Source organism: Tachyglossus aculeatus, unplaced genomic scaffold, assembly GCF_015852505.1.
Source record: "Tachyglossus aculeatus isolate mTacAcu1 unplaced genomic scaffold, mTacAcu1.pri scaffold_1_arrow_ctg1, whole genome shotgun sequence".
Classification (NCBI taxonomy): Eukaryota; Metazoa; Chordata; class Mammalia; order Monotremata; family Tachyglossidae; genus Tachyglossus; species Tachyglossus aculeatus.
Window position 1 is genome coordinate 447,636 of NW_024044915.1, and position 548,534 is coordinate 996,169.

Consider the following 548,534-nt stretch of genomic DNA (forward strand, 5'->3'; position numbering starts at 1 on the left):
GCGCTTAGTCCAGTGCTCTGCACACAGGAAGCGCTCAATAAATACGATTGATTGATTGACCCTCCGTCAAGGGCCAGGCCCCAGTGGGCCCGTCCCCTTCATCTTCCTCCTCCTTGCCCCCCAACCCACCCCGGTGTCCCCCCAGGGCCCGGGCCTGGCAGGAGGAAGCCGGCCCAAGGGTTGGACGCGGACCGCACTGTCCACAAATAACGATCCCGTGGGTCGGGGGGCCGTCTCACTACCTTCTGGGTGAGGAGGGGCAGGCGGCGGACCCCTCCTCGCTTTCTCTCATTCATTCATTCATTTATTGAGCACTTACTGTGTGCAGAGCACTGTACTAAGCACCTGTAATGGCCTCCCTCTGCCCATCCGCCAAGCTAGCTCTCTTCCTCCCTTCAAGGCCCTACTGAGAGCTCACCTCCTCCAGGAGGCCTTCCCAGGCTGAGCCCATTCCTTCCTCTCCCCCTCGTCCCCTTCTCCATCCCCCCCCCCATCTTACCTCCTTCCCTTCCCCACAGCACCTGTATATATGTACATAGGTTTGTACATATTTATTACTCTATTTTACTTGTCCATATCTATTCTATTTATTTTATTTTGTTAGTATGTTTGGTTTTGTTCTCTGTCTCTCCCTTTTAGACTGTGAGCCCGCTGTTGGGTAGGGACTGTCTCTATATGTTGCCAATTTGTACTTCCCAAGTACAGTGCTCTGCACATAGTAAGCGCTCAATAAATACGATTGATGATGATGATGGGAAGTCCCAGTCGGCCACATATAGAGACGGTCCCTACCCAACAACGGGCTCACAGTCTGGTAACAACAACAACAACAAAAAAAAAAGAAATTGTCCGATATATAAAGTACCGAAGGTGGCTCTCCCTCCCGGGGACTCCGGGCTGGGCGACCGGGTGACCTTGGGTTTTGCCGTTTCTCCTTGGGGTGACCTCTGGCTCCATTTCTCTCCCTGTCCCGAGGATCCGGGCCCAGACGTGGAGGAAGAGGGGGAGGGTTGGGTCTGTTTACAGTGGGGATTGGGTGCGGACGGGGGTGAGTGTGTGACGGGGAGAGAGAGAGAGACACTTTGGAGAGGAAAAGTGGACGAGAAATCCCTGTGGAATGCCCATCGCCAAGGGGTGCGTCCCCTCCAGCCAGCTTTAGGCCTCTCGAGCGTCCCATACAGTGCTTCAGTGATAATAATAATAACTGTGGTGTATAACAATAATAATTGTGGTATTTGTTAAGCGCTTACTATGTGCTAAGCGCTGCCCCGAAACACCGGGGTGGATCCACTCTTTTAGACTGTGAGCCCACTGTTGGGTAGGGACTGTCTCTATATGTTGCCAATTTGTACTTCCCAAGCGCTTAGTACAGTGCTCTGCACATAGTAAGCGCCCAATAAATACGATTGATGATGATCCAAGCAAATCAGATTGGACACAGTCCCTTCCCGCCTTGGGGCACACAATCTTAATCCCCGTTTTCCGGATGAGGGAACTGAGGCCCGGTGAAGCGACAGGCCCCAGGTCACACAGCAGACAATGATAATAATGATGATGGTATTTGTTCATTCATTCATTCAATCGTATTGAGCACTTATTGTGTGCAGAGCACTGTACTAAGCGCTTGGGAAGTACAAGCTGGCAACATATAGAGACGGTCCCTACCCAACAACGGGGTAGCACAAGGTAATCAGGGTGTCCCACGTGGGGCTCACAGACTTTTTCCCCATTTTCCAGGTGAGGGGACTGAGGCCCAGAGAAGTGAAGCAACTTACCCAAAGTCACCCAGCTGACAAGCGGAGGAGTCGGGATTAGAACCCAGGACCTCTGACTCCCAAGCCCGGGATCTTTCCGCTGAGCCACGCTGCTTCTCTGGGTCAGTAAAGACTATCGATCGATGGTTGGATTGATGGGTAAGGAGGATGAAGGAGGGAAGGTGAAGGGGTGGATGGGGGGGGACAGGGGGGTGTTGGCCCCAGGGGTGATTTGGGGGGCGTAAAATGGGGGGGGGTCCCCCATGGTCTATCATTCATTCATTCAATCGTATTTATTGAGCGCTTACTGTATGCAGAGCTCTGTACTAAGTGCTTGTGAAGGACAAGTCGGCGACATATAGAGATGGTTCCTACCTAGGGAGCTATTAATAATAATAATAATAATAATGGCATTTATTAAGCGCTTACTATGTGCAAAGCACTGTTCTAAGCGCTGGGGAGGTTACAAAGTGATCTGGTTGTCCCACGGGGGGCTCACAGTCTTAATCCCCATTTTCCAGATGAGGGAACTGAGGCCCAGAGAAGTGACTTGCCCAAAATCACACAGCTGACAATTGGTGGAGCCGGGATTTGAACCCATGACCTCTGACTCCAAAGCCCGGGCTCTTTCCACACTGAGCCACACCGCTTCTCAGTAGATGGCTTCTATTGAGGCCATCTCTAACAGGCACATTAACAGAGATAATAATAATAATGATGACATTTATTAAGCGCTTACTATGTGCAAAGCACTGAGGGGGGTTTAAGGAAGGAGGGGAGCCTTGGGGAAACAGAGGGTGGAGCGTACCCACAAACTCACACATACACCCCCCCCAAACACACTATCGTCCCACCACCAAAACACTCTGCCAAGGCAGACCCATAGACGCAACCCACGCTGTAATGGTTATTCATTTATACATTCATTCAATCGTATTTATTGAGCGCTTACGGTGTGCAGAGCACTGTACTAAGCGCTTGGGAAGTCCAAGTTGGCAACATATAGAGACGGACCCAACAGCAGGCTCACAGTCTAGAAGGGGTTAGCACTTGGGACTTTGAATCCAGTGAACCGAGTTCAAATCTCTGTGGGACCTCTGGACTGTAAGGTCCTCCTCTAGACTGGCAGCTCATTGTGGTGATGATGATAATGATGGTATTTGTTAAGCGCTTACTAGGTGCCAAGCACTGTTCTAAGCACTGGGGGAGGATATGAGGGAATTCCTGCTTGTGTCTGTTGCATTGTTCGGTTGTCCTCTGCCAAATGCTTTGTTCAGTGCTCTGCACACAGTAAGCGCCCAATAAATATGACCGACTGACTGACCAAGGGGTATCTGACCCTACCTCACAATGCTTAGTACGAGGCTTGGCGCTGAGATAAATACAAGGTGATGAGGTGGTCCCCCGTGGGGCTCACAGTCTTCATCCCCATTTTACAGATGAGAGAACTGAGGCACAGAGCAGTTAATAAGAATAATAATGATGGTGTTTGTAAAGTGCTAACTATGTGCCCAGCACTGTTCTAAGTGCTGGGGCAATAATAATAATGGTATTAAGCACTATGTGCCAAGCACTGTTCTAAGCATTGGGGTAATAATAATAATAATAATGGTATTTGTTAAGCGCTTACTATGTAATAAGCACTGTTCTAAGGACTGGGGGAGATACAAGGCAATCAGGTTGTCCCCTGTGGGGCTTACAGTCTTTATCCCCATTTTATAGATGAGGGAACTGAGGCTCAGAGAAGTGAAGTGGGTTTGCCCAAAGTCTATGCTGTTTCTCTGATGATGATGATAATGATGGTATTTGTTAAGCGCTTACTACGTGCCCAGCACTGTTCTAAGACAGAGGTAGATAGATAGATAGATAGACAGATAGAGATAGATAGATATATAGATAGCATGACTCAGTGGAGTAACAGCGTGGCTCAGTGGAAATAGCCAGGGCTTGGGAGTCAGAGGTCATGGGTTCAAGTCCCAACTCCGCCACTTGTCAGCTGGGTGACTTTGGGCCAGTCCACTTCTCTGGGCCTCAGTGACCTCATCTAGAAAATGGGGGTGAAGACTGGGAGTGCCCCGTGGGACAACCTGATCACCTTGCAACCTCCCCAGCGCTTAGAACAGTGCTTTGCACGTAGTGAGGGCTTAATAAATGCCATAATTATTATGGTTATTCTTAGATAGAGATAGACAAGTAGATGGATGGATAGATGGATGGATGGATAGATGGATGGATGGATAGATGGATGGATAGATAGATGGATGGCTGGATAGATAGATAGATAGATAGACGGATGGATAGATGGATGGACAGATAGATGGACGGATGGATGGATAGATAGAAAGATGGATGGATAGATGGATGGACGGATAGATGGATGGATTTCTCTGGGCCTCAGTTACCTCCTCTGTAAAATGGGGATTAAGACTGTGAGCCCCACGTGGGACAACCTGATCACCTTGTAAATTCCCCAGCGCTTAGAACAGCGCTTTGCACATAGTAAGCGCTTAATAAATGCCATTATTATTATTATTATGGATGGATAGATGGATGGATGGATAGATGGATGGATAGATAGATGGATGGATGGATAGATAGATATATAGATAGATAGATAGACTGAGCCCCTTCCTTCCTCTCCTCCTCGTCCCCCTCTCCATCCCCCCATCTTACCTCCTTCCCTTCCCCACAGCACCTGTATATATGTATATATGTTTGTACATATTTTTCACTCTATTTATTTATTTATTTTACTTGTACCTATCTATTCTATTTATTTTATTTTGTTAGTACGTCTGGTTTTGTTGTCTGTCTCCCCCTTTTAGACTGTGAGCCCATTGTTGGGTAGGGCCTGTCTCTAGATGTTGCCAGCTTGTACTTCCCAAGCGCTTAGTACAGTGCTCTGCACATAGTAAGCGCTCCATAAATACGATTGATGATGATGGAAGGAAAGATAGATGGATGGATGACTTTAAAAAACGCTCAGTAAATGCTATTTCCTCTCCCCTGCCGGTGTCTCAGTGTTGTTTCTAGGAATGGCAGCGCCACCTCCTGGTGTGGTGGAGAATTGCAGGGGCGCTCCCCCCACTCCCCCGCCACCGCCCCCCTTCAAGGCCCTGCCACTTTCTTGGCCCCCTCCTTCCCGCATCATCATCAGGGCTATTTACTGAGCGCCTACTCTGGGCACAGCACCGGACTAAACGCTTGGAAGAGTCCACTACAACAGAGCTGGCAGACACTCCCCCCGGCCCCACGGAGCTGACCGCCTAGAGGAGGAGACGACCCATCCATCTGTCAATGGTATTTACTAATAATAATGATTTAATAATCATAATATTATCATAATAATTATTATTATTATTGTTACTGAGCGCTTACTGTGTTCAGAGCACTAGACTAAACGCCAGGGAGAGTTCAATACAACAGTCCACTGTCTAGAAGCCTCAATAAATCAATGATGTTTATTGATGATAAACAATGATGTTTAATCCCCATTTTACAGATGAGGGAACTGAGGCTCAGAGAAGTGAAGTGGGTTTGCCCAAAAGTCTATGCTGTGTCTCTAATGATGATGATGATAATGACGGTATTTGTTAAGCGCTTACTATGTGCCCAGCACTTACTATGTGCGGAGCACTATGTTTTCATTTCCATCTCCCCCTAATAATAATAATAATGCCATTTATTAAGCGCTTACTATGTGCAAAGCACTGTTCTAAGCACTGGGGAGGTTACAAGGTGATCAGGTTGTCCCACGGGGGGCTCACAGTCTTAATCCCCATTTTACAGATGAGGTAACTGAGGCACAGAAAAGTTGTGTGCTTTGCATATAGTAAGCGCTTAACAAATACCATTATTATTATTATTATTAAGTGACTTGCCCAAAGTCACACAGCTGACAAGTGGCAGAGCCGGGATTTGAACCCATGACCTCTGACTCCAAAGCCGGGGCTCTTTCCACTGAGCCACTCTGCTTCTTAGATTGTGAGCCCCTTGGGGGCTCTGCTGTATTCATTCATTCAATCGTATTTATTGAGCGCTTCCTGTGTGCACAGCACTGGACTAAGCGCTTGGGAAGTCCAAGTCGGCAACATCTAGGGACGGTCCCTACCCAACAGCGGGCTCACAGGCTAGAAGGGGGAAACAGACAACAAAACATATTAACAAAATAAAATAAATAGAATAAACATGTACAAATAAAATAGAGTAATAAATATCTATAAACATATATAAGCGACATAAGTGACTTGCCCGTGGCTCAGTGGATAGAGCCCGGGCTTTGGAGACGGAGGGCATGGGTTCAAATTCCGGCTCCTCCAATTGTCAGCTGTGTGACCTTGGGCAAGTCACTTCACTTCTCTGGGCCTGTAAAATGGGGATAAAGACTGGGAGCCCCCCGTGGGACAACCTGATCACCTTGTAACCTCCCCAGTGCTTAGAACAGTGCTTTGCACATAGTAAGCGCTTAATAAATGCCATCGTTATTATTATTATTATTATTATTGCCCAATGTCACACAGCAGGCATGTGGAGGAGCAGGATTCGAACCCATGACCTCTGACTCCAAAACCCATGCTCTTTCCACTGAGACACTCTGCTTCTCCTTTCCTTTTTCCTTTCCTTTCCTCCTTTCTTTCTCCCTTCCTTCCTTTCCTCCTTTCTCTTTTTCTGCTTCTCTCGCCCTCCCTCCTTCTTTCCTTCCTTCATTTTCCTTTTTCTTCCTTCCTTTTCTTTCCTCCTTTCCTCCTTTCTTTCTCCCTTCCTTCCTTTCCCCCTTTCTTTCTTTTTCTCTTTCTCTCTTCCTCCCTCCTTCTTTCTTTCCTTCCTTCCTTTCTCTATTTATCCTTTCTCTCTTTTTCTTCCTTCCTTCCTTCTTTCTTTCTGGACTGATGAGAAGAGCTTGGACCTGGGAATCAGAGGACCTGGATTTGAATCCCGGCTCCGCCACCTGCCTGAGATGTGACCTTCGGCAAGTCGCTTAACTTCCTGGTGCTTCGGTTTCCTCGACTGAAAAATGCGGTTTCACAAATCTTTTCTCCCTCCTACTTAGACTGTGAGCCCCTTGTGGGATAGGGGCTGGGTCCGACCTGATTAGCTTGTATCTACCCCAGCATTTAGTACAGCGCTTGCCACCCAGTAAGCACCTAACAAATAAGGTTTAAATTTTCAAAAGGGGCTGAAAATGACTCTGGAACCTCAAAGTAAATCCCCATCCTCTGCACCGGGACGAATAGAGAAATTAGCTAAGAACAGAGCTTGAGCTCAGGGGAGTAGCACATGATGAGCATTTATTTATTACTCTATTTATTTATTTTACTTGTACATATCTATTCTATTTATTTTATTTTGTTAGTATGTTTGTTTTGTTCTCTGTCTCCCCCTTTTAGACTGTGAGCCCACTGTTGGGTAGGGACTGTCTTTATGTTGCCAAGCGCTTAGTACAGTGCTCTGCACACAGTAAGTGCTCAATAAATACGATTGATGATGATGATGATGATGAGCAAGGAGCATGGCCTGGGAACCTGAGGACCTGGGTTCTAAACCTGACTCTGCCCCTCGTCCGCTCTGTGCCCTTCGGGCAGATCGCTTAACCTGTCCGTGCCTCCGTTTACCTCATCTATAAAATGGAGAGGCAGTCATCCTCATCATCAATCGTATTTATTGAGCGCTTCCTATGTGCAGAGCACTGTACTAAGCGCTTGGGAAGTACAAATTGGCAACATCTAGAGACAGTCCCTACCCAACAGTGGGCTCACAGTCTACAAGGGGAAGACAGAGAACAAAACCAAACATACTAACAAAATAAAATAAATAGAAGAGATACGTACAAGTAAAATAAATAAATAGAGTAATAAATATGTACAAACACATATACATATATACAGGTGCTGTGGGGACCTGTTGTGAGCCCTGTGACCAACCTGATTATTTTGAATCTACGCCAGTGCTTGGCACACAGTCAGCACTTAACAAAAACCACAACGATTACGATGGTGATTTAGGAAACTGGGCTGGGTCCCGGATAGAGTTGAGCCTAGGGTGGGGACTGTGGTATCACTAAACAAAACAACATTCACCACCGCCCTGAGGTTTTTTAAATATTTAAGAAAGAGAAACTCTGTCCACAGGCATTGAAGGGCCTGGCCCGAAGTGAGAGAGGATGGCTGGTTAGGGGGCACAGGGAAATAACGGAAGCCCCCCGGAAACTCCTCGGATAACGCAGTGCTTCGCTACCTCGGTTTCCTTCAGGGATCGCTTCCACGCTCCAGGTACGGATTGTTATACGGATACTGCTTTGGGCCCACAGGCTGGTAGCTCGGGTACTTTTCCCCGTCCCAGTAAATGAAGCCCATGAGGAAAATGAAGCCGTCCTCTCCCAAGCGTTCAGTCCAGTGTCCTGCATAGGCTCCCAATGCCGCCGATCGATCGTTTGATTTGTTTTTATTAATGATGTGTATATATAATAATAATGATGAGGGCATTTATTAAGCGCGTACTATGTGCAAAGTGCTGTTCTAAGCGCTGGGGAGCTTACAAGGTGATCAGGTTGTCCCACGGCGGGGCTCACAGTCTTCATCCCCGTTTTCGGCGTGGCTCAGTGGAAAGAGCCCGGGCTTTGGAGTCAGAGGTCGTGGCTTCAAATCCCGGCTCCGCCACTTGTCGTCATCATCATCAATCGTATTTATTGAGCGCTTACTATGTGCAGAGCACTGGACTAAGCGCTTGGGAAGTAAAAATTGGCAACCTATAGAGACAGTCCCTACCCAACAGTGGGCTCAAGCACTTGGGAAGTACAAATTGGCAACCTATAGAGACAGTCCCTACCCAACAGTGGGCTCACAGTCTAAAAGGGGGAGACAGAGAACAAAACCAAACATACTAACCAAATAAAATCAGCTGTGTGACTTTGGGCCAGTCACTTCACTTCTCGGGGCCTCAGTGACCTCATCTGGAAAATGGGGGTGAAGACTGTGAGCCCCCCATTGGACAACCCGATCACCTTGTTAACTTCCCCAGCGCTTAGAACAGTGCTTTGAACATAGTAAGCGCTTAATAAATGCCATCATTATTATTATTATTATTACAGATGAGGTCACTGAGGCCCAGAGAAGTGAAGTGACTGGCCCAAAGCCCCACAGCTGACAATTGGCGGAGCCGGGATTTGAACCCATGACCTCCAACTCCAAAGCCCCTGCTCTTTCCACTGAGCCACGCTGCTTCTCTATAATTCTATTTATTTATTACAATGCTACTGATGCCTGTTTACTTGGTTTGCTGTCTGTCTCCCCCCCCCTTCTAGACTGTGAGTTTGTTGTGGGCGGGGACTGCCTCCCTTTGTTGCTGAATTGCACTCTCCCAAGCGCTTAGCACAGTGCTCTGCACACGGTAAGCTCAGTGGAAAGAGCCTGGGCTTTGGAGTCAGAGGTCACGGGTTCAAACCCCGGCTCCGCCAATTAGCTGTGTGACTTTGGGCAAGTCACTTAACTTCTCTGTGCCTCAGTTCCCTTATCTGTAAAATGGGGATGAAGACCGTGAGCCCCCTGTGGGACAACCTGATCACCTTGTAACCTCCCCAGCGCTTAGAACAGTGCTTTGCACATAGTAAGCACTTAATAAATGCCATCAAAAAAAAAAAAAGAAATCCGATTGAATGAACGAATGGCGCCGAGCCTGGAGGGCGTCCTTCCCTCTTCCTGACAGCAGGCAAGGCCGCCCTTGTGAGCGCCTGGCCTCACAAAGGCTTTGGAGTCAGAGGTTATGGGTTCGAGTCTGGGAGGCCTTCCCAGACTGAGCCCCCTCCTTCCTCTCCCCCTCGTCCCCCTCTCCATCCCCCCAACCTTACCTCCTTCCCTTCCCCACAGCACCTGTATATATGTATATATGTTTGTACATATTTATTACTCTATTTATTTTACTTGTGCATATCTATTCTATTTATTTTATTCTGTTAGTATGTTTGGTTTTGTTCTCTGTCTCCCCCTTTTAGACTGTGAGCCCACTGTTGGGTAGGGACTGTCTCTAGATGTTGCCAACTTATACTTCCCAAGCGCTTAGTCCAGTGCTCTGCACACAGTAAGCGCTCAATAAATACGATTGATTGATTCCCCACAGCACCTGTATATATGTATATATGTTTGTACATATTACTCTATTTTACTTGTACATATCTATTCTATTAATTTTATTCTGTTAATGTTTGGTTTTGTTCTGTCTCCCCCTTCTAGACTGTGAGCCCACTGTTGGGTAGGGACTGTCTCTAGACGTTGCCAACTTGGACTTCCCAAGCGCTTAGTCCAGTGCTCTGCACACAGTAAGCACTCAATAGATACGATTGATTGATTGATTGAGCCCCAGCTCTGCCGCTTGTCAGCTGCGTGACTTTGGGCAAGTCACTTCATTTCTGGCTACCAGTCAACCTACGCATCATGCAAAAACTCCTCACCCTGGGCTTCCAGGCTGTCCATCCATCCCCTCGCCCCCTCCTTCCTCCCCTCCCTTCTGTCCTTCTCCGGCCCAGCCCGCACCCTCCGCTCCTCCGCCACCGCTCACCTCCTCACCGGGCCTCGTTCTCGCCATCGACCCCCGGCCCACGTCCTCCCCCTGGCCCAGAATGCCCCCAATCCCTCCGCACATCCGCCAATCTAGCTCTCTTCCTCCCTTCAAAGCCCTACTAAGAGATCACCTCCTCCGGGAGGCCTTCCCACACTCAGCCCCCTCCTTCCTCTCCCCCTCGCCTTACCTCCTTCCCCTCCCCACAGCACCTGTATAGATGTTTGTACAGATTTACCACTCTATTTATTTTACATGTACATATTTACTATTCTATTTATTTTATTAATGATGTGCATCTAGCTTTAATTGTATTTTTTCTGACGATTTTGACACCTATCTCCATGTTTTGTTTGGCTGCCCCTCTCCTTCTTCTAGACCGTGAGCCCGTCGTCGGGGAGGGACCGTCTCTAGATGCTGCCGACCTGGACTTCCCAACTGCTTAGTCCAGTGCTCTGCACACAGTAAGCGCTCAATAAATACGATTGAATGAATGAATATTGGAGAGAAAAAATGATCAGGTACAGGACATTAAACTGAACCGAAGCTTAAATATTTGCCGAATTTCTTTCAACTGATATTTCAGTCTCGTCTGAGGAGCCTGGCACATCTGAGGGAAGGATTAAAATGTCATTGAAACAAAAATTGTTGTGGCAGAATTCCCTGAATGTATTGCACGGGCATAGGAAAGAAATAATAACCACAGGAAAATGGCTTTAGCCCAAAGTACGAATGCGCGGTTCCTTGAATCAACGTGGAAATTCCTCTTTCACTAGACTATGCTTGCTCACCCGTTGTCCTAGCCAGTTATTCTAGTTATTTAACTCCCTCCTCAAACCTCCTATTCCCCTGCCTCCCCTATCCCTTGACCTTAATTATTATTATTATTATTTTGGTATTTGTTAAGCGCTTTCTGTGTGACAGGTGCTGTATTAAGTGCCGGGGTGGATCCAAGCAAATCAGGATGGACATAGTCCCTGTCCCATCTGGGGCTCCCAGTCTCCATCCCCATTTTACAGATGAGGTAACTGAGGCACAGAGAAATGGGACATTAAATGGGTTTCTAACATTTTTCTCCATTTCAAAAGTAAAAACGGGGTCATGTGAGGACAGAAATGGGGTCACGGAGAGGCCACGGGGTCATCTGGGGGCACGAGTGGGGTCACAGAGAGTTCACCGGGTCATTTGAGGTCAATGGGGCATTGAGCGGCTTTCTAAAAATGTTCCCGATTTCGTAAGTGAAAGTGGGGGTCATCCGAGGACACAAATGGGGTCACGGAGGGTTCGTGGGGTCATCTGAGGACACGAGTGGGGTCACGGAAAGTTCGTCGGGTCATTTGAGGTCAAATGGGACATTAAACGGGCTTCTAAAATTTTTCTCCATTTCAAAAGTAAAAATGGGGTCATCCGAGGACAGAAATGAGGTCACAGAGAGTTCATGGGGTCATCTGAGGACACGAGTGGGGTCACGGTGAGTTCATCGGGTCATTTGAGGTCAAGTGGGACATTGAATGGCTTTTTTTGAAAATTTTCCAAATTTAAGTGAAAGTGGGGTCATCTGAGGACACAAATGAGGTCACGGGGAGTTCATGGGGTCATCCGAGGACATGAGTGGGGTCACAGAGAGGTCATCGGGTCATTTGAGGTCAAATGAGACATTAGGTGGCTTTTTTGAAAATTTTCCAAATTTCTTAAGTGAAAGTGGGGTCATGTGAGGACAGAAATGAGGTCACGGAGAGTTCATGGGGTCATCTGAGGACACGAGTGGGGTCACGGAGAGGTCATCGGGTCATTTGAGGTCAAATGGGACATTCAGTGGCTTTTTTTGAAAATTTTCCAAATTTCTTAAGTGAAAGTGGGGTCATCCGAGGACACAAATGGGGTCACGGAGGGTTCATGGGGGTCATCTGAGGACACGGTGGGGTCACAGAAAGTTCATTGGGTCATTTGAGGTGAAATGAGACAAATTGCTTTTTGAAAATTTTCTCAATTATTTCAAAATTGAAAGTGGGGTGAATTCATGGGGTCATTACTCTATTTTACTTGTATATATTTATTTTGTTAATGATGTGCAACTAGCTTTATTTCTATTTATTCTGACAACTTGACACCCGTCCACGTTTTGTTTTGTCATCTGTCTCCCCCTTCTAGACTGTGAGCCCGTTGTCGGGTAGGGACCGTCTCTGTATGTTGCCGACTTGTACTTCCCAAGCGTTTAGTACAGTGCTCTGCACACAGTAAGCACTCAATACGATTAAATGAATGAATGTGCAGAGCACTGTTCTAAGCACTGGGGAGGTTACCAAGTGATCAGGTTGCCCCACGGGGGGCTCGCAGTCTTCATCCCCATTTTGCAGATGTGGGAACTGAGGCCCGGAGAAGTGACTGGCCCAAGGTCACACGGCAGACAAGTGGTGGAGGCGGGATTTGAACCTGTGACCGGGCTCTCTCCACCCCACCATGCTGCTTCCCCCAGAGCTTATTATGTGCCAAGCACTGTACTAAGCACTGGGGTGGATACAAGCAAACCGGTTTGGAGCAGTTATTCCAACCGGCTCCCCCGAGGGACAGCCTAACTCTGAGCCTCACAGCCCCTAATAATCAATCAATCAATTGTATTTATTGAACGCTTACTGTGTGCAGGGCACTGTACTAAGCGCTTGGGAGAGAGGAGCAGCGTGGCTCAGTGGAAAGAGCCCGGGCTTTGGAGTCAGAGGTCACGGGTTCAAATCCCAGATCCGCCACTTGTCAGCTGTGTGACTTTGGGCAAGTCACTTCACTTCTCTGTGCCTCAGTTACCTCCTCTGTAAAATGGGGATTAAGACTGTGAGCCCCCCGTGGGGCAACCTAATCACCTAGTAACCTCCCCAGCGCTCAGAACAGTGCTTTGCACATAGTAAGCGCTTAATAAATGCCATAAAAAAAAAATTAATGAACACCTTCCCTGCCCATAACGAGCTCATGTCCCCTACTCATTAACCAATGGTATTTATTGAGCGCTTACTACATACAGAGCACTTTACTAAGCGCTTGGTAGAGTCCAATACAAGAGTCGTATCAGAACCCACGACCTCCGACTCCCAAGCCCGGGCTCTTTCCGCCGAGCCCCGCTGCTTCCCAACCCCTCGTTGGCTTTCAGGGTCAGGGCCGTCTCCCGGGACACGCTGTTGGCCGCCCGCATCCGATCGAGCAGTCGGTGGGCCGATCAATCGTATTTATTGAGCTCTTAAAGCGTACTAAGTGCTTGAGCACCGTACTGAGCACTCCCCCCTCAGACCAGCGGGTCCCTGACGCTGCCCAGCCTTCCGCGAGGGATGTGCCCCCGCTGCCTACCGGCCGCCTTCTCCCACATCGGGGGGCCCGCCAACGCCCCGTCTCGACAGGATCTTGGGAAAGAGAGGGGGGGACCCAATAGCCACGGCACATCTCCAAACGCCCGGCCACCCGTCTGGCTCCTGAGCTCCGGAGTCCTGGCCTCAACTCTCCGGGACCTGCAGGGAGGGAGATGTTCCCGCCGGGGTCGGGGGGAGGGGGCCCCGGAATCCCAGCCGGAGGAGAGACAACGGGAAGCAGGACGGGACCGGACGGACGGACGTCCGGAACGAGCCGCGGCTGACGGACGGCCGGGGGGCCGGGAGAAGGGGTGGCCCGGGTCCCTTGGGGACCCCCCGGCTGGGGGAAGGCAGGAGGGGCTGGGCACCTCCGGGGACCCGTCTGGTGGCGGAGGGGCGGGGGAGAGGGGAGGGCATCCCCGGGTCGGCGGTGGGATCGGGAGAGGTGGGGAGGGGGGGTCCGGGAAACCACCACCACCACCCAATCCAGTCCGTCCTTTCGGGGCCCCGGCCGGGCACAATCCCCTCGCCCACCCCGCCCGGAGGAGAGGGAAGGGAGCCGACGTCTGATCCGTCGCTCCCGACCGGGCGGAGGACGTTGGCGGGGGGTGGCGGGGTGGGGAGGGGAGGGCGGGGAAGGGGCGCAGCCGGGCACTCCTGTCCCGGATGCCGCCGCCCTTAGGACTTTTTGGCGTCTTGTATACTCCTGCGCTTCAGGTCGCTCAGGTCGACGGGCTTGAAAGCTGGCGGGGGGCGGAGGGAGGAGGGGCTCGGTGGCCGGCAGGGGGGTGGGCAGGGCCGCCCCCCTCCCCGGGCCGCGGGGCTCTGGTCCGCCCCCTCCCCGCGGGGCCCAAGTAGCCGGGAGGGGCCGGAGGGGGGCCGCGGCCGGCGGGGGTGGCACTCACTCTTCAGGCCGGGGTTGGGCACCTTCTCGACGTACTCCTCCACCACGCCCCGCTCACTGCCGCCCGTCTGGTTCCGCAAATCTCGCTCCACGCACTGCCATGCTGCCGGGGGGAAAGGGCGGGGGTCGCACGGACCCCAAAACTGGGGGGGCCGGGGCGGGAGTTGGGGGAGGGGGGTGGGAGTGGGGAGGGACGGCGGGACGCCCACCTTCGTAGATGAAGCGTACATTCTCCTCGTGGGCCGGAGTGAAGATCTCGCTGCTGTTGGTTGGCGAGCGGGGGCTGCTGTTCCTCTTGCCGTTGTAGACGACTCTAGACACGGGGGAGCTGAGGGATGGCGAGGGGTCAGCCCCACGGCCCCCCGCCCGCGTCCCTCCGCCCCCGGGGCCCGCGGCTGCCTCTCACCTGGTCATCGCTGGGCTGTCCGGGCCGGCCTCCTCCGCTCGGGGCCTCGCCTGCTCTCGTCTGGTTGCTGCAAGACAGCGAGGTTGGGAGGGGGACGGAGACCACTGCTCCCCTTCGGGAGCGAGTCAACCCCCCGTTTCCCCGGATTTTGATGCCCAGGGGCCGCGGGGTTCGAAACTCGGGGGGCTGAGCTGGCGGACCCCAGCGCTGTGGCCTCACGCTGACACTCCGCCCGCTCCGCGGGCAGCTGGGCCCTTTGGGGCTCTCCCTAGGGCGGAGGGAGGTTCTGTTTCAATCCCAGATAATAATAATAATAATGATGGCATTTGTTAAGCGCTTCCTATGTGCAAAGCACTGTTCTAAGCACTGGGGAAGATACAAGGTGGTCAGGTTGCCCAACTGGGGCTCACAATCTTAATCCCCATTTTACAGATGAGGTAACTGAGGCCCAGAGAAGTGAAGTGACTTGCCCAAAGTCACACAGCTGACAACTGGTGGAGCCGGGATTGGAACCCATGACCTCCGACTCCAAAGCCCGGGCTCTTTCCATTGAGCCACACTGCTTCTTTCAGCTGAGTGCCCTGGCCGCCTCCTCCAGGAGGCCTTCCCCGATTAAGCCCGGGAGAGCTGGTGAGCTCCCGGGGGGCGGGGCCCCCCCGGTGCTGCCCGGGACCCCTCTTAGGAAACCGGAGTTGTGGCGGGCTCCACTGAAACCTAACAGGGAACACTGCTTTAGGGAGGTGTAGACGGCCAGGTGCCCGTCTCCCGGGGGGTATACGCCGCCTGGGGCGCGGGTTCGGAGGGTCTAGACTGTGAGCCCACTGTTGGGTAGGGACCGTCTCTATACGTTGCCAACTTGTACTTCCCAAGCGCTTAGTACAGCGCTCTGCACACAGTAAGCGCTCAATAAATACGATTGATTGACTGTAGACGGCCTGGGGCAGAGCCACGCCACGCCAAACTCGAGGTTTGCTTCTGAGTTGGCAGCACTGGCCAAGGCGGGAAGGACAGTTTGGAACCCTAATCCCGTCCCCACGGGCAGAGTGAGGAAGGGTCCTATCGGGAGCCGCGGCCTTGCAGGGGGTGGGCTCAGGGAAGAATCCCCAGGGGGGCGGAGGGACAGACCGGCCCGGTGACCGGACCCCCGTCCCCCGGCCAACTATTTCGAGGCGGGCTCCCGGGGCCGGGCATTTCCGCAGCCCCCTCTCCGCTCCGGCCGGGAGGGTCTCATTTTTAGCGGACCAAATGGCCAGACCCGCGGCCCGGCCGCCCATGGGGGTCCCCAGACTCAGGAAAGGGCACCCGGGGGGAAGAGGAAGGGGCCGACGGGGAGCCCCCCGCCCTCATCCATCCAGGAAGAGGGTGGCGATCAAGGCACCCCGCAAACAGCCTCCGCCTCCAGCGAGGGTCCGGCCCCAGAACCCGTCGCCTTCAGGGGTCCCCCGCATCCCCCCATCCTGGGGGCTTCCTCCTTCCCTCCCCCGAGATCTCGCTCTCCGGCCGGAGCCGGACGAGAACGCAAACCCCCGCTTACGGTCGCTGGACGGTCGGCTCCTTGAGGTGCAGGGGAATCGGGTCTGCTCCGCCGTACTCTCCCAAGTGCTTAGGACAGTGGTCCGCGCACAGCTGACTGCCAGCTCCTTGAGGGCAGGGGGGTCAGGGCTACGCCACCATACGCTCCCGAGCGCTCAGAGACCAGGGCTCTTTCCAGTCCTTTGGGCTCTGCTGTCTGGGAGGACTCTGGGAGGATGATAAGGAGCTGGAGGCGATCAATAAATTGGGGGGGGTCACGCTGAAAATTCCGGGATGGAGGGAAAAGGGACAACACCCAGAGCCCTCCCCTGAACTCCCCAACTCTCACCCTCCACCCCTTCCAGAATCCCCATGGGGGTCTTCGACTCTCTGGGCAAGTCACTTAACTTCTCTGGGCCTCAGTTCCCTCATCTGTAAAATGGGGATGAAGACTGGGAGCCCCCCGTGGGACATCCTGATCACCTTGTATCCCCCCTCCCAGCGCTCAGAACAGTGCTTCGCACATAGTAAGCGCTTAACAAACACCATTATTATTATTTATCTCTGCCCCTTTCACTCAACCGTATTTACTGAGAGCTTACTGTGGGCGGAGCGCTGTACTAAGCGCTCGGGAGGGTCCGGAACCCTAAAACGCCGGCCAGGTAGCGGACCGGAAAGACCCCGGGCTCATCGGTTAAGCCTGGATTCGGAGCAAGGCAACCCTCCGTGTCCTCGTCTGGAGGCAGGGGGATGGAGGGCGACAGCCGTTACCATGGCAACAGGAGGCTGCCCCATCCAGGTGGATGGCTTGCTTTTTTGGTCACGGTGACCTGGTCTGCCCTTTCCTGCCCTCATCTTAGAAGCAACTGAGCGCCCACCCTGCGCAGTTCTCCCCCTCCTCGCCACCCGCTCTCCGGGGTTGAGGGTCTCAGAGGCCTGAGTCCTGCCCGTCCCATTTCAGAGGGTCCCCGCTGCCCCCACAGGGTTGGGGCACCTGCCTTGGGGTTACCCAGCGAGGCCCGCGTTGGGATGGTAGCCGCCGCCTCCCCGGGGACAGCTGGGGCTGGGCAGGAGGGGTTCAGGGGGCTGGGTAGGGGACAGAGGGTGGGCAGGGGGGATGCAAGGAGGCGCTTAGGGGATGGGGAGGTCCAGGGGCCGGGCAGAGGGGCATTTAGGGGGGCTGGGGAGGGGGCAGGGAGGTCTTGAAGGGGGGCACTTGGGGGGCCGGGGGTGAGACAGGAAATTGCACAAGGGGGGCATTTAAGGGAGCGGGCAGAGGGGCATTCAGGGGGCATTTAGAGGTCTGGGTAGGGGGCATTTAGGGGAGCCGTGCGGGGGGCATTTAGGGGTCTGGGAAGGGGGTAGGGGGCATATAAGGGAGCCGTGCAGGGGAGCATTTAGGGGTCAAGGAAGGGGGCAGGGGGCATTTAGGGGGACCGCACAGGGGGGGGTACCTAGGGGTTTGGGTAGAGGGCATTTAGGGGAGCCATGCAGGGGGGCATTTAGGGGTCTGGGTAGGGGGCAGAGGGGTCTTGCAGGGGGGCATTTAGGAGGCCGGGGAGGGGACAGGAAATTGTGCAAAGGCGGCATTTAGGGGTCCGGGTAGGGGGCAGGGGAAATTTAGGGGGGCTGTGCGGGGGGGTATTTAGGGGTCTGGGTGGGGGCAGGGGGGTCTTGCAGGGGGGCATTTAGGGGCCTGGGGAGGGGACAGGAAATTGTGCAAGGGGGGCATTTAGGGGAGCGGGCAGGGGGGCATTTAGGGTCTGGGCAGGGGGCATTTAGGGGAGCCGTGCAGGAGGGCATTTAGGGGTCTGGGTAGGCGGCTGGGGGCATTTAGGGGGGCCGCGCAGGGGGGGTACTTAGGGGTTTGGGTAGAGAGCAGGGGGCATTTAGGGGGACCGTGCAGGGGGGCGTTTAGGAGTCTGGGTAGGGGGCAGAGGGGTCTTGCAGGGGGGCATTTAGGGGGCCGGGGAGGGGGCAGGAAATTGTGCAAAGGGGGCATTTAGGGGTCTGGGTAGGGGGCATTTGGGGGGGGCCGAACATTCATTCATTCAATCGTATTTATTGAGCGCTTCCTGTGTGCAGAGCACTGTGCTAAGCGCTTGGGAAGGACAAGTTGGCAACATAGAGAGACGGCCCCTACCCACCAGCGGGCTCACGGTCGTACGGGGGGGGGGGGCATTTGGGGGTGTGTGGGGAGGGGTCAGGGGTCATTTGGGGGGGTGATGGGGGGGTCCGCGGGGGGGGGGCCTGTTTCGCCGCCCCTCCCCCCTCCGCCGGTCCGGGCCGGTCGGGGCCCCTCCCCCTCCCCCTCCCAATCCCGACAGCCATCCCGGAGGCCCTCCCGGCGGCGGCGGCCCCCTCACCTCAGCCCCGCGTCGCGCGCGCCCGCCGGCCGCTGGCAGCTGGGGAGGCCCGGGCCGGAAGTGACGACACCGGGCGCCCGGCGCAGGCGCACGAGCGGCCGCCGCGACGAGCCCGGCCCCCCCCCCCCTTCCCCAGCCCCGCAAGTGCGCAGGCGCGGGGGCACGCGCGCGCCCCCGCCCGGGGGACGGGGGGGAAGGAGACGCGCGCGCCCCCGTCCGGGGGGAGGGGGAGTTGACGCGCGCGTCCCCGCCGCCTGTGGAGGCGGCGCCGGCGGACCGGAAGGCCTACGTTGGGGGGCGGCCAGACTTCGATTTGGGGGGGGGGTGTCCAAACTGGTAATAATAATAATAATAGTAATAATAATAATAATAACGGTATTTGTTAATAATAATAATAATAGCAATAATGATGGCATTTATTAAGCACTTACTATGTGCCAAGCACCATTGTAAGCACTGGACAATAGTAATAATAATAATGATAATAGCATTTTTTAAGCGCTTACTATGTGCCAAGCACCATTGTAAGCACTGGGCAATAATAATAATAATAACAATAATAATAATAGCATTTATTAAGCGCTTACTATGTGCCAAGCCCCATTCTAAGCACTGGGTAATAATAATAATAATAATAATAATAATAATAGCATTTATTAAGCGCTTACTATGTGCCAAGCACCATTCTAAGCACTGGGTAAAATAATAATAATAATAATAATAGCATTTATTAAGCGCTTACTATGTGCCAAGCACCATTCTAAGCGCTGGGTAATAATAATAATAATGGCATTTATTAAGTGCTTACTATGTGCAAAGCACTGTTCTAAGTGCTGGGGAGGATACAAGGTGATCAGGTTGTCCCACGTGGGGCTCACAATCTTAATCCCCATTTTCCAGATGAGGTAACTGAGGCCCAGAGAAGTTAAGTGACTTGCCCAAAGTCACACAGCTAAGTGGCGGAGTCGGGATTTGAACCTGTGACCTCTGACTCCAAAGCCCAGGCTCTTTCCACTGAGCCCTGCTGCTTCTCACCATCACGTTGTCCCAACAGCGGCCCAAGGCCGTCATCCCCATTTTCCAGAGGAGGGAACCGAGGCCCAGAGAAGCCAGAGCGGCGCTTAGAACAGTGCTCAGCGCTTAGAACGGTGCTTTGCACATAGTAAGCGCTTAACAAATGCCATCATCGAGCGCTTAGTACAGTGCTCTGCACACAGTAAGCGCCCAATAAATACGATTGAATTAATTGGCTGCCCCAAGGTCACACAGAGGACCCACGTCCTCTGACTCATAGGCCTGGGCTCTCGCTACTAGGGCCTGCAGCTTCTCTGAGATTTGGAGGGTCCAGATTAATAATAATAGTAATATTGATGGCATTTGTTAAGTGCTTACTATGTGCCAAGCACTGTTCTAAGCACTGGGGGAGATACAGGATCATCAGGCTGTCCCATGTGGGGCTCCCAGTCTTCATCCCCATTTTCCAGATGAGGTCACTGAGGCCCTGAGAAGTGGAGTGACTTGCCCGAAATCACACAGGTGACAAGATGGCATTTGTTAAGTGCTTACTATGTGCCAAGCACTGTTCTAAGCACTGGGGGAGATACAGGATCATTGGGCTGTCCCACGTGGGGCTCCCAGTCTTCATCCCCATTTTCCAGATGAGGTCACTGAGGCCCCGAGAAGTGGAGTGACTTGCCCGAAATCACACAGGTCACAAGATGGCATTTGTTAAGCGCTTACTATGTGCCAAGCACTGTTCTAAGCGCTGGGGGAGATACAAGATCATCAGGCTGTCCCACGTGGGGCCCCCAGTCTTCATCCCCATTTTCCAGATGAGGTCACTGAGGCCCAGAGAAGTGGAGTGACTTGCCCAAAATCACAGGTGACAAGATGGCATTTGTTAAGCGCTTACTATGTGCCAAGCACTGTTCTAAGCGCTGGGGGAGATACAAGATCATCAGCCTGTCCCATGTGGGGCTCCCAGTCTTCATCCCCATTTTCCAGATGAGGTCACTGAGGCCCCGAGAAGTGGAGTGACTTGCCCAAAATCACACAGGTGACAAGATGGCATTTGTTAAGTGCTTACTATATGCCAAGCACTGTTCTAAGCGCTGGGGGAGATACAAGATCATCAGGCTGTCCCACGTGGGGCCCCCAGTCTTCATCCCCATTTTCCAGATGAGGGAACTGAGGCCCCGAGAAGTGGAATGACTTGCCCGAAATCAGGTGACAAGCGGCGGGGGCGGGATTAGAACCCATGACCTCTGACTTTTTAGCCCGTGTTCTTGCCACTAAGCCAAGTCTAGGATTCGGAGGGTCCAGATTTAGATCTGGTGGGGCGGAGGGGTCCCGGCGACCACCCGCCTCAGCCCGGGGCCGGGCCGCGGCCCCCCCGCTGAGGTCCGAGGTGGAGAGACGAGGCGCCCAGGGTGGGAGTCACCACCTCGGTCTGTGAAAATCACGTTTATTGAAAAAGTAAAAAGTTTCACGATAAAAAACAAACATTAACGTCCGGTAGAAAAAGCCAAACCTGGGGGCGGCGGGGTTGGGGGGGGGGGTCCCGGAATAGGAGAGTAAGACTTGGAAAAAGGGGACCAGGCCCACAGGGATGGGACGCTTTTGGTCTCCGGGGGCAAAGGTCACGGTGTCGTCCGTCCTCTGGCCTCTCCCCACGCTGGGAGGGTCGCGGGGGGCCCCGCTGGGCGCCTCCGCCTCGGACCCCCCACTTCGTTGGGGTGGGAGGATGAAAGGGGGGGACGGGGAGAGGCCTGGGATGGGGCCACCCTTTTGGGACCACCCCATCCCCGTCCACGACACTCTTGTTTTTCCGGTCATCCCTCAGGCCTCTCCGGGGCCGCCACCGCGGCCGGCCGGAACCTCCCGCGGATCCACACGGATGCACACGCGTGTCCGGTCAGCGGTTAGTAGCCAGAGCGTCGAGGGGGGTTGCGGGGCGGGGAGTGCGACAACCACCTCAGCGGTCAAACAGCCTACGGTCTCTACACACGCACACGTTCCGGCCGCGCTCGTCCTCGCCTCCTCTCCCTCGGGCCCGGTCGGGGGGCCCGGGGTCGGGGGTCTTCTCAGACCACCGCGGCCCCCTTGAAGAGGTCCACCAGCTCCTGGTTCTCGGGGTCGACGAGGGCGGAGGGCGAGTCGCCGTCATCGTTGACGGCGTCCGTGTCGGCGCCCAGCGAGATGAGGTACCTGGAAGGGAGAGAGCGCGGGAGGACGGCCGTGGGGACCGGCCATGGGCGGGGTGGGGTGTTGTAGCTCAGTGGTAGTACAGTGCTAAGCGCTTAGTACAGTGCTCTGCACCCAGTAAGCGCTCAATAAATATGATTGATTGATTGGTAGAGCGCATGCTTCGCATGTATGAGGCCCTGCGTTCGATATCCGGCATCTCCAATTATTTCAAGCACTTAGTACAGTGCTCTGCACATAGTAAGTGCTCAGTAAATACGATTGATGATGATGATGAACTTTCCCTTCCCCACAGCACCTGTATATATGTTTGTACATATTTATTACTCTATTTAATGATGATGTATGAGGCCCCAGGTTCGATCCCCGGCATCTCCAATTATTTCAAGCACTTAGTACAGTGCTCTGCACATAGTAAGTGCTCAGTAAATACGATTGATGATGATGATGATCTTTCCCTTCCCCACAGCACCTGTATATATGTTTGTACATATTTATTACTCTATTTAATGATGATGTATGAGGCCCCAGGTTCGATCCCCGGCATCTCCAGTCATTTCAAGCGCTTAGTACAGTGCTCTGCACATAGTAAGCGCTCAATAAATACGATTGATGATGATGATGATGATGCATGAGGCCCCAGGTTCGATCCCCGGCATCTCCAGTTATTTCAAGCGCTTAGTACAGTGCTCTGCACATAGTAAGTGCTCAATAAATTACGATTGATGATGATGATGATCTTTCCCTTCCCCACAGCACCTGTATATATGTTTGTACATATTTATTACTCTATTTAATGATGATGTATGAGGCCCCAGGTTCGATCCCCGGCATCTCCAATTATTTCAAGCGCTTAGTACAGTGCTCTGCACATAGTAAGTGCTCAATAAATACGATTGATGATGATGATGATCTTTCCCTTCCCCACAGCACCTGTATATATGTTTGTACATATTTATTACTCTATTTAATGATGATGTATGAGGCCCCAGGTTCGATCCCCGGCATCTCCAGTTATTTCAAGCGCTTAGTACAGTGCTCTGCACATAGTAAGCGCTCAATAAATACGATTGATGATGATGATGATGATGATGCATGAGGCCCCAGGTTCGATCCCCGGCATCTCCAATTATTTCAAGCACTTAGTACAGTGCTCTGCATATAGTAAGTGCTCAATAAATACGATTGATGATGATCTTTCCCTTCCCCACAGCACCTGTATATATGTTTGTACATATTTATTACTCTATTTATTTATTTTGCTTGTACATATCTATTCTATTTATTTTATTTTGTTAGTCTGTTTGGTTTTGTTCTCTGTCTCCCCCTTCTAGACTGCGAGCCTGCTGTTGGTTAGAGACTGTCTCTACATGTTGCCAGCTTGTACTTCCCAAGCGCGTAGTCCAGTGCTCTGCACACGGCGAGCGCTCAATAAATACGATTGATGATGATGAGCCGGGGGGAGCCCCCTTACCTGGCGATGTCGGGGTAACCGTCGCTGCAGGCCATGTGGAGGGCCGTCCATCCCGTCTCGTCCCGCTGGTGGATGTCGGCCCCGTATTTGACGAGCAGTTTCACACACTCCAGGTTCCCCGACAGCACGGCTTCGTGCAGGGCGGCCAGACCTGGGGGGGACCCCGCCCGGGGGGGGGCGTTCAGAAAGGAGCCGGGGGGCGGGGGAGGCGTCGCCCCGGCTCCCTCTCGGTCTGGCTCCGCACCCCCAGCTAGGCCCGGCTGAGCCCGACCTCTGACCTCTGCCGGGCTTCGGGCCCGAAGGTTTGATCGTGACCCCTCGAGGGACGTGTGGGGGAAGCAGAGCTAACGGCCCGGAATTCATCCCTCCCACCGAGCCCCGGGCAGAGAGCTTAGTACAGTGCCCAGGAAGCGCTCAAAACCACCGCCCGGGCCCATTTCCGATGGCCACCCCGGCCGGCCGCCCGTCTCACCCGAGGGGTAGATGGTTTCCAGCGTGACCTTGCGGGCCCGGATGAAGCGGCCCACCTGCTCCAGGTCTCCCTGGCGGATGTGGTCCAGGAAGAGGACGGCGTTGGGGAAGTGGACGCTACGGCCGGCCCGCAGCGCCCGCCGCGGGTAGCGGCCCCGGGAGCCCGGGCGGCCGGAGACCGGATACCGCATCCCGGCCGGCCCCTCGGCGATCCTGGCGAAGCGCGGGGTCCCGGAGGAGGGGAGCGGGGCCGACGACGTCCCGGGGCGGGTGGATCCAAGCGACGGCAGGGGTCCCTTCCAGGCCCGAGTACATCCGCCTTATATAGGGCCCCGGTGGGCTATATAAAGCGCCCCGGTCATCCTGTTTGCCATGAGGGGCTGTAACCGAGACGCCCCCCTCCGCCTCCCCGTGCTCGGAATCATGCTCGGCGGCTCAGTTTTCAGCGCACCTGTCGCCTCTGGGCCGGTCACCTGCCCCCCGACCCCCCGCGCCCCCCGGCCCACAGCTGGACCGGGCCGCTCGGACGATCCCCGTGGCCTTAGCCGGGCCCGTCCGGCTAACTACCGGGCTGAGAGAGTCGAGATGATCGGGCGGGATGATAATAATAACAATAATATTGTTGGTATTTGTTAATCGCTTACTATGTGCAAAGCACTGTGCTAAGCGCTGGGGGAGATACAAGGTAATCAGGTTGTCCCCCGTGGGGCTCACAGTCCTCATCCCCATTTTCCAGATGAGGGAACTGAGGCCCGGAGAAGTGAAGTGACTTGCCCAAAGTCACACAGCCGGGATTTGAACCCACGACCTCGGACTCCAAAGCCCGGGCTCTTTTCCGCTGAGCCACGCTGCTTCTCTACTTTGCACACAGCAAGAGCTCAGTAAATACGATTGATTGATTGATTGATTGGTAGTAAGTGCTTAACAAATACCATTATTTATTATTATTCTCTCGGCCTCAGTTCCCTCATCTGGAAAATGGAATCTTGACTACCCCTTTTACTCTCCCAAGGGCTTAGTACAGGGCTGTGCACTCCCTAAGTGCTCAGGAACCCACTGTTGGGTAGGGACCGTCTCTGTTGCCAACTTGGACTTCCCAAGTGCTTAGTACAGTGCTCTGCACACAGTAAGCGCTCAATAAATACGATTGATTGATTGATTGATTGACGGCATTCGTTAAGCACTTACTATATGCAAAGCACCGTTCTAAGTGCTGGGGACGGCCCAAGGTGATCAGCTTGTCCCACGGGAGGCTCACAGTCTTCATCCCCCATTTTCCAGATGAGGGAACTGAGGCCCAGAGAAGTGAAGTGACTCGCCCAAAGCCCCACAGCTGACAAGTGGCGGAGCTGGGATTAGAACCCGTGACCTCTGAATCCCAAGCCCGGGCTCTTTTCATTCATTCAATCGTATTTATTGAGCGCTTAGTGTGTACTAAGCGCTTGGGAAGCACAAGTTGGCAACATATAGAGACGGCCCCTACCCAACAGTGGGCTCACACCGAGCCATGCTGCTTAATTGTGGTATTTGTTAGGCGCTTAATATGTTCCAGGCACTGTTCTAAGCGCTGGGGGAGATTCAAGTTAATCGGGTTGGACACGGTCCCTGCCCCACCCGGGACACTCAGTCTTCAGCCCCGTTTCAGAGATGAGGGAACGGAGGCCAGAGGATAATGAATAATAATAATTGTGGTATTTATAATAATAATAATGATGGCATTTGTTAAGCGCTTACTATGTGCCAAGCACTGTTCTAAGCGATGGGGAGGATACAAGGTGATCAAGTTGTCCCGCGGGGGGCTCACAGTCTTCATCCCCTATTTTCCAGATGAGGTAACTGAGGCACAGAGAAGTCAAGTGATTTGCCCAAGGTCACACAGCTGACAGTTGGCGGAGCCGGGATTTGAACCCACGACCTCTGACTCCAAAGCCTGGGCTCTTTCCACTGAGCCACGCTCCCTGGGCACAGGTTCTAAGCGCTGGCAAGCAAATCGGGTTGGACAGAGTCCCTGTCCCACATGGGGTGCATCCCCATTTTACAAATGAGGTCACTGAGGCCCAGAGAAGGGAAGTGACTTGTCCAAAGTCATACAGCAGAGCCGGGAACCTGGGTCCTTCTGATTCCCAGTCCCGGGCTCTACCCACTAGGCCTCGTTGCTTCTCTGGGTCTAAGAGACAGAGAGGACCGGGATCGAACCCCCATTTTTACGGATGAGGAAACCGAGGCACGGAGAAGTCACCCCCAGCCCGCGGAAAGCGGCGAAGCGGGACAGACCGGCCTCCCCTCGTCCCCTTTCGGGGCAGAGGGAGAGCCGGGACGCCGACGGAGAAACCAGATCCCAAAATAGCCACCAGGAAGTGACAAATCCCCTTAAAGCCCTGGTAATTCAGATCCCGTCTAATGGCCCGAGAAGCTCCGGTTCCCCTGAAAATCGCTGCGGCATTTGGGGAGTGCTTACCGCGTGCCAGGCACTGTACTAAGCGCCGGGGAAGATACGAGATCTGTCATACTGGACTCCTCCAAGAGCCTCGTCCGGTGCCCACTGTCGGGTAGGGACTGTCTCTACATGTTGCCAGCTTGTACTTCCCAAGCGCTTAGTACAGTGCTCTGCCCATAGTAAGCGCTCAATAAATACGATTGATTAATTTGATTGTTGGGTAGGGACTGTATATGTTGCCGTCTTGTACTTCCCAAGAGCTTAGTCCAGTGCTCTGCACACAGTAAGCGCTCAATGAATACGATTGATTGATTGATTGTTGGGTAGGGACTGTCTCTATATGTTGCCATCTTGTACTTCCCAAGAGCTTAGTACAGTGCTCTGCCCACAGTAAGCGCTCAATAAATACGATTGATTGTTGGGTAGGGACTGTCTCTATATGTTGCCATCTTGTACTTCCCAAGAGCTTAGTACAGTGCTCTGCCCACAGTAAGCGCTCAATAAATACGATTGATTGATTGTAAGCGCTTAATAAATGCCATCATCATTATTATTAAAATGCTCAAGGACAGGAACTAGACCTGTAGTAGATGCCTCCCCGTTCTTAGGCCCAGCTGGCACGGATGAGGCAAGGGAGCTGGATTTTTTTTTTTTAAGACAGGAGGAGCTCCACCCTGGGGTTTGGCTTCTTCTGACAAGGCGACTTTTGTTAAACTGGGTAGAGCGTAGCCAAAGCGGCAGGGAACGTGTCTTTTAGGCATCTCGCCATGTCCTCCCTCCTCAAATCCCACACACGAGGACTCTCCCCTCCCTTGGAAGCTTTATCGACGGCCCATCTCCTCCCAGAGGCCTTCCCTGACTGCCCCCTCTTCTCTCCCTCCCTTCCGCGTCGCCCCCGACTCGCTCCCTTTCTTCCCAGCCCCACACCTCTCATTTATTTATTTCTCTTCACGTCCACCCCCCTAGACGGTCAGCTCGTTGAGGGCAGGGAATGTGTCTGTTCTGTCCTCTCCTTAAGCACTCAGTACAGTGCTCTGCGCCCAGTAAGCACTCTATCTACTTTTTATTTTACTTGTACACATCTATTCTATTTATTTTATTTTGTTAGTATGTTTGGTTTTGTTCTCTGTCTCCCCCTTTTAGACTGTGAGCCCAATGTTGGGTAGGGACTGTCTCTATATGTTGCCAATTTGTACTTCCCAAGCGCTTAGTACAGTGCTCTGCACATAGTAAGCGCTCAATAAATATGATTGATTAATACGGTTTTGTCCTCTCCCGAGCACTTATGTTTGTACATATTTATTACTCTATTTATTTATTTTACTTGTACATAGCCATTCTATTTATTTTATTTTGTTAGTATGTTTGGTTTTGTTCTCTGTCTCCCCCTTTTAGACTGTGAGCCCACTGTTGGGTAGGGACTGTCTCTATATGTTGCCAATTTGGACTTCCCAAGCGCTTAGTCCAGGGCTCTGCACATAGTAAGCGCTCAATATGATTAATACAGTTTTGTCCTCTCCCGAGCACTTGTTTGTACATATTTATTACTCTATTTATTTATTTTACTTGTACATAGCTATTCTATTTATTTTATTTTGTCAGTATGTTTGGTTTTGTTCTCTGTCTCCCCCTTTTAGACTGTGAGCCCAATGTTGGGTAGGGACTGTCTCTATATGTTGCCAATTTGTACTTCCCAAGCGCTTAGTACAGTGCTCTGCACATAGTAAGCGCTCAATAAATATGATTGATTAATACGGTTTTGTCCTCTCCCGAGCACTTATATGTTTGTACATATTTATTACTCTATTTTACGTGTACATAGCTATTCTATTTATTTTATTTTGTTAGTATGTTTGGCTTTGTTCTTTGTCTCCACCTTTTAGACTGTGAACCCGCTGTTGGGTAGGGACTGTCTCTATATGTTGCCAATTTGTACTTCCCAAGCGCTTAGTACAGTGCTCTGCACATAGTAAGCGCTCAATAAATAGGATTGATGATGATGATAGTTCAGTGCTCGGCACCCAGTAAGCGCTCAATAAATATCGTGGATTGATTGATATAAACCAAAAGACACATCCCCTTACGGCCTAAGCTTACACTTGGCACTCGTTTTCTCCCACTCCCTTGCCATTTTTTTAATGGTATTTGTTCAGTGCTATGTGCGACCGTTCATTCAATCGTATTTGCCAACTTGTACTTCCCAGGCGCTTAGTACAGTGTTTTGCACACAGTAAGTGCTCAATAAATACAATTAATTGATTGATTGATTCCCTTACAGCCTAAGCTTAGACTTGGCACCCGTTTTCTCCCACTCCCTTGCCTTTTTTTTTAATGGTATTTGTTCAGCGCTATGTGCGACCATTCATTCAATCGTATTTACTGTATGCAGAGCACTGTAACTAAGCGCTTGAGAGCCCCCCTCGCCCACCGCCTTGGACGGTGACCCCGCTAGGAAGACGCCAAGAGGTAGTAAAATCTCATCTTTATTTGGCCAATGTGTTCCACGCCCCCGACGTGGCGTGGAAACGCTTCGAGAACTTGAAGAGTTTGATTCCTGCTCGGATATTCCCGGCCGCCCCCCCGCCTCTCCCGGACCCCCCGATAATCATTCGCATCCTGGTCTGCCGCCCCGGGCTCCGGGGCCCTGCCTCGTGAGGCGGAAGAACGCTTCGTGGGTCGGAGCGACGCACCAGAAAAAGCCAAAAAAGCCCAGAAAAACTGAAATGGCACCGTTTCGGAGCGGGGTGGGCGGCGACTGCCTTCCTCGTGGCTCTTACCCAAACAACGGCACATATCCAGGGTGCGGTGGGGATGGGGGTGAGGCGGGAGGGGGAGAAGACGACAGTGTCCTTGAAATCAAGAACCAAGGGGGACCCCATTTATCCCCATTAACACTGGTGAGGAGGGGAGAATCCCTGGTTTATCACGGCAGGGGGGGATTAGCGGGGGCTTCCGGGGAGGAGCGGATTAAGGTGGGCTGCCGACAACCCTACCGGGGAGGCTTTTCCCGAAAAAAAAGCATACGGACACACTGGCGACCAATGGCGACTCGCCCGGCTTAAGCAATGAGGACCCAAACCCGTGTACGAACGGAGAACAAAAGGTACATCACAGTAGAAAAAAAAAATAAAATAAAGACTCTCTCACCAGGGCGGGCCGGGCTACTAGTGGAGTCCAAATCCTTCCCCTTCCCCCCCGCCAAAAAGGAAAAAAAAAAGTTACAGCCAGAGACATTCAAATTTACAGATACGTGGGGATGAAGTATTACTTTAAAAAAAAAACCAAAAAATCCCTGGATTTCCACCAAAGCTCTCCTTCGGTTTTCGATTCTTACGCGTTTTGCAGGTGCGCTTTGCGGCTTTTGCGGGGGCCGGGGGGGGGGGGGGATACAGCTTTATGGTGTAGTGTCTTATTTGGGGGAGCAAAAAAAACCTCTCTCCGCTTACAGTTCGTCTCTCAAATTTTTCTGGTCGTCGTCCTCCTCTAGGTCCGGCTCTTCGGCTTCTTCGAGATCTTCTAGGTCCTGGAGGTTTAGATCGTGAGAAGAATGGTACTTGTTAAGCGCTTACCGTTTGCCAAGGCATTGTCCTGGGAGGCGGGGTGGATGCGAGCAAATCCACCCTGTCCCACGTGGGGCTCACCATTTCCATCCCCATTTTCCAGAAGGAATGGCAGCCCAAATTAATAATAATAATAATAATGATGGCATTTGTTAAGCACTTACTATGTGCAAAGTGCTGTTCTGAGAGCTCACCTCCTCCAGGAGGCCTTCCCAGACTGAGCCCCCTCCTTCCTCTCCCCATCCCTCCCGCCTGACCTCCTTCCCCTCCCCACAGCATCTGTATATATGTATATATGTTTGGACAGATTTATTACTCTATTTTACTTGTACATATTTACTATTCCATTTCTTTTATTTTGTTAATATGTTTTGTTTTCTGTCTCCCCCTTCTAGACTGTGAGCCCACAGCTGGGTAGGGACCGTCTCTATATGTTGCCAACTTGGACTTCCCAAGCGCTTAGTCCAGTGCTCTGCACACAGTAAGTGCTCAATAAATACGATTGATTGATTGATTGATTGAATGAATGAACGAACGACCATCTCTAGATTGTTGAGTAGGGATCGTCTCTATATGTTGCCAACTTGTACTTCCCAAGCGCTCAGTACGGTGCTCTGCACACAATAAGCGCTCAATAAATACGATTGAATGAATGAATGACCGTCTCTAGATGTTGCCAACTTGTACTTCCCAAGCGCTTAGTACAGTGCTCTGCACACAGTAAGCGCTCAATAAATACGACTGAATGAATGAATGTTCTAAGCGCTGGGTGATCAGGTTGTCCCATGTGGGGCTCAGTCTTCCTCCCCATTTTACAGATGAGGGAACTGAGGCCCAGAGAAGTGAAGTGACTCGCCCAAAGTCACCCAGCTGACAATAGGCGGAGCCGGGATTGGAACCCACGACCTCTGACTCTAAAAGCCCGGGCTCTTTCCACTGAGCCACGCTGCCTGTCAATGAAGCGACCTGACCAAGGTCACTTGGGGGTGGAGGCGGGATTAGAACCCATGACCTTCCGACTCGCGGGCCCGGGCTCTAACCGCTAACGCCATGCCGCTTCACGGGAAACACTGAAGTGGAGACCCCCGCCCCCAACCCTCGACCAGTAGGCCTGAGGCCTCCTGGAGTTCGGCCTGCACACCTGGCCTCAGCGCCGGCCAACGGACCGGTTATTCCTGTCACCCGACCTCCCTGACGTCACCGTGATCCGGGTACCGCGAGGCGGTTTTCCGTGTCTCTGAACGACTGGAATTTGGTGAGCCAACACCACCGGGCCCGCTCCGGAATCAGGTTCCCGAGAGGAGGCCCTGAACCCATCTTTTAGACTGTGAGCTCACTGCTGGGTAGGGACTGTCTCTATATGTTGCCAACTTGTACTTCCCAAGCGCTTAGTACAGTGCTCTGCACACAGTAAGCGCTCAATAAATACGACTGATGATGATGATGATCCCGGGGTGGGGCGGTGGGACTTGAATAATTATCACGGTACTTGCGAAGCGCTTACTACGGGCCAGGCACCGTACTGAGCGCTGGGATGGAGATGAGCCAATCGGGGCGGACACGGTCCCTGTCCCCATGTGGGGCTCACGGTCTCGCTCCCCGTTTTCCAGAGGAGGAAACCGAGGCCCAGAGAAGCGAAGAGATTCGCCCAAGGTCGCACAGCAGACGCGTGGCGGGGGTGGGATTAGAACCCATGACCTTTGGACTCCCGTGCTCGTTTTCCACGATGCCACACTACTTTGAGACAGGGTTAGCTGGGCGTCTTTGGCACCTGAGAAGGGGGTAGGGGGGACGGGGGATGTTGTCGGCCAGCTGACCACCGCATTGCCCATTGCTGGGTAGGGACCGTCTCTATCTGTTGCCAATTTGGACTTCCCAGGTGCTCAGTACAGTGCTTTTTTAGACTGTGAACCCACTGTTGGGTAGGGACTGTCTCTATATGTTGCCAACTTCTACTTCCCAAGCGCTTAGTACAGTGCTCTGCACACAGTAAGCGCTCAATAAATACGATTGATGATGATGATGATGCTCTGCACACAGTAAGCACTCAATAAATCCAACCCCCGACCTTACCTCCTTCCCCTCCCCACAGCACCTGTATATATGTATATAGGTTTGTACGTGTTTATTACTCTATTTTATTTGTACATATTTATTCTATTTATTTTATTTTCTTAATATGTTTTGTTCTGTTGTCTGTCTCCCCCTTCTATGCATTTCATTCATTCAATCGTATTTATTGAACACTTACTGTGTGCTTCTAGACTGTGAGCCCACTGGTGGGCAGGGACCGTCTCTATATGTTGCCAACTTGGACTTCCCAAGCGCTTAGTACAGTGCTCTGCACACAGTAAGTGCTCAATAAATACGATTGAATGGATGAATGAATGAACAAATGAATAATGGGGAAGGTCAGGTGAGCGGCCCAGAGTTGTCAAAAAGAGTCGTTCCAGCTGAACCAAAGGCCCATAATTTGAAGAGGGGGTCGGGGACGGTCTCGAGAGGGTTTGTGGGGGGCAGTTGTGTCTAAAAACCCCCCAGTTGTGAGCCTCTCTCCCCCCCGAGGAGCCCCAAGAGGGAGACGTCTCTCCCCCCGACCCCCAGCTCACGGAGGAGAGCGGGACGCTCCTCGCCGGCCCGCCCTGCCGCATCCAACACTCCCGGGCGCTCAGTACAGAAGTGCCGTGGCTATAGCCCGGGGAGTCCGAAGGACCCGGGTTCAAATCCCGCCTCCCGCCACACCTCTGCGGCGGGACCTTAGGCAGGTCCCGTCGCTTCTCTGGGCCTCATCTGGAAAACGGGGATCAAGAGCGTGAGCCCCACATGGGACGGGGCCCGCGTCTGACCTGATTAACTCACAACCGCCCCAGAGCTCGGTACAGTACTTGGCACATAGTAAGCGCCTAACGAGTACCTTTTTTAAGATATGCATTCTTTTCAATAAAGCCCACAGTAAGCGTTCGGTAGACATCTCCTAAGAGCCCCCAGAACGACCCCCTCGGCCCCCCGCGACGTCCCGTCCGTTTGTTTAGCGTCGCCATGGGAGCAGGGCCGGGCCCAGGTCCTATAAGTAGATCCGTGAGGCGGGGCGGTCCGGACGCCGGATTCCGCGCATTCCGCCCTGCCCGCAGCCCCCCGGTTCCCGCGGGGACCCCCCGCCCCGGGGGCCGGCCGGAGGGGCGAGGGGAGGTCGCTTACGTCGTCGTCGGCCGCCCCGTCCTGTCCGCCGCTCTCGAGGAACTTGGTGAATCCTTCTAACGTCCTCTCCCCGTTGTAGTCGATGACCTGTTTGGGGGAAGGGGACAATCAGTAATTCGTTCCTTCATTCTAGCCTATTTATTGGGCGCTGACTGGGTGCGGAGCTCCGGACTGAGCGCTTGGGAGAGGAAGATTAGGACGATAAACGGACGCGCTCCTTGCCCACGATGAGCTGAGTTGGCGAGGCCTGACATGGGTACGGTTTTGCCCCTCAGAGCAGGATCGCCCCCCCCCTTAAAACACACATAATAATAATAATAATAATAATAATGTTGGCATTTGTTAAGCGCTTACTATGTGCAAAGCACTGTTCTAAGCGCTGGGGGAGATACAAAGTGATCAGGTTGTCCCATGTGGGGTTCACAGTATTAATCCCCATTTTACAGATGAGGTAACTGAGGCTCAGAGAAGTTAAGTGACTTGCCCAAGGTCACACAGCATACATGTGGCAGAGCAGGATTCGAACCCACGACCTCTGACTCCAAAGCCCGGGCTCTTTCCACTGAGCCATGCTGCTTGCTTACATACACACCCCACCCCTTTTCTAAGCAGGATAATAATAATAATGATGGCATTTATTAAGCGCTTACTATGTGCAAAGCACCGTTCTAAGCGCTGGGGAGGTTACAAGGTGATCGGGTTGTCTCACGGGGGGGCTCACAGTCTTCATCCCCATTTTGCCGATGAGGGAACTGAGGCACGGCAAAGTGACTCGCCCCAAGTCACCCAGCTGACAATCGGCGGAGCCGGGATTTGAACCCGTGACCTCTGACTCCAAAGCCCGGGCTCTTTCCACTGAGGGAAGTGGTTCCCCACACCGGGGGCACTGATGCCCACGGCCCGAAGTTCCATTTGACAACTTATTCCTGGTGCTCTCCGTCTTCCCACTTTTTAGACTGTGAGCCCACTGTTGGGTAGGGACTGTCTCTATGTGATGCCAGTTTGTACTTCCCAAGCGCTTAGTACAGTGCTCTGCACATAGTAAGCGCTCAATAAATACGATTGATTGATTGATTGATTCCCCCCCAGGCTCGTTACGGGACGGGGAATGGCGGCTGCAAATTCTCTCGCGTCGAACTCTCCCAACCCCTTGGTTCGGTAAGTTCACACAGTAGGCGCTTACCAAATCCAACAGTTATTATTATTATTAGTCCAGCAGCCAGAGGGGCGGCGGGGAACCACCCTCTACCCAGTCCGCCGCCGCCCGGGGGGCTTCCTGACCGTTTTCTCGGCGCTGGCGGGGAAGAACTTGAGCGTGGGGAAGCTGTGCACTTTGACCGCCTCCACCTCGTTGGCCGTCGAGTCCATCTTGGCGATGACCACGTTCTCGTGGTCTTTGAAGGCCTCGCCCAGCTTGTCCCAGATGGGTGCCAACTGCTTGCAGTGCCCGCACCAGGGGGCATCTGGAAACAGGGGGGGAAAAACACGACGACGGGGAGACGTCAGGACGGGGGGATTCTCGCCACGAGCCGCCGCCGCCCCCTTCCCGACCCCAACGGCCCGCGGTTACTTACAGAACTCCACGAAGACGTTCTTCTTCTCGTCGAAGGCGACCTCTTCGAAGTTTTTGCCCACCAGGACTTTGACGGGCTGTTTATCCCAGTCGGCGGGAAGGTCCTGGCTCATGAGGTGGGGCTGGAAAGCGGGCAAGGACACGGGAGCCGTCAGTGGCCCAGGTAGTCCATCGGTCCCAAGGCACAAGTTTTTCTTTTGTGGTCTTGGTTAATAATAATAATAATAATAACAATAATAATAGACGGCATTTGTTAAGCGCTTACTATAAGCCAAGCACTGTTTTAAGCGCTGGCCTTCCCAGACTGAGCCCCCTCTTTCCTCTCCCCCTCCTCCCCAGCCCCCTGGCCTTACCTCCTTCCCACCCCACAGCACCTGTATATATGTTTGTACATATTTATTACTCTATTTTACTTGTACATATTTATTCTATTTTGTTCTAATTTTTATTCTATTTTATTCTATTTATTTATTCTATTTTCTTTTCTATTATTCTATTTTATTCTAATCAAATACGATTGATGATTTTGTTAATGTTTTATTTTGTTGTCCGTCTCCCCCTTCGAGACTGTGAGCCAGCGCTGTTGGATAGGGACTGTCTCTATATGTTGCCAACTTGGACTTCCCAAGCGCTTAGTACAGTGCTCTGCACACAGTAAGCGCTCAATAAATACCACTGAATGAATGAATGAGGTTGTCCCACGTGGGGCTCACGGTCTTCATCAGCGCTTAGAACAGTGCTTTGCACATAGTAAGCGCTTAAGTACCATCATTATTACTATCCCCATTTTTCAGACGAGGGGATCGAGGCCCAGAAAAGTGAAGTGACTCGCCCAGGGTCACAAAGCAGACGATTATAATAATAATAATAATGGCACTTGTTAAGCGCTTATTATGTTCTAAGCACTTGGGGGGTACAAGGTGATCAGGTTGTCCCACGTGGGGATCAGTCTTAATCCCCATTTTACAGATGAGGTAACTGAGGGCCAGAGAAGTGAAGTGACTCACCCAAGGTCACACAGCAGACAAGTGGCGGGGCTGGGATCAGAACCCACGTCCTCTGACTCCCAAGCCCGGGCTCTTTCCCCTGAGCCACGCTGCTTCTCTAAGAGCTTACTAGGTGCCAGGCGCTGTAGTAAGCGCTAGGGTAGAGATGAAGTAATCAGGTTGGACGCGGTCTCCTGTGGGGCTCACTGTCTTCACCCCCTTTTTCCAAAGGAGGGAACCGAGGCCCAGAGAAGCGACTTTCCTGGGGTTGCACAGCGCTTAGAACAGTGCTTGATAACGTTATTGCTATTATCGGCATTACCATCAGACAGAGGAGCGGCGTGGCTCAGGGGACAGAGAACCGGCCTGTGGGAGTCGGAAGGACCTGAGTTCTAATCCCAGCTCTGCCCCTTGTCTGCTGTGTGCGACCTTGGGGAAGTCACTTCTCTGGGCCTCAGTTCCCTCCTCTGGAAAATGGGGATGAAGACTGCGAGCCCCACGGAGGACAGGGACTGGGTCTGACGAGACGAATTAGGATCCACCCCCGCGCTCAGAACGGCTCGCTGTGGGCAGGCAATGTCTATTGTTGGACTGTCCTCTTCCAAGCGTTTAGCCCAGTGCTCTGCACACAGTAAGCGCTCAATAAATACAACCCAATGTACAGGGTAGGCACTTAAGTACCAGAATTATCATTGCTATTATGATAAAAGACACCTCGCTATAATTCTATTTATTGTGACGGTTGTGACACCAGTCTGCGTGTTTTGTTTTGTTGTCTGTCTCTCCCTTCCAGACCGTGAGCCTGCTGTTGGGTAGGGACCGTCTCTATATGTTGCCGACTTGGACTTCCCAAGCGCTCTGCACACAGTAAGCGCTCAATAAATACGACTGAAAGAATGAATGAATTGCCAGGCCCGCCCCTGTACCGGGACACCGGTCCGGGGCTCTGGCCTGCGACGGATTTAGGCGGGGGCTCTCACCTTGACCTTGCCCTCCAGGAAGCGGTCGCAGAACTCCTTGATCTTGTCCGCCGTCAGCTCGTCCGACTCGGGCTTGTACTTGGTCATCTCCTCCTCCAGGGTGATGAGGCGGACGGCCGGACACTCCTCCTTCTTCAGGCCGAAGAATTCCAGGATGCGCTGGTTGTCCGTGTGGTCGCTGTCGATGAAGATGAAGAGGATCTTGGGAGGGAGAGGCGAGCCGAGGCGTTAGCGGGGTGGGGGCCCTCCCGGGGATCCCCCAAACACACACGCCGGCAGAACGAGCCCCCCTTCGGACCCCGGGAGGGTCCCGCTGCGCTCGTGAATCCCGCCGCGTGACCTCGGGCGAGTCACTTCGCTTCTCCGGCCCTCATCTGGAAAATGGGGATTCTGTGAGGCGCAGATGGGACAGGGACTACGTCCCCACCGGCGCTTAGTACGGTGCCCGGCACACAGTGAGCGCTTCCCAAATACCACAGTCATTAGTAAGGGTCGAGTCTCTTCGGGGGCCGGCTTGTCCGTTTTGAAAACGGCGGGCGGGAGGACGGTTGGGAGCCCATCGGGGTCGCCGAGGCCTGCCGGCCTTCCGCTACCCGGGGCGGGGGGCGGTGGGCTGAAGTCGGGGTACCTTGCCCTTGAAGCTGCCGGCCGCCTTCTTGAAGTTGTCCAGCTTGCCGTCGTAGTCGGCCACGCTCTTGGGCAGGAAGAGCAGGATGTGCGTCTTGATCTCGCCCCCGAAAATCTTCGGGGCCGTCTGCGGATGGACACGTCACGACGGGGGTCAGTCATCCCTCAGACGCGCCCCTTCTCCCTCCCGCCCACTCCGGTGCCCCGAATCCCGGGGTTCAGAGGTCACGCTCCACCCGCCACCCCCAAATGGCGAGGGAGAGGCCAACAGAGCCGCTTCTCCCGGAAGCGTCGAGGGAGACGTCCGCCGCATCGTCCTCTCCCGAGCGCTTAGCCCAGGGCTCCGCACACGGGGGGCGGCTCAGTACGGACGACGGAACGAAAGAAGTCGGCCGCTGGGTCTTACCTGCTCCGTGAACTCGATGACCAAGGGCAGCTGGTTCTGCTTGATGAAGTTGGACAGGTTCTCCTTGGTGACCTCCCCGGCGAAGATGTTGCGGCCTTCGTCGAACTGGTGAGGCGGGAGGGCGGGCAGGGGAGAGCGGGGCAATCAGTTAAGTCCCACGGGGACATTTCCACAACCAACCTCCTCCCCTCCGAGCCGCGGGGATCTCTCGCCCGCCTGTGCCCTCCCTCTTCGCGTCCGCCAGTGCTCTGCACATAGTAAGCGCTCAATAAATACGACTGATGATGGCAGATGATCCCTCGTCCCCCCATCCCCGTTCCGAGCCTTACTGGAAATACACCTCCCTCCAAGAAGCCTTCCCTGACTTTGCCCTCATTTCCTTTTCTCCCACTCCCACCTGCATCACCCTTTCACTGGCTCCCTTTATTTCCACAGCATTTAGAATAAAAACAATAATAATATTGGTATTTGTTAAGCATTTACTATGTGCCAAGCCCTGTTCTAAGCACTGGGGTAGGTACAAGGTGATCAGGTTGTCCCACGCGGGGCTCACAGTCTTCAGCCCCATTTGACAGATGAGGGAACTGAGGCCCAGGGAATAATAATAATAATAATAATGATGATGGCATTTATTAAGCGATTACTATGTGCCAATCACTTTTCTAAGCGCTGGGGAGGTTACAAGGTTATCAGGTTGTCTCACGGGGGACTCACAGTCTTCATCTCCATTTGACAGATGAGGGAACTGAGGCCCAGGGAATAATAATAATAATAATAATGATGGCATTTGTTAAGCATTTACTATGTGCCAAGCCCTGTTCTAAGCACTGGGGTAGATACAAGGTGATCAGGTTGTCCCATGCGGGGCTCACAGTCTTCATCCCCATTTGACAGATGAGGGAACTGACGACCAGGGAATAATAATAATGATGGCATTTGTTAAGCGCTTACTATGTGCTGAGCACGGTTCTAAGCGCTGGGGGGGGATACAAGGTGATCACGCTGTCCCACGTGGGGCTCTCAGTCTTAATCCCCATTTTACAGATGAGGTCACTGAGGCTCAGAGAAGTGAAGTGACTTGCCCAAAGTCACCCAGCAGACAAGCGGCAGAGCCGGGATTAGAACTCACGACCTCCGACTCCCAAGCCCAGGCTCTCTCCACCGAGCCACACTGTTTCTCTACTCTTATTATTATTATTATTCTCTATTATTATTGCGCATGAATGGAGGTGCCTGACTCTATTTATTTGATTTGTACATATTTATTCTATTTATTTTATTTTGTTAATATGTTTTGTTGTGTTCTGTCTCCCCCTTCTAGACTGTGAGCCCGCTGTTGGGTAGGGACCGGCTCTAGATGTTGCCAACCTGGACTTCCCAAGCGCTTAGTACAAGTGCTCTGCACACAGTAAGCGCTCAATAAATACGACTGAATGAATGAATGAATGAGGGAAGGGGAGAGAGACACACGAATGAGGCCTCGGGCCCTTTTTCCCAACAGGGAAGCGCCCATTTCCACCCTGAGTTCTGGGAAGCCTCTCGATTCCCGCTGAGCCGATGGGGCTAGCGGGAAGTTGGCCCGGGGTCAGTTGCTGGTCCGGTTTCTAAAACACGGTCGGCGACTCCCCCTGCCTCGGTGAGTCACGGCGTTTCCCGGCTCGGGACGGGAGGAGCCAGAAAGCGACTGGGCCGGTAAGGTGAGGGAAAATCGGGTCGGACCTGCTCCCTGTCCCCTGTCCCAATCCCCATTTTCCAGGTGGGGGAAACTGAGGCTCGGAGAAGCGAAGCGACTTGCCCGGGGTCACCCAGAAGACAAGGGGTGACGCTTAAAGTATCGCAAAATTGTCTCTTGCCTTGTCCTAGCCCGAATGGTAGTAATAATAGCTGGAGTATCTGCCAAGCGCTTACTATGTGCCAGGCACTGTACTAAGCGCTGGGGTGGATGCAATAATAATAATAATGATGGCATTTATTAAGCGCTTACTATGTGCAAAGCACTGCTCTAAGCGCTGGGGAGGTTGCAAGGAGATCAGGTTGTCCCACGGGGGGCTCACAGTCTTCATCCCCATTTTCTGGATGAGGGAACTGAGGCCCAGAGAAGTGAAGTGACTTGCCCAAAGTCACCCGGCTGACAACTGGCGGAGCCGGGATTCAAACCCGTGACCCCTGACTCCAAAGCCCAGGCTCTTTCCCAGACTGAGCCCCTCCCTTCCTCTCCCCCTCGTCCCCCTCTCCATCCCCCCCATCTTACCCCCTTCCCTTCCCCACAGCACCTGTATAGATGTATATATGTTTGTACGTATTTATTACTCTATTTATTTATTGATTTATTTTACTTGTACATATCTATTCTATTTATTTTATTTTGTTAGTATGTTTGGTTTTGTTCTCTATCTCCCCCGTTTAGACTGTGAGCCCACTGTTGGGTAGGGACTGTCTCTAGATGTTGCCAACTTGGACTTCCCAAGCACTTAGTCCAGTGTTCTGCATACAGTAAGCGCTCAATAAATACGGTTGATTGATTGATTGATTTCCACTGAGCCACGCTGCTTCTCCCACGACCTTCTCGCCCCTTCACTGGAAACAGCGTCACGTACCACCCTGTCATCAGCCGCTTAACCGTGTGAGGGTTTTGGACCCCACCCATGCGGGTGGAACACTGAAAGGCTATTTATTATTATTAATTTTTTTAAATGGTATTTGTTAGGCGCCTGCTACGTGTCAAGTGGCAGGGCTGGGACAGGTTCATCTGGTCGGACGCGGCTCCCGTCTCTCGTGGGGCTCAGGCAGGGGGGAGAACGGGGACTGAACGCCCATTCTGCAGTTGAGGAAATGGAGGCACGGAGAAATGACCCGCCCAAAGTCACCCGGCGGAACCCGGATCTGAACTCGCGTCCTCCGCCTTCCAGAACGGGTTCTATCCACTAGACTTTTTAGACTGTGAGCCCCCTTTTAGACTGTGAGTCCACTGTTGGGTAGGGACTGTCTCTATGTGTTGCCAATTTGTACTTCCCAAGCGCTTAGTACAGTGCTCTGCACATAGTAAGCGCTCAATAAATACGATTGATTGATTGATTGATTGATAGACGCCCCGCCTGGAGGAGGCAGATTGGCCCCACTACCGGCCCCCCTCAATCCATCCTCTTTACGCTTTTCACTGAAGCAGTGTGGTGGCTCGGTGGAAATCAATCAATCAATCAATCAATCGTATTTATTGAGCGCTTACTGTGTGCAGAGCGCTGTACTAAGCGCTTGGGAAGTACAAGTTGGCAACACACAGAGACGGTCCCTACCCAACAGTGGGCTCACAGTCGAGAAGGAAAGAGCCCGGCCTCGGGAGTCGGAGGTCGTGGATTCTAATCCCGGCTCCGCTGCTTGTCTGCTGGGTGACTTTGGGCAAGCCACTTCACTTCTCTAGGCCTCAGTTCCCTCATCTCCAAAATGGGGATGAAGACTGTGAGCCCCCCGTGGGACAACCTGATCACCTCGTATCCCTCCCAGTGCTTAGAACAGTGCCTGGCGCATAGTAAGCTCTTAAATACCATAATTATTATTATTATTATTACGACTTCAGTGCTTAGTACAGTGCCTGGCAGGTAATAAACCCTTAAAATTCCACAATTATTATTATTATTACTACCCAGGTACTTAGTACAGTACCTGGCATGTAAGTGCTTAAATACCGGAATTATTATTATTATCTTCTGTTACCTCATCTGTAAAATAGGGACTAAGACTGTGAGCCCCACGTGGGACAACCCAAATGCCTTTTACCTACCCCAGCGCTTAGAACAGTGCTTCGCACATAGTAAGCGCTTAACAAATGCCAACATTATTACTATTATTAGAACAGTGCCTGGTACATAAGCACTTAAATACCACAATTATTATTATTACGATTCCCAGTGCTTAGTACAGTGCCTGGCAGGTAATAAGCCCTTAAAATTCCATAATCATTATTATTATTACTACCCAGGTACTTAGTACAGCGCCTGGCATACAAGTGCTTAAATACCAGAATTATTATCTTCTGCTACCTCATCTGTAAAATGGGGATTAAGACTGTGAGCCCCACGTGGGACAACCTAAATCAATCAATCAAATTTATTCATCAATCATCATCAATCGCATTTATTGAGCGCTTACTGTGTGCAGAGCACTGTACTAAGCGCGCTTGGGAAGGCCAAGTTGGGAACATATGGAGACAGTCCCTACCCAACAGTGGGCTCACAGTCTAGAAATGCCTTTTGCCTAAATGCCTTTTACCTCCCCCAGCGCTTAGAACAGAGCTTCGCACATAGTAAGCGCTTAACAAATGCCATTATTATTATTATTATTAGAACAGTGCCCGGTACATAAGCACTTAAATACCACAATTATTATTATTATTACGACCCCCATCATCATCATCAATCGTATTTATTGAGCGCTTACTGTGTGCAGAGCACTGTACTAAGCGCTTGGGAAGTACAAGTTGGCAACATCTAGAGACAGTCCCTACCCAACAGTGGGCTCACAGTCTAAAAGGGAGAGACAGAGAGCAAAACCAAATATACTAACAAAATAAAATAAATATTTTGTCGCCCGCCGTACAGTGCCTGGCACCTAATAAGCCCTTAAATGCCTCAATTATTACTATTACTACCCGGATGTATAGTACAGTGCCTGGCGTATAATAAGTGCTTAAATACCAGAATTATTTTTATTATTATTACTACTACCCCAGTGCTTAGTACAGTGCCTGGCACATAGTAAGCGCTCAACGAATGCCATTAAAAACCACCACATGGAGCACCGGTCTAGCTCGCTGTGGGCAGGAATGTGTCTGTTACACGGTCCTCTCCCAAGCGCTTAGTACAGTGCTTTGCACCCAGTAAGCGCTCAATAAATACGAGTGGATGAACGAATGAGGCGGCCTGCGGGTCACCTGTGGCTGATGAGGGCAGACTGGACCAGTTAGTACCTCAGGACCGGAGCCTTAATTTGGGGGAGCGTCCAGTACAACAGCAGTCCCTGCCCGCAGCGAGCTCACAGTCTAGAAAGAAACCAAACTGAACAGACCTAAATAAATTCTCATCATCATCATCAATCGTATTTATTGAGCACTTACTGTGTGCACAGCACTGTACTAAGCGCTTGGGAAGTACAAATCGGCAACATATAGAGACAGTTCCTACCCAACAGTGGGCTCGGTGGCTATGTACGCATGTCCTGTGGCTATCGAAAACTCAGCCCCTCTAGTCGGTCAGTTCGTTGTGGGCAGGGAACGTGTCTTCTAACTCCGCCTCTCTTGAGCGCTCAGCGCAGTGTTCGGCGCGCAGTGAGCGCTCGATAAATACGGACCGAATAAAGTAGATGCCCCCAACGTCGACTCTGCCCCCGTGGACCTCTCCACGTCAGCTCAACTGATTAAGAGGGCAGAGTCCTTCCGAGCCCCGCCGCTTCCCGGTGCCCTTCGCCCTCCCCGAATCCCGTCGGGAAGGGTGGCTCCAGGTGGGAGAGGGGATTGTGGCCAACCTGATTAGCTTGTAGCCGCCCCCCTGGCGCTTAGTACACGGCTTAAACACCGGCCGAAAGAATAAGGTGGGCATCGCAGAGAAGCGGCGTGGTTTAGTGGGAAGAGTCTGGGCTTGGGAGTCGGCGGTCGTGGGTTCTAATCCCAGCTCCGCCACTTAATAATAATAATAATAATGATGATGGTACCGTTTAAGCGGTTACTATGTGCCGAGCACTGTTCTAAGCGCTGGGGGAGATACGAGGTCATCAGGTTGTCCCCCCGTGGGGCTCACGGTCTTCATCGCCTTTTTCCAGATGAGGGAACTGACGCCCAGAGAGGCGAAGTGACTTGCCCAAGGCCACACAGCAGACGAGCGGCAGAGCCAGGATTCAAACCCATGACCTCTGACTCCCAACCCCGGGCTCTTTCCACTAAGCCACGCTGCTTCTCTACTTGCCAACTGTGCGACTTTGTGAGCCCGCTGTCGGGTAGGGACCGCCTCTATACGTTGCCGGCTTGGACTTCCCAAGCGCTTAGTCCAGTGCTCTGCACACAGTAAGCGCTCAATAAATATGACTGAATGAATGAATGAAAGTCACTTCACCGGGCCTCAGTTCCCTCACCTGTCAAATGGGGATTTAAAACCGTGAATCCCCCTGTGGGACAACCTGATCACCTTGTAACTATCCCAGCGCTTAGAACAGTGCTTGGCACATAGTAAGCGCTTAACAAATACCATTATTATTATTATTATTATTATTATTATGAGAATACAGTGGAGACTCGCTCTCCTCTTGGGAGTCGGGAAGCCCCGTTCTAGTCGCGGGCGTGCTGTGTGGCAGCACCGGGGAAGTCACACCCTCTCTGAGCCTCCGGATGAAAGTCCCCGTTCATCCTCTCAGGCCCAACCTTGGGGACGGGGGACCTTCCGACCTATCTCGTCTCCGCCTCTGCTCTGGGCGGCATTTGAACAGCTTAATGCCATAATTGCTATAATTATCAGGGATATTTAAGGCCCGGAACTGCTGACGTTCACAATCCTTTTTTTTATGGCCTTTCTTAAGCGCTTACTACACGCCAAGCACTGTCCTAAGCGCACATTCATCAGGTGGGACACACACCCAATCCCCCCTGGGGCTCACAATCTAAGGAGGAAGGAGGACCAGAGAAGGGAAGTGACTTGTCCAAGGTGGCACAACTCTTTCCACAACGCCACGCTGCTTCTCGTCAGGAAGAGAGCCAGAGGAATAATAATAATAATAATAATAATAATAATAATAATAATAATAATAATAATAATAATAATGGCATTTGTTAAGCGCTTACTATAATAATAATAATGATAGCATTTATTAAGCACTTACTATGTGCCAAGCAATGTTCTAAGCGCTGAGGGGGGGATTCAAGGTGATCAGGTTGTCCCACATGGGGCTCACTGTCTTAATCCCCATTTTACAGATGAGGGAACTGAGGCCCAGAGAAGTGAAGTGACTTGCCCAAAGTCACACAGCTGACAAGTGGCCGAGCCGGGATTAGAACCCGTGACCTCTGGCGCCCAAGCCCGCGCTCTTTCCACTGAGCCACGCTGCTTCTCCATGAACTTCGAGCTGGACCTTTTAAGCCCTTGATAGTAACGATAATTGGGATATTTGATAAGCGCTCCCTATGTGCCCGGCGCTGTATTAAGCGCTGGGGTGGACGCAAGCAAATCGCATTGGACACGGTCCCCATCCTGTACAGTCTCAAGCCCCATTTTACAGGAGGTAACTGAGGCCCGGAGTAGTGGGCGAATGAGGGCCAATTCATTCAGCCATATTTGTCGAGCGCTTACTGTGCGCAGAGCACTGGACTAAGCGCCTGGAAAGTACAATTCAGCAACCAATCACGCCTCCCCTCTGGGCCTCGGTTTCCTCATCTGTAAAATGGGGATCAAGACCGGGAGCCCCATGTAAGACAGAATCTGTACCTAAACTGATGACCCAGTGGAAATAGCCCGGGCTTTGGAGTCCGAGGTCATGGGTTCAAATCCTAGCTCCGCCAACTGTCAGTTGTGTGACTGTGGGCAAGTCACTTCACTTCTCTGGGCCTCAGTTACCTCATCTGTAAAATGGGGAAGACTGTGAGCCCCCCATGGGACAAGCTGATCACCTTGTAACCACCCCAGTGCTTAGAACGGTGCTTTGCACATAGTAAGTGCTTAATAAATGCCATCATCATGTATCTACCCCAGCGCTTACAACAGTGCTTGACACATAGCAAGCGCTTAAACACAGTCAATCAATCAATCGTTATTTATTGAGCGCTTACTGTGTGCAGAGCACTGTACTAAGCGCTTGGGAAGTACAAGTTGGCAACATATAGAGACAGTCCCTACCCAACAGTGGGCTCACAGTCTAAAAGGGGGAGACAGAGAACAGTCATCATCATCATCATTATTATCGTCTTCCGTGGATGAGGACAATGGACCCGTGCTGTGTCCAACCCGATTTTATCGTATCCATCCCAGCGCTTAGTACAGTGCCTGGAACATAGTAAGCAGCTCAGCGGAAAGAGCCCGGGCTAAGGAGTCAGAGGTCATGGGCTCTAATCCCGGCTCCGCCGCTTGGCAGCTGTGTGACTTTGGGCAAGTCACTTCACTTCTCTAGGCCTCAGTTCCCTCCTCTTCTAGACTGTGAGCCCACTGTTGGGTAGGGACCGTCTCTATATGTTGCCAACTTGTACTTCCCAAGCGCTTAGTACAGTGCTCTGCACACAGTAAGCGCTCAATCAATACGATTGAATGAATGAATGAAAATGGGGATGAAGACTGGGAGCCCCATGGGGGACAACCTGATCACCTTGTATCTCTCAAGTGCTTAGAACAGTGCTTGGCACATCAATCAATCAATCAATCGTATTTATTGAGCACTTACTGTGTGCAGAGCACTGTACTAAGCGCTTGGGAAGTACAAGTTGGCAACATATAGAGACAGTCCCTACCCAACAGTGGGCTCACAGTCTAGAAGACATAGTAAGCGCTTAACAAATGCCATTATTATTATTATTATTACCATCTCGCATCTCGTATCCCCCCCCCCAGGGCTTAGAACAGTGCTTGGCACATAGTAAGTGCTTAACAAATGCCATCATTATTATTATTACCATCTCGCATCTCGTATTCCCCCCCAGGGCTTAGAACAGTGTTTGGCACATAGTAAGTGCTTAACAAATGCCATCATTATTATTATTAAGTGCTTAATAGTATTATTATGATGATGATGATGATGATGATCTTACACACATGTGGACAACCTCCCGGGGCACTCAATCAGGCTGCCACGCTGGTACCCTCACGGGGCAGTGCCCACCCGCCCGCCCCTCACCTTCTTAAAGAGAACCACGCCATCCTTGTCCAGCTGGTACTTGGCGAAGACCTCGCCGCTGGACGAGATGCCGAAGGGAATGTCGTCGATCGACTCCGCCGCCGACAGGAATTGCTTGGCCGGCTCCGATTCCACATCCTGGAAGGCAATCAATCAATCAATCAATCGTATTTATTGAGCGCTTACTGTGTGCAGAGCACTGTACTAAGCGCTTGGGAAGTACAAGCTGGCAACATATAGAGACAGTCCCTACCCAACAGTGGGCTCACAGTCTAAAAGGGGGAGACAGAGAACAAAACCAAACATACCAACAAAATAAAATAAATAGGATAGAAATGTACAAGTAAAATAAATAAATATAAAGCGGGGGCACAGGGTGGGCAACCCGAAGGAAGAGCAGAAGACGACCCCCGGCCCCGCCACCCGTGACCTCGCATCTACCGCAGCGCTCAGAACAGCGCTGAGCACTTAGGGAAGCCGGGTGGTCACGGGTTCTAATCCTGCCTCCATCATTTCAGGGCTTCAGTTCCCTCCTCTGGAAAATGGGGGTGAAGACCGTGAGCCCCACGGGGGACAACCCGATCGGCCTGGGTCCACCCCAGCGCTTAGTACAGTGCCCGGCACAAAGTAAGCGCTTCGATACCATAATAAGAATTATTTCTTATCATTAACAACCCACCAGGCACTGGGTCTTTGTCCCATCTTCAATTCATTCATTCAATCGGCACAAAGTAAGCGCTTCAATACCATAATAATTATTATTTCTTACCATTAACAACCCACCACGCATTGGGTCTTCGTCCCATCTTCAACTCATTCATTCAATCGTATTTATTGAGCGCTTACTGCATGCACGGCACTGTACTAAGCGCTTGGGAAGTACAAGTCGGCAACATACAGAGACGGTCCCCACCCAACAACGGGCTCACAGTCTAGAAGGGGGAGACGGACGACAAAACATGTAGACTTGCCTCGTGGAGCCGGGATTGGAACCCAGGTCCCTGACTCATTCATTCACTCGTACCCCATGGCACTCACTACACTGTCAGTTTTTTTATTTCTATCAACACCCGTCCTCCCCGCTCTTATCAGCTCATCAGAGGCAGGGAACGTGACGCTTCCAAGCGCTTAGTACAGCGCTCCGGCCGTAGCCAGCCCATCCCGCCGATCACGCGTTCATCAAGTCGTATTTATCGAGCACTTACCCCGTGCAGAGCGCTGTACTAAGCACTTGGGAGAGGGCGATAGAACCAGACACGTTCCCCGCCCACAATGGGCGTCCAGTCTACAGTCTGGGGTTCCCCCCAAAGAGCGGAGCCCCCCGAGATCTCTACCTTGAAGAAGCCGATGACGGCCACGTCGCTGGACTCCACCAGGGCCTCGGCGGCCTCGACGTCCGTCAGGGTGGTGGCGGCCGGACCCGTCCGCTTCTTCAGCCAGTTCACGATGTCGTCCGCCTCCCTGCCGGCTGGACACAGGGCGGAGCCATTCGTTCGGTCATTCGATCCGACCTCCTGGGCGCTTACTACGTGCATGGCACTGTACTAAGCGCTTGGGAGAGGCCGCTGGAACAGGAAGCGGGCGCATTCCCTGCCCGCTACAAGCTAGCACCTCAGTTGTTCATTCAGTCGTTATTTATCGAGCACTTACTGTGTGCAGAGCACTGTACTAAGCGCTTGGAAAGTACAATTCGGCAGCAGAGACCCCTGCCCCCTACCTCCCAAGAGGCCACCTCCTCCGAGAGGCCTTCCCTGAATGCACCCTCATCGCCTCTTCAGCGTGGCTCAGTGGACAGAGCCCGGGCTTTGGAGTCAGAGGTCATGGGTTCAAATCCCAGCTCTGCCAACTGTCAGCTGGGTGACTTTGGGCCAGTCTCTTCACTTCTCTGCGCCTCAGTTCCCTCATCTGGAAAATGGGGATGAAGACTGTGAGCCCCCTTTGGGACAACCTGATCACCCTGTAACCTCCCCAGTGCTTAGAACAGTGCTTTGCACATAGTAAGCGCTTAATAAAGGGAGGAGGGGGAGGGGAAAGAGGGGGCTCAGTCTGGGAAGGCCTCCTGGAGGAGATCAGCTCTCAATATTTTATTTTGTTAATATGTTTTGTTTTGTTCTCTGTCTCCCCCTTTTAGGCTGTGAGCCCACTGTTGGGTAGGGACTGTTTCTATATGTTGCCAACGTGTACTACCCAAGCGTTTAGTACAGTGCTCTGCACACAGTAAGCGCTCAATAAATACGATTGAATGAATGAATGAATGAAAGTTTCTTCTTCTTCTTCTTCTCCCACTCCCTTCTGCCTCGCCCCGCAGCCCCACACCACTTATGCCCACCTCTCTCATTTATTTCCGTTAAAACCCGTCACCCCCTCTGCCCCGTCAGCTCGTCGCGGGCAGGAACGTGTCTGTTTATTGTTCTATTGTCCTCTCCCAAGCGCTTAGTACAGTGCTCTGCCCACAGTAAGCGCTTAGTAAATACCCCTTGGTTTGGATCCAGATGGGAGAGGGATGGGAGGCAACGTGGTCTAGGGAAGAGGGGCAGGAAAGTGGGCAGGGTGGTAGGACTTTGGGCAAGGCGCTGCACCCTTCTGGGCCTCGAGCTCATTCATTCGTTCATTCAATTGTATTTATTGAGCGCTTACTGTGTGCAGAGCACTGCACTAAGCGCTTGGGAAGTCCAAGTTGGCAACATCTAGAGACGGTTCCTACCCAACAGCGGGCTCACAGTCTAGATCTCCTCCTCTGGAAAATGGGGAGAAGACCAACTGAACGCCCCACGGGGTGTTGGCGGCTATGTCTGTGGCCGATCTGTACTTCCCAAGCGCTTAGTACAGTGCTCTGCACACGGTAAGCGCTCAATAAATACAATCGAATGAATGAATGAATGCTTTGGGCGCTATTTCAGCCATCATCCGCGAAGCAGACATGGGTGGGGGAAACCTCAGGGTTGTTTTAAGCGCTTTGCACCCAATCCTGGCCCATGCTCCTTTAAGAGATTTATTCTGAGCCAAGAGTAGCCTTCCTATTGATTACTATTATTAATAGTAATGTTAATAAGCAATACTAATAAAATTAATGTCAATAACACTTATTAAATAAAGTAAATAATAAATGAATAATGCTTGTTTAATTTATTCATTCAATTAAAATATAATGCAAGAAAAAATTATTAAATTGTAATAAATAATTACAGTTAATATAGTTTTATATGATGTGCAGATAATTAGAATATAAAAAAATTGATAATGGCCGATTCATTAAAATAAAATGATAGGGTTTATTAAAGTTGATGAAATATTGATAATAATTATTATTAATAGTAATAATTGTGGTATTTGTTAAGCATTTCCTGTGTGTGCCAGGCACTGTCCTAAGCACTGGGGTGGATATGAGCAAATTAGGTTGGACACATTCCCTGTCCCCCATGGGGCTCACAGTCTCAATCCCCATTTTACAGGTGAGGGAACTGAGGCAGAGAGAAGTGAAGTGACTTGCCCAGGGTCACACAGCTGCTTAAGTGGCGGAGCCGGGATTAGAACCCACAACCTTCCGACTCCCAGCCACTAAGTCAAGCCGCTTCTCAGGCCGCCAGGCGCTGAGGCCCGATTCCTCTGCCCTTTGGCCTCGGGCGAGTCCCGGCCCCTCGATGGATGCCTCAGTTTTCTCATCTGTAAAATAGGGCTACAGCCCGCCTCCATCCTCCCCTCCCCGGGCCACAATAAAGATGAAAGGGCTTGGGGAAGTACTTTGGGCTCCTAAAGCAAGGGGAGAAAGCGTCCAAGACCAGACATCCCGACTTTCTTTCGTGGCTGGCTTCAGGTTGAGAATGCTAATAATAATAATAATAACAGTAATTACAATGATATTTGTCATGTGCGTATTTACTGAGCGCTTACTATGCGCCAGGCACTGTACTAAGCACTGGGGTGGATTTTGACACCTGCCTACTTGTTTTAATAATTCATTCAGTCATTCAATCGTATTCATTGAGCGCTTACTCTGTGCAGAGCACTGTACAAGCGCTTGGGAAGTACAAGTTGGCAACATAATAGGATAATAGTAATATAATAATAGTAATAATAAAAGAGTAATAACAATGATATTTGTCGTGTGCATATTTATTGAGCGCTTACTATGCGCCAGGCACTGTACTAAGCACTGGGGTGGATTTTGACACCTGCCTACTTGTTTTAATAATTCATTCATTCATTCAATCGTATTTATTGAGCGCTTACTGTGTGCAAAGCACTGTACTAAGCGTTTGGGAAGTACAAGTTGGCAACATAATAGTATAATAGCAATATAATAATAGTAATAATAAAGCAGTAATAACAATGATATTTGTCGTGTGCATATTTATTGAGCGCTTACTATGCCCCAGGCACTGTACTAAGCACTGGGGTGGATTTTGACACCTGCCTACTTGTTTTAATCATTCATTCAGTCATTCAATCGTATTTATTGAGCGCTTACTGTGGGCAGAGTACTGTACTAAGCGCTTGGGAAGTACAAGTTGGCAACATAATAGTATAATACTAATATAATAATAGTAATAATAAAGCAGTAATAACAATGAAATTTGTCGTGTGCATATTTATTGAGCGCTTACTATGCGCCAGGCACTGTACTAAGCACTGGGGTGGATTTTGACACCTGCCTACTTGTTTTAATAATTCATTCATTCATTCAATCGTATTTATTGAGCGCTTACTGTGTGCAAAGCACTGTACTAAGCGTTTGGGAAGTACAAGTTGGCAACATAATAGTATAATAGCAATATAATAATAGTAATAATAAAGCAGTAATAACAATGATATTTGTCGTGTGCATATTTATTGAGCGCTTACTATGCCCCAGGCACTGTACTAAGCACTGGGGTGGATTTTGACACCTGCCTACTTGTTTTAATCATTCATTCAGTCATTCAATCGTATTTATTGAGCGCTTACTGTGGGCAGAGTACTGTACTAAGCGCTTGGGAAGTACAAGTTGGCAACATAATAGTATAATACTAATATAATAATAGTAATAATAAAGCAGTAATAACAATGAAATTTGTCGTGTGCATATTTATTGAGCGCTTACTATGCGCCAGGCACTGTACTAAGCACTGGGGTGGATTTTGACACCTGCCTACTTGTTTTAATAATTCATTCAGTCATTCAATCGTATTTATTGAGCGCTTACTGTGTGCAGAGCACTGTACTAAGCGCTTGGGAAGTACAAGTTGGCAACATAATAGTATAATAGGAATATAATAATAGTAATAATAAAGCAGTAATAACAATGAAATTTGTCGTGTGCATATTTATTGAGCGCTTACTATGTGCCAGGCACTGTACTAAGCACTGGGGTGGATTTTGACACCTGCCTACTTGTTTTAATAATTCATTCATTCATTCAATCGTATTTATTGAACGCTTACTGTGTGCAAAGCACTGTACTAAGCGTTTGGGAAGTACAAGTTGGCAACATAATAGTATAATAGTAATATAATAATAGTAATAATAAGCAGTAATAACAATGATATTTGTCGTGTGCATATTTATTGAGCGCTTACTATGCCCCAGGCACTGTACTAAGCACTGGGGTGGATTTTGACACCTGCCTACTTGTTTTAATAATTCATTCAGTCATTCAATCGTATTTACTGAGCGCTTACTGTGTGCAGAACACTGTACTGCGTGCTTGGGAAGTACAAGTTGGCAACATAATAGTATAATAGCAATATAATAATAGTAATAATAAAGCAGTAATAACAATGAAATTTGTCGTGTGCATATTTATTGAGCGCTTACTATGCGCCAGGCACTGTACTAAGCACTGGGGTGGATTTTGACACCTGCCTACTTGTTTTAATAATTCATTCATTCATTCAATCGTATTTATTGAGCGCTTACTGTGTGCAGAGCACTGTACTAAGCGCTTGGGAAGTACAAGTTGGCAACATAATAGTATAATAGCAATATAATAATAGTAATAATAAAGCAGTAATAACAATGATATTTGCCGTGTGCATATTAATTGAGCGCTTACTATGCCCCAGGCACTGTACTAAGCACTGGGGTGGGTGACACCTGTCTACTTGTTTTGTTCTGTTGCCTGTCTCCCCCTTCTAGACCGTGAGCCCGTCGTTGGGTAGGGATCGCCTCTATCTGCTGCCGATTTGTACTTCCCAAGCGCTTAGTACAGTGCCCTGCACACAGTCAGCGCTCAATAAGCACGACTGAATGAACCAGCGCTTGGCATCTGTACGTATTTATTACTCCATTTATCTATTTATTTTACTTGTACATATCTATTCTATTTATTCTATCTTGTTAATATGTTTTGTTTTGTTGTCTGTCTCCCCCTTCTAGACTGTGAGCCCACTGTTGGGTAGGGACTGTCTCTATACGTTGCCAACTTGGCCTTCCCAAGCGCTTAGTACAGTGCTCTGCACACAGTAAGCGCTCAATAAATACGATTGAATGAATGAATGAATCTAGCAAGTGCATTATCATCATAATGAGAGTGATTTTTGTCAAAACGGCATGTCCTAGTGGAAAGAGGCCGGGCCTGGGACCTGGGTTCTAATCCCGACTCCGCCACTTGTCTGCTGGGTGACCCTGGGCAAGTCACTTCCCTTCTCTGGGCCTCAGTTCCCTCACCTGGAAAATGGGGATTAAGAGCGTGAGCCCCACGGGGGACTGCGTCCAACCCTATTACCTTGTATCTACCACAGTGTTCGGCACATGGTAAGCGTTTAACAAGTACCATAATCGTTATCGTAAGTGCTTAACAAATACCACAGTTCCTTGTATCCTCCCCGGCGCTTAAAACAGTGCTTGGCACGTAGTAAGCGCTTAACAAATGCCATTATTATTAGCAGTAGTAGTAGTATTAGCATCATCATCTAAAATCCGAGCCTCAAGTCTCCGATTTCCTCTCCCGAGCCGGCCGGGAGACCCTCGGCCTGCCGACTCCGAGGTAAGTTTCCCCTCTCGATCGCTCAGTCCAGTGCTCTGCACCCAGTAAGCGCTCAATAAATACCACCGATCGGCAGAGGGATCGTTCTTTCGGATTCCCCCCGGCCGTCTGGGAGGGTGCCGGGGACCCCGGGGCTCTTGGAAAGAGCCCGGGCTTTGGAGTCGGAGGTCATGGGTTCAAATCCCGGCTCCGCCACTTGTCAGCTGTGGGACTTTCGGTGAGTCACTTCACTTCTCTGGGCCTCAGTTCCCTCAACTGTAAAATGGGGATGAAGACTGTGAGCCCTACATGGGACAACCTGATCACCCCAGCACTCAGAACAGTGCTTTGCACATAGTAAGCGCTTAATATATGCCATCATTATTATTATTATTAAGCAGCGTGGCTCAGTGGCCCGTGCTTGGGAGTCAGAGGTCATGGGTTCTAATCCCAGCTCCGCCCCACGTCTGCTGTGTGACCTTGGCCAAGTTATTTCACGTCTCTGAGCCTCAGTGACCTCATCTGGAAAATAGGGATGAAGACCGGGAGACCCCCGGGGGACAACCTGATGACCCTGTATCCCCCCCAGCGCTTGGCACATAGTAAGCGCTTAACAAATGCCATCATTATTATTAAGGCAACGAAGCAGCATGGCTCAGTGGAAAGAGCCCGGGCTTTGGAGTCAGAGGTCATGGGTTCGAATCCCGACTCCACCACATGTCTGCTGTGTGACCTTGGGCAACTCACTTAACTTCTCTGAGCCTGAGTTACCTCATCTGTAAAATGGGGATTAAGACTGTGAGCCTCACGTGGGACAACCTGATCCCCTTGTAACCTCCCCAGCGCTTAGACCAGTGCTTGGCACATAGTAAGCGCTTAATAAATGCCATCAAATCCCCTTTTAGACTGTGAGCCCACTGTTGGGTAGGGACTGTCTCTACATGTTGCCAATTTGTACTTCCCAAGTGCTTAGTACAGTGCTCTGCACATAGTAAGAGCTCAATAAATACGATTGATGATGATGATTAAAAAAAAAAACGAGTCCGGCTCAATCCAGCCCTCTTCCCACCCGCCGGGCCGGACTCCCGGTTAGCCGAACTCGCGGCTCCCGAGATCTCCGGGGATGGACGGAGGGACGGTACCTGTGTACTCCTTGGGGGAGGCCGTGTCCCCGTTTTTGAAGAATTTGATGGTGGGGTAGCCTCGGACGCCGTACTGCTGAGCCAAATCCGACTCCTCCGTGGCGTCCACCTTGGCCAGTCTGATCTCGGAGCCTTCGGCCTTCAGCTTGCCGGCGGCCTTGGCGTATTCGGGCGCCAGGGCTTTGCAGTGCCCGCACCAAGGGGCATCTAGCGGAGAGAAGCACGGCCGTTAGCCCGCGGGCACGCCATCGGATTCGTACTGAGCGCCCCACGGGACCCCCGGCGGACCCGTTCCCCGCCCGGGCGTCCCTCGTGCCCGTCGGGCAACGCCAGGCCCCGGCGGCGCGGCTCCCGGCGGGACTTTAAAACCTCCCCGAGATTACCGTCTCCTTATCTCGACCGCGGGTCGGACCGACGTCCAGCTCATAGGCGGAGTCGTTTCGGGGGGTCGAGGCCCTTGAATTCCCGAGGGACCCGCCTCCGCTCTCTGGGGGGGCGGGGAGGAGGGTTAAAGTTCGGACGGGGCGATTCTTCTTCCGCCCGCCTCGCTGAGCAAGACCGCTTCCATTTTAGGGCCTCGACTTCCATTCGTGGTACTTACTGAGCGCGCGCGCTCGGGAGGGCCCGCAGAGAGGCGGACTTGAATAAGGTAATTTCCAGACCGGTGAAGGTTGGCGTGAGGGGCAACCCCTTGGGACTGGCACCGCCTCGTGGGCAGGGAACGGGTCCGCCGCCGCCACCGGCTACGTCGTACCCGCCCCAAGCTCTAACCGCGGTGTTCTGCACGCGGTCAGCGTTCAGTAAATAGCACCGGTTCATCGGACTCTCCCCAGCCCCCGGTTCTGCGTCCCGCCGTGTGGCTCAGTGGGCTTGGGAGTCGGAGGTTGTGGGTTCTAATCCCGCCTCCGCCACTTGGCAGCTGGGGGACTTTGGGTAAGTCACTTCACTGGGCCTCAGTTCCTTCATCTGCAAAATGGGGGTGAAGACTGGGAGCCCCACGTGGGACAACCTGATCATCTTGTATCTCCGCCAGCGCTTAGAACAGTGCTGGGCACATAGTAAGTGCTTAAATACCAACATTATTGTTATTATTATTATTCTCTGGGCCTCAGTGACCTCATCTGTAAAATGGGGGTGAAGACTGGGAGCCCCACGTGGGACAACCTGATCATCTTGTATCTCCCCCAGCGCTTAGAACAGTGCTGGGCACATAGTAAGCGCTTAAATACCAACATTATTGTTATTATTATTATTCTCTGGGCCTCAGTGACCTCATCTGTAAAATGGGGGTGAAGACTGTGAGCCCCACGTGGGACAACCTGATCATCCTGTATCTCCCCCAGTGCTCAGAACAGTGCTGGGCACACAGTAAGCGCTTAAATACCAACATTATTATTATTATTCTCTGGGCCTCAGTGACCTCATCTGTAAAATGGGGGTGAAGACTGTGAGCCCCACATGGGACAACCTGATCATCTTGTATCTCCCCCAGCACTTAGAACAGTGCTGGGCACATAGAAAGCGCTTAAATACCAACATTATTATTATTATTATTCTCTGGGCCTCAGTGACCTCATCTGTATAATGGGGGTGAAGACTGTGGGCGCCACGTGGGACAACCAGATCATCTTGTATCTCCCCCAGCGCTTAGAACAGTGCTGGGCACATAGTAAGCGCTTAAATACCAACGTTATTACTATTATTCTCTGGGCCTCAGTTCCCTCATCTGTAAAACGGGGGGTGAAGACTGGGAGCCCCACGTGGGACAACCTGATCACCTTGTATCCCCCCCCCCCCCCCAGTGCTTAGAACAGTGCTTGGCACATAGTAAGCGCTTAACAAATACCATCATTATTATTGTTATTATTGTTGTTGTTATTATTATTATTATTATTAATAAGCGGCTGAGTGAAATAAGAGCTTCGGTCAGAGGGTTAAGGCTTTATTATTATTATTATTATTATTATTATTATTATTATTATTAATAAGCGGCTGAGTGAAATACGAGCTTCGGTCAGAGGGTTAAGGCTTTTTCCGAGGCTGACCCGGAGGAGTCTGGGCGCTGAAGGCCCCGAGGAGCCGACGTCCGTCTCCCCATTTCGACCGCGGCTCGGCTACTTCTGCTGTATTGGACTCCCCAAGAGTAAGCGCTCGATAAATACCAATCAATCAATCGTATTTATTGAGCGCTTACTGTGTGCAAAGCACTGTACTAAGCGCTTGGGAAGTACAGTTGGCAACATATAGAGACGGTCCCTACCCAACAGCGGGCACGGGACGGGTCTACCAACTGGGTTGGAGCGGACTGTCCCAAGCGCTTAGCACAGTGCTCTGCACACGGGAAGTGCTCAGTAAATACCCCGGTCAGCGGTGATTACTGAGTAAGCCGATTAGAGAAGCAGCATGGCTCAGTGGGAAGAGCCCGGGCTTTGGAGCCAGAGGTCATGGGTTCAAATCCCGGCTCCGCCACTTGTCAGCTGGGTGACTTGGGGCAAATCGCTTCACTTCTCCGGGCCTCAGTTCCCTCATCTGTAAAATGGGGATTAAGACTGTGAGCCCCCCGTGGGACAACCTGATCACCATGTAATCTCCCCAGCACTTAGAACAGTGCTTGGAACATATTAAGCGCTTAATAAATGCTATCATTATTATCATTATTATTATTATAAGCTCGCTGTGGGTTGGGAGTGTGAATGAACCCAGTCCTCTCCCCAGGGCTTCATTCATTCAATCGTATTTCTTGAGCGCTTCCTGTGTGCAGAGCACTGTACTGAGCGCTCGGGAAGTATAAGTCGGCAACAATACAGTCCTCTGCACGCAGTAAGCGCTCCATACACTGACGGAATAATAATAACGAGGGCATTTGTGAAGCGCTTACTATGTGCCGAGCACTGTTCTAAGCGCTGGGAGAGATACAAGGCGATCAGGTTGTCCCCCCGTGGAGCTCCCAGTCTTCACCCCCATTTTCCAGATGAGGTCACCGAGGCCCGGAGAAGTGACTTGCCCAAAGTCGCCCGGCGGGATCAGTGGCGGAGGCGGGATTAGAACCCACGACCTCGGACTCCCAAGGCCGGGCTCTCGCCCCCGGGCAGCGCCGCTTCTCTGATGATGGATGACGAGCTCTGCCTTGACAGGCGCCAGAGTCCCCTGACTCAGGGGGAGGGGAAACTGAGTCAGCAGCCCCGTACCACCCACGCCCTACGCGGGCACTTGGTCACGGAGGCCGGAGCCGCTCTCTCGCCCGGCTTTGAACCCCCTCGGGTCTGGACCGCGGCAGTGGGCGCAGGTGAGAATGGCGCCCGGGCGCTCAGAACAGTACTCGGAACGTAGTAAGCGCTTAGCAAATACCATTAGCACCATCTGAGAATACGGGCGAGCCCCAGGTTACTCAGCCCGACAGCGGGGAGTAGCGAGTGTCGGTCGATACTACTGACTGAGCATTCACCGTGTGCACGGCACTGTACTAAGCGCTTGGGAGAGTCCAATAATAATAATAATAATGATGGTATTTGCTAAGCGCCTACTATGTGCAAAGCACTGTTCTAAGCGCTGGGGGGGGATACAAGGTGATTAGGTTGTCCCACGTGGGGCTCACAGTCTTTCATCCCCATTTTCCAGATGAGGAAACCGCGGCACAGAGAAGGGAAGTGACTTGCCCAAAGTCACCCAGCAGAGAAGTGGGAGAGGCGGGATTTGAACCCAATACAACAGGGTTCATTCAGACACACCCCCCAACCTACAGGAGCTTACTCAATAACCACTACTGACTGGGCCCTACCTACAATCAATGGTATTTACTACCCCCTTCGGTGTGCAGGGCACTGTACTAAGCGCCTGGGAGAGTCCCCAGCCCCCATGAGTTACTCAATAACCGCCACTGACTGACTTCAATGTACAATCAATGGTACTTACTGAGCACTTACCGTGCGCAGAGCACTGTACTAAGCGCTTGGGACAGTCTCTCCACCATATCAACGGTACTTACTGAACACTTATGGGCAGCACACTGTGCTGAGCACTTGGGAGAGCCCCATTTTGCAAAGTTGGTGGGCACACTCCCCACCCGGCAACAAGCTCCCTCCCTCCCTCCCTCAATAACCACCACAGACTGACCCCCAACGTACAAAAAGTGCTATTTACAGAGCGCTCAGACCGGGCAGGGCAGTGTACTGAGCGCTCAGGGAGGGCAGGGCACTGTACTGAGCGCTTGGGAAAGTCCAATTTCGCCCCATCGGAAGAACCTCCCCACCCTTCAATGAACTCCCTCCCTCCATAACCACCACGGACTAACCCCAACGTACAAAAAGCGCTATTTACTGAGCGCTTAAGGCGGGCAGGGCACTGTACTGAGCGCTCAGGGCGGGCAGGGCACTGTACAGAGCGCTCAGGGCGGGCAGGGTACTGTACGGAGCGCCCGGGAGAGTCCAATTTAGCCCCGTCGGGAGACCCTCCCCACCTCTCAACGACCTGCCTCCCTCCACAACCACCACGGACTGACCCCAACGCACAAAAAGTGCTATTTACTGGGCGCTCGGGGTGGGCAGGGCACTTAGAGCGGGCAGGGCAGTGTACTGAGCGCTGGGGAGAGTTCAATTTAATCCCGTCGGGAGACCCTTTCCACCTCTCAACGGCCTCCCTCTCTCCACAACCACCACGGACCGATCCCCAACGTACAAAAAGTGCTATTTGCTGGACGCTCGGGGTGGGCAGGGCACCGCAAAGAGGGCTCAGGGCGGGCAGATCACTGTACTGAGCGCTCAGGGCGGGCAGGGCACTGTACTCAGAGCTCAGGGCAGGGAAGGCACTGTACTCAGCGCTCAGGGCAGGGAGGGCACTGTACTCAGCGCTCAGGGCGGACATGGCACTGTACTCAGCGCTCAGGGCAGGGAGGGCACTGTACTCAGCGCTCAGGGCGGACATGGCACTGTACTCAGCGCTCAGGGCACTGCACTGAGCGCTGGAAAGAGTTCAATTTAATCTCGTCGGTAGACCCTCCCCACCTCTCAACGGCCTCCCTCCCTCCCCAACCACCACGGACTGACCCCCAACGTACAAAAAGTGCTATTTACTGGGCGCTCAGGGCACTGCACTGGGCGCTTAGAGTGGGCAGGGCACTGTACTGAGCGCTGGGGAGAGTTCAATTTAATCCCGTCGGGAGACCCTCCCCACCTCTCAACGGCCTGAGCGCTCAGGGTGGGCAGGGCACCGTACTGAGCGCTCGGGAGAGTCCAATCCCTTGGAGCTGCCTGCCCAGGCCGGGCTGGGGGGGCGTCCAGGGAAGGGATTTGAAGCGGCGTGGCTCAGTGGAAAGAGCCCGGGCTTTGGAGTCGGAGGTCGTGGGTTCGAATCCCAGCTAGGCCACTTGTCAGCTGGGTGACTTTGGGCGAGTCACTTCACTTCTCCGGGCCTCAGTGATCTCATCTGGAAAATGGGGATGAAGACTGGGAGCCCCCCGTGGGCCCACCTGATCACCTTGGAACCTCCCCACCGCTTAGAACAGTGCTTGGCACATAGTGAGCGCTTAATAAACGCCATCATTATTATTATTATTATTATTCTCTGGGCCTCAGTTCCCTCATCTGGAAAATGGGGATGAAGACTGGGAGCCCCCCGTGGGCCCACCTGATCACCTTGGAACCTCCTCAGCGCTTAGAACAGTGCTTGGCACAGAGGAAGCGCTTAATAAATGTCATCATTATTATGGGGGGGGGTCAGAGGTCACTCACAGAACTCTGGAAAATGGGGCTGAGGACTGGAAGCCCCCCGTGGGGCAACCTGATCACCTTGGAACCTCCCCAGCGCTTAGAACAGTGCTTGGCACAGAGTCAGCACTTAATAAATCAACCAATCGTATTTATTGAGCGCTTACTGTGTGCAGAACACTGTACTAAGCGCTTGGGAAGTACAAGCCGGCAACACACAGAGTCGGCCCCTACCCAACAGTGGGCTTAGTACAGTGCTCTGCACAAAGTAAGCGCTCAATAAATACGATTAAGACTGTGAACCCCAGGTGGGACAACCTGATCACCTTGTAACCTCCCCAGTGCTTAGTACAGTGCTTTACACATAGTAAGCGCTTAATAAATGCCATCATTATTATTATTATTATTATTATTGGGCTCACAGTCTACAAGGAATCCACCTTCTAGACTGTGAGCCCACTGCTGGGTAGGGACCATCTCTATATGTTGCCAACTTGTACTTCCCAAGCGCTTAGTACAGTGCTCTGCACACAGTAAGCGCTCAATAAATACGACTGACTGATTGATTGATTGATTGATTGTAAGTGAGAAGCAGCGTGGCTCAGTGGAAAGAGCCCGGGCTTTGGAGTCAGAGGTCACGGGTTCAAATCCCGGCTCCACCAATTGTCAGCTGGGTGACTTGGGGCAAAGTCACTTCACTTCTCTGGGCCTCAGTTCCCTCCTCTGGAAAATGGGGATGAAGACTGTGAGCCCCCCGTGGGACAACCTGATCTCCATGTAACCTCCCCCAGCGCTTAGAACAGTGCTTTGCACATAGTAAGCGCTTAAATGTGAGCCCCCCATAGGACAACCTGATCACCCTGTAACCTCCCCCAGCGCTTAGAACAGTGCTTTGCACATAGTAAGCGCTTAAAGAGAAGCAGCGTGGCTCAGTGGAAAGAGCACGGGCTTGGGAGTCAGAGGTCCTGGGTTCGAATCCCGACTCTGCCACATGTCTGCTGTGTGACCTTGGGCAAGTCACTTAACTTCTCGGAGCCTCAGTTGCCTCATCTGTAAAACGGGGATGATGACCGTGAGCCCCCCGTGGGACAACTTGATCACCTTGGAACCTCCCCAGCGCTTAGAACAGGGCTTTGCACATAGTGAGCGCTTAATAAATGCCATCATTATTATTATTAAATGTGAGCCCCCCCATGGGACAACCTGATCACCTTGTAACCTCCCCAGCGCTTAGAACAGTGCTTTGCACAGAGTAAGCGCTTAATAAATGCCATCATTATTATTATTATTATTATTAAATGGGAGCACCCCCATGGGCCAACTTGATCACCTTGTAACCTCCCCAGCGCTTAGAACAGGGCTTTGCACATAGTGAGCGCTTAATAAATGCCATCATTATTATTATTATTATTAAATGTGAGCCCCCCATGGGCCAACCTGATCACCTTGTAACCTCCCCGGCGCTTAGAACAGTGCTTTGCACAGAGTAAGCGCTTAATAAATGCCATCATTATTATTAAATGTGAGCCCCCCATGGGACAACGTGATCACCTTGTAACCTCCCCGGCGCTTAGAACAGTGCTTTGCACAGAGTAAGCGCTTAATAAATGCCATTATTATTATCATTAAATGTGAGCCCCCCATGGGACAACGTGATCACCTTGTAACCTCCCCGGCGCTTAGAACAGTGCTTTGCACATAGTAAGCGCTTAATAAATGTCGTCATTATTGTTATTATTATTATTATTAAATGGCATCATTATTATTGGGGGGGGTCAGAGGTCACTCACAGAACTCCACCAGGAGGAACTTGTGGGCCCCCAGGGCCTCCTCGAAGTTGCTCTTCTTGAGGACCAGGACGTGGTCCTCCTCCTCCGCCACCTCCTCGTCCGCGGCCGTCAGGGCCAGGGCGGTCAGGGCCAGCCACAGCAGGCCGCGACACAGCATGTCGGCGACAGGCGCGGGACAAGGAGGAGGAAGGACGACGCCAAATGACCGTCCTACCCTGTGCGCCGCCGGGCACCACTGAGGCGCGCGCCCCGGCCGGCCCTCCCTTTTATAGGCGCCGCCCCGCCCCGCCCCGCGCCCCCGCCTCCCATTGGCCCAGACGCCCCGCGACCGCGCCTCCCATTGGCCGCTCCCCTCGGGGGGCCGCCCGCCCCCCGCCGCCCATTGGCCCGGGCCGCCCCGCCGCCCGATTGGCCGACGGGCTCGCGCTCCCGGCCGCCCCCGGCCCCCCCGATTGGCCGCGCCCGGCCCCGCCCCCGTCTCGCGCTCCGGGGGCGGGGCCCCGGCGCCCCCGGCGCTGATTGGCTGGGAGGCGCGCGCGCGCCCTCCGCGGCGTCCCCTCGGCGAACGTGGCAGTGGGGCGGGAGCCCCAGCGCGGGGGCGGGGACGCGCGTGCGCCGAGGAAACCCCTCGTGGTGGATTCCCATTGGGCCGCGTCTCGCCCCCGGTCTCCGCCCCCTCCGGTGACGTCAGGCGCCGGAAGGGGAAGGGAGGCCGCTTCCGGCGGCCGTGCGGGCTGTGGGCTGCCCTCAAGACCAGAGGTGGGGGTGGGGCGCCCCCCCCGCTGGGCCTGCGACAGCGCCTGGGCTATTTATTGAGCGCTTTCTGTGGGGAAATCCCTATGCCAACCGCCTAATACACTGCTCTCCCCTCAAGAAACCCTATCCTAAGCGCTTAATACACTGCTCTCCCCACAGAAAGCCCTACCTAAGCGCCTAATACACTGCCCTCCCCACAGAAAACCCTATGCCAACCGCCTAATACACTGATCTCCCCTCAAGAAACCGTATTCTAAGCGCTTAATACACTGCTCTCCCCACAGAAAGCCCTACCTAAGCGCCTAATACACTGCTCTCCCCACAGAAAACCCTATGCTAAGCGCCTAATACACTGCTCTCCCCTCAAGAAGCCCTATCCTAAGCGCTTAATAAACTGCTCTCCCCACAGAAAGCCCTACCTAAGCACCTAATACACTGCCCTCCCCACAGAAAACCCTATTCTAAGTGCCTAATACACTGCTCTCCCCTCAGGAAGCCCTATCCTAAGCGCTTAATACACTGCCCTCCCCACAGAAAGCCCTATCCTAAGCGCCTAATACACTGCCCTCCCCACAGGAAAGCCCGATGCTAAGCGCCTAATACACTGCCCTCCCCACAGAAAGCCTTATTCTAAGTGCCTAATACACTGCTCTCCCTACACGAAGCCCTATCCTAAGCGCCTAATACACTGCTCTCCCCACAGGAAGCCCTATCCTAAGCGCTTAATACACTGCTCTCCCCGCATAAAGCCCTATGCTAAGTGCCCAATACACTGCCCTCCCCACAGGAAGCCCTATGCTTAGCACCTAATACCCTGCCCTCCCCACAGAAAGCCCTATGCTAAGCGCTTAATACACTGCCCTCCCCACAGGAAGCCTTATCCTAAGCGCCTAATACACTGCCCTCCCCACAGAAAGCCCAATGCTAAGCACCTAATACACTGCCCTCCCCACAGGAAGCCTTATTCTAAGTGCTTAATACACTGCTCTCCCCACAGAAAGCCCTATGCGAAGCACTCAATACACTGCTCTCCCCACAGAAAGCCCTATGCTAAGTGCTCAATACTCTGCCCTCCCCACAGAAAGCCCTACCCTAAGCGCCTAATACACTGCTCTCCCCTCAGAAAGCCCTATCCTAAATGCCTAATACACTGCCCTCCCCACAGAAAGCCCTATGCTAGGTGCCTAATACACTGCCCTCCTCACAGAAAGCCCTACCCTAAGCGCCTAATACACTGCCCTCCCGACAGAAAGCCCTATCCAAAGCGCCTAATACACTGCCCTCCCCACAGAAAGCCCTATCCTCAGCACCTAGTACACTGCCCTCCCCACAGAAAGCCCTATCCTAAGCACCTAATACACTGCTCTCCCCAGAGAAAGCCCTATCATAAGCGCTTAATACACTGCTCTCCCCCACAGGAAGTCCTATCCTAAGTGCTTAACACACTGCTCTCCCCACAGAAAGTCCTAAGCTAAGCGCCTAATACACTGCTCTCCCGACAGAAAGCCCTATGCTAAGCACTTAATACACTGCTTTCCCCACAGAGCACTCGAATGCAATTGAACAATAATTATGGTACTCGTTTAGCGCTTCCTATAATAATATCATCAAATAATGGTGGTACTTGTTAAGCGCTTACTACATGCCAAGCACTGTTCTAAGCACTGGGGGAGATACAAGGTGATCAGGTTGTCCCCCGTGGGGCTCACAGGCTCCATCCCCATTTGACAGAGGAGGGAACTGAGGCCCAGAGAAGTGAAGTGACTTGCCCAAAGTCACACAGCTAACCAGAATTTGAACCCACGACCTCTGACTCCCAAGCCCGGGCTCTTGCCACTGAGCTACGCTGCTTCTCTGCAATGTGCCATGCACTGTTCTAAGCGCTGGGGTGAGGTGGGGGGGATACAAGGTAATCCGGTTGTCCCCCCGTGGGGCTCACAGTCTTCATCCCCATTTTCCAGATGAGGCAACTGAGGCCCAGAGAAGGGAAGTGACTTGCCCAAGGTCACCCAGCAGACAAGCGGCGGAGCCGGGATTAGAACCCACGACCTTCGGCCTCCCGGGCCCGGGTTCGAGTCACTCTGCACACAGTAAGTGCTCCACAAATTTGATTGACGAGTGAATGCGCTCGCCCAAGGCTCTGCGAACCAGCTCCTGCCGGCTCCCAGGACGCTGTGGGGCAGGTGCCCGTCCAGACCACCGGTTGCAAGTCAAGGAGAGTCGGTGGTATTTATTGAGCGCTTCCTGTGTGCAGAGCACTGGACTAAGCGCTTAGGAGAGGACAGAAGAGCGGACAGGCACAATCCTGACTCACGACGAACCTACAATAATAATAATGATGTTGGTATTTGTTAAGCGCTTACTATGTTCCAAGCACTGTTCTAAGCGCTGGAGGGGATACAAGGTCATCAGCTTGTCCCAGGTGGGGCTCACAGTCTTTATATGGTGCCAACTTGTACTTCCCAAGCGCCTAGTACAGTGCCGTGCACACAGTAAGCGCTCAAGAAATACGATTGAATGAATGAATGAATCCCCAGTTTACAGATGAGGGAACGGAGGCACAGAGAAGTGAAGTGACTCGCCCAAAGCGGTGGAGGTGGGATTAGAACCCACAACCTCTGACTCCGAAGCCCGGGCTCTTGCCACTGAGGCACGCTGCTTCACCTCTGTTATCTCTGGAGGTCAGGGCTGTTGCCCCTGAGTGGTTCAGTCATTCAGTCGTATTTATGGAGCGCTTACTGTGTGCAGAGCACTGTACTAAGCGCTTGGGAGAGCACCATGTACCAATAACCAGGACCATTCCCTGCCCACAACGAGCTGACAGTCTAGAGGGGGAGAAAGGCGTTAATGTGAATAAATATTATTATTATTATTATCTGCTCTCTTCCTCCCTTCAAGGCCCTGCTGAGAGCTCACCTCCTCCAGGAGGCCTTCCCAGACTGAGCCCCTTCCTTCCTCTCCCCCTCGTCCCCCTCTCCATCCCCCCATCTTACCTCCTTCCCTTTCCCACAGCACCTGTATATATGTATATATGTTTGTACATATTTATTACTCTATTTATTTATTTATTTTACTTGTACCTATCTATCCTATTTATTTTATTTTGTTAGTATGTTTGGTTTTGTTCTCTGTCTCCCCCTTTTAGACTGTGAGCCCACTGTTGGGTAGGGACTGTCTCTATATGTTGCCAATTTGTACTTCCCAAGCGCTTAGTACAGTGCTCTGCACATAGTAAGCGCTCAATAAATACGATTGATGATGATGGTGATTATTATCTGGAAAATGGGGATGAAGACTGTGAGCCCCCCAGGGGACAACCTGATCACCTTGCAACCTCCCCAGCGCTTAGAATAGTAAGCGCTTAACAAATACCATCATTATTATTATTATTTGCACATAGTAAGCGCTTAATAAATGCCATCATTATTACTATTTTGATTATTATTGAAGGCCCATCTCCTCCAAGAGGCCTTCCCTGACTGCGCCCTCCTCTCCTCTTCTCCCTTTCCCATCTGCGTCGCCCCGACTCGCTCCCTTTATTCCTCCCCGCTCCCAGTCCCATCCCGCTTACATCCATATCCGTCGTTTATTTCTTTCTATTCATGTGTCTCAATCAATCGATCATATTTATTGAGCGCTTACTGTGTGCAGAGCACTGTACTAAGCGCTTGGGAAGTACAAGTTGGCAACGTATAGAGACGATCCCTACCCAACAGTGGGCTCACAGTCTTCCCCTCTAGACCGTCAGCTCGTTGTGGGCAGGGAATATGTCTGTTCTATTGTTCTATTATCCTCTCCCAAGCGCTCAGTACAGTGCTCTGCACACACCAATCGCTCGAGACGATCGAATGAATGAACCCAGAGCTTAGTACAGTGCGTGGCACCATAGTAAGCGCTTCACAAATACCAGCATGGCGGAGGGGATAGAGCAGGAGCCTGGGAGTCAGAAGGGTCAGAGAAGCAGCGTGGCTCCATGGAAAGAGCCCGGGCTTTGGAGTCGGGGGTCGTGGGTTCAAATCCCGGCTCCACCAACTGTCAGCTGCGTGACTTGGGGCAAGTCACTTCACTTCTCTGGGCCTCAGTTCCCTCATCTGGAAAATGGGGATGAAGACTGGGAGCCCAGTGTGGGACAACCTGATTACCTTGTATCTACCCCAATGCTTAGAACGGTGCTTGGCATATAGTAAGCGCTTAACAAATACCAACATTATTATTATTATTATTCAAATCCCGGCTCTGCCAATTGTCAGCTGCGTGACTAGGGGCAAGTCACTACACATATTTATTACTCTATTTATTTATTTATTTATTTTACTTGTACATATCTATCCTATTTATTTTATTTTGTTGGTATGTTTGGTTTTGTTCTCTGTCTCCCCCTTTTAGACCGTGAGCCCACTGTTGGGTAGGGACTGTCTCTATATGTTGCCAATTTGTACTTCCCAAGCGCTTAGTACAGTGCTCTGCACATAGTAAGCGCTCAATAAATACAATTGATTGATTGATTGATTGATTGATTCTCTGGGCCTCAGCTCCCTCATCTGGAAAATGGGGATGAAGACTGGGAGCCCCGAGTGGGACAACCCGATCACCTTGTAACCTCCCCAGCGCTTAGAACGGTGCTTTGTACATAGTAAGTGCTTAATAAATACCCAAATTATTATTATTATTATAAGGGTTCTGTAAGCTGCATGACCTTGGGCTAGTCACTTCTCTTCTGTGGGCCTCAGTGACCTCCTCTGGAAAATGGGGATGGAGACTGTGAGCCCCACATGGGACAGGGACCGCGGCCAACCCGATTTGCTTGGATCCACCCCAGCGCTTAGTACGGTGCCTGGCACCTCGTAAGCGCGGAACAAATACCATCATTATTATTATTAAATTCTATTAAAAAAATTGAAAATCACAGGACATGGCTCAACTAGGGTCCCCACCTTTCCGGTTGGCCTCAGTTTCCACAATATTCTAAACGTTGTCGCTTCCTCAGGGAAGGGGGCTGGTCCCCGTTTTGGGGGTCACTGGCCTCCTCTTCCTCCACAAACCCCACAGCCCCGGTATGGGGGACCCCCGGACGACGCCATGCTTAAAGTAGTGCCTTTTCCCATCCGCGGTCCTTTTTTAAAGAAAAGGCATCTGTTGAGGGCTTACTAGGTGCCAGGCACTGTACTAAGCGCTGGGGTAGATACAAGATAATCGGGTGGGACGCTGTCCCCATCTTCCAGGTCCCATTTTCCAGATGAGGGAACCGAGGCACAGAGAGATCGGGTGACTGGCCCAAGGTCACTCAGCAGGCAGCAGCCAGACAGCAGTCCCGAGTGCGACAGTGACTTTGCGGTTGCACAGAGGGTTAGTCGAGCATCTGGCCGTGATGTAAAACAGCAGCCCTGCTTCTTTTTTTATTTAGAGTATTTATTAAGCATCTACGGTGCGCTGTACTAAGCGCTGGGAGACTCTAGCCCGTAAGCTCGCTGTGGGCTGAGAAGCAGCATGGCTCGGTGGAAAGAGCCCGGGCTTTGGGGTCAGAGGTCATGGGTTCGAATCCCCGCTCTGCCAATTGTCAGCTGTGTGACTTTGGGCAGGTCACTTCACTTCTCTGGGCCTCAGTTCCCTCATCTGGAAAATGGGATTAAGACTGTGAGCCCCCCGTGGGACAACCTCATCACCTTGTAACCTCCCCAGCGCTTAGAACACTGCTTTGCACATAGGAAGCACTTAATAAATGCCATCATTATTATTATTAATGAGCCTGTATATTGTTGTAGCGGACCCTCCCAAGGGCTTAGCGCAGCGCTCTGCACACGGTATAAGCACCCAATAAAGCCCGGGCTCTTTCCGCTGAGCCATGATAATAATCCCCGCGAGGATCGTCAAGTGCTTACCGTGTGCCAAAACCTGTACTTGGCACTGCGATATCATTTGGAGAAACCGGATTTGATAGATATCATCACTGATGGAACCGTCTCTTTGCGTTATCAACTTGTACTTCCCAAGCGCTTAGTACAGTGCGCTGCACACAGTAAGAGCTCAATAAATATGATTGAGTGAATGAATGAATGATGGTATGAGCCCCCCCCACTTCCTGACTGTGAGCCCGTTGTTGGGCAGGGACCGTCTCTATATGTTGCCAACTTGGACTTCCCAAGCGTTTAGTCCAGTGCTCTGCACACAGTAAGCGCTCAATAAATACGATTGAATGAAACTTCAATTCCATCATATTGATTGAGTGCCTCCTGGGTGCAGAACATTTATTCCCGGCTCCCCCAATTGTCAGCTGTGTGACTTTGGGCAAGTCGCTTAACTTCTCTGGGCCTCAGTTCCCTCATTTGTAAAATGGGGATGAAGACTGGGAGCCCCCCGTGGGACAACCCGATCACCTGGTAACCTCCCCAGCGCTTAGAACAGTGCTTTGCACATAGTAAGCGCTTCATAAATGCCATCATTATTATTATTCATTCAATCTATTTATTAATAATAATAACGATGATGATATTCGTGAAGTGCTTACTATGTGCCGAGCACTACTCTAAGAGCTGGGGTAAATACAAGGTCATCATCATCATCATCATCATCAATCGTATTTATTGAGCGCTTACTGTGTGCAGAGCACTGTACTAAGCGCTTGGGAAGGACAAGTTGGCAACATATAGAGACAGTCCCTACCCAACAGTGGGCTCACAGTCTAGAAGGGGGAGACAGAGAACAAAACCAAACATATTAACAAAATAAAATAAATAGAATAGATATGTACAGGTAAGATAAATAAATAAATAAATAGAGTAATAAATCTGTACAAACATATATCCATATATACAGGTGCTATGGAGAAGGGAAGGAGGTAAGATGGGGGCATGGAGGGGGAAGGAGGGGGAGAGGAAGGAGGGGGCTCAGTCAGATTGTCCCCTGGGGGGGGCCTCACAATTTTAATCCCCATTTTCCGGATGAGGTCACTGAGGCCCAGAGAACCGAAGCGACTCGCCCAAAAAGTCCCACAGCCGATAAGTGGCGGAGGCGGAATTAGAACCCACAACCTCTGACTCCCAAGCCCGGCCCCTTTCCACTGAGTCGTGCTGCTTCTTTATTGAGCGCTTATTGTGTGCAAGGCACTGTACTAAGCGCTCGGAAAGTACAATTGGGCAACGGATGGAGACAATCCCTACCCAACAACGGGCTCGCGGTCTAGACGGGGGGAACTGTACCGTCTACTTGTTTGGTTTTGTTGTCCGTCCCCCCCCGTCTAGACCGCGAGCCCGTTGTTGGGTAGGGACCCTCTCTATATTTACCGATTTGGACTTCCCAAGCGCTTAGTCCAGCGCTCTACACACAGTAAGCGCTCAATAAATACGACTGAATGAATGAATACTGTGCTAAGCGCTTGGGGGGTGGACAGTAAAACAAAAACCAGACATGCTCCCCGCCCACAACGAACTGACGGTCTAGAGGGGGAAGTAGATATTAATAGGAAGAAATAAATCCCAGGTGAGGACGTACCTCAGATCGCAAACGGGTTTGGGGGGCCGGGGGTGGGTGGGTCAGAGGTCAGGTGGCGGAAACGAGGGGGAGCGAATGGGAATTCCCAGCCCCGCTGTTGCGTCGGAAAATCCCAACTTTAAGTCCCTTTAAAGTTTTCCGAGTCGAAACAATCTCGATTTTAGAGAGCGCTTTCATAATAATCATAATAATAATAATGATGGCGTTTGTTAAGCGCCGACGATGTGCCAAGCACTCATCCCCAGAGCATCTTGGCATTACTTACAGAGAAGCAGCGTGGCTCAATGGAAAGAGCACGGGCTTGGGAATCAGAGGTCATGGGTTCAAATCCCGGCTCCGCCAATTGTCAACTGTGTGACCTTGGGCAAGTAATAATAATAATAATAATAATGATGGAATTTATTAAGCGCTTACCATGTGCAAAGCACTGTTCTAAGCGCTGGGGAGGTTACAAGGTGATCAGGCTGTCCCACGGGGGGCTCACAGTCTTAACCCCCATTTTACAGATGAGGTAAGAGGCCCAGAGAAGTAAAGTGACTTGCCCAGAGTCACACAGCTGACAATCGGCAGAGCTGGGATTTGAACCCGTGACCTCTGACTCCAAAGCCCGGGCTCTTTCCACTGAGCCATGCTGCTTCTCGCGTTGAGAAGTCACTTAACTTCTCAGCGACCTCATCTGTAAAATGGGGATGAAGACTGTGAGCCCCCCGTGGGACAACCTGATCACCTTGTATCCTCCTCAGCGCTTAGAACAGTGTTTTGCACATAGTAAGTGCTTAATAATTGCCATTATTATTATTAATTCAATTTATTAATAATAATAATGATGATGGTATTCGTGAAGCATTTGCTATGTGCCAAATGCCATCATTATTATTATTACTACTTGCCCTCACTGGCCCCGAAAGCCGTCTGAGGTTGGTGTCGTTGTCCCCGTTTTGCAGATGAGAAAACCGAGCCAGACAGGTTAAGAAGGTGGCTCGTTCATTCATTCATTCATCCAATCGTATTTATTGGGCGCTTACTATGTGCAGAGCACTGGACTAAGCGCTTGGGAAGTACAAATCGGCAACATAGAGAGACGGTCCCTCCCCAACAACGGGCTCACGGTCTAGAAAGGGGAGACAGACAACAAAACCAAACAAGTAGACAGGCGTCAATACCATCAGAATAAATAGAATTATAGCTACATACACATCATCATGGTTCACACGGCAGGCAGTGATAATGATAATAATATAATAATAATAATGATGGCATTTGTTAAGCACTTACTATGTGCAAAGCACTGTACTAAGCACTGGGGAGGATATAAGGTGATCAGGTTGTTCCCCTGTGGGGGGGCTCACGGTCTTCATCCGTATTTCACAGATGAGGTCACTGAGGCCCAGAGAAGTTAAGGGACTTGCCCAAAGTCCCACAGCTGACAGTTGGCGGAGCTGGAATTTGAACCCGTGACCTCTGACTCCTAAGCCCGGGCTCTTTCCATTGAGCCATGCTGCTTCTCTAATATAAGTGCTTACTGCGTGCCAAGCACTGTTCTAAACGCTGAGGGAGATACAAGTTAAGCAGGTTGTACACAGCCCCTGTCCGACAAGGGGCTCACACTCTTAATCCCCATTTTACAGATGAGGGAACTGAGGCTCAGAGAATTCATTCACTCATTCGACCGTATTTATTGAGCGCTTACTGTGTGCAGGGCACTGGATTGAGCCCTTAGGAATTTATCACTCTATTTTACTTGTACATATTTACTATTCTATTTATTTTTGTTAAGGATGTGCATTTAGCTTTAATTCTATTTGTTCTGACGACTCTGACACCCGTCTACATGTTTGGTTTTGTTGTCCGTCTCCCGCTTCTAGACTGTGAGCCCGCTGTTGGGTAGGGGCCGTCTCTATATGTTGCCGACTTGTACTTCCCAAGCGCTTAGTACAGTGCTCTGCACCCCGTAAGCGCTCAATAAATACGACTGAATGAATGAATGACACTATAACAATAAATAGATTAATTCCCTGCAGGCAAAGAGCTTAAAGCCTAGACGGGGGGAGATAGACATGAATAGAAATATATAAATTAAGGGATACGGACTTCAGACTGTGAGCCCGTTGTTGGGTAGGGGCCGTTTCTATATGTTGCCGACTTGTACTTCCCAAGCGCTTAGTACAGTGCTCTGCACACCGTAAGCACCCAATAAATACGACTGAATGAATGAATGACACTATAACAATAAATAGATTAATTCCCTGCCCACAAAGAGCTTAAAGCCTAGAGGAGGGGAGATAGACATGAATAGAAATATATAAATTAAGGGATACGGACTTCTAGACTGTGAGCCCATTGTTGGGTAGGGGCCGTCTCTATATGTTGCCAACTTGGACTTCCCAAGCACTTAGTACAGTGCTCTGCACACCGTAAGCGCTCAATAAATACGACTGAATGAATGAATGACACTATAACAACAAATAGATAAACTCCCTGCCCACAAAGAGCTTAAAGCCTAGAGGGGGGAGATAGACATGAATAGAAATATATAAATTAAGGAATATGGACTTTTAGACTGTGAGCCCGTTGTTGGGTAGGGACCGTCTCTGTTGCCAACTTGGACTTCCCAAGCGCTTAGTACAGTGCTCTGCACACCGTAAGCGCTCAATAAATATGACTGAATGAATGACACTATAACAGTAAATAGATAAATTCCCTGCCCGCAAAGAATTTAAAGCCTAGAGGAGGGGAGATAGACATGAATAGAAATATATAAATTAAGGGATACGGACTTCTAGACTGTGAGCCCATTGTTGGGTAGGGGCCGTCTCTATATGTTGCCAACTTGGACTTCCCAAGCGCTTAGTACAGTGCTCTGCACACCGTAAGCGCTCAATAAATATGACTGAATGAAGGAATGAGGGGTGTGGGGCTGGGGGAATGGGGATGAAGAAAGGGAGCGAGTCGGGGCGACGCAGAAGGGAGCGGGAGAAGAGGAAAGGGGGGTGCAGTCAGGGAAGGCCTCTGGGAGGAGACGGGCCTTCAGGAAGGGCGAGACGTCTAAAACTCAAAGCCCCGGGTCGCGGGGACAGGGATAGCATCTCTGTCCCAGCACTTAGTGTAGGGGTCAGCACCGAATCGAGCGCTCAACAAGTACCCTGAGTAGGTGGAATAATAATAATAATAATAATAATAATAATAATAATAATAATAATAATGGCATTTGTTAAGCGCTTACTAGGGTCGTGCGGACAGCTGCGGGGCTGGGAGGAGGGAGAAGGCGTGACTCAGTGGAAAGAACCCGGGCTGTGGAGTCAGAGGTCATGGGTTCAAATCCTGGTTCCGCCAACTGTCAGCTGTGTGACTTTGGGCAAGTCACTTCACTTCTCTGGGCCTCAGTTCCCTCACCTGGAAAATGGGGCTGAAGACTGTGAGCCCCACGGGGGACAACCCCATCACCTTGTAACCTCCCCAGCGCTTAGAACGGCGCTTGGCACATAGTAAGCGCTGAACAAATGCCATCATTATTACTATTATTATTCTCTGGGCCTCAGTTCCCTCATCTGTAAAATGGAGATGAAGACTGGGAGCCCCCCCCGGGACAACCTTGTAACCTCCCCAGCGCTTAGAACAGCGCTGGGCACATAGTAAGCGCTGAACAAATACCGTCATTATTATTATTATTATTTGGGCCCTGGGAATTTGGGCCTGGAGCGAAACCAGGAGGATCAGGTTAGACTTGGGACTGGTAAGACACGTCACACATGCACCAAAAAAAAAATGTACTAAGTGCCACCTCACGCTAACCTGCTCCAGGGGAGGGGCCCGGGCAAAGTCCAACCCAAATGGGGGTGGCAGGACAGGTTGGCACCTCGAGAAGGGCGGGGAGAGGACGGGCCCGTCCTGGAACCGACGGCGAAGACCGCCCGGGCCTGTTGGAAAAAGGAAGCACCACGCGTCAGCTGGGTGACCTTGGACGAGTCATTTCTCTGCGCCTCGGTTCATTCGTTCATTCATCCAGTCGTATTTATTGAGCGCCTACTGGGTGCAGACCGCTGTGCTAAGCGCTTGGGAAGGAGAAGTCGGCAACAGATAGAGACAGTCCCTACCCGACGATGGGCTCACGGTCTAGAAGGTTCCCTCGTCTGTAAAATGGGGATGAAGACGGTGAGCCCCATGGACGAGTCACTTCTCTGCGCCCCGGTTCATTCGTTCATTCATCCAGTCGTATTTATTGAGTGCCTACTGGGTGCAGAGCGCTGTGCTAAGCACTTGGGAAGGGCAAGTCGGCAACAGATAGAGACGGTCCCTACCCGACGACGGGCTCATGGTCTAGAAGGTTCCCTCGTCTGTAAAATTCATTCATTCATTCATTCATTCAATCGCATTTATTTAGCGCTTACTGTGTGCAGAGCACTGTACTAAGCGCTTGGGAAGTACAAGTCGGTTACATATAGAGACGGTCCCTACCCAACAACGGGCTCACAGTCTGGAAAGTGGGGATTAAAACTGTGAGCCTTCGTGGGACAACCTGATCACCTTGTACCCTCCCCAGCGCTTAGAACAGTGCTTTGCACATAGTAAGCGCTTAACAAATGCCAGCATTAATTAGAAGGGGGAGACGGACAACAAAACCAAACATAGAGACAGGCATCAAAATCATCAGAACAACTCGGTCCTGACAGTCAGAGGACCTGGGTTCTAATCCTGACTCTGCCCTTAGGCAAGTCATTTAATGTCACCGTTCATTGTTGTATCGTACTTTCCCAAGCACGTGGCTCAGCGGAAAGAGCCCGGGCTGTGGGTTCTAATCCCGGCTCTGCCACTTGTCAGCTGGGTGACCTTGGGCGAGTCCCTTCACTTCTCTGGGCCTCAGTTCCCTCATCTGGAAAATGGGGACTAAGACTGGGAGCCCCATGTGGGATGAGCCCACTATTGGGTAGGGACTGTCTCTATATGTTGCCAACTTGTACTTCCCAAGCGCTTAGTACAGTGCTCTGCACACAGTAAGCACTCAATAAATACAATTGATGATAATCTGATTACTTTGTATCTACCCCAGCACTTAGAACAGTGCTTGGCACAGAGTAAGCGCTTAATAAAGACCAACATTATTATCAGTACACACAGTCAGCGCTCAATAAATACAACCAAATTTGTTTTGTTGTGTCTCCCCCTTCTAGACTGTGAGCCCGTTGTTGGGTAGGGGCCGTCTCTATATATTGCCGACGTGTACTTTCCAAGCGTTTAGTACGGTGCCCTGCACACGGTAAGCGCTCAATAAATACGACTGAATGAATGATCGAATAAATAAATGAGTTTAACTGCCTCTGGGCCTCGGTCCCCTTCTCTGCAAAAAGGAGGATCCGACACCCGTTCTCCCTCCCGCTTTAATCGGTCAAATCGGTGGTATCCAGTGCATCCATGTGCAGAGCATCATCATCAATCGTATTTATTGAGCACTTACTATGTGCAGAGCACTGTACTAAGCGCTTGGGAAGTACAAATTGGCAACATATAGAAACAGTCCCTACCCAACAGTGGGCTCACAGTCTAAAAGGGCTCACAGTCCTAAACGCTGGCGAGAGAACGATAAAATGGAGTCAGGGGACCGTTCCCTGCCTAGGCCTGTCTGACCTGTTTAACTCGTATCTGCCCCACGGTTTAGCCCGGCGTTTAGCACGTAGTAAGCGTTGAACAAATAGCATGGCTGTTATCCCAAATTCCATCCTCGAGGCAGGGATAGTCCCAACCACCTCCAGGGCGAGAAAACCTAGACTATTTCTAGAAAACTTCTAGACTGTGAGCCCACTGTTGGGTAGGGACCGTCTCTACATGTTGCCAACTTGTACTTCCCAGGCGCTTAGTACAGTGCTCTGCACACGTAAGCGCTCAATAAATACGATTGAATGAATGAATGAGTGAAGAATGAAAGCCCACCCCCACGGAAGACTCCAGGAGAAAGACACCCTAAGCAGAGGACAAAATCAACCGATTGATGCTATGTATTATGTATACATAATACCTGTATATATGTATATATGTTTGTACATATTTTTTACTCTATTTATTTATTTATTTTATTTGTACATATCTATTCTATTTATTTTATTTTGTTAGTATGTTTGGTTTTGTTCTCTGTCTCCCCCTTTTAGACTGTGAGCCCACTGTTGGGTAGGGACTGTCTCTATATGTTGCCAATTTGTACTTCCCAAGCGCTTAGTACAGTGCTCTGCACATAGTAAGCGCTCAATAAATACGATTGATGATGATGATGATGATGTATTGCACGCTTACTACGTGCAGAACACTGGACTAAGCGCTCGAAAGTCCCAGGAAGTCACAGAAGCAGTGTGGCCTGGTGGAAAGAGCCCGGGCCTGGGAATCAGGGATTCTCATCCCAGCTCTCCCGATCGCTTGCTGTGGGACCTTGGGTGAGTCACTTGACTTTTTAGACTGTGAGTTGGGAAGGGACTGTCTCTATATGGCGCCAACTTGTACTTCCCAAGCGCTTAGTACAGTGCTCTGCACACGGTAAGCGCTCAATAAATACGACTGATTGACTGATTCTCCGCGCCTCGGCCTCCTCCCCCGTAAAACAGGGATTCTTCCCTCCGACTCGGGCCGGGGCCGCGTGCGGCCTAACTGACTCGCCTCATCCCCGGCGCTTAGAGCAGCGTGGGACGCGTAGTGAGCGCTGAACGGATATCTTAAGAGACGCCCCCCCGAGAAAGCAACAAAAGAAAATGCTTCGGCCGCGGGTCTCCGGTGGGAAAGCGGGAAGGACTCTAGGGGCTGGGGATAAAGTGACCTCTGGTCTTTCAGGACACGCGAACCCCCAAGTCATCCGGCGAATCCCGGCTACCCTTATCCCTTTCCCTTTCCGAGCTGGGATCCAAAGAGCAGGAGAGAGCAGATAAAGACGCGGGCTTATCTGGGACCAAAGAGCATCACCCCCTTGGCCCTCCCAGAAGCCTTTGTTCTGGGCAACTGGACTCGCATTAGGGGCAACCTCTCTGATCCCTCCCCTCCCTAAAAACCACCTGCCCCAAGCAAATTGGATCTCATCATCCACCCCCCCATGAGAGGGTGACCTGCTCACCGGTTGCCAAACTGGGTGAGCGACAGGATAATCACACCCCTGTCACACCTGCGAGAGGAAGGGGGATTGAATCCGGGTTTTTACAGATGAGGAAGCTGAAGTGAAGTGACTCACCCAAGGTCACGCGGCAGAGAAGCGGGCCCGGGAGTCGGAGGACGTGGGTTCTGCCCCCTTTCTGCGGGGTGATCCGGGGCAGGTCGCTCCGCTTCGTTGGGCCTCGGTTCCCTCGCCTGTAAAATGGGGATGAAGACTGGCAGCCCCGTGGGGGACAGGGACCGTGGCCAACCTGATGGACTCGTATCGACCCCAGCGCTTAAAACAGTACCTGGCACATAGTAAGCGCTTAACAAATGCCATCATTATTAAATACCATTTTTTTGAACAAGTGGTGGAATGGAGCTCATGAGTCACAGCCCTGTGCTCTTTCTATTGGGCAACTCTGCCTTTGGACCCTGGCTGACTGCCTCCTTCCTTCCTTTCTTTCTCTTTTCTTTCCTTTTCATTTCTTTCTTCTTTCCTTCTTTCTTTCTTTCCTTTCCTTCTCTTTCTCTTTTCCTTCTTTCTCTCTTTCCTTTCCCTCTCTTTTCTTTCCTTCTCTTTTTACTCCCTTTCTCTTTCATCTTTTCTTTCTTTCTTTTCCTTCTCATTTCTTTCTTTTTCTTCCTCTTTCTCTTTTCCTTCTTTCTCTCTTTCCTTTCCCTCTTTTCTTTCCTTCTCTTTTTACTCCCTTTCTCTTTCATCTTTTCTTTCTTTCTTTTCCTTCTCAATTCTTTCTTTTTCTTCCTCTTTTCCTTCTCTTTTCTTTCCTTTCTTTCCTTCTTTTTTTTCTTCCTCTTTTCTGTCTCTTTTCCTTCTCTTTCCTTTCCTTTCTTTTCCTTCTCTTTCCTTTCCTTTCTTTCCTTTCTTTCCATCTCTTTTCTTTCCTCTGTTTCCTTCTCTTTTCTTTCCTTTCTTTCATCCTCTTTTCTTTCCCTCTTTTCCTTCTCTTTTCTTTCCTTCTCTCTTTTCCTTCTCTTCTTTCCTTACTTTCCTTCTCTTTTCTTTCCTTCTCTTTTTTCTTTCTCTCTTTCTTTCTTTTCCTTCTCTTCTTTCCTTACTTTCCGTCTTTTTTCTCTTTCTTCCTCTTTTCTCTCTTTCTTTTCCTTCTCTTTTCTTCTCTTTTCTTTCCTTCTCTTTTTTCTTTCTTTCTTCCTCTTTTCTTTCCCTCTCTTTTCCTTCTCTTCTTTCTTTCTCTTTTTTTCTTTCTTTTCCTTCTCTTTTCTTTCCTTTCTTTCTTCTTTCCTTCCTTCCTTCTTTCCTTTTTCTCTCTCTCTTTCTCTGTGTCTCTCCCTCTCCCCCTCCCTCACCCCTTCCCTGGCCCTCTCTCTTTGGAAGCCGGTTTACAAAAACAGGTGGAACTAAACTCCCTCGGGGCATCAACACCTGTTCGCCACCTCTCCCCTTCTCTCTCCCCTCCCCCTTCCCTCCCTCTCCTCCTAATAGTAATTGTCATAACTGTGGTATTTGTCAAGTGCTTAACTATGTGCCAGGCACTGTACCAAGCGCTGGGGGTGGAGAAGCAGCGTGGTTCAGTGGAAAGAGCCCGGGTTTTGGAGTCAGAGATCATGGGTTCAAATCCCGGCTCTGCCAACTGTCAGCTGTGTGATTTTGGGCAAGGCACTTCACTTCTCTGGGCCTCAGTTCCCTCGTCTGTAAAATGGGGATTAAAACGGTGAGCCCCCCGTGGGACAACCTGATCACCTTGTAACCTCCCCAGCGCTTAGAACGGTGCTTTGCACATAGTAAGCGCTTAACAAATACCATCATTGTTATTATTATTATTATTAATACAAGCAAATCGGGTTGGACACAATCCCTGTCCCCCATGGGGCTCCCAGTCTCTTAATCCCCATTTTCCAGATGAGGTCACTGAGGCACAGAAATGTGAAGTGACTTGCCCAAGGTCACACAGCGGACAAGCGGCGGAGCCGGGATTAGAACCCTCTCTCTCCCCTTCTACCCCTCCCCTGCCAACCCAAAGAAAGACATGCGGCCTAGTGGAAAGAGCCCGGGCTTGGGAGTCAGAGGACCTGGGTTCTAATTCCGGCTCTGCCACTCATCCCCCGGGTGACCTCGGGCAAGTCGCTTCCCTTCTCTGTGCCTCAGTTCCCTCATCTGTAAAATGGGGATGAAGATGTGAGCCCCACATGGGACAACCTGATCACCTTGTATCTACCCCAGCGCTTGGAACAGTGCTTGGCACAGAGTAAGCGCTTAACAAGTACCATCACCATTATAATTATTATTCTCTGGGCCTCAGCCCCTTTGACTATCAAATAATAATAATAATAATGACATTTGTTACGTGCTTACTATGTGCAAAGCACTGTTCTAGGTACCATCACCATTATTTTTATTATTCTCTGGGCCTCAGCCCCTTTGACTATCTAATAATAATAATAATAATGATGGCATTTGTTCAGCGCTTACTATGTGTAAAGCACTGTTCTAAGCGCTGGGGTGGATAGCAGGTAATCAGATTGTCCCACGGGGGGCTCACAGTCTTCATCCCCATTTTACAGATGAGGGAACTGAGGCTCAGAGAAGTGAAGTGACTTGCCCAAGGTCACACAGCAGACATGTGGCAGAGCTGGGATTTGAACCCATGACCTCTGACTCCAAAGCCCGAGCTCTTTCCACTGAGCCATGCTGCGTGGGGATGAAGCTTGGGAATGAAGACCCAATGGGGATGAAGACTGTGAGCCCCATGCGGGACAGGGACTGTGTCAAACCTGAGTAGCGTAGATCTACCCCAGCGCTTAGTACAGTGCCTGGCACATAGTAAGCGCTTAACAAATACCTTAAAAGAAAAAATAATAATAATAATAGCATTTGTTAAGCACTTACTATGTCAAAGCACCGTTCTAAGCGCTGCTCTGCACACAGTAAGCACTCAATAAATATGATTGAATGAATAAATGGGGGGGATACAAGGTGATCAGGTGGTCCCACATGGGGCTCACAGTCCTAATCCCCCTTTTACAGATGAGGTCACTGAGGCTCAGAGAAGTTAAGTGACTTGCCCAAGGTCCCGCAAGACCTCCACACAGCCGAATCGGTTAGCCCTCTAATAGCAGTGGGGTCTTGAGAGGGGAGAGAGGGAGGCCCGTGGAGATTCGGTCATGCATGTATTTATTGAGCGCTTACTGCGTGCAGAGCACTGGACTAAGCGCTTGGGAAGGACAAGTGGGCAACATCTAGAGACGGTCCCTACCCAACAAGGGGCCCACAGGCTAGAAGATCTTTTGGCCGTTGGCTTCGGGCTTCAGTAATTTCCCCATCCGGATGTCACCCCTGCTGAATAAGCGCAATTTGCAACCACTTCACCCAACCGCCCATGAAGAGGGCAGCGGGGCGGGCACAAACTGTGCCATCCAGGTCCCATTCATGCATTCATTCATTCAGTCGTATTTATTGAGCGCTTACTGGGTGCAGAGCACTGGACTAAGCGCTTGGGAAGTCCAAGTTGGCAACATCTAGAGACGGTCCCCAACCAACAGTGGCCTCACAGTCTAGAAGGGGGAGACGGAGAACAAAACCGAACATAGGAACAAAATAATATAAATAGAATATGTACAAGTAAAATAAACAGAGTAATAAATATGTAAAAACGTATATAGATATATACAGGTAATACATATATACAGGTCCCACGTCTAAAGGAGGGGCACCCTAGTTTGGTGAGGGCGAAATGGGAACAAAACAGAACATAGTAACAAAAGAAAATAAATAGAATATGTACAAGTAGAATAGAGTAATAAATACGTAAAAACATATATAGATATATACAGGTAATACATATATACAGGTCCCACGTCTAAAGGAGGGGCACCCTAGTTTGGTGAGGGCGAAATAGGAACAAAATAAAATAAATAGAATATGTACAAGTAAAATAAATAGAGTAATAAACACGTAAAAACATATATAGATATATACAGGCAATACATATATACAGGTCCCACATCTAAAGGAGGGGCACCCTAGTTTGGTGAGGGCGAAATGGGAACAAAACAGAACACAGTAACAAAATAAAATAAATTAGATATGTACAAGTAAAATAAATAGAGTAATAAATACGTAAAAACATATATAGATATATACAGGTAATACATATATACAGGTCCCACATCTAAAGGAGGGGCACCCTAGTTTGGTGAGGGCGAAATGGGAACAAAACCGAACATAGTAACAAAATAAAATAAATAGAATATGTACCAGTAAAATAAATAGAGTAATAAATATGTAAAAACATATATAGATATATACAGGTAATACATATATAGAGGTCCCACATCTAAAGGAGGGGCACCCTAGTTTGGTGAGGGCGAAATGGGAACAAAACAGAACATAGTAACAAAATAAAAATAAATAGAATATGTACAAGTAAAATAGAGTAATAAATACATAAAAACATATATAGATATATACAGGTAACACATATATGCAGGTCCCACATCTAAAGGAGGGGCACCCTAGTTTAGTGAGGGCAAAATGGGAACAAACCAGAACATAGTAACAAAATAAAATAAATAGAATATGTACAAGTAAAATAAATAGACTAATAAATACGTAAAAACATATATAGATATATACAGGTAATACATATATACAGGTCCCACATCTAAAGGAGGGGCACCCTAGTTTGGTGAGGGCGAAATGGGAACAAAACAGAACATAGTAACAAAATAAAATAAATAGAATATATACAAGTAAAATAAATAGAGTAATAAATACGTAAAAACATATATAGATATATACAGGTAATACATATATACAGGTCCCACGTCTAAAGGAGGGGCACCCTAGTTTGGTGAGGGCGAAATGGGAACAAAACAGAACATAGTAACAACATAAAATAAATAGAATATGTACAAGTAAAATAAATAGAGTAATAAATACGTAAAAACATATATAGATATATACAGGTAATACATATATACAGGTCCCACGTCTAAAGGAGGGGCACCCTAGTTTGGTGAGGGCGAAATGGGAACAAAACCGAACATAGTAACAAAAGAAAATAAATAGAATATGTACAAGTAAAATAGAGTAATAAATACGTAAAAACATATATAGATATATACAGGTAATACACATATACAGGTCCCACATCTAAAGGAGGGGCACCCTAGTTTGGTGAGGGTGAAATGGGGACAGAGCAGAACATAGTAACAAAATAAAATAAATAGAATATGTACAAGTAAAATAGAGTAATAAATATGTAAAAACATATATAGATATATCCACGTCTAAAGGAGGGGCACCCTAGTTTGGTGAGGGCGAAATGGGAACAAAAAAGAACATAGTAACAAAATAAAATAAATAGAATATGTACAAGTAAAATAGAGTAATAAACACATAAAAACATATATAGTTATATACAGGTAATACATATATACAGGTCCCACGTCTAAAGGAGGGGCACCCTAGTTTGGTGAGGGCGAAATGGGAACAAAAAAGAACATAGTAACAAAATAAAATAAATAGAATATGTACAAGTAAAATAGAGTAATAAATACATAAAAACATATATAGATATATACAGGTAACACATATATACAGGTCCCACATCTAAAGGAGGGGCACCCTAGTTTGGTGAGGGCGAAATGGCCTGAGAGCGTGGCCTGAGACTCAGTGGAAAGAGCCTGGGCTTTGAAGTCGGAGGTCGTGGGTTCAAATCCTGCCTCTGCCACTTGTCAGCTGGGTGACTTTGGGCAAGTCACTTCACTTCTCTGGGCCTCAGTTCCCTCATCTGGAAAATGGGGATTAAGACTGTGAGCCCCCCGTGGGACAACCTTGTCACCTGTTTATATGTTTGTACATATTTATTACTCTATTTTACTTGTACATATCTATTCTATTTATTTTATTTTGTTAGTATGTTTGGTTTTGTTCTCTGTCTCCCCCTTTTAGACTGTGAGCCCACTGTTGGGCAGGGACTGTCTCTAGATGTTGCCAACTTGTACTTCCCAAGCGCTTAGTACAGTGCTCTGCACACAGTAAGCGCTCAATAAATACGATTGATTGATTGATTGTAACCTCCCCAGCGCTTAGAACAGTGTTTTGCACATAGTAAGTGCTTAATAAATGCTATTATTATTATTATTGGCACCTGTCTACGTGTTTTGTTTTGTTGTCTGTCTCCCCCTTCTAGACTGTGAGCCCGTTGTTGGGTAGGGACTGTCTTTATATGTTGCCGACTTGTACTTCCCACGCGCTTAGTACAGTGCTCTGCACACAGTAAGCGCTCAATAAATACGATTGAATGAATGAAAGTCACTTCCCTTCTCTGGGCCTCAGTTCCCTCATCTGGAAAATGGGGATGAAGACTGTGAGCCCCCCCGTGGGGCAACCTGATCACCTTGTAATGTCCCCAGCGCTTAGAACAGTGCTTGGCACATAGAAAGCGCTTAATAAGTGCCATCATTATTATTAATTACAATTAAATTGTTGCCAATTTGTACTTCCCAAGCGCTTAGTACAGTGCTCTGCACATAGTAAGCGCTCAATAAATACGATTGATGATGATGATGATTAAGGTCGTGGGTTCCAATCCCGCCTCCGCCACCCGCCTGCTGTGCGGCCTTGGGAAAGTCGATTCACTTCTCCGGGCCTCAGTCCCCTCATCTGGAAAATGGGGGTTAAGATGGGGAGCCCCACGGGGGACGGGGACTGAGTCCATCGCGATTTGCTTCGATCCACCCCAGTGCTTAGTACACTGCCGGGAGCATAGTCAGCGCTTAACAAACACCATGGTTATTATTATTTCTTTGGTTGCCTCTCCCCACTGAGTAAAAATTGTGGAATTTTGTTATGATGATAGCAATAATCCGTTGTGGGCAGGGATTGTCTCTCTTTACTGCGGCATTAAACTTTCCAAGCGCTTAGTCCAGTGCTCTGCACACAGTAAGTGCTCAATAAGCAGTGCTTATTGAGAAGCAGCTTATTATTATTAATAATAATAATAATAATGGCATTTATTAAGCACTTATTATGTGCAAAGCACTATTCTAAGCGCTTATTGAGAAGAAGCATTGTGGCTCAGTGGAAAAAGCCCGGGCTTTGGAGTCAGAGGTCGTGGGTTCAAATCCCGGCTCTGCTAACTGCCAGCTGGGTGACTCTGGGCTAGTGGCTTCACTTCTCCGGGCCTCAGTTCCCTCATCTGTAAAATGGGGATGAAGACTGTGAGCCCCCCGTGGGACAACCTGATCACCTTGTAACCTCCCCAGCGCTTAGAACAGTGCTTTGCACATAGTAAGCGCTTAATAAATGCCATCATTATTATTATAATTAATAAATACGGTTGAATGAATAATGTTTGTTTTGTTTGCTTTTTGGGGTTTCTTTTTAATGGTATTTATTAAACCCCCTCTCAGGATGGCACCTGGTGAGTTTCCAGTCCTCTACATTCAGTCAGTCGTATTTATTGAGCACTTACTGTTTGCAGAGCACTGTACTAAGCGCTTGGGAAGTACAGAGAAGCAGTGGAAAGAGAACTGTGGAATTTTTTTATGATGATAGCAATAATCCGTTGTGGGCAGGGATTGTCTCTCTTTACTTCGGCATTGAACTTTCCAAGCGCTTAGTCCAGTGCTCTGCACACAGTAAGCGCTCAATAAATACGATTGAATGAATAATGGTTTTTTGTTTGCTTTTGGGGTTTTTTTTTTTAATGGTACTTATTAAGCCCCCTCTCAGGATGGCACCTGGAGAGTTTCCAGTCCTCTACATTCATTCAGACGTATTTATTGAGCGTTTACTGTTTGCAGAGCACTGTACTAAGCGCTTGGGAAGCACAGAGAAGCAGCGTGGCTCAGTGGAAAGAGCCCGGGCTTGGGAGTCAGAGGTCGTGGGTTCTAATCTCGGCTCCGACGCTTGTCGGCTGGGTGACTTTGAGCAAGTCACTTCACGTCTCCGTGCCTCAGTTCCCTCATCTGTAAAATGGGGATTAAGACTGTGAGCCCCACGGGGGGACAACCTGATGACCTTATATCTCCCCCAGCGCTTAGAACAGTGCTTGGCACAAAGTAAGCACTTAACAAATGCCATCATCATTAATAATAATAATAATAATGTTGGTATGGCTCAGTGAAAAGAGCGTGGGCTTTGGAGTCAGAGGTCATGGGTTCAAATCCCAGCTCCGCCAGTTGTCAGCTGTGTGACTTTGGGCAAGTCACTTAACTTCTCTGTGCCTCAGTTCCCTCACCTGTAAAATGGGGATGAAGACTGTGAGCCCCCCGTGGGACAACCTGATCACCTTGTATCCCCCCCAGCGCTTAGAACAGTGCTTGGCACATAGTAAGCGCTTAACAAATGCCATCGTTATTATTATTAATATTCATTCATTCAATCGTATATATTCATTCAATAAATATCGTATTCATTCAATAAATGAATGACGTACCAAGCGCTTGGGAAGTCCAAGTTGGCAACATCTAGAGACAGTCCCTACCCAACAGTGGGCTCACAGTCTAGAAGGGGGGGACAATTGAATAAATACTACAGTACTCCGCACACAGTTAGAGCTCAATCAATCGTATTTATTGAGCGCTTACTGTGTGCAGAGCGCTGTGCTAAGCGCTAAATCGACTGACTGTCTGCTAGCGCAGCTGAAGATGGGTCCCGTCGGCGGGAGGGGAGATGGGGGTTGGGGGGGGGGTGAGCAGGAGGGTGTCAGAAAGTTCCCACCCGCAGATGGGACCTGTTTAGGCCCCTAGAGGCCAAAGGTCACGACCCGACCCGTCTTGGGGCATCTCCTTTTGGCTCAGATTTGTTCTGTTCCGGCCCCCCGGGGGTCCCCGGAGACCCCCGCCCGCCCACAGACGGGGTGCTCATTTCTGCTTTTCCCACGATAGATGCTCGGGGGACGCGGGGGAAACCGATCGGACCACCGACCCCACTCCCCCCACGGGGCCCAGGCCGCAGCGGTGCGGTCTGGTGGTTAGCACCCCGGGGGCCAGAGGACGTGGGTTCTAATACGTGTCCCAGCGCTCAGTACAGTGCCCGCCACATAATAAGCACTTAAAAGTACCGTTATTATTATTATGATGATGATTTTTTACGAGCTTCCGCCTGGGTTGGCATCCCGTCTCACCCGGAGCAGAATTGCGTTTCCTGGCCCTTCCCAGTCACCACCCTATGTTCAGCTCCGGCTCCTGGCCTGGTGTGGATTTTCCCGCCGGCTCTTCCGGATTTGGGATCGTTTCCCAGGTCCCGGGAGGCTGGCCTCGGGTTCTTCCCGGTATTAAAATCCTTAACGCTTAACCGCTTCTAGACTGTGAGCCCGCTGTTGGGTAGGGGCTGTCTCTATGTGTTGCCGACTTGTACTTCCCAAGCGCTTAGTACAGTGCTCTGCACACAGTAAGGACTCAATAAATACAATTGATTGATTGATTGATTGATTCTAATCCCAGCTCCACCACTTGTCAAGCTGTGTGACTTTGGGCAAGTCACTTGGGTAGGGACTGTCTCTCTATGTTGCCGACTTGTACTTCCCAAGCGCTTAGTACAGTGCTCTGCACACAGTAAGCGCTCAATAAATACGATTGATTGATTGATTCTAATCCCGGCTCCGCCACTTGTCAAGCTGTGTGACTTTGGGCAAGTCACTTGGGTAGGGACTGTCTCTCTATGTTGCCCACTTGTACTTCCCAAGCGCTTAGTACAGTGCTCTGCACACAGTAAGCGCTCAGTAAATATGACTGATGATTGGCCTCAGTCAACTCATCTGTAAAAGGGGGATGAAGACCGTGAGCCCCCCGTGGGACAACCCGATCACCTTGTAACCTCCCCGGCGCTTAATAAATGCCATCATCATCATCATCATCATCTTTCAATACTCTCCCAGGTGCTTGAAGCAGCGTGGCTCACTGGAAAGAGCCCGGGCTTGGGAGTCGGAGGTCATGGGTTCGAATCCCTGCTCCGCCGCTTGTCAGCTGGGTGACCTTGGGCAAGTCACTTCACTCCTCTGAGAGAGAGAGAAGCAGCGTGGCTCAGTGGAAAGAGCCCGGGCTTTGGAGTCAGAGGTCATGGGTTCAAATTCCGGCTCCGCCACTTGTCGGCTGTGTGACTGTGGGCAAGTCACTCCACTTCTCTGAGCCTCAGTTACCTCATCTGGAAAATGGGGATGAAGACTGTGAGCCCCCCGTGGGACAACCTGATCATCCACAGCGCTTAGAACAGTGCTTTGCACATAGTAAGCGCTTAACAAATGCCATCATTATTATTATTCTGTGCCTCAGTCAGCTCATCCGTCAAATGGGGATGAAGACTGTGAGCCCCCCATGGGACAACCCGATCACCTTGTAACCTCCCCAGCGCTTAGCACATAGTAAGCGCCTAACAAATGCCATCATCCTCATCATCTTTCAATACTCTCCAAGGTGCTTGAAGCGGCGTGGCTCAGTGGGAAAAGCACGGGCTTGGGAGTCAGAGGTCATGGGTTCGAATCCCTGCTCCGCCACTTGTCAGCTGTGTGACCTTGGGCAAGTCACTTCACTTCTCTGTGCCTCAGTCAGCTCATCTGTCAAATGGGGATGAAGACTGTGAGCCCCCCGTGGGACAACCCGATCACCTTGTAACCTCCCCAGCGCTTAGCACATAGTAAGCGCCTAATAAATGCCATCATCCTCATCATCTTTCAATACTCTCCAAGGTGCTTGAAGCAGCGTGGCTCAGTGGGAAAAGCACGGGCTTGGGAGTCAGAGGTCATGGGTTCGAATCTGTGCTCCGCCACTTGTCAGCTGTGTGACTTTGGGCAAGTCACGTCACTTCTCTGTGCCTCAGTTCCCTCCTCTGTAAAATGGGGATGATGACTGTGAGCCCCCCTGTGGGACAACCTGATCACCTTGTAACCTCCCCAGTGCTTAGAACAGTGCTTTGCACATAGTAAGCGCTTACTAAATGGCATTACTGTGCCCCGCCTCTCCCTCCGGGCTGTAAGATCATGGCGGGCCTGCTTTTTCTGCGGTGTCACGTCCTCCCGAGCGCTCAGTACAGTGCCCTGCACGCGGTACACGCGCCACAAATACCACTGACGGACTGATTGATAGCTGGGGGAAACCGGACCGTTCCCCTCCTCCTTCGGCGGGCAACGGGGGACGACCCCCCGCCCCGGCCCCCCGAAAAACCCTCCCCGGGCACGCACACGGGCCCGCCAATCCACGCCAGCCGCGGACAGAGACGCAGCTCTATTTGTGTTTATTTCCAGGTCGGAAAAGGAGAAGCAGGACATTTGGCCAGTTCTGATCCCTCGCCGGCGGAGCCGGGAGCGGCTCCGGCCCGGAGGGAAAGTGGCACCGAACGGGGGGCCCGGGCGAGGGGGGCGACCCGGGCCGATTTGGTCCCACGTCCGTCCCGGCCGGGATAAATCCCCACGGGCCGGGACCACGGAGGCTGAACCGTTGAATGGGAGCGGGAGGGGCGGAGCGGGGACCCCCGCCCCGGCCCCCCAAAGGGGTGCAAGCCAGGCCACCGGGACTTCGGTCCTCGTCGGCCAGGAGGGCTTCTGGGAGGCGAGCGGGAGGGTGGGAGAGGGAAAACCAAACCCCAAAAATACCCCAAAAACCACGTATGCTCATGCGGAGACACAGAGGCGCCGACGGGTGGGAGCGGGGGGCGGGGGGGGGGTCTTCACGCGTGTACACGCATGTGTTCCACACGTTAAGGCATCAGGGCTCCACGGTTACGGATGGCAACGAATGGGCCGAGGCCCGGGATTCAAATGATCGCCTCCCCCTCCCCACTTCCGGCCCGGGGTGGGGGGCTTGAGGGGAGGTGGAACCACCCCGGCCCCCCATGGCAGTGAGGCGGGGGGCTTGTTTAGACCCCCCCCCGGCCCCCAAGCAGCGACCGGAAACTGACGTGACCTGGAAGAGCTGAGGTGTCCTGCTGAGGGGGGGAAGGGGCGAGGGCGGGGTGGGGGCGCACGGGGGAGAATGGGGACCCCCCCCGCCACCCACCGAGATGCACGGGGGGGATTTTGGGGACGGGGGAGGAGGGAACGGGGACGGGGCGGCCCTGTCGGCACTTTGGTTCGGGAATTGGGGGGTGGAGACGGGGGGCGCGGGTGGGTGGGACTCTCCTACGACCACAGGCGGGGGTTGGCGCGGCCCCCCTCCCGCCCCGGGGTCGGGGTCGGCCGGGGGACCCCCCTCCCCGGCTCTCAGTCCTTCCACTCCTTCCGGATGGTGAGGTTCCACTCCCAGGACAGGTGGTCCGTCTTGTCGTCGTCTGTGAAGCGCGATTTGATGTTGTAGCTGCCGCGGGCCAGCATGCCCTTGGGCGCCTCCTCCACGGGCGTCAGGAACTCGTACTCCTCCGCCCGCGGCCCGTAGCTGCCCACCATGTAGTCGGTCTTGTCGACTGTCGGGGGGCGGAGGGGGGCCGGCTCAATATCGGGGGGCTCCCCTCCCGCCCCCCGCCCCCCCACGCCGCCGTCTCCCCCGCCTCCCCCCCTCACTCACTCTTCACTCCTTTCCTGTAGGTGTACTGGATGTACTTCATGCCCGACACGATCTCCTTGTTCACCTGGGTGGGGGGCGAGGGCGAGCCGTCGGCCCAGGGCTGAAGCTTCCCCCCTCGGGGGGACCCCCCCCACCCCAACATCCACACCCCGGCCGCCTTACCCGGAAGGAAATCTTTATCCGATACTCCACGCCTTCCTTCAGCACAAATGACTGCTTCTTGTAGCTCTCCAGGTCTCCTGGGGGTGGGTGGGGGGGGAGACCGGATTGGGGAGGGGAGAGAGGGGGAGATGGGCAGAGAGACGGGGAGAGAGAGATGAAGAAGGGGGAGAGAGATGGGGAGGGGGGAGAGAGACGAGGAGATGAAGAAAGGGGGAGAGAGATAAGGAGGGGGAGAGAGACAGGGAGAGAGACAAAGGGGGGGAGAGAGACAGGGAGAGGGGAGAGAGATAAGGAGGGGGAGAGAGACAGGGAGAGAGACAAAGAGGGGGAGAGAGACAGGGAGAGGGGAGAGAGATAAGGAGGGGGAGAGAGATGAGGAGAGGGGAGAGAGACAAGGAGAGGGGAGAGACGGAGGGGGAGAGAGAAGGAGAGGGGAGAGATAGGGAGAGGGGAGAGAGATGGAGAGGGGAGAGAGACAAGGAGTGAGGGGAGAGATGAGGGGGGAGAGATGATGAGTGGGGAAAGAGGGAGAGGGGAGAGAGATGATGGGAGAGGGGGGGAGAGATGAGGAGTGCAGAGAGAGACAGGGAGGGGGAGAGAGATGGGGAGAGGGGGAGAGAGACAGAGAGGGGGGAGAGAGACGAGGAGGGGGAGAGAGACAAGGAGTGGGGGGAGAGATGAGTGGGGGAGAGATGAGGAGTGGGGAGAGAGACGAGGAGGGCGGGGGGAGAGAGAGGAGAGGGGGAGAGAAACGAGGAGTGGGGGGAGAGATGAGGAGTGCGGAGAGAGACGGAGAGGGGAGAGAGACAGGGAGAGGGGGAGAGAGATGAGGGGGAGAGAGATGAGGAGGGGGAGAGAGACAGGGAGGGGGAGAGAGACAAGGAGTGGGGGGAGAGATGAGGAGTGGGGAGAGAGACAGGGAGAGGGGAAGAGACGATGAGGGCAGAGGGGGAGAGATAGGGGAGGGGGAGAGAAATGAGGAGTGGGGGGAGAGATGAGGAGAGCGGAGAGAGACAGGGAGGGGGAGAGAGATGGGGAGGGGGAGAGAGACAGGGAGAGGGGGAGGAAGATGGGGAGAGAGACAAGGAGAGGGCAAGATGGGGAAAGGAGGAGAGAGATGAGGAGGGGGGAGAGTCGGGGAGAGAGATGGGGAGAGAGGAGGGAGACGGGGTGAGAGGGAGAGAGATGGGATACAAGGGAGGAGAGGAAGAGAGTTAACTCATCCGTCAAATGGGGATTGAGAGTGTGAGCCCCATGTAGGACGTAGACTGAATTTGTTGCCGAACTGGCCTTCCCAAGCGCTTCGTCCAGTGCTCTGCTCACAGTAAGTGCTCAATAAATACCACCGAATGAATGAGTCAACCCAACCTTATTATCTTGTATTCATTCAATCGTATTTCATTCAGTTGTATCTACCACAGCGCCTGGCACGTGGTAAGCGCTTAATACAATAATAATAACAATAATACTACTAATAATACTAATACTAAAAAGAGGGTTGGGGGAGATCGGGTGGAGCCGCAGCGCCCCCTGGGGGCCAAACGGGCACCTGCTGCCTGGGGTGACGGCCGCCCGCCACCAGGGGGCAGCGATGCTCCAGGCCTATTTATTGAGCGCTTACTGTGTGAGGGACAATCAGTCAATTAATCAATCAATCGTATTTATTGAGCGCTTACCGTGTGCAGAGCACTGTACTAAGCGCTTGGGAAGTACAAGTTGGCAACATATAGAGACAATCCCTACCCAACAGTGGGGTGGACTAAGCGCTCCAGAGAGGCCAATCCAACACTAAGCATTCATTCAATCGTATTTACTGAGCGCTTACTGTGTGCAGAGCACTGTACTAAGCGACAAGGTCCCTGCCCACAAGGGGCTGTCGGTCCAGAGGGGGAGGCAGACATCCATCCATCCATTCATTCATTCAATCGTATTTGTTGAGCGCTTGCTGTGTGCAGAGCACTGGACTAAGCGCTTGAATATTCATTCATTCGATCGTATTTATTGAGCGCTTACTGTGTGCAGAGCACTGTACTAAGCGCTCATAAATAGACATGAATAGACGTTATGTGGTGCAGGGCTGGGCACGGGGAGGATGAATAAAGGGAGCAAGTCAAGGCGGCGCTGAAGGGAGTGGGGGAAAAAAAGGCAAAGAGGGCTTGGTGGTAATAATAATATTTATGGTATTTGTTAAGCGCTTACTATGTGCCAAGCACTATTCATTCATTCACTCAATCGTATTTATTGAGCACTTACTGTGTGCAGAGCATTGTACTAAGCGTTTGTTAATAATGATGATGGTCATAATGATGGCATTTGTTAAGCGCTTACTTACTATGTGCCAAGCACTGTTCATTCATTCATTCAATCGTATTTACTGAGCGCTTACTGTGTGCAGAGCATTGTACTAGGCGTTTGTTAATAATGATGATGGTCATAATGATGGCACTTGTTAAGCGCTTACTATGTGCCAAGCACTGTTCATTCATTCATTCATTCAATCGTCTTTATTGAGCGCTTACTGTGTGCAGAGCATTGTACTAGGCGTTTGTTAATAATGATGATGGTCATAATGATGGCATTTGTTAAGCGCTTACTATGTGCCAAGCTCTGTTCATTCATTCATTCAATCGTATTTATTGAGCGCTTACTGTGTGCAGAGCATTGTACTAGGCGTTTGTTAATAATGATGATGGTCGTAATGATGGCACTTGTTAAGCGCTTACTATGTGCCAAGCACTGTTCATTCATTCATTCAATCGTCTTTATTGAGCGCTTACTGTGTGCAGAGCATTGTACTAGGCGTTTGTTAATAATGATGATGGTCATAATGATGGCATTTGTTAAGCGCTTACTATGTGCCAAGCTCTGTTCATTCATTCATTCAATCGTATTTATTGAGCGCTTACTGTGTGCAGAGCATTGTACTAGGCGTTTGTTAATAATGATGATGGTCATAACGATGGCACTTGTTAAGCGCTTACTATGTGCCAAGCACTGTTCATTCATTCGTTCAATCATATTTATTGAGCGCTTACTGTGTGCAGAGCACTGGACTAAGCGCTTGGGAAGTCCAAGTCGGCAGCATATAGGGCCGGTCCCTACCCGACAACGGGCTCACAGTCTAGAAGGGGGGGGACGGACGACAAATCAAAACACGTGGATGGGTGTCAAGTCGACGGAACAAATGGACTTGTACTTCCCAAGCGCTTAGTCCAGTGCTCTGCATACAGTAAGCGCTCACTAAATACGGTTGAACGAATGAATGAACAGTGCTTGGCACATAGTAAATACTATAGTAAATACTCACTAAAAAACTCTCCCCCTCGTCCCCCTCTCCATCTCCCCCATCTCACCTCCTTCCCTTCCCCACAGCACCTGTATATATGTTTGTCCATATTTTTTACTCATCATCACCATCAATCGTATTTATCGAGCACTTACTGCGTGCAGAGCACAGTACTAAGCGCTTGGGAAGTACAAGTTGGCAACATATAGAGACAGTCCCCACCCAACAGTGGGCTCACAGTCTACTCTATTTATTTTACTTGTACATATCTATTCTATTTATTTTATTTTGTTAATATGTTTTGTTCTCTGTTTCCCCCTTCTAGACTGCGAGCCCGCTGTTGGGTGGGGACTGTCTCTATATGTTGCCAACTTGGACTTCTCTCCATCCCCCCATCTTACCTCCTTCCCTTCCCCACAGCACCTGTATATATGTATATATGGTTGTACATATTTATTACTCTATTTATTTACTTATTTTACTTGCACATATCTATCCTATTTATTTTATTTTGTTGGTACGTTTGGTTTTGTTCTCCGTCTCCCCCTTTTAGACCGTGAGCCCGCTGTTGGGTAGGGACTGTCTCTATGTGTCGCCAATTTGTACTTCCCAAGCGCTCAGTCCAGTGCTCTGCACACAGTAAGCGCTCAATAAACACGATTGATGATGACGACTGTCTCTATATGTCGCCAACTTGGACTTCCCAAGTGCTTAGTCCAGTGCTCCGCACACAGCAAGCGCTCGATAAATACGATTGATTGATTGAATGAATGAATGACTAGAATCCCCTTACCGGTCAGGTCAAGCTCGAGGGGTCCGGGAGCGGTGCCGCACACCAGAGTCAGGCGGGTCACGATGACGTTCGGCGCGTCGGGATCTGCGGGGGAGGACGGAAGGGGGGTCAGGGGGGGTCAGGGGGTCCCCCGTCCCGCCCGGGCGGGGGTCCCCGCTTACCGGCGGCGGCGGCAGCAGTGGCGGCCCCGGCCCCGAGCAGGGCCTCCTTGTACTTGCGGAGACTCTCGTCGTCCTTGTCCAGCTCCTGGATCTCCTGGATGCTCTTCTGGGCGGGCGGCTTGTAGTTGAGCGAGTGCTCGTCCTCCTCGTTCTCGGCCGCGATCTGGGCCAGCTGCTCCGCCGTGGGCTCCTGCTCCGCCATGCTCGCTCCCTCGCTGGCCGGCCGCACCTGCGTGCCCGGAGGAGCCAGCCGGCCTCAGGCCCCCGCACCTCCCCCTGCCTCGCCTCCTTCCCCTCATCATCATCATCAGTCGTATTTATTGAGCGCTTACCATGTGCAGAGCACTGGACTAAGCGCTTGGGAAGTCCAAGGTGGCAACCTATAGAGACAGTCCCTACCCAACAGTGGGCTCCCAGTCTAAAAGGGGGAGACAGAGAACAACACCAAACATACTAACAAAATAAAATAAATAGAATAGATATGCACAAATAAAATAATCACTGTACTAAGCGCTTGGGAAGTACAAATTGGCAACAGACAGAGACAGTCCCTACCCAACAGTGGGCTCCCAGTCTAAAAGGGGGAGACAGAGAACAACACCAAACATACTAGCAAAATAAAATAAATAGAATAGATATGCACAAATAAAATAAATAAATCACTGTACTAAGCACTTGGGAAGTCCAAATTGGCAACATCTAGAGACAGTCCCTACCCAACAGTGGGCTCCCAGTCTAAAAGGGGGAGACAGAGAACAACACCAAACATACTAGCAAAATAAAATAAATAGAATAGATATGCACAAATAAAATAAATAAATCACTGTACTAAGCGCTTGGGAAGTCCAAATTGGCAACATCTAGAGACAGTCCCTACCCAACAGTGGGCTCCCAGTCTAAAAGGGGGAGACAGAGAACAACACCAAACATACTAACAAAATAAAATAAATAGAATAGATATGCACAAATAAAATAGAGTAATAAATATGTCCAAACATATATACATCTATACAGGTGCTGTGGGGAAGGGAAGGAGGTAAGGTGGGGGGGATGGAGAGGGGGACGAGGGGGAGAGGAAGGAAGGGGCTCAGTCTGGGAAGGCCTTCCCCTCCCCACAGCACCTGGGTATGACGACGGTGATGGCGTTTATTAAGCGCTTCCTACGTGCCAAGCACTGTTCTAAGCGCTGGGGAGGTTCCAAGGTGATCAGGTTGGCCCACGGGGGGCTCACGGTCTTCAGCCCCATTTTCCAGAGGAGGGAACTGAGGCCCAGAGAAGTGACGTCTTCACAGCCCCCCTTTTAGACTGTGAGCCCACTGTTGGGTAGGGACTGTCTCTGTATGTTGCCAACTTGTACTTCCCCAGCGCTTAGTACAGTGCTCTGCACACAGTAAGCGCACAATAAATACAATTGATTGATTGATTGACTGTGAGCCCACTGTTGGGTAGGGACTGTCTCTATATGTTGCCAACTTGTACTTCCCAAGCGCTTAGTACAGTGCTCTGCACACAGTAAGCGCTCAATAAATATGATTGATTGATTGTGAACCCACTGTTGGGTAGGGACTGTCTCTATATGTTGCCAACTTGTACTTCCCCAGTGCTTAGTACAGTGCTCTGCACACAGTAAGCGCTCAATAAATACGATTGATTGATTGATTGACTGTGAGCCCACTGTTGGGTAGGGACCGTCTCTATATGTTGCCAACCTGTACTTCCCAAGCGCTTAGTACAGTGCTCTGCACACAGTAAGCACTCAATAAATACGATTGATTGATTGAAGTGACTTGCCCAAGGTAACACAGCTGACAAGTGGCGGAGTCCGGATTTGAACCCATGACCTCTGACTCCAAAGCCCATGCTCTTTCCACTGAGCCACGCAGCTTCCCTGTATATATGTATGTACGTATTTACTACTCTATTTTACTTGTACATATTTATTCTATTTATTTTATTTTGTTAATATGTTTTGTCATCTGTCTCCCCCTTCTAGTCTGTGAGCCCACTGTTGGGTGGGGACCGTCTCTATATGTTGTCAACTTGGACTTCCCAAGCGCTTAGTACAGTGCTCTGCACACAGTAAGCGCTCAATAAATACGACTGAATGAATGAATAAATGAGCCTGCTGTTGGGTAGGGACCGTCTCTATATGTTGCCAACTTGTACTTCCCAAGCGCTTAGTACAGTGCTCTCTGCACGCAGTAAGCGCTCAATAAATACAAGTGAATGAATGAATGAATGAGGCCTGCCCGGATTTGCCCTTCGCCCCCCGTCTCCTTGGCTCTTGGAATAATAATTAGTAACAATGGTCTTTGCTAAGCGCTTACTAGGTGCCAAGCACTGTTCTAAGCGCTGGGGAGGTTACAAGGTGATCGGGTTGTCCCACTGCGGGGGGACTCACAGTCTTCATCCCCATTTGACAGAGGAGGGAACTGAGGCCCAGAGAAGTGAAGTGACTTGCCCAAAGTCACCCGGCTGATAAGTGGCGGAGCCGGAATTCGAACCCACGACCTCTGACTCCCAAGCCCGGGCTCTTTCCACTGAGCCAGGGAGGAGGAAAGAGGAGGAAGAGGGTGGAGGAGGGGGCGGATAGGGAGGAGGAAAAAGGACAATTTCCACATTTCCAGAAGCCTCCAGGGCAGCGTCCCTCAGCGCCTGCAGCCCCACGGGGGCCCTGAAGGGAACTGTGCTCTCCAGAGCGCTCAGTACAGTGCCCCGCCCATAGTAAGCGCTCAATAAATACTTCTGATCGATTTCGGGCAAGTCACTTCCCCGGACCTCGGCTTCCTCATTCCTCTACTTGGGACTTAATATCCGATCTCCCTCCCGGCTTAGACCGCGAGCCCGACAAGGGACAGGGGCTGGGGACAATTATCTTGCCTCAACCCCGGCACTTAATAATAATAATAATAATTTCGGTATTTGTTAAGCGCTTACTATGTGCAAAGCACTGTTCTAAGCGCTGGGGAGGATACAAGGTGATCAGGTTGTCCCATGTGGGGCTCACAGTCTTCATCCCCATTTTCCAGATGAGGGAACTGAGGCCCAGAGAAGTTCAGTGTATATGTGTATATACATATATGTATATATGTTTGTACGTATTTATTACTCTTTGTATTACTTGCACCTATCTATTCTATTTATTTTGTTAATCTGTTTTGTTTTGTTGTCTGTCTCCCCCTTCTAATAATAATAATCATGGCATTTATTAAGCGCTTACTATGTGCAAAGCACTGTTCTAAGCGCTGGGGAGGTTACAAGACTGTGAGCCCTCTGTTGGGTAGGGACCGTCTCTATATGTTGCCAACTTGTACTTCCCAAGCGTTTAGTACAGTGCTCTGCACACAGTAAGCGCTCAATAAATACGATTGATGATGATGTGAGCCCTCTGTTGGGTAGGGACCATCTCTATATGTTGCCAACTTGTACTTCCCAAGCGCTTAGTACAGTGCTCTGCACACAGTAAGCGCTCAATATGATTGATTGATTGATTGATTGAGTGACTTGCCCAAAGTCACACAACTGACAATTGGTGGAGCCGGGGTTTGAACCCATGACCTCTGACTTGACATCCCCGGGCCTCAGCCCCCTGCAAAATGGGGGTTCGGTCTCTGGCGTCCCTCCCTCTCGGGGGGCGCAGACTGTGTCCGACCTGATTCCCTGCCGTCTAGAACAGTGCCTGACGTCTAGTAAGTGCCAAACAGATACCGTGGCAATAGTCACTGTCAGCGGGGAACAGCGTGGCCTTGGCGGAAAGAGCCCGGGCCTGGGACCGGGGCCGGGGATAATAAGCGCTCCGCACTCGGCAAGCGCTCGATAAATACGACTGAATGAATAATTACTCTGTGCCAAGCACTGTGCTAAGGTCATGGGTTCAAACCCTGGCTCCGCCGCTTAGCTGTGTGACTTTGGGCAAGTCACTGCACTTCTCGGGGCCTCAGTTCCCTCACCTGGAAAATGGGGATGAAGGCTGTTCAAACCCTGGCTCCGCCGCTTAGCTGCGTGACTTTGGGCAAGTCACTGCACTTCTCGGGGCCTCAGTTCCCTCACCTGGAAAATGGGGATTAAGGCTGTTCAAACCCTGGCTCCGCCGCTTAGCTGTGTGACTTTGGGCAAGTCACTGCACTTCTCGGGGCCTCAGTTCCCTCACCTGGAAAATGGGGATGAAGGCTGTTCAAACCCCGGCTCCGCCGCTTAGCTGTGTGACTTTGGGCAAGTCACTGCACTTCTCGGGGCCTCAGTTCCCTCACCTGGAAAATGGGGATTAAGGCTGTTCAAACCCTGGCTCCGCCGCTTAGCTGTGTGACTTTGGGCAAGTCACTGCACTTCTCTGGGCCTCAGTTCCCTCATCTGGAAAATGGGGATGAAGGCTGTGAGCCCCACACGGGACAACCTGATCACCTTGGATCCTCCCCAGCGCTTAGAACAGTGCATTGCACATAGTGAGCGCTTAATAAATGCCATTATTATTATTATTAGGGGACTCGTCCAAGGTCACACGGCAGACAAGCGTCAGAGCCAGGGGGAGAACGGGCCCCCGGCCGCGGGCTCAAGTGTCCGGTGAGCCCAGACCGTCCGGGGGAGTCTCCCCCAGCCCCCCAAGAACCTGGGCGGCGAGAGGCTCTGCGGCTTCTACCCAGAGGCCTTCGGGGTGGGTACCGGGAGTGACGGCAACCGGACACGCGGAGGAGGAGGAGGAAGATCGGCAAGCAGCGGCTGGTATTCCCGCCCGATCGAGAAGCGGTGTGGCCCAGCGGCTAGAGCCCGAGGTCCTGGGTTCTAATCCCGCTCCGCCGCGTGACCTCGGGCGCGTCGCTCCCCCGAGCCTCAATCCCCTCCCCTGCCGGGCCTCCGACTTCAACCGGAAGCCCCGTGTGGGACGGGGGACCGTGTCCGACCCGACGATCTTCTACCCACCCCAGCGCTTCGAACAGTGCTTGGCACAGAGTAAGCGCCCAGCAGATACCGATTAAAAAAAAGAAAAATCCCACAAGGGCCAGGCCGCGGCGTCCCCCCACCATTCCCTCCCTCTGCCCCCGAACCCCCTAGTACAGCGCTACGCGCTTAGTACAGCGTGGCTCAGTGGAAAGAGCCCGGGCTTTGGAGTCAGAGGTCGTGGGTTCGAATCCCGGCTTCCGCCGCTTGTCTGCTGGGCGACTTTGGGCAAGTCACTTCACTTCTCCATCCCCAGTTGGCAGACGAGGGAACTGAGGCCCGGAGAATGATGATGATGATGATGGCATCTGTTAAGCGCTTACTAGGTGCCAAGCACTGTTCTAAGCGCTGGGGGGGGGGGGGGAATACAGGGTCATCAGGTTGTCCCTGACTGGTTAATCATATTTATTGAGCGCTTACTGTGTGCAGAGCACTGGGACCGTCTCTATATGTTGCCAACTTGTACTTCCCAAGCGCTTAGTACAGTGCTCTGCACACAGTAAGCGCTCAATAAATATGATTGAATGAATGAATGAATAGTACTAAGCGCTTGGGAGAGGACACTAGAACACCAGACACATTCCCCGCCTTTAAACGTTGTACTATGTTCCGGGCACTGTACTAAGCGCCGGGGTGGAGGCAAGAGAATCAGGTTGGACCCAGTCCTCGTCCCACGTGGGGCTCCCAGAGAGAGGGGGAGAGAGGACAGGGATGGACGCCCCATTTACAGATGAGGAAACTGAGGCCCGGAGAAGTCAAGTGACTCGTCCAAGGTCTCAAAGTCGGCAACAGAAGCTGGATGGAAGGTGGGGACACTCCTCATTCATTCATTCACTCGATCGTATTTATTGAGCGCTTACTGTGTGCAGAGCACTGGACTAAGCGCTTGGGAAGTACAAGTAGCGCTTCCTCGCCCACCTCTGTGCCACCCTCCCCGGCTGGACTCCCTTTCCCGGCCTCGCCTGTTCCAATCCCGGGAGAGTCTCGGTATTCAGTTCCCTCATCTGTAAAATGGGGATGAAGACTGTGAGCCCCCTGTGGGACAACCTGATCACCCTGTAACCTCCCCGGCGCTTAGAACAGTGCTTTGCACGTAGTAAGCGCTTAATAAATGCCATCATTATTATTATTATTTCCCCAAAGAGGCGGAATCCAAGCCAAAAATCCATCTCCACCGGAATTCCGGCTCCCGCCTCTTGCCCGCCGTGTGAACCTGGGCATGTCGCTTCACTTCCCTGGGCCTCAGTTTCCTCATCAGTAAAATGGGGATGAAACCCCCCCGTCCTTAGACTGGAAGCCCCGCGTCGGGCTGTGTCCGACCCGTCTGGATTTCTCCCAAAACGTCAGCAGCTGCCGGAGAAGCGGCATGGCCCAATGGTTAGAGCCCAGGCCTGGGAGCAGAAGGACCTGGGTTCTAATCCTGGCTCCATCACCTGTCTGCCGGGTGACCTTGGGCGAGTCACTTTACTCCTCTGGGCCTCAGTTCCCTCATCTGGAAAATAGGGGATGAAGACCGTGAACCCCACGGGGGACAACCCGATGACCTTGTAACTCCCGCAGCGCTTAATGCTTGGCACATATTATTAACACTATAATTATTATAATTAATTAATATAATAATATATAATATATTATAGTTTATAAATTATACATTGTAATACATAATAATCAATGTAATTATTATAATTAATAATTATAGCATTATTATTCTCCCATTATTAGAGAAGCAGCGTGGCTCAGTGGAAAGAGCCCGGGCTTGGGAGTCAGAGGTAGTGAGTTCTAATCCCGGCTCTGCCACTTATCGGCTGTGTGACCTTGGGCAAGTCACTTCTCTTCTCTGAGCCTCAGTTCCCTCATCTGGAAAATGGGGATTCAAACTGCCAGCCCCACAGGGGACAACCTGATTACCCTGTATCTACCCCAGTGCTTAGAATAGTGCTTGGCACATAGTAAGCGCTTAATAAATACCACCATTATTATTATTATCGTGAAGAATATCAGCCCCGTGTGGGACAGGGATTGCGTCCGAGCTGATGACCTTGGATCTACCCCGGCGCTTAGTACAGTGCCCGGCACATCGTAAGTGCTTTAAATGCCATAAGAAAAAAAAAAGCCCACCACAATTTTGGTTATTTTGGGCAGCCAGGAAAGAAGACATCCCAAGAAATCCAGTGGCAGGTTAATCAATTGATCAATCGTATTTATTGAGCGCTTACTGTGTGCTGAGCACTGCACTAAGCGCTTGGGAAGTACAAGTCGGCAACACATAGAGACAGTCCCTACCCAACAGCGGGCTAACGGTCTAGAAGCGGTTAAGCGTTAAGGACTTTAATACCGGGAAGAACCTGAGGCCAGCCTCCTGGGAGCTGGGAAACAATCCCAAATCCGGAAGAGCCGGCGGGAAAAGCCACACCAGGCCAGGAGCCGGAGCTGAACATAGGGTGGTGACTGGGAAGGGCCAGGTAACGCAATTCTGCTCCGGGTGAGGCAGGATGCCAACCCAGGCAGAAGCTCGTAAAAATCATCATAATAATAATAACGGTACTTTTAAGTGCTTATTATGTGGCAGGCACTGTACTAAGAGCTGGGACACAGTCCCTGTCCCACGTGGGGCTCACGTTCTTAATAACCCCCATTTTCCAGACGAGGGAACTGAGGCCCAGAGAAGTGAAGTGACTTACCCAGGGTCACCCAGCGGACAAGCGGCGGAGCCTCCAGGCCTTTGCGGGCGGGGAACCGTTTCTACCAACTCTGTTGTAACGATCATAATTGATCACGGTATCCGTTAAGCGCTTACTATGGGGCGGGCACTGTACTAAGCACTGGGGTGGATACGAGCTGTACCTTCTTAAGCGCTTAGTAGGGTGCTCTGCACTTAGAAGCAGCGCGGTTTAGCCGCTACAGCTCGGGTCTGGGAATCTGAAGGACCTGGGTTCTAATCCTGCCTCCGCCACTTGTCTGCCCGGTGACCTGGGGCCGGTCACTTCGCTGGGCCTCAGTTTCCTCATCTGGCAAATGGGGCTTAAAAGCGTGAACCCTACGGGAGACAGGGACTGTGTCCGACCCGATCTGCTTGTTTCTACCCCAGCGCTTAATACAGCGCTCGGCACGTGGCAAGTGCCTCTCCAGTACCCTATTATTAATAAGCTTTCAATAAGTACGACTGATCGATTCTTTCTGCCGCTTGGCCTCTTCTGGAAACCTCCCTCTTTGGAAGTTCCTCGCGGGCCGAGAACGTGTCATCTCCGCACACTACTGTATTGGACGCTATATCCCTCCCCTCCCCACAGCACCTGTATATATGTTCGTACAAATTTATTACTCTATTTTATTCGTACATACGCGTCATCTCCAAACACTACCGTATTGGACGCTGTATCCCTCCCCTCCCCACAGCACCTGTATATATGTTCGTACAAATTTATTACTCTATTTATTTTACCCGTATATACGCGTCGTCTCCAAACACTACTGTATTGGACGCTGTATCCCTCCCCTCCCCACAGCACCTGTATATATGTTCGTACAAATTTATTACTCTATTTTATTCGTACATACGCGTCGTCTCCAAACACTACTGTATTGGACGCTGTATCCCTCCCCTCCTCACAGCACCTGTATATATGTTTATACAAATTTATTACTCTATTTATTTTACTCGTATATACGCATCGTCTCCGAACACTACTGTATTAGACGCTGTATCCTCCCCTCCCCACAGCACCTGTATATATGTTCGTACAAATTTATTACTCTATTTTATTCGTATATACGCATCGTCTCCGAACACTACTGTATTGGACGCTGTATCCCTCCCCTCCCCACAGCACCTGTATATATGTTTGTACAAATTTATTATTCTATTTTACTCGTACATATGCGTCGTCTCCGAACACTACTGTATTGGACGCTGTATCCCTCCCCTCCCCACAGCACCTGTATATATGTTTGTACAAATTTATTATTCTATTTTACTCGTACATATGCGTCGTCTCCGAACACTACTGTATTGGACGCTGTATCCCTCCCCTCCCCACAGCACCTGTATATATGTTTGTACAAATTTATTACTCTATTTTACCCGTATATACGCGTCGTCTCCAAACACTACTGTATTGGACGCTGTATCCTCCCCTCCCCACAGCACCTGTATATATGTTTGTACAAATTTATTACCCTATTTATTTTACTCGTACATACGCGTCGTCTCCGAACACTACTGTATTAGACGCTGTATCCCTCCTCTCCTCACAGCACCTGTATATATGTTTGTACAAATTTATTACTGTATTCACAGCACCTGTATATATGTTCGTACGAATTTATTACTCTTTTATTCGTACATATTTACTATTCTATTTATTTTGTTAATGATGTGCCTATAGCTTTAATTCTATTTGTTCTGACGATTTTGATACCTGTCCACGTGTTTTGTTTCATTGTCTGTCTCCCCTTCTAATAATAATAATAACAATATATATTAAGCGCTATGTGCAAAGCACTCCGCTGGGGAGGTTACAAGGTGACCCGGTTGTCCCAAGGGGGTCTCCCACTCTTCATCCCCATTTTGCAGATGAGGTCACTGAGGCCCAGAGAAGTGAAGTGACTTGCCCAAAGCAGACAAGCGGCGGAGCCGGGATTTGAACCCAGGACCTCTGACAACAAAGCCCGGGCTCTTTCCACTGAGCCACGCTGCTTCTCTGGACTGTGAGCCCGCTGTCGGGTGGGGACCGTCTCTAGATGTCGCCGACTTGTACTTCCCGAGCGCTTAGTACAGTGCTCAGCACACCGTAAGCGCTCAATAAATGCGATTGATGATGCTCTGCACGTAGTAAGCGCTCCGTAAATACGATTGAATGAATGCATGAGTGAACTGGACGCTCCCAAGCGCTCAGTCCAGCGCTCTGCCTGCGGAAAGCGCTCAATAAATACCGCCGAATGAGAAACTGAAAGAAAAGCGTCTACCCCACCCGCCTCCTCCGCAGCCATGTCTCACCTCCCTCCGGCCCACTTCCTCTTCAGTTTCCTGACTACGGGTCCCTCCCGTCCTGTGTCGGGGCCGGGCCCCGTCGCCTAGTACACTGCCCGGCACGTAGCGCGCGCGCCTAACGACCACCGTTATTCATTGGATCGTGTTTACGGGGCGCTTACCGTGAGCAGAGCACTGTACTGAGCGCTTTGGGAGGTACCAATCGGCATTCTCATCCCCTCGAAAACCACTCTAAGCGCTGGGGTGGATATGAGCTGTACCTTCTTAAGCGCTTAGTAGAGTGCTCCGCACTTAGAAGCAGCGCGGTTTAGCCGCTACAGCCCGGGTCTGGGACTCTGAAGGACCTGGGTTCTAATTCTGGCTCCGCCACTCGTCTGCCCGGTGACCTGGGGCCGGTCACTTCGCTGGGCCTCAGTTTCCTCATCTGGCCCAGGAGTCGGCCACCATCTTGGGGTGGCGGGGCGGGGGATCCCCAGTTGCGACAGTGGTACTTGCTGAGCGCTGGCTGGGTGCGGAGCGCTGTACTAGGCGCTGGGAGAGATTACCTTGTAAATTCCCCAGCGCTTAGAACAGTGCTCTGCACATAGTAAGCGCTTAATAAATGCACTTATTATTATTATTATTATTATTACGCAGGGACCGGGGGCCATCGGCCAAGCTACAGAGGTGCTCGCCCAGTGGACGCCATGAGGGGGTTGGGCTCCTCAATCTGGGCTCCTCCGGTGAGCCCGGTGTTGGGGAGGGATCATCTCTATCTGGTCCTGAATTGGACTTTCCAAGCGCTTAGTCCAGTGCTCTGCGCACAGGAAGCGCTCAATAAATATGACTGAATGAATGAATGAATGGAGGAAGCGCTTAGTCCAGTGCTCTGCGCACAGGAAGTGCTCAATAAATACGACTGAATGAATGAATGAATGGAGGAGGAAGAAGGGCAACCGGGTGGCGTCTCCCCCATCCCTGCTGCCCCACTTTCCCAATGGCTACAGCCCAGGGCTGGGCGTCAGAAGGACCTGACTCCGCCACCAGTCTGCTGGGTGACCTTGGGCCAGTCACTTCCCTTCCTCTGGGCCTCAGTTCTCTCTTCTGTAAAATGGAGATGGAGACTGGGAACCCCCCGGGCTGGGTGTCAGAAGGCCCTGGGTTCTAATCCTGACTCCATCACCTGCCCACTGGGAGACCTTGGGCCAGTCACTTCCCTTCTCTGGGCCCCTGAAGGTCCTGGGCTCTAATCCTGCTCCACCACACGTCTGCTGGGAGGCCTTGGGCCAGGCACTTCCCTTCTCTGGGCCTCAGTTTCCTCATCTGCAAAATGGGGGTGGAGACTGGGAGCCCCCCTGAGCTAGGTGCCAGAAGGTTCTGGGTTCCAATCCTGACTGCACCGCCTGTCTGCTGGGAGACCTTGGGCCAGCCACTTCCCTTCTCTAGGCCTCAGTTTCCTCCTCTGCAAAATGGGGGCTGGAGGCTGGGCGTACTGCGCTTAGTCCAGTGTTCTACACACAGTTAGTGCTCAATAAATATGACTGAATGAATGGGCGCCAGAAGGTCCTGGGTTCTAATCCTGACTCCACCACCTGCCTGTTGGGAGACCTTGGGCCAGTCACTTCCCTCCTTTGGGCCTCAGCTTCCTCCTCTGCAAAATGAGGGCAGGAGGCTGGGCACCAGAAGGTCCTGGGTTCTAATCATGACTCCACCACCTGCCTGCTGGAAGACTTTGGCCCAGTCTCTTCCCTTCCTCTGGGCCTCAGTTTCCTCGTCTGCAAAATGGGGGCTGGAGACTGGGAGCCTCCCGAGCTGGGCGCCAGAGGGTCCTGGGTTCTAATCCTGACTCCGCCACCTAGCTGCTGGGAGACCTTGGGCCAGTCACTTCCCTCCTCCGGGCCTCAGTTCCCTCCTCTGCAAAATGGGGGATTGAGACTGGGCGCCAGAGGGTCCTGGGTTCTAATCCTGACCCCACCACACGTCTGCTGGGAGACCTTGGCCCAGTCACTTCCCTCCTCTGGGCCTCAGTTCCCTCCTTTGCAAAATGGGAGATGGAGACTGGGAGTCCCCCGGGCTGGGTGCCAGAAGGCCCTGGGTTCTAATCCTGACTCCACCACACGTCTGCTGGAAGACCTCGGCCCAATCACTTCCCTCCTCTGGGCCTCAGTTCGCTCTCTTCTGTAAACCGAGGGCTGGAGACTGGGAGCCCCCCGAGCTGGGTGCCAGAGGGTCCTGGGTTCTAATCCTGCCTCCGCCACACGTCTGCTGGGAGACCTTGGCCTAGTCACTTCCCTTCCTCTGGGCCTCAGCTCCCTCTTCTGTAAAATGGGGACTGGAGACTGGGAGCCCCCGGGGCTGGGCACCAGAGGGTCCTGGGTTCTAATCCCGACAACTCCGCCACCTCTGCTGGGAGACCCTGGGCCAGTTACTTCCCTCCTCTGCAAAATGGGGGCTGGAGGCTGGGCGCCAGAAGGTCCTGGGTTCTAATCCTGCTCCACCACACGTCTGCTGGGAGACCTCGGCCCAGTCACTTCCCTCCCTCTGGGCCTCAGTTCCCTCCTCTGCAAAATGGGGCTGGAGGCTGGGCGCCAGAAGGTCCTGGGTTCTAATCATGACTCCCCCACCTGCCTGCTGGAAGATTTTGTCCCAGTCGCTTCCCTCCTCCGGGCCTCACTTCCCTCCTCTGCCAAATGGGGGATGGAGACTGGGCGCCAGAGGGTCCTGGGTTCTAATCCTGACCCCACCACACGTCTGCTGGGAGACCTCGGCCCAGTCACTTCCCTCCCTCTGGGCCTCAGCTCCCTCCTCTGCAAAATGGGGGCTGGAGGCTGGGCGCCAGAAGGTCCTGGGTTCTAATCCTGACCCCACCACACGTCTGCTGGGCGACCTTGGCCCAGTCACTTCCCTCCTCTGCAAAATGGGGGCTGGAGGCTGGGCGCCAAAAGGTCCTGGGTTCTAATCCTGACCCCACCACACGTCTGCTGGGCGACCTCGACCCAGTCACTTCCCTCCTCTGCAAAATGGGGCCTGGGCGCCAGAGGGTCCTGGGTTCTAATCCTGACCCCACCACACGTCTCCTGGGCGACCTCGACCCAGTCACTTCCCTCCTCTGCAAAATGGGTCCTGGGCGCCAGAGGGTCCTGGGTTCTAATCCTGACCCTACCACACGTCTGCTGGGCGACCTTGGCCCAGTCACTTCCCTCCTCTGCAAAATGGGGGCTAGGGGCTGGGCGCCAGAAGGTCCTGGGTTCTAATCCTGACCCCACTACACGTCTGCTGGGAGACTTCGGCCCAGTCACTTCCCTCCTCTGCAAAATGGGGCCTGGGCGCCAGAGGGTCCTGGGTTCTAATCCTGACCCCACCACACGTCTGCTAGGCGACCTTGGCCCAGCCACTTCCCTCTTGTGCAAAATGGGGGCCGGGCGCCAGAAGGTCCTGGGTTCTAATCCTGACCCCACCCCCCGCCTGCTGGGAGACCTCGGCCCAGTCCCTTCCCTCCCTCTGGGCCTCAGCTCCCTCCTCTGCAAAATGGGGGCTGGGAGCCCCACGTGGGGCAGGGGCAGGGCCCATCCCCATTGGCTGGCCCCCGCCCCGGCGCTCAGTACGCCGCCTGGCACGTAGTAAGCGCCTCAGCCCCCCCTCCCCCCCCCAGCGCGTCGTGCTCCCCTCAGGGCGGGGGGAGGGGAAGCTGAGCGCCTCGCGCAGTGCCAGCGCGCGCGCGCCCCCTCCCGGCGCATGCGCGCTGCTCCCCCTCCCCCTCCCACCAGGGGCGGCGGGAACAAAGGGGTGGGTGGGAGAGGGGTGGCGCCCCCCGGCGGAGGGGGCCCGCAGGGGGCTCCGGCGCAGGCGCACGAGGGGTGCGTGTGTGGGGGGGCGGCCTGGGGGTGGGTGGGGGGGTAGGGGCACGCGCGTGCGCGCGCTCACCACTCGCTTCGGCTCCGTCCGCCTCGGGCGCGCCCTCCCGCACTAATGACGATGGCCCCCGCCGCCGCCTGCCTGCTCGCCTGCCCTCCCGCGCGCGCGCGCCCCCTCCCCACACACCCACCCCCTCCCTCCTCCTGCTGTCACTTCCGGGGTCACGCGACTTCCGCCCGGCCCCGCGCGGGGAGGGGCGCGACGAGCTGCGCAGGCGCGGCGTCGGGGCGCGACGAACTGCGCAGGCGCGGCGGCGCGCCCGCCTTTTCATTCACTCACTCATTCATTCAATCAATCGTATTTATTGAGCGCTTCCTGTGTGCAGAGCACTGGACTAAGCGCTTGGGAAGCCCAAGTTGGCAACCTCTAGAAACGGTCCCTACCCAACAGCGGGCTCACGGTCTAGAAGGGGAAGACGGATGACAAAACATGTTAACAAAATAAAATAAATAGAATAATTATTCATTCAGTCAGTCAGTCGTATTTATTGAGCGCTGACTGTGTGCAGAGCACTGGGCTAAGCGCTTGGGAAATACAAGTTAGCATCATCATCATCATCAATCGTATTTATTGAGCGCCTTACTGTGTGCAGAGCACTGGACTAAGTGCTTGGGAAGTACAAGTTGGCAACATATAGAGACAGTCCCTACCCAATAGCGGGCTCACAGTCTAGAAGGGGGAGACAGACGACAAAACAAAACATGTTAACAAAATAAAATAAATAGAATAAATACGTACAAATAAAATAGAGTAATAAATCTGTACAAACATATATACAGGCGCTGTGGGGAGGGGAAGGAGGGGGCTCGGTGTGGGAAGGCCTCCTGGAGGAGGTGAGCTCTCAGCAGGGCTTTGAATCAATCAATCGTATTTATTGAACGCTTACTGTGTGCAGAGCACTGTACTAAGCGCTTGTGAAGTCCAAGCTGGCAACATATAGAGACGGTCCCTACCCAACAGTGGGCTCACAGTCTAAAAGGGGGAGACAGAGAACAAAACAAAACATATTAACAAAATAAAATAAATAGAACAGATATGTACAAGTAGAATAAAGAAATAGAGTAATAAATTAATTCATTCATTCAGTCGTATTTATTGAGCGCTTACTGTGTGCAGAGCACTGTACTAAGCGCTTGGGAAGTACAATTTGGCAACATCTAGAGACGGTCCCTACCCAACAGTGGGCTCACAGTCTAAAAGGGGGAGACAGAGAACAAAACAAAACATATTAACAAAATAAAATAAATAGAATAGATATGCACAAGTAGAATAAAGAAATAGAGTAATAAATTAATTAATTCATTCATTCAATCGTATTTATTGAGCGCTTACTGTGTGCAGAGCACTGGACTAAGCGCTTGGGAAGTACAATTTGGCAACATCTAGAGACGGTCCCTACCCAACAGTGGGCTCACAGTCTAAAAAGTCTTTGAAGAAAACTTGTCATCATCATCATCAATCGTATTTATTGAGCACTTACTATGAGCAGAGCACTGTACTAAGCGCCTGAGAAGTACAAATTGGCAACACATAGAGACAGTCCCTACCCAACAGTGGGCTCACAGTCTATATGTTACCAACTTGTCCTTCCCAAGCGCTTAGTCCAGTGCTCTGGACGCAGTAAGCGCTCAATAAATACGACTGAATGAATGAATAGCGCGTCCCTCCTTGCCTGGGGCCCCGCGGTAGGGAGGGCGGGGCAGAGAGAAGCGAGCCCGGCCGGGGGCGCTAGAGCGGCGGTCCGCGGACCACAGAGAGCGGCCCCGCGGGCTAGAGGGGAGCCGGGGTGGAGGGGAATGGAGGGAGGCCCCCGAGGGCGGCCATCTTGCGGTGGGGCCGAGGAGGGCCTCGCGCCGACCGGAAGTTCGGTGACCCGGGCGGGCCCTGAGGCCCCCATTTATTCATTCATTCCTTCAATCGTATTTATTGAGCGCTTACTGTGTGCAGAGCACTGTACTAAGCGCCTGGGAAGACCAAGTTGGTAACATCTAGAGACGGTCCCTACCCAACAGCGGGCTCAGACGAGGCCCGAGGCCGGGCCTTTTCCCGTCACCATGGAAACCAGCAGCCCCCCCCCCCCATTCATTCCATCGAATTTATTGAGCGCTTACTGTGTGCAGAGCACTGGACTAAGCGCTTGGGAAGTACAAGTTGGCAACAACAGCGTGGCTCATTGGAAAGAGCCCGGGCTTTGGAGTCAGAGGTCATGGGTTCAAATCCCGGCTCCGCCAATTGTCAGCTGGGTGACTTTGGGCAAGTCACTTCACTTCTCTGGGCCTCAGTTCCCTCATCTGGAAAATGGGGATGAAGACTGTGAGCCCCCCGTGGGACAATCTGATCACCTTGTAACCTCCCCAGCGCTTAGAACAGTGCTTTGCACATAGTAAGCACTTAATAAATGCCATTATTATTATTAACAGGAGGCCTTCCCAGACTGAGGCCCCTCCTCCCTCTCCCCCGCCTTACCTCCTTCCCCTCCCCACAGCACCTGTATATATGTTTGTACATATTTCTCTATTTATAATAATAATAATAATAATGGCATTTATTAAGCACTTACTACGTGCAAAGCACTGTTCTAAGTGCTGGGGAGGTTACAAGGTGATCAGGTTATCTCTCATGGGGCTCACAGTCAATCCCCATTTTACAGATGAGGGAACTGAGGCACAGAGAAGTGAAGTGATTTGCTCAGTCACACAGCTGAAAATTGGCAGACCGGGATTTGAACCCATGACCTCTGACTCCAAAGCCCGTGCTCTTTCCTACTGAGCCACCCTGCTTCTCATTAGGATAATGCTCTTATTTTATTTGTACATACTTATTCCATTTATTTTAGTTTGTTAATATGTTTTGTCTTGTTGTCTGTCTCCCCCGTCTAGACTGTGAGCCCGCTGTTGGGTAGGGACCGTCTCTATATGTTGCCAACTTGGACTTCCCAAGCGCTTAGTACAGTGCTCTGCACACAGTAAGCGCTCAATAAATACGATTGAATGAATGAGTGAATGAATTGAATGAATGAAAATATGCGCAGAGCACTGTACTAAGCGCTTGGGAGAGGGCAGTACAACAGCACTAGCAGCCACGTGCCCGTGACCCAATTTGCTCGTAATAATAATAATGATGGCATTTGTTAAACGTTTACTATGTGAAAAGCATTGTTCTAAGCACTGGGGGGGATGCAAGGTGATCAAGTTGTCCCACGTGACCCAATTTCCTCATAATAATAATAATGATGGCATTTGTTAAACATTTACTATGTGCAAAGCACTGTTCTAAGCACTGGGGGGGATACAAGTTGATCAAGTTGTCCCCCGTGGGGCTCAGTCTTAATCCCCATTTTACAGATCATCATCATCAATCGTATTTATTGAGCGCTTACTATGTGCAGAGCACTGTACTAAGCGCTTGGGAAGTACAAATTGGCAACATATAGAAACAGTCCCTACCCAACAGTGGGCTCACAGTCTAAAAGGGGGAGACAGAGAACAAAACCAAACATAGTAACAAAATAAAATAAATAGAATAGATATGTACAAATAAAAAAAATAAATAGAGTAAAAAATATGTACAAACATATATACAGGTACAGATGAGGTAACAGGCTCAGAGAAGTTAAGCGACTTGCCCAAAGTCACACAGCAGACATGTGGAGGAGCCCGGATTTGAGCCCATGACTTCTGACTCCAAAGCCTGTGCTCTTTCCACTGAGCCACGCTGTCGTAGCCATCCATCCATCCGTATTTATTAATGATGGCATTTATTAAGCACTTACTACGTGCAAAGCACTGTTCTAAGCACTGGATTTATTTATTGGATTTATTGAGCGCTTCCTGTGGGCAGAGCACTGGACTAAGCGCTCAGAAAGTCCAATTCGGCAATAAAGACAATCCCTACCCACAAATTACTCTATTTTACTTGTACATATTGACTATTCTATTTATTTTGTTAGTATGTTTTGTTGTCTGTCTCCCCCTCTAGACTGTGAGCCCGCAATTGGGTAGGGACCATCTCTAAATGTTGCCAACTTGGACTTCCCAAGCGCTTAGTACAGTGCTCTGCACACAGGAAGCGCTCAATAAATACGATTGAAGGAATGAATGAACAAGCTTACAGTCTAAAAGGGGGGAGACAGACATCAAAACCTATCTGTTGCCTGTTTGTACTTCCCAAGCGCTTAGTCCAGTGCTCTGCACACAGTAAGCGCTCAATAAATACGACTGAATGAATGAAAACAAGCAAGCATCCACCCCAGCTCTTCGCCCAATGCCTTGGCACAGAGTAAGCGTTTAAGTACCACCGTTATTATTATAGCACATGGTAAGCACCTAGCAATCAATCAATCGTATTTATTGAGCGCTTACTGTGTGCAGAGCACTGTACTAAGCGCTTGGGAAGTACAAGTTGGCAACATATACGATGGTAGCAAATACCATCATTATTATTATAGCACATAGTAAGCACTAAGCAAATACCACACTGATTATTATTCTTATTATTATTATAACAAGCTTATAGTGGAGAGGGGAGATCTGTCAGGTGAACGATAACCAACCCATCAGTGGTATTGCTTGGGAGTCAGAGGACGTGGGTTCTAATCCCGGCTGCTCCACTTATCAGCCGGGTGACTTTGGGCAAGTCACTTTGCCTCTCTGGGCCTCAGTTCCCTCATCTGGAAAATGGGGATGAAGCCCGTGAGACAACCTGCTGACCTTGTATCTACCCCAGCGCTTAGAACAGTGCTCGGCACATAGTAAGCACTTCACAAATACCATCATCATTATTATTACGAGGCCCTGGAGCACACAGCATCACAATCGGATGCCTCAGCGGGTCAGTTGGTTGTACTTATTGAGCGCTTGCCGTGCTGCTTCTATAATGGTGTGGGGCAGGAAGAAAGGGAGTGAGTCGGGGTGACGCAGAAGGGAAAAGGAGAAGAGGAAAGTGGGGGGGGGGGGGGCGCAGTCAGGGAAGGCCTCTGGGAGGAGACGGGCCTTCAATAAGGCTTGGAAGACGGGGAGTCGTTGTCTTTAATTGTAATTGTGTCCTGGAAGGAGTCCCGACCCAAACAAGAAGGCGAGGGAAGCAGTGCGGCCTAGCGCGAAGAGCCCCAGTCCCGGAAGGACTGTACATATTTGTACATATTTGTTACTCTATTTATTTATTTATTTTACCTATACATATCTATTCTATTGATTTTATTTTGTTAGTATGTTTGGTTTTGTTCTCTGTCTCCCCCTTTTAGACTGTGAGCCCACTGTTGGGTAGGGACTGTCTCTAGATGTTGCCAACTTGGACTTCCCAAGCACTTAGTTCAGTGCTCTGCACACAGTAAGCGCTCAGTAAATACGATTGATGATGATGATGATGAGGTGAACAATGAGGGGAAGAAAGAGCCTCAGACGCAGGATCGTTATCAAATCGATAAGCAATTCCACCATCCCGAGCGAAGCAGTCAAATTGCCTCCTGGAGAAAAGGAGCCCGGCTGGTATATTAAACACAAATCTGAAAAGATTATTCATTTGCCGGGAGGCTCTCTGGGGGCTGTTCATGTTGATTTTGCTGTGGTGGCCTTGATTTGAACACCTCCCTTCAAAGCCCTACTGAGAGCTCACCTCCTCCAGGAGGCCTTCCCAGACTGAGCCTCCTTCCTCTCCCGCTCCCCCCCCACCTTACCTCCTTCCCCTCCCCACAGCACCTGTATATATGTTTGTACATATTTATTACTCTATTTTACTTGTACATATTTACTATTCTATTTATTTTATTTTGTTAATGTTTTGTTTTGTTGCCCGTCACCCACCTTCTAGACTGTGAGCCTGCTGTTGGGTAGGGACCGTCTCTATATGTGGCCAATTTGTACTTCCCAAGCGCTTAGTACAGTGCTCTGCACACAGTAAGCGCTCAATAAATATGATTGAATGAATGAATGAATGAAAAGGACTGGATTCTAATCCCAGCTCGGCCACAGGCCTGCTAGGAGACCTTGGACCAGTCACTTTACTTCTGTGCTTCAGCTCTGTCACTGGCAAGCCGGAAATCGGAGGCGGTGAGCTGCATGCTGGCCAGGGGCGGATCTGGGATTAGAACCCAGGTCTCCAGGCTTGGACTCTTTCCTCTAGGCCCCGCTGCTTCGGATTATATTGCGTTTGCAGCTCAGCGCTCGGCACAGAGTAAGCGCAGGACAGATAGCCCAAACTCCCGCCTACAACCGTGCTCTACTTTCTCTCCACCCGCTTATCGTTTGATGGGGCATTGCAGGTGATCAATGTGGTGTCTAGAGGCCCTCCCTGAGGCGGTGTGGCCCAGTGGAAAGAGCCCGGGGCCTGGGTTCTAATCCTGCCTCTGCCACGTCTCCACTGGGTCACCTTGGCCCAATCACTTTCCTCCTGTGTAAAATGGGGATTTGATAGCTGTTCTCCCTCCTAGACTGTAAGCCCCACATGGGACAGGGACGGTGCCCAACTTATCTTGAATCTACCCCAGTGCTTCATACAGTGCCCGGCACATGGTAAGCACTTAAATACCTTGCTTATTATCTTGTGGCTGCCATCCAGCCCGAGCGGCACCCCCCACCCCCATCTGCCCACCGGCCGCCTTCAGCTCCCCGACAACTGGGCCAGGAATCGGGGCCGGGAAGTAGGCCACCGGGGTCCCTCCTGCCGCGAGCCCCCCCAGGCCACAGGAAACCAGGTCGGACTCCGGGAGTCCGCTGATGATTCCCGGAGCGACCCGCGTCGGGAACGAGGGCTCCGATTCGGCCGATCCAGGCCGGGAAGGGGGGCCGCGTCCCGGATCCCATCCGCCCCGGCGCTCAGCGCGTAGTAAGCGCTTCCCCCACGCCTCCGCGTCTCCACGTCCCACGCTTCGAGGCAGTTGGAGGGAGGGAGAGATGCTAGGCTTTGCCTTTCAGGTGGCTCCTCTGTGGAGGGCACGTTCCTTATTCGACGCGTGCCCAGTGGGCAGCGCCCAGGCCAGGCGCGGGTGCACGGAAGGCTCCCTTCTACCATCCTGGCAGAAGCCCGTTATGAAACAGACTGGTGGCCCCCACCCCCAGTCTGGTAGCCAGCGTAGGCTGGGTCGATAGGAGGTAGGGCAAAGGCCGGCTCCCGCTCTGGCAACTGGCCTGCGCTAAGCAGCGTGGCGGAGCCCGGGATGTGGGTTCTAATCCCGGCTCCTCCAAGCGTCTGCTGGGCGACTTTGGGCGTGTCACTCATAATAATGATAGCATTTATTAAGCGCTTACTATGTGCAAAGCACCGTTCTAAGCGCTGAGGAGGTTACAAGGCGATCAGGTGGTCCCATGGGGGCTCCCAGTCAATCCCCATTTTCCAGACGAGGTCACTGAGGCCCAGAGAAGTGAAGTGACTTGCCCAAAGTCACACAGCTAACAATAATAATAATGCTGGCATTTATTAAGCGCTTACTATGTGCAAAGCACCGTTCTAAGCGCTGAGGCGGTTACAAGGTGATCAGGTGGTCCCATGGGGGCTCCCAGTCAATCCCCATTTTCCAGACGAGGTCACTGAGGCCCAGTGAAGTGACTTGCCCAAAGTCACACAGCTAACAATAATAATAATGCTGGCATTTATTAAGCGCTTACTATGTGCAAAGCACCGTTCTAAGCGCTGAGGAGGTTACAAGGTGATCAGGTGGTCCCATGGGGGCTCCCAGTCAATCCCCATTGTCCAGGCGAGGTCACTGAGGCCCAGAGAAGTGACTTGCCCAAAGTCACACAGCTAACAAGCGGCGGAGCGGGGATTTGAACCCCGTGACCACCGACTCCAAAGCCCGGGCTCTTTCCACTGAACCACGCTGCTTTTCTACTTCAGCGGGCCTCAGTTCCCTCATCAGTAAAAGGGAGATCGAGACCCCCCGCACCCCGTACCTCTGATTTGCCCGTATCCACCCCGGTGCCCGGCCCGTAGGAAGCGCTTCGCAAATACGGCAACTGTTATGGCAACCGGTGCGGCGGGAGGAGATGGAGGCAAGGACTCCCCACCTGGTTTCGAGGCCAGGAATCGGCCTCCCGAACCCCGGACGTCATCTTGGCCGCCCCCCAACCTTTCAAGTGGCGCCCGGCTCCCACCCCCTGCGGGGACATCCACGCCGCCGCCGGTCTCCCAGCGAGCGTCCGGGGGGGAACGCCGATCCCCCGGCCGTGTCCGGCGAGAGAAGAGGGGCGGGGGGCCCGGGACGGAGAAGCCCCCCGCCCCAGCGCGACGCAACGCCCGCTGAAGATCCTACACACGTTTCTATTTTATTATGGCAAAGGTGAAAACGCCACCTTCTCCACAACGGTAACGGGTAAAATTTATCCCAAAAATAACTCGGTACAAAACAGGTCTGTTTCGGAATTAAAAATTAAAAAAAAAAAAGATAAAAAAAAGAGAACCAAACGAGGAGAAAAACCAAAACAAAAACCAAGAAACAAAAGGGGGAAAAAAACCAAAACCAAACGAAACCTTTACATGAGTTTTAAAACCTATCTCAAAACGTAAAAGGAACCAAATCCCCCCCCCCCCCTCGGACGAGTCCCCCCGTCCCTCCCGCCTGGGAGCGTGGAATGAGGCGTCTGGAGTCGGATCCGCGCGGGCGGGGCGGGGCGGGACGGCTTAACTGGTGTCCATCTGGGAAGGAAGAGAGACGCGGCCGGCCGTCAGGAAGGGGTGTCCCGGCCGCCCCCCGGCCCCCCGCCCCTCCCGTGTCCGCGCGCTCACCCTGGCATTGTAAGCATCCAACTGTGCGTCTAGTTCTTCTGCCGAGAGCTGCTGTTTGGACGTCCGGCCGGCCCCCCGGCCCCGGCCCCGGGCCCCGCCGCGGCTGCCTCTCCGGGCGCCCCCTCCGCCGCCGAAGGCTCCGGCCCCGCCGCGGTTTCGGATCATGCCGCCCCTGGTGACGCTGGAGACAGACCCGTGGGGTTCGCCGGGCGCCGGGTACGGGCCCCCGCCCCCTCCGCCCCCCGGACGGGGAAACCGAGGCCCAGGGAAGCCGAGCGCCGCGCCGCCCCCCGCTCACCTCTGCACGGGTCTCCGCTGCGTGTCGATCTGGGACGTGACCAGCTGGATGTTCATGGGGCGACCTGCGGGACCGGCGGGAGGGAGAGGGCGACCGGTCGGCTGGCGTCCGCGGGCGCGGGCCGCTCCGGACCGGGCGTCGGGAAAGGGAGGGGGGAAGCCCCTCAGGGGAGACCAAGATGCACAAAACCGAAGTAACAAAAAGGAAAGGAGGGAGGGGGGGGGGGAGAGAAACCAAAAGGAAAAAAAAAAGCTCGCCGGCTAACGTAGACATCCCCCTTATGGGTGGGCTTTGTTTTCTGGGGGGTGGGGGGGGTGGGGAGGAAGAAGGGCCGGGGGGGAGTGGGGGGCGCACCCTGGGCTGGGCCTGGCGGGAGGAGGACGCGGTACCTTTTTCGTTACCATTAAAGCCCAGCTCTTTGAGGTGCAATTATGGAGGCTCTGGGGAGGCTTCGCGGGAGGGAATCTTCAGGAAGGAGCTGAAGGAGGGGAGGAGGGACGGAGCTGGGCGGACGGGGCTCTCACCAGAGCCTGTTCCCGGCCGGAAGAGGGGGCGAACGGGAAAAGAGAGACAGAGGAGGGGCGAGTGGGGGGGCGGGCCCGGCCAGGGCGGGGGAGCGGCGTCCTGCCGGGTGGGGGGGCGGGGGGGCGGGCGGCGGGGGGAGGGGGGACGGCGCGCCCACACGCCCCCCCGCCCGGGCCCCGACCCGACCCCCGCCGCCGGGGCCCGGTCGGCGCCCCCCGCACCCCCCCCGGCCCCCCGGGGCCCGGCTTACCGTCCAGGGGCACCCCGTTGTACTGCTTCATGGCCTTCAGGGCGTCCGCCTTCCGCTCGAAGTGCACGTCCGCCGTGCCCAGGCTGCGGCCGGACCGGTCGTAGTGGACCGCCGCCTTCTTCAGCGTGCCGAACTCGGCGAACAGCTCCTGGGGAGGGGGCAAGGAAGAGTGGGGGCGGGGGGTCCCCGTCAGTCCCGGAAGCGGGGGGGCGGAGGGGGACGACGCCTCCCGGACCCCGGACCCTACGGGGACGGGACGCTTTGAAAGCCAGCCTCCTCCTCGAGAAGCCCCACTCGCCGAAGGCGCTCACGCTAAGGGAGGCCGACCCCCTACCCGCGCCCCCCAACAGGCCGCTAAATGGAGAGGGGACCCCCTCCCGGGCCGCGGGCGCCCGGTGGGCAGAGGAGTCCGCCGGGAGCGGTTTCCGGGGCGGCGTCTGAAAGCCCGGGGGGCCGTTGAGTGCCCGCCTCCGGACCCTCGCTGCGGACACTTTTATTGGGAGACGGGCCAAGGCTGGGAATAGGGGGGAATTCCGTGCTCCGGTCAGGCTCGGGAGAGAGACAGAGAGCGAGGGGAAGCAACGTGGCCTAGCGGCTGGAGATCAGGAGGTCCTGGGTTCTAATCCCGGCTCCACCTCTTGTCTGCTGTGTGACTTTGGGCAAGTCCCTTTACTTCTCTGGGCCTCAGTTCCCTCCTTCGTTAAGAGGGGATGAAGACAGCAGGACGGGAACCGTGCCCACCGGATCACCTCGTATCCCCCCCAGCACTCAGTACAGTGCCCAGTTCACGACGAGTGCTTAGCAACCACCACAATTATTAGATGCTCGGGAGTGAGGAACGGGGGGGAGGCAGAGTCGCCTAGCGGCTAGAGCCCGGGCCTGGGCGTCAGAAGGACCTGGGTTCTAATCCCGGCTCTGTCCCTCGTCTGCTGAGTGACCTCGGGCAAGTCACTTCACTTCTCTGGGCCTCAGTTCCCTCATCTGGAAAACGGGGAGGAAGCCCTTTAGCCCCATGTAGGGCGGGCACTGTGCCCAGCCTGACGAACTTGTACCCAGCCCGGCGCTTAGTACAGCGCCGGCACGGGGCAGGCGCTCCCCCGCGATCATGAACCGGGAGAGGAATTGGGGGGACGGGCCCCCCACCAGGGCCCTCTGTGCTGGCTCCATCTCCCACCCCAAGATTGAAGACTCGCCAGGGGTCCCGCTTCTTGCCCCGGCCTCACCCCAGCGCTTAGCCCAGTGCTCTGCACGCGGGAAGCGTTCACCAAATGGGACCGGACGTGCGACCCCGTGGAAGCCGACCAGAAATAAGGAAGGAAAGACAGGGGTCGGGAGAGCGTGTGTGTGCTAGAGAAGCAGAGTGGCTCAGTGGCCAGAGCCCGGGCTTAGGAGTCAGAGGTCGTGGGTTCTAATCCCGCCTCCACCACTCGGTGACTTTAGGCAAGCCGCTTCACCTGGCCTCAGTGACCTCATCTGGAAAATGGGGATGGAGGCCGTCAGCCCCATGTCGGACGGCCTGCCGACTCTGCATCTACCCCAGCGCCTAGAACGGCGCTTGGCATATAGTAAGCGCTTCACAAACGGCACGATGTCGACGGCGGTTACCTGGATGTCAGCGTCGGACACCCCGAAGTCGAGGTTGGAGACGAGGAGCTTCCCGCCGGTCTCCACGCCGCCTCCGCCGCCCGCTCCGAACCCGCTGTCGAACAGATCGTGCTGCCATTTGTCCGGGAGCTGCTTGGGCTGAGGCCGGGAACGCCGACGGGAACATCACCGGGAACGGGGAGGAAGGGGACGAGGAGAGGCTCAACGCCAGCTCAGCCCACCCTCCCACCGTCCCCCGCGGGAACAAAGAAGGGACAACCTGATCACCTTGTATCCCCCCGGCGCTTAGAACAGTGCTCGGCACATAGTAAGCGCCTAACAAATACCATCATTATTATTATCGTCCGCCGGGTGACCGTGGGCGAGTCACTTCACTGGGCCTCATCTGGAAAATGGGGATGAAGCCTGTGAGCCCCATGTGGGACAACCTTATATCACCCCAGTGCTTAGAACAGTGCTTGGCACATGGCGCTTAACAAGTACCATCATTACTACTATTGTCTGCTGGGTGACCGTGGGCAAGTCACTTCTCTGGGGCCTCATCAGTAAAATGAGGACACATAGGACAACCTGATCACCTTGTATCCCCCCACCCCCAGCGCTTAGAACAGTGCTCGGCACATAGTAAGCGCTTAACAAATACCATCGTTATTATTCTCAGGGTCTACGTTCCCTCATCTGGAAAATGGGGATGAAGCCTGTGAGCCCCCCGTGGGACAACCTAGTCACCTTGTATCCTCCCCGGCGCTTAGAACAGTGCTTGGCACATAGTAAGCGCTTAACAAATACCATCGTTATTATTCTCAGGGTCTAAGTTCCCTCATCTGGAAAATGGGGATGAAGCCTGTGAGCCCCCCGTGGGACAACCTAGTCACCTTGTATCCTCCCCGGCGCTTAGAACAGTGCTTGGCACATAGTAAGCGCTTAACAAATACCATTACTATTATTATTGCCTGCAGGGTGACTGTGGGCAAGTCACTTCTCTGGGCCTCGTCTATAAAATGCAGATGTGAGCCCCACATGGGACAACCCGATCACCTTGCGTCCCTCAGCGCTTAGAACAGTGCTCGCCACATAGTCATTGTGATGCCAATTTGTACTTCCCAAGCGCTTAGTACAGTGCTCTGCACATAGTAAGCGCTCAATAAATACGATTGATTGATTGATTGATTGATTAACTAACAAATACCACCATCATTACTCTCTGGGCCTCAGTTCCCTCATCGGTAAAATGGGGATGAATCCTATGCGCCCCACGGGGGGGAACCTGATGACCCTGTATCTCCCCCGGAGCTTAGAACAGTGCTCTGCACACAGTCAGCGCTTACCAAAGACAATCACTACTATTCTCCAGGCCTCAGTTCCCTCGTCTGTAAAATGGGGATGAAGCCTTTGAGCCCCACGTGGGCCAACCCGATCCCCTTGTATCCTCCCCAGCGCTTAGAACAGTTCTCTGCACATAGTAAGCGCTTAACAAAGTCCACCAGTATTATTCTCCAGGCCTCAGTTCCCTCCTCTGGAAAATGGGGATGAAACTTGGGAGCCCCACGTGGGACAACCTCATCACCTCGTACCCCCCCAGCGCTTAGAACAGTGCTTGGCACATAGTAAGCGCTTAATAAAGCCCACCATCATCATCATTATTATTTTCTGGGCCTCAGTTCCCTCATCTGTAAAATGGGGAGGAGGCCTGTGAGCCCCACGTGGGACAACCTGATCACCTTGTATCCCCTCCCGGCGCTTAGAACGGTGCTTCACACATAGTAAGCGCTTCACAAATACCATTATTATTGTTATGATGATGAAGAAGGGGCCCTACTATTACTACTACTCCCCTCGGCGGGCCCGCTTGTGTCGCGTCGGGCAGTGTTGTTTGGGTTCCCTTCTATTCACTTATTCGCATTTACTGAGCGCCCTTCTATTCATTCATCCACCCAACCGTATTTATTGAGCGCTTACTGTGTGCAGAGCACTGTACTAAGCGCCGGGGAAGTACAAATGGGCAACAGATAGACAACAACGGACTCGCGGTCTAGAAGGGGGAGACAGACAACAAAACAAGTCGACAGGCGTCCCTACCGTCAAAATAAATAGAAATATGGATATAGTCATTCATTCAGCCGTATTTATTGAGCGCCTACGGGCCCGTTGTTGGGTAGGGCTTATCTCTATCGCCGAATTGGAAATTGTTTTGCACACAGTAAGCAGGGAAGCAGCGTGGCTCCGTGGAAAGAGCCCGGGCTTTGGAGTCAGAGGTCACGGGTTCCAATCCCGGCTCTGCCAATTGTCAGCTGGGTGACTTTGGGCAAGTCACTTTGCTTCTCTGGGCCTCGGTTATCTCATCTGTAAAATGGGGATGAAGGCTGGGATCCCCCCCCGTGGGACAACCTGATCGCCTTGTAACTTCCACGGCGCTTGGAACGGTGCTTTGCACATGGTAAGCGCTTAATAAATGCCATCATTATTATTAGTAGTAGTAGTAGTAGTAATAATCATCTAGACTGTGAGCCCGCTGTTGGGTAGGGACCGTCTCTGTATGTTGCCAACTTGGACTTCCCAAGCGCTTAGTCCAGTGCTCTGCACACAGTAAGCGCCGCGTGGCTCAGTGGCTTTGGAGTCAGAGGTCATGGGTTCGAATCCCGGTCCCGCCACATGTCTGCTGTGTGACCTTGGGCAAGTCGCTTCACTTCTCTGAACCTCGGTTCCCTCATCTGGAAAATGGGGGTGAAGACTGTGAGCCGCCCATGGGACAACCTGATAATAATGATAATAATAATGCCGGCGTTTGTTAAGCGCTTACTACGTGCAGAGCACAGTTCTAAGCGCCGGGAGGGATACAAAGTGATCAGGTGGTCCCACGTGGGGCTCACAGTCTTCATCCCCATTTTCCAGATGAGGCCACTGAGGCCCAGAGAAGTGAAGTGACTTGCCCAAGGTCACACAGCAGCCATGCGGTGGGGTCGGGCCTCGAACCCACGACCTCTGACTCCAAAGCCCGGGCTCCCTCCACTGAGCCACGCTTCTCATCACCTTGCAACCTCCCCGGCGCTTAGAACGGTGCTTTGCACCTAGTAAGCGCTTAACAAACACCACCACCATTATTATTCTCTGAGCGTCAGTTCCCTCATCTGTAAAATGGGGATGAAGAGTGGGAGCCCCCCGGAGGCCCACCTGATCACCCTGTAACCTCCCCGGCGCTTAGAACGGTGCTTTGCACATAGTACGCGCTTAATCAATCAGTCAATCAATCGTATTGATTGAGCGCTTACTGGGTGCAGAGCCCTGTACTAAGCGCTTAAGAAGTACAAGACAAATACCGTTATTATTATTATTATTATTATGACCGAATAGTGGTAAGCGCTCAGTAAATACGAGTGGATGGATTTGGGGGTCCGGAGTGGGGGGGGGGGGGAATCAATCGTATTTATTGAGCGCTTACTGTGGGCAGAGCACTGTACTAAGCGCTTGGGAAGTACAAGACAAACACCACCATTATTATTATTATTATGACCGAACAGTGGTAAGCGCTCAGTAAATAGGAGTGGATGGATTTGGGGGTGCGGGGGGGGGGGGGTTCAATCGTATTTGTTGAGCGCTTACTGTGAGTACAGCACTGTACTAAGCGCTTGGGAAGTACAAGACAAATACCATCATTATTATTCTTATTATGACTTAATAGTGGTAAGCTCTCAGTAAACAGGAGTGGATGGATTTGGGGGTGCGGAGTGGGGGGGGGGTTCAATCGTATTTGTTGAGCGCTTACTGTGGGCAGAGCACTGTACTAAGCGCTTGGGAAGTACAAAACAAATACCATCATTATTATTCTTATTATGACTTAATAGTGGTAAGCTCTCAGTAAACAGGAGTGGATGGATTTGGGGGTCCGGAGGGGGGAGGGGGGGGATCAATCGTATTTGTTGAGCGCTTACTGGGGGCAGAGCACTGTACTAAGCGCTTGGGAAGTACAAGACAAACACCATTATTATTATTATGACCGAATAGTGGTAGGCGCTCAGTAAATAGGAGTGGATGGATTTGGGGGTCCCGAGTGGGGGCGGGGAAATCAATCGTATTTGTTGAGCGCTTACTGGGTGCGGAGCACTGTACTAAACGCTTGGGAAGTACAAGACAAACACCATCATTATTATTACTACTATGACTAAATAGTGGTAGGCGCTCAGTAAATAGGAGTGGATGGATTTGGGGGTGCGGAGTGGGGGGGGGATCAATCGTATTTGCTGAGGGCTTACTGTGGGCAGAGCACTGTACTAGGCGCTTAGGAAGTACAAGACAAACACCATCATTATTATTACTATTATTATGACTAAATAGTGGTAGGCGCTCAGTAAATAGGAGTGGATGGATTTGGGGGTGCGGAGGGGGGGTGGGTGGGTCGGGGGTCTGTCTCTCACCCGGCTGTAGGGCGCGGGCCGGTTTCTCCCTGCGGGTCCGGTCCCCCCGCGGGCCATGGCGGCCCTGTTCCGGATGGGGCCCGCCGCCGCCGCTCCTCCGCCTCCTCCTCCTCCTCCGCGGCCCGTCCGGCCGCCCGCCGCCGCCGCCTGCGCCCCTCGGGCCCCGGCCCGGCCCCGGCCCCGGCCGCCCCCTCCTCCGCCTCCTCCTCCGCCGCCGCCGCGGCCCCGCTGGCTCCGGTTCAGCTTGATGATGTCGTCCAGGGACATGTCCATCTTGTCCGCCATGGCGGGAGGGAGGGCGGCACGGAGGGAGAACGGGAGGGAGGGAGGGAGGACCGCACGCACACGCGCGCGCGCGCGGGCTCTCCGGGCCTCCGCGCGCGGGCGCGTCACTTCCGCCTCGCCCGCTTCCGGGAGGGAGGGCGGGAGGCCCCGCCCACCCGCCGCCGGAGCGGGCGCCCATTGGCCGGCGGGCCCGCCGGAGCGGGCGCCCATTGGCCGGGGCGCCGGGAGGGGGCGCGCGCCCATTGGCCGGCCGGGAGGCGTTGGGGGGGGGGCCCCTTCGGCCCGCGCGGGGGGCCGGGGGTGGGGACCGTCGGCGCGGGGCCTGTGCGGGCCGCTGCGGTGAGCTGAGGCGAGCTGAGGCGGGGGGCGCGGGGCGGGGCGCGAGGAGCGGGAGGGAGGGAGGGAAGGGGGGGAGCAGCTTTCCCGCCGCCAGGGGGCGCCATCCCGCACCCCCCCGTCACTAGAGGGAGCCATCCCACCCCCCGCCGCCAGAGGGAGCCATCCCCTACTCCCCCGTCACCAGAGGGAGCCATCCCGCGCCGCCAGGGGGCGCCATCCCTCACCCCCCCCGCCCCCGTCCCCAGAGGGAGCCAGCCCACCCCCCGCCGCCAGGGAGAGCCCCGCGCCACCAGAGGGCGCCATCCCACCCACCCCCGCCGCCAGGGAGAGCCATCCCGCCCCGCGCCACCAGGGGGCGCCATCCCGCCCCCCCGCCGCTAGAGGGAGCCATCCCGCCCCGTGCCACCAATCAATCAATCAATCAATCAATCAATCGCATTTATTGAGCGCTTACTGTGTGCAGAGCACTGGACTAATTGCTTGAGAAGTACAAGTTGGCAACATATACAGTCCCTAACCAACAGGGGGAGCCATCGCGCCCCCCCCGCCGCCAGAGGGAGCCATCCCGCCCCCCACACACACACCGCCAGAGGGAGCCATCCGGCTCCCCACCGCCAGGGGAAGCCATCCGGCCCCCCCCCGCCGCCACCAATCAATCAATCAATCAATCAATCAATCGTATTTATTGAGCGCTTACTGTGTGCAGAGCACTGTACTAAGCGCTTGGGAAGTACAAGTTGTTGGCAACATATAGAGACGGTCCCTATCCAACAGAGCCCACAGTCTAGAGCCCACTAGAGGGAGCCACACCAGAGGGAGCCATCCCGCTCCCCCCTCCCCGCCGCCAGGGGAAGCCATCCCGCCCCCCGCCGCCAGAGAGAGCAGTTAGAGACAGTCCCTACCCAACAGAGGGAGCCATCCCGCCCCGCGCCACCAGGGGGCGCCATCCCGGGCCCCCCCCCCGCCGCCAGAGGGAGCCATCCCGCCCCCCGCCACCAATCAATCAATAAATCAATCGTATTTATTGAGCGCTTACTGTGTGCAGAGCACTGTACTAAGCGCTTGGGAAGTACAAGTTGGCAACATATAAAGACGGTCCCTACCCAACAGCGGGCTCACAGTCTAGAAAGGGGGCTCACAGTCTAGAGCCCACTAGAGGGAGCCACACCAGAGGGAGCCATCCCGCCCCCCCCCCGCCGCCAGAGGGAGCCATCCCACTCCCACTGCCGCCAGGGGAAGCCATCCCGCCCCCTGCCGCCAGAGGGAGCCATTCCGCTCCCCCCCGCCCCCCCCCCACCGCCAGGGGAAGCCATCCCGCCCCCCGCCGCCAGAGGGAGCCATCCCGCTCCCCCCCCCCCACCGCCAGAGGGAGCTATCCCGCTCCCACTGCCGCCAGGGGAAGCCATCCCGCCCCCTGCCGCCAGAGGGCGCCATTCCACTCCCCCGCCCTCCCGCCGCCAGAGGGAGCCATCCTGCTCCCCCCCACACCGCCAGAGGGAGCTATTCCGCTCCCACTGCCGCCAGTGGAAGCCATCCCGCCCCCTGCCGCCAGAGGGAGCCATTCCGCTCCCCCCCGCCCCCCCCCACCGCCAGGGGAAGCCATCCCGCCCCCCGCCGCCAGAGGGAGCCATCCCGCTCCCCCCCCCCCCACCGCCAGAGGGAGCCATCCCGCTCCCACCAACGCCAGGGGAAGCCATCCCGCCCCCTGCCGCCAGAGGGAGCCATTCCGCTCCCCCCGCCCCCCTGCCACCAGAGGGAGCCATTCCGCTCCCCCCCTGCCCCCCCCCCGCCGCCAGGGGAAGCCATCCCGCCCCCCGCCTCCAGAGGGAGCCATCCCGCTCCCCCCCACCGCCAGAGGGAGCCATCCCGCTCCCACCGCCGCCAGGGGAAGCCATCCCGCCCCCTGCCGCCAGAGGGAGCCATCCCGCTCCCACCGCCGCCAGGGGAAGCCATCCCGCCCCCTGCCGCCAGAGGGAGCCATCTCGCTCCCCCCCCCCACGGCCAGAGGGAGCCATCCCGCTCCCACCGCCGCCAGGGGAAGCCATCCCGCCCCCTGCCGCCAGAGGGAGCCATTCCGCTCCCCCCGCCCCCCCCGCCGCCAGGGGAAGCCATCCCGCCCCCCGCCTCCAGAGGGAGCCATCCCGCTCCCACCGCCGCCAGAGGGAGCCATTCCGCTCCCCCCTCCCGCCGCCAGGGAGCGCCATCCCGCCCCCCCACCTCCAGAGGGCGCCATCCCACCCCTCCCGCCTCCAGAGGGAGCCATCCCTCCCCCCCGCCGCCAGAGGGAGCCATCCCGCTCCCCCGCCCGCCCCCAGGGGGCGCCATTCCGCCCCGCGCCACCAGGGGGCGCCACCCCGCGCCTCAAGCCGCCCCACCATTCACTCATTCGTTCGTTCAGTCCTTCATTCATTCCTTCAATCGCACTTATTGAGCGCCTCCTGGATGCCGAGCACTGGACTAAGCGCTTGGGAAGGACAAATGGGCACCAGGCAGAGACGGCCCCGATCCACCGACTCCCGGGCTAGAACAGCGCTTAGTTGGCTTGGGAGTCATAAGATCAATCAATCAATCGCATTTATTGAGCACTTACTGTGTGCAGAGCACTGTACTAAGCACTTGGGAAGTACAATTTGGCAACTTCTAGAGACAGTCCCTACCCAACAGTGGGCTCACACTCTAAAAGACTGTGGGTCGTGGGTTCTAATCCCACCCCCGCCCGCTATGTGACCCTGGGCAAGTTGCTTCACTTCCCTGGGCCTCACTTCCCTCCTCTGGAAAATGGGGATCACTAATAATAATGATGATGGTATTTATTAAGCGCTTACTGTGTGCATGCGCTTAGTCCAGTGCTCTGCACACAGTAAGCGCTCAATAAATACGATTGAATGAATGGATGTGCCAAGCACTGTTCTAAGCGCTGGGGAGGTTACAAGGTGATGAGGTTGTCCCCCCCCAGTCTTCATCCCCATTTTCCAGATGAGGGAACTGAAGCCCAGAGAAGTGAAGTGACTGGCCCAAAGTCACACAGCCGATAAGTGGCGGAGTTGGGATTTGAACCCGCAACCTCTGACTCCAAAGCCCGGGCTCTTTCCACTGAGGCACGCCGTTTCTCTTGTGAGCGTTATTGTGAGGCCCGAGAGGGGCAGGGACTGCGTCCCACCTGATGGCCTTGTATCTCCCCCAGCGCTTAGGACAGTGCTTGCCACAGCGTAAGCGCTTAACAAATACCATAATTATTATTAATCATTTACTTTGCCAGCCAGGCCTGCTCTCTGGACCTGCCGGAGGAGTCCCGTGTGGGACAGTCCCGCCTATGTTGCCAACTTGTACTTCCCCAGCGCTTAGTACAGTGCTCTGCACACAGTAAGCGCTCAGTAAATACGATTGAATGAATCTCTATATGTTGCAAACTTCCCCTCCCCACAGCACCTGTATATATATTTGTACATATTTATTACTCTATTTATTTATTTATTTTACTTGTACATATTCTGTTTATTTTATTCTGTGAAATATGTTTTGTTTTGTCGTCTGTCTCCCCCTTCTAGACTGTGAGCCCGCTGTTGGGTAGGCACCGTCTCTAGATGTTGCCAACTTCCTTCCCCTCCCCACAGCACCTGTATATATGTATATCATCATCAATCGTATTTATTGAGCGCTTACTATGTGCAGAGCACTGTACTAAGCGCTTGGGAAGTACCAGTTGGCAACATAGAGAGACAGTCCCTACCCAACAGTGGGCTCACAGTCTAAAAGGGGGAGACAGAGAACAAAACCAAACATACTAACAAAATAAAATAAATAGAATAGACATGTACAAGTAAAATAAATAAATAGAGTAATAAATATGTACAACCATATATACATATATCCAGGTGCTGTGGGGAAGGGAAGGAGGTAAGACGGGGGGGATGGAGAGGGGGACGAGGGGGGAGGGGAAGGAAGGGGCTCAGTCTGGGAAGGCTGTATATATTGTTTGTACATATTTATTACTCTATTTTACTTGTACGTATTTATTCAATTTATTTTATGTGGTTTATATGTTTTGTTTTGTTGTCTGTCTCCCCCTTCTAGACTGTGAGCCCGCCCCCTCGTCCCCCTCTCCATCCCCCCCATCTTACCTCCTTCCCTTCCCCACAGCACCTGCATATATGGATATATGTTTGTACATATTTATTACTCTATTTATTCTACTTGTACATATCTAATCTATTTATTTTATTTTGTTAGTATGTTTGGTTTTGTTCTCTGTTTCCCCCTTTAAGACTGTGAGCCCACTGTTGGGTAGGGACTGTCTCTATATGTTGCCAATTTGTACTTCCCAAGCGCTTAGTCAGTGCTCTGCACATTGTAAGCACTCAATAAATACGATTGATGATGTTTGGGTAGGGACCGTCTCTATATGTTGCCAACTTGTACTTCCCAAGCGCTTAGTACAGTGCTCTGCACACAGTAAGCGCTCAATAAATACGATTGAATGAATGAGTTAATTAATTAATGTTTGCCCGGGGGTTTAGCACAATGTTTTGGCACCTTGTAAGCGTTTAACAAGCACCACTAATTAATCAGTAGCAGCGAACGGGCCTGTTAACACCTTCCTCGTCCCGTAAGTAAGTTTTGGGCCCAGTGGGTGGAAAAAGCAAGCGCTTAGTACAGTGCTCTGCACGCAGTAAGCGCTCCAGAAATACGATTGAATGAATGAATGAATGAATGAATGAAAAGCAGCAGGCCCGATCCCCTGGGTTTTCCCAGAGGAATCCAAACAGCTGGGAGTTGGTTTCCCATCCTTGGCTTCCTCTCTTTGTTTCTGACCTCGCCCGGTGAATTTCAGGAAGAAATTGCTTGGCTTTCATCATCATCGATCGTATTTATTGAGCGCTTACTGTGTGCAGAGCACTGTACTAAGCGCTTGGGAAGTCCAAATTGGCAACATCTAGAGACAGTCCCTACCCAACAGTGGGCTCACAGTCTAAAAGTCTGTTCCCTCGGATCCACTCAGAAATAGCCGCCTGATTTGGTGCAAATAATAGGGGTGGTTAAGCGGTTGACAGGGTGCCAAGCGCTGTGATGAACGCTGTGGGTAGGCGATTTCCCCCGGGCCCCCACGGTATAAAGGGAGGGAGAAGAGGGATGGCGGCCCCATTTTACAGAGCGCGGTGGCTTTCCTAAATCGTCCAGAAGGTAAGTGATGTTATTACGGCATCAGCAGCCCGGGCTTTGGAGTCAGAGGTCGTGGGTTCAAATCCCGGCTCCGCCACTTGTCAGCTGGGTGACTTTGGGCAAGTCACTTCCCTTCTCTGGGCTTCAGTTCCCTCATCTGTAAAATCATCATCAATCGTATTTATTGAGCGCTTACTATGTGCAGAGCACTGTACTAAGCGCTTAAAATGGGGATGAAGACTGTGAGCCCCACGTGGGACAACCTCATCACCTTGTATCCCCCCCAGAGCTTAGAACGGTGCTTTGCACATAGTAAGCGCTTAATAAAATGCCATCATTGTTATTATTAATCAATCAATCAATCGTATTTATTGAGCGCTTACTGTGTGCAGAGCACTGTACTAAGCGCTTGGGAAGTACAAGTCGGCAACATATAGAGACAGTCCCTACCCAGCAGTGGGCTCACAGTCTAAAAGGGGGAGACAGAGAACAAAACCAAACATACTAACAAAATGAAATAAATAGAATAGATATGTACAAATAAAATAAAAAAAAATAGAGTAATAAATATGTACAAACATACATACATATATACAGGTGCTGTGGGGAAGGGAAGGAGGTAAGGCAGGGGGGATGGAGAGGGGCAGGAGGGGAAGAGGAAGGAGGGGGCTCAGTCTGGGAAGGCCTCCTGGAGGAGGTGAAAGTGCTTACTATTATTAAGCGCTTACTATGTGCAAAGCACCGTTCTAAGCTCGCGGGGCGGTGGGGGGAATACAAGGTGGTCAAATTGTCCCACGTGGGGCTCACGCTCTTAATCCCCATTTTACAGATGAGGGAACTGAGGCGCAGAGAAGTCAAGTAAATGCCATCATCATTCAACCGTGTATTTGTCGAGCGCTTACCGTGTGCAGAGTAAGGCCCTACTTGCCCTACAGGCACAAGGCCCTACTGAGAGCTCACCTCCTCCCGGAGGCCTTCCCAGACTGAGCCCCTTCCTTCCTCTCCCCCTGGTCCTCCTCTCCATCCCCCCATCTTACCTCCTTCCCTTCCCCACACCACCTGTATGTCAATCAATCAGTCAATCGTATTTATTGAGCGCTTACTATGTGCAGAGCACTGTACTAAGCGCTTGGGAAGTACAAATTGGCGACATATAGAGACAGTCCCTACCCAACAGTGAGCTCACGGTCTAAAAGGGGGAGACAGAGAATAAAACCAAACATACTAACAAAATAAAATAAATCGGATAGATATGTACAAGTAAAATAAATAGAGTAATAAATATGTACAAGCATATATCCATATATACAGGTGCTGTGGGGAAGGGAAGGAGGTAAGATGGGGGGGATGGAGAAGTTTGTACGTATTTGTTACTCGATTGATTTTACTTGTACATATCTATTCTATTTATTTTATTTTGTTAGTATGTTTGGTTTTGTTCTCCGTCTCCCCCTTTTAGACCGTGAGCCCGCTGTTGGGTAGGGACCGTCTCTATAGGTTGCCAACTTGGACTTCCCAAGCGCTCGGTCCAGTGCTCCGCACACAGTAAGCGCTCAGTCAATCCGATTGACGATGATGATGATGGATGCAGAGCTCCGCAGTGCTCCGCACACCGTGAGCGCTCAGTCAATCCGATTGACGATGATGATGATGGATGCAGAGCACCGCACGAAGCGGTTGAGTGGAATTGACTGAACGCACGGGAGACCGTAACCCGGCGCTCTCTCCACTGCCCAGGGGCCGCCATGAGGGTGAAGATCAAGTGCTGGAACGGAGTGGCCTCCTGGCTGTGGGTGGCCAACGACGAAAACTGCGGCATCTGCAGGATGGCGTTCAACGGCTGCTGTCCCGACTGTAAGCCCACCCCCTTCCCCTGCCCAGGCCTCCCCGGGGGGCTTGGGCGAGCCCCAAGTTGGAGGGGGAACCCCTCCGTCCGCGGCATCTCTCCTGAGCGCTTACCGTGGACACAGCGCTCTGGGGGAGTCCAGTACAGCAGGCCCGTCCTCCGGCCCTCGAGGCGTTTAAAACCAGAAGAGATCCCCCCCCACAAAGTCCCTTAGATCGTGGGGAGACGGGGACGAAGCGCTTGAGAAGCGGCCTGGCTCAGTGGAAAGAGCCCGGGCTTGGGAGTCAGAGGTTGTGGGTTCTAATCCCGCCACCCCCACATGTCTGCGGTGTGACCTTGGGCAAGTCACTTCACTTCATCATCAATCGTATTTATTGAGCGCTTACTATGTGCAGAGCACTTCTCTGTGATCCCTCATCTGTAAAATGGGGATGAAGACTGTGAGCCCCACGTGGGACCACCGCATCTCCTTGCGTTCCTCCCAGCGCTTAGAACAGTGCTTTGAAGCGCTTAACAAATACCAACATTATTATTATTAATCCCGGCTCCGCCGCTTTGCAGCTGGGTGGCTTTGGGGAAGTCGTTTTAACTTCTCTGGGCCTCAGTGACCTCGCCTGTAAAATGGCTCCGTGGAAAGAGCCCGGGTTTTGGAGTCAGAAGTCATGGGGTCGAATCCCAGCTCTGGCAATGGTCAGCTGGGTGACTTTGGGCAAGTCACTTCACTTCTCTGGGCCTCGGTTCCCTCATCTGTAAAATGGGGATCAATCAATCAATCAATCGTATTGAGCATTTACTGTGTGCAGAGCACTGTACTAAGCGCTTGGGAAGTACAAGTTGGCAACATATAGAGACAGTCCCTACCCGACAGCGGGCTCACAGTCTAGAAGTATCTCCCCCTGATCACCTTGTATACGATGGCATTTATTAAGCACTTACTATGTGCAAAGCACTGTACTAAGCGCTGGGGTGGTTACAAGGTGATCAGGTTGTCCCATGGTGGGGGGGCTCACAGTCTTAATCCCCATTTTACAGATGCGGTAACTGAGGCCCAGGGAAGTGAAGTGATCTCCCCCCAGCGCTTAGAACAGTGCTTGGAACATAGTAAGCACTTCACAAAGACCATCATCATCATTATTATTATCATCATTGAGCCCCTGTTAAGCGCTTGGTAGCTACAAGCTCATCAGATTGCGCTCTGCACAGGGTAAGCGCTCAGTAAATACGACTGAGTGAACAAATGAAAGGTTGGACGCGGTCCCCGTCCCCCGTGGGGCTCACAGTCTTCACCCCCATTTTCCGGATGAGGGAACTGAGGCCCAGAGAAGTGAAGCGACTCGCCCGAGGTCACACAGCCGTCAGGCGGGAGAGCCGGGATTCGATCGAATCCCCCTCGTGCAGATGAGGGATCGGCGGCCCGGAGAGGCGACGGGACTCGCCCAAGGTCTCACACGGCAGTCGAGTGGCTGGGATTCGAACCCAGGTCCCGTGACCATCGGGGTCCAGATTAGAGCCGGTCCCAGCCCTTCCTGGGGCTCACAGCCTGAAAGGGGAAGGGAGAGTTCTCCGGAGCCGGGCTGGGCCGGCTTTTTTTGGTCTTTTTTGGGAAGCAGAAGGAGGAACCGGGGAGGAGAATCAATAGATGGGCCTGAAATGACTGAAAACAGGGATTTGAATTCGCCATTTTACTCTCCCAAGTGTTTAGTCCAGTGCTCCGCACACAGGTCGTAAACTCCTCAAGAGCAGGGATCGGGTCCTCTAATTCTCTTGTAGCTCTCTGGAGCGTTTAGTACAGTGCTCTTCCCACAGGAGATCGTAAACTCCTCAAGAGCAGGGATCAGGTCGGCCGACTCTCCCGAGCGCTCAGTACAGTGCTATTAGATCGAAAACTCCTCCAGATCCGGAAACAGGATGGGATCGGAGTCCACTCCCGCCTCCTCTCCAGGGACCGACGACTTTTGGCCTGGACGCGGCCTGGAGCTGGGAATCGGGAGTCCCGGGTTCTAGTCCCAGCTCCTCCCCTCGCCACCTGCGTGACCTTGGGCGAGTCACTCCGCTTCTCTGAGCTCCGGCGTCCTCCTCTGTTGACTGGGGATTCGATACCTGGTCTCCTTCCCCCTTTAATAATAATAATAATAATAATAGTAATGATGATGATGGCATTTATTAAGCGCTTACTACCTGCAAAGCACTGTTCTAAGCGCTGGGGAGGTTACAAGGTGATCAGGCTGTCCCACGGAGGGCTCACAGTCTTAATCCCCATTTTACAGATGAGAGAACTGAGGCCCAGAGAAGTGAAGTGACTTGCCCAAAGTCACCCTTTGACCGTGGGGCCTGGATTGCGTTCGACCTGTTGGCTCGGAACAATAACGATAATGTGGTTTTTGTTCCGTGCTTACTACGTGCCCAGCACTGTAGTAAGCACCAAGGTAGAGGCACGATCATCAGGTCCCCCGTGAGGCTCTATAATAATAATAATAATAATGATAATAATAATAATAATAATAATAATGGCGTTTATTAACCGCTTAGTATATGCAAAGCACTATTCTAAGCACTGGGGAGGTTACAAGGTGATCAGGTTGGCCCACGTGGGGCTCCCAGTCTTAATCCCCATTTTACAGATGAGGGAACTCTTTCCACTGAGCCACGCTGCTTCCCTGTGTGACCTTGGGCAAGTCACGCTTCAATCAATCGTATTTATTGAGCGCTTACTGTGTGCAAAGCACAGTACTAAGCGCCTGGGATGTCCAAGTTGGCAACATATAGAGACAGTCCCTACCCAACAGTGGGCTCACGGTCTAGAGGGCCTCACCTCTCTGGCCCTCAATTTCCTCCTCTGTAAAATGGGGATTGAGACCGTGAGCCCCACGTGGGACAAGGGACTGTGTCCAATCTAACTTATTATAATAATAGTGATGGTATTTGCTAAGCACTTACTAGGGTCCGAGTACCCTTCTAAGCATCGGGGTAGATACAAGGTGATGGGGTTGTCCCCCCGTGGGGCTCACAATCTTCATCCCCATTTTACAGAGGAGAAAACTGAGGCCCAGAGAAGCCAAATGACTTGCCCAGGGTCACGCAGCAGACAAGTGGCTGAGTCGGGATTAGAACCCACATCCTCTGACTCCCAAGCCCGGGCTCTACGTGTCTCCCTCTTCTATAATTATAACAATAATGGCATTTATTAAGCGCTTACTATGTGCAAAGCACGTTCTAAGCGCTGGGGAGGTTACAAGGTGATCAGGTTGTCCCACGGGGGGCTCACAGTCTTAATCCCCATACTCTGCCAAACGCTTAGTACAGTGCCTGTCACCCAGTAGACTGTTAGCTTTTTGGGGGGTGGGATTGGCCCTCCCTTCTCTACTCTCCCTAGCGCTTAGTAATAATAATAATGGCATTTACTAAGCGCTTACTATGTACAAAGCACTGTTCTAACCGCTGGGGAGGTTACAAGGTGATCAGGTTGTCCCACGGGGGGCTCACAGTTTTAATCCCCATTTTCCAGATGAGGTAACTGAGGCCCAGAGAAGTGACTTGCCCAAAGTCACCCAGCTGACAGTGGGCGGAGTCGGGATTTGAACCCATGACCTCTGACTCCAGAGCCCGGGCTCTTTCCACTGAGCCACAGCGCGTAAACTCCTTTAAGCGAGGGATCGTGTTTCCCTGCTCTTCTTGCCCAAGCGCTCAGGACAGTGGTCGGCCCATAGTAAGCGCTCAACAAGTACCATAATTTCGATGCTTATTTTCGTTAAGGTGCCAGGAAGTTGAGGGGTGCCCCCCGGGCGGGGTGGTAGAGGAGGCGGTGTGTGGTCGTCGCTCCCCGACGGGGCCCGGGGCGAATCCCGGCTTCCCACCTGCGCCTGGACACCAGGCCACAGCCCGCGGGGCTCGGGGCGGACGGACGGCCCTGACCGGTGGTGTTCCTCGTGCCAGGCAAGGTGCCCGGGGACGACTGCCCGCTGGTCTGGGGCCAGTGCTCCCACTGCTTCCACATGCACTGCATCCTCAAGTGGCTCAACTCCCAGCAGATCCAGCAGCACTGCCCCATGTGCCGCCAGGAGTGGAAGTTCAAGGAGTGAGGGCCCGGCTTTTTCCCACTGGAAACGTTGCCGCTTTTTTGTGGAAAACTTAGAATTCTTCATTAAAAAGGGGGGCGCGTGGTCCGCCTCGCCCTCACCCGGCTCCGTGTGTGTGGGTGTGAGGCGACTCTCCCGGGCGCCGCCTGCCCGCCCGGATAATCGGGAGAGGGAACCAGCAGGGCCCGACGCCGGATCCGCCCCCTGGGAGCTCTCGGACTTGTTGGATAATAATAATATTAATAATGATGGTGGTATTTGTTAAGCACTTACTATGTGCAAAGCACTGTTCTAAGCGCTGGGGAGGCTACAATTTGATCACGTTGGCCCACGGGGGGCTTCACAGTTGTAATCCCCATTTTCCAGAGGAGGGTACCGAGGCCCAGAGAAGTGACTTGCCCAAAGTCACACAGCTGACAGTTGGCGGAGCCGGGATTTGAACCCGTGACCTCGGACTCCAAAGCCCGGGCTCTTTCCACTGGGCCATGCTGCCCGCCTGCAGGGAGTCCACACACCCCTGTGGCCCCCATCAAACTCCGCGCCGGGCCGCTTCGAGGGCAGGGGTTGGACCTCCCTCCTCTGCTCTCCCAAGCGCTCAGTACAGTGCCCGGCCCATGGATGGGAAGCTCCTCGGAGGCAGGCATCACGTCTCCCTCCTCTGCTCTCCCAAGCACTCAGTACAGTGCCCGGCCCGCAGATCGTAAGCTCCTTGAAGGCCGGGATCGTCCCTCCCTCCTCTGCTCTTCCCAACCGCTCAGTAAGTCGCCCGGCACACAGTACACGGTAAGAGCCCAGGCCTGGGAGTTGCGAGGTCATGGGTTCTAATCCCGGTTTGGGATTGAGACCTCGGACCGGTCTCAGTTCCCTCCTCTGGAAAACGGGGATGGAGACCGTGAGCCCCACGGGGGATGGGGACCGGGTCCAACCCGATTAGCTCGGATCCACAGCGCTCAGCGCAGAGTCTGGCACGTAGTGAGCGGCCGCCGGATCCCAAAAGAATAAAGGGGGCGGCGGGGGGGGAGCGAGGGGACGCGGGACCAGGAAGAGGCGGCTACTGCCGTTGGACGGTCCTCTCCCGGGCGCTCGGTCCGTACCGTCCATCGATCGCCGGAGGGGCCGGAGGCGGTGGCTTCTTCGTGGCGGTTTATTCAATCCCGCAGCCGGAGAAACGTACAGCGGCCCGAGCTCGATACAAAACCGGAATAGAAAGCCTGTACAGGGATGGGGGCGTGGGGCCGCCGAGTTTGGGAAGCTTGGGTGGGCTCGGGTGCCCGGGCCGGACCTCAGGGGGTGCAGGGCGACACCTCGCCCCTCCACGCGGTCCCCGGGCCTTCGCCCCGCGGGTGCCGTCTGGCCGGTTTTCCTCCACGCGTTAAAATCGGTGTCCAAGAGGCGGGCGGGGGTCGCTCCTTCCGCATAAATAGGGGGAGACACACAAATAGCATCAGTTTTGGGCTCCGAGAGTTGACCGGGCCGGGCCGGGGGGCCGGATCTCCCCTCCCGTCCAGCCCGCACAGGGTGACCGCCGTTATGGGGGTGACGGACCCCCACGGACTCTCGGATCTGGACGTGGGGACGGGGCGCCTCGGAGTCGTCTAAAAAGCCGGGCGGCGGGACGGGTCGAGGGGGCGACGGCCCGCCCACGGAGTCTAAAATCTGGGCAGTGGGGGCGACGGCCCAGGCTGGGTGTAAAATCCAGGGGTGGGAGCGGGGGGCTGGGGAGGGGCCGGGGGGCTCCCCGGGTTTCTCCGTCATGTGCGGCAAGAGGGGCGGAGGGGGCGGCTAGTCCCGCGAGCTCAGCTCCTCCCGTTTCCTCATGGCCTCCAGCACGGCCAGCTCCTTGGCTTCCTTCTTCTGGTTCCTCGCCTCGAACTCCAGCCTGCAATCGGGCGGGCTGAGCCGGGGGGGGCCTCCCGCGGCCCCCACCCCCCCGGCCCCGGGCCTCGGTCTCCCCCCCCGGCCGCCAGGCTCACCGGTTCTTTATGATCCTCTGCACGATGAGGTCGGTGGTGAGGTCGTTGCCGCTGCTGATCTGCCGGAAGATGCCCCGGTTCTTCGGCTCCTGCGGCCAGTAATAATAATAATAATAATGATGATGGCATTTATGAAGCGCTTACTATGTGCAAAGCATCATCATCATCATCATCAATCGTATTTATTGAGCGCTTACTATGTGCAGAGCGCTTGGGAAGTACAGATTGGCAACATCTAGAGACAGTCCCTACCCAACAGTGGGCTCACAGTCTAAAAGGGGGAGACAGAGAACAAAACCAAACATACTAACAAAATAAAATAAATAGAATAGATATGTACAAGTAAAATAGAGTAATAAATATGTACAGATATATATCCAGGTGCTGTGGGGAAGGGAAGGAGGTAAGATGGGGGGGATGGAGAGGGGGACGAGGGGGAGAGGAAGGAAAAGCACCGTTCTAAGCGCTGGGGAGGTTACAAGGTGATCAGGTTGTCCCTCGGGGGCTCGCAGTCTTAATCCCCGTTTTACAGGTGAGGTCACTGAGGCCCAGTGAAGTGACTTGCCCAAAGTCACCCAGCTGACAGTTGGCGGAGTCGGCATTTGAACCCATGACCTCGGACTCCAAAGCGCGGGCTCTTTCCACTGAGCCACGCTGGCCAGCGAGGCCCCGGCTCCCAGAGCGCTCGGGGGGCGCGAGGGGCACGCGCGGGCGTACACGCGGGCGTGCTCACCTGGTAAGGGTCCGAGCCGTCCCGATCTGGGGCCACTTCCGTCTCGCCGTGACACACCAGGTCCACCTGAGGAGGCGGACGGAGGGGCCGGGCACTGCCGTGGATGCCCCTCCAGAGATGCCCCTCCTCGTCCCCCTTCCCCCGGCCCCCTTTCCTCCGGCCCGGCCCCGGCTCACCTTGAAATGATCCAAGAGGTCGGCCGTGACGGCGTAGGGGGCTCCGATCACCACCTCCGACACGTACTGGGCGGGGAGAAGAGCAGGACCCTCACCAACCGTCCGCCACCCCTCCCGGATAATTACAGTAATAATAATAATAATAACGGCATTCGTTTCTTTGGACGAGGCAGGCACTCTTCTGAGCGCCGGGGTGGATACAGGCAAATCAGGTTGGACCCCATCCCACGTGGGGCTCGCCGTCTCCATCCTTTCATCCATCCATGTTTATTGTCAGAGCTGGAATTTGAACCCATGACTTCTGACTCCAAAGCTCATATTTAGTGAGCGCTTACTGGGTGCAGAGCACTGGACTAAGTGCTTGGGAAGCTGGCAAACATATAGAGATGGTCCCTACCCAACAACGGGCTCCTCATTTTAATAATAATAAATGATAATAATAATGATGATGATGATGGCATTTGTTAAGCGCTTACTATGCGCCAAGCACCGTTCTAAGTGCCGGGGTGGATACAGGCAAATCAGGTTGGACCCGATCCCACGTGGGGCTCGCCGTCTCCATCCTTTCATTCATCCATTCCATCGTGTTTATTGTCAGAGCTGGAAATCGAACCCGTGACTTCTGACTCCAAAGCCCGTATTTATTGAGCGCTTACTGGGTGCAGAGCACTGGACTAAGCGCTTGGGAAGTTGGCAAACATAGAGAGATGGTCCCTACCCAACAAGGGGCTCCTCATTTTAATAATAATAATAATGATGATGGCTTTTGTTAAGTGCTTACTATGCGCCAAGCACCATTCTGAGCGTCGGGGTAGACGCAAGGACTGTCTCTATGTGTTGCCAACTTGTACTTCCCAAGCGCTTAGTCCAGTGCTCTGCGCACAGTAAGCGCTCAATAAATACGATTGATGATGACGATGATCAGGTTGTCCCCCCGTGGGGCTCACGGTCTTCCTCCCCATTTTACGGGCGAGTCCTTTTAGACTGCGAGCCCACTGTTGGGTAGGGACTGTCTCTATATGTTGCCAATTTGCACTTCCCAAGCGCTCAATAAATACGATTGATGATGATGATGATCAGGTTGTCCCCCCGTGGGGCTCACGGTCTTCCTCCCCATTTTACGGGCGAGGCCGCTGGGGCCCAGGGAAGTGAAATGACCCGCCTAAGGTCACCCGGCCTACGAGGGGCGGAGGTGATTCCCGGGCCCGGGCTGTAGCCGCTAGGCCGTGTCGCTTCCGGGACGCTCTGTCCATAAGCTCCAGGACGGGGGGATGCTATTTACTACGTAGCAGTCTCCCGAGCGCTCGGTCCGGTGCTCCGCACACGGTGTGGCCCGTCACCTCCCCGTGGGGGTCCCGGGGGTCCCCGCCTCACCCTGCAGGCCAGCACGCTCAGCGTTCTCTCGTGCACGTTCATGATGGGGTAATTCTTGCCCTTGTAGTGGTTCACCTCCTAGGGACAGAGGCGCGGGCGGCCCGTCACGGGGGGGTGGGAGGGTCCCCCACCCCACCCCACTGCCCCCCGATCCCTCGGGGCCGGGGGGCCCGGCCGGACCTGGTCGAAGTGGAGGCCGGCGATGACGTAGGGCCGCTCGGCCAGCCCGTACACCTTCTCCAGGAAGTCCACGTGGCCGATGTCTGCGTGCGCCGGCTAAGGGGGCCCGGGACTCCACGTGGGATTCGGGAGGGTGGGAGGGGGCTCCCCCACAGCCCCTCACCCCCCGCCACGGCCAGCGAGGGGCCCCGCGCCGGCGCCCGGGACGCCCCGGGATGGCGGCCGGAAGGATACGGAACAGGTCGAAGGCTCCGGCCACGTAGATGATGGTGTCCCCCGACTTGGGCTCCTTCCCCGAGGCGAACTGGATGATCTTCTGGGACGTCTGCAGGAACTGGGACACGCCCGTCCAGGGGCTGCGGCCCCCCGGGCACTGCCCGGCCGGCCCACCGTCAGAGGGGGCCCGCCTGGACGCCTCCAGCCCCCCTCCCCGCGGGCTACCCAGAGAAGGGAAGGGCCCGGGCCTGGGTTCTAATAATAATAAATCATAACGATGGCATTTATTAAGCGCTTACTATGTGCAAAGCACTGTCCTAAGCGCTGGGGGGGGATCCAAGGTGATCAGGTTGTCCCACGCGGGGCTCACAGTCTTCATCCCCATTTTACAAATGAGGGAACTGAGGCTCAGAGAAGTGAAGGGACTTGCCCAAAGTCACCCAGCTGATAATTGGCGGAGCGGGGATTTGAATCCATGACCTCTGACTCCAAAGCCCGGGGCTCGCGGTCTTCATCCCCATTTTACGAGGGAACTGAGGCTCAGAGAAGTGAAGGGACTTGCCCAAAGTCACCCAGCTGACAATTGGCGGAGCGGGGATTTGAATCCATGACCTCTGACTCCAAAGCCCGGGGCTCGCGGTCTTCATCCCCATTTTACGAGGGAACTGAGGCTCAGAGAAGTGAAGGGACTTGCCCAAAGTCACCCAGCTGACAATTGGCGGAGCGGGGACTTGAATCCATGACCTCTGACTCCAAAGCCCGGGGCTCGCGGTCTTCATCCCCATTTTACAAGTGGGGGAACTGAGGCTCAGAGAAGTGAAGGGACTTGCCCAAAGTCACCCAGCTGACAATTGGCAGAGCCGGGATTTGAATCCATGACCTCTGACTCCAAAGCCCGGGGCTCACGGTCTTCATCCCCATTTTACAGATGAGGGAACTGAGGCTCAGAGAAGTGAAGGGACTTGCCCAAAGTCACCCAGCTGACAAGTGGCGGAGCCGGAATTTGAATCCATGACCTCTGACTCCAAACCCCGGGCTCTTTTCCATTGAGCCACGCTGCTTCCCACCTCCACCACTGGTCTGCCGGGTGACCCTGGGCCAGTCACTTCCCATCTCTGGGCCTCAAGTTTTTTTTTTTTTTATGGCATTTATTAAGCACTTACTATGTGCAAAGCGCTGTTCTAAGCGCTGGGGAGGTTACAAGGCGATCAGCTTGTCCCATGTGGGGCTCACAGTCTTAATCCCCATTTTCCAGATGAGGCAACTGAGGCCCAGAGAATCAATCAATCGTATTTATTGAGCGCTTACCGTGTGCAGAGCACTGTACTAAGCGCTTGGGAAGTACAAGTTGGCAACATATAGGGGTGGTCCTTACCCAACAGTGGGCTCACAGTCTAGAAGTGAAGTGACTTGCCCAAAGTCACACAGCTGAAAATTGGCAGAGCCGGGATTCGAACCCATGACCTCTGACTCCAAAGTCCGTGCTTTTCCCACTGAGCCACGCTGCTTCTCTACGTTCCCTCGCATGGAGCCCGAGACCGCGAGCCCCACGTGGGACGGGGATCGCATCCGGCCCCCTTTGCGCCTCTCCACCCTGGCGCTCAGTACGGGGCCCGTCCTATAATAATAATAATAATAATGATGATGGCATTTATTAAGCGCTTACTATGTGCAGAGCACTGTTCTAAGCGCTGGGGGGGATACAAGGTGATCAAGTTGTCCCACGTGGGGCTCCCAGTCTTCATCCCCATTTTACAGATGAGGGAACTTCCCAAGTGCTTAGTACAGTGCTCTGCACACAGTAAGCGCTCAATAAATACGACTGAATGAATGAATGAATGAACTGAGGCTCAGAGAAGTGAAGTGACTTGCCCAAGGTCACACAGCGGACATGGGGCGGAGTCGGGATTCGAACCCGTGACCTCTGACTCCAACGCCCGGGCTCTTTCCACTGAGCCGCGCTGCTTCTCTATAGTGAGCGCGTCACAGATACCGAGATAAGGGAGTTTACAATCTAGTCGGGGAGGCGGGCGGTGAAATCCATCAGAGTAAGGATCGGGACACAAGTGCCGGGCGGGGCAGGGGTGGGTGGGGAAGAAAATTAAATCAGGGAAGGCTTCCTGGAGGAAGTCACACCCTGGCAGGTCGTAGGAGTCGACCCCCAAGGGAGAGAGGAACCGGAGCCTGGGACTCGGAGGACCCGGCTTCTAATCTATCTATTCTAATCTATATGTTGCCCACTTGGACTTCCCAAGCGCTTAGTACAGTGCTCTGCACACAGTAAGCGCTCAATTCATTCATTCATATTTATTGAGCGCTTACTGTGTGCCGAGCACTGGACTAAGCGCTTGGGAAGTCCAAGTTGGCAACATCTAGAGACGGTCCCTGCCCGACAGCGGGCTCACAGTCTAGAAGGGGGAGACGGAGAACAAAACCAAGCGTATTAACTAAATAAAATACATAGAATAAATATGTACAAACAAAATAGAGTAATAAATACATATAAACATATATACAGGTGCTGTGGGGAGGGGAAGGAGGTAAGGTGGGGGGGTGGAGAGGGGGTGGGGGGAGAGGAAGGAGGGGGCGCTTAGTACAGTGCTCTGCACATTGTAAGCGCTCAATAAATACGATTGATTGATTGATTGGGAAGGCCTCCTGGAGGAGGTGAGCTCTCAGTAGGGCCTTGAAGGGAGGAAGAGAGCGAGCTTGGCGGATGTGCGGAGGGAAGAAGAAAGTTCTTCCTCCCTGTCTGACTCAGATCCCTCCTGCTGCTCTGGTGGGGAACAGCTACTTCTCACCTTAGCTGGGGCTGGTGGCAAGGGGTTTGCAGGGGATAAATACGATTGATTGATTAATCCTAGAACAGTGCTTTGCACATAGTAAGCGCTTAATAAATGCCATCATCGTTATTATTATTATTATTATTATTAATCCTGCCGCCCGCCTGCTGTGTGACCGTGGGCAGGTCAGCCCCCAGGGCCTCGGTTTCCTCCTCCGTAACCCGGGGGTTCTCCTGCCCCTTAGACCCACGGAGGGACGGGGGACAACGTCCGGCCCGATGGGGTTGGCACGAACCGTAGCGCTTAGCACAGCGCCTGGCCCGTAAGGAGGGTAAGGCGGGACGAGGCTCGGAGCCCCCGGGGCTGGGAATGGGGGGCCCGCCCAGGGTCAGGGTGGGCACCGCCAACCCCCAGGCGAGCGCTCGGGGCCCGCAAGTCACCTTGCCGAAGTTGTCCGTGTACTCCTGGTATTCCGACTGGACCTCCTGTGTGCACACGACGGCGGGGTTCGGGGGGCCGGGGAGGGCAAGACCCACCCCCGGCCCCCCGGGATCCCTCCCCCGGACCCCCGGACCCCCGCAGGCGGCCGGCCGGCTCGCCCACCCTTCTCTCACCAGGTTGCTGTGATGAGCCTTGGTCATCAAAAGCATCCGGCCCACCAGGTCGGTGGTGGACACGCCCTGGGTGCGTTTGCATTCCCTGCGGGACGGGCACACAGATGGACACGCGTGTGCGTCTGCACACGCGCCCCCCCCCCCCCCCCCAAATAATAAACGTGGTACTCTCCCCCTTTTAGACTGTGAGCCCACTGTTGGGTAGGGACTATATATGTTGCCAACTTGGACTTCCCAAGCTCTTAGTACAGTGCTCTGCACACAGTAAGCGCTCAATAAATACGATTGATTGATTGTTAAGCGCTTACTAGGTGCCAGGTGTTATGTGCTTAGTATGTGCCAGGCCAGTATGTGTCCAACCTGCTTACCTTGTATCCACACCCCAGTGCTTAGTACAGTACGTGGCACATACTAAGCGCACAACAAATACCATGATGATGATGATGATGAACAATAATAAAGACATGTCCAACCGAATTTGCTTCTATCCACCCCAGCGCTTAGTACAGTATGTGGCTGGCATATACTAAGCGCATAACGGATACCATGATGATGATTAACAATAATAAAGACGTGTCCCACCGAATTTGCTTCTATCCACCCCAGCGCTTAGTACAGTGCCTGGCACATACTAAGCGCATAACAGATACCATGATGATGATGATGATTAACAATAATAAAGACATATCCCACCGCATTTGCTTCTATCCACCCCAGCGCTTAGTACAGTGCCTGGCACAAACTAGGCGGATAACAGATACCGTGATGATGATGATTAACAATAATAAAGACATGTCCCACCAAATTTGTTTCTATCCACCCCAGCGCTTAGTACAGTGCCTAGCACAAACTAAGCGCATAACAGATACCGTGATGATGATTAACAATAATAAAGACATGTCCCACCGATTTGTTTCTATCCATCCCAGCACTAAGTACAGTGTCTGGCACAAACTAAGCGCATAGCAGATACCGTGATGATGATGATTAAAAATAATAAAGACATGTCCCACTGAATTTGCTTCTATCCACCCCAGCGCTTAGTACAGTGCCTGGCACAAACTAAGCGCATAACAGATACCATGATGATGATGATTAAAAATAATAAAGACATGTCCCACCAAATTTGCTTCTATCCACCCCAGCGCTTAGTACAGTATGTGGCTGGCACATACTAAGTGCATAACAGATACCATGATGATGATGACGATTAACAGTAATAAAGACGTGTCCCACCGAATTTGCTTCTATCCACCCCAGCACTTGGTACAGTGCCTGGCACATACTAAGCGCATAACAGATACCATGATGATGATGATGATTAACAATAATAAGGACATGTCCAACCGAATTTGCTTCTATCCACCCCAGCGCTTAGTACAGTATGTGGCTGGCACATACTAAGCGCATAACAGATACCATGATGATGATGAAGATTAACAATAATAAAGACGTGTCCCACCGAATTTGCTTCTATCCACCCCAGCGCTTAGTACAGTGCCTAACACAAACTAAGCGCATAACAGATACCGTGATGATGATGATTAACAATAATAAAGACATGTCCCACCAAATTTGTTTCTATCCACCCCAGCGCTTAGTACAGTGCCTAGCACAAACTAAGCACAAAACAGATACCGTGATGATGATGATTAACAATAATAAAGACATGTCCCACCGATTTGTTTCTAATCACCCCAGCGCTTAGTACAGTGCCTGGCACATACTAAGCGCATAACAGATGCCATGATGATGATGATAATGATTAGTAATAATAAAGACGTGTCCCACCGAATTTGTGTCCACCCCAGCGCTTAGTACAGTGCCTGGCACATAGTAGGCGCTTAACAAATAACCATAATCATTAGTGGCCGCGCGCCCGCACGCTTTGCTCCGGCATTCCGGGATAAAGGGCCTTTTTCCCGGAGGCTGGTGGGAAGAGCTGTGCTTCAGCCCGGACCCCCGGAAGTTTTCTGGACCCTTCTGGGGAAACTGAGGGGATGGGGAGGACCCACCTACCTGTATCTCCTGGCCTGCTTCACTTCCTCATAAGTGTCCCGCCCGTCCACGGTCAGGGTGATGTCGTCTGGGGAGCGGCAGATCACCCGATCAATCGGTCAGCCCCCGGGATTTATTGAGCACTTACGGTGGGCAGACCACTGGACTGGGCGCTTAGTCCGGGGCTCTGCACCCGGTGAGCGCTCAATAAATACGACTCAACGAACCAAGCGCTCGGCAGCATCGGCGACGATGGGCGGGGAAGGCGCGATGCCCTACCCACAGTGGGGGAAGCGGGGTGGCCTGGTGGAAAGGGCCCGGCGTCTCTACCCCAGGGCTTCGTACTGTGCGGGGCACCTACTAAGCGCTTCCCAAATAGCACGATCGTTATTAGCGTTACTTGGGAGAGTGCGATAGAACGGGTTTGGCAGCCACGTTCTTTGCCCAGGAGAAGCTTACGGTCTTAGGGGGACTAGCCCAGGTCTCCCATTGATAATAATAATAACGATGGCATTTATTAAGCGCTTACTACGTGCAAAGCACTGTTCTAAGCGCTGGGGGGGGGGATACAAGGTGATCAGGTTGTCCCACGTGGGGCTCCCAGTCTTCATCCCCATTTTCCAGATGAGAGAACTGAGGCCCAGAGAAGTGACTTGCCCGAAGTCACCCAGCTGACAAGTGGCGGAGCCGGGATTTGAACCCACGACCTCTGACGCCAAAGCCCGGGCTCTTTCCACCGAGCCGCGCTGCTTCAAAAGCGACAGTCATTGACGGCGCACCTACTGTGGGCGGGGCGCTGTACTAAACTAGACTTCTAGACTGTGAGCCTGCTGTTGGGGAGGGACCGTCTCCATATGTTGCCAACTTGGACTTCCCAAGCGCTTAGTCCAGTGCTCTGCACCCAGTAAGCGCTCAATAAATACGATTGAATGAATGAATGAATGAATGAATGAACACAAAACACACACTTAGGACCACACTGAGCCCCCTCCTTCCTCTCCCTGCCTTACCTCCTTCCCCTCCCTACAGCACCTGTATATATGTCTATATCTTTGTACAGATTTATTACTCTATTTATTTATTTATTTTATTTGTACAGATTTATTTTATTTTGTTAATATGTTTTGTTTTGTTCTCTGTCTCCCCCTCCTAGACTGTGAGCCCACCATCGGGTAGGGACCGTCTCTATATGTTGCCAACTTGAACTTCCCAAGAGCTTAGTCCAGTGCTCTGTACACAGTAAGCGCTCAATAAATACGACTGAATGAATGAATTACTCTATTTATTTATTTTATTTGTACATATTTATTCTATTTATTTTATTTTGTTAATCTGGTTTTTTTTGTTGGCTGTCTCCCCCTTCTAGACTGTGAGCCCACTGTTGGGTAGGGACTGTCTCTAGATGTTGCCAACTTGGACTTCCCAAGCGCTTAGTCCAGTGCGCTGCACACAGTAAGCGCTCAATAAATACGACTGAACGAATGAATGAAAAGGAGGCCTTCCCACACTGAGCCCCCTCCTTCCTCTGCCCCTCATCCCCCCCGCCTTACCTCCTTGCCCTCCCCACAGCATCTGTATAGATGTTTGTACAGATTTATTACTCTATTCATTTTACTTGTACATATTTATTCTATTTATTTTATTTTGTTAACATGTTTGGTTTTGTTCTCTGTCTCCCCCTTTTAGACTGCGAGCCCACTGTTGGGTAGGGACCGTCTCTCTATGTTGCCAACTTGGACTTCCCAAGCGCTTAGTCCGGTGCTCTGCACACAGTAAGCGCTCAATAAACCCGACTGAATGAATGAACGGTGCTCGGCACATAGTGAGCGCTTCACAAATACCATCGTTATTATTGAGCTTGGCTCAGTGGAAAGATCACAGGCTTTGGAGGCAGAGGTCATGGGTTCTAATCCCGGCTCCGCCAACTGTCAGCTGTGTGACTTTGGGCAAGTCACTTCACTTAATCCGGGCCTCAGTTCCCTCATCTGTAAAATGGGGATGAAGACTGTGAGCCCCCCGTGGGACAACCTGATCACCTTGCAACCTCCCCAGCGTTTAGAACATTCATTCAATCATTCAATTGTATTTATTGAGCGCTTACTGTGTGCAGAGCACTGTACTAAGCACTTGGGAAGTCCAAGTTGGCAACATCTAGAGACAGTCCCTACCCAACAGTGGGCTCACAGTCTGGAAGGGGGAGACAGAGAACAAACAAAACATATTAACAAAATAAAATAAATAGAATATGTACAAATAAAATAGAGTAATAAATACGTACATTCATTCATTCATTCAATCGTATTTATTGAGCGCTTACTGCGTGCAGAGCACTGGACTAAGTGCTTGGGAAGTCCAAGGTGGCAACATCTAGAGATGGTCCCTACCCAACAGTGGGCTCACAGTCTAGAAGGGGGAGACAGACAACAAACAAAACATATTAACAAAATAAAATAAATAGAATATGTACAAATAAAATAGAGTAATAAATACGTACATTCATTCATTCATTCAATCGTATTTATTGAGCGCTTACTGCGTGCAGAGCACTGGACTAAGCGCTTGGGAAGTCCAAGTTGGCAACATCTGGAGACGGTCCCTACCCAACAGTGGGCTCACAGTCTAGAAGGGGGAGACAGAGAACACACAAAACATTAACAAATAAAATAGAGTAATAAATACGTACATTCATTCATTCATATTTATTGAGCGCTTACTGCGTGCAGAGCACTGGACTAAGCGATTGGGAAGTCCAAGTCGGCAACACATAGGGACGGTCCCTACCCAGCAGTGGGCTCAGCTTAGAACGGTGCTTTGCACATAGTAAGCGCTTAATAAACGCCATCATTATTATTATTATTATTATTATTATTCACAACCCCCCTCGCCATCCGTCCCCCCGGGGCCCGCCGCGCTCACCTCCGTGGACGCAGAAGTCGCAGTCGTACTTGTCCAGGGTGTCCAGGGTGGTGACGTAGGGGGCCCCGGCCACAATCTCGTCCACCCACTTGATGGCCCGGACCATCTTGTAGCGCTCCTCCTGGGTGAAGACCGGCGGGCCCTTGTGCTTGGAGATCTCCTCTGGAGCAACGGCAGAAGGAGGGGAGGGGCAGAGGGCCGAGGGAGAGGCCCCCGGCGCTCAGGAGGCGGTGGGTTCTAATCCCGCCTCCTCCACCCGTCTGCCGGGTGACCTGGGGCCCCTCGCTTCGCGTCTCGGGGCCTCAGTGACCTCATCTGGAAAATGGGGATCATCATCATCGATCGTATTTATTGAGCGCCTACTGTGTGCAGAGCACTGGACTAAGCGCTTGGGAAGTCCAAGTTGGCAACATCTAGAGACGGTCCCTACCCAACAGTGGGCTCACAGTCTAGAAGGGGGAGACAGTGATGGGAGACGGTGAGCCCCACGGGGAGGCAGGGATTGGCTCCAACTCCGTTTGCCTGCATCCCCCCCATTTTACCTCCTTCCCTTCCCCACAGCACCTGTATAGATGTATATATGTTTGTACATATTTATTACTCTATTTATTTATTTTACTTGTACATATCTATTCTATTGATTTTATTTTGTTAGTATGTTTGGTTTTGTTCTCTGTCTCCCCCTTTTAGACTGTGAGCCCACTGTTGGGTAGGGACTGTCTCTAGATGTTGCCAATTTGGACTTCCCAAGCGCTTAGTACAGTGCTCTGCACATACTAAGCGCTCAATAAATACGATTGATGATGATGATCCCCCCCATCTTACCTCCTTCCCTTCCCCACAGCACCCGTATATATGTTTGTACATATTTATTACTCTATTTATTTATTTTACTTGTACATATCTATTCTATTTATTTTATTTTGTTAGTATGTTTGGTTTTGTTCTCTGCCTCCCCCTTTTAGACTGTGAGCCCACTGTTGGGTATGGACTGTCTCTAGATGTTGCCAATTTGTACTTCCCAAGCGCTTAGTACAGTGCTCTGCACATAGTAAGTGCTCAATAAATACAATTGATGATGATGATGATGATCCCCCCCATCTTACCTCCTTCCCTTCCCCACAGCACCTGTATAGATGTATATGTGTTTGTACATATTTATTACTCTATTTATTTATTTTTTATTTTACCTGTACATATCTATTCTATTTATTTTATTTTGTTAGTATGTTTGGTCTTGTTCTCTGTCTCCCCCATGTCTCCCTCTGTCTTCGAACCCATGATCTCTGACTTCAAAGCCCGTTCCCTTTCCGCTGAGCCACGCTGCTTCTCTTTATTGAGCGCTTACTGTGTGCAGAGCACCGTACTAAGCGCTTGGGAGATGACAATATGACAACAAACAGACACATCCCCCGCCCACAGCGTGCTTCCAGTATAGAGGCGTGTGACGGTAGGTGGTGGGTCTCAGGGTGGCTCCCCACCTTTTAAGGGGGGGGGACTGGAGGCTGGGAACCGCGGGGGGACCGGGGACGCTGTGCTGGCCGCTCACCATCCGTGTGGACGCCGACGATGAGGTAGTCGCCCATGGCCCGCGCCTGGCGCAGCTGGTTGGAGTGCCCGTAGTGGACCATGTCGTAGCTGGGGAGACAGAGGCCGCACGGTCAGGCCCGAGGACGGCGGGGGGCACACCGGGGGGCACACCGGGGGGCACGGGACGGCCGGGCGCCCCGCATGGTAAACACCGTTCCGTCCATTGATCCGGGCTGGCACCCCCCGGCCCGCCGCAGGTCGCACATCTGAGCAGCGTGGCTCAGTGGAAAGAGCCCAGGCTTTGGAGTCGGAGGTCACGGGTTCAAATCCCGGCTCCGCCACTTGTCAGCTGGGTGACTTTGGGCAAGACGCTTAACTCCTCTGTGCCTCAGTGACCTCATCTGGAAAATGGGGATTAAGACTGTGAGCCCCCCGTGGGCCAACCTGATCACCTTGTAACCCCCCTAGCGCTTAGAACAGTGCTTTGCACATACTAAGCGCTTAATAAATGTCATTATTATTAGTAGTAGTAATTGGCGGAGCCAGGATTTGAACCCGTGACCTCTGACTCCTAAGCCCGGGCTCTTTCCACTGAGCCACGCTGCTTCTCAGAAGCAGCAGTAGGAGAACCCAAGTAGGTCAAAGGGCAGAGGCGTGGGCGCCGAAAGCTGACAAACAAACACTGGTGGCATCGAGGTGGCAGCGGGGGGTGCGGGGCTGGGGTCTCCAAACTCTGTTGGACCATCCGCCAATCAATCCAACTTATTGAGCGCTTACTGCGTGCGGGGGACTGGACTGAGCACTTGGGAGAGGACGACAGCACGAAATAATCCCTGCCCGCAATGAGCTTCTTCATTCATTCATCCATTTGATCGTATTCATTCAGTCAGTCGTATTTATTGAGCGCTCCCAGTGTGTAGAGCACTGGACTAAGCGCTTGAGAGGAAGCCAGGCTCCAGAGGGGAGCCCCAAAGCACTTACGCCCATATTAGCCACGAGAAGCAGCGGGGCTCAGTGGAAAGAGCCCGGGCTTTGGAGTCAGAGGTCATGGGTTCAAACCCCGGCTCCGCCAATTGCCAGCTGTGTGACTTTGGGAGAGTCACTTCACTTCTCTGGGCCTCAGTTCCCTCATCTGTCAAATGGGGATGAAGACTGTGAGCCCCCCAGGGGCAACCTGATCACCTTGTGTCTTCCCCAGCGCTTAGAACAGTGCTTTGCACATAGTAAGCCCTTAACAAATACCAACATTATTATGATTATTATTAGAAGGGGGAGACAGACAAAACATATTAACAAAATAAAATAAGTAGAATAAATGTGTACAAATAAAATAGAGTAAGTGGCTCTGTGGAAAGAGCCCGGGTTTTGGAGTCAGAGGTCATGGGTTCAAACCCCGGCTCCGCCAATTGTCAGCTGTGTGACTTTGGGCGAGTCACTTCACTTCTCTGTGCCTCAGTTCCCTCATCTGGAAAATGGGGATGAAGACTGGGAGCCCCATGTGGGACAACCCGATCACCTTGTAACCTCCCCAGCGCTTAGAACAGTGCTTTGCACATAGTAAGCGCTTTAACAAATACCAACATTATTATTATTAGAAGGGGGAGACAGACAACAAGACAAAACATATTAACAAAATAAAATAAGTAGAATAAACGTGTACAAATAAAATAGAGTAAGTGGCTCAGTGGAAAGAGCCCGGGCTTTGGAGTCGGAGGTCATGGGTTCAAACCCTGGCTCCGCCAATTGTCAGCTGGGTGACTTTGGGCGAGTCACTTCACTTCTCTGGGCCTCAGTTCCCTCATCTGGAAAATGGGGATGAAGACTGTGAGCCCCCCGAGGGACAACCTCATCACCTTGTGTCCTCCCCAGCGTTTAGAACGGTGCTTTGCACATAGTAAGCGCTTAACAAATACCAACATTATTACTATTATTATTAGAAGGGGAAGACAGACAACAAGACAAAACATATTAACAAAATAAAATAAGTAGAATAAATGTGTACAAATAAAATAGAGTAAGTGGCTCAGTGGAAAGAGCCCGGGCTTTGGAGTCAGAGGTCATGGGTTCAAACCCCGGCTCCGCCAACTGTCAGCTGTGTGACTTTGAGCAAGTCACTTCACTGGGCCTCAGTGACCTCATCTGGAAAATGGGGATGAAGACTGTGAGCCCCCCCGAGGGACAACCTGATCACCTTGTAACCTCCCCAGCGCTTAGAACGGTGCTTTGCACATAGTAAGCGCTTAATAAATGCCATCATTATTATTATTATTATTACAAACACCTATACATATATTAGTGGTGTTATCAGTGATAAGGGGGGGGGTTCGGTGAGCGCGTCAGGGAGGAGGAGGAGGAGGAGGAGGAGGAGGAGGGTTGGGGGGATCCGTTAGAGGGGGTCAGAGGTCAGGGGTCGGGGGTCAGACGCACCATCCGTCGCACCAGACCCGCACAGGGCGCTGGCGGCCCGTTGTCCCGGCAACGCCGCCTCCGTTCCGGATCATGGTCCCCGGACAGCCGAACCGAGCCGAACCGAGCCGAACGGACCCGAACGGAGCCGAACGAAGGGCGCGCGGGCCCCGCCCCCGGCCCGCAGGCCCCGCCCCCGCCGAGCCCGCGCACGCGCACTAGCCGGCCACCGCCGCGCGGCGCCTCTCCCCAGCCAATCATCAGCGCCCTCCGCGGGGTGGGGCGGCTGAGGGGGCGTGGCCTCGCCCCCTGATTATGTCACCGTCGCGCGGCGCGCCCCCAACCAATCCGTGGGTAGGGGCGGGGCCTCTCGCGCGCGGCCCCGCCTCCCAGCCAATCGGCTGCACCCTCCGCGGAGGGGGCGCGGCCTCGGCCCCCTGATGACGTCACCGTCGCGCGGCCTCTGTGGGAAGGGTTGATGGAGGGGGCGGGGCCTCCCCCAGCCAACCGGCTGTGCCCTCCGCGGAGGGGGCATGTCCTCGCCGCCCTGCCCCGCCCCCTGATTGCGTCACCGTCGCGCGGCGCTCACCCCTCCACCCCCGGCCAATCAGCTGCGGCCTCCTCCCCGGGGGGGCGTGGCCCCTCCCCTTTTGCGCACGGCCGCGCCTCCTTTGCACTCGGCTCCACCCCCTTTGCACTCGGCCCAGCGGGGACTAGGCCTCCGCTCTCCCTTCAGGCGCTCAGTATGTAGCAATACTAATAATGCGGGTATTTGTTAAGCGCTTACTATGTATAAAGCACTGTTAGCGAATCAGCGTGGCTCGGTGGAAAGAGCCCGGGCTTTGGAGTCAAAGGTCATGGGTTCAAATCCCGACCCCGCCCCTTGTCAGCTGTGTGACTTTAGCCGAGTCACTTCTCCCGGCCTCAGTTCCCTCATCTGGAAAATGGGGATAAAGACCGGGAGCCCCACTTGGGGAGAACCTGATCACGTTGTGGCCTCCCCAGCGCTTAGAACAGTGCTTTGCACATAGCGCTTAACAAATGCCATCATTATTATTGAAATGGCCTCTCCCAAGCACTTAATACAGTGCTTGGCACATAGTAAGTGCTTAACAAATGCCATCATCATTATTATTACTAAGCACTAGGACCCCTGTAAGTGGGGTGCCCCCACTTCATTCAATCGTATTTATTGAGCGCTTACTGTGTGCAGAGCACTGTACTAAGCGCTTGGGAAGTCCAAGTTGGCAACACATAGAGACGGTCCCTACCCAACAGTGGGCTCACAGTCTAGAAACCACTTCAAAACCTCCCTGAAGGCCCATCTCCTCCAAGAGGCCCTCCCTGACTGCGCCCGCCTTTCCTCTTCTCCCGCTTCCTTCTGCGTCGCCCTGACTCGCTCCCTTTCTTATCTCCTCTCCCAGCCCCACACCCCTTAGGTCCGTATCCGTCTGTCTATTAATGTCCGTCTCCTCGCGGGCAGGAAACGCGCGTTTTTATGAATGGTCCTCTCCCAAGCGCTCAGCACACAGTAAGCGCTCGATAAATACGACTAAATGAACGAACCAACTCTGGCCTTGATGTAGAACCGGCTGCCCATGAGCTTCCGCTCGTACCTGGGACGACTGAGGGAATCCCAAGGAGGCCAGGGGAAGGGTCCCGCGCCGGAGATTACGGCGCACTTTCCGTCCCGGACCCCCGAGACGGGCCGAGGTCCGGGGAAGGCGAGGGGACGATGGGGACCGGGTGCGGGACCCCTCCTCGGACGCCCCTGGCTCCTCCGGACGACTTTTTAAATCCGAGTCACCGAAGGGTTTGATCAGAGCTTTAACAGGGTTCCAAAACCGAAGCCCCCCCGAGCCGCCCGCCCCGTCCCCGATACAGAAAAAGGCCATCTAGAAAGGTAGCGACGTTCTCCGTCCGTCGTATCGGGCGGTAGAAACGCCAACAGCTGCAGTCCGGACCCGCCCGGAGCAATCCGATGATTCCGGGAGGGGACGGGCACCCGCGTCCCCGCCGGGCAGGCGGGGCGGGGTCCGGACCCCGAGATCCCCGGAGTCGTGGAAAAGGGCCCGGATCAGCCGGTGAAAAACGTCCGCCCGAAAAACTCCTCCCGCCGCCGCCGCCGCCGCCCTCGTTCCCTGATGCCGCGGGAGGTTTCCTGAAGTGGTTTCCCCAAGTGCCCGCCGTCCGTCCGCCCCTCCCCGCCCCCCGAAACTGGGGCTAAGAGGGCTTTTTCCTCTTGACGCAGCCTCGGCCGAACCAGCCCCCCAAGATGGGGGCCGGGCGCTCTTGCGGCGGCTCTCCGGACTCGGCCTCCTCTTCCTCCTCCTCCTCCTCGCCGTGCGGGGCCACCAGGGCTTTGCGGCTGTGAGTCCCCTCTTCGCCGGCCCGCAGCGGGGTGGCCAGGGAGAAGATGGGGTCCTGCCACCTGCCAGAAGGACGACACGACGGTGGTACCGGCGGGCACGGGAATTTAATAACGAGGTTAGCCACAATCGTGATAACCACTGTGGAATTTGTTAAGCGCCTAATGTGCTAAGCGCCGGGGAGATGCAAGCTGACCGGGTTGGGCACGGCGCCTGTACCACGCGGCGGTGACGGTCTTCATCCCCGTTTTACAGACCGGGGAACGCAGCGACGTGCCCAGGGTCCCGCGGCGGGCCCCGGATTAGAACCCAGATCCTTCTGATTTCCAGGCCCGGGCTCTACCCACCAGCCCACGCTGCTTCTCCGCAAAATGGGGAATTCTCCCTCCTATTTAGACCAGAAGCTCGCTGCGGGCAGGGGACGTGTCTGTTACGCTGTTCTGCTGTCCTCCCCCAAGTGCTTCGTACAGTGCTCGGCACACGGCAAACGCTCGGTCAATACGGCCGACGGCCTGATCATCATCGTCAGTCGTATTTACTGAGCGCTTACTGTGTGCAGAGCACTGTACTAAGCGCTTGGGAAGTCCAAGTTGGCAACGTATAGAGACGGTCCCTACCCAACAGTGGGCTCACAGTCTAAAATGATGATCCCGCGCCCACCCCGGCGTTCAGTACGGTGCCCGCCCTCACCTGCTGTAGTGGGGGATGTCCAGGCCCAGGTCGCCCATCAGTAGCCTCATGACGTCGTCGCATTTCCCGTGAACCTTGAGGGCGGCCAGGTCGTCCTTCGGAGTCCACTGAGGGCAGGGCACGACGGGATGTGAGGGCCGACGACGGCCCCGACCCTGCCCACCCCCCGAACCCCGCAGGGGCGTCCCGGCCTAACCACCCGGCGAGGAGGCCGACTGGACCGTGGGACTTGCTACGCGCTTACTCTGTGCCAAGCGCTGAGATGGGGGATGGGGGGGGGGACGCTCTGCCCCGTGACCTCGGACAAGTCACTTCACTTCTCCCTGCCTCGGTTCCCTCGTCTGGAAAACGGGGATGAAAAGGGACCGTCTCTATGTTTCCAACTTGTACTTCCCAAGCGCTTAGTACAGTGCCCTGCACACAGTAAGCGCTCAATAAATACGACAATGTAAGACTCCCCGCAGCACATATGTATCTATCTGTATATATCTGTAATTTATTGTTTTATCTATTTGTATTAATGTCTGTCTCCCGCTCTAGACCGTGAGCTCGTTGTTGGGTAGGGACCGTCTCCTATGCTTCCAACTTGTACTTCCCAAGCGCTTAGTACAGTGCCCTGCACACAGTAAGCGCTCAATAAATACGATTGAATGTAAGACTCCCCACAGCACCCATGTATCTATGTGTAATTTATTGTTTTATCTATTTGTATTAATGTCGGTCTCCCCCTCTAGACCGTGAGCTCATTGTTGGGTAGGGACCGCCTCTATATGCTTCCAACTTGTACTTCCCAAGCGCTTAGTACAGTGCCCTGCACACAGTAAGCGCTCAATAAATACGATTGAATGAATGACTCCCCACAGCACCTATGTATCTATCTGTAATTTATTGTTTTATCTATTTGTGTTAATGTCTGTCTCCCCCCTAGACCGTGAGCTCGTTGTTGGGTAGGGACCGTCTCTCTATGCTTCCAACTTGTACTTCCCAAGCGCTTAGTACAGTGCTCTGCACACAGTAAGCGCTCAATAAATATGATTGATTGATTGATTGTACTTCCCAAGCGCTTAGTACAGCGTCCTGCACACAGTAAGCGCTCAATAAATACGATTGAATGAATGAATACAAGGTCATCGGGCCCCGCGTGGGCCTCACGGGCTACGCGAGGAGGGACGGCGGGGACTGAAGCCCCATTTGGCAGATGAGGAAACCGAGGCCCGGAGGAGCCCAGTGACTTGTCACCTAGCAGGTAAGGGGCAGGGCCGGGATGAGAAGCCGGGTCCTCTGACTCCCATCCCTGGGCTCTACCCGTTAGGCCGTGCTGCCTCCCGTGGGTTCAAATCCCGTCTATGCCACTTGTCAGCTGGGTGACTTTGGGCAAGTCGCTTCACTTCTCTGGGCCTCAGTTCCCCCATCTGGAAAATGGGGATGAAGACGGTGAGCCCCACGGGACACAGCTTGATGGCCTTGTATCTCCCCTGGCGCTTAGAACAGTGCTTGGTAATAATAATAATAGTGGCATTTATTAAGCGCTTACAACGTGCAAAGCACCGTTCTAAGCGCTGGGGAGGTTACATGGTGATCAGGATGTCCCACAGGGGGCTCACAGTCTTAATCCCCATTTTACAGATGAAGTAACTGAGGCCCAGAGAAGTTAAGTGACTTGCCCACAGTCACACAGCCGGCAGTCGGTGGAGCCGGGATCTCATCTGTAAAATGGGGATTTAGACTGGGAGCCCCATGTGGGACAGGGACTGCCTGATGACCTTGTATCTACCCCGGAATTTAGTGCAGTGCCTGGCACATAATAATAATAATAATAATAATAATGATGGCATTTGTTAAGCGCTTACTATATGCAAAGCACCGTTCTAAGCGCTGGGGAGGTTACAAGGTGATCAGGTTGTCCCACGTGGGGCTCCCAGTCTTAATCCCCATTTTACAGATGAGGGAACTGAGGCTCAGAGAAGTTAAGTGACTTGCCCAAGGTCACACTGCAGCCATGTGGTGGAGCCGGGATTCGAACCCATGACCTCTGGCTCCAAAGCCCGGGCTCTTTCCACTGAGCCACGCTGCACACATAGTAAGCGCTTAATAATAATAATAACGATGGCATTTATTAAGCGCTTACTATGTGCAAAGCACCGTTCTAAGCACTGGGGAGGTTCCAAGGTGATCAGATTGTCCCTCGGGGGGCTCCCAGTCTTCACCCCCATTTTCCGGATGAGGTCACTGAGGCCCAGAGAAGTGAAGCGACTCGCCCAAAGTCACCCGGCTGACAAGCGGCGGAGCCGGGGTTTGAACCGACGACCTCTGACCTCAAAGCCACTGAGCCACGCCGCTTCCCCAGCGCTTGGAACAGTGCTCTGCACACAGTAGGCGCTCAATAAATACGACTGATGATGATGATGATGCTGGGCACATAGTAAGCGCTTAACAAGCACCAACATTATTATTATTATTATTCCCTGCGTGTCTTGAAGTGGGGTGGGGGGACACTCAGCACCCCGGATCCCACCCTGCCCCTCCAATTTTGGGTCCCGGGCGGCCAGGAGAGGCCGGGGAGGGTGGGGGGGACCCCGTTTCGGGTGGGTACCTGTAAGTTGACGATGTAGAGCTTGGGTCGCCGGCTGGGGGGCTTCGCCATGCACCAGAGCCGGGGATATTTCTTCAGGACCTGGCGGGCGGGCGGGCAGACGGACGCGCCCGGGGGTCAGCGCTGCGGCGTTCGCCCCCCGCCCTCCTCCCCCGGGGAGCCCGCCGCCCGGGAGCATCACCTTGAGGCTGGAGCCCAGGCAGAGGATGGCGTCGGCGCGGGCGGCGGCCTCGGTGGCGGCCTCCCAGTTGAGGGGCGGGCCGGGGGCCCCGCGCTCGCCGAAGTGGACGATGCTGTCCCGCAGCGGGCCGCCGCACTTGTGGCAGGCCCGGCCCGTGTGGTGCCGGTGCAGGGCCGTGCGCTCCGTCACGTCGAACACCCGGACGTAGTCCCGCGGCGGCGAGCACGCCCCGCACACCTGCGCGGGGCCGGGGCGGGATCAGGGCCGGCCGTCTCCACGGACGAGGGGGCGGCGCCGGGATTAGAACCCGTGACCTTCCGACGGTCCGGCCCGGCCTCCAGCACCGTGAGGAGAAACGGGACCGTACGGAACAGAAGCCGCGCGGCCCAGCGGGTAGAGACCGGGCCCGGGGGGCGGAAAGGCCTGGGTCCTCATCCCGGCTCCGCCACGCGCCTGCTGGGAGACCTTGAGCCAGTCACTTCACCAGCAGCGTGGCTCAGTGGGAAGAGCCCGGGCTTGGGAGTCAGAGGTCGTGGGTTCAAATCCCGGCTCGGCCAACTGTCACCTGTGTGACTTTCGTTCATTCGTTCATTCAACTGTATTGATTGAGCGGCGAGGTTGTGGGTTCAAACCCCGGCTCCGCCACTTGGGCGGAGTCGCTTCACTTCTCTGGGCCTCGGGGACCTCATCTGGAAAATGGGGATGAAGACTGGGAGCCCCACGTGGGACAACCTGATTGCCTTGTATCTCCCCCAGCGCTTAGAACAGTGCTTGGCACATAGTAAGCGCTTAACAATGCTTAATATGCCATCATTATTATTATTATTACTAAGCGCTTGGGAAGTCCAAGTTGGCAACATAGAGAGACGGTCCCTACCCAACAGTGGGCACACACTCCCTGCCCACAGTGGGCTTCCGGTCTAGAGGAGGACTGTGAGCCCATTGTTGGGTAGGGACCGTCTCTCTATGTTGCCGACTTGGACTTCCCAAGCGCTTAGTCCAGTGCTCTGCACACAGCAAGCGCTCAGTAAATACGATTGAATGAATGAATGAATGAGGAAACTGAGGCCCAGAGGCGTGAGGTGACATGCCCCTCGGCGATCGGAAGCCAGGTGGTCCGGGCGCGGGCCCTACCCACTGGGCGGCACCACCCCCGGCGGCTCACCTCGATGTACATGTTCCCATGGAGCTCCGAGAGGGCCGTGCGGGGCAGGCCGCTTCGCAGGTGGAGTCCATCACAGTTCTGAGACACCACGTGCTGCACCTTCGAAGGGGGAGGGTCGGGGGCGTGAGGCGGCCACTAGGCCTGCGGGGAAGGGCCCACCCTCCCCGCCCCGGGCCCGGCGACGGCTGCCAAAGTGGAGGCCAAGAAATGCTCGTCCGCCCGGCCAGCCGGCCGGAGGGGGAGGATGATTTAGCAAGCGCCCCGGGGTCGCTCTTTATTTCGATTCATTCGTTCGCCCGATCGTATTTATTGAGCGCTTACCGTGAGCAGAGCTTGGAAAGCCCGTTTACTGGTTTTGCTTCGCTGTCTGTCTCCCCTTTCTAGACCGCGAGCCCGTTGTCTCTTAACTGTTGCCGAACCGTACCTTCCAAGCACTTAGTACGACACTCCGCACAGAGTAAGCGCTCAATAAATACCACTGATTGAGTAGATTCATTCATTCAATCGTATTTATTGAGTGCTTACTGTGTGCAGAGCACTGGACTAAGCGCTTGGGAAGTATAATTTGGCAACATATAGAGACGGTCCCAACAACAGGCTCACAATCTAGAAGGGGGAGACGGACAACAAAAGACCATTTGGGGGCTTATATAGACGTCCTATCACTCGTGGCCCGGGCCCCGGTCAGGCGTTGGCAGTTAGAAGGCGTGATCCTTTCACTCGGGGGGCGGCTATTGGTCTGTCCGGGGTGGCGGAGGGGGAGTCACCCAAGTAGCACGGGGAGGGCTGAGGGGATCCGAGTGTCCAGGTGGGGTGGGAGTGTCATGGGGGTGGTCGGAGGGAGGGGATGTCGAGGATCAGAAGGCCGTAGCCGGGCCCGTCTCCCCACCCGCCGCCAAGGTAGCGGAATCTGCCCTCTGGGGCCCGCCCGGCCTCGCGGTTCTCGGCTCTCACCAGTTTCCGCTCGTGCAGGCGGGCGATGCACATGTGGGTGAGGGTCGGCTCCGCCTCGCTCAGATCCGCCGCCCTGCCCGACGCAAGCGGGGACGTGGGGTCAGGCGGCGGGGTCCCGGTTCCCGCCCCGGGGCTCGCGGTCTGAGGCGGGAGGGCGGCAGCCCCATTTTGCGGGTCACGAAACGGGCCCAGGGAGGGTCGGTGACCGGCCCGGGGTCACCTGGCGCGGGCGATGACTATATATATATATATATGAAATGGCACTTGTTAAGCACTTGATATGCGCAAGGCACTGTTCTAAGCGCTGGGGAGGTTACAAGATGATCAGGTTGCCCCACATGGGGCTCACAGTCTTCATCCCCGTTTTCCAGATGAGCTCACTGAGGCCCAGAGACGTTGACTTGCCCAAAGTCACCCAGCTGGCAATTGGCAGAGCCGGGATTTGAACCCACGGCCTCTGACTCCCAAGCCCGGGCTCTTTCCATCGAGCCACGCTGCTTCTCTAAATGAATCAATCAATCAATCGTATTTATTGAGCGCTTACTGTGTGCAGAGCACTGGACTAATTGCTTGGGAAGTCCAAGTTGGCAACATATGGAGACGGTCCCTACCCAACAGTGGGCTCACAGGCTAGAAGGGGGAGACAGAGAACAAAACCAAACATATTAACAAAATAAAATAAATAGAATAGATATGTCCTCCTACCTCCTCCAGGAGGCCTTCCCAGACTGAGCCCCTTCTTTCCTCTCCCCCTCGTCCCCCTCTCCATCCCCCCGTCTTACCTCCTTCCCTTCCCCACAGCACCTGTATATATGTATATATGGTTGTACATATTTATTACTCTATTTATTTATTTATTTATTTATTTTACTTGTACATTTCTATCCTACTTATTTTATTTTGTTGGTATGTTTGGTTCTGTTCTCTGTCTCCCCCTTTTAGACTGTGAGCCCACTGTTGGGTAGGGACTGTCTCTATGTGATGCCAATTTGTACTTCCCAAGCGCTTAGTACAGTGCTCTGCACATAGTAAGCGCTCAATAAATACGATTGATTGATTGATTGATTGATGTACAAGTAAAATAAATAAATAGAAACAAACAAATAATACATATATACAGGTGGTGTGGGGAGGGGAAGGAGGTAAGGCGGGGGGGATGGGGAGGGATTAGTGCTTAGAACAGTGCTTTGCACATAGTAAGCGCTTCATAAATGCCATCATTATGATTATTATTAGAACCCACGACCTCTGACTCCCAAGCGCGGGCAAATGAAGTCTCAAGATCATCGTAGGCCCTGGTGAGATTCGAACTCACGACCCCTGGCTTACAAGACCAGTGCTCTGACCCCCGAACTAACAGAGCCTCACCCGCAGCCCGGGTCTCCCGCCTTCCCGCCGCCGCGCTTCCCTCCCCGCCGAGGCGGCCCGATCCCGGAAGGCGGGAGTCGGGAGCGGGGGCCGCCTACCTGATGTTCCTCCCCTTCTGAAGCAGCGTCCACACGCCATTAGGGCCCCGGTAGTCTGGAATGGAGGCCGCCTGCGGCGCCGAGAGACACGGGGTCAACCCGCGGGGCCCGCCGCAGTCCAGGCCAACCGAGTCAGCCGCCCCCCCCACCCCCGGGGCCCACCCGCCGGGAGCTCCGGGGCTAGACGGGAAGAGACGTTACAGAGAGGAGGAAACGGGAAAGCAACACGGCCTAGTGGCTACAGGTCACGGGTTCTAATCCAGGTTCCGCCGCTAGTCTGCCGAGTGGCCTTGGGCCTGTCACTTCACTTCTCCGGGCCTCAGTTCCCTCATCTGGGAGCTGGCTCTCTTCCTCCCGTCAAAGCCCTACTGAGAGCTCACCTCCTCCAAGAGGCCTTCCCAGACTGAGCCCCCTTTTCCCTCTCCTCCTCCCCATCCCGGCCGCCCAACCTCCTTCCCCTCCCCACAGCACCTATATATATGTTTGGACAGATTTATTACTCTATATATTTTACCTGGACATATTTACTATTCTATTTTGTTAATGATGTGCACTTAGCTTTAATTTTATTTGTTCTGACGACATGACACCCGTCCACATTTTTTCTTTTGTTCGTCTCCCCCTTCTAGACTGTGAGCCCACTGTTGGGTAGGGACCGTCTCTATACGTTGCCAACTTGGACTTCCCAAGCGCTTAGTACAGTGCTCTGCACACAGTAAGCGCTCAATAAATCCGATTGAATGAATGAATGAATGAATGAACAGTCTGCCGAGTGGTCTTGGGCCAGTCACTTCGCTTCTCCTGGCCTCAGTTCCCTCAACTGGAAAATGGGGTTGGGGGCTGTGAGCCCCACTTGGGGCGGGGGACTGGGTCCAACCTGATTGGCTTGTAGCCACCCCAGCGCTTAATACAGTGCCTGGCACATAATAATAATCATAATAACGTTGGTATTTGTTAAGCACTTACTATGTACAAAGCATTCATTCATTCATTCAATCATATTTACTGAGCGCTTACTGTGTGCAGAACACAGTACTAAGCACTTGGGAAGTACAAGTTGGCAACATATAGAGATGGTCTCTACCCAACAACGGGCTCTAAGTGCTGGGGAGGTTACAAGGTGATCAGATTGTCCCACGGGGGGCTCACAAATTTAATCCCCATTTTACAGATGAGGTCACTGAGGCCCAGAGAAGTGAAGTGACTTGCCTAAAGTCACACAGCTGACAGTTGGTGGAGGCAGGATTTGAACCCATGACCTCTGATTCCATAGCCCGGGCTCTTTCCACTGAGCCACGCTGCTTCTAAACGTAATAAGCGTTTGACCAATACTACAATTATTATTATTATTATTGTTAGTAGCAGTATTAAACGGCAGAGGACGAGGTGATGGACATTTTATTCAAGTCTCTGTCCCCCTCTGGACTACAAGCTCATCGTGGGGAGGGAACGTGCCTGTTTACTGACATATCAGACTCCCCGGCGCTCAGTCCGCTGCTCCACACACAGCCGGCGTTCGATAGATCCGAATAATAATAATAATGATGGCATTTATTAAGCGCTTACTATGTGCAAAGCACTGTTCTAAGCGCTGGGGAGGACACAAGGTCATCAGGCGGTCCCACATGGGGCTCACAGTCTCAATCCCTATTTTCCAGACGAGGTCACTGAGGCCCAGAGAAGTGAAGTGACTCGCCTGAAGTCACCCAGCTGGCAAGTGGCGGAGCCGGGATTTGAACCCATGACCTCTGACTCCAAAGCCCGGGCTCTTTCCACTGAGCCATGCTGCTTCTAAACGTAATAAGCGTTTGACCAATACTACTATTATTATTATTATTATTGTTTGTAGCACTATTAAACGGCAGAGGACGAGGTGATGGACATTTTATTCACATCTCTGTCCCCCTCTGGACTACAAGCTCATTGCGGGCAAGGAACGTGTCTGTTTACTGATTTATCGGACTCTCCGGCGCTCAGTCCATTGCTCCGCACACAGCCGGCGTTTGATAGATACGAATAATAATAATAATGATGGCATTTATTAAGCGCTTACTATGTGCAAAGCACTGTTCTAAGTGCTGGGGAGGACACAAGGTGATCAGGTTGTCCCACGGGGGGCTCCCAGTCTTCATCCCCATTTTACCGATGAGGGAACTGAGGCCCAGAGAAGTGAAGCGACTCGCCCGAAGTCACCCAGCTGGCAAGTGGCGGAGCCGGGATTAGAACCCATGACCTCTGACTCCAAAGCCCGGGCTCTTTCCACTGAGCCCCGCTGCTTCCCCGAATGAAGTGACTCGAGGAGGGGGACGAAAAGCAGGAAGTCCCGTGCCCCGCCGTACCGTGCTAATCCCGGCGCCCGTGTAGACGATGAGATGCTTGGCGCTCCGCACGGCCTCGGCCAGCTCCCCGACCTTCCTCCTCAGCTCCTCGGGGTCGTCGCACACCTGAAGTGCGGGAGGGAAGAAGGCGGTCACCCCATCCCGCCCTCCCGGGGTCCCCCCGCGGCCGGAAACGGGCCGGAGCCGCGGAGGAGACCCAGCCGGCGGGACCCTTCCCGTGGGGCCTGGATGTGGCGGAGGTGGAAGCGGTGCGGTGGAGTGGACGATATCTGTGCCGGCCAGTCGGAAGGCCCACCCTGGCCCTGCCACTTAATAATAATAATAATAATGATGGGATTTATTAAGCGCTTACTATGTGCAAAGCACTGTTCTATGTACTGGGGAGGTTACAAGGTGATCAGGCCGTCCCACATGGGGCTCACAGTCTTAATCATTTTCCAGAGGGGGTAACTGAGACCCAGAGAAGTGAAGTGACTCGCCCAAAGTCACCCAGCTGACAATTGGCGGAGCCGGGATTTGAACCCATGACCTCTGACTCCGGCTCTTTCCATTAGAGCCATGCTGCCGGGTGACCCTGGGCAGGTGGATTCCCTTCTCTGGGATTCAGTTCCCTCCTCTGGAAAATGGGGATGAAGAGTGGGAGCACCCCTGGGGGATGACCTGACGACTTTTCAGCGTGGCTTGGTGGAAAAGAGCCCGGGCTTTGGAGCCGGAGGTCATGGGTTCAAATCCCAGCTCCAGCAATTGTCAGCTGTGTGGCTTTGGGCGAGTCACTTCATTCATTCATTCATATTTATTGAGCACTTACTGTGTGCAGAGCACTGTACTAAGCGCTTGGGAAGTACAAGTTGGCAACATATAGAGATGATCCCTACCCAACAATGGGCTCACAGTCTAGAAGGGGGAGATGGACAACAAAACATGTAGACAGTTAGCTGATCTGTAAAATGGGGATGAAGACTGTGAGCCCCCTGTGGGACAAGCTGATCACCTGGTAACCTCCCCGGTGCTTAGAGCAGTGCTTGGCACACAGTAAGCGCTTAAGGGTCATGGGTTCAAATCCCGGCTCTGCCAATTGTCAGCTGGGTGACTTTGGGCAAGTCACTTCACTTCTCCGGGCCTCAGTTCCCTCATCTGTCAAACGGGGATGAAGACTGTGAGCCCCCCGTGGGGCAACCTGATCACCTTGTACCCCCCCAGGGCTTAGAACAGGGCTTGGCACGTGGTAAGAGCTTAATAAGTGCCATGATTACTATTATGGTTATCAATAAATCCGACTGAGTGACGGACGGACCGAACCCAGGACTTCGGGGCTCTTTGTGGGGGGGGGTCCCGTGGGGGGGGGGGGTCCCGTGGGGGGGTCTCGTGTCCCGGCCTCCTGCTGCCTCCTCTTGAGGCCCTCCCGGCGGCGGCGGCGGCCCTGCAGCTCCTTCACCAGCGGGTCGCAGTCGGCCAGCAGGCGGCGCTCCTCCGCGCTCCGCTCCGACGCCGCCTTCTTCAGGATGCGCGACACCTGCCGGCCGGAAAGGCGGGCTGACGGCTCGCCCCCGCGCAGGCGCCCCCCCCCCCCCGCCCGCGCATGCGCGCCCCGCGGGGCCCGGCCCGGCGGCCCTCCCGCCCGCGCATGCGCGCCGCCCCCCGGCCCCGGGGGCGCCCCGTGATGCCGCCGCCGTTGCCGCCGTTTCCGCGGGTTCCCATGACGACGATGCCGATGCCGCCGATGCCGCCGGTGTGCGGGGTGCCCGCGCCCGTGCCCGTGCCCGCGCCCGCCCCCGCGCCCGCCCACCTGTCGGAGTCGCTCCCGCCGCTGCTCCTCCCTGAGGATCTTGTCCCTCTCGGCCGCCTTCCGCTCCGAGCGGCTCAGGCCCCCGGCCGCCATCGCCGGACGCAGCCCGACAACCTTCCGCTTCCGCACGAAGGCCGCGCCCCCACGCCCCTCCTCCTCCTCCTCCTTCTCTCCCTCCTCCCCTCCCTCCTCTCCTTTTCTTCCTCCTCCCTCTCCTCCCCCTCTCCCCCTCCTTCTCCCCCCTCTTCCTCCTCCTTCTCCCCCTCTTCCTCCTCCTTCTCCCCCTCTTCCTCTCCTCCTCCTCTTCTCCTCCTCCCCTCTTCCTCTCCTCCTCCTCCTCCCCCTCTTCCTCTCCTCCTCCCCCTCTTCCTCTCCTCCTCCCCCTCTTCCTCTCCTCCTCCCCCTCTTCCTCTCCTCCTCCCCCTCTTCCTCTCCTCCTCCCCCTCTTCCTCTCCTCCTCCCCCCTCTTCCTCTCCTCCTCCCCCTCTTCCTCTCCTCCTCCCCCTCTTCCTCTCCTCCTCCCCCTCTTCCTCTCCTCCTCCCCCTCTTCCTCTCCTCCTCCTTCTCCCCCTTCTCCCCCACTTCCTCTCCTCCTCCTTCTCCCCCTTCCTCCTCTCCTCCTCCTTCTCCCCCTCTTCCTCCTCTCCTCCTCCTTCTCCCCCTCTTCCTCCTCTCCTCCTCCTTCTCCCCCCTTCCTCCTCTCCTTCTTCCTCCTCCTCTTCCCCCCATCCCCCCCCCCACCCAAAAAGTCAGGGCAGCCCCGGCCTCTCTTTAAAAGGTGTTTATTGGTCATATACAAAATAAAGAAAACCTCATATATCACAAACATACAGTATGTACAGCAATAAATACCCCCGGTGGGGGGGGGGGGGGGGACAGGACGGGAGGTGGGGGGATGGGACGGGGATGGGGGAGGCCGCGCAGAGCCCCCCCGTTCCCGGACAATAATTTAGCAATAAATAGTGCGCGGGCCTCGGCCTAGCCCAGGCCTCCTCCTCCTCCTCCTCCGGGGTGGGCGAGGGTCTCCCCCAAATCCACCCCCCGACTCTGGGTTTTCTCCTGTTCCATTCCAAAAACCCAAAGCCAATCCCAACGGGGGGGAACAGATGGACAGAGGGGTCCGGCCCCAGCCCCGGCGGAGGGGCGGTCACCCCAGAGCGGGCCGACCCTGGGGCCTAAGTGCTGGGGAGACCTCGGCTTCTCCTCTCCCGCTCCCTTTGGGGTCAAGGCAGTGGGAGGGGGAGGGGGAGGGGGCGGGGGGCCGCTGGGGAGGGGGAGTTGGGGAGACGCCCCCAACCTTCGGGGGGCCGAAGCCACCGGGGGGAGGCTCATTTTACCGGCAACACACCCACACGCGCGCGCGGACAGGCCAGGGGCCAACTGGACGGATGGTCCCCCATCGGGGCTGCTGACCTCCCCCATCCTCTCCTCCTCTAGACTGGACGCTCCTTGGCGGCAGGGACCGGGCCGGTTCTACGATCCTCTCCCAAGCGCTCAGCACAGTGCCCTGCGCGCGGTAAGCGCTCCATCAGCCCAACTGACGCCTCGCCTTCTAGACGGTAAGCTCACTGTGGACAGGGAACGCGTCTGTTCTATTGTCCCGCTGGGGTTTTCCAAGCGCTTAGCCCAGTGCTCCGCACGCGTTACACGCTCGGGGAATACAACCGGTGACTCCCCCTCTAGACGGTGAGCTCGCCGCGGACAGGGAACGCGTCTGTTCTGTTGTCCCTTTCCCAAGCACACAGTAAGCACTCAAATCCGATCGACTGATGCTTCGCCCGCTAGACTGCGAGCTCGCTGCGGGCAGGAGGTGGGCCAATTTTGTTCGATCGTCCTCTCCCAGGCGCTCAGTCCAGTGCTCTGCACACGGGAAGCGCTCACTAAATACGACTGAACGAATGCACGCGGTCGGCGCTCGATAAATAAAAATGATCGATGCCTCCCCCTCTGGACCGTAAGCTGGCTGTGGGCAGGGAATGAGTCCGTCGATTCTTGCGTCGTCCCCTCCCCCAAGTGCTTAGTACGGTGCTCCGCACGCAGTAAGCGATCGATAAATACGATCGACTGGGGCCTCCGCCGCCTCCCTCCCTGTTGGCTAAACCTCGGCCTCCCCTCCCGCCTGCTTCGCGGTCCTTGGAAATGGACGGGGAGGGAGGGCGGGCAAAAAACAAACCAAAAGACTAGGCAGGAGCCGTTCTTCGCCGGCTTCTGGAAAGAAAAATCGTTGGGTGGCTTCCTTTCGCCAAACCGCAGCCCGCACCAAAATAAGGTCTCGGAGGTCTCCGACAGGAAACGGGGCCCGCGAGCCCCGAGGCTCCCGCTTCCCGGCTTGCGGGCGGGGAGGCCTCCACCCCGCCGCCCCCCGAGAGCCGGCGGATCTGGGTTCCGATCCCGCCTCCGCCGGCGGGGCCGCTTCGCCCCTCTGGGCCTCGGCCTCCTCACCTCTAGGTTGGAGCGGGATCCCCCTCCCCAGTCCGGATTCGGGGGCCGGTTCTCTTCCCCGCCGACCCCGCGCTTAGCACGACGATAGCGGCGGAGGGAGAACGGGGGACAGTCTTTTAGACTGTGAGCCCACTGTTGGGTAGGGACTGTCTCTCTATGTTGCCATCTTGTACCTCCCAAGCGCTTAGTACAGTGCTCTGCACACAGTAGGCGCTCAATAAATACGATTGATTGATTGATTGAGACAGGAACCGATGGCCCCTTCCGCTGACCCTTTCCGGCCGGCTGACTCTGCAGGGCTGGAAGTTTTCCGGGTGGGGGGAATGACAGATCGGGACTCCCACTCGACGGACGCCCGGGAGATCGGAAGGAGCCGGGAGAGCTCCTTTTAGACTCTCCCTTTTAGACTGTGACCCCACTGTTGGGTAGGGACTGTCTCTCTGTGTTGCCAATTTGTACTTCCCAAGCGCTTAGTACAGTGCTCTGCACATAGTAAGCGCTCAATAAATACGATTGATGATGATGATGAGAGCGAGAGGGTCTCGGAGGAAAAATGAAGGGCACGGCCCCCGACCCTCACCCTGGAGCCCGCTGCTACTTCCCTTCGGATGACCAAAGAGCATCGCTTAGTACGCCGTGAGCGCTCAATAAATACGATCGAATGAACGAACCTTCCAGTGCCCCAAAAGGGCCGCTCTGCCCCCCACCAGGGACACACGGGAGGGGGAAGATCACCGTCCCGCCGGGCGGGCGACACCAGGCCCCGGGCGGAGCCCGCCCCCGCCGCCGGAGAGACACGCACGGGGAGAGATCGGGAGACGGGGACACACGGAGGGGAGCGGGACGGGGGAGACGACACCCACGCCGCGGGGGGAGACCGAAGCAATGAGGTGGGGAAAACACCGGCCGCGGGCCGACACGACGCCTCACCGTGAGGAAGCTGAAGCGGGGGGCGAGGCGGGGAGGTCCGCCCCCCGCTCTGAAGAAACAACGGCCCCGGATACGACAGGAAGCACAAACCACATCGTTAGCCGCGGCGGGGACGCCGGGGTCCGGGCCCCAAATCCGACCTCTCCCCCTCCCTTCCCGCCCACGATCCCCCACGGGCCGGGGACGGCGTGAGGCTTCGGGCCGCCTCGACGCCCCCCGGCCCCGGCTCGGCCCGCCTCGAGCATCCCGTTTTAGGCCCAAAAAGCCGCTGCGGGGGCCCCGGTCGGAGGGAGGGGAAACCGAACCGAGCCGTGACGGGGGGCGAGTTCGATTCGCTTCCCCGGGATCTTGTTCCTCTCGGGGGAGAGGAGGCCCGAGTTCCGGCGGAGGAGGAGGGAGAGGCCGTTTCCATTCGGCGTCGAATCCCAGCCCTTCCCAAGCCCGTCGCGGGCAGGCAACGCGTCCGTTTACCGTTCAACTGTCCTCTCCCCGGCGCCTAGCGCAGTGCTCTGCACGCGATAAGCGCTCGATGAACACGACAATGAAGGAACGAACCGGTCACCGTCCCGGGGGCCCTGCCTCCCATAACGCTCTGCGGGGCCAGGCCGCCGCTTTTCGTCTTCCCTCAGTCGCCGGTATTTATGGAGCGTTTACTGGGTGCAGAGCACCGTACTGGGCGCCCAGGAGAGCACGACGACCACCCCTCACCCATCTAGGGGGCTTCTGAAACGACCCCGTCCCCAGCAGCCCTCCCTTCCGCGGCGCTGAGGCCGGAGGGGAGGCGCCCCGACCCGACGACGGGTCTCTGGAGAAGCCGTCGGGCTCATCCCCGGAAGACGCAAAGACCGAGGAGACGGGAGCGGGAAGCGGCCGGGGCCTTCCCGGGAAGAGGGCGAGCCGGAACGTCGTCCGGCCGGGCCGCGGCCCCGAAGGGAGGGGCGACGGGATGGCCCCCGAGATCGGCAGCGGGAGGTCGGTGGACGGGACGGGGGTGCTCCGGCGCTCCCCCCACCCACCCCCGTGCCCAAAGCCCTCGAGCGGCTCCGGCGGGAAACCGCGGGCGGCGTGGATCGGACTCGGGGACCCCTTCCCCAAGGAAGGCCCTGTTTTTAACGCAATCCCTGAAAAGTTAAACGAGAAAAAACCATTTCTCCTCAGGCCCCCCTGCCCGATCCAGGCCCGCGGGTCGTCCGCTCCGACCCCGGCTCGGATGAGCCCCGGGGCTCCGGCCTGGGAGACGGGGAGGAAGACAGCCGGGAAGGTCTGCGGCCCCGCGGAGACGTCCGAGGGCCCCCCCAGATCCGGGCCCCCGGAGGATCCGGCCTTCCCCGCGGGAGGGTCGTCGGAGAGGACTGGAGTCGCGAGCGCCGAGGACCGGGGCGACGGATTCTGGGACCCGGGAGTCGCGGGGGACGGGGACGCCCTCACCCGGGGCGGGAAAGGGGGGGGGGGGGGGAAATCCCGGATTCCCGACGGGATGGGTGAAGCCAGACCGCCGGAAGGGAAAGAGCCCAACGTACGGAAAACGGATACGAGGAGTCACACCGATACGTCCACGGGAGACCAGGAGCACCAGCAAGCCACCTTCAAACGAGACCTCACCAAGCACGGACATCACGGTCACCGGCAAAGACGGAAAGCGGAAAAGGGCAAAAAGAGTAAGTCACTTTCGGTACAACTGCAAAAGAGCTATCAAAGGGAACGTCAGGGTCGGCCTGGGGGTCGCTCCGCGGTCTGACTTGATTTTTTTTTTTTTTTGTCTTTTTTTTTTTTTCCCCAACTCGGTTTTATAAATAACGTCCGGTAACTCTGTGTTTATAAAAACTAAACTCCGACAGCCACAAAGAGTCGCTCGTAGGTTTTTGAGAAAGGGGTCTGTTTGGGTTTGTCTTTTTTTTGTCGGTTTTTTTTTTTTGTTTGTTCATCTAGCAAAGTCTCGATCCTTTTTTCTCCTTTTCCGGGCGAAGGGTCGAATCGTCTTCCTGCTCTTTCACGTATTTTAAAAAAAAAGACAATTTTATAAATACTCTGTGGCTCTTTCTTCTTTAGCTTTTAAACTTATATAATTTAATAACCTCTTAAAAGGAACTCTCTCTCTCTCTCTCGCTCTCTCTCTCTCTCTCGCTCTCTCTTAAATAAAGGGCTATTATTTAACCACACAAAGAGGTCGTGTAAACAGTGACACAAGGACCCATCGCTAAGACACACTGTACAGCCTTCAAATACGTTCACGACTAGTGATTTTGGTCTCGTTCAGTGCAAAGCGTTAGGCGCGAGGGCCGCCGCCCGCGCCCCTCCGGGGCGGGGGGGGGGTCCCCCCCCCGGGGCCCGCCTCCTCCGGGCCCGGCCGGGGCGCGGGGGCGGCCGCCGTAGCACCGCGGCCGAGGCCGGCCGCCCCGGCCGCCCCGACCGACCCCGACGCACGAGACACGCGACGACCACACGGACGGGACCCTGGAGACGGGAGGACCGGGGCGGGGGGCCGGGGGAGGGACCGCCGGGGGGACGGGGTTGTGCTTCGCGGGGAGGACGGGCGGGGCGGGCGGCGAGGGAGGACCCGTCTCGCGCCCGGGGGCCGGACGGACGGGGCGGGCCGGGCGCCCCACTAGGAGCGGGCGTCCGTTTTCGACTTGACTATCGTGATGACGCTGGTGGCGGCCACCTTCCCGGGGACCAGGGGCCCGCCGCCGCCGCCGCCGCCGCCGCCGCCGCCGGGCGGGCCGCCTCCGCCGCCGCCCAGGGGCCCGCGGGCCGGGGCCACGGGGCTGCGGGCCACCGTCCGGGCGAAGTTCTGCAGGGCCTCGTACTTGGAGCGCAGGGCGTCCAGCTCCAGTTTCATGCTGGCGTTCTCGGAGGCCAGCTTCTCCACCTCCTGCTGCAGCTCCGCCTTCTGCTTCTCCAGCTCCTCCTTCTGCGTGACCCGCTTGACCCGGCAGCTGGCCGCGTAGCCGCGGTTCTTCAGCGTGCGGCGCCGCTGCTTCAGCTGGATGATGTCCTCCTTGGACAGGCCGCGCAGGTGCTGGTTCAGCTCCCGCACCGACATGGTCACCAGCTCCTCGTCCGTCAGGCTGGTGCCATTCTCCCCCGGCTCCCGCTTCACCTGGCCGGAGGGAGGGCCGTCAGCCTCGGCCCCGAGGGGGGACCCCCCGTTCCCCGCCGCCGCCCCCCGACTCGCCCCACCGAGCTCACCTTCAAGGCCTTGTTTCCTTTGCCGGGGGTCGTCATAACCCGGGAGCCGAGGCGGGAGCGCTCTGCGGGGGAGAGAGGCGTCGGGGGGTCGGCCTCGACGGCGCCCGACGGGCCGGCCGGGCCGGGCCCACCCCGGCGACCGGCACCCGAGCCGTCCGGGGGGCGGCCGATCCGCTCCGTCCGTCTGGGAGACGGGGGGCCGGCGGACGGGGGAGCCCAGAGGGACGGGAGAGATTAGGAGGGAAAGGCTCGGGGAGGAGCCGGCGGAGGGAGAAGGAAGCCACCGGCTTTAAAAATAACTCGGCACACCAGAGAGCGCGGCTGTTCCTTGCAAGTCATGCTGACTCAGCACAGCCCTGGCACGCGCTCCCCTCCCTTCCCTCCCTCCCTCCCGCCAGGCCGGACCCCGGGACCCCCGGGACCCCCGGGACCCCCGGACCGGGCCGGCCTCTCCCCGCGGCCCTCCGCGAGGGACCGGGGACGTCGAGGCGGCCGGGGCTCCGCCGGCGCGGCCGTCGTCGACCGGGATGGCGGCCGGCGGGAGACGGAGGGTGCGGGGCCGGGGGCCGGCGATGGGGTAACCGTCCCCGCCGGACGGCCTCCGGTTGCGGAACCCGGACCCCCCTGGACCGCGGCGACGGGGGCATTTCGCAAGCCCGGCCCGGCCGGAACCGACCGTTGGGGACGCCGCTTTCCGCCAGTGGACCGCCTGGAGAAGCGGCGTGGCTCAGTGGAAAGAGCTCGGGCTCTGGAGTCGGGGGGCGTGGGTTCGAATCCCGGCTGTGGGACCTTGGGCAAGTCTCAGTTCCCTCATCTGTCAAATGGGGATGAAGACTGTGAGCCCCGCGTGGGACAACCTGATCATCTTGTATCCCCCCCAGCGCTTAGAACAGTGCTTGGCACATAGTGAGCGCTTAACAAATGCCATCATTATTATTATATCGCCGGCACGGCTGCCCCGCCGGTGACCCGGGGAAGGGGAGGCAGCCGGGCCTAGTGGGCAGAGCCCGGGCCCGGAAGGTCGCGGGTTCTAATCGCGGCTCCCCCGCCTCTCTGCCGGGTGGCCTCGGGCGGGTCACTTCTCTGGGCCTCAGTCCCCCCGTCTGGAAGATGGGGATGAAGACCGCGAGCCCCGCGCGGGATGAGGACTGGGTCCAACCCGATTTGCTCGCACCCGCCCCAGCGCTTAGTACGGTGCCTGCCACATAGTAAGCGCTTAACAAATATATAATAATAATAATTGTGCTATTGGCTAAGCAAAGCGCTGCGCTAACCATCAGGTCTCCCCCCCACTGGACAGTAAGCTTATTCTGAGCAGGGAACACGGTCTAAGAACCCTGCTCTACTTGCCCAAACTTTCAGTCCAATGCTCTGCACACAGTGGGAGCTCAATAAATACTATTAAAGCAGGGTGGCCTAATGGTTAGAGCACGGACCCGGGCGTCCGAAGGACCTGGGTTCCAATCCCGGTTCTGCCACCTGTCCACTGTGCCACTTTGGGCATCTCACTTCACTTCTCCGGGCCTCAGTTTCCTCAGCTGTAAAATGGGGGTGGAGACCGGGAGCCCCACGGGGGACAGGGGCTGTGTCCGCCCCGAGCAGCGCGGCTCGGTGGAAAGAGCCCGGGCTTTGGAGTCAGAGGTCCTGGGTTCCAATCCCGGCTCCGCCGCTTGTCAGCTGGGTGACTCTGGGCGAGTCACTTTACTTCTCCGGGCCTCAGTTCCCTCATCTGGAAAATGGGGATGAAGACCGATAGCCCCCAGTGGGACAACCTGATCACCTTGTAACCTCCCCGGCGCTTAGAACAGTGCTCTGCACATAGTAAGCGCTTAATAAATGCCATCATCACCATTATTATTATTATTCTTCACCCCAGTGCTTAGTACAGGGTCTGGCACATACAAAGTGCTTAACAGATACCACAATTATAATAACAATGATGGCATTAATCAAGCGCTTACTATGCGCCAAGCCCTGTTCTAAGCCCTGGGGTCGATCCACGATCATCAGGTTGTCCCCCGTGGGGCTCACGGTCTTCGTCCCCATTTTCCAGATGAGGTCACTGAGGCCTAGAGAGGCGAAGCGACTCACCCAAGGTCGCGCGGCGGAGCCGGGATTAGAACCCGCGTCCTCTGACTCCCAAGCCCGGGCTCTGGCTGCTAGGCCACGCTGCTGATTGTTATCACCGTCCATTCAATCGTATTTATTGATTCGATCCTATTTATTGCGCGCTTACTGTGTGCAGGGCACTCTGCTAAGCCCTTGGGAGAGGACGATACAAGAATAAGCAGACACATTCCCTGCCCACGACGAGCTTATAGTCTAGATTCAATCCGATCAACGGTATTTATCGAGCGCTGTTATCATCATCATCATCATCAACCGTATTTATTGAGCGCTTACTATGTGCAGAGCACTGTACTAAGCGCTTGGGAAGTACAAATTGGCAACATATAGAGACAGTCCCTACCCAACAGTGGTCTCACAGTCTAAAAGGGGGAGACGGAGAACAAAACCAAACATACTAACAAAATAAAATAAATAGAATAGATATGTTCAAACAAAATAAATAAATAGAGTAAAAAATATGTACAAACATATATACATATATACAGGTTATATGTTATGTTATATGTTATGTGCCGAACACTGTACTAAGCGCTTGGGAGAGGACGATACAAGAATAAGCAGACACATTCCCTGCCCACGACGAGCTTATAGTCTAGATTCAATCTGATCAATGGTATTTATAGAGCGCTGTTATGTGCCGAACACTGTACTAAGCGCTTGGGAGAGGACGCCAGGCTTAGCAGATGCGCTCCCTGCCCATAAGCAGGGAAGCAGCATGGCGTAGTGGCTATTACTTTATTTATTTTACTTGTACATATTCTATTTATTTTATTTTGTTAATATGTTTTGTTTTGTTCTCCCCCTTCTAGACTGTGAGCCCACTGTTGGGTAGGGACCGTCTCTATATGTTGCCAACTTGGACTTCCCAAGTGCTTAGTACAGTGCTCTGCACACAATAAGCGCTCAATAAATACGACAATGAATGAATGACTAGAGCCTGGGACTCAGAAGGTCATGGGTTCTAATCCCGGCTCTGCCAACTGTCAGCTGTGTGATTTTGGGCAAGTCACTTCACTTCTCTGTGCCTCAGTTACCTCATCTGTAAAATGGGGATGAAGACCGTGAGCCCCCCCGGGGCAACCTGATCACCTTGTAACCTCCCCAGCGCTCAGAACAGTGCTTTGCACATAGTAAGCGCTTAATAAATTGCCTTTAAAAAAATATTCACTTCTCTGGGCCTCAATTCCCTCATCTGTAAAATGGGGAGGAAGACCGTGAGCCCCACGGGAGACAACCTGACCACCTTGCATCTCCCCCAGCGCTTAGAACAGGGCCCGGCACACTGTAAGCGCTTAACAAATACCATAATAAAAATAATAAGGAGCAGTCAGACGAGACCCAGTCCCCTGTGGGACAGATGAGGAGAGGGGACAGAGAAGCAGCATGGCTCAGTAGGGAACAGCCCGGGCTTTGGAGTCAGAGGTCATGGGTTCAAATCCCGGCTCCTCCAATTGTCAGCTGGGTGACTTTGGGCAAGTCACTTCACTTCTCTGGGCCTCAGTGACCTCATCTGGAAAATGGGGATTGAGACTGTGAGCCCCATGAGGGACAACCTGATAATCTTGTAGCCTCCCCGGCGCTTAGAACGGTGCTTTGCACATAGTAAGCGCTTAATAAATGCCATTTTTATTGTTATGAGGGAACTGAGGCCCAGAGAAGTCAAATCGCCATTTTCCGGATGAGGCAATTGAGACCTGGACGAGTCCAGCTCGGTGGCTTGCCCAGGAGGTAAGCTGCAGAGGCGGGATTGGAACCCAGATCCCCCGGCTCCCTGCCCCGCGCTCGTCCCCCTAGGCCGTGCTGTCTGTCTCTCCCGCCCCTCCAACTGGAACCCGGAAATCGACGCGGACCCCGGAAGGATGGCGTAAGCTCCCGGAGAGGGGGGCCGGCGGCTCGGGGGGCGACGGGTACATTTTACTTGTACCTATCTATTCTATTTATTTTATTTTGTTAGTATGTTTGGTTTTGTTCTCCGTCTCCCCCTTTTAGACTGTGAGCCCACTGTTGGGTAGGGACCGTCTCTACATGTTGCCAATTTGTACTTCCCAAGCGCTTAGTACAGTGCTCTGCACATAGTAAGCGCTCAATAAATACGATTGATGATGGGGAGGAGCCCCCCGGCCCCCCAGCTTCATGCTGCTCGCCCCACGCCCTCCTCCCAGGATGTGCCGTGGCGACCGTCACCTCCTCTACCCCGTCACTCGTTGCAAGCGGGGAACGTGCCTATTTACCGTCCTCTCCCAAAGCGCTCAGTACAGTCCTCTGCAACTCTGCTGTGCCTCGCTGCCCTTGTCGGTCAACTGCGGACTGAGACCGTGAGGGACGGGGGACGGGCCCAACCCCGATTTGCTCGGATCCACCCCGGTGCCTGACACATAGTAGGTGCTTAACGGGTAACCCCGGTAGGCGCTCAATAAATACGACTGTCTCTGCCCCCCAGAGAGGGGTGACGGGCTGAGAGGCCGTCGGCCGGGTCGAGCAGGAGGAGAGGGGGCTGGCGGAGGGAACCCCCCAGTTTCACGCCGCTCGCCCCGGACCCTCCCCGGAGGATGCCTCGGTCGCCCAAGTCTTTCAGGGTCTCTGTGAATTTGTTGGCGCTAAGCCAGTCAGTCGATCAATCTGTCATATTTATCGAGTGCTTACTGGATGCAGAACACTGTACTAAGCGCTTGGGAGAGTACAATAGTTTAATATAGCACAGTTGGTAGGCTCCGCTGCCGCGGGACGGGACGATACCGGCAGGCCCGGCCGCCCGGCCTGGGGGTCCCTGCCTTCCCCGGCCCGGCCGCCCGCTCGGCAGTGACTTTCTCAAGGAAGGAAGATCGACCGGAAAAATGCCGAGTGTGGGATGCCCGGGAGCTGAAAACTGCCTCCTCGACACATTTTCTTCAATGAACGAACCAACAGCAGGCGGGCGGGCGGGCAGAAGGCCTGAACTCAGCACAAGTGTGGCCAATTTGCCTCCTCATCCATCAGGGGAGGGGGCTCGGAGCCCCCCGCCACCTCCGCTTGCCCGGCCCGGCCTGGGGGACCGGCCCTGATGTCACCCCGGACCCCCTCCGGGACCCTACCCTCCTCCCGAGGTATGGGGGGACACCGGGGCTCTGGGCTGGACACTCGTTGTGGGCAGGGAACGGGGTGCCCTCCTGAGCGCTTAGCGCAACGCTACTCACACAGAAAGCGTTCTGTAAATACCACTGACCGACCCACTAGCCCCTTTCTCCCAAACGCGGAGACCCCGGGGGATCAAGCGGGGCCTTCCATGAGGCAGGAGCTGCTCCCACCACTAATAATAATAATAAAAAAATAATAATAATAACGGTGCGGTCCAGCGCTCACACCCCTGTCTCCTCTTCGATGATGGGGAGGATGGTAGGGTTTGAATACCCGCCTCCTCTCACCGGGCAACGGCAGGTCTCCGGACGCGATCCATCAGTGGGAGGGAGCGCTTAGCGTGCGCGGTGCGCTGCGCGAAGCGCTGGGCAAAGGACGCCACGACAGAGGCGATCCCTGCCCTCGAGGAGTGGACGGGGGAGCGGACGAGGGGATGCCAGGCTTCAGGGCCTTGGCACCGTTTGAGACCCACAGGGACCCTGAAGCCCAAGCGGAGAGTGGCTCGGGCGATCGTATTTATTGAGCGCTTTCCGTGTGCGGAGCCCCGTGCTAAACGCCGGGGAGAGGACGATATAACAGACATAGTCCTCGCCCACGACGACCGTCCGGCCTCGAGGAGCGGCGGGGGTCTGTCATTTTGTTCTGTTGAACTCTCCCAAGCGTTCAGTTCAGTGCTCTGCGCATGAGAAGCGCTCAATAAATACGATCACCCGGCTTGTTAATCGGGGAGCCCACAGACGCTCCCCCGGAAGCATCTCCGGGCCACGGCCGAGAGGCGGGTCGCCCGGATCGATCAAGTCCATCGGGGCTATTTACTGAGCGCTTGGGAGACTCCAAACCAGCAGGATAGGCAGACACGTTCCCAGCCTGCTGGGACCTCACTCGGTAATTATCGTCGACCGACTGATTAGGGTTGGCGCAACGTAACGGACCCATCAGTCGATGGCATTTATTGGGCGCTTGCAGTGTGCGGAGCACTGGGCTAAGCGCTCGGGAGAGTCCGGCCCAGCGGAGTCGGGAGATACGGTCCCTGCCCGCAGCGAGCTGACAGCCTAGAAGGGGACCACTCCAGAGGATACTCATTCCACCGTATTTATTGAGCGCTTACTATATGCAGAGCACTGGACTAAGCGCTTGGATAGTACAACTCGGCAACCGAGAGAGACGATCCCTGCCCCACAACGGGCTCACAGTCTAGAAGGTAACAGCTGTGGCATTTGTTAAGCGCTTACTACGTGCCAAGCACTGTACTGAGCGCTGGGGTGGACGGAAGCAAATCGGGTTGGACAGAGTCCCTGTCCCCCGGGGGGCTCACAGTCTCCATCCCCATCTTACAGCCGAGGGAAACTGAGGCACAGGGAAGTGACTTGCCCAAGGCCACACGACGGACAAGTGGCGGGAGCCGGGATTAGAACCCACGGCCTTCTGACTCTCTGGCCCGGTCTCTAGCCACCACGTCACGCTACTCCCCTTATTAATAAACATAATAATAATAATGGTATTTATTACGCACTTACTGTGTGCGGAGCACCATTCTAAGAACTGAGGTGGATGCCAGGTAATCAGGTTGTCCCCCCGTGGGGCTCCCAGTCTCCATCCCCATTTTGCAGATGAGGTCACTGAGGCCCAGAAAAGTGAAGGGACAGGCCCAAGGTCACACAGCGGACAGGTGGCGGAGCTGGGATTAGAACCCATGACCTTCTGACTCCCGGGCCTGGGTTCTAGCCCCTAGACCACTCTGCTCCCCTTGACAATAATAATAATAATAATGGTGTTTATTAAGCGCTTACTATGTGCCAGGCACTGTTGTAAGCGCCGGGGGAGATGCAAGTTCATCAGGATAGACATGGTTCCTGTCCCACATGAGGTTCACACTCCATAGGGACCGAAGCGGTGTGGGGCTGCGGGGACGGGGATGAAGAAAGGGAACGTAAGCGGTGTGGGGATGAAGAAAGGGAGCGAGTCGGGGCGACGCAGAAGGGAGCGGGAGAAGGGAAAAGGAGGGTGAAGTCAGGGAAGCCTTCTTGGAGGAGGCGGGCCTTCGATAAGGGGATCTAATAATAATAATAATGGCATTTATTAAGCGCTTACTATGTGCAAAGCACTGTTCTAAGCTCTGGGGAGGTTACAAGGTGATCAGGTTGGCCCACAGGGGGCTCACAGTCAACCCCCATTTTACAGATGAGGCAACTGAGGACCAGAGAATCAATCAATCAATCGTATTTATTGAGCGCTTACTGTGTGCAGAGCACTGTACTAAGTGCTTGGGAAGTCCAAGTTGGCAACATATAGAGACAGTCCCTACCCAACAGTGGGCTCACAGTTTAGAAGGGGGAGACAGAGAACAAAACCAAACATACTAACAAAATAAAATAAATAGAATAGACATGTACAAGTAAAATAAATAAAAAGAGTAATAAATATGTACAAACCTATATACATATATACGGGTGGTGTGGGGAAGGGAAGGAGGTAAGACTGTGAGCCCACTGTTGGGTAGGGACTGTCTCTAGATGTTGCCAACTTGGACTTCCCAAGCGCTTAGTCCAGTGCTCTGCACACAGTAAGCGCTCAATAAATACGATTGATGATGATGATGGGGGGGATGGAGAGGGGGACGAGGGGGAGAGGAAGGAAGGGGCTCAGTGTGGGAAGGCCTCCTGGAGGAGGTGAGCTCTCAGGAGGGCCTTGAAGGGAGGAAGAGAGCTAGCTTGGCAGGTGGGCAGAGGGAGGAGGGCATTCCGGGCCCGGGGGTCGATGGCGGGAGAAGTGAAGTGACTTGCCCAAAGTCACCCAGCTGACAATTGGCAGAGCCGGGATTTGAACCCACGACCTCTGACTCCAAAGCCCGGGCTCTTTCCACTGAGCCACGCTGATCTGAATCGATCCCTGCCCATCCCGCGGGCAGCTCCTTCCTCCTTCCCTTCCAGGTTTCCCTTCCCTCTCCCGGCTCATTCCTCGTCTGTCCATCCTCGCTTTGATGGCTTCAGGGGGGCAGAGATGGGGCCTCTCCCGCTGCCCCCCGAACTTCGGCCGCGAGCGTTTAACACGTGGCCTCATCCCTCTGTGGGTTCGTGCTCTGCAGCCTCGGGAGACGCAGGGGCTGGGGAAGGGGCTCCCCTTCCAAACTCCACCCTCTCGGGGCTGTACTGAACGCCCACAGTCTCTGGGTTCAGCAGAGCAAGGATAAGGCTGGGGGGCGAGGGGATGTTTGTGTGGTGGTTGGGGAGGGAATAGGGGGACGGCGCAGCTCTCCACCACGAGAGGACCCCCCCACCCAAAAATAAAATTTACTCAATCGTATTTATAATAATAATAATAATAATAATGCTTACTAAGCGCTTATTAAGCGCTTACTATGTGCAAAGCACTGTTCTAAGCACTGGGGAGGACACAAGGTGATCAGGTTGTCCCACATGGGGCTCACAGTCTTCATCCCCATTTTACCGATGAGGTCACTGAGGCCCAGAGAAGTGACTTGCCCAAAGTCACCCAGCTGACAAGTGGCGGAGCCGGGATTTGAACCCTTGACCTCTGACTCCAAAGCCCGGGCCCTTTCCACCGAGCCACGCTGCTTCTCTACTGATTGATTTGTTGAGCGCTTACTCTGTGCAGAGCACTGGACTAAGCGCTTGGGAGAGGACGATACAGCAATAGAGGGACACATTCCCTGCTCACAACGAGCTGACGGTCTAGAGGGGGACACGGACATGAAGAGAAATCAATAAATGAGGGATATAATAATAATAATGGCATTTATTAAGCGCTTACTATGTGCAAAGCACTGTTCTAAGCGCTGGGGAGGTTACAAGGTGATCAGGTTGTCCCACGGGGCGCTCGTGTCCACCCTGGCGCTTAGTACAGTGCTCATTTCCACTCTGGCACTTAGGACGGCGCTTGTGTCCACTGTGGCGCTTAGAACAGCGCTTGTATCCACCCTGGCACTTAGGACAGCGCTTGTGTCCACCCTGGCACTTAGGACAGCGCTTGTGTCCACCCTGGCGCTTAGGATGGCGCTCGTGTCCACCCTGGCGCTTAGTACAGTGCTCGTTTCCACCCTGGCGCTTAGGACGGCGCTCGCATCCACTCTGGAGTTTAGGACGGCGCTTGGATTCATTCATTCAATCGTATTTATTGAGCGCTTACTGTGGGCAGAGCACTGTACTAAGCGCTTGGGAAGTCCAAGTCGGCAACGTATAGAGACGGTCCCTACCCAACAACAGGCTCCTAGGCTAGAGGGGGGAGACAGACGACAAAACAAAACATGGACACAGGTGTCAAAATCGTCAGAACAAATAGAATGTATCCACCCTGGCGCTTAGTACAGTGCTCGTCTGTAAAACGGGGATTGAGACTGTGAGCCCCACATGGGACAGGGACTGCGTCCAACCCGATTTGCTTGTATCAACCCCAGCACTTAGTACAGTGCCTGGCACATAGTTAAGCGCTTAACAAATATCACCTTTATTATTATTATTTCCAGCCTGGCGCTTAGTACGGTGCTCGTTTCCACCCTGGCACTTAGGATGGCACTTGTATCCACCCTGGCGCTTAGTACAGTGCTCATTTTCACCCTGGCGCTTAGGATGGCGCTTATATCCACCCTGGTGCTTAGTACGGTGCTCATTTCCAGCCTGGTGCTTAGGATGGCACTTATGTCCACCCTGGCGCTTAGTACTGTGCTCGTTTCCACCCTGGCACTTAGGATGGCACTTGTATCCACCCTGGCGCTTAGTACAATGCTCATTTTCACCCTGGCGCTTAGGATGGGACTTATATCCACCCTGGTGCTTAGTACGGTGCTCACTTCCAGCCTGGCACTTAGGATGGCACTTATGTCCACCCTGGCGCTTAGTACTGTGCTCGTTTCCACCCTGGCGCTTAGGACGGCCCTTGTGTCCACCCTGGTGCTTAGGGCGGCCCTTGTATCCACCCTGGCGCTTAGTACAGTGCTCATTTCCACCCTGGCGCTTAGGACGGTGCTTATGTCCACCCTGGCACTTAGTAGAGTGCTTATTTCCACCCTGGCACTTAGAACGGCACTTGCATCCACCCTGGCGCTTAGTACGGTGCGCATTCCCACCCTGGTGCTTAGTTGGGTGCTCGATTCCAGCCTGGCACTTAGGATGGCACTTATGTCCACCCTGGCGCTTAGTACTGTGCTCGTTTCCACCCTGGCGCTTAGTACAGTGCTCATTTCCACCCTGGCTCTTAGGACGGTGCTTATGTCCACCCTGGCACTTAGGATGGCACTTACATCCACCCTGGCACTTAGGACGGTGCTGATGTCCACCCTGGCGCTTAGTACTGTGCTCGTTTCCACCCTGGCGCTTAGTACAGTGCTCATTTCCACCCTGGCTCTTAGGACGGTGCTTATGTCCACCCTGGCACTTAGTGGAGTGCTTATTTCCACCCTGGCACTTAGGATGGCACTTACATCCACCCTGGCGCTTAGGACGGTGCTGATGTCCACCCTGGTGCTTAGTTCGGTGCTCGTTTCCAGCCTGGCACTTAGGATGGCACTTATGTCCACCCTGGTGCTTAGTACAGTGCTCATTTCCACCCCGGCGCTTAGGACGGCGCTTATGTCCACCCTGGCGTTTAGCAGAGTGCTCATTTCCACCCTGGCACTTAGGACGGCGCTTGCATCCACCCTGGCGCTTAGTACAGTGCTCATTTCCACCCTGGCGCTTAGGCCGGCGCTCGCGTCCGCCCTGACGCTTAGGACAGTGCTTAGCACACAGTGAGCGCTTAGCGGCTATCATCACTATTATGACGAGGATGAGGAGGACCGTAGAGGCCGACTGGGGAGGCGGTGGGCGGCCTGACCCCAGATGCCCCAAGTCTGGGCAGCCCCCCGACCCCTGACCTTTGACCCCTCCCCCCGGTGACCTCATGCTGATGAGTCAGCAAAGCTCCGGCCCGCGCGGGCCCCTCCCCCGGGGCAGGGGGGTCCCCCCCCTTCCAGACCAACTTGGGGGAGGAGGAGGAGGCTACACTGGACACCTGATGCTGCAGTCACAACAACCGCCCCTCCCCCTGCTCCCCTTGGGTGGGGGGGAAACTGAGGCAGGGCCAGGCGAGGGGCGGGGCCGCAAACCAGCCGCCGGGGAGGGGAGGGGAGGGGGAAGGAGGGGAGGGGGCTTCCTTGGCCTGCTCGGGGACCCCCCAGGGCCCACCCCAAAACACACACACACACACACACACACACACACACACACACACACCCGGGGGAGGGGGGGACGGGGGGGCTCCATCTTCTCCCCCTCCCCCCCCCCGCCCCGGCCGCTTTACTCACCACACCGCGGGCTGGGGGTCGGGGGTCAAGGGTCAAGGGTCGAGGCTCCGGTCCCGAGGCGGCTGGTCCTGGGGGGGGGCGCCCTCCTCCTCCTCCTCCTCCTCGCGGTCCTCCTCGCGGTCCGCCGCCGCCGCTGCCGCCGCCGCCGCTCAGACGTCACGTGCTGTTTGGTCACGTGGGCTCCATTCATGAAGCGGCGGCCCCGCGCCCGGCCCCGGCCTTAAAGGGGCGGGCGCGCGCGCTCGCGTCGGAGGGCCGAAAAAGGCCCGCGGGGACCGCGCCTGCGCCGCCCCGTCGCCCCTGGCAACCCCTCCGTCCCCTCGGCCTCCTCAGCCTCCTCAGTTTCCTCAGTCTCCTTGTTCTCCTCGGCTCCCTCAGACTTCTTGGTCTCCTCGGTTTTCTTGGCCTCAATCTCCTCGTTCTCCTCGGCCTCCTCTGCCCCCTCAGACCCCTCAGCCTCCTCGGCCTCCCCAACCCCTCAGCTTCCTCGGCCCCTCAGCCTCTTCAGCCTCAATCTCCTCGTTCTCCTCGGCCTCCTCGGCCTCCTCAATGTCCTCAGCCTCCTCAACTCCTCAGCCTCCATGTCCTCGTTCTCCTCAGCCTCCTTATTCTCCTCAGCCTCTTCAGTCTCTCCAGCCTCCTTGGCCTCCTCAGCCTTCTTGGCCCCAATCTCCTCGTTCTCCTTGGCCTCCTCGGCCCCCTCAGCCTCCTCTGCCTCAGTCTCCTCAGCCTCCTCAGCCCAATCGGCCTCCTTGGCCCCCTCAGCCTCCTTGGCCTCAATCTCCTTGTTCTCCTCAGCTTCCTCGACCCCCTCAGCCTCCTCAACCCCTCAGCCTCCTCAGCCTCCTCAACCCCTTAGCCTCCTCAGCCCCTTCAGTCTCCTCAGCCCACTCGGCCTCTTCAACCCCCTCGGCCTCCTCGGCCCCCTCAGCCTCCTTGGCCTCAATCTCCTCGTTCTCCTCAGCCTCCTCGGCCTCAATCTCCTCATTCACCTCAGCTTCCTCAGCCTCAATCTCCTCATTTTCCTCAGCCTCAATCTCCTCGTTCACCTCAGCCTCCTCAGCTTCCTCGGCCCCCTCAGCCTCCTCAGCCTCCTCAACCCCTCAGCCTCCTCAGTCCCTTCAGTCTCCACAGCCTCCTGGGCCTCAATCTCCTCAGCCTCCTTGGCCTCAGTCTCCTCATTCTCCTCAGCCTCCTCAGCTTCCTCGGCCCCCCAGCCTCCTCAGTTTCCTCAGCCTCCTCCACCCCTCAGCCTCCTCCACCCCTCAGCCTCCTCAGCTTCAATCTCCTCATTCTTCTCAGCCTCCTGAGCCTCAATCTCCTCAGTCTCCTCAGCCTCCTCAGCTTCGTCAGCCCCCTCAGTCTCCTCAGCCTCCTCAGTCTCCTCAGCCCCTCAGTCCCCTCAGCCTCCTCAGTCTCCTCGGCCTCCTCAACCCCTCAGTCCCTTCAGTCTCCTCAGCCTCCTCGGCCTCAATCTCCTCAGCCTTCTCAGCTTCCTCGGCCTCAATCTCCTCGTTCTCCTCAGCCTCCTTGGCCTCAGTCTCCTCGTTCTCCTCAGCCTCCTCAGCTTCCTCAGCCGCCTCAGCCTCCTCAGCCTCCTCGGCCCCCTCAGCCTCCTCAGCTTCCTCGGCCTCAATCTCCTCATTCTCCTCAGCCTCCTCAGCTTCCTCAGCCTCAATCTCCTCGTTCTCCTCAGCTTCCTTGGCCCCCTTAGTCTCCTCAGCATCCTCAGTTTCCTCGGCCTCCTCAACCCCTCAGCCTCTTCAACCTCTCAGCCTCCTCAGTCCCTTCAGTCTCCACAGCCTCCTGGGCCTCAATCTCCTCAGCCTCCTCAGCTTCCTCGGCCCCCTCAGCCTCCTCAGTTTCCTCGGCCTCCTCAACCCCTCAGCCTCCTCCACCCCTCAGCCTCCTCAGCTTACTCGGCCTCAATCTCCTCATTCTTCTCAGCCTCCTCAGCCTCAATCTCCTCATTCTCCTCAGCTTTGTCGGCCCCCTCAGCCTCCTCAGTCTCCTCAGCCCCCTCAGCCTCCTCAGTCTCCTCAGTCCCTTCAGTCTCCTCGGCCTCAATCTCCTCAGCCTCCTCAGCTTCCTCGGCCTCAATCTCCTCGTTCTCCTCAGCCTCCTTGGCCTCAGTCTCCTCATTCTCCTCAGCCTCCTTAGCCCCCTCAGCCTCCTCAGTTTCCTCGGCCTCCTCAGTCCCTTCAGCCTCCTCAGCTTCCTCGGCCTCAATCTCCTTGTTCTCCTCAACCTCCTCAGCCTCAATCTCCTTGTTCTTCTCAGCTTCCTCGGCCTCCTCAGCCCCCTCAGCCTCCTCAGTCTCCTAGGCCTCCTCAACCCCTCAGCCTCCTCAACCCTTCAGCCTCCTCAGTCTCCTCAGCCTCCTCAGCCTCGCCTCAGATCGGACTGCCCCCTCGTACCTCGTACAGTCAGTAACAATAATAATCATAATAATTATGATGATGATGGTATTTGTTAAGCGCTTACTAGGGGCCAGGCACTGGTGGTAGTAATAATAATAATAATAATAATAATAATAATAATAATAATAATAATAATGGTATTGGTTAAGCACTTACTATGTGCCAAGCACTGTTCTAAGCGCTAGGGCAGATACAAGTTCATCAGGTTGGACACAGTCCCCTGTCCCCCGTGGGGCTCACCGTCTTCATCCCCATTCTACAGACGAGGTCACTGAGGCCCAGAGAAGTGAAGCCACTCACCCAAGGTCACACAGCAGACAGGCGGCGGAGCCGGGATTAGAACCCACCACCACTTTCTCCCAAGCCCGTAGTCTTACCACTAGGCCATGCCGCTCTCCGTGTGCCAAGCACTGTTCTAAGCCCTGGGGGAGATACAAGGTCATCAGGTGTAACACTGGCACTGGTGAGCTCGCTGTGGGCAGGAAATGTGTCTGATTCATTCATTCTTTGCATTTATTGAGCGCTTACTGTGTGCAGAGCACTGGACTAAGCACTTGGGAAAGTTCAATGCAACAATAAAGAGCGACGATCCCCGCCCATAATGGGCTCACCCTCTCCCAAGCGCTCAGTCCAGTGCTTTGCACACAGTAAGCGCTCAATAGATACAATTGAATGAATTAATGCGCTCATTGCAGGCAGGGAATGTGACTGTTTATTGTTGGGTCGTCCTCTCCCAAGCGCTTAGTAATAATAATGATAGCATTTATTAAGCCTTTACTATGTGTAAAGCACTATTCTAAGCTCTGGGGAGGTTACAAAGTGATCAGGTTGTCCCACGGGGGGGGGGGGGGGGGGGGGGCGGGGGCTCACAGTTTTCGTCCCCATTTTACAGGTGAGGTAACTGAGGCCCAGAGAAGTTAAGTGACTTGCCCCAAGTCACACAGCTGACAAGTGGCGGAGCCGGGATTTGAACCCATCATCTGACTCCAAAGCCCGTGTTTTTTTCCCCTGAGCCACGCTGCTCCTCGCACTGCTTAGTACGGTGCTCTGCCCACAGTAAGCGCTCAATACGTACGATTGAATGACTAAATAGAATCCTATGAGATTATCATCATCATCATCAATCGTATTTATTGAGCGCTTACTATGTGCAGAGCACTGTACTAAGCGCTTGGGAAGTACAAATTGGCAACATATAGAGACAGTCCCTACCCAACAGTGGGCTCACAGTCTAAAAGGTGGGCTCACGAGATTATGAACTGCTTGACGGCAGGGACCGTGTTGACTAACCCTATCGTCCTCTCCCAAGCGCTTAGTACAGTGCTCTGCACCCGTAACCACTCAGGAGGTTCCATTGACCGACTGATACTGACCCTGTCGTCCTCTCTCGAGCGCTTAGTACGGTGCTCGGCACAGAGTAAGGGCTCAACTACCAGGCCGGTGGATCGATGCCAACTCTAGCGTCCTCTCCCAAGCGCTTAATACAGTCCTCCGCACGCCGTAAGCGCTCAGCAGCTTCCACGGACTGGCTGGTACCTCTCACCTTTCTCTCAAGAGCCTCCGTTTCCTGCCCGTCGTCGGTGCCATATTTTGTCCCTTTCCAAACTCCAAAGCCTCCGAGGCAAGGAGCTTGTCTATTTCGGTCCAGCCGGTAGTCAAGAGGGCGTCTTGCCAGAGCCCGAGTTAGAGACTACAAGAAAAAAAAAAATACTCCACCGCCTCCGCCGCCTTCTTGAGATTTTATTTGATTTTATTTTTTTTTATCCTGCTGAGGCCTGGGAAGCAGTGAAATCGGGCCAGGAAGCGGGGGCTGAGGGAGTTGGGTCCCTGGGGTCAGCTGGGAGTGGAAAAGTCTGGGTCGTTGTATATATATATATATATTTTTTTTTTTCCTATGGAACCTCTTACTATACATTCTTCATCTGCCTCGGTTGGGATTTTCATTCAGCTGAGCAGGATGTGTGACAGACTGATGCTTCGTAGTCCTTTTTGGAAGAGCCGCATAAAGGCTTAGCTGACACTCATCCCATAATACCTCATCGTCCCACTTGTGTGTGGAGAGATGACTAAGAATTGAGGATGATTCATAAATCTCTTCTATCACCTTTTTTTCCCCCCTCTAACACGCTCCTAACTCTACCCGTAGCGGCCAAATATAAAGATTGGTTTATTTGTGGGTTGCAGAATTCCATACATTTGTTCCCTTTCGGTTCTTTCCTTCGCCCACCGTAAAAGTCACGCTGAAGATAATATTATTATTATTATTATTCTGGTGCTTTTCAAGTGCTTACTACGTGTCAGGTCCTGTTCTAAGTGCGGGGGAAGATATACGCGATGGAGTCGGGCACGGTTCTGGTCCCTGCTAGAGCTCACAGTCTGTGGGGGAGGGAGGACAGGCATTGAAACCCCATTTTATAGTTAAGAAAACTGAGGCACGGAGAGTAGTAATAATAATAATTACTGTGGTATTTGTTAAAACGCTTACTGTTTGCCGGGTGCTGCACTCAAGGTGATCGGGTTGGACGCCGTCCCTGTCCCACAGAAGGCTCACAATCTTAATCCCCCAAATCAATCAATCAATCGTATTTATTGAGCGCTTACTGTGTGCAGAGCACTGTACTAAGCGCTTGGAAAGTCCAAGTTGGCAACATATAGAGACAGTCCCTACCCAACAGCGGGCTCACAGTCTAAAAGGGGGAGACAGAGAACAAAACCAAACATACTAACAAAATAAAATAAATAGAATAGATATGTACAAGTAAAATAAATAGAGTAATAAATATTTACAAACATATATCCATATATACGGGTGCCGTGGGGAAGGGAAGGAGGTAAGATGAGGGGGATGGAGAGGGGGAGAGGGAGGAAGGGACTCAGTCTGGGAAGGCCTCCTGGAGGAGGTGAGCTCTCAGTAGGGCCTTGAAATTGATTGATTTTGCAGATGAGGAAACCGAGGCCCAGAGAAGCGAAGCGACTTGCCCCAGGTCACCCAGCAGAGAAGCGGCCGAGCCGGGACGTGAACCCACGACCTTCCGGCGGCCCGGGCCCCGGGCTCTGCCCACCAGGCCCACGGCCCGCAACGGGCGGAGCCGGGCTGAGAAGCCGGGTCCTCCGTCTCCCAGGCCCGGGCTCTCGCCGCTTGGACGTGCTGCTTCATTGGACGCCCACGGGACACTTCAGGACGTGAAAGAACTGATGGCGGTTTAAGAAGACAAAGAGGTAGTCCGTCAACTTTAAATATGTGTCTGGATTTAATGATTATAGAAGCGAGTTGGAAGACCTCCTCCTTGCCAAGCTCTACTCCATCCTAAGCTTCCTCGACCTCTCTGCCGCCTCTGACACCGTCATCATCATCATCAATCGTATTTATTGAGCACTTACTGTGTGCAGAGCACTGTACTAAGCACTTGGGAAGTACAAATTGGCAACATATGGAGACAGTCCCTACCCAACAGTGGGCTCACAGTCTAAAAGGGGGAGACAAAACCAAACATACTAACAAAATAAAATAAATAGAATAGAATAGATATGTACAATAGACACCGTCCTCTTCCGGAAACGCTATCCAACCTCGGCTTCACCGAAACCGTCCTCTCCTGGTTCTCCTCCTATCTCTCCGGCCTCTCTGTCTCCTTCGCGGGCTCCTCCTCTGCCCCCCACCCCCCTAACTTCGGGGGTCCCCCGAGGTTCAGTTCTGCGGCCCCGTCTAGTCTCCATCTCCCCCCACGCCCTTGGAGAACTCAATCGCTTCCGCAGCTTCGACGACAACTTCGACATGGGTGACTCCCAAATCAACGTAATAATCATAATTATAATGATGATGGCATTTGTTAAGTGTTTACTACGTGCCAAGCACTGTTCTAAGCACCGGGGTACATACAATCAATCGTATTTATTGAGCGCTTACTGTGTGCAGAGCAATGTACTAAGCGCTTGGGAAGTACAAGTTGGCAACATATAGAGACGGTCCCTACCCAGCAGTGGGCTCACAGTCTAGAAGGGGGAGACAGAGAACAAAACCAAACATATTAACAAAATAAAATAAATAGATATGTACAAGTAAAATAAATAAATAAATAGAGTAATAACTATGTACAAACGTATATACAGGATATGTCAGTAATGGACTGGAAATTTAAATCTGCAGTAAACTGAATCATAGGGATTGCCTTGGAAGAGAGGCTTCAATCAATCGATCAATCAATCGTACTTATTGAGTGCTTACTCTGTGCAGGGCACTGTACTAAGTGCTTGGGGAAGTACAACACAACAACAGGTGCCTCAGGTTGTCCCTCGTGGGGCTCACAGTCTTCCTCCCCATTTTACAGATGAGGGAACTGACTCCCGGATCAACATGATAATAATAATAATGATGATGGTATTTGTTAAGCGCTTACTATGTGCCGAGCACTGTTCTAAACGCCGGGGTAGATACAAGGTCATCAGGCTGACCCACGTGGGGCTCACAGTCTCCATCCCCATTTTACAGATGAGGGAACTGACTCCCAGATCCACATGATAGTAATAATAATGGTATTCGTTAAGCGCTTACTATGTGCCGAGCACTGTTCTAAGCATCGGGATAGATATAAGGTCATCGGGTTGTCCCACGTTGGCTCAGAGTCTCCATCCCCATTTTACAGATGAGGGAACTGACTCCCAGCTCCACATAATAATAATAATGACAATGGTATTTGTTAAGCGCTTACTATGTTCCGAGCACCATTCTACGTGTTGGGGTAATACGGGATAATCAGGTTGGGCAGTAATAATAATTGTGGTATTTGTTAAGCACTTACTATGCGCCAGACACTGTTCCAAGCACTGGGGTAGATACAAGATAATCGGGATGGACACGGTCCTGGTCTCACATGGGGCTCCCGGCCTGATCCCCATTTTCCAGATGAGGTTAACTGAGGCAGAGAGAAGTGAAGCGGCCCGCCCAAATTCCCACAGCCGACAGGCGGCGGAGCCGGGATACTTCTAGGCCTGGGGTCCACCCGCTAGGCCGCCCCGCTTCTCTGCTCCACTCATTCGTTCGTTCAGTCGTATTTATTGAGCGCTTACTGCGTGCAGAGCGCTGAACTAAGCGCTCGGGAAGGCCAAGTCGGCAACACTCGGCGAACGGAAAAGCCAAGGAAAGCCAAGCGGGAGACGTCGCCGACCCACGTTGCGAGAGCGAGAGCTAGGCTGGTCGCCCCCAGCGCTCAGCCCAGCGCCCATCACGGAGTCAACGCTTAACAAGTCCCAAGGCTGTTGGCGTTGTGGTCCCTGCCGGGCCTGTTTCCCCTTTAAGGGAGGGTGGCAGCGGGAGGACTGAGTTTCCTGCCTGAGGAGGGCCACCAGCCCAACTGAGGCAGTAGCCCACGAGGGGACGAATGCCCGGGGGTCTCCCGGGGGGGCGGCAGCCCTGTCTCTCAAGATGGCCTCTTCTCCTCGGCCCGTGGCCGCCTTCCTGCACACGGGACCCGGGCTCCGACAAGGTCCAGAGGCGAGACGTGGCTCGGAGTCGCTCTCTTTCTCTCCTGCCACCCCCCCCGTACCCTCACCGGGAGTAAGGTGTTTCCTGCCGGGCACTTAAGTGCCCCCTAAATTTTCCCAACTGGCCTCACCCAGGCTTCTCTCCAGGGGTGGGTTGGCACGGGGCCTGGAGGTGGAGAAGCGGGTTTTGTTCAGCCCGCCTCAAGTTCCCTCCCTGGCGGAGGCCCGCTCCTTCTTTATTTTTTTTATTCATTCATTCATTCAATCGTATTTATTGAGCGCTTACTGTGTGCACTGTACTAAGCGCTTGGAAAGTGCAAATCGGCAACTTATACAGTCCTTAGCCAACAACGGGCTCACAGTCTAGAAGGGGGAGACGGACAGCAAAACGAAACAAGTAGACAGGTGTTTTTAAATGGTATCTGTCAAGCGCTTACTATAGGCCAGGCACTGTTCTAAGCGCTGAGGTCGATCCGAGCTGATCAGGTTGGACACAGTCCCTGCCCGCCACGGGGCTCACAGTCTTCATCCCCGTTTTCCAGATGAAGTCCCCGAGGCACAGAGAAGTGGTGGCCCGCCCAAGGTCATTCATTGATTCAATCGTATTTATTGAGTGCTTACTGTGTACAGGGCACCGTACTAAGCGCTTGGGAAGTACAAGTTGGCAACCTAGAGAGACGGTCCCTACCCCACAACGGGCTCACAGTCTAGAAGGACACACAGTAGACACGTGAAGGAGCCGGGATTAGAATCCAGGTCCTTTTCACTCCCAGGCCTGGGCTCTACCCACTGGACTACACTGTTTCCTTTTGCCCTACTCAGGGAGCAGAGCTTCAGATGGGCCTGGGCACTGCCACCCTGCCTGGGTAGGGGCCCAGGGCGGGCAAGGGAAAGGGAAGGGGCTCCTACTTTGTGCCCAGCAGCAGGGCAGATACACTCAGAGCAGACACCCAGGGCTCACACTCTAAGCAGGAGGGAGAACAGCTAGTTCATTCCCACTTTACAGATGAGGAAACTGAGGCGCAGACAAGCCTAGCGTCTTGCCCAGGGTCACGCAGCGGGCAAGTGTAGATCTCTAGACTGCCAGCTCGTTGGGAGCACAGGGAACGTGTCTACCGACTTTGCTGTATTGTTCCATTGCCCCTTCCCGAGCGCTTAGTACAGTGTTCTGCACCCCGTAAACGCTCAATAAAGACGACTGATTGAAGTGGTGGACGTTAGGATGAGAACCCAGGACTCCTGACTCCCAAGGCCTACGTAGCCTTTCCTCTGCTCGCCCAAGGGAAGGAGGCGATGACTGGAACGAGACGACAGGCTGACGAGCAAAAAGTTTATTGTTTGGGTGGGGGAGGAATCCCGGGGTGTCTCGGTGTCCCCGGACTTCAGATGGGGAAACTGAGGCACAGAGAGGCAGAGCGTCTTGCCCAGGGACACAGAGATAGGGCTGGGTCTTCCCACTGGAGGCAATAAATTACGCTAGGTTTTTCCGGGATGGGGCCGTGATGCTTTTTTGGGGGGCCGGGGGTTGGGTGACCTTCCCCAGAGTTGATGGCGGGTGGGGGGGGTCCTTAGGATAATCCAAATGATGACGATGCTGAGGGTAGTAAGTGCTTACTACGCGCCAAGCACTGCACTAAGCGGTGGCGGAGATTCAAGTCAATCAGGTTGGACTCAACCCCTGCCCCGCCCAGGGTTCGCAACCCGAGCGGGAGGGAGACTGGGCACCGGCTCGCCGTGTGACAGACGAGGAAGCCAAGCGACCGGCCCGAGGTCACCCGGAAGAGCCGGGATTAGAACCCAGGTCCTGGGGGTGACCTTGAAGAGGTCAGCCTGACTGCTTGGAGAGGGAGAGAAGCCCCCCGCTGACCCGAACTGATGTGCGGGGGAGTGGGGGTTGGTCCCGGCGGGATGCCCGTGGCGGGGGACTCGCTTACGGGGGGGGGGGGACAGAAACCCGGGCTCCTTCTCCCCGCCCGACCGTACGCTCCTTGAGGGCAGGAATCGTACCGAGCCGGCGCTCAATAAGTACCATTACTGGATTAACCGACCCCCGGCTCTGCCCCGTCAGCGCCGCGGACAGTCGAGGGAATCCTACCGATCTGGGAAGACCTCTCCTCTTCGGGAAGGGGAAGGGGGGGGGATGGAGAACGGGGAGGGGTCGACGAGGGGAGAGCGAGGGAGCTTAATGGCCCCCTCCACCCACCGCCCCTCAATCCTTTTTGCCCCCGGATCCCTGGCTGCGGTTAAAAAACTTGACCCGGTTGGAGGGGGACTCCAGCTTCACCTTGTCCAGAAGCGTCTTCTTGATGGCGGCGGGGGAGATCTTCTCTTGATCCGCCATGGACTGCAGCTCCCTGGGGGAAGGAAGGAGAATTTTCCTTCATTCCTCCGTCCGTCCGGCGTATTGACTGAGCGCTTACGGTGTGCGGAGCGCTGTTCTAAACGCTTGGCGTGTCCAACGCGACAATGAACAGTCACCAGCCCTGCCCGCGACGAGCTCGCGGTCGAGAGGAACCTGGGGAGATTAGGGGCGGGGGCACGGCGGGGTGGGAGGCCTGGGAGGCCGAAGGTCCTGGGTTCCGATCCCGCCGCCGCCGCCGCGTGTCCGCTGGGTGACCGTGGGCGAGTCACTTCGCTTCTCTGGGCCTCGGTTCCCTCACCTGTAAAGTGGGGATGGAGACCGGGAGCCCCGCGGGGGACAAGGGACCGTGTCCGACCCGATCAGCTTGCATCCACCCCAGCGCTTAGTACAGTGCCTGGCACATAGTAAGCGCTTAACCCGCACCACAATTCTACTACTTCTTTCTTCTTTTCTTAACGGTATTCACTCAATCATTCGATCCATCCGGCCGTATTTATCGCGCGCTTACTTTGCGCCGAGCACTACACCAAGCGCTGGGCACTGTACTTAAGAGAAGCAGCGTGGCTCAGTGGAAGAAAGAATGGGCTTTGGAGTCAGAGGTCATGGGTTCAAATCCCAGATCTGCTGACTGTCTGCTGTGTGACTTTGGGCAAGTCACTTGACTTCTCTGGGCCTCAGTTCCCTCATCTGGAAAATGGGGATGAAGACTGTGAGCCCCCCGTGGGGCAACCTGATCACCTTGTAACCTCCCCGGCGCTTAGAACAGTGCTTTGCACATAGTAAGCGCTTAATAAATGCCATCATTATTATTATTACTAGACGCTGGCTGCTCTGCACCCGCTGAGGGCGGCCGACCGATCGACCGGATGGAAGTAAATCGCGAACGGTCCCGATCCCGCCTGGGGCCCGCCCTTGTCCCCAATTTCCGGACGAGGAAACCGAGGCCCGGCGAAGTGCCGCACGGCGGAGAAGGGGAGGAGCCGGGATGAGGACCCGGGGGCCGCGCTGCTCCTCGGCTCCGGGGGTGGGTGGGGGGTCTGGGTTCGGGGGGGACGACGACGGGGGATGACTGACCGCGTGCGGATGCAGGAGGCCTCGACGGCGTTGATGAGCAGCGAACGGAAGCCGCCACTCTCCAGGAAGTGCAGGGCGTGGATGGTGGCCCCTCCGGGCGAGCAGACGTTGTCCTTCAGCTGCCCGGGATGTTGTTCCGAATCCAGGAGCATCTTGGCCGCTCCCTGGGGCCGGCGCGGGGCGGGGGGGGCCACGTCAGCCGAGCCGCGGGGCCTCCCACCCGCCCACCGGGACTCCCGGCCTCCGCCTCTCCCGCCACCGCCGTCCTCATAATAACGGTATTTAATAATACTAAGACGGCATTTGTTAAGCGCTGGGGGGATACAAGGTCATCGGGTTGTCCCACGTGTCACCGTCTTCATCCCCATTTTACAGATAACTGAGGCCCAGAGAAGTGAAGTGACTTGCCCCAAGTCCCCCAGCTGACAAGCGGCGGAGCCGGGATTAGAACCCACGGCCTCGGATTCCCAAGCCCGGGCTCTTCCCAGTGAGCCGCGCTGCTTCTCTGTTTCTTATCTAAGCGCTTACCGTGTGCCCAGCACTGTACTAAGCGCTGGAGGGAAGTAAAGCATGAATAATAATAATAATGGTGGTATTTGTTAAGCGCTTACTATGTGCAAAGCATTGGGATAATAATAATAATGATGGCATTTATTAAGCGCTTACTATGTGCAAAGCACTGTTTTAAGCGCTGGGATAATAATAATAATAATGACGGCATTTATTAAGTGCTTACTACTTGCAAAGTTACTGTTCTAAGCGCTGGGGAGGTTCCAAGGTGATCAGGTTGTCCCACTGGGGGCTCACAGTCCTAATCCCCATTTGACAGATGGGGGAACTGAGGCCCAGAGAAGTGAAGGGACTTGGCCAAAGTCACACAGCTGACACGTGGTGGAGTCAGAATTCGAACCCATGACTGGTACCCATGACCCATGACCATGAATGGTATTTACTGAGCGCTAACTGGGTGCAGAGCACGGGATTAAGTGCTGGAGGGAAGTGAGTCGTGAATGGTATTTACCGAACGCTGAGTGTGCACAGAGCACTGTACTGAGCGCTGGGCACTGTACTAAGCGCTGGGTGGAAATAAATCATGAATGGTGTTTACTGGGCGCTGAATATCTGCAGAGCACTGTACTCAGCGCTGGATGGAACGAAATTGTGAATGGCATTTACTGAGCGCTGAGTGTCTGCAGAGCACTGTATTAAGCACTGGATGGAAGGAAATTGTATTTACCGAGCGCTGAGTGTGTGCAAAGCACTGAACTAAGCGCTGGGCACTGTACTAAGCACTGCGTGGACGTAAATCATGGATGGTATTTACTGAGCACTGAATGTCTGCAGAGCACTGTACACTAAGCGCTGGATGGAAGGAAATCGTGAATGGTATTTACCGAGCGCTGAGTGTCTGCAGAGCACTGTATTCAGCGCTGGATGGAAGGAAATTGTATTTACCGAGCGCTGAGTGGGTGCAAAGCACTGAACTAAGCACTGGGCACTGTACTGAGCGCTGGGCACTGCACTAAGCACTGCGTGGACATAAATCATGGATGGTATTTACTGAGCACTGAATGTCTGCAGAGCACTGTACTAAGCGCTGGATGGAAGGAAATCGTGAATGGCATTTACGGAGCGCTGAGTGTCTGCAGAGCACTGTACTAAGCACTGGATGGAAGGGAATTGTATTTACCAAGCGCTGACTGTGTGCAAAGCACTGGGCATTGTACTGAGTGCTGGGCACTGTACTAAGCACTGCGTGGACGCAAATCATGGATGGTGTTTACTGAGCACTGAATGTCTGCAGAGCACTGTACACAGTGCTGGATGGAAGGAAATTGTGAATGGCATTTACTGAACGCTGAGTGTCTGCAGAGCACTGTATTAAGCGCTGGATGGAAGGAAATTGTATTTACCGAGCGCTGAGTGGGTGCAAAGCACTGAACTAAGCACTGCGTGGATGCAAATCATGGATGGTATTTACTGAGCGCTGAATGTCTGCAGAGCACTGTACTAAGCGCTGGATGGAAGGAAATCGTGAATAGTATTTACTGAGTGCTGAATGTCTGTAGACCACTGTACTAAGCGCTGGATGGAAGGAAATCGTGAATGGAATTTCCCGAGCGCTGAGTGTGTGCGGAGCACTGGGCTAAGTGCTTGGGAGAGCGCCTCTCCATCCCCTGGCCCCCTCCTCCCTCCCCTCCCTTCTCTCCTTCTCCAGCCCAGCCCGCACTCTCCGCTCCTCTGCCGCTAATCTCCTCACCATTAGGCCTCGTTCTCGCCTGTCCCGCCATCGACCCCCGGCCCACGTCCTCCCCCTGGCCCGGAATGCCCCCAATCCCTCTGCCCATCCACCACGCTAGCTCTCTTCCTCCCTTCAAGGCCCTGCTGAGAGCTCACCTCCTCCAGGAAGCCTTCCCAGACTGAGCCCCTTCCTTCCTCTCCCCCTCGTCCCCCTCTCCATCCCCCCATCTTACCTCCTTCCCTTCCCCACAGCACCTGTATATATGGTTGTACATATTTATTACTCTATTTATTTTACTTGTACCTATCTATTCTATTTCTTTTATTTTGTTAGTATGTTTGGTTTTGTTCTCTGTCTCCCCCTTTTAGACTGTGAGCCCACTGGTGGGGAGGGACTGTCTCTAGATGTTGCCGACTTGGACTTCCCAAGCGCTCAGTACAGTGTTCTGCACACAGTAAGCGCTCAATAAATATGATTGATTGATTGGGAGAGGACAGTAGAGCAGAGACGGTGGCCCCGTTTCCCGCCCCGCTCCCCGCCCCGGGGCGGGGGCTACTGACCAGCAGAGCTTGGGCCCCGAGTCGGACGGCCAGTCTCCGGGGGAGCCCCATCTTCACCCCGCCGTCGGCCAGGGCATCCAGGGCGGTGAAGGCCTGTCGGGGAGACGGACGCGCCCGCTGAGCCCCTGGGAACCACGCCACCCCCCCGGCTTCTCGTCTCCCGCCCTCCCTGCCCCGCCTCTGCCCTCAACTGGGGCCAAGGGGGTGCCCCCCTAATGCCAACCTGCTCACTGTGCCTCCGTCTCGCCCACCTCGGGCCCGGAACGCCCTCCCTCCTCTAATAATAATAATAATAGCATTTGTTAAGCGCTTACTATGTGCAAAGCACTGTTCTAAACGCTGGGGGGGATACAAGGTGATCAGGTTGTCCCACATGGGGCTCACGGTCTTCATCCCCATGAGGTCACTGAGGCTCAGAGAAGTGAAGTGACTTGCCCAATGTCACACAGCAGACGTGGCGGAGCCGGGATTTGAACCCATGACCTCTGACTCCCAAGCCCGGGCTCTTTCCACTGAGCCACGCTGCTTCTCTGATCCCACAGACGATTACTCTCCCCCTAGAGAAGCAGCGTGGCTCAGTGGAAAGAGCCCGGGCTTGGGAGTCAGAGGTCATGGGTTCAAATCCCGGCTCCGCCACTTGTCAGCTGTGTGACTTTGGGCAAGTCACTTCACTTCTCCGTGCCTCAGTTCCCTCATCTGTCAAATGGGGATGAAGACTGTGAGCCCCCCGTGGGACAACCTGATCACTTTGTAACCTCCCCAGCGCTTAGAACAGTGCTTTGCACATAGTAAGCACTTAATAAATGCCATTATTATTATTATCATTATTATTATTATTACTCTCCCCCAAGAGAAGCAGTCAGCTGTGTGACTTTGGGCAAGTCAATTCACTTCTCCGGGCCTCAGTTCCCTCATCTGGAAAATGGGGATTAGGACTGTGAGCACCCCCCGAGGGACAACCTGATCACCTTGTAACCTCCCCAGCGCTTAGAACGGTGCTTTGCACATAGTAAGCGCTTAATAAATGCCATTATTATTATTCAAAGCCGTATCGAAGGAGACAGCCTCAGTTCCCTCATCTGTCAAATGTGGATTAGGACTGTGAGCCCCCAGTGGGACAACCTGATCACCTTGTAACCTCCCCAGTGCTTAGAACAGTGCTTTGCACATGGTAAATGCTTAATAAATCCTGGAGGCCTGTCTTATGCCCAGATTTGTCATTTATTTATCTGTATTGATGTCTGTCTCCCCCCCCTTCTAAACTGTATGCTTGTTGTGGGCAGGAAATGTGACTGTTTATTGTTGTACCGTACTTTATAATAATTGCGGTATTTGTTCAGCGCTTACTACGTGCCAGGCACTGTACTAGGCGCTGTGGTGGATACAAGCTAATCAGGTTGTCCCACATGGGGCTCCCGGTCTTCATCCCCATTTTACAGATGAGGTCACTGATGCGCCGAGAAGTCAAGTGACCTAATAATAATAATGACGGTATTTGTTAGGCGCTTCCTATGTGCCAAGCACTGGGGTAGATACAAGGTCATCGGGTTGCCCCACGTGGGGCTCCCGGTCTTCATCCCCATTTTCCAGGTGAGGTAACCGAGGCCCGGAGAAGTGAAGCGACTCCCCTGAGGTCACCCAGCAGGCGACCGGCGGAGCCGGGATTAGAACCCAGGTCCTTCCGACTTCCCAGGCCCGCGCTCTCTCCGCTGAGCCCTGCTGCCTCTCCCAAGCGCTTAGCGCAGCGCTCTGCCCACCGCTCAGCCAACACGACTGACTGAACGAATGATCATCCTACCGAGGGATGTGTTACTGTTAGACTGTGAGCCCACTGTCTCTATATGTTGCCAACTTGGACTCCCCAAGCGCTTAGTACGGTGCTCTGCACACAGTAAGCGCTCAATAAATACGATTGATTGATTGATTACTATTCGATCATACTTACTAAGCGCTCGGGGGAGGACGACACGACAATAAAGGGGCGCATCCCCTCCCCAAAAGGAGCCCGGGGGGGTCCCGCCTCCCCCCCGCCAAGGCCCGAGGGGGGACGCACGTAAGCCGGGCCGCTGCCGCTCAGCCCGGTGACGGCGTCGATGAGGTCCTCCTCCACCTCCGTGCAGAAGCCCACGCTGCCCATCAGCTGCTCCAGGAGTTTCCCATCCTCCACCTGGGCGTGGGTACCCGTGGCGTAGACCGTGGCCCCCTCCCTCACCACCACGGGGGTGTTCGTCATGCAGCGGATCACCTTGGGCGCCGCCTGGAAGGCCGTCAGCTTCTGCGGGGCACAAACAGTAATCATCGGGAACCGTCAGGCGCTCACTCTGCGCCGAGCGCTGCGGCGGAGCGTCCCGCCCCGTCCCGCGTGGGGCTCACGCTCTTCCTCCCCGTTTTACAGCTGAGGGAACGGAGGCCCGGGGAATAATAATAATAATTTTGGTATTAAGCGCTCACTGTGGGCCAGGCACTGCTCTAAGCGCTGGGGAGGATACATGTGGGGCTCACAGTCTTCATCCCCATTTTCCAGATGGGGTAACTGAGGCCCAGAGAAGTGAAGTGTGAACCCGTTTCTAGACTGTGAACCTGTTGTTGGGTAGGGACCATCTCTATCTGCTGCCGACTTGTACACAGTAGGCGCTCAGTAAATACGACTGAATGAATGAAGACTTGCCCAGAGACGACAAGTGGCGGAGCCTGGATTTGAACCCACGACCTCTGACTCCCAAGCCTGGGCTCTTTCCACTGAGCCGCGCTGGAAGCGAAGCCACTCGCCTCAGGTCATCCAAGCGGAGGAAGCGGGATTAGAAGCGGCGTGGCTCAATAGAAAGGGCCCGGGCTTGGGAGTCAGAGGTCGTGGGTTCAAATCCCGACTCCGGCAATTGTCAGCTGTGGGACTTTGGGCAAGTCACTTCACTTCTCTGGGCCTCAGTTACCTCTTCTGTAAAATAGGGATGAGGACTGTGAGCCCCCCGGGGGACAACCTGATCACCTTGCAATAATAATAAGAATAATGATGGTATTTGTTAAGCGCTTACTGTGTGCAAAGCACTGTTCTAAGCGCTGGGGAGGTTACAAGGTGATCAGGTTGTCCCACGGGGGGCTTACAGTTTTAATCCCCATTTTACAGATGAGGGAACTGAGGCCCAGAGAAGTGAAGTGATTTGCCCAAAGTCACATAGCTGACAGTTGGCAGAGCTGGGATTTGAACCCATGACCTCTGACTCCAAATAATAATAATAATAATAATGGCATTTATAATAATAATAATGGCATTTATTAAGTGCTTACTATGTGCAAAGCACTGTTCTAAGCGCTGGGGAGGTTACGAGGTGATCAGGTGGTCCCATGGGGGGCTCCCAGTCTTCATCCCCATTTTGCAGATGAGGTAATTGAGGCCCAGAGAAGTGAAGCGACTTGCCCAAAGTCACCCAGCTGACAGTTGGCAGAGCCGGGAATTGAACCCATGACCTCTGACTCCAAATAATAATAATAATAATAATGATGGCATTTATTAAGCGCTTACTATGTGCAAAGCACTGTTCTAAGCGCTGGGGAGGTTACGAGGTGATCAGGTGGTCCCACGGGGGGCTCACAGTCTTCACCCCCATTTTGCAGATGAGGGAACTGAGGCCCAGAGAAGTGAAGCGACTTGCCCAAAGTCACCCAGCTGACAGTTGGCAGAGCCGGGAATCGAACCCATGACCTCTGACTCCAAAGCCCGGGCTCTTCCCACTGAGCCACGCTGCTTCTCCTGCTTAACCTTCTAGACTGCGAGCCCACTGATGGGTAGGGACCGTCTCTATATGTTGCCAGCTTGTACTTCCCAAGCGCTTAGTGCAGTGCTCTGCACACAGTAAGCGCTCAATAAATACGACTGATTGATTGATTGACCTCCCCAGCGCTTAGAACAGTGCTCGGCACCCAGTAAGTGCTTAATCAATGCCAGCATTATTATTATTATTATTATTAGAACCCACCACCCGGTACTCCCCGTGCCGGGCTCCTGCCCCGCACCCGGCACTGAGCGCCGACGGGACGTCCCGATCCGCATCTTACCTTCTCGATGGAGCTGATGGTGACGCCGGCGGCGCAGGACACCACGATGTGCCGGTCCTCGATGTCCCCGCCGATCTCGTCCAGGATGAAAGGGATGATATGGGGCTTCACGGCCAGGAAGAGCACATCGCTGTGCTGCACCGTCTCCTTGTTATTCGGGGTCAGGTTCACCCCCATTTTCTGCCGGGAAGAGCCCGCCCGGAGAACTCAGAAACCTCCCCCTGCTTCCCCCACCTCCGCTCATTCGCTCTTTCATTCAGTCGTCTTTACTGAGCGCTTACTGTGTGCAGAGCACTGGACTAAGCACCTGGGAAGTATGAGTCGGCAACGTATTTTTTTTTTATTTTTTTTTGATGGCATTTATTAAGCGCTTACTATGTGCAAAGCACTGTTCTAAGCGCTGGGAAGGTTACAGTGTGATCAGGTTGTCCCACATGGGGCTCACAGTCTTAATCCCCATTTTACAGATGAGGTAACTGAGGCCCAGAGAAGTGAAGTGACTTGCCCAAAGTCGCACAGCTGACAAGTGGCGGAGCCGGGATTTGAACCCATGACCTCTGACTCCAAAGCCCGGGTTCTTTCCACTGAGCCACGCTGCTTCTACTATATTATATTCATTCATTCAGTCGTATTTATTGAGCGCTTACTATGTGCAGAGCACTGGACTGAGCACTTGGGAAGTACGAGTCGGCAACATATTCATTCATTCAGTCGTATTGAGTGCTTACTGTGTGCAAAGCACTGGACTGAGCACTTGGGAAGTACACATTGGCAACATATTCATTCATTCAGTCGTATTGAGCGCTTACTGTGTGCAAAGCACTGGACTGAGCGCTTGGGAAGTACAAGTCGGCAACATATTCATTCATTCAGTCGTATTGAGCGCTTACTGTGTGCAAAGCACTGGACTGAGCACTTGGGAAGTACAGGTCGGCAACATATTCATTCATTCAGTCGTATTTATTGAGCGCTTACTGTGCGCAGAGCACTGGACTAAGCGCTTGGGAAATACAAGTCGGCAACATATTCATTCATTCAGTCGTATGGAGCGCTTACTGTGTGCAAAGCACTGGACTGAGCACTTGGGAAGTACAGGTTGGCAACATATTCATTCATTCAGTCGTATTTATTGAGCACTTACTGTGCGCAGAGCACTGGACTAAGCGCTTGGGAAGTACAAGTCGGCAACATATTCATTCATTCAGTCATATTTATTGAGCACTTACTGTGTGCAGAGCACTGGACTGAGCACTTGGGAAGTACAGGTCGGCAACATATTCATTCATTCAGTCGTATTTATTGAGCGCTTACTGTGTGCAAAGCACTGGACTGAGCACTTGGGAAATACAGGTCGGCAACATATTCATTCATTCAGTCGTATTTATTGAGCGCTTACTGTGTGCAGAGCACGGACTGAGCGCTTGGGAAGTACAGGCCGGCAACATATTCATTCATTCAGTCATATTTATTGAGTGCTTACTGTGTGCAGAGCACTGGACTGAGCGCTTGGGAAATGCAAGTTGGCAACATATTCATTCATTCAGTCGTATTGAGCGCTTACTGTGCACAGAGCACTGGACTGAGCGCTTGGGAAGTACGAGTTGGCAACATATTCATTCATTCCATCGTATTTATTGAGCGCTTACTGCGTCGTATTTATTGAATGCTTACTGTGTGCAGAGCACTGAACTAAGCGCTTGGGAAGTACAAGTCGGCAACATATTCATTCATTCGATTGTATTTATTGAGCGCTTACTGTGTGCAGAGCACTGGACTAAGCGCTTGGGAAGGACAAGTTGGCAACATAGAGAGACGGTTCCTACTGCTCCGACAGTTGATCATTCATTCAATCGTATTTATTGATCGTAGCTACTAAGCACTTACTACTAACAATGAAGGCACCTGTTAAGCGCTTACTACGTACCGAGCACTGTTCTAAGCGCTGGGGGAGATACAAGGTCATCAGCTTGCCCCCCGTGGGGCTCCCAGTCTTCATCCCCATTTTCCAGATGAGGTCACTGAGGCCCAGAGAGGCCAAGTGACTCGCCCGAAGCGACACAGCTGATCAGTGGCGGAGGCGGGATTAGAACCCATGACCTCTGACTCCCAAGGCCGGGATCTTACCACTTTGACAGGCTGCTGCTTCTTACTGCGTGCAGAGCACTGGACTAAGTGCTCGGGAGGCGGGGGGAGGGCGGTACAACAATATTCCGACGCGTTCCCGGCCCAAGACACGCTTCCAAGGCAGTGGGGTATGCTCCTCCTAAGTATTCGGGACACTTTTATACACTTTTGAGAAGCAGCGTGACCTAGTAGAACAAGAACTGCTTCTCAGTTCATTCGTCCAGTTGTATTTACTGAGCGCTTACTGTGTGCAGAGCACTGTACTAAGCGCCTGAACTCCACTCTGAAGACCCACCATTACCCTAGAAGGGACCGTTCCTAAAAAATCGTCATCATCAGCGAAGCAGCGGGGCTCAGTGGAAAGAGCCCGGGCTTTGGAATCAGAGGTCATGGGTTCGAATCCCAGCTCTGCCAATCGTCAGCTGGGTGACCTCGGGCAAGTCACTTCACTTCTCCGGGCCTCAGTTCCCTCATCTGTAAAATGGGGTTGAAGACTGTGAGCCCCCCGTGGGACCACCTGATCACCTCGTAACCTCCCCAGTGCTTAGAACGGTGCTTTGCCCATAGTAAGCGCTTAATAAATAAATAAATAGTACAGTGCTCTGCACATAGTAAGCGCTCAATAAATACGACTGATGATAAATGCCATTCCTATTATTATTATTATCACAATGATGGCATTTGTTAAGCGCTTACTATGTGCCAAGCATTCTTCTAAGCGCTGGGGGAGATACAAGTTAATTAGGTCAGACACAATCTCTGCCAGTCAATCGTAGTTATTGAGCGCTTACTGTGTGCGGGGCACTGTACTAAGCGCTCAGGAGAGGACCATGTAACGATAACCGGACCCATTCCCTGCCCACAACGAGCTGACAGTCCAGAGCGGGAGACGGCCGTCAACAGAAGCAGTGTGGCTCAGTGGGAAGAGCAACGGGCTTTGGAGTCAGAGGTCATGGGTTCAAATCCCGGCTCCACCACTTGTCCGCTGTGTGACTTTGGGCAAGTCACTTAACTTCTCTGGGCCTCAGTTACCTCATCTGTAAAATGGGGATTAAGACTGTGAGCCCCCTGTGGGACAACCTGATCACCTTGTAACCTCCCCTAGTGCTTAGAACAGTGCTTTGCACATAGTAAGCGCTTAATAAATGCCATCATTATTATTAACAGAAAATCAATCAATCGATCAATTAATGAATCCATCACCTACCCGGAGAGCAGAAACCGTGGGCAGTTCCATGTCGGGAGAGCTTGCTGTGATCTTGTGGGAGGCCAAGACGCCTAAAAGAATAATAATTGGGGTATTTGTTAAGCGCTTACGATGTGCCAGGCACTGTACTAAGCGCCGGGGTGGATGCAAGCAAATCAGGTTGGACACCATTCATTCATTCAATCGTATTTATTGAAGCAGCGTGGCTCAGTGGAAAGAGCCCGGGCTTTGGAGTCAGAGGTCATGGGTTCAAATCCCGGCTCCGCCAATTGTCAGCTGGGTGACTTTGGGCAAGTCACTTCTCTTCTCTGTGCCTCAGTTCCCTCATCTGTAAAATGGAGACTGTAAGCCCCCTGGGGGACAACCTGATCACCTTGTATCCTCCCCAGCGCTTAGAACAGTGCTTTGCACATTGTAAGCACTTAATAAATGGCATTATTATTATTATTATTGAGCACTTACTGTGTGCACTGTACTAAGCGCCGGGGTGGATGCAAGCAAATCAGGTTGGACACCGTTCATTCATTCAATCGTATTTATTGAAGCAGCGTGGCTCAATGGAAAGAGCCCGGGCTTTGGAGTCAGAGGTCAGGGGTTCAAATCCCGGCTCCGCCAATTGTCAGCTGGGTGACTTTGGGCAAGTCACTTCTCTTCTCTGTGCCTCAGTTCCCTCATCTGTAAAATGGAGACTGTAGGCCCCCTGGGGGACAACCTGATCACCTTGTATCCTCCCCAGCGCTTAGAACAGTGCTTTGCACATTGTAAGCACTTAATAAATGTCATTATTACTATTATTATTGAGCACTTACTGTGTGCACTGTACTAAGTGCCGGGGTGGATACAAGCAAATCAGGTTGGACACCGTTCATTCATTCAATCGTATTTATTGAAGCAGCGTGGCTCGGTGGAAAGAGCCCGGGCTTTGGAGTCAGAGGTCAGGGGTTCAAATCCCGGCTCCGCCAATTGTCAGCCGGGTGACTTTGGGCAAGTCACTTCTCTTCTCTGTGCCTCAGTTCCCTCATCTGTAACCTCATCTGTAAAATGGGGATTAAGACTGTAAGCCCCCTGGGGGACAACCTGATCACCTTGTATCCTCCCCAACGCTTAGAACAGTGCTTTGCACATAGTAAGCACTTAATAAATGCCATTATTATTATTAGAGAAGCAGTGTGGCTCAGTGGATAGAGCCCGGGCTTTGGAATCAGAGGTCATGGGTTCAAATCCCTGCTCCGCCAATTGTCAGCTGTGTGACTTTGGGCAAGTCACTTCACTTCTCTGGGCCTCAGTTACCTCATCTGGAAAATGGGGATGAAGACTGTGAGCCCCCCGTGGGACAACCTGATCACCTTGTATCCTCCCCAGCGCTTAGAACAGTGCTTTGCACATAGTAAGCACTTAATAAATGCCATTATTATTATTATTGAGCACTTACTGTGCGCACTGTACTAAGCGCTTGGGAAGTACAATTCGGCAACAGGGCGGACCCTCTTTTCCTCACCCCATTGGGGTCATCACCGCCCCCCACTCAGGTAACCCCCCCAACCCCACGACCCCTTCTAGACCATGGGCCCGTTGTTGGGTAGGGATTGTCTTTGTTGCCGATTTGTACTTTCCAAGCGCTTAGTACAGTGCTCTGCACACAGTGAGCGCTCAATAAATACAATGGAATGAACTGAATGAATGAATGAAAGTAACTGCAACCCGATTCTTCCCAGTTCCCATCAGGGATGTCTGATTCACTTTCCCAAGTCAGCGGATCGATCGACGGTATTTATTGAGCGTTTACTGTGTGCAGGGCACTGTACTAAGCGCCTGAACTCCACTGTGAAGACCCACCACCATCCTAATGATAATAACAATAATAATAATAGACTGTGAGCCCACTGTTGGGTAGGGACTGCCTCTATATGTTGCCAACTTGTACTTCCCAAGCGCTTAGTCCAGTGCTCTGCACACAGTAAGCGCTCAATAAATACGATTGATGATGATGAATAATGATGATGGTATTTGTTCAACGCTTACTATGTAGTGATAATGATGGTATTTGTTAAGCGCTTATTACGTGCGAAGCACCGTTCTAAGCGCTGGGGTAGATACAGGGTAATCAGGTTGCCCATGTGGGGCTCACACTTTCAATCCCCATTTTCCAGAGGAGGTAACTGATGCCCAGAGAAGTGAAGTAATTTGCCTCAGGTCACACAGCAGACAAGTGGCAGAGGCGGAATTAGAACCCAGGTCCTGTGACTCCCAAGCCCGGGCTCTTGCCACTGAGCCACGCTGCTTCACTATCCGCCAGGCACCGTTCTAAGCGCTTGGGGAAGATACAACGCCATCAGGTTGTCCCACGTGGGGCTCACAGTCTTCATCCCCATTTTACAGAGGAGAAAACTGAGGCCCGGAGAAGTGAAGTGACTTGCTCAAGGTCACAAGCAGACACGTGACCGAGCCGGGATGAGAAGCCGGTCCCCTTAGCCAGGCTGCGCCTCTGGTTTAATAACGATGGTATTTGTGAAGCGCTTACTATGTGCCAAGCACTGTTCTAAGCGCTGGGGGAGACACAAGGTGATCAGGTTGTCCCCCGTGGGGCTCCCAGTCTCCATCCCCATTTTACAGATGAGAGAACTGAGCCCCAGAGAAGTGAAATAGTAATAATAATAATAATAATGATGGTATTTGTTAAGCGCTTACCATGTGCTCAGTCTCCATCCCCATTTTACAGATGAAGTAACTGAGGCCCAGAGAAGTGAAATAATAATAACAATAATACTGATGGTAGTTGTTAAGCGCTAACCGTGTGCGGAGCGCTGTTCTAAGCGCTGGGGGGATACAAGGTCAACAGGTTGTCCCCCGTGGGGCTCCCAGTCTCCATCCCCATTTTACAGATGAGAGAACTGAGCCCCAGAGAAGTGAAATAATAATAATAATAATGATGGTATTTGTTAAGCGCTTACCATGTGCCCAGTCTCCATCCCCATTTTACAGGTGAGAGAACTGAGCCTCAGAGAAGTGAAATAATAATAACAGTACTACTGATGGTATTTGTTAAGCGCTTACCATTCATTCATTCATTCAGTCAATCGCATTTATTGTTGCCAACTTGTACTTCCCAAGCGCTCAGTACAGTGCTCTGCACACAGTAAGCGCTCAATAAATACGATTGAATGAATGAATGAATTTATTGAGCGCTTACTATGTGCAGAGCACTGGACTAAGCGCTTGGGAGGTCCAAGTTGGCAACATCTAGAGACGGTCCCTACCCAACAGCGGGCTCACAGGCTAGAAGGGGGAGACAGACGACAAAACAAAACATATTCACAAAATAAAATGAATAGAATAAATATGTACAAATAAATAGAGTAATAAATACGTACATACATATATATACAGGGAAGCAGCTTGGCTCAGTGGAAAGAGCATGGGCTTTGGAGTCGGAGGTCACGGGTTCAAATCCTGGCTCCGCCACTTGTCAGCTGGGTGACCTTGGGCAAATCACTTCAATCAATCGTATTTATTGAGCACTTACTTATTTTGTTAGTATGTTTGGTTTTGTTCTCTGTCTCCCCCTTTTAACTGTGAACCCGCTGTTGGGTAGGGACTGTCTCTATATGTTGCCAACTTGTACTTCCCGAGCGCCTAGTACAGTGCTCTGCACACAGTAAGCGCTCAATACATACGATTGATTGATTGATTGCAGAGCACTGTACTAACACATATACATATATACCATGTGCGGAGCGCTGTTCTAAGCGCTGGGGGGGGATACAAGGTCAACAGGTTGTCCCACTTGGGGCTCCCAGTCTCCATCCCCGTTTTACAGATGAGGCCACCGAGGCCCGGTGAAGTGACTGCTGAGTGGCAGAGGCGGAATTAGAACCCACGCCCTCCGCCCTCCAAGCCGGGGCTGTTTCCACTGAGCCCCGCCGTCCCTCCCGGGGGTGTCGCCCCCCCCCCCGCCCCGCGTGCCCCCCAAGGCCTACCTGCTGCCGTGAAGCCCCGGGCCAGGGCAAAGGCCAGTTGGCCGGCCCCGATGAAGCCGACGCTCATGGTGCCCGCCGCTCTGCCCACGCCACAGCTCGATGGGGCCTGGTAGGGGTGGCCGCCTCCGCTCGCTGTCCTCCTCTGGCCTCAGTTACCTGCTTGGGAAAATGGGGGGGAAGACCCTGAGCCCCCAGGGGGCCGGGGGCTCGGACAGCGCCATTAATTAATTAATTAATTAATAATGGCACGTATTAAGCGCTTACTATGTGCAAAGCACTGTTCTAAGCGCTGGGGAGGTTACAAGGTGATCAGGTTGTCCCATGGGGGGCTCACAGTCTTAATCCCCATTTTACAGATGAGGGAACTGAGGCCCAGGGAAGTGAAGTGACTTGCCCAAAGGTTGTCCCACGGGGGGGCTCGCAGTCTTAATCCCCATTTTACAGATGAGGGAACTGAGGCCCAGGGAAGTGAAGTGACTTGCCCAAAGGTTGTCCCACGGGGGGCTCGCGGTCTTAATCCCCATTTTACAGATGAGGGAATTGAGGCCCAGAGAAGTGAAGTGACTCGCCCAAAGTCACCCAGCTGACAATTGGCAGAGCCGGGATTTGAACCCATGGACTCTGACTCCAAAGCCCGGGCTCTTTCCAGTGAGCCACGCTGCTTCTCCATTAGCTCAGATAATAATAATAATAATAATAATAATGGCATTTATTAAGCGCTTACTATGTACAAAGCACTGTTCTACGTGCTGAAGTAGATATAAGGTGATCCGGTTTTTTGTTTTTTTTAATGGCATTTGTTAAGCGCTTACTATGTGCCAAGCACTGTTCTAAGAGCTGGGGAGTTTACAAGGTGATCAGGTTGTCCCATGGGGGGCTCACAGTCTTAATCCCCATTTTACAGATGAGGGAACTGAGGCCCAGAGAAGTGAAGTGACTTGCCCAAAGTCACACAGCTGACAATTGGCGGAGCCTGGATTTGAACCCATGATCTCTGACTCCAAAGCCCGGGCTCCTTCCACTGAGCCATGCTGCTTCTCCATTAGCTCAGATAATAATAATAATAATAATGATGGCATTTATTAAGCGCTTACTATGTACAAAGCACTGTTCTAAATGCTGAAGTAGATATAAGGTAATCCGGGTTGTTTTTTTGATGGCATTTGTTAAGCGCTTACTATGTGCCAAGCACTGTTCTAAGCGCTGGGGGGATAAAATGGGATCAAGTTGGGGGGCTCACAGTCTTAATCCCCATTTTACAGATGAGGGAACTGAGGCCCAGAGAAGTGAAGTGACTCGCCCAAGGTCACCCGGCTGACAATTGGTGGAGCTGGGATTTGAACCCATGAGCTCTGACTCCAAAGCCCGGGCTCTTTCCAGTAAGCCACGCTGCTTCTCCATTAGCTCAGATAATAATAATAATAATAATAATAATAATGATGATGGCATTTATTAAGCGCTTACTATGTACAAAGCACTGTTCTACGTGCTGAAGTAGATATAAGGTAATCCGGTTTTTTGGTTTTTTTAATGGCATTTGTTAAGCGCTTACTATGTGCCAAGCACTGTTCTAAGCGCTGGGGGGGATACAATGGGATCAAGTTGTCCCACATGGGGCTCACAGTCTTAATCCTCATTATACAGATGAGGGAACTGAGGCTCAGAGAAGTTAAGTGACTTGCCCAAGGTCACCCAGCAGCCATGTGGCAGAGCCGGAATTCGAACCCAGGACCTCAGACTCCAAAGCCCGGGCTCTTTCCACTGAGCCAGGGCTCCCAATCTTCATCCCCATTTTACAGATGAGGGAACTGAGGCCCAGAGAAGTGACTAGCTGACACAGCTGACAATTGGCAGAAGCGGGATTTGAACCCGTGACCTCTGATTCCAAAGCCCAGGCTCTTGCCACTGAGCCACACAGCTTACAGTGCCCTACTCACAGTAAATGCTCAACCCAGCGCTCAGCACAGTGCTTGGCACATTGTCAGCGCTTAACAAATCCCATGAAAAGAAAGGGACTGTGTCCAACCGGATTAGCTTGGCTCTCCCCCAGCGCTCAGCACAGTGCTTGGCACATTGTAAGCGCCTAACAAATCCCATGAAAAGAAAGGGACTGTGTCCAACTGGATTAGCTTGGCTCTCCCCTAGCGCTCAGTACAGTGCTTGGCACATTATAAGCGCTTAAAAAATCCCATGAAAAGAAAGGGACTGTGTCCAACCGGACTGGCTTGGCTCTCCCCCAGCGCTCAGCACAGTGCCTTGGCACATTGTAAGCGCCTAACAAATTCCATGAAAAGGGACTGTGTCCAACCGGATTAGCTTGGCTCTCCCCCGGCGTTCAGTACAGTGCCTTGGCACATTGTAAGCGCCTAACAAATCCCATGAAAAGAAAGGGACTGTGTCCAACTGGATTAGCTTGGCTCTCCCCTAGCGCTCAGTACAGTGCTTGGCACATTATAAGCGCTTAAAAAATCCCATGAAAAGAAAGGGACTGTGTCCAACCGGACTGGCTTGGCTCTCCCCCAGCGCTCAGCACAGTGCCTTGGCACATTGTAAGCGCCTAACAAATTCCATGAAAAGGGACTGTGTCCAACCGGATTAGCTTGGCTCTCCCCCGGCGTTCAGTACAGTGCCTTGGCACATTGTAAGCGCCTAACAAATCCCATGAAAAGAAAGGGACTGTGTCCAACCGCATTATCTTGGCTCTTCCCCGGCGCTCAGTACAGTGCCTTGGCACATTGTAAACGCTTAAAAAAAATCCCATTTAAAGAACGGGACTGTGTCCAAGTGGATTAGCTGGGATCTACCCCGGCGCTTAGTACAGTGCTTGGCACATTGTAAGCGCTTAAAAAAATCCCATTTAAAGAACGGGACTGTGTCCAAGTGGATTAGCTTGGCTCTCCGCCGGCGCTTAGTACAGTGCTTGGCACATTGTAAGCGCTTAAAAAAAATCCCATTTAAAGAACGGGACTGTGTCCAAGTGGGTTAGCTTGGATCTCCCCCGGCGTTTAGTACAGTGCTTGGCACATTGTAAGCGCTTAGGAGATAGCCTAGAAAATGGGGGGATGCCGCCCCCCCCCCCCCAGTGTCGCCCCCCTGTAGTTACCGGGGCGGGACGTCGGGGGGCGCCGCGGCGCGGGCGGTCTGTCTGTCTGTCTCCGTCCGTCCGTGTCTCCCCGCCGGACCCCCGCACGCGGCTCCTCGGGCCGGACAGGCCCCGCCCCCCGACGCCCCCGCAGCCAATCGGAGGCCGCGCCGCCGCCGCCCAGCCAATCAGAGGGCGGGACCCGCACCGCCTTGAGGGCTCTTGCATCATCCGCGCCACGGCGGCCACGCGCGCGGCCGGAGGGGGGCGGGGGGCGGGCCCCCACAGACAAACAGCCAATCAGAACGCCGGACAGGCGGACGGACAGCCAATCAGAACGCCGGCCGCCCGTCCGGACAGCCAGTCACGTCGTCGGATTTACTGAGCGCGTATTCATTCATTCATTCACCCACTCGTGTTTACTGAGCGCTCATTCGTTCATTCATCCACTCGTAGTTACTGAGCGCTTATTCATTTATTCATGTGCCACTTTGGGCAAGTCACTTCACCTCTCTGGGCCTCAGTTCCCTCATCTGGAAAGTGGGGGTGAAGGCTGCGAGTCCCACGGTGGGACAACCTCATCACCTTGGAACCTCCCCCAGCGCTTAGAACAGTGCTTCGCACATAGTAAGTGCATAATCAATCAATCAATCAATCAATCGTATTTATTGAGCGCTTACTATGTGCAGAGCACTGTACTAAGCGCTTGGGAAGTACAAATTGGCATCACATAGAGACAGTCCCTACCCAACAGTGGGCTCACAGTCTAAAAGGGGGAGACAGAGAACAGAACCAAACATACCAACAAAATAAAATAAGTAGGATAGAAATGTACAAGTAAAATAAATAAATAAATAAATAAATAGAGTAATAAATATGTACAACCATATATACATATATACAGGTGCTGTGGGGAAGGGAAGGAGGTAAGACGGGGGGATGGAGAGGGGGACGAGGGGAGAGGAAAGAAGGGGCTCAGTCTGGGAAGGCCTCCTGGAGGAGGTGAGCTCTCAGCAGGGCCTTGAAGGGAGGAAGAGAGCTAGCTTGGCGGATGGGCAGAGGGAGGGCATTCCAGGCCCGGGGGATGACGTGGGCTGGGGGTCGATGGCGGGACAGGCGAGAGCGAGGTACAGTGAGGAGATTAGTGGTGGAGGAGCGGAGGGTGCGGGCTGGGCAGTAGAAGGAGAGAAGGGAGGTGAGGTAGGAGGGGGCGAGGTGATGGAGAGCCTTGAAGCCCAGGGTGAGGAGTTTCTGCTTGATGCGCAGATTGATCGGTAGCCATTGGAGGTTTTTGAGGAGGGGAGTAATATGTCCATAGCGTTTCTGGACAAAGATAATCCGGGCAGCAGCATGAAGTATGGATTGAAGTGGAGAGAGACACGAGGATGGGAGATCAGAGAGAAGGCTAGTGCAGTAGTCCAGACGGGATAGGATGAGAGCTTGAATGAGCAGGGTAGCAGTTTGGATGGAGAGGAAAGGGCGGATCTTGGCAATGTTGCGGAGCTGAGACCGGCAGGTTTTGGTGACGGCTTGGATGTGAGGGGTGAATGAGAGAGCGGAGTCGAGGATGACACCAAGGTTGCGGGCTTGTGAGACGGGAAGGATGGTAGTGCCGTCAACAGAGATGGGAAAGTTAGGGAGAGGACAAGGTTTGGGAGGGAAGACAAGGAGCTCAGTCTTCGACATGTTGAGCTTTAGGTGGCGGGCGGACATCCAGATGGAGATGTCCTGAAGGCAGGAGGAGATGCGAGCCTGGAGGGAGGGGGGAGAGAGCAGGGGCAGAGATGTAGATCTGGGTGTCATCAGCGTAGAGATGATAGTTGAAGCCGTGGGAGCGAATGAGGTCACCAAGGGAGTGAGTGTAGATTGAGAACAGAAGGGGACCAAGCACTGAACCTTGGGGAACCCCCATAGTAAGAGGATGGGAGGGGGAGGAGGAGCCTGCAAAAGAGACTGAGAAAGAACGACCGGAGAGATAAGAGGAGAACCAGGAGAGGACGGAGTCTGTGAAGCCAAGGTCAGATAACGTGTTGAGGAGAAGGGGGTGGTCCACAGTGTCAAAGGCAGCTGAGAGGTCGAGGAGGATTAGGACAGAGTATGAGCCGTTGGATTTGGCAAGCAGGAGGTCATTGGTGACCTTTGAGAGCGCAGTTTCCGTGGAATGAAGGGGACGGAAGCCAGACTGGAGGGGGTCGAGGAGAGAGTTGTTGTTGAGGAATTCTAGGCAGCGCGTGTAGACAACTCGTTCAAGGAGTTTGGAAAGGAATGGTAGGAGGGATATGGGACGATAACTAGAAGGTGAGGTGGGGTCAAGAGAGGGTTTTTTTAGGATGGGAGAGACATGGGCATGTTTGAAGGCAGAGGGGAAGGAACCAGTGGAGAGTGAGCGGTTGAAGATGGAAGTTAAGGAGGGGAGAAGGGATGGAGCGAGAGATTTCATAAGATGAGAGGGAATGGGGTCAGAAGCACAGGTGGCCGGAGTAGCACTTGAGAGGAGGGAGGAGAGTTCCTCTGAGGATACTGCTGGGAAGGATGGGAGAGTAGCAGAGAGTGTTGAGAGCCGGGGGGTTGGAGAAAGGGGGGAAGAGACTTTGGGGAGGTCGGACCTGATGGATTTAATTTTGTTAATGAAGTAGGAGGCCAGATCGTTGGGGGTGAGGGAAGGAGGAGGGGGAGGAACCGGGGGCCTGAGAAGGGAGTTGAATGTACGGAAGAGCTGGCGGGGGTGATGGGCATGGGTGTCAATAAGGGAGGAGAAATAGTTTTGTCTGGCATAATAAATGCCCTCATTATTATTTTTATTATGTACTCGTATTTATTGAGCGCTTATTCATTTATTCATTCACTTGTAGTTATTGAGCGCTTATTCATCCATTCACTCGCATTTATTGAGCTTATTCATTCATTCATTTGTATTTATTGAGCACTTATTCATGTATTCGTATTTATTGTGCACTTATTCATTCATTCACCTGTATTGAGCACTTAGTCATAAATTCATCTACTCACATTTACTGATCATTTACTCATTCATTCATCCACACACATTTATTGAGCACTTATGCATTCATTCATTCACCTGTATTATTGAGCACTTAGTCATAAATTCATCTACTCGCATTTACTGATCGTTTACTCATTCATTCATTCACACACATTTATTGAGCACTTATGCATTCATTCATTCACTCGCATTTATTGAGCACTTATTCATTCATTCACTTGTATTTGTTGAGCGCTTCTTCATTCATTCATTCATGGACTTGCATTTATTGAGCGCTTATTCATTCACTTGTATTTATTGAGTGCTTATTCATTCACTCATGTACTCATATTTATTGAGCTTATTCATTCATTCATGTACTCACATTTATTGCGTGCTCATTCATTCATGTACTCATATTTATTGAGCTTATTCATTTATGTACTCGCATTTATTGCACACTTATTCATTCATTCACTTGTATTTGTTGAGCGCTTATTCACTCATTCATCATTGACTCATTTGCATTTTTTGAGTGCATAGCTCTACCCCAGCACTTAGTACAGTGCTCGGCACATTGTAAGCCCTTAACAAACACCATAAAAAAGGTGGGCTGTGTTCTTCATTCATTCATTCACTCACTTGTATTTATTGAGCGCTCATTCAGGCCCTCATTCATTCACTCGTGTTTATCGAGCATTCATTCCATCGTATTGATTGAGCGCTTACCGTGTGTAGAGCACTGGACTAAGCGCGTGGAAAGTACAATTCGGCAACAGATACAGCCCGTACCCAATAACGGGGTCCTCTCCCCAGCGCTTAGTACAGTGCTCTGCACACAGAAAGGGCTCAATCAATACGATTGAATGAATTGAATTGAGAGAACGAAGGAACTCAAGTGCTCCGACTCCCAGGCCGGGGCTCTTTTCACTAGGCCGTGCTGTTTCTCTCCTTAAATTCACTTTCCCAGCTTCCATTTTCTCCTCCCCGGAATGTACTGTACTGATCGCCTCTCCTCCGGGGCAAGGATCCTATCTACTAGCTCGACTGTCCTCTCCCAACCACTAATCCCGTGCTCTGCACACAGTTAGCGCTTAATAAATGCCACGATTGCTTTCCCCTCCCTCATGCTAAGACCTCCCTCCCTCCAGAAGTCACCCCCCCCAGATTAATGATAATTAATTACGGTATTTGTTAAGCGCTTACCGTGAGCCAAGCACTGTTCTAAGCGCTGGGGTAGATACAGGGTAATCAGGTTGTCCCATGTGGGGCTCACGGTCTTCACCCCCATTTTACAGAGGAGGGAACTGAGGCCCAGAGAAGCCTCTTTATTGCGGTACTGTACTTTCCAAGCGCTTAGTACGGTCCTCTGCCCACAGTAATAATAATAATAATAATAATGGGTGGTATTTATTAAGCGCTTACTATGTGCCTAGCAGCGTTCTAAGCACTGGGGGAGATACAAGTTAATCAGGTTGTCCCACGGGGGGCTCACAGTCTTCATCCCCATTTGACAGATGAGGTCACTGAGGCCCAGAGAAGTGAAGTGACTTGCCCAAGGTCACCCAGCTGACAAGTGGCGGGGCCGGGATTAGAACCCACGATCTCCGACTCCCAAGCCTGGGCTCTTTCCACTGAGCCACGCTGCTTCTCAATAAACACGATTGAATGAATGAATGATAGTGACCTGTCCAAGGTCACATGGCATACGAGTGGCAGAGCCGGGATGATGGCACATAGTAAGCGCTTAACAAATGCCGTTAATAATTTCACGATTATAATTTTAATTGTCATTTTAATTTAATTGCAATTACAATTTAGTGGTAATTTTGCGATTGTAATGGTAAAATAATAATATTATAATTAATTAATAATCGTTTTTGTTAAACAGCATGGCTCAGTGGAAAGAGCTCAGGCTTTGGAGTCAGAGGTCATGGGTTCAAATCCCGGCTCCACCAATTGTCAGCTGTGTGACTTTGGGGAAGTCACTTCACTTCTCTGGGCCTCAGTTCCCTCATCTGTAAAATGGGGATGAAGACTGTGAGCCCCCCGTGGGACAACCTGATCACCTTGTAACCTCCCCGGCGCTTAGAACAGTGCGTTGCACATAGTAAGCACTTAATAAATGCCATTATAATTATTATTATTATTATTATTAAGTGCTATGTGCCAGGCACTGCACTAAGTTCCGGGGTAGATTAGCAGCGTGGCTCAGTGGTAAGAGCAGGGGCTTTGAAGTCAGAGGTCATGGGTTCAAATCCCATCATTACCAATTGTCAGCAGTGTGACTTTGGGTAAGTCATTTATTCCCCCTTCTAGACTGTGAGCCCGCTGTTGGGTAGGGACTGTCTCTATGTGTTGCCGACTTGTACTTCCCAAGCGCTTAGTACAGTGCTCTGCACACAGTAAGCGCTCAATAAATACGATTGATTGAGGTCATCAATCAATCATCAGTCATCAGGCAGTCCCCGTCCCACGTGGGGCTCCCAGTCTAAATCCCCATTTTACAGATGAGATCCCGGCTCCATCAGTTGCCCTCTGTGTGACTGTGGGCAAGTCACTTAACTTCTCTGTGCCTCAGTTACTTCATCTGTAAAACGGGGATTAAGACTGTGAGCCCCCTGCGGGACATCCTGATCACCGTGTAACCTCCCCAGCGCTTAGAACAGTGCTTTGCACATAGTAAGCGCTTAATAAATGCTATCATCATCATCATCATCATGCTATAACTGAGGCACAAAGGAGTGAAGTGATTCACCCGAGGTCACACAGCAGAGCTGTGGAGGAGGCAGAATTAGAACCCAGGACCTGACTCCCAGCCCTGTGGTCTTGCCACTAGGTGGTGCTGTTTCACTTTCACGTCATTCACTTCCTCAACTCTCATCTTTTCATTCATTCATTCATTCATTCAATCATTCAATCGTATTTATTGAGCGCTTACTGTGCGCAGAGCACTGTACTAAGCGCTTGGGAAGTCCAAGTCGGCAACAGATAGAGACGGTCCCTACCCAACAACGGGCTCACAGTCTAGAAGGGGAGGGGGGGACAGACAACAAAAGAAAACATGGAGACGGGTGTCAAAACCGTCAGAATAGATGATAGAATTATAGCTAGATGCACATCAGCTCCTTCCTGGAATTTACTGTACTGGCCGCCTCTCCCGATGGGATAATAATGATGATGGTGTTTGTTAAGCGCTTACTATGTGCCAAGCACTGTTCTATGGGGATAATAAGCTTTTCCAGGACAAGGATCCTATCTGCTGACTCGGACTCTCCCGGTAGACTTCAAACTCTTTGAGGGCAGGGATCCTGTCTACTCACTACATTGTTCTCTCCTGACGGGATAATAATAATGATGGTATTTGCTAAGCGCTTACTATGTGCCAAGCACTGTTCTAAGGGATGATAAGCTCTTCCAGGACAAGGATCTTATCTGCTGACTCAGTTGGACTCTCCCTGTAGACTTCAAACTCTTTGAGGGCAGGGATCCTGTCTACTCACTAAATTGTCCTCTCCCGACGGGATAATAATAATGATGGTAATTGTTAAGCGCTTACTATGTGCCAAGCACTGTTCTGAGGGATAATAAGCTCTTCCAGGACAAGGATCCTATCTGCTGACTCAGTTGGACTCTCCCAGTAGACTTCAAACTCTTTGAGGGCAGGGATCCTGTCTACTCACTAAATTGTTCCCTCCCGACGGGATAATAGTAATGATGGTATTTGTTAAGCGCTTACTATGTGCCAAGCACTGTTCTGAGGGATAATAAGCTCTTCCAGGACAAGGATCCTATCTGCTGACTCAGTTGGACTCTCCCAGTAGACTTCAGACTCCTTGAGGGCAGGGATCCTGTCTACCCACTAAATTGTTCTCTACCAAGCGCTGAGTACAGCGCTCTGCTCACAATTAGCGCTAATAAATACCATCCTTGGAGCGATTGCTTTCTTCCACCTCAGGCTAAGACCTCCCTCCCTCTTGAGGCGCTCCCCCTGCCCCTTTTTATCCCATGGTACTTTTTTAAATGTATTTTACTTGTACATATCTATTCTATTTATTTTATTTTGTTAGTATGTTTGGTTTTGTTCTCTGTCTCCCCCTTTTAGACTGTGAGCCCACTGCTGGGTAGGGACTGTCTCTATATGCTGCCAACTTGGACTTCCCAAGCGCTTAGTACAGTGCTCTGCACACAGTAAGCGCTCAATAAATACGATTGATTGATTGATTGATGGTATTTGTTAAGCTCTCTGTGCCAGGCACTGTACTAAGAGCTGGGGGTGGATCCGAGCTAATCAGATTGGACACAGTCCGTGTCCCACACGAGGTTCAGGGTCTTTGTCCCCATTTTACAGATGAAGGAAGCGAGGCCCAGAGAAGTGAAGCAGCGTGGCTGAGTGTACTCAGTGTACTCGCTAAGTATAGTGCTCTGCACACAGTAAGCGCTCAATAAATACGATTGATTGATTGAGTGGAAAGAGCACAGGCTTTGGAGTCAGAGGTCATGGGTTCAAAACCTGGCTCCGCCACTTGTCAGCTGGGTGACTTTGGGCAAGTCACCTCACTTCTCCGGGCCTCAGTTACCTCACCTGTAAAATGGGGCTGAAGACTGTGAGCCCCCCGTGGGACAGCCTCGTATCCTCCCCAGCGCTTAGAAATAATAATAATAATAATGATGACATTTATTAAGCGCTTACTATGTGCAAAGCACTGTTCTAAGCGCTGGGGGGATACAGGGTCATGAGGTTGTGCCACGTGGGGCTCACAGTCTTGTGCCTTGCACATAGTAAGCACTTAATAAATCATCATCATCCTCATCAATCGTATTTATTGAGCGCTTACTATGTGCAGAGCACTGTACTAAGCGCTTGGGAAGTACAAATTGGCAACATAAATACCATCCTTATTATTATTAAGTGATTTATTAAGCGCTTATTACTCCCAAGGCCCCGGGCTCTTGCCACTAGGCCGTTCTGCCCCCGCTGATCTCCCGGGACCACGGGAGCCCGGATTTCGGGGCCCCCCTTGGCAAAGGCAGGAATTCGGGGGCCGAGGCGACTTCAGCGCTTAGAACAGTGCTTTGCGCATAGTAAGCGCTTAACAAATACCATCATTATTATTCTGGGAGAGGGAAGACAGAGCCGGGTGGTGCGGGGAGAGGCCGAGAGACGGGATAAAACAAACACTTCCGCAGGGTGAGGTTCGTTGGTTTGGTTTTTTTTTTTTCATTATTTAAAAAAAATAGGTTACAAAACAATATCATTCCTCTTATATTTCTTGCTTATCTTCCTTTTTTAAAAAAAAATTAATTAAAAAAGTCACTTTATAAAATAATAATACAAAAGGAAAGTCTCGGGGGGGGGGGGGTGGCGATGTGGGGGGGCGGGGAGGGAAGGCCGGAGGAAGGGGCTTCTGGTGGGATTAAGGGAATCCAGTGCTTTAAGCTCCCCCTGAGAGCGGGAGGCTCTAGACTGCTCCCAAGCGCTCAGTACAGTGCTCGGCACACACAGGAGGCGCTCAATAAATACGGCTGAGTGAACGCGCGAAGGATCGTCAGCTCGTTGCGGGCCGGGAACGTGTCTGCTTATCGTCCTCCCGTCTTCTCCCAAGCGCTCAGTACAGTGCTCCGCACACGGGAAGCGCTCAATAAATAGGACCGGGCGAACGGACGAACGGGGAGGCGGCCCGGGCGGGGACGGTGGGGGGGGCCGTCTCCGAGGCTCAGCTCCCGCTGCTGAGCATCCCCAGCAGCTTGGCGGGCTCCAGGCCTTGCTGCTGTGCCATCTTCTGCACGTCGAAGCCCATGTGCAGCAGGAACTGGATCACGTTCATCTCCTGGCCCGTGAACTGGTCTCGCAGGGTGGGGCACGAGGGGTTGCAGTGGGGCCAGGGGCAGCTGTCGATCAGGTGGATGGGGCAGCCCTTCACCGGGCCCTTGCCGGTCTTCTGGCCCTCGTGGAGGCTGCGGTCCCAGCAGTGCAGGGCGCGGGGCAGCGAGGTGCCCTTCACCTGGATGTCCGTCCAGTGGCTGGCGGTGGCGGGAAAGGCCGCCGAGTTAGCGGAACGGGGGGGGGGCGGGGAGGGGGGGCTGGAGCCGTGCCGCTGGACGGGGCGGGGGACCGAAGCTATTGGAGAGCAAATTGTTGCCGATTTGTACTTCCCAAGCGCTTAGTACAGCGCTCTGCACATAGCAAGCGCTCAATAAATACGATTGATGATGAAGCTCGCTCTCTTCCTCCCTTCAAGGCCCTGCTGAGAGCTCACCTCCTCCAGGAGGCCTTCCCAGACTGAGCCCCTTCCTTCCTCTCCCCCTCGTCCCCCTCTCCATCCCCTCCCATCTTACCTCCTTCCCTTCCCCACAGCACCTGTATAGATGTATATATGTTTGTACATATTTATTACTCTATTTATTTTACTTGTACATATCTATTCTATTTTATTTTGTTAGTATGTTTGGTTTTGTTCTCTGTCTCCCCCTTTTAGACTGTGAGCCCGCTGTTGGGTAGGGACTGTCTCTATATGTTGCCAATTTGTACTTCCCAAGCGCTCAGTACAGTGCTCTGCACATAGTAAGCGCTCAATAAATACGATTGATGATGAAGCTCACTCTCTTCCTCCCTTCAAGGCCCTGCTGAGAGCTCACCTCCTCCAGGAGGCCTTCCCAGACTGAGCCCCTTCCTTCCTCTCCCCATCGTCCCCCTCTCCATCCCCCCCATCTTACCTCCTTCCCTTCCCCACAGCACCTGTATAGATGTATATATGTTTGTACATATTTATTACTCTATTTATTTTACTTGTACATATCTATTCTATTTTATTTTGTTAGTATGTTTGGTTTTGTTCTCTGTCTCCCCTTTTAGACTGTGAGCCCGCTGTTGGGGAGGGACTGTCTCTATATGTTGCCAATTTGTACTTCCCAAGCTCTTAGTACAGTGCTCTGCACATAGTAAGCGCTCAATAAATACGATTGATGATGATGATGATGATGATGATGATGAGAGCAACCGGCGGGATTGGTTGGGCATCCCCCGTTGGCACAACCCTGCTGCGTCCCTATCACGGCCCGCTGGCGGGATTAGTTGAGTGCCCGCCGCGGGCAGAACCGAGGGCCGGCAATGGGGGGGTGAGCTGCTTGACTGCCTCAAAGCCGATGGTTGGAATAATAATAATAATAATCTCCCCCTTTTAGACTGTGAGCCCACTGTTGGGTAGGGACTGTCTCTATATGTTGCCAACTTGGACTTCCCAAGCGCTTAGTACAGTGCTCTGCACACTGTAAGCACTCAATAAATACAGTTGACGATGATGGTATTTGTTAGGTGCTTGCTATAATAATAATAATAATGATGATGATGGCATTTGTGAAGCGCTTACTATGTGCAGAGCACTGTTCTAAGCGCTGGGGGGGATACAGGTGATCAGGTTGTTTTTTTGGTTTTTTAAATGGCATTTATTAAGCGCTTACTATGTGCAAAGCACAGTTCTAAGCGCTGGGGAGCTTACAGGGTGATCAGGTTGTCCCACAGGGGGCTCACCATCTTCATCCCCATTTTACAGATGAGGTAACTGAGGCCTAGAGAAGTGAAGTGACTTGCCCCAAGTCACACAGCTGACAATTGGTGGAGCTGGGATTTGAACCCATGAACTCCGACTCCAAAGCCCGTGCACTTTCCACTGAGCCACACTGCTTCTCATGTTGTCCCGCGTGGGGCTCACAGTCATCATCCCCATTTTACAGATGAGGGAACTGAGACTCCGAGAAGTTAAGTGACTTGCCCAGGGTCACCCAGCAGACTTGGGGCGGAGCCGGGATTCGAACCCACGACCTCTGACTCCAAAGCCCGGGCTCTGTCCACTGAGCCACGCTGCTTCTCTATGTGCTCTTACTATGTGCCAAGCACTGTTCTAAGCGCTGGCGGGGATACAGGGTGATCAGGTTATCCCCCGTGGGGCTCACGGTCTTCACCCCCATTTTCCAGATGAGGGAACTGAGGCCCAGAGAAGTGAAGTGGCTTGCCCAAAGTCACCCAGCTGACAGGTGGCAGAGCCGGGATTAGAACCCATGACCTCTGACTCCCAAGCCCGGGCTCTTCCCGCTGAGCCAAACGGCTCTCAGCCTGGTGCGTGGGGGCGGGCGTCGATGGAGAGAGACCCCCTTCGGGTGGGGGTCCCACACCCATAAGGGAGCGCGTGGCTCAACGGAAGGAGCCCGGGCTCGGGAGTCAGAGGTCATGGGTTCAAATCCCGGCTCCGCCAATCGTCAGCTGTGTTACTTTGGGCCAGCCACTTCACTTCTCTGGGCCTCAGTTCCTTCATCTGTCCAACGGGGACGAAGCCTGAGCGCCCCACGGGGGACAACCCGATCGCCTTGTATCCTCCCCAGCGCTCAGAACAGTGCTTGGCACATAGTAAGCGCCTAACAAATGCCATCATTATCATATCCGTGCCGCCCCCGCCAACGGTTGTTTGGGTCCCAGCTCGGCTAGGCCCAAACGCTTCTACGTCCCCAAGCGTGGCCGAAAAGCCCCCCGAGACCTGCCCCTTTTCACCCCCAATCCCGCTCATCCCCCCGACCCGATTCCCGAGCCTCACCCCCTTCCCGGCCGCCCCTCGCTGGGACACATCGGGCGGCCGGAGAAGGGAAGAGACGACAGAGGCCTGATCCGGGAAGGATTCGTGGGGAGTGTTTATATTTATTACTCTATTTATTTATTTATTTATTTTACTTGTACATTTCTATCCTATTTATTTTATTTTGTTGGTATGTTTGGTTCTGTTCTCTGTCTCCCCCTTTTAGACTGTGAGCCCACTGTTGGGTAGGGACTGTCTCTATGTGTTGCCAATTTGTACTTCCCAGTGCTCTGCACATAGTAAGCGATCAATAAATACGATTGATTGATTGATTGATTGATTGAGTGGGCAGCGGTCAGCCTGCGTGAGGCCGAGAGGCTCAGGGGGATCCGGGGCGTGAGAGCCGCATTCCGGGATTGAACTTTCCCCAGGATCCTGTGGACTTTTTAGACTGTGAGCCCGCTATGGGGTAGGGACTGTCTCCATATGTTGCCAACTTGGACTTCCCAAGCGCTTAGGACAGTGCTGTGCACACAGTAAGCGCTCAATAAATATGATTGATGATGATGATGATTCCCGGGAGCGAGTCACTTACTTGTGGATGATGATCTCGTGGGAGAGGCAGGCTGGGGCGAAGCTGGCCCTGGTTGGGGGGGACGGGACGGGACGGGACGGTCAGCGGGCCCCCCGGGTCGGCGTGGCCGGCCGGCCCGGGCCCCCCGGAGCCCCCCACCCCCGTCCCGGGCTGGGGGGGGGGGACACTCACGCCACGTCCTTGAGCGTGTGCTGCAATTCCCGGCCCAGGTTCTGGATGTAATGCCACTGGCCCTCCAGCACCGGCTGGCCCGTCAGGTGGACGTTGTCCACCGTCAGCTGGGCCTCGTCGAACAGCCACTGGACCACGAATACCGGGCCTGCCGAGGACCGTGATAAAAAATACTGCTACTACTACTAATACGCGGAAGCGGCGGGGCTCAGTGGAAAGAGCCCGGGCTTTGGAGTCAGAGGTCGTGGGTTCGAATCCCAGCTCTGCCAACTGTCGGCTGGGTGACTTTGGGCAAGTCACTTCGCTTCTCTGGGCCTCAGTGACCTCATCTGGAAAATGGGGACGAAGGCTGTGAGCCCCCCGCCGTGGGACAACCTGATCACCTTGGAACCTCCCCGGCGCTTAGAACAGTGCTGTGCACATAGTAAGCGCTTAATAAATGCCATCGTTACTATTATTATTATTACTAATAATAATAATGATGGCGTTTGGCCCACGTCATCCCCCGGGCCTGGAATGCCCCCAATCCCTCTGCCCATCCGCCAAGCTCACTCTCTTCCTCCCTTCAAGGCCCTACTGAGAGCTCACCTCCTCCAGGAGGCCTTCCCGGACTGAGCCCCTTCCTTCCTCTCCCCGTCATCCCCATCTCCATCCCCCCATCTTACCTCCTTCCCTTCCCCACAGCACCTGTATACATGTATATATGTTTGTACATATTTATTACTCTATTTATTTATTTTACTTGTACATATCTATTCTATTTATTTTATTTTGTTAGTATGTTTGGTTTTGTTCTCTATCTCCCCCTTTTAGACTGTGAGCCCACTGTTGGGTAGGGACTGTCTCTGTATGTTGCCAACTTGTTCTGCCCAAGTGCTTAGTACAGTGCTCTGCATACAGTAAACGCTCAATAAATACAATTGATTGATGGATTAATAATAATCATAATAACAATAACGGCATTTGTTAAGCGCTTACTATATGCAAGGCACTGTTCTAAGCGCTGGGGAGGATACAAGGTGATCAGGTTGGCCCACGTGGGGCTCACAGTCCTCATCCCCATTTTCCAGATGAGGTCACTGAGGCCCAGAGAAGTGAAGTGCCTCGCCCCAAGTCACACAGCTGACAAGTGGTGGAGCCGGGATCAGAACCCATGACCTCTGACTCCTAATCAATCTGGAAAATGGGGATGAAGACCGTGAGCCCCCCTTGGGACAACCTGATCACCTTGTAACCTCCCCAGCGCTTAGAACAGTGCTTTGCACATAGTAAGCGCTTAATAAATGCCATCATTATTATTATTATTTATTGAGCGCTTACTGTGTGCAGAGCACTGTACTAAGCGCATGGGAAGTTGGCAACAAGCCCGGGCTCTTTCCACTGAGCCACTCTGCTTCCCGTCTAGAGGGGGAGGCGGACGGTAGTATAAATAACCTGCAATGTTTAATCCCCATTTGACAGAGGAGGCAACCGAGGCGGAGGGACGTGACCTGCCCAAGGTCACCCAGCAGACGAGTGGCAGAGCGGAGATTAGAACCCAGGTCCTCCTGACTCTCAGGCCGCACCGTTCCTCCCCCCCGGGGGTTTCCCCCACCCGCCCCGCCGGGTCCGGCCGCGGTCTCCAACTCACAGCGCAGGGTCGGGTAGATTTTGTATCCGAAGAAGCAGTTCCACTCTTCGCCCTCCTTGAAGCGCAGACGGCAGCGCTCGGGGACGATTCCGCTCCAGTACCTGGGAGGGCGGGGGCGGCGGGGCCGGATCGGGGTCTCAGCGCCCACCCTCCGCCCCGCCCGAGGCCCCCGAGGGGTGAACAAGCGGACCGCCGTCCGCCCGTGCCCACCGGATGCCCGCCGGGGCGGAGAGGAGGGTCCGGTGTGCCCCCGTAAGCTCCCACGTCCGGCCCCGGCAGGACGTTGGGACCGGTTTTCCTGGGATGGATCCGGGAGGGTGCGAGGGGGATGCCAGGAGGCGGCTACCTGATGCCGCGGCGGATGGCCTCGGTGGGGGCGCAGGTGATGGTGTCCACGCAGTCGGTGCGGCGGTACTGCTTGTTGTCCAGGAACCAGCCCGAGTCGGCCAGGCCTCGCACCTGGATCCCCGCGTAGCCCAGCCCCTCCAGCTGGTCGGCCACCTGGTCCACGTTGAGGAGGACGCCCGTGCCGCCGGCGCTGCGGAGGGGCGACGGGGCCGCGGGGACCGGGCCGGCGGCGGTCAGCCGGCCCGGCGGGCCTTCCTCCCCGCCGCCTCTGGGTTCCGGCCCTCCGTTTTCCCAAACCCTCCTTCTGCACCCCTCTCCCCACTCCTCCCAAACCTTCTCCGGCTTCCCGTCGGTCTCCGCGTCAAGCGGAGACTCCGAATCGGCGACTTGAAGGGACCCCGTCGGCTCTCTCCCTCCTATCGACCCGCTCTCCTCTCCCGCCGCGCCCCAGCTCGCGCTCTCGGGTCCACTCAAACCGCCTGGGCCGCGGGCTCGCCTCTTTCTCGCCGAGGCCCTTCCTCATCCCCATTTCACAGACGAGGTAACCGAGGCCCAGAGGCGTGGAGTCGCTCACCCGGGCTCACCCAGATGACAAGCGGCACAGCGTGGCTCGGTGGAGAGAGCCCAGGCTTTGGAGTCAGAGGTCACGGGTTCAAATCCCGGCTCCGCCACTTGTCAGCTGGGTGACTTTGGGCAACTCACTTCACTTCTCTGGGCCTCAGTTCCCTCATCTGTCAAATGGGGATGAAGACTGTGAGCCCCCCGTGGGAAAACCTGATCACCTTGTAACCTCCCCAGCGTTTAGAACAGTGCTTTGCCATTTAAAAAAAAAAAAGTGGTGGAGTCGGGATTAGAACTCCGGGTCCGACGACTTCCAGGCCCGGGCTCTATCCGCCAGGCCACGCGGGGCTCCGCGTCCAGTGAGAGCTCCATAATTTCGATCGACTATTTCGATCACTGCTTCCCCGTGCCCGCGCCTCACCTGCTCCCGGCCAATAGCAGCACCTTGGCACTGCCGAGCCCTTTGCCGAGCAGTTCCTGCACCACCTCCCGGATGATCAGGGCGCCCATGAAGGCGTACTCGTCTGGAAGGTAGACAAGAGCCGGCTGAGCATGTTCCGCTACACTGGCAGCGCCTCCAGGGAACGCGTCTACCGACTAACGTGCCGTTATCTCCCAAGCGCTTAGCGTGGCGCTCCGCATGCGGACTCTGAGCTTCATGAGGGCATGGATCGGGTCTTCCGACTCTACTGTATTGGACTCGCCCCAGCGCTTCGTCCAGTGCTCTGCACACGTGGACTGTAAGCTCCCTAGGGCAGGGACTGTGTTATACCTCCCGAGCGCTTAGTTCAGTGCTCTGCACACAGTGGATGGTAAGGATCTTTCAACTCGACTAAATTGGGATTCACCCAATGCTCTTCACTCGGTAGGCTGTAAGCTCCCTGAAGGTAGGGGCTGCTTTTACCAACTCTTCTAAGCACTTAGCAAGGCGTAAGGGAAACTGTAAGCTCCTTGAGGGCAGGGAATCACATCTCCAACTCTATTGTAATGTCTTCTCTGAAGTGCTTAGTGAGGCGTTCTGCCCATGGTAAGTGCTCAGTAAATAGGACGTTGAGTTGAGACCTGCGGTTAGGACAGAGGGGGAAACAGGATGGACAGAGGCCAGGGATTCTGGGCCGAAGGGAAGGATGGACTTTCTGAGCTCTCTCCCCCGACCCCCTGCTTCTCCTGAACCTATTTAACCCCCTTCTTGAGAGTCAGAGTCTCAGGTGTAGGAGGGTCCGGGGCCTGGAGGAGGGAGGACGGGATGGAAGGAGGGAAAGAAAGGAGTCGGGAAGGGAAGGGGAAGGAAAGGAGTGGGGAGGGAAGGGGAGAGGAGGAACAGGGAGGGAAAAGCGGAGAGGAAAGGGAAGGAAAGGAGTCGGGAGGGGAAGGGTAAAGGGAAAGAAAGGAGTGGGGAGGGAAGGGGAAGGAAAGGAGTGGGGGGGAGGGAAGGGGAGAAGAAAGGAAAGGAAAGGAGTCAGGAGGGGAACGGGAGAGGGAAAGAAAGGTGGGGGGGGGAGGAAAGAAGTTGGGGGAGGGAAGGGGAGAAGAAAGGAAAGGAAAGAAGTGGGGAGGGAAAGGAAAGGAGTGGAGAGGGAAGGGGAAAGGGAAGAAAAGAAGTGGGGAGGGAAGGGGAGAGGAGGAAAGGGAGGGAAGGGGAGGGGAAAGGAAAGAAAGGAGCACGGGAGGAAGGGGAAAGAAGGGAAGGAATGGACATGAAAGGGGAAAGGAGAGAAGGGGAGGGAAAAGGAAAGAAAAGAAAGGAGTGGGGAGGGAAAGGGGGAGGAAAGGGAAGGAAAGAAGTGGGGAGGGGAAAGGGAAGGTAAGGAGTGGGGAGCTAAGAGGAGAGGAAAGGGAAGGAAAGAATTGGGGCCAGGAAGGGGAAGGGAAGGAGTGGGAAGGGGAAGGAAAGGAGTGGGGAGAGAAGGGGAGAGGAAAGGGAAGGAAAGAAGTGGGGAGGGGAAGGAGAAGGAAAGGAGTGGGGAGGGAAGGAGGGAGGAAAGAAGGGGAGGGGAAAAGAAAGGGGAAAGGGGAGGGGGGAAGGGGAAAGGAAAGAAAGGAGTAGGGAGGGAAGAGGAGGGAAAAGGAAAGAAAGGAGGGGGAGGGAAGGGGAGGAGAAGCGGTAGTGAGACAGAGGAGCCAACTCACTGGTCTCTGACTTGGAGGAGGTGCCGCTCCAGACGTCGCTGGAACAGTACGGGATGAAGCTGCAACCGACAAGAGCCAGGGGGTGAGCTCGGCCCGGCCCGGCCCGGCCCGGCCCGGGGAGTTGGGTCAACGCCGCCTAGGTGCCAAGCACTGCGCTAAGCGCTGGGGTGACCCCACTGCCATCAGCTCCCACAGTCTGCCCCACACGGGGCCTGGGGTCTGAAGGGGAGGGAAGACGGGCGTGGAATCCCCATTTTACGGAGGAAGGGACGGAGGCTCGGAGAAGTCAAGTGACTTGTCCAAGGTCGCCCAACGGACAAGTGGCGGGGCTGGGATCAGAACCCGGGACCTCTGATCCGCCCTGTGCGACTGATGGCTTCCTGTGGGCAGGGATCCCGTCTATCGCCTACGTTATATTAGAGGGAAGTGGGGTGGCTGAGTGGAAAGGGCCCGGGGCCTGGGAGTTGGAGGATCTGGGTTCTATTTCCGGGGCCGCCGTGTGACCTCGGGCAAGTCACTTCACTGCGCCTCGGTCGGCTCAACGCTAAAATAGGGATTCAAGAGGGAACTCCCTCTGTGAGCCCCTTACTCAGCGCTTCGGCTACTCCTTGACAAAGACCATTACTTTATCGATCAATCAATCGTACTTATTGAGCGCTTACTGTGTGCAGAGCACTGTACTAAGCGCTTGGGAAGTACAAGCTGGCAACATATAGAGACGGCCCCTACCCAACAGTGGCTCACAGTCCGCTGTGAAAATAATATGATTATTTTCCAAAGCACTTAGTATTTTGCACACAGTAAGTGCTCTATATATACCACTGATTGATTGACAGAGCCCCCCGCCCTTCAGTTACATCCTCCATCCCCAGTTTGTTTGTAATGGCATTTATTAAGTGCTTACTATGTACCAGGAACTGTACTAAGCACTGGGGTAATAATAATAATGAAGGTATTAAGCGCTTACTATGTGCAAAGCACTGTTCTAAGCACTGGTGGGGGGGAAACAAGGTGATCAATCAATCAATTGTATTTATTGAGCGCTTACTGTGTGCAGAGCACTGTACTAAGCGCTTGGGAAGTACAAGTTGGCAACATACAGAGACGGCCCCTACCCAACAGTGGGCTCACAGTCTTAATCCCCATTTTCCAGAGGAGGTCACTGAGGCGCCGAGAAGTGAAGCGACTTGCCCAAAGTCACCCAGCGGGCGAGTGGCGGAGCCGGATTAGAACCCACGGCCTTGGACTCCCAAGCTGGGGCTCTTGCTGCTGAGCCACGCCGGGGTAGATAGAGACGGTAATCAGGTTGGACACGGTCCCTATCCCCATTTTACAGATGAGGGGACCGAGGCCCACAGCGGGGAACTGAGTCGCCCAGGGTCGCCCAGCAGATAAGCGGCAGAGCCGGGATTAGAACCCGAGACCCGTGCTGCTCCTGCCCCGTCCCCACCCCCACGGCGGCCCCTCTCCTTTACACCATGTTGGCGTTCCACCAGTGGGGATTCTCTTCCGGTTGCGACGACAGGATCCCGGTCCCTGGAGAGGAAGAAGAGGGACAGACAGTGGTTATCATCATCATTATTATTATTATTATTATTATGGCATTTGGTAAGCGCTTACTATGTGCCAAGCGCTGTTCTAAATGCTGGGGGGACACCCAAGGTAATCAGGTGTCCCCTGTGGGGCTCACAGTCTTCATCCCCATTTTCCAGACGAGGGAACTGAGGCCCAGATAATACGTTTTGTTTTGTTGTCCGTCTCATTCATTCATTCATTCGTATTTATTGAGCGCTTACTGTGTGCAGAGCACTGGACTAAGCGCTTGGGAAGTACAATTTGGCAACATCTAGAGACGTCTCCCCCTTCTAGACTGTAAGCCCGTCGCTGGGTAGGGACTGTATATGTTGCCAACTTGTACTTCCCAAGCGCTTAGTACAGTGCTCTGCACACAGTAAGCGCTCAGTAAATACGATCGAATGAATGAATAGTAATCATAATAATGATGGCATTTATTAAGCGCTTACTATGTGCGAAGCACCGTTCTAAGCGCCGGGGAGGTTACAAGGCGATCAGGTTGTCCCACGGGGGGCTCACAGTCTTCATCCCCATTTTCCAGATGAGGGAACTGAGGCCCGGAGAAGTGAAGTGACTTGCCCAAAGTCACCCAGCTGACAAGTGGCGGAGCCGGGATTCGAACCCATGACCTCGGACTCCAAAGCCCGGGCTCTTTCTACTGAGCCCCGCTGCTTCTCTGGTTGTCGGGAAGAAGGGGGAGAGGAAGAGGAAGGAGGGCATTCTTCTAGACTGTGAGCCCGCTGTTGGGTAGGGACTGTCTCTATGTGTTGCCGACTTGGACTTCCCAAGCGCTTAGCACAGTGCTCTGCACACAGTAAGCGCTCAATAAATACGATTGATTGATTGATTCACTGAGGGCCACATTCCACATTTACTTCCCACCTGGACCTCCTCTCCCAGCGCTTAGTTCGGTGTGCCGTCCGGGACCGGCGCTCAATAAATACCTTTCGATCGATCGTCTTTAACGAGCGCTTTAGTGTGCGCGGAGCACTTGGGAGAGGACGCTATAACCGTGTAACAGACGCATTCCCTGCCCACGGTGAGCTTATGGTCTAGAGAGGGAGACCGACGTTAATATAAATGAATAGAAAACGGACGTGAGCCGGAGAAGCAGTGCGGCTCAGTAATAATAATAATAATATTAATAATAATAATGATGGCATTTGTTAAGCGCTTACTATGTGCGACGCACTGTTCTAAGTGCTGGGGGGAATACAAGAGGATGAGGTTGTCCCACGGGGGGCTCACAGCCCTCATCCCCATTTTACAGATGAGGAAACGGAGGCTCAGAGAATACTAATGATGGCATTTGTTAAGCGCTTACTATGTGCAAAGCACCGTTCTAAGCGCCGGGGAGGTTACAAGGTGATCAGGTCGGCCCACGGGGGGCTCACGGTCTTCGTCCCCATTTTACAGATGAAGGAACTGAGGCCCAGAGAAGTCAAGTGACTTGCCTAAAATCACACGGCTGATAATCGGCAGAGCCAGGATTTGAACCCATGGCCTCTGACTCCAAAGCCCGGGCTCCTTTCCACCGAGCCACGCTGCTTCTATTAATGACCGTCTCTCCCACTGTAGCCTGTAAGTTCATTGTGGGCAGGGAACGGGTCTATTTATGGTTGTATCGGCCTCTCCCAAGCGGTTAAGCGGCTGGAGAAGCAGCGTGGCTCGGTGGAAAGAGCCCGGGCTTGGGAGTCAGAGGTCATGGGTTCTAATCTCGCTGCTGTGTGACCCTGGGCAAGTCACTTAACTTCTCTGAGCCTCACCTACCTCATCTGTAAAATAGGGATTAAGACTGTGTGCCCCGCGTGGGACAACCCGATCACCTTGTATCCCCCCCAGCGCTTAGAATAGTGCTTTGCACATAGTAAGTGCTTAACAAATGTCATTATTATTATTATTATTCTCTGGGCCTCAGTTCCCTCATCTGTAAAATGGGGATGAAGACTGTGAGCCCCACATGGGACAACCTGATCACCTTGTAACCTCCCCAGCACTTAGAACGGTGCTTTGCACATAGTAAGCGCTTAATAAATGCCATTATTATTATTATTATCATCATTATTCTCTGGGCCTCAGTTCCCTCATCTGTAAAATGGGGATGAAGACTGTGAGCCCCACGTGGGACAACCTGATGACCTTGTATCCCCCCCAGCGCTTGACACATAGGAAGCGCATAACGAATACCATCGTTATTATTATTATTAGCCCAGTGCTCTGCATGCGGTAAGTGCGCAATAAATAAGATCGTGAGCTCGCTGTGGGCAGAGAAAGGGTCCGTCGACTCTGTTGTCGTGGACTCTCCCAAGCGCTTCGTACAATGCTCTGCGCACGGTCAGCGCTCCATGAATAGCATGCCGATGGATCGACCGGGGGGGTCTGGGGAGCGTCCCGGCTTTGGACGGAGCAGGAGTGGGGGGCAGAGAGAGCGAGAGGGTGATGGCAGGAGGAGGGGGCTCACCCGTGCGGGAGCGGGGCCAGTCCTTGGAGCTCATGAGGTGTCGCATGGTTTCGTAGCGGGAATCGCAGTTTTCCCGGTTGAAACAGTACCAGCCTCCTGCAGCGGGTCGGTGGAGTCACCTCGGGGCAGGATAGGCCCGGCCCCCCGGCCCCCCCCGGCGCCCGTCTTCTGGACCGTGAGCCCGCTGTCGGGTAGGCACCGTCTCTGTCTGTTGCCGGCTTGTCCTTCCCAAGCGCTTAGTCCAGTGCTCTGCACACGGTGAGCGCTCAATAAATACGGTGGAATGAATGAACGAATACTCACCTTCCAAGAAGAGGAGCCAGCGTCGGCTGCCCTTGGACTCCTTGAGGTAGTAGCTGCGGGCGGGGAGGGGGACACGGACGGACAGAACCGGCCGGTCAGCGCCATCAATAAATACGAATGAAGGGAGGGAGGGAGGGAGGGATGGATGGATGGATGAACAAATACGATTGATGATGATGATGATGAACGAAGGCCCTGGGCACTCAAGGGTTAGTCCACCTGTTGCCACGGCAGGGCCAGGAGGCGCCACCAGGGGGCGCCACAGCCCGGCTTCCTTGCCCCTTCCCCACCGGGCCCGAAGGGGAGGAGGGGAGCGGGAGCAGGAGGAGGAGGAGGGAGGAGGAGGAGGAATAAGGGGAAGAGCGAGGGGAGAGGGAAGGAGAGGAGGAATAAGGGGAAGAGTGAGGCGAGAAGGAAGGAGAGGAGGAATAAGGGGAAGAGTGAGGGGAGAAGGAAGGAGAGGAGGAGGAGGAACAAGGAAAGAATAAGGGGAAAAGGAAGGAGAGGAGGAATAAGGGGAAGAGTAAGGGAAGAGGGAAGGAGAGGAGGAGGAATAAGCGGAGAAGGAAGGAGAGGAGGGATAAGGGGAAGAGTAAGGGGAGAGGGAGAGGAGGAAGAATAAGGGGAAGAGTAAGGGGAGAGGGAAGGAGAGGAGGAGGAATAAGCAGAGAAGGAAGGAGAGGAGGGATAAGGGGAAGAGTAAGGGGAGAGGGAGAGGAGGAAGAATAAGGGGAAGAGTAAGGGGAGAGGGAAGGAGAGGAGGAGGAATAAGCGGAGAAGGAAGGAGAGGAGGGATAAGGGGAAGAGTAAGGGGAGAGGGAGAGGAGGAAGAATAAGGGGAAGAGTAAGGGGAGAGGGAAGGAGAGGAGGAGGAATAAGCGGAGAAGGAAGGAGAGGAGGGATAAGGGGAAGAGTAAGGGGAGAGGGAGAGGAGGAAGAATAAGGGGAAGAGTAAGGGGAGAGGGAAGGAGAGGAGGAGGAATTAGCGGAGAAGGAAGGAGAGGAGGGATAAGGGGAAGAGTAAGGGGAGAGGGAGAGGAGGAAGAATAAGGGGAAGAGTAAGGGGAGAGGGAAGGAGAGGAGGAGGAATTAGCGGAGAAGGAAGGAGAGGAGGGATAAGGGGAAGAGTAAGGGGAGAGGGAGAGGAGGAGGAATATGGGGAAGAATAAGGGGAGAGGGAAGGAGAGGAGGAGGAATTAAGGGGAGAGGGAAGGAGAGGAGGAATAAGGGGAAGAGTAAGGGGATAAGGAACGAGAGGAGGAATAAGGGGAGAAGGAATAAGGGGAAGAGTGAGGGGAGAAGGAAGGAGAGGAGGAGGACTAGGGAAGAGTAAGGGGAGAGGGAAGGAGAGGAGGAAGAATAAGGGGAGGAGGAGGACTAAGGGGAAGAGTAAGGGGAGAGGGAAGGAGAGGACGAGGAATAAGGGGAAGAGTAAGAGGAGAGGGAAGGAGAGGAGGAGGATTAAGGGGAAGAGTAAGGGGAGAGGGAAGGAGAGGAGGAGGATTAAGGGGAAGAGTAAGGGGAGAAGGAAGGAGAGGAGAAAGAGGAGGGAAGGAAGGGGGAAGGAGAGATGGAAACGGAGGAGAACCGAGCCCGGGTCCTGGGAGTCAGAAGGTCCCGGGTTCTAATCCACTTGTCTGCTGGGTGACCTCGGGCAAGTCGCTTCACTTTTCCGGGCCTCATCTGGGAAACGGGGATGAAGACTGGGAGCCCCCCGCGGGACAGCGACTGTCCAACCCCATTTGCTCGGATCCACCCCGGCGCTTAGTACAGTGTGCGGCACATAGTGAGCGCCCAACAAGCACCACAATTATTATTATTAAGGAAGGGGAGAAGGAAGGAGGGGGGGAGGAGGAGGAGGAGGATGGGGGGAGGGAGAGAAGGAAGAATGGGAGGAGGGCGAAGGAAAACGGAGAGGACGAGGAGGAGGAAGGAGAGGTCGGGAGGCGGAGAAGGGAAGGAACAGAAGGTGGAAGAAGAAGAGGAGGGAAAGGAGGGGGAAGAGGAGAAGTGGGTGGAAGAGAAGTTGGGATGACGGACGGCGGGGAAGGAAGCGAAGTTACGGTGATGGAAGGTGGCGAGGAAGAGGAGCTGGGGTGACGGAGGGCGGGGAGGAAGAGCAGTTGGGGTGACGGAAGGCATGGATGGACGGTAGGGGTTTCTTCAAAACACGGCTTCTTCAAGAGGCCTACACCAGCGAAGCCCTCCTCTCCTCGTCTCCCACGCCCGTCCGTATCACCCTCGCACTTGAATCTGCTCCCTTTATTCACCCTTCCCTCCGCCCCACGGCACTCTGGGCACCACACCGAAATCCATTTCTCTAGATTAACGACCGTCTCTCGCTCTAGACCGTCAGCTCGTTGTGGGCAGGGGACGCGAGTTGGGGTGATGGAGCGTGGGGGAAGAGGAAGAAGAGTTGGGGTGATGGGGAACGGGGGAGGAAGAGGAGTCGGGGTGACGGTGGGCGGGGGAGAGAGGAGTCGGGGTGATGGAGGGTGGGGAGGAAGAGGAGTCGGGGTGATGGAGGGTGGGGGGAAAAGGAGTCGGGGTGATGGAGGGTGGGGAGGAAGAGGAGTCGGGGTGATGGAGGGTGGGGAGGAAGAGGAGTCGGGGTGATGGAGGGTGGGGAGGAAGAGGAGTCGGGGTGATGGAGGGTGGGGAGGAAGAGGAGTCGGGGTGATGGAGGGGGGGGGGGGAAAAGGAGTCGGGGTGATGGAGGGTGGGGGAGAAAGGAGTCGGGGTGATGGAGGGTGGGGAGGAAGAGGAGTCGGGGTGATGGAGGGTGGGGAGGAAGAGGAGTCGGGGTGTTGGAGGGCAGGGGAGAAAGAAGAGTTGGGGTGTTGGAGGGCAGGGGAGAAAGAGAAGGTGGGGTGATGGAGAGCAGGGGAGAAAGAAGAGTTGGGGCTGATGGAGGACGGGGGGGGTAAGAACTGGGGTGATGGAGAGCAGGGAGAAAAGAGTTGAGGTGATGGAGGGCAGGGGGGGGAAAGAGTTGGGGTGATGGAGAGCAGGGGAGAAAGGGGAGTCGGGGGGACTGATGGAGAGCGGGGGAAGAAGGGGAGTCGGGGGGATGGAGAGCAGGGAAAGAAAGAGTTGGGATGATGGAGAGCGGGGGAGGAAGGGGAGTCGGGGGGATGGACGGAGAGCGGGGGAGGAAGGGGAGTCGGGGGGATGGACGGAGAGCGGGGGAGGAAGGGGGGTCGGGGGGATGGACGGAGAGCGGGGGAGGAAGGGGGGTCGGGGCGTGCAGGGAGCGCGCAGCTGGTCCCCGGGGGGCCGGGGGAGAGGGGGTGGGGGGGGGCCTGTCCGGGGGCGCTGACCCGGCGGGGCTGCCGTCGTTGCAGGTGACGGAGGCGTTGAGCAGAAGATGGAGGGTGAGGTCGGCGTCCAGCCGGTGGGCGGAGCAGGGGTACAGGGAGCGGGCCAGGCTCTTGATCTGCGCCATGAAGCTGTCCATGTTGCCCTCCACCGCCGTGAAGTCCAGCGGGAAGCTCTCCAGCGGCCGGGCCGGCGGCCGCTCCGGGGGCCGCTCCGGGGGCCGCTCCGGGCCGGGGGGCTCCGGGGGCCGGGCCGGGCCGAGGGGCTCCGGGCCGGGGGGCTCCGGCGGGGTCGGGGTCGCGGGGCCCCGGCGTCGCCAGCTCTTCCTGCCCTCGGCGTTGGGGCGGGCGGGCAGCAGCAGCAGCAGCAGCACCAGCAGAAGCGGCAGAAACAGCGGCAGCGGCGGGGCCCGGACCGGCGCCCGACCCGGACCCATCCCCGCGCCCCGGGGCGGGCGGGCGGACGGGCGAGAGGACGGGCGGGCTCCCCTTCCCCCTCCTCCTCCTCCTCCTCCCCTGCCCGGTGCCCGGTGGTCCGGTGCCGGGTGGCCGATGCCCGGTGTCCCGGTGCCCGACGTCCCGTGTCCGGCTTGCGGAGCGGAGAGCGGGGTGGCGGGAGGGGGGTGTGTGCGCGCGCAGAGCGTGCGCGCAGGGTCAGGGTGGGCCCCGCCCGCGGGGGGCGGGAGGGGGCGGGGCCTCGGCAGGGGGCGGGGCCTCGCGCGCGCAGGGGCACGGTGGGGGGGCGGGGGCTCGGGCCGGGGCGGGGCCTCGCGCGCGCCGGGCCAGCGTGGGCACCGCCCGCGAGGGGGCGGGGCCTCACCTGTGGGAGGGGCCGGGGGCGGGAGATGTGGGCGGGGCCTCGGGCCGGGGCGGGGCTGGAAAGCGGGCGGGGCCCGAACCCTGAGTGGGGGCCGGGGCTGTGGGCGGGGCCTCGTGAGGGGGCGGGGCCGCGCGCGTGCTGGGTCCGGGCCGGCGCCGTCCGCAAGGGGGCGGGGCCTGAGGAGCCGGGGGGCGGGGCCTGTGGGCGGGGCCTCGTGCCGGGGGGCGGGGACTGGGGAATGTGGGAGGGGCTGGGGCGGGATATGTGGGCGGGGTCGCGGGGCGGGGCTGGAAAGTGGGCGGGGCCCGAACTCTGAGTGGGGGCCGGGGGCTGTGGGCGGGGCCTGGAGTAATGGGCGGGGCCTCGTGAGGGGGAGGGACCGTGCGCGCTGGGTCCGGGCGGGGCCTGAGGAGTGTGGGCGGGGTCTCAGGCCGGGGGCGGGGCTGAGACCTCGTGCCAGAGGCGGTGGGCGGGGCCTGAACCCTGAGCGGGAGGGGGCCTCGGGCCGAGGGAGGGGCCTCGTGTCGGGGCTCGGAGTGGGCGGGGCCTCGGGACGGGGGCGGGGCATCGTGTCGCTGTGGGCGGGGCTGGATATAGGGGCGGGGCCCGAACCCTGAGCGGGGGGGGGGGCCTCGGGCCGAGGGAGGGGCCTGAATGAATGAAAAAGTCGGGGCTGTGGGCGGGACCCGACGGAGGGGGCGGGGCCTCGTGAGGGGGGCGGGGGCCTCGGGCCGGAGGCTGTGGGCGGGGCCCGAACCATGTGGGGGGCGGCTCGGGGCCGAGGGAGAGGCCTCGTGTAGTGGCTGTGGGTGGGGCCGAGGGCTGTTGGGAGGGGGGGCTTCAATAATAATAATGATAATGATGGCATTTATTAAGCGCTTACTATGTGCAAAGCACCGTTTTAAGCGCTGGGGAGGTAACAAGGTGATCAGGTTGTCCCATGGCTTTACAGATGAGGTAACTGAGGTACAGGGAAGTTAAGGGACTTACCCAAGGTCACACAGCTGACAATTGGCGGAGCTGGGATTTGAACCCATGACCCCTGACTCCAAAGCTCAGGCTTTTCCCACTGAGCTAATCGAGGCTGTCCCACGGGGGGCTTCACAGCCTTCACCCCCATTTTATAGATGAGGAAACGGAGGCCCAGAGAAGTGAAGTGACTGGCCTGAAGTCAGCCAGCTGACAAGCGGCGGAGGCGGAATTAGAACCCAGGACCTCTGACTCCGAAGCCCGGGCTCCTTCCACTGAGCCACGCTACCTGTAGGCGTGGCCTCGTTCCTCTGGGTGGGGTCTCGTGCTTGGGCGCGGGGCCTGAATTGCGAGGAGACAGAGAACAAAACCAAACATACTAACAAAATGAAATAAATAGAATATGTACAAGTAAAATAAATACATAAATAGAGTAATAAATACGTCCAAACATATATATACATATATACAGGTGCTGTGGGGAAGGGAAGGAGGTAAGGCGGAGGGGGAGGAGGGGGAGAGGAAGGAGGGGGCTCAGTGTGGGAAGGCCTCCTGGAGGAGGTGAGCTCTCAGTAGGGCCTTGAAGGGAGGAAGAGAGCTAGCTTGGCGGGTGGGCAGAGGGATTGGGGGCATTCCGGGCCCGGGGGATGACGTGGGCCGGGGGTCGACGGCGGGACAGGCGAGAACGAGGTACGGGGAGGAGGTGAGCGGCGGCAGAGGAGCGGAGGGTGCGGGCTGGGCTGGAGAAGGACAGAAGGGAGGGGAGGTAGGAGGGGGCCAGGGGATGGATGGACAGCCTTGAAGCCCAGGGTGAGGATGAGGGTGAACAGAGGGGGAGGGTTGTCTCACAGGAGGCTCACAGCCTTCATCCCCATTTTCCAGATGAGGGAACTGAGGCCCAGAGAAGTGAAGTGACGTGCCCAAAGTCACACAGCTAACAAGCAGAGGAGCAGGGATTTGAACCCGTTACCTCTGACTCCCAAGCCCGGGCTCTTGCCACTGAGCCACGCTGCTTGTCAGGCCACGCTCCGTATGAGGCCCCGCCCCCGGTAAGAGGCCCCGCCCCCAAGCACGAGATCACGCCCGCAGGCTCGAGGCCCGGCCCCAGACACGTGACCCCGCAAGCACGTGACCCCGTCCCCAAGCACGAGACCACGCCTGCAGGCACGAGGCCCCGCCCCAGACACGTGACCCCGCCCCAGACACGTGACCCCGCCCCAAGCACGAGGCCACGCCTCCAGGCACGAGGCCCCGCCCCAGGCACGTGAACCGCCCAATACAGTGATCCCACAAGCACGTGAACCCGCCCCCAAGCACGAGGCCCCGCCCCAGGCACGTGAACCGCCCAATACAGTGACCCCACAAGCACGTGAACCCGCCCCCAAGCACGAGGCCCCGCCCTACACACGTGACCCCACCCCAAGCACGAGGTCACGCCTCCAGGCACGAGGCCCCACCCCATACACGTGACCCCGCCCACAGGCACGAGGCCCCGCCCCAGGCACGTGAACCGCCCAATACACGTGACCCCACAAGCACGTGAACCCGCCCCCAAGCACGAGGCCCCGCCCCATACACGTCACCCCGCCCCATACACGCGACCCCACAAGCACGTGACCCCGCCCCATACACGCGACCCCACAAGCACGCGACCCCGCCCCCAAGCACGAGGCCCCGCCTCCAGACACGAGGCCCCGCCTCCAGACACGAGGCCCCGCCCCATACACGTGACCCAGCCCACACGCACGAGGCCCCGCCCCAGACACGTGACCCGCCCAATACACGTGACCCCACGAGCACGTGAATCCGCCCCCAAGCAAGAGGTCCCGCCCCAGACACGTGACCCCATCCCCAAGCACGAGGCCCCCGCACGAGGCCCCTCCCCATTCACGTGACCCCGCCCCATACACGTGACCCCATAAGCACGTGACCCCGCCCCATACATGTGACCCATAAGCACGTGACCCCGCCCACAAGCACGAGGCCCCGCCCCCCACATACGCGGCCACGCCCACAAGCACGTGGTCCCGTCCCATTCACGTGACCCCGCCCACAAGCACATGGCCCCGCCCCATGCACGTGATCCCACAAGCACGTGACCCCGCGCCAAGCACGAGGCCCCGTCCCAGACACGTGACCCCATCCCCAAGCACTAGACCACGCCTCCAGACACGAGGCCGCCGCATGAGGCCCCGCCCCATTCACGTGATCCCGCCCCATAGACGTGACCCCGCCCACAAGCACGAGGCCTCGCCCCCATGCACGTGACCGCACAAGCACGTGGCCCCACAAGCACGTGACCCCGAGCCAAGCACGAGGCCACGCCTCCAGGCACGTGTCCCCGCCCCATACATGTGACCACGCCCACAAGCACGAGGCCCCACCCCTTACACGTGACCCCACAAGCACGTGACCCCACCCCAAGCACGAGGCCCCGCCCCCGTATACGTGACCACGCCCTCAGACCTTAGCCACACCCCCGGTACCATTCATTCATTCATTCATTCATTCATTCAATCGTATTTCTTGAGCGCTCACTGTGTGCTTCCTAAGCGCTTGGGAAGTCCAAGTCGGCAACCTACAGAGACGGTCCCCACCCACCAACGGGCTCACAGTCTAGAAGGGGGAGACGGACAACAAAACAAAACATGTGGACGGGTATTAAGTCACCAGAACAAAGAATGAAAACTAAATAATAACTAAATAATAATAATTTGAACCCATGACCTCTGACTCCAAAGCCCGGGCTCTTTCCACTGAGCCACGCTGCTTCTAAATGCACATCATGAACAAAATAAATAGAATAGTAAATATGTACAAGTGAACTAGAGTAACAAATTTGTACAAACATATATACTGGTGATGTGGGGAGGGGAAGGAGTGCTTTGTGCATAATAATAATAATGATGGCATTTATTAAGCACTTACTATGTGCAAAGCACTGTTCTAAGCACTGGAGAGGTTACACGGTGATCAGGTCGTCCCACGGGGAGCTCACAGTCTTCAACCCCATTTTCCAGATGAGGTCACTGAGGCGCAGAGAAGTGAAGTGACTTGCCCAAAGTCACACGGCTGACAGTTGGTGGAGCTGGGATTTGAACCCATGACCTCTGACTCCAAAGCCCAGGCTCTTTCCACTGAGCCATGCTGCTTCTAAATGCACATAATTAACAAAATAAATAGAATAGTAAGTATGTACAAGTAAAATAGAGTAATAAATCATCATCAATCGTATTTATTGAGCGCTTACTATGTGCAGAGCACTGTACTAAGCGCTTGGGAAGTCCAAATTGGCACCATATAGAGACAGTCCCTACCCAACAGTGGGCTCACAGTCTGAAAGGGGAAGACAGAGAACAAAACCAAACATACTAACAAAATAAAATAAATAGAATAGATATGTATAAGTAAAATAAATAAATAGAGTAATAAATAGAAGAGGGCTTTGCACATAGTAAGTGCTTAACAAATACCGTCATTAATTAATTAATTAATTAATGGGCTGGGGTTCGGCCACATGACCTCTGACCTTCTCCCCTCCACACCTTGAGCCACACTGGGGGCAGAGGAAGGAGGGTCTCTGGAAAGCGAGGCCCTGCCAGCCGTCAGATCCGGCTTCTGGGAATTGCTCCGTTCCATTTTTACTTCAAAGGGGGCAGCTGGGCCGGGGCTGGGGGATCCTCCTAAAGGGCCGTGCCACTTTCAAAGGCAAAAAGCCATCATTGGAAACATCTGGGCCACCACCGCCCTCGGAGGACCCGGTTGGGGGCTGGGAAAGAAGAACCGTGGTGTTGGCTAAGCGCTTAGTATGTTCCAGGCACCTTACTGAGCGCTGGATGCGCCGATGCCAGCCAATCGGGTTGGACCCATTCCCTAAGAATCATAATGACGGCGCAGAGAAGTGAAGTGACTTGCCCAAAGTCACCCGGCTGACAGTTGGCGGAGCCGGGATTTGAACCCATGACCACGGACTCCAAAGCCCGGGCTCTTTCCACTGAGCCACACTGCTTCTAAATCATAATCATCATCATCATCAATCGTATTTATTGAGCGCTTACTGTGTGCAGAGCACTGTACTAAGCGCTTGGGAAGTACAAAGTGGCAACACATAGAGACAGTCCCTGCCCAACAGTGGGCTCACAGTCTAAAGGGGGAGACGGAGAACAAAACCAAACATACTAACAAAATAAAATAGAATAGATATGTACAAGTAAAATAGAGTAATAAATATGTACAAACATATATACAGGTGATATACATATATACAGGTCCTGTCCCGCATGGGGCGCCCAGTCTTCGGCCCCATTTTACAGGTGAGGTAACCGAGGCCCAGGGAAGTAGTGAAGTGGCCACACAAAAGACAAGTGATGGTCAGGATCAGAACCCATGACCTTCTGACTCGCAAATCCATGCCGCCCTGCTGCTCCTCCTTTAACCAGCTCCAGGCTGATGACTCCAGCTGGAATAGTTTCAGGTCATCCGAGCCTCCACCGTCACCTAGCTGCAGTCCACCGGCGTGTTTGTTTAGCCTGTACTTACACAAGTGCAGTAAGCAACTGTACAATTGTTCCTCATCATAATCATCATCAATCATATTTATGGAGCGCTTACGGTGTGCAGAGCACTGGACTAAGCGCTTGGGAAGTCCAAGTTGGCAACATAGAGAGACAGTCATCATCATCATCATCATCAATCGTATTTATTGAGCGCTTACTGTGTGCCGAGCACTGTACTAAGCGCTTGGGAAGTACAAATTGGCAACATGTAGAGACAGTCCCTACCCAACAGTGGGCTCACAGTCTAAAAGGGGGAGACAGAGAACAAAACCAAACATACTAACAGAATAAAATAAATGGAATAGATATATACAAGTAAAATAAATGGAGTAACAAATATGTACAAACATGGCTTAATAAATGCCATTATTATTATTATTATTAATAATAATAAATACGATTGAATGAATTGGTCTAAGCCGGGAGTGGGCGGGGCCGTGATTGGTCGTGGGCGGGGCCGGGAGTGGGCGGGGCCGAGATTGGTCGTGGGCGGTAGTGGGCGTGGCCGGCATTGGTCGAGGCCGGGAGTGGGCGTGGCCGGGAGTGAACGAGGCCGGGATTGGTCGAGCCCGGGAGTGGGCGGGACCCAGGAGGGGCGCTGTCGCTGTCCGTCCCGGAGTTGCCAATAAAGTTTTCTGGGGCGGGGGGGGGGTCACGTGGGCGGAAAATGGCGGGCCGGGGCGGGAGCGGGGGCCCTGCTGTGTCAGTCCTGGCCCCGAACGGGAGGCGCCACACGGTGAAGGTGACGCCGGGGACGGTGTTACTGCAGGTGCGGCCGCCGGGGAGCGGGGGGGGGACGGGGGGACCCGGGGGGGCCCGGGGGGGCCCGCGAGGGACGGGGAAGGAGGGAGGCAGGCCCAGGCCTGAGGGGAACCTCCATGGTGGGCGGGCCTTCTGTTAGAGTCGGGGCCTAGAGGTGGTGGGCGGGGCCTAGAAGAGGTGGGCGGGGCTTTCCAAAAATGGACATGGCCTTGAGGCGGTGGGCGGGGCTTTCCATAAATGGGCATGGCCTCGAGGCGGGGGCTTCCATGATGGGCGGGGCCTGGGGGAGGTGGGCGTGGCTTTCCAAAAATGGGCAAGCCTTGAGGCGATGGGCGGGGCTTTCCATAAATGGACATGGCCTTGAGGCGATGATAATAATAATGGTATTTATTAAGCGCTTACTATGTGCAAAGTACTGTTCTAAGCGCTGCGGAGGTTACAAGGTGATCAGGTTGTCTCACGGGGGGGGCTCACAGTCTTCATCCCCATTTTGCAGATAATAACAATGATAATAATAATGATGGTATTTGTTAAGCGCTTACTATGTGCAAAGCACCGTTCTAAGCGCTGGGGAGGTTACAGGGTGATCAGGTTGCCCCACGGGGGGGCTCACAGTCTTCATCCCCATTTGACAGATGAGGGAACTGAGGCCCAGAGAAGTTAAGTGACTTGCCCAAAGTCACACAGCTGACACTCGGTGGAGCTGAAATTTGAACCCATGACCACGATGGGCGTGGCTTTCCATAAATGGGCATGGCCTTGAGGTGGGGGCTTCCAGGATGGGCGGGGCCTAGAGGTGGGCGGGACTTTCCATAAATGGTCATGGCCTTGAGGTGGGGGCTTCCATGATGGGTGGGGCCTAGAGGTGGTGGGCGTGGCTTTCTGTAAATAGACGGGGCCTAGAGGAGGTGGGCGGGGCTTCCATAAAGGGAGGGGCCATAATAACAATGGCATTTATTAAGCGCTTACTATGTGCAGAGCACTGTGCTAAGCGCTTGGGAAGTACAATTTGGCAACATATGGAAATGGTCCCCACCCAACAGCGGGCTCACAGTCTAGAAGGGGGAGACAGACAACAAAACAAAACAGATTAACAGAATAAAATTAATAGAATAAATATGTACAAGTAAAATAAATAAATGAATAGAGTAATAAACGCATACAAACATATATACAGGTGCTGTGGGGAAGGGAAGGAGGTGGGGCGGGGGATGGAGAGAGGGAGGAGGCTTTCCATAAATGGGCATGCTCTCGATGTGGTGGGCGGGGCTTCCATGATGGGCGGGGCCTAGATGATGTGGCGTGGCATTCCATGAATGGGCATGGCTTTGAGGCAATGGGCGGGGCCTAGAGGAGTCGGGCGTGGCTTTCTGTAAACGGACATGCCCTTGAGGTGGTGGGCGGGGCCTAGAGGAGGTGGGCGTGGCTTTCCATAAATGGGCATGGCCTTGAGGCAGTGGGTGTGGCTTTCCATAAATGGGCATGCCATTGAGGTGGTGGGCGGGGCTTCCATGATGGGCGGTGCCTAGAGGAGGTGGGCGGGTCTTTCCATAAATGGGCATGCCCTTGAGGCAATGGGCAGGGCCTAGTAGCAGTGGGCGGGGTTTCCATAAAGGGAGGGGCCGTAATAATAATCATGGCATTTATTAAGCGCTTACTAAGTGCAAAGCACTGTTCTAAGCGCTGGCGAGGTTGCAAGGTGGGTCAGGTTGTCCCTCGGGGGGCTCCCAGTCTTCATCCCCATTTTCCAGATGAGGGAACTGAGGCCCAGAGCAGTGAAGTGACTTGCCCAAAGTCACACAGGTGACAATTGGCAGAGGCTGGATTTGAACCCATGACCTCTGACTCCAAAGCCCGGGCCACACAGCAGACAAGTGGCAGCGCCTGGATTAGAACCCAGGTCCTTCTGACGCCCAGGCCCGTATTCATTCATTCATTCAGAAGCAGCGTGGCTCAGTGGAAAAGAACACGGGCTTTGTAGTCAGAGGTCAAGGGTTCAAATCCCGGCTCGGCCAGTTGCCAGCTGTGTGACTTTGGGCAAGTTGCTTAACTTCTCTGGGCCTCAGTTACCTCATCTGTAAAATGGGGATTAAGGCTGTGAGCCCCCCGTGGGACAACCTGATCACCTTGTAACCTTCCCAGCGCTTAGAACAGTGCTTTGCACATAGTAAGCGCTTAATAAATGCCATTATTATTATTATTATTATTCATTCAGTTGTATTTATTGAGCGCTTACTGTGTGCATATCCACTAAGCCGCGCCGCTTCTGTGGGTCTTGGAGGGGTTTTGGGGTTGTCTGTTCACATCGTGCCTCCTTCAAACTCCTACTGGAGGCAATGCCTTCAAATAATAATAATAATTGTGGCATTTATTAAGCGCTTACTCTGTGCCAAGCACTGAACAAAGCGCTGGGGTAGATAGAAGATCATCAGAACCCACCCGGGTCTCCCGGTCTAAGTAGGAGGGAGAACAGGTTTTGAACCCCCATTTTGCAGATGAGTGGACTGAGGCCCAGAGAAGCTCAGTGACTCGCCCCAGGTCACGTGGCTGCTCCCAGGGAAGCAGCGTGGCTCAGTGGAAAGAGCCCGGACTTTAGAGTCAGAGGTCATGGGTTCCAGTTCCGGCTCTGCCAATTGTCAGCTGTGTGACTTTGGGCAAGTCACTTCACTTCTCTGGGCCTCAGTTCCCTCATCTGGAAAATGGGGATGAAAACTGTGAGCCCCCCCGTGGGACAACTTGATCACCTTGTAACCTTCCCAGCGCTTAGAGCAGTGCTTTGCACATAGTAAGCGCGTAATAAATGCTATTATTATTATTATTATTATTATTATTATTATTAAGTGGCGGAGGCAGGATGGGAGCCCAGGCCCGGGCTCTACCCACTAGGCCACGCTGCACCCCACGTGGGACAACTTGATTAACCCAGCGCTTAGAACAGTGCTTGGAACTTATTTATTTTGCTTGTACATATCTATTCTATTGATTTTATTTTGTTAGTATCTTTGGTTTTGTCTCCCCCTTTTAGACTGTGAGCCCGCTGTTGGGTAGGGACTGTCTCTAGATGTTGCCAATTTGTACTTCCCAAGCGCTTAGTACAGTGCTGTGCACACAGTAAGCGCTCAATAAATACGACTGATGATGATGATGATGATGGAACAGAGTAAACACTGAATAAATGCCATAATTATTATTATTCATTCATTCAGTCGTATTTATTGAGCACTTGCTCTGTGCAGAGCACTGTACTGAGCGTTGGGGAGGTACAAGTTGGCAACATATAGAGACGGTCCCTACCCAACAATGGGCTCATAGTCACCCTCTCTCTCCAGGTTCTCGAAGACGCGTGTCAGCAACAGGACTTCGATCCCGCCGAGTTCGGCCTGAAGTGAGTGAAGTGAGAAGCAGCGTGGCTCAGCGGAAAGAGCCCGAGTTCTGGAGTCAGAGGCCATGGGTTCGAATCCCGGCTCCGCCACATGTAGGACTATAGAGTCTTACATTTCCATCTTTCGTATCAAATACGTAAAATGTTCTCACTGCTTTCTAAATATACAGTGTTTCTTGTAGAGGTGGTGGGGACAGAGTCCGATTGTTGCCAGCTTGTACTTCCCAAGCGCTTAGTACAGTGCTCTGCACACAGTAAGCGCTCAGTAAATACGACTGAATGATTGAATGTCTGCTGTGTGACCTTGGGCAAGTCACGTAACTTCTCTGAGCCTCAGTTGCCTCATTTGGAAAATGGGGATGAAGACTGTGAGCCCCACGTGGGACAACCTGATCACCTTGTATCCCCCCCAGCGCTTAGAACAGTGCTTGGCACATAGTAAGCGCTTAACAAATGCCATCATTATTATTATTCTAATTAAGTGAGTCCGGCTGGGGGCCCGGGTGTGGATGGCTCCTTCTCTTCTCTCCCTCTACAGCGGCTGCCCTCTCCTCCAATTAACCCGTAATTTTTATTGAGTCCTTTCTCTGGGCAGAGTATTCATTCAGTCGTATTTATTGAGCGCTTACTGTGTGCAGAGCACTGTATTAAGCGCTTGGAAAGTACAGTTCGGCAACAGATAGAGACGGGCCCTACCCAACAACGGGTTCACGGTCTAGAAGGGGGAGACGGACAACAAAACTCAAAGCCCCTCTCCTGCGGGAAGCCTTCCCTGATTGACCTCCCTTTCTTCGTCTCCCTTCTGTGAAGCAGCGTGGCTCAGTGGAAAGAGCCCGGGCTTGGGAGTCCGAGGTCGTGGGTTCAAATCCCAGTTCTGCCACATAATAATAATAATAATGGTGGTATTTGTTAAGCGCTTACTACGTGCAAAGTGCTTCCCTATGTCTGCCGTGTGACCTTGGGCAAATCACTTCACTTCTCTGAGCCTCAGTTCCCTCATCTGGAAAATGGGGATGAAGACTGCGAGCCCCACGTGGGACCTGATCACCTCGTATCCCCCCAGCGCTTAGAACAGTGCTTTGCACGTAGTAAGCGCTTAACAAATGCCATCATCATCATTATTATTATTATTATTAAACCGGTAGGCAGGCGTCAATAGCATCAAACTAGATAAATAGAATTATAGATATCTACACATCATTAAGACTTGTCCAAGATTAGAATCCAGATCTTTTGAGTCCCAGGCCCCGGGCTCTTTGCGTTAGATCCCGCCCTTCTGAACGTTTTTGTGTGACTTGGTAAAGCGCCCCGGATTCACGAAGCAGCGGGGCCTGGGCGTCGGAGGGACCTGGGTTCTAATCCCGGTTTGGCTGCTGTGTGACCTTGGCTAAGCCCCTTCGCTTCTCTCTGCCTCAGTTCCCCCGCCTGGAAAACGGGGATGAAGACTGCGAGCCCCAGGTGGGACAGGGACTGCGTCCAACCCGATTAGCTTGGATCTCCCCCAGCGCTTAGTACGGTGCCTGGCACGTACTAAGCGCTTAACAGATGCCGTTTAAAAATCAAAAACCATCAGCCGACTTCAGTAGGTTCTTGGCAGGACCGTTGCCTGAGTGAACCAGTTGGTCACTTCAAGCACATTTCCTTTCCTGCCCTTTAATTTCTCTTGTTTCACACTACCCTAGTCTTTAATTTCTCTAATTTTCATGATTTCTTTTTTTCTTTTCCCACCTCAAGCGTCTCTGGTTGTAAGAGACCCCTTCCAATTCGGGCTAAGTGTCTGACAGTTGAGAAGCCCAATTCATGGGTTTTTTCGTGGTGATTCAAGCCTCTAATAATGGGCTTAAGTAATGCTTTTTTTTTTACTGTATCAGGTTTAATGCATTCCGCCCCAGTACCTGAATTCCCAAATTTCAGGGAAATTCCCTCAATGTCACCCACCGCGTCCTCACGCAAAATTATTTCTATTGTCCGTCTCTCCCTCTAGATTGTGAGCTCCTTGCGAACAGGAAAGGTGTCTACCAACTCTATATCTTAAAAGGACCCATAAAATGATGGTATTTGTTAAGCGCTTACTATATGCCAAGCGCTGGGGGAGATACAAGGTATTCAGGTTGTCCCACTTGGGGTTCACAGTCTTAACCCCCCCCAGTTTACAGATGAGGTCACTGAGGCCCAGAGAATAATAACGATGGTATTTGTTAAGCGCTTACTAGGTGCCAAGCCCTGTTCTAAGCGCTGGGGGAGATACACAGTCATCAGGTTGTCCCACGTGGGGCTCACAGTCTCCATCCCCATTTTCCAGATGAGGTCACGGAGATGCAGAGGTATTTGTTAAGCGCTTACTAGGTGCTAAGCCCTGTTCTAAGCCCTGGGGGAGATACAAGGTGATCAGGTTGTCCCACGTGGGGCTCACGGTCTCAATCCTCATTTTTCCAGATGTTGTCATGGAGGCACAGAGAATAATAATAATAATAATGATGGTATTTGTTAAGCGCTTACTAAGTGCTAAGCACCGTTCTAAGCCCTGGGGGAGATACGAGGTGATCAGGTTGTCCCACGTGGGGCTCACAGTCTCCATCCCCATTTTCCAGATGAGGTCACGGAGGCTCAGAGAATAGTAATAATGACGATGATGGTATTTGTTAAGCGCTTACTAGGTGCTAAGCACCATTCTAAGCCGTGGAGGAGATACAAGGTGATCAGGTTGTCCCACGTGGGGCTCACGGTCTCAATCCTCATTTTCCAGATGTCATGGAGGCACAGAGAATAATAATAATAATAATAATAATAATGGTGGTATTTGTTAAGCGCTTACTAAGTGCTAAGCACCGTTCTAAGCCCTGGGGGAGATACAAGGTGATCAGGTTGTCCCACGTGGGGCTCACGGTCTCAATCCTCATTTTCCAGATGTTGTCATGGAGGCACAGAGAATAATAATAATAATGATGGTATTTGTTAAGCGCTTACTAAGTGCTAAGCACCGTTCTAAGCCCTGGGGAAGATACAAGGTGATCAGGTTGTCCCACGTGGGGCTCACGGTCTCAATCCTCATTTTCCAGCTGTCATGGAGGCACAAAGAATAATAATAATAATAATGATGGTATTTGTTAAGCGCTTACTAAGTGCTAAGCACCGTTCTAAGCCCTGGGGGAGATACAAGGTGATCAGGTTGTCCCACGTGGGGCTCACAGTCTCCATCCCCATTTTCCAGATGAGGTCACGGAGGCACAGAGAATAATAATAATAATAATGATGGTATTTGTTGAGCGCTTACTAAGTGCTAAGCACCATTCTAAGCCCTGGGGGAGATACAAGGTGATCAGGTTGTCTCACGTGGGGCTAACGGTCCCAATCCCCAATTTCCAGATGAGGCCCGGAAAAGCGAGGCGACTTGCCCAAAGTCACACAGCTAAGCGGCGGAGGCGGGATTAGAACCCACGACCTCTGACTCCCTCTGGCCCGGGCTCTTTCCGCCGGGCCACGCCGCTTCTCTAAGCGCTTAACAAGTACGAGCGAAAACCGCAGAAGGGGGACAGAGGCCCGGGACGGAGCGGGCTGGGGCAAGCGGCCGGCCTCGGTCTCCCTCCTAGGTTTCAGAGGAGCGTGCTCGACCTCTCGCTGCAGTGGAGATTTGCCAACCTCCCCAACAATGCCAAGCTGGAGATGGTGCCGATCCCCGGGAGTCGGGAAGGACCGGAAAACCCGGTACGTATGCTTCCGTGGGGGGTCCGGGCAGACACAGGACGCGCAGAACGGGAGAAGAGGGCTCAATAATAATAACAATAATAATAATAACAATAATAATGCGGGTATTTGTTAAGCGCTTACTATGTGCCAAGCACAGTTCTAAGCACTGGGGTAGATACAAGGCAATTAGGTTGCCCCTCATGGGGCTCACAGTCTTAATCCCCATTTTACAGATGAGGTGACTGAGGCCCAGAGAAGTTAAGTGACTTGCCCAGAATCACACAGCTGACAAGGGGTTTAGCCGGGATTTGAACCCACGACCTCTGACTCCAAAGCCCGGGCTCTTTCCACTAAGCCACGCTGCTTCTATAATAAATACGACTCAATATATACGGCTCAATAAATATGACAATGACTGAATGAACAGTGCTGGGCATTTACTAGGTGCAGAACACCATACTAAGTGCTTGGGAGAGTACAGTTCAACAGGATTAGCAGACATGTCCCCTCCCCATAATGAATTTACAGTCTAGAGGGGGAGAGGGTAGGAAACATTAATATGAATAAAAAGGTAATTTATGCTGTATAATTTAAAGTCAGTCCCATTTATTGAGCACTTACTGTGTGCAGATCATTGTTCTAAGCTCTTAGGAGAGTATAATACCCCCCCATCTTACCTCCTTCCCTTCCCCACAGCACCTGTATATATGTATATATGTTTGTACATATTTGTTACTCTATTTATTTATTTATTTTGTACATGTCTATTCTATTTATTTTATTTTGTTAGTACGTTTGGTTTTGTTCTCTGTCTCCCCCTTTTAGACTGTGAGCCCACTGTTGGGTAGGGACTGTCTCTATATGTTGCCAACTTGGACTTCCCAAGCGCTTAGTACAGTGCTCTGCACACAGTAAGCGCTCAATAAATACGATTGATGATGATGATGATGAAGAGGGAAGGTCGGTTTAGTCGGGGAAGGCCTCCTGGAGGAGGCGGCCCATCAAAATAAGGCTTTGACGGAGGGGAGAGTCATTGTCCGGGGAGGCGTCCGATCCCCATTTGTCAGATGAGGAAACTGAGGAAGAACTCTCCATCCCCCCCGCCTTACCTCCTTCCCTTCCACACCTGTATATATGTTTGTACGTATTTATTACTCTATTTCTTTTACTTGTACATATTTATTCTACTTGTTTTATTTTGTGAATATGTTTTGTTCTCCGTCTCCCCCTTCTAGACTGTGAGCCCACTGTTGGGTAGCGGCCGTCTCTATATGTTGCCAACTTGGGCTTCCCGAGCGCTTAGTACAGTGCTCTGCACATAGTAAGCGCTCAATAAATACGACTGAATGAATGAATGAATGAGGCCCAGAGAGGCGACTTGCCCGAGGCCCCGCAGCAGAAGGAGCCCGGGCCTGGGCGTCCGAAGACTTGGGTTCTCAGCCACTTGTTTGCTTGGGCGAATCATTTTTTATTTTATTTTATTTTATTTTAAGCGCTTACTATGTGCAAAGCACTGTTCTAAGCGCTGGGGGTGATACAAGGTGATCAGGTTGTCCCACGGGGGGCTCACAGTCTTCATCCCCATTTTACAGATGAGGGAACTGAGGCCCAGTGAATAATAATAATAGTGATGGCCTTTATTAGGTGCTTACTATGTGCAAAGCACTGTTCTAAGCGCTGGGGAGGTTACAGGGTGATGAGGTTGTCCCACGAGGGGCTCACAGTCTTCATCCCCATTTTACAGATGAGGGAACTGAGGCCCAGTGAACAATAATAATAGTGATGGCCTTTATTAGGCACTTACTATGTGCAAAGCACTGTTCTAGGCGCTGGGGAGGTTACAGGGTGATCAAGTTGTCCCACAGGGGGCTCACAGTCTTCATCCCCATTTTACAGATGAGGGAACTGAGGCCCAGTGAACAATAATAATAGTGATGGCCTTTATTAGGCACTTACTATGTGCAAAGCACTGTTCTAAGCGCTGGGGAGGTTACAGGGTGATGAGGTTGTCCCATGAGGGGCTCACAGTCTTCATCCCCATTTTACAGATGAGGGAACTGAGGCCCAGTGAATAATAATAATAGTGATGGCCTTTATTAAGCGCTTACTATGTGCAAAGCACTGTTCTAAGCGCTGAGGAGGTTGCGAGGTGATGAGGTTGTCCCACGAGGGGCTCACAGTCTTCATCCCCATTTTACAGGTGAGGGAACTGAGGCCCAGAGAAGTGAAGTGACTCGCCCAAAGTCACACGGAGCCAGGATTTGAACCCACGACCTCTGACTTCGAAGCCCGGGCTCTTTCCACTGAGCCACGCTGCTTCCCCTTTCTTTAGGGGGGAGAAAGAGTTGGGTGACCATGTCGTCCCCCAACCCTTTGGCCCAGGGGAAGATGGCGGGCGGGCGGGTGGCCACCTTCTCGACCGTGAGCCCGTCGTTGGGTCGGGTCCGTCTCTATAGGTTGCCGATTTGTCCTTCCCAAGCGCTTAGTCCAGTGCTCTGCACACGGTAAGCGCTCAATAAATACGATCGAATGAATGAACTTCTCCGGGCCTCAGTTCCCTCTTCTGTAAAATGGGCATGGAGACCGTGAGCCCCATGTGGGACAGGGACTGCATCCACAGCTTGTATCTTCCTCGACGCTTAGTACAGTGCCTGGCACATGGGAAGTGCCTAACTGATTCCATGGAAAAAAGGCAGGAAGGAGCCAGCGTGAGAACCCAGTGGTCTTGATTTTCAGTCCCAGTCCCTTTGCGTAATTATTATCGCTAATAATAATAATGGTAATAATGGTAATGGTAATAATTAGTACAGTGCTCTGCACACAGTAAGCGCTCAATAAATATGATTGATTGATTAATAATCGTTAAGCGCTTACTATGTGCCCGGCACTATGTGCCGGGGTGGATAGCAGTTAATCAGGTAGGGCCCAGTCCCTGTCATTCATTTGATCGTATTTATTGAGCGCTTACTGTGTGCAGAGCACTGTACTAAGCGCTTGGGAAGTACAAGTCGGTAACATCTAGAGACGGTCCCTACCCAACCCCCATGGGGCTCACGGCCTTCACCCCCATTTTACAGATGAGGAAACCGAGGCCCAGAGGAGTGAAGTGACTCGCCCAAGGCCCCACGCCAGACAAGCGGGGGAGCCGGGATGAGAACCCAGGTCTTCCCGACTCCTGGGCCTGGGCTCGTTCCACTATTCATTTCATTCCCTCCGTCAGTCGTATTTACTGAGCGCTTACTGTGTGCGGAGCGCTGTACTAAGCGCTCCGCAACAAGTAGAGACGGTCCCTGCCCCCGACGGGCTCACGGTCTGGAAGGGGGGGATAGGAAAAGAGAGGGTGTGGGGGAGAGGTGGATGGACAGATAAGTGAGCGCGAGGTCCAAGCGCTTAGCACAGTGCCGGACACACTAGGCCACATTGCTTTTCACAGGGTGCGCGCAGGTTGTGGCTGCTAGCCCCGGGGCCCTGTTCCTTGAGGCTGGGGCCCCGGGGGAGAGGGACCCGGGGACCCCTCGGGTCGCTCCGCGGTGGGGTCTCTCCGTCTCTCTGTCTCTGGGCCCGCCGTCGGTGACCGCCCGCCCGCCCGCCCGCTGTCCCGGCGTGTGGCCGCAGGTGCGGATCGCCCTGCAGCTGGACGACGGCACCAGGCTGCAAGACGCTTTCCCTTCCGGCCGGACCCTGTGGGAGCTTCTCCGACATTTTGCACCAACCAGGTAATTGCCTCCGGCGCGCCTTCACTCAGGTGCTCGGCCCTTCCCTCCTTCCCTCTTTCCCTCCCTCTCCCTCCCTCTCTCCCTCTTCTCTCCTTCCCTCCCTCCCTCCTTCCCTCTTTCTCTCCTCCCCTCCTCCCCTCCCTCCCTCCTCCCCTCTTTCCCTCCTTCCCTCTTTCCCTCCTTCCCTCCCTCCCTCTTTTCCGCCTTCCCTCTTTCCCTCCCTCCCTCTCTCTTTACCTCTTTCCCTCCCTCTCCCTCCCTCCTTCTCTCCCTCCTTCCCCCTTTCCCTCCCTCCCTCTCTACCTCCCTCTCCCTCTCTCCCTCTCTCCTTCTCTCCCTCCCTCCCTCTCTCTTTACCTCTTTCCCTCCCTCTCCCTCCCTCCTTCTCTCCCTCCTTCCCTCTTTCCCTCCCTCCCTCTCTCTTTACCTCTTTCCCTCCCTCTCCCTCCTTCCCTCTTTCCCTCCCTCCCTCTCTCTTTACCTCCCTCTCCCTCCCTCCCTCTCTCTTTACCTCTTTCCCTCCCTCCCCTCCCTCCTTCTCTCCCTCCTTCCCTCTCTCCCTCCCTCCCTCCTTCCCTCCTTCTCTCCCTCCCTCCACTCTTTCTTCCATCCCTTCCTCGCACAGTATCAGTCCTCTACCACAACCTCCTCCTCCCCTCCTCTCCCTCCCTCCATATGGGCTGTGTCTTCTCCTTCTCCCTCCTTCTATTCTCCCCTCACCTCTCTGCTCCTCATCCTCTTCATTCTCCTCCTCCCGGGCCTTCTTCACACCTCGCCGGCCCCTCGGTTTGGGTTTGCCGTGTGGAGCGGGGAGGGATTCTGGGCTTGGGTTTGTCGGGCCCCGAGCGCCGAAGGAGAGAAAATGGCCGGCGGGGGCAGATGGCTGAATGTGGGGCTTGAGGGGCCTGCCGGGCGAGAACTCCTTGGGCGGAGAACACCCCCGGAACCCCCCAAGCCGACCACAGATGGCCCCCGTTTATTATTTTTTTTTAATAGTACTTGTTAAACATCTACTATGCGTCTAGAAATGTTCTGAACACTTAGAGTTTAAGCTGGCCGGGCACAGTCTCCGTCTCTCACATGGCTCACCGTCCCAAGTTGGGGGGAAGAGGATTTAATCCTCATTTTACCACCGAGGGAACTCAGACACAGAGAACGGAAGGGACTTGCCCACGGTCGCCCAGCGGACAGGCGGTGGGGCCCGGATTAGAACCCAGGTCCTCTGACTCCCAGGGATCTCGGACAGTTCACCTGGCATCCAGACATTTTTTTGTCTTAATGGTGTTTGCCAGGCGTGTGAAGCACCGTACTAAGCGCTGGGGAAGGCGCAAGAAAATAACCAACAATCTCTGCTCGTTGGCCAGAGTCTTTGGGTCTTAAATGTGAGTTTCTCTCCGTGCGCCATCTCTCAGATCCTCCGTTTCCAGCCTACACATACGGTTCCGCCTCCGCAGTCGAATCAGTGGTATTTATTGAGCGCTTACTAGGGGCCGAGCACTGAACTCAGCACCTTGGACGGTATCAATCAGTGGAATTTCCTGCGCAGAGCGCTATGCGAAGCATTGAGGACGGTATCAATCAATTAAAGGCCTCCCGACTCAGCGGGGAGATGGGCGAGGGTCCATCACGGGGGTAGATGGCCGCCGTCCGGCGGGGAGGGCAGAGGGCTCCTGTTCCTCCGTCTCGTCTATCTCGCCTCTGGCCCGGAAAGCCCTCGCATCCAGCGGACCCTCACTCCCCGCCATTTCGAAGTTATCGGAGGCCCGTCTCCTCCCAGAGGCCTTCCCAGCCTCAGCCCCCCTTTCCTCTTTTTTTTTTGCATTTGTTAAGCGCTTACTATGTGCAAAGCACTGTTCAAAGCGCTGGGGAGGATACAGGGTGATCAGGTTGTCCCACGTGGGGCTCACAGTCTTAATCCCCATTTTACAGATGAGGTAACTGAAGCCCAGAGAAGCTAAGCGACTTGCCCAAGATCACACGGCAGACAAGTGGTGGAGTCGGGATTCGAACCCATGACCTCTGACTCCAAAGCCCGGGCTCTTCCCACCGAGCCATCCCTCTCCCTTCTGCGTTGCCCTGACTCTCTCCCTTTCTTCATAGAGAAGCAGCGTGGCTCAGTGGAAAGAGCCCCGACTTTGGAGTCAGAGGTCGTGGGTTCAAATCCCGGGTCTGCCCATTGTCAGCTGTGTGACTTTGGGCAAGTCATTTCACTTCTCTGTGCCTCAGTTACCTAAGCTGTGAAATGGGGATTAATACTGTGAGCCCCCTGCGGGACAACCTGATCACCTCGTAACCTCCCCAGCGCTTAGAACGGTGCTTTGCACATAGTAAGCGCTTAATAAATGCCATTATTATTATTATTATTATTATCATCCCCCCTCCTGGCCCCACAGCATTCGCGTCCATCTCTGTTATTTATTTAGATTAATGTCTCTCTCCCTCTCTAGACTGGAAGCTCGTTGCGGGCAAGGGAAGGCGTCCGTTACAATCTATCGCCTTCTCCCAAGTGCTCAGTCCGGCACCCTGCGCCCAGCGAGTGCTCAATAAATAGCCCGGGCCGCCAGCCCGACTCCCTCCGAAGCGTGTAAGGGGGAATCCCCTTTTAGACTGTGAGCCCACTGTTGGGTAGGGACTGTCTCTATATGTTGCCAATTTGTACTTCCCAAGCGCTTAGTACAGTGCTCTGCACATAGTAAGCGCTCAATAAATACGATTGATGATGATGATGATGATGAATCTTCTAAATTCCAGCGGTCTTCGGCCCCGGCTCACAGTTCCCTGAAGGGAGACGCCTGGGAGGGTGCAACTGAGTCAACAGCCTCCTCCTTCTAGACTGTGAGCCTGTTGGTGGGTGGGGATTATCTCTATCTGTTGCCCAATTGTAATAATAATGATGGTTTTTAAGCACTTACTGTGTGCTGAGCACTGTGATGAATATGAGGTGATACGTTTGTCCCCAGTGGGGCTCACAGTCGTCATCCCCATTCTACAGATGAGGGAACTGAGGCCCAGAGAATAATAATAATAATAATGTTGGTATTTGTTAAGTGCTTACGGGATGCCAATCACTGTTCATCGTCATCATCAGTCGGATTTATTGAGCGCTTACTGTGTGCAGAGCACTGTACTAAGCGCTTGGGAAGTCCAAGTTGGCAACATATAGAGACGGTCCCTACCCAACAGTGGGCTCACAGTCTAAAAGGGGGAGGAGCACTGTTCTGAGTGCTGGGAGAGATGCAAGGTGATCAGGTGGTCATTCATTCATTCAGTCGTATTTATTGAGCGCTTACTGAGCGCTTGGGGAGACCAAGTTGGCAACATATAGAGACGGTCTCTACCCAACAGCGGGCTCAAAGTCTAGAAGCGGGAGACAACAAAACAATACATATTAACAAAATAGAATAGTAAATGTGTACAAGTAAAGTAGAGTAATAAATCTGTACAGACATCTATACAGGTGCTGTGGGGGGGGGGAAGGAGGTAAGGCGAGGGGGAGAGGAAGGAGGGGGCTCAGTCTGGGAAGGCCTCCTGGAGGAGGTGAGCTCTCAGTAGGGCTTTGAAGGGAGGAAGAGAGCCAGCTTGGCGGGTGGGCAGAGGGATTGGGGGCATTCCAGGCCCGGGGGATGACGCGGGCCAGGGGTCGATGGCGGGACGGGCGAGAACGAGGTACGGGGAGGAGATCAGCGGTGGAGGAGCGGAGGGTGCGGGCTGGGCTGGAGAAGGACAGAAGGGAGGGGAGGAAGGAGCGGGCGAGGGGATGGATGGACAGCCTTGAAGCCCAGGGTGAGGAGTTTTTGCCTGATGTGAAGGTTGATTGGTAGCCACTGGGGATTTTTGAGGAGGGGAGTAACAGGCCCAGAGCGTTTCTGGACAAAGACAATCCGGGCAGCAGCATGAAGTATGGATTGAAGTGGGGAGAGACATGAGGATGGGAGATCAGAGAGGAGGCCGATGCAGTAGTCCGGTTGGGATAGGATGAGAGCTTGAACGAGCAGGGTAGCGGTATGGATGGAGAGGACAGGGCGGATCTTGGCCATGTAGCGGAGGGGAGAGCGGCAGGTTTTGGTGACGGATCGGATGCGAGGGGTGAACGGGAGAGCGGAGTCGAGGATGACACCACGGTTGCGGGCTTGTGAGACGGGAAGGATGGTAGTGCCGTCAACAGTGATGGGAAAGTCACTTGGGGCTCACAGTCTTAATCCTCGTTTTACAGATGAGGGAACTGAAGCCCAGAGAGTAATAATAATAACGTTGGTATTTGTTAAGCGCTTACTCGGTGCCGAGCGCTGTTCTGAGCCCTGGGATAGATACAGGGTGATCAGGTGGTCCCACGGGGGGCGGCCCCATTTGACAGATGAGGGAACTGAGGCCCAGAGAAGTGAAACGACTTGCCCCAAATCACAGAGCAGACAAGGGGCCGAGCCGGGATCAGAACCCACGACCACGGGTTGTCCTTTCCAAGCGCTTAGTCCAGTGCCCTGCACACGGTAAGCGCTCGCTAAAGGCGATCGGCCGAACGAACGGCGGGGAGCTGCGCTCGCCGGAAGGTCTGGAAGCAATCGTCGGCCGCCTCGGTCTCCCGGCGGGCCGTCGCCCCCGCCTCGCCCCCCGACAAGATGTTTCCAGACCCCATCCCGTCCCCCTGCGTGCCCCCAGAGAGGCGGCACATCAAAGCCCGAGGCGGCCCGTTTGATGTGTCCGGGGCACGTGATGAATTATCACGGAGGAGAACAAGGCCGCGGTCCTCCCTCCCTCCCTCCCTCCCGCGCTCTTTTTCTCTTCTCCCTTTTGTTTTTTGGTTTCTCCTCCCCTCCCGCTCCATGCCAGCGGCCCGGACCGCCGCCGCGGCCGCGGAAAAGGATGGATCGATAACAACAACGGCGACGGCGCCTATTGGAGAAGCGGCGTGGCTCGGTGGAAAGAGCCCGGGCTTTGGAGTCAGGGGTCATGGGTTTGAATCCCGGCTCCGCCACGTGTCTGCTGTGTGACCTTGGGCAAGTCACTTCGCTTCTCTGTGCCTCAGTTCCCTCATCTGTAAAATGGGGATGAAGACTGTGAGCCCCATGTGGGACAACCTCATCACCTTGTATCCCCCCAGCGCTTAGAACAGTGCTTTGCACATAGTAAGCGCTTAACAGATGCCATCATTATTATTATTATTATTATTATTCTCTGAGCCTCAGTTACCGCGGCGGTAAAATGGGGATTGACTGTGAGCCCCACGTGGGACAACCTGATCACGTTATCATCATCATCATCCATCGTATTTATTGAGCGCTTACTGTGTGCAGAGCACTGTACTAAGCGCTTGGGAAGTACAGGTCGGCAACATCGAAAGACAGTCCCTACCCAATAGCGGGCTCACAGTCTAAAAGGCGGAGACAGAGAGCAAAACCAAACATACCAAGAAAATAAAATAAATAGAATAGATATGTACATCATCATCATCATCAATCGTATTTATTGAGCGCTTACTATGTGCAGAGCACTGTACTAAGCGCTTGGGAAGTACAAATTGGCAACATATAGAGACAGTCCCTACCCAACATTGGGCTCACAGTCTAAAATATGTGCTGTAATATGTACAGTAAAGTAAATAAATAAATAGAGAATAGAGAATTATATCCCCCCAGCGCTTAGAACAGTGCTTTGCACATAGTAAGCGCTTAACAAATGCCATCATTATTATTACTACTACGTGCCAAGCACTGTTCTAAGCGCTGGAAAGGTTACGAGGCGATCAGGTTGTCCCCCGCGGGGCTCACGTTCTTCATCCCCATTTTACAGTTGAGGTAACTGAGGCCCAGAGAAGTGACTTTTGGCCCCAAGTCCCCCAGCTGACAGTTGGCGGAGCCGGGATTTGAACCCGTGACCTCCGACTCCTAAACCCGGGCTCTTTCCACTGAGCCACGCTGCTTCTCTAACGGATCGGCCCGTCATCCGGTCGTATCCGACGAGCGCTCACCGTGTGTAGAGCGCTGGACCGTTCGCTCGGGAGAGGGCGGTTGGACAGAGTTGGGAGACACGTTCCCTGCTCCCGAGGCGCTTACTACAGCCTAGAAGGGGAGGCAGGCTTGGATGGAAAGAGAAGCAGCGCGGCTCAGTGGAAAGAGCCCGGGCTTGGGAGTCAGGGGTCGTGGGTTCTAATCCCGGCCCCTCCACGTGTCCGCTGTGTGACCTTGGACGAGTCACTTCACTTAGAGAAGCAGCGTGGCTCAGTGGAAAGAGCCCGGGCTTTGGAGTCAGAAGCCGTGGGTTCAAATCCTGACTCCGCCAGTTGTCAGCTGTGTGACTGTGGGCAAGTCACTTCTCTGTGCCTCAGTTCCCTCGTCTGTAAAATGGGGATTAAGACTGTGAGCCCCCCGAGGGACAACCTGATCACCTTGTAACCTCCCCAGTGCTTAGAACAGTGCTTTGCACAGAGTAAGCGCTTAATAAATGCCATCATTCTTATTATTATTCCCTGGGCCTCAGTGACCTCATCTGGAAAATGGGGATTAAGAGCGTGAGCCCCACGTGGGACAACGTGATTACTCTGTATCTTCCCCAAGCGCTTAGAACAGTGCGTGGCACATAGTAAGCGCTTAACAAATACCATTATTATTATTATTATTATTATTATTATTATTATGTAAATATGGATGTGATGGAGCTGGAAATAAGTGCTGTGGGGGCTGAGGGAGGGGTGAAGAGAAGAAGCAGGGAAGCAGCATGGCTCAGTGGAAAGAGCCCGGGTTTGGGAGTCTGAGGACGTGGGTTCTAATCCCGGCTCCGCCGCTTGTCGGCTGTGTGAACTTGGGCGAGTCACGGCACTTCTCTGGGCCTCAGTCCCCTCAGCTGGAAAATGGGGACGGAGACAGGGAGCCCCACTTGGGACAGGGACCGGGGCCGTCCCGATTTGCTCGTATCCACCCCTGCGCGTAGTACAGTGCCTGGCACCTAGTAAGCGATTAACCAATACCAGAATCATTATCCCCATTTTACAGCTGAGGCCCAGAGAAGTGAAGTATATATGTATATGTATATATATATGTTTGTACATATTTATTACTCTATTTTACTTGTACATATCTATTCTATTTATTTTATTTTGTTAGTATGTTTGGTTTTGTTCTCTGTCTCCCCCCTTTTAGACTGTGAGCCCACTGTTGGGTAGGGACTGTCTCTATATGTTGCCAATTTGTACTTCCCAAGCGCTTAGTCCAGTGCTCTGCACATAGTAAGTGCTCAATAAATGCGATTGATGACGATGATGATGAAGTGACTTCTCTGTGCCTCAGTTCCCTCATCTTTACTTGTACATATCTATTCTATTTTATTTTGTTAGTGTGTTTGGTTTTGTTCTCTGTCTCCCCCCTTTTAGACTGTGAGCCCACTGTTGGGTAGGGACTGTCTCTAGATGTTGCCAATTTGTACTTCCCAAGGGCTTCGTCCAGTGCTCTGCACACAGTAAGCGCTCAATAAATACGATTGATGATGATGATGATGATGAAGTGACTTCTCTGTGCCTCAGTTCCCTCATCTGTAAAACGGGGATTGAGATGGTGAGCCCCCCGTGGGACAACCTGATCATCTTGTATCGCCCCAGCGCTTGCACATAGTAAGCGCTTAACAAATACCGTCATTACTATTATTTTATCCAACTCCTCGCGTAGCGTCTTGGAGAAAGTCTTGGCGGGTTGCAAGCGCTGACCGAAAGCGGGGTCGGGGAAATGTCCGAGCCACCCTCCGCTCGTCTGACGCTCAGGCGATTTTGGGGGAGGCCCGTCTTCGTCGCCCTCCGTGACACCGGGTTGACGGCTTCCCCTTCTCCTCCCCCTGGAAGACTGTGAGCCCACTGTTGGGTAGGGACTGTCTCTACATGTACTTCCCAAGCGCTTAGTACAGTGCTCTGCACACAGTAAGCGCTCGATAAATATGGTTGATTGATTGATTGATTGAAAACCCGGGGCATCGGGAGGCCTTCTCACCCCAGAACCTTCTGCACCGAGGAAGGGCGATGGGCCCGTGGGTGTCGGGGAGCAGGGGAAGCCTCTCTTCCCGGCTGGAAGCCCACCCGCCCCCCATCCCGGACGGGCTTCCGAGAGGCCGAACCGTGATGATGTTTTGTTTTGTGTTTTGTTTTTCCTTCCAGAGAGTGTGTGGAGCAGCTGGGTGAATCCACTCCTGTCTGTGTTTACATGAGGACCGAGGTAGGTCAGGAAGAACCCGGCCCCTCTCCTCCACTCCCCGCCTTTTCCCTCCCCCAGTGTCCCTCTTCTTTTTCCCTTCCCCTCCCGAGGCACACGGATAAAAACCCAACGCCATTTTCCGCCCTGGAAAATTCACTCTCCCCTCCGCCCGATCCTCAAAGGGGGGAACTCGGGTCTCTTCAAAGCGCAGGCTGTTCGGTGGGGAGGGGGCCGGGGGAGACCCACCCCCCTACACCCACCCAACCCCGCCAGGGTTGGAAGGGCCCCGAGAAGAGCCCGGCCAGCGGCTCCCCGTGAACGCCGCTCAGTGCCCTGCCCTGCCCTGCCCGGCCCGGCCCGGCCCTGTTTGTTTGTTCAACTTCTCTCCGAGCCCAACAGTCACAGAAGTGGTTGCGTTTTTAGTAAATATTTGCCTTGCCCTCTGTTTTGATCTCTTTCAAAACCTTTTGCAGCGGAGAGGGTTTGTGGGTAACATTCTGTCCTGGCATTTGAAGGCACCTTATCCGCTCTCCCGCTCTCCCTCCCCTTCCCTCTCCTTCCCTTTCCCTCTCCCTTTTCCCTCCTTTCCCCCCTCCCTTTCACCTCCCTTTTTCTCCCTCTCCCTCCCTCCCTCTCCGTCTTCCTCCCTCTTCCATCCCTCTTCTTCCCCACTCCCCCTTTCTTCCCTTTCCCTCCCCCCCCTTTCCCCCTCCCTTCCCCCTCCCTTTCACCTCCCTTCCTCTCCCTCCCTCTCCATCTTCCTCCCTCTTCTCCCTCTTCCTTCCCTCTTCTTCCCCCTTCCTTCCCTTTCCTTCTTCCTCCCTTTCCCTCTCCCGTGCCTTCCTTTTCCCCATCCCTTTCACCTCCCTTTCCCTCCTCCTTTCCCTCCCCCTTTCCCTCCCCCTCTCTTTCTCTCTCCCTCCCCCCTGCCTTTCACCTCCCTTCCTCTCCCTCTCCCTCCCTCCCTCTTCATCTTCCTCCCTCTTCTCCCTCTTCCTTCCCTTTTCTTCCCTCTTCTTTCCCCCTTCTTTCCCCCTTCCCTCCCTTTCCTTCTTCCTCCCTTTCCCTCTCCCTTTCCCTCCTTTTCCCCCCCTCCCTTTCACCTCCCTTCCTCTCCCTCTCCCTCCCTCCCTCTCTCTCCATCTTCCTCCCTCTTTCTCCCTCTCCTTTCCCTCTCCCCCTTCCTTCCGTTCCCTTCTTCCTCCCTCTTTCTCCCTCTACCTCCCTTCCCCTCCCTCTCCCTTCCCTCTCCCCCTTCCTTCCCTTTCCTTCTTCCTCCCTCTCCATCTTCCTCCTTCTCCCTCCCTCTCCCTTCCTTCTCCCTCCCCCTTCCCTCTCCCCCTCCAAAGTATTTTTGGGGGTTCCTCCTCACACCCCAGTCCTTCCCAGCTTGCTGCTTCTTGCTCCAACCCCTCCCCCTCACCATACTGCAGCAATCTCAACGATTTTCCCGAATCAACCCCTAGAACGGAGAGCGGCATGGTTTTCCTCCTGTGTGCGGAGCACTGCGCTGATCGCCTAGGAGACTCCAGTATGACAGAGTTGATAGACACGTTTCCTGCCCGCAAGGAGCTGACAGTCCATTGGGGGAGACAGACATTAATTGTTTGAGCAATCCATCAATGAAAACAGTGATTTATTGAGCCCTTACTATGCCCAGAGCACTGGACTCAATCCCTGGAGAGAGTCCAGTACGGCAGAGGTGGTGGATACATTCCCGGCCCTCAGTGAGCTTCCATTCTTGAGCGGGAGGCTAGCCCGGGGACTTGAAGTTCGTCAGGGGCAGGGATTGAGTCCGCTTATTGTCTTAGTGAACTCTCCCAAGCGTTTAGTACAGCGCTCTGCACACAGGGCTCAATAAATATAGTTGAATGAAGGAAGGAATGAATGAGCTTCCATTCTCAAGCGGGAGACTAGCCCGGGGACTGGAAGTTCGTCGGGGGCAGGGAATGTGTCCGCTTATTAGCGAGCTCTTCCAAGTGTTTAGTACAGCGCTCTGCACACAGCGCTCAGTAAATATAGTTGAAGGAAGGAAGGAATGAACGACTTGGGGGCCGTTAAGTCCGGACTTCTCTGTTCCCCTCCAGATGTCGGGAACGGCAGCCTTGCAGAAGACGACGCTGAAATCCCTGGGTTTGACCGCAGGCAACGCGATCATCAGGTGGGAAGCAGAAAGCCGACCTTTTCCGCCTTTTCTTTCCCTCCAGTGCTTTGCCCCCCTTCTCTCTTCTGCCGCCGCTTTATTTTTTTTTTTGGACTTTGTAGACTCCAGCGGTCAATTTGTTTTGTTTCACCCTCCGGAAAAATGCGTCTCCAAAACGGGGAGGGGAAGAAAGTTCAAAGGCACAGAAACATTGCGTCCTGCGCAGCAGTGATTGCATCTGCCTGTTTATCTGAAACTGGTACCCAGATGTATTTCCCACGGAGGCAGATGTTCGGGCCGGGCTCCCCGACTTGGCCAGCCGCCCCCGGGGGCAGGCGTATCGGTCGGCCGGAAGAACAGCGCACTCCGGGGAGAATCCTCAGCGCTCCCGTGAATTCGCTTTTTCCAAAAAAAGTGCTCCGCTTCTAGGTCTTCCCGCTCCCGTGTCCAACCCGGCCTGCTTGCGCCCATCCCGGCGCTTAGCGCGGTGCTTGGCACAAAGGAAGCGCTTAACGAATGCCGTAATCAGTCATTCGTTCAATCGTATTTGTTGAACGAATACTAAGCGCTTGGGAAGTACAAATCGGTAACATACAGAGACAGTCCCTACCCAACAGGCTCACAGTCTAGAAGGAATTATTATTATTATTAATAATAGTGGCATTTATTAAGCGCTTACTATGTGCAAAGCACTGTCCTAAGCGCTGGGGAGGACACAAGGTGATCAGGTTGTCCCACGGGGGGGCTCACAGTCTTAATCCCCGTTTTCCAGATGAGGTCACTGAGGCCCAGAGAAGTGAAGTGACTTGTCCAAAGTCACAGAGCTGATAGTTGGCGGAGCCGGGATTTGAACCCATGACCTCTGACCCCAAAGCCCGGGCTCTTTCCACTGAGCCACGCTGCTGCTTCTTCCTTCCTCTCCCCCTTGTCCCCCTCTCCATCCCCTGCATCTTACCTCCTTCCCTTCCCCACAGCACCTGTATATATGTATATATGTTTGTACATATTTATTGCTCTATTTATTTATTTTACTTGTACCTATCTATTCTATTTATTTTATTTTGTTAGTATGTTTGGTTTCGTTCTCTGTCTCCCCCTTCTAGACTGTGAGCCCACTGTTGGGTAGGGACTGTCTCTAGATGTTGCCAGCTTGTACTTCCCAAGCGCTTAGTCCAGTGCTCTGCACACAGTAAGCGCTCAATAAATACAATTGATTGATTGATTGATTGATTAGGGCTTCCTGCTCCTGGAAGTCCAGGAGCCGCCCTCTTCTTCGACAGTTCTCACGATGGTGCCTCCCGCCGCCATCTTTTTTAAAATTTATTTATGGTTTTTGTTAAGCGCTATGTGCCAGGCACTGTACTAAGCGCCGGGCTCCGTCGGTCCAGATTTGAGCTCTGTTGGGATCCTCTTTTAGACCGGTCGTCGGGTCCCAGGGCCCGGAGGGGGACACGAGGGGCAGGTGGGAGGCGGGTTCGGGATGGCCTTCGCTCGACTCGTAGGGGGAGACTGGGGGGGAAGCCTGGCCCTCAGTTTCTCTACATCCGTAGAAGGGGAGGGTAACGTGGGAAGGGGCTCCGTGGGAGAGCGGCGCGGGACGGAGAGGCCGCCGTGTCATCAGGGTCACTGACGCGGTCCCGCTCTCTCCCCCGAAAGGTTTACGCTGAAGAAAGGGGAGTCGCCGGAGGCGAGGGAACCCGTGGCTCCCGGGACGGAGGCCCCGGGCCCGAGCGGGCCCGACCCCCGGGCAGCCGACGGCGCCGCGCCTTCCCAGAGCTCAGCGGGGCCGGACCGCCAGCCGGACGGACGGGCATCGGACGGCGAGCCCGCGCCCACCCCCTCCAGCCCTTTCGGCGGCCGGGGTTGGCGCCTCGGAGGCCCGCCCGGTGCCGCGGACCCGCTGGAGGCCTCCGCGGCCAAGCAGCCTCCAAACCGATCCAGCCCCGGAGGCCCCTCCAAGCCCAAGAAGTCCAGGCCCGGGCAAGAAGAGCCACCCGAGGCGGCACAGGTGAGGGGCGGCCGGCGGGCCGGGCGGGCACCGGGGCCGGCGAGGCGCTCGGGGAAGCCCCGCTTCCGGGTTCTAGGCTTCCCGGCTCCCGGAGGAGGCTACGAGAGGGTCGGAAGCGCAGCTCGGCCTTGCCGAGGGAGGCAGGAATAATAATAATAATAATAAGGGCATTTATTAAGCGCTTACTATGTGCCAAGCACCGTTCTAAGCGCTGGGAGGGGTACAAGGTAATCAGGTTGTCCCACCTGGGGCTCCCAGTCTTAATCCCCATTCATTCAGTCGTATTTATTGAGCGCTTACTGTGTGCAGAGCACTGTCCTAAGCACTTAACAGATGGGGTAGCTTAGGCCCAGAGAAGTGAAGTGACTTGCCCAAAGGCACCCAGCTGACATTTGGCGGAGTCGGGATTGGAACCCACGACCTCCGACTCCAGAGCCCGGGCGCTTTCCACTGAGCCACGCTGCGACGTGGGCGGGAAGCTGCCGGGTTTAGCCGGGCAGTGGGAAACCTTAGGGAGCTATGGGTTCTGTCGGGGGGTTCCTTCGGCGTAGTAACAACTGTGGCGATGGTTCGGGGCTCAATCTGTGCCAAGCGCTGGGGTGGAGATTAGTTTGTTTTTTTTTGTTTTTTGATATTTGTGAAGCGCTTACTGTGAGCTAGGCACCGTACTGAGTGCTGGGTAGATAATAATAATAATAATGATAGTATCTGTTAAGCGTTTATTATGTGCCAAGCACTGTTCTAAGCGCTGGGGGAGTTACAAGGTCATCAGGTTGTCCCGCGTGGGGCTCGCAGTCTTAAACCCCATTTTACAGCTGAGGGAACTGAGGCCCAGAGAAGTGAAGTGGCTTGCCCAAAGTCACACAGCAGACAAGTGGCGGAGCAGGGATTAGAACCCCGTCGTCTGGCTCCCAAGCCCGGGCTCTTTCCACTGAGCCACGCTCATTCATTCATTCATTCATTCATTCATTCATTCATTCAATCGTATTTATTGAGCGCTTACTGTGTGCAGGGCACTGGACTAAGCGCTTGGGAAGTACAAGTTGGCATCAGGTTCGTTCGTTCATTCATTCAGTCGTATTTATTGAGCACTTACTGTGTGCAGAGCACCGTACTAAGCGCTTGGGAAGTGCAATCTGGGCAAGTCACTTCTCTGAGAAGCAGCGTGGCTCTGTGGAAAGAGCCCAGGCTTTGGAGTCAGAGGTCTTGGGTTCGAATCCCGGCTCCGCCACTTGTCAGCTGGATGACTTTGGGCAAGTCACTTCACTTCTCTGTGCCTCAGTTCCCTCATCTGGAAAATGGGGATGAAGACTGCGAGCCCCCCGTGGGACAACCTTTACCTTGTATCCCCCGCAGCGCTTAGAAGAGTGCGTTGGGTAGGGACCGTCTCTATATGTTGCCAACTTGTACTTCCCAAGCGCTTAGTCCAGTGCTCTGCACACAGTAAGCGCTCAATAAATACGATTGATTGATAGTAAGCACTTAGCAAATACTAACATTATTATTATTCCCTGGGCCTCAGTGGCCTCGATGAAGACCGTGAGCCCCACGCGGGACAACCTGATGACCTGGTATCTCACCCAGCGCTTAGAACAGTGCTCGGCACGTAGTAAGCGCTTAACAAATACCATCATCGTTATTCCAATTCAGGAACTAAGAGGGACAATCCCTGTCCTCAACGGGCTCACAGTTTAGGGGGGAGCCGGGCGTTAATAGAGATAAGTTTATAAGATAAAACTTATCTTATAAACTTATCTTATCTTATAAACTTATAAGTTTATAAGATACAGATTTACGGATACGGACGTGAGCGACGCGGGGCTGGATTCGCATCCGGGGGTGTAGAGACGGAAGGGAGGGGAGGTCGAGGAAAAGAGGGCTTGGTCGGGGGAGACGCCGAGGAGGAGACGCGCGCTTAATAAGGCTTTGAAGGTGGAGAAAGCGGGGCGTAAATGGAGGGGAGAGCACGGCGCTCAGCACACAGTAAGCGCTCAGTAAATACAGTTGAATGAGCGAACGAACGGTCCAAACTACGACCGTCGTGTCTCGTTGCCCGCATCCCGACCGTGGGCCTGTCAGAATCCCTTTTGGAATAATGCTACTAATAATTGTAATACTAATCAATTTATTGAGCGCTTTCTGTGTGCAGAGCACTGTACTAAGCGCTTGGGAAGTCCAAGTTGGCGACATAGAGAGACGGTCCCTACCCAACAGCGGGCTCACAGTCTGGAAGACTGCTAATAATTGTGGAATTTGCGGCCACAGCGGTGGCTTGGAGGGGGGCCAGTCAAGGTCAATCAATCAATCAATCAATCGTATTTATTGAGCGCTTACTGTGTGCAGAGCACTGTACTAAGCGCTTGGAAAGTCCAAATTGGCAAGATATAGAGACGGTCCCTACCCAACAGTGGGCTCACAGTCTGGGAGACTGCTAATAATTGTGGAATTTGTGGCCACAGCGGTGGCTTGGAGGGGGCCAGTCAAGGTCAATCAATCAATCAATCAATCAATTGTATTTATTGAGCGCTTACTGTGTGCAGAGCACTGTACTAAGCGCTTGGGAAGTCCAAATTGACAACATATAGAGACGGTCCCTACCCAACAGCGGGCTCACAGTCTGGAAGACTGCTAATAATTGTGGAATTTGTGGCCACAGCGGTGGCTTGGAGGGGGGCCAGTCAAGGTCAATCAATCAATCAATCAATCAATTGTATTTATTGAGCGCTTACTGTGTGCAGAGCACTGTACTAAGCGCTTGGGAAGTCCAAATTGACAACATATAGAGACGGTCCCTACCCAACAGCGGGCTCACAGTCTGGAAGACTGCTAATAATTGTGGAATTTGTGGCCACAGCGGTGGCTTGGAGGGGGGCCAGTCAAGGTCAATCAATCAATCAATCAATCAATTGTATTTATTGAGCGCTTACTGTGTGCAGAGCACTGTACTAAGCGCTTGGGAAGTCCAAATTGACAACATATAGAGACGGTCCCTACCCAACAGCGGGCTCACAGTCTGGAAGACTGCTAATAATTGTGGAATTTGTGGCCACAGCGGTGGCTTGGAGGGGGGCAAGTCAGGGTCAATCAATCAATTGTATTTATTGAGCGCTTACTGTGTGCAGAGCACTGGACTAAGCGCTTGGGAAGTCCAAGTTGGCAACATCTAGAGACGGTCCCTACCCAACAGTGGGCTCACAGTCTAATAATTGTGGAATTTGCAGCCACAGCGGTGGCTTGGAGGGGGGCAAGTCCAGGTCAGAGCGGCCAGAGAAGCAGCGCGGCTCAGGGGAAAGAGCCCGGGCTTTGGAGCCAGGGGTCACGGGTTCGAATCCAGACTCCGCCAGTTGTCCGCTGGGTGACTTTGGGCAAGTTACTTACCTTCTCTGTGCCTCAGTTACCTCATCTGTAAAATGGGGATTAAGACTGTGAGCCCCACTGTGGGACAATCTGATCTGCTTGTAACCTCCTCAGCGTTTAGAGCAGTGCTCTGCACATAGTAAGCGCTTCATAAATTCCATTATTATTATTATTTCTAGACTGTGAGCCCGCTGTTGGGTAGGGACCGTCTCTATGTGTTGCCGACTTGTACTTCCCAAGCGCTTAGTACAGTGCTCTGCACATAGTAAGCGCTCAATAAATACGATTGATTGAGAGTGATTGTTTTCACACCGGTTGTGACTTAATAATAATTGTGATTTATGCGGTTTGTTAAGCGCTTCCTACGTGCCTTGCCCCGTACCGAGCGCTCAGGCTGGTTTCCCGTTGCCCACATCCAGGCCGTGGGACCGGGAGAATCCCTTCGGTGGGAATCCCAATAATAATCGTGGAATCTGTGGGGAGAGTGGCGGCCTTTGTGGGGGAAAATCGAAGCAGGAGGCTGGGGCTCCCGAGGACCTGAGTTCTAATTCCGCCTCTTGGGCAAGTCATTTCACTTCTCCGGGCCTCAGTTACCTCAGCTGTAAAATGGGGATTGAGACCGCAAGCCCCCCGTGGGGCAGCACCCGTGGCCAGCCTGATTTTCTGGTCTCCACCCCAGCGCTTAGTACAGTGCCTGGCACACAGTAAGCGCTTAACAGGTACGACAGTTTTTAGTGTTGTTCGCCGGGCCTCAGTTCCCTCATGTGGAAAATGGGGATGTAGACTGTGGGCCCCGCGTGGGACGGGGACTGCGTCCGACCTGATGAGTTTGGATCTACCCCAGCGCCTAGTTCAGTGCCTGGCACGTAGTAAGCGCTTATTTTTTTAAAAAAAAAGGATCTCCGGGGTGTTTGAAGCGGGGGGAGCGCCTGGAGCATAGTAAGCGCTTAACAAATAGGCAACTATTATTATCACTAAGCAGGGCTATCTTATAAGCAGAGGAACGTGCCCTCTCCCTGGGATCCGGTTGAAACCAGGAGAAGTGACTTCCTGTGGGGATAAAGGATAATAATAATTATGGTATTCGTTAAGCGCTTACTATGTGACATTCATTCGTTCATTCAGTCGTATTTATTGAGCGCTTACTGTGTGCAGAGCACTGTACTAAGCGCTTGGGAAGTACAGCGTGGCAACGTATCGAGACGGTCCCTACCCAGCGGCGGGCTCACAGTCTAGAAGATGCCGTACTAAGCGCCCGGGGGGGGGGGATAAGAGGAAATCAGGTTGGACCCAGCCCCATGTGGGGCTCCCAGTCTCCATCCCCATTTTACAGATTAATCAATCAATCAGTCGTATTTATTGAGCGCTTACTGTGTGCAGAGCACTGTACTAAGCGCTTGGGAAGTACAGTGTGGCAGCATATCGAGACGGTCCCTACCCAACGGCGGGCTCACAGTCTAGAAGACGCTGTACTAAGCGCCCGGGGGGTGGGGGGATAAGAGGAAATCAGGTTGGACCCAGCCCCACGTGGGGCTCCCAGTCTCCATCCCCATTTTACAGATTAACCAATCAATCAGTCATATTTATTGAGTGCTTACTGTGTGCAGAGAGCACTGTACTAAGCGCTTGGGAAGTCCAAGTTGGCAGTATATAGAGACAGTCCCTACCCAACGGTGGGCTCACAGTCTCAACGGGGGAGACAGAGAACAAAACCAAACATACTAACAAAATAAAGTAAATAGAATAGAAATGTACAAGTAAAATAAATAAATCAATAAATAGAATAATAAATATGTACAAATATATATATACAGGTGCTGTGGGGAAGGGAAGGAGGTAAGACAGTCCCTACCCAACAGTGGGCTCACAATCTAAAAGGGGGAGACAGAGAACAAAACCAAACATACTAACAAAATAAATAGAATAGAAATGTACAAGTAAAATAAATAAATAAATAGAATAATAAATATGTACAAACATATATACAGGTGCTGTGGGGAAGGGAAGGAGGTAAGACAGTCCCTACCCAACAGTGGGCTCACAGTCTAAAAGGGGGAGACAGAGAACAAAAGCAAACATACTAACAAAATAAAATAAATAGAATAGATATGTACAAGTAAAATAGAGTAATAAATCTGTACAAACATATATGCATATATGCGGGTGCTGTGGGGAAGGGAAGGAGGTAAGATGGGGGGATGGAGAGGGGGAACCGAGGCAGGGAGAAGTAAAGTGACTTGCCCAAGGTCACCCAGCGGGCAAGATCCGGGGCCCGGGTGCAGATTCTGCCAAGGAGGGTGGGGAGGGCGAGGGACGGGGGTCCGCCCTGATGTTAAACAGCGGATCACAGAGGCTGCAGCTTGAGGTAGGAGGCTTTGATCCGAGGAGCGTGCCCTTGATGAATTATCAAGACTTTCCCTCCCCCGGCAAAAAGTCTTCATCCCCATTTTCCAGATGAGGGAACTGAGGCCCAGAGAAGTGAAGTGACTTGCCCAAAGTCCCACAGACGACAGAACGTCGTCTCTCCCGTCGTCAGCGGAGAACCCCACGGGACGGGCTCTTCTGGCCACGCCGCTCATCTAGTTTGTGTCAGTCAATCAATCAATCAGTCGTATTTATTGAGTGCTTACTGTGTTCAGAGCACTGTACTAAGCGCTTGGGAAGTACAAGCTGGCAACATAAGTACCAGTACAAGTGTCCCTTTCTCCGTCCCGCGGGGGATGGGAAGGAGGAACAAAACAGTGGTTTTTATCTTTCCCTTTTGGAAACATCAAAGGGTACACTCTGGTAATCAAAAAAAAAAAAAGAAAAAAGAAGTTTCCAAGCTTCCCCATGAATGTTTTGCCTGTGTGTGGTTTTTGGATCGAAATGAAGAGACGGGATCAAATAGGGGCAGGTCCGCGGGGCGGGGCGGGGGGATCCAGGAGGCTCCGCGGGCCCCGGGGGGCTTTGATGTCGAGGCGGTAATTATTTGAAGGTCGTCTTTTTCACGGGGGAGCCCGAACTTTGCGGTTGGGGGGTCCGGGGGGAGGCGTGCGTTCGTTCGCCGGGGCCACCCCAGCCCCGGGCTTTGAAGTTGAAGAAGATGAGTCTGGAAAGGCCCGTCCCTCCCTCCCGGGGTCCCCCCGTCCCCCGCTGCCCCCAGTTCAGCGACCCTAATTGCGTCCTCACCCCGTCTGTGATCAAAGGGGCAGGGGTGGGATGGTGGGGGGTCTCTCAGCCCCTGGTCGAGACGCCCCGGATCCCGCGGGACCGACGCTCTTCACCGCCCTGGGCCTCAGTTCCCTCATCTTGGAAAACGGGACCCACGTGGGACGGGGACTGCGTCCGACCCCGTATTCTCCCTCCTGAATAATCATAATAATGACATTTACTAAGCGCTTACTATGTGCAAAGCACCGTTCTAAGCGCTGGGGAAGTTACAAGGTGATCAGGTCGTCCCACGGGGGGCTCACAGTCTTCATCCCCATTTTCCAGATGAGGTAACTGAAGCCCAGAGAAGTCAAGTGACTTGCCCAAAGTCCCACAGCTGGCAATTGGCAGAGCCGGGATTTGAACCCACGACCTCTGACTCCCAAGCCCGGGCTCTTTCCACTGAGCCACGCTGCTTCTCTTGCTTCTCCTGAAGCGCTCAGCACAGTGCCTGGCACGTAAAAATAATAATAATAATAATAAAAATGATAGCATTTATTAAGCGCTTACGATGTGCAAAGCACTGTTCTAAGCGCTGGGGAAGTTACAAGGTGATCAGGTCATCCCACGGGGGGCTCACAGTCTTCATCCCCATTTTCCAGATGAGGGAACTGAAGCCCAGAGAAGTGAAGTGACTTGCCCAAAGTCCCCCAGCTGACAATTGGCAGAGCTGGGATTTGAACCCGTGACCTCTGACTCCCAAGCCCAGGCTCTTTCCACTGAGCCACGCTGCTTCTCTTGCCTCTCCTGAAGCGCTCAGCACAGTGCCTGGCACGTAATAATAATAATGATAGCATTTATTAAGCGCTTACTATGTGCTAAGCACCGTTCTAAGCGCTGGGGAGGTTACAAGGTGATCAGGTTGTCCCACGGGGGGCTCACAGTCTTCATCCCCATTTTCCAGATGAGGGAACTGAAGCCCAGAGAAGTGAAGTGACTTGCCCAAAGTCCCCCAGCTGACAATTGGCAGAGCTGGGATTTGAACCCGTGACCTCTGACTCCCAAGCCCAGGCTCTTTCCACTGAGCCACGCTGCTTCTCTTGCCTCTCCTGAAGCGCTCAGCACAGTGCCTGGCACGTAATAATAATAATGATAGCATTTATTAAGCGCTTACTATGTGCCAAGCACTGTTCTAAGCGCTGGGGAGGTTACACGGTGATCAGGTCGTCCCACAGGGGGCTCACAGTCTTCATCCCCATTTTCCAGATGAGGGAACTGAGGCCCAGAGAAGTGAAGTGACTTGCCCACAGTCACCCAGCTGACAACGGGCAGAGCCAGGATTTGAACCCATGACCTCTGACTTCAAAGCCCGGGCTCTTTCCTCTGAGCCCCGCTGCTTCTCTAATGGAGTACCGCAGTGATTATCAGGGCAGGAATCGGTCTTCCTCTGGCTTCCGCCTCGTGTTCCCCACCGCCTTTTTGTTTTCTGTCTATTTCCCCCTATTTCATCATCATCAATCGTATTTATTGAGCGCTTACTGTGTGCAGAGCACTGTACTAAGCGCTTGGGAAGTCCAAGTTGGCAACATCGAGAGACAGTCCCTACCCAACAGCGGGCTCACAGTCTAAAAGGGGGAGACGGAGAACAAAACCAAACATACTAACAAAATAAAATAAATAGAATAGATAAGTACAAGTAAAATAAATAGAGTGCTGGGGGGATACAAGGTGATCAGGTTGTCCCGCGTGGGGCTCACAGTCGTCATCCCCATTTTACAGATGAGGGAGCTGAGGCTCCGAGAAGTTAAGTGACTTGCCCAAGGTCACACAGCAGACACGTTGGCGGAGCCGGGATTCGAACCCGTGACCTCTGACTCCAAAGCCCGGGCTCTTTCCACTGAGCCATGCTGGTGAGCTCTCAATAAATACGATTGAATGAATGAATGCTCTGCACACCATAAGTGCTCAAGAAATGGAGAAGCAGCGTGGCTCAGTGGAAAGAGCCCGGGCTCCGGAGTCAGAGGTCGTGGGTTCAAATCCCGGCTCCGCCAGTTGTCAGCTGTGTGACTCTGGGCAAGTCACTTCACTTCTCTGGGCCTCAGTGACCTCATCTGGAAAATGGGGATGAAGACTGGGAGCCCCCCGTGGGACAACCTGATCGCCTTGTAACCTCCCCAGCTCTTAGAACAGTGCTCTGCACATAGTAAGCGCTTAATAAATGCCGTCATTATTATTATTATGGGTTCTAATCCCCGCTCCGCCGCTTGTCAGCTGTGTGACTTGGGGCGAGTCACTTCACTCCTCTGGGCCTCAGTTCCCTCCTCTGGAGAATGGGGATAATAATAATAATAATTTTGGTATTTGTTAAGCGCTTACTATGTGCCAAGCACTGTTCTAAGCGCTTAGTACAGTGCTCTGCACACAGGAAGCGCTCAATAAACACGATTGAATGAATGCTGTGCACACAGTAAGCGCTGAATAAATACGACTGAATGAATGGGGGAGATATAAGGTGATGAGGTTGTCCCACGTGGGGCTCCCAGTCTTCACCCCCATTTTCCAGATGAGGGAACCGAGGCCCAGAGAAGTCAAGTGACTTGCCCAAGGTCACCCAGCTGACAGGTGGCAGAGCCGGGATTAGAACCCACGACCTCTGATTCCCAATCCCGCGCTCTTGCTGCCGAGCCACGCCGCTTCTCTGGGGATGAAGACCGTGAGCCCCACGGGGGATCAATCTGATCACCTGGTGCTCCCCCCCGGCGCTTAGAACAGTGCTTCGCACATAGTAAGCGCTTAACAAATACCGTCACTATTATTATTCTTATTATTATTAAATACGGCTGAATGAACGAAGAGGCGATGACGGGTTGTCGGGGAAACTTCTGGGAGGAGCCGCGCCTCCAGTAAGGCTGTGGAGGTGGGGAGAGCGCTTCCAAACCCATCGCGTCCATCTGTCCCGATCTCAGTCGTCGTCGTTGGCTTTTTCCAGACGGGAGGACGTCCGTGGGAACGTCGGGAATTGTTGGGATTCTGTGGTTTCCAAGGGATTTGGCCAGTGGCTGCCCGAGAGAAAGGAGCGGCCGGCTCCTCCTTCCCGCTCGCTCGGCTGAGGCGGACCGCTGACCGCAACGGAGAGAATCGCGGGGCCGAGGACGGGGGCAGGCAGTGGCGGGGAAGCAGCGGGAGCGTTCAGTGTGTAGTCAGTGGTGTTTATTGAGCGCTTGAGAGGTATAGACTCCGCCCATCAGGAGCGCCCTGTCTAACGGCGCAATTAATAATAGTAGTGGGGGGTTTTTAAGTGCTTACTGTGTGCGGAACACTGTTCTATGTGCATGGGGGGATACATAATAATAATAACGATGGCATTTATTAAGCACTTCCTATGTGCAAAGCGCTGTTCATTCATTCATTCAGTCGCATTTATTGAGCGCTTACTGTGTGCAGAGCACTGTACTAAGCGCTTGGGAAGTTCTCTCCTTCTCCTCCACCCCTCTGCCGCTCATCTCCTCCCCGTGTCTCGTTCTCGCCCGTCGACCCCCGGCCCACGTCCTCCCCCTGGCCCGGAATGCCCTCCCTCCGCACATCATCATCAATCATCAATCGTATTTATTGAGCGCTGACTGTGTGCAGAGCACTGGACTAAGCGCTTGGGAAGTCCAAGTTGGCAACATAGAGAGACGGTCCCTACCCAACAGTGGGCTCACAGTCTAAAAGGGGGAGACAGAGAACAAAACCAAACATACTAACAACATCAAATAAATAGAATAGATAGGTGCAAGTAAAATAAATGGAGTAATAAATATGTACAAACTTATATAAGCGCTTACTATGTGCAAAGCACTGTTCTAAGCGCCGGAGTAGATACAAGGTAATCAGGTTGTCCCATGTGGGGCTCCCAGTCTTCACCCCATTTTCCAGATGAGGGAACCGAGGCCCGGAGAAGTGAAGTGACCGGCCCAAAGCCACACAGCCGACGAGTGGCGGAGTCGGAATTGGAACTCACAACCTCTGACTCCAGAGCCCGGGCTCTTTCCACCGAGCCACGCTGCTTCCCCTAGGTCTGGGTTCTAATGCCGCCTCACCTCTGCCCCGTGACCTTGGACGATTCGCTTCACTTCTCCGGGCCTCAGTTCCCTCATCTGCAAAAGGGGAGTAGAGACGGCGAGCCCCACGGGGCAGGGGACGGGGACTGTGACCACCTGCTGAACTTGGATCTGCCCCAGCGCTTCGGACGGCGTTTAGTACATAGTAAGCACTTAACAAGTACCGTTATTATTAAGCTGGGCCCGCTGATTCTCAGGCCTGGGCTGCTTCCCTCCCTCCCTCCTTCCTTCCCGCCCTCCCTGCCTCCCTTCCCGTCTGTTTGTTGGCAGAGGGAGGACAGTGGGGGAGACGCCACTGCCTCTGATCCGACCTCCCCGCCCGGGTCGTCGCATCCAAAGTCACAACGCAAACATTTACCTTGAGCCGAGTTCGAGCCCGGCCACAGAGTCAATCAATCAATCAATCAGTCGTACTTATTGAGTGCTTACTGTGTGCAGAGCACTGTACTAAGCGCTTGGGAAGTCCAAGTTGGCAACATATAGAGACAGTCCCTACCCAACAGTGGGCTCACAGTCGTCGGCTCACTCTTCCACCCGGTCGTATTTACGGAGCGCGGAGCGGGTGCGGAGCCCTGGGCTAAGCGCTTGGGAAAGAGCGGTGACCATTCATCCATTCGTTCATCATTCAGTCGTATTTATTGAGCGCTTACTGTGTGCGGAGCCCTGGGCTAAGCGCTTGGGAAAGGACGGTGACCATTCATCCATTAGTTCATCATTCAGTTGTATTTATTGAGCGCTTACTGTGTGGGCTAAGCGCTTGAGAAAGAACGGTGACCATTCATCCATTCGTTCATCATTCAGTTGCATTTATTGAGCGCTTACTGTGTGCGGAGCCCTGGGCTAAGTGCTTGGGAAAGGACAGTGACCATTCATCCATTCGTTCATCATTCAGTCGTATTTATTGAGTGCTTACTGTGTGCGGAGCCCTGGGCTAAGCGCTTGGGAACGAACGGTGACCATTCATCCATTCGTTCATCATTCAGTCGTATTTATTGAGCGCTTACTGTGTGCGGAGCCCTGGGCTAAGCGCTTGGGAAAGGACGGTGACCATTCATTCATTCGTTCATCATTCAGTCGTATTTATTGAGCGCTTACTGTGTGCGGAGCCCTGGGCTAAGCGCTTGGGAAAGAGCGGTGACCATTCATCCATTCGTTCATCATTCAGTCGTATTTATTGAGCGCTTCCTGTGTGCGGAGCCCTGGGCTAAGCGCTTGGGAAAGAGCGGTGACCATTCATCCATTCGTTCATCATTCAGTCGTATTTATTGAGCGCTTACTGTGTGGGCTAAGCGCTTGAGAAAGAACGGTGACCATTCATCCATTCGTTCGTCATTCAGTCGTATTTATTGAGCGCTTACTGTGTGCGGAGCCCTGGGCTAAGCGCTTGGGAAAGAGCGGTGACCATTCATCCATTCGTTCATCATTCAGTCGTATTTATTGAGCGCTTACTGTGTGGGCTCAGCGCTTGAGAAAGAACGGTGACCATTCATCCATTCGTTCATCATTCAGTCGTATTTATTGAGCGCTTACTGTGTGCGGAGCCCTGGGCTAAGCGCTTGGGAAAGGACGGTGACCATTCATTCATTCGTTCATCATTCAGTCGTATTTATTGAGCGCTTACTGTGTGCGGAGCCCTGGGCTAAGCGCTTGGGAAAGAGCGGTGACCATTCATCCATTCGTTCATCATTCAGTCGTATTTATTGAGCGCTTACTGTGTGCGGAGCCCTGGGCTAAGCGCTTGGGAAAGAGCGGTGACCATTCATCCATTCGTTCATCATTCAGTCGTATTTATTGAGCGCTTACTGTGTGGGCTCAGCGCTTGAGAAAGAACGGTGACCATTCATCCATTCGTTCATCATTCAGTCGTATTTATTGAGCGCTTACTGTGTGCGGAGCCCTGGGCTAAGCGCTTGAGAAAGGACGGTGACCATTCATCCATTCGTTCATCATTCAGTCGTATTTATTGAGCGCTTACTGTGTGCGGAGCCCTGGGCTAAGCGCTTGGGAAAGAGCGGTGACCATTCATCCATTCGTTCATCATTCACTCGTATTTATTGAGCGCTTACTGTGTGGGCTAAGCGCTTGAGAAAGAACGGTGACCATTCATCCATTCGTTCGTCATTCAGTCGTATTTATTGAGCGCTTACTGTGTGCGGAGCCCTGGGCTAAGCGCTTGGGAAAGAGCGGTGACCATTCATCCATTCGTTCATCATTCAGTCGTATTTATTGAGCGCTTACTGTGTGGGCTAAGCGCTTGAGAAAGAACGGTGCCCATTCATCCATTCGTTCATCATTCAGTCGTATTTATTGAGCGCTTACTGTGTGCGGAGCCCTGGGCTAAGCGCTTGGGAAAGAGCGGTGACCATTCATCCATTCGTTCATCATTCACTCGTATTTATTGAGCGCTTACTGTGTGGGCTAAGCGCTTGAGAAAGAACGGTGACCATTCATCCATTCGTTCGTCATTCAGTCGTATTTATTGAGCGCTTATTGTGTGCAGAGCCCTGGGCTAAGCGCGTGGGAACGAACGGTGACCATTCATCCATTCGTTCATCATTCAGTCGTATTTATTGAGCGCTTACTGTGTGGGCTAAGCGCTTGAGAAAGAACGGTGCCCATTCATCCATTCGTTCGTCATTCAGTTGTATTTATTGAGCGCTTCCTGTGTGCAGAGCACTGGACTGAGCGCTTGGGAAGTCCAATTTGGCGACATCTTGAGACGGTCATCATCAATCATCTTTATTGAGCGCTTACTGTGTGCAGAGCACTGTACTAAGCGCTTGGGAAGTCCAAGTTGGCAACATACAGAGACGGTCCCTGCCCAACAGTGGGCTCACGGGGAACAGCTCGCGGGAGACAGGCGTCGATGTAAAGAAATAAAATGAGGGATGCGGACATAAGCGGCGGGGGGCCGGGATGGGGGGGATGAAGGAAGGGAGCGAGCCGGGGCGACGCGGAAGGGAGCGGGAGAAACGGGGCTTAGTCCGGGAAGGCCCCCCTGGGAAGAGACGGGCCTCCGTGAGAGCTCACCTCCTCCAGGAGGCCTTCCCAGACTGAGCCCCTTCCTTCCTCTCCCCCTCGTCCCCCTCTCCGTCCCCCCATCTTACCTCCTTCCCTTCCCCACAGCACCTGTATATATGGATATATGTTTGTACATATTTATTACTCTATTTATTTTACTTGTACCTATCTATTCTATTTATTTTATTTTGTTAGTATGTTTGGTTTTGTTCTCAGTCTCCCCCTTTTAGACTGTGAGCCCACTCTTGGGTAGGGACTGTCTCTATATGTTGCCAATTTGTACTTCCCAAGCGCTTAGTACAGTGCTCTGCACACAGTAAGCTCTCAATAAATACGATTGATGATGATGATGACTGTCCCTATATGTTGCCAAATTGTACTTCCCAAGCGCTTAGTACAGTGCTCTGCACACAGTAAGCACTCAATAAATACGATTAATGATGATGATGATGATTAGGGCTTTGAAGCCGGGGAGAGCGGTCGTCTGTGGGGTTTCATTCACTCATTCATATTTATTGAGCGCTTACTCTAAAGCACACCTTTTAGACTGTGAGCCCACCGTTGGGTAGGGACCGTCTCTAGATATTGCCAACTTGGACTTCCCAAGCGCTTAGTCCAGTGCTCTGCACACAGTAAGCGCTCAATAAATACGATTGATGATGATGATGATTAGGGCTTTGAAGCCGAGGAGAGCGGTCGTCTGTGGGGTTTCATTCACTCATTCATATTTATTGAGTGCTTACTGTAAAGCACACCTTTTAGACTGTGAGCCCACCGTTGGGTAGGGACCGTCTCTAGATGTTGCCAGCTTGGACTTCCCAAGCGCTTAGTCCAGTGCTCTGCACACAGTAAGCGCTCAATAAATACGATCGATGGATGATGCGGTACTGAGCGCTTGGGAAGTCCAAGTTGGCAACGTAGAGGGCCCCTACCCAACAGCGGGCTCACCGTCTAGAAGGGGGGGGACAGACAACGACCAAATTAAATAGGATAAACATGTACAAGTAAAAGAAATAGAGTAATAAATAAGGAGGAGGGGGCTGACGCGCCATGAACGCTTCTGTAGGACGGCGATCGGGGCAGCGGCGTGAAGGATGGGCTCCGCGGGACGGCTTTTCCCCCGCCGCCGCGATGAGCTCATGCGACGCCTTTGCTATGTTGCCAATTTGTCCTTCCCAAGCGCTTAGTCCAGTGCTCTGCACATAGTAAGCGCTCAATAAATATGATTGCTGCTGATGATGATCCCCACGTGCCCCCTTTCCCCCTCCAGGCTCCCTGTCTCCCCTCCCTCTCTGCGGGCCCCGCGTGCCAGCCTGCCGGGGAGCGGCCCCCCCAAATGCCACCCGGCCCCGCGGCCCCGGGTGAGTAAGGCAGGGCGGCCTTGGCCCCGTGTCACGGCAGGGATGGAGACAAAAGCGCCCGCCCCGCGGGCCCGGACGGGCGGGGGCGGCGGGACAGCACGGGACGCGTTTGATTCCCTCTTCCTAAAAACAACTTTCAAAGCCCGGCCTAGGTAAACACACACGCACACCACATGCACACACACAAACACACACACACACACACACACACACACACACACACACACACACACACACACACACACACAAGGGAGAAAACACTGGCGGTTCTCCAGTTGAGGTTGCCCCCGGATAATCTGAGGGAATTTTTGGGGCCGTGCGTCATCCCGGCCTGGAAAATAACTCTTCAGAAAATGAAACCCCAACGGGGCCAGTAAAAGCCACTTCCGACATAAGCGCGAGTCCGTCCGTAGCCACGTGTGTTTTCTGAGGCGTTTCCTCCCTTCCACGCGCGGCTCCCGTCTGGGGATCCCGGAGCCCTTCCCTCCCTCCCTCCCTCCCTCCTTCCTCACCTTCCTTCCTCCTTCCCACCCTCACACCCTCCCTCCCTCCTTTCTTCCATCCCCCCCTTCCATCTTCCTTTCCTGCCCTCATACCTCTCTCCTTCCCTTCATCTTTACTCTCCTCCTTCCTCTCCTTCCTCCTTCCCATCCTCACACTCACTCTTCCTCCCTCCTTACCGTCCTCTTTCCTTCTTCTTCCTTCCCTCCTTCCTTCCCTCCCTATCTTTTCTTCCTCCCTCCTTTTTTCCACCCTAACTTTTCTTCCTCCCTCCTTTCTTTCCTTCTTCCTTTCTTTCCTCCCTATCTTTCCTTCCTCCCTCCTTCCTTTCTTTCCTTCCTCCTTCCTTTCTTTCCTCCCTCCCTTTCTTTCCTCTTTCCTTACCACCCTCTTTCCTACTTCTTCCTTCCTTCCGTCCCTATCTTTTCTTCCTCCCGCCTTTCTTTCCTCCCTGTCTTTTCTTCCTCCCTCCCTTTCTTTCCTCTCTCCTTACTACCCTCTTTCCTACTTCTTCCTTCCTTCCCTCCTTCCCTCCATCCCTGTCTTTTCTTCCTCCCTCCTTTCTTTCCTCCCTATCTTTCCTTCCTCCCTCCTTTCTTTCCTCCTTCCTTTCTTTCCTTCCTCCTTCCTTTCTTTCCTCCCTCCCTTTCTTTCCTCTCTCCTTACCACCCTCTTTCCTACTTCTTCACTCCCTCCCTATGCTTTCTTCCTCCCTCCTTTCTTTCCTCCCTATCTTTCCTTCCTCCCTCCTTTCTTTCCTTCCTCCTTCCTTTCTTTCCTCCCTCCCTTCCTTTCCTCTCTCCTTACCACCCTCTTTCCTACTTCTTCCTTCCTTCCCTCCTTCCTTCCTTCTCTCCCTCCCTCCTTTCTTTCCTTCCCTCCTATCTTTCCTTCCTCCTTCCTTTCTTTCCTTCCTTCTTCCATTCTTTCCTCCCTCCCTTACTTTCCTCCCTCTTTCCTTTCTTTCCTCCCTTTCTCCTTTAATGGCTCTTCCTCTACCCCCCTACTTAGTTACAGCGCTTGGCACGGCGCGCTAAACAAACACCACGGGTATTATCACCGTTGTTATTATTATGGTTCAAATGTGTCTAACGGTAGGGCAGATGGATTTTACAGCTAACCTCAGCGTGTCCATCGCCGTACCCTGCGGTGGTAGGATTCCGTCCGTCTCGAATCACCGGGCCAGTGGAATGGAGAAGCAGCGTGGCTCAGTGGAAAGAGCCCGGGCTTGGGAGTCGGAGGTCACGGGTTCGAATCCTGGCTCCGCCAATCGTCAGCTGGGTGACTTTGGGCAAGTCACTTCTCTGGGCCTCAGTGACCTCAGCTGTAAAATGAGGATTAAGACTGTGGGACAACCTGATCACCTTGTATCCCCCCCCCAGCGCTTAGAACAGTGCTTTCCACATAGTAAGCGCTTAACAAATTCCATAATTATTATTATTATTATGGAGCTGTGGTGTGTGTGATCCCAAGCAACTAGAAATAATAAGAATAATGATGATGATAGGATTCGTTAAGCGCTTACGATGTGCCAAGCACCATTCTAAGCGCCGGGTGGGGATACAAGCGAATCAGGGCGGACACAGTCCTTGTCCCCCGTGGGGCTCCCAGTCTTCATCCCCGTTTTCCAGATCATCATCATCATCATCATCATCAGTCGTATTTATTGAGCGCTTACTGTGTGCAGAGCACTGTACTGAGTACTTGGGAAGTACAAATTGGCAACATATAGAGACAGTCCCTGCCCAACAGTGGGCTCACAGTCTAAAAGGGGGAGACAGAGAACAAAACCAAACATACTAACAAAATAAATAGAATAGATATGTACAAGTAAAATAAATAAATAAATAGAGTAATAAATATGTACAACCATATATACATATATACAGGTGCTGTGGGGAAGGGAAGGAGGTAAGGCGGGGGAGGTGGAGAGGGAGAGGAAGGAGGGGGCTCAGTCTGGGAAGGCCTCCTGGAGGAGGTGAGCTCTCAGTAGGGCCTTGAAGGGAGGAAGAGAGCTAGCTTGGCGGATGGGCAGAGGGATTGGGGGCATTCCGGGTCCGGGGGATGACGTGGGCCGGGGGTCGACGGCGGGACAGGTGAGAGCGAGGTACGGGGAGGAGATTAGTGGCGGAGGAGCGGAGGACGCGGGCTGGGCTGGAGAAGGACAGAAGGGAGAGGAGGTAGGAGGGGGCCAGGGGATGGATGGACAGCCTGGAAGCCCAGGGTGAGGAGTTTCTTCCTGATGCTCAGATTGATTGGTAGCCACTGGGGATTTTTGAGGAGGGGAGTGATATGCCCAGAGCGTTTCTGCACAAAGATAATCCGGGCAGCAACATGAAGTATGGATTGAAGTGGGATGAGATAACTGAGGCCCAGAGAAGTGAAGTGACCTGCCCGAGGCCCCCCAGCAGCTGAGTGGCAGAGGCGGGACGCCTCTGACTCCCAGGCGTCCCCAAAGCACCCGCCGTAAACACCCCCCACCCTCCCGCCGGCCCGGCCGGGACGGGCGGCGAGCGAAGGAACGGCAAATGAGAACCAGATTATCCTCCCGAGTAAACAAGGCCAGCGCCCGGCTCCTGGAGCCCGTCCAGCCCGGGCACCGCCCTAGCCGCCCTCCTCGGCCGTCGCCGCGGTCGGACCGGACCGGGGAAGCCTCCCCCCCGTTTGGCGTCTCGGGGTCCAACCCCCTCCCCCGGCTCCGGCTCCGGCTCCGGGGTGACTGCGGGCAAAGCCACGCGCTCCGGCCTGAACGATAATCAGAACCGCCGCATTTGTTAAGCGCTTGCTATGCGCCAGGCACTGTACTAAGCGCCGGGGGGGGGGATCCAAGCAGATGGGGTTGTCCCCCTGGGGGCTCACAGGCCCCATCCCCATTTTGCAGGCGAGGCGACTGAGGCCCAGAGAAGCAAAGTGACCCGCCGGACGTCCCGCGGCAATCAGGCGGCAGGGCCGGGACGCCACGCGTCCGCTACGGTTGAGTGAATTGGACGAAGCGACGGAGCCGGGATTTTTTTTTCATTATTATTATTGCATTTATTAAGCGCTTACTATGTGCAAAGCACTGTTCTAAACGCAGGGGAGGTTCCAAGGGGATCAGGTTGTCCCACGGGGGGCTCCCAGTCTGCATCCCCATTTTCCAGATGAGGGAACTGAGGCCCAGAGACTTGCCCAAAGTCACACAGCTGACAGATGGCGGAGCCGGGATTAGAACCCAGGTCCTTCTGACCCCCGGGCCCAGGCTCTAACCACTAGACATCTTCTAGACTGTGAGCCCGCTGTTGGGTAGGGACCGTCTCTATGTGTTGCCAACTTGGACTTCCCAAGCGCTTAGTACAGTGCTCTGCACCCAGTAAGCGCTCAATAACTATGATTGATTGATTGATCAGACGTGGTTGTGGGTTCTAATCCCGGCTCCTCCGCTTGTCCGCTGTGTGCCCCTGGAGAAGTCACTTCACCTCTCCGGGCCTCAGTTTCCTCATCTGTCAAATGGGGATGGAGACTGGGAGCCCCACGTGGGACAGGGACTGCATCCCAACCCGATTTTCCTGTATCCAGTCCAGCGCTTAGTACAGCGCCTGGCACGTAGCGCGTAACCAGTACCATCATCATTACAGCACCCCGCTCCTCCCTCTCTCTCCCCCCGTATGCCCGGGGATGGCGGGCAGGGGCGGCCCGCCCCCTCTCCCGCCGGAGAGGGCCCGGGATTCAGAAGGACCTGGGTTCGAATCCCGGCCCCGCCACCTGTCTGCTGGGTGACCTTGGACAACAGCAATAATAATGATAATGGCATTTATTAACCGCTTACTACGTGCCAAGCACCGTTCTAATCAATCAGTCAGTCATATTTATTGAGCGCTTACTATGTGAAGAGCACTGTACTAAGCGCTTGGGAAGTACAAATTGGTTCTAAGCACTGTTCCAAGGCGATCAGGTTGGCCCACGTGGGGCTCCCAGGCTTCATCCCCATTTTCCAGATGAGGTCACTGAGGCCCAGAGAATAATAATAATAATAATAATAATGATGGCATTTATTAAGCACTTACTACGTGCAAAGCACTGTTCTAAGCACTGAGGGGGGGAAACAAGGTGATCAGATTGTCCCACGTGGGGCTCACAGTCTTAATCCCCATTTTCCAGATGAGGTCACTGAGGCCCAGAGAAGTGAAGTGACTTGCCCAAAGTCACCCAGCTGACCCGTGGCGGGGCCGGGATTTGAACCCACGACCTCTGACTCCGAAGCCCGGGCTCTCTCCACTGAGCCGCGCTGCTTCTCCGAGTCACCTCACTTCTCCGGGCCTCCGTTTCCTCGTCTGGAAAATGGGGATGAGGGCGCGAGCCCCACGTGGGGCAGGGACTGGGTCCAACCCGACTAGCCTGTCTCCACCGCAGCGCTTAGTACAGTGCGCGGAGCCCCGGGGGAGGCGGAGGGAGCCGGGATCCCCGGGCCGAAACGAAGAGGGATCGGGGGGAGACCTCCCTCGGGCTTTCCGGGGCGCTTAGTTCAGAGCCCTGCACCCGGTGGACCGTCACCTCCACGAGGGCTGGGATCGTGTCTACCGATCCTGTTGTCGTCATCAATCGTATTTATTGAGCGCTTACTATGTGCAGAGCACTGTACTAAGCGCTTGTCCCCTCCCAAGCGTTCAGCCCAGTGGCCCGCACGCAGTTGGCACCCAATACATCACCGGGAGTGATTGACAAGAAGGAACCCAAGCAGTAGAGAAGCAGCGTGGCTCAGTGGAAAGAGCCCGGGCTCGGGAGTCAGAGGTCATGGGTTCAAATCCCGGCCCCGCCACTTGTCAGCTGGGTGACTTGGGGCAAGTCGCTTCACTTCTCTGGGCCTCGGTTCCCTCATCTGGAAAATGGGGATGAAGACTGTGAGCCCCACAGGGGACAACCCGATCACCTTGTATCCTCCCCAGCGCTTAGAACAGTGCTTTGCACATTGTAAGTGCTTAAGAAATGTCATCATTATTATTACTGTTATTAGTATTGGGAGTCAGAGGTTGTGGGTTCAAATCCCGGCTCCGCCAATTGTCAGCTGGGTGACTTGGGGCAAGTCGCTTTACTTCTCTGGGCCTCAGATACCTCATCTGTAAAATGGGGATGAAGACTGTGAGCCCCCCGTGGGACGACGTGATCACCTTGTATCCTCCCCAATGCTTAGAACAGTGTTTCACACATTGTAAGTGCTTAAGAAATGTCATCATCATTATTACTGGGAGTCAGAGGTTGTGGGTTCAAATCCTTGGCTCCACCAGTTGTCAGCTGGGTGACTTGGGGCAAGTCGCTTTACTTCTCCGGGCCTCAGGTTCCTCATCTGGAAAATGGGGATGAAGACTGTGAGCCCCCCGTGGGACAACCCGATCACCTTGTATCCTCCCCAGCGCTTAGAACAGGGCTTGGCACATAGTAAGCGCTTACGAACGCCATCATTATTATTACTTCCAGACCCCTTCCGGCCCCCTCTCCCCTCCCAGGGGCTTGGCGGTCTTGAGCTCTCTCTAGACCGTGAGCGCGCTGTGGGCAGGGCACGCGGCCCTTCTGTTGGCATGCTGGGGAAGCAGCGTGGTTCAGTGGAAGGAGCCCGGGCTTTGGAGTCAGAGGTCGTGGGTTCAAATCCCGGCTCCACCACTTGTCGGCTGGGTGACCTTGGGCAAGTCACTTTACTTCTCTGGGCCTCAGTTCCCTCATCTGGAAAATGGGGATGAAGACTGTGAGTGAGCCCCACGTGGGACAACCTGATTACCTTGTATCCCCCCCAGCGCTTAGAACAGCGCTTGGCACATAAACGAATACCAACGTTATTATTATTATTATGCTCTCCCAAATGCTTAGTACAGCGCCCCGCACGCGCTAGGTGCTCAGTCATCATCATCATCATCAATCGTATTTATTGAGCGCTTACTATGTGCAGAGCACTGTACTAAGCGCTTGGGAAGGACCAATTGGCTGGCTGGCTGGCCGGTGGTGGTCCCTGAGCGGGATCCGGCTTGTGTCCCTCTTTCCCGCGGCCCGCCGCAGGCTGTGGAGCGGGAGGCGGTCGTGTGCCACCCGGATCGGGAGCGGCTGCCGCGGGCCCGCCCAGCCGAGCTGCCCGACCAGTTCTTCGAGGTCACCGTGGATGACGTCAGGAAGCGCCTGGCTCAGCTGAAGAGCGAGAGGTCGGTGGCTTCCCCTCCCCGGGTCTGCCTTTATTATTATTATTAATAATAATAATAATAATGATGGCATTTATTAAGCGCTTACTATGTGCAAAGCACTGCTCTAAGCGCTGGGGAGGTTGCAAGATGATCGGGTTGTCCCACGGGGGGCTCCCAGTCTCATCCCCATTTTCCAGATTTAATAATAATAATAATAAGCGCTTACTATGTGCAAAGCACTGGTCTAAGCGCTGGGGAGGTTACAAGGTGATCGGGTTGTCCCACGGGGGGCTCCCAGTCTCATCCCCATTTTCCAGATTTAATAATAATAATAATAAGCGCTTACTATGTGCAAAGCACTGCTCTAAGCGCTGGGGAGCTTACAAGATGATCGGTTGTCCCACGGGGGGCTCCCAGTCTCATCCCCATTTTCCAGATTTAATAATAATAATAATAATGGCATTTATTAAGCACTTACTATGTGCCAAGCACTGTTCTAAGCGCTGGGGAGGTTGCAAGATGATTGGGTTGTCCCACGGGGGGCTCCCAGTCTCATCCCCATTTTCCAGGTTTAATAATCATAATAATAATGATGGCATTTATTAAGCGCTTACTATGTGCAAAGCACTGGTCTAAGCGCTGGGGAGGTTGCAAGATGATCGGGCTGTCCCACGGGGGGCTCCCAGTCTTCATCCCCATTTTCCAGATGAGGGAACTGAGGCCCAGAGAATCAATCAATCAGTCAGTCGTATTTATTGAGCACTTACTGTGTGCAAGAGCACTGGACTGAGCGCTTGGGAAGTACAAGTTGGCAACATCTAGAGACGATCCCTACCCAACAGTGGGCTCACAGTCTAGAAGGGGGAGACCTCCATCCCCATTTTCCAGATGAGGGAACTGAGGCCCAGAGAATCAATCAATCAATTGTATTTATTGAGCACTTACGGTGTGCAGAGCACTGGACTGAGCACTTGGGAAGTATAAGCTGGCAACATCTAGAGACGGTCCCTACCCAACGACGGGCTCACAGTCTAGAAGGGGGAGACAGAGAACAAAACCGAACATACTAACAAAATAAAATAAATAGAATAGATAGGTACAAGAGAATAATAATGATGGCATTTATTAAGCGCTTACTATGTGCCAAGCACTGTTCTAAGCGCTGGGGAGTTTACAAGGTGATCAGGTTGTCCCACGTGGGGCTCACAGGCTTAATCCCCGTTTGACAGATGAGGGAACTGAGGCCCAGAAAAGTGAAGTGACTTGCCCAAAGTTGCACAGCTGACAAGCGGCAGAGCCGGGATTTGAACCCACGACTTCTGACTCCAAAGCCCGGGCTCTTGCCACTGAGCCATGCTGCCTTTGCCCTCCTCCAGACTTCCCAGACGGCTCTGGGCCACTGAGGCCCTGCTGAAGAAGTGGGGAGCGAGGAGTTTGTGGGGCGGGGAGGGCTTGATAATCATAATAATAATAACAATTACGGTATTTATTAAGTGCTTACCATGTGCCACGCACTGTACTAAGCGCTGGGGTGGATACAGGCTAGTCGGGTTGGGCCCAGTCCCTGCCCCACGTGGGGCTCACACCCTCATCCTCATTTTCCAGACGAGGAAATGGAGGCCCGGAGAAGTGAGGTGACTCGGAGAAGCGGCGTGGCTCAGTGGAGCGAGCCCGGGCTTTGGAGTCAGAGGTCGTGGGTTCAAATCCCGGCCCCGCCTCGAGTCAGCTGGGTGACTTTGGGCAAGTCACTTCACTTCTCTGGGCCTCCGTGACCTCATCTGGAAAATGGGGATCATCAGTTGTATTTATTGAGTGCTTACTGTGTGCAGAGCACTGTACTAAGCGCTTGGGAAGTCCAAGTTGGCAACATCTAGAGACATTCCCTACCCAGCAGTGGGCTCACAGTCTAAAAGGGGGAGACAGAGAACGAAACAAAACATACTAACAAAATAAATAGAATAGATATGTACAAGTAAAATAAATAAATAAATAAATAGAGTAATAAATATGTACAAACATATATCCAAAATAAAATAATTAGAATAAATATGTACAAATAAAATAAATAAATAAATAGAGTAATAGATCAATAAATCATTCAATCGTATTTATTGAGTGCTTACTGTGTGCAGAGCACTGTACTAAGCGCTTGGGAAGTCCAAGTTGGCAACATCTAGAGACGGTCCCCGCCCAACAGCGGGCTCACAGGCTAGAAGGGGGAGACAGAGAACAAAACCAAACGTACTAACAAAATAAAATAAATAGAATAGATAGGTACAAGTAAAATAAATAAATAAATAAATAGAGTAATAAATCTGTACAAACATATATCCAAAATAAAATAATTAGAATAAATATGTACAAATAAAATAAATAAATAAATAGAGTAATAGATCAATAAATCATTCAATCGTATTTATTGAGCGCTTACTGTGTGCAGAGCACTGTACTAAGCGCTTGGGAAGTACAAGTTGGCAACATCTAGGGACGGTCCCCGCCCAACAGCGGGCTCACAGACTAGAAGGGGAAGACAGAGAACAAAACCAAACGTACTAACAAAATAAAATAAATAGAATAGATATGTACAAGTAAAATAAATAAATTAATAGAGTAATAAATATGTACAAACATATATCCATCTATACAGGTGCTGTGGGGAAGGGAAGGAGGTAAGATGTGGGGGATGGAGAGGGGGACGAGGGGGAGAGGAAGTCTGGGAGCCCCACATGGGACAACCTGATCACCTTGGAACCTCCACAATGCTTAGAACAGTGCTTTGCACATAGTAAGCGCGTAATAAATGCCATTATCATTATTATTGTTGTTGTCCAAGGTCACCCAGCAGACAGGTGGCGGAGCCGGGATTCGAACCCAGGTCCTTCCGACTCTCCGCCCGGCCCCACTGCCCTCCCTGTCCTCCCTGCCACTGAGGCCGCCGGCCCCCACCTGGGACGGGGACGGTGGGTGTCCCAGCTGATGGCGTTGTAACTCGCCCAGCGCTCTTTTATCATCATCATCAATCGTATTTATTGAGCGCTTACTATGTGCAGAGCACTGTACTAAGCGCTTGGGAAGTACAAATTGGCAACATCTAGAGACAGTCCCTACCCAACAGTGGGCTCACAGTCTAAAAGGGGGAGACAGAGAACAAAACCAAACATACTAACAAAATAAAATAAATAGAATAGATATGTACAAATAAAATAAATAAATAAATAGAGTAATAAATATGTACAAACATATATACATCTATACAGGTGCTGTGGGGAAGGGAAGGAGGTAAGATTGGGGGGTGGAGAGGGGGACGACGGGGAGAGGAAGGAAGGGGCTCAGTGTGGGAAGGCCTCCTGGAGGAGGTGAGCTCTCAGCAGGGCCTTGAAGGGAGGAAGAGAGTCTTTTAGACTGTGAGCCCGCCGTTGGGTAGGGACCGTCTCTAGATGTTGCCAACTTGGACTTCCCAAGCGCTTAGTACAGTGCCCTGCACACAGGCAGCGCTCAATAAATACGATTGATTGATTGATTTGCACAGTGCTCAGCACCCAGGAAGGGCTTAGCGCACGCTGCCGTGATTCTTACCCCCCTCCCCGCCCCCAGCTCGACTACAACGAGCGAGCCGGAGTTTTCCACGGAGGGTGGGGAGAGTTGGCGGCGGGAGAGCCGGGGGCTTGGGACCGTCCCCCCGACCCGACATCTGGTCCCTGCAGGAAGCGCCTGGAGGAAGCCCCCTTGGTGACCAAGTCTTTCCGAGAAGCCCAGGAGAAGAAGAAGCTGGAACGCTACCCCAAGGTTAGCGCGTGGCCCCAGGGACCCATCCCGGGGAATCCCCTCGCCCGCCGGGATGAGGCTGACCGTTTCCGGAGAACGCCGGCCTCCGACCGGCTCCTTAGGGTAAAACTCGGGAATCGGGGCGCCCCGGAGGACCCCAAGGGACCGGGAGGGACCGTCCCTCCCCTGACTGGAATCGGGGGCCCCCGAGGTGACCGGAGCCGTCGGCCGGGGTGTCCATCTCTCCGTCCGTCTCCGGCCTAGGTGGTGCTGAGAGTCCAGTTTCCCGACCGCTACGTCCTGCAGGGCTTCTTCCGCCCAAACGAAACGGGTAAGGCCGGGACCGATAACGGCGGCGGGGGGTTTCCGGAGGGTCCGGCCGAGGCGGGGGTTGCCGGGCGCCAACGGCTGCGGGGCCGTCCCCCCGAGGAAGGGTGGTCCCCTCGGCCGTGGGCTCCCCTCCGCGGTGGCGGCGAAGGGCTGGGCGGTTCCTGGCTTCCCCGGCCTCCGCGCCGGCACTCTGCCCCGGTTCGGAAGCCACATGCCCTCAATCAATCAGTCAATCGTATTTATTGAGCGCTTACTGTGTGCAGAGCACTGTACAAAGCGCTTGGGAAGTACAAGTTGGACGCCCTGGGCAGCTCGGCTAAGTTGGCACGAGGCTCGGGCCATCCCAGCTGAGGCCCGACGGCGTCCTGACCCCGGAGGCGGCAGCCAAGGGAGCTATAAATACCCACGTCGGATTAAATCCCAGGGCCCGGCGGGCAGGAGGTGGATGCCGAATAACTGGGGGCCGTTTTGGTCGGGTGACCCCAAGGAAAGCAGGGGAAGGAGAAGGGGGAGGAAGGGAGTCACCTCAGGAAGGATTGGCTTCTAAGACATGAGCTGGATCTGAACCCCCCCCCCCACGGAGAGGCTAGCGAGCTCGATGTAGGCAAGGAATGTCCCTTTGTCGTCCTTTCCCAAGCGCTTAGTACAGTGCTTTGCACACAATTAGCGCCCAATTAATGCGATTGAGTTGAATTGCCCCACCCTGGGATTCCGGGGTTGGCCACAAATTGCCCCCGCCGGGCAACTCGCCCCGGCAGGGAGAACCACGGCCCAATCCAGGGGCCCAGAATTGATTTATATTAACGCCCGTCTCCTCCTCGAGATTGGAAGCTCCGTGTGGGCAGGGAACGCGTCAACCAACTCTCCTCCGCAACCAGCCAGCGCTCAATAAATCCTCCATTGGTCGATGGGGGGGTTGGTGGGAGAGGGAGGTGTGCCAGGACAATAGGGGCAAGGTGGGCATTGTTTCCGGCCCCCGGGGTCGAGCCCACGTGGCTGGCACCTGGTCTGAGGTGGCGGGCCCGTCCGGCGCACCAGAGGGGGATCAAGTGTCCTTGGCCGGCGGCCAACTTGTACTTCCCAAGCGCTTAGTACAGTGCTCTGCACACAGTAAGCGCTCAGTAAATACGATTGATGATGATGATGATGATGATGATGAAATTCCCGGCCGCCGGGAAGCATGGGATATGGAGAGGAAGCGTCGGTACCCAGAGCCGCTCTGTCCGTGTAACCCCATCTCTCCCTCCCCGTTTTGCAGTGGGAGACCTGCGGGACTTTGTGAAGCAGCACCTGGGTAACCCGGACCTGCCTTTCTACCTATGTGAGTCCCCCCTCGCCGCCGACCCCCAGCTGGGAATGCCCCCTCGAGATCCGCCGGCATCGTTGTGGGGCGCGGGGTCTGGGAAGCTGGGACCTGAGTCCCATCCTGTCCGGGAACGCCGGGCGAGGAGAGCGTCGCCTCCCTCGCTGTCGACCCCTTCCCCCGGGCCCCTCCGGGCAGCCCGGGATCCCGCCGTGTTGCCCGACGCCCGCCCCCGGGCGCCGTCGCTGACCGCCCGTTTCTCCCCGCAGTCGTCGCCCCTCCGAAGACCGTCCTGAACGACGATGCCGAGACCCTCTTCCAGGTACGGTGCCGCCCGCCCGCCCCAAGGGGATCTCGGGCCGAGGTGGGGGTCTCCGAGGGCACATCCCTCATGCCCTGAGTTAGGGAGAGGGCCGAGGGAGTTGCGTCCCGCCAGTCGCGTGGCCCGGGGGCTCCTTGGCATCGGGGAGAGCGGGCAGTGGTGGTCTTGGGAGGATGGCGGAGGCCTCCTCCTGCTCCTATCTGATAACCGCCCGCGGAAAGCAGGGCTGGGCAGGGCGGGGTTCCCCCCGCCGGGCACGGAGGTTGGCGTGAGCCGAGGCAAAAGGGCATCCGACGTCGAATGAAGCCTCCGAGAGGCAGGTTGGATGGAAGAAGGGATTAGGGCCGCCCCGAAGTTGTTTTTTGAACTCTCCAAAACCTCGGACTCGCCGGCCGGGCAGGGACTGGGCCCCGCTCCGGGGGGCGGCCGATGCCCATCGGGGCAGATTGGCGTCGACGGGGCCGGCGTGGCGTTCTGTCGTGCTCTCCCGAGCGCTTAGTACAGTGCGCCGCACACGAGACACAGTAAGCACTCGGTAACGGTAAATACGTTTGACCGACCGACCGGCCGGTGTGGGCCCGGGGCAAACCAGACTCCATTTGGGGCCGAGGACCACCCGGGCTGCTTGGACGCCATCCCCCTGCCCCCTGCTCCGGGGTGAGCAGGTGGTCAGTCAGTCGTATTTGTTGAACGCTTACTGTGTGCGGAGCACTGTACTGAGCACTTATTAGTCTGTCTTGACGGTCTGTCCCTGCCCGCAGGAGCCCATGGGGGCCAACTGGGCACTTGCTGAACACCCTTAGCCGGTGAGGGGACAGCGGACCCTCCCACCCCCCCACCCCCTGTCCCTCCAAAGCAGGGCTAGAGCAGCCGGCTTAATGGCTTCCTCTTCAAAGCCACTTCAGATATTTTAATTAATAGCAGATGCGGGGAGGGAGGGCGCCCTTTAAAGTGACAGGCCAAGCCTCTGCCCGCAGGCCTTTGAACATGAAAACCCCCAAAGCCTGGGCAGGGGCGGCGGTTGGGGGGGTCGGAGAGGGCGGGTAGGAGAGCCGGAGAGCCCCCTCAGCAGTCGGAGGAGGGTGGGATCCGTGGAAATAACCACCTTCGAGCGGGGTCATTCATTCATTCATTCAACCGTATTTATTGAGCGCTTACTGTGTGCAGAGCACTGGACTAAGCGCTTGGGAAGTCCAAGTTGGCAACGTCGAGAGACGGTCCCTACCCAACAGCGGGCTCGCAGTCTAGAAGGGGGAGACAGAGAACAAAACCAAACGTATTAACAGAATAAAATAGGTCGAATAGATATGTACAAGTAAAATAAATAAGTAAATAGAGTAATAAATTCATTCATTCAGTCAGTCGTATTTATTGAGCGCTTACTGTATGCAGAGCACTGGACTAAGTGCTTGGGAAGTACAATTTGGCAACATATAGAGATGGTCCCTACCCAACAGTGGGCTCACAGTCTAGAAGGGAGAGACAGAGAACAAAACCTAATGTATTAACAGAATAAAATAGGTCGAATAGATACGAACAAGTAAAATAAACAAGTAAATAGAGTAATAAATTCATTTATTCATTCAGTCGTATTTATTGAGCGCTTACTGTGTGCAGAGCACTGGACTAAGTGCTTGGGAAGTCCAAGTTGGCAACGTCGAGAGACGGTCCCTACCCAACAGCGGGCTCACAGTCTAGAAGGGAGAGACAGAGAACAAAACAAAACGTATTAACAGAATAAAATAGATCAAATAGATATGTACAAGTACAATAAATAAGTAAATAGAGTAATAAATTCATTCATTCAATCGTATTTATTGAGCGTTTACTGTGTGCAGAGCACTGGACTAAGCGCTTGGGAAGTCCAAGTTGGCAACATCTAGAGACGGTCCCTATCCAACAGCAGGCTCACAGTCTAGAAGGGGGAGACAGAGAACAAAACCAAACATACTAACAAAATGAAATAAATAGAATAGATAGGTACAAGTAAAATAAATAGAGTAATAAATTTGTACAAACATATATACATCTATACAGGTGCGGTGGGGAAGGGAAGGAGGTAAGATGAGGGGGATGGAGAGGGGGACGAGGGGGAGAGGAAGGAAGGGGCTCAGTCTGGGAAGGCCTCCTGGTACTTCATCATCAATCGTATTTATTGAGCGCTTACTATGTGCAGAGCACTGTACTAAGCGCTTGGGAAGTCCAAATTGGCAACACATAGAGACAGTCCCTACCCAACAGTGGGCTCACAGTCTAAAAGTAGTTAACAAGGTACTTGTTAACAAGGTACTTGTTAAGCGCTTACTGCGTCAGACACTGTTCTAAGCACTGCAGTAATAATAATAATGATGATGGCATTTGTTAAGCGCCTACTATGGGCAAAGCAGTGTTCTAGGCACGGGGCCCCCTCCGGGCCTTGGCCGCCCCCCCTCCTCCCGCCAGTTGGCCCGTTGATCTATTTGAAAGGCGCACCAAATCCGAGCTCAGAGCGGAGCCCCCCGCCCGGGCCCGGCTGACTGCGGGTGACACGCGGCCCTGGCTACCGGCGGGCCGGCTCCTCTCATCCGGCGGGAGGGTGGGCGCGGGGGCTTTCGGGTTGCCCTGTCCCCTCCTGCCCCTGACCCGCGGCAGGAGGAGGAGGCGGGGGGCTCCGTGGAGATTAGAGGGGGTCCCCCGCTCACCTGGCTCCGACCTCTCTGGCTCATCGGCGAGGATCCGGGAAGGCCCGCCACCCTCTCCCCGCTGCCCACCCCAGGAAGAGCCCCCGGGGGCTTCCCTTTTCTCCCTCTCGGCCTCAGAGACCCCGGATCCTCCCTCCCTCCCTCCATCCTCCATTAGAGAAGCAGCGTGGCTCAATGGAAAGAGCCTGGGCTTTGGAGTCAGAGGTCATGGGTTCGAATTCTGGCTCCACCACGTCAGCTGTGTGACCTTGGGCAAGTCACTTCACTTCTCTGAGCCCTGATCTGTAAAATGGGGATTAAGACTGGGAGCCCCACATGGGACAACCTGATCACCTTGTATCCCCCCCCCAGCGCTTAGAGCAGTGCTTTGCACATAGTAAGTGCTTGATAAATGCCATCATCATCATCATCATCATCAATCGTATTTATTGAGTGCTTACTATGTGCAGAGCACTGTACTAAGCGCTTGGGAAGTCCAAGTTGGCAACATCTAGAGACAGTCCCTACGCAACAGTGGGCTCACAGTCTAAAAGGGGGAGACAGAGAACAAAACCAAACATACTAACAAAATAAAATAAATAGAATAGATATGCACAAGCAAAACAAATAAATAAATAAATAAATAAATAAATATATTTATTTATATATATATAAATATATATAAATAAATCATTATTATTATTATCCCCCATCCTCACCCTCCTCTCATCCCTTGACCCAGGTCTCCTTTTCTTTTTTTTAATGGCATCTATTAAGCGCTTACTATGTGCAAAGCACCGTTGTAAGCGCTGGGGAGGTTACAAGGTGATGAGGTTGTCCCACGGGGGGGCTCACAGTCTTCATCCCCATTTTCCAGATGAGGGAACTGAGGCCCAGAGAAGCCAAGCGACTTCTCGGACGCCCGGCCTCCTGGTTCGCCGGGGGCCCCCAGACCGGTCACGCTTAGGCCACGTGAAGAAACCGCGGCTCAGTGGCAAGAGCACGGACTCAGGAATCTGAGGACGTGGGTTCTCATCCCGGCTCCGCCGCTTTTCCGCTGCCGGACCTTGGGCGAGCCACTTCTCCGGGCCTCAGTTCCCTCATCTGGAAAACGGGGATGAAGACCCACGTGGGACAACCTGATGGCCCTGTATCTATCCCGGCGCTTAGTGCTTGGAACATAGTAAGCGCTCAACGAACGCCGTCGTGATTATTATCATAGTTATTCCTGTGGCGAGGTGGAGGCGGGCATCCAGGCGTCCCGCAGGCTGGGAACCTGAGTGAAGAGGGAATGGGTTTACCTTGCAGCAAGAGGGATTTAGGTTAGACAGCGGGAAGGGCGATGGCGAGCGTGAGGGCCCCCTCGTTGGAGCCTTGTGTGGAGGCAGGGGAATGGACGAAGTGACCTTAACGGGGTCATTCCAGGCTAAGGGACCGGGCCTTTGGAAGCCCTTTTTCCAAAAGCGTCCGAGCTCTCGCCACCCGCACTGCTGCTTCGGGCAACTCGGACTCTCCGTCCTCTCGCGAGAGGAGGACGGAGGCGAATTCCTCTCACCTTCATTCAATCGGGCGTATTCACTGAGCGCTTACTGTGTGCGCAGCACTGTACTAAGCGGTCGGGAGAATTCGCCGTGTAACAGCAAACAGACGCATTTCCTGCCCAGGCCAGGACGGAGCCCGGGGGAGACCCCGCGTGTGAGCCCATTGTTGGGTAGGGGCCGTCTCTATATGTACTTCCCAAGCGCTTAGTACAGTGCCCTGCACACGGTGAGCGCTCAGTAAATACGACTGAGCGAACAAACCTGATCCCGGCCTGGATCCCGCCGCTCCGGGTGGGCGCCCCTTTGGCCCCTTCTCCTAGTTTTCCCCCTCCCCACCTTCCGCCCGACGTCAGGTGGAATTCCCAAGGAACCTGGGAGCTTTGAAGTTGGAGATGACGCTAATAACACTCCCTCCGGGCCAGGGAAGGGAAGCCTTTCATCGGAATGTCGACGACCGACGTTCCCAACCCCGATTGCCTGGCTGTTGCCCTGCATCCTGTTTTGAGAGAGAGAGAAAGAAAGAGGGAGAGAAGGAAAAGGAAAATAATAATAATAATAATAATGGCATTTATTAAGCGTTTACTATGTGCAAAGCACTGTTCTAAGCGCTGGGGAGGTTACAAAGTGATCAGGTTGTCCCACGGGGGGCTCACAGTCTTAATCCCCATTTTACAGATGAGGTAACTGAGGCCCAGAGAAGTTGTGACTTGCCCAAAGTCACACAGCTGACAAGTGGCGGAGCGGGGATTTGAACCCATGACCTCTGACTCCAAAGCCCAGGCTCTGTTCCAGTGAGGCACACTGCTTCTCAAAGCACTGTGCTAAGCGCTGAGGTAGATACAAGGTAATCAGGTTGTCCCGCGTGGGGCTCACAGTCTTCATCCCCATTTTCCAGATGAGGGAACTGAGGCCCAGAGAAGTGAAGTGACTCGCCCAAAGTCACCCAGCTGACAGGTGGCGGAGCTGGGATTTGAACCCACGACCTCTTGACTCCAAAGCCCGGGCTCTTTCCACTGAGCCACGCTGCTTCTCTAAATGTGCGTCTCTGTGTGTGTTTCTAGGTTTCCTTCCTCTCTCCCTCCCACACCATTTAATAATAATAATAATAATAATGGCATTTATTAAGCGCTTACTATGTGCCAAGCACTGTTCTAAGTGCTGGGGAGGTACGAGGTGATCAGGTTGTCCCACGCGGGGCTCACAGTCTCAATCCCCATTTGACAGATGAGGGAACTGAGGCACAGAGCAGTGAAGTGAAGTGCAGTGAAGGGAAGCAGCGTGGCTCAGTGGAAAGAGCCCGGGCTTTGGAGTCAGAGGTCATGGGTTCAAATCCTGGCTCCGCCACTTGTCAGCTGTGTGACTTTGGGCAGGTCACTTCACTTCTCTGGGCCTCAGTTACCTCATCTGTAAAATGGGGATTAACACTGTGAGCCCCACGGGGGACAACCTGATCACCTTGTAAATTCCCCAGTGCTTAGAACAGTGCTCTGCACATAGTAAGCGCTTAATAAATGCCGTTATTATTATTATTATTATTATTATAAGTGACTTGCCCAAAGTCACCCAGCTGACAATTGGTGGAGCCGGGATTTGAACCCACGACCTCTGACTCCAAAGCCCGGGCTCTTTCCACTGCTTCTTAGTACAGTGCCTGGCACGTGGGAAGCGCTTAACAAATCCCAGAAGTATTAATTAATTTAGGGGAGCCCGGGAGGCCCCTCCGGCAGGCCTCGGTCCTGAAGCCTTCGGCCAGGAGAGTCTCCCTCCCGCTCGCCTCCCGGCTCCCTCATTCATTCAGTCGTACTTATTGAGCGCTTCCTGTGTGCAGAGCACTGTACTAAGCGCGTGGGAAGTCCAAGTCGGCCACATCTAGAGACGGTCCCTACCCGACAGCGAGCTCACGGTCTAGAAGGGGGAGACGGGCAAGAAAACAAAACATGTGGCGTTTTCTCCGCTCAGAGAGTTTAAAGCGAGGTGGGGGCAGGATTAGCACCCGGGACGCTCGGGGGACGGGGGACCGGGCCGGCCCGAGCCTCGCCGGACCTCATTTCCGAAGCGGGAGTCCCCCGGGATCGCGCCGCCCGTCGCTCTGAGCCTCAGCATTTCCTCGCCGTGCCTTCAATCAATCAATCAATCGTATTTATTGAGCGCTTACTGTGTGCAGAGCACTGTACTAAGCGCTTGGGAAGTCCAAGTCGGCAACATACAGAGACGGTCCCTACCCGACAACGGGCTCACGGTCTAGAAGGGGGAGACGGGCAACAAAACATAATGTGGCGTTTTCTCCTCTTAGAGAGTTTAAAGCCACCCCGCGAGACGGGGGCAGGATTAGCACCCGGGACGCTCGAGGTCCCGGGGACGGGGGACCGGGCCGGCCCGAGCCTCGCCGGACCTCAATTCCGAAGCGGGAGTCCCCCGGGATCGCGCCGCCCGTCGCTCTGAGCATCAGCATTTCCTCGCCGTGCCTTCAATCAATCAGTCAATCGAATTTATTGAGCGCTTACTGTGTGCAGAGCACTGTACTAAGCGCTTGGGAAGTCCAAGTCGGCAACACATAGAGGCGGTCCCTGCCCGACAGCGGGCTCACAGTCTGGAAGAGACTCTTTGCTCGGCCCTTCCCTGGCCACTCCGAGCCCACTCGAGGGCCCCGGGCCTACAGGGAGGCCAAAAAAGTCGTCTGTCGGGCGGCCTTCAAGCCGGACGTCGCTGGTCCCGTCTTTTTTCTTTGGTTTATGGTATTCCTTAAGCGCTTACTATGTTCCAAGCACTGTTCTGGCCGCTGGGATAGACACCAGGTAATCCGGTTGAGCTCAATCCCTGTCCCACCCGGGGCTCCCGGTCTTTAATCCCCATTTTAGAGGAAACGGGCGCACAGAGATGCCGAGTGTATCTATGTATATATATGTTTGTACATTCATTCATTCATTCAATCGTATTTATTGAGCGCTTACTGTGTGCAGAGCACTGTACTAAGCGCTTGGGAAGTACAAGTTGACCACATATAGAGACGGTCCCTACCCAACAACGGGCTCACGGTCTACAAGGGGGAGACGTATTTATTACTCTATTTATTTTACTTGTACATATCTATTCTATTTATTTTGCTTTGTTAGTATGTTTGGTTTTGTTCTCCGTCTCCCCCTTTTAGACTGCGTCGGGTAGGGACCGTCTCTACACGTTGCCAATTGGGACTTCCCAAGCGCTTAGTCCAGTGCTCCGCACACAGTAAGCGCCCAATAAATACGATCGATGACGATCGATGATGAGTGACCGGCCCGGGGTCCCACAGCAGACGAGCGGAGGAGCCGGGATCGGGACGCGAGTCCTTCCGAGGCCCAGGCCTTCTCCCCGGCGAGGCCGGGATCGGCGGCCGGGCCCGATCCGGGGAATCCCCCCGTTCCGCCCGCCCCGCGGCCATTTCTTTCCCGGCCGCGGTGCCATTTTGGGCGACGGGGCTCCTGGCGGGGCCCGGGGGGTGACGAGAACCAGATTGGGCGGCCGTTCCCGGGGACGGGAATCCCGCCGGTCGCTCGGAAGGCGACTCGGGAGGAGGAACAGCCCGGGGAATTTGAAGAGGGAGGCCGAGGGGCCCCTCGCCTTCCCTCCTGGTGCTCTCCCTCCCGCGCGGCTTGGGCCCAGACGGGCCCCGGCCGCCCCCCTCCCGGGCCCGCGCTGGCATTCCCCCGGCTTTTGATCCGCTGGCTCGGCCGTGGCACTTTCAAAGCGAGCGGCGGCGGCCTTGTTTGTGCAAGAGCCGGGTGGAGGGGGCCGGGAGCCGGGATTTCGGCCTTGAGGCGCCCGGGCCTTTGAAGCCCGGGTTTTCTTAGTCCGCTTTGAACCTTCCCTCCATCCGTTCGCCCGCCGCCGTCCGTCCGTCCGTCGTCGCGCCCCTCAGACCCGTGGCGCTGGGAGACGCCTCAGATGGAAAGAATGTCGCCCGGCCCCACCCGGCCCGGACGGCTGAGGAAAACGCCTCTCCTCATTCATCTCCTCAGAGCCGCCGCCGCCGTCGGCCCCGTCCCCACCGGCCCGACACCCCGGACCCCCGCCTCCCCCCGACCGCGGAGCGCGCGGACCGGGTCCGGCTCCGGCGTCCATCACAGAGGGAGAGGGACGGGCCCGGGCGGGCTTCAACACCGTCAATCCCCGCGGGCATCTCGGGCACCCGCCACGGGCGAGGGCCGGTCCGAACTCGGAGGGCAAGCCTCTTCGCCCGCGCTCGAGGCGGGGTGACCGGAAGCTCGCCGTGGGCAGGGCATGTGTCTATTTATTTTTTAGACCGCGAGCCCACTGTTGGGTAGGGACCGTCTCTATGTGTTGCCAATTTGTACTTCCCAAGCGCTTAGTACAGTGCTCTGCACATAGTAAGCGCTCAATAAATACGATTGATTTATTGACTTATTTGACTTGTACATATCTATCCTATTTTATTTTGTTAGTATAGTTCTGTTCTCTGTCTCCCCCTTTTAGACTGTGAGCCCGCTGTTGGGTAGGGACCGTCTCTCTGTGTTGCCAACTTGGACTTCCCAAGCGCCTAGTACAGTGCTCTGCACACAGTAAGCGCTCAATAAATACGCCTGAATGAATGAATGAACGCCGGGGTGGCTCCCAAGGAGATCGGGTTGGACGCAGGCCTTGTCCCGCAGCGGGCTCTTGCCATGTGTATTACTCATCATCAATCGTCATCAATCGTATTTATCGAGCGCTTACTATGTGCAGAGCACTGTACTAAGCGCTTGGGAAGTACAAATTGGCAACATATAGAGACAGTCCCTACCCAACAGTGGGCTCACAGTCTAATAGTCTACTCTATTTATTTATTTATCTTATATTACTCTTTATTTACTTATTTTATTTGTACATGTTTATTCTATTTATTTTATTTGGTTAATATGTTTTGTTTTGTTGTCTGTCTCCCCCTTCTAGACTGTGAACCCACTGTTGGGTAGGGACCGTCTCTAGATGTTGCGGATTTGGGCTTCCCAAGCGCTTAGTACAGTGCTCTACACACAGTAAGCGCTCAGTAAATACGAATGAGTGAATGAATGAATGTCCGTTGTTACCTGGGACTCTCCAAGCGCTTAGTCCAGTGCTCTGCACACAGTAAGCGCTCAATAAATACGATTGATAATGATTGATGATGACTCTCCCAAGTGCTCAGCACACAGTAAGCACAGAGAAGCAGCGTGGCTCAGTGGAAAAGAGCCCGGGCTTTGGAGTCAGCAGAGGTCATGGGTTCAAATCCCGGCTCCGCCGCTTGGCTGTGTGACTTCGGGCAAGTCACTTCCCGGTGCCTCAGTTCCCTCATCTGTAAAATGGGGACGAATATGTTGCGACGAATACAAAGTATGTTGCCAACTTGTACTTCCCAAGCGCTTAGTACAGTGCTCTGCACACAGTAAGCGCTCAATAAATATGATTGATTGATTGATTGACGAAGACCGTGAGCCCCCCGTGGGACAACCCGATCACCTTGGAACCTCCCCAGCGCTTAGAACAGTGCTTTGCACGTAGTAAGCGCTTAATAAATGCCGCCATTATTATCGAGAAGCAGCGTGGCTCAGTGGAAAGAGCTCGGGCTTTGGAGTCAGTGGTCGTGGGTTCGAATGCCGGCTCCGCCAATTGTCAAGCTGTGTGACACTTAACTTCTCTGCGCCTCAGTTACCTCATCTGTAAAATGGGGATTGACTGTGAGCCCCCTGTGGGACAACCCGATCACCTTGTAACCTCCCCGGCGCTTAGAACGGTGCTTTGCACATAGTAAGCGCTAAATAAATGCCATTTAAAAAAAAAAGCAGTGCTTTGCACATAGTAAGCGCTTAGTAAATGTCATTATTATTATTATTATTAACAAATACCATCGTTACCATCCAAGCTAATCGGGTCGGATGGATTACTCTTTCAAGCTAATCCCTGTCCCACGCAGGGCTCCGGGTGGAAGTGGAAGGGAGAAGAGGGACGGAATCATCCAGAAGAGGCGGGGACTTGTACTTCCCAAGCGCTTAGTACAGTGCTCTGCACATAGTAAGCGCTCAGTAAATACGATTGATGATGAGCGAACCAGAGCTGTTAATAATAATAATGATGGTGATGATGGTATTTGTTAAGCGCCTACTATGTGCCAGGGACTGTTCTAAGCGCTGGGGTGTTTGCAAGCCCATCAGTTTGGACGCAGTCTCCGTCCCACGCGGGGCTCACAGCCCCATTTTCCAGATGAGGTGACCGGGGCCCAGAGTGGGGAATGATAATGATAATAATAGTGATGATGATGGCATTTGTTAAGCGCTTACTATGTGCAAAGCACTGTTCTAAGCGCTGGGGTGTTAGCAATCCCATCAGTTTGGACGCAGTCCCCGTCCCACGTGGGGCTCACAGGCTCCAGCCCCATTTTCCAGATGAGGTGACCGGGGCCCAGAGAAGGGAATGATAATAATAATAATAATGATGATGATGGCATTTGTTAAGCGCTTACTATGTACAAAGCACTGTTCTAAGCGCTGGGGTGTTTGCAAGCCCATCAGTTTGGACGCAGTCCCCGTCCCACGCGGGGCTCACAGTCTCCAGCCCCATTTTCCAGGTGAGGTGACCGGGGCCCAGAGAGGGAATAATAATAATAATGATGATGATGGCATTTGTTAAGCGCTTACTATGTGCAAAGCACTGTTCTAAGCGCTGGGGAGGTGATCAGGTGGTCCCACAGGGGGCTCACAGCCTTAATTCCCATTTTACAGATGAGGTAACTGAGGCACAGAGAATCAATCAATCGTATGTATTGAGCGCTTACTGTGTGCAGAGCACTGTACTAAGCGCTATGTTGCCAACTTGTACTTCCCAAGCGCTTAGTCCAGTGCTCTGCACACAGCAGGCGCTCAATAAATACGACTGATTGATTGATTGGGAAGTCCAAGTTGGCGACATATAGCGACGGTCCCTACCCAACAGCGGGCTCACAGTCTAGGGAAGCGAAGCGACTTGCCCAAAGTCACCCAGCCGGCAATGGGCGGAGGCGGGGATTCGAACCCACGACCTCCGACTCCAAAGCCCGGGCTCTTCCCACTGGGCCCCGCCGCTCCTCGTGGGAAGGGAAGCAGACGAGGCCGAGCGGCGGAGCCGAGGTCAGGACCGACGCCGCTCGGGCCCGGTTGAGGGAGCGGTGCGTGCCGAGTCCTTCTGGGAACCGGGAGCCAGGCCGGCCTCCCTCCCGCTTCCCACCCGTGACTCCCGGTCTCTCCCCATCTGTGTGCGGCGTCCCCCCCCCCCGCTCCCCCCCGGGAATTTTGGGTGACCCCTCGGGGGGGCCGCCGCCGCAGAACGGCTTTGATGTGCCTGCCCAGAGCGTGATGGACGGGCGAGTTTTAGTGGCGGCAACGGGAATGTTTTAGTGGCGGCAAACGGGAAATGAAGAGCAAAGGGCCCGGCTTTGAACTACGGGGCTTTGAGGCCGGGAGATGCTGTGCCGAGTTATCTCCCCCCAGAACGTTAATTATTCACCGAGGTAATTGGGCGGGCCGGAGAGGCGGTTATTAAAAAATTCCAACACTCACACGCTCTCCGAGACCGTCCTCCTCCCGGGGAGGAGGCGGAGGCTGGGGGGGACTGTCCGGCCGGGCCCGGGTTCACCTCGGGGGCATCATCATCATCATCAAACAGTGCTCTGCAATCAATCAATCAATCAATCGTATTTATTGAGCGCTTACTATGTGCAGAGCACTGTACTAAGCGCTTGGGAAGTACAAATTGGCAACACATAGAGACAGTCCCTACCCAACAATGGGCTCACGGTCTAAAAGGGGGAGACGGAGAACAAAACCAAACGTACTATGTGCAGAGAACTTACTGCACATAGTAAGCGCTCAATAAATACGATTGATGATGATGATGATGATCAATCGTATTTATGGAGCGCTTACTGTGTGCAGAGCACTGGACTAAGCGCTTGGGAAGTTGGCAACGTATAGAGACGGTCCATACCCAACAGTGGGCTCACGGTCTAAAAGGGGGAGACAGAGAACAAAACCAAACGTACGAACAAAATAAAATAAATAGAATAGATAGGTACAAGTAAAATAGAGTAATAAATCTGTACATACATATGTACATCATCATCATCATCAATCGCATTTATTGAGCGCTTACTATGTGCAGAGCACTGGACTAAGCGCTTGGGAAGTACAAATTGGCAACATCTAGAGACAGTCCCTACCCAACAGTGGGCTCACAGTCTAAAAGGGGGGAGACAGAGAACAGAACCAAACATACTAACAAAATAAAATAAATAGAATAGATATGTACAAGTAAAATAAATAAATCATCATCATCATCATCAATCGTATTTATTGAGCGCTTACTATGTGCAGAGCACTGGACTAAGCACTTGGGAAGTACAAATTGGCAACATCTAGAGACAGTCCTTACCCAACAGTGGGCTCACAGTCTAAAAGGGGGGAGACAGAGAACAGAACCAAACATACTAACAAAATAAAATAAATAGAATAGATATGTACAAGTAAAATAAATAAATCATCATCATCATCAATCGTATTTATTGAGCGCTTACTATGTGCAGAGCACTGGACTAAGCGCTTGGGAAGTACAAATTGGCAACATCTAGAGACAGTCCCTACCCAACAGTGGGCTCACAGTCTAAAAGGGGGAGACAGAGAAGAAAACCAAACATACTAACAAAATAAAATAAATAGAATAGATAGGTACAAGTAAAATAAATCAATAGAGTAATAAATCTGTACAAACATATATATGTATATACAGATGCTGTGGGGAAGGGAAGGAGGTAAGATGGGGGGATGGAGAGGGGGACGAGGGGGAGAGGAAGGAAGGGGCTCAGGCTGGGAAGGCCTCCTGGAGGAGGTGAGCTCTCAGCAGGGCCTTGAAGGGGGCCTCGGTCCATCAGGCCGTCGACGGCTCGGGGGTGGAACGCTATCGACCTATTTATTGAGCGCTTCCTGGGTGCAGGAAGGTCCCCCCTTTTGTGGGGGGGACACGATCCCTGCCCTCCGGGAGCCGACAATGTAGCGGTGGCCCCCCGGGCACCGCCCCTCCCAGCGTGGCTTAGTGGCCAGAGCGCGGGGCTTCGAGTCAAAAGTCCCGGGTTCTAATCCGGGCTCCGCCGCCTGTCCGCTGTGTGACCTCGGGCGAGCCACGTCACTTCTCCGGGCCGTGGTTCCCTCATCTGTCCAATTGAGATCCTGAGTCCTCCGTGGGACGGGGACTGTGTCCAACGCGATTCGATCAGATAATAATAATAGTAATAGTGATGGCATTTGTACAAGCGCTTAGTACAGTGCTCTGCACACAGTAAGCGTGCAATAAATACGATTGATGATGATTTGTTAAGCGCTTACTATGTGCAAAGCACTCGTCTAAGCGCTGGGGGGGGGATGCAAGGTGATCAGGTTGTCCCACATGGGGCTTACAGTCTTAATCCCCATTTTACAGATGAGGGAACTGAGGCGCAGAGAAGTGAAGTGGCTTGCCCAAGATCACACAGCAGACGTGGAGGAGCTGGGATTCGAACCCACGACCCCTGACTCCAAAGCCCGGGCTCTTTTCACTGAGCCACGCTGCTTCTCTGATCCACCCCAATGCTGAGCACAGAGCGAGCGCTTAACAAATACCTGACAGCTGTGTGACTTTGGGCAAGTCACTTCACTTCTCTGTGCCTCAGTTCCCTCATCTGTAAAAATGGGGATAAAGACTGTGAGCCCCCCGTGGGACAACCTGGTCACCTTGTAACCTCCCCAGTGCTTAGAACGGTGCTTTGCACATAGTAAGCGCTTAATAAATGCTATTAAAAATACCACAATTATTATTATTATTATTCATCCCCCACAGGCCAAGCTTTTCCCTGCTGCCCTTGTACATTTTGGGACCCAACAGCCAACAGGTGAGTGGCGGCCCCGGGCCGGCTTGAGTTCAAGACCCCTGACCCCCTCGTGGGAATCAGCCCAAGCCAATCCGAGCGCTCAGTACAGTGCTTTGCGCCCAGTCGGCACTCAATAAATAAGGCTGAATGAATGAAAAACCCCCAGGAAGGGAGAGATTTCCAGCCGGAAGGAGGGAGGGAAGTAGCGTGGCCGAGTGGAAAGATCCCGAAACTGTGAGGCGGAGGACTTGGGTCCTAATCCCAGCTCTGTCAGTTACAGGCCGTGGGAACCTTGTGCAGGTCATTTCCCTTTTGTGGGCCTCAGTTTCCCCATCTGTAAAATAATAATAATAACGGTGGTGTTTGTTAAGCGCTTACTCCCCCTTTTAGACTCCCCCTTTTAGACTGTGAGCCCACTGTTGGGTAGGGACTGTCTCTATATGTTGCCAACTTGTACTTCCCAAGCGCTTAGTACAGTGCTCTGCACACAGTAAGCGCTCAATAAATACGATTGATTGATTGATTGATTGATTACTGTGGCGCTGGGATGGATACAAGCAAATCAGGTTGGATAGAGTCCCCGTCCCACTTGGGGCCCGCCGTCTTAATCCCCATTTTCCAGACGAGGTCACCGAGGCCCGGAGAAGCGAGGCGACTTGCCCGAGGTCAAGTGGCGGGGCCGGGATTAGAACCCGGGACCTTCCGACCCCCAGGCCCGGGCTGTAGGCATTAGGCCAAGCTGCTTCTGGGGATTCAACATCCGTACTCCCTCCTGGTTCAGACCGTGAGCTCCTTGTGGGACAGGGACCGTGTCCGACCTGATCATCTGGTATCTACACCAGCGCTTAGTACAGTGCTCGGCACCTAGCAAGCGCGGAACGGGCACCACCGTGAATTGTTGCTGCCGTTTTTGTTCTTGCGTTGGCTCGCGTCCGGCGTCCAGACCCCGCTCGCCCTTAGAGGCCTGTATCGAGAAGCAGCGTGGCTCAGTGGGAAGAGCCCGGGCTTTGGAGTCAGAGGTCATGGGTTCGAATCCCGGCTCCACCACAAGTCTGCTGTGTGACCTTGGGCAAGTCACTTCTCAGAGCCCCAATTACCTCATCCCTAAAAATGGGGATTAAGACTGTGAGCCCCACGTGGGACAACTTGATCACATTGTATCCCCTCCAGCGCTTAGAGCAGTGCTTTGCACGTAGTAAGCGCTTAACAAATGCCATAATTATTATTGTTATTGGGCCCGGGGGTCCGCTCACCTTCCGGGGACGGGCCGGCCGCGGGCGGGGAGGGGACCCCAGGGTCCCGCTCACCCGGCCGAGGCCCGGCTTCCTCGTCCTCCCAGATTTCTACCTGGAGGCCCAGCTGCTGGAGGCGACGGTGGCCCCGTCGGCCGCGGACCTGTTGGCAGCGAGGTGAGTCGCCCGAGCCGAGGGGGCCGGCGGGAGGCCGCGGGCCGGGGGCCGGTTGGCCGGTCACACCCGTCCCCCTCCCCTCCCGGCAGGTCTACGTCCCGGGCCCCGACCCCGTCCGAGCCCGAGGAGGTCCCGGCCGAGCCCGAGGAGGCGGGCGAGGAGGCGTCCGGGGGGCCGCCCGAACCCCCCGAGCCGGCCCCGGAGGCCGCCCGGCCCTTGAGGAGGAGCCCGGGCAAAGTGCCCAAGTGGCTGAAGCTGCCGGCAGGTACCCGCGGCGGGGGGCGAGGGGACGCGCGGGCACGTGGGAGAGCCACCGACGGCCACCCGCCTCGACGCCTAACTCCGGCTCCGTCTGTTTGGCTTCCAGCCGGGAAGAGGTGAGAGCCGGGAGGGAGAGGGATCGCCCACTCCCGCCACCGGGCCCGGAGCTGGGAATCAAGACTCGGCGTGCTCTCCCCGACCGGCCACCCTCGACCACTTCGAGTCTCTCTCTACCGTTCACGCCCCGCGGCCCCCCTCGGGTAGGCGGAGCACAAGGTGGGACCCCCCACGTCCCCCTGACCCCATACTCCGGGGTCCCGGGAGGGTCTTGCCCCTCACCGCCACCAGTCCGTTGGCTTAAGAAGAGCGCGGGGATCTTTCTTTCCATTACCGTTAATTAGCTTCGTTCATTATCCCTCCCCTAATGAGAACAAAACTCCAAAGAAAACAGCTTTTCTTGTGATCTTCTGGGCGCTTCCTTGGGCCTCAGCCGGGCCGGGGGGCAGAGAGGGGGTGGCTCCCCCGAACCTCCCTTCCCTTGCCCTCGGATTCCTGCCTGTCCCGTTCCTAAGGCCAGTGGTGTTGGGGGGCATCTCCGCGGCCGAGATCCGGGGTCCGGGGGGCATCTCCGTGCCCAAGACCGGAGGTCCAGGGGGCATCTCCGTGCCCAAGGCCGGGGGTGCCGGGGGCATCTCTGCGCCCAAGACTGGGGATCCAGGGGGCATCTCCGTGCCCAAGGCTGGGAGCGCCGGGGGCAGCTCCGCGATCCGGGGGGCATCTCCACACCTGAGATCCAGGGTCGGGGGGCATCTCCATGCCCAAGGCCAGGGGTGCCGCGGGCATCTCCCTGCCCAAGGCCAGGGGTGCCGGGGGCATCTCTGCACCTAAGGCTGGGGATCCAGGGGGTATCTCCGTGCCCAAGGCCGGGAGTGCTGGGGGCATCTCTGCGCCTGAGATCTGGGGTCCGGGGGGCATCTCCACGCCTGAGATCCAGGGTCGGGGGGCATCTCCCTGCCCAAGACCAGGAGTGCTGGGGCATCTCCATGCCCAAGGCCGGGAGTGCCAGGGGCATCTCCGTGCCCAACACCAGGGATCCAGGGGGCATCTCTGTGCCCAAGACTGGGGGTCCAGGGGGCATCTCCGTGCCCAAGACCAGGGGTCCAGGGGGCATCTCCGTGCCCAAGACCGGGGGTCCAGGGGGCATCTCCGTGCCCAAGACCGGGGGTCCAGTGGGCATCTTCGTGCCCAAGACCGGGGCTCCAGGGGGCATCTCCGTGCCCAATGCCGGAGTGCCGGGGGCCAAGACCGGGGATCCAGGGGGCATCTCCGTGCCCAAGACAGGGGGTCCGGGGGGCATCTTCGTGCCCAATGCCGGGAGTGCCGGGGACCAAGACCGGGGATCCAGGGGGCATCTCCGTGCCCAAGACCGGGGGTCCAGGGGGCATCTCCGTGCCCAATGCCGGGAGTGCCGGGGGCCAAGACGGGGGGTCCAGGGGGCATCTCCGCGCCCAAGACCAGGGGTCCGGGGGCACATCTGTAAAAGCTGGGGGGGTGCCCCCACTCACCTATAGATAGCGGTCCCCACGGGGTGCCCGGAGCCGCCCTCCCCCCCCCAATCCCCTCGCTGGCGGCTGACTGACAGCGGTGTGGGACCCCCCGCCCCCCCTGCCAGAAACAAAAGCCGAGCGGAGATTTGTACCATCTGAATGAACTTCAAAGTGGCAGGGTTCCTGGCACTTGTCATTGTCTCCCAACAGCAGCTAGAATTTCCCTTCGGGTCTAATTACTTCCAAACGCTCCACCATAGTGCTTTGAAGCCCGGAAAATTAAAGAAAAACCCAAACAAAACAAAAACCCCCCAGCCAGGGTGAGCGGGAGGGAGGAGGGGACGATGGAAGCAGGGAAGACAAGGGGGGGAAAGGTAGCGGGGAGGAGAGGGAAAGTGAAAGAGAAGAGCGGGCGGCGTCAGAGATTTTCTGTTATTTTTTTAATGACGGCCAAACGCCCGCGTAAATAGCAATTATCTTCATAAAGCGTCCTCCTCATCCGTCTCCCCTCACCCCCCAACGAATCCCCAGGCCCCACACGAGGAGAAACCTTGGGAGATTGAACGGAAGCCAAAGAGAAGCAGACCCCCCGCGGCAGGCTGACAAAACTCGTGTCAGAGGTTTGTTATAATAGTAATAATGATGATGGCGTTCGTTAAGCGCTTAATAAATGCCGTTAATAATAATAGCGCTATTATTATTAACGGCATTTATTAAACGCTTACCATGCGCAAAGCACCGTTCTAAGCGCTGGGGAGGTTACAGAGTGATCAGGTTGTCCCACGTGGGGCTCACAGTCTTATTCCCCATTTTCCAGACGAGGTCACTGAGGCCCAGAGAGGTGAAGTGACTTGCCCAAAGTCACCCAGCTGACAATTGGTGGAGGCGGGATTTGAACCCATGACCGTTGACGCCAAAGCCTGGGCTCTTTCCACTGGGCCACGCTGCTTTTTTAGTGCTTGCTATGTGCGAAGCACTGTTCTACGTGGAGTTCGTAGCTGTTCGAATTGGCGAGAGGGGCCCGAGCGGGGAGACCGAGTCTGGTCTGGTCTCAGTTTCCCCCTCCCCACCCCACCGGCTGTTCCGGAGGAATCCCGGAGGAAGAAGGAAGCCCCCACTCCTGTGGGGTGAGACCCCACCTTGGGACCGTGGCGTCCGGAGCCGAGGAGTTGCTTGGGAATGGTTCCTCTCCCCTTCCCATCTCTGCCTTTCAGTCAATCTGGGTTTTTTAATTCATTTATTCATTCGATAGTATTTACCGAGCGCTTCCTGTGTGCAGAGCACTGTACTAAGCGCTTGGGAAGGACAAGTCGGCAACCTATAGAGACGGGCCCTACCCAAAAACAGGCTCACAGTTTAGAAGCGCTTAGTACAGTGCTCTGCACATAGTAAGTGCTCAATAAATACGATTGATGATTGATGAAGGGGGAGACAGACAACGAAACAAAACAAGTAGGTGGATCTACTCCCGTGCTTAATACAGTGCTCTGCAATCGATCAATTGTATTTATTGAGCGTTTGCTTACTGTGTGCAGAGCACTGTACTAAGCGCTTGGGAAGTCCAAGTTGGCAACATATAGAGACAGTCCCTACCCAACAGTGGGCTCACAGTCTAAAAGAGCACCCAGTAGGCGCTCAATAAATAATCCACGGGCGGAAATGCAGCAGAGGTGGGAGTGGCGATCTCCTGACCCTCAGCTTCCATCCTCTTCTCCCCAGCCCCCGCCCCTGGCGTGGGGCTACCAGGGCCACTTTGTGCCAACACGACGGCGTTCCACCGTCGGAAATCTTTCCAGGCGCTTAGTACAGCGCTCTGCCACAGTAAGCGCTCATTAAATACGGCAGAACGAATAACGTTTTCCAGTAGGGCGGGCACCCACGTGGGGCAGGTTTTCCTCTTTCATGGACCCTGAAGAACTTGGCTTTAACGACTAGAGGCCGGGCCCTAGGAGTCAGAAGGTCCCGGGTTCTAATTCCGCCCCGCCGGGTGGCCTTGGACAAGTCGTTTCACTTCCGTCGTCCCCAGTTCCTTCATCTGGAAAACGGGGATTGAGAGTGTGAACGCCATGTGGGACGGGGATTGTGTCCAACCTGGCTACTGTGTATCTACCGCGGTGGTTAGAACAGTGCTTGGCACATAGTAAGCGCTTAACGAACGCCATCGTTATTATTATTATTATTTGGATTTATTGCGAGAAGAGATTTCTAACTCCGGTTGAAGGCCTCGGGCTCTCCGGGGGTGCGGGACCTCTCTCCGCTCGCTCCGGCCTTTCCCGACTCGCCCGTTCCCGGCGGCGGGACGGCGGTTCCCGCCGACCCTCGTCCCGGAGCGGGGGCGAGGCAGGGGTTCGGGGGCCGGCGTCGTGTCCCGTTTCCGGTCGGAAGCGCGGAAGGCCGAGGGGCGGGGGCCGCCCGGTTTGTCCCGCGATGGCCGGGCCCCTCTAGAAGTCGAGGAGCTGCGAGGGGGAAGAGGGGGAAGGGGCGTTATTCGCACTCAGCCCCGCCGCGCGGACCGGGGGGAAGGGAGGGTCTCCCCGGGGGGGCCGCGGGCACACGTACCAACTGGGGCAGCACTTTCTCCACGTGCTCGACGTCCACGTCGCTCACGTCCTCGGCCTGCGCCTGCCTCACGCCCCGGGCGGCCGCCTCTGCTTGTCGTCGCCCGTCGGACCCCCAACCGTGGGGGGGACGGAGGAGAGACGTCAGGGGGTCCGCCGGGGAGTAGCGTGGACGCCACGGTGCGGGAAGACCCGGGGTGGGGGGCTTCTGGACTGCGAGCCCGCCGTTGGGTAGGGACCGCCTCAATATGTTGCCAACTTGGACTTCCCAAGCGCTTAGTACAGTGCTCTGCACACAGTAAGCGCTCAATAACTACGACTGAATGAGTGAATGAATGAATGGACGAGGAGTCTCGGGGCGGGCGGGGGGGGGCGGCTACCACACTGACCTCGCACGAAGATCTTGAGGAACTCCGCCATGAGCAGCAGAGGGTCTCCGCTCACTGGGAAGAGACACAGAGACAGTCGGAGAGACGCAGAGACAGGTGGGTGCGACTCGGGCTACCCCCCCGTAGCATTTATTAAGCACTTACTATGTGCCAAGCCCTGTTCTAAGCGCTGAGGAGGGTCCAGGGTGATCAGGTGGGCCCACGGGGGGGCTCACGGTCAATCCCCATTTTCCAGATGAGGGAACTGTCTTCCATCTACTCATTCATTCATTCAATCGTATTTATGGAGCGCTTACTGTGTGCAGAGCACTGTACTAAGCGCTTGGGAAGTCCAAGTTGGCAACATATAGAGACAGTCCACACCCAACCAATTAAGTGCTTTAGCATTTAATCCCGTTACGGTACTTTCCAAGCGCTTAGTCCAGTGCTCCGCAGCCAGTAGGCGCTCAATAAATCCGCCTGAATGAATGAGCAACCATTACAAACGCCAAATGTCATCGTCTTCCGGACCGCCCCCCTTTTAGGGCCGTCGTCCCATCCGCTTGCCTTGCGCCAACCGCAGCGCTTAGCACAGTGCTCGGCCCCCCTCCGCCGCCCTCCCCGGGGGGGGACGAGGAGGGAGGGAGTCACCTTTCGTCTTGTCCTCTTTAAAATGGAGATGCAACAGCTGGCTCACCAGCTCCTGCGGGAAGAAAAGACGGAGAGACGGGTTCGACGTTCAACCCGTGAATGTACTGAGCGCTCCCTGGGTGCGGAGCATTCATTCATTCAATCGTATTTATTGAGCGCTTACCGTGTGCGGAGCACTGAGCTAAGCGCTGGGGAGAGGACAGTAGAACAAGAAAGAGATATTCCCTGCCTGTGGCGAGTTCTCGAGCTCGGTCGAGGCGTCCAAGACACTTGTATAGACGCCACATCCACATCCGGCCCCCAAGCCCCTCTAGACTGTAAGCTTCTTGTGGGCAGGGGATGCGTCTGTTTCTTGCTATACTGTCCTCTCCCAAGTGCTTAGTGATAATAATAATGATGATGGTGATGGTATTTATTAAGCGCTTACTATGGGCAAAGCACTGTTCTAAGCGCTGGGAGGGTTACGAGGTAATCAGGTTGTCCCTTTGGTACTAATAATGATGATGATGATGATGGTATTTATTAAGCGCTTACTATGGGCAAAGCACTGTTCTAAGCGCTGGGAGGGTTACGAGGTAATCAGGTTGTCCCTTTAGTAATGATAATGATGATGATGATGATGATGATGATGATGGTATTTATTAAGCGTTTACTATGGGCAAAGCACTGTTCTAAGCGCTGGGAGAGGTACAAGGTAATCAGGTTGTCCCTTTAGTAATAATAATAATAATAATGATGATGATGACGGTATTTATTAAGCGCTTATTATGGGCAAAGCACTGTTCTAAGTGCTGGGAGGGTTACGAGGTAATCAGGTTGTCCCTTTAGTAATAATAATAATAATGATGATGATGATGGTATTTATTAAGCGCTTACTATGGGCAATCCCTTTAGTAATGATAATGATGATGATGATGGTATTTATTAAGCGCTTACTATGGGCAAAGCACTGTTCTAAGCGCTGGGAGGGTTACGAGGTAATCAGGTTGTCCCTTTAGTAATAATAATAATGATGATGATGATGGTATTTATTAAGCGCTTACTATGGGCAAAGCACTGTTCTAAGCGCTGGGAGGGTTATGAGGTAATCAGGTTGTCCCTTTAGTAATAATAATAATGATGATGATGATGGTATTTATTAAGCGCTTACTATGGGCAAAGCACTGTTCTAAGCGCTGGGAGGGTTACGAAGTAATCAGGTTGCCCCTTTAGTAATAATAATAATAATGATGATGATGATGGTATTTATTAAGCGCTTACTATGGGCAAAGCACTGTTCTAAGTGCTGGGAGGGTTACGAGGTAATCAGGTTGTCCCTTTAGTAATAATAATAATGATGGATGATGATGATGGTGGTATTTATTAAGCGCTTACTATGGGCAAAGCACTGTTCTAAGCGCTGGGAGGGTTACAAGGTAATCAGGTTGTCCCTTTAGTAATGATAATAATAATGATGATGATGGTATTTATTAAGCGCTTACTATGGGCAAAGCACTGTTCTAAGTGCTGGGAGGGTTACGAGGTAATCAGGTTGTCCCTTTAGTAATAATAATAATGATGGATGATGATGATGGTGGTATTTATTAAGCGCTTACTATGGGCAAAGCACTGTTCTAAGCGCTGGGAGGGTTACAAGGTAATCAGGTTGTCCCTTTAGTAATGATAATAATAATGATGATGATGGTATTTATTAAGCGCTTACTATGGGCAAAGCACTGTTCTAAGCGCTGGGAGGGTTACGAGGTAATCAGGTTGTCCCTTTAGTAATAATAATAATGATGATGATGACGGTATTTATTAAGCGCTTATTATGGGCAAAGCACTGTTCTAAGTGCTGGGAGGGTTACGAGGTAATCAGGTTGTCCCTTTAGTAATAATAATGATGATGATGATGGTATTTATTAAGCGCTTACTATGGGCAATCCCTTTAGTAATAATAATAATGATGATGATGATGGTATTTATTAAGCGCTTACTATGGGCAAAGCACTGTTCTAAGCGCTGGGAGGGTTACGAGGTAATCAGGTTGTCCCTTTAGTAATAATAGTAATGATGATGATGATGGTATTTATTAAGCGCTTACTATGGGCAAAGCACTGTTCTAAGCGCTGGGAGGGTTACGAGGTAATCAGGTTGTCCCTTTAGTAATAATAATAATGATGATGATGATGGTATTTATTAAGCGCTTACTATGGGCAAAGCACTGTTCTAAGTGCTGGGAGGGTTACAAGGTAATCGGGTTGTCCCATGGGGGACTCACAGTCTTCATCCCCATTTTACAGATGAGGTAACTGAGGCACAGAGAAGTGAAGTGATTTGCCCAGTCACACAGCTGACAATTGGCGGAGCTGGGATTCGAACCCATGACCTCTGACTCCAAAGCCCATGCTGTTTCCACTGAGCCACACTGCTTCTCTAATGCTGGCATTTACTAAGGGCTTACTATGTGCAAAGCACTGTTCTAAGTGCTGGGGAGGTTCCAAGGTGATCAGGTTGTCCCACGTCGGGCTCCCGGTCTTCATCCCCATTTGACAGAGGAGGTCACTGAGGCCCAGAGAAGTGAAGCGACTTGCCCAAAGTCACCCAGCTGACAAGTGGCGGCGCAGGGATTTGAACCCATGACCTCTGACTCCAAAACCCGAGCTCTTTCCACTGAGCCACGATGGTAAGGATCTGGTCTATCAGCCCGGACTTGCCCAAAGGCCTAGCACAGCGCTCTGCACCGGGGAGGTGCTCAATAAATCCGGGGTGAGGGAGTAGTTTGGACGGCAGGCCCAGAGGACTGTGAGCCCGCTGTTAGGTAGGGACCGTCTCGATATGTTGCCAACTTGGACTTCCCAAGCGCTTAGTACAGTGCTCTGCACGCAGTAAGCGCTCAATAAATACGATTGAATGAATGAATATGTTTTTACAGATTTATTACTCTGTTTTACTTGTACATATTTACTGTTCTATTGATTTTATTTTGTTAATATGTTTTGTTTTGTTGTCCGTCTCCCCCTTCTAGACTGTGAGCCCGCTGTTGGGTAGGGACCGTCTCTAGATGTTGCCAACTTGGACTTCCCAAGCGCTTAGTACAGTGCTCTGCACGCAGTAAGCGCTCAATAAATACGATTGAATGAATGAATATGTTTGTACAGATTTATTACTCTGTTTGACTTGAACGTATTTACTATTCTATTGATTTTATTTTGTTAATATGTTTGGTTTTGTTCTCTGTCTCCCCTTTCTAGACTGTGAGCCCGCTGTTGGGTTGGGACCGTCTCTATATGTTGCCAACTTGGACTTCCCCAAGCGCTTAATACAGTGTTCTGCACACAGTAAGCGCTCAATAAATACGATTGAATGAATGAATATGTTTTTACAGATTTATTACTCTGTTTTACTTGTACATATTTACTGTTCTATTGATTTTATTTTGTTAATATGTTTTGTTTTGTTGTCTGTCTCCCCCTTCTAGACTGTGAGCCCGCTGTTGGGTAGGGACCGTCTCTAGATGTTGCCAACTTGGACTTCCCAAGCGCTTAGTACAGTGCTCTGCACATAGTAAGCGCTCAATAAATACGATTGAATGAATAAATACGACTGAATGAAGTGTAGTCTCCAGATGCCACCTGCTGGCAGTTAGTAATAATTACAGTCCTTGTTGTGCGCTTACTCTGTGCCAAGCGCTGTTCGTTCATTCAATCATTCATTCATTCATTCATTCAATCATATTTATTGAGCGCTTACTGTGCGCAGAGCACTGGACTAAGCGCTTGGGAAGTACAATGGGGAAGCAGCGTGACTCAGTGGAAAGAGCCCGGGCTTTGGAGTCAGAGGTCATGGGTTCCAATCCCGGCTCCGCCAACTGTCAGCTGGGTGACTTTGGGCAAGTCACTTCTCTGGGCCTCAGTGACCTCATCTGGAAAATGGGGCTTAAATCTGTGAGCGCCCTGTGGGACAACCTGATCACCTTGTAACTGTTAAGCGCTTACTATGCTCTCCAGCGCTTAGAACAGTGCTTTGCACATAGGAAGCGCTTAACAAATACCATTATTATTATTATTATTACTATTATTACAAGTTGGCAACATATTTCCCAACAGCGGGAAGCAGCGTGGCTCAGTGGCAAGAGCCCGGGCTTTGGAGTCAGAGGTGGTGGGTTCTAATCCCAGCTCCGCCACTTGTCCGCGGTGTGACTTGGGGCAAGCCACTTCACTTCTCTGGGCCTCAGTGACTTCATCTGGAAAATGGGGATGAAGACTGGGAGCCCCACGTGGGACCACCTGATCACCTTGTAACCTCCCCAGCGCTTAGAACAGTGCTTCGCACATAGTAAGCGCTTAACAAAGCCCATCACTATTATTCTAAGCACTGGGGTAGATACAGTGTCCTGCACACAGTAAGCGCTCAATAAATATGATTGAAGGAAATATCCGACAGTCCATCACTCTTCCCACTTTGAAAGTGACCTCATATGTAAAATGGGGATTAATAATAATAATAATGGTATTTGCTAAGCGCTGGGGGAGATACAGGGTGATCAAGTTCCATCCCCCCCATCTTACCTCCTTCCCTTCCCCACAGCACCTGTATATATGTATATATGTTTGTACATATTTATTACTTTATTTATTTTACTTGTACATATCTATTCTATATTTTATTTTGTTAGTATGTTTGGTTTTGTTCTGTCTCCCCCTTTTAGACTGTGAGCCCACTGTTGGGTAGGGACTGTCTCTAGATGTTGCCAAGTTATACTTCCCAAGCGCTTAGTACAGTGCTCTGCATACAGTAAGCGCTCAATCAATCGTATTTATTGACATTCAATATTATTCATTATTATTTATTTTAGACTGTGAGCTCAATAAATACGATTGATTGATTGATTGATCAAGCTGTCCCATGTGGGGCTCACAGTCTTAATCCCCATTTTACAGATGAGGGAACCGAGGCTCAGGGAAATTAAGTGACTTGCCCAAGGTCACACAGCGGACGTGTGGTGGAGTTGGGATTCGAACCCGTGACCGCTGACTCCAAAGCCCGGGCTCTTTCCACTGAGCCACGCTGCTTCTCTAAGACTGTGAGCCCCCCCGGGGGACAACCTGATCACCTTGTAACCTCCCCAGTGCTTAGAACAGTGCTTTGCACATCAACCAATCAATCAATCGTATTTATTGAGCGCTTACTGTGTGCAGAGCACTGTACTAAGCGCTTGGGAAGTCCAAGTTGGCAACATCTAGAGACGGTCCCTACCCAACAGTGGGCTCACGGTCTAGAAGGGGGAGATAGAGAACAAAACCAAACATACTAACAAAATAAAATAAATAGAATAGATAGGTACAAGTAAAATAAATAAATAAATAAATAAATAGAGTAATAAATATGTACAAACATATCAGCATCTAGACACGGTCCCTACCTACTGGGAAGCAGCTTCTAGAGTGTGAGCCCACTGTTGGGTAGGGATTGATCGATTGGAAAGAGCCCGGGCTTTGGAGTCAGAGGTCATGGGTTCAAATCCCGGCTCCGCCACTTGTCAGCTGTGTGGCTTTGGGCAAGTCACTGGGCCTCAGTTCCCTCATCTGGAAAATGGGGATGAAGACTGGGAGCCCCTCGTGGGACAACCTGATGACCTTGTATCTCCCCCAGCGCTTAGAACAGTGCTTTGCACATAGTAAGCGCTTAACAAATACCAACATTATTATTGTTATTATTAGCCAACGGCGGGCACACAGTTCGGAGGGGTCCTGGCGCCTCCTCTTTCGTTCCCTCGTTAGACTGTGAGCCCACTGTTGGGTAGGGACCGTCTCTATATGTTGCCAACTTGGACTTCCCAAGCGCTTAGTCCAGTGCTCTGCACACAGTAAGCGCTCAATCAATACGATTGATTGATTGTCTCTATATGTTGCCAGCTTGGACTTCCCAAGCGCTTAGTACAGTGCTCTGCACACAGTAAGCGCTCAATAAATACGATTGATTGATTGACTGTCTCTATATGTTGCCGACTTGGACTTCCCAAGCGCTTAGTCCAGTGCTCTGCACACAGTAAGCGCTCAATAAATACGATTGATTGATTGTCTCTATATGTTGCCAACTTGGACTTCCCAAGCGCTTAGTACAGTGCTCTGCACACAGTAAGCGCTCAATAAATACGATTGATTGATTGACTGTCTCTCTATGTTGCCAACTTGGACTTCCCAAGCGCTTAGTACAGTGCTCTGCACACAGTAAGCGCTCAATAAATACGATTGATTGATTGACTGTCTATGTTGCCAACCTGTACTTCCCAAGCGCTTAGTACAGTGCTCTGCACACAGTAAGCGCTCAATAAATACGATTGATTGATTGATTGATTGATTACCTTCTTGAAGGCCGCGCCTCCCTCGTCCATGGCCGCCTCGGCGCTTGGCCTGCCTGGCGCTCAGCCAATCAGGAGGCGGGGAGGGGGAGCGGCCGCGCTGCCTTCTGGGACTTGTAGTCCCCCCCGCGCTCGCCCCGGGAAGATGGCGGGGTGGGTGCGCGCGCACACGCGCGCGTGTCTAAACTGCCTGCTGGGATGCGCGATGTCCCCCCCCCCCCCCCCTCCGTCTGCACTGCCTTCTGGGGCGTGTAGTCTCGCGCCTGCGCGTGCCCGCACTGCCTTCTGGGATGTGTAGTCCCGCGCGCCCGCGCGTTGGCGAAGGCGCCGACTTTCGGTCATTCACTCAATCGCATTTATTGAGCGCTTACCGTGTGCAGGGCACTGGACTAAGCGCTTAGAAAGTACAATTCAGCAATATTCATACATTCATTTGATCGTATCTATTGAGCGCTTACTGTGTGCAGAGCACTGGACTAAGCGCTTGGGAAGACTGTGAGCCCACTGTTGGGTAGGGACCGTCTATATATGTTGCCAGATTGGACTTCCCAAGCGCCTAGTACAGTGCCCTGCGCACATTAAGCGCTCAATAAATACGAGTGAATGAATGAAATACGATTGAATGAATGAATGACTTTAGGCAAGTCACTTCACTTTTCTGGGCCTCAGTTCCCTCATCTGTAAAATGGGGATGAGGGCTGTGAGCCCCACGGGGAACAACCTGATCACCTTGTATCTACCCCAGCGCTTAGATCAATCAATCAATCGTATTTATTGAGCGCTTACTGTGTGTAGAGCACTGTACTAAGCGCTTGGGAAGTCCAAGTTGGCAACATATAGAGACAGTCCCTACCCAACAGTGGGCTCACAGTCTAAAAGGGGGAGACAGAGAACAAAACCAAACATACTAACAAAATAAAATAAATACAATAGGTCTGTACAAGTTAAATAAATAAATAAATCGAGTAATAAATATGTACAAGCATATATATATATACAGGTGCTGTGAGGAAGGAAAGGAGGTAAGATGAGGGGATGGAGAGGGGGGCGAGGGGGAGAGGAAGGAAGGGGCTCAGTCTGGGAAGGCCTCCTGGAGGAGGTGAGCTCTCAGTAGGGCCTTGATCAGCTCTTGGCACGTAGTAAGCGCTTAACAAATGCCATCATCATTATTAATTATTATTTGTAGCCGCGCGCCCGCACTGCCTACTGGGATATGTAGTTTCGCGCGCCCGGGAAGACGGCTGGGTGGGTGGGCCCGCACTGCTTTCTGGGATGTGTAGTCCCGCGTGCCTGGGAGGGCAGCAGGTGCGCATGCGTCCCCGCACTGTCTTCTGGGATGTGTAGTCCCGCGTGCCCGGGAGGGCGGCGGGTGCGCATGCGTCCTCGCACTGTCTTCTGCTATGTGTAGTCCCGCGTGCCTGGAAGGGAGGCGGGTGCGCATGCGTTCCCGCACTGTCTTCTGGGAAGTGTAGTTCAGTGCGCCTGGGAAGTTTGCTCGGGCCTCTTCCTGGTTACGGCGGCGGAGGTTTCTGAGGCGGCTTCCCACATTCACCCGCCGGGAATGGGAATCTCCAATCCTGCTCTTGGTGAGGCGATTACTACGTGCCAGGCACTGTACTAAGCGCTGGGGTTAAGATACAGGGTCATCAGGTCCCACATGGGGCTCTAAGTCCATGAAGGAGGGAGAAACAGGGCTCTCATCCCCATTTTCCAGATGAGGGAACTGAGGCACCGAGAATAACAATAATTGTGGTATTTATTAAGCGCTTACTACGTGCCAGGCACTGTACTAAGCGCTGGGGTTAAGATACAGGGTCATCAGGTCCCACATGGGGAGCTCAGTCCATGAAGGAGGGAGAAACAAAGCTCCCATCCCCATTTTCCAGATGAGGGAACTGAGGCACCTAGAGTAATAATAATTGTGGTATTTATTAAGCGCTTATTACGTGCCAGACACTGTACTAAGCGCTGGGGTTAAGGTACAGGTTCATCAGGTCCCACATGAGGCTCTCAGTCCATGAAGGAGGGAGAAACAGGGCTCCCATCCCCATTTTCCAGATGAGGGAACTGAGGCACCCAGAATAATAATAATTGTGGTGTTTATTAAGCGCTTACTACGTGCCAGGCACTGTACTAAGCGCTGGGGTTAAGGTACAGGGTCATCAGGTCCCACATGGGGCGCTCAGTCCGTGAAGGAGGGAGAAACAGGGCTCCCATCCCCATTTTCCAGATGAGGGAACTGAGGCACCGAGAGTAATGATAATTGTGGTATTTATTAAGCGCTTATTACGTGCCAGGCACTGTACTAAGCGCTGGGGTTAAGATACAGGTTCATCGGGTCCCAGATGGGGCTCTCAGTCCATGAAGGAGGGAGAAACAGGGCTCCCATCCCCATTTTCCAGATGAGGGAGCTGAGGCACCGAGAATAATAATAATTGTGGTATTTATTAAGCGCTTACTACGTACCTGGTCCTGGCTCTGCCACTTGTCAGCCGTGTGACTTTGGGCAAGTCACTTCACTTCTCTAGGTCTCAGTTCTCTCATTTGTAAAATGGGGATCATCCTCATCAATCGTATTTATTGAGCGCTTACTATGTGCAGAGCACTGTACTAAGCGCTTGGGAAGTACAAATTGGCAACATAGAGAGACAGTCCCTACCCAACAGTGGGCTCACAGTCTAAAAGGGGGAGACAGAGAACAAAACCAAACATACTAACCAAATAAAATAAATAGAATAGATAGGTACAAGTAAGATAAATAAATAGAGTAATCATCATCAATTGTATTTATTGAGCGCTTACTATGTGCAGAGCACTGGACTAAGCGCTTGGGAAGTACAAATTGGCAACATCTAGAGATGGTCCCTACCCAACAGTGGGCTCACAGTCTAGAAGGGGGAGACAGAGAACAAAACCAAGCATATTAACAAAATAAAATAAATAGAATAGATATGTACAAGTAAAATAAATAAATACATAGAGTGATTATCATCAATCATATTTATTGAGCGCTTACTATGTGCAGAGCACTGTACTAAGCGCTTGGGAAGTACAAATTGGCAACATCTAGAGACAGTCCCTACCCAACAGTGGGCTCACAGTCTAGAAGGGGGAGACAGAGAACAAAACCAAACATACTAACAAAATAAAATAAATAGAATAGATATGTACAAGTAAAATAAATAAATATGTGCAAACATGCATACATATATACAGGTGCTGTGGGGAAGGGAAGCAGCGTGGCTCAGTGGAAAGGGTAACGGGCTTTGGAGCCGGAGGTCATGGGTTCAAATTTCGGCTCCGCCAACTGTCAGCTGCGTAACTTTGGGCAAGTCACTTAACTTTTCCCTCATCCGTAAAATGGGGATGAAGACTGTGAGCCCCCCGTGGGACAACCTGATCACCCTTGTAACCTCCCCAGCGCTTAGGACAGTGCTTCGCACGTAGTAAGCGCTTAATAAATGCCATTAAAAAAAAAAAAAGGAAGGAGGGAAGATGGGGGGATGGAGCCCGCAGTTATGACTGTTATCATTACTAATGAATTTGATCGTTTGATTGATTGACAGGCCGCTGAGGGCTGGAAGTTCGGGAGCGCCCCGTGATCCCAGAGAGCCGGGCCCGGCCGGACGTTTGGCGTGTCCCCGTCCTCTCCGGGGCGGCGGGTCTCCGAACCCCCGGGGCTCCGTCCCCTGGCGCCGAGGACCGCGGGGGAGACGATGGAGGAGCTGCGGCGCTCGTACGCGCGGCTCTGTGAGGAGAGCGGGGCCGAGCCCCAGGAGGCCGTCCTCGACCGGCTGGACCATCGGCGCGGCCGGCTCAACCTGGCCGCCCAGAGCCTGTCCGCGGCCACCTGCGAGGCCCTGGGGACGCTCCTGCGGCACGAGGTCCGGATTGCCGAGATCTCGCTGAGCGACTGCATGCTGAGCGAAGAGGGTGGGTGCCTCCTCCCTGCGTGGAAGCGCCGCTCCCAGGCTCCCTTTTTCTAAATAATAACGGCATCCCCCGGGGTTGGAATGCCCCCAGTCCCTCTGCCCATCCGCCAAGCTAGCTCTCTTCCTCCCTTCAAGGCCCTGCTGAGAGCTCACCTCCTCCAGGAGGCCTTCCCACACTGAGCCCCTTCCTTCCTCTCCCCCTTGTCCCCCTCTCCATCCCCCCCATCTTACCTCCTTCCCTTCTCCACAGCACCTGTATATATGTGTATGTGTTTGTACATATTTATTACTCTATTTATTTTACTTGTACATATCTATTCTATTTATTTTATTTTGTTAGTATGTTTGGTTTTGTTCTCTGTCTCCCCCTTTTAGACTATGAGCCCACTGGTGGGTAGGGACTGTCTCTATATGTTGCCAACTTGGACTTCCCAAGCGCTTAGTCCAGTGCTCTGCACACAGTAAGTGCTCAATAAATACGATTGATGATGATGATGATGATGATTTATTAAGCGCTTACTATGTGCCAGCTTGGCCCAGTGCTCTGCATACAGTCAGCGCTCAATAAATACGATTGAAGCCCTGGGGAGACTCCTGCAGCACGAAGTCCGGATTGCCAAGATCTCGCTGAGCGACTAGTGCTCTGCACACAGTAAGCGCTCAATAAATACGATTGATTGATTGATCCCCCTCATCTTACCTCCTTCCCTTCCCCACAGCACCTGTATATGTGTTTGTACATATTTATTACTCTATTTATTTGTTTTGCTTGTACATATCTAATCTATTTATTTTATTTTGTTAGTATCTTTGGTTTTGTCATCTGTCTCCCCCTTCTAGACTGTGAGCCCACTGTTGGGTAGGGACCGTCTCTAGATGTTGCCAGCTTGTACTTCCCAAGTGCTTAGTCCAGTGCTCTGCACACAGTAAGCGCTCAATAAATACGATTGATTGATTGATTGTACTTCCCAAGCGCTTAGTCCAGTGCTCTGCACACAGTAAGCGCTTAATAAATACGATTGATTGATTGCACTTCCCAAGCGCTTAGTCCAGTGCTCTGCACACAGTAAGCGCTCAATAAATACGATTGATTGATTGATTGACCGCATGCTGAGCGAAGAGGGTGGGTGCCCTGAGGGGGGACTCCCTGCATGGGGGTACCGCTCCCAGAATCCCTTTTTCTAAATAATAACAATAATAATGGCATTTATTAGGCGCTTACTATGGTCCAGTGCTCTGCACACAGTCAGCGCTCAGTCATCATCATCATCAATCGTATTTATTGAGCGCTTACTGTGTGCAGAGCACTGTACTAAGCGCTTGGGAAGTACAATTTGGCAACATATAGAGACAGTCCCTACCCAATAGTGGGCTCACAGTCTAAAAGGGGGAGACAGCTCAATAAATACGATTGAATGAATGAATAAATGAATGAATATGTGTATATATGTTTGTACATATTTATTACTCTATTTTGCTTGTAGATATTTATTCTGTTTCTTTTATTTTGTTAGTATGTTTGCTTTTGTTCTCTGTCTCCCCCTTTTAGACTGTGAGCCCGCTGTTGGGTAGGGACTGTCTCTCTATGTTGCCAACTTGGACTTCCCAAGTGCTTAGTCCAGTGCTCTGCACGCAGGAAGCGCTCAATAAATACGATTGAATGAATGAATGAGTGTTTTAAGCGCTGGGGAGGTTACAAGGTGATCAGGTCATCAATCAGTCAATCAATCGTATTTATTGAGCACTTACTGTGTGCAGAGCAATCGATCAATCATTTGTATTTATTGAGCGCTTACTGTGTGCAGAGCACTGTACTAAGCGCTTGGGAAGTACAAATTGACAACATATGGAGACAGTCCCTACCCAACAGTGGGCTCACAGTCTAAAAGAGCACTGTACTAAGCGCTCGGGAAGTCCAAGTTGGCAACATATAGAGACGGTCCCTACCCAACAGTGGGCTCACAGGCTAGAAGCGACCCACGACCCTGAGATTAAGCCACTAAGCCATGCTGCTATGGACCAAAGTGGTGGGGGGCGGGAGTCCCACGTGGGGCTCACAGTCTTCATCCCCATTTGACAGATGAGGGAACTGAGGCACAGAGAATAATAATAATAATGATGGCATTCATTAAGCGCTTGCTATGTGCAAAGCACTGTTTTAAGCGCTGGGGAAGTTACAAGGTGATCAGGTTGTTCCCAGGGGGGCTCACAGTCTTAATCCCCATTTGACAGATGAGGTAACTGAGGCATAGAGAAGTGAAGGGACTTGCCCAAAGTAATAATAATAATAATAATGATGGCATTTGTTAAGCGCTTACTATGTCACACTGCTGACAAGTGACGAAGCCGGGATCTGAACGCATGGAGACCGGAAGCTGGTCGTGGGCAGGGAATGTGTCTGTTTAGTGTTAGATCGGACTCTCCCAAGCCCTTAGTACAGTGCTCTGTACACAGTAAGCGCCCAATAAGTACCTTCGAGTGAATGGACGAAGAACCCAGAGGTCCTTGGGGCCAGGGACAGAGAGAACCGAGACCACCGCTGAGAAGCAGAGAGGCCTAGTTGCCATTCATTCGATCGTCGTTATTGAGCGCTTTGTGTGTGCAGAGCACTGTACTAAGCGCTTGGACAGTACAGTTTGGCAACAAAGAGAGACAGTCCCTGCCCACAACGGGCTCACAGTCTAGAAGCGGCGTGGCTCAGTGGCAAGAGCCCGGGCTTTGGAGTCAGAGGCCATGGGTTCAAATCCCGGCTCCGCCACATCAGCTGTGTGACTTTGGGCAAGCCACTTCTCTGCGCCTCAGTGACCTCGTCTGTAAAATGGGGATTAAGACTGTGAGCCCCCAACCGTGGGACCACCCGATCACCTTGTAAGCTCCCCAGCGCTTAGAACAGTGCTTGCCACATAGTAAGTGCTTAATAAATGCTATCATTATTATTGTTAGAAGGTGGGGGGATTAGAACCCGGTTCCTTCGGACTCCCGGGTCCGGGCTGTGTCTACTAGTCTGCGCCGCTTCCTGGACCCAGGGCCGAGGGGACCGACGAAGGGGCGACCTCTTGGGGGGCCGAGACTCCGGTGGGTCCCCTCCCCACGTTCCCCGGGAAACCCCCGGCCCTCATTTCTTGCAGGGGCGAAGCTGCTACTCCACGGACTTTGCTCCAACACGGCGGTCCGGTCTCTGGATTTGAAGGTGAGCCGGGCCCAGAGAGGTAGAGCGACTGGCCCAGGGCCACACAGCAGAGCCGGGGCGAGAACCCAGGTCCTCCTGAGTCCCGGGCCTCGACGCTTCCCACCCCGCTCCCCCATCTGGGAGGGTCTATCGGAGCTATGGATTGAGCGCCCGGAGGGTGGGGAGCACTGAATACGCACCCGGGGGAGTCCGGTGGGTCTCATCCCTGCCTGCGAGGGGATTCCGGTCTCCCGGGGGGGAGGGAGGAATCCCGATGGGTTCTCATCCCTGCCCGCGAGGCGATTCCGGTCTCCCGGAGGGGAGGCAGGAATCCTGATGGGTTCTCATCCCTGCCTGCGAGGGGATTCCAGTCTCCCGGGGGGGGGAGGCAGGAATCCCGATGGGTTCTCATCCCTACCCGCGAGGGGATTCCGGTCTCCCGGTGAGGGGAGGCAGGAATCCCGATGGGTTCCGGATCGAAGAGGAAGACGACCCTCATGACGGCCCCCGGCTCAGCCGTTACCCCGCGGGAGAGGGAGCGGTGGCGGGGGGCAAGGCTGGCAGCCCCCCGCCCCGGCGGCCTCTCACGCTCCTCCGTGTCCGGCTCAGGGCAACAACCTGCGGGCCGTGGGAGCCGAGGCCCTGGGCAAACTCCTCCGACAGAACAAGGCCATCCAGAGGTAATCAATAATAATAAAAATAATAACAATAACGATGGTGTTTATTAAGGGCTTACCATGTGTAAAGCACCGTCCTAAGCGCTGGGGAGGTCACAAGGTGATCAAGTTGTCCCCCGGCGGGGGGCTCCCAGTCTTCACCCCCATTTTCCAGATGAGCTCCCTGAGGCCCAGAGAAGTGAAGTGACTTGCCCAAAGTCACACAGCTAATTGGTGGGGTCGGGATTTGAACCCATGACCTCTGGCGCCAAAGCCTGGGCTCTTTTCCACCGAGCCACGCTGCTTCTCAGCAGAGGTTGACGATTTGTACTTCCCGAGCGCTTAGTCCGGTGCTCTGCACATGGTAAGAAGAAGAAGCGTGAAGAAGAAGAGAAGCAGCGTGGCTCAATGGAAAGAGCCCGGGCTTTGGAGTCAGAGGTCAGGGGTTCAAATCCCGGCCCCGCCACTTGTCAGCTGTGTGACTTTGGACAAGTCACTTCACTTCTCTGGGCCTCAGTTCCCTCGTCTGGAAAATGCGGATTAAGGCTGTGAGCCCCTTGGGACAACTTGATCACCTTGTAACCTCCCCAGCACTTAGAACAGTGCTTTGCACATAGTATGCGCTTAATAAGTGCCATTATTATTATTATAGTAAGCGCTCAGTAAGTACGATTGAATGAGTGAAAGAAAAGGTGATCAGGTTGTCCCACGTGGGGCTCCCGGTCTTCACCCCCATTTTGCAGATGGGGTAACTGGGGCCCGGAGAAGTGAAGTGACCTTCCCCATCTGGGAGGGTCTATCGGTGCTATGGATTGAGCGCCCGGAGGGTGGGGAGCACTGAGTACGCACCCGGGGGAGTCCGGTGGGTCTCATCCCTGCCCGCGAGGGGATTCCGGTCTCCCGGGGGGAGGCGGAAATCCCGACAGGTTCTGGATCGAGGAGGAAGACATCCCGCAGGACGGCCCCCGGCTCGGCTGTGATCCCGCGGGAGTCACACAGCTGCTTAGAGAAGCAGCGTGGCTCCGTGGAAAGAGCCCGGGCTTGGGAATCAGAGGCCATGGGTTCAAATTATTATTATTATTAGACTGTGAGCCCGTTGTTGGGTAGGGACCGTCTCTATGTGTCACCAACTTATACTTCCCAGGCGCTTGGTACAGTGCTCTGCACACAGTAAGCGCTCATAAATACAATTGAATGAATGAATGAGGGCTGAGTGCGGAGCGAGGGGGCACCCCAGTTCATTCATTCATTCATCCATTCATTCGTATTTATTGAGCGCTTACTGTGTGCAGAGCACTGTACTAAGCGCTTGGGAAGTACAAGTTGGCAACATAGAGAGACGGTCCCTACCCAACAGTGGGCTCATTCATTCATTCATATTCATTCAATAAATATGAACATATTTATTACTCTATTTATTCTACTTGTACATATCTAATCTATTTATTTTATTTTGTTAGTATGTTTGGTTTTGTTCTCTGTCTCCCCCTTTTAGACTGTGAGCCCACTGTTGGGTAGGGACTGTCTCTGTATGTTGCCAATTTGTACTTCCCAAGCGCTTAGTCCAGTGCTCTGCACATAGTAAGCGCTCAATAAATACGATTGATGATGATGATGAAGTCACTTCACTTCTTTGGGCCTCGGTTCCCTCATCTGGGAAATGTGAGCCCCCCACCCCCCACCCCCACCCCGGTACAACCTGATCACCTTGTAACCTCCCCAGCGCTTCGAACAGGGCTTTGCACATAGTAAGCGCTTAATAGACGCCATCATCATTATTATTATCCCGGCTCTGCCACTTGCCTGCCGGGTGACCTCGGGCGAGGCACTTGCCTTTTCCAGCCCTCGGTTTCCTCATCTGTCAAATGGGGATTAAGACTGGGAGCCCCCCGTGGGACAGCCTGATCACCTTGGAAATTCCCCAGCGCTTAGAACGGTGCTTTGCACATAGTAAGCGCTTAATAATTGCCATTATTATTAATAATAATGATTAATAATAATAATAATTACGACCCCCGGGTCTGTCAGCCTGACTCTAGAATGGAACAACCTGGGGACGTGGGAAGAAGGTTTCTCGGCGTTTTGCGGGGGCCTGGGGGCCAACCAGGCCCTGCAGCGGCTGGACCTCCGAAATAACCAGATCGACCACAGAGGAGCAGAAGCCCTGGCCGCGGCCCTCAGAGCCAACTCCCGCCTGCAGGAGCTCGGTAACCTGCCTCGTCCTCCCTCCGCTCAGTCGCTCGCATCTACCGGACGCGGAACGCTGGATTAATCAATGGATTAATCAATCGATCCATCAATCGTATTTATTGAGCGCTTCCTGGGTGCAGAGCACCGGACTAAGCGCTTGGGAAGTCCAAGTTGGCAACGTCTAGAGACGGTCCCTACCCGACAGCGGGCTCACAGTCTAAAGATTAAGTAGAGAAGCAGCGTGGCTCGGTGGCTAGAGCCAGGGGTCATCATCATCATCATCGATCGTATTTATTGAGCGCTTACTGTGTGCAGAGCACTGTACTAAGCGCTTGGGAAGTACAAGTTGGCAACATGTAGAGACGGTCCCTACCCAACAGTGGGCTCACAGTCTAAAAGGTCTAAATGGGTTCTAATCTACTTGTCAGCTGGGTGACTTTGGGCAAGTCACTTCACTTCTCTGGGCCTTGGTTTCCTCATCTGGAAAATGGGGATGAAGACTGGGAGCCCCACGGGGGACAACCTGATCACCTTGTATTCTCCCCAGCGCTTAGAACAGTGCTTTGCACATAGTAAGCACTTAACAGATGCCATTATTATTATTCTATTCTCTGGGCCTCAGTGACCTCATCTGGAAAATGGGGATGAAGACTGTGAGCCCCATGTGGGACAACCTGATCACCTTGTATCCTCCCCAGCACTTAGAACAGTGCTTTGCACATAGTAAGCACTTAACAAATACCATTATTATTATTATTATCATTATATTCTCTGGGCCTCAGTGACCTGTCAAATGGGGATGAAGACTGTGAGCCCCACGTGGGACAACCTGATCACCTTGTATCCTCCTCAGTGCTTAGAACAGTGCTTTGCACATAGTAAGTGCTTAACAAATGCCATTATTATTATTATTCTATTCTCTGGGCCTCAGTGACCTCATCTGTAAGATGGGGATGAAGACTGGGAGCCCCACGGGGGACAACCTGATCACCTTGTATCCTCCCCAGCACTTAGAACAGTGCTTTGCACATAGTAAGCGCTTAACAAATGCCATTATTATTATTATTATTCTATTCTCTGGGCCTCAGTGACCTCATCTGTCAAATGGGGATGAAGACTGTGAGCCCCATGTGGGGCAACCTGATCACCTTGTATCCTCCCCAGTGTTTAGAACAGTGCTTTGCACATAGTGAGCGCTTAGCAAATGCCATTATTATTATTATATTCTCTGGGCCTCAGTGACCTCATCTGTAAAATGGGGATGAAGACTGGGAGCCCCCCAGGGAACAACCTGATCACCTTGTATCCCCCCCTGCACTTTTTAACCCCCATTTTACAGATGAGGTAACTGAGGCACAGGGAATTTAAGTGACTTGCCCCAAATCACACAGCTAAAAGTTGGCGAAGCCGGGATTTGAACCCGAGACCTCTGACTCCAGAGCCCGGGCTCCTTCCACTGAGCCACGCTGCTGGGGATGTACGAGAGCCCCCAGAGCCGGCTTTGGGGTGGTGGAAAGAGGGGCGCTGCCCCCAGCCCCAAGCCCACCCGTCTCCCCGGGACCCTTGGCTGTCCTTGGGTGGGGAGGGATGAAGTGGGGGGGGAATTGGCGGCTGGCGGGGCCCCGGGGGGTTCTGGGTAGCGCGGTCGTCCGTCTGCCTGTCCGTTCTCTCCGAGGGTGATGGGAATTCATTCATTCATTCAATTTATTGAGCGCTTACGGTGTGCAGAGCACTGTACTAAGCGCTTGGGAAGTCCAAGTTGGCAACATATAGAGACAGTCCCTACCCAACAGCGGGCTCACAGTCTAGAATGGGAGGCACCGGGGGGGTCCTGGGTAGCGCGGTCGTCCGTCCGTCCCCACCGAGGGCGACGGGAACGCGAGGCCCCAGGTCGTTCATTCATCCAGTCGTATTTATTGAGCGCTTACTGTGTGCAGAGCACTGGACTGAGCGCTTGACGTGACATCTCCCCCCCCCCTCAGATCTGCGCTGGAACAACATGGGCCTCCTGGGAGGGCGGGCACTGGCTCGCGGCCTGCCCGCCAACCGGACGCTGCGCCGGCTGGAGCTCGCCGGAAACAACATCCCCGGCGACGTCCTGGCAACCCTGGGTGAGGACGGGGGCCCACGGGACCCCCAGGGAGACCCCCGCCCCCCAACACGGCAGCCCCGACCCTCGGGGCGCTCGACGGAGGGCCCCTCCGTCCTTCCCTCCACCCATCTCTCCCTCTCTGCGAGCGGGTAGAGTGGGGTGGCGAGAGGGATTTGTCATCTAATTTTTTTTTTTTAAGGCTATTAGACGCTCACTAGGTACACCAGGGACGGGATTAGAACCCAGGTCCTTCTGAGTCCCAGGCCCGTCTGTGTGTGAGCAGGTAGAGTGGGGTGGCGAGAGGGTATTGTCATTTTATTATTATTATTTTTTAGGGTACCTGTTAAGCGCTTTCTTGGCGTCAGGCACCGTATCAAGCGCTGGGGTAGATAATGATAATAATAATGATGGCATTTATTAAGCGCTTACTATGTGTAAAGCACTGTACTAAGCGCTGGATCAGGTTGGATACGATCCCTGTCCCACAGTGGGGCTCACAGGCCTCACCCCCGTTTTCCAGATGAGGAAACTGAGGCCCAGGGAAGCCAAGTGACTCGGCTAAAAGGTCACACGGGAGACAGGCAGCGGAGCCGGGATTAGAACCCAGATCCCTCTCAGTCCTGGGTCCTTCTGTCTGGGCCCCAAACATACTTTTTTTTCTCTCAGAACAAGCATGAGAACAGGAGGACAAAAGCTTCGCTAACGTCGCCCAGTTGGGTGGGATTCCTCCATACAGACGTTACCAAAGCTAAGCAACGCAGCCTAGTGGATAAGAGCAGGGGCCTTGGGACTCAGAAGGATGTGGGTTCGAATCCTGGCACCACCATTTGTCTGCTGTGTGACCTTGGGCCAGTCACTTCACTTCTCTGGGCCTCAGTTCCTTCCTCTGGAAAATGGGGATTAAGTCTGTGAGCCCCACTTGGGACCGGGACCGTGTCCAACCTGATTATAGCTCATGTCTATCCCTGTGCTTAATAATAATAATGGCATTTATTAAGCGCTTACTATGTGCAAAGCACTGTTCTGAGCACTGGGGAGGATACAAGGTAATCAGGTTGCTGAGGGGCTCACAGTCAATCAATCAATCAATCAATCGTATTTATTGAGCGCTTACTGTGTGCAGAGCACTGTACTAAGCGCTTGGGAAGTACAAGTTGGCAACATATAGAGACAGTCCCTACCCAACAGTGGGCTCACAGTCTAAAAGAAACAAGAGAAACAGAGAAACAGAGAGGGGGCAGAGAAACAGACAGAGCGTTTATTATGTGCCAAGCACTGTTATAAGCGCTGGGGAGGTTACAAGGTGATCGGGTTGTCCCACGGGGGGCTCCCAGTCTTCATCCCCATTTTCCAGATGAGGGAACTGAAGCTCAGAGAAGTGAAGAAGTGACTTGCAGTCTTAAAATGGGGATTAAGTCTGTGAGCCCCCCGTGGGACAACCTGATCACCTTGTAACCTCCCCAGCGCTTAGAACAGTGCTTGGCACATAGTAAGCGCTTAATAAATGCCATCATTATTATTATTATTAACCCCCATTTTACGGATGAGGTAACTGAGGCTCAGAGAGGTTAAGTGACTTTTGTGAAGTCACACAGCAGACAATTGGCGGGGCTGGGATTTGAACCCATGACATTTTGACTCCAAAGCCCGGGCTCTTTCCACTGAGCCACACTGCGCCTGGGACATAGTGAGCAGTTAGCAAATATCATTCTTTTTTAAAAAAAAAATACCGCAAAGCCACCCTCTGCTTAGACATATTGGGGTCAGGTCACAGGCCAACCTGACCCCATATCTTCCTCAATGCTTGGCACATAGTGGGAGCATAACAGATACCATTAAAAAAAAAAATAAGGATGACAATTCCTTCTCCCCACCCCACTCTACCCGCTCACAGGGGCTGAGACGGAGTATTATTATTAACAATAATGGCATTTATTAAGCGCTTACTATGTGCAAAGCCCTGTTCTAAGCACTGAGGAGGTTACAAGGTGATCAGGTTGTCCCACGGGGGGGGCTCACAGTCTTCATCCCCATTTGACAGCTGAGGGAACTGAGGCACAGAGAAGTGAAGTGACTTGCCCAAAGTCACACAGCGGACAATTGGCGGAGCCGGGATTAATTCTTATTAATTTTATATGAATCTGCCCCCCAGTCGGGTCGCCCTCCGGCAACATCGAGCCGTCCAGTGAGGCGACCCCTGTGCCACCCCGCCAGCCATCGGGGCCCGTCCTGGGAGGCGACGGCGGGGTCAGCGCGTCGGGGCGCGGGGATGTGGCTGCCCGGCGGGTGGGCACCGTTGCCCAGTCCGCCCTGGCCAACGCCGCCGTTGCCCCCCCTGCCCCCCGGCAGAACAGGCCACCGGGCACAATGAGGACCGGCTGGGGGCCTTGCGTGAGAAGCAGATTCGCACCCGGGTCCTCAGCAGAGAGGTGCGCAGCCTCAAGGAGGAGAAAGCCAAGCAGGTGAGCGGACGACCCCCGCCCCGAGTCCCCCCATCATCATCAATCGTATTTATTGAGCGCTTACTATGTGCAGAGCCCTGGACTAAGCGCTTGGGAAGTACAAATTGGCAACATCTAGAGACAGTCCCTACCCAACAGTGGGCTCACGGTCTAAAACGGGGAGGCAGAGAACAAAACCAAACATACTAACAAAATAAAATAAATAGAATAGATATGTACAAGTAAGATAAATAAATAGAGTAATAAATATGTACAAACATATATACATGTATACAGGTGCTGTGGGGAAGGGAAGGAGGTAAGATGGGGGGGGGATGGAGAGGGGGACGAGGGGGAGAGGAAGGGAGGGGCTCAGTGTGGGAAGGCCTCCTGGAGGAGGTGAGCTCTCAGCAGGGCCTTGAAGGGAGGAAGAGAGCCCCCCAGAAGCCAGCCACCTCTTGGGGGTCCCCGCCCCCCGCCGACCCTGAACCCCTTTCTGCCGAAGCTGCTCAAAATAATAATTGTGGTACTTGTTAAGCTCTTACTACGTGCCAGGCACCGTACTAAGCTCCGGGGTGGAGACAAGCAAATGGGGTTGGACACGGTCCCTGTCCCAGGTGGGGCTCACAGACTCCATTCCCATTTTACCGACGAGGGACCTGAGGGCCAGAGAAGTGAAGTGACTTGCTCAGGGTCACACAGCAGACTGGCGGCAGAGCCGGGATTCGAGCCCAGGTCCTTCGGCCTCCCAGGCCCGGGCTCTATCCATTATGCCATGCTCTTCTTCACCCACTGCCGTAACCCTGAACCAGTGAGCTGTCTGCACCTCCTCCTCCTCCCCCTCCTTCCCCTCCTCCTCCTCTTCCCCTCCTCTTCCTTCTCCTCCTCCTTTTCCTCCTCTTCCTCCTCCTCCTGCTCCTCCTCCTCAATCAATCGTATTTATTGAGCGCTACACTCCTCCTGTTCCTCCTCCTCCTTTTCCTCCTCTTCCTCCTCCTCCTCCTTTTCCTCCTCTTCCTCCTCTTCTCCTCCTTCTTTTCTTTCTCCTCCTCCTTTTCCTCTTCTTTTCCTCCTCCTGCTCCTCCTCCTCCTCCTCCTCCTCCTTTTCCTCCTCCTCCTCCTCTTCCTCCTCCTCTTCTCCTCCTCTTCCTCCTCCTCCACCTCCTCCTCCTCCTCCTTTTCCTCCTCCTCCTCCTCTTCCTCCTCCTCTTCTCCTCCTCTTCCTCCTCCTCCACCTCCTCCTCCTCCTCCTTTTCCTCCTCCTCCTCCTCTTCCTCCTCTTCCTCCTCCTCTTCTCCTCCTCTTCCTCCTCCTCCACCTTTTCCTCCTCCTCCTCCTCTTCCTCCTCCTCGTCTTCCTCCTCCTCCTTTTCCTCCTCTTCTCCTCTTCCTTCTCTTCCTCCTCCTCCTTTTCCTCCTCTTCTCCTCCTCCTCCTTCTCTTCTCCTCCTCCTCCTTTTCCTCTCCTCCTCCTTTTCTTTCTCCTCCTTCTTTTCCTTCTTCTCCTCCTCCTCCTCCTCTTCCCTCTCTTCTTCCTCCTCCTCCTCTTCCCCTCCTCCTCCTTCTCCTCCTTCTCTTCCTCCTCTTCTTCCTCCTCCTCTTCTCCTCCTCCCCCGCCTCCTCCTTCTCTTCCTCCTCCTCCTATTCCTCCTCCTTTTCTTCCTCTTCCTCCTCCTTCTCCTCCTCCTCCTCCTCTTCCTCCTCCTCCCTTCCCCAGCCTGCCCAGGCCCTGATGCCGTTCTTGTGTGTTTCACCCCCAGTTCCTGGACTTGATGGAGACGATTGACAAGCAAAGGGATGAACTAGGCCGAAGCAACAGGTTGGACAGAGCAAGGGCAGCTGGGAATTAGGGTGGCTGCTTCCCGGGCTCCCTTGGGGCAGGGGGGGATCTGGGCTCACTCAGCTCCTCCTCCTCTTCCTCCTCTTCCTCCTCTTCCTCCTCTTCCTCCTCCTCCCCCTGTTCTCCCCAGGTCCTGGGCAGGGCGTGTGGACCAGCTCCAGGAGGCCCTGGACGAGCGACACTCCATCACCAACTCTCTCAAGGCCAAGTAAGAAGAATCATAATAATTGTGGCATCCATTCACTCATTCAGTCGTATTTATTGAGCGCTTACTGTGTGCAGAGCCCTGGACTAAGCGCTTGGGGAGTACAAGTCGGCAACAGATAGAGACGGTCCCGACCCAACAACGGGCTCACAGGCTAGAAGGGGGAGACGGACAACGAAACAAAACATGTGGACGCGTGTCAAGTCATCAGAATAAATAGGAATAAAGCTAGATTCATTCAATCGTACTTACTGAGCGCTTACTGTGTGCAGAGTGTGCACATCATTAACAAAATAAATAGAATAGTAAATATGTACTAGTAAAATAAATAGAGTAATAAGTAGAGTAATTCGTTAGGCGCTTACTTTGTGCCAGGCACCGTACTTAGCGCCGGGGTTGATACAGGGCAGTCGGGTAATCGCGGGGCTCACCGTCTTCATCCCCATTTTACGGGGGAGGAAACTGAGGCCCCGAGAAGTGAGGTGACTTGCCCAAAGTAAGGAGGGAAGGCCGGGCACGGCCTCTGTCCGCTGCGCCAGCCCCGCCCCTGCGGGGCAGTAATTGTGGGGCGCCTGGGTGCCGGGCACTGTGCTAAGCACTGGGGTAGACACAAGATAATTGAGTCAGTCACAGTCCCTGCCCACGTGGTACTCCCAGTCTCCATCCCCGTAAATAATGATGGCATTTGTTAAGCGCTTACTATGTGCAAAGCACCGTTCTAAGCGCGGGGGGGATGCAAGGCGATCAGGTTGTCCCACGTGGGGCTCCCAGTCTTCATCCCCATTTGACAGTTGAGGTCACTGAGGCCCAGATAATATAATAATAATAATAATAGTGGCATTTGTTAAGCGCTTACTATGTGCAATGCACTGTTCTAAGCGCTGGGGAGGATACAAGGTGATCAGGTTGGCCCATGTGGGGCTCCCAGTCTTCATCCCCATTTGACAGATGAGGTCACTGAGGCCCAGAGAATAGAATAATAATAATAATAAGGGCATTTATTAAGCGCTTACTATGTGGAAAGCACTGTTCTAAGAGCTGGGGAGGATACAAGGTGATCAGGTTGCCCCACATGGGGCTCACAGCCTTCATCCCCATTTGACAGATGAGGTCACTGAGGCCCAGAGAATAGAATAATAATAATAATAATAATAATGGCATTTGTTAAGCGCTTACTATGTGCAAAGCACTGTTCTAAGAGCTGGGGAGGATACAAGGTGATCAGGTTGCCCCACATGGGGTTCACAGTCTTCATCCCCATTTGTCAGATGAGGTCACTGAGGCCCAGAGAATATAGTAATAATAATAATAGTGGCATTTGTTAAGCGCTTACTATGTGCAAAGCACTGTTCTAAGAGCTGGGGAGGATACAAGGTGATCAGGTTGCCCCACATGGGGCTCACAGTCTTCCTCCCCATTTGACAGATGAGGTCACTGAGGCCCAGAGAATAGAATAATAATAATAATAACGGCATTTATTAAGCGCTTACTCTGTGCAAAGCTCCATCCCCGTTTTCCAGATGAAGTAACGGAGGCCCAGAGAAATTAAGTGGCTTAACGATGATAATAATTATGATATTTGTCAAGCGCCTACTATGTGCTCAGCGCCGCGATGGATCCAAGCAAATCGGGTGGGACGCAGTCCCTGTCTCCCGTGGGGCTCGCAGTCTCCATCCCCATTTTACAGATGGGGTAAGCGAAGCCCAGAGAAGCTAAACGGCTCGCCCAAGGTCACGCGGAGGACGAGTGGGATTAGAACCCAGGTCCTCCGACTGCCAAGCCCGGGCTCTTGATTAAGCAACCGCCGGGTGGAGAATACACATGGCTCAGGCGCCCCATTTTTTCCGCTGCCCCGCAGGTTGCGGATGACCGAGGCCGCCCTGACCCTGTCGGAGCAGAAGCTGCGGGACTTGGGGGACTTACTGAGCGCCTCCGAGCGGGACCAGGCGAGCCTCTCGGAGCGGCACTCCCAGGAGCTGAAGCTGGAGCGGCAGGTGGGCGGAATCCGAGGCCCCTGTGGGGAAGGGAAGGTCCGGGCTGGGGAACTTACTGAGCACCACCAAAGCGGGAACAGACCAGCCCGTCCCACCGGCACCGGAGAGGGGCAACTACCGGAATAATAATCGTGGTATTTGTTATTTTTAGACTGTGAGCCCAATGTTGGGTAGGGACTGTCTCTATATGTTGCCAATTTGTACTTCCCAAGCGCTTAGTCCAGTGCTCTGCACATAGTAAGCGCTCAATAAATATGATTGATTGATTGATTGTTAAGCGCTTACTACGTGCCGGCCACTGTCCTAAGCGCTGGGGTGGCCCAGTGGAAAGAGCCGAGGTCCCGGGTTCAAATGCCGGCTCCGCCAACTGTCAGCTGTGCGACTTGGGGCGAGTCACTTCACTTCCCTGGGCCTCAGTGACCTCATCTGAAAAATGGGGATGAAGACTGGGAGCCCCACGGGGGACGATCTGATCGCTTTGTGTCCTCCCCAGCGCTTAGAACAGTGCTTTGCGCATAGTAAGTGCTTAACAAATGCCATCATATATATATATATATATATATATATACAGGCTAATCAGGTTGGACACAGTCCCGTTCCCCATTTGACAGATGAGAGAACTGAGGCCCAGAGAGGTGAAGCGACTTACCTAGGGTCACCCAGCAGACAAGTACAGTGCTCTGCACACAGTAAGCGCTCGATAAAGCAGCGTGGCTCAGTGGAAAGAGCCCGGGCTTTGGAGTCAGAGGTCAGGGGTTCGAATCCCCACTCCGCCACATGTCTGCTGTGTGACCTTGGGCAAGTCACTTCACTTCTCTGAGCCTCAGTTCCCTCATCTGTAAAATGGGGATGAAGACTGTGAGCCCCCCGTGGGACAACCTGATCACCTTGTCACCTCCCCAGCGCTTAGAACAGTGCTTTGCACATAGTAAGCGCTTAATCAATCCCATCATTATTATTATTAATAAATACGATTGATGATGAAGTGGCAGAACTGGGATTAGAACCCACGACCCATGTCTCCAATTCTCAGGCTCTAGCCGCTCGTCTAAGCGTCTTCTCTCCCGGAGGGGTCGGGAGGCCGGGGCTGGGGAATTTAGTGAGCACCAGGAAGCGGGAAGAGGTGAGCCTCTCTGAGCAGCATTCCCGGGAGCCGAGGCAGAGCCCGCGGTTTGGGAGAGCCGGGAAGTCGGGGGTGGGAGGCCCAGGAATAGAGCCCCGGCCGGGTGCGTGGTCGGAGGACGCGGCTTCTCATCCCGCCTCCGCCACTGATCTGCCAAGTGACTGTGCGTGGCTCAGTGGAGAAGAGCCCGGGCTTTCGAGTCAGAGGTCATGGGTTCGAATCCCGGCTGTGCCACACGTCTGCCGTGTGACCTTGGGCAAGCCGCTTAACTTCTCTGAGCCTCAGTTCCCTCATCTGTAAAATGGGGATGAAGACTGTCAGCCCCACGTGGGACAACCTGATCTCCTTGTACCCTCCCCAGCGCTTAGAACGGTGCTTTGCACATAGTAAGCGCTTAATAAATGCCATTATTATTATTATTCACTTCTGGGCCTCGGTTCCCTCCTCTGGAAAATGGGGATTAATAATAATAATAATAATAATAATTTTGGTATTTGTTAAGCGCTTACTATGTGCAAAGCACTGTTCTAAGCGCCGGGGAGGATACGAGGTGATCAGGTTGGCCCACATGGGGCTCACAATCTTAATCCCCATTTTACAGATGAGGTCACTGAGGCACAGAGCAGTTGAGTGACTCGCCCAAAGTCACCCAGCTGACAATTGGCGGAGCCGGGATTTGAACCCATGACCTCCGACTCCCGAGCCCGGGCTCTTTCCACTGATTCACGCTGGTATTAAGGCCGTGAGCCCCACGTGGGGCAGGGACCGGGTCCATCGGGATTAACTTGGTTGTCTACCCTAGTCGTAGAACGGTGCTTGGCACATAGTAAGCGCCTAACAAATCCCCTCGTCATTACCTGGCACATAGTAAGCGCCTAACAAATCCCCTCGTCATTCCCGTCCCGCCTTCCTCCAAGGGGGCGGCCGAGCGGGAATCAGGACTCCTCCAGGATTTGGCAGCGGCAGCTGAAAAAAATCTGCTTCTCAGGAACCAGGTGAGGGGAATTTGGGAGCAACGACTGGGCGGCCTGGAAGCCGGGGGACCTACGTTCCGATCTGTGGGCTCAGTGGAAAGAGCCCGGGCTTTGGAGTCAGAGGTCCCGGGTTCAAATCCTGGCCCCGCCAGTTGTCAGCTGGGTGACTTTGGGCGAGTCGCTTCACTTCTCTGGGCCTCAGTTCCCTCATCTGGGAAATGTGAGCCCCCCCGCCTGGGACAACCTGATCACCTTGTAACCTCCCCAGCGCTTAGAACAGTGCACATAGTAAGCGCTTAATAAATGCCATCATCATTATCATCATCATCATCATCAATCGTATTTATTGAGCGCTATGTGCAGAGCACTGTACTAAGCGCTTGGGAAGTACAAATTGGCAACATATAGAGACAGTCCCTACCCAACAGTGGACTCACAGTCTAAAAGTTATTATTATTATTATTATTATTATCCCAGCTCTGCCACTTGCCTGCCAGGTGACCTTGGGCGAGGCACTTGACTTTTCTAGCCCTCAGTTTCATCATCTGTAAAATGGGGATGATACCTCTTTTTCCCCTCTTACTTCGAATGCGGGCCCCATGTGGATCGACAGGGACTGTCTGACCTGATCTATCTGGTCTGTACCCCAGCGCTTAGTACAGAGTTCGGCGCACAGTAAACACGTCATCATCCATTCATTCGGTCGTATCTTCTAGACTGTGAGCCCACTGTTGGGTAGGGACCGTCTCTATATGTTGCCAACTTGTACTTCCCAAGCGCTTAGTACAGTGCTCTGCACACAGTAAGCGCTAAATAAATACAGTTGAATGAATGAATGAATGAATCCATTCGGTCATATCTTCTAGGCTGTGAGCCCGCTGTTGGGTAGGGACCATCTCTATATGTTGCCAACTTGTACTTCCCAAGTGCTTAGTACAGTGCTCTGCACACAGTAAGCACTCAATAAATACAATTGAATGAATGAATCCATTCATTCGGTCGTGTCTTCTAGACTGTGAGCCCGCTGTTGGGTAGGGACCGTCTCTATATGTTGCCAACTTGTACTTCCCAAGCGCTTAGTACAGTGCTCTGCACACAGTAAGCGCCAGCCTCCCCCCGGGCCCGGACTTAACAGTAATAATAATGGCATTTATTAAGCGCTTACTGTGTGCCAAGCCCTGTTCTAAGTTCTGGGGAGGTTACAAGGTGATCAGGTTGTCCCTCAGTGGGCTCCCAGTCTTCATCCCCATTTTCCAGATGAGGGAACTGAGGCCCGGGGAAGTGACGTGGCTCGCCCAGAGTCACCCAGCTAATTGGCAGAGCCGGGATTGGAACCCGTGACCTCTGACTCCAAAGCCCGGGCTCTTTCCACTGAGCCCCGCTGCTTCTCTGGACTTCCAGGTGGACGAGCTGGAGGGACGGAGCAAAGCCCAGCAGGAACTGCTGTTCCAGACCAAAGAGGAACTGACCCACACCACGGCCAACCTGAAGCTTCGGCTGGCCCAGGCCCAAGGTGACGGCCCCGGGCCAATCAATCAATCAATCAATCAATCGTATTTATTGAGCGCTTACTGTGTGCAGAGCACTGTACCAAGCGCTTGGGAACTACAAGTTGGCAACATCTAGAGACGGTCCCTACCCAACGGCAGGCTCACAGTCTAGAAGGGGGAGATAGAGAACAAAACTAAACATATTAACAAAATAAAATCAATAGAATAGATAGGTACAAGTAAAATAAATAAATAGAGTAATATATATGTACAAACATATATACATATGTACAGGTGCTGTGGGGAAGGGAAGGGGGTAAGGCAGGGAGGAAGGAGGGGGGCTGGGGCTGGGGCGGGAATCGGGGCATCGAAGCCCAGGCTGCCTGGGCCCCTTGTTACCATCCGGTAGTCAGTCGTATTTATCAATCAATCAATCGTATTTATTGAGCGCTTACTGTGTGCAGAGCACTGTACTAAGCGCTTGGGAAGTACAAGCTGGCAACATATAGAGACAGTCCCTACCCAACAGTGGGCTCACAGTCTAGAAGGGGGAGACAGAGAACAAAACCAAACATACTAAGAAAATAAAATAAATAGAATAGATAGGTACAAGTTAAATAAATAAATAAATAGAGTAATAAATATGTACAAACATATATACATATATACAGGTGCTGTGGGGAAGGGAAGGAGGTAAGGAAGGAGCGGGGCCGGGGCTGGGGCGGGAATCGGGGCATCGAAGCCCAGGCTGCCTGGGCCCCTTGTTACCATCCGGTAGTCAGTCGTATTAATCAATCAATCGTATTTATTGAGCGCTTACTGTGTGCAGAGCACTGTACTAAGCGCTTTTAGACTGTGAGCCCACTGTTGGGTAGGGACTGTCTCTATATGTTGCCAATTTGTACTTCCCAAGTGCTTAGTACAGTGCTCTGCACATAGTAAGCGCTCAATAAATACGATTGATGATGATGATGATGATGATGGGAAGTCCAAGTTGGCAACATACAGAGACGGTCCCTACCCAACAGTAGGCTCACAGTCTAGAAGGGGGAGACAGAGAACCAAACGAAACATATTAACAAAATCAAATAAATAGAATAGATAGGTACAAGTAAAATAAATAAATAATTAGAGTAATAAATATGTATAAACATATATACATATAACAAATACCATCATCATTATTAGCCGGCAGCCGTCTTTTAAATATTCCCACCGGAAGAAATAAAACTGGTTTTTGGTTTTTTAAAGGTAAAGGGGGAGTGCATGGGTTCTGCCGGACGCTGCTGCGGGGTTGGGGGATTTGGGGGTCCGGAGGGGTGGGGGGATTTGGCGGTCAGGGAAATCCGGGTTAAGCCCACTGTTGGGTAGGGACTGTCTCTATATGTTGCCAACTTGTACTTCCCAAGCGCTTAGTACAGTGCTCTGCATACAGTAAGCGCTCAATAAATGTGATTGATTGATTGATCCTTTGGGCCTCCAGAGCACCTGGAAGCAGAGAAGAAGAGATTCAAGCAGGGCCTGGAGGAGGCGGAGAACTTGAGGCTGAAGGAGGTGAGAGGTTGTCTTTGGTCGCCCCGCGGCCTTTAATAATAATGATCGCGGCGTTTAAGCGCGTACTATGTGCCTGGCGCTGAACGAAGCGCTGGGGTGGCTACAAGCAGATCGGGTTGGACGCAGTCCCTGTTCCATTTGGGGCTCACTGTCTGTATCCCCATTTTACGGATGAGGGAACTGAGGTCCAGAGAAACAAAGCGAAGCGGGCAAGTCGCAGCAGGTGAACGGCGGAGAGTTCAGGACTTTCTGGCCCTCAGGCTCTAACCATTAGGCCGCACTGCTTCCGAACCAAACTTATAATGGGTACGACCCCCGCCCGTAAACTGGAATTTTCATCATCATCATCATCATCAATCGTATTTATTGAGCGCTTACTATGTGCAGAGCACTGTACTAAGCGCTTGGGAAGTATAAATTGGCAACATATAGAGACAGTCCCTACCCAACAGTGGGCTCACAGCCTAAAATCCAGTGCTTTAGTCCATGCTGTGCCCACGCTACCGCCCGTTGTGATGCTGGAGGTCACGCGGGAGGTCTCCGGTCACCCCAGAGCCAGCGTGGGCAGCGGGCAAGTTTCTCGGACGAGGCCCGCCCCCCCCACAGACCGTAAGCTCGTTGCGGGCAGGGAACGTGTCCGTTTATCGTTCGCTCAGTCCGGAGTTCTGTACACAGTACACGCTCAATCATCATCATTATCAATCGTATTTATTGAGCGCTTACTATGTGCAGAGCACTGTACTAAGCGCTTGGGAAGTACAAATTGGCAACATCTAGAGACAGTCCCTACCCAACAGTGGGCTCACAGTCTAAAAGGGGGAGACAGAGAACAAAACCAAACATACTAACAAAATAAAATAAATAGAATAGATATGTACAAATAGAATAAATAAATAGAGTAAAAAAATATGTACAAACATATATACATATATACAGGTGCTGTGGGGAAGGGAAGGAGGTAAGATGGGGGGATGGAGAGGGGGACGAGGGGGAGAGGAAGGAAGGGGCTCAGTCTGGGAAGGCCTCCTGGAGGAGGTGAGCTCTCAGCAGGGCCTTGAAGGGAGGAAGAGAGCTAGCTTGGCGGATGGGCAGAGGGATTGGGGGCATTCCAGGCCCGGGGGAGGACGTGGGCCGGGGGTCGATGGCGGGACAGGCGAGAACGAGGTACAGTGAGGAGGTGAGCGGTGGAGGAGCGGAGGGTGCGGGCTGGGCTGGAGAAGGACAGAAGGGAGGGGAGGGAGGAGGGGGCGAGGTGATGGACAGCCTTGAAGCCCAGGGTGAGGAGTTTCTGCCCGAGCGACTGAGCGTTGCGTTCGTCGGGTCGGGCAGGTGGCTCAAGTGACCCGTCACACGGAGGAGGCCGAGCGGGCCCTGCAGGAGAGGGTCCAGAGGCTGGAGGCCGTGAGGATCTCCCTGGAGGAGGTGAGGACGGGTCCTCTTCGGGTCACGCGCCGCCCCCTCCCCGCATCTGGTCTGCCCACCGACGGCGGGAGGAGACCAGGCCTCTGCTTCCCTGTCCTCCCAACCGCCCGCTCCCTCCAAACACACTCCCGTTGTCAGAGCGCGCCGGCTCTCTGGAGATCACCCAGAAGGCTGGAACATGTGCCAGCGGGCGGGCAGAGGCCTGGCGTGGGCGGCCGTCGGAAGCAGGAGGGCCGGGGTGGGACGGGACGGGCCGAAACCGCCCGCCTTGGGGTCTGAGCAGGAGCTGAGTGTCGCCAAAGCAGCGCTGATGTCCGAGAGGGGCCGGGCGGAGGAGGAGCTGGTGAAGGCCAGAAACCAAGCCCGTCTGGAGGAGGTACTTCCGGGGGGAGAGAGCCGGCCCCGGACGTCGGGGACACTGGGGGGCTTGGCGGGGGACTGGAGCGCGTCCAGGCATGCGGGGAAATGGCCTTTTTTGGGTCCATCCCCCAGTCAGTCAGTCTATCATATATATGGAGCGCTTACCGGGCGCGCAGCACCCTACTAAGGACTTGGGAAAGGACAGTAGAGCAATAAAGAGACCCATTCCCTGCCCACAACCAGCTGACGGTCTAGAGGGGGAGACGGGCGTGAATAGAAAGAAATAAATGATGGATAGGGATGTAAGCAGGGTGGGGCCGGGATGGGGGATGATGAAAGGGAGCGGGAGAAGAGGAAAGGAGGGCGCAGTCAGGTAAGGCCTCTTGGAGGAGACGGGCTTTCAGTGAGGCCCCGAAGGGGTGGGAGAGGCACTGTCTGGCGGATCCGAGGAGGGAGGGCGGTCCGGGCCAGAGGCGCGACCGCGGGCGAGAGAGCCGAGACGGAGGTTCGGTGAGGTGGTGAGCGTCAGAGGGGCGAAGCGTGCAGGCCGGGCCGAGGTGGGAGACGTCACCCCGGCGGAGGGACGGCGCCTCCGGCTCCTGGAACCGTTCCCTCCCGCGTCTCTCCGTGGGCAGCAACAGCGACTGGCTCACCTGGAGGAGAAGGTGCGGCTCCTGGGCGAGGCCCGGGATCAGGCCCAGGCCTGCTGCCTCCAACAGAAGCAGGCTGTGGACCAGGCCCAGGCCCAGGCCCGCCACCTCAGCCTGCAGGAGGACAGCTGGAGACGTCAGCTCAACCTGCTGCAGCAGGTATTCGGGGGGCCCCGCCTCGTCCCGCGGCCCGGCCGGGAACCCCCGCGCCCCCAGCCTCCCCCTCCTGCCGACTCTGCCCTCCTGCCCCGGCCGTAGGAGCTGAGCGACAAGGAGCGGGAGAAGGTGGCCGAGGTGAACCAGGTGCGAGTCGCGCTGCAGGAGCAGATGGGGCACCTGGAGGCCGAGCGGGCGGCGCAGGAAGGGTTGAAGGAGAAGATCGCTGCTCTGGAGAGGCAGCTGAAAGGTCCGGGCCGCTCCCCCTCCCTCCTTTTCCCTCTCCCCTCGGGGATTCCCGGCTCCCATCCCGGCAGATCGGGTCGGACACGGTCCCCGTCCCACGTGGGGCTCGCGGTCTCAGTCCCCGTTGCACGGATGAGGGAACCGAAGCCCAGAGACGCCAAGCGACCTGCCTGAGGTCACACGTTAACCCGGAAAAGCCCAGCCCCTGGTCAAAGTTTGGCCCTTGCCAGTTTTTTCTTTTTATGGTATTAGTTGATAATAATGATGGTATTTGTTAAGCGCTTACTACGGGCAAAGCGCCGTTCTAAGCGCTGGGGGGATACAAGGTGATCAGGTTGCCCCACGTGGGGCTCGCACTCAATCCCCATTTTACAGATGAGGGGACTGAGGCCCAGAGAAGGGAAGTGACTTGCCCAAAGTCACACAGCTCTATATATGTTTGTACGTATTTATTACTCTATTTTACTTGTACATATTCTATTTTATTCTGTTAATCTGTTTCGTTTTGTTCTCTGTCTCCCCCTTCTAGACTGTGAGCCCACTGTTGGGTAGGGGCCGTCTCTAGATGTTGCCAACTTGGACTACTGTGTGCTCTGCACACAGTAAGCGCTCAATAAATGCGATCGATCGATTGATTAGTACAGTGCTCTGCACACAATAAGCGCTCAATAAATGCGATTGAACGATTTGGCGGAGCTGGGGTTTGAACCCATGACCTGTGACTCCCAAGCACTTACTACGTGCCAAGCGCTGTATTAAACACGGGTAGAAAGAAGATCATCAGGTCGGACAGACACGGTCTCCCTCCCACACGGGACTCACAGTCTAAGTAGGAGGGAGAAGAGGGATTGAAGCCCCGTTGAGGGAACTGAGGCCCAGTGAAGTGACTTATCCAAGGTCACCCAGCAGCAGGTGAGTGGCGGAGCCGGGAAGAGAACCTAGGTGGTCCGACGCCCGGGCTCTCACCACTGGGCCACACCGCTTCTCTGCGGGAGGACCAGGCGCGAGGCCGAGGATCGGGGCGGCCTAGCGGAAGGAGCTCGGGCCTGGGCGTCAGAGGACATGGGTTCCAATCCGGGCTCCACCGCGTCTGCTGTGTGACCTTGGGCAAGTCACTTCACTTCACTTCTCTTTTAGACTGTGAGCCCACTGTTGGGTAGGGACTGTCTCTATATGTTGCCAATTTGTACTTCCCAAGCGCTTAGTACAGTGCTCTGCACATAGTAAGCGCTCAATAAATACGATTGATTGATTCTCTGGCCCTCCGTTATCTGTAAAATGGGGATGAAGACCGTGAGCCCCACGTGGGACAGGGACCGTGTCCAAATCGATCAGCCCGGATCTACCAGTGCTTAGAACAGAGGAAGCGCTTACTAAATTACCACAATTATTATTTTTATGACCTCTGGGCCTCGGTTTCCTCATTCGAGTAACGGGACACCTGCCTTCCCTTGTCGAGTATAAACCCCATGCGGGAAAGGGATGGTGTTTTGATCCGATTGTATCTCTTCTAACCCCGCGCTTGGCATAGATCGGTCAGTCCAGTTTCCTGAGCACTGACTGCGTGCAGAGCACTGTCCTAAGCGCTTGGACACCGCAATAGATACATTCCCTGCCCACAACGAGCTTACAGTCTAGAGGGAAAGCACTTCGCAAACAGCAGAGTGGCCTAGCGGATGGAACACAGGCTTGGGAGCCATAAGGACCTGGGTTCTAATCCCACCGGGTGAAGTTGGGCGAGTCACTTCACTGCTCTGGGCCTCAGTTGCCTCATCTGTAAAACGGGAATTAAGACCGTGAGCCCCGTGTGGGACGGGAACTGACGATCTAGTGTCTCGTGTCTCCCCCGGCGCTTAGTACAGTGCCTGGCCCGTACTGAGCGCTTGTCAAACACCATTAACAAAAAAAATTATCATCGCCGACGGTCCGTCTTGCCGTTCTCCGCACCAGAAGTCCCGTGGCGACGAGAATCCTTCCGGCCCCCCGGGCTAGAACCGTGGCTGCCGCCTCTGTTGTAGCGTCCTCTCCCAAGCGCTCAGTACGGCGCTCAGGGCGCAGTAAGCGCTCACTAAATGCGATGGATGGAGGGAGAAGCCCCCCTCACTCGGAGCTTTTTCTTGCCCTACAGTGATGTCAAACAGCCACCGCGAAGCACTGCTGGACAGAGAGAGCGAGAGCGTGTCCCTCCGGGAGAAACTCCGGCTGAAGGAGGCCGAGTTCTCCCGGCTGCGGGAAGAGGAGGCCCAGAGAGCCAGCCTCCTGCACACCGCCGTCATGGCTTACGTGCAGGGGTCTCCCCTCGGGACCCTCGGCCTCCGAAAATGACGGGGTCCCAGCAGGAGAGAGGGAGCCCCGGGGAGAACGGGGCGGGAGGCGGAGGCGGCCCGCTCTCCTCCCCAGAGCATCTCGTCCCCTTGCTGACGACGGGGGGGGGGGTCTCGGAAACCTCTCTGGTAAGGAGATTTGAGGGGGGGACTGCTGAGGTGAAGCCCACCGTGTCGGCTCGCCCCCTCCGATAGGCGGGGAGAAGATGGATTGTTTGGAAAGGAAGGCCCGAATTGTCACCGTGGCGGATTTCCAGCAGATGCCTCAGTCAGCCCGTAGCCCACTGGCCCATCGGACCACCGGGCCGGGGGTACCCCCGCTTCACTCCCACGCCCGGGCCGGCGGTCACGATGCGGGTGGGAACCCCGAGGGCCGGCCCAGATTGGTGAGCCGTAGCCCACCGGGCTCCAGTCTCCCCTCCTGGACCTACTAGATGCCGGCCGAGCCGTAGCCCGCTGCGCTCCGTTCTCCCCTTCTAGATGCCGGCCAACCCCAGATAATCATGTGCCTTAAAGCAGACCGGTGGGGGAAAATACACAACCACCAAAGAGCAGAGCTCCCCAAAACTCAGGTGAAACTCAGCTCCCCTCCCACAGGCCTGGGAGGCCGGACGGGGGTCCGTGTTGGAGCGGGGGGAGGTCCTCCGGTGACAGAGTGTGGAGGGGCTGGGACGTCGCGGACGACATCTTCGGTGTGGCCTCCGGCGGGTTTGATCAATACAGAACTTTCGCATTTTGCGTTCGATCCGAGTTTCGCAAACACGGCTTCCCGAAAGGGCTCTCCTGGTGATAATAATTACGGGACTGGTTAAATGCTTCCTAAGTGCCGAGCACTGTTCTAAGCGCTGGGGTAGATACGGGGTAATCGGGTTGTCCCACCTAGGTCTTCGTCGCCGTTTCGCGGACGAGGGAACCGAAGCCCAGAGAAGGGAAACGACTCGCCCAAGGAGGGCGGAGGAGCCGGGATTAGAACCCAGGTCCTTCTGACGCCCGGGCGCTAGCTACTCCTCTCCACGGTGTTTTGCCCGGCGTTTCTTGCCCGGGGGAATAACGGTGCCCTCGGCCTGTCACCCCGCTGCCGTGGACGGACCACACGGAGACGGAGCCGCGTTGGCACGCCGACTCCCTGCCGGTCCACGTGAGCTGGGCTTGTCGGGGTGACCCGGGAGAAGCTGGCATGGCCTCCTCTGCCCCTGGGGTCATGACCCGCCTTCGTGGCTCTCTGAAAATACCTCACGTCGTGATTCGGGTCCAACCAGGCCGCGGGTGGTGATGAAAATTTCTGGGCGCCCACCGCTTTTTTGGGGTGCGAGTTACTGATGCTCACGGGTGACGATGTGCGGGAGCTGGGGGAGACAGGGTGGAGGCTACGGTGGGTTCGGGGGGAGCCCATCCTGGCTCTGACAGCCCCCTCAAAGTCTTCTTGCCCACAGATTTCCCTCCAGGGAACGCGTCTGCCCACCCTGTTGGCATTTTACTCACCCGAGCGCTTTGCCAACTTTAAGCGCTCAATTAGATAATAGCGGTGGTACTTGTTCAATGTTTGCCGCGTGCCAAGAACTGTAACGGGCGCTGGCATAAGGCCACGCAGTAAGCGCTCAATAAGTATGATCGAATAAGGCCAAGATAATGAGGTCGGATACGGTGAGGAAACTGAGGCCTGGGAAAACAACTTGCCCTGCATCAAACGGCAGGCAAGTGGTTTCTTTATTAAGTGGTTACCGCGTGCAGCAGATATAGTAATAATGGCATTTATTAAGCGCTTACTATGTGCAAAGGACCATCGATTCTTTTCAAATGCGCTGTCGGAGACGGCTTTTGCGAATACCACGGGCTGCCCGAAAAACAAATGGATTTTAGAGCAAATTAAACCAAAGCGGTCTCCGGAAAGCCAAACGACTCGACTTAGATGGGCATATTTTGGGACATGTCATCAGGAGGACCGATTCTCTGGCGAAGACGCTAATGCTAGGAAAAGTCCAGGGAAAACGTGGAAGAGAAGCAGCGTGGCTCAGTGGAAAGAGCCCGGGCTTGGGAGTCAGAGGTCGTGGGTTCAAATCCCTGCTCTGCCAACTGTCGGCTGTGTGACTTTGGGCAAGTCACTTCACTTCTCCGGGCCTCAGTTCCCTCATCTGGAAAATGGGGATTAAAACTGTGAGCCCCTCCCGGGACAACCTGATCACCTTGTAACCTCCCCAGCGCTTAGAACAGTGCTTTGCACATAGTAAGTGCTCAACAAATATCATTTTTTTTCTCTGTGCTTCAGTTCCCTCATCTGTAAAATGGGGATGAAGACTGTGAGCCCCCCGTGGGACAACCTGATCACCTTCTATCCCCCCCAGCGCTTAGAACAGTGCTTTGCACATAGTAAGTACTCAGCAAATATTTTTTTTCTCTGTGCCTCGGTTCCCTCATCTGTAAAATGGGGATGAAGACTGTGAGCCCCTCGTGGGACAACCTGATCACCTTGTATCCCCCCCAGCGCTTAGAACAGTGCTTGACACATAGTAAGTGCTTAACAAATATCATTTTTTTTCTCCGTGCCTCAGTTCCCTCATCTGTCAAATGGGGATAAAGACTGTGAGCCCCCCGTGGGACAACCTGATCACTTTGTATCCCCCCCAGCGCTTAGAACAGTGCTTTGCACATAGTAAGCGCTTAACAAATGCCATTATTTTATTATTATTATTATTATTATTATCATCTCCGTCGGGAACGCTCGGCTATTTCCATGAGGAAGGCTCGGCCGTTTCCGTCAGCGGCGCTCGTCTATCTCTGCAAGGGCCGCTCGTCTATCTCCGTCGGGAACGCTCGGCTGTTTCCGTGAGGAAGGCTCGGCGGTTTCCGTCGGCGGCGCTCGGCCATCTCCGTCGGAAACGCTCGGCCATCTCCGTCGGAAACGCTCGGCTCTCTCCGTTAGAGCCGCTCGGCCATTTCCGTGGGGAACGCTCGGCTTTCTCCGTCAGGGCCGCTCTATTTCCGGGAGGGCCGCTCGGCCGTTTCCGTCGGAGACGCTCTGCTCTCCGCCAGGGCCGCTCGGCTGTTTCCGTGAGGAACGCTCGGCTCTCTCCGTCGGGGCCGCTCGGCTCTCTCCGTCAGGGCCGCTCGGCCGTTTCCGTCGGGGTCGTTCGGCTCTCTCCGTCCGGGCCGCTCGGCCGTTTCCGTCGGGGACCCTCGGCTCTCTCCGTCAGGGCCGCTCGGCCGTTTCCGTGGGGAACGCTCGGCTCTCCGTCAGGGCCGCTCGGCCGTTTCCGTGGGGAACGCTCGGCTGTCTCCGTCAGGGCCGCTCGGCCGTTTCCGTGGGGAACGCTCGGCTCTCTCCGTCAGAGCCGCTCGGCCTTTTCCGTCGAGGACGCACGGCTGTCTCCTCCAGGGCCGCTCGGCCGTTTCCGTCGGGGACGCTCGGCTGTCTCCGTCAGGGCCGCTCGGCCGTTTCCGTGAGGAACGCTCGGCTGTCTCCATCAGGGTCGCTCGGCCTTTTCCGTCTGGGACGCTCGGCTGTCTCCGCCAGGGCCGCTCGGCTCTCTCCGTCAGGGCCGCTCGGCCGTTTCCGTCGGGGACGCTCGGCTGTCTCCGCCAGGGCCGCTCGGCCGTTTCCGTCGGGGACGCTCGGCTGTCTCCGTCAGGGCCGCTCGGCCGTTTCCGTCGGGGACGCTCGGCTGTCTCCGTCAGGGCCGCTCGGCCGTTTCCGTGAGGAAGGCTCGGCTATTTCCGTGGGGAACGCTCGGCTCTCTCCGTCAGGGCCGCTCGACTGTTTCCGTGGGGGCCGCTCGGCTGTCTCCGTCAGGGCCGCTCGGCTGTCTCCGTCGGGGCCGCTCGGCTTTCTCCGTCGGGGCGGCTCGGCCTTTTCCGTGGGTCAGGCTCGTCGGCGTCGGTGAGGAAGGCTCGGCCGTGTCCGGGCGGTGGCTGGGCATCCCGGTCCCGGCCGTGGCTGCGGCGCTGGGGCTGTTCACTGCGGCGGCTGCGACCCCCCGGTGCCCGGTGCCCGGTGCCCGGTGCCCGGTGCCCGGTGCCCGCCCTCCGGTGCCCATGCAGGCCATCAAGTGCGTGGTGGTCGGCGACGGGTGAGTGGCGGGCGGGCGGGCGGGGGGGGGGGAGGAGGGGATGGGGTGGGGAGAATCCGGGGGTCGTCGGGTCACGGGGGTCCCGCCCCTCTCTCCCCGCAGAGCCGTGGGAAAGACCTGCCTGCTCATCAGCTACACCACCAATGCCTTCCCCGGAGAATACATCCCCACCGTGTGAGCGGATTGGGGGGAGATGGGGGGGTGGGGTGGGGGGGTCGTACCGGACCCCCCGAGCCGCCCTCGACCCCCTCTGTCCCCACACCCCCCCCCGCAGCTTCGACAACTACTCGGCCAACGTGATGGTGGACGGGAAGCCGGTGAACCTGGGCCTGTGGGACACGGCCGGACAGGAGGACTACGACCGGCTGCGGCCCCTCTCCTACCCCCAGACCGTGAGACCCGCCCCCGCCCCCGGGGAGGGTCCCGGGGGGGCCCCCCATCCCTCCCCACAGAGGTGGGGACACAACCTGCCAGGCCCACGTGGGGATCCCCCCGCCTCCACCCCAGCGCTTAGGCCAGGGCCTGGACCCCTCACTACTACTAAGGATGGCGTTTGTTAAGCGCTTACTATGTGCGAACCGCTGGGGAGGATACAAGGTTGTCATCAGGTGGCCCCACGGCCTTCATCCCCCTTTGACAGATGAGGGAACTGAGGCCCGGAGAAGGGACTTGCCCTTTTGTTAAGCGCTTACTATGTGCCAAGCGCTGGGGAGGATACAAGGTCACCAGGTGGTCCCACAGGGGGCTCACGGGCTTCATCCCCCTTTGACAGATGAGGGAACTGAGGCCCGGAGAAGGGACTTGCCCTTTTGTTAAGCGCTTACTCTGTGCCAAGCGCTGGGGAGGATACAAGGTCACCAGGTGGTCCCACGGGGGGCTCACGGGCTTCATCCCCCTTTGACAGATGAGGGAACTGAGGCCCGGAGAAGGCACTTGCCCTTTTGTTAAGCACTAACTATGTGCCAAGTGCTGGGGAGGATAAAAGGAGCCCACTTTTTAGACTGTGAGCCCACTGTTGGGTAGGGACTGTCTCTATATGTTGCCAACTTGGACTTCCCAAGCGCTTAGTACAGTGCTCTGCACACAGTAAGCGCTCAAAAAATACGATTGATTGATCAGGTGGTCCCAGGGGGGCTCACGGTCTTCATCCCCCTTTGACAGATGAGGGAACTGAGGCCCAGAGAAGGGACTTGAACTTTTGTTCAGCGCTTACTCTGTGTGAAGCGCTGGGGAGGATATAAGGTCACCAGGTGGTCCCACGGGGGGCTCACGGTCTTCATCTCCCTTTGACAGATGAGGGAACTGAGGCCCAGAGACGGGACTTGCCCTTTTGTTAAGCGCTTACTCTGTGCCAAGCGCTGGGGAGGATATAAGGTCATCAGGTGGTCCCACGGTCTTCATCCCCCTTTGACAGATGAGGGAACTGAGGCCCAGAGAAGGGACTTGCCCTTTTGTTCTGCGCTATGTGCCAAGCGCTGGGGAGGATACCAGGTCATCAGGTGGTCCCATGGTCTTCACCCCCTTTGACAGATGAGGGAACTGTGGCCCAGAGAAAGGACCTGCCCTTTTGTTAAGCACTTACTGTGCCAAGCACTGGGGAGGATATAAGGTCATCAGGTGGTCCCACGGTCTTCATCCCCCTTTGACAGATGAGGGAACTGAGGCCCAGAGAAGGGACTTGCCCTTTTGTTCAGTGCTTACTCTGTGCGAAGCGCCGGGGAGGATATAAGGTCATCAGGTGGTCCCACGGTCTTCACCCCCCTTTGACAGATGAGGGAACTGAGGCCCAGAGAAGGGACTTGCCCAACAGCGGACAAGTGGTGGAGATGGGATTTGAACCCATGACCTCCGACTCCCAAGCCTGGGTCCATTGAGTCCCGCTGCTTCTCTCCCACTATTATCGCACTGCACTGGCCCCGGCCCTCCGCAAAGCGCTCAGCACCTGGGGCATCCGTTGGAGGGAATGACCTCGTGCCCGAGGCCTCCTTTCCCCTTCTGCCGCTCCCTTCGGCGTCGCCCTGACTCGCTCCCTTTATTCGTCCACCCCCGCGGCCCGGCGCTTAGAACAGTGCCTGGCACATAGTAAGCGCTTAACAGACGCCGTCATTATTGCTATTACCGTGTCCATCTCCGCCGTCCAAGCGCTTAGTACCCGACTGTCTGTCTTCCCCTCTGGAGCGTAAGCTCTTCGTGGGCGGGGAAGGTGTCCTCTTCACCGTTCCCTTGTCCCCTCCCAAGCGCTTAGCACAGCGCCCCGCGCACGGTAGGCGCTCGCTAACGACGACCGATCGAACGAACCCCTGCCTCTGCCCCCAGGATGTCTTCCTGATCTGCTTCTCCCTGGTGAGCCCGGCCTCCTTTGAGAACGTCCGTGCCAAGGTAGCCACGGCGGGCGAGGGCCCGGACCGCGCCGGGGGTGGCGGGCGGTGGGAGGAAAGACCGCCCGGAGGCTCAGTGCCCCTGCCCCCCTCTCTGCCTCAGTGGTACCCAGAAGTGCGGCATCACTGCCCCAACACGCCCATCATCCTCGTGGGCACCAAGCTAGACCTGCGGGACGACAAGGACGCCATCGAACGGCTGCGGGACAAGAAGCTGGCTCCCATCACCTACCCCCAGGGCCTGGCCATGGCGAGGGAGATCGGTGAGTCGGTCGGACGGACGGGGAGAGGACGGGCCGCGGAAGGGAGCGGGCGGCCCTCCCTCCCGGCCCTGACTCCGGCCCGCGGCCCCCAGGTTCCGTCAAGTACCTGGAGTGCTCGGCCCTGACGCAGAGGGGGCTGAAGACGGTGTTCGACGAGGCCATCCGGGCCGTGCTCTGCCCCCCGCCCGTCAAGAAGCCCGGCAAGAAGTGCACCGTCTTCTGAGGGTCCCGGGGGAGCAGCGGGGGAGGTCCCGGGGGGCCCGGAGCCCGCCCGGGGAGGAAACGGGGGTCGCCCCGCCGGCCGGCCTGGGGAGCCGGGCCGGGTTTGGTGTCGTTGTCCAAGTTTTTGATTTCCCTTCAGTCGTGCTGTGATGGGGAGGAGGGATGGCGGGGGGGGAGTCCGGGGGTGGAGCGGCATGGGGGCGTGCAGGCTGGGGGGGGGGGGGAAGGGAGGGAACGGGGGTCGGCGGTCGCCCGGACCCCCGCCCGCGGGGACGCGGGAGTCCGGGCCCCCGGCCAGGCAGGAGGGAGCAGGGTCTCCCTCGACTCGACTTTGGGGCGGGGCGGGCGTGTGAAAGATCGGGGGAAGGGGACGAGGCGGGGGCCCGAAGGGGCGCGGGGCGGGAGGGGGCGGCGCGGCCGGCTCTGTCCAAAGTGGCCCGGGGCGGGGTGATCACTTCTTATTTTATACAATAAACGTTCTCCATCCGGGCCGCCGCCCCGCTTCTCCCTCCGGCCCGGCCGCGGCCCCCCGCCCTAACCCACCAGGAAGCCCCCGTCCACCAGGATGCCCGAGCCGGTGGTCATGGCGGCCTTGTCGCTCAGCAGGAACAGGATGCTGTTCACCACGTCCTCCACCTCTGCAACCGATCCGACCGTCAGTGCCGTCACCCCGGGGGGCTCGGGAACGGAGTCGGGGGCGAGGTAGGGTGGGGGGCGCTCGCCGGTCCCTGTCCCGTTCCCCACCCCCCCTCGGCCGTCCCGCTCACCGGCAAACTTGCCCAGGGGGATCCGGTCCATAAAGGGCCCCGCCTTGCCGGGGTCGCTCCAGTGGGCCCGGCCCATGGCCGTCATCACCACCGTGGGGTTCACCGTGTTCACCCGGATCTGGGCCGGAGGGGGAGGGCCGGTCACCGCCGCGCCCCCGGGGCCGGGGGGCCGGCTTCCCGCGCCCCGGGCGGGACTCACCTTGTGGGGCCCCAGCTCCAGCGCCATCACTTTAGTCAGCATGTCCAGCGCGCTTTTGGTGGAGCCTGGGGAGGGCGAGAGGGCGGGGGGAGACCGTCAGGAGGGGCGGTCTCTCGGGGGGGCGGGGGTCTCCGAAGGGACACTCACAGTAGACGGCGTGGTCCCGCACGGCGCAGCGGGACGCCTGGCTGGAGACGTTGACGATGGCCCCGGGAGCCCCCCCGGGCCACCAGCCCCCGGGCGACGATCTGGAACGACACGGGGGTGGGCTCCCGGAGACCCCGGGCGGCGGGGACCCCGGCGGACCGGCCCCTCTCCCCCGCCCCCTCACCTGGGACACTTGCAGGACGGACCGCAGGTTCACCTCGAAGGACCTAGATGCGGACATCGCGTCGGTGGGGAGGGAGAGCAGCCCCGGGGTGGGGGGCCTCGGGCCGGGCTGCGGCCCCCCAACCCGGAGCCACGGGTGCCAACCTCTCGTTCGTTCGGAATTGGGGTGAGTTGGCGGGGCGGCGGGGAAGAAGGCGGCCGATTTTCGAGGAGTTAGCGGGGGAGAGAGACCCCCCGTTTTTAGGCTGGGCAGCTGGCACGAGGGAAGCTCGGTCCGGCGCCCGGGTGGGAAACCGCAGCCCCCCCGGACTGGGCCGCCACTCGTCCAGCGCTCGGCACGTAGTAAGCGCTTAATATCCCCGCGGCGGCTAACGGGGACAACTTCCCAGCGGGACGGTCCCTCCCCCCCGGGGGGCTCACGTGTCGAAGGCCTCCTTGGTCACATCCAGGAAAGGGTGCAGCAGGGCCACGGCGGCGTTGTTGACCAGCAGGTCCACGGGGCCGATGCCGCCCAGCGCCTTCTCCGTGGCCTCCCAGTCGCCCAGATCCACGCACACCGTCTCTAGGCCCGGGCACTGCCCGGGAGAGGGGCAGAGCCACAGGCTGGGGGCCTTCGCCAGCCCCGACCCCTCGGGTGGGCACGGAATCCGGCCACGCTGCGGACGGAGAGGGGATCCCCCCCTCCGGGCCCCCGGGGCCAGGCGGTGAGGACGGGAGACGACGCGGAGACCCCAAAAGTGAGTCGGTTCCCATGGATTCCTGGGGGGAAGGAGCTGGGGTCTCACCCCCGCTCCCCCAACTGCCTGCCGGGTGACCTTGGGCATGCCACTTTCATTCATTCAGTCGTATTTACTGAGTGCTCGCTGTATGAAAGCGTTTCACTTTCGTGCCTCAGTTTCCTCATCTGTAAAACGGGGATTCGGTTCCCGTTCTCCCTCCTACTTAGACTGGGAATCCCGGATAATAATAATAATAATAATGATGGCATTTATTAAGCGCTTACTATGTGCAAAGCACTGTTCTAAGCACTGGGGAGGTGACAAGGTGATCAGGTTGTCCCACGGGGGGCTCACAGTCTTAATCCCCATTTTGCAGATGAGGGGACTGAGGCACAGAGAAGTGAAGGGACTGGTCCAAAGTCACACAGCTGACAAGTGGCGGAGCGGGGATGGGACAGGGGCTGTGTCTGACCTAATGGGCTTGTAGCTACACGGGTGTTTAGAACAGTGCTTAACACATAGTACGCGCTTAACGTATACCGCAACCGCCCCCTCAAAACACAATACAAAATTGTGGGGTCTCAGGGCTGGGCTTAGGGGTGGCAGTGGGCGTAACCGAAGGGTTTTTCATTGATTCAATCGTATTTATTGAGCGCTCACTGTGTGCAAAGCACTGTACTAAGCGCTCAGGGTTTACTTTGCGTCAAGCCCCGGGGTAGAGACGTGGCGGGCTCGGGAGTCAGAGGTCGTGGGTTCTAATCCCGGCTGCGCCACTTGTCTGTTGTGTGACTTTGGGCGAGTCCCTTCACTTCTCTGGGCCTCAGTCATCTCATCTGTGAAACGGGGATGAAGACCGTGAGCCCCATGTGGGACAACCTGTTGACGTCGTATCCCCCCAGCGCTTAGAACGGTGCTTGGCACATAGTAAGCGCTTAACAAACGCCATTATTATTATAATCTGATCGGACAGTCCCTCCTCCACATGGGGCTGGCGGTCTGAGGGGGTGGGAGATTAAGTATCTTTACCCTTCTTACACGTGACGGGATTGGCACGCAGAGTGGTCAAGTGACTGGACCAAGGTCACACAGCGGGCCAGTAGGCAGGGATGGGATCACAGCCTAGGTCTCCTGACTCCCAGCCCCACCCTTTGGACCAGGAGAGGGGGAGGAAGGGATCAAAGGGCAGGGCCGGTCCAGGGGTCGGAGGGCAGATTTCCGGGCCCGCTGCCTCCCCTGCAGAGTGGTGGGTGCAGGGTGGCGGCGGGGTGGCACCCAGGGTGGCACCCAGGGTGGGTTACCTCCTGGGCCAGGCTGGCCAGGTCCTCCCGGGTCCGGCTCACGGCCACCACCTGGGCCCCGGCCTGGCACAGCGCCTTCACGGTCTCCCGCCCGATGCCTGTGGGTACAGCGGGTTATGCAGCGGGGCAAGCTTCCCCTGGCCCTCTGCAGCCTGCCCCCCTCCCCAAATCCCGCTTCCCCCGGCCCTCTGCAGCCTGCCCCCCTCCCCAACCCCAGCTTCTCCCGGCCCAGTCGGGCCAGCCCCCTCCCCAAATCCTACTTTCCAGCCTGGCCCTCTTCAGCCAGCCCCCTCCCCACCCCCCAGCTTCTCCTAACCCTGTCCGGCCAACCCCCTCCCCAAATCCTGCTTCCCCCTCCCCCAAAATCCTACTTCACTTGACTCCCTCCGGCCTGCTCCTCTCTGGCCAGCCCCCTCCCCACCCCCAGCTTCTCCTGGCCCCGTCCGGCCAGCCCCCTCCCCAAATCCTGCTTCCCCCGGCCCTCTGCAGGCAGCTCCCTCCCCACCCCCAGCTTCTCCTGGCCCAGTCGGGCCAGCCCCCTTCCCCAAATCCTGCTTCTACTTGCCCCCTCGGCTCCAGTCCTCTCCTAGCAGCCCCCTCCCCAACTCCAGCTTCCCCTGACCCCGTCCGGCCAGCCCCCTCCTCAAATCCCGCTTCCCCCGGCCCTCTGCAGCCAGTCCCCTCCCCAAATCCTGCTTCCCCCGGCCCTCTGCATTCAGTCCCCTCCCCAAATCCTGCTTCCCCCGGCCCTCTGCAGCCAGCCCCCTCCCCAAATCCTGCTTCCCCCGGCCCTCTGCAGGCAGCCCCCTCCCCAAATCCTGCTTCCCCTGACCCCGTCCGGCCAGTCCCCTCCCCAAATCCAACTTTACCTGGCGCCCTCTGCAACCAGCCCCCTCCCTAAATCCTACTTCACTTGACCCCCTCCAGCCTGGGCCTCTGCGGCCAGCCCCCTCCCCACCCCCAGCTTCTCCTGGCCCAGTCCGGCCAGCCCCCTCCCCAAATCCTACTTCCCCCAGCCCTCTGCAAGCAGCCCCCTCCCCACCCCCAGCTTCTCCTGGCCCAGTCGGGCCAGCCCCCTTCCCCAAATCCTGTTTCTACTTGCCCCCTCCGGCTCTAGTCCTCTCCTAGCAGCCCCCTCCCCAACTCCAGCTTCCCCTGGTCCCGTCCGGCCAGCCCCCTCCCCAAATCCTGCTTCCCCCGGCCCTCTGCAGCCAGCCCCCTCCCCAAATCCAACTTTACCTGGCCCCCTCCCCCAAATCCTACTTCACTTGACCCCCTCCAGCCTGGGCCTCTGCAGCCGGCCCCCTCCCCAATCCCAGCTTCTCCTGACCCTTTTAGACTGTGAGCCCACTGTTGGGTAGGGACTGTCTCTGTATGTTGCCAACTTGTACTTCCCAAGCGCTTAGTACAGTGCTCTGCACATAGTAAGCGCTCAATAAATACGATTGATGATGATGATGATGATGACCCAATCCGTCCAGCCCCCTTCCCCAAATCCTGCTTCTACTTGCCCCCTCCGGCTCAATCTTCTCTTAGCAGCACCCTCCCCAACTCCAGCTTCTCCTGGCCCAGTCCGGCCAGCCCCCTCCCCAAACAATAGTAATAATAATCATGTTGGTATTTGTTAAAAGCTTACTATGTGCCAAGCACCGCTCTAAGAGCGGTTGTTCCACGGGGGCTCCCAGTCTTCGTCCCCATTTTCCAGGTGAGGGAACTGAGGCCCAGAGAAGTGAAGCGACTCGCCCAGAGTCACCCAGCTGCCAAGTGGCTCAGTGGAAACAGCCCGGGCTTTGGAGTCAGAGGTCACGGGTTCAAATGCCGGCTCTGCCAATTGTCAGCCGTGTGACTTGGGCAAGTCGCTTAACGCCTCAGTTACCTCATCTGGAAAATGGGGATTAAAATTGTGAGCCCCCACCGTGTGGGCCAACCTGATCACCTTGTAACCTCTCCAGCGCTTAGAACAGTGCTTTGCACATAGTAAGCGCTTAATAAATGCCACTAAAAAAAAAAATCCTGCTTCCCCTGACCCTCTGCAACCATCCCCCTCTCCAATCCCAGCTTCTCCTGACCCAGCCCCCCTCCCCAATCCCGTGTCCCCGGTGTGTCCCTCCGCCCCATCATCATCATCATCAATCGTATTTATTGAGCGCTTACTGTGTGCAGAGCACTGGACTAAGCGCTTGGGAAGTCCAAGTTGGTAACATCTAGAGACGGTCCCTACCCAGCAGTGGGCTCACAGTCTAAAAGGGGGAGACAGAGAACAAAACCCAACATACCAACAAAATAAAATAAATCGAATAGGCCCCACCTTTTCCGGCCCCGGTGACCAGGGCCCTGCGTCCCGCCAAGCTCCGCTCCATTCCGGCCTCTGCTCCGACCCCACTGGACCCGCCGACAACTCGCACCGCCGCGCGCGTCCGCCAGGGGGCGGGGCGGGGCGAGGGAGGTGCCGGCTCCGCCAATCGGAAGCCCGCGTCCGCCCGGGGGGCGGGGATATGCAAATCAAACGGAAGGCTGACGTCGGTGATTGGCGCGGAGGGAGGGGACTGCAGCGGGCCCCGCCCCCTGACCGCGAAGCCTCGCCCTCCCCGACGCTTGGGGCGGGGCGAGGGAGGCGCCGGCTCCGCCAATCGGAAGCCAGCGTCCGCCGGGGGCGGGGCTATGCAAATCGAATGGGAGGCTGACGTCGGTGATTGGCGCGGAGGGAGGGGGACTGAAGCGGGCCCCGCCCCCTGACTCTTGGCGCGTTTGGGAAGGGGCGAGGGAGGGAGGTGCCGGCTCCGCCAATCGGAAGCCCGCGTCCTCCGGGGGCGGGGATATGCAAATCGAATGGCGGGCTGACGTCGGTGATTGGCTCGGAAGGAGGGGACCGGAGAGGGCCCCGCCCCCTGACCGCGAAGCCCCGCCCCCGACGCTTGGCGCAGGCGTGCTTGGGGCGGGGCGAGGGAGGGAGGTGCCGGCTCCGCCAATCGGAAGCCCGCGTCCGCCTGGGGGCGGGGATATGCAAATCAAACGGAAGGCTGACGTCGGTGATTGGCTCGGAGGGAGGGGACACCCCCCCCTCTGCTTGGCGCAGGCGCGCTTGAGGCGGAGCGGGAAGGGGGCGGGGCTTGGCGCCGGTCCGCGGCCTCGAGCCCAGTGCGTTCGTGGTCTCGCGAGAGCTGGGAGTCGGCCGGGAGGATCGCCCCAAGGCCTCGACGCCTCAGGCGGGCCCGGCCCTCCCCTCAGCTTCGACTCTGTGCCAAGCACTGGGCCGAGGTGGATTCCCTGCAGTTAGTTAGACCCAGGCCTGACCCCAAAATTGGGCCACTTTATTATATTTTCCGGCCGAAGCGCTTCCCACGTGCCAAGCACTGTGCTGAGGTAGATTCCTCACAGACCCAAGCCAGGCCCCAAGTGGGACCAGCTCATAATATTTTCTTTGTGAAGCGCTTACTATGTGCCCCACATAGGGCCAGCTAATAATATTTTCTTTCTGAAGCGCTTACTCTGTGCCAAGCACTGGCTGAGGTAGATTCAGTGTAGTCAGACCCAAGCCGGGCCCCAAAATGGAGCCCAGCTAGTAATATTTTATTTGTGAAGCGCTTACTATGTGCCAAGCACTGGGCTGAGGTAGATTCAGTGCACTCAGACCCGGCCCGGGCCCCAAAATGGAGTCCAGCTAATATTTTCTTTGTGAAGCGCTTACTATGTGCCAAGCACTGGGCTGAGGTAGATTCAGTGCAGTCAGACCAAAGCCGGGCCCCAAAGTGGAGTCCAGCTAGTACTATTTTCTTTGTGAAGCGCTTACTATGTGCCAAGCACTGGGCTGAGGTAGATTCAGTGCAGTCAGACCCAAGCCGGGCCCCAAAATGGAGCCCAGCTAGTAATATTTTATTTGTGAAGCGCTTACTATGTGCCAAGCACTGGCTGAGGTAGATTCAGTGCAGTCAGTTCCAGCCCGGGCCCCAAAATGGAGTCCAGCTAATATTTTCTTTGTGAAGCGCTTACTATGTGCCAAGCACTGGACTGAGGTAGATTCAGTTCAGTCAGACCCAAGTCGGGCCCCAAAGTGGAGTCCAGCTAGTAATATTTTATTTGTGAAGCGCTTACTATGTGCCAAGCACTGAGCTGAGGTAGATTCAGTGCAGTCAGATCCGACCCAGGCCCCAAAATGGAGCCCAGCTAATATTTTCTTTGTGAAGCGCTTCCTATGTGCCAAGCTTTGGGCTCAGGTAGCTTAAGTGAAGTCAGACCCAGCCCAGGCCCCAAAATGGAGTCCAGCTAATATTTTATTTGTGAAGCGCTTACTATGTGCCAAGCACTGGGCTGAGGTAGATTCAGTTCAGTCAGACCCCAGTCGGGCCCCAAAATGGAGTCCAGCCAGTAATATTTTCTTTGTGAAGCACTTACTATGTGCCAAGCACTGGGCTGAGGTAAATTCAGTGCAGTCAGACCCAAGTCGGGCCCCAAATGGAGCCCAACTAGTAATATTTTATCTGTGAAGCACTTACTATGTGCCAAGCACTGGGCTGAGGTAGATTCAGTGCAGTCCGACCTGGCCCGGGCCCCAAAATGGAGTCCAGCTAATATTTTCTTTGTGAAGCACTTACTATGTGCTAAGCACTGGGCTGAGGTAGATTCAGTTCGGTCAGACCCAAGCCGGGCCCCAAAATGGAGCCCAGCTAGTAATATTTTATTTGTGAAGTGCTTACTATGTGCCAAGCACTGAGCTGAGGTAGATTCAGTGCATTCAGATCCGACCCAGGCCCCAAAATGGAGCCCAGCTAATATTTTCTTTGTGAAGCACTTCCTATGTGCCAAGCTTTGGGCTCAGGTAGCTTAAGTGAAGTCAGACCCAGCCCAGGCCCCAAAATGGAGTCCAGCTAATATTTTCTTTGTGAAGCACTTACTATGTGCCAAGCACTGGGCTGAGGTAGATTCAGTTCAATCATACCCAAGCCGGGCCCCAAAGTGGAGCCCAGCTAGTAACATTTTCTTTGTGAAGCGCTTACTATGTGCCAAGCACTGAGCTGAGGTAGATTCAGTGCAGTCAGACCCAAGCCGGGCCCCAAAGTGGAGCCCAGCTAGTAACATTTTCTTTGTGAAGCGCTTACTATGTGCCAAGCACTGGGCTGAGGTAGATTCAGTGCAGTCAGGGCCGGGCCCCAAAATGTGGTCAGCTAAAAATATTTTATTTGAGAAGCGCTTCCTATGTGCCAAGTAGATACAGAGCAGTCAGACCCAATCCAGGCCCCAAATGGGGCCAGCTAGTAATTAATATTTTGTTATTTGGGAAGTGCTTACCAGGTGCCAAACACCGTCCTAAGCACTGGGCTAGATCCGAGGTAATCGTGTCGGACACAGCCCCTGTCTTACCTGGGGCTCCTCCGTCTTAGGGGGAAGGAGAACAGCTGTCGAACCCCCATTTTACAGATGGCCCAGAGAAGTGAAGTGATGTGTTCGGCGCCAGCCGGCAGGCAAGTGATGGCAGGAGTTGAACCCAGGCCCTCCGTTTCTCAACTCCGGAGGGGGTCCCCAAAAAGGGATGGGATCCCCAGATATGGGGCAGCCTCGCAGGCCAGGGCCTTGCGATCCAAAGCGGCTTCCGGACCCGGTCGGGGTGAACCCGAGTCCAGGGGTCCCCGCGAGGAAGCGGGGCGTCCAGACAGAGCCCCTCGTCTCTTCACGATGCCCCTTCGGCCCGGTCAGGAGGCGGGTGGCGACCGCGACAGAGCAGGAATGTGAGGTGAGGGATGACTGGGGGGCTGCGGGGAGGGGGAGGCCGGAAAGCAATAATCATCATCATCGTGGGATTCGTTAAGCGCTTTAACGACACGTCAATCCCTGTTCTGGGCGCTGGAGTGATGAGATAATCCTTCGATCGGATTTATTGAGCGCCTACCGCGTGCGAAGAGTACTGATTGGGCCGGACGTGGTCCCCGTCCCACCCTGGACGGAGGGAGGAGGGAGAACAGGGATTTTTATCCACGTTGGGCAGAAGCTGAAGGCCCAGAAAAGTTAAGGGACTATCCCGAGGTCACACAGCAGGGAAGTGTCAGGACCGGGATTGGAACCCAGGGCTCTAGGGTTCTTTCCACTAGGCCGTGAATCTGGGAGAGATTGGGGGGTGGGGGAGTCCCTTACGGAGCCAGGCTGGGCTCAGAGCTGGGAGGGAGGGCGGGGGGGGGACCAAACCTAAGTATCCAGATATTTTTATGGTACCTGGGATGTTTTCATAACAACGATCACAGACGTGGATTAATTAATTAATTCATTCATTCAGTCGTATTTATTGAGTGCTTACTGTGTGCAGAGCACCTTACTAAGCGCTTGGGAAGTACAGGTTGGCAACATGATTAACGTCTGACAGGTCCATTACGGACTAAAGGAAACTTAGGGATGTTTATAATGAGCATAATCAATTGTACATTTATTCTGATTCCATGTAATCCATGTAATCATGGAATTTGTTAAGCACTTAGTATGTGTCAAGTACTGTACTAAGCGCTGGGGTAGATACCGTCTAAGGTTGGATGCAGTCCCTGTCCCCCATTGGGTTCACAGTCTTCACTGTTGGGTAGGGACCGTCTCTATATGTTGCCAACTTGTACTTCCCAAGCGCTTAGTACAGTGCTCTGCACACAGTAAGCGCTCAATAAATACGATTGATGTTGATCCCCATATTACAGGTGACGTCACCGTACATATCTATTCTATTTATTTTATTTTGTTAGTATGTTTGGTTTTGTTCTCTGTCTCCCCCTTTTAGACTGTGAGCCCACTGTTGGGTAGGGACTGTCTCTATATGTTGCCAATTTGCACTTCCCAAGCGCTTAGTACAGTGCTCTGCACATAGTAAGCGCTCAATAAATACGATTGATGATGATGATGATGAGAGAAGTGACTGGCCCAGGGTCACACAGCAGACAAGTGGCGGAGCCAGGATTAGTCCGATTTCCAGGCCCGTGCCTCTCCCCCGTTAGAGCGTAAACTCCTTGTGGACAGGGAAACTTAATCAATCAATCAATCAATCGTATTTATTGAGCGCTTACTGTGTGCAGAGCACTGTACTAAGCGCTTGGGAAGTACAAGTTGGCAACATATAGAGACAGACCCTACCCAACAGTGGGCTCACAGTCTAAAAGAAACTTAAAAGAACTTAAATATCCGTTGTGCTTTCCCGAGTGCTGAGTTCCGGGCTTGATAAAAATCGAAAAGTCAGCGGTATTTATTGAGCGTCTTCTGTGTGCAGAGCACTGAACTGAGCGCTTGGGAGAGTCCGGCACGAGAGTTGGTAGACACAGTCCCTGCCCACGAGCTTAGTTTCGAGGTGGAGACCGACAGTAATATAAATAAATGTTACGGACACGTACGGAAGTATTGGGTGAACATCACGTGCTTAAAGGGTAATAATAATGATGGCATTTATTAAGCGCTTACTATGTGCAAAGCACTGTTCTAAGCGCTGGGGAGGTGATGAGGTCGTCCCACGGGGGGCTTACGGTCTTCAGCCCCATTTTCCAGGTGAGGGAACTGAGGCCTAGAGGAGGGAGTGACTCTCCCAAAGTCACACAGCTGAGAATTGGCGGGGCCGGGATTTGAACCCATGACCTTTTCCACTCAAATGCTACAATTACCATTATTATTAATACTATTCCCACCCTACACACACTCTCTGTCCCTCTCTGTCTCTCCCCTTTCCTCTCCCCCTCCTTCCCTCTCTCCTTCCGCCTCCCTCCATTACCGGCCCTGCTTTCCGATCCCAACAGATCGGCGCATCGTCCTCTCCTAAGCGCTCCGCCCACGGTTAGCGCTCGGTAAATTCAACTGCAATTGGAAGACGGACTGGAATCCAGTCCTCTAGACCGCAAGCCCGTCGCGGGCAGGGATGTTTATTGTTGGATCGCCCTCTCCCAAGCGCGGAGTCCAGCGCTCTGCACACCGTAGGCGCTCAGTAATAATAATAATAATGGCTTTTATTAAGCGCTTACTATGTGCAAAGCGCAACGGGGAGGTTACAAGGTGATCAGGTCATCCCACGGGGGGCCCGCAGTCTTAATCCCCATTTTCCAGATGAGGTCACTGAGGCCCAGAGAAGTGAAGTGACTTGCCCAAAGTCACCCAGCTGACAAGTGGCCGGGATTTGAACCGATAACCTCTGACCTCAAAGCCCGGGCTCTTTCCACTGAGCCATGCTGCTTCCCCAGCGCTTAGAACAGTGCTGGGCACATAGTAAGCGCTTAACAAACACCAACATTATTATTATTATTATCCCCTGCGTGTTTTGAGGGTGGGGGGGACACTCAGCACCCCGGATCCCACCCTGCCCCTCCAATTCTGGGTCGTGGGCGGCCAGGAGTGTCCAGGGAGGGAGGAGGGCGACCCCGTTTCGACAGTCTTAATCCCCATTTTCAAGGTGAGGGAACTGAGGCCCAGAGAAGTGACGTGACTCGCCCGAAGTCACACAGCGGACAAGTGGCGGAGCCGGGATTTGAGCCCGTGACCTCTGACCCCAAAGCCCGGGCTCTTCCCACCGAGCCACGCCGCTTCTCCGGACTGACTGACTTTTCCCGGGGGTCTCGCCTCAGGAAGACCACGGTGCCCAGAGGCCTCTTAGGTCAGCTTTATTAGCCGCCCCCCAACCCGCCGGCCCGGAGTTGGCAGCGAGCGGCGGTGGGCGGAGGATCCGGGCCAAGGCCCCGGCCTCCCGTTTCCTCCGAATGGCTGGGCACGGTGCCACGGGGTGAAGGGGGAAAAGGCCGGGAGGTTGGCTGGGCGGCGAGGAGGAAGAGGAGGAGGGCACAGTCCGAGGTTGATGTCACCCTCCCAGTTTGGGTTGGAGGGTCTGGGAGCCAAGTAGGGCAGAGGTAGGGTGGGTGGGCTCTTCACCTTCCTCTGGTCTGCCCTGCCTACTGAGGGACCACCCCCCGTGGCTCCTTGGGCGCACACTCCTCCTCTGACAATCCCCTCCCTTGACCAGGGGCCCACTCCCCACCCCCAGCCCCGTCTGCACGCACCATTAATAAATAATAATGATGATGGCATTTATTAAGCGCTTACCACATGCAAAGCCCTGTTCTAAGCGCCGGGGAGGCTACAAGGTGATCAGGGTGCCCACCCCCAGCCCCATCTGCACTCGCCATTAATAAATAAATAATAATGATGATGGCATTCATTAAGCGCTTACCACATGCAAAGCCCTGTTCTAAGCGCCGGGCAGGCTACAAGGTAATCAGGGTGCCCACTCCCCACCCCCAGCCCCGTCTGCATGTGCCATTAATAAATAATAATGATGATGGCATTTATTAAGCGCTTACCACGTGCAAAGCCCTGTTCTAAGTGCTGGGGAGGCTACAAGGTGATCAGGGTGCCCACCCCCAGCCCCGTCTGCATGTGCCATTAATAAATAAATAATAATAATGATGGCATTTATTAAGTGCTTACCACGTGCAAAGCCCTGTTCTAAGCGCCGGGGAGTCTACAAGGTGATCAGGGTGCCCACTCCCCACCCCCAGCCCTGTCTGCACGTGCCATTATTAAATAAGTAATAATAATGATGATGGCTTTTATTAAGCGCTTACCACGTGCAAAGCCCTGTTCTAAGCGCCGGGGAGGCTACAAGGTGATCAGGGTGCCCACTCCCCACCCCCAGCCCCGTCTGCACCCGCCATTAATAAATAAATAATAATGATGATGGCTTTTATTAAGCGCTTACCACATGCAAAGCCCTGTTCTAAGCGCCGGGGAGGCTACAAGGTGATCAGGGTGCCCACCCCCAGCCCCGTCTGCACACGCCATTAATAAATAAATAATAATAATGATGGCATTTATTAAGTGCTTACCACATGCAAAGCCCTGTTCTAAGCACCGGGGAGGCTACAAGGTGATCAGGGTGCCCACCCCCAGCCCCATCTGCACGCGCCATTAATAAATAATAATGATGATGGCATTTATTAAGCGCTTACCATGTGCAAAGCCCTGTTCTAAGCGCCGGGGAGGCTACAAGGTGATCAGGGTGCCCACCCCCAGCCCCATCTGCACACACCATTAGTAAATAAATAATAAAGATGATGGCATTTATTAAGCGCTTACCACGTGCAAAGCCCTGTTCTAAGCGCCGGCGAGGCTACAAGGTGATCAGGGTGCCCACTCCCCAGTCCTGTCTGCACGTGCCATTAATAAATAAATAATAATGATGTTGGCATTTATTAAGCGCTCATCATGTGCAAAGCCCTGTTCTAAGCGCCGGGGAGGCTACAAGGTGATCAGGGTGCCCACTCCCCAGCCCCGTCTGCACACACTGTTAATAAATAAATAATAATGATGATGGCATTTATTAAGCGCTTACCACGTGCAAAGCCCTGTTCTAAGCGCCGGGGAGGCTACAAGGTGATCAGGGTGCCCACCCCCAGCCCCGTCTGCACACGCCATTAGTAAATAAATAATAAAGATGATGGCATTTATTAAGCGCTTACCACGTGCAAAGCCCTGTTCTAAGCGCCGGGGAGGCTACAAGGTGATCAGGGTGCCCACTCCCCAGCCCTGTCTGCACGCGCCATTAATAAATAAATAATAATGATGTTGGCATTTATTAAGCGCTCATCATGTGCAAAGCCCTGTTCTAAGCGCCGGGGAGGCTACAAGGTGATCAGGGTGCCCACCCCCAGCCCCATCTGCACATGCCATTAGTAAATAAATAATAAAGATGATGGCATTTATTAAGCGCTTACCACGTGCAAAGCCCTGTTCTAAGCGCCGGCGAGGCTACAAGGTGATCAGGGTGCCCACTCCCCAGTCCTGTCTGCACGCGCCATTAATAAATAAATAATAATGATGATGGCATTTATTAAGCGCTTACCATGTGCAAAGCCCTGTTCTAAGCACTGGGGAGGCTACAAGGTGATCAGGGTGCCCACTCCCCAGCCCCGTCTGCACGCGCCATTAATAAATAAATAATAATGATGATGGCATTTATTAAGCGCTTACCATGTGCAAAGCCCTGTTCTAAGCGCCGGGGAGGCTACAAGGTGATCAGGGTGCCCGCTCCCCAGCCCCGTCTGCACGCACTGTTAATAAATAATAATGATGATGGCATTTATTAAGCGCTTACCACGTGCAAAGCCCTGTTCTAAGCGCCGGGGAGGCTACAAGGTGATCAGGGTGCCCACTCCCCAGCCCTGTCTGCACGCGCCGTTAATAAGTAAATAATAAAGATGATGGCATTTATTAAGCGCTTACCACTTGCAAAGCCCTGTTCTAAGCGCCGGGGAGGCTACAAGGTGATCAGGGTGCCCACCCCCAGCCCCATCTGCACGCGCCATTAATAAATAAATAATAACAATGATGGCATTTATTAAGCGCTCACCATGTGCAGAGCCCTGTTCTAAGCGCTGGGGAGGCTACAAGGTGATCAGGGTGCCCGCTCCCCAGCCCCGTCTGTACCCGCCATTAATAAATAATAAAGATGATGGCATTTATTAAGCGCTTACCACGTGCAAAGCCCTGTTCTAAGCGCCGGGGAGGCTACAAGGTGATCAGGGTGCCCACTCCCCAGCCCCGTCTGCACGTGCCATTAATAAATAAATAATAATGATGTTGGCATTTATTAAGCGCTCACCATGTGCAGAGCCCTGTTCTAAGCACTGGGGAGGCTACAAGGTGATCAGGGTGCCCACTCCCCAGCCCCATCTGCATGCGGCGTTAATAAATAAATAATAATGATGATGACATTTATTAAGCGCTTACCACGTGCAAAGCCCTGTTCTAAGCGCCGGGGAGGCTACAAGGTGATCAGGGTGCCCACTCCCCAGCCCCAGCCCCATCTGCATGCGGCGTTAATAAATAAATAATAATGATGATGGCATTTATTAAGCGCTTACCACGTGCAAAGCCCTGTTCTAAGCACCGGGGAGGCTACAAGGTGATCAGGTTGTCCCACGGGGGGCTCCCAGTCTTCATCCCCATTTTCCCGATGAGGAAACCGAGGCCCAGAGAGGTGAAGTGACTTGCCCCAAAGTCACCCAGCTGACAGTTGGCGGAGCCGGGATTTGAACCCACGGCCTCTGCTCACCTCCTCCAGGAGGCTTTCCCAGACTGAGCCCCCTCTCAATCAATCAATCATATTTATTGAGCACTTACTGTGTCCAAAGCACTGTACTAAGAGCTTGGGATGTACAAGTTGGCAACATATAGAGATGGTCCCTACCCAACAGTGGCTCTCCCCCTCCTCCCCCTCTCCATCCCCCACCTGCCTTACCTCCTTCCCCTCCCCACAGCACCTGTATATATGTATATATGTTTGTACATATTTATTACTCTATTTCTTTCTTTATTTTATTTGTACATATTTATTCTATTTATTTTCTTTTGTTAATATGTTTTGTTTTGTCATCCGCCTCCCCCTTCTAGACCGTGAGCCCGTTGTTGGGTAGGGCCCGTCTCTAGATGTTGCCAACTTGGACTTCCCAAGCGCTTAGTCCAGCGCTCTGCACACAGTAAGCGCTCAATAAATACAATTGAATGAATGAATGAACGAATGAATGAACCTCTGACTCCAAAGCCCGGGCTCTTTCCACTGAGCCACGCTGCTTTGCACCCACACCCCTCCGCACCCATGCTTGATCCCCTTGTGTATACGTGGGCAGGGGATGTGTCCACCCACGGTTATATTGTCCTGTTGTCCTCTACCAAGTGCTTAGCCCAGTGCTCTGCAGTAAGCGCTCAATAAATACCATCGATTGATTGATTGCTGGGCACGCGTATCCCACCCCTATGTACCTAGGCAGGCATGCCTGTGCCCATAACCCACACCTCCGTGCACATGGGCTCCCACGCGATGCCTACGTGTGAGAGAGAAGCAGCGCGGCTCAGCGGAAAGAGCCCGGGCTTGGGAGTCAGAGGTCGTGGGTTCTAATCCCGGCTCCGCCACGTGGCAGCCGCGTGACTTTGAGCAAGTCGCTTCGCTTTTCTGGGCCTCAGTTCCCTCATCTGGAAAATGGGGATGAAGACCGCGAGCCCCACGCGGGACAACTTGATAACCACGTATTCATTCATTCAGTCGTATTTATTGAGCGCTTACTGTGTGCAGAGCACTGTACTAAGCGCTTGGGAAGTACAAGTTGGTACGTATCTCTACCAGTGCTTAGAACAGTGCTTGGGAAGCAGCGTGGCTCAGTGGAAAGAGCCCGGGCTTTGGAGTCAGAGGTCATGGATTCAAATCCTGGCTCCGCCACGGGTCAGCTGTGTGACTTTGGGCAAGTCACTTCATTCATTCAATCGTATTTATTGACTGTGTGCAGAGCACTGTACTAAGCGCTTGGGAAGTACAAGTTGGCAACATATAGAGACGGTCCCTACCCAACAGTGGGCTCACAGTCTAGAAGTCTTCACTTCTCTGTGCCTCAGTGACCTCATCTGTAAAATGGGGATTAATAATAATAATAATAATGGCATTTATTAAGCGCTTACTATGTACAAAGCACTGTACTAAGCGCTGGGGAGGTTACAAGGTGATCAGGTTGTCCCACGGGGGGCTCACAGTCTCAGTCCCAATTTTCCGGATGAGGGAACTGAGGCCCAGAGAAGTGAAGTGACTTGCCCAAAGTCACAAGTGGCGGAGCCAGGTTTCGAACCCATGACCTCTGAGTCCAAAGCCCGGGCTCTTTCCACTGAGCCACGCTGCCTGTCTTAGACTAAGACTGTGAGTCCCCCGTGGGACAACCTGATCACCTTGGAACCTCCCCAGCGCTTAGACCAGTGCTTTGCGCATAGTAAGCTCTTACTAAATGCCATCATTATTATTATTAGTAAGCGCTTAAGAAATACCTTGTGATTTTTACGTGCGCAGGCCCCATCTCTGTGTGTATGTACACACACACACACACACACACAGTCTACCGATGGATGGGGCCCGGAGCGGGTGGGAGCGGGGGCAGGTTGGGTCGGTTGGCATCTCCCGGGGCAGAGCGGCGGTGGGGGCTGGGAGCTGGGCGTCGAGCCCAGTCCCGTGGATTCATTCATTCATTCATTCATTCATTCAATCGTATTTATTGAGTGCTTACTGTGTGCAGAGCACTGTACTAAGCGCTTGGGAAGCCCAAGTTGGCAACATAGAGAGACGATCCCTACCCAACAGCGGGCTCACAGTCTAGAAGGGGGAGACAGACAACAAAACAAACCGTGTAACGCCAAGCTTGCAGGAAAGATGATCCCCCGAGCTCACCGTTGTGTGTGTGTGTGTGTGTTCGGAGGATTAGAGGCCCCGGAATTCAGTTGGAACTGGAGGCTGTGTATGTTGCGGGGGGCCTAGGATGCCAGGTAACCCCCGTCCACCAGGATGCCCGAGCCGGTGGTCATGGCGGCCTTGTCGCTCAGCAGGAACAGGATGCTGTGCACCACGTCCTCCACCTCTGCGGGGGGCCGAGGGGTGGGGATCAGCCGGGGGAGCGGAGCCTGGGAGGCCCCCCAAACCCGCCCCGCGCCCCCCCCCCCCGCCATGCCCACCTGCGAACTTCTTGAGGGGGATGCGCTTCTTCATGGCGGCGGCATCCCTCGGGTCCGGGCACACCTTCTTGCCCATGTTTGTCAGCACCACCGTGGGGTTTACCGTGTTCACCCGGATCTGCGGGCGGGAGGTGGGATCGCTTGTTTTTGGTGGATGGGGACGGTTAGGGTATTTCGTCATAATCATAATGATGGCATTTATCATTATGGCGTTCCATATTTTTCATCCGCCAAGCTAGCTCTCTTCCTCCCTTCAAGGCCCTACTGAGAGCTCACTTCCTCCAGGAGGCCTTCCCAGACTGAGCCCCTTCCTTCCTCTCCCCCTCGTCCCCCTCTCCATCCCCCCATCTTACCTCCTTCCCTTCCCCACAGCACATATATGTATATATGTTTGTACATATTTATTACTCTATTTATTTATTTTACTTGTACCTATCTATTCTACTTATTTTATTTTGTTAGTATGTTTGGTTTTGTTCTCTGTCTCCCCCTTTTAGACTGTGAGCCCACTGTTGGGTAGGGACTGTCTCTATATGTTGCCAACTTGTACTTCCCTAGCGCTTAGTACAGTGCTCTGCACACAGTAAGCGCTCAATAAATACGATTGATTGCTTGATTGATTTATGAAGCGCTTACTATGTGCAAAGCACTGGGGAGGTTACACGGTGATCAGGTTGTCCTGCGTGGGGCTCCCAGTCTTCATCCCCATTTTACAGATGAGGGAACTGAGGCCCAGAGAAGTGAAGTGACTTGCCCAGAGTCACCCAGCTGACAGTTGGCGGAGCCAGGATTTGAACCCGTGACCTCCGACTCCAAAGCCCGGGCTCTTTCCACTGAGCCACGCTGCTTCTCAGTATTATCATTTCATAATTCTAATACTGATGATGGTATTTGTTAAGCGCCTACTCCGTGGCAGGCACTGTAGTAAGCACTGGCATGGATACGAGCAAATTGGGTTGGACACGGTCCTTCGTCCCTTGTGGGGCTCACGATAATAATATAATAATAATTACGGTATTTGTTAAGCACTTAGTATGTGCCAGGCACTGTACTAAGTGCTGGGATGGTTACAAGGTGATCAGGTTGTCCCACGTGGGGCTCCCAGTCTTCATCCCCATTTTCCAGATGAGGGAACTGAGGCCCAGAGAAGTGAAGTGACTTGCCCAAAGTCACACAGCTGACAGTTGGCGGAGCTGGGATTTGAACCCATGACCTCTGACTCCAAAGCCCAGGCTCTTTCCACCGAGCCACGCTGCTTCTCAGTATTATCATTTCATAATTCTACTACTGATGATGGTATTTGTTAAGCGCCTACTCCGTGGCGGGCACTGTACTAAGTGCTGGGATGGATATAAGCAAATTGGGTTGGATGCGGTCCTTCGTCCCACGTGGGGCTCACGATAATAATATAATAATAATAACGGTATTTGTTAAGCACCTACTCCGTGGCAAGCACTGTACTAAGCGCTGGGATGGATACAAGCAAATTGGGTTGGACACGGTCCTTCGTCCCTTGTGGGGATCACGATAATAATATAATAATAATTACGGTAATTGTTAAGCGCTTAGTATGTGCCAGGCACTGTACTAAGTGCTGGGATGGTCACAAGGTGATCAGGTTGTCCCCTGTGGGGCTCCCAGTCTTCATCCCCATTTTCCAGATGAGGGAACTGAGGCCCAGAGAAGTGAAGTGACTTGCCCAAAGTCACACAGCTGACAGTTGGCGGAGCTGGGATTTGAACCCATGACCTCTGACTCCAAAGCCCAGGCTCTTTCCACTGAGCCACGCTGCTTCTCAGTATTATCATTTCATAATTCTACTACTGATGATGGTATTTGTTAAGCACCTACTCCGTGGCAGGCACTGTACTAAGCGCTGAGATGGATACAAGCAAATTGAGCTGGACGCGGTCCTTCGTCCCACGTGGGGCTCACGATAATGTAATAATAATAACGGTATTTGTTAAGCGCCTACTCCGTGGCAGGCACTGTACTAAGTGCTGGGATGGATACAAGCAAATTGGGTTGGACGCGGTCCTTTGTCCCATGTGGGGCTCATGATAATAATATAATAGTAATTATGGTATTTGTTAAGTGCTTAGTATGTGCCAGGCACTGTACTAAGTGCTGGGATGGTTACAAGGTGATCAGGTTGTCCCACGGGGGGCTCCCAGTCTTCATCCCCATTTTACAGATGAGGGAACTGAGGCCCAGAGAAGTGAAATGACTTGCCCAAAGTCACCCAGCTGACAGTAGGCGGAGCCGGGATTTGAACCCATGACCTCTGACTCCAAAGCCCGGGCTCTTTCCACTGAACCACGCTGCTTCTCAGTATTATCATTTCATAATTCTAATACTGATGATGGTATTTGTTAAGCGCCTGCTCCGTGGCAGGCACTGTACTAAGCGCTGGGATGGATACAAGCAAATTGGGTTGGACGCGGTCCTTCGTCCCACGTGGGGCTCACGATAATAATGTAATAATAATTACGGTATCTGTTAAGCGCTTAATATGTGCCAGGCACTGTACTAAGTGCTGGGATAGATACAAGCAAATTGGGTTGGACGTGGGGCTCATGATAATAATATAATAATAATTACGGTATTTGTTAAGTGCTTAGTATGTGCCAGGCACTATATTAAGCGCTGGGATGGGTACAAGTAAATTGGGCTGGACGCGTTCCTTCGTCCCTTGTGGGGCTCACGTTAATAATATAATAATAATAATGGTATTTGTTAAGCGCTTAGTATGTGCCAGGCACTGTACTAAGCGCTGGGATGGATACAAGCAAATTGGGTTGGACGCGGTCCTTTGTCCCAGGTAACTCAGTCTCCATTTTCCGGGTGAGGTAACCGAGTCCCAGAATATAATAATAACAATAATAATGATAATGGCATTTATTAAGCGCTTACTATGTGCAAAGAACTATTCTAAGCTCTGGGGAGGTTATAAGGTGATCAGGTTATCCTATGGGGGGCATTAAATGATGGCATTTAATAATAATAATTATTAATAATAATGATGGCAATATAATAATAATAATTATGGCATTTGTTTAGGGCTTACTGTGTGCCAAGCACTGTTCTAAGCGTTGGGGGGGATACAAGGTGATGAGGTTGTCCCCCGTGGGGCTCACGGTCTTCATCCCCATTTTCCAGATGAGGGAACCGAGGCCCAGAAAAGTGAGGTGACTTACCTAAGGTCACCCAGCAGACAAGTGGCGGGGCCGGGATTAGAACCCGTGACCCTCTGACTCTCAGGCCCGGGCTCTAGCCACTCGGCTGTGCTGCTTCTCACAATAATTAGGGTATCTGTTCAGCCCTTACTTGGTGCCGGGCACTGTGCTAAGCGCTGGCGTAGTGTGTACCACCTGGGGCTCACGGCCTTAGTCCCCATTTTAAGCAAAAATAATGAAATTATCATGGTCTTTGGTGAGCGCTCGCTATGTGCCAGTCGCTGTACTAAGCGCCAGGGTGGAGGGGAGCAAATGGGGTCCCCCGTGGGGCTCGCAGTCCCCATCCCCATTTCTACAGATGAGGGAACTGAGGCCCAGAGAAGTGTTTTGTATCGTTGTCTGCCTCCCCCTTCTAGACCGCGAGCCCGTTGTTGGGGAGGGACCGTCGCTATAGGTTGTACCTCCCAAGCGCTTAGTCCACTGCTCCGCACACAGTAAACGCTCAATAAACACGATTGAATGAATGAATGAACTTGCCCAAGGTCATCAAACTGTACTTTCCAAGCGCGTAATCCGGTGCCGTGCACACAGTAAGCGCTCAGTAAATACGATCAAATGAGTGTTGCCAATTTGTACTTCCCAAGCGCTTAGTACAGTGCTCTGCACATAGTAAGCGCTCAATAAATACGATTGATGATGATGAACACTGCAGATGAGGGGATTAGAAGCCAGGCCCTTCTGATTCCCAGGCCCGGGCGCTATCCACCAGGGCGGGTGGTTTGACCTGAATATTCAATCAATCAATCAATCAATCGTATTTATTGAGCGCTTACTGTGTGCAGAGCACTGTACTAAGCGCTTGGGAAGTCCAAATTGGCAACATATAGAGACAGTCCCTACCCAACAGTGGGCTCGCAGTCTAAAAGGGGGAGATATTCGCCCCGGACTCACCTTGTGGACCCCCAGCTCTTGAGCCATCACTCTGGTCAGCGTTTCCATGGCGCCCTTGGTGGAGCCTAGGGCCGGGAGGGGGAGATAATAATAATAATAATAATGATGATGGCATTTATTAAGCGCTTACTACATGCAAAGCACTGTTCTAAGCGCTGGGGTTGGCCCACGTGGAGCTCACAGTCTTAATCCCCGTTTTACAGATGAAGTAACTGAGGCCCGGAGATGTGAAGTGACTTGCCCAGCTGGCAGTTGGCGGAGCAGCCGGGATTGGAACCCGTGACCTCTGACTCCAAAGCCCGGGCTCTTCCCACTGAGCCACGCTGCCGCTGTGCAGTGTGTCGAGGGATGTTGAGGGGGTCCCGGCCGCCCTCCCCGGGGCCGCCCCGTCCTGCCCGGGCGAGGCCCGGCGGGCACTCACTGTACGTGGCGAAGTTTGGGAGGGTGCAGAGGGCCACCTTGCTGGACACGTTGACGATGGAGCCGGGGGCTCCGCGCTCGATCAGCCCGCGGGCCACGATCTGGAAACCGCCCAGACGCCGTCGGCCGGAGAGGGGAAGGGGTCCCGGCTCCCACCCCCGGCCCGGCCCCCCGACCCCGTCCCCGCTGGCCCCCCGACGGCAGCGGGCATCGAGCCCGGCCCCTCTGCGCCCACCTGGGACACCTGGAACACAGAGCGCAGGTTCACGTCGAAGGACCTGTGGTGGGAAATAATAATCATAAAGATGGCATTTGTGAAGCGCTTACTACCATCATCATCATCATCAATCGTATTTATTGAGCGCTTACTATGTGCAGAGCACTGTACTAAGCGCTTGGGAAGTACAAATTGGCAACATATAGAGACAGTCCCTACCCAACAGTGGGCTCACAGTCTATGTGCCAAGCATCGTTCTAAGCACTAAGGTGATCAGGTTGTCCCACGGGGGGCTCCCAGTCTTCATCCCCATGAGGCAACTGAGGCCCAGAGAATAATAATAATAATAATAATTGGCATTTGTTAAGTGCTTACTATGTGCAAAGCACTGTTCTAAGCGCTGGGGAGGATACAGGGTGATCAGGTTGTCCCCCGTGGGGCTCACAGTCTTAATCCCCATTTTCCAGATGAGGGAACTGAGGCCCAGAGAAGTTAAGTGACTTGCCCAAGATCACACAGCAGACATAACAATAATAATAATAATAATGATGACATTTATTAAGTGCTTACTATGTGCAAAGCACTGTTCTAAGCACTGGGGAGGATACAGGGTGATCAGGTTGTCCCACGGGGGGCTCACAGTCTTCATCCCCATTTTCCAGATGAGGGAACTGAGGCCCAGAGAAGTTAAGTGACTTGCCCAAGATCACACAGCAGACATAACAATAATAATAATAATAATAATAATAATGACATTTATTAAGCGCTTACTATGTGCAAAGCACTGTTCTAAGCGCTGGAGAGGTTACAAGGTGATCAGGTTGTCCCGCGGGGGGCTCACAGTCTTCATCCCCATTTTCCAGATGAGGGAACTGAGGCCCAAAGAAGTGAAGCGACTTGCCCAAAGTCACACAGCTGACAAAGGGCGGAGCCGGGATTCGAACCCATGACCTCTGGCTCCCAAGCCCGGGCTCTTTCCACTGAGCCACGCTGCTTCTCCGTGGTGGGGGGGGACCGGTGTCCAGGGACCACTCCCCCGTCCCTCGGTGACCTCCCCCCATCAGCCTCGTCTCCCATCTGCCCCTTGTCCCCAGTCCATCGGGGGTATCTATTGAGCGCTCACTGTGAGCAGAGCACTGTGCTAAACGCAAGCTTGGGAGAGCACAGTTCGGTAGAGCGGGCGGACACGTCCCGGTAGGAGCTTGCAGTCTAGCCGGGAGGCGGGCGATAAAATAAGTTTCAAGTGGGGGAAATGGCACAGTAGAAGAATTTGTTTGTCGGGAAACGGCGTGGCCTAGTGGAAAATCCCCAGGCCGGGAGCCAGAGGATTTGGGTTCTCCTCTCGGATCTGCCAGGGGATCGCGGGCGAGTCACTTCACTTCTCTGGGGCTCAGTTACCTCACCCACAAAATGGGTGTCGAATATCTGTTCCCCCTCCTATTTAGACTGTGAGTCCTGTGCGGGACCGGATCCTTATGATTTTTACTTACCCCAGCGCTTAGAACAGTGCTGGGCACAGAGTAAGCGCTTAACCACTGTCATGTTGCCGGTTTGTACTTCCCAAGCACTCAATAACGAATCATAATCGAACAAATGAACCGACATCCCCTTTAAAACCGAAAAATGGCGTGGCGTTTCCCCTGATTCCCATCCTCCCGCTGCTCCCCACCTCTTCCCCCGACCCCTGCCCGGGCCCAGACGGAGGGGTCGGCCCCCTCCCCTGCCCCCGCGGACCCCAAACGCCGCTAGGTGACCGTGGGCAAGTCACTTCGCTTCCCTCTGCCTCAGTTATCTCATCTGTAAAATGGGGATGAAGACCGTGAGCCCCGCGTGGGACGGTGACCGCGTCCGACCCGCTTGGCTTGGCTTTTCATTCATTCGTTCAGTCGTATTGATTGAGCGCTTCCTGTGTGCAGGGCACTGTACTAAGCGCTTGGGAAGTCCAAGTTGGCAACATAGAGAGACGGTCATCATCATCATCATCAATCGTATTTATTGAGCGCTTACTATGTGCAGAGCACTGTACTAAGCGCTTGGGAAGTACAAATTGGCAACATCTAGAGACAGTCCCTACCCAACAGTGGGCTCACAGTCTAAAAGGGGGAGACAGAGAACAAAACCAAACATACTAACAAAATAAAATAAATAGGATAGATATGTACAAGTAAAATAAATGGAGTAATAAATATGTACAACCATATATACATATATACAGGTGCTGTGGGGAAGGGAAGGAGGTAAGATGGGGGGATGGAGAGGGGGATGAGGGGGAGAGGAAGGAAGGGGCTCAGTCTGGGAAGGCCTCCTGGAGGAGGTGAGTTCTCAATAGGTGGGCTGACAGTCTAGAAGGGGGAGACAGACAAGCAAACATGTTAACAAAATAAAATAAATACAGTCCAGTGCCCGGCACGCAGTTTGGGGCTCCTTGTCCCCCCGCCCCCTTCCCGTCCCCACCTCTCACTCACGTATCAAACGCCTCTTTGGTCACCTCCAGGAAGGGCTGAAGGACTAGCACGGCGGCGTTGTTGACCAGCAGGTCCACGGGGCCGATGCCGCCCAGCGCCTTCTCCGTGGCCTCCCAGTCGCCCAGGTCCACGCACACCGTCTCCATGCCTGGGCACTGCCAGTGGAGGGGTGGGAAAGGGGAGCGGGGACTAGGGTGGGTCCAGGGGCCGGGAGAGGAAGTAGCCGGGGCGGTGGGCGTCGACTTGGGGGGGGGACACCCCTTTCGTCCAACCCGGCGGTGGGGAAACTGAGGAGAGGGGGGCTCCCCAGCCCCGGGATGGAGCGGGAGGCCTAGCGTGGAGCCAGTGGGCCGGTGGCGGGGCCGAGGGAGAGCCGAGGACCGTGGGAGTGTCGGCCCCCCGCTCACCTCCTTGGAGAGGCTGACCATGTCCTCCTGGGTCCTGCTGACCGCCACCACTTGGGCTCCGGCTTCCCGGAGCGCCTTGGCCGTCTCCCGCCCGATCCCTGAGAGAGGACGGAGGGTCCGTTTATCCTTCTACCGTCCTCGCCCGAGCGCTTAGCGCGGCGCTCTGCCCGCAGCCGGCGCTCCGTAAATAATGATAATGGCATCTATGAAGCGCTTGCTATGTGCAGAGCACTGTTCAAGGCCTTGCTGAGAGCTCACCTCCTCCAGGAGGCCTTCCCAGACCTCTCCCCGTCGTCCCCCTTTCCATCCCCCCATCTTACCTCCTTCCCTTCCCCACAGCACCTGTATATATGTATATATGTTTGTACATATTTATTACTCTATTTTACTTGTACATATCTATTCTATTTATTTTATTTTGTTAGGACGTTTGGTTTTGTTCTCTGTCTCCCTCTTTTAGACTGTGAGCCCACTGTTGGGTAGGGACCGTCTCTATACGTTGCCAATTTGTACTTCCCAAGCACTTAGTCCAGTGCTCTGCACATAGTAAGCGCTCAAAAAATACGATCGATGATGATATTCGAAGCGCTGGGGAGGTTACAAGGTGATCAGGCCGTCCCACCGTCTTAATCCCCATTTTCCAGATGAGGTCACTGAGGCGCAGAGGAGGGAAGCGACTTGCCCAAAGTCACCCAGCTGACAGTTGGCGGAGTTGGGATTTGAACCCGTGACCTCCGACTCCAAAGCCCGGGCTCTTTCCCACTGAGCCGCAGATGCCACCGGCTGACCGACCGGCTCCGTCTGGAGCCGGACCCGCCTCCCGGGATCCCCCAGGGCACCCCCAGTAGAGAGGGCCCGGGACCACCACCGACCCACCCTGTTCCCAGAGGCCCAGCCGGGCGTCTTGAGGTGAGCGAGACCACCCCCCGCCTCGTGGAGCGTCCCCCCTTTACCTTTCCCAGCCCCCGTCACCAGGGCCCGGAGGCCAGTGAAGCTGATGTGCATGGCGACGAGGGGAGGAGAGCGGAGACCCCGTGCCCTCGGAGCAATCCCAGCGGGCGAGCCGCCCGGCCCGCTTTATATCTGGGCAGGGCCTGGACGGTCAGAGGTTGGGCCCCCATCCAACGGGGGAGGGAGGGGTGGGGGGTGTTAGGAGCAGGCCGGGAAAAGAAGCACGCTCGAAGAAGCAGCGCGGCTCAGTGGAAAAGAGCCCGGACTTTGGAGTCAGAGGTCGTGGGTTCAAATCCCGCCTCCGCCCCTTGTCAGCCGGGTGACTTTGGGCAAGTCACTTCACTACGGGAGAGGGTGGGGAGAGATAAATGTGAGCCCGTTGTCGGGTAGGGACCGTCTCTGTATGTTGCCGACTTGTACTTCCCAAGCTCTTAGTGCAGTGCTCTGCACACGGTAAGCGCTCAATAAATACCACTTTTGTGGGCCTCAGTTCCCTCATCTGGAAAATGGCGATGAAGACTGCGGGCCCCACGTGGGACAACCTCATGGCCTTGTATCCCCCCAGCGCTTAGAACAGTGCTTTGCACATAGTAAGCGCTGAATAAATGCCTTCATCATTATTATTATTTGGGAGAAGGCTGTCCGGCGTCCAGGCTTACGGCCGGGGAGGTCAGCGGGGCAGAGACCGCCGAGCCCCCTCCGGGCCGGACACAGAGGGGAGGGCACCCGCTTTCCTCCCCTCCGGGGAGCCCCCCGGCACAATCGGTCTATTAATCAATCAATCAATCAATCGTATTTATTGAGCGCTTACTATGTGCAGAGCACTGTACTAAGCGCTTGGGAAGTACAAATTGGCAACACATAGAGACAGTCCCTACCCAACAGTGGGCTCACAGTCTAAAAGGGGGAGACAGAGAACAGAACCAAACATACCAACAAAATAAATAGGATAGAAATGTACAAGCAAAATAAATAAATAAATAAATAAATAGAGTAATAAATATGTACAACCATATATACACATATACAGGTGCTGTGGGGAAGGGAAGGAGGTAAGATGGGGGGATGGAGAGGGGGACGAGGGGGAGAGGAGGGAAGGGGCTCAGTCTGGGAAGGCCTCCTGGAGGAGGTGAGCTCTCAGCAGGGCCTTGAAGGGAGGAAGAGAGCTAGCTTGGCGGAGGGAAGAAATGATTAAAGAATCGTTAGCACATGTCAGAGCACTTGGAAAAGTACAACTCAGGACATGTCACTCCCCACCTCCAAAATCTCCAGTGGCTCCCAATCAATCTGCTCATCAGGCAGAAACTCCTCACCCTGGGCTTCAAGGCTGTCCGTCCCCTCGCCCCCTCCTACCTCCCCTCCCTTCTGTCCTTCTGCGGCCCGGCCCGCACCCTCCGCTCCTCTGCCGCCGCCGCTCACCTCCTCACCGGGCCTCGTTCTCGCCCGTCCGGCCGTCGACCCCCGGCCCACATCATTCATTCAATCGTATTTATTGAGCGCTTACATTGTGCAGAGCACTGGACTAAGCGCTTGGGAAGTCCAAGTTGGCAACATATAGAGACGGTCCCTACCCAACAGTGGGCTCACAGTCTAGAAGGACGTCTTTCCCCTGGCCCGGAATGCCCTCCCTCCGCACATCCGCCAAGCTAGTTCTTCTTCCTCCCTTCAGAGCCCTACTGAGAGCTCACCTCCTCCAGGAGGCCTTCCCACACCGAGCCCCCTTTTTCCTCTCCTCCTCCCCATCCCCCCGTCCTACCTCCTTCCCCTCCCCACAGCACCTGGATAGATGTTTGTACAGATCTATTACTCTATTTATTTTACTCGTACATATTTACTATTCTATTTATTGGGTTAATGATGTGCATCAGGCTTTAATTCTATTTGTTCTGACGACTTAACACCCGTCCACGTGTTTTGTTTTGGCGTCCGTCTCCCCCTCCTAGACCGTGAGCCCGTCGTCGGGTAGGAACCGTCTCTATAGGCTGCTGACTTGTACTTCCCAAGCGCTTAGTACAGTGCTCTGCACACAGTAAGCGCTCAATAAATACGATTGAATGGATGAATGACTGAAAAATACAAACAGGTTAGAAGAAATAACCCCTACCTTCAAGGAGCTGACAGTTTACTATGCAACTCCGCCAATTGTCAGCTGTGTGACTTTGGGCAAGTCACTTCACTTCTCTGTGCCTCAGTGACCTCATCTGTAAAATGGGGATTAAGATTGTGAGCCCCACGTGGGACAACCTGATCTCCTTGTATCCCCCCAGTGCTTAGAACAGTGCTTTGCACATAGTAAGTGCTTAACAAATAGCATTATCTTCACAGAACTCTGTATTCATTCATTCATTGTCATCTTTATTGAGTGCTTACAATGTGCAGAGCACTGTACTAAGTGCTTGGGATAGTACAAATCGGCAACATATAGAGACAGCCCCTACCCACCGTCGGCACACGCGGCCTTACTGTGTGCTAAGGGGTAGAGCCCAGGCCTGGGGAGCAGAAGGTCGTGGATTCTAATCCCGCCTCCGCCTCTTGTCTGCTTGGTTGACCTTGGCCAAGTCGCTTTGCTTCTCTGGGCCTCAGTTATCTCATCTGTCAAGTGGGGATTTAGACTCCGAGTCCCATGTGGGATAGGGACTGTGTCCAACCTGCTTAGCTTGGATCTAGTCCAGCGCTTAGTACAGCGCCTGGCACATAGGAAACGCTTAACAAATACCGTACAAAATATCAAAAAGCGCTTGGGACAATGCCGTCCGCCCGCTTCAAAGTCTTATCGAAGGCCCGTCTCCTCCAAGGGGCCTTCCCTGACTAAACGCCCCTTTTCTCTTCTCCCACCCCCTCGTGCGTCATCCTGAATTGCTCCTTTTATTCGCCCCCCAGCCCCACTTATGAACATATCTATAATTTCATTTATTTCTACTAATGTCCCGTCTCCCCTTCAAGACCCTAAGTTCATCGTGGGCAGGGAATGCGGTTGTTCTGTTGTCCTCTCCCAAAACACTTCGTACAGTGCTCTGCACACAGTAAGCGCTCAGTAAATACGATCGACTGCCTGACAGTAAGAACTAAGAGAAGCAGCTTGGCGCGGCAGATAGAGCACGGGCCCGGGAATCAGAAGGTCGTGGGTTCTAATCCCAGCTCAGCCACCTGTCTGCGGTGTGTTCATTTTTTTCCCCATGTTTTTCCGGAATTCACTTATTTCTCTTAATGTCTTTCTCCCCCTCTAATAATAATAATAATGATGGCATTTGTTAAGCGCTACTGTGTGCGATCATTTTTTTCCCCATGTTTTTCCGGAATTCACTTATTTCTCTTAATGTCTCTCTCCCCCTCTAATAATAATAATAATGATGGCATTTGTTAAGCGCTTACTGTGTGCAAAGCACTGTTCTGAGCGCCGAGCACTGGTCTAAGCGCTGACCGTAAGCTCGTCGTGGGCAGGGAACGTGTCCATTTATTGTCACAGCGGACTCCCCCGAGAGCTTAGTCCAGTGCTGTGCACGCAGTAAGCGCTCGATAAATACAATTGAATGAATGAAAGAGTACTGGACTCTCCCAAGCCCTTAGAACAGAGCTCTGCACACAGTAAGCGCTCCATAAATGAATGGATGAATGCATCAGACCAGATAATTGCTCTGTCTCACATTAAAACCTTATTGAAGGTCATCTCCTCCAAGAAGCCTTTCCTGATTAATCCCTCCTCTCCTCTTCTCCCACTCCCTTCTGCCCCGCCCTGACTTGCTCCTTCATTCACCCTCCCTCCCGTCCCCACAGCACGGATGTATAGATCTCTATATATCCGCAATTTATTCAAAAGCGCGGATCGGAGCGGACTGGGGCCGTGCCCCGGGCAGATCAATCAATCAATCGGATTTATTGAGCGCTTACTGCGTGCAGAGCACTGTACTAAGCGCTTGGATTGGGGGCGGTGGGGAATGGCAGAAAACTTGGCTCAGGGCCGGGAGGCTGGTTCCTCGGGACGGAAGCCGGAATGTCTACCGCTCTCGGCGTTCCCGGGGCGAGGGCGACTGAACCTTGTCACTTGAGGCTGGCATGGGCGGCGGTGAGGTGGGGTGGGGGTGAGTGGCAGAGCGACAGGCCACCCCGCAAGAATGGGGAGACCGCCCACTCCCCGGGTCAAGTGGGGGACCCCAACCGAGCCCCTCTGGATCGGAAGCTCGTCGAGGGCTGGGAATGTGTCCGTTCGGTTGTCCTAGCGTTCCCTCCCAATCGCTTAGTCCAGTGCTCTTCCCACGGCAAGCGCTCAGTAAGTACGAGTGGCTGTTGACACCCGTCCACGTGGTTAGTTTTGTTGTCCGTCTCCCCCTTCTAGACCGTGAGCCCGTTGTTGGGTAGGGACCATCTCTCTAGGTCGCCAAGCGCTTAGTCCAATGCTCTGCACACAGTAAGCACTTAACAAATGCCAACATTATTATTATTATTATTATTATAAATGCGATTGAATGAATGAATGAATTCTAACCACCCGTTCTTGGGCTGGGCAGGTGGGACAGAGACACAATAATAATAATGATATTTGTTAATAATGATAATAGCATCTATTAAGCGCTTACTATGTGCAGAGCACCGTTCTAAGCGCTGGGGAGGTTACGAGGTGATCAGGTTGTCCCACGGGGGGCTCACAGTCTTAATCCCCATTTTCCAGATGAGGGAACTGAGGACCAGAGACGTGAAGTGACTTGCCCAAAGTCACCCAGCTGACAAGTGGCGGAGCCGGGATTTGAACCCACGACCTCTGACTCCAAAGCCCGGGCTCTTTCCACTGAGCCGCTTACCACTGTTCTAAGCGCTGGGGTAGATGCAAGATAATCGGGTTGGACCCAGGCCCCGTCCCACACGGGGCTCACATCTTAATCCCCGTTTTACAGACGAGGGAACTGAGAAGCGAAGTGACTTGCCTAGGGTCATACAGCAGACGGGTGGCGGAGCCGGGATTAGAACCCATGACCTTCTGGCTCCCAGGCCCGAGCTGTAGCCGCCGAGCCACACTGCTTAGGAGCCTCTCCCACAGACGGGGTGGGAGAGGCACCCCAGCCTGTCCCGGCTGGTCCAAAACAGTCCCACCACCAGAGTTTCCGTTGAAACTAGACTGTGAACCCACTGTTGGGTAGGAACCGTCTCTATATGTTGCCACCTTGTCCTTCCCAAGCGCTTAGTACAGTGCTCTGCACACAGTAAGCGCTCAATAAATACGATTGAATGAATGAATGAATGAAACTCTGTCGCACGGGGCCCCACGGGTGTTCCCCTCGTCCCGGGATCGAATTTCCCTCCCGGCCCCATCTTCATCCCACACGTTTTCATTTTTTCCCGTCCTCGGCATTCCCATGATGGCAGGTTGGTTGGAAGGTATGTTCCGTCACCCGCCCCCATCCCATCGGCGGTAAATATTTGGATTAGGCACCCGTCTCCCCCGTCGGAACGAGAGGTCCTTATCTCGAGTGTGCTTCTGTCGAATATTTCCCAGGCGCCCAGAACGGCGCGTCGCCCCCAAGGCAACGTGGAGGAGCGGCCCGGTCTCTTTCCGGGAGCCGGGGGTCCTGGGTTCTAATCCCAGCATCACCCAGTGCCGCGGCTCGGACTAACGGCAGCGGGGTTTCCTCCTCCGCCGCCCGGGTCTTTCATCGCCCCGATGCCGCCTCCACCCCAATCAATCAATCAATCAGTCGTATTTATTGAGCACTTACTGTGTGCAGAACACTGTACTAAGCGCTTGAGAAGTACAAGTTGCCAACGTATAGAGACGGTCCCTACCCAACAGTGGGCTCACAGTCTAGAAGAGGGAGACAGAGAATCAATCAATCAATCAATCGTATTTATTGAGCACTTACTGTGTGCAGAGCACTGTACTAAGCGCTTGGGAAGTACAAGTTGGCAACATATAGAGACAGTCCCTATCCAACAGTGGGCTCACAGTCTAGAAGGGGGAGACAGAGGATCAATCAATCAATCAATCGTATTTATTGAGCGCTTACTGTGTGCAGAGCACTGTACTAAGCGCTTGGGAAGTCTAAGTTGGCAACATATAGAGACGGTCCCTATCCAACAGTGGGCTCACAGTCTAGAAGGGGGAGACAGAGAATCAATCAATCAATCAATCGTATTTATTGAGCACTTACTGTGTGCAGAGCACTGTACTAAGCGCTTGAGAAGTACAAATTGGCAACATATAGAGACGGTCCCTACCCAACAGCGGGCTCACAGTCTAGAAGGGGGAGACAGAGAATCAATCAGTCAATCGTATTTATTGAGCGCTTACTGTGTGCAGAGCACTGTACTAAGCGCTTGGGAAGTACAAGTTGGCAACATATAGAGACGGTCCCTACCCAACAGCGGGCTCACAGTCTAGAAGGGGGAGACAGAGAATCAATCAATCAATCAATCGTATTTATTGAGTGCTTACTGTGTGCAGAGCACTGTACTAAGCGCTTGGGAAGTACAAGTTGGCAACATATAGAGACGGTCCCTATCCAACAGTGGGCTCACAGTCTAGAAGGGGGAGACAGAGAACAAAACCAAACATATTTAACAAAATAAAATAAATAGAATAGGTATGTCCAAGTAAAATAAATAGAGTAATAAATATGTACAAACATATATCCAGGTGCTGTGGGGAAGGGAAGGAGGTAAGACGGTGGGGATGGAGAAGGGGACGAGGGGGAGAGGAAGGAGGGGGCTCAGTCTGGGAAGGCTGGTACCCCGGAATCGGAGCGGCGGAAAGAACCCCAAGAGGTTCACCTGGATTCATTTATTGAGCGCTTACTGCGTGCAGAGCGCTGGACTAAGCGCTTGGAAAGTACAAGTCGGCAACCTATAGAGACTATCTCTATATGTTACCAATTTGTACTTCCCAAGCGCTTAGTACAGTGCTCTGCACATAGTAAGCGCTCAATAAATATGATTGATTGATTGATTGCAGAGCACTGTACTAAGCGCTTGAGAAGTACAAGTTGGCAACATATAGAGACGGTCCCTACCCAGTGATGGGCTCACAGTCTAGAAGGGGGAGACAGACAACAAAACAAAACACGGAGACGGGTGTCCAAATGGTCAGATCCAACCTGCTGCCTTCCTTCAGGGCCACAAAGAAGAGAAGCAGCGTGGTTTAGCGGCCAGAGCCCAGGCTTGGGAGTCAGAGGTTGTGGGTTCTAATCCCGGCTCCGCCGCTTGTCCGCTGGGTGACCTTGGGCGAGCCACTTCGCTTCTCCGTGCCTCAGTTCCCTAATCTGGAAAATGGGGATGAAGACCGTGAGCCCCACCGGGGGACAACCTGATTCCCTTGGATCTCCCCCAGCGCTTAGAACAGTGCTCGGCACGTAGTGAGCGCTTAACAAATACCATCATCATCCTCTGGTCTCCACCCCAGCCCTCAGTCTAGAGCCTGGCACGTAGAAAGCGCTTGCGTGGCTCAGTGGAAAGAGCCCAGGCTTTGGAATCAGAGGTCATGGGTTCGAATCCCGGCTCCGCCAACTGTCAGCTGTGTGACTTTGGGCAAGTCACTTCACTTCTCTGGGCCTCAGTTCCCTCATCTGTCAAATGGGGATTAAGACGGTGAGCCCCACGTGGGACAACCTGATCACCTTGGAACCTCCCCAGCGTTTGGAACAGTGCTCTGCACATAGTAAGCGCTTAATAAAATTCCATTTTACCTATCTATAAATAGCTATATCTATATTGATATAGTTCAATGTATTTTACCTATCTATCTATATGTAGCTATATAGATATAGCTATATATAGATAGGTAAAATGGCATATATAGATATAGATATATATATAGATATACCATTGCAAAAAGAAAAAAAGTCCGTGCTCAACAAATACTATTGACTGATTGGCTTAGCCTAGGCACCCCGGCTCCCAGAATCCTCTCTGCTCACGCTAAAGCGGCGTCCTCCCACTGACCCCTCTCCGCGGTGGTTGAGCACCTCGCCACTCTTTACCTGAGGCTGGAGAGTCAAATTGCTAAGCGGCTTATGTAAAGAGATTAAAAACATATTTGAGCAGGTGTTCGAGGGGCCCGCGCGGGGAAAGGCGTGGAGTTTGTGGGGGGGTGAAGGAATCCACAAAATCCGGAATCCGCCCGCCCCCGACCTCACGGAGTCTGGTGGCGGGGGGGACGACTCTCCCGTTGGGTGCGGGGAACGGGTTCTCCTGTTACCGGATGCCGGACCGACCGAGACGTTGTGGGGAATCACGTTTTGTGTCTGTGTTTTCTGCCGGAACAATGGCGATCTGGGTACCAAAGAAGGGGTCGGCCTCCGGGAGGAGCTGAGATGCTTGAGAAAAACACCTTTTTCACGTTCGAGTGTGTTGGCGTCTCCGGAGGAGGGGATTTTGTGGGGGGGAAGACCTCTGGGGGCTCTTGACCGTCGGAGATTTAGATTCACCGTTTGAACCACGGCAAAGGCTGGGACGCTTTGTCCAGGCCGCTGAACCCGGGGGCTGTCGGATCTGGGGGACTCATCTGTGAAGTTACACACACACACACACAGACGTGTGTGTTCATAGGGCGCTCAGTCAGGAATCCAGCCCCTTCCATTTCACTTTAAATATTTATTTGGTTTAGGAGCAGGGGCAGGGGGGTAGCCGCCCTCCGGACGGCCAGATTCCCAGGCCGGTGTGATCCCGGTGCCCTCCGTGCCAGGCCCGGGGGCTAGGGTTCGCGGCAGCTGGCCACCAGAGCCACGGGGCGGAGAGGGGGGTCCGGGTCAGCTGAGCCCCACCTGTCCGGCGGGATGGGCTCACGGAGCGCTGGAGGGAAAGGCGGCAGAATCCCGGATCGGGCCTGTTCCCGGCCCCTGGCAGGCCTGTCCTCTGCAGCGGGCAAAGGCCGGGGGCCGACGGGAAGCCGCAGCCGGTGACCGGGGCCTGAGGGCGTCGAGGGACGGGCCGGGCTTGGACGTACCGGCGGGAGGACTCCGGCCCCGGAAGCCCCCTCCCACGGTTGCCCCGTCCCCCCTTGGGACGCTCTTCTTCTGCCCCGCTGCCCTCGGAGGTCACGTTCCTCCGAGCCGCTCGGAGATCCGGACGGAGCCGGGAGAGCCCCCGGGCCCGGCGGAGAGGAGGGTGGGGGGTCTCTCCCTTCCGGAGACCCCCAGGCTCCCGTTCGGTCACTCTCCAGCCTCAGGTCGAAGGTCCCCGCCACTTGGGGGAGGGACACCAGGCCGTGTCCGGATAGAGCAGGCAGTGGACGGACTTGAACCTGGGGAAGAGAGCGAGAGGACGGGCCCAGGGCGGTCAAGGTGGCGGGGCCCATCTCCCACCCACCCACCCACCCACCCACCGCCGCGACCTCCCCCGGGCCTCACCGTGTAGGGTCCTGCTGCGGGCTAAAGGCCCCGCCGACGCTGACCACGTTGTGGCGGTTCTCGTTCCCGCCGTAGCTTAGGGTGACCTGGCGGGAAAGGGCGGGCGCTCAGGGAGAAGCGGAGGCCGGGAGGGTGAACCTGGGGGCAGGACCCCCCGCGGAAAGCCCACCGGCGGGGTCCCGGATGGCCTGGGCCGCTCGGGGGGGGCGGGAACCGGGGGCCAGTCCCGGCCCCGCCGCTCGTCTGCCGGGTGACCGTGGGCCAGTCACTTCCCTGGGCCTCGGTGACCTCATCTGTCAATCAATCAATCGTATTGAGCGCTTACTGTGTGCAGAGCACTGTACTAAGCGCTTGGGAAGTACAAGGTGGCAACGTATAGAGACAGTCCCTACCCAACAGCGGGCTCACAGTCTGTCAAATGGGGATCGAGACCGTGAGCCCCACGGGGGACGGGGACCGTGTCCAACCCCTCTATCGCTTGGCTTCTCCGGGCCTCGGCGACCTCATCTGCAAAATGGGGATGAAGAATGGGAGCCCCACGCGGGACAACCCGCTTACCTCGGATCTACCCCAGCGCCTAGAACAGCGCGTGGCACACAGTGAGCGCTTAACGGGTACCGTAATAATAACCTACCCCAGCACTGACAATAATAATAATAATCATGATGGTATTTGTTAAGCGCTCACTATGTGCCACGCGCTGGGGTAGACGCAAGGTGATCAGGTTGTCCCCCGTGGGGCTCCCGGTCTTCACCCCCATTTTCCAGATGAGGTCACTGGGGCCCGGAGAAGCGAGGTGACTTGCCCAAAGTCACACGGCTGACAAGTGGCAGAGCCGGGATGGGAACCCACGCCCTCGGACTCTCAAGCCACTAAGCCACAAAGAGAGCTTGGCACTTAGTAAGCTCTCTACAGATGCCATTATTATTATTATTATTATTATTATTATTAATAATATTAATGTTGTGGCTGCCATCCCCGACTACCGCCCGCAGCTGCGGTTTGGTTGGCGGGATCAGGTCCACAGACCCACCGGGGCCCAGGCCGGCCTCATCCGGGGAAGCAGTGGGAGCTTAACGGGAAGAGCCTGAGAGTCCGAGGGCCCGGCTTCTCATAATAATAATAATAATAATTATGGCATTTATTAAGTGCTTACTATGTGCAAAGCACTGTTCTAAGCGCTGGGGAGGTTACAAGTAATCAGGCTCACAGTCTTAATCCCCATTTTCCAGATGAGGTACCTGAGGCCCAGAGAAGTGAAGTGACTTGCCCAAAGTCACTGACAATTGGCGGAGCCGGGACTTGAACCCATGACCTCTGACTCCAAAGCCTGGGCTCTTTCCACTGAGCCATGCTGCTTCTCATCCCGGCTCTGTCTGCTGTATGACCTCGGGCAGATGGTTGCGCTTCTCTGGGCCTCCGTTACCCGGAAAACGTGGGACAACCTGTAGCCTACCCGGCGCTTTGCACATAGTAAGCGCTTAACAAATACCATAATTAATAATAATAATAATAATGATGGCATTTGTTAAGCGCTTACTATGTGCAAAGCGCTGTTCTAAGCGCTGGGGGGTGGGGATACAAGGCGATCAAGTTGTCATCATCATCATCATCAATCGTATTTATTGAGCGCTTACTATGTGCAGAGCACTGTACTAAGCGCTTGGGAAGTACAAATTGGCAACATATAGAGACGGTCCCTACCCAACAGTGGGCTCACAGTCTAAAAGGGGGAATTGTCCCACATGGGGCTCACAATCTTAATCCCCATTTTCCAGGTGAGTTCACGGAGGCCCAGAGAAGTGAAGTGCCTTGCCCAGAGTCGCCCAGCTGACAGTCGGCAGAGCCGGGATTCGAACTCCAAAGCCCGGGCTCTTTCCACTGAGCCACGCTGCCGCTTCTTCTTAATAGTAATTAATTATTATTGGGAGGGGAGACGGCGACGACAAAGGGGCCGAGGTAGGGCGCGCCGCAGGGGCGTCCCTCCCGCTGTTTGCCTGGTTTACCTGGGTGAGGAGGGCGCGGGGCGTCAGGGTGCGCAGGTTCTCCAGGTGGGAATGGAAGAGGGGGCTGCGGCGGAGCCGGACGCCCAGCAGCCCCTCCACGATGTAGCCCACCGTGCAGTCGTCCGGCAGGCGGACCTTCTCCGCCGTGCTGATGAAGTTGCCCAGGCTGCGGGCGGGCGGGGGGCTCAGGACGGTCCCCCGTCCCCCCCAACCACCCCTCGCCCCGCTTTCGGAGCCCCCCGGGGAGGGCCGGGGCAGCCCCCCGGACTCACCTGGCCCACGGGCTCATCTTGAGGGCGAGCCCCCTGCTCAGGCAGAAGCCGGCTCCGCCCGTGGCAAACCAAAACTGGACCTTCTTCTGGGGACGAAGAAGCCCCTTTTAGACTGTGGGTAGGGACCGTCTCTATATGTTGCCAACTTGGACTTCCCAAGCGCTTAGTACAGTGCTCTGCACACAGTAAGCGCTCAAAAAAGATGATGATGATGACTGTCTCTATATGTTGCCAACTTGGACTTCCCAAGCGCTTAATAGAGTGCTCTGCACACAGTAAGCGCTCAATAAATACGATTGATTGATTGATTGACGAAGCGGGGGCCCCGGCGGACCCCCCCGCTCCGACCGCTTCCCGCCTGACGCCTCGCTGCTCCCCTGCTACGGCCCGGCCCGGACACTTCGCTCCTCTGATAATAATAACATTGCGGGCATCTGTTACGCACTTACGATGTGCCGAGCACTGTTCTAAGCGCTGGGGAGGCTACAAGGTGATCGGGTTGTCCCCCGTGGGGCTCCCGGTGTTCATCCCCATTTGACAGATGAGGCCACCGAGGCCCAGGGAAGTGAAGCGGCCCAACTTGTACTTCCCAAGCGCTTAGTACGGTGCTCTGCACACAGTAAGCACTCAATAAATACGACTGAATGAATGAATGACTTTTTTTAAATGGCATTTATTAAGCTCTTACTATGTGCAAATGATGATGATGGCATTTATTAAGCGCTTACTATGTGGAAAGCACTGTTCTAAGCGCTGGGGTAGATACAAGATAATCAGGTTGTCCCATGTGGGGCTCACAGTCTTCATCCCCATTTTCCAGATGAGGGAACTGAGGCCCAGGGAAGTGAAGTGACTTGCCCAAGGTCACACAGCTGACAAGTGGCGGAGCCGGGATTTGAACCCACGATCTCTAACTGCAAAGCCCGGGCTCTTTCCACTGAGTCATGTTGCTTCCCTAGCACTTAGTACAGTGCTCTGCACACAGTAAGCACTCAATAAATACGACTGAATGAATGAATGACTTTTTTTAAATGGCATTTATTAAGCGCTTACTATGTGCAAAGCACTGTTCTAAGCGCTGGGGAGGATACAAGGTGATCAGGTTGTCCCACGGGGGGCTCACAGTCTTAATCCCCATTTTCCAGATGAGGTAACTGAGGCCCAGAGAAGTTAAGTGACTTGCCCAAAGTCACACAGCTGGCAATTGATTGGATTGGAACCCACGACCTCTGACTCCCAAGCCCGGGCTCTTTCCACTGAGCCACGCTGCTTCTCTCATTCATTCATTCATTCAATCATATTTATTGAGCGCTTACTGTGTGCAGAGCACTGGATTAAGCGCTTGGGAAGTCCAAGTTGGCAACATGTAGAGACGGTCCCTACCCAACAGCGGGCTCACAGTCTAATTCATTCATTCATTCATTCATTCAATCATATTTATTGAGCGCTTACTGTGTGCAGAGCACTGTACTAAGCACTTGGGAAGTCCAAGTCGGCAACATAGAGAGACGGTCCCTACCCAACAGCGGGCTCACAGTCTAATTCATTCATTCAATTGTATTTATTGAGCGCTTACTGTGTGCAGAGCACTGGACTAAGCGCTTGGGAAGTCCAAGTTGGCAACATATAGAGACGGTCCCTACCCAACAGCGAGCTCACAGTCTAATTCATTCATTCATTCATTCAATCGTATTTATTGAGCACTTACTGTGTGCAAAGCACTGTACTAAGCGCTTGGGAAGTCCAAGTCGGCAACATATAGAGACGGTCCCTACCCAACAGCGGGCTCACAGTCTAATTCATTCATTCATTCATTCAATCGTATTGATTGAGCGCTTACTGTGTGCAAAGCACTGTACTAAGCGCTTGGGAAGTCCAAGTTGGCAACATAGAGAGACGGTCCCTACCCAACAGCGGGCTCACCGTCTCATTCATTCATTCATTCAATCGTATTTATTGAGCGCTTACTGTGTGCAGAGCACTGGACTAAGCGCTTGGGAAGTCCTAGTTGACAACACAGAGAGACGGTCCCTACCCAACAGCGGGCTCACAGTCCAATGCCAACCTTCTGGCTGTATCTCACCCCCCGCCTCCGGCCCGCATCATCATCATCAATCGTATTTATTGAGCGCTTACTGTGTGCACTGTACTAAGCGCTTGGGAAGTACAAGTCGGCAACATATAGAGACGGTCCCTACCCAGCAGTGGGCTCACAGTCTAAAAGTGCCCTCCATCCCCAAATCCCACAGACGATTGCTCTCCCCGGCTCCGAAGCCTTACCGAAGGCCCGCCTCCTCCGGGAGGCCTTCCCTGACTGCGCCCCCCCCCCACCTTTCCTCTTCCCCCGCTCCCTTTCTCCGTCCCCACATCACGCGAGCGTCCGCGTCCGTCGTTTCCTCCTGGTCCCGTCTCCCCCTTCTAAGCTCGCAGCGGTCCGGGAGCGTGTCCGCCTAGGGCCGCGCCGTCCCCTCCCAAGCGCTCGGTACAGCGCCGTGCGCGTAGTAGGCGCCCCCTCCCCATCCCGGGGCACTCACGTCCCCCCGGAGGCGGTCGGCGGCCTCGATGGGGTGGTCCAGGCTGGGGCGGCCCAGGTACACGTCCCGGCTGGGCGAGAAGGCCGACAGCAGGCGCAGGAGCCCGCGCGGGTTCACGTAGTTGTCGTCGTCCACGTGGCAGAACCACCTGCCGGGTAAGGGGGGGTGTCCTGAGCGGCGGGCGGGGGGCTTTGGGGGACGCCCCCCCAGCCCCCCGACCCCTCAACCTACTTCCGGCCCGACTCGATGAACTTGTCGTACTCCACGGACATCTTGCAGCACAGGGCCTGGCGCGTGTGGACGGCCGAGCAGTTGGTGTTGATGACGCGATCCCCTGCCGAGACGCCGGGGAGCGGGGGCCGTGGGTGGGGGGCAGTGTACTGAGCGCTGAGGAAGCCTCCCTTGGTGACCATGGAGACAGTAGCCCACTGTTGGGTAGGGACCGTCTCTCCGTCTCTCTCTATAGTAAGTGCTTAATAAATGCCTTCATTATTATTATTAACAAATACTATTATTATTATTGTGTCTCTGCCCCACCTGTCCAACCCAAGAACGGGTGGCTAGAATTCATTCATTCATTCAATCGTATTTACAAGAACGGGTGGCTAGAATTCATTCATTCATTCAGTCGTATTTACTGAGCGCTTACTGTGTGCAGAGCACTCTACTGAGCGCTTGGGAAGTCCAAGTTGGCAACATATTTGTCCCCCGTGGGACAACCTGATCACCTTGTAACCTCCCCAGCGCTTAGATCAGTGCTTTGCACATAGTAAGCGCTTAATAAATGCCTTCATTATTATTATTATTAACAAATATCATTATTATTATTATTATTGTGTCTCTGCCCCACCTGTCCAACCCAAGAACGGGTGGCTAGAATTCATTCATTCATTCCTTCAATCGTATTTATTGAGCGCTTACTGTGTGCAGAACACTATACTGAGCGCTTGGGAAGTCCAAGTTGGCAACATATTGTCCCCGTGGGACCACCTGATCACCTTGTAACCTCCCCAACGCTTAGAACAGTGATTGGCACATAGTAAGCACTTAATAAATGCCTTCATTATTATTAACAAATACCATTATTATTATTATTGTGTCTCTGCCCCACCTGTCCAACCCAAGAACGGGTGGCTAGAATTCATTCATTCATTCAGTCGTATTTACTGAGCGCTTACTGTGTGCAGAACACTGTACTGAGCGCTTGGGAAGTCCAAGTTGGCAACATATTTGTCCCTGTGGGACAACCTGATCACCTTGTAATCTCCCCAGCGCTTAGAACAGTGATTGGCACATAGTAAGCGCTTAATAAACGGCTTCATTATTATTATTGTTATTAACAAATACCATTATTATTATGATTATTGTGTCTCTGCCCCACCTGTCCAACCCAAAAACAGGTGGCTAGAATTCATTCATTCATTCCTTCAATCGTATTTACTGAGCGCTTACTGTGTGCAGAGCACTCTACTGAGCGCTTGGGAGGTCCAAGTTGGGAACATATTGTCCCCGTGGGACCACCTGATCACTTTGTAACCTCCCCAGTGCTTAGAACAGCGCTTTGCACATAGTAAGCGCTTAATAAATGCCTTCATTATTATTAACAAATACCATTATTATTATTATTATTGTGTCTCTGCCCCACCTGTCCAACCCAAGAACAGGTGGCTAGAATTCATTCATTCATTCAATCGTATTTACTGAGCGCTTACTGTGTGCAGAGCACTGGACTGAGCGCTTGGGAAGTCCAAATTGGCAATATATTGTCCCTGTGGGACAACCTGATCACCTTGTAACCTCCCCAGTGCTTAGAACAGTGCTTGGCACATAGTAAGTGCTTAATAAATGCCTTCATTATTATTATTATTATTATTATTAACAAATACCATTATTATTATTATTATTATTATTGTGTCTCTGCCCCACCTGTCCAACCCAAGAACGGGTGGCTAGAATTCATTCATTCAATCGTATTTATTGAGCGCTTACTGTGTGCAGAGCACTGTACTGAGCGCTTGGGAAGTCCAAGTTGGCAACATATTGTCCCTGTGGGACAACCTGATCACCTTGTAACCTCCCCAGCGCTTAGATCAGTGCTTTGCACATAGTAAGCGCTTAATAAATGCCTTCATTATTATTATTATTAACAAATATCATTATTATTATTATTATTGTGTCTCTGCCCCACCTGTCCAACCCAAGAACGGGTGGCTAGAATTCATTCATTCATTCCTTCAATCGTATTTATTGAGCGCTTACTGTGTGCAGAACACTATACTGAGCGCTTGGGAAGTCCAAGTTGGCAACATATTGTCCCCGTGGGACCACCTGATCACCTTGTAACCTCCCCAACGCTTAGAACAGTGATTGGCACATAGTAAGCACTTAATAAATGCCTTCATTATTATTAACAAATACCATTATTATTATTATTGTGTCTCTGCCCCACCTGTCCAACCCAAGAACGGGTGGCTAGAATTCATTCATTCATTCAGTCGTATTTACTGAGCGCTTACTGTGTGCAGAGCACTGTACTGAACGCTTGGGAAGTCCAAGTTGGCAACATATTTGTCCCTGTGGGACAACCTGATCACCTTGTAATCTCCCCAGCGCTTAGAACAGCGATTGGCACATAGTAAGCGCTTAATAAACGGCTTCATTATTATTATTGTTATTAACAAATACCATTATTATTATGATTATTGTGTCTCTGCCCCACCTGTCCAACCCAAAAACAGGTGGCTAGAATTCATTCATTCATTCCTTCAATCGTATTTACTGAGCGCTTACTGTGTGCAGAGCACTCTACTGAGCGCTTGGGAGGTCCAAGTTGGCAACATATTGTCCCCGTGGGGCCACCTGATCACTTTGTAACCTCCCCAGTGCTTAGAACAGCGCTTTGCACATAGTAAGCGCTTAATAAATGCCTTCATTATTATTAACAAATACCATTATTATTATTATTATTGTGTCTCTGCCCCACCTGTCCAACCCAAGAACAGGTGGCTAGAATTCATTCATTCATTCAATCGTATTTACTGAGCGCTTACTGTGTGCAGAGCACTGGACTGAGCGCTTGGGAAGTCCAAATTGGCAATATATTGTCCCTGTGGGACAACCTGATCACCTTGTAACCTCCCCAGTGCTTAGAACAGTGCTTGGCACATAGTAAGTGCTTAATAAATGCCTTCATTATTATTATTATTATTATTAACAAATACCATTATTATTATTATTATTATTGTGTCTCTGCCCCACCTGTCCAACCCAAGAACGGGTGGCTAGAATTCATTCATTTATTCTTTCAATCGTATTTATTGAGCGCTTACTGTGTGCAGAGCACTGTACTGAGCGCTTGGGAAGTCCAAGTTGGCAACCTATTGTCCCCCGTGGGACAACCTGATCACCTTGTAACCTCCCCAGCGCTTAGAACAGTGATTGGCACATAGTAAGCGCTTAATAAATGCCTTCATTATTATTATTATTAGTAATAGTATTAAATACGATCAAATGAAGGCGATCTGGGCGGCGGCGGGTGGGCTGGACTGCCGCGGAGGAGAGCCTGGAGATTGGGAGGCCTGCATTAAGCGCTTAGTCCAGTGCTCTGCACACAGTAAGCGCTCAACAAACACCATTGAATGAATGTTTCAAGCAAGGAGCACTGAGAGGGGAGGGGAGAGAGCACAGGTGCTCACAGCCTGGAAGCCGATGGAGAAATATTTTATTTTACTTGTCCTGATGTCAGTCTCCCCCCGCCCGGCCTCTAGACTTCAAGCTCACCGTGGGCAGGGATTGTCACTGTTTATTTGTGTGCTCTACTTTCCCAAGCGCTCAATAAATACGATTCACTGTATCGAACGAATACGGTTCAATATTACTTATTATTTATTAATAGCAATTCTTAAATGCTTGCTGTGCGCAAAGCACCGTTCTAATTCAGTACAATTCGTCTGTAAAACGGGGATTTAAGACTGCGAGCCCCCCGTGGGGCGACCTGCTTACCTGGTAGAATAGTGACGGTATTTGTTAGGCGCTTACTCTGTTGTTAGCGCTTGGCACAGAGTAAGCGCTTAGGGCAGACGCCTTATGGCACAAATGACGTAATTATCATTTATTATTGAGCGAGGGAAAGGGAAGGCCAGCCCTGGGTGGGGGGGAGAGCCGACGACGTCGGTCCGAAAAGGGAGCGAAGACGGGGTCGGTGCCTTCAAAGCCCCGCTGAGCGCTCACCTCCTCCGAGAGGCCTTTTCATTCATTCATTCAATCGTATTTATTGAGCGCTTACTGTGTGCAGACCACTGTACTAAGCGCTTGGGAAGTACAAGTTGGCAACATATACCAGCCTTCCCAGACTGAGCCCCCTTTTTCCTCTCCTCCTCCCCATCCCCCCCCCCCGCCCTACCTCCTTCCCCTCCCCACAGTTAATTATTAATGATGGCATTTATTAAGCGCTTACTATGTGCAAAGCGCTGGGGAGGTTAGAAGGGGATCAGGTTGCCCCACGGGGGGCTCACAGTCTTCATCCCCATTTTTACAGATGAGGGAACTGAGGCCCAGAGAAGTCAAGTGACTTGCCCAAAGTCACACGGCTGATAATTGGAGGAGCGGGGATTTGAACCCATGACCTCTGACTCCAAAGCCCGGGCTCTCTTCCACTGAGCCACGCTGCTTCTCTAACATACAACACCCGTATATATGTTTGGACAGATTTATTACTCTATTTTGCTTGGACATATTTACTGTTCTATTTATTTTGTTAATGATGCGCCACTAGCTTTAATTCTATTTTTTCTGGCGACTTGACGCCCGTCCACATGTTTTGCTTTGTGGTCCGTCTCCCCGTTCTAGACCGTGAGTCCGTTACCGGGTAGGGACCGTCTCTAGATGTTGTCGACTTGGACTTCCCAAGGGCTTAGTCCAGTGCTGTGCACACAGTAAGCGCTCAATAAATACGACTGAATGAATGAATGCATGAGTGAATGAGACGCCCCCCTCTCCCACAACGCTGGGTCTCCCCCAAACCTCAGAGCTTAATTTGGGGATTCTACCCCTCCATACGGCCAAAGCGCCGGCCTTCCGAGCGAAGACCACCGGAAGGCTCCATCGCCCCTCTCTTGTGGGGGGCTCCAGGAGGGTCCGCAGGCCCGGTCGCTCACCTGCCCGGAGCCGCAGGTGCCCGTCCTCCCCGTCCGTGAAGATGAAGGTCTGCGGGAGGAAGAAGAGGAGGGAGAGGCCGGCCCGGGTGGTTGGGCGCTGCAGGCCCTCGGCCCCCCGCCGGCCCCCCCAGAACCCGATCGCCCGGTCTTGGGGGGCTCCCCGGCAGGAGAGGATGGGGGGCTCCCTTATCGGGCCTCCATCTCGCCCTCCCTCCTCAAATCCCCCCCACAATGACTCTCCCCCACTTCAAAGCCCCACCCCGTGGGACAACCTGATCACCTTGTAACCTCCCCAGCGCTTAGAACAGTGCTTTGCACATAGTAACCACTTAATAAATGCTATCAATCAATCATTCGTATTTATTGAGCGCTTACTGTGTGCAGAGCATTATTATTATTATTATTATTAGTATCATTATTATTACTGAAAGCCCACCTCCTCCAAGGAGCCTTCCCTAACTGCGCTCCCCCCATCTCCCGCTCCCTTCTGCGTCACCCCAACTTGTCCCTTCCCTCATCCCTCATCGTCATTTGAGAAGCAGCGTGGCTCAGTGGAAAGAGCCCGGGCTTTGGAGTCCGAGGTCATGGGTTCCAATCCTGACTCCGCCAACTGTCAGCTGTGGGACTTTGGGCAAGTCACTTCTCTGGGCCTCATCTGCAAAATGGGGGTGAAGACTGGGAGCCCCCCGTGGGACCACCTGATCACCTTGGAACCTCCCCAGCGCTTAGAACAGGGCTTTGCACATAGTAAGCGCTTCGTAAATGCCATTATTATTATTATTATTATTATTATTATCCCCGCTCTCACCCCCACTCCATTTAGGTCCAGATCTGTCATTTATGCATTTCCGTTCCCGTCTGTCTCCCCCTCGAGACCGTCCGTTTGTCGTGGGCAGGGGCTTCCGCGTCGCCCTCTGAGCCCAAGCCTTCAGTCCAGTGTCGCGCACACGGTAAGCGCTCAATAAATCGGACCGAACGAACCGGATGAGTGAATGTCAGCTCGTTGGGGGAGCGGAATGTGACTGTTATATAATAATAATGGTATTTGCTAAGCGCTTACTACGTGCAAAGCACTGTTCTAAGCGCTGGGGAGGTTACAGGGTGATCAGCTTGTCCCACAGGGGGCTCACAGTCTTCATCCCCATTTTCCAGATGAGGGAACTGAGGCCCAGAGAAGTGAAGTGACTGGCCCAAAGTCACAGTTGGCGCAGCTGGGATTTGAACCCGTGACCTCGGACTCCAAAGCCCGGGCTCTTTCCACTGAGCCACGCTGCTTCTCGTCTATCGTCCTAGGGACCTCGCCCCAAGCGCCTAGTGCAGCGCCCTGCACACGGTAGGCGTTCAGTAAATAGGATGGACCGCCTGGGAGTGGCGGAGGGGTGCGGTTGGGGTTTGGGCCCACCTGCTCCCGTGCTTGGGAGATCCAAGTTTGGAGGAGCAAATCGAGGCGCGATTGGTGGTACTTCTTGGTGGTCTTCACGGCGATGAAGATGTCGCTGGGGTCCAGCCGCTCCTTCCCGGGGGCACCCGAGGGGGCTCCTCGGAGAGGGGCCGGGGGCGGCCCGGGGGTCCGGGCCTCCCCGCCCGTGCCCGGCCCACCGCCCGCCGGGACCGGCGTGGACGGCCGGGGTTGGCAGAGGGGCCCGCTGGGCGATGGGGCAGGCGGGGCGGCCCGGGGGTCCCGGGGGTCCCTGAGCCGGGGCAGCAGCGGCAGCAGCAGAAGGGCGCCCAGGCCCACCGCCACCAGGAAGCCCGCCTTGCCCAACCCCAGGCAGGGCCAGCTCATTGTGCGGCCCCCGGGGCCCTGCCCATCGCCGCCCAGCCGGGGGGACGGGGCCGAGGTGCCCGGGCTGGCCGGGGCCAGGGCCCCCCACCCCCCCCAAGATGGGTGGGGGCGCAGATCAGGTCGGGAAGATGGTCCGGGCTGCCCGAGGGGGGATGTTGGGGGAGTCCCCCAAATTGAGCAGGCACAGCCGAAACTGGGGCACGGAGTCTGGAGTGTCCGGGGGGGCCCCCAAATTAAGTATGGGCACAGCCAAAACTGGGGATCAGAGTCTGGAGTACTCAGGGGGGCAGTGGGGATTTGGGGGGGCCCTGCAAATTAAGTGTCGGCGCAGCCAAGGCCGGCCAGCGGAGTCTGGAGTACCCGGGTGGCCAGGGGGGATTTGGGGGCGGCCCCCAAATTGAGTGGGGGCGCAGCCAAAACCGGGGAGCGGAGTCTGGAGTACTCAGGGGGGCAGTGGGGATTTTGGGGGGCCCTCCAAAGTAAGTGGGGGCGCAGCCAAGGCGGGGAGCGGAGTCTGGAGAACCCAGGGGGGCAGTGGGGATTTGGAGGGAGGCCCTCCAAATTAAGTATGGGCACAGCCAAGGCTGGGGAGCGGAGTCAGGAGAGCCCAGGGGGGCAGTGGGGATTTGGGGGGCCCTCCAAACTAAGTGGAGCAGAGTCTGGAGAACCCAGGGGGGCAGTGGGGATTTTTTGGGGGGGCTCCCAAATAAGTGTGGGCGCTGGGGAGCGGAGTCTGGAGAACCCAGGGGGGCAGTGGGGATTTTTTGGGGGGCCCCCAAATAAGTTTGGGCACAGGCGAGGCCTGGGAGTGGGGCCTGGAGTACCCCAGGGGGATTTGGGGGGAGCCCCCCCAAATCAGTGTGGGCCCAGGCAAGGCGGGGGAGGGGATCGTGGAGCGCCCAGGGGGGCCGTGGGGAGTTGGGGGGGGACCCCCCCCCTAAATAAACCTGGGCCCGGCCGAGATGGGGGCAATGGGGATTTGGGGGGGCCCCCTCCCTGTAAAGTGTGGGCGCGGCAGGCAGCCGGGCCCTCCGAGTTAGGTGTGGGCCCGGCGTGGCCCCTCCTGCCGGATGGCCGCCCCTTCCTCCGTGCCTCGGTTTCCCCCCTTTCGGGGCCCGGGGGAGGGGGAGGGGGGGTCCTCCAAATAGGAGCTGGGGGGGGGGGGCGCTGCCGGCGGCGGCCGGAAGGGGGCTCCCGCCTCCACCGGATACGGGGGGGGGAGGGGGAGGGGGCCCAACGGCAGTGACCCGGAAGTGAACAACTCTGGGGGCGGGGGAGGGGCGGGGAGCACGGGGAGGCTAGCACAGCACGGCCCGAGGAGGAGGAGGAGGAAGAAGCAGGAGGAGGAGGAAGGATGCCACTGCCCGTCCAGGTGTTTAACTTGCAGGTAAAGAGGCGAGGGAGGCCCCTCTCCCTGACCCCTGACCCCTGACCCGGGAATGCCAGTCACCCCAGAGATGGCACCTGGAAGGCCCTTACCATTTGCCAGCCCCTCTGCTGAGCGCTGGGCTGGGGCCCAATCAATCAATCAATCGTATTTATTGAGCGCTTACTGTGTGCAGAGCACTGGACTAAGCGCTTAGGAAGTTGGCAACGTCTAGAGACGGTCCCTACCCAACAGTGGGCTCACAGTCTAAAAGGGGGAGACGGACAACAAAACCACCGTCTCCCCCGTAGCCGGAGGAGACCAGAGAAGGGAAGGGACTCGGCCGAGGCCGCCCGGCACACAGGTGGCGGAACTCGAACCCGTGACCCACCCGCTGACCCCCAGGCCCGGGCTCTAGCCGCTAAGGCTGGAGGGAGAAGCAGCGTGGCTCAGTGGGAAGAGCCCGGGCTTTGGAGTCAGAGGTCACGGGTTCAAATCCCGGCTCCGCCAACTGTCAGCCGGGTGGCTTTGGGCAAGTCGCTTCACTTCCCTGGGCCTCAGTTCCTTCACCTGGAAAATGGGGATTAAAACTGTGAGCCCCCCGTGGGCCAACCTGATCACCTTGTAACCTCCCCAGCGCTTAGAACAGCGCCTTGCACATAGTAAGCGCTTAATAAATGCCGTTATTATTGTAACCTCCCCAGCGCTTAGAACAGTGCTTGGTACATAGTAAGCGCTTAACAAATACCGTTATTGTTATTAAGGTCACGCTGGTTTCGGGCGGTGGGACCGCAGCCCCCCCGCCAAGAGCGTCATTCATTCATTCAATCGTATTTATTGAGCGTCCCCCACCAGCATCGTCATCACGGCTATGGGACTTGCCCAGCGCCCATTCTGTGCCAAGCACTGTTCTCAGCGCTGGGGGGGACACAAGGTGATCAGGTTGCCCCCCGTGGGGCTCCCGGCCTTCCTCCCCATTTTCCAGACGAGGAAACTGAGGCCCGGAGAAGGGAAGCGACCTGCCCAGGGTCACACGACGGCGGAGTCGGAATTAGAACCCACATCCTCCGACTCCCGGGCCCTTGCCCGCAGGCCAGGCCGCGTCTCTGTCCCTATCGTAGAGAAGCAGCAGGGCTCAGTGGAAAGAGGCCGGGCTTTGGAGTCAGAGGCCGTGGGTTCAAATCCCGGCTCCACCACTTGTCAGCTGGGTGACTTTGGGCAAGTCACTTCACTTCTCTGGGCCTCAGTTCCCTCATCTGGAAAATGGGGAGGAAGACTGGGAGCCCCTTGTGGGACAACCTGATGACCCTGTATCTACCCCAGCGCTTAGAACAGCGCTTGGCACATAGTAAGCGCCTAACAAATACCAACATTATTATTATTATTCTAATCCCAGCCCTGCCACTTGTCAGCTGGGTGACCTTAGGTAAGTCACTTCACCTCTCTGGGCCTCAGTTCCCTCGTCTGGAAAATGGGGATGAAGGCTGTGAACCCCACGTGGGGCAACCTGATCACCTTGTATCCACCCCAGCGCTTAGAACAGCGCTTGGCACGTAGTAAGCGCTTAACAAATACCAACATTATTATTATTATCACCACGGGTTTGTGAAGCTCTCGCTGCGTGCCAGGCACTGTACTAAGCGTAGCGGGGACACAAGCTCATCTTTTGTTGCTGTCGTTGCTATTTTTTTTTTTTTAGCGGTATTAAGCGCTTACTGTGGGCCAGGCACTGTACTAAGCGTCGAGGTGGATCAAGTTGGGCACAGGCCCTGTCCCACGTGGGGCTCACGGTCTTCATCCCCATTTTACGGAGGAGGGAACCGAGGTCCGGAGAAGTGGAGGGTCGCCCCAAATCGCAGGGCGCACCGGTGGAGGAACCGGGTTTAGAACCCAGGTCCCCTGACGTCCAGGCCCGGGTTCCGTTCACTAGGCGCTTAGTGCAGCGCTCTGCGCACAGTAAGCACTCAGTAGTCATCATTTATGATGATCCAAGATCACCAGGTCCCGCGCGGGACTCACAGAGGGAGAGCAGGGATTGAATCCCCATTTTACAGATGAGGAGACCGAGGCCCGGAGGGGTGAAGTGACTCGACCGAGGCCCGGAGGGGTGAAGTGACTCGCCCAAGGTCCCCCGGCCAGCTAAGCGGCGTACCGGACCGGTTAGAGGGCGGGCCTGGGAATCAGGAGGTCGTAGGTTCTAATCCCGGCCCCGCCCCTCGTCCGCTGGGTGACCTCGGGCGAGTCCCTTCACTTCTCTGGGCCTCAGTTCCCTCACCTGGAAAACGGGGATGGAGACCGCGAGCCCCACGTGGGACGGGGACCGTGTCCGATCCGATTTGCTGGGGTCCACCCCGGCGCTCAGTACAGTGCCTGGCACGTAGTAAGCGCTTAGCAGATACCACCGTCCTTATTATTAGAGGTGGGATCGGGCTCAGGTTCCCGACTCCCTGGCGTCCGGTTCTTTCCACTGGGCCGCACCGCTTCCCATCATGTAGGGACCGTCTCTAGATGTTGCCAACTTGTACTTCCCAAGCGCTTAGTACAGTGCTCTGCACACAGTAAGCGCTCAATAAAGACGATTGATGATGATGATGATGCCCCGGGCCTACCCCCGTTCCGCTTCCCATCCCTCCCTGGGTGGGCGTCCCGAGGGCGGCCGCCGCCGTGGACCCAGAGCCCACCGCTGACTCGGTTTCCCCGTCGGCAGCTGGCCGAAACGGGGTTGGTGGGTGTGGAGGGAGGGGCGGGCCGGGGTGGAGGTGGAAGGGGCAGACCCGCGCGCCCCCAGAGCGGGACATTGGGCCGGCCGGCCGTGCGACCACCGGCCCGGGGGTGACGGGGCCGCTGGGTGTTTTCAGGGGGCGGTGGAGCCCATGCAGATCGACGTGGACCCGCAGGAGGACCAGCAGAATGCGCCCGACGTCAGCTACGTGGTGGAGAACCCCACTCTGGTACGGGGCCCGCCGGCCCGGGGGGCTCCCCCTTCCCCGGAACCCACCCCAGTCCGTCCCCCCACCCCGACTTCCCCGCCTGGGAACCGCGGCCGTCGCGTCCACCGACCTAATCGAGCAGTTACTGTGTGCGGGGCACTGTCCTAAGGACTCGGGAGAGAAGCAGCGTGGCTCGGTGGAAAGAGCCCGCTCATGGGTTCCAATCCCGGCTCCGCCACGTGCCTGCTGTGTGACCTTGGGCAAGTCCCTTCACTTCTCTGAGCCTCAGTGACCTCGTCTGTAAAATGGGGATGAAGATTGTGAGCCCCAGGTGGGACCACTTGATCACCCTGTATCCCCCCCAGCGCTTAGAACAGTGCTCTGCATCATCATCAATCGTATTTATCGAGCGCTTACTATGTGCAGAGCACTGTACCAAGCGCTTGGGAAGTACAAATCGGCAACAGTTTGTTTTTACTTTGCACATAGTAAGCGCTTAACAAATGCCGTCATTATTATTATTATTATCCAGTAGGGTCAGTAGAGACAGTGCCCGCCCTCAAGGAGCTTCCAGTCCAACGGGAGGCAGATGGGGGAAAGGGATCCAGCCCAGGGTGGCGAACGGTTTTTAAGCACGTGGGAGAGGAAACAGGGTTGGTGGCCGGGGTGGGGGGGATGAGAGCTTAGTTTGGGAGGGCTTCCCGGAGGTGGTAGGATTTCAGCAGGGCTTCGGAGCCGGGGTGCGTGGCGGTCCGGTGGCTTCGGGAGGGCGGGAGCGGGAGACCAGCCGCAGGTGAGGCAAGAGCCAGGGATTAGCGGGGCGAAGAGCGGGGGTAGGGGGGCACTGGGGGAGAAGGGAGGGTAAGTCGGGGCGCGGGCCTCGAATCCCACGGGGAAGAGTTTCCGGCGGACGGGCGACCGTTGGGGCCGCCGGAAGAGTGGCGGCTTTTTTGTTTTTAAATAATAATAATGATGATGATGGCAATTATTAAGCGCTTACTATGTACAAAGCACTGTCCTAAGCGCTGAGAACTGTTCTGAGAACCACGGTGCGGTCAGCAGGGTGAAGTAAGGCCCCGGAGAGGGGGGAGGCCGGAGGTCAGTGTTGTAGCCAAGGAGGGGTTGCCCGAAGTGCCCGGTTTGGAGGGAGAAGGGAGGGGGAAGGCTGGAGAGGCGGGGATCCGCTGGATGAGATCTAGGAACCGAGGGAACGGGACGACTCCGCGGTCATGGCCGGGTTGCGGGCTCGCGAGGTAGGGAAGGACGGTGGTGTCGTCTACAGTGATGAGAAGGTCAGGGCCGGGAAGAGTTTGGTGCGGGAGAGGAGTTCGGTTCTTCCCCTGCCTCCTTCCCCGGCCCAGAGAAGCCCCTCTCTCCCAGCTGCACTCCGTCATGCGATCGGAAGGGTGGTGATGGGAAAGGCAGGGCCGGGGAAGAGTTTGGGAGAGATCGTTCAATCATTCATTCAGTCGTATTTATTGAGCGCTTACTGTGTGCAGAGCACTGGACTAAGCGCTTGGGAAGTACAAGTTGGCAACATAAGTTGCCCTAACCGTGAGTTCCAGGTCTCCCCGTTTCCTCCTTCCAGCCCCCTGCGTGGTCTCTCCCCCGACCCACTCCATCGTGCGATAGGAAGGACGGTGGTTTCGTCTATGGCGATGGGAAAGTCAGGACTGGGGAAGAGTGTGGAAGAGATGAGGAGTTCCAGGTCTCCCCCTTTCCTCCTTCCCGGACCCGGAGAGGTCTCTCCCCCCGACCCACTCCATCGTGCGCTAGGAAGGACCGCGGTGTTGTCTACAGTGATGGGAAAGTCAGGGCCGGGGAAGAGTCTGGGAGAGGAGATGAGTTCAGATCTCCCCCTTATCCCCCTTCCCGGATCCAGAGAGGTCTCTCCCCCCGACCCACTCCATCGTGCGCTAGGAAGGACCGCGGTGTCGTCTACAGTGATGGGAAAGGCAGGGCCGGGGAAGAGTCTGGGAGAGGAGATGAGTTCAGATCTCCCCCTTATCCTCCTTCCCGGATCCAGAGAGGTCTTTCCCCCTGACCCACTCCATCGTGCGCTAGGAAGGACCACGGTGTCGTCTACAGTGATGGGAAAGGCAGGGCTGGGGAAGAGTCTGGGAGAGGAGATGAGTTCAGATCTCCCCCTTATCCTCCTTCCTGGATCCAGAGAGGTCTCTCCCCCAACCCTCCTCCATCCCAGGCCGGGGCGGTTCCCCCCCCCCCCCCCCCCCCCTTTTCTTTCTCTCCCCCATCCCAGGACCTGGAGTGGCTTTTTGCCTATTTGTTTTATTTGGCCATTAAATCCGGTAAGTTCTGTAGATGCAAGACAGGGTGGACCACAGTCCCACAGTCTTCATCCCCATTTTCCGAATGAGGTCGCCGAGGCCCGGAGAAGTGAAGCGACTTGCCCGAGACGGGGAGTCCTCCGACTCGCTTCTCTAGGCCACGTTGCTTCTCGCAAGTCGGCATGCTCGGGGGGGCGGAGGGTCTCGTCCCCGGCCCCCGCAGCGGCTTCTCGCCGTGCCCTCCCAGGATCTGGAGCAGTACGCGTCCAGCTACAGCGGGCTGATGCGCATCGAGCGGCTGCAGTTCATCGCGGACCACTGCCCGCAGCTGCGGCTGGAGGCCCTGAAGATGGCCCTGGCCTTCGTCCAGAGGACCTTCAACGTGGACGTCTACGAGGAGATCCACCGCAAGCTGACCGAAGCCGGCAGGTAGGCCCGAGCCGGGCCGGCGGAGCGGCGGGGGGCGGGGGGGGCGGGGGTCCGGCCCGGCTGGCGGCGGGGCCCTGACGACGGCGGGGGTGGGCGTCCTCGCCAGGGAGCTGCAGAACGCGCCCGACGCCGTCCCCGAGGCGGGCGTGGAGCCCCCGCCCCTGGACACGGCCTGGGTGGAGGCCACCCGCAAGAAGGCCCTGCTCAAGCTGGAGAAGCTGGACACGGACTTGAAGAACTACAAGGGCAACTCCATCAAGGAGAGCATCCGGTGGGGACCGGGGCCGGGCGGCGGAGGGGGCCGGGGGGCCCCGGGGGGCCGCCGGGCCTGACCGCCCCCCCCCCCCTCGGCCGGCCCCGCAGGCGGGGCCACGACGACCTGGGCGACCATTACCTGGACTGCGGCGACCTGAGCAACGCCCTCAAGTGCTACTCGCGGGCCCGGGACTACTGCACCAGCGCCAAGCACGTCATCAACATGTGTCTCAACGTCATCAAGGTGCGGCTCGGGTGGGGGGCCCGGCCGGTCGGGGGGTCTCCCGTGCCGCGCGCGGCGTCTGGGAGCGGGGCCAGCGCGTGACCCCTGCTCTCGGGGGTCTAAAGTAGAGGGAGGAGGACGACGGAGGCGACCGTCCCCTTCCTCTCCCCCGCCCCGGGGTGGGGGGCAGGCCCGACCGCGCTCCAAACGGGGTCCTCTCTGTGCCCCCCTCCCCTCCCGGGCAGGTCAGTGTCTACCTGCAGAACTGGTCCCACGTGCTCAGCTACGTCAGCAAGGCCGAGTCCACCCCCGAGATCGCCGAGGTGACGTAACGGGACGGGGAGGGTGGACGGGGCCGGCGGCGGCGTGGGGTGGGGGGTCTCACTCCCACGCCGGCACTTTGCCCCTCCCAGCAGCGAGGGGAGCGGGACAGCCAGACCCAGGCGATTCTCACCAAACTCAAGTGTGCGGCAGGTAATTTGTACTTCCCAAGCGCTTAGTACAGTGCTCTGCACATAGTAAGTGCTCAATAAATACGATTGATGATGATGAGGTAAGGAGCCGGGCAACCCCCCCGTCCCGCCATCCTTCACCACGCGGCCGCCGTGGGACCCCGGGCAAGTCGCGTCGGTTCCCTCATCTGGAAAATGGGGTTGGAGACCGGGAGCCCCACGGGGGACGACCCGATGACCTTGCGTCTCCCCCAGCGCTCAGCACAGTGCCCGACAAATACCACGATTGTTGTTGTTTATTATTACCGAACACGGGCGAGTTTCCCTTCTTCCCCGGGGCCCTCGTCTCGCGGAGGGGTTGCCGTCTCCCTCCCGCGTGGGGCCGGCGGCCCGCGCTGACCATCCGCCGCCCCTCCTGCCCAGGTCTGGCCGAGCTGGCGGCCCGCAAGTACAAGCAGGCGGCCAAGTGCTTCCTCCTGGCCTCCTTCGACCACTGCGACTTCCCCGAGGTGAGTGGCCCGCTGGCCGGCGGGGAGGGAGAGGCGGGGTGGGCGGGGGGACGGCCCTGAGCGGCGGGTCTGTTCCCGTCCAGCTCCTGTCGCCCAGCAACGTGGCCGTGTACGGCGGCCTCTGCGCCCTGGCCACCTTTGACCGCCAGGAATTGCAGCGTAACGTCATCTCCAGCAGGTAGGCCGGGGCCGGGGGCCGCGGCGGGGGGCCGGGGGGCCGCGGCGGGGGGCTGAGGGTCCGCCGCCGCCGCACCCAGCTCCTTCAAGCTGTTCCTGGAGCTGGAGCCGCAGGTGCGGGACGTCATCTTCAAGTTCTACGAGTCCAAGTACGCTTCTTGCCTCAAGATGCTGGACGAGATGAAGGTAGAAGGGATGGGGGGAGGGTCTGGGGCAGGGGGGGACCCCCCCCCAAAAAAGGGGCAGCGGGACGGCCTCTGACGGCCCGCGTCTCCCGCCCAGGACAACCTGCTGCTGGACATGTACTTGGCTCCTCACGTCCGCACTCTGTACACGCAGATCCGCAACCGTGCCCTCATCCAGGTGAGTAGCCCGGCGGGTGGGAGGGTGGGCGCGGGGCGCGGGCCGGGCACTGAGCCCCCCGCCCCGCGCCCGTCCAGTATTTCAGCCCCTACGTGTCCGCCGACATGTGGAAGATGGCCACGGCCTTCAACACCTCGGTGGGCGCCTTGGAGGACGAGCTGACCCACCTGATCCTCGAGGGGCTCATCAACGCCCGCATCGACTCCCACAGCAAGGTCAGGCCCCCCCCCCGGCCCCGAACCCCAACCACCCCCCCAAAACGGGGTCCCCGGGCCGCCCCCGCTGACCCACCCCCGTCCCCGCCGGGCAGATCCTCTACGCCCGCGACGTGGACCAGCGCAGTACCACCTTCGAGAAGTCGCTGCTGATGGGCAAGGAGTTCCAGCGGCGCGCCAAGGCCATGATCCTCAGGGCCGCCGTGCTGCGCAACCAGATCCACGTCAAGGTGAGGGCGAAGGGCGGCGGGCGAAGGGCGGGCCGCATCCCCGAGGCCGGGCCTGAGGTGAGGGCATCCCCCCCTCGCTCTCGTTCCAGTCCCCGCCCCGAGAAGGCAGCCAGGGCGAGCTCACGCCCGCCAACAGCCAGTCGCGGATGAGCGCCAACATGTGAGGCCGCCCCGGGGGCGGCTGGGTCCCGTCCCCGGGGAGAGGGCGCGAGGCGGTGCCCCGCTGCCCGCCGCTCCGTCTCGGGGAGGAAGCTGGAACCGGGGGGCCCGAATCACGCGCGCATTAAAGAGCAGACTGGAAACCGAGCCGCCGCTGCCCTTCCTGTCCTCCCTTCCCTCCCCGGGCCCCAGCAGGCCACGCTGTGCTGGAAAAGACGGATTTATTTCTGGCTAAAACAGGCGGGGGAGCGGTGACGGGAGATTTCCCTGAGTAAGAGGCATTCCCTTAAATGAGATGGTCCCGGCGGGCGGGCGGTCAGCCCACGGCCTCCGGGCGTCCGGCGGGCCCCTCGGGCGGACCCGCCTCCCTCCGCTGGAGCTCCTGGGGCCGGGCCCGGCCGCCCTTCCACGCGGGTGACTTCTCCGCTTTGGTTTTGAAGAGGAGCCCGTGACCTGTGCGGCGGGAGAGAGGGGTGGGTGAGGAGGAGGCGGGGGGCCCGGCCCCGCGGCCATGGTGGGAAAAGGGGGCGAGGGGCTCACCGGGACAGTCGGCTGTCTCCTTGAAGGCTCTCTTCTTGCAGCAGCCCCGGCACAGGTTAAACACGCACTTGTTGCCCTGGAAACGAGGGAGCCCCCCCCCCCAAGGATTGAGGGATCACATTGTAAAGATGGCATTTGTTAAGCGCTTACTATGTGCCAAGCGCTAGGGGGGATACAAGGTGATCAGGTTGTCCCACGGGGGGCTCACAGTCCCCCTTTTCCAGATGAGGTAACTGAAGTTAAGCGACTCATCCAAGATTACACGGTGGAGCCAGGATTAGAACCCACAACCTCTGACTCCCAAGCCCGGGCTCTTTCCACTGAGCCACGCGGCTTCTACCGCCTGGGGGTGGGCCTGGGGGGACCCCGGGGGTGGGCAGGGAGACCTACCTTGGGGTTTCCACACTGATCGCACTTTGCATATTTTGCTGGACAAAGAGAAGGGGGGACAGAGAAGAGAGAGAGAGCGGCGTTTCATTTGGGTGGCAAGTTGCCCCGGAGCTGGTGGGCCATCCCGGGGCCGGGCAAGCCCCCTTCCGTGTGGGATCTCCTTCCGCCAGAACCACCCAGGGATCCAAAAAGCCGGTGGGGCGGGGGAAACCGAGGCAGGAGGAGGAGCAGCCGCGGGGAAGGGCTTACGTTTGAGGGAGGGGTCAAAGTTCTTGTTGGGATTCCTCAGCTTTTTCTTCTGCTTGTTCTTGGACAGCGGGTTCGCGGGGCTGCCTCCCTGCGACTCCTCGTCGTCGTCGTCGTCGTCCTCCTCCAGGGCCCGTTTCCCCGGCTGGCTGCCGTTCTCCCTGCTCCCCTCCTTGGGCCTGGAGAGGGCAAACGGGCGGGGGGGGGCCGTCGGCCGGGCCCGCCAGGGGACCCGGGGACCCGGCGGGCGGGCGGGTGGGTGGGCAGGCGGGCAGGGGCGGCGGCTCACCCGGGCCGGACGTAGGGCTGGCAGATCCAGTGGAAGAAGGGCAGTCCCTCGGGGGGCCTGGAGCCTTCTTTCTGCAGGGCCATCTCCTCCTGCGGGGGCGGAGGGAGGGGTGGGCCGCCGCTGAGGCCGCCCCCCCCACCCCGAAAGCGGGCGGCCCGCGGGCTCGGGGGGCCGCGGGTACCTGGCAGCGGAGCTTGAGCCGGCGGCTGACGTTGGCCAGCCCCTCCAGGGTCTTCACCTTGGCCAGCTCCTCCCGCAGCTGGCGGTGCACCTGCAGCCTGAGCAGACCCACGGCTCCCGGATGCCGCCCGGCGGGACCCCCGTCCCCCCGGGTCCTCCCGCCCCCCCCGGCCCCCCGGGGGCGGGCACTGACGTGTGGTGCCACAGCTTGAAGAGGTGGGCCCGCACGGAGGCCAGGGGGCAGGGGTGGCGCCGCACCAGGTCCAGGTATTCCTCCGCCACCTCCCAGACGGCCGGGTTGCGCCCCTCGAACAGGGCGGGGTTGTGCAGGTTGCCCTCTGGGTCGGGGGGAGAGAGACGGGCGAGGGGGTCGGAGGCGACGACGGCGGGACCGGGGGGCGCCCGACCGGCGGGGAGGGGGGCTACCTGCGCTCATGACGCCGTGGGCCCCCGTCTCCCGGATGCAGCGCTCCACGTCGCCCAGGTACTGGATGTTCCCGTTGGCGAACACGGGGATGCCCACCGCCTTCCTGCCGGGCGGGAGGGCGCGCCGGGCGTTGGGCTCGGTGGTCCCCCCCCCGCCCCCACGAGCCCCCCGCCCCTCGCACTCACCGCACGGCCTTGATGTGCTCCCACGAGGCCACGCCCGTCAGGGGCCCCTTCTGCTCTTTGGTGCGGCCGTGCACGGTCAGCAGCTGGGGCGCAAACGACAGTCACCGCCGGATCTGTTAGGCGCTGTACTGAGCGCCGGGGTGGATCCCAGTACTGAGCTCTAGGGAAGCAGCGGGACCCGGGCGCTTGGGAGTCATTCATTCAATCGATCGTATTTATTAATAATAATAATAATGGTATTTATTAAGCGCTTACTATGTGCAAAGCACTGTTCTAAGCACTGGGGAGGTTACAAGGTGATCAGGTTGTCACTTGGGGTGCTCACAGTGTTAATCCCCTTTTTACAGATGAGGGAACTGAGGCACAGAGAAGTGAAGTGACTTGCCTGAAGTCACACGGCTGACAATTGGCAGAGCAGGGATTTGAACCCATGACCTCTGACTCCAAAGCCCAGGCTCCTTCCTTCTGAGCCACGTTGGCAACATATAGAGACAGTCCGTACCCATCTATAATAATAATAATAATAATGATAATAATAATAATAATAATAATAATAATAATGAGTCGTGGGTTCTAACCCCAGCTAGGCCACTCGTCGGCCGTGTGACTCGGGGCCAGCCATGACCCTTCTCTGGGCCTCAGTTCCCTCATCTGGAAAATGGGGATGAAGACTGGGAGCCCCATGTGGGACAACCAGATTGCCTTGCATCTATCCCAGTGCTCAGCACATAGTAAGCACTTCAATACCATCATCGTTATAATAATAATAATGAAGGCATTTATTAAGTGCCTACTATGTGCAAAGCACTCTTCTAAGCGCCGGGTAGGTTACAAGGTGATCAGGTTGTCCCATGGGGGCCTCACAGCTTAGAACAGTGCTTTGTACATAGTAAGCGCTTAATAAATGCCATCATTATAATTATTATTATTAATCCCCATTTTCCAGATGAGGTCACTGAGGCCCAGAGAAGTGACTTGCCCAAAGTCACCCAGCTGACAGTTGGCAGAGCCGGGATCTGAAGCCCTGACCTCTGACTCCAAAGCCCGGGCTCTTTCCACTGAGCCACGCTGCTTCTCTACTATAATAATAATAATAAATAATGATGGCATTTGTTAAGCGCTTACTATGTGCAAAGCACTGTTCTAAATGCTATTATTATTATTATTATTATAAGCGAATCGGGTTGGACACGGTCCCTTGTCCCCCGTGAGGCTCACTGTCTCCATCCCCATTTTCCAGATGAGGTAAGGGAGGCCCAGAGGAGTGAAGCGACTTGCCCAGGGGCCACGGGGGTCCAGGATGAGAACCGGCCGGCAAGGCCCGGCCCGGCGCACTAGGAGCATCCAAGATTCCCCCCCGGGGGTCCTAACAGAGAAGCAGCGTGGCTCAGTGGAAAGAGCCTGGGCTTTGGAGTCAGAGGTCATGGGTTCGAATCCCAACTCCGCCAACTGTCAGCTGGGGGACTTTGGGCAAGATCACTTCACTTCTCTGGGCCTCAGTTCCCTCGTCTGGAAAATGGGGATTAAAACTGTGAGCGCCCCTGTGGGACAACCTGATTACCTTGTAGCCTCCCCGGCGCTTAGAGCAGTGCTTTGCACAGAGTAAGCGCTTAACAAATAAACAGTCCCCTTCTAGACCGCGAGCCCGCTGTTGGGTAGGGACTGTCTCTATATGTTGCCGACTTGGCCTTCCCAAGCGCTTAGTACAGTGCTCTGCACACAGTAAGCGCTCAATAAATGCGATTGAATGAATGAAATACCGAAATTATTATTATTATTACAGCCTGTCTTTGCCTCGAACGGATAGAGAAGCAGCGTGGCTAAGTGGAAAAAGCCCGGGCTTTGGAGTCAGAGCTCATGGGTTCGAATCCCAGCTTTGCCACATGTCTGCTGTGTGACTTTGGGCAAGTCACTTAACTTCTCTGAGCCTTAGTTACCTCATCTGTAAAATGGGGACTAAGACTGTGAGCCCCATGTGGGACAACTTGATCACCTTGTATCCCCCCCAGCGCTTAGAACAGTGCTTTGCACATAGTAAGCGCTTAACAAATGCAATCATCATCATCATCATCATCATTATCATCATTTCCCGGGACGGGGGGCAAGGGGGACACGTCGGCGAGACCCCCGGGGCCTCCTCACCTGGCAGCCGGCCCGCTCCAGCAGCTGGGCGTACTTCACCGTTTTGGCGATTTCTGGGAAGACGCGGATTTTGCAGGTGATGGGGACGGACAGCTTCTCGTGCGCCAGCAGGACTGGGAAGGGGAAGAGGAGGGACGCGGCTTAAAACCCGGGGCCGATCCCGGGGGCCCCGAGGCCGAGCCGTGGCCGGATCCCTGCGGAAAACCCTCCCTTCAACGTTCCGCCTTGCCCCTCTTCCTCCACCGCCGTTTCCGCCCACGAATCCTCCCACGATTGGATAATAATAGTAATAATCATTACGGTATTTAAGCGGCTCCGTGGAAAGTAACCTGTACTTCCCAAGCGCTTAGTCCAGTGCTCTGCACACAGTAAGCGCTCAATAAATAAAGAAAAGAAAAGAAAGAGAGAGAAAGAAAGAAAGAAAGAAGGAAGGAAAGAAGGAAGGAAAGAAAGAAAGAGAAAGAAGGAAAGAAGGAAAGAAGGAAGGAAGGAAGGAAGGAAAGAAAGAAAGAAGGAAAGAAGGAAAGAAAAGGAAAGAAAGAAGGAAGGAAGGACGAAAGGAAGGAAGGAAAGAAAGAAGGAAAGAAAGAAAGAAAAAAGGAAGGAAGGAAGGAAAGAAAGAAAGAAAAGGAAGGAAAGAAAGAAAGAGAAAGAAAGAAAGAAGGAAGGAAGGAAGGAAGGAAGGAAAGAAAGAAAGAAAAGGAAGGAAGGAAGGAAAGAAAGAGAAAGAAAGAAAGAAAGAAAGAAAGAAGGAAGGAAGGAAGGAAAGAAGGAAAGAAAGAAAGAAGGAAGGAAAGAAGGAAGGAAGGAAGGAAGGAAGGAAAGATGGAAAGAAAGAAGGAAGGAAGGAAGGAAGGAAAGAGAGAAAGAAAGAAAGAAAGAAAGAAAGAAAAAGAAAGAAAGAAAAAGAAAGAAAAAGAAGGGAGGGAGGGAGAGAGAGAGAGAGAAAGAGAGAGAGAGAGAGAGAGAGAGAGAGAGAGAGTGCGAGCGAGCGAGCCCGGGCTTTGGTCACAGGTTCAAATCCCAGCTCCGCCACTTAGCTGTGTGACTTTGGGCAAGTCACTTCACTTCTCCGGGCCTCAGTCCCCTCATCTGGAACATGGGGATTAAGACTGTGAGCCCCCCGTGGGACCACCTGATCACTTGGTAACCTCCCCAGCGCTTTGAACATAGTAAGCGCTGAATAAATGTCATCCTCATTATTATTACTGCGCGCCAGGCGCTGTACTAAGCGTTGGGGCGGATACAGGCAAACCGGGTTGGACACAGTCCCCCGTGGGGCTCACGGTCCCTGTCATCGTTTTCCAGCGGAGGTGACGGAGGCCCAGAGAAGCGAAGTGACTTGCCCAGGGTCACACAGCAGACAAGTGGTGGGGCCGGGATTAGAACCCACGACCTTCCGACTCCAAGCCGCTAGGCCGTGCCGCTTGTCTGTCTCGGCGGCCGTCTGCGCCCGCCCCCCGGAGCAGAGCCGGAGTCGCGGCTTCCCAATCCGTCAACTTACTCATCCTCTGCAGCAGATCCCACTCCTCCTGCAGGAAGGCTCCGTAGTGACCTGGGGAACGACGAGGACGGCAATCGGTCGGTCGCCGCCATCCACCGAGCGCTTACTACGTGCACAGCGCGCTACGAAGCGCGTGGGAGAATACACTGCGGCACAATTAAGAAGCAGCGGGGCTCAGTGGAAAAGAGCCCGGGCTCTGGAGTCAGAGGTCATGGGTTCAAATCCCGGCTCCGCCACTTGTCAGCTGTGAGACACTGGGCAAGTCACTTCACTTCTCTGGGCCTCAGTTCCCTCATCTGGAAAATGGGGATGAAGACTGTGAGCCCCCCTTGGGACAACCCGATCACCTTGTAACCTCCCAAGTGCTTAGAATAGTGCTTTGCACATAGTAAGCGCTTAATAAATGCCATCATTACAATTAACCGACCCGTTCACCGCCCGTGATTCAATCGTATTTATTGAGCGCTGTGTGCAGAGCACTGGACTAAGCGCTGGAATAACGATGGCGTTTAGTAAGCGCTTACTGTGTGCAAAGCACTTGAATAATGATGGCATTTATTAAGCGCTTACTACGTGCAAAGCGCTGTTCTAAGCGCTGGGGAGGTTACAAGGGGATCAGGTTGGCCCACGGGGGGCTCACGGTCTTCATCCCCATTTTCCAGATTGAGAAGTGAAGTGACTTGCCCAAAGTCACCCAGCTGACAAGTGGCGGAGCCGGGATTTGAACCCGTGACCTCGGGCTCCTTCCACTGAGCCACGCTGCTTCTCTCCTGCCCGTAATGAACTTGCCGTCTAGAGAGGGAGCCGGACATTCATGTGAATAATTTATAATACATATATAAAGATACGTACGTGGTAATAATAATGATGGTACTTGTTAAACGCTTACGACGCGCCAAGCACTGTTCTAAGCGCTGGGGTAGATACAGGGTGATCAGGTTGTCCCACGTGGGGCTCACAGTCTGCATCCCCATTTTAAGCACAGAGAAGTGAAGCGGCCAGCCCAAGATCACACAGCAGACAGGAGGCCGAGGTGGAATTAGAACCCACATCCTCGGACTTCTGAGCCTGGGCGCTTGCCACTGAGCCACGCAGTTAGTAATAATAATAATAATAATAATAGCATTTATTAAGCGCTTACTATGTGCAAAGCACTGTTCTAAGCGCTGGGGGGATACAGGGTCATGAGGTTGTCCCACGTGGGGCTCCCAGACTTCATCCCCATTTTCCAGATGAGGGAACTGAGGCCCAGAGAAGTGAAGTGACTTGCCCAAAGTCACGCAGCTGACAAGTGGCGGAGCCGGGATTTGAACCCGTGACCCCTGACTCCAAAGCCCGGGCTCTTTCCACTGAGCCACGCTGCTTCTCGGGTCTTCTCCCGCTAGCCCCCCCCAAACCTGGGCACAGCCAAATCGGGCGAGCAGCGCCAGGGGGGACCTCCCTCCATCTGGGGAAGCAGCGTGGCTCAGCAGAAAGAGCCCGGGTTTTGGAGTCAGAGGTCATGGGTTCGAATCCCGGCTCCGCCAATTGTCAGCTGTGTGTGTGTGTCTTTGGGCAAATCACTTCACTTCTCAGTTCCCTCATCTGTAAGATGGGGATGAAGACTGGGAGCCCCCCGTGGGACAACCTGATCACCTTGTAACCTCCCCAGCGCTTAGAACAGTGCTTGGCACGTAGTAAGCGCTTAATAAACGCCATCATCATTATTATTATTATTATTATCTCCCTTCCCCCCAAATCTGTCTGGGCTCCTCCCCGCCTCCCGTCCCCCCAAACCTCCCAGTCCCGGCTTCAACGTCGTCCTCCGCGCCACCCAGGCCACCCCCTAACTGCCCCAACCCTGGCTCTCCCACCTCTCTTCCCCGCACCAGGGCCAAACCACCTCCCTCTCCCTATAATCGCTTAGTACAGAGCTCTGCGCACAGTAAGCGCTCAATAAATACGATTGAACAAATGAATGAATGGGGTAGTCGTTAAGCCCTTACTAGGTGCCAAACACTAAGGGCCCAGGAGTCAAAAAGACCTGGGTTCTAATCCCGGCTCCGCCACTTGTCCGCTTTTAAGCGCTTAGTACAGTGCTTTGCACACGGTAAGCGCTCAATAAATACGACTGATTGATTGATTTGGGCAAGTCACTTCACTGGGCCTCAGTTCACCTGGAAAATGGGGATCATCATCATCAATCGTATTTATTGAGCGCTTACTATGTGCAGAGCACTGTACTAAGTGCTTGGGAAGTACAGATTGGCAACATATAGAGACAGTCCCTACCCAACAGTGGGCTCACAGTCTAGAAGGGGGAGACAGAGAACAAAACCAAACATACTAACAAAATAAAATGAAGACTGTGTGCCCCACGGGGGACAACCCGATCACCTTGTATCTCCCCCAGCGCTTAGAACAGTGCTTGGCACATAGTAAGCGCTTAACAAATACCGGCATTATCATTATTATTACTTCTCTGGGCCTCGGTTGACCTCCTCTGGAAAATGGGGATCGGGACCGTGAGCCCCACGGGGGGCAGGGGCTGCATCCAACCCGATGAGACTGTAAGCTCGTCGTGGGCGCGGAATGTCACTGTTTACTGTGTCGTACTCTCCCAAGCGCTTAGTACAGTGCTCCGCACACAGTGAGCGCTCAATAAATACGGCTGAATGAATGAGAATGGATTTGGGTTGCCTGTCTGTGCCCTCCTGCAGGTTTCTAGCCGGACTGGGGCCCTTTTGGCTCACTGTATGAGCGCCGTTTTCCGCTGCCCGGCGGCCCTTGGAGAAAGGAAGCTCCCTGAGGGGGGGACTTGGTGCCCTTTCATTTGTAAATCCTCTAGACACCCCCACCACCCCGCTAGGGCTTGGCCCCAGCGGACACTTGGTTGGTTCTGCTGGGTAAATAATAAATAAAAATAATAAAAAATAATTGTGGTTTTTCTTAAGCGCTTACTATGTTCCAGGCACTGTTCTAAGTGCTGGGGTAGATACAAGGTGACCAGCTTGTCCCAAGGGGGGCTGACAATCTTCACCCCCACTTTCCATATGAGGAAATTGAGGCGCGGCGACCGCCGACATCAAAGGTCAACCGCCCGAGGCACCTCCCCGTGCTATCAATCTGATTTAGCGAGCGCTTACTGGGTGCGGGGCACTGTGCTAAGCGCTGAGGGATCCCCGTCTTTCCTCTCCCCCTCGTCCCCCTCTCCATCCCCCCATCTTACCTCCTTCCCTTCCCCACAGCACCTGTATATATGTACATGTTTGTACATATTTTTTACTCTATTTTATTTGTACATATCTATTCTATTTATTTTATTTTGTTAGTATGTTTGGTTTTGTTCTCTGTCTCCCCCTTTTAGACTGTGAGCCCACTGTTGGGTAGGGACTGTCTCTAGATGTTGCCAATTTGTACTTCCCAAGCGCTCAGTCCAGTGCTCTGCACATAGTAAGCGCTCAATAAATACGATTGATGATGATGATGATGAGGGGAGTCCAGTGTAACAGAGTTGGGAGCCACGCTCCCCGCCCCTAATGGGCTTACAGTCTAGAGGCGCTGCTAATCTTCCACCTCTCAGCCGCTTTCGACCACCCCCTTTCCCTGGAAATGTTATCCTTCGCCGACTTCGTCCTCTCCCGGTTCTCCTCCTATCTCCCGGCTCTGTGGCGGCCTATTACGTTGCCCATTTGTACTTCCCAAGCGCTTAGTCCGGTGCTCCGCACACAGTAAGCGCTCAATAAATACGGTTGAATGAAGGAATGAATGCCCCCCACCCCGCAAGCGTGACGGGGTCCCTCCAGGCCCAGTCCGGGGTCCCCTTCTACTCTCCATCTAGGCCCCCGCCCCGGGGGAAATTCAGCCGCTCTCGTTTCAACTCCCATCTCCACGCGCGCGATCTCCGCCGCTCCCGTTTCCTCTCGCCTCCGGCCATCTCTCCGGGGATGCCCCGCTGGCATCTCTGGCTCGCCCCATCCGATCCCCAACTCGTCCTCCTCCTCCCTCCTCTCCTCCTGGGCGACCTCGGTGCCCTCATCTCCTCTCTTTCGACCCCCCCAATCCGGTCCTGGTCCCCAAATCCTGCCCGTCCTTTCTTCCTAACATCTCCGGGATCTGCCCACCCATCCAAACGTCCGGTCCAAACGCTCTTTCGTTTTTTAATTCTGGCATCTAAGTGCTTAGTATAGGCCAGGCGCCCAACTGGGAGCTGGGGTCAGATACCGGCTCATGGGATCGGACACGGTCCCCGTCCCACGGGCGAGGGAACGGGGGGCCAGGGAAACGACGGGACCCGCCCGGGGTCGCCCGGCAGCCAACGGAGGAGCCGGGATGAGATTCCCCGGTCCATCCGGGCTCCATCCCCTACGACACGCTGCTGCTCCTTGTCTTTTCCCGCTCTGATCGCGGCGACCGCCTCCTCGCAGACCTCCCCGGGGCAAACGCCACGGCTGCCGAGATCCTTTTTTTAAAAAATATCATTTTGCACGCGACCCTCCGCTCCTCAAGTGCGGCCATCCGGCGGACCGGACGCTCTGTGCACTGGGTGGTGAATCCTCAGAGGGCGGATGAGGAGACTGAGGCCCACGGGTGCGGAGGGGTGTGGGTGCGAAGCAGCGTGGCTCAGTGGAAAGAGCCCGGGCTTTGGAGTCAGAGGTTCATTCATTCATTCATTCATTCATTCAATCGTATTTATTGAGCGCTTCCTGTGTGCAGAGCACTGGACTGAGCGCTTGGGAAGTCCAAGTTGGCAACACATAGAGACGGTCCCTACCCAACAGTGGGCTGGCAATCTAGAAGAGACCCTCGCCGCCCGCTAGACCTGAGCGCTGTCAACCGGCGCGGAAAAGACCCCCCGAGGAGGTCTCCTGCCTCCCGGGCTCTTGGAAACCTGCCGTCTCCCAATTCCCCTCCTCCGTTTTGCCCCCACGCTCCAGGGTGGCCCCCGCCCGGACCCCCGGCACGGCGAGGGCTACGCTAAGCGACGGTCACTCGGGCGTTGGCGCAGTCCCTTGGCTCCCCTGGGCCTCAGTTTCCCTCTCCGACTGTGAGCCCCGGGCGGGGGCCGTGCGGTCCTTCCGCCCCGGCGCTCAGTACAGTGTCAGCGCCGCCCGATTCCTCCCGCGGCCGGACCTCACCTCTCTTGGCGATCATTTGAGGGCAGCCCAGGTTCAGGTCTATGGCGTCACAGTGGTCCTGAGCCAACAGGGCGGCCTTCACAAACACTTCCGGGTCGTTGGCGCAGAACTGCAAGAGAGGCGAGGGGCCGGGTGACCGACAGAGCCCGGCCACCCGCCCGGCCCCTTCTCATTCATTCAGTCGTATTTATTGAGCGCTTACTGTGTGCAGAGCACTGTACTAAGTGCTTGGGAAGTCCAAGTCGGCTACATCTAGAGACGGTCCCTACCCAACAGCGGGCTCACAGTCTAGAAGGGGGAGAGAGACAACAAAACATGTGGACAGGTGTCAAGTCATCAGAATAAATAGAATTAAAGTTCAATCGTATTTCTTGAGGGCTTACTGTGGGCAGAGCACTGTACTAAGCGCTTGGGAAGTCCAAGTTGGCAACATCTAGAGATGGTCCCTACCCAACAGCGGGCTCACAGTCTAGAAGGGGGATACAACAAAACAAAACATATGGACAGGTGTCAAGTCATCAGAATAAATAGAATTAAAGTTCAATCGTATTTCTTGAGGGCTTACTGTGGGCAGAGCACTGTACTAAGCGCTTGGGGAGTCCAAGTTGGCAACATATAGAGACAGTCCCTATCCAACAGCGGGCTCACAGTCTAGAAGGGGGAGAGAGACAACAAAACAAAACATGTGGACAGGTGTCAAGTCATCAGAATAAATAGAATTAAAGTTCAATCGTATTTCTTGAGGGCTTACTGTGGGCAGAGCACTGTACTAAGCGCTTGGGAAGTACAAGTTGGCAACATATAGAGACGGTCCCTATCCAACAGCGGGCTCACAGTCTAGAAGGGGGAGAGAGGAAACAAAGCAAAACATGTGGACAGGTGTCAAGTCATCAGAATAAATAGAATTAAAGTTCAATCGTATTTCTTGAGGGCTTACTGTGGGCAGAGCACTGTACTAAGCGCTTGGGAAGTACAAGTTGGCAACATATAGAGACGGTCCCTATCCAACAGCGGGCTCACAGTCTAGAAGGGGGAGAGAGACAACAAAACATGTGGACAGGTGTCAAGTCATCAGAATAAATAGAATTAAAGTTCAATCGTATTTCTTGAGGGCTTACTGTGGGCAGCGCACTGTACTAAGCGCTTGGGAAGTCCAAGTTGGCAACATCTAGAGACGGTCCCTACCCAACAGCGGGCTCACAGTCTAGAAGGGGGAGAGAGACAACGAAACAAAACAAAACATGCGGACAGGTGTCATCAGAATAAATAGAATTAAAAGTTCAATCATATTTCTTGAGGGCTTACTGTGGGCAGAGCACTGTACTAAGCGCTTGGGAAGTACAACTGGGCAACAGAGAGAGACTATCCCTCTCCCAGGCATGTAGTACAGTTCTCTGCACACAGTAAGTGCTCAATAAATGCCACTGATGATGATGACGGGGATGATTATGGAAAAAATCACTTATGTTACTTAGGAGTAGCTTTAGGTCTACGTTTTGGGACCAAGAATGGTTTCTTCTTTCCTTTGAAGGGTGTCAATCAATCCATCGTATTTATTGAGCGCTTACTGTGTGCAGAGCACTGGACTAAGCGCTTGGGAAGTACAAGTTGGCAACATACAGAGACGGTCCCTACCCAACAGTAATCAATGGTATTTATTGATCATTTACTGGGTGCAGAGCTCTGTACTAAGTGCTTGTGTCAGGTGGTATAGGACTCGGGTTGAAAATCACCGGAGTGACGCTCCTAAAAACACCCAAAGGGTGGAAAAGCACCCATCTCTAGACCGTAAGCCTACCAACTCTGTGGCATCCTATTCTCCCCAGCGCTTAGGCCAGTGCTCTGCGCTCAGTAAGTACTCAATAAATGCCAATAATTGATTGGTAATTCTCCCCCGCCGCCCTCCGACCGGGGGCGGCCCGAGCCCCGCCGCCGGGCTGCTGTGTGACCCCGGGCGAGCCGCTTCACTTCTCTGGGCCTCGCCGTCGGGAGAATGGGGATGGAGACCGTGGGGACCGCGGTCAGCGCTCCCCACGGTGCTCATCACAGAGTGAGCGCTTAACAAACACCGTCGTCATCACCCCTGGAAATCCCCGGGGCCCGAACAGGTGGTTTGCGCTCCATTTCCTTCTTCTCCGCCTCGGCCCCCAAATGACCGGATTTACGCTCTGTCAATCAATCAGTCGTATTTATTGAGCGCTTCCTGTGTGCAGAGCACTGTACTAAGCACTTGGGAAGTCCAAGCGGGCAGCATAGAGAGACGGTCCCTAGCCAACAGTGGGCTCACGGTCACACTCTAGTTGGAGGAAAAAGGTCTCTCAAGGGCCTCCGGTGTGCAGAGCACTGTACTGAGCGCCGGGGAAAAGAAAAAACAGCCAGGCTAGAGGGGCTCCTCGGCGAAGGATACGGGTTCGAGGGGGGACGGGGTCTGGCGACGGACTCGGGAAGATGGGCAGGGACCGTGTCTGCCGGCTCTGGCCTTTCCCAAGCGCTTAGCCCAGTGCTCTGCGCTCAGTAAGCGCTCGACGGCGATGGCGTTTGTTAAGTGCTTACTAAGTGCCGGACACCGTTCTGAGCGCTGGGGTGGATAAAGGTAATTAGGTCGTCCCACCTGGGGCTCACGGCCTTTGTCCCCGTTTTCCAGATGAGGTCACTGAGGCCCAGAGAAGTGAAGTGGCTTGCCCCAAGTCACACAGCTGGCAACTGGCGGAGCCGGGACTGGCGCCCCGTATCCATCCCAGCGTTGAGAACGGCGCTCGGCACAGAAGGAAGCGCTTCAGAGATACCCCAGGAGGCCAGTGAAGCGCTTAGAACGGTGCTCTAAGCATAGTAAGCGCTCAATAAACACGATTGATGATGATGATTATTAACGAAGACAACGAAAAAAGCCCCGTATCCATCCCAGCATTGAGAACGGCGCTCGGCACAGAAGGAAGCGCTTCAGAGATACCCCAGGAGGACAGTGAAGCGCTTAGAACGGTGCTCTGCGCATAGTAAGCGCTCAATAAATACGATTGATGATGATGAGTATTAACGAAGACAACGAAAAAAGCCCCGTATCCATCCCAGCGTTGAGAACGGCGCTCGGCACAGAAGGAAGCGCTTCAGAGATACCCCAGGAGGACAGTGAAGCGCTTAGAACGGTGCTCTGCGCATAGTAAGCGCTCAATAAATACGATTGATGATGATTATCATTAACGAAGACAACAAAAAAGGCCCCGTATCCATCCCAGCGCTGAGAACGGCGCTCGGCACAGAAGGAAGCGCTTCAGAGATACCCCAGGAGGACAGTGAAGCGCTTAGAACGGTGCTCTGCGCATAGTAAGCGCTCAATAAATACGATTGATGATGATTATTATTAACGAAGACAACGAAAAAAGCCCCGTATCCATCCCAGCGTTGAGAACGGCGCTCGGCACATAGTAAGCGCTCAATAAACACGATTGATGATGATTAGCATTAACGAAGACGACGAAAAAGGCCCCGTATCCATCCCAGCGTTGAGAACGGCGCTCGGCACAGAAGGAAGCGCTTCAGAGATACCCCAGGAGGCCAGTGAAGTGCTTAGAACGGTGCTCTGCGCGTAGTAAGCGCTCAATAAACACGATTGATGATGATTAGCATTAACGAAGACAACGAAAAAAGCCGCGTATCCATCCCAGCGTTGAGAACGGCGCTCGGCACAGAAGGAAGCGCTTCAGAGATACCCCAGGAGGCCAGTGAAGCGCTTAGAACGGTGCTCTGCGCATAGTAAGCGCTCAATAAACACGATTGATGATGATTATTATTAACGAAGACAACGAAAAAAGCCCCGTATCCATCCCCAGGAGGACAGTGAAGCGCTTAGAATGGTGCTCTGCACATAGTAAGCGCTCAATAAACACGATTGATGATGATGATTATCATTAACGAAGACAACGAAAAAAGCCGCGTATCCATCCCAGCGTTGAGAACGGCGCTCGGCACAGAAGGAAGCGCTTCAGAGATACCCCAGGAGGCCAGTGAAGCGCTTAGAACGGTGCTCTGCGCATAGTAAGCGCTCAATAAACACGATTGATGATGATTATTATTAACGAAGACAACGAAAAAAGCCCCGTATCCATCCCCAGGAGGACAGTGAAGCGCTTAGAACGGTGCTCTGCACATAGTAAGCGCTCAATAAATACGATTGATGATGATTATCATTAACGAAGACAACGAAAAAAGCCGCGTATCCATCCCAGCGTTGAGAACGGCGCTCGGCACAGAAGGAAGCGCTTCAGAGATACCCCAGGAGGACAGTGAAGCGCTTAGAACGGTGCTCTGCGCATAGTAAGCGCTCAATAAATACGATTGATGATGATTAGCATTAACGAAGACAACGAAAAAAGCCCCGTATCCATCCCAGCGTTGAGAACGGCGCTCGGCACAGAAGGAAGCGCTTCAGAGATACCCCAGGAGGCCAGTGAAGCGCTTAGAACGGTGCTCTGTGCATAGTAAGCGCTCAATAAATACGATTGATGATGATTATTATTAACAAAGACAACGAAAAAAGCCCCGTATCCATCCCCAGGAGGACAGTGAAGCGCTTAGAACGTTGCTCTGCGCATAGTAAGCGCTCAATAAATACGATTGATGATGATTATCATTAACGAAGACAACGAAAAAAGCCGCGTATCCATCCCAGCGTTGAGAACGGCGCTCGGCACAGAAGGAAGCGCTTCAGAGATACCCCAGGAGGCCAGTGAAGCGCTTAGAACGGTGCTCTGCGCATAGTAAGCGCTCAATAAACACGATTGATGATGATGATCATTAACGAAGACAACGAAAAAAGCCCCGTATCCATCCCAGCGTTGAGAACGGCGCTCGGCACATAGTAAGCGCTCAATAAACACGATTGATGATGATTATCATTAACGAAGACAACGAAAAAAGCCCCGTATCCATCCCAGCGCTGAGAACGGCGCTCGGCACAGAAGGAAGCGCTTCAGAGATACCCCAGGAGGACAGTGAAGTGCTTAGAACGGTGCTCTGCGCATAGTAAGCGCTCAATAAACACGATTGATGATGATGATCATTAACGAAGACAACGAAAAAAGCCCCGTATCCATCCCAGCGTTGAGAACGGCGCTCGGCACAGAAGGAAGCGCTTCAGAGATACCCCAGGAGGACAGTGAAGTGCTTAGAACGGTGCTCTGCGCATAGTAAGCGCTCAATAAATACGATTGATGATGATGATTATTAACGAAGACAATGAAAAAAGCCCCGTATCCATCCCCAGGAGGACAGTGAAGCGCTTAGAACGGTGCTCTGCACATAGTAAGCTCTCAATAAACACGATTGATGATGATGATTATTAACGAAGACAACGAAAAAAGCCCCGTATCCATCCCAGCGTTGAGAACGGCGCTCGGCACAGAAGGAAGCGCTTCAGAGATACCCCAGGAGGACAGTAAAGCGCTTAGAACGTTGCTCTGCGCATAGTAAGCGCTCAATAAACACGATTGATGATGATTATCATTAACGAAGACAACGAAAAAAGCCGCGTATCCATCCCAGCGTTGAGAACGGCGCTCGGCACAGAAGGAAGCGCTTCAGAGATACCCCAGGAGGCCAGTGAAGCGCTTAGAACGGTGCTCTGCGCATAGTAAGCGCTCAATAAATACGATTGATGATGATTAGCATTAACAAAGACAACGAAAAAAGCCCCGTATCCATCCCCAGGAGGCCAGTGAAGCGCTTAGAACGGTGCTCTGCGCATAGTAAGCGCTCAATAAATACGATTGATGATGATTATCATTAACGAAGACAACAAAAAAGGCCCCGTATCCATCCCAGCGTTGAGAACGGCGCTCGGCACAGAAGGAAGCGCTTCAGAGATACCCCAGGAGGACAGTGAAGCGCTTAGAACGGCGCTCTGCGCATAGTAAGTGCTCAATAAACACGATTGATGATGATTATTATTAACGAAGACAACGAAAAAAGCCCCGTATCCATCCCAGCGTTGAGAACGGCGCTCGGCACAGAAGGAAGCGCTTCAGAGATACCCCAGGAGGCCAGTGAAGCGCTTAGAACGGTGCTCTGCGCATAGTAAGCGCTCAATAAATACGATTGATGATGATTATTATTAACGAAGACAACGAAAAAAGCCCCGTATCCATCCCAGCGTTGAGAACGGCGCTCGGCACATAGTAAGCGCTCAATAAACACGATTGATGATGATTAGCATTAACGAAGACGACGAAAAAGGCCCCGTATCCATCCCAGCGTTGAGAACGGCGCTCGGCACAGAAGGAAGCGCTTCAGAGATACCCCAGGAGGCCAGTGAAGTGCTTAGAACGGTGCTCTGCGCGTAGTAAGCGCTCAATAAACACGATTGATGATGATTAGCATTAACGAAGACAACGAAAAAAGCCGCGTATCCATCCCAGCATTGAGAACGGCGCTCGGCACAGAAGGAAGCGCTTCAGAGATACCCCAGGAGGACAGTGAAGCGCTTAGAACGGTGCTCTGCGCATAGTAAGCGCTCAATAAACACGATTGATGATGATGATTATTAACGAAGACAACGAAAAAAGCCCCGTATCCATCCCAGCGTTGAGAACGGCGCTCGGCACAGAAGGAAGCACTTCAGAGATACCCCAGGAGGCCAGTGAAGCGCTTAGAGCGGTGCTCTGCGCATAGTAAGCGCTCAATAAATACGATTGATGATGATTATCATTAACGAAGACAACGAAAAAAGCCCCGTATCCATCCCAGCATTGAGAACGGCGCTCGGCACCGAAGGAAGCGCTTCAGAGATACCCCAGGAGGACAGTGAAGCGCTTAGAACGGTGCTCTGCGCATAGTAAGCGCTCAATAAACACGATTGATGATGATTATCATTAACGAAGACGACGAAAAAAGCCGCGTATCCATCCCAGCGTTGAGAACGGCGCTCGGCACAGAAGGAAGCGCTTCAGAGATACCCCAGGAGGCCAGTGAAGCGCTTAGAACGGTGCTCTAAGCATAGTAAGCGCTCAATAAATACGATTGATGATGATGATTATTAACGAAGACAACGAAAAAAGCCCCGTATCCATCCCAGCATTGAGAACGGCGCTCGGCACCGAAGGAAGCGCTTCAGAGATACCCCAGGAGGACAGTGAAGCGCTTAGAACGGTGCTCTGCGCATAGTAAGCGCTCAATAAACACGATTGATGATGATTATCATTAACGAAGACGACGAAAAAAGCCGCGTATCCATCCCAGCGTTGAGAACGGCGCTCGGCACAGAAGGAAGCGCTTCAGAGATACCCCAGGAGGCCAGTGAAGCGCTTAGAACGGTGCTCTGCGCATAGTAAGCGCTCAATAAATACGATTGATGATGATGATTATTAACGAAGACAATGAAAAAAGCCCCGTATCCATCCCCAGGAGGACAGTGAAGCGCTTAGAACGGTGCTCTGCGCATAGTAAGCGCTCAATAAACACGATTGATGATGATGATTATTAACGAAGACAACGAAAAAAGCCCCGTATCCATCCCAGCGTTGAGAACGGTGCTCGGCACAGAAGGAAGCGCTTCAGAGATACCCCAGGAGGCCAGTGAAGCGCTTAGAACGGTGCTCTGCGCATAGTAAGCGCTCAATAAACACGATTGATGATGATTAGCATTAACGAAGACAACGAAAAAAGCCGTGTATCCATCCCAGCGTTGAGAACGGCGCTCGGCACAGAAGGAAGCGCTTCAGAGATACCCCAGGAGGCCAGTGAAGCGCTTAGAACGGTGCTCTGCGCATAGTAAGCGCTCAATAAACACGATTGATGATGATGATTATTAACGAAGACAACGAAAAAAGCCCCGTATCCATCCCAGCGTTGAGAACGGCGCTCGGCACATAGTAAGCGCTCAATAAACACGATTGATGATGATTAGCATTAACGAAGACGACGAAAAAGGCCCCGTATCCATCCCAGCGTTGAGAACGGCGCTCGGCACAGAAGGAAGCGCTTCAGAGATACCCCAGGAGGCCAGTGAAGCGCTTAGAACGGTGCTCTGCGCATAGTAAGCGCTCAATAAACACGATTGATGATGATGATTATTAACGAAGACAACGAAAAAAGCCCCGTATCCATCCCAGCGTTGAGAACGGCGCTCGGCACCGAAGGAAGCGCTTCAGAGATACCCCAGGAGGACAGAGAAGCGCTTAGAACGGTGCTCTGCGCATAGTAAGCGCTCAATAAACACGATTGATGATGATTAGCATTAACGAAGACAACGAAAAAAGCCCCGTATCCATCCCCAGGAGGACAGTGAAGCGCTTAGAACGGTGCTCTGCACATAGTAAGCGCTCAATAAACACGATTGATGATGATTATTATTAACGAAGACAATGAAAAAAGCCCCGTATCCATCCCAGCGTTGAGAATGGCGCTCGGCACAGAAGGAAGCGCTTCAGAGATACCCCAGGAGGCCAGTGAAGCGCTTAGAACGGTGCTCTGTGCATAGTAAGCGCTCAATAAACACGATTGATGATGATTATCATTAACGAAGACAACGAAAAAAGCCCCGTATCCATCCCAGCGTTGAGAACGGCGCTCGGCACAGAAGGAAGCGCTTCAGAGATACCCCAGGAGGCCAGTGAAGCGCTTAGAACGGTGCTCTGCGCATAGTAAGCGCTCAATAAATACGACTGATCAATCAATCGTATTTATTGAGCGCTTACTATGTGCAGAGCACTGTACTAAGCGCTTGGGAAGTACAAGTTGGCATCACATAGAGACAGTCCCTACCCAACAGTGGGCTCACAGTCTAAAAGGGGGAGACAAAACGCCCCCATGGCTTCCTGAAGACTGCGTAGCGGCTTCGGCCCCCTGGTCTGTAAGCCCTCGCTATGTGCCAGGCGCTGTACTGAGCGCCGGGCTGGATCCGGTCCTTATCCAACAAGGGGGCTCCCCCCGCTCCATCCCCTTTTTCCAGAGGAGGTGAGCGGGGCCCGGCAGAGGAGGGATGGGAACGCGCGACCGGATTCCGACTTCCGGGCGGGCGGGCGGGCGGGCGGTCACCTGCACGATGAGGGGCCGGTCCTCGGGGCAGACGTCGCCGTAGAGGTTCTCCTTGCGGTAGTTGGCGTCGCGGACGAAGACCTGGGCGTGCAGCATGGGCGTGTAGCACAGCTGGGCCCCGTGTCGGCGGCTGAGGAGCCTCCAGGCCAGCTCGCTCTGGTCCACCATGGGGGCCACCACGTGCCGGGCCCCGCGCAGGCCCAGCCGCCAGAACTCCAACCCCTCCAGCTTGGCCATCTTCTCCGCGCCGGTCAACGACGGCGGGGGCGGCGGGTCTCCCCGCGGGCACCGTCGGCGGACTGGCTCCTAATAACGATGGCGCTGATTAAGCGCTTGCTATGTGCGAGGCACCGCTCGAAGCGCTGGGGAGGTTACGAGGCGACCAGGTTGTCCCCAGGCAACACCCCCGTTTTCCAGATGAGGGGACTGAGGCCCAGAGAAGTGTCGGGTAGGGACTGTCTCTACATGCTGCCAATTTGTACTTCCCAAGCGCTTAGTACAGCGCTCTGCACACAGTAAGCGCTCAGTAAATACGATCGATGATGATGAAGTGACTTGCCGACAAGTGGCGGAGCCGGGATTTGAACCCACAACCTCTGACTCCCAAGCCCGGCTCTTTCCACCGAGCCACGCCGATTACCCAGGAGGCCGCCTCTCACTGCCTCACGGGGACGATTCTAATATTCATTCACTCATTCAGTCGTATTTATTGAGCGCTTACTGTGTGCAGAGCACTGCGCTAAGCGCTTACACTGATAAATCTGCTATTTGTGAAGCGCCTACTGTGCGCTACACTCTGCGAAGCAGCGGGGCTCAGTGGAAAGAGCCCGGGCTTGGGAGTCAGGGGTCATGGGTTCCAATCCCGGCTCCGCCGCCTGTCAGCTGTGGGACTTTGGGCGAGTCACTTCACCTCTCTGGGCCTCGGTTCCCTCATCTGGAAAATGGGGATGAAGACTGGGAGCCCCACGGGGGACAACCTGATCACCCTGTAACCTTCCCAGCGTTTAGAACAGTGCTTTGCACATAGTAAGCGCTTAATATTATTATTAACATGCGCCTGACACTGTACTAAGCACTGGGGTAGATACAAGCAAATTGGGCTGGATGCAGCCCCTGTCCCCCGGGGGGGCTCCCAGTCTCCACCCCCATTTTCCAGATGAGGTCACTGAGGCACAGAGAAGTGAAGTGACTTGACCAAGGTCACACAGCAGACGAGTGGCAGAGGCAGGATTAGAACCCACGATCTTCTGATTCCTAGGCCCGGGCTCTACGGTAGTCGCTCCTTCGGTCGTATTTACCGAGCGCTGTACTGAGCGCTTGGGAGAGGAAAACAGAACAAGAAGCGGACACGTTCCCCGCCCACAAGGAGCTGACAGTCTACGGCGAGAGGTACGGCGCTCTTGCCCCCCACGAGCGCTCAATAAATAGCGCCGATATGAGGGGAATGAGGGTGGCTGGAAACTGGACCAGTCCTTAGCGGACAGAGCACGGGACTTGCAGTCGGAAGACCCGGGTTCTAATCCTGCCACCGCCACGTGCCTGCTGGGTGACCGTGGGCGGGATGCTTCCCCTCTCTGAGCCTCCGTTTCCTCATCTGCGGGGACTCCGTTCCCTGGCTTTCTCCCGCTTCGACTACGGTCCGGGACGGAGTCTGACCGGTCTCGCGTCGACCCCAGCGCTCAGGACAGCGCCGGGCACGTAGTGAGCGCTTCAAAGATACCACGAGGATTATCATGACATCCCTCGATGGTATTTTTTGAGCTCTTTCTATGCGCGGGACACCGTATTAGTTGAAAAGAGGGTCTCCCAATGCCGGGCCTTTTCCCTTTCCTCAACTGTCGCTCCTAGATCCGAAGCGATAATAATCAGGCGATCCGTTGTGGCTCAGTGGAAAGAGCCCGGGCTTTGGAGTCGCAGGTTGTGGGTTCAAATCCCGGCTCCGCCAATTGTCAGCTGGGTGACTGTGGGCCTTCTTGACTGTATATATGTTTGTACATATTTATTACTCTATTTATTTTACTTGTACATATCTATTCCATTTCTTTTATTTTGTTAGTATGTTTGGTTTTGTTCTCTGTCTCCCCCTTTTAGACTGCGAGCCCACTGTTGGGTAGGGACTGTCTCTATATGTTGCCAATTTGTACTACCCAAGCGCTTAGTCCAGTGCTCTGCACATAGTAAGCGCTCAATAAATACGATTGATGATGATGATGACTTCTCTGGGCCTCAGTTCCTTCATCTGGAAAACGGGGATGAGGACTGTGAGCCCCCCGTGGGACCACCTGATCACCTTGTAACCTCCCCAGCGCTTAGAACAGGGCTTGGCACATAGTAAGCGCTTAACAAATACCATCGTTATCATTATTACTTCATGCCGGGGACCGCACTAAGCGCTGGGATTCATCAGGTCAGACACGGGGGTGCTCACGATAATGCCAACCTTCTCGCCCTGCCTCTGGCCTGGAATGCCCTCCCTCCTCGAATTCATCCATTCAATCGTATTTGCTGAGCGCTTACTGTGTGCAGAGCACTGGACTAAGCGCTCGGGAGCGGGCGATGTAACAATAAACGGACACCCTCCCCGCCCGCAACGAGCTCAAATCCGACCGGGAGGCCGCTGGTGGGTAGGGACCGTCTCTCTATGGTGCCAACTTGGACTTTTGGTGCTTATTGGCACTCCTGAGTTGAGTGATCTTGGTCACTCTGTGTCCCCTAGCAGCTGACGAGCTAGAGATTGGCTTGTCTCTTCTCCCTGTCTCACTAGAAGCCCCCAACGAGCTCAAATCCGACCGGGAGCCCGCTGGTGGGTAGGGACCGTCTCTCTATGGTGCCAACTTGGACTTTTGGTGCTTATTGGCACTCCTGAGTTGAGTGATCTTAGTCACTCTGTGTCCCCTAGCAGCTGACGAGCTAGAGATTGGCTTGTCCCTTCTCCCTGTCTCACTAGAAGCCCCCAACAAGCTCAAATCCGACCGGGAGCCCGCTGGTGGGTAGGGACCGTCTCTCTATGGTGCCAACTTGGACTTTTGGTGCTTATTGGCACTCCTGAGTTGAGTGATCTTGGTCACTCTGTGTCCCCTAGCAGCTGACGAGCTAGAGATTGGCTTGTCTCTTCTCCCTGTCTCACTAGAAGCCCCCAACGAGCTCAAATCTGACCGGGAGCCCGCTGGTGGGTAGGGACCGTCTCTCTATGGTGCCAACTTGGACTTTTGGTGCTTATTGGCACTCCTGAGTTGAGTGATCTTAGTCACTCTGTGTCCCCTAGCAGCTGACGAGCTAGAGATTGGCTTGTCTCTTCTCCCTGTCTCACTAGAAGCCCCCAACGAGCTCAAATCCGACCGGGAGCCCGCTGGTGGGTAGGGACCGTCTCTCTATGGTGCCAACTTGGACTTTTGGTGCTTACTGGCACTCCTGAGTTGAGTGATCTTGGTCACTCTGTGTCCCCTAGCAGCTGACGAGCTAGAGATTGGCTTGTCCCTTCTCCCTGTCTCACTAGAAGCCCCCAACGAGCTCAAATCCGACCGGGAGGCCGCTGGTGGGTAGGGACCGTCTCTCTATGGTGCCAACTTGGACTTTTGGTGCTTACTGGCACTCCTGAGTTGAGTGATCTTGGTCACTCTGTGTCCCCTAGCAGCTGACGAGCTAGAGATTGGCTTGTCTCTTCTCCCTGTCTCACTAGAAGCCCCCAACGAGCTCAAATCCGACCGGGAGCCCGCTGGTGGGTAGGGACCGTCTCTCTATGGTGCCAACTTGGACTTTTGGTGCTTACTGGCACTCCTGAGTTGAGTGATCTTGGTCACTCTGTGTCCCCTAGCAGCTGACGAGCTAGAGATTGGCTTGTCTCTTCTCCCTGTCTCACTAGAAGCCCCCAACGAGCTCAAATCCGACCGGGAGCCCGCTGGTGGGTAGGGACCGTCTCTCTATGGTGCCAACTTGGACTTTTGGTGCTTACTGGCACTCCTGAGTTGAGTGATCTTGGTCACTCTGTGTCCCCTAGTAGCTGACGAGCTACAGATTGGCTTGTCCCTTCTCCCTGTCTCACTAGAAGCCCCCCACCTGGAATCGCAGGCTGAGAAACGCTGAAAGAACTAAAGCTCGGAATTGGCTCCAGGACCCGTGGTGGCTTTATTATTGTCCCGTTCCTTCCCCAACCCCCCCAAAATTGGGCTAGTTCAGGTGATTGATTTAATCATATTTGAGTGCTTGCCGGATGCAGAGCACTGTACTAAGGACATGGGAGAGTCCAGTACAACAAAGTTGGTAAACACGCTCCCTGCCCACAATGAGCTTACAGCCTAGAGGGGGAGGCAGACGTTAATATCAATAAATAAATTACGGTTATGTACGTGAGTGCAGCGGACAAGTGGCGGAGCTGTGATTGGAACCCACGATCTTCCGAGTCCCAGGCCCGTGCTCTATCCACTAAGCCACTGGGATGGGAAAGAATTACAGTGATGGTTTGCAAACACCTGGCTTGTCCATCTTGTATATATTTATTTTACTTGTACATAGTTACTGCTGTATTAATGAGGTGCATGTAGCTATACTTCTATTTATCCTAACGGTTTTGACACCTGTCTACATGTTTTGTGTGGTTGTCTGTCTCCCCCTTCTAGACTGTGAGCCCGTTGTTGGGTAGAGACTGTCTCTACGTGTTGCCTACTTGTACTTCCCAAGCGCTTAGTACAGTGCTCCGCACACAGTAAGCGCTCAATAAATACAATTGATTGATTGATTGACTTCCCAAGCGCTTAGTACAGTGCTCTGCACACAGTAAGCGCTCAATAAATACGATTGAATGAATGACAATGACTCCCCCCGACTTTGAAGCCTTAGTGAGGGCCCGTCTCCTCCAAGAAGCCTTCCCAGATGAAGCCCCCCTTTATTGCTCCCAGTCCCCCACCGCTTACGTCCACATCCGTCATTTATTTATTGAAGCAGCGTGGCTCAGTGGAAAGAGCCCCCCCCGCAGCGCTTAGTACAGTGCTTGGCACAGAGTAAGCGCTTAACAAATACTACCATTGATACTGATTGAGTCAGAGGTCGTGGGTTCAAATCCCAGCTCCGCCACTTGTCAGCTGTGTGACTTTGGGGAAGTCACTTCACTTCTCCGGGCCTCGATTTCCTCATCTGGAAAATGGGGATGAAGACTGGGAGCCCCACGTGGGACAACCTTGATTACCTTGTATCCTCCCCGGCGCTTAGAACAGTGCTTGGCACATAGTAAGCGCTTAACAAATACCAACATTATTATTATTATTATTACTGTGACTTTGGGCAAGTCACAACTTCTCTGGCCCTCAGTTCCCTCATCTGGAAAATGGGGATGAAGACTGTGAGCCCCATGTGGGACAACCTTGATCACCCTGTATCCTCCCCGGCGCTTAGAACAGTGCTTGGCACATAGTAAGAGCTTATCAAATACCAACATTATCATTATTATTATTATTGTGACTTTGGGCAAGTCACTTCACTTCTCTGGCCCTCAGTTCCCTCATCTGGAAAATGGGGATGAAGACTGGGAGCCCCACGTGGGACAACCTTGATCACCCTGTATCCTCTCCGGCGCTTAGGACAGTGCTTGGCACATAGTAAGCGCTTAACAAATACCAACATTATTATTACTACTGTGACTTTGGGCAAGTCACTTCACTTCTCTGGCCCTCAGTTCTCTCATCTGGAAAATGGGGATGAAAACTGGGAGCCCCCCGTGGGACAACCTGATCACCTTGCAATCTCCCCAGCGCTTAGAACAGTGCTTTGCACATAGTAAGCGCTTAATAAATGCCATCATTATTATTATTATTACTGTATTATACTCCCCTCCATTCAGCACAGAGTAAGTGTCCATCAATACCACTGCCTGATAATACTCGTAAACCACTCGTAAACCTCGCTGTGAGGAGCCTGGGCCGGGAGTCAGAAGGCTTCGTTCATTCCTTCAGTCGTATTTATTGAGCGCTCACTGTGTGCAGAGCACTGGACTAAGCACTCGGGAGAGGACAGTAAGCGCTCAATAAATACGGTTGAATGACTGAACGAATAATAATGATGGTATTTGTTAAGCGCTTACTATATGCCAAGCACCGTTCTAAGCAATAATACGAGCCCGCTGTCGGGCAGGGACCGTCTCTAGATGTTGCCGACTTGTCCTTCCCAAGCGCTTAGTATAGTGCTCTGCATCATCATCATCATCAATCGTATTTATTGAGCGCTTACTATGTGCAGAGCACTGTACTAAGCGCTTGGGAAGTACAAATTGGCAACATCTAGAGACAGTCCCTACCCAACAGTGGGCTCACAGTCTCAAAGGGGGGAGACAGAGAACAAAACCAAACATACTAACAAAATAAGATAAATAGAATAGATATGTACAAATAAAATAGAGTAATAATAAAATAGAGTAATAATAAATAAATAGAGTAATAAATAAATAAATAGAGTACTGCACACAGGAAGCGCTCCATCATTCACACGATTGAATGAATGAATGAATATTTCTTTATTTCTTTTATGTGTACATATTTATTCTATTTATTTTATTTTGTTAATATGTTTTCTTTTGTCATTTAGTCTCCCCCTTCTAGACTGTGAGCCCGCTGTCGGGTAGGGACCGTCTCTATATGTTGCCAACTTGGACTTCCCAAGCGCTTAGTACAGTGCTCTGCACACGGTAAGCGTTCAATAAATGCGACTGAATGGATGAATGAATGAATGGATGGAATGAATGAACAGACATTCCCTGCCCGCAATGAGCTGACGGTCTAAAGGAGGGGGAGATGGACGTTAATAATAATAATAATAATGATAATAATAATAATGTTGGTATTTGTTAAGCGCTTACTATGTGCAAAGCACTGTTCTAAGCGCTGGGGTAGATACAAGGTGATCAGGTTAATGGAAATAAATATATGATGGATATGGACCTAAGTGGCGCGTGGGGCTGGGAGGGAGGAAGAACAAAGCTGTTCAGCACATAATAATAATAATAATAGCATTTATTAAGCGCTTACTATGTGCAAAGCACTGTTCTAAGCGCTGGGAAGGTTACAAGGTCTTTACAGATACCAGCATCATCAACAAAGGGAGCGAGTCAGGATGATGCGTAAGGGAGTTGGGAAAAGAGGAAAGGGGGGGAGGCCTAGTCCGCGTGGCACAGGCTTTGGAGCCAGAGGTCATGGGTTCAAATCCTGGCTCCGCCAACTGTCATCATCATCATCAATCGTTTCTATTGAGCGCTTACTGTGTGCAGAGCACTGTAGTAAGCGCTTGGGAAGTCCAAGTTGGCAACATCTAGAGACAGTCCCTACCCAACAGTGGGCTCACAATCTAAAAGGGGGAAACAGACAATAAAACCAAACATACCAACAAAATAAAATAAATAGAATAGATATGTAAAAAATATGGAACGCTTCACGAATTTGTGTGTCAGCTGGGTGACTTTGGGCAAGTCACTTCACTTCTCTGGGCCTCGGTTCCCTCATCTGGAAAATGGGGATTAAGACTGTGAGCCCCCCGTGGGACGACCTAATCACCTTGTATCCCCCCCCCCCCCCCAGCGCTTAGAACAGTGGTTTGCACATAGTAAGCGCTTAACAAATGCCATCATTATCATTATTATTATTATTAGTCAGGGAAGGCCTTTTGGAGGAGGTGGGCCTTCAATAAAGCTTTGAAGTGGCTGTCAATTGTATTTACTAAGCGCTAATGGTGTGCAGAGCACTGTACTAAGCGCTTGGGAGAGGACTAGACCTGACCCATTCCCCGCCCACGATGAACTTAAGGTCTAGAGCGGAGGCAGACATTAAACTATTCATTCATCCGATCGTACTTATTAAGCATTTACTGTGTGCAGAGCACTGTACTAAGCGCTTGGCAGCTGTGTGACTTTGGGCAAGTCACTCCACTTCTCCGTGCCTCAGTGATCTCATCTGGAAAATGGGGATGAAGACTGTGAGCCCCATGGAGGACCACCTGATTAGCTTGTATCAATCCCAGCGCTTAGAACAGTGCTCGGCACATAGTAAGTGCTTAATAAATGCCATTGTCATTATTCACTTCTCCGTGCCTCAGTTCCTTCGTCTGGAAAATGGGGATGAAGACTGTGAGTCCCACGGGGGTCAACCTGATCATCATCATCAATCGTATTTATTGAGCGCTTACTGTGTGCAGAGCACTGGACTAAGCGCTTGGGAAGTACAAGTTTGATCACCTTGTATCTACCCCAGCGGCGCTTAGAACAGTGCTTCGCACGTATTAAGCGCATAACAAATATCATCATCATCATTATTATTACTATTGAAGCAGCGTGGCTCAGTGGAAAGAGCCCGGGCTTGGGAGTCAGAGGTCATGGGTTCAAATTCCGACTCCGCCGCTTGTCAGCTGGCTGACTTTGGGCAAGTCACTTCACTACTCAGGGCCTCAGTGACCTCATCTGGAAAACGGGGATGAAGACCGCGAGCCCCACGTGAGGCAACCCATCCCAGCGCTTAGAACAGTGCTTGGCACCTAGTAAGCGCTTAACAAATGCCATCATTGTTATTATTATTATTATTCTGTGCCTCAGTTCCCTCATCTGGAAAATGGGGATGAAGACTGTGAGCCCCCCGTGGGACAATCTCATCACTTTGTATCCTCCCCTGCGCTGAGAACAGGGTTTGGCACTTAGTAAGCGCTTAACAAATGCCATCATTATTATTATTACTACTACTCTGGGCCTCAGTTCCCTCATCTGGGAAATGGGGATGAAGACTGTGAGCCCCCCGTGGGACAATCTCATCACTTTGTATCCTCCCCTGCGCTTAGAACAGGGCTTGGCACTTAGTAAGCGCTTAACAAATGCCATCATTATTATTATTACTACTACTCTGGGCCTCAGTTCCCTCATCTGTAAAACGGGGATGAAGACCGTGAGCCCCACGTGGGGCAACCTGTTCGCCTTGTAACGTCCCCGGCGCTTAGAACAGGGCTTGGCACGTAGTAAGCGCTTAACAAATAGCATCCTCATCATCATTATTATTATTAAACACACTTACTTCCAACCCCTAAGCGCTTAGTACAGTGCTCTGCACACAGTAAGCGCTCAATAAATACGATTGACTGATTGCACTTGCCTGCTGCGTGACCCTGGCCAAGTCACTTGACTTCTCTGGGCCTCAGTTCCCTCATCTGGGAAAGGGGGATGAAGAGTGGGAGCCCCACGGGGGACAACCTCATCACCTTGTATCCTCCCCAGCGCTTAGAACAGTGCTTGGCACCTAGTAAGCGCTTAACAAATGCCATCATTATTATTATTATTACTCTGGGCCTCAGTCCTCTCCTCTGGAAAACGGGGATGAAGACCGTGAGCCCCACGGGGGACAACCTCATCACCTTGTATCCTCCCCAGCGCTTAGAACAGGGCTTGGCACCTAGTAAGCGCTTATCAAATGCCATCATTATTATTATTATTATTATTACTCCAGGCCTCAGTCCCCTCCTCTGTAAAACGGGGATGAAGACCGTGAGCCCCCCGTGGGACAACCTCATCACCTTGTATCCTCCCCAGCGCTTAGAACAGGGCTTGGCACCTAGTAAGCGCTTAACAAATGCCATCGTTATTATTATTACTACCACTCTGTGCCTCAGTTCCCTCATCTGTAAAACGGGGATGAAGACCGTGAGCCCCACGTGGGGCAACCTGTTCGCCTTGTAACGTCCCCGGCGCTTACAACAGGGCCTGGCACGTAGTAAACGCCTAACCAATAGCATCCTCTTCATCATTATTATTATTATTATTATTAAACACGCTTACTTCCAACCTGCTGCGTGACCCTGGACGAGTCACTTGGCTTCTCTGGGCCTCAGTTCCCTCATCTGGAAAAGGGGGATGAAGAGTGGGAGCCCCATGGGGGCCAACCCCATCACCTTGTAACCTCCCCAGCGCTTAGAACAGTGCTTGGCACATAGTAAGCGCTTAATAAATGCCATCCTTATTATAATTATTATTATTTTTCCAACCCGCGGGGGCCCGGTGGAAGCCTGGGTTCTAATCCCGGCTCCGCCGCTCACCTGCCGCGTGTCCCTGGGCGAGTCACTTCCCTTCTCCGGGCCTCGGTTTCCTCAGCTGCAAAACGGGGACGGGACAGTCGCGGGGGCGCTCAGTACAGCGCCGGGCGCGTGGTGAGGGCGGGGGGCGGGGGGCTGGGGGCATCGCCCCGCCCCGCCCCTCCCGTCCCCCGGCCGGCCGCGCGGGGGCGCCACCCCCACGCTCCTCCGCGCCGCCAACGGCGCCTCCTCACAGCGATCCCGGCAGCCCCCGCGCCTCCTCGGGCCCCAGCCGTCCCGGCAGCCCCCGCGCCTCCTCGGGCCCCAGCCGTCCCGGCAGCCCCCGCGCCGACTCGGGCCCCAGCCGTCCCGGCAGCCCCCGCGCCTCCTCGGGCCCCAGCCGTCCCGGCAGCCCCCGCGCCTCCTCGGGCCCTAGCCGTCCCGCAGCCCCCGCGCCTCCTCGGGCCCCAGCCGTCCCGGCAGCCCTCGCGCCTTCTCAGGCCCTGGGGGCCCCAGCCGTCCCAGAAGCCCCCTAGCCGACTCAGGCCTCAGCCATCCCGGCAGCCCCCGCGCATCCTCAGGCCCTAGCCATCCCAGCAACCCCCGCCCCTCCTCGGGCCCCAGCCGTCCCGGCAGCCCCCGCGCCTCCTCAGGCTCTGGGGGCCCCAGCCATCCCAGAAGCCCCCAAGCCGACTCAGGCCTCAGCCATCCCGGCAGCCTCCGCGCCGACTGAGGCCCCAGCCATCCCGGCAGCCCCCGCGCCTCTTCAGGCTCTGGGGGCCCCAGCCATCCCGGCGGCCCCAGCCATCCCAGAAGCCCCCGCGTTGACTCGGGCCCCAGCCGTCCCGGCAGCCCCCGCGCCTCGTCAGGCTCTGGGGGCCCCAGCCGTCCCGGCAGCCCCCGCGCCTCCTCAGGCCTCAGCCTTCCCGGCAGCCCCCGCGCCTCCTCAGGCCCTGGGGGCCCCAACCATCCCAGTAGCCCCCGGGCCTCCTGGGGCCCCAGCCATCCCATCCCGGCAGCCCCCGCGCCTCCTCACAGCGATCCCGGCAACCCCCGGGCCTCCTCGGGCCCCCGCCGTCCCGGCAGCCCCCGCGCCTCCTCAGGCTCTGAGGGCCCCAGCCATCCCAGAAGCCCCCGCGCCGACTCAGGCTCACGAGGCCCGAGCGATCCCAGCAGCCCCCGCGCCAACTCAGGCTCTCGAGGCCCGATTGATCCCAGCAGCCCCCGCGGCTCCTTTGGCCCCATCGATCAATCCATCCCGGCATCCCCCGCGGCTCCTTTGGCTCCATCGATCAATCAATCAATCAATCCCTCCCTACATCCCTTAGGCCGGGCCCGGGGCAGAGCGCCATGGGGCATCAAGTCCCCAGTGCTAAGACTGTGAGCCCACTGTTGGGTAGGGACCGTCTCTATATGTTGCCAGCTTGGACTTCCCAAGCGCTTAGTACAGTGCCCTGCACACAGTAAGCGCCCAATAAATACGATTGATTGATTGCTAATCCTGCCTGGGGACCTGCGGCCAGGCGCCCCACCTCTCTGGGCCTCAGTGGCCTCCTCTGTAAAATGGGCATTCAACCCCTCTTCTCCTTCCCCCATAGTTTGGGAACCCCCTTCGGCCACAGGGTCTGTCTCTAATAAAATGACGGCATCTCTTAAGCGCTGACTATGGGCCAAACACTGTACTAAGCCCCGGGGTAGATACCAGGTCATCAGGTCATCCCACGAGGGGGCTCACAGTCTTCATCCCCATTTTCCAGATGAGGTAACCGAGGCACAGAGACGTTAAGTGACTTGCCTCAAGTCACCCAGCTGACAAGTGGCAGAGCCGGGATTTGAACCCATGACCTCTGACTCCAAAGCCCGGGCTCTTTCCACTGAGCCACGCTGTTTCTCCGCCCACTTCCCCCCGGCACCCGCCGAGTCCGTCCTCTCCCTCGGCCCCGGCGGAGTCAATCCGTCGTATTTACTGAGCGCTTACTGTGTGCAGAGCACCGTACTAAGCGCCCGGGGGAGGACAATAGAACAGAGACATAACCTGCCCGCAACAAGCTTTCGGAACCAGGCCGGGCTGGCCAGGGCTCAAACGGTCGCGAGCCCCAAGTAGGAGGGGAGGTGGGAGGGCAGGGGGTCAGTGAAAGGAGCCCTCTCGCCCCCAGCCCTGACTTTCATTCATTCAATCGTATTTATTGAGCGCTTACTGTGCGCAGAGCACTGTGCTAAGCACTTGGGAAGTACAAGTTGGCCACATTCTCTGCCCAGGAAACAAAAAAAGAGCGCGGAGCCCTTTCCTTCCTCTCCCCCTCGTCCCCCTCTCCATCCCCCCCATCTTACCTCCTTCCCTTCCCCACAGCACCTGTATAGATGTATGTACATATTTATTACTCTATTTATTTTACTTGTCCATATCTATTCTATTTATTTTATTTTGTTAGTATGTTTGGTTTTGTTCTCTGTCTCCTCCTATTAGACTGTGAGCCCACTGCTGGGTAGGGACTGTATATGTACTTGTACTTCCCAAGCGCTTAGTACAGTGCTCTGCAAACAGTAAGCGCTCAATAAATACAATTGATGATGATGATGATGATGATGATGATGGGGTAGGGTGGGAGCGAAGGGGAAGAGAAACCAGACGGACCACCGAGCCAGACATCACCTGTGGTTTAATATCGGGAGGGAGCCGGGGGCGGGGAGAGTCGGGAAAATCGAGAGCAGCATTTCGACCGGGTGGGCGTACAAAGGATTCCCTCCCCCCCACCCCCCCACCCCCAACCCGGGATGGGAAGATAATTCCTTCCTTTTAACCTCTGGACGATTAGATTGGAATTTCACAACTCCAGCATCAGCAGTCTGAATTACGCGTCTCTTAAAAAAAAAAATATTAGCAATAATAACACCCCCAAAGCAAAGTCTGTTCCCCAGCGGCGATCCGCAGAGGGGGCCCGGGTTCGGAGCCGCGTGGCCAGCGGGGAAAAGCGGGGGGTCCGGGCCTCCCCTTCCCCGTCCCTTCCGCCCCCCAGCCCCCCAACTAGAAGGGGAAGGTGGTTCAACCCGGCCCCTCTCCTTGCCTCCTCTGCATCATACGTGCAGCCGGGGGGACACCGAAGGCGCCGCTTCGGGGATGGAGCATCTCTTTCCTTTGCTCTTGGAGGTGGGGGGATAAAGAAGAAAAACGAAATCCTCGCGTTGGGTCCCGCCTGGTGCCGACTTCCGAGTCCATCCTCCCGGTCGGGGCTATTTATCGGGCGCTTACCGTCCCCACGGACTTGGCGGCTACCTTCCCTGCCCTCGTGGAGCTTCCAGTCTCCGTCTAGCCAGCTCCCCCGGGGGCCTCTCCTCCTCCGGCCCCTCGCTCTCCGCATCGGTACCGTTGGGGAGCCCCTTCCCCCTGCCCGCCCCGGGGTGCCCCTCGACCTCTGAACCGAGTCGGGGCCGAGCAAGACGAAGGCGAGGAGGAGGAGGAGGAGGAGGAAGCGCCTCCGCTCTTGTTCCCCTCATCTTTCACTCCCGGGGGTGGGGAGTGAGGCCTTGTGCTGGCAGCACAATAAATACAAGGTTTCGCATGAAAAAAGGACAAACAAACAAACAGGAAAACAACGGGGGACACCCCGCAGTACCACGAGCGCACCCCCACCCCACACACGCCCCTCGGCCGAGGCCACCGACGTCCCGGCTACCGCGGGCCGGCGGCCGACTCTTCACTGATCGGGCAGCGGAGGCGTCTCCAAGTCAACCGCCGGCCGGGCCGAGTTGTGGGGCCGTTGCTCGGGCCCCGGGGGTCGGCCTGATCAAGGCGCCAGGCGGGCGGGGGGGAGGGCGAGGGGGGTCCCGCGGGGGGCGGGAGGGTGGGGGGCAATTGTTTCACGACGAGGGCGGTCGCTGCGGTTCCGTCTGCTGAGGGGGGCGGGTGGGGAGGGGGCCGGAGAGGGGGGCAAGGGGCCGGGGGGCTCGCTCTACCCCTCCCGGACGCTGACCCGGGGCTCCGCTAGCGAGCTGTGGATTATGCCGATGATGGATTCCAGCCCGCTGCCCTCCAGGAGGGTGCGGTGATCGCCCTCGACGACGTGGATGGACACCTTCCCGTCGCAGACCTGAGGAGGGGAGATCGGGGGGTAAGGGCCGGGCCGCCCGCCCCGTCCCCCGGCCCCCCGCCGCGGGCCCCTCCGCACCTCCGACAGGTTGTAGTCTCTGGCCAGGCCCTGGCCGTATTCGTTGCCCGTCTTGGCCCGCAGCAATGTCACGTTGCCGTGGTACTTCCTCTTGGGCTTGTAAAGCTCGGCCGCCCGCAGCTTGTGGTAGAAGGAGAAGGCGGCGAAGCCGAGCTCGTGGCGGTCGATGCCCTGGTGGTCCTGGCTGATGAGGTCCACGGTGGCCGACACGCGGGCTTCCAGGTTCTCCAGGGGAAGCAGCGCTTCCAGCACCTGCCGGGCGGGCAACCGGGTCGGGGGTCACCCCGGGGGTGGGACGCGGGGACGGGAGCGGCCCGGGGGCGGGAGCCGAGCCGTACCTTGTTATAATCGGCGTCCGTAAACTGCTGCATGAAGACGTACATGGCTTCCGTCTCGGCCTCCGCCTCGCAGCCCGGGGTCAGCTTGGCTCGGTAGCTCTAGACGGAGGGGCCGAAGGTCAGGGGTCACGAGGGAAAGGATGTTTGGTTTTGTTCTCCGTCTCCCCCTTTTAGACTGTGAGCCCACCGTTGGGTAGGGACTGTCTCTAGATGTTGCCAGCTTGGACTTCCCAAGCGCTTCGTACAGTGCTCTGCACACAGTAAGCGCTCAATAAATACGATTGATGATGATGATGATGACCCCCTCGCTTCCCCCCGACCTGGAGGGAGGCTCTCCGGAGGGGTCCTTTTGGAGTTTGTTGCAGGCTGGGAGGCTAGGATCCTCCGTTTCGAGGAGAAGGGGGGCCCAGGGGAAGCCGGGAAATTCCCAACTGCCATCCCGGCGCTCTTTACCGACGTCGCCCAAGCGGTTCCCGGTGTGGACTTTATGACTTAAAGCCCTCACTCGCACACCCACTTCGGTCTCCTCATCGTTTCAGGGACCGCCTTCCCCTCTACGTAAGCTCTTCCGGAGCCGGGAGGGTCACGTCTGCTACCGGTAGCGGATTTTCCCGGAGTGCTCTGCGCACGGGAAAGGGGACGCTCCCCGAGGGCAGGGAGCCCGTCTTTTCCCCAGTGCTCGGCCCCGAATCGCCGACTGACCGAACGGGAAGGACCCGAGGCTTTCTCAGCCAAAGGGGAGGAGCGAAAGACAGCCCGTGGGTCGACATACGGCCCGGTTCTACCCGCCATCTACAGCTGAGCTTCGTGGGGTCTGAGACCTAGCGAGCCAATCCGCCCAGTCCGTTCTACTCGCTGCCATCTACGGCTGAGCCACCAAGGAGCCGGTCATATCGGTCGCAATATTTCCACGTTACTTCAGGTCGGGGAATCCAGCCGGACGCCGGCCGGCCAGTTCGGTCATCATCATCATCATCATCATCATCAATCGTATTTATTGAGCGCTTACTATGTGCAGAGCACTGTACTAAGCGCTTGGGAAGTACAAATTGGCAACATCATCGGGTCTGGTCCGGTCTGACAACATCCTTAGCGCCCTGACCCCGGTCCCCATGACCCAGGGGGCTTCCATCGACCTCTTAATAAGTGCTTACTCTGTGCCAAGCACTGTTCTAAGCACTGGGGGAGATACAAGGTCATCAGGTTGTCCCACGTGGGGCTCACAGTCTTCATCCCCTTTTTACAGACGAGGGAACGGAGGCCCAGAAGTGAAGTGACTTGCCCAAAGTCACCCAGCTGATCAGTGGCGGAGGCAGGATTAGAACCCACGCCCTCTGACTCTTCCCGCTAAGCCGGGCGGCTTCTCGGAGCCTTTAAGGTGGAGGGGTCAAAGTCACTTTTTCCAACTCAAAGGACGCACGCCCACGGGACTTCTTCCCGCGGAACACGTGGTCCGGAGAGAAACAGCAAATTCCCCCTGAATTTTCCAACTCAAAGGAAGCACACCCACGGGAATTCTTCCCGCGGGACACGCGGCCCGGAGAGAAACGGCAAATCCCCACCGAAACGGCAGCCGATTGGCGAGGGGTCTGGAGATCTTCCGTGGACGCGGGCCCGCGGCGAGTTGTGAAAGGGGAGAGGGAAGGACGCGGAGGAGAAACCGAGACCCGGGGAAGTCGGCGGCCCCCGCGGCGGGACTGGAACCCGCGACGGAAGCCGGCAGGTCCCAGCGAGAGTCCCGTCGCCGTTATCGGGGGATCGTCCCCACCCCGGGCTGCGGCCCTCACCTGAGTGTAGGCCAGGACGTAGGCGTGGGAGCCGTCGAAGAGGAAGAGGCTGTGGTGGGAATGGGCGGGGGTTTGGTGGGCCTGCAGCTGGGAGCACATTTCGAAGGCCACGCAGGCCCCGTAGGAGTAGCCGGCGATGCGATAGGGGCCTTCGGGCTGCACCTGCTTTATACAGTCTATGTAATAGGCGGCCAGGCTCGGTATGCTGTCCAGTGGCGCGGCTGCGGAGGGGAAGCGAGGCCAAGAGGGTTATTGTTATTATCAAGACAGAATAATCACCGTCCAATTCATTCATTCCTTCAATCGTATGTGTTGAGCGCTCACTGTGGGCAGAGCACTGGACTAGGCGCGAGTCGGCAACGGATAGAGACGGTCCCTACCCGGCAACGGGCTCACAGGCTGGAAGGGGAGCCGGACAACAAAACATGCGGACGGGTGGCAAGCCGTTAGAATAAATAGAAATAAAGCTGTAAGTAAATCAAATGATAGTAATGAATAATTATGGCACGTATTAAGTGCTTACTACGTGCCGGGCACTGTTCTGGTTCACTTGTATCATAGTCTGGAAGAGGGAGCCGGACAACAAAACATGTGGACGGGTGGCAAGCCGTCAGAATAAACAGAAATAAAGCTCTAAGTAAATCAAATGATAGTAATGAATAATTAGGGCACGTATTAAGCGCTTACTATGTGCCAGGCACTGTTCTGGTTCATTTGTATCACAGTCTGGAAGAGGGAGCCGGACAACAAAACACGCGGACGGGTGTCAAGCCGTCAGAATAAATAGAAATAAAGCTATAAGCAAATCAACTGATAATAATGAATAGTTATGGCACGTATTAAGTGCTTACTATGTGCCGGGCACTGTTCTGGTTCACTTGTATTATAGTCTGGAAGAGGGAGCCGGACAACAAAACATGTGGACGGGTGGCAAGCCATCAGAATAAATAGAAATAAAGCTATAAGAAAATCAACTGATAATAATGAATAATTATGGCACGTATTAAGCGCTTACTATGTGCCGGGCACCGTTCTGGTTCAATTCATTCATTCCTTCAATCGTATTTGTTGAGCGCTCACTGTGTGCAGAGCACTGGACTAGGCGCGAGTCGGCAACGGATAGAGACGGTCCCTACCCAGCAACGGGCTCACAGGCTGGAAGGGGAAGCCGGACAACAAAACATGTGGACTGGTGTCAAGTCGTCAGAATAAATAGAAATAAAGCTGTAAGTAAATCAAATGATAGTAATGAATAATTATGGCACGTATTAAGCGCTTACTATGTGCCAGGCACTGTTCTGGTTCACTTGTATCATAGTCTGGAAGAGGGAGCCGGACAACAAAACATGTGGACGGGTGGCAAGCCGTCAGAATAAATAGAAATAAAGCTCTAAGTAAATCAACTGATAATAATGAATAATTATGGCACACATTAAGCGCTTACTATGTGCCGGGCACCGTTCTGGTTCACTTGTATCACAGTCTGGAAGAGGGAGCCGGACAACAAAACACGCGGACGGGTGGCAAGCCGTCAGAATAAATAGAAATAAAGCTATAAGCAAATCAACTGATAATAATGAATAATTATGGCACGTATTAAGTGCTTACTATGTGCCGGGCACCGTTCTGGTTCAATTCATTCATTCTTTCAATCGTATTTGTTGAGCGCTTACTGTGTGCAGAGCACTGGACTAGGCGCGAGTCGGCAACATATAGAGACGGTCCCTACCCGGCAACGGGCTCACAGGCTGGAAGGGGAAGCCGGACAACAAAACATGTGGACGGGTGTCAAGCCGTCAGAATAAATAGAAATAAAGCTCTAAGTAAATCAAATGATAGTAATGAATAATTATGGCACGTATTAAGTGCTTACTATGTGCCGGGCACTGATCTGGTTCACTTGTATCACAGTCTGGAAGAGGGAGCCGGACAACAAAACATATGGACGGGTGGCAAGCCGTCAGAATAAATAGAAATAAAGCTCTAAGTAAATCAAATGATAATAATGAATAATTATGGCACGCATTAAGCGCTTACTATGTGCCAGGCACTGTTCTGGTTCACTTGTATCATAGTCTGGAAGAGGGAGCCGGACAACAAAACATGTGGACGGGTGTCAAGCCGTCAGAATAAATAGAAATAAAGCTATAAGTAAATCAAATGATAATAATGAATAATTATGGCACATATTAAGCGCTTACTATGTGCCGGGCACTGTTCTGGTTCACTTGTATCACAGTCTGGAAGAGGGAGCCGGACAACAAAACAAAACATGGGGACGGGTGTCAAGCCGTCAGAATAAATAGAAATAAAGCTCTAAGTAAATCAAATGATAGTGATGAATAATTATGGCACGTATTAAGCGCTTACTATGTGCCAGGCACCGTTCTGGTTCACTTGTATCACAGTCTGGAAGGGGGAGCCGGACAACAAAACAAAACATGTGGACGGGTGTCAAGCCATCAGAATAAATAGAAATAAAGCTCTAAGTAAATCAAATGATAATAATGAATAATTATGGCCCGTATTAAGCGCTTACTATGTGCACCATTCTGGTTCACTTGTGTCGACCCCCAAACTGGGGGTGGGGCGGACCGGGTGCCCCCCACTTCCTGGCTCAACCCCCCAGCCTCTCCGTCCCCTTCAGGTCCCGAGTTCGAATCCCAGCCCCGCCGCTCTAAATTCTATAAACAGTTTAGGTAGTTCTTATTTACCATTACACTTTTTATGACATAATCAGATTGGTAAGTCAAATCAGCTCGTGCATTTGAAAATACCCCTTTTCCAGTTCTACTTGATTCCTGGTTTTCGATTCGTGTAGATGTGCACTTCCCAACTTGCACTTAACTTGTACTTCCCAAGCGCTTAGTACAGTGCTCTGCACACAGGAAGCGCTCAATAAATACGACTGAATGACTGAATGAATGGTCTGCTGTTTGGCCTGGGGCCAGTCGCTTCACTTCTCTCGGAGGAGCAGCGTGGCTCAGTGGAAAGAGCCCGGGCTTTGGAGTCAGAGGTCATGGGTTCAAATCCCGGCTCCGCCACTTGTCAGTTGGGTGACTTTGGGCAAGTCACTTCATTTCTCTGGGCCTCAGTGACCTCATCTGTTAAATGGGGATGAAGACTGCGAGCCCTCCGTTGGACCACCTGATCACCTTGCAACCTCCCCAGCGCTTAGAACAGTGCTTTGCACATAGGAAGCGCTTGATAAATGCCATTATCATTATTATTATTATTCTCTGGGCCTCAGTGACCTCACCTGTTAAATGGGGATGAAGACTGTGAGCCCTCCGTGGGCCAACCTGATCACCTTGTAACCTCCCCAGCGCTTAGAACAGTGCTTTGCACATAGAAAGCGCTTGATAAATGCTATTATTATTATTATTATTATTATTATTATTATTATTATTATTCTCTGGGCTTCAGTTCCCTCATCTGGAAAACACGGGGATGGAGGCCGTGAGCCCCAGTTGCCTTGTCTCCACCCCAGCGTTTAGTGCAGCGCCTGCCACGTAGTAAGCGTTTAAGAGAGACCATGATCATTATTGATAAATGCCATTATTATTATTATTCTCTGGGCCTCGGTTCCCTCATCTGGAAAACACGGTGATGGAGGCCGTGAGCCTCAGTTGGCTTGTCTCCACCCCAGCGTTTAGTACAGCGCCTGCCACGTAGTAAGCGTTTAAAAGAGACCATGATTATCATTGACAACCTGATCACCTTGTATCCTCCCCAGCGCTTAGAACAGTGCTTTGCACATAGTAAGCGCTTAACAAATACCATCGTCATCATTATTATTATTATTCTCTGAGCCTCGGTTCCCTCATCTGGAAAACGGGGATGGAGGCCGTGAGCCCCAGTTGGCTTGTCTCCACCCCAGCGTTTAGTGCAGCGCCTGCCACGTAGTAAGCGTTTAAGAAGGACCATGATTATCATTGACAACCTGATCACCTTGTATCCTCCCCAGCGCTTAAAACAGTGCTTTGCACATAGTAAGCACTTAACAAATACCATCGTCATCATTATCATTATTATTCTCTGAGCCTCGGTTCCCTCATCTGGAAAACACAGGGATGGAGGCCGTGAGCCCCAGTTGGCTTGTCTCCACCCCAGCGTTTAGTGCAGCGCCTGCCACGTAGTAAGCGTTTAAGAAAGACCATGATCATAATTGATAAATGCCATTATTATTATTATTCTCTGGGCCTCGGTTCCCTCATCTGGAAAACGGGGATGGAGGCCGTGAGCCCCAGTTGGCTTGTCTCCACCCCAGCGTTTAGTGCAGCGCCTGCCACGTAGTAAGCGTTTAAGAGAGACCATGATTATTATTATTATTATTCGGCCCGACTCAGCCAGCTGCGGAGAAGGGAGGGGCGGGGGATCCGACCAGACCAAACCACCATTTCACCGGTGACCAGTGACCTGGGGGAGGGCGGTCGACGGAGACCGGGGGGCGTCTAGACTGAGCCATTTCCTGGCTCCCGGGGCGGCGGGGCGGGGGGTACCTCGCGTGCACTGCAGGCCGTAGGTGGGGACGCTCAGCTTGGCCGCCAGATTCTGGAAAACGGTGATGGAGCCCTCGATGGGATGCACCAGGAAGAGGGGCCTCTCCGTGCTCTCCACGGCGTTGAGGAGGGTGAGGGTGGGGCCCTCCGGGTTGACCAGGAGGACGCCCAGGTTCAGCCCGGCCTGCTGGCTCGGGCTCTCCGCCCTGGACGCGGGCGACTTCAGCTCTTCGGAAAGGAGAACGCGCGCGACCGTAAGCCCGTGGCGGGCGGGGGACGTGCCTCCCGAGCGCTCGGCTCCCGGGAGCCCCCGCGGACCGACGGCCCTTCGGCCGGCGCTCTAGGCGGAGGCCCGCGGGGGAGCAGCGCGGCTCGGGAGTCAGGGGTCACGGGTTCCAATCCCGGCTCCGCCAACCGTCAGCCGGGTGACTTTGGGCAAGGCACTTCACTTCTCTGGGCCTCCGTTCCCTCGCCTGGAAAATGGGGGTGGAGACTGGGAGCCCCACTTGGGACAATCTGATCACCTCCCCAGCGTTTTAGAACAGCGCTTTGCGCATTGTAAGCGCTTAATAAATGCCATTATTATTATTATTATTATTATTCTGGGGGGCGGCCGGGAGACCCTCCCGACAACGCGAGTCACTCTCCCGCCCGTCCGATGGCGGGATCTATGCTCGGGGCGGGCCGGGATTCGGCCGCCCACGCCCGCCGCGGGCACGGGAAGCGACGGGTTGCGGCTGCCCCCGCCTAGGGGGGCGGGGAGGATACCGGAAGCCCACGGGGGCGGGGAGAGGGGCTTCCCGGCGCCCCCCAAGACGTACCCTCCGGCACCCCCGAGGATGACGACAGCTCCTGCAGCTTCCTGATGGTGAGCTGCCGGATGTCCCTCATGGCCATGACCAGACCGTGCTCGCGCTCCAGGGTCTGCCGCACCTCCACCCCCATCAGGGAGTCCAGGCCCAGGTCGGCCAGGGTGCTGTCGGGGTTCACCAGGCTCAAGTCCCGGATTCCTGGCCGAAGCAAGCCCCGTCAGCGGTCGCTCGCCCCCTCCGGGAAGCCCCCCGGCCCCGCTTTCCCGCCGCCGGGACCCGGTCCTCACCCAGGATGTGAGCTATGGCCTGCGCCAGATCCCGCTGGGCCTCCCCGTCGCCGTGGGACGCCGACTTCTTCTCCGCCAGGACCATGCTGGCCATGACCGGGTGCGACTCGTTCAGGAAGCGGTCCAGGACTTCCAGGCAGGAGGCGATGCGTTGGGGCAGGGTCCCGCCGATCACCGTCTCGTTGGTGCCCGTGGACTCCAGGATGATGCCCACGTCGCCGATGGCGCCCCACTGCACGGCGAGGCCTGGGGAGGCGGCAGGGGCGAGGGGGAGGGCGGTCACGGGGAGGCCGAGGCGGCGGGAAGCCCCTGAGCGGGGCCGAGGTCTCCGTCGGGCAGAGGGGGCCGCGTCGCCGGGCACCTGGAAGGCCGTCGTGGCGCCGCTGTTCGCAGATCCGCTCCATGGTCGAGTTGGCGAAGCCGTAGTTGGTCTGGCCGGCGTTGCCTCGCCCGCAGCTCACCGAGGAGAAGGCCACAAAGTGGTCCAGCTCGGGGCAGCGGTCCCTCGTCACCCTAAGCCGGGGGCGACAGGGTCTCAGAGGGCGGTCCCCGCCCGACGGATCCGAGCGCCGGCCTCCCGCGGGATCTCCGACCCTCCGGGGTGGCGGCAGGTGGTGACGGGGAGACGGGAGGAAGGGGCAGAGAAAAAAGTCGCCAAGGAGGCCGGGAAGAGAGGGAGAGTGGGCCGGACCGGTGGGGGGGAATTGGGCTGGGGAAGACGACTCGGCGCGGGCCGGGGCCTCCCCAGCGGCCTTCCCACCTGTCCAGGTTCAGCGTGCCGGTGGACTTGGCTTTGTTGACCACTTGGAATTGCTCGGGAGTCTGGTTCTCCAACATGGCGTCTCTGAGGACCTGGCGGAGGGGAAGGGGGCCGGAGGGACCCTCAGTTCCGGAGGAGCCCATCCAGGGACCCCCGCCCCGGCCTCCGCAAAGAGGAGTGGGCGGCCGACTGTCCCTCCCCGAAGCCCGGGCTCACCGCCGCCAGGTTGAAGACGCCCCCGACGGGGCCGAGTTGGGAGGCCTGGTCGATGAGCTGCTGGGTCCCCTCCAGCGTGCCCACGTCGCAGGTGGACACCAGCACCGTCACTCCCTGCCCTCGCCACTCGCCCACCTGCTTGGCTTGGTATCCTGCCGGGACCCAGGCCCCTCAGACAGAGCACCCCGCCGGGCCGGCCCCACGCCCCCACCCTCCCCGCCCCGGCTCCCCACTGACCAGTCCGGACGCCGGACCGCGAGGTCAACACGAGCTTCTCGGCCCCTCTGAGCACGAGCCAGCGGGCCAGCTCCAGCCCGAAGCCCCCCAGGCCCCCGGTGATGATGTACGACTTGTTGGCGGGGCAGAAGGTCTTGGCGATGGCGGGGATGAGGTCCGGCTCGGGCTGCGGTACCACCCCCGGCTTCTCCTCTTCGTGGACCTGCGGAAGAGACCACCCCCAGCTCAGTTCCTTGACCCCCCGGGGCCGCCGGGAAGGCCCGTCTTCTCTCGCTCCCTTTTTTCCCTTAGGTCCAGATCCCTCATTTATTTATCTCTATTCATATCTGCCTCCCCTTCTAGACTGTCAGCTCGCCGTGGGCAGGGAACGTTTCCGTTCTAGTGTCAGAGTGTCCTCTCCCGAGCGCTTAGTCCAGTGCTCTGCACACAGTAAGCGCTAGATAAATACGACCGGATGGAGGAATGAACGCCGGGGTAGACGTGAAGCAGAGAAGCGGCTCAGTGGAAAGAGCCCGGGCTTTGGAGTCAGAGGTCAGGGGTTCAAATCCCGCCTCGGCCACTTGTCCGGGCAAGTCACTTCACTTCTCTGGGCCTCAGTTCCCTCATCTGGAAAATGGGGATGAAGACTGTGAGCCCCCCCCGTGGGACCTCCTGATCACCTTGTAACCTCTCCAGCGCTTAGAACAGTGCTTTGCACATAGTAAGCACTTAATAAATGCCATTATTATTGTTATTATTATTATTAGACCCAAACAAATCGGGTTGGACGCGATCCACGTCCCACACGGGGCTTACGGTCTTCATCCCCGTTTTCCGGATGAGGGAACTGAGGCCCAGAGAAGTGAAGTGACTGGCCCAAGGTCACCCAGCGGACAAGTGGCGGAGCCGGGATAATGATAACGACTATTACAACAACTGAGGTATCTGTTAAGCACTTACTATAGGCCAAGCACTGAGGTGGGTACAAGCTAATCAGTCTCTGTCCTACACGGAGCTCACGGTCTTTATCCCCATTTTCCAGATGAGGGAACCGAGGCCCCGAGAAGTGAAGCGACTGGCCCAAGGTCACCAGGCGGATACAGGGAGGCGCCGGGTCGTTCCGATTCCCAGGCCCGGGCCGCGACCCCGCTCACCTGGACGACGACCTTGCCGATGTGCTTGCCCTGGGCCATGAAGCGGAAGGCGTCCTCCACGCGGTCCTTGCCGAAGACGGTGCAGCGGAGGGGCCTCACCACCCCGGCCGCGATGCCCTCCCGCAGCAGTTCGGACACCCGCCGCCACTCGCTGTTCCCCTCCTCGAACAGGGCGTCCAGCAGGATCCCGTGGAAGGACACGTTCTTCAGGAAGACCGCCATGCCTGCCACGGGCCCGCGCCGCACCCGTCAGCCTCCTTCCGCCCGCGTCGGCCCCCGGCCTCCCACACCGGCCCCCGCTAACCTGGGACAGGCCGTCGGGGATTCCGGTTCCCGGGGCCGGCCCGAGCCGTGACCTTCCCGCCCCGGGGGGACACGGCGGGAGAGGAGGAAAGGAGGGTCTTACCAAGGGCATGGTTGTTGGACAGGTCAAATTTGCCAATTTCCAGGAAGCGGCCGTGTTGGGCCAAGCAGCGAACGCTGGCCTGCAGCTTCTCCTCCGCCAGAGAGTTCAGCACAAGGTCCACGCCTGGAAGGGAGCGGGACACGTCACCTCCGCTCAGCCACCCCGCTTCCCGCCCCCCATACTCCCTTCACTGGGGTACCATTTCATTCATTCATTTAATGGTTCATTCATTCATTTCATTTAATTCATTCATTTAATTCATTTCATTCATTCATTCATTTTATTGAGCGCTTACTGTGTGCACAGCACTGTACTAAGCGCTTGGGAAGTCCAAGTTGGCAACATCTAGAGACGGTCCCTATCCAACAACAGGCTCACAGTCAATCAATCAATCGTATTTATTGAGCGCTTACTGTGTGCACAGCACTGTACTAAGCACTTGGGAAGTCCAAGTTGGCAACATCTAGAGACGGTCCTTATCCAACAACGGGCTCACAGTCAATCAATCAATCAATCGTATTTATTGAGCGCTTACTGTGTGCAGAGCACTGTACTAAGCGCTTGGGAAGTCCAAGTTGGCAACATCTAGAGACGGGCCTTATCCAACAACGGGCTCACAGTCGATCAATCAATCAATCGATCGTATTTATTGAGCGCTTACTGGGTGCAGAGCACTGTACTAAGCGCTTGGGAAGTCCAAATTGGCAAAATCTAGAGACGGTCCCTATCCAACAACGGGCTCACAGTCAATCAATCAATCTATATGGCAACATATAGAGACAGTCCCTATCCAGCAGTGGGCTCACAGTCTAGAAGGGGGAGACAGAGAATCAATCAATCAATCAATCAATCGTATTTATTGAGCGCTTACTGTGTGCAGAGCACTGTACTAAGCGCTTGGGAAGTCCAAGTTGGCAACATCTAGAGACGGTCCTTATCCAACAACGGGCTCACAGTCAATCAATCAATCATAGTATTTATTGAGCGCTTACTGTGTGCGGAGCACTGTACTAAGCGCTTGGGAAGTCCAAATTGGCAACATCTAGAGACGGTCCTTGTCCAACAACGGGCTCACAGTCAATCAATCAATCAATCGTATTTATTGACCGCTTACTGTGTGCAGAGCACTGTACTAAGCGCTTGGGAAGTCCAAGTTGGCAACATATAGAGACGGTCCCTATCCAACAACGGGCTCGCAGTCAATCAATCAATCAATCGTATTTATTGACCGCTTACTGTGTGCAGAGCGCTGTACTAAGCGCTTGGGAAGTCCAAATTGGCAACATCTAGAGACGGTCCCTATCCAACAACGGGCTCACAGTCTAGAAGACTGAGCCCGTACCTGAGCGCTTTTGAGGCGCCAAGCACCGTGCTAAGCGCTGGGGGAGATGAGCAGATCTCCCCAAATGTGGGGACCCCAAAGGTGGGAGAGGGAACGGGTGGCGAATCCTCCTTCGACGGATGAGGAAACCGAGGTTCCAGGGAGGGTCACCCGGCAGTCGAGTGTCGGAGCCGGGACGAGAACCCAGGACTTGTGATTCCCAGGGCCCGGGATCGTTCTCGGAGGCCGCGCCGCCCCCACGGCCCCGCTCTTTTTCCCGCCCGGGACTCACCTTTCCCCCCGGTTTGCCTCAGCACGTGCTGCTCAAACGTAGTGTTCCTGGAGTTGGCAAAACTGGTGGCGTCGAGCTGCGGGAATCTGGCCTGAAGATACTCCCGTTTCTCAGCAGAGCCTGGGGATACATCGTCAGGCGCGGGTGGTTCCCGCTGCTCCGTACGGCGCTCCGAGCCCGGCGGGTGACGACCGCCGATCGGCCAGCCGGCCGACGGAGACGGTCCAGGGACCATCCAGCGGATGCTCCGGTCTGACCGGTGGGATTGGGAGCTGGGTCCGGGGAGGGAGTCGGATGCCGAGAGAGGGCAGGAGGCGGCAGGGAACGTGTCGTGCCGTAATAACGCTAACGATGGCGCTTATTACGTGTCAAGCACGGGGGTGAGATCCAACCTCATCGGGCTGGACGCCATCCCTGTCCCATATGGGGCCCCGGTCTCCGCCCCCGTTTTCCGGATGAGGGAACCGAGGCCCAGAGAAGTGAAGCGACTTGCCCAAGGTAACACAGCAGGCGGGCAGCCAAGCCGGGATCGGAAACCGGGTCCTTCGGACCCCCGGGCCCGGGCTCTACCCGCCGGGCCGTGCTGCTTCTCTAGACTCGTCCAACTGCTGCTCCGCCCACGGTAAACGGTCGATCAATACCGCCGATCGACTGGCCGATCGGACGGGGGGTCCGAAGTCCAACTTTGGGGCCGCTCTCCGAGCGAGGCCCTAGAGAGAGCGGCTCCGGCCCCCGGGAAAGGACCGCTTCCGGCCGGCGAAGGGCGGATTTGTTTTTTATTTGTAGCGGCCAGAGCCGGGGCGGAGGTGGACGGGAGAACGGGTACTCACCCACGGTGGTAAAGACCCGGCAATTCATGCTCAGGGCGATGGCGATGGCGGCCTGGCCCACGCCCCCGGAGCCCGAGTGGATGAGCACCGACTCGCCCTTCCTGATGCCCCCGCGGACCACCAGGGAGTAGTAGGCCGTGGTGTAGACGACGGGCACGGAGGCGGCTTCCTCCAGAGTCCTGAGGGGCGGGAAGGGCATGGGGGGGGTCAGGCCCGGCCCCGGTCCCGACACCCGCTCCCCGCCCCGGTCGCCCCCGCGGCCACCCTACCAGCCGTCGGGCACGTCCCAGAGGAAGTCCGTGGGCAGGAGCGCCGAGGTGGCCAGGCCTTCGGCGGGCACCAGGCCCATCACCCGTTTTCCGCCGGAATCGCGGCCGGAGAATTCCATCCCCATCATGCAGTCGCGCGTGGCCCATTTCCCTGCGGGGCAGGGAGAGGCGGAAGCCGGTGAGCCCCATCCCGCCCGGAGATTCATTCATTCAATCGTATTTCTTGAGCGCTTACTGTGTGCAGAGCACTGGACTAAGCGCTTGGGAAGTCCAAGTTGGCAACATATAGAGACGGTCCCTACCCAACAGTGGGCTCACAGTCTTACACACATATATACATGAGTATACATATATATTCCAGGCATACTGTGTGCAGAGCACTGTACTAAGCGCTTGGGAAGTCCAAGTTGGCAACATATAGAGACGGTCCCTACCCAACAGTGGGCTCACAGTCTTACACACATATATACATGAGTATACATATATATTCCAGGCATACTGTGTGCAGAGCACTGTACTAAGCGCTTGGGAAGTCCAAGTTGGCAACATATAGAGACGGTCACTACCCAACAGTGGGCTCACACTCTTACACACATATATACATGAGTATACATATATAATCCAGGCATACTGTGTGCAGAGCACTGTACTAAGCGCTTGGGAAGTCCAAGTTGGCAACATATAGAGACGGTCCCTACCCAACAGTGGGCTCACAGTCTTACACACGAGTATACATATATAGTCCAGGTATACTGTGTGCAGAGCACTGTACTAAGCGCTTGGGAAGTCCAAGTTGGCAACATATAGAGATGGTCCCTACCCAACAGTGGGCTCACAGTCTTACACACATATATACATGAGTATACATATATATTCCAGGCATACTGCGTGCAGAGCACTGTACTAAGCGCTTGGGAAGTCCAAGTTGGCAACATATAGAGACGGTCCCTACCCAACAGTGGGCTCACAGTCTTACACACATATATACATGAGTATACATATATATTCCAGGCATACTGTGTGCAGAGCACTGTACTAAGCGCTTGGGAAGTCCAAGTTGGCAACATATAGAGACGGTCCCTACCCAACAGTGGGCTCACAGTCTTACACACATATGAGTATACATATATATTCCAGGTATATATCTCCAGGCACCGGGAGATCCCAGGAGGAGCCGCTTCCGCCCGCCCCCACTTCCCGACTCCCGCTCTCCCTCGTCCTTCCCGGGCCCTCCCGCCGCCCCCGCCTCCGGGCACCTGGGATGGCGTCCGGGGACAGCTTGCCGGTGGCCAGCATGATGTCGCGGAAGTTGAGGGAGGCGTAGTAGATCTTGCAGAGCCGGGCGGAGGGGCCGGCGGGGCGGGCGGCGTGGCGGAGCGGCGAGGAGACCCAGCGGATGGACGAGAGGTCCCCGCGGGTCAGCACGTTGACGAAGGCGTGCTCCGTCAGCTCCGTCGGCTTGCCTGGGGGCCGGAGGGGAGCGTCAGGGGGACGGAGGGGCGGAGCGGAGCCCACCCGCCCGGCCCCGGGCCTTCGGGGACTCTCCGTGGGCCTTTGGGGGTCTCCCCAACTGGCCGGTGAACCCCCCACAGCGGGGCTGGGGAAGGAAGAAGCAGCGTGGCTCAGTGGAAAGAGCCCGGGCTTTGGCGTCAGAGGTCACGGGTCCCACGTGGGACAACCTGATCACCTTGTATCTCCCCCCTTGCGCTTAGAACAGTGCTTCGCACCTCATAAGTGCTTAACAGAGGTTGTCGTCATTATTATGATTATTCTCTGGGCCTCGGTTCCCTCATCTGGAAAATGGGGATGAAGACCGTGAGCCCCCCGTGGGACAACCTGATCACCTTTTGTAACCTCCCCAGCGCTTAGAACAGTGCTTTGCACGTGATAATAATAATAATAATGGCATTTATTAAGCGCTTACTATGTGCAGAGCACTGTTCTAAGTGCTTAACAAATACCATTATTATTATTAAGAGAGAGGGAGAGAGAGCGCGTCCGCTTGCCTGTTTTCCATCCCCTGGCAAATCAGCCTCTCTAATAATGCTCAATCAATCAATCGTATTTACCGAGCGCTTACTGTGTGCAGAGCACTGTGCTAAGCGCTTGGGAAGTACAAGTTGGCATTAGTGCTCCGCACACCGTGAGCGTTCAGGAAGGACTATCGGGAGCCGGAGCGGGCCGGAGGAGCGGGGGGACCCCGAGGGCCGGACCACCTTGCCGCAGCGGAAAGTGCCGGAAGGCGCCCCATCTCCCGTCCCGGTAGACGTTCATCACCAGATCCCGGGCCAGGATCCCGCCCATCTCCGCCGACGCAGGGCTGGTCGGAGGGGCGGCCGAGGAGGCGTCCAGGTTGGAGACCAGCAGGCACCTGGAGGGAGACGCCGAGGGCCCCCGTCACGTCGGGCTCCGCAGGCCGGGGGGCCTCCCGCCCCCGGCTCCGGGCCGGATCCGCCGCGGCTCCGTGCCGGATCCGCCGCGCCCCTCCCGCCCCCGGCTCCGTACCGGATCCGCTCTCCCCCGGGCTCCTGGCGGAGGCAGGTCACCAGGCCCACGATGCCCGAGGTGGCACAGCCGGTCGCCGTCAGCCACACCGGCTCGGTGGAGGAGTCGGCCAGGATGGTCTGCAACACAGGCCCCCCTTTAGACCGTGAGCCCGCCGTTGGGTCGGGACCGTCTCTAGCTGTTGCCGACTCGGACTTCCCAAGCGCTTAGTACAGTGCTCTGCACCCAGTAAGCGCTCAATAAATACGATTGATTGATTGACGGTCAGCGTGCGGGGAGCCGGGGCCCAGGGGGCTTCTGGGAAATGGCTCGCTAAGCTGGCTCGCCCTCCTGTGTGTCCCTCATCATCATCAATCGTATTTATTGAGCGCTTACTGTGTGCAGAGCACTGGACTAAGCGCTTGGGAAGTCCAAGTTGGCAACATATAGAGACAGGCCCTACCCTCACCGGAAGAGAGCCCGGGCTTTGGAGTCAGCGGCCACGGGTTCAAATCCCGGCTCTGCCGATTCCTTCAATCGAGTTTACTGAGCGCTTACTGGGTGCGGAGCACTGTACTAAGCGCTTGTCAGCTGTGTGACTTTGGGCAAGTCACTTCACTTCTCGGGGCCTCACTCACCTCATCTGTAAAATGGGGATTAAAACTGTGAGCCCCCCGTGGGACAACCTGATCACCTTGGAACCTCCCCAGCGCTTAGAACAGTAACTTTGCACATAGTAAGCGCTTAATAAATGCCGCCTGAGAGTCAGAAGGACCTGGGTTCTAATCCCGGCTCCACCACATGTCTGCTGTGTGACTTTGGGCAAGTCATTTCACTTCTCGGGGCCTCACTCACCTCATCTGTAAAATGGGGATGAAGACTGTGAGCCCCCCGTGGGACAACCTGATCACCTTGGAACCTCCCCAGCGCTTAGAACAGTAACTTTGCACATAGTAAGCGCTTAATAAATGCCGCCTGGGAGTCAGAAGGACCTGGGTTCTAATCCCGGCTCCACCACATGTCTGCTGTGTGACCTTGGGTAAGTCGCTTCACCTCTCTGGGCCTCAGTTACCTCAGCTGCAAAATGGAGATGAATCAAATCAATCGATCGTATTTATTGAGCGCTTCCTGTGTGCACAGCACTGTACTAAGCGCTTGGGAAGCCCAAGTTGGCAACATATAGAGACGGTCCCTACCCAACAGTGGGCTCACAGTCTAGAAGATGAAGACGGTGAACCCCGGGTGGGATAGGGACTGTGTCCGACCCGATGACCTCGCACCTGCCCCAGCGCTTAGAACAGTGCTTGGCACATAGGAAGCACTTAACAAATACCATTATCATTTTTAACCAAGCGCTGGGCTCAGCCCTGTGCTGAGCACTGGGCAGCTCCCAGATCACCAGGTCAGTCCCTTTCCCCACTCCCTGGGGCTTCTTATAATAATAATAATATATTTATATTAATTATATTAATATTTATACCATTAATTATAATATAATATTTATTATAATATAATTATATTATATATATCAGGTATTATATATAATTATATTATAATTATAAATAATTATATTTATTGAGTGCTTACTTTGTGCAGAGCACTGTACTAAGCACCTGAGAGAGTACAACATAATAATCATAATAATGATGGCATTTGTTTAGCGCGTACTATGTGCCAAGCACTGTTCTAAGCGCTGGGGAGGATACAAGGTGATCAGGTTGTCCCACTTGGGGCTCACAGTCTTCAACCCCATTTTACAGATGAGGGAACTGAGGCACAGGGAAGTGAAGTGACTCGCCCAAAGTCACCCAGCTGAAAACTGGCGGAGCCGGGATTTGAACCCATGACCTCTGACTCCTAAGCCCGGGCTCGTTCCCTGAGCCACGCTCCTTCTCTTATCGAAGAGGCAGGGAGAGCAGTATCTTATCCCCATTTCCCGGATGAGGAAACCGAGGCCCGGAGGCTCGGCCGACTCCCCGTAAGCCGGGACCGCGTCCTCTGCCAGTGTCTTTCTTTCCCCAGGGCCCGGTGGACCTCAGCAGACTCGAGAGGCGGCGTGGCTTAGTGGCTAGAGCCCGGGCCGGGGGGTCGGAAGGACCTGGGTTCTAATCCCGGCCCCGCCACCCGTCTGCTGTGTGACCTTGGGCCAGTCGCCTCGCTCCTCTGAGCCTCCATTACCTCGTCTGTAAAATGGGGATTAAGCGTGCGAGCCCCATGTGGGATGGGGATGGTGTCCAACCTGATTAACTTGGATTGACCCCAGAGTGCTTAGAACAGTGCTTGGCACATAGTAGGTGTTTAATAAATACCACAGCCATCATTATTATTAATTATAATAATTATTATAACATATTAGTAATTGTAATAATACATACAATACTAGCATAATAATTGATAATAATTATTAAGAATAATAATAACTCCACGGCAGGTCAGCGGCTGAGCTAGTAGTAATAATAATAATAATCATCATCATCAATCGTATTTATTGACCGCTTACTATGTGCAGGGCACTGTACTAAGCGCTTGGAAAGTAAAAATTGGCAACATATAGAGACAGTCCCTACCCAACAGTGGGCTCACAGTCTAAAAAGGGGAGACAGAGAAGAAAACCAAACATACTAACAAAATAAAGTAAATAGACTAGATAGGTACAAGTAAAATAAATAAATAGAGTAATAAATCTGTACAAACATATATCCATATATCCAGGTGCTGTGGGGAAGGGAAGGAGGTAAGATGCGGGGGATGGAGAGGGGGACGAGGGGGAGAGGAAGGAAGGGGCTCAGTCTGGGAAGGCCTCCTGGAGGAGGTGAGCTCTCAGCAGGGCCTTCATATTAATATCATTTTAATATGCTATACTATACTATAATAACATACTAACAAAATAAAATAAATAGAATAGATATGTAATAATAATAATAATAATGGCATTTATTAAGCGCTTACTATGTGCAAAGCACCATTCTAAGCCCTGGGGAGGTTACAAGGTGATCAGGTGGTCCCATGGGGGGGGGGGGTCAGTCTTAATCCCCATTTTCCAGATGAGGTAACTGAGGCCCAGAGAAGCGAAGTGACTTGCCCAAAGTCACCCAGCTGACAAGTGGCGGAGCTGGGATTTAAACTCCAAAGCCCGGGCTCTTTCCACTGAGCCGCGGTAGAAACGGGGACTCCCGGCGCCCGCCCCCCGCTCTTCCCGCCGGGCTGCGCACGTCCCCCGGGATAACGGCGCGGTCTCACCTTCAGCGTGTCCACCCACCGGAACCCCGCGTCCTCCACAGACAGGAAGACGGGGCTCCCCTTCGGGGTGTGCCGCCGGGCCAGGAAGATGGCCGAGCCGTAGAAGGATCTCTTCAGCCCCACCAGGTCGAGGGAAGCCTTGTGGAACAGGCCCTCCCACTCGGCCTGCGGGAAGAGGGCGGGCGGTGGGCACCCCGTGCCCCTTCCCCTTCCCCCCTTCGATCCCTCGCGGGGCCGCCGGCCCCTACCTGGGAGAGCGGGCCCGGTTTCCTCGGGCGGTCCGGGGCGGTGAGGAAGGCCACCGTCTCCCCGAGGGTCTCGCCGCCGAGCAGGGCGTGCACCAGGACGAAGCCGCCCTCCTTGACGGCGGCGCCCATGTGGGCGAGGACGGCGGCGGCGGCGGCCCCCGGGGCGCCCACCGCGCCGTTCCACACCAGCAGGTCGGCCCCGGCCAGGCCGTCGGGCGCCGGGCCCGCCGGGTCCCACGGGGCGGTGGAGAGGCCGTCCTGCTGCAGGCCGGCCAGGGCCTCGGCGCTGAGGTCGGTAGCCGTGTAGTCCAGGGCTAGCAGCGGCTGGGCCCTCAGCAGTCCGGGGATGCGTGAGTACAACCGGCCGTCGCGGGCCAGGACCTGCGGGGCCACAAAGATCGCCTTGGTAGCCAAAGAGGAGAGCTTCCGGCACCCCTCCTCCCGCTCACGGAGCCGGCTCCGGGACGGCGTGAGATCGTGAGATCGAGATCGTGATGTCTCCCCCTTTTAGACTGTGAGCCCACTGTTGGGTAGGGACTGTCTCTATATGTTGCCAATTTCTACTTCCCAAGCGCTTAGTACGGTGCTCTGCACATAGTAAGTGCTCAATAAATACGATTGATGATGATGATGAGAATAATTAAATACGATTATAATACGAGAATTAAAGACGATCGATTGATCGAGAGGCAGCGTGGCTAGCCCGGGAGTCAGAGGTCATGGGTCCTAATCCCGGCTCCGCCACACGTCTGCTGTGCGACCTTGGGCAAGTCACTTCACCTCTCTAAGCCTCAGTGACCTCATCTGTAAAATGGGGATGAAGACTGTGAGCCCCCCGTGGGACCACCTGATCACCTTGTAGCCCCCCAGTGCTTTGCACATAGTAAGCGCTTAACAAATGCCATCGTTAGTATCCCAATGGAGGAACCCCAGCAGTGTGGCCTAGTGGTTACAGCCCGGGCCTGGGTGTCAGCAGGTCATGGGTTCCCGTCCCGGCTCCGCCACTTATCTGCTGGGTGACCTTGGGCGAGTCACTTGGCTTCTCTGGGCCTCAGTTTCCTCAAATTATTATTACCACGGCCCCCGCTTCTAGACTGTGAGCCCGTTGTCGGGTAGGGATTGTCTCTACCTGTTGCCGAATTGGACTTTCCAAGCGCTGAGTACAGGGCTCGGCACACCGTAAGCGCTCGATAAATACGACTGAACGAATAATATTATTATGGTACACTGTAATAATAAGAATCTATTGGGAAACTCAAATAAAACACCCGCTTCCCTGCCCAAAAGGGGTTTCTGCTTGAATGGGGGGAGACAGGCAGATATACGCTGAAGACAAATAGTTGAAGTAGGAGGAAAACAAATTGGATAGTCCCCTTCTATTCTCCACCTACACCCAATGCCTGGGAGAACTCATTCGCTGCCGTGGCTTCAGTGACCACCTCTATGTGGATGATTCCCAAATCTCCATCTCCAGCCTTGATCTCTCTCCATCCCTGCTTCCTTCTGCCTTCAAGCCGTCTCTACTTGGATTTCCCCCCGTCACCTCAACTTTGCTTAAAAGAGAACTTCTTTTCTTCTCACCCAAACCCCGTCCTCCCCCTGACTTTCCTATCGCTCTAGACGGCATCACCAACCTTCCTGACTCACGATCTCCGGCCTCGGCGTTAGCCTCGACTCTTCTCTCTCATTCAACCCACACATTCAATCCGTCACTAAATCCTGTCGGTTCCACCTTCACAGCGTCGCTAAAATCCGCCCCTCCCTCTCCATCCAAAATGCTACCGCGTTAATCCAATCATTTCTCCGGCGTCGCCCTGACTTGCTCCCTTTATTCATCCCATGTCCCAGCCCCTCGGCATTTATACACATATCTCTACTAATGTCCTGTCTCCACCTCTAGACCGTAAGCTCGCTCTGGGCAGGGGACGTATCTATTTTTATATTGTCCTCTCCCAAGCGCTTAGTCCAGTGCTCTGCACCCGGTAAGCGTTCAATGAATACGACTGACTGATTGGGGGTATCCGAGTCAGGGTGGGCCGCGGCGGCACCTCGCTCACCTCGACGATCTTCATCCTGTGGCTGGGGCTGTTCTCCAGGGCCGTGTCCACGCAGGCCTTCAGCTCCCCGCAATCCAGCAGCCCGTTTAGCAGCAGGTCGTCGTTCAGGTGGCCGCGCTCCCGGGCGACCATCTGGGCCAGCTCCGGGGCCAGGCTGCCGTTCAGCTGAAGCCGGCACGCCTCCGCCAGAAGACGCAGCAGCCCCGTCTCCGGGGAGCCCTCGGCGGGGGCCGTCTCTGGAAAGGCCGCCTCCGAGTCCTCCAGCCCTGGCACGGCCAGCTCGATTCCATGCTGAGCCACCTTGGCCTGCAGGTTCTGGATCAGGCCTGGGAGGGGGAGGAGGAGGAAGATGAGGAGGAGGAGAGCAGGAGGAAAAGAGAAAGAGAGGAGGAGAAGAGAAAGAGAGAAAGGGAAGGAGAAGAAGAGAGGTGGAGAATAAGGAGGAGATGGAAAAGGAGGAGAAGGAGGAGGAGAAAGAGGAAGAGATGGAGGAGAAAGGGGAGAAGGAGAAGAACATGGAGACGGAGGAGAAGAATAGGAGGAGGGTGAGAAGATGGGGAGGAGAGGAAAAGAAAGAGGAGAAGAAGAAGGAGAGGTGGAGAATGAGGAGATGGAGAAGGAGGAGAAGAACATGGAGGAGGAGAAAAGGGGAGAAGGAGAGAAGGAGAAGAGAAGGAGGAGGAGGAGGAGGAAAGGTGGAGAATAAGGAGGAGATGGAAAGGAGAAGGAGGAGAGAGAAGAGAAGGAGAACATGGAGACGGAGGAGAAGAAGGGGAGGAGGATGAGAAGATGGGGAGGAGAGAAGGAGGAGAAAGAAGAGAAGAAGGAGGAGAACATGGAGACGGAAGAGAAGGGGAGGAGGATGAGAAGATGGGGAGGAGAGGAGGAGAAGGAGGAGAAGGAGGAGGAGGAGAGATGGAGAATAAGGAGGAGATGGAAAATGAGGTGGAAAAGGAGGAGAAGGAGGAGAAGAACATGGAGAAGGAGGAGACAAAGGGGAGAAGGAGAGGAGGAGAAGAGAAGGAGGAGGAGGAGGAGGAGGAGGAGAGGTGGAGAATAAGGAGGAGATGGAAAAGGAGGAGGAGAGAGAAGAGAAGAAGGAGAACATGGAGACGGAGGAGAAGAAGGGGAGGAGGATGAGACGGCGGGGAGGAGAGGAGGAGAAAGAAGAGAAGAAGGAGGAGAACATGGAGATGGAAGAGAAGGGGAGGAGGATGAGAAGATGGGGAGGAGAGGAGAAGGAGGAGGAGAAGGAGGAGAGATGGAGAATAAGGAGGAGATGGAAAAGGAGGAGGAGAAGAAGAACATGGAGAAAGAGGAGAAGGAGGAGGAGAAGGAGAGGTGGAGATGGAAAAGGAGGAGGAGGAGAAAGAAGAGAAGAAGGAGAACATGGAGGAGGAGAAGAAGGGAAAGAGGATGAGGAGAGGAAGAAGGACACAAGGAGGAGAAAAGAACAGGGAGAGGAGGAGGAGGAGGAACAGAGCTGCCTAGGGCTGGAGAGACCCGGCCAGGTCCTCCTCAGAGACCCCATCACCATGTTCCTCCATCCAGACGGCATCGGCCGGAGGACCTCTTCCCAGCCCCGGATCCCTCCTCCGGATCTCCTTTCCCGCAAGTGGACCACGGGCCGGGCCGTCCCCCACCCTGCCCCGGTCTCCGGGGGCCAGGCCGTCCCCCACCCTGCCCCGGTCTCCGGGGGCCGCTCGCTCGGCAGGCCCGGGCCCGGGCCCTGACCTTTGCAGCGGTGCAGATAGTCCCTGAGGGTGGAGTCGGCGGCCAAGCAGTGATCGTCCCGGTACGGCACGAAGCAGAACTTCTCCAGGATGGGCGTGTGGAGGTCCTGCTGACGCCGGGGGGCCACCGTGGCGTGGAGCCGGTTCAGGAGGACCCCGCCCGCAGCCACGTTGTCCAGGCAGGAGTTCACCAGCACGTCCACGGCTGCAGGAAGGAGAGGCCGGGGGGGCTGAGGTTTTCGGGGAACCCCCGGCTTGACCCCCCGACCCCGGTCAAGCCTGTCCTAACTGCTGCAGAGAAGCAGCACGGCTCAGTGGAAAGAGCACGGGCTTTGGAATCCGTAGTCACGGGTTCAAATCCCGGCTCCGCCAATTGTCAGCTGTGTGACCTTGGGCAAGTCACTTCACTTCTCTGGGCCTCAGTTCCCTCATTTGTAAAATGGGGATTGACTGTGAGCCCCCCGTGGGACAACCTGATCACCTTGTACCCCCCCCAGCGCTTAGAACAGTGCCTTGCACATAGTAAGCGCTTCATAAATGCCATTATTATTATTATTATTATTATTATTGTTCTCTGGGCCTCAGTTCCCTCATCTGTAAAATGGGGATGAAGACTGGGAGCCCCCCGTGGGACAACCTGATCACCTTGTATCCCCCCAGCGCTTAGAACAGTGCTTTGCACATAGTAAGCGCTTAATAAATGTTATCATTATTATCTGTAAAATGGGGATGAAGACTGTGAGCCCCACGTGGGACAACCCGATCACCTTGTACCCTCTCCGGCGCTTAGAACAGTGCTTTGCACATAGTAAGCGCTTAATAAATGTTATCATTATTATCTGTAAAATGGGGATGAAGACTGTGAGCCCCACGTGAGACAACCTGATCACCTTGGATCCTCCCCGGTGCTTAGAACAGTGCTTTGCACATAGTAAGCGCTTAATAAATGTTATCATTATTATCTGTAAAATGGGGATGAAGACTGTGAGCCCCACGTGGGACAACCTGATCACCTTGGATCCTCCCCAGCGCTTCGAACAGTGCTTTGCACACAGTCAGCGCTTAATAAATGTTATCATTATTATCTGTAAAATGGGGATGAAGACTGTGAGCCCCACGTGAGACAAACTGATCACCTTGGATCCTCCCCAGTGCTTAGAACAGTGCTTTGCACATAGTAAGCGCTTAATAAATGTTATCATTATTATCTGTAAAACGGGGATGAAGACTGTGAGCCCCACGTGGGACAACCTGATCACCTTGTAACCTCCCCGGCGCTTAGAACAGTGCTTTGCACATAGTAAGCGCTTAATAAATGTTATCATTATTATCTGTAAAATGGGGATGAAGACTGTGAGCCCCATGCGGGACAACCTGATCACCTTGTATCCTCCCCAGTGCTTTGCACACAGTAAGTGCTTAATAAATGTTATCACTATTATCTGTAAAATGGGGATGAAGACTGTGAGCCCCACGTGGGACAACCTGATCACCTTGTATCCTCCCCAGCGCTTAGAACAGTGCTTTGCACATAGTAAGCGCTTAACAAATACCATCATTATTATTATTATTATTATTACTAAGGGCTTCAGGCCCTTACACTCTCCAGGGGGAGGCAGACACAGAAATATTTAACATTTAGGATTCAAACTAGCCGGTAGAGTCGATTCAACGTACGCACGTGGGGGCGGAGTGAAGGGAGGGGTGGGGGGAGAGGGGGCGGGGGTGGTCCTTACCTTGGGTCTCTCCCTGATAGTCCTGCACCTTGGCTTGGTGGGCGGCGGGGTCGATGTAGATGGAGTTGATGCGGGTGGGCAGGCGTAAGCTGCGCTGGGATACTCCCAGGATGCTAATCTGCAGCATCGTGTCCAGGAAGGTCACCCAATTTTGGTTCCACAGCAACTTCCCCACCTTCCCTGGGGAGAGCACGGGGTGGGGGGGGAGGTCATGGGTTTGAATCCCACCTCCGCCGCTCGTCGGCTGGGTGACTTCACGTCTCTGGGCCTCAGTGCCCTCGTCGGGCAAATGGGGTCTTCGTCCCCACGAGGGAACTGAGGCACAGAGACACACGGCAGACAAGTGGCGGAGCCGGGATTAGAACCCACGGCCTCCGACTCCCAAGCCCGGGCTCTTTCCGCTGAGCCACGCTGCTTCTCCAGGGAAAAAGGGAGGTAAGCCCAGTAGTAGCAGGAGAATTGGAAAATGAATAATGAAGCGTGGAACACAGATCAATAAATATGATTGAATGAATGAATGAATGAACAATCGAATGAATGAGTGGCGCTATTACTCTATTTATTTGTACATATTTATTCTATTTATTTCATTTTGTTAATATGTTTTGTTTTGTTCTCTGTCTCCCCCTTCTAGACTGTGAGCCCACTCTAGGGTAGGGACCGTCTCTATATTGCCAACTTGGACTTCCCAAGCGCTTAGTACAGTGCCCCTTCCTTCCTCTCCCCCTCATCCCCCTCTCCATCCCCCCATCTTACCTCCCTCCCTTCCCCACAGCACCTGTATATATGTATATATGTTTGTACATATTATTTTTAACTCTATTTATTTATTTAATTTATTTGTACACATCTATTCTATTTATTTTATTTTGTTAGTATGTTTGGTTTTGTTCTCTGTCTCCCCCTTTCAGACTGTGAGCCCACTGTTGGGTAGGGACTGTCTCTATATGTTGCCAATGTGTACTTCCCAAGCGCTTAGTACAGTGCTCTGCACATAGTAAGTGCTCAATAAATACGATTGATGATGATGATGATGCTCTGCACACAGTAAGCGCTCAATAAATACGACTGAAGGAATGAAGGAAGGGAGCGTCTAGCGGGCTTCTCCTCCCGCCTTTCCGCCCCCCGCCACGACCCCTCCTGCCCCTCGCTTTGCTCCTTCGGCGGGACGCCCGAGGGAGACGGCACCCACGGGGCCCAGCCCGCCGCTAGAGCCAAGGTGCCCGCCCCTTTTCCGCTTCCTCTCCCTCGCTTGCATGGTCAGTGGCTATCTGTACATATTTGTTCATATCTATCCTATTTATTTTATTTTTTTGGTATGTTTGGTTTTGTTCTCTGTCTCCCCCTTTCAGACTGTGAGCCCACTGTTGGGTAGGGACTGTCTCTATGTGTTGCCAATTTGTACTTCCCAAGCGCTTAGCACAGTGCTCTGCACACAGTAAGCGCTCAATAAATACGATTGATGATGACGATGATCTGCAAGGCGAACCGGTGCGGGGAGGGTTGGGCACCGGAGCTGGGCAAAGGAAAGGCCCCTCTCTCCCGTGTTCCCCCCGTCCCACTCTCTGGAGCGGAGTGAAGGTCCCGGTGGGCGCCAGGGAATAACCCTCTGGAAGCTGCCAATCCCAGGCACGGTTCTCGTTCTCTCCCGGGAGCCGTGGCTGCCGTCCCTTAGCCACGCTCTGACCCTCCTGGGCTGGACTCCCCGTCCAATCAATCCACCAGTGGTATTTATTTATTTATTTTACTTGTACATTTCTATCCTACTTATTTTATTTTGTTGGTATGTTTGGTTCTGTTCTCTGTCTCCCCCTTTTAGACTGTGAGCCCACTGTTGGGTAGGGACTGTCTCTATGTGATGCCAATTTGTACTTACTATGTAAGCGCTCAATAAATACGATTGATTGATTGATTGATTGATTGATTGAGCGCTTTCTCCGTGCAGATCGCTCGTGGGGAGTCCATCTCTGCCTGGAGGGACAGGACGGCGCCTCCAGCCGCCCCCTCGGGAGTCCCCCCGGGTATCCACCAGCGGGATTTATTGAGCGCTTTCTCCGTGCAGATAGCTTGGGGGGAGTCCATCCCTGCCCTGCCTCCAGCCGCCCCCTCGGGAGTCCCCCCCGGGGCGGGCCCGAGGGTGAGGCGGAAGGCTACCTGAGCTGCTGGCCTCCAGGATTCCCCGGAAGGTGGGCCCGTAGTCGTAACCGCGAAGACGCAGCTCCTTGTAGACGTCGTCCTTGGACAGCTTGTTCTCGCCGGCGGGGTCCCCGGGGGTCTCGGCGGCTCCCTGCCCGTTGTCGAGGACGCCGGCGTCCGGCTCTTCCCACTGGTACACTTTTCCTGAAGGCCGGGCGGGCGGGGAGGGGGCTCAGGGGCCCGGTCCGCCGCCCCTCCCTCTCCCCGCTCCCGCCCCGCGACCGCCGGCCACTCACCGCTCACGGTCAGGTTTCCGTTCTCCGACACCTCGAAGGAGCGGGAAGCCGGCATGAGGCGAACTTCCAGCTGCACGGAGCCTGAGGGGGTGGGACGGACCCCGGCCGGGCCCCTCAGACGGTGAAAGGCAACCCCCACCCCTCCCGGACGCCCCCCACCCCACCCCGCCGCCGCCTCAGTTTCCCCGCCGGCTCAGCCTGGTGCGCGATAAATGAGCTGCTTTCGGAGGCCTGGCTTTCAGAGCTTCGGACTGTAAGCTCGTTGTGGGCAGGGAATATATAATAATAATAATGGTATTTGTTAAGGGCTTACTATGTGCAAAGCACTGTTCTAAGCGCTGGGGAGGTTACAAGGTGATCAGGTTGTCCCACGGGGGGCTCACAGTTTTCATCCCCATTTTACAGATGAGGTAGCTGAGGCCCAGAGAAGTGAGGTGACTTGCCCAAAGTCACACAGCTGACAGTTGGAGGAGCTGGGATACCGCCTCGGGTCGATCGGATCGGCTGCGCGCTTACTGCGTGCAGAGCGCTGTACTAAGCGCTGGGGAGAGGCCACTATAACAATAAGGAAACAGTCCCGGCCGGCAACAACCTTACATTCATTCATTCGTTCAATCGGATTTATTGAGCGCTTACTGTGTGCAGAGCACTGTACTATTCATTCATTCATTCAATCGGATTTATTGAGCGCTCACTGTGTCCAGAGCACTGGACTAAGCGCTTGGGAAGTACAAGTTGGCAACATATAGGGACTAAGCGCTTCTACACTGTTAGATCGTATGCTCCCCCAAGGGCATAGTACAGCGCTCATATATATTTGTACAGATTTATTACCCTATTTATTTTACTTGTACATATTTACTATCCTATTTATATATATGTTTGTACATATATATGTTTGTACATATTTGTTACTCTATTTATTTATTTATTTATTTATTTATTTTACTTGTGCATATCTATTCTATTTATTTTATTTTGTTAGTATGTTTGGTTTTGTTCTCTGTCTCCCCCTTTTAGACTGTGAGCCCACTGTTGGGTAGGGACTGTCTCTGTGTGTTGCCAACTTGTACTTCCCAAGCGCTTAGTACAGTGCTCTGCACACAGTAAGCGCTCAATAAATACGATTGATGATGATAATTTTGTTAATGATGTGCATAGAGCTTTAATTCTATTTGTTCTGACGATTTTGACACCGGTCTACGTGTTTTGTTTTGTTGTCTGTCTCCCCCTTCTAGACCGTGAGCCCGTTGTTGGGTAGGGACCGTCTCTAGATGTTGCCGAATTGGACTTTCCCAAGCGCTTAGTACAGTGCTCTGCACACAGTAAGCGCTCAATAAATACGACTGAATGAATGAATCACTCAATGGTACTTATTGAGTGTTTACTCGGCAGAGCGCTGTCCTAAGCAGCTAAGCACTCAATAAATAGGGAAGCAGCGTGGCTCAGTGGAAAGAGCCCGGGCTTTGGAGTCAGAGGTCATGGGTTCAAATCCAGGCTCCGCCAATTGTCAGCTGTGTGACTTGGGGCAAGTCACTTCACTTCTCTGGGCCTCAGCAGCCTCATCTGTAAAATGGGGATGAAGACTGTGAGCCCCCCGTGGGACAACCTGATCACCTTGTAACCTCCCTAGAGCTTAGAACAGTGCTTGGCACATAGTAAATGCTTAACAAATGCCATTATTATTATTATTATTATTAAATACCACTGACGGACTGATTGGATAGAGGCACTCGGGAATGCTCCGCACACAGTAAGCGCTCAATAAATACGATTGTTAGTATGTTTGGTTTTGTTCTCTGTCTCCCCCTTTTAGACTGTGAGCCCAATGTTGGGTAGGGACCGTCTCTATATGTTACCAATTTGTACTTCCCAAGCGCTTAGTACAGTGCTCTGTACATAGTAAGCGCTCAATAAATATGATTGATTGATTGATTGAAATACCACGATTACTTATCGGTTCTATCGTTGAGTTTTCTTCTCAGGCTTTGTGAGCCGCAGTCTCGACCCCCACAGTGGAACTCTGGATTCGAAATGCTTCCCTTTCCCAATACTAAAGATAACTGCGGTATATATTAAGCGCTTCCTCTCCGCTGAGCACCGTCCTAAGGATGGAGGCAGATCCGATCCGATGAGATCGGACAAAAGCCCCGTTCCACCCGGGCCTCTCCGTCTAACGGGGAGGGAGAGGTAAGGATGCCGAGGCCTCGAGAAATGACGTGACTTGCCCAAAGTGGCGGAGCCGCTCAAGGGTCTGCGCTCTTTCCATCAATCAATCAACCAATCGTATTGATTGAGCGCTTACTATGGGCAGAGCACTGTACTAAGCGCTTGGGAAGTACAAATTGGCAACACATAGAGACAGTCCCTACCCAACAGTGGGCTCACAGTCTAAAAGGGACCGCCCCTCCCGTCCTTCGTCCATTGATCCCATCGTGTCTATCGAGCGCTAACTGCGTGCGGGACCCCGTCCTAAGCGCTTGGAAAGTACGACTCTTCACAGCCGGTGCGCATTCTCACCTGTCTTGGGCAGGATCGTGGCCTGGTGGACAGTGACGTCTTCGAACACCACCGGCATCTGCTCCATGACCAGCCCGAGGGAGCGAGCCAGGGTCTTCCAGGCCAGCACGAGGTATCCGGTGGCGGGGTAGAGGACGCGGCCGTCGATGCAGTGGCCGGTCATGAAGTGGTCGGGCGATTCGCTGCCCGTGTCTGCCGGGGAATTGAGGGAAGCTCAATCCCCGACAGAGCCGGGTGGGGATGAGAGACCACCCGGAGTCTGGTTCCCCGCCGTCCCGTGCCGGGTGGACTGCGGGGACGGGGCGAGGGCTCTCACCGATGGTGTAGACGGAGGAATAGGAGTCGCCGGAGCCGCTGGGGAAGTCTCGGGGCGTCGGGACGTCCCAGGTCTGGCTGTGGTCCCATTTGATGAAGGGGGAGATGAGCGGGGTGCCCACCGGGGCCGGGTACTCGGGGGGTGGGAAGATCTTGTTCGAGTTGACGTTGATGCTGGATGGGGACGGAAAGTCAGGTGAGAGAGAGTCGCCCCTTCCTCTCCATCCATACCGCTACCCTGCTCATTCAAGCTCTCATCCTATCCCGCCTGGACTACTGCATCAGCCTTCTCTCTGATCTCCCATCCTCGTGTCTCTCTCCACTTCAATCCGTACTTCATGCTGCTGCCCAGATTATCTTTGTCCAGAAACGCTCTGAGCATATCACTCCCCTCCTCAAAAATCTCCAGTGGCTACCAATCAATCTGCGCATCAGGCAGAAACTCCTCACCCTGGGCTTCAAGGCTGTCCATCCATCCCCTCGCCCCCTCCTCCCTCCCCTCCCTTCTGTCCTTCTCCAGCCCAGCCCGCGTCCTCCGCTCCTCCGCCGCTAATCTCCTCCCCGTACCTCGTTCTCGCCTGTCCCGCCATCGACCCCCGGCCCACATCATCCCCCGGGCCCGGAATGCCCCCAATCCCTCTGCCCATCCGCCAAGCTAGCTCTCTTCCTCCCTTCAAGGCCCTGCTGAGAGCTCACCTCCTCCAGGAGGCCTTCCCAGACTGAGCCCCTTCCTTCCTCTCCCCCTCGTCCCCCTCTCCATCCCCCCCATCTTACCTCCTTCCCTTCCCCACAGAACCTGGATATATGTATATATGTTTGTACATATTTAGTACTCTATTTATTTATTTTACTTGTACATATCTATCCTATTTATTTTATTTTGTTAGTATGTTTGGTTTTGTTCTCTGCCTCCCCCTTTTAGACTGTGAGCCCACTGTTGGGTAGGGACTGTCTCTATATGTTGCCAATTTGTACTTCCCAAGCGCTTAGTACAGTGCTCTGCACATAGTAAGCGCTCAATAAATACGATTGATGATGATGAGAGAGAGAGACAGAGAAGGGGAAGGAGAGAAGCAGCGTGGCTCAGTGGAAAGAGCCCGGGCTTTGGAGTCAGAGGTCATGGGTTCAAATCCCGGCTCTGCCAATTGTCGGCTGGGTGACTTTGGGCGAGTCACTTCACTTCCCTGGGCCTTAGTTCCCTCATCTAGAAAATGGAGAGTAAGACTCTGAGCCCCCCGTGGGACAACCTGATCACCTGGTGACCTCCCCAGCGCTTAGACCAGTGCTTTGCACATAGTAAGCGCTTAATAAACGCCATCATCATTATTATTATTATTAAGGGGCCGGGGGGCACGGGGTGAGTGAGAAAGGGAGAGAGGGTGAGAGGGGGCAGGTGCAAAAGCAAACAAGAGCTCAGCAAGGGGACGGGCTGAGCTGCTGGACCCCGACAAGGCCTCAGGTCGCTGGCGGCCCCAGGATAATAATAATAATAACAATGGCATTTATTAAGCGCTTACTATGTGCAAAGCACTGTTCTAAGCGCTGGGGAGGTTACAAGGTGATCAGGTTGTCCCCCGGGGGGCTCACAGTCAATCCCCATTTTACAGATGGGGGAACTGAGGCACAGAGAAGTGACTTGCCCAAAGATACACAGCTGATAATTGGCAGAGCCGGGATTTGAACCCAGGATCTCCGACTCCAAAGCCCGGGCTCTTTCCACTGAGCCACGCTTGCGCCCCTCGCCCCCTCGCCCCCCGATCCCGGGGCCCAGAGACCCTTACCCAGAGAGGTGCAGCTTGCCGATGTTTGTGAGGAAGAACTCCACGTTGTCCTTGTGGTCCTTTTTCATCAAGGGGATGATGGTGCAGGTGGATTTCAAGCCCCTCTTCAGGACCGCCTGGACCGGGGGGAAAGGGGTGGTGAGGTGGGCGGTGGGAGGAGGAGGAGCAGGGGGCGGCGGGGCGAGGAAGGCCCGTCTCCCCCTCTAAGCCGGCGGCTCTTCGTGGGGTGCGCTTAGTACAGCTCTCCGCCCACAGTAAGCGCTCAATAAATACCACCGATGATGATCGTGGGCAGGGAACACGATTATCGGACTCTTCCAATAAATGACTGATTTATTGCCACCCGCGAGAAGCAGTGGAAAGAGCCCGGGACTCAGGGGACCTGGGTTCTAGTCTTAGCTCTGCCCCTGGTCTGCTGTGTTGTCTTGGACAAGTCGCTTTATGTCTCTGGGCCTCAGTTCCCTCATCCGTAAAAGGGGGATTAAGACCCCGGGGCCTCTGTGGGCCCGGGGCGGCGCCGAGCCTGGGAGTCGGAGGATGTGGGTTGTACATATTTATTACTCTATTTATTTATTTATTTATTTATTTTATGTGGGTTGTACATATTTATTACTCTATTTATTTATTTATTTATTTATTTATTTAACTTGTACATTTCTATCCCATTTATTTTATTTTGTTGGTATGTTTGGTTCTGTTCTCTGTCTCCCCCTTTTAGACTGTGAGCCCACTGTTGGGTAGGGACCGTCTCTATGTGTTGCCAATTTGTACTTCCCAAGCGCTTAGTACAGTGCTCTGCACATAGTAAGCGCTCAATAAATACGATTGATTGATTGATTGATTGATTGATTGATTCTAATCCCGGCTCTGCTACGTGACCCCGGACAAGTCACTTCACTTCTCCGGGCCCCGGTGACCTCGGCTGTCAAACGGGGATTAAGAGGGTGAGCCCCGTGTGGGCCAGGGACCGGGCCCAGCCCGCTTATCTCGTTTCTATCCCAGCGGTTCGAACGCGGTGCTTAACAAATGCCACAATAATTATCGCCCCGGCGCTTAGTACGGCGCCTGGCACCTGGCGCGTGCCCCTTCCTTCCTCTCCCCCTCGTCCCCCTCTCCATCCCCCATCTTACCGCCCTCCCTTCCCCACAGCACCTGTATATATGTATATCAATCAATCGTATTTATTGAGCGCTTACTATGTGCAGAGCACTGTACTAAGCGCTTGGGAAGTACAAATTGGCGTCACATAGAGACAGTCCCTACCCAACAGTGGGCTCACAGTCTAAAAGGGGGAGACAGAGAACAGAACCAAACATACCAACAAAATAAAATAAGTAGGATAGAAATGTACAAGTAAAATAAATAAATAAATAAACAAATAGAGTAATAAATATGTACAACCATATATACATATATACAGGTGCTGTGGGGAAGGGAAGGAGGTAAGATGGGGGGATGGAGAGGGGGACGAGGGGGAGAGGAAAGAAGGGGCTCAGTCTGGGAAGGCCTCCTGGAGGAGGTGAGCTCTCAGCAGGGCCTTGAAGGGTATATATGCTTCTACATATTTTCTTTACTCTATTTATTTATTTATTTAATTTATTTGTACATATCTATTCTATTTTATTTTGTTAGTATGTTTGGTTTTGTTCTCCGTCTCCCCCTTTTAGACTGTGAGCCCACTCTTGGGCAGGGACTGTCTCTATATGTTGCCAATTTGTCCTTAGTCCAGTGCTCTGCACATAGTAAGCGCTCAATAAATACGATTGATGAGGATTAAAACCCAAACACGGAACACGTCCCCGACCCGCGTCCTCTCGCCCGCGCTCGGCCCAAGCGCTCTCCCCACGGCAAGCGCGCGCTCCCCACGGCGGGCCGGCCTCTCCCGAGCGCTCGGCGCGCGGTGGGCGCGCGGCAAAATCCGACCGGCCGAGCGGGGGGTACCTGCAGCAGCGCGTGCGGGGCGATCTCCAGGACGACGGCGTTGTCCGGGACGTGGCGGAGCGCTTCCTGGAACAGGACGGGGCTCACCAGGTTGTTGACGTTGTATTCGGCCGAGGAGGTGCGGGCCAAACCGCTCCGCCACTGGGCTTCGGGGATGGAAGTGCTCAGCCAGCGCGAGGATCGCGGCCGGGGCGTCTTGATCACCTGGATCGGGCGTTTAGTATGATCGTTATTAGCAATAAAAACAACCACGATCAAAAGTACTTGCTCCGTGCCGAGCTCCGGGGGAGATACAAGCTCAGCGGGCCGGACACCGTCCCCGTCCCACGTGCGGCTCACCGCCGTCACCCCCATTTTACGGTCGAGGGAACCGAGGCCCGGCGGAGTGACTTGCCCAAGGTCACCCGGCAGACAGAACAGACAGAATAATAATAATAATAATAATGATGGCATTTATTAACTGTTCTAAGCGCTGGGGAGGTTACAAGGTGATCAGGTTGTCCCCCGGGGGGCTCACAGTCTTCACCCCCATTTTACAGAAGAGGGAACTGAGGCCCAGAGAAGTGAAGCGACTTGCCCAAAGTCACACAGCCGACAAGTGGCGGAGCCGGGATTTGAACCCGTGACCTCTGACTCCAAAGCCCGGGCTCTTTCCACTGAGCCACGCTGCTTCCCACTAATGCTTCCCAATAATGGCATTTATTAAGCGCTTCCTATGTGCAAAGCACTGTTCCAAGCGCTGGGGGGGTTACAAGGTGATCAGGTTGGCCCACGGGGGGCTCACAGTCAACCCCCATTTTACAGATGAGGGAACTGAGGCCCAGAGAAGCGAAGTGACTTGCCCAGGGTCACACAGCTGACAACTGGCAGAACAGGCACCCTGCTTAGAACAGTGCTCTGCACATAGTAAGCGCTTAACAAATATCATTATTATTATTATTACCTTCTAGACCGAAAGCTGGTCATGGGCAGGGAACGTGCCTGTTTATTGTTACGCCGTCCTCTCCCGAGCGCTTAGTATAGTGCTCTGCGTAGTAAGTGTTCAATAAATATGATGAGCGTTTAATATAGCGCTCTGCACACAGTAAGCGCTTAACAAATACCATTATTCTTATTCTTATTACCTTCTAGACCGAAAGCTGGTCATGGGCAGGGAACGTGCCTATTTATTGTTACTCCATTCTCTCCCGAGCGCTTAGTATAGTGCTCTGCGCAATAAGCGCTCAATAAATACAATGAGCGCTTAGTATAGTGCTCTGCACACAGTAAGCGCTTAACAAATACCATTATTCTTATTCTTATTACCTTCTAGACCGAAAGCTGGTCACGGGCAGGGAACTTGCCTGTTTATTGTTACGCCGTCCTCTCCCGAGTGCTTAGTATAGTGCTCTGCGCAGTAAGCGCTCAATAAATACGATGAGCGCTTAGTATAGCGCTCTGCACACAGTAAGCGCTTAACAAATACCATTATTCTTATTCTTATTACCTTCTAGACCGAAAGCTGGTCACGGGCAGGGAACTTGCCTGTTTATTGTTACGCCGTCCTCTCCCGAGTGCTTAGTATAGTGCTCTGCGCAGTAAGCGCTCAATAAATACGATGAGCGCTTAGTATAGCGCTCTGCACACAGTAAGCGCTTAGTACAGTGCTCTGCGCAGTAAGCGCTCAATAAATACGACAAGCACTTATTATAGCGCTCTGCACACAGTAAGCGCTCAACAAATACCATTATTCTTATTCTTATTCTTATTACCTTCTAGACTGAAAGCTGGTCATGGGCAGGGAACGTGCCTGCTTACTGTTACTCCGTCCTCTCCCGAGTGCTTAGTATAGTGCTCTGCGCAGTAAACACTCAATAAATACGACGAGCGCTTAGTATAGCACTCTGCACACGGTAAGCGCTTAACAAATACATTATTATTCTTATTCTTATTACCTTCTAGACCAAAAGCCGGTCATGGGCAGGGAACGTGTCTGTTTATTGTTACGCCATCCTCTCCTGAGCGCTTAGTATAGCGCTCTGCTCAGTAAGTGCTCAATAAATATGACGAGCGCTTAGTACACTTGGTATGCTTAGCTCTGCATACAGTAAGCGCTCAACAAATACGACCGAATGACTAAGAGCTTGAAGAGGTTATAGGGGACTCTGCATAGGGCAAGGCGCTCAATAAACACCACCGAGGACGGTGGCCCTAATCGCCAGCCACCGACTGTATATATATTTGTACAGATTTATTACTCTCGGAGTCCAGCTGAACCAGTGACAGCCCCACGGTGGGGGGGGAGGCCCCATTTTCTGGCGTCCCCCCCCCACCCGGTGTTCAGCACAGTGCAGGCGCTTACTACGCAGCGCGGTTATTCCTATTCCTATAATATAATAATATCATATTATATTATATCATAATATAATATTATCATATTACATTACTACATCACTATAACACAATAAAATTATATTATAATATAATATTATAATATTTATATATTATAGTATAAATATAATATGCATTTATTATTATTATTATATTATCATTATTATTATTTATTTTGTTAGTATGTTTGGTTTTGTTCTCTGTCTCCCCCTTTTAGACTGTGAGCCCACCGTTGGGTAGGGACCGTCCCTATATGTTGCCAACTTGGACTTCCCAAGCGCTTAGTACAGTGCTCTGCCCACAGTAAGCGCTCAATAAATTCGATTGATGATGATGACGATGAAGAGCCGGCTCCAACCCGAACGACCGTCCTGTCTCCAGGGGTGGGAGAGCCTGGAGGGACGGTTCGGGGGGACAGGACCCACCTTCTTCAGGGCCTGAAGCAGCGCGGGGGCGATGGATTCCATGTAGTAGGAATGGAAAGCCACCCCGCCCGTCTGCACCTCCTTGGCGAACACCCCCTCGGCCTTCAGCTCCTCGATGAACTTGGCCACGGCAGCCTGAGGGGGAGAGACGGAGACACGGAGACACGGAGAAAGACGCGGAATGAAACCCCCCACCCCATCCAGGGAGGCCGAAGGGCGGCGAGTTTTCCGCAGCCGGATGGATCCGCGGGCGGAAAAGCCAGCGGACGCCCTCCCAAAGCCCACGAGGCCCCCGGGGCTCTCTCGGAGCTGGCGGATTTGCCAGGATGCCCTCCGCAAGCCCGGGACTCGCCCGAACGGCGCGAGGCGGGCACCGTTCAACGCCAGGACGGGCAGTTGAGGCGACTAAAAACGGGCAAATTCCGCCCTGCCCGCCGGGTGATCCCCGGCCTAGTCGCTCAACGTCCCCGGGCCTCAGTCGCTCGTCTGTGAAACGGGGATAAAACCGACCGGAAGCCCCGTGCGGGATGGGGACGGCGTCTGATCCGGCCCTCCCTCGATGCCCCGGTTATCACGGAAGCTCCCCGAGCGCTCAGTGCAGAGCCGGCGCTCGCTAGACGCCCCGGTTATCACCGCGGCCCCGGGCTCCCGCTCACCTGCGGCCCCGAGATGGTGACGGTGTCCTCCGAGTTGTGGCAGGCGGGCACCACGCCGGGCGGGCAGCGCTGCTTGCACTCCGCCCACGTCAGCCCTGCCCGAGAGGACCCGGTCAGATTCGTGGAGCGCTCACTACGCGCAGGGCACTGTACTAAGCGCTTGGGAGAGGACAACGACTTACCAGACCCCTTTCCCGCCCACGGCGAGCTCCAGGGAGTCGCCAGGCCTCTCTCCCGGACCTAGACCGACACCGGCGAGCGGCAAGCGGCCGGGCTCGGGAGCCGGGGGATCCGGGTTCTAATTCTGACTCCGCCACTGCCTGGTGCAGGGCCTAGGGCAAGTCATTTCACTTCTCTGGGCCTCAGTTTCCTCATCTGTCAAACGGGGAGGAGATTTCTTGCCGCCTTCCCTCTTAAGGACAGGGTGGGACAGGAACTGCGGCCTGACCTGATTATCTTGTAACCACGCCAACGTTCAGTTCAGTGATTCACACATATTATTTAACTAATACCACAATTGTTACCACTAAGCAGCGTGGCCTAATGGAAAGTCATTTAACCTCTCCATGCCTCAGTTTCCCCATCTGTGAAACGGGGATTTAATAAATACCAGTTTTCCCTCCCTCCTTGCCTGTTTCCCCGACTGGACTGTAAGCTCTTTGAGAGCAGGGAATCACGTCTACCAATTCTATTGTACCATCCCAAACGCTTAGTACAGCTCGTTGGGGGCAGGGAACGTGTTGGTTTGTTGTACTGTACTCTCCCAAGCGCTTAGTACAGTGCTTTGCGCACAGTAAGCCCTCAAACGAATGAATGAATATGGAGCTCTGCACGCAGTAAGCACGCAGCACGTGAGCCCGCTGTTGGGTTGGGACCGTCCCTAGATGTTGCCAACTTGGACTCCCCAAGCGCTTAGTACAGTGCTATGCACACAGTAAGCGCTCAATAAATACGATTGATTGAATGAATGAATGAATGAAAAGCTCAGGCCCGGGAGTCAGAGGATGTGGGTTCTAATCCGGGCTCTGCCACATGTCTGCTGGGTGACCTTGGGCAAAGCCACTTCCCTCCTCTGGGCCTCAGTTCCCTCATCTGTCAAATGGGGATAAAGACCGTGAGCCCCATGTGGGACAGGGAATGTAACCAACCTGATTACCATGTATCTACTCTAGTGCTTAGAAAAGTGCACATAGTAAGTGCTTAACAAATACCACAATTATTATTATTGTTATTATGATAATGGGGATTAAGACCCTGAGCCCCATGTGGGACAGGGACTATTTCCAACCCGACTACCTTGTATCTACTCTAGTCCTTAGAAAAGTGTTTGGCACATAGTAAGTACTTAACAAATACCATTATTATTATTATTATTATTATTATTATTATTGAGATTAAGACCCTGAGCCCCATATGGGACAGAGACTATATCCAACCCGATTACCTTGCATGTACTCCAGTCCTTAGAAAAGTGCTTGGCACATAGTAAGTGCTTAACAAATACCACAATTGTTATTATTATATTATTATTATCATATTATTATTATGGGGATTTAGACCCTGAGCCAAGTGGGACAGAGACTATAACCAACCCTATTACTTTGTATCTACTCCAGTCCTTGGAAAAGTGCTTGGCACATAGTAAGTGCTTAACAAATACCATTATTATTATTATTATGGAGATTAAGACGCTGAGCCCCATATGGGACAGAGACTATATCCAACCTAATTACCTTGCATGTACTCCAGTCCTTAGAAAAGTGCTTGGCACATAGTAAGTGCTTAACAAATACCACAATTATTATTATTATACTATTATTATCATATTATTATTTTGGGGATTTAGGCCCTGAGCCAAGTGGGACAGGGACTATAACCAACCCTATTACTTTGTATCTACTCCAGTCCTTGGAAAAGTGCTTGGCACATAGTAAGTGCTTAACAAATACCATTATTATTATTATTAGGGAGATTAAGACCCTGAGCCCCATATGGGACAGAGACTATATCCAACCAACTACCTTGCACGTACTCCAGTCCTTAGAAAAGTGCTTGGCACATAGTAAGTGCTTAACAAATACCACAATTGTTATTATTATATTATTATTATCATATTATTATTATGGGGATTTAGACCCCGAGCCAAGTGGGACAGGGACTATAACCAACCCTATTACTTTGCATCTACTCCAGTTCTTGGAAAAGTGCTTGGCACATAGTAAGTGCTTAACTAATACCATTATTATTATTATTATTATGGAGATTAAGACCCTGAGCCCCATGTGGGACAGAGACTATATCCTACCTGATTACCTTGCATGTACTCCAGTCCTTAGAAAAGTGCTTGGCACATAGTAAGTGCTTAACAAGTACCACAATTATTATTATTATATTATTATTATCATATTATTATTATGGGGATTTAGACCCAGAGTCAAGTGGGACAGGGATATATCCAACCCGATTACCTTGTATCTACTCCAGTCCTTAGAAAAGTGCTTGGCACATAGTAAGTGCTTAACAAATACCACGATTATTATTATTATATCATTATTATCATATTATTATTATGGGGATTTAGACCCTGAGCCAAGTGGGACAGGGACTATATCCAACCCGATTATCTTGTATCTACTCCAGTTCTTACAAAAGTGCTTGACACATAGTAAGTGCTTAACAAATACCACTATTATTATTATTATTATTATTATTACAATGGGGATTAAGACCCTGAGCCCCATGTGAGACAGGGACTATATCCAACCCGATTACCCTGTATCTACTCCAGTCCTTAGAAAAGTGCTTGGCACATAGTAAGTGCTTGTTGCCAACTTGTACTTCCCAAGCGCTTAGTACACTGCTCTGCACACAGTAAGCACTCAATACGAATGAATGAATGAAAGTGCTCTGCACACAGTAAGCGCTCAATAAATACGATTGAATGAATGAATGAAAGTGCTTAACAAATACCATGATTATCATTATTAACAACAGAATTAACCACATTATAATTATGCCCACAATAATGATATTAATAAAATAAGAAATAATAACTAACAAACAATAACTAACCATTAATACTACTACTACTAATGATGATAATGATGATGATGATGATGATGATGATGATAATAATAATAATAATAATGAATCCCACTGATAGACTGATTAGACCGGGAGCCTTGTGTGAGCCCTGGCCCCTATCTGGCCCGATGATCTCGTCTCTCCCAAGCGCTCAGCACAGTACTTGGCACATAGTAATCGCTTAACACGTCGACGGTCATCATTACCGATAGCAGGGGGGACCACCCGGCGCTGAGGGGGACGTACCCACGGCCGCCATGCTCCCGGCGGGGCAGCTGGCCTCCTTGATACACTGCCCCCTCCAATAGGCGGCCAGCACAGCCTCCTCCTGGGTCAGGCAGCCGTCCGCGTAGCCGCAGGCCACCTCGCCCAGGGAGTGGCCGACAATGCCGTCTGCCTTCAAGCCCATGGCCATCAGCATGTCGATCTGGGCGATCTGCAGGGGGGCGGGAGAGGGAGTTATTAATAATAATAATAACAATAATAATGGCATTTATTAAGCGCTTACTACGTGCAGAGCACTGTTCTAAGCGTCGGGGACGTTACAAGGTCATCAGGTTGTCCCACGGGGGGGCTCCCAGTCTCAGATGAGGGAACTGAGGCCCAGAGAAGTGAAGTGACTTGTCCAAAGTCACCCAGCTGACAACTGGTGGAGCCGGGATTCGAACCCCTGACCTCTGACTCCAAAGCCTGGGCTCTTTCCACTGAGCCACGCTGCTTCTCCATCCTCTCGCCCCGCTCTGGGGTCCTTCCGATACTGAGCCAGCCCCCTCCGGCTCCACCTTCCCAATGAGGAGCGAAGCCCAGCGGGAAAAGCCCGGGCCCGAGAGTCAGAGGATCTGGCTTCTGATCCCGGCTCCGCCGCTTGTCTGCTGTGTGACCCTGGGTAAGTCACCGCACTTCTCTGGGCCCCGGTAACCTCATCTGGAAAATGGGGATTAAGAGTGTGAGCCCCGTGTGGGACGGGGACTGTGTCCAACCTGATGACCCCGGCGCTTAGCACAGTGCTTGGCACGTAGTAAGCGCTTAACAAATACCAGCATTATTACTATGAAGAACCAGCCCACCAAATATTGAACAAGTCATTTAGAGCACCCGAGTTGGACGCCCCCATCATGATCTCTTTGCTCTTCTCTAGAACTCGGCTCCTTCTCCTAAATCCATCCCGGGGTTGGGTGAAATCTCCCCACCTCAGCTCTGCCAGGCCATAATAATAATAATAATAATAATAATAATAATAATAATAATAATAATAACGGCATTTATTAAGCGCTTACTATGTGCAAAGCACTGTGTGCAGAGCACTGTACTAAGCGCTTGGGAAGTCCAAGTTGGCAACATCTAGAGACAGTCCCTACCCAACAGTGGGCTCACAGTCTAAAAGGGGGAGACGGAGAACAAAACCAAACATACTAACAAAATAAAATAAATAGAATAGATATGTACAAGTAAAATAAATAAATAAATAGAGTAACAAATATGTACAAACATATATACATCTATACAGGTGCTGTGGGGAAGGGAAGGAGGTAAGATGGGGGGGGATGGAGAGGGGGACGAGGGGGAGAGGAAGGAAGGGGCTCAGTCTGGGAAGGCCTCAGTGACCTCATCTGGAAAACGGGGATGAAGACTGAGCCCAACGTGGGACAACCTTGATTCATTTGCAGCCCCCCTCCTAGCGCTTAGAACAGTGCTTGGCACAGAGTAAGCGCTTAACAAACACCATCATTATTATTATTACTATTATCCGGCCCATCCCGCTGGGCAAGGGGGTCCTGGGACCGCCTGATCACCTAGTATTCCCCCCCCAGCGCTTAGAACAGTGCTTTGCACATAGTAAGCGCTTAACAAATACCATCATTATTATTATTATTATTATTGACCTCATCTGTAAAATGGGGATGGAGATTGTGAGCCCCACGTGGGACAGCCTGATCACCTAGTATTCCCCCCCCCGCCGCCAGTGCTTAGAACAGTGCTTGGCACATAGTAAGCGCTTAACAAATACCATCATTATTATTATTACTATTAACTGGCCCACCCCGCTGGGCAAGGGGGTCCTGGGCCTTCTTAGCCCCCCGTTTCCCTCTTCCCGGGGGGGCAGTCGTCCCCGGAGTCCGTCGGTCCTCACCTGGATGGCCGTCAGGCTGACAAAGGCGTGGACGATGTCGTCAAAGGTCGCCTCGTCCTTGCTCAGGAGCAGCTCCGAAACCTTCAGCCCCAGGGGCTTCACGGCCTCGTCCGACCGCAGGATGGAATTCCGGAAGATCTCCAGGCGCATGAGGCTCAGGCCCATTCCCCGCCACTGAGTTCCCATCCCTGCATGGGGAGCGGGGATAATAATAACGGCATTTGTTAAGCACTTACTATGTGCAAAGCATTGTTCTAAGCGCTGGGGGGGGATACAAGGTGATCAGGTTCTCCCACGTGGGGCTCCCAGTCTTCACCCCCATTTTACAGATGAAGTCACCGAGGCATGCAAGGTGATCAGGTTGTCCCACGTAGGGCTCCCAGTCTTCACCCCCATTTTACAGATGAGGTCACCGAGGCATACAAGGTGATCGGGTTGTCCCACGTGGGGCTCCCAGTCTCCATCCCCATTTTACAGATGAGGTCACCGAGGCATGCAAGGTGATCAGGCTGTCCCACGCGGGGCTCCCAGTCTTCATCCCCATTCTACAGATGAGGTCACCGAGGCATGCAAGGTGATCGGGTTGTCCCATGCGGGGCTCCCCGTCTTCACCCCCATTTTACAGATGAGGTCACCGAGGCATACAAGGTGATCGGGTTGACCCACGTGGGGCTCCCAGTCTTCACCCCCATTTTCCAGATGAGGTCACCGAGGCCCAGAGAAGTGAAGTCACTTGCCCAAAGCCACCCAGCTGACAAGCGGCGGAGCGGAGATTAGAACCCATGACCTCCGGCTCCCAAGCCCGGGCTTTTCCCACTGAGTCACGCGGCTTCTCTACGGGATCAGGGGTCACCAGGAAAGCGCCCGGAGGGTCGGCCGTGGCGGGGAGAGGGGACCGAGGGGCTCGCCCACACAGGAAGTGAGTTGTGGGGTGGGGGGGGGGGCAATAGAGAATCAATCAATCAATCAATCAATCGTATTTATTGAGCGCTTACTGTGTGCAGAGCACTGGACTAAGCGCTTGGGAAGTACAAGTTGGCAACATAACGAAAAGCAGCGTGACTCGGTGGAAACAGCCCGGGCTTGGGAGTCAGAAGTCACGGGTTCCAATCCCGATTCTGCCACTTGTCTGCTGGGTGTCTTTGGGAAGTCACTTCACTTCCCTGGGCCTCAGTTCGCTCATCTGTAAAAGGGGAGAATAAAATGGGAAGCAGCGGGGCTCAGTGGAAAGAGCCCGGGCTTGGAAGTCAGAGGTCACGGGTTCCAATCCCGGCTCTGCCACTTGTCTGCTGGGTGTCTTTGGGCAAGTCATTTCACTTCTCTGGGCCTCAGTTCCCTCATCTGTAAAATGGTAGAATAAAATGGGAAGCAGTGTGGCTCAGTGCAAACAGCCCGGGCTTGGGAGTCAGGTCACGGGTTCCAATCCCGGCTCTGCCACTTGTCTGCTGGGTGACTTTGGGCGAGTCACCTCACTTCCCTGGGCCTCAGTTCTCTCATCTGTAAAAGGGGAGAATAAAATGGGAAGCAGCAGGGCTCAGTGGAAAGAGCCTGGGCTTTGGAGTCAGGTCACGGGTTCCAATCCCGGCTCTGCCACTTGTCTGCTGGGTGACTTTGGGCAAATCACCTCACTTCCCTGGGCCTCAGTGCTCTCATCTTTAAAATGGGAGAATAAAACGGGAAGCAGCGGGGCTCAGTGGAAAGAGCCCGGGCTTGGGAGTCAGAGGTCCTGGGTTCTAATCCCGGGTCTGCCACTTTGGGCAAGTCACTTCACTTCTCTGGGCCTCCGTGACCTCATCTGTTAAATGGGGATGAAGACTGTGAGCCCCGCGTGGGACAACTTGATCACCCTGCATCCCCCCAGGGCTTAGAACAGTGCTTTGCACAGCGTAAGCGCTTAACAGATACGGCTATTATTGTTAAAACGGGGAGGGAGACTGTGAGCCCCACACGGGACAACTTGATGACCTGATAGCCCACCGTTGGGTAGGGACCGTCTCTATATGTTGCCAACTTGTACTTCCCAAGCGCTTAGTACAGTGCTCTGCACACAGTAAGCGCTCAATAAATACGATTGATTGATTGACTGATATCCCCCCCAGTGCTCAGAACGGCGCTCGGCGCGTAGTAAGCGCTTGACAAATATAATCATCATCATCAATCGTATTTATTGAGCGCTTACTATGTGCAGAGCACTGTACTAAGCGCTTGGGAAGTACAAATTGGCAACATATAGAGACAGTCCCTACCCAACGGTGGGCTCACAGTCTAAAAGAACTAAAGTCTAAAAGTCTAAATATAATCGTCGATAGATAGCGACGATTCCCCCTTTTAGACCGTGAGCCCACTGTTGGGTAGGGACTGTCTCTATGTGTTGCCAGTTTGTACTTCCCAAGCGCTTAGTCCAGTGCTCTGCACATAGTAAGCGCTCAATAAATACGATTGATTGATAGCGGTCGGCCGATCGATCGGATGCAGGGAGGGGAACGAGGAGGACGCGGAGGGCGGCGCAAATATCATCATCGATAGATGGAGGTCGGCCGATCGATCGGATGCCGGGAGGGGAACGAGGAGGACGCGGAGGGCAGCGCGAGGGGGTCGGGGCGGACTCCGAGCGGAGGGTGGTCCCGGCCGGCTTACCGGAGCAGATGAACCAGAGGGGCGGGTCCCCGGGGGGCACCTGCTTGACGTCGGCGGCCTGGCTCTCCCCGCCCAGCACGGCGTAGCCGCGGAAGGGCATGGCGGAGGCGGGCACCAGCGCGATGTCGTTCAGCATGCTCACGTAGGTCCGGTCGTCGCCCAGGCTCCGGCCCCGATCCAGCAGGGCCTGGGCCGCCTCGGCCGTGCGCCCGCTGACCTGCAGCAGGCCGGGCAGGGGCAGGGGCCCCGGCCGGGGCGGCGGGGGCCGGGCCCGGGGGGCGTGGGGCCGCAGGATGGCGTGGACGTTGGAGCCGCCGAAGCCGAAGGAGTTGATGCCCACGTAGCCGCCCCGGACGGGGGTCAGCTCCGCCACCACCTGCAGGCGCCCGTCCGTCAGGGCCGGGATCTCGGGGTTCGGGTGGTGGAAATGGAGGTTGGGGGCCCAGACGCCGTGTTCCAGGGAGAGAAGCACCTGCCGATAATAATGATAATAATATTAAACGACGGCATTTATTAAGCGCTTACTATGTGCAAAGCACCATTCTAAGCGCTGGGGAGATGACGAGGTGATGAGGTCGTCCCCCTGGGTGCTCACAGTCTTCACCCCCCCCCATTTGACAGATGAGGGAACTGAGGCCCGGGGGGCTCACAGTCTTCACCCCCACATTTGACTGATGAGGGAACTGAGGCCCGGAGAAGTGAAGTCACCCACTTGGCGGAGCCGGGATTCGAACCCATGACCTCTGACTCCCAAGCCCGGGCTCTTTCCACTGAGCCACGCTGCTTCCCCCGCCGGTCGGTCGGGACCGTCTCTATCTGTGGCCAAACTGTCCTTTCCAAGCGCTCAGTCCAGTGCTCTGCACACCGTAAGCGCTCAGTAAATACGACTGAATGGAGGCCGGGGGAGGGGGCGACTCCCCCGCCTAACTCCCCGTAATAATAATAATAATAATTTTGGTATTTGTTAAGCGCTTACTATGTGCAAAGCACTGTTCTAAGCGCTGGGGAGGATACAAGGTGATCAGGTTGTTCCATGTGGGACTCACAATCTTTTTCCCCATTTTCCAGATGAGGGAACTGAGGTACAGAGAGGTTAAGTGGCTTGCCCAGAGTCACACAGCTGACAAGCGGCGGAGCAGGATTTGAACCCGTGACCTCTGACTCCCAAGGCCGTGCTCTTTCCACTGAGCCACGCTGCTTCTCTAAGGATACGGATACGATCCGTATCCCGATCGTCTACCCCATAAATACAATTGATTGATTGACTGATTGATTGAAAATGGGGATGAAGACTGTGAGTCCCCCGTGGGACCACCTGATCGCCTTGTAACCTCCCCAGCGCTTAGAACAGCAAGTCACTTCACTTCTCTGGGCCTCAGTTCCCTCATCTGGAAAATGGGGATTAATTCAATCGCATTTATTGAGCACTTACCGCGTGCAGAGCACTGTCCTAAGACTGGGAGCACCCCCATGGGACGACCTGATCACCTTGTAACCTCCCCAGTGCTCAGAACGGTGCTTTGCACATAGTAAGCGCTTAATAAATGCCATCATGGCATCATGGCAATGGGGATGAAGACTGTGAGTCCCCCGTGGGACCACCTGATCGCCTTGTAACCTCCCCAGCGCTTAGAACAGCAAGTCACTTCACTTCTCTGGGCCTCAGTTCCCTCATCTGGAAAATGGGGATCAATTCAATCGCATTTATTGAGCACTTACCGTGTGCAGAGCACTGTCTTAAGACTGGGAGCCCCCCCGTGGGACAACCTGATCACCTTGTAACCTCCCCAGTGCTTAGAATGGTGCTTTGCACATAGTAAGCGCTTCATAAATGCCATCATTATGTTGCCAACTTGTACTTCCCAAGCGCTTAGTACAGTGCTCTGCACATAGTAAGCGCTCAATAAATATGATTGATTGATTGATTGATCATTATTATTATTATTATTTCGCCAGAGGCCTACGGTTAGAGTGGAAACTCCCCGCGGTCAGGGAACGGGCCCCACCGTCGTTCCGGCCTTCCCTAGTGGCTGGCGTCGATCCGACCCGCCTCGTCTCAAGCCGGGGAGAAACCGGGCTTACCTTGATGAGGCCGGCCAGGCCCGAGGCGGGCTCCGGGTGTCCCATGTTGGACTTGGTGGAGCCGATGAGCAGCGGCTCCCGACGGGATCGGCAGAAAGCCTGGACGATGCCGCTGAGCTCCTGGGGATCGCCCACCTGCGGGGACAGGCCGCGGGTCAGCCCGGGCCCCCGCCGAGGGACGGGAATTCCGGCTCCTGGGAGCGGGGACTCACCCTGGTGCCGGTGCCGTGGGCTTCGATGTACTCCACCGCGTCCGGAGAGATGCCCGCCGCCTCGTACAGGGAGCTGACCAGCCGTTCCTGCACTTCTCCCGACGGGAAGGTGACTCCTGCAGGGACGGGGCGGGGGGAGGCCGTCACGGGGGCTCCCTGTCTTTTGTTTTGTCGTCTGTCTCCCCCGTCTAGACTGTGAGCCCACTGGTGGGTATATATATGTGGGTATATATGTTTGTACATATTTATTACTCTATTTATTTATTTATTTAACTTGTATATATCCATCCTATTTATTTTATTTTGTTAGTATGTTTGGTTTTGTTCTCTGTCTCCCCCTTTTAGACTGTGAGCCCACTATTGGGTAGGGACTGTCTCTAGATGTTGCCAATTTGTATTTCCCAAGCGCTTAGTACAGTGCTCTGCACATAGTAAGCGCTCAATAAATACGATTGATGATGATGATGGGTAGGGACCGTCTCTAGATATTGCCAACTTGGACGCCCCAAGCTGCCCAGAGAAGCAGCGTGGCTCAATGGAAAGAGCCCGGGCTTTGGAGTCAGAGGTCACGGGTTCAAATCCTGACCCTGCCAATTAGCTGTGGGACTTGGGCAAGTCACTTCTCTGGGACTCAGTTCCCTCATCTGGAAAATGTGGATGAAGACTGGGAGCCCCATGTGGGCCAACCTGATCACCTTGTAACCTCCCCCAGTGCTTAGAACGGTGCTTTGCACATAGTAAGCGCTTAATAAATGCCATTATTATTATTATTATTACTAGTCCTTCCTTCCTCTCCCCCTCGTCCCTCCCATCTTATCTCCTTCCCTTCCCCACAGCACCTGTATATATGTATGTATGATTGTACATATTTATTACTCTATTTATTTATTTATTTATTTTACTTGTGCATATCTATTCCATTTATTTTATTTTGTTAGTATGTTTGGTTTTGTTCTCTGTCTCCCCCTTTTAGACTGTGAGCCCACTGTTGGGTAGGGACTGTCTCTATATGTTGCCAATTTGTACTTCCCAAGCGCTTAGTACAGTGCTCTGCACATAGTAAGCACTCAATAAATACGATTGATGATGATATTTGTTGCTCTATTTATTTATTTATTTATTTTACTTGTACATATCTATTCTATTTATTTTATTTTGTTAGTATGTTTGGTTTTGTTCTCTGTCTCCCCCTTTTAGACTGTGAGCCCACCGTTGGGTAGGGACTATCTCCATATGTTGCCAACTTGTTCCCAAGCGCTTAGCACAGTGCTCTGCACACAGTAAGTGCTCAGTAAATACGATTGATGATGATGATGATATTTGTTACTCTATTTTACTTGTACATATCTATTCTACTTATTTTATTTTGTTAGTACGTTTGGTTTTGTTCTCTGTCTCCCCTTTTTAGACTGTGAGCCCGCTGCTGGGTAGGGACTGTCTCTATATGTTGCCAACTTGGACTTCCCAAGCGCTTAGTACAGTGCTCTGCACATAGTAAGCGCTCAATAAATACGATTGATGATGATGATGATATTTGTTACTCTATTTATTTTACTTGTACATATCTATTCTACTTATTTTATTTTGTTAGTACGTTTGGTTTTGTTCTCTGTCTCCCCTTTTTAGACTGTGAGCCCGCTGTTGGGTAGGGACTGTCTCTATATGTTGCCAACTTGGACTTCCCAAGCGCTTAGCACAGAGCTCTGCACATAGTAAGTGCTCAATAAATATGATTGATTGACTGTCTCTATATGTTGCCAACTTGGACTTCCCAAGCGCTTAGCACAGTGCTCTGCACACAGTAAGCGCTCAGTAAATACGATTTATGATGATAGTCCAGCGCTCTGCACGCAGTAAGCGCTCAAGAAATACGACTGGATGAATGAATGAATGAACCCCGGCCGTGCCCCCGACACCCACCTTGCTCCTTGAAGCCGTCCGTGTTGGTGCCCGCGTTGATCACGGTGGCGTACACCCTCTTCGCCAGGGACCTCTTGGTGAGGAAGACGGCCACCACGGCCTCCGACCGGCAGTACCCGTTCCCTGCGGGTCGCGGGGCATGGCGTCGGACGTCCCCGGGGCCCCCCCCGCCGCCCCCCGCGCGCGGAGAGCCCCCCGCCTCACCTTCGCTGTCGAAGGACTTGCAGGTGCCGTCGGGGCTGAGCATGCCCAGCTTCATGAACTGCATCGAAGTGCTGGGTTTCAACATGAGGTTGATCCCGCCCACGATGGCGGCGTCGCAGTCTCCGGCCCGGATGGCCCGGAAGGCGCTCTCCAGGGCCAGGAGGCTGGACGAGCAGGCCGTGTCCAGGGCGATGCTGGGCCCTGGCCGGGGAGGAAGGGCTCAGGCACGCAGCAAGCGCTCAACGAATACGCCCGACTGTGTACTGAGCTCTCTCCGGGGCTCCCCTTCTAACCGGAGAACGACACCGCGAACCGTGGCGTCCGTGGGCCGCGGCGCGGGAAACGGTTCTAATGCCAACTCCGCCAGTCATCCTCGGACGAGTCATTCATTCATTCAGTCATATTTACTGAGCGCTTACTGTGTGCAGAGCACTGGACTAAGCGCTTGGGAAGTCCTAGTTGGCAACATACAGAGACGGTCCCTACCCAACAGTGGGCTCACTTGACGGCTCCTCCGGGCCTCGGTTACCTCATGGGGAAAATGGGGATTGAAGCGGTGAGCCCGCCGTGGGACGGGGTTGGGATCCGGCCTGAGCGCTTAGTACAGTGCTCCGCATACAGTGAGCGCTCAATAAATACGGCTGAATGAATGATTAGCTTGGGTCTCGCCCAGTGCTTGGAACAGCCCTTAAATACCACTGTCATCATCAGCTATTTGGGTACCACCCCCGGCCCGCGCGGGGCTTCCGGAGAGGGAGAATGGCTAGTTCATCCCCGTTTTAAGGGTGAGGAGACCCACGGTCACCCAACGGGCTCTTCTGATAATAATAATGGTATTTGTTAAGCGCTTACTATGTGCCAAGCACTGCTCTAAGCACTGGGGTGGATACAAGGTAAGACCGTGAGCCCGTTGTTGGGTAGGGATCGTCTCTATCCGTTGCCGAACTGTACTTTCCAAGCGCTTAGTTCAGTGCTCTGCACACGGCAAGCGCTCCATAAATACGACTGAACGAACGAACGACAGGGATGCAAATCCGGGTATCCAGGTCTGCTCCTTCCTCTGGAATCCTCCAGCTTGGAAGATCCTTGTCGGCGAGGGAACGGGCTTCATCAGCTCCGTCATACTGGACCCTCCCAAGCGCTCGGGACAGTGCTCGGCCCAGAGGAAGCGCTCAATAAATCCCAGCGATTGACTGCCGGGCCAGGATTCGGGGGTCCAGGTGGAGCGGATACAGCTCTTTTAGACTGTGAGCCCACTGTTGGGTAGGGACTGTCTCTATATGTTGCCAACTTGTACTTCCCAAGCGCTTAGTCCAGTGCTCTGCACACAGTAAGTGCTCAATAAATACGATTGATTGAATGAATGAATGAATAAATAAATCAAAGGTATTTACAAGCGCGTAACTTGTACTTCCCAAGCGCTTAGTACAGTGCTCTGCACACAATAAGCGCTCACCGAATATGACTGAATGAAGGAGTAGCGTGATTATTCGCAGACCGCCAGCTCGTCGTGTCGGTCGGTCATCATCGTCATCATCAATCGTATTTATTGAGCGCTTACTGCGTGCAGAGCGCTGACTGAATGAAGGAGTAGCGTGATTATTCGCAGACCGCCAGCTCGTCGTGTCGGTCGGTCATCATCATCATCATCAATCGTATTTATTGAGCGCTTACTGTGTGCAGAGCGCTGTACTAAGCGCTTGGGAAGTCCAAGTTGGCAACATCTAGAGACAGTCCCTACCCAGAAGTGGGCTCACAGTCTAAAAGGGGGAGACGGAGAACAAAACCAAACATACTAACAAAATAAAATAAATAGGATAGATATGAACAAATAAATAAATAAATAAATAAATAGAGTAATAAATATGTACAAACATATATGCATATATACAGGTGGTGTGGGGAAGGGAAGGAGGGAAGATGTGGGGGATGGAGAGGGGGACGAGGGGGAGAGGAAGGAAGGGGCTCAGTCTGGGAAGGTCTCCTGAGGATCTTCTCCCAGGGAAAAGTGGGGAGGGGGGGAGCTTCCAGGGATCCATAAATAGGACTTTATTTTATTTTGTTAGTATGTTTGGTTTTGTTCTCTGTCTCCCCCTTTTAGACCGTTGGGTAGGGACTGTCTCTAGATGTTGCCAATTTGTACTTCCCAAGCGCTTAGTACAGTGCTCTGCACATAGTAAGCGCTCAATAAATACGACTGATGATGATGGTGACTGAATCAACGACTGAATGGATCATGATAATAATGATATGTACAAGTAAAATAGAGTAATAAATATGTGCAAACATCTATCCATCTATACAGGTGCTGTGGGGAAGGGAAGGAGGGAAGATGGGGGGGATGGAGAGGGGGACGAGGGGGAGAGGAAGGAAGGGGCTCAGTCCGGGAAGGCCTCCTAAGGATCTTCCCCCAGGGAAAAGCGGGGAGGGGGGGAGCTTCCAGGGATCCATAAATAGGACTTTATTTTATTTTGTTAGTATGTTTGGTTTTGTTCTCTGTCTCCCCCTTTCAGACCGTTGGGTAGGGACTGTCTCTATATGTTGCCAATTTGTACTTCCCAAGCGCTTAGTACAGTGCTCTGCACATAGTAAGCGCTCAATAAATACGACTGATGATGATGGTGACTGAATCAACGACTGAATGGATCATGATAATAATGATATGTACAAGTAAAATAGAGTAATAAATACGTGCAAACATATATACAGGTGCTGTGGGGAAGGGAAGGAGGGAAGATGGGGGAGGGGGATGAGGGGGAGAGGAAGGAAGGGGCTCAGTCTGGGAATCATCATCATCATCATCATCATCAATCGTATTTATTGAGCGCTTACTACGTGCAGAGCACTGTACTAAGCGCTTGGGAAGTCCAAATTGGCAACATCTAGAGACAGTCCCTACCCAACAGTGGGCTCACAGTCTAAAAGGGGGAGATGGAGAACAAAACCAAACACACGTCGCCTCCGGCGAGCGGTCGATAAAGGCGACGGAGAGGACGGGAGGGCGGCCAGACCACCGGCCTCCTCCTCTTCCTCCTCCTCCTCCTCCTCCCCCCGAGCGTCCGCCCCGTCTTGGCCGCCTCACCTTTCAGGTCGAAGAAGTAGGAGAGCCTGTTGGCCATCATGGCCCTCTGGCAGCCGATCATGCTGTACCCCAGGATGGCCTCGGGGTCCCGGCTGAGCGCCTCAGACGTCTCCGACCCGCTGACGCCGATCCACACGCCCGTGTTGGACCCGCGCAGCGTGCCGGGGTTGACCCCTGGCGCGGGAGATGCCCGGTTAACATGGGGTTCGCCCCCAACGCCCGCCCCCAGCCAGCCAGCCGCCGCTGGCACTTGCTGAGCGCTCGCTGGGGGCGAGGCGCCGTGCGACTTGGCGCGTACCCACTCGGCGCCCCGTGAGCGCTCACTAAATACCGCCGGTTCATCGACCCAGACCGTCGCCGGGAGTCGGAAGGTCACGGGTCCTAATCCCGGCCCTGTCTGCTGTGTGACCTCGGGCAAGTCACCTCACTTCTCTGGGCCTCGTCTGGTAAACGGGGATGGAGGCTGGGAGCCCCGCGCGGGACAGGGACCGGGTCCAACCCGATTTGCTTATGGCCGCCCCGGTGCTTAGTACAGTGCTTGGCACTTTGTGAGGCAAAGGAGGAGAAGCGGCGTGGCTCGGCGGAAAGAGCTCGGGCTTTGGAGTCAGAGGTCATGGGTTCAAATCCCGGCTCCGCCAACTGTCAGCTGGGTGACTTTGGGCAAGTCACTTCACTTCTCTGGGCCTCAGTGACCTCATCTGGAAAATGGGGATGAAGACTGTGAGTCCCCCGTGGGACCACCTGATCGCCTCGTAACCTCCCCAGCGCTTAGAACAGTGCTTTGCACATAGTAAGCGCTTAATAAATGCCATCATTATTATCATTATTATGTCAATTCACTTCTCTGGGCCTCATTGACCTCATCTGAAAAATGGGGATTAAAAACTGCAAGCCCCCCATGGGACCACCTGATCGCCTTGTAACCTCCCCAGCGCTTAGAACAGTGCTTCGCACATAGTAAGCTCTTAACAAATGCCATAATTATTATTATTATGTCACTTCACTTCTCTGGGCCTCAGTGACCTCATCTGAAAAATGGGGATTAAAAACTGCGAGCCCCCAGTGGGACAACCTGATCGCCTTGTAACCTCCCCAGCGCTTAGAACAGTGCTTTGCACATAGCGAGCGCTTAATAAATGCTATTATTATTATTATTATTAAGTCACTTCACTTCTCTGGGCCTCAGTGACCTCACCTGAAAAATGGGGATTAAAAACTGCGAGCCCCCCGTGGGATCACCTGATCGCCTTGTAACCTCCCCAGCACTTAGAACAGTGCTTTGCACATAGCAAGTGCTTAATAAATGCTATTATTATTATTATTATTATTATTAGGTCACTTCACTTCTCTGGGCCTCAGTGACCTCATCTGAAAAATGGGGATTAAAAACTGTGAGCTCTCCCGTGGGACCACCTGATCGCCTTGTAACCTCCCCAGCGCTTAGAACAGTGCTTTGCACATAGTAAGTGCTTAACAAATACCAACATTATTATTATTATTATTATTATCCGCTCAGCTCGTATCCACCCGAGTGCCGTGGGTTCTGATCCCGCCTCCACCGCTTGTCTGCTGTGTGACCTTGGGCAAGTCACGTCCCTTCTCTGGGCCTCAGTTACCTCATCTGGAAAATGGGGGTCGAGACCGGGAGCCCCACATGGGACCGGGATCTGTCCAACGTGATCACGTTGTATCCACCCCAGCACTTAGGACAGTGCTTGGCACACACTAAGTGCGTACCAAAGACCGTAATAATTATTATTATTGTTCTCTGCGCCTCGGTTGCCAACTGTAAAATGGGGATTGAGCTCCCGATTCGGATTCGTCCAACCCGTTTACACTGTATCCACCCCATCATCATCACCAATCGTATTTATTGAGCGCTTATTGTGTGCACAGCACTGTACTAAGCGCTTGGGAAGTACAAGCTGGTAACATATAGAGACAGTCCCTAACCAGCAGTGGGCTCACAGTGTAAAAACCCCAGCGCTTAGAAGAGGGCTTGGCGCATAGTAAGCGCTTAAAAAATATCATCATTATTATTATTTGAAGATTGGGGGAGCGGTGATCTGGCAGATGTGAAGCAGGGGCGGAGGGGGGGTCCAGGAAGAAGGGAAGAAGGGAAGGCGTGGGCAGGAGAGTGAGAGAGACGAGACCCGATCCCTGAGAGGAGATTGGCGTAATTGGAGCGAAGCGTGTGGGCGAAGAGTGGGAAGGAGCGCGGCGAGGTGGGAGGGGGAGAGATGGTCGGCAGTCGGAAAGTCGGGAGTTTCTGCTCGGTGCAGAGAGGGGATTTTCCTCCTCTCCCTCTCCCCCGGCGGTTCAAGGGCACAAGAAGCCCGGCAGCGGGATGCCCGCGGCCCCCCAGGGAGATAAGGCGGCCCCCAGCCTTGAGGCGGACCGGGGCCGAGGCTCGAATCCGGCCCGGGAGGAGCCACGGCGTTCCCAAAGTGTCGGAAGGGAGGGCCGTGAGAAGACGTGGAAAGGTCAGAGATAAGATACGGCCCGGCGGGCCGGAGAGACTGGGAGAGCAGGTGTCTCCGGGGGAGAGTCCCAGGGCCGGCCGGGGGCAGCGACCAGTGAGCGCTTTCCTGCGCTGGGAGCTCGGGGGATAGGACCGTCACAGTCTTTTAGACCGTGAGCCCACTGTTGGGTAGGGACTGTCTCTATATGTTGCCAATTTGTACTTCCCAAGCGCTTAGTACAGTGCTCTGCACATAGTAAGCGCTCAATAACTACGATTGATGATAGGACCGGTGGAGGAGTGGGGGCAGAGAACGGGCGCTGAATAATCAGCGTGATAATCACGGTATTTCTTAAGCGTTTACTCGGTGCCCAATCAATCAATCAATCAATCGTATTTATTGAGCGCTTACTATGTGCAGAGCACTGTACTAAGCGCTTGGGAAGTACAAATTGGCAACACATAGAGACAGTCCCTACCCAACAGTGGGCTCACAGTCTAAAAGGGGGAGGCAGAGAACAAAGGCAAACATACCAAAAAAATTAAAATAAATAGGATAGAAATGTACAAGCAAAATAAATAAATAAATAAATAGAGTAATAAATATGTACAACCATATATACATATATACAGGTGCTGTGGGGAAGGGAAGGAGGTAAGATGGGGGGATGGAGAGGGGGACGAGGGGGAGAGGAAGGAAGGGGCTCAGTCTGGGAAGGCCTCCTGGAGGAGTGCCCAGCACTGGTCTAGGCGCTGGGGTAGATATAAGGTCACCAGGTTGTCCCTCGTGGGGCTCACAGGCTTAATCCCCATTTTACTGATGAGGTCACTGAGGCCCAGACGTGAAGCGGCTTGCCCAGGCGGGAGCCGAGCGGCGGAGCCGGGCTTCGAGCCGCCGACCTCTGAGGCCCAAGCCCGTGGTCTTTCCACTGAGTCATCACCATCATCATCAATCGTATTTATTGAGCGCTTACTGTGTGCAGAGCACTGTACTAAGTGCTTGGGAAGTACAAAATTGGCAACATATAGAGACGGTCCCTACCCAACAGTGGGCTCACAGTCTAAAAGGGGGAGTCGCCCTGAATAGCAACCGGAGGAGGGGAGAGAAGAGGGAGGGGAAAGGCAAGAGCGGGGAGAGGCAGCGAAGCAGGCGACCGCCTTCCGGGACTCCGATCGGGAAGGCCGCTCGGGAAGGCCGCTCGGGAGAGACACACCCCTAACTTCCCCGAAATCGGGGTTGGGCCCGGGGCCAGCGGAGATGAGACGCAGGGTGGGACCGACCAGAAACCCCAAGGAAAGAGAGAGTGAAAGGAGTGGTGAGGGCAGGCCCGGCCGGGCCAAACCACGCGCGGAGAGGGCCGCGGGGGAATGCCGGGAGAGTTACGGCCATCTAAGGTGGGAGGACGTGACCCCTGAATCCCGGGAAGGGCGGGAGCGGGCCGCAAACGGGGGACCGTGGGAGACGGTGACTTCTGAAAACTCCCGGCAGGGCCGGCCCGTCCTCCGGGGCCGGCCCCGGAGCGGAGCTAGGGAGCGGTGGGAGACGACCGCTCGGGAAAACTCCCGGCGGGGCCGGCCCTGGAGCGGAGCTAGGGAGCGGTGGGAGACGACCGCTCGGGAAAACTCCCGGCGGGGCCGGCCCCGGTAGCAGAATGAGGGAATTATGGGAGCTGATCATTTCTGGCCAGCTCTGCCTCGGGGCCCCTGGGGCCGGCCCCGGAGCGGAGCCGGGGAACCGTGGGAGATGATCACTTCGGGAAAACTCCCTCCGGGGCCGGCCCTGTAATAATCATAATAATGATAATGATAACAACAAGAACAATGGTATCTGTGGAGCGCTAGCTAGGTGTCCAGCACTGTCCTAAGCACCGGGTGGGGGACAGGCCCCGTCCCACCTGGGGCTCATAATAACAATAATGATAACAACAAGAACAATGGTATCTGTGGAGCGCTAGCTAGGTGTCCAGCACTGTCCTAAGCACTGGGTGGGACACAGGCCCCGTCCCACCTGGGGCTCATAATAACAATAATGATAACAACAAGAACAATGGTATGTGTGGAGCGCTAACTAGGTGTCCAGCACTGTCCTAAGCACCACAGACGCCGTCCCACCTGGGGCTCATAATAACAATAATGATAACAACAAGAACAATGGTATCTGTGGAGCGCTAACTAGGTGTCCAGCACTGTACTAAGCACCAGGTGGGGGACAGGCCCCATCCCACCTGGGGCTCATAATAATAATAATAATGATAACAACAAGAACAATGGTATCTGTGGAGCGCTAACTAGGTGTCCAGCACTGTCCTAAGCACCGGGTGGGACATGGCCCGTCCCACCTGGGGCTCATAATAACAATAATGATAACAACAAGAACAATGGTATCTGTGGAGCGCTAACTAGGTGTCCAGCAATGTCCTAAGCACCGGGTGGGGGACAGGCCCCATCCCACCTGGGGCTCATAATAATAATAATAATGATAACAACAAGAACAATGGTATCTGTGGAGCGCTAACTAGGTGTCCAGCACTGTCCTAAGCACCACAGGCGCCGTCCCACCTGGGGCTCATAATAACAATAATGATAACAACAAGAACAATGGTATCTGTGGAGCGCTAACTAGGTGTCCAGCACTGTCCTAAGCACCAGGTGGGGGACAGGCCCCATCCCACCTGGGGCTCATAATAATAATAATAATGATAACAACAAGAACAATGGTATCTGTGGAGCGCTAACTAGGTGTCCAGCACTGTCCTAAGCAGCGGGTGGGACACGCCCCGTCCCACCTGGGGCTCGTGGTCTAATAATAAAAATAATAATAAAGGAATTTTTAAGGGCTTACTATGTGCAAAGCACTGTTATAATCACTGGGGGGGATACAAGGTGATCAGATTGTCTCACGGTGGGGCTCAGTCTTAATCCCCATTTTACAGATGAGGGAACTGAGGCCCAGAGAAGTTAAGTGACTTGGAAGGAGGATGGGGATTTTTTTTTTTTTTTTTACAGTTGAGGAAACCCAGAGAAGTGAATGGACTCGCCGGCCGGAGGCCGTGGCGGGCCCAGCTCTCCCGCCCCCGGCCGGCTCCCGGCCCGCGGGACTCACCTCCGTCCACGATGGCCTCGTAGGTGACTTCCAGCAGGATGCGGAGCTGGGGGTCCATCGTGTGCGCCTGCTTCGAGTGGACCCCGAAGAAGGAGGCATCGAAGTGGGACAGTTCCTTCAGCTTGCCGGATCGCTTGGGCAGACCGTACAGTCCTGCGCGCGGGGTGGACGGGGGGCAACGGAAAGCCCGTGAGCGGGGCCCCCGCGCCCCCCAGGCCTCCCCCTCCTTGGGAAACCATCATCTCCTATAATTCCATTTATCTGTTTTGATGCTTTTGACGCCCATCTACTAGTTCGGTTTCGTTGTCCTTCGAGACCGTGAGCCCGCTGTTGGGGAGCGTTGCCGACCTGTACTTTCCAAGCGCTCAGTCCAGTGCTCCGCACGGTAGGCGCTCAATAAATATGGCTGAAGGTACCCTGCTCTACCGAGGAGAAGGGTCGCCCGTTCGCTTCGGAGACGGAGAAATCGTTTATTTCTATTCACGTCGGCCTTCCCCGTACGGGTGCTGGGGGCGGGGGCGTGTCTACCGATTCTTTCATTCATTCAGTCGTATTTATTGAGCGCTCACTGTGTGCAGAGCGCTGTACTAAGCGCTTGGGATGTCCAAGTCGGCAACCTAGACAGTCCCTACCCAACGACGAATCTCTCTGCTCTACCGAGGAGAAGGGTCGCCCGTTCGCTTCGGAGACGGAGAAATCATTTATTTCTATGCACGTCGGCCTCCCCCGTATGGTGTTGGGGACAGGGGCGTGTCTACCGACTCCTTCATTCATTCAGTCGTATTTATTGAGCGCTTACTGTGTGCAGAGCACTGTACTCCAGCGCTTAGAACAGTGCTCTGCACATAGTAAGCGCTTAATAAATGCCATCATTATTATTATTATTATTATTATTACTAAGCGCTAAGGAAGTCCAAGTCGGCAACCTATAATAATAATAATGATGGCATTTATTAAGCGCTTACTATGTGCAAAGCACTGTTCTAAGCGCTGGGGCAGATACAAGGTAATCAAGTTGTCCCACGTGGGGCTCACAGACTTAATCCCCATTTTCCAGATGAGGGAACTGAGGCCCAGAAGTTAAGTGACTTGCCCAAAGTCACACAGCTGACAAGCGGCGGGGCCGGGATTTGAACCCGTGACCTCTGACTCCAAAGCCCGAGCTCTTTCCACTGAGCCACGCTGCGTCTATAGGGACGGTCCCTACCCAACGACGGGCTCACGGTCTAGAAGGGGGAGGCGGGCGACAAAACCGAACATGCGGACGGGTGTCAAGTCGTCAGAACAAATAGAAATAGAGCCAGATGCACATCGTTAACAAAATTAATTGAATAGTAAATATGAAAGAGTAATAAATCTGTACAAACATCTATACAGGTGCAGTGGGGAGGGGAAGGAGGTAGGGCGGGGTGGGGATGGAGAGGAAAAAGGGGGGCTGTTGGATTCTGTCAGACTGTTCCCTCCCGAGCGCTCAGTACAGTGGTAGGCGCTCGATAAAGCTCGAAAGAAGCTCAGTGGAAAGAGCCCGGGCTTTGGAGTCCGAGGTCATGGGTTCGAATCCCGCCTCGGCCGCATGTCTGCCGTGTGACCTTGGGCAAGTCACTCAGCTTCTCTGAGCCTCAGTTCCCTCACCTGTAAAATGGGGATTAAGCCTGTGAACCCCACACGGGACAACCTGATCACTCTGTATCCCCCCTCAGCGCTTAGAACAGTGCTTTGCACAGAGTAAGCGCTGAACAAACGCCAACGTTTTCTTTTCGACTGGGAGCCCGCTGTTGGGTGGGGGCCGCCTCTAGACGTTGCCGACTTGGACTTCCCAAGCGCTTAGTACAGTGCTCTGCACACCGTAAGCGCTCAATAAATACGATTGATGATGATGATGATGATGATGATGATGATGATAAATGCCATGACGACGGGGTGGACGAGGAAAGCCGTGCGAGGGCTGGGCTTTCGGGGGCCAGGACGGACACCCCAGTCCAGCGGACGGGGTTAAAGGGCACGGGACGCCCCGGGAAGGGGTGGGGGTGGGGTGGGGTCTCCCCGGGGGAGGACGGCGCCCCCAGCAGGGCCGGGCCGGGGTGACTCATCACCCGCAGATCAGGTCCGGCGGCTCGGCCCCGTCTCCCGGGGCGGCCCGGCTGCGTTTCTTCCCACGGGTGGCATCGCCCCGGTCCGCCCGCCGGAGAACTCGGTCTCCCGGCGGGAAGAGCGGGGCTAATACGCGGAGCCGGGAAGACGCGGCGGCAAGGCGCGGTGGGGGGTGGCGGGGGCGACACCCGGCTCCCGGCCGGCACACTCACCCGCCTTCCACCGGCGGTCGTCGTCGGTGACCATGTCCACTCCTCCGATGAGGTTGTCCCAGAATTCCTGGAGGTTCTCGGACTCGGGGAGCTTCCCGGCCATCCCGGCGATCACCACCTCCTCCATCTCTCGGCTGTTCTCTGCCGGGGGGAGCGGGAGCGGTGAGGACTGCGGAGGCGCGGGGCCGCGAGCCAGCTGAGGAACAGGTTGGGGTGCCCGCCCGCCTGCCCGCTCGCTCCTCCCCCAGCCCTTTCCCTACCTGCTCTCCGGAGCGCGATAACGCTGCCAGGTGCCCGGCATCGGGCGGCACGTGACCCGGAGGGGGCGGGCGGGCCCGTGGCCAAGAGCCCGGCCCGGGAGCCGGGACTTGAGTTCGAATCCTGGCGGCCGTGTGACCTAGAGCCAGTCATTTCCCCTCCCCTTCCTTTTTTGTTTTTTTTTGGAAATGGTGCTTATTAAGCACTTACTCTGTGCCAGGCACCGGGGTATATAATAATAATAATAATAATAATGGCATTTATTAAGCGCTTACTCTATGCAAAACACATCCTGGCTGCCGTATGACCTAGAGCCAGTCACTTCCCCTCCCCTTCCCTTTTTTTATTTTGCAAATGGTGTTTATTAAGCACTTACTCTGTGCCAGGCACCGGGGTATATAATAATAATAATGATAATAATAATGGCATTTATTAAGCACTTACTCTATGCAAAACATATCCTGGCTGCCGTATGACCTAGAGTCAGTCACTTCCCCTCCCCTTCCTTTTTTTTTTTTTTTGGAAATGGTGCTTATTAAGCACTTACTCTGTGCCAGGCACCGGGGTATATAATAATAATAATGGCATTTATTAAGCGCTTACTCTATGCAAAACACATCCTGGCTGCTGTATGACCTAGAGCCAGTCATTTCCCCCCCCCTTCCCCCTTTTTTTTTTTTGCAAATGGTGTTTATTAAGCACTTACTCTGTGCCAGGCACCGGGGTATATAATAATAATAATGATAATAATGGCATTTATTAAGCGCTTACTATATGCAAAGCACATCCTGGCTGCCGTGTGACCTTGAGCCAGTCATTTCCCCTCCCTTTCGCTTTTTCTTTTTTGCAAATGGTGTTTATTAAGCACTTCCTCTGTGCCAGGCGCCGGGGTATATCGAAATAATAGTAATGATGATGGCATTTATTAAGTGCTTACTATATGCAAAGCACATCCTGGCTGCCGTATGACCTTGAGCCAGTCATTTCCTCTCCCTTTCACTTTTTTTTTTGCAAATGGTGTTTATTAAGCACTTACTCTGTACCAGGCACCGGGGTATATTGTAATAATAGTAATGATGCTGGCATTTATTAAGCGCTTACTATATGCAAAGCACATCCTGGCTGCCATGTGACCTTGAACCAGTCATTTCCCCACGTGAGCCCCACATGGGACAACCTGATCACCTTGTATCCTTCCCCAGCGCTTAGAACAGTGCTTTGCACATAGTAAGCGCTTAACAAATGCCGTCATTATTATTATTATTACAGTAAGCGCTCAATAAATGACTGAATGAATGAATAGTAAGCACTTAATAAATGTCAAGGTGATCATTCGTATTGGATCAGCGTGGCTCAGCGGAAAGAGCCCGGGCTTTGGAGTCCGAGGTCATGGGTTCAAATCCCGCTCCGCCGCTTGCCAGCTGGGTGCCTTTGGGCAAGTCACTTCTCTGGGCCTCAGTGACCTCATCTGGAAAATGGGGATGAAGACCGTGAGCCCCCCGAGGGACAACCTGATCACCTTGTAACCCCCACAGCGCTTAGAACGGTGCTTTGCACATAGTAAGCGCTTAATAAATGCCTTTATTATTAAAAACATAGCGGGGGAGACGGGAAAAAGCGGGGAACCCAAGCTCGGAAATAAAATCTAGAAACCTGCGGTCGAATCTTTAGGCTTGCGGGGGCAGGACACGGGTTGAGAAGGGAGTGGCGCAATCTAACTGGAAAGAAGCCGGGCTTGGGAGGCAGAGGATCTGGGTTCTAATTCCGCCTCTGCCACGTCAATCAATCGACCGTATTTCCCGAGCCCTTACCGTGCGCATGGCGCTGTAGTAAGCGCCTGGGAGAGTGCGCTGTAACAGAGTTGGCAGACATGATTTTGATGGCGTTAGTTAAGCGCTTACTATGTGCCGAGCACTGTTCTAAGCGCCGGGACGGATACAAGGCCATCAGGTGGTCCCGCGTGGGGCTCCCAGTCCTCATCCCCATTTTCCAGATGAGGCCACTGAGGCACGGAGAAGTGAAGTGACTCGCCCAAAGTCACCCAGCTGATAAGTGGCGGCGCCGGGATGAGAACCCACGTCCTCCGACTCATTCAGTCATTCGTTCAATCGTATTTATTGAGCGCTTACTGTGCGCAGAGCGCTGTACTAAGCGCTTGGGAAGACTCCCAAGCCCGGGCTCTTTCCACTGAGCCACGCCGCTTCTCTAGACACGTCCCACGCCCACAAGGAGCTTACAGTCGACGGGGACTTGGGGCCTCCATTTTCTCGCCTCATTGCGGGGGGTCAGAGAACGTGCTCGACCTGATTATCTTTACTTTATTACTAATTACTATTACTCTATTTATTATTACTCTATTTATTTTACTTGTACATATTTATTCTATTGATTTTATTCTGTTAATTTGTTTTGTTCTCTGTCTCCCCCTTCTAGACTGTGAGCCCACTGTTGGGTAGGGACCGTCTCCATATGTTGCCAACTTGTACTTCCCAAGCGCTTAGTCCAGTGCTCTGCACACAGTAAGCGCTCAATAAATACAACAATGAATGGGGAAGTTACGAGGTGATCACGTTGTCCCACGCGGGGGCTCCCAGTCTTCATCCCCATTTTCCAGATGAGGGAACTGAGGCCCAGAGAAGTGAAGTGACTCGCCCAAAGTCACCCAGCTGACAATTGGCAGAGCTGGGATTTGAACCCGTGACCTCTGACTCCAAAGCCCGGGCTCTTTCCACTGGGCCAGGCTGCCGATGGGCCCGGATCCACTCCGGCGCTTAGTACAGGGCCTGGCACACAGTAAGCGCTTAATAGATACTGCAATTATTATTATTATTATCCTCCGGCCATCGGGGCCGTTCCCGGCGGGGACGGGGGACGGGCCTGTATTTTCTCAGGCGCCGTGTCTAGGGGAGGGCCAGAGGATGCCGACCCCGTAATAATAATAATGGTGGCATTTATTAAGCGCTTACTCTGTGCAAAGCACTGTTCTAAGCGCTGGGGAGGTTACAAGGTGATCAGGTTGTCCCACGGGAGGCTCACAGTCTTCATCCCCATTTTACAGATGAGGTAAACGAGGCCCAGAGAAGTGAAGTGACTCGCCCAAAGTCACAAAGCTGACAAGTGGCGGAGCCGGGATTTGAACCCATCACCTCTGACTCCAAAGCCCGGGCTCTTTCCACTGAGCCACGCTGCTTCTCTGACGACGATCCCAGTGGCCATCGATAAGAGCCCGGAGCCAAGCGCTGTGCTAAGCGCCGGGGTTGATCCGAGATAATAACAATACTGATGGCATTTATTAAGCGCTTACTATGTGCATAGCACTGTTCTAAGCGCTGGGGAGGATACAAGGTGATCAGGCCGTCCCACGGGGGGCTCACAGTCTTCATCCCCATTTTACAGATGAGGTCACTGAGGTTCAGAGAAGTGAATAATAATAATGGCATTTATTAAGTGCTTACTATGTGCATAGCACTGTTCTAAGCACTGGGGAGGATACAAGGTGATCAGGCTGTCCCACGGGGGGCTCACAGTCTTCACCCCCATTTTCCAGATGACATCACTGAGGTCCAGAGGAGTGAATAATAATAATAATGGCATTTATTAAGCGCTTACTATGTGCAAAGCACCATTCTAAGCACTGGGGAGGTTACAAGGTGATCAGGTCGTCCCACGGGGGGCTCACAGTCTGCACCCCCACTTTATGGATGAGGTCACTGAGGTCCAGAGAAGTGAATAATAATAATGGCATTTATTAAGCGCTTACTGTGTGCCAAGCACTGTTCTAAGCGCTGGGGAGGTTACAAGGTGATCAGGTCGTCCCACGGGGGGCTCACAGTCTTCATCCCCATTTTCCAGATGAGGTCACTGAGGTCCAGAAAAGTGAATAATAATAATAATAATGGCATTTACTAAGCGCTTACTATGTGCAAAGCACCATTCTAAGCGCTGGGGAGGTTACAAGGTGATCAGGTTGTCCCACGGGGGGCTCACAGTCTGCACCCCCATTTATGGATGAGGTCACTGAGGTCCAGAGAAGTGAATGATAATAATGGCATTTATTAAGCGCTGACTGTGTGCCAAGCCCTGTTCTAAGCGCTGGGGAGGTTACAAGGTGATCAGGTCGTCCCACGGGGGGCTCCCAGTCTTCATCCCCGTTTTCCAGATGAAGGAAGGGAGGCCCAGAGAAGTGAAGAAGGCCCAAAGTCACCCGGCTGACAACTGGCGGAGCCGGGATTTGAACCCGTGACCTCTGACTCCAAAGCCCGGGCTGTTTCCACGGAGCCAGGCTGCGGGGACGCCGCCCCGCCTCGGCGCCCGTCTCCCACTTGGCAGCCGGGATCGGGCATCTCCTCGTGACCCGGGGGCCCGGCTCTCTGCCCGCTCCAAGTGCCAAGCGGGATTTGCCCTTTCGCCTCCTCTTCGGCAGCGGTTTGGCCCGCCCGCCCCGGCATCCTCGTCCCTGGCCACGTTTCTGGGGCAGAGGGCCTCCCTCAATCAATCGTATTTATTAATAATAATAATAATGATGGCATTTATTAAGCGCTTACTATGTGCACTGTTCTAAGTGCTGGGGAGGTTACAAGGTGATCAGGCTGAGCGCTCACCTCCTCCAGGAGGCCTTCCCAGACTGAGCCCCTTCCTTCCTCTCCCCCTCGTCCCCCTCCCCATCCCCCCATCTTACCTCCCTCCCTTCCCCACAGCACCTGTATATATGTATATATGTTTGTACATATTTTTTTACTCTATTTATTTAATTTATTTGTACCTATCTATTCTATTTATTTTATTTTGTTAGTATGTTTGGTTTTGTTCTCTGTCTCCCCCTTTTAGACTGTGAGCCCACTGTTGGGTAGGGACTGTCTCTATATGTTGCCAATTTGTACTTCCCAAGCGCTTAGTCCAGTGCTCTGCACATAGTAAGCGCTCAATAAATACGATTGATGATGATGATGATGGTGATCAGGTGGGCCCACGGGGGGCTCCCAGTCTTCATCCCCATTTTACAGATGAGGGAACTGGGGCACAGAGAAGTGACTTGCCCAGAGGCATCATCAATCGCATTTATTGAGCGCTTACTGTGTGCAGAGCACTGTACTAAGCGCTTGGGAAGTCCAAGTTGGCAACATCTAGAGACGGTCCCTACCCAACAGTGGGCTCACAGTCTAGAAGGGGGAGACAGACAACAAAACAGAGTCGCACAGCTGACAAGTGGCGGAGCCGGGATTTGAACCCATGACCTCTGACTCCAAAGCCCGGGCTCTTTCCACTGAGCCACGCTGCTTCTTCTTATTTATTGAGCGCTTACTGTGTGCAGAGCATTGTACTAAGCGCTTGGGAAGTACAGGATCATCATCATCATCAATCGTATTTATTGAGCGCTTACTATGTGCAGAGCACTGTACTAAGCGCTTGGGAAGTACAAATTGGCAACATAGAGACAGTCCCTACCCAACAGTGGGCTCACAGTCTAAAAGGGGGAGACAGAGAACAAAACCAAACATACTAACAAAATAAATTAAATAGAATAGATATGTACAAGTAAAATACATAAATAAATAGAGTAATGAGGGCTGGCCGAGAACGAGACCCCCCGGACCCCCTACTTGGTCCGCAAACCCCGCGTGGAACAGAGGCCGTGTCCGGTGCTTAGATCATCATTATTCATCCGTACCTCCTGAGCGCGGAGCGCTGTACTAACCGCTTGTCATCCAGCCTTCCTCCGAGTCCCATCCCGCCTGGAATACCGCACCAGCCTCCTGCCTCTCCCCATTCCGATCCAAACTTCGCTCTGCGACCGTTTTCCAACAGAAACGTTCAGGGCACGATTTGAGTGTGGAGCGCTGTACTAACCGCTTGTCATCCAGCCTTCCTCCCAGTCCCATCCCGCCTGGAATACAGCGCCAGCCTCCTGCCTCTCCCCGTTCCGATCCAAAACTTCGCTCTGCGACCGTTTTCCCACAGAAACGTTCAGGGCGCGGAGTGCTGTACTAACCGCTTGTCATCCAGCCTTCCTCCCAGTCCCATCCCGCCTGGAATACCGCGCCAGCCTCCTGCCTCTCCCCGTTCCGACCCAAACTTCGCTCTGCGACCGTTTTCCAACAGAAATGTTCAGGGCGCGTTTTGAGCGCGGAGTGCTGTACTAACCGCTTGTCATCCAGCCTTCCTCCGAGTCCCATCCCGCCTGGAATACCACGCCAGCCTCCTGCCTCTCCCCGTTCCGATCCAAACTTCACTCTGCGACCGTTTTCCAACAGAAACGTTCAGGGCGTGTTTTGAGCGCGGAGCACCGTACTAACCGTTTGTCACTCCAGCCTTCCTCCCAGTCCCATCCCGCCTGGAATACCGCAATAGCTTCCTGCCTCTCCCCGTTCCAATCCAAACTTCGCTCTGCGACCGTTTTCCCACAGAAATGTTCAGGGCGCGTTTTGAGCGCGGAGCGCTGTACTAACCGCTTGTCATCCAGCCTTCCTCCGAGTCCCGAGTCCCCAGAGGTTCAAATCCCAGCTCCGCCAATAGTCAGCTGTGTGACTCTGGGCAAGTCCCTTCACTTCTCTGGGCCTCAGTTCCCTCATCTGGAAAATGGGGATTAAAACTGTGAGCCCCCCGTGGGACAACCTCATCACCTTGTAATCTCCCCAGCGCTTAGAACAGTGCTTTGCACATAGTAAGCGCTTAACAAATACCATCATCATTATTATTAGTACTGTGTACTACTGTAAGAAGCAGCGTGGCTCAGTGGAAAGAGCCTGGGCTTTGGAGTCAGAGGTCATGGGTTCAAATCCCAGTTCCGCCAACTGTCAGCTGTGTGACTTTGGGCAAGTCACTTCACTTCTCTGGGCCTCAATAACCTCATCTGTAAAATGGGGATTAAAACTGTGAGCCCCTCATGGGACAACCTGATCACCTTGTAACCTCCCCACCGCTTAGAAGCAGCATAGCTCAGTGGAAAGAGCACGGACTTTGGAGTCAGAGGTCGTGGGTTCGAATCCCGGCTCCGCCACATGCCTGCTGTGTAACCTTCGGCAAGTCACTTCACTTCTCTGAGCCTCAGTTACCTCATCTGTAAAATGGGGATTAAGACTGTGAGCCCTGCGTGGGACAACCTGATCACCTTGTATCCCCCCAGCGCTTAGAACAGTGCTTTGCACATAGTAAGTGCTTAACAAATGCCATTATTATTATTAGTAGTAGTAAGTGCTTAACAAATACCATTTATTATTATTATTAGTAAGCGCATAACAAATACCATCGTCGATATTATTCAGCAGAGTTTGGTACTCGTTCCCTGTCCGCAGTGAGTTTACAGAAGGGGCGGGAGATAGAAATACAAGAAAAGTATCTTCTTTCTTTGTAAATTTACTAAATAAGAACAGTGCTTGACCATCCTAAGCGCTTAGTACAGTGCTCTGCACACAGTAAGCGCTCAATAGATACAACTGCAGGAATGAATCCTAAGCACTTAACAAGTACCCTTTCAGAAAACACCGTTCTAAGCTCAGGATAAGAGAGAAGCAGCGTGGCTCAGTGGAAAGAGCCCGGGCTTGGGGGTCGGAGGTCATGGGTTTGAATCCCGACTCGGCCACATGTCTGCTGTGTGACCTTGGGCAAGTCACTCCACTTCTCGGAGCCTCAGTTCCCTCATCTGTAAAACGGAGATGAAGACCAGCAGACAGGTGGCCGAGTCAGGATTCGAACCCATGACCTCCGACCCCCAAGCCCGGGCTCTTTCCACCGAGCCACGCTGCTTCTCTCTTATCCTGAGCTTAGAACGGTGTTTTCTGAAAGGGTACTTGTTGAGTGCTTAGGATTCATTCCTGCAGTCGTATCTACCGAGCGCTTACTGTGTACAGAGCACTGTACTAAGCGCTTGGGATGGTCAAGCACTGTTCTTATTAAGTAAATTTACAAAGAAAGAAGATACATTACTTGTTTTTCTATCTCCCGCCCCTTCTGTAAACTCACTGCGGACTGGGAACGAGTACCAAACTCTGCTGAATAATAATATCGATGATGGTATTTGTTATGCGCCTACTAATAATAATAATAAATGGTATTTGTTAAGCACTTACTACTACTACTAATAATAATGGTATTCGTTAAGCGCTTACTATGTGCAAAGCGCTGTTCTAAGCGCTGGAGGGGATACAAGGTGATCAGGTTGTCCTGCCTGGGGCTCACTTACTAATTATTACTAATAATAATAATGGTATTTGTTAAGCACTTACTACTACTAATAATAATGGTATTTGTTAAGCGCTTACTATGTGCAAAGCACTGTTCTAAGCGCTGGAGGGGATACAAGGTCATCAGGTTGTCCCGCCTGGGGCTCACAGTTTTAATCCCCATTTTCCAGATGAGGTAACGGAGGCCCAGAGAAGTGGAGTGACTTGCCCAAGGTCACCCAGCTGACAGTTGGCAGAGCCAGGATTTGAACCCATGACCTCTGACTCCAAAGCCCGGGCTCTTTCCACTGAGCCATGCTGCTTCTCCTATGTGCCAAGCGCTGCTCTAAGCCCTGGTGGGGGGAGATACAAGGTGATCAGGTTGCCCCCCGTGGGGCTCCCAGTCTTCATCCCCATTTTCCAGATGAGGGAACTGAGGCCCAGAGATGTGAAGCGGCTTGCCCCAAGTCACCCAGCTGACAAGGATCTTGCAATTTACTGTGCGAGCTGAATTCAGCATCTGGGAGAGAGGATGAGCCAACAATTCCAGCCCTCAAATAATCATAATTGTGGTTAATTTGTTAAGCGCTTACTATGTGCCAGGCACCGTACTAAGCGCTGGGGTGGACACAAGCAAATCGAATTGGACACGGTTCCCCGTCCCACACGGGCTCGCGAGTCTTCACCCCCATTTTACAGATGAGGGAACTAAGGCACGGAGAAGTGAAGCGAGTTGCCCCGTGGGACAGCGACTGTGGCAACCCAGCGCTTAGAACAGTGCTTGGCACATAGTAAGCACTTCACAAATACCATTATTATTACTCTAATCCCGGCTCCGCCGCTTATCAGCTGTGTGACTTTGGGCAAGTTGCTTCTCTGTGCCTCAGTGATCTCATCTGGAAAATGGGGATGAAGACCGGGAGCCCCACGTGGGACAACCTGATGACCTTGTATGTACCCCAGCGCTTAGAGCAGTGCTCGGCACATAGTAAGCGCTTCACACATACCATTATTATGATTCTAATCCCGGCTCTGCCACCTATCAGCTGCGTGACTTTGGGCAAGTCGCTTCTCTGCGCCTCAGTGACCTCACCTGGAAAATGGGGACGAAGACCGGGAGCCCCACGTAGGACAACCTGATGACCTTGTATCTACCCCAGCGCTTAGAACAATGCTCAGTACATAGTAAACGCTTCGCAAATACCATTATTATGATTCTAATCCCGGCTCCGCCGCTTATCAGCTGTGTGACTTTGGGCAAGTCGCTTCTCTGTGCCTCAGTGACCTCATCTGGAAAATGGGGACGAAGACCGGGAGCCCCACGTGGGACAACCTGATGGCCTTGTATCTGCCCCAGCGTTTAGGACAGTGCTTGGCACATAATTTTTGACGGGGCCCCCCCAGACCGGATGTCAGTCAAGGGTCAGCAGCCCCCCGACCTCTCTCCGCCAAACCGGATCCAGATCCGCCCGCTGTGAACACCACCACTGGGCAGCCGATGCTCCCTGACCCCGTTCCCCCCACTTTAGTCACCCCACCGCCCCTACACCATTCAATCCTATTTATTGAGCGCTTACTGTGTGCAAAGCACTGTACTAAGCGCTTGTCCCTATCCAGAATTTCCCTCCCAATGCGGGTCTCCCCGTCTAGACGGTAAGCTCCTGGGGACGGGGAACGCGTCCACCCGCTCTCCCAAGCGCTCAGTACAGAAGCAGCACGGCTTAGTGGGAACAGCCCGGGCTTGGGAGTTGGAGGTCGCGGGTTCTAATCCCTCCTCTGCCCCCTGTGTGACTTTGGGCAAGTCACTTCACTGTGCCTCAGTTCCCTCATCTGGAAAATGGGGAGGAAACCTGGGAGCCCCGCGGGGGACAACTTTTAGACTGTGAGCCCACTGTTGGGTAGGGACTGTCTCTAGATGTTGCCAATTTGTACTTCCCAAGCGCTCAGTACAGTGCTCTGCACATAGTAAGCGCTCAATAAATACGATTGATGATGATGATGATGATAACCTGATGACCTTGTCTCTACGCCAGCGCTTAGGACAGTGCTTGGCACATAGTAAGGGCTTAATAAATACCATCGTCATTATTATTATTATTATTATCATTATCATTATTATTATTACAGTGCTCTGCACACAGTAAGCACTTGCTAAATATCCCAGACCCACTGATTGAGACAGGAAGCGTCAGCTGCCTCGATTTCCCTAAAGTCCCCTCTAAGACCCCCGTTCCAGGGAGGGCTGTGCATCCCTCCCCCCCGCCTTACTGAAAGCCCACCTCCTCCCAGAGGCCTTCCCAGACTCAGCAGCGTGGCTCAGTGGAAAGAGCCCGGGCTCTGGAGCCAGAGGTCGTGGGTTCAAATCCCGGCTCCGCCACTTGTCAGCTGGGCGACTTGGGGCAGGTCACTTCACTTCTCTGGGCCTCAGTTCCCTCATCTGGAAAATGGGGATCATCAGCATCATCATCAATCGCATTTATTGAGCGCTTACTGTGTGCAGAGCACTGTACTAAGCGCTTGGGAAGTCCAAGTTGGCAACATATAGAGACAGTCCCTACCCAACAGTGGGCTCACAGTCTAAAAGGGGGAGACAGAGAACAAAACCAAACATACTAACAAAATAAAATAAATAGAATAGATATGTACAAGTAAAATAAATAAATAAATAAATAAATAAATAAATAAATAAATAAAAGCAGTAACAAATATGTACAAATATGTACAAAATCCATTCCATTCCCAGGATTCAACAGGTAGGGGGGACAAAGGGTGATGAAAGGATTCCTGTGTGACTCCCTGAAAAAAAAACTTAGCTCTTGTAGGATCGGGAACTCTGTTGCAGTATTTTTGTTTTTTAACCCAGATTTTTTTCCCCTCTTGGAATCGCACCTAGAGAGTTTCCAGAAGACTGTGGGCCCCCCGTGGGACAACCTGATCACCTTGTAACCTCCCTGGCGCTTAGAACAGTGCTTGGCACATAGTAAGCACTTACTAAATGCCATTATTATTATTATTAAGCCCCCCTTATCCTCATCTCCCGCTCCCTTCCGCGTCCCCCCGACTCGCTCCCTTTCCTCTTCCCCCCAAGCCCAAAGCCCTTACGTATCTATCTGCAATTTGATTTATTCATATTGACGTCTCTTTGCTCATCTCGCTGTCTGTGTGCCCCCCCAGACTGTAAGCTCGCGGAGGGCAGGGATCGTCCTTTCCCCGGCGTTCAATAAATACGATCGAACGGCTGAGCCCGGCCCTGCTTCCTCCCTGGGGCGGAGCAGCCCGGGAGGGCTTCGGGAGGTGGCATCCGGGCCACCGTGAGAAGCGGCGTGGCTCGGTGGAAAGAGCCCGGGCTTTGGAGTCAGAGGTCATGGGTTCAAATCCCCGCTCCGCCACGTGCCAGCTGGGTGACTTTGGGCGAGTCACTTCACTTCTCTGGGCCTCAGTTCCCTCATCTGGAAAACGGGGATGAAGACCGTGGGACAACCTGATCACCCTGTAACCTGAACAGTGCTTTGCACATAGTAAGCGCTTAGTAAATGCCATCATTATTATTATTATTATTATTCATTCATTCAATCGTATTGATTGAGCGCTTACTGTGTGCAGAGCACTGTAATAAGCGCTTGGGAAGTCCAAGATGGCAACATCTAGAGACGGTCCCTACCCAACGGCGGGCTCACAGTCTAGAAGGGGGAGACAGGGAACGAAACAAAACGTCTTAACAAAAGAAAATCAATCCATCAATCAATCGTATTTATTGAGCGCTTACTGTGTGCTAAGCGCTTGGGAAGTCCAAGTTGGCAACATAGAGAGACGGTCCCTGCCCAACAGTGGGCTCACAGTCTAAAAGGCCCTGCTGAGAGCTCACCTCCTCCAGGAGGCCTTCCCAGACTGAGCCCCTTCCTTCCTCTCCCCCTCGTCCCCCTCTCCATCCCCCCATCTTCCCTCCTTCCCTTCCCCACAGCACCTGCATATATGTATCTATATTTGTACATATTTATTACTCTATTTATTTTACTAGTACATATCTATTCTATTTATTTGATTTTGTTAGTCTGTTTGGTTTTGTTCTCTGTCTCCCCCTTTTAGACCGTGAGCCCACTGTTGGGTAGGGACTGCCTCTATATGTTGCCAACTTGCAGTTCCCTAGCACTTAGTACAGTGCTCTGCACATAGTAAGCGCTCAATAAATACGTTTGTTGATGATGATGATAAAAGGGGAAAGTCTAAAATAAATAGAATAACTACGCACAAGCAAAATAAACAAATAAATAGAGTAATAAATACGTGCAAGCATATATTATCCCGTTCCTCCCGGGGTTGGCATCCGAGAAACTGGGCCAGGAGACTCTACCCTCCAGCGGCCCGCTCCCCGTCCGGGTGCGAACCCGCCGGGTGGGTGGGGAGGTTGGCACTGCCCCGTCCGGCTTCCCTCCGGGGCACCGGCGTGGGCAGACCGACTCGGAGTCCCACGAAATTCCCTATCCCGGCCCGTCTCTCCGCCTCTCCCCACCCACCGTGTCGTCCGAAACCACAGTCGTCATCATCATCAATCGTATTTATTGAGCGCTTCCTGTGTGCAGAGCACTGGACTAAGCGCTTGGGAAGTCCAAGTGGGCAACATATAGAGACGGTTCCTACCCAACGGTGGGCTCACCGTCTAAAAGGGGGAGACAGAGAACAAAACCAAACATACTAACAAAATAAAATAAATAGATATGTACAAGTAAAATAAATAGAGTAATAAATATGTACAAACATATCTACATCTATACAGGTGCTGTGGGGAAGGGAAGGAGGTAAGATGGGGGGATGGAGGGGGGACAGGAAGGAAGGGACTCAGTCTGGGAAGGCCTCCTGGAGGAGGTGAGCTCTCAGTAGGGCCTTGAAGGGAGGAAGAGAGCGAGCTTGGCGGGTGGGCAGAGGGAGTCAATCCCGGGGAATGGCGAGAGCCCCCGTTTCCTGTCCGGCCGCGGGACGGTAGGCGCCCAGCAAGCTCCCCACCCCTGAGAGTCAGAAGGCAGAGCCCAGGCTTGGGAGTCAGGGGACACGGGTTCAAATGCCGGCTCCGCTGTGTGACCTGGGGCAAGTCGTTTCCCTCCTCTGGGCCTCAGTTCCCTCATCTGGAAAATGGGGATGGAGACCGGGAGCCCCCCGTGTGGGACAACCCGATCACCTTGTAACCTCCCAGCGCTTAGAACAGTGCTTTGCACATAATAAATGCCATCGTTATTGTTATTTTTCTAACCCGGCTTCGCCACTTTTCCACAGCGGGATCCAGGGCCTCACGACACTTTGTACGTAGTTATTACTCTATTTATTTCATTAGTGATGTGCATCTATATTTATAATCCTATTTATTTTGACGGTATCGACACATCTACTTTTGCAGTCCATCTCCCCCTTCTAGACCGCGAACCCGTCGTTGGGTAGGGACCGTCTCTGTTGCCGACTTGGACTTCCCAAGCGCTTAGTCCGGTGCTCCGCGCACAGTAGGCGCTCAATAGGTACGCTCGAATGAACGAACGCCACTTCTCCGGGCCTCGGTCACTTCGCCTGGAAAACGGGGACGGAGAGCGTGGGATGGGGACGGTGTCGCGCCCGATTGGCCTCTATCCACCCCAGCGCTCAGTACAGAGCGTGGCGCAGAGTAAGTGCCTAATATATACACCATCATTACTATCACTGCATCTCCCCGGCTGGGACGGCGACGGATTTCGGGGTTACCGCTTCTCCGGCCGGGCAGTTGTCTCCCTGCTCTTTCTCGTCGAATCCGGGGCCCTTCGCCGGGAGGCACGGCGCGAAATTCCCGGACACTCGTTGGCTGTTCTCCGGGAATGCGCTACCCTGTTCTCCTCCTACTTGATATGCACAGCGAGTCCCAGCCAAGGGCCGGGAAGCGCCGCGTTGAGTCGGCCGGCTCCCTGGAAGACCGAAATTCCCAGGAACGGGCTTCCCAGCCCCCCGGGACCCGGCTCCGCTCTCTCCCAAGCGGAGGGAGGGGAAGGCGTCCTTCGGGAACCGCGGTCGGAATCGCCGACCCCCCGGCAGCCGGACCCTGACCGAATATCGGGGTCGCCCCCCTCGATTCATGGGCCTAAATCAATCAATCGTATTTATTGAGCGCTTACTGTGTGCAGAGCACTGTACTAAGCGCTTGGGAAGTACAAGTTGGCAACATATAAATGAGAAATGACTAAATGATCATCATGGTACTTGTTGAGCGCTCACTATGTGCCAAGAGCTGGGGAGGAGGACAACAATAAGAAGAACTGTGGTATTTGTTAAGCGCTTACTATGTGCCAGCCACTGGGGTAGAGAACAAAAATAATAACATTTATGGTATTTGTTAAGCGCTTACTATGTGCCATTATTATAATAAATAAATAAATTATTTATGTATTTTACTTGTACATATCTATTCTATTTATTTTATTTTGTTAGTATGTTTGGTTTTGTTCTCTGTCTCCCCCTTTTAGACTGTGAGCCCACTGTTGGGTAGGGATGTCTCTATATGTTGCCAATTTGTACTTCCCAAGCGCTTAGTACAGTGCTCTGCACATAGTAAGCGCTCAATAAATACGATTGATGATGATGCCAGTCACTGGAGTAGAGAACAACAACAACGATAATAATTATAATAATTTGAACCCATGACCTCAGACTCCAAAGCCTGGGCTCTTTCCACTGAGCCACGCTGCTTCTCAGTATTATAATTTCATAATTCTAATACTGACGATGGTATTTGTTAAGCGCCTACTCCGTGGCGGGCACTGTACTAAGCGCTGGGAGGGATACAAGCAAACTGGGTTGGACGCGGTCCTTCGTCCCACGTGGGGCTCACGATAATAATATAATAATAATAACGGTATTTGTTAACCAATCGTATTTATCGAGCGCTTACTGTGTGCGGAGCACTGTACTAAGCGCTTGGGAAGTCCAAGTTGGCAACAGAGATGGTCCCTACCCAACAGAGGGCTCACAGTCTAGAAGGGGGAGACAGACAACAGAACAAAACATATTAACAAAATCAAATAAATAGAATAAGTATGTACAAATAAAATAAATAAATGAATAGAGTAATAAATATTAACAATAATAATAATAATTGGCATTTGTTAAGCGCTTACTATGTGCAAAGCACTGTTCTAAGCGCTGGGGAGGATACAGGGTGATCAGGTTGTCCCACGTGGGGCTCACGGTCTTAATCCCCATTTTCCAGATGAGGGAACTGAGGCACAGAGAAGTTAAGTGACTTGCCCAAGATCACACAGCAGACATGTGGTGGAGTCGGGATTCGAACCCATGACCTCTGACTCCAAAGCCCGGGCTCTTTCCGCTGAGCCGCACTTACTATGAGCCAAGCACTACGGCGGATACAAGCAAATCAGGTTGGACACAGGCTGTCGTTTCATTCAATCGTATTTATTGAGCGCTTACTGTGTGCGGAGCACTGGACTAAGCGCTTAACAAATGCCATCATAATTCTTATTATTAATCTCGGCTCTGCCCTACGTCTGCTGTGTGACCTTGGGCAAGTCGCTTCCCTCCTCTGGGCCTCATTAGGTCATGGGTTCCAATCCCGGCTCCGCCACTTGTCGGCTGGGTGACTTTGGGCGAGTCACTTCACTTCTCTGGGCCTCAGTTCCCTCATCTGGAAAATGGGGAGGAAGACGGTGAGCCCCCCGTGGGCCAACCTGATCACCTTGGAACCTCCCCAGCGCTTAGAACAGTGCTTTGCACATAGTAAGCGCTTAATAAATGCCATTATTATTATTAATAATAATAATAATAATAAAATAATTAAGATTAAGAGCGTGAGCCCCATGGGTGCCAGGGACCGGGGCCAACCTGAGTAACTTGTCTCTACCCCGGCGCTTAGAACGGGGCTTGGCACAAAGTAAGTGCTATTGTACTCTCCCCAGTGTTTAGTACAGCGCTTTGCACACAGTGAGTGCTCCATAAATACCAATGAATGAGTGAACAAGTACTATCATCACCGCAATTATTACTATTATTATTATCGTGAGAAGACACATGGCCTAGTGGGTAGATCACGAGGCCTGGGAATCCGAAGGTCATGGGTTCTAATTCTGGCTCTGCACCCAGTAAGCGCTCAATAAATATGATTAAATATGATTATTATTAATAATAATATGACATGATAATATATTATATAATTATAATATTAATATATAATAATATGGGGTAGATACAAGATCATTAGGTTGGACACTTGTCTGCTGTGTGATCTCGGGCAAGTCACTTCACTTCTCTGGGCCTCAGTTCCCTCCTCTGGAAAATGGGGATGAAGACCGTGAGCCCCACGTGGGACAGGGACTGGGCCCAACCCGATCTGCTCGTAACCACCCCGGTGCTTAGTACAGTGCCTGGCACATAGTAAGCGCTTAAATGCCATAATTATTATCTCCCCAGCGCTTAGTACAGTTATTATTATCATCCACTTCCAGAGCTTAGTACAGTGCCTGGCACACGGTAAGCGTTTAATAAGCACCATAATTAATATTATCCAACTCCAGAGACTAATACAGTGCCTGGCACCTAGTAAGCGCTTAATAAAATACCACAATTATTATTATTATCCACCCCAGCGCTTAGTACAACATCTGACACTTAGTAAGAGCTTAACAAATACCACAATTATTATTATCCACCCCAGCGCTTAGTACAGTGCCTGGCACCTAGTAAACGTTTAACAAATACCACAATTATTATTACTATTCACCCCAGCGCTTAGTACAACGCCTGGCACTTGGTAAAAGCTTAACAAATACCACATTTATGATTATCCACCCCAGCGCTTAGTACAACGCCTGGCACATAGTAAGCGCTTAACAAATACCATAATTATGATCTCCCCAGCGCTTAGTACAGTGCCTTGCACATATGCCACAGTTATTATTATCATCCAATTCCAGGGCTTAGTACAGTGCCTGGCACATGGTAAGCGTTTAATAAATACCATAATTAATATTATCCAACTCCAGAGATTAATACAGTGCCTGGCACCTAGTAAGCGCTTAATAAATACCACAATAATTATTATCCACCCCAGTGCTTAGTAGAGCACCTGGCACCTTGTAAACATTTAACAAATACCACAATTATTATTATTATCCACCCCAGCGCTTAGTACAACACCTGGCACTTAGTAAGCGCTTAACAGATACCACAATTATTATTACCCACCCCAGCGCTTAGTACAGGGCCTGGCACCTAGTAAACGTTTAACAAATACCACAATTATTATTATTATTCACCCCAGCGCTTACTACAACGCCTGGCACATAGTAAGCGCTTAACAAATACCACAATTATTATTATTATCCACCCCAGCGCTTAGTACAACGTCTGGCACTTAGTAAACGCTTCACAAATACCACAATGATTATTATCCACCCCAGCGCTTAGTACAATGCCTGGTACTAGGTAAACGCTTAACAAATACAATGATTATTATTATCCACCCCAGTGCTCAGTACAACGCCTGGCACCTAGTGAACGTTTAACAAACACCACAATGATTATTATAAATAATAATAATAATAAGGGTGACATTTATTAAGCGCTTACTATGTGCAAAGCACTGTATTATCCACCCCAGCACTTAGTACAATGCCTGGCACTTAGTAAAAGCTTCACAAATACCACAATTATTATTATCATCCACCCCAGCGCTTAGTACAGAGCCTGGCACTTAGTAAAAGCTTCACAAATACCACAATTATTATGATTATCATCCACCCCAGCGCTTAGTACAGTGCCTGGCACATAGTAAAAGCTTCACAAATACCACAATGATTATTATCCACCCCAGCGCTTAGTACAGCGCCTGGCACTTACTAAAAGCTTAACAAATACCACAATTATTATTATTATCATCCACCCCGGCGCTTAGTACAGCGCCTGGCACTTAGTAAAGGCTTCACAAATACCACAATGATTATTATCCACCCCAGCGCTTAGGACAGTGCCTGGGACACAAAAAGCACTTAATAAACACCATAATCATTATTATTATTAAGCATAGTGCTTCGCACACAGTAAGTGCTCAATAAATATGACTGAATAAATGAGTTTGTGTGTGAGGGGGAAGGTGAGGGAGGAGAAAGAGGCTTGGAGGCTCCATGTAAGCGCTTAGTACAGTGCTCTGCACATAGTAAGCGCTCAATACGATTGATTATGATGATGTAAGCGGGGATTTAGGCCTGTTGCACTGCATTTTCCCCAAAAGCGCTTAGTCCAGTCCTCGGCGGAGAGGAGGCGCTCACTAAGTACCACTGATAATCATAATAATAATAATGGCATTTGTTAGGCGCTTACTATGTGCCAAGCACCGTTCTAAGCGATGGGGAGATACAAGGTGATCCCATGTGGGGTTCACTGGCTTCATCATTCAGTCAGTCGTATTTATTGAGCGCTTATTGTGTGCAGAGCACTGGACTAAGCGCTTGGGAAGTCCAAGTTGGCAACATTTTGCGGATGAGGAAACCGAGGCCCGCAGAATAATCATAATAGTGAGGGGATTTGTTCGGCGCTTACTATGTGCCAAGCACTGTTCTAAGCGCCGGGGAGACACAAAGTGATCACGTTGTCCCACGGGGGGCTCACGGTCTTCATCCCCATTTTGCGGATGAGGGAACTGAGGCCCAGAGAATAATCATAATAGTGAGGGGACTTGTTAGGCGCTTATTATGTGCCAAGCACTGTTCTAAGCGCTGGGGAGGTTACCGGGTGATCAGGTTGTCCCACGTGGGGCTCACAGTCTTCATCCCCATTTTGCGGATGAGGGAACTGAGGCCCAGGGAATAATCATAATAGTGATAGGATTTGTTAGGCGCTTATTATGTGCCAAGCACTGTTCTAAGCGCTGGGAAGGTTACAAGGTGATCAGGTTGTCCCCCGTGGTGCTCACTGGATTCATCCCCATTTTGCAGATGAGGGAACCGAGGCCCAGAGAATAATCATAATAGTGAGGGGATTTGTTAGGTGCTTACTAAGTGCCAAGCACTGTTCTAAGCGCTGGGGAGATACAATAATAACAATGGCATTTATTAAGCGCTTACTATGTGCCAAGCACTGTTCTAAGCACCAGGGAGGTTACAAGGTGATCAGGTTGTCCCACGGGGAGCTCACAGTCTTCATCCCCATTTTGCGGATGAGGGAACCGAGGCCCAGAGAATAATCGTAATAGTGATGGGATTTGTTAGGCGCTTATTATGTGCCAAGCACTGTTCTAAGCGCTGGGGAGGTTACAAGGTGACCAGGGTTGTTCCATGTGGGGCGCACAATAAGCGCTCAATCAATACGATTGAATGAATGAATGAATGAATCCCCATTTCGCGGATGAGGGAACTGAGGCCCAGGGAATAATCATAACAGTGATTCATTCATTCAATCGTATTGATTGAGCGCTTACTGTGTGCAGAGCACTGTACTAAGCGCTTGGGAAGTCCAAGTTGGCAACACATGGAGACGGTCCCTACCCAACAGCGGGCTCACAGTCTAGAAGGGGGTGACAGATGACAAAAAAAAATATATTAACGAAATAAAATAAAATAGAAGAAATAGGTACAAGTAAAATAAATAGAGTAATAAATCCGTCCAAACATATATCCATATATACAGGTGCTGTGGGGAGGGGAAGGAGGTAAGGCGGAGGGGATGGGGAGGGGGCTGGGATGGGATTTGTTAGGCGCTTACTATGTGCCATGCACTGTTCTAAGCGTTCAGGGGGGGTGACACGAGGCGATCAGGTTATCCGACGTGGGGCTCCCCAATCTCCATCTTCCAGATGAGGTCACCGAGGCCCACAAGCGCTTAGTACAGTGCTCTGCACACAGTAAGCGCTCAATAAATACGATTGAATGAATGAATGAATGATGATGATGATGATGGGATTTGTTAGGCGCTTACTATGTGCCAAGCACTGTTCTAAGCCTGGGGGGGATACAAGGTGATCAGGTTGTCCCACGTGGGGCCCCCCCAATCTCCATCTTCCAGATGAGGTCACCGAGGCCCACAAGCGCTTAGTACAGTGCTGTGCACACAGTAAAAGCTCAATAAATACGATTGAATGAATAAATGATGATGATGGGATTTGTTAGGCGCTTACTATGTGCCAAGCACTGTTCTAAGCCTGGGGGGGATACAAGGTGATCAGGCTGTCCCACGTGGGCCCCCCCCAATCTCCATCTTCCGCATGAGGTCACCGAGGCCCACAAGCGCTCAGTCCAGTGCTCTGCACACAGTAAGCGCTCAACAAATAGGATTGAATGAATGACTGAATAATGATGATGGGATTTGTTAGGCGCTTACTATGTGCCAAGCACAGTTCTAAGCGCTGGGGGGGATACAAGGTGATCAGGTTGTCCCACGTGGGGCCCCCCCAATCTCCATCTTCCGCATGAGGTCACCGAGGCCCACAAGCGCTCAGTCCAGTGCTCTGCACACAGTAAGCGCTCAATAAATAGGATTGAATGAATGACTGAATAATGATGATGGGATTTGTTAGGCACTTACTATGTGCCAAGCACTGTTCTAAGCCTGGGGGGGATACAAGGTGATCAGGTTGTCCCACGTGGGGCCCCCCCCAATCTCCATCTTCCGCATGAGGTCACGGAGGCCCACAAGTGCTCAGTCCAGTGCTCTGCACACAGTAAGCGCTCAATAAATACGATTGAATGAATAAATGATGATGATGGGATTTGTTAGGCGCTTACTATGTGCCAAGCACCGTTCTAAGCGCTGGGGGGGGGGGGGGGATACAAGGTGATCAGGTTGTCCCACGTGGGGCCCCCCCAATCTCCATCTTCCGCATGAGGTCACCGAGGCCCACAAGCGCTCAGTCCAGTGCTCTGCACACAGTAAGCGCTCAATAAATGCGATTGAACGAATGAATGATGGTGATGGGATTTGTTAGGCGCTTACTATGTGCCGAGCACTGTTCTAAGCGCTGGGGGGGGGGTTACAAGGTGATCAGATTGTCCCACGTGGGGCCCCCCCAATCTCCATCTTCCGCATGAGGTCACCGAGGCCCACAAGCGCTTAGTACAGTGCTCTGCACACAGTAAAAGCTCAATAAATGCGATTGAATGCATGAATGATGGTGATGGGATTTGTTAGGCGCTTACTATGTGCCGAGCACTGTTCTAAGCGCTGGGGGGGGGGGGGATACAAGGTGATCAGGTTGTCCCACGTGGGGCCCCCCCAATCTCCATCTTCCGCATGAGGTCACCGAGGCCCACAAGCGCTCAGTCCAGTGCTCTGCACACAGTAAGCGCTCAATAAATAGGATTGAATGAATGACTGAATAATGATGATGGGATTTGTTAGGCGCTTACTATGTGCCAAGCACCGTTCTAAGCGCTGGGGGGGATACAAGGTGATCAGGTTGTCCCACGTGGGGCCCCCCCCAATCTCCATCCTCCGCATGAGGTCACCGAGGCCCACAGCGCTCAGTACAGTGCTGTGCACACAGTAAAAGCTCACTAAATACGATTGAACGAATGAATGATGGTGATGGGATTTGTTAGGCGCTTACTATGTGCCGAGCACTGTTCTAAGCGCTGGGGGGGGGGGGGTTACAAGGTGATCAGATTGTCCCACGTGGGGCCCCCCCCAATCTCCATCTTCCGCATGAGGTCACCGAGGCCCACAAGCGCTCAGTACAGTGCTGTGCACACAGTAAAAGCTGTGTAAAATAGGATTGAATGAATGACTGAATAATGATGATGGGATTTGTTAGGTGCTTATTATGTGCCGAGCACTGTTCTAAGCGCTGGGGGGGATACAAGGTGATCAGGTTGTCCCACGTGGGGCCCCCCCCCCCAATCTCCATCTTCCGCATGAGGTCACCGAGGCCCACAAGCGCTCAGTCCAGTGCTCTGCACACAGTAAGCGCTCAATAAATAGGATTGAATGAATGACTGAATAATGATGATGGGCTTTGTTAGGCGCTTACTATGTGCCAAGCACCGTTCTAAGCGCTGGGGGGGGGGGGGGGGATACAAGGTGATCAGATTGTCCCATGTGGGGCCCCCCCCAATCTCCATCTTCCGCATGAGGTCACCGAGGCCCACAAGCGCTCAGTCCAGTGCTGTGCACACAGTAAGCGCTCAATAAATACGATTGAATGAATGACTGAATAATGATGATGGGATTTGTTAGGCGCTTACTATGTGCCAAGCACTGTTCTAAGCCTGGGGGGGGATACAAGGTGATCAGGTTGTCCCACGTGGGGCCCCCCCAATCTCCATCTTCCGCATGAGGTCACGGAGGCCCACAAGTGCTCAGTCCAGTGCTCTGCACACAGTAAGCGCTCAATAAATACGATTGAATGAATAAATGATGATGATGGGATTTGTTAGGCGCTTACTATGTGCCAAGCACCGTTCTAAGCGCTGGGGGGGGGGATACAAGGTGATCAGGTTGTCCCACGTGGGGCCCCCCCCAATCTCCATCTTCCGCATGAGGTCACGGAGGCCCACAAGTGCTCAGTCCAGTGCTCTGCACACAGTAAGCGCTCAATAAATACGATTGAATGAATAAATGATGATGATGGGATTTGTTAGGCGCTTACTATGTGCCAAGCACCGTTCTAAGCGCTGGGGGGGGGGATACAAGGTGATCAGGTTGTCCCACGTGGGGCCCCCCCAATCTCCATCTTCCGCATGAGGTCACCGAGGCCCACAAGCGCTCAGTCCAGTGCTCTGCACACAGTAAGCGCTCAATAAATGCGATTGAACGAATGAATGATGGTGATGGGATTTGTTAGGCGCTTACTATGTGCCGAGCACTGTTCTAAGCGCTGGGGGGGGGGGGGGATACAAGGTGATCAGGTTGTCCCACGTGCCCCCCCCCCCCAATCTCCATCTTCCGCATGAGGTCACCGAGGCCCACAAGCGCTCAGTCCAGTGCTCTGCATACAGTAAGCGCTCAATAAATACGATTGAATGAATAAATGATGATGATGGGATTTGTTAGGCGCTTACTATGTGCCGAGCACTGTTCTAAGCGCTGGGGGGGGGGGGATACAAGGTGATCAGGTTGTCCCACGTGGGCCCCCCCCCCCCCCAATCTCCATCTTCCGCATGAGGTCACTGAGGCCCACAAGCGCTTAGTACAGTGCTGTGCACACAGTAAAAGCTCAATAAATACGATTGAATGAATAAACGATGATGATGGGATTTGTTAGGCGTTTACTATGTGCCAAGCACTGTTCTAAGCGCTGGGAGGATACAAGGTGATCAGGTTGTCCCACGTGGGGCCCCCCCAATCTCCATCTTCCGCATGAGGTCACCGAGGCCCACAAGCGCTTAGTACAGTAGTGTGCACACAGTAAAAGCTCAATAAATAGGATTGAATGAATGACTGAATAATGATGATGGGATTTGTTAGGCGCTTACTATGTGCCAAGCACAGTTCTAAGCGCTGGTGGGGGGGGATACAAGGTGATCAGATTGTCCCACGTGGGGCCCCCCCAATCTCCATCTTCCGCATGAGGTCACCGAGGCCCACAAGCGCTTAGTACAGTGCTCTGCACACAGTAAAAGCTCAATAAATGCGATTGAATGCATGAATGATGGTGATGGGATTTGTTAGGCGCTTACTATGTGCCGAGCACTGTTCTAAGCGCTGGGGGGGGGGGGGGATACAAGGTGATCAGGTTGTCCCACGTGGGCCCCCCCAATCTCCATCTTCCGCATGAGGTCACCGAGGCCCACAAGCGCTCAGTCCAGTGCTCTGCACACAGTAAGCGCCCAATAAATGCGATTGAACGAATGAATGATGGTGATGGGATTTGTTAGGCGTTTACTATGTGCCAAGCACTGTTCTAAGCGCTGGGGGGGGGGGGATACAAGGTGATTAGGTTGTCCCACGTGGGCCCCCCCCAATCTCCATCTTCCGCATGAGGTCACCGAGGCCTCCGCGCAGGGAAACGACTCTCCCAAGGTCACCCGGCGGCTCCTGTCTCCCCAAGCGGCGCTGGTGTGGGCGCTCGGGGAAGAGGGTCTCCCCCAGTCCCCCGGGGGGGGGGATGGGGGGGTTTGGTCCCCCCCCAGACCCCCCCCCGGAGAGCTGAGCATCCTCCCCAGAGCCCAACAGACAACAGCCCTGGCATTTGGGGGTTCAGGGGTCCCCCCACCCGGCAGGAAAAGGGGAAGGGTGGGGGGGGTCGTGGATGGGGGGAGCCATGGTTTTTTTTGGGGGGGTCTCCCCCATCCCCCCCCCCAACAATCAGGCAATCCCGGAGGACGTTGGTCGCGGGAGGAGGCATTGGCCCAGCGTCCATCATCATCACCATCATCATCAATCGTATTTATTCATCATCATCATCATCATCAATCGTATTTATTGAGCGCTCACTGTGTGCAGGGCACTGTACTAAGCGCTTGGGAAGTCCAAATTGGCAACATCAAGAGACAGGCCCTACTCAACAGTGGGCTTACAGTCTAGAAGGGGGGGACGGAGAGGGAGAGCCAAATCCCGCACCCGGCAGCAAAATGGCTGATGGAGGGAGGAGGCCAAAGAGTAGCGGGGGGCGAGACCCCCATAAACGCCCCCCACCCCAGGACCGGCCCATGTCAAGGCCCGGGCCGCGGAGGATGCCGGGAGGACATCATCATCCTCAGCATCATCATCAATCGTATTTATTGAGCGCTTACTATGTGCAGAGCACTGTACTAAGCGCTTGGGAAGCCCACATTAGCAACATCTAGAGACGGTCCCTACCCAACAGCGGGCTCACGGTCTAGAAGGGGGAGGCAGAGAACAGGACCAAACATACTAACAAAATAAAATAAATAGGATAGATATGTACAAGTCAAATGAATAAATAAATAGAGCAATAAATATCTACAAACATATCGGGGTCGAGGGAGGGGGGCCAGTCATCATCATCATCAATCGTATTTATTGAGCGCTTACTACGTGCAGAGCACTGGACTGAGCGCTTGGGAAGTCCAAATTGGCAACATCTAGAGACAGTCCCTACCCAACAGCGGGCTCACAGTCTAAAAGGGGGAGACAGAGAAATAGAGCAATAAATATGTAAAAACATATCGGGGGGACCCCCCCCTGGAGGGAGGGGGGCCAGTCACCATCATCATCATCAATCGTATTTATTGAGCGCTTACTATGTGCAGAGCACTGGACTAAGCGCTTGGGAAGTCCAAATTGGCAACATCTAGAGACAGGCCCTACCCAACAGTGGGCTCACAGTCTAAAAGGGGAAGACGGAGAAATAGAGCAATAAATATGTACAAACGTATCGGGGGGACCCCCCCCCCGGAGGGAGGGGGGCCAGTCATCATCATCATCATCAATCGTATTTATTGAGCGCTTACTATGTGCAGAGCACTGGACTAAGCGCTTGGGAAGGGCAAATTGGCAACATCTAGAGACAGGCCCTACCCAACAGTGGGCTCACAGTCTAAAAGGGGAAGACGGAGAAATAGAGCAATAAATATGTACAAACGTATCGGGGGGACCCCCCCCCCTGGAGGGAGGGGGGCCAGTCATCATCATCATCATCATCAATCGTATTTATTGAGCGCTTACTGTGTGCAGAGCACTGGACTAAGCGCTTGGGAAGTCCAAATTGGCAACATCTAGAGACAGGCCCTACCCAACAGTGGGCTCACAGTCTAGAAGGGGGAGACAGAGAACAGGACCAAACATACTAACAAAATAAAATGAATAAGATAAATAAATAAATAGAGCAATAAATATGTACAAACATATCGGGGGGAGGGGGGCCAGTCCTGGGGGGCTTCTTTTGGGGGGGGAGAGGGAGGGAGGGAGGGGGCCAGTCCTGGCAAGGCCTGGGCCCCGGGGATGGAGGGATGGAGGGAGGGATGGATGGGTCTGTGTGTGTGTCCGTCCGTGTGTTACCTTTTGGGGTCCCGGGGGTCCCGTGGGGGGGGTGTCGGTGCGCGGGGGGTCCCGTCGGAGGTGGCGGCGGTGGTGGTGGTGGTGGTGGTGGTGGTGGCGGGTCCGGCTCGGCCCCCTCTATTTAAACGGCTGCCCTGGGCCGGCCGCCACGCCACATGGGCTGACAGCTTGGCTCCGCCGAGCGGGCCAATGAGCGCCCGGCACACACCAAGGGGGGGGCGGGGGGGGGCGTCTCCCCCGCTCCCACCCCCAGGACCACCCCGCCTTCTCCCGGGATGGGGGAGGGGGCTGCTGCTCCGGGCCCCGCCCTCCATCCCCCCCATCCCTCCCTCCATCCCCCGGGACGGTAGTGGTGGTGGTGGTGCGGGGGGGGGGTGTCTTTGTTCAGAGGTTACTGGGGGCCGAGCACTGTACTGAGCGCTGGGGGAGGGGGAGGGGGAGGGGGGGTGCAAGGGCCAGCAGCAGGTTGGCCCACGTGGGGCTTCCGGGCTTCTGCACCCCCCTTTTGATGGGGGGGTGCTGGGGGGGGAAGGAGGAGGAAAAGGAGGAGGAGGAGGAGGGGGGAGGAGGGGGAGGAGAGGGGGAGGAGGGAGGGAGAAGGAGGAGGAGGGGAGGAGAAGGAGGAGGGGAGGAGAAGGAGGAGAGGGGAGAAGGAGGAGGAGGGGAAGGGGAAGAGGAGAAGGAGGAGGAGGCCAACTTGGATTTCCCAAGCGCTTAGTCCAGTGCCCTGCACACAGTAAGCGCTCAATAAATACGATTGAATGGATGAATGAAAAGAAGAGTAGGGGGAAGGAGGGAAGGGAGGTGTTGGCCCCCGGGCCGGTCCCTCTCCTCGTGGCATCCCCCCCGCCTCCGGCCCCGGGCGCGCCGGCCAATGGGGAGGCGGGGGCGCCGGGCGCCGGCCAATGGGGAGGCGGGGCCGCCGGGCGCCGGCCAATGGGGAGGCCCGTGTGGGCGTTGCTAGGCGATAGGGTGATGTGATGCTGCGCTGACTGGGCCCGGCCGGTCATTCACCCCGCCTGGGCGCGCGCCCGCCGGGGTTACTGCCGGGCACAACCGGGAGGCCCCTCCCCCCCCTCCCCCCTCCCCCACCCCATCATCATCAATCGTATTTATTGAGCGCTTACTATGTGCAGAGCACTGGACTAAGCGCTTGGGAAGTACAAATTGGCAACATCTAGAGGCGGTCCCTACCCAACAGTGGGCTCACAGTCTAAAAGGGGGAGACAGAGAACAAAACCAAACATACTAACAAAATAATCAATCAATCAATCAATCAATCGTATTTATTGAGCGCTTACTATGTGCAGAGCACTGTACTAAGCGCTTGGGAAGTACAAATTGGCATCACATAGAGACAGTCCCTACCCAACAGTGGGCTCACAGTCTAAAAGATAATAATAAATAAAATAAAATCATCCCCCGGGGCGCTCATCACAGCCCCCCGGAGCCCCCTACTGTGTGCCAGGCGCTGGACTAAACGCTGGGGCATTCGTTCAGTACTTCCCAAGCGCTCTGCGCACGGGAAGCGCTCAATCAATACGATTGAATGAATGAATGAATGAATGAATGAATTCAATCGGATTCATTCATTCGATCGTATTTATTGAGCGCTTCCCGTGCTCAGGGCGCTGGACTAAGCGCCCGGGAAGGACAAACGGGCAACAGGTAAGGACAATCCCTTACAACAGTGCTTTGCACATAGTAAGCGCTTAATAAGCCCACTGTTGGGTAGGGACTGTCTCTATGTGATGCCAATTTGTACTTCCCAAGCGCTTAGTACAGTGCTCTGCACATAGTAAGCGCTCAATAAATACGATTGATTGATTGATTAATAAATGCCATTAAAAAAATCCCTAGTCCACGACGGGTAGGGACTGTCTCTAGATGTTGCCAACTTGGGCTTCCCAAGCGCTTAGTACAGTGCCCTGCACACAGTAAGCGCTCAATAAATACGATCGATTGATTGATTGTACTTCCCAAGCGCTTAGTACAGTGCCCTGCACACAGTAATCGCTCAGTAAATACGATTGATTGATTGACGGACTCGCGGTCTACAGAAGCAGCGTGGCTCAGTGGAAAGAGACCGGGCTTTGGAGTCAGAGGTCATGGGTTCAAATCCCGGCTCTGCCAATTGTCAGCTGGGTGGCTTTGGGCAAGTCACTTCGCTTCTCTGGGCCTCAGTTTCCTCATCTGTCAAATGGGGGTGAAGACTGTGAGCCCCCCGTGGGACCACCTGATCACCTTGTAACCTCCCCAGTGCTTAGAACAGTGCTTTGCACAGAGTAAGCGCTTAATAAATGCCATTATTATTATTATTATTAATAAATGCCATAAAAAAATCCCTAGTCCACGACGGACTCGCGGTCTAGAGAAGCATTGTGGCTCAGTGGAAAGAGCCCGGGCTTGGGAGTCAGAGGTCATGGGTTCAAATCCCGCTCCACCACTTGTCACCTGGGTGACTTTGGGCAAGTCACTTCACTTCTCTGGGCCTCAGTGAACTCATCTGGAAAATGGGGATGAAGACTGTGAGCCCCCCGTGGGACAACCTCATCACCTTGTATCTCCCCCAGCACTTAGAACAGTGCTTTGCACATAGTAAGAGCTTAATAAATGCCATTATTATTATTATTATTATTATTATTGCGAGCCTGCTGCTGGGTAGGGACCATCTCTATATGTTGCCAACTTGTACTTCCCAAGCGCTTAGTACAGTGCTCTGCACACAGTAAGCGCTCAACAAATACGACTGGATGAATGTCAACCTGATCATCTTGTAACCTCCCCAGCGCTTAGAACGGTGCTTTGCACATAGTAAGAGCTTAATAAATGCCATTATTATTATTATTATTGCGAGCCCACTGCTGGGTAGGGACCATCTCTATATGTTGCCAACTTGTACTTCCCAAGCACTTAGTACAGTGCTCTGCACACAGTAAGCACTCAATAAATACAACTGGATGAATGACAACCTGATCATCTTGTAACCTCCCCAGCGCTTAGAACGGTGCTTTGCACATAGTAAGAGCTTAATAAATGCCATTATTATTATTATTATTGCGAGCCCACTGCTGGGTAGGGACCATCTCTATATGTTGCCAACTTGTACTTCCCAAGCGCTTAGTACAGTGCTCTGCACACAGTAAGCACTCAATAAATACAACTGGATGAATGACAACCTGATCATCTTGTAACCTCCCCAGCGCTTAGAACGGTGCTTTGCACATAGTAAGAGCTTAATAAATGCCATTATTATTATTATTATTATTGCGAGCCCACTGCTGGGTAGGGACCATCTCTATATGTTGCCAACTTGTACTTCCCAAGCGCTTAGTACAGTGCTCTGCACACAGTAAGCGCTCAATAAATACGATTGATTGATTGACAACCTGATCATCTTGTAACCTCCCCAGCGCTTAGAATGGTGCTTTGCACATAGTAAGCGCTTAATAAATGCTATCATTATTATTAGGAGGGGGAGGCAGACGACAGAGCAAAACAAATAGAAGGGGGTGCAGACCATCAAAATAGAGAAACAGTTAGATCAGCGCTTAGAACAGTGCTTTGCACATAGTAAGCGCTTAATAAATGCCATTATTATTATTATTAGCAGGGGGAGGCAGACGACAGAACAAAACAAATAGACGGGTGTCCAGACCATCAGAATAGAGAAAGAGAAATACAGTTAGATCAGCGCTTAGGATAGTGCTTTGCACATAGTAAGCGCTTAATAAATGCCATTATCATTATTATTAGGAGGGGGAGGCAGACGACAGAACAAAACAAATAGACGGGTGTCCAGACCATCAGAATAGAGAAAGAGAAATACAGTTAGATCAGCGCTTAGAACAGTGCTTTGCACATAGTAAGCGCTTAATAAATGCCATTATTATTATTAGTAGGAGGGGGAGGCAGACAGAACAAAACAAATAGATGGGTGTCCAGACCATCAGAATAGAGAAAGAGAAATACAGTTAGATCAGCCCTTAGAACAGTGCTTTGCACATAGTAGGCGCTTAATAAATGCCATTATTATGATTATTAGGAGGGGGAGGCAGACGACAGAACAAAACAAATAGACGGGTGTCCAGACCATCAGAATAGAGAAAGAGAAATACAGTTAGATCAGCGCTTAGAACAGTGCTTTGCACATAGTAAGCACTTAATAAATGCCATTATTATTATTATTAGGAGGGGGAGGCAGACGACAACAAAACAAATAGATGGGTGTCCGGACCATCAGAATAGAGAAGGAGAAATACAGTTAGATCAGCGCTTAGAACAGTGCTTTGCACATAGTAAGTGCTTAATAAATGCCATTATTATTATTATTAGGAGTGGGAGGCAGACGACAGAACAAAACAAATAGACGGGTGTCCAGACCATCAGAATAGAGAAAGAGAAATACAGTTAGATCAGCGCTTAGGACAGTGCTTTGCACATAGTAAGCGCTTAATAAATGCCATTAATTATTATTATTAGGAGGGGGAGGCAGACGACAGAACAAAACAAATAGACGGGTGTCCAGACCATCAGAATAGAGAAAGAGAAATACAGTTAGATCAGCGCTTAGAACAGTGCTTTGCACATAGTAAGCACTTAATAAATGCCATTATTATTATTATTAGGAGGGGGAGGCAGACGACAACAAAACAAATAGATGGGTGTCCGGACCATCAGAATAGAGAAGGAGAAATACAGTTAGATCAGCGCTTAGAACAGTGCTTTGCACATAGTAAGTGCTTAATAAATGCCATTATTATTATTATTAGGAGTGGGAGGCAGACGACAGAACCAAACAAATAGACGGGTGTCCAGACCATCAGAATAGAGAAAGAGAAATACAGTTAGATCAGCGCTTAGGACAGTGCTTTGCACATAGTAAGCGCTTAATAAATGCCATTAATTATTATTATTAGGAGGGGGAGGCAGACGACAGAACAATACAAATAGACGGGTGTCCAGACCATCAGAATAGAGAAAGAGAAATACAGTTAGATCAGCGCTTAGAACAGTGCTTTGCACATAGTAAGCACTTAATAAATGCCATTATTATTATTATTAGGAGGGGGAGGCAGACGACAACAAAACAAATAGATGGGTGTCCGGACCATCAGAATAGAGAAGGAGAAATACAGTTAGATCAGTGCTTAGAACAGTGCTTTGCACATAGTAAGTGCTTAATAAATGCCATTATTATTATTATTAGGAGTGGGAGGCAGACGACAGAACAAAACAAATAGACGGGTGTCCAGACCATCAGAATAGAGAAAGAGAAATACAGTTAGATTAGCGCTTAGGACAGTGCTTTGCACATAGTAAGCGCTTAATAAATGCCATTAATTATTATTATTAGGAGGGGGAGGCAGACAACAGAACAAAACAAATAGACGAGTGTCCAGACCATCAGAATAGAGAAAGAGAAATACAGTTAGATCAGCACTTAGAACAGTGCTTGGCACATAGTAGGCGTTTAACAAATACCATTATTATTATTATTATTATGCACAGCATTAATAAAATAAATAGAGTGATTAAAATGTACAAATAGACACAAGGGCTGTGGGGAAGGAGTGGGGGTGATGGGGAGGAGGAGCAGGGGAAAAGGGGAGGCTTGTCTGCCTTGGGACTTGGGGCAGGCCGCTCCATTTCTCTGGGCCTCAGTTCCCTCATCTGTAAAATGGGGGTGAAGACCGCGAGCCCGTGGGGGACAGGGACCGTGTCCAATTCGATTTGCTTGTGTCCACCCCAGCGCTTAGTACGGTGCCTGGCCCATAGTGAGCGCTTAACAAATTAACCACAATTATTATCATTATTATTCGAGGGCTGGGATTGTTGTCTTCCAACGCTCATCCTCTCTCCCAGATGCTTAATTCAGCTCGCACAGTAAGGTGCAAGATCCTTGCCAGCTGGGTGACTTGGGGCAAGCCGCTTCACTTCTCTGGGCCTCAGTGACCTCACCTGGAAAATGGGGGTGAAGACTGGAAGCCCATGGGGGGACAACCTGATTAGCTTAGAACAGTGCTTGGCACATATTAAGCGCTCAACAAATACCATCATCATTATTATTATATCTGGAAAATGGGGATGAAGACTGTGAGCCCCACGGGGGACAACCTGATTAGCTTGTATCTCTCCCAGTGCTTAGAACAGTGCTTGGCACCTAGTAAGCGCTCAACAAATACCATTATTATTATTCTATCTGGAAAATGGGGATGAAGACTGTGAGCCCACAGGGGACAACCTGATTAGCTTGTATCTCCCCCAGCGCTTAGAACAGTGCTTGGCACATAGTAAGTGCTCAACAAACACCATTATTACTATTCTATCTGGAAAATGGGGATGAAGACTGTGAGCCCATGGGGGACAACTTGATTAGCTTGTATCTCCCCCAGCGCTTAGAACAGTGCTTGGCACATATTAAACGCTCAACAAATACCATTATTATTATTATATCTGGAAAATGGGGATGAAGACTGGGAGCCCTACAGGGGACAACCTGATTAGCTTGTATCTCCCCCAGCGCTTAGAACAGTGCTTGGCACATATTAAACGCTCAACAAATACCATTATTATTATTATATCTGGAAAATGGGGATGAAGACTGGGAGCCCTACAGGGGACAACCTGATTAGCTTGTATCTCCCCCAGCACTTAGAACAGTGCTTGGCACCTAATAAGCGCTCAACAAATACCATTATTATTATTATTATATCTGGAAAATGGGGATGAAGACTGTGAGCCCCCCCTCCCCACCTCCCCGGACAACCTGATGACTTTGTGTCCTCCCCAGCGCTTGGCACATAGTAAGCGCTTAACAAATACCAACATTATTATTATTCAAACCCATGAATAAAAGGTAATCAGGGTGTCTCACGCGGGATTCGCAGACTTCATCCCCTTTTACAGATGAGGGGACTGAGGCCCAGAGAAGTGAACTTCTGTATATATGTATATATGTTTGTACATATTTATTACTCTATTTATTTATTTATTTTACTTGTACATATCTATTCTATTTATTTTAGTTTGTTAGTATGTTTGGTTTTGTTCTCTGTCTTCCCCTTTTAGACTGTGAGCCCACTGGTGGGTAGGGACTGTCTCTAGATGTTGCCAATTTGTACTTCCCAAGCGCTTAGTACAGTGCTCTGCACATAGTAAGCGCTCAATAAATATGATTGATTGATTGATTGATTCCCAAGCACTTAGTACAGTGCTCTGCACATAGTAAGCGCTCAATAAATACGATTGATGATGATGATGAACTGGGGAAAGGAGAGGGGCTTCGGAGAGTGCTGACTATGTGTGAAGCACTGTTCGAAGTGCTGGGGTAATAATAATAATAATAATGGTATTTGTTAAGCGCTTACTATGTGCGAAGCACTGTTCTAAGCGCTGGGGGGGATACAAGGTGATCAGGTTTCAGATCAGAGAGGTGGAAGAGCTGAACTTCAAGACCTCCGTCGCCTGCTCTCAGGCCGGATGGCCAGGTACGGGGAGAGAGGGGAGGAAAGAGAGAGAGAGGGGGGAAAGCAGGGAACAGGCCCGTGAGGAGACCTTCAATCAATCAATCAATTGTATTTATTGAGCGCTTACTGTGTGCCGAGCACTGGACTAAGCGCTTAAGACCTTCCCGTGGGAAGGCTCACAACGCGGAGGCAGGGTGGTCTAGTGGACAGAGCCTCTGGGATCGCGGCCTTCCAACCTGGGCTGATTCCGGTCTGAGAAGGTAGACGGAGTGGCCTGGTGGAAAGGCGGAGACCTGGGTTCTAATCCTGGCTCTGGGTGACCTTGGGCGAGTCACTTCATTTCACATTTTCCTCAGCTGTTCAATCAATCAATCGTAGTATTTATTCTGACGACACCTGTCCACGTGTTTTGTCGCCTGTCTCCCCCTTCTAGACTGTGAGCCCGTTGTAGGGTAGGGACCGTCACTATATGTTGCCAACTTGTACTTCCCAAGCGCTTAGTCCAGTGCTCTGCACACAGTAAGCGCTCAATAAATACAATTGGATGAACGAATTGAGCGCTCAATAAATACAATTGAATGAATGAATGAATTGAGCGCTTACTGTGTGCAGAGCACTGTACTAAGCGCTTGGGAAGTCCAAGTTGGCAACATCTAGAGACGGTCCCTACCCAACAGTGGGCTCACAGTCTAGAAGGGGGAGACAGACAACGAAACAAAACATATTAACAAAATAAATGGGGATTCTACGTCAGACCCTCTAGACTGTAAGCTCGTTGTGGGTAGGGAACTCTGTTCTAGCGCGCTCTCCCAAGAGCTTAGTACAGTGCTCGGCACGCAGGAAGCGCTCAACAAACACGATGGACCGATTGATTACACATTCATTCATTCAATCGTATTTATTGAGCGCTTACTGCATGCAGAGCACTGTACTAAGCACTTGGGAAGTACAAGTTGGCAACATAGTAATCTGCACATAGTAAAATCCTAACAGATACTACAATTATTAGTCACTTAGGGCCGACCAACTCCGTTGTACTCTCCCGAGCGGTTACGGTAAGCGTTCAATAAATACCGGTGACCGAGTGATTTTTCTCTGGGCCTCGGTTTCCTCATCCGTCAAACGGGGATTCAACACCTGCCCTCCCTCCCCTTTGCGTTGCGAGCCTGACGTGGGACAGGGACTGGGTCCGATTTGATCACCTTGTATAGTAAATAATAATAATAATAAATATTAAGCGCTTACTATGTGCAAAGCACTGTTCTAAGCGCTGGGGAGGTTACAATTCAATTCAATTCAATTCAGTCGTATTTATTGAGCGCTTACTGTGTGCAGAGCACTGTACTACACTTGGGAAGTACAAGTCGAGTACAAGACAAGTACAAGGTGATCGGGTTGATCCCCACTTTCCAGATGAGGGAACTGAGGCCCAGAGAAGTGAAGTGACTTGCCCAGAGTCACACGGCTGACAAGTGGCAGGGCCGGGATTTGAACCCACGGCCTCTGACTCCAAAGCCCGGGCTCTTTCCACTGAGCCACGCTGCTTCATCATCATCATCATCATCATCAATCGTATTTATTGAGCGCTTACTGTGTGCACAGCACTGTACTAAGCGCTTGGGAAGTCCAAGTTGGCAACATCTAGAGACAGTCCCTACCCAACAGCGGGCTCACAGTCTAAAAGGGGGAGACAGAGAACAAAACCAAACATACCAACAAAATAAAATAAATAGAATAGATATGTACAAGTAAAATAAATAAATAGAGTAACAAATATGTACAAACATATATACATATATACAGGTGCTGTGGGGAAGGGAAGGAGGTAAGATGGGGGGATGGAGAGGGGGACGAGGGGGAGAGAAAGGAAGGAAGGAGATGCTGCTTCTCTTAAGCATCTCTTACAGCGCTTAACAGACGTCTCAACTATCCTTCTAGCTGCTGGTCTGCCTCTTCCACGTTTTCCCCGGACTTTTCCTAGCGTGCGGATCTTCTCCAGGGAATCAGTCCTCCTGTTGACGTGTCCCAAACCCGCTAATCTAAGTGGGGTCATTCGGCCTTCCGAAGACCCCGCCGGCTCAATTAGCTCCCAAACCCATCTGTTTGGTTTTCGGGCAGTCCGTGGTACTCGCGAAAGCCGTCTCCAACGCCGCGTTGCAAAAGACGCCCGCGGTAAGCACTCGATAGATACCGCCGATTGACCGATCGGGCCGGGCGATCCGAGAAATGAATCAAGAGTTGGGCCCTGCCTTCAAACCGAGCCAGTGTGAACGGTGAGACGTAATCGACTGACGTTTCGCCAATTAAACAAAAATCAATCAATCAATCAGTCGTATTTATTGAGCGCTTACTGTGTGCAGAGCACTGTACTAAGGCAACATAAAGAGACAGTCCCTACCCAACAGTGGGCTCACAGGCTAGAAGGGGGAGACAGAGAACAAAACCAAACATACTAACAAAATAAAATAATACAAAATAAAATAAAATAAATAGGATAGAATAGAAAAACAGACGGAACAGGTGCTGTCTCGACGTGACCCCTCGGATAAGTTCAGTGAGACCTTGTCAGGTTTTTATCCGCCGATCTAGAATCGATGGCGTCCGCATTTCCCATTTCACCAGACTCCTTCCGTGGAGAAGGGAGGAAGGGAGGAGGGGAAAGAGGAGGAAAGCGCTTCCTAATAATAATAATAATGATAACGGTATTTGTTGCGTACTTACTATGCGCCAGGCACTGTAATAAGTGCGGGTTAGAAGCAGACTGGGGTGGACACAGTCCCACAAAGGCCTTGCTTACCTCGTAGATACCCCAACTCTCCTCCGCCGTTACATCGTCCTCTCCCAAGCGCTTAGGACAGCGCTCGACAGATACTGTTATTCTTATTAGACCCTCGAGCCAGATTTTCCAACTGGAAAATCCCAGTATCCTTCCCCTCCCCTGCATCCTGGTCGACTCCCGCTGGAGCCAAAATCCCAGGTTCACTAAAGTCAGAGGGCAAGAGGGGGCTTGCAGTTCTCCAATTGCTCCTAATCTCCAGGTCTCTCGCGAACCCATCTTCATTCGTCCATTCAATTGTATTTATTGAGCGCTTACTGTGTGCAGAGCGCTGTACTAAGCGCTTGGTAGAGTGGCTATTGGCGTTAGTCACCCTCCCCGTTCACACCGAGAAGCAGCATGGCGAAGCGGCGACAGCACGTTCCCGGGAGTCGGGAGGTCGTGGGTTCTAATCCCGGCCCCGCCCCGTGTCTACTGGGTGGCCCTGGGCAAGTCACTTAACTTCTCCGTGCCTCAGTGACCTCATCTGTAAAATGGGGACTAAGACTGTGAGCCCCACGTGGGACAACCTGATCACCTTGTATCCTCCCCGGCGCTTAGGACGGTGCTTTGCACATAGCAAACGCTTAATAAATGCCATTAAAAAAGTAAAAGTCGCTTCTCCGGGCCTCAGTTCCCTCATTCATTCGATCGTATTTATTGAGCGCTTACGGTGTGCAGAGCACTGTACTAAGCGCTTGGGAAGTACCTTCTCTGGAAAACAGGGATGGAGACTGTGACCCCCAAGGGGGACAGGGACCTGATTTGTTTGTAGTCACCCCAGCGCCAAGTACAGCTCCTGGCACTTAGTGAGCGCTTAACAAATGCCTTATTATTATGATCTGGGGAGTGGGCGGGGGCATCCAGCACAGAGTCCACCCTCCCGGGAAGCACCAGGGCCTGGTTAGTGAGGCCCTGTTCTCCCTCTCCTTTGGACCGAGAGCCTCCGTGTGGAACTGAGGCTGCGTCCGACCCGATCATCTCGCGTCTGGGCTTGGCGCGGAGAGAGCACTTAATAGATACCATTATTACTAGACTGCCGAGCCAGAATCCCTCAAATTAAAAAATCTCAGTCCTCCCTCCCCCTCACCTTGGGGGCAGGGACGTCCCCGGGGTGCTCAGCACAGCGCTCTGCACAGAGTAAGTGTGCCATAAATCTGATTGATTGATTTAGGGCGGTTCCATGGGCTCCCTAATAATAATAATAATAATGTTGGTATTTGTTAAGCGCTTACTATGTGCAAAGCACTGTTCTAAGCGCTGGGGGGAACACAAGGAGATGAGGTTGTCCCATGTGGGGCTCACAGTCTTAATCCCCATTTTACAGATGAGGGAACTGAGGCACAGAGAAGTGAAGCGACTTGCCCAAGGTCACACAGCAGTCATGTGGGGAGGTGGGATTCGAACCCATGACCTCTGCCTCCCAAGCCTGCATGCTTTGCACTGAGCCATGCTGCTTCTCTGATCCCTAGGATCAGGGCAGAGATGCTGCGGGTTGCCGGGGTTTTCTTGTCCCGGGGTCACCCCAAACTACCTGGGTGCGTCTTTGGGTCCCCCAAAACTCAAGGCGCCAAGCCCTACTTACCCCCGCCCCGTCGCCCCATTTACGGAACCCGCTAAGAGCTTACTATGTGCCGAGCGCTGTACTAAGCACAGGGGTTGATACGAGTTAACCAGGTCTCTAATAACAATAATAACGATGATGACGGCGTTTTGAAGCGCTTACTATGTGCCAAGCACCGTTCCAAGCGCTGCGGGGGGATACAAGGTGATCGGGTTGTCCCACGGGGGGGCTCACAGTCTTCATCCCCTTTTCCAGATGAGGGAACTGAGGCCCAGAGAAGCGAAGTGACTGGCCCAAAGTCACGCGGCAGAGCCGGGATTAGAACCCACGACCTCCGACTCCCGACCGGAAGCTCGTCGTGGGCGGGGAACGTGTCCGTCGACGGTTACGTTGCCCTCTCCCAAACGCTCAGTACAGCGCTCTGCACACAGTAAGGGCTCAATACATACCACTGAAGGGGCCGACACGGTCCCCGTCTCGCATGGGGCCCCCGGTCTAAGCGGGAGGGAGAGCAGGGATCGAATCTCCAGGTGACAGATGAAGAAACTGAGGTCTGGCGAAGTGACGTGACTCGCCCCACAGCAGGGAGGTGGGGGCCGGACCCCCGGGACCGTCAGCTCCTGGTGGGCTGGCAACATTTCTATCACCCCTGATGTGTCGTCCTCTCCTAAACGC

General features: G+C 53.7%; 23 protein-coding genes and 1 non-coding gene across 31 annotated transcripts; 7 read left to right on the forward strand and 17 right to left on the reverse strand.

Annotated features, from left to right (window-relative positions):
• Nucleotides 1-14,245: 14,245 nt before the first annotated feature.
• On the reverse strand, nt 14,246-16,832 carry MCRIP1 (MAPK regulated corepressor interacting protein 1). The gene is made up of 6 exons (XM_038742815.1): nt 16,808-16,832; nt 16,481-16,633; nt 14,947-15,013; nt 14,750-14,868; nt 14,542-14,643; nt 14,246-14,379 (listed from the first exon to the last, which is right to left on the reverse strand). The coding sequence occupies exons 1-6, from the start codon at nt 16,830-16,832 to the stop codon at nt 14,315-14,317; spliced, it is 531 nt and encodes a 176-aa protein (XP_038598743.1). The 3' UTR covers nt 14,246-14,314.
• A 4,940-nt stretch (nt 16,833-21,772) lies between these two features.
• Nucleotides 21,773-29,025, reverse strand: PPP1R27 (protein phosphatase 1 regulatory subunit 27). The gene is made up of 5 exons (XM_038742816.1): nt 28,925-29,025; nt 26,213-26,264; nt 23,975-24,269; nt 23,503-23,653; nt 21,773-22,031 (listed from the first exon to the last, which is right to left on the reverse strand). Exons 1-5 carry the CDS (start codon nt 29,023-29,025, stop codon nt 21,908-21,910), a joined length of 723 nt encoding a protein of 240 aa, XP_038598744.1. The 3' UTR covers nt 21,773-21,907.
• On the reverse strand, nt 28,878-62,391 carry P4HB (prolyl 4-hydroxylase subunit beta). The gene is made up of 11 exons (XM_038742909.1): nt 62,177-62,391; nt 54,685-54,891; nt 47,934-48,067; nt 46,600-46,737; nt 37,741-37,845; nt 37,336-37,461; nt 36,708-36,908; nt 34,743-34,863; nt 34,450-34,631; nt 33,169-33,255; nt 28,878-29,933 (listed from the first exon to the last, which is right to left on the reverse strand). The coding sequence occupies exons 1-11, from the start codon at nt 62,331-62,333 to the stop codon at nt 29,853-29,855; spliced, it is 1,539 nt and encodes a 512-aa protein (XP_038598837.1). The 5' UTR covers nt 62,334-62,391; the 3' UTR covers nt 28,878-29,852.
• A 26,331-nt stretch (nt 62,392-88,722) lies between these two features.
• On the reverse strand, nt 88,723-108,323 carry ARHGDIA (Rho GDP dissociation inhibitor alpha). Its single transcript, XM_038742857.1, has 6 exons — nt 108,241-108,323; nt 94,413-94,641; nt 94,252-94,335; nt 90,173-90,249; nt 90,011-90,074; nt 88,723-89,909 (listed from the first exon to the last, which is right to left on the reverse strand). The coding sequence occupies exons 2-6, from the start codon at nt 94,612-94,614 to the stop codon at nt 89,710-89,712; spliced, it is 627 nt and encodes a 208-aa protein (XP_038598785.1). The 5' UTR covers nt 94,615-94,641; nt 108,241-108,323; the 3' UTR covers nt 88,723-89,709.
• On the forward strand, nt 94,613-116,467 carry LOC119923436 (translation initiation factor IF-2-like). Its single transcript, XM_038742817.1, has 7 exons — nt 94,613-94,672; nt 99,007-99,155; nt 108,084-108,173; nt 109,986-110,061; nt 114,833-115,053; nt 115,189-115,290; nt 116,158-116,467. Exons 1-7 carry the CDS (start codon nt 94,613-94,615, stop codon nt 116,465-116,467), a joined length of 1,008 nt encoding a protein of 335 aa, XP_038598745.1.
• ALYREF (Aly/REF export factor) lies at nt 116,465-124,332 on the reverse strand. Its single transcript, XM_038742908.1, has 6 exons — nt 124,040-124,332; nt 119,628-119,765; nt 118,023-118,170; nt 117,248-117,311; nt 116,950-117,130; nt 116,465-116,859 (listed from the first exon to the last, which is right to left on the reverse strand). The coding sequence occupies exons 1-6, from the start codon at nt 124,322-124,324 to the stop codon at nt 116,845-116,847; spliced, it is 831 nt and encodes a 276-aa protein (XP_038598836.1). The 5' UTR covers nt 124,325-124,332; the 3' UTR covers nt 116,465-116,844.
• On the forward strand, nt 124,323-129,668 carry LOC119923437 (basic proline-rich protein-like). The gene is made up of 5 exons (XM_038742818.1): nt 124,323-124,340; nt 124,457-124,663; nt 124,909-125,062; nt 125,967-127,051; nt 129,663-129,668. The coding sequence occupies exons 1-5, from the start codon at nt 124,323-124,325 to the stop codon at nt 129,666-129,668; spliced, it is 1,470 nt and encodes a 489-aa protein (XP_038598746.1).
• ANAPC11 (anaphase promoting complex subunit 11) lies at nt 124,629-135,850 on the forward strand. Its single transcript, XM_038742903.1, has 3 exons — nt 124,629-124,663; nt 131,561-131,677; nt 135,603-135,850. The coding sequence occupies exons 2-3, from the start codon at nt 131,569-131,571 to the stop codon at nt 135,746-135,748; spliced, it is 255 nt and encodes an 84-aa protein (XP_038598831.1). The 5' UTR covers nt 124,629-124,663; nt 131,561-131,568; the 3' UTR covers nt 135,749-135,850.
• Nucleotides 135,851-136,875: 1,025 nt separating this feature from the next.
• PCYT2 (phosphate cytidylyltransferase 2, ethanolamine) lies at nt 136,876-152,805 on the reverse strand. 2 transcript variants are annotated; one of them, XM_038742930.1, is made up of 13 exons: nt 152,666-152,805; nt 150,258-150,346; nt 148,709-148,870; nt 145,814-145,880; nt 143,795-143,879; nt 143,621-143,665; nt 140,416-140,554; nt 140,182-140,264; nt 140,002-140,079; nt 138,628-138,693; nt 138,452-138,517; nt 137,719-137,807; nt 136,876-137,624 (listed from the first exon to the last, which is right to left on the reverse strand). In XM_038742930.1, exons 1-13 carry the CDS (start codon nt 152,737-152,739, stop codon nt 137,528-137,530), a joined length of 1,140 nt encoding a protein of 379 aa, XP_038598858.1. In that variant the 5' UTR covers nt 152,740-152,805; the 3' UTR covers nt 136,876-137,527. The 2 variants fall into 2 exon arrangements, with proteins under 2 accessions (XP_038598858.1, XP_038598857.1); XM_038742929.1 differs by having other exon boundaries at nt 136,876-137,639.
• Nucleotides 152,806-154,454: 1,649 nt separating this feature from the next.
• Nucleotides 154,455-166,297, reverse strand: SIRT7 (sirtuin 7). 2 transcript variants are annotated; one of them, XM_038742856.1, is made up of 10 exons: nt 166,188-166,297; nt 165,837-165,914; nt 164,402-164,506; nt 162,063-162,133; nt 160,597-160,669; nt 159,643-159,741; nt 158,478-158,714; nt 158,297-158,377; nt 155,704-155,810; nt 154,455-155,075 (listed from the first exon to the last, which is right to left on the reverse strand). In XM_038742856.1, the coding sequence occupies exons 1-10, from the start codon at nt 166,278-166,280 to the stop codon at nt 154,868-154,870; spliced, it is 1,152 nt and encodes a 383-aa protein (XP_038598784.1). In that variant the 5' UTR covers nt 166,281-166,297; the 3' UTR covers nt 154,455-154,867. The 2 variants fall into 2 exon arrangements, with proteins under 2 accessions (XP_038598784.1, XP_038598783.1); XM_038742855.1 differs by having other exon boundaries at nt 165,777-165,914.
• Nucleotides 161,887-161,960, reverse strand: TRNAT-UGU. Its single transcript has one exon. It is a non-coding gene; the product is annotated as a tRNA-Thr (tRNA).
• A 5,867-nt stretch (nt 166,298-172,164) lies between the features above and the next one.
• Nucleotides 172,165-184,369, reverse strand: MAFG (MAF bZIP transcription factor G). Its single transcript, XM_038742863.1, has 3 exons — nt 184,291-184,369; nt 172,749-172,810; nt 172,165-172,659 (listed from the first exon to the last, which is right to left on the reverse strand). Exons 2-3 carry the CDS (start codon nt 172,782-172,784, stop codon nt 172,165-172,167), a joined length of 531 nt encoding a protein of 176 aa, XP_038598791.1. The 5' UTR covers nt 172,785-172,810; nt 184,291-184,369.
• Nucleotides 184,370-193,507: 9,138 nt separating this feature from the next.
• Nucleotides 193,508-212,980, reverse strand: PYCR1 (pyrroline-5-carboxylate reductase 1). 2 transcript variants are annotated; one of them, XM_038742860.1, is made up of 8 exons: nt 212,894-212,980; nt 209,791-209,949; nt 205,814-205,884; nt 202,483-202,662; nt 200,483-200,704; nt 198,430-198,522; nt 195,628-195,791; nt 193,508-194,545 (listed from the first exon to the last, which is right to left on the reverse strand). In XM_038742860.1, exons 2-8 carry the CDS (start codon nt 209,855-209,857, stop codon nt 194,401-194,403), a joined length of 942 nt encoding a protein of 313 aa, XP_038598788.1. In that variant the 5' UTR covers nt 209,858-209,949; nt 212,894-212,980; the 3' UTR covers nt 193,508-194,400. The 2 variants fall into 2 exon arrangements, with proteins under 2 accessions (XP_038598788.1, XP_038598787.1); XM_038742859.1 differs by having other exon boundaries at nt 209,791-209,946; nt 212,894-212,975.
• An 8,500-nt stretch (nt 212,981-221,480) lies between these two features.
• Nucleotides 221,481-239,093, reverse strand: NOTUM (notum, palmitoleoyl-protein carboxylesterase). Its single transcript, XM_038742819.1, has 14 exons — nt 239,025-239,093; nt 238,645-238,920; nt 238,413-238,509; nt 237,517-238,102; nt 234,197-234,249; nt 233,894-233,989; nt 231,333-231,393; nt 229,858-229,916; nt 228,149-228,251; nt 227,165-227,356; nt 226,819-226,919; nt 225,189-225,336; nt 225,018-225,065; nt 221,481-221,879 (listed from the first exon to the last, which is right to left on the reverse strand). The coding sequence occupies exons 1-14, from the start codon at nt 239,091-239,093 to the stop codon at nt 221,573-221,575; spliced, it is 2,196 nt and encodes a 731-aa protein (XP_038598747.1). The 3' UTR covers nt 221,481-221,572.
• A 5,432-nt stretch (nt 239,094-244,525) lies between these two features.
• Nucleotides 244,526-311,276, forward strand: ASPSCR1 (ASPSCR1 tether for SLC2A4, UBX domain containing). 2 transcript variants are annotated; one of them, XM_038742861.1, is made up of 16 exons: nt 244,526-244,627; nt 247,950-248,005; nt 251,593-251,707; nt 255,305-255,405; nt 263,540-263,597; nt 265,664-265,737; nt 267,376-267,727; nt 289,227-289,366; nt 293,050-293,131; nt 293,375-293,441; nt 294,699-294,761; nt 295,013-295,065; nt 309,119-309,170; nt 310,489-310,558; nt 310,648-310,823; nt 310,926-311,276. In XM_038742861.1, the coding sequence occupies exons 1-16, from the start codon at nt 244,526-244,528 to the stop codon at nt 310,937-310,939; spliced, it is 1,575 nt and encodes a 524-aa protein (XP_038598789.1). In that variant the 3' UTR covers nt 310,940-311,276. The 2 variants fall into 2 exon arrangements, with proteins under 2 accessions (XP_038598789.1, XP_038598790.1); XM_038742862.1 differs by lacking the exons at nt 244,526-244,627; nt 247,950-248,005 and adding an exon at nt 251,472-251,508.
• A 3,207-nt stretch (nt 311,277-314,483) lies between these two features.
• CENPX (centromere protein X) lies at nt 314,484-322,364 on the reverse strand. The gene is made up of 5 exons (XM_038742919.1): nt 322,290-322,364; nt 315,944-315,995; nt 315,314-315,367; nt 314,926-315,014; nt 314,484-314,822 (listed from the first exon to the last, which is right to left on the reverse strand). Exons 1-5 carry the CDS (start codon nt 322,317-322,319, stop codon nt 314,808-314,810), a joined length of 240 nt encoding a protein of 79 aa, XP_038598847.1. The 5' UTR covers nt 322,320-322,364; the 3' UTR covers nt 314,484-314,807.
• A 1,422-nt stretch (nt 322,365-323,786) lies between these two features.
• On the forward strand, nt 323,787-351,202 carry LRRC45 (leucine rich repeat containing 45). The gene is made up of 18 exons (XM_038742854.1): nt 323,787-323,872; nt 325,853-326,219; nt 329,347-329,408; nt 329,997-330,067; nt 332,072-332,250; nt 334,216-334,344; nt 336,675-336,787; nt 338,525-338,583; nt 338,735-338,812; nt 340,668-340,803; nt 342,844-342,921; nt 344,302-344,413; nt 345,874-345,944; nt 347,274-347,366; nt 347,650-347,742; nt 348,362-348,535; nt 348,635-348,782; nt 350,907-351,202. Exons 2-18 carry the CDS (start codon nt 326,003-326,005, stop codon nt 351,101-351,103), a joined length of 2,010 nt encoding a protein of 669 aa, XP_038598782.1. The 5' UTR covers nt 323,787-323,872; nt 325,853-326,002; the 3' UTR covers nt 351,104-351,202.
• Nucleotides 351,203-354,922: 3,720 nt separating this feature from the next.
• On the forward strand, nt 354,923-358,184 carry RAC3 (Rac family small GTPase 3). Of its 3 annotated transcripts, none has more exons than XM_038742853.1 (6): nt 354,923-355,166; nt 355,269-355,340; nt 355,441-355,558; nt 357,417-357,545; nt 357,648-357,807; nt 357,900-358,184. In XM_038742853.1, exons 1-6 carry the CDS (start codon nt 355,132-355,134, stop codon nt 358,028-358,030), a joined length of 645 nt encoding a protein of 214 aa, XP_038598781.1. In that variant the 5' UTR covers nt 354,923-355,131; the 3' UTR covers nt 358,031-358,184. The 3 variants fall into 3 exon arrangements, with proteins under 3 accessions (XP_038598781.1, XP_038598779.1, XP_038598780.1); XM_038742851.1 differs by having other exon boundaries at nt 357,483-357,545; XM_038742852.1 differs by having other exon boundaries at nt 354,923-355,145; nt 357,483-357,545.
• A 288-nt stretch (nt 358,185-358,472) lies between these two features.
• On the reverse strand, nt 358,473-363,754 carry DCXR (dicarbonyl and L-xylulose reductase). Its single transcript, XM_038742850.1, is given in 9 exon segments — nt 358,473-358,667; nt 358,797-358,914; nt 358,996-359,060; nt 359,143-359,215; nt 359,217-359,243; nt 359,327-359,369; nt 359,746-359,900; nt 361,343-361,440; nt 363,651-363,754. Coding segments are annotated over 9 exon segments (735 nt in total). The 5' UTR covers nt 363,703-363,754; the 3' UTR covers nt 358,473-358,563.
• Nucleotides 363,755-375,431: 11,677 nt separating this feature from the next.
• Nucleotides 375,432-384,511, reverse strand: LOC119923544 (carbonyl reductase [NADPH] 2-like). The gene is made up of 8 exons (XM_038742902.1): nt 384,416-384,511; nt 383,463-383,560; nt 383,056-383,210; nt 380,609-380,651; nt 380,375-380,474; nt 379,954-380,018; nt 375,827-375,944; nt 375,432-375,732 (listed from the first exon to the last, which is right to left on the reverse strand). Exons 1-8 carry the CDS (start codon nt 384,465-384,467, stop codon nt 375,629-375,631), a joined length of 735 nt encoding a protein of 244 aa, XP_038598830.1. The 5' UTR covers nt 384,468-384,511; the 3' UTR covers nt 375,432-375,628.
• An 8,487-nt stretch (nt 384,512-392,998) lies between these two features.
• RFNG (RFNG O-fucosylpeptide 3-beta-N-acetylglucosaminyltransferase) lies at nt 392,999-405,499 on the reverse strand. Its single transcript, XM_038742820.1, has 9 exons — nt 405,480-405,499; nt 405,116-405,359; nt 403,714-403,762; nt 398,789-398,891; nt 398,558-398,705; nt 396,024-396,109; nt 395,752-395,917; nt 393,746-393,831; nt 392,999-393,639 (listed from the first exon to the last, which is right to left on the reverse strand). Exons 1-9 carry the CDS (start codon nt 405,497-405,499, stop codon nt 393,561-393,563), a joined length of 981 nt encoding a protein of 326 aa, XP_038598748.1. The 3' UTR covers nt 392,999-393,560.
• Nucleotides 405,500-406,809: 1,310 nt separating this feature from the next.
• On the forward strand, nt 406,810-415,240 carry GPS1 (G protein pathway suppressor 1). 2 transcript variants are annotated; one of them, XM_038742837.1, is made up of 14 exons: nt 406,810-406,886; nt 409,724-409,816; nt 412,331-412,512; nt 412,619-412,783; nt 412,876-413,011; nt 413,236-413,313; nt 413,404-413,464; nt 413,866-413,951; nt 414,035-414,129; nt 414,209-414,314; nt 414,411-414,491; nt 414,569-414,706; nt 414,802-414,936; nt 415,026-415,240. In XM_038742837.1, exons 1-14 carry the CDS (start codon nt 406,854-406,856, stop codon nt 415,098-415,100), a joined length of 1,464 nt encoding a protein of 487 aa, XP_038598765.1. In that variant the 5' UTR covers nt 406,810-406,853; the 3' UTR covers nt 415,101-415,240. The 2 variants fall into 2 exon arrangements, with proteins under 2 accessions (XP_038598765.1, XP_038598766.1); XM_038742838.1 differs by having other exon boundaries at nt 413,407-413,464.
• Nucleotides 415,241-415,355: 115 nt separating this feature from the next.
• DUS1L (dihydrouridine synthase 1 like) lies at nt 415,356-445,226 on the reverse strand. Its single transcript, XM_038742839.1, has 14 exons — nt 445,193-445,226; nt 435,143-435,448; nt 426,116-426,224; nt 420,999-421,049; nt 419,495-419,607; nt 417,353-417,435; nt 417,167-417,270; nt 416,934-417,078; nt 416,742-416,838; nt 416,561-416,649; nt 416,275-416,450; nt 416,026-416,063; nt 415,636-415,711; nt 415,356-415,548 (listed from the first exon to the last, which is right to left on the reverse strand). Exons 2-14 carry the CDS (start codon nt 435,377-435,379, stop codon nt 415,412-415,414), a joined length of 1,455 nt encoding a protein of 484 aa, XP_038598767.1. The 5' UTR covers nt 435,380-435,448; nt 445,193-445,226; the 3' UTR covers nt 415,356-415,411.
• A 3,847-nt stretch (nt 445,227-449,073) lies between these two features.
• Nucleotides 449,074-536,070, reverse strand: FASN (fatty acid synthase). The gene is made up of 43 exons (XM_038742835.1): nt 536,012-536,070; nt 509,682-509,822; nt 507,379-507,531; nt 501,815-501,988; nt 498,733-498,933; nt 498,529-498,651; nt 496,609-496,724; nt 496,397-496,531; nt 494,315-494,786; nt 491,678-491,865; nt 489,793-489,982; nt 486,463-486,557; nt 485,807-485,941; nt 483,012-483,215; nt 481,071-481,186; nt 479,291-479,463; nt 478,975-479,166; nt 476,455-476,535; nt 476,177-476,362; nt 474,023-474,202; nt 472,288-472,491; nt 470,554-470,879; nt 468,497-468,877; nt 468,249-468,413; nt 465,030-465,148; nt 464,741-464,895; nt 463,781-463,987; nt 462,525-462,675; nt 462,256-462,434; nt 461,426-461,545; nt 459,813-459,935; nt 459,407-459,630; nt 458,274-458,475; nt 458,037-458,188; nt 457,821-457,912; nt 457,422-457,573; nt 457,061-457,306; nt 456,783-456,971; nt 455,962-456,189; nt 451,460-451,680; nt 449,673-449,771; nt 449,335-449,586; nt 449,074-449,256 (listed from the first exon to the last, which is right to left on the reverse strand). The coding sequence occupies exons 2-43, from the start codon at nt 509,806-509,808 to the stop codon at nt 449,119-449,121; spliced, it is 7,566 nt and encodes a 2,521-aa protein (XP_038598763.1). The 5' UTR covers nt 509,809-509,822; nt 536,012-536,070; the 3' UTR covers nt 449,074-449,118.
• Nucleotides 536,071-548,534: the final 12,464 nt, after the last annotated feature.

Coding starts and splice junctions, on each gene's coding strand:
- MCRIP1 (XM_038742815.1), bottom strand. CDS start 16,832: ATGGGGATTCTGGAAGGGGTGGAGG. Junction 14,644..14,749: donor TGTACGCTTCATCTACGAAG/GTGGGCGTCCCG, acceptor TCCCCCCGGCAG/CATGGCAGTGCGTGGAGCGA. Junction 14,380..14,541: donor GCCCAACCCCGGCCTGAAGA/GTGAGTGCCACC, acceptor GCCCCCCGCCAG/CTTTCAAGCCCGTCGACCTG.
- PPP1R27 (XM_038742816.1), bottom strand. CDS start 29,025: ATGCGAATGATTATCGGGGGGTCCGGGAGAGGCGGGGGGGCGGCCGGG. Junction 23,654..23,974: donor GGAAACCATCTACCCCTCGG/GTGAGACGGGCG, acceptor GGTCCCCCCCAG/GTCTGGCCGCCCTGCACGAA. Junction 22,032..23,502: donor GGTTACCCCGACATCGCCAG/GTAAGGGGGCTC, acceptor TCTCCCTTCCAG/GTACCTCATCTCGCTGGGCG.
- P4HB (XM_038742909.1), bottom strand. CDS start 62,333: ATGCTGTGTCGCGGCCTGCTGTGGCTGGCCCTGACCGCCCTGGCCCTG. Junction 46,738..47,933: donor CCGTCATCGGCTTCTTCAAG/GTAGAGATCTCG, acceptor ATTGCCTTCCAG/GATGTGGAATCGGAGCCGGC. Junction 33,256..34,449: donor CCGCCAGCGCCGAGAAAACG/GTCAGGAAGCCC, acceptor TCCCCCAAACAG/GTCATCGACTACAACGGGGA.
- LOC119923436 (XM_038742817.1), top strand. CDS start 94,613: ATGCTCGCTCCCTCGCTGGCCGGCCGCACCTGCGTGCCCGGAGGAGCC. Junction 110,062..114,832: donor CCGAGGGCGGCCATCTTGCG/GTGGGGCCGAGG, acceptor GGCCGCCTTCAG/CTCCCCGACAACTGGGCCAG. Junction 115,054..115,188: donor GCCCCGGCGCTCAGCGCGTA/GTAAGCGCTTCC, acceptor ACGCGTGCCCAG/TGGGCAGCGCCCAGGCCAGG.
- ARHGDIA (XM_038742857.1), bottom strand. CDS start 94,614: ATGGCGGAGCAGGAGCCCACGGCGGAGCAGCTGGCCCAGATCGCGGCC. Junction 90,075..90,172: donor GGATAAAGATTTCCTTCCGG/GTAAGGCGGCCG, acceptor CCCCCCACCCAG/GTGAACAAGGAGATCGTGTC. Junction 89,910..90,010: donor CTACAGGAAAGGAGTGAAGA/GTGAGTGAGGGG, acceptor GCCCCCCGACAG/TCGACAAGACCGACTACATG.
- LOC119923437 (XM_038742818.1), top strand. Junction 124,664..124,908: donor GGCCTGTGCGGGCCGCTGCG/GTGAGCTGAGGC, acceptor CCCCGTCCCCAG/AGGGAGCCAGCCCACCCCCC. Junction 125,063..125,966: donor AGAGGGAGCCATCCCGCCCC/GTGCCACCAATC, acceptor CCCCACCGCCAG/GGGAAGCCATCCCGCCCCCC.
- ALYREF (XM_038742908.1), bottom strand. CDS start 124,324: ATGGCGGACAAGATGGACATGTCCCTGGACGACATCATCAAGCTGAAC. Junction 117,312..118,022: donor CAACGGGGTGCCCCTGGACG/GTAAGCCGGGCC, acceptor CCGGTCCCGCAG/GTCGCCCCATGAACATCCAG. Junction 117,131..117,247: donor CAGCGGAGACCCGTGCAGAG/GTGAGCGGGGGG, acceptor GTCTGTCTCCAG/CGTCACCAGGGGCGGCATGA.
- ANAPC11 (XM_038742903.1), top strand. CDS start 131,569: ATGAGGGTGAAGATCAAGTGCTGGAACGGAGTGGCCTCCTGGCTGTGG. Junction 131,678..135,602: donor CAACGGCTGCTGTCCCGACT/GTAAGCCCACCC, acceptor TCCTCGTGCCAG/GCAAGGTGCCCGGGGACGAC.
- PCYT2 (XM_038742929.1), bottom strand. CDS start 152,739: ATGATCCGGAACGGAGGCGGCGTTGCCGGGACAACGGGCCGCCAGCGC. Junction 143,880..145,813: donor AAGCAGGCCAGGAGATACAG/GTAGGTGGGTCC, acceptor CCCGTCCCGCAG/GGAATGCAAACGCACCCAGG. Junction 143,666..143,794: donor AGGCTCATCACAGCAACCTG/GTGAGAGAAGGG, acceptor GTGTGCACACAG/GAGGTCCAGTCGGAATACCA.
- SIRT7 (XM_038742855.1), bottom strand. CDS start 166,280: ATGGCGGCCGGGGGCCTGAGCCGCTCGGAGCGGAAGGCGGCCGAGAGG. Junction 164,507..165,776: donor TCAAGAGGAGGCAGCAGGAG/GCCGGGACACGA, acceptor CCCGCACTTCAG/GTGTGCGACGACCCCGAGGA. Junction 162,134..164,401: donor CGGGCGCCGGGATTAGCACG/GTACGGCGGGGC, acceptor TCGGCGCCGCAG/GCGGCCTCCATTCCAGACTA.
- MAFG (XM_038742863.1), bottom strand. CDS start 172,784: ATGACGACCCCCGGCAAAGGAAACAAGGCCTTGAAG. Junction 172,660..172,748: donor AAGGAAACAAGGCCTTGAAG/GTGAGCTCGGTG, acceptor CCCTCCGGCCAG/GTGAAGCGGGAGCCGGGGGA.
- PYCR1 (XM_038742860.1), bottom strand. CDS start 209,857: ATGAGCGTCGGCTTCATCGGGGCCGGCCAACTGGCCTTTGCCCTGGCC. Junction 205,885..209,790: donor CCGGGGCTTCACGGCAGCAG/GTAGGCCTTGGG, acceptor TTATTCTTTTAG/GCGTCTTGGCCTCCCACAAG. Junction 194,546..195,627: donor GCCTCCTGCATCCGCACGCG/GTCAGTCATCCC, acceptor TCCTTCCCCCAG/GGAGCTGCAGTCCATGGCGG.
- NOTUM (XM_038742819.1), bottom strand. CDS start 239,093: ATGGTTCGGGCCCCGCCCACAGCCTCCGGCCCGAGGCCCCCGCCCCCC. Junction 233,990..234,196: donor CTGGCTCCTCTTCTTGGAAG/GTGAGTATTCGT, acceptor GACCCGCTGCAG/GAGGCTGGTACTGTTTCAAC. Junction 227,357..228,148: donor CTGCTATTGGCCGGGAGCAG/GTGAGGCGCGGG, acceptor GCCCCTCCGCAG/CGCCGGCGGCACGGGCGTCC.
- ASPSCR1 (XM_038742861.1), top strand. CDS start 244,526: ATGGCGGGCCGGGGCGGGAGCGGGGGCCCTGCTGTGTCAGTCCTGGCC. Junction 251,708..255,304: donor GGGAAGGACCGGAAAACCCG/GTACGTATGCTT, acceptor GTGTGGCCGCAG/GTGCGGATCGCCCTGCAGCT. Junction 289,367..293,049: donor GCTCAGCTGAAGAGCGAGAG/GTCGGTGGCTTC, acceptor TGGTCCCTGCAG/GAAGCGCCTGGAGGAAGCCC.
- CENPX (XM_038742919.1), bottom strand. CDS start 322,319: ATGGACGAGGGAGGCGCGGCCTTCAAGAAG. Junction 315,996..322,289: donor GAGGCGCGGCCTTCAAGAAG/GTAATCAATCAA, acceptor TTCTTCCCGCAG/GAGCTGGTGAGCCAGCTGTT. Junction 315,015..315,313: donor CCTCAAGATCTTCGTGCGAG/GTCAGTGTGGTA, acceptor GACGACAAGCAG/AGGCGGCCGCCCGGGGCGTG.
- LRRC45 (XM_038742854.1), top strand. CDS start 326,003: ATGGAGGAGCTGCGGCGCTCGTACGCGCGGCTCTGTGAGGAGAGCGGG. Junction 338,584..338,734: donor GAACTAGGCCGAAGCAACAG/GTTGGACAGAGC, acceptor TGTTCTCCCCAG/GTCCTGGGCAGGGCGTGTGG. Junction 347,367..347,649: donor TGAGGATCTCCCTGGAGGAG/GTGAGGACGGGT, acceptor GGGTCTGAGCAG/GAGCTGAGTGTCGCCAAAGC.
- RAC3 (XM_038742853.1), top strand. CDS start 355,132: ATGCAGGCCATCAAGTGCGTGGTGGTCGGCGACGG. Junction 355,167..355,268: donor TGCGTGGTGGTCGGCGACGG/GTGAGTGGCGGG, acceptor CTCTCCCCGCAG/AGCCGTGGGAAAGACCTGCC. Junction 355,559..357,416: donor CCCTCTCCTACCCCCAGACC/GTGAGACCCGCC, acceptor CGCTTAGCACAG/CGCCCCGCGCACGGTAGGCG.
- LOC119923544 (XM_038742902.1), bottom strand. CDS start 384,467: ATGCACATCAGCTTCACTGGCCTCCGGGCCCTGGTGACGGGGGCTGGG. Junction 380,475..380,608: donor CTGTGTTCCAGGTGTCCCAG/GTGGGCGCAGAG, acceptor GGCGGTTTCCAG/ATCGTGGCCCGCGGGCTGAT. Junction 375,733..375,826: donor CCCCCTCAAGAAGTTCGCAG/GTGGGCATGGCG, acceptor GGCCCCCCGCAG/AGGTGGAGGACGTGGTGCAC.
- RFNG (XM_038742820.1), bottom strand. CDS start 405,499: ATGAGCTGGCCCTGCCTGGG. Junction 403,763..405,115: donor TCTCCCAAGCACGGGAGCAG/GTGGGCCCAAAC, acceptor TTCCTCCCGCAG/ACCTTCATCTTCACGGACGG. Junction 395,918..396,023: donor AAGATGAGCCCGTGGGCCAG/GTGAGTCCGGGG, acceptor GCCCGCCCGCAG/CCTGGGCAACTTCATCAGCA.
- GPS1 (XM_038742837.1), top strand. CDS start 406,854: ATGCCACTGCCCGTCCAGGTGTTTAACTTGCAG. Junction 412,784..412,875: donor TCCATCAAGGAGAGCATCCG/GTGGGGACCGGG, acceptor CCGGCCCCGCAG/GCGGGGCCACGACGACCTGG. Junction 414,492..414,568: donor GCAACCGTGCCCTCATCCAG/GTGAGTAGCCCG, acceptor GCGCCCGTCCAG/TATTTCAGCCCCTACGTGTC.
- DUS1L (XM_038742839.1), bottom strand. CDS start 435,379: ATGGCCAAGCTGGAGGGGTTGGAGTTCTGGCGGCTGGGCCTGCGCGGG. Junction 419,608..420,998: donor GGATCTGCTGCAGAGGATGA/GTAAGTTGACGG, acceptor TCCCCTTCCCAG/TCCTGCTGGCGCACGAGAAG. Junction 416,839..416,933: donor TTCAAGCTGTGGCACCACAC/GTCAGTGCCCGC, acceptor GGGTCTGCTCAG/GCTGCAGGTGCACCGCCAGC.
- FASN (XM_038742835.1), bottom strand. CDS start 509,808: ATGGAGGAGGTGGTGATCGCCGGGATGGCCGGGAAGCTCCCCGAGTCC. Junction 468,878..470,553: donor ACAGGATGAAGATCGTCGAG/GTGAGCGAGGTG, acceptor GTGGCCCCGCAG/GTCCTGGCCCGCGACGGCCG. Junction 459,631..459,812: donor GTCCAACAACCATGCCCTTG/GTAAGACCCTCC, acceptor GGCCCGTGGCAG/GCATGGCGGTCTTCCTGAAG.